The 493,142-nt window shown below is 41.1% G+C and overlaps 6 protein-coding genes across 18 annotated transcripts; 2 read left to right on the forward strand and 4 right to left on the reverse strand.

Moving 5' to 3' along the window:
- Positions 1 to 1,827: 1,827 nt before the first annotated feature.
- AMER2 (APC membrane recruitment protein 2) lies at positions 1,828 to 3,896 on the reverse strand. 2 transcript variants are annotated; one of them, XM_061374629.1, is made up of 2 exons: positions 2,877 to 3,807; positions 1,828 to 2,702 (listed from the first exon to the last, which is right to left on the reverse strand). In XM_061374629.1, the coding sequence occupies exons 1-2, from the start codon at positions 3,694 to 3,696 to the stop codon at positions 1,840 to 1,842; spliced, it is 1,683 nt and encodes a 560-aa protein (XP_061230613.1). In that variant the 5' UTR covers positions 3,697 to 3,807; the 3' UTR covers positions 1,828 to 1,839. The 2 variants fall into 2 exon arrangements, with proteins under 2 accessions (XP_061230613.1, XP_061230614.1); XM_061374630.1 differs by having other exon boundaries at positions 1,828 to 3,896.
- Positions 3,897 to 30,966: 27,070 nt separating this feature from the next.
- MTMR6 (myotubularin related protein 6) lies at positions 30,967 to 113,690 on the reverse strand. Its single transcript, XM_061374623.1, has 15 exons — positions 113,676 to 113,690; positions 59,405 to 59,524; positions 54,582 to 54,698; positions 52,550 to 52,712; positions 51,714 to 51,871; positions 51,026 to 51,154; positions 49,663 to 49,797; positions 48,316 to 48,448; positions 42,190 to 42,299; positions 41,027 to 41,152; positions 40,354 to 40,403; positions 39,352 to 39,552; positions 38,533 to 38,667; positions 38,327 to 38,453; positions 30,967 to 36,627 (listed from the first exon to the last, which is right to left on the reverse strand). The coding sequence occupies exons 2-15, from the start codon at positions 59,426 to 59,428 to the stop codon at positions 36,367 to 36,369; spliced, it is 1,869 nt and encodes a 622-aa protein (XP_061230607.1). The 5' UTR covers positions 59,429 to 59,524; positions 113,676 to 113,690; the 3' UTR covers positions 30,967 to 36,366.
- Positions 68,114 to 106,627, forward strand: NUP58 (nucleoporin 58). Of its 4 annotated transcripts, none has more exons than XM_061374628.1 (16): positions 68,114 to 68,455; positions 72,216 to 72,355; positions 73,696 to 73,734; positions 75,184 to 75,336; positions 76,343 to 76,477; positions 77,214 to 77,324; positions 79,888 to 79,912; positions 80,326 to 80,391; positions 81,187 to 81,361; positions 82,425 to 82,504; positions 83,183 to 83,301; positions 85,363 to 85,445; positions 88,188 to 88,389; positions 94,242 to 94,340; positions 97,317 to 97,412; positions 106,510 to 106,627. In XM_061374628.1, exons 1-16 carry the CDS (start codon positions 68,346 to 68,348, stop codon positions 106,590 to 106,592), a joined length of 1,716 nt encoding a protein of 571 aa, XP_061230612.1. In that variant the 5' UTR covers positions 68,114 to 68,345; the 3' UTR covers positions 106,593 to 106,627. The 4 variants fall into 4 exon arrangements, with proteins under 4 accessions (XP_061230612.1, XP_061230608.1, XP_061230609.1 ...); XM_061374624.1 differs by lacking the exon at positions 106,510 to 106,627 and adding an exon at positions 100,631 to 102,684 and having other exon boundaries at positions 68,115 to 68,455; XM_061374625.1 differs by lacking the exon at positions 106,510 to 106,627 and adding an exon at positions 100,631 to 102,684 and having other exon boundaries at positions 68,115 to 68,455; positions 73,699 to 73,734.
- Positions 113,691 to 113,738: 48 nt separating the features above from the next.
- SHISA2 (shisa family member 2) lies at positions 113,739 to 119,254 on the forward strand. The gene is made up of 2 exons (XM_061374365.1): positions 113,739 to 114,419; positions 116,293 to 119,254. Exons 1-2 carry the CDS (start codon positions 114,116 to 114,118, stop codon positions 116,844 to 116,846), a joined length of 858 nt encoding a protein of 285 aa, XP_061230349.1. The 5' UTR covers positions 113,739 to 114,115; the 3' UTR covers positions 116,847 to 119,254.
- Positions 119,255 to 129,301: 10,047 nt separating this feature from the next.
- ATP8A2 (ATPase phospholipid transporting 8A2) lies at positions 129,302 to 464,879 on the reverse strand. 3 transcript variants are annotated; one of them, XM_061374620.1, is made up of 37 exons: positions 464,688 to 464,879; positions 422,147 to 422,291; positions 409,155 to 409,254; positions 408,484 to 408,582; positions 407,661 to 407,706; positions 403,665 to 403,705; positions 401,812 to 401,885; positions 399,881 to 399,950; positions 398,367 to 398,494; positions 397,218 to 397,329; positions 396,370 to 396,535; positions 393,908 to 394,035; positions 392,879 to 392,956; positions 391,316 to 391,404; positions 390,553 to 390,597; positions 389,173 to 389,248; positions 381,114 to 381,219; positions 379,715 to 379,797; positions 378,033 to 378,082; positions 376,973 to 377,042; positions 375,182 to 375,266; positions 373,757 to 373,896; positions 370,354 to 370,492; positions 364,213 to 364,277; positions 335,939 to 336,111; positions 285,784 to 285,967; positions 278,517 to 278,627; positions 244,032 to 244,106; positions 241,251 to 241,373; positions 240,226 to 240,304; positions 236,873 to 236,934; positions 236,568 to 236,624; positions 232,262 to 232,369; positions 166,477 to 166,565; positions 160,779 to 160,883; positions 144,796 to 144,887; positions 129,302 to 136,594 (listed from the first exon to the last, which is right to left on the reverse strand). In XM_061374620.1, exons 1-37 carry the CDS (start codon positions 464,764 to 464,766, stop codon positions 136,497 to 136,499), a joined length of 3,570 nt encoding a protein of 1,189 aa, XP_061230604.1. In that variant the 5' UTR covers positions 464,767 to 464,879; the 3' UTR covers positions 129,302 to 136,496. The 3 variants fall into 3 exon arrangements, with proteins under 3 accessions (XP_061230604.1, XP_061230605.1, XP_061230606.1); XM_061374621.1 differs by lacking the exon at positions 464,688 to 464,879 and adding an exon at positions 433,327 to 433,439; XM_061374622.1 differs by lacking the exons at positions 401,812 to 401,885; positions 403,665 to 403,705; positions 409,155 to 409,254; positions 422,147 to 422,291; positions 464,688 to 464,879 and having other exon boundaries at positions 408,484 to 408,542.
- A 14,189-nt stretch (positions 464,880 to 479,068) lies between these two features.
- Positions 479,069 to 487,838, reverse strand: RNF6 (ring finger protein 6). Of its 7 annotated transcripts, none has more exons than XM_061374546.1 (4): positions 487,712 to 487,838; positions 483,786 to 483,998; positions 483,119 to 483,226; positions 479,069 to 481,928 (listed from the first exon to the last, which is right to left on the reverse strand). In XM_061374546.1, the coding sequence occupies exons 2-4, from the start codon at positions 483,976 to 483,978 to the stop codon at positions 480,193 to 480,195; spliced, it is 2,037 nt and encodes a 678-aa protein (XP_061230530.1). In that variant the 5' UTR covers positions 483,979 to 483,998; positions 487,712 to 487,838; the 3' UTR covers positions 479,069 to 480,192. The 7 variants fall into 7 exon arrangements, with proteins under 7 accessions (XP_061230530.1, XP_061230528.1, XP_061230534.1 ...); XM_061374544.1 differs by having other exon boundaries at positions 483,786 to 483,993; positions 487,712 to 487,814; XM_061374550.1 differs by lacking the exon at positions 487,712 to 487,838 and adding an exon at positions 487,448 to 487,638.
- Between the last annotated feature and the right edge of the window lie 5,304 nt (positions 487,839 to 493,142).

Here is a 493,142-nt window from a genome sequence, read left to right on the forward strand (position 1 = left end):
CAATTTTACCCTAGTGACTAGGATGTCATTTCCCCAGTGAACCACACATATACATATATACAATTCTTATTATGGTATTTCATAGCTTTTTATGGTTTATCTTTAACCTTAATATCCTTCAAATTTATATTCTGTATATTTATTTTCCTTCTTTTTCTTTCTGTTTAAGAGACAATAAAACCAACTGCTATGTAAGATCAGACCCATTAGCTTCAATTATGTGAATTTAGGATTCTCTGCATAATATAGACACATCTATTTTAAAAATGTATATTATTTTTCAGATACACTGGATCATATATTTTATATTAACTGTGGTCTGATGATTAAATACTTATATCAAAATATTTTGTAAATACATAATATTTACCTTTAGACTTCAATGATTTTGGAGCTTTTTCAGTGTATCATAAAAATATGTCCTCAGGCACATTAAAACCTTAATAAATTTCTTTGACATGTTGTCAATGCCCATGTACAGTAGCCACTACTCAAAAATGTCCTGGCCATTAATACATTTCTCTTAAGATCCAAGCTCATCAGACCACTTTATGTGTCACTAGCTTACCGTATTTCTTTTTCTCTCTTAAAGTAAAATTATTCTGACATTATTAAGAATGAAAATAAAAAACAACGAGAACCCAAACTTTCTTTAAATAGTCAAAAACTAATTTTATATATTTTAAAAAATACTAATTAAAAACCATGTTTCTTTCCTGGGTTCCTTCTCTGTAAGGTTTAAGCCCAGAGCAACTTTGTCCAAACCCCTGAAAATAGAGGTTTGCAGTGGCAGTGTTGGCAGAACCTCAGCTCTTACTCATGGAATGTGCCACTGGAATAAAATCAGCACTTCAGATTTACTTATCTGGGGATGTATGAGCCCATACAAAACAGAGTTTTGCTCTAATTTAAGGTACTTACACAAAGTTCTATCATTTTAGAACTGTAAAATTATCTACCTATAAAAACTAGCTTTTGCTTAAACTCTAGATAATACAGACAGGTGATTTTTTTTAATATAAAAATCTGTAGCATCGACTAAATCTGCTAAAATATGTATATATTTACACACGGCGAGCAAGTTACGGTATAAATGCGAACAGTGTGTATATATTGGCATTTAGTAAAATGTTTCCCTGAACCTGATTGTATGTGTTATTGGACAAGTATCGATGTAAACATCTGAACCTATGTCAGGTGTCTCTGTTACCCATTTACATTAGACCAGATCAAAACCAACCAGACGAACAAAAATGTGTTTCCTGTTAGACAAGTCCACTTAACTCCTTTAGTTATCTACTGCACACAAGTCAATCAAGTCTGCTGCTGAGCAGTGCTCTCCTTCCTACAGCAGGCAAAATACCTGTTAGGGTGGCTGGTTTTTTGCTTGGCATTTTTTCCAACATCTTGTAGAGCAAACATAATTCTGGGAGCCAGGCACCCACCTTCCACTCCTCCCCCAGAAAAGATTAAAAGATAAGTGTATTGGAGAACCTCTCATGTCGCTCCTTTTGTAACTGTACCCTTGAAGAACTCATGGCACTGCTCTGCGTGAGGAAGGATTAGGCTCATAATCCAAGTCCTGCTTCCAAAAAGGCATGTAAAAATGAACCTCCCCAGTGTTTAGTGCTGCAGAAAAAAGATACAAATGTAAAAAAAAAAGTGCTCAAAAAGAAGTCGACTTTTTATATTCAGCCATACAGTCTCATAAGAAGGGATTCAGAAGCGGAGGCCCGTAGGGTACAGTGAAGTAAGCCTTTTAGGTGCCTTTCTTCAAGGTGATGCAAAACTAATTCATTATCTGTGGTCTCCTACACAGACTTTCACCCTCTTATTCAACTACTTTTTGGCACTGTCGTGGTACGTGGCAGCTTTCACTGTTGTCCCTGCTAAGCCCCTGTTACTGACCCGCCGTACTAGTACTTTAGAGACAGGGATTTTTGTTCTGTGCATCTCGCTTTTGGCCAGGTGATGGTGTGCGACGTGATGGCTGTTACTGGTATCTGCTCCATGGCTGGCAGAATGTGATGAAAGGTGTTTAATGCTGATGGGTATCTTGGAGTCCTTCACTGTGCCTGAGGGTGTTTTCAGTGTGGTTGTTATTGGAGACACAGGCTTGGAGCGTGGCACACAGGTGACCTCTTCCACTGTAGGCGCTGCTGGTGGGTTCTCATCCGGCTCAGCATAGAGGTCATAGAGAGCATCCCCACTGTAGCTGTCCCTGGGGATAGTCTCCTTCTGGATGCTTGTGGAACTGTCTTCCTCAGGACCAGGGGTGGTGGAATCCCAGTAGCCCTCATCGCTATTTGGGACACCTTCATGTGGCTCCTTCTCCCTGCCTTTCTGCTCCTCTTTATGGTTGAGGTGAATAGGGATCTGGTGGAGGCCACCACGTTTCCCCACTGCCCTGCTCTGGGCCCCCTCAGCACCTCGGCTCTCCTTCAACCCCTCGGGTTTCTTTGTGCCTCCTCCACCTCCTGTTGGGGTCTCCTCTGTCTGTGACAGCATGTCCCAGAACTCCTGCAGGCAGGTGTCATCCACCTGGTCTGGGCTGGCCATCTCCTCCCCTCCTCCCTGGTAGGTCACCATGGTCGGGTGCTTCTTGGAGGCACCCAGCTTGCCAGCCCCGGGGGTGCTCTTCTCGCAGCTGCCACTCCCGCTGCCCACATCCTCCTCATGGTCCGCAATAATATCTCCGCAGCCTGTAAGAGAGTCAAAGCTTTTCAGTGAAGTCACGTCAGCAAACATCAAACAAATACGATCAATCGATTGCTCTGAGGGTGGATCAACAGAGGAAGGGTCAGGGGCGGCTGCCGTCTCTTGACCGCTATCACAGTGAGGTGCAACAGGGGGGATAGTCGTTATTGGAATGTCACCTGTTATGGCCGCATCCTTCGCAGTCCCAACCTCTCCGGCGCCCGGGTCCGGTCGCTCGTGGCAGAGCTCCTCGGGTCGCCTTCCAGCAGCGGCTGGGTCCTCCCGGGCCGGGGGGCTGCTGTCCCGCGGCTCCCCACCGCCCGCCCCGGCCTCCTCCTGGGCCGCGGCGAGTGCCTCTCCGCTGCGCTTCTCCCGCGGCGCGTCCAGCCCCGCGTCTCCTGCGCTGCTCGGAGTTTCAGACAAAGGTTTTGGCGTCTCCTCTTTGATGCACTCCAGGCTGGCAGTCAGAGACCCCGGCATAATAAGGCCGGACTGGATCTCCGAGGTTTCCCCCCTCTCATCCTTGCCATTTTTGTCCTTTCTGTGCCATCGCATGCTGCTGAAGATGCCTTTCAGCCCCTTCTTTTGTCTGCCGCCTGCCCGCTGCTCTGCGCTCTCCGCCTTGCTGTTCTCCGGCCTGCCGTTCTTCCGCAGCAGGGAGAAGAAGCTGTGCGACTTGGCCACCGAGCTGCCGGCGGACACGCCGAGGCTGCCGCCCGGCCGGCTCTGCGGCTCCCGGTTCTGAGGGTCGCCGCCGCCCGGTTCCTCCTTCTTGCTGCTCTCCAGCACGGCGTCGGCCAAGCCGTCGTGCGTCCGGCTCCGCACCATGCCCGCTTTGCCGGCACCCTTCCCCTCCCCGCCTTTGCTCCTCACCCCGAAGATGCTCGGCATGGTGCCCCCGGACTTCCTCCTCTTGAACAGTTTGAAGGCGGTTTTGTTAATCCTCCCCGACGGCTGCTCGGCGGCCAGAGGCTCGGCACAGTCACACTGAGAGTCCATGTCTGCCGCCGCCGCCGCCGCGGCCTCCCCTGCGCCGCCGCCCCGGTTCCCGGTGCGATCCCTCACTGACAGCCCCGCCGCCGCCGCCGCCGCCCGCCCGTCTCCATGGCAACCCGGAGGAGGGGTGGATGTGGATAAGCCGCTCTTCCTCCGCCGCGGGCCTGCGCCAGGCCGCCGGCGCCCACCCCGGACCAACCTGCTCCACCGCAGCGCCCCGCCGCCGCCCTCCCGCAGGCCTTACATAACCGAGCCCCCGCCGCCGCTCCGCCCGCCCCAAGCGGGCACGGCCTGCGCTCGGCGCTGGGGGACGGCCCGCCGCAGCCCGGCCCGCCGCTGCCTCCCCTCTCAGGTGCGCGGCGAGGGCACCGCGTAGGGCACCGCGTAGGGCGCGAGGCGATGCGATGCGCCAGTAGCGCCCAGAGAAAGCGGGAGGCAGTGGAGGACGGGGGGCACATGGTGTGCAGGTGCCAATGCACCACGTGGCAGGGACACCCACACCGAACCCGCGAGGTACACACCCCCAGGGGCCGAGACAAAAGATGACACCTTCACTCTCCCCACACCTTGCTTTTCTCTATCCCACCTCACCGGGACGGCACCAGGTAGCCAAGTAAGGCAACAGCATCCTGGCTTGTGTCAGTAACGGTGTGGCATCAGGACCAGGGCAGTGATCACGCCCTGTACTTGGCACTGGTGAGGCTTCATCTCAAATCTGTGTTCAGTTCTCGGTTCCTCACTACAAGAGAGACATTGAGGTGCTGGAGCAGGTCCAGAGAAGGGCAATGAAGCTGGTGAAGGGTCTGGAGCACAAGTGTGATGAGGAACAGCTGAGGGACCGGCAGGTGTTTAGTCTGAAGGAAAGGAGGCTCAGGGGGGACCTTATTGCTCTCTACGGCTACCTGAAAGGAGGCTGTAGTGAGGTGGCTGTTGATCTCTTCCCCCAAGTAACAAATGATAGGACAAGAGGTATTGGCCTCAAGATGTACCAAGGGAGGTTTATATCATATATTAGGAAAGATTTCTTCACAGAAAGGGTGATCAGGCATTGGGACAGAATGCCCAGGGAAGTGGTGGAATCACCATCCCTGGAAGTGTTCAAAAAACATGTAAATGAGGCCCTCAGTGGTACAGTTCATTGGTGGTCTTGGCAGTGGTGGAGTAAAGGTTGGACTTGATGATCTTAAAGGTCTTTTCCAATCTAGTTGATTCTATGATTTTATGATTCTGTCTTCTCTGCCATGGAGGGGAAGCACAGCAGCAGCACCCACACCAGCCTTTCCCTAGACCCTGCATCCACTGTGCATAGTCACGGAATCCAAACCATGCCCATAGTGTGCTGCAGTCAGGGACTGCAGCCAGCAGCACCGGCACTAAACCTCCCCTGGTGCAGCTTTGAACTTTTCCCACACATCCTGTCACTGAATACCAGGGAGAAGAGCTCAGCACCTCCTTCTTGCCCTCCCCTCCTCTGGAAGCTGTGGGGAGCAATGAGGTTGTTTCTCAAAACTAGACAAACCTGGCCAAATTAACCTGCCCTAAGCTCCAAACGTGCTAAACACCACCTTCACTGCAGCACTTCACTTCTCTTGAGGCAGGGTTATTTCGGCTCGGGGGCAATGCTCTGCGCCACGGCTGCAGAGCAGACCTGCTTTCAGCTGGAGCTGTGATAATGCATGTGCCCTGGCAGCCTGCCTTTGCTGCACAGCATTAGTCCAGGCTCCTCAAAACACAAACACTTGTCTGGGTTTTAGCTCTAAATGCAAGTGGGAACCACTAAAGATAAGTCATATGTTGGCCCTCTGGCTTGGGGCTAGGTTCTGCTCCCTTTGAAGTCAGTAAAAGGTTTTGCCATTGACTTGAAAGAATTAGTTGGGGGGTGAGGGGGGGTTAACATCATCAGACATTCATTGCAATCTCCCACGAGAGCAGGTTGAATTATCTGTTGTGAATAATTTATCCAGTGAATTTAGTCCTTTTTCTGTTCATGTATAAAAAGTGCCATTTGCATTCAGAATTAGAAGCTTTCAATAAGAGCAATAAGAGCACATCATTCAACATACAGGTCTCTCCTGCCTTCTGAAAGAGACACAGGAAAGGACAGATGAGACAGAAACCAAGATTTTGGCTGGAGGAGTAGAGGGTTACATTTTACAGAGCACAGTTTATACCCAGCACCCAGAAGCCATAGAGACCAGATCTCAGAGAAGAATCAAGACCTGTAGATCTAAGTTGTTCACCTTGATTGTGCCTCCATCAGTTGTGGTACGCCATGGGCTTCCCCATCACTTCATACTATTTGTTTTCTTTAGGCAGATGAAGTAAATGTGATAAAAAAAGAGAAAATACCAAATGCTCTTGTGCAAATGCAAATACACAGAACCTTTTCCTTTAGAAATTTGAAAGAACAAAACCTGGTCCTGTATCTTGGGAAAAAGTGGGGGGAAAATGCTAAAAAGTAAGGCTTGGACACATGGCTGAACTTAACAATTTTTGCACTTCCATACTGCTGTTTTGCTACATTTCAGCTATCCTTTATATTTCACTAGTTCTTACAAGCACTGAGTCTAAAGGAAAGAGGCACAGAGATACAAATGGCAGAGAACGGATGACTTAATGCTTCACAGCTGTATGGAACAGCCAAGTTACTGTGCCCTCTTTCTTTGTTGTGTGAATATCTTCAGACATGATAGAAAGGGTGGACTTTCAGCTTGTTTATCACTCAATTTAAAGTCCAAGTGTTAATAGAGAAAAGTGACTTGAGGTCAGCCTGAAATTACTATTTAGAAATGTTGTGACAAATTGATTTTATCCCCAACACATTTGGTTTCAATCCTTTTTGCACATTTAAAAAGATAATTTAGATAACCTTGTGGTACCTCTGGAAATGAGTTGCCATTCTAAAATGAGATGTTAAAGCATTGAACTTTGAAAGTGACAACTGACATATTCCCATTTTTTTATTTTCTTTTTTATTATTTTGTTTTACCCTGAAGACATCTATGAGCTCATGACATGCTTTGTCAACAGCAAAAGCTTTAGACCAAAAAATCATCAACTTGTAACTGAAGAAGAGTAATGCTGAAAGACGGTTATATTCATGAAAAATAATTCTTACATCTAGGGATGTTTGGACACCCAAGTGTTGTATGATCAAAGAGGTTGGAAGAAAATGTTCTCTGCCACATCCGTTATGCCCACATCCTCATGTGTGATGGGAACTTCACACAGAGGGTTCAGTGGCATTCCCTTGCCCTCTTGGTTCCCCCTGCTTTTGCCTGGGATTTCCCCTGGAAGCAAATGTCATTCATGCAAAAATGTCTAGGGATCTGGGATCGGCTGTGTGAACGGCCTTCCCAGGTGAGCAAGGGTGGTTTCTGGAAAAGGATGGAGTGGAGCTGGATGAAATGGAGCCAGAGATATTTTCTTCCACATGGTCCTTCTGTATTCTTTCTGGGTTTACGTTAGAGGAAGCTCGCACAAAGCCTATGTAAGCAATACCTACTCCTTACTGGTTTTCTCAGAGGCTTAAAAATTCAGCTCCCTGAGTTCTGGTAGGGATTTCTTTATGGCTTCCCTTCATCTGTATATGTCTGGAATTGAAGCCTGCTTCTGACAGTGAAAAATATTGTAACTCTGTCTTCCTGGCAAGGGGGAAGAAAGACCAACGACACCTTGCAGAGTGGAAACTAATGAGGAGCGCTAGTTTAAAAGCTCAAAGAGACTCCACAATCAGCTGGGAGCTCTTGATGACCTGCAGACAAGAGGCAGCAGAGCAGCTGTGGTGCGAGAGCTGCTTCTACTGCATCCCCCCTCATCTGGTTTAGCCTGAAGGGTGTCTGGAACAGTGGAAGAGATCCCATGCCAAGCTGCACAGCACAGCTATGCCAGGACATATATTCCAGCTGAAGCGGATGCCTAAAATGTTTTGTGGAAGAAATGTTTTCAAAGGTGGATTTTTTCACCTTTAGAATGAATACAAATGAAGAAAAACAGACTAGAAACACTATATAATAAAATCATTTGGAAAAAGTAACTTAAAAAACATGTATAAAAAATACCTATATACCTATATATGTATAAAAATAGGTATAATATATAGGTATACTTATATACCTATATAGAAAACATTTATAACTATACACTTTTTAATAGAAATTAAGGACTTTGAGGTGAAGGCTATCCTCTCCTAATTCCCTGGACATACCCTACAGCTTTCTTTGGGCTAGTTGCTGAAGGTTCCTGCCAGAAACTGCTGGTCGAGACCCCAGCCTTGGCTCTACCACTGCCCTGTGCTGCTGCAATCCTCAGGAAGCCACTGTTCTGTTCATTTCAGCCAAAGGTGCCTTCTCAAGCAACCCGCAGGCGCCACAGTCCTGTCCCAGCCTCACATCCTATGGAGTGCTGGAGCCACTGGGGCAGCCCCAGAGCTTGAGCCATCAGGTGAAACAGCAGCAGCAATAATTACAAGCCAGCCTCACCCTTCTTTTCCCCAGTGATTACACCCAGCAGATGCTCTTAGTTCCCCCGGAGACTACAGTGCATGGCACAGATGAATACTGAATCAAAATCCTAGGATTCATCAAGTATGAATCAGTGATGGAAGTGACAGCTAAAACCGTCTTGTCTCTCATTTTGACAGAAGCCACAGAGTCTTTTGGTGTTTCAAGGTTGCCTCATGGGCTGAAGGGGAGCACTGAGCACAGAGTGACAGGACAGAGGTATCTGAAACATCCCTGAGGGAATTTTTCACTTCATGCTTCACTTCTAAGCAGCCTCTGGGACTCCAGAGAGTCAGGAGAAGCCCTCTCAACATCATACCTAGGATGTGCTCAGTTTTAATCTAGTTTACCCATTTTCTGCTGAAGTTCTTTACCTTTTTTGTCTTGTTTTATTTCTGGTTAGCATTCTCTACATTCTCTGTATTTCTACCGTTGCATATACTATAGTGTATATATAATTCATGGGGCTGGAAGATGCTACATCAATGTAAAACTGGTAGGTCTTCCTAATGCTAAGCAGTGAATCTGAATTACAGAAAATGAATTGCAAAACATTGGCTGGCACAATGCATCCGGGCCCTAGCTGGTGATGGGAGAAAGTCAGCAGGCTTTTAAAAAGCTATAGACAACTACCATGCCAGGGTCTAAAACTGAAGTACAGGGAGGCCCAGAGCAATAACAGCTTCACAGGGAAACCAGGCCCACTGCTGAAAAGTTACTTCAAACACTGCAGTTTCTTCTTACATGGTTAACTAGTTCACAGATGAATTCTTCAGTGCATTACAGTATCAGGAAATGGAAGAGATGCTGTTTACTGGATTACAAAATCAATGGGCTCATTAAGGAAGACATAAGTGATGTTGATACCTTAAGATCTGCTTACAGAACCAGAAGGACTAATAAAAGAGAACAGCTAAAACCAGAATCGCAAAAAGAAATGGCGGATTAAAGCATCCCTCTTATTTTCTACATGAGCTTTCTTGATGTAACATACATACAGTGGAAGGTTGGAAGGTTCTGCTCATACAGGTAGAGGGAAAAAGCATCTGGATTTCTAACATTTGCCACTTGTTTGCAGTTGCCTCCTAACAGATCCATGTCCTCTAATACCGGGTATTTCTTTCTTCCCTCTCCAGCCCATGCAGCACCAGCTAGGATGCTCTTGGGGCCATTTGCTTTGTTATTCCTCCTTCTGTTTTCCCAGGTCAGGCAATTTTCTACATCCTTTTTTGCCAGACAAACTCTCCCCAGCTGTAGGTATATAGTGCATAAATGTGCAGTTCATCATGGTCAGATCCTGGCTGATGCTCACTCTCAGGCAGCTCAAACTTGGGGAAGTCTCAGGGAAAAGGTTCTTAAAGGAATCTAGAAAAAACAACACATGGAAGAAAGAATAATGAATGGCAAGTAAAAGATGAGGAATAAAGTGAGTTTCCTGTACTCTATCAGCCTGTCATCTCCACACAGGCTTCCTGCTCACCAGAAACTGCCTGATTAACACACAAAAAACCAATATCTGGTATCAGTGGAATGTGCAGATAACAAAGATTACAATGACTGGGAGATGCGCATGTCCCTGTAAAGTGTATCTCCAATCTCCTGGGAGATAATAAGCTGTCATTACTCTGTCTTACTGGCCAAAGAGCTGCAGTGCTGGGAAGTGTACAGTGAGCAGAACAAGACCTGTTTCTCAAAATAGAGACCTGGTGTCTATTTTCAGAAAATTATGTCTGAACCCCACAAACAGACAGAATTTGGAAATGCCCACTGCAGAACTGTGCAATGTAAGTAACCAAAATGTCCTCTACATCTTCAAGGAATGACACCAAACAGGAGCTGAGCCACAGATTCTTGAACAGGCAATGATCGTGCCATTCTGCACCATGAATGTGGAGGAAACTAAAAATAACCACGTATTTAAACACTCATCCAGTTTACCCAAATGGGAAGAAGTCCCATTTCATCAGACTGGAAGACTGTATTAGACCAGAGACCCGCTAGTGAGGACTTCACTTCTTGTTCTCACACATAACATCCCTGCAGCAGAGGTCAGCAACACCTTTGCATGTGAAAGGAATCCTGTGGCCACTGTGAGGTTCTCTTTTATTAGTGTCACTCAGGCCCAGAATCCCTTCTGGGTGCAATTTTATAGGGCAGAAAAAAGTTCAGCAAGACAAGGATGTTCAGGTTGAGCAAACCAATCATGGGGTTTGTGAAACCAAGTGAATAGGCTGGGCTGAGAAAGGATGAAGTTATAGTATTGCACTGAAGATTTTTGTAGGGCTTTTTTGTTTATGCAATTTTTCCATGTAAATGGCTTATGTTTTGCTGTTTAAAATAGCAAAATAGGAAAATAACAGTAATTCCCCCCCCCAAAAAAAAAAAAAGAAGCGAAACACGAGTTTAACCTGAAATAAAATTATTGAGTTATTTTCCACTTCAGCCAACAGACTGAAAAAAATGATCGTCTGCATTCAATCTCTGTTACCCAGCAGTTCTTCCCAATGCAAAACAAAAGGATTACAGGGAAATAAGGAAGCAACTGAGACACTGAAAGGGGGAAAATATCTGTCATCTGTCTTAAAGCTAAATACAAATTAAAAATGCAGGCAGTGCATGCAGTCCCCCAAGGGACAGATTTACTCCTAATTAATAATATGTTAGTGCCCTACCCTTCTGCTTTAAAAAAAACAAAACAAAACCCTCCAGACTAATCCTGCTGTAACACTGTAGCTAGAATGTCTGAGAATTAGCCCAGCCCAATCCCAGATTTACTTGGACTGTAATTACTGGAAACGCGGAGTTTATTTTCTTCCATATACTGAACTGAAAAGAGGAATGTTGAAACCAAACAAATCCTGTAAACGTGGGATTTTGCGTGGATATATAGCCATTGACTTTCTTCTTTGGATGCATGCAATATCCCGGGCATAATATAACCTTTTTTTCAATATATACATTTCTAATTGTGACTGACTGACAGTAGTACCATAGGAGGGATGGGTCTTCCCTGCTACCTTTAATTAAAAGCCCAAACAAGAGTGTAAACAGATTAGGGGGACAATGGGGAATAGTAAGACAGAATGTGTTTTTCAAACTGTTGAGAATCATTTTCGGATGATGGTAACATTTTTACTGAGAGATAAGCCTTCAAAACACTTCCATCACATTGGAGGTGCCTGAGTTTTTCCTCACACTTGTACTATCTCAGTCCTTTCCATTGACTTCATCAGAAATGATTACTGTTAATGGATGTAAAAGCCAGAATCAGGCCCTTAATTAAAGATTTAGCCTCCCTAGACAGGATACCTAGATAGATGTGATCATATTACTTGTCCTTTTTATTAAAATAAGGAATACTTCTCCATTCATTACTAGTTTGATTTCAGGTGTGCTGTGTCTCATTTTCCTTCTCTCCCCTCATTTCACTGTCCATACAGCAACCAGCCCCTGGTTGTGCATGGATGTCTTTGGGCTCAGGTGAAAGGACTTGGAGGCCATACATGAAAGATAGAGGACACCAGAGCACGTGTGAAACACACAGGCTGTGAGAGAGCTACTGAAAAGCTTTTGGATTAAACCTGGGCCTTGGAACATGGTAGTAGAAGAGAGACATAATTGTGCTTTTTATTATGACAAGTTTCCAAAACCAATGACAGAATTCACTGTCAAGATTTTTTCAGAAGCCCCAAAACCGCAACTATTCTTATATGAGCTGCTCTTAAGCAGATAGACACTATATATATATTGTATTTGAAACAGGGTATGCCTCAGCAGCTTCCATAAGGGCTAAATGTAAGATGCTATAAAAACTAGGCCATGCCTTGCACACCTGTAGGAACCAGCGGTTTCCATCTGTTTCAAACCAAAGGGTGGGTTTCATCTCCTCATGCTGTAACCAGCTGCAGGGTAAACAGTTGCATCCCAGCTAGGGAGCTTAAATCCCCTCTCTCTAATGTGGCAAAAAACAGGTATTAGGGTGCACTTTACTTGAGCTGTTTTACATGTCAGTGTAAGTGGATAAGGTAAATCTTTTCCTAAAAGCTCTGAGCCCAAGTTAAATACTCCGAGAAAACCATGTAAGTTTGCTCAAATCAGACCTTCTCCAAATATTTCAGCATTCGCGGATTTTAAGTTATTTCCTCCCTTTCCCAAAAATATCAGCCAACATTTTTTCCATTTAGAGATAGCATTGTTACACAAAAATAAATCATTTTACATCATCTCTAATGCAAGCAGGTGCATTGCTGAATGCATGGGCACGTGGCAATGACTATTTCTTGCACCTGGGATGTTACTAAGATGGTTGGAAGTTTGCAGGACTGGGACTCAGGTCAAAGTTACACCATGTGAAAGGCTCAGTGCAGCCTGGATTTCGGTTCTCAGTTCCTCAGAGATGTGAGAGTTTCTAAATAAATCTAACACTGCTTGTTCTTTCTAAAAATGATGCCTTGGTACACATCAGTGACCTCCTTGGTTGGAGGCAGTCATAAGGAAGCTGGTAGCTCGTAGAGATGCACATGATTCATTTCCAACACCTCACATTCACTGATCTCTTTAATATTGGTCTCTGACGCCTGCTCTCACTGCAGAGCATTGTGTGGTACCCGTGATCCAAATAACACCAGAGGTTTTATCCAGAGGGCTATTTTTGACAAGAGCTGTTGTTCTGACAGCAGATTGCTCGATCAATTCCAACTGAATGTCAGCTACAGGACAGCTTTTCACTTTTGTCTTTTCCCTTTTTTTCATCACTAAGAAAAACGAAGCAGTGGGTGTTGATTTATGACAGTTTTACTAAAATATCTAAGGAGTACAGTTCAGTTAAGAATAGATTAGAACCAGGAGGAATAATGGCTGCGGCTTCTGCTCCTGCTCTTCTTCCTGCTCGGACAAAACAGGCTTCCAGAGAAGCACCATTTGCACAAGGAGCTTGTAAGAAATGTAGGATTAGGCCCTTTGAGTTGGCTGGAAGGGTTCCTAGGATGCACAGCAAGCATCCCCAGCTCCTTGGGACCTGGAGGGCTCTCCTCAGATGCTTCCACACACAGTAGTTGAATTCAGCCTCTGTCAAGGACAACTGCAAGGCTTCCACCAAGCTCCACAGTGCTGGACTGGGGCCAGGGGCGAGCAAACTGGAAACCAGCACCACAGGTTTGCCTGGTGTCACTTGCTGGATAGGGAAAGCCCATTTCTCTTGACTCCTGTCCAGGGTATATCATTCCCTGCTCCCAGAAAAACTCAATGGTAAAACTACATGCCAATCCAAAAGTTGTCATACGTATGAGATGGGACAGTCAAGATCATCCACTCTTTTTCATGGAGTTTTTCCATGGAGACTCACAAAAATAGGCTGACAGGTGGCTGCAGGGCTGTGCCTGAACTCGTGGATTACCAGGCCAGAAAGAAGCACTCTGTGATTGTCAGATCTGCAGTCTTGGAAGAAACGAGCTTCAGAAAATGACCTTGTTTTCTTCCTCAAAAAACATGTGCCTATGGCCAGTGTTTCTTTTTACTTGATGACACACACGTGCACACATTTGTACTTATCTGAACACACAGAAGTCCCAAGGCATTTTTTCTAAGAGAGAGTCTTCTCCTTTTTGCACTCTTGTCTTACTTAAACACATCTAAGTGCTTACTCTCTCTCAGAACAAGTCTCTATATTAGTTTTTTGAAGTGCAATTGTAGCTGTGCCGTAGTAAAGAGGATAAATAGACAACAAACTGCATCCTTCACTAACACTTAGATCAATTGATAATCTCTTGTCAGGCTGATTGCTGTCAAAAGCAGGACAAGCAATGGCATTTTTCATTCCCACCATTGCAGCTGTTGTCTTTTTCTGTTAGCCCAATTAAGCAAAATGAAAAGGAGTAGCACCATATCAGAGCCAGTTTGCTTTAGGTTATAAATTGTCGTCTTGTATTTGTCCATAGCCAACACTGCAAGAATAACAAAGTGATGCCATAAAATTCAACCACTGTGCTGAAAACACAAAGGAACCCTTTTTCCCCCTCCAACTCAACATGGCACCCAGCCACTATGCCCCATGACAGGCGCCAGCCCTCCGGCGGACAGCAGGGCTGTGCACAGTCACCCAGTGTTGCCTGCGGCCAGCCCCATGCCCATGATGCTGAGGATCAGGGCTCAGCCTCACTTATCCTGAGCCCAGCAGAGTTGGATTCCTCCCCCAAACCACTCCAGAGCCAAGGGGTTTGGATGGGTGCCACCATGAAAGCTATTTTCCCTGCTCCACAATTAGCAGGAGACAGCCCTACACCTTTCAGAGGGAATCAGTGGTTTTCTCTGGAGCTGTCAGGCAAAGCCCTTCTCTAAATGAGCTGACACTATTGTTGTAGAAGCGTAGCTGACTTCTGGCAACAAATGCCAAACAAGTGCATCACCCTCCTAACTTGTTGTCTACATGGCAGGACACCCTGTTGTGTGCTGGATTGTCACATGTGATCTATGCAAATGCAGTCATTAGCTTTAGCAGATGTTTTTTTATTGCTGCTTCAAAACTGAAAAGAGATCAGCAGGAAGTTTTGTTTTCTTACCTAGATTTTTCAGAACAACAACTTGTTGTTAATGTGAATGCAGCTTTTCTGCTACATAAGGCTGTGCACCTCCCTCCATTCTACATAAGAACATTTTATTTGCTGCTTTTCATTTTCTTGATACAAATTTTAACAAAAATCCTCATAACAGCATCAGGAAAACAGGTTTGGGTTTATTGTTTGCCTGTGACACATGGAGACAAATAGATGCTTTACTGAGGTATTGAAGAGGAGGATCAGTGTTAGCAGCAGATTTAAGTTCTTCTTGCCTGGCTTTTGCTACCAGCCAGTGCCCTTCATTACAAAGTGCACTTCTTGCTCTTCTTAAGCTCATCTCAGTTAGGTGCCTATGATAGGTATATCAGAGCAATGTAGTTTGGATGCAGCCACTTGGTCTGGGGGGCAAGAGGGTTTAATGACATGACTGTGGGCCATTTTGCTCCTGTTGTCTCAACACCAGCCAGGACCCTGTGCAAAAAGCAGATACAACCCTAATGCCCCATCCTTGAGCCATGGTGCAGCCGTGAGAGCTCTGGCACACAGCCACCTGACTATGAGAGCCTGGGAACTGAGACTGGAGCAGGGACCAAGGCAAACACGACATCAAAGAGGCAAGAAAGAAGGTGAAGCAGAACTAAGAGGATTTGCTGGGGGCTGTGCCAGGGAGCCCCTGGAGCTGCCATATGGCTGCAGGAAGTGCCGGGCTCCACCAGCCTCCACTGCCCTGTGACCGAACAAGCAGCTTCTTAGCAGCAGCCCTGCTGGGTGGCACTGGGCTCCCTGCCTGATTTCCCCACACTCTGCAGCTGCTGCCCGGGTCAGCGAGCCTCAGCAAGGTGTGGGGAGAGGGCAGAGAGAGCTCGAGGGTGGCACATGAGAGGAGAAGTGAGCCAGGGGCTGGAGCATCCTGGCAGAGCCCTGCACCCCAAAGCTCTTCTCATCAGCACGAGCCCACCACCTGTTGGTGCAGGAGAGGGCATTAACTGCACTACGGTAATTAAGTATGGATTGTGCATTTATCTGCTGAATGTTGAATGTGAACCAGTTTAACTGAGTTTTAATTAAAGCTGTTGTAAATCAGCTTAAATCTGTGCTTCTTCAGTTCTCTAGGAAGATTTTAACCACAGAGGTAGGATGCTATTTCACCAAGGCAGGAGGGTTTGATCTTGTTAATTGTTACAGGCATTTGAAAACCTAAATATGCTGACTCCAAGGCAGTTCTCAGGAAGGGCTCAACTCAGTGCCCTTGGAAATCAGTGAGCCCAATTGCCTCAGGAATACAATCTCCTGGGGACTGGAGATGTTCAGCCTTACAAATCTCTGTCCCAGGTGCAAGGTACACTTTCTCTCTCTGTTTTTTCTCCAGTGTAAATAGATACTTTTGTGTATCCTAAAGAAAACAAACCCTACTAAACGCTCCATTGCTCCCATAAAATGGAAAGAGTAAGATAAAGACCAAATCACATAGATTAGGTTCCTTACTGAACAACTAGAAAGTACTTAGACAGTTATAGGAAGGCATATAAAATAAGGATAGCAGAACACAGTAGCACAGAGTACTAATGTATATTTGGTGTGACTCCAGCATCCAGCTTGTCTTTTGCACTGCAAATATGGTGAAGCATTTTAAGGGAATGATGCTTTTATATTAATCATTTATAGTATTGACAGGGTACTTCTTGTAAGACCCTTAATTTGGTTTTGTACACTGACCATTATAGATGTCAAATTATAATAAAGCATTGCAAACTATTTGCTTCTACCTAGGGATAAAGATTTCCAGAGAAGTTTCTCTGAACATCAAAAGTGAAAAGCAATTTACACTAAGGAACTGCATTAACCTGCTACCAGTTGAGAGTGTATAGTATTTTCAAGAGGTTTCTGAAAATGTTAAGGATCTTAGCACCAGATGGTGAATTATTATCTTGTGATAAGGTGTTTGTGCATAATTTTTCATGTTTATTTTATTCTTGGTGAGAATTAAAGAGAACAAGAATGACACAGGATACTGTCAAAATGGCAGGAAGCAATAATCAAACACTTTCATCCACCTTCATTTCACATGGCAACATGTTTTTCAGTCTCCTTGTTTGAAAGAGAGAAGACTAGAACATGCCACTACGAATCTTTGTTCAGTGTGTTTCTCTTTACTGAGGGGTTCCTGCTGTAAGCCATAGCTGGACAATCATACTACTGGGCTAAATTGCAAAGGCAGAGGTTTTAAATGTAGTTATTTTTATACCACATGTGTAACACCAGGATCAAGCAGAACCCTGGGGACCTGGTTGTGTAAGACAGCATTATCAGATGCAGAAAGCTTCACTTGCCAGTAATTTACATGAATGCATTTTCAAGTGAGAAGTATGGATCTAGATAATGTATAACTGTAATCTGAGTGCCTACCTTTGCATTGAAGCATGTTAATAAACAGTCAAATGAAAGCACCAAAGATCAAAGTCACAATACAAAAATACCAGCTGACTTAACTCAGCCAGGTCGGCAAAGCCTGAGCCAAAGACCAAAGCAGAGCAGCAAGACTACACATTTCTGTGTGGGGATGCTGGAGAGGGCCCTCTCCAAGAGGAGCTGAGCACCTCCATGGGAAGCAGCTAAGAGAAAAAGAAAGCTGTAGACAGCATGGAGGGAGATGCCAAATGCATTCTTCCTAGTATACATGACACTTCTGGGAGCCTCCTGGGCTGTGTTTGATACACCTCACACTTTTTTGGGGGGTCTTTATCCCAGGGTGATACTTTGTCATTAACAAGCAGGAAAAATGGGGTTACCTCACACATAAAAAGAGTGGATGTTACTGAGTTATAGAAAGTACTTTCTATATGAGAATATTACATACTAAATAAGAAATTACGTACTAAATAAGAAATTACATACTTTCCAAACAGAGGAGGCACCTTGCTGCCATGGCTGGAGCAGGAGGAGAGCACCCCTTAGGCTACTTTGTCCCATGAGAAGTGACTGAGCCATCACTCCACACTGCTTTCTGATCATGGCTGGAAATGAAGGAAATTAATTATCCTTGAGCTTGCAGGTAGTGTTGCATGAAGATAAGAAGCAAAAAGCCTCTCCTGCCTTTCTCGTTTGTCCTTTCCAGGCAAGGGCAAACTAATCTGGCCAGGATAGTTGTGTTATAACTGAATTGAGCTTGGAAAAAAAACACCTTATTTTTGCGAGAACTAAGACTATTTGAGTCCTCTGTAACGCTCAAAGGGCTCTTGGGTTTGCCTGCCATGAGCCAAATTCCAGCTGGGGTCTTTATTGCCATGTCTGAACACAAAGGTATTGTTACTGCTGTGAGCTAGTTCAACTCACCAATCACGGATCTTCTGGCCCTTCCAGATCTTTATCTCATAGTTTACTCTTACTGTTGTTAAAAGACAACACCAACAAGAAAGGAATCTGGCAGCGTTGGAAGTGGCTGAGCTTCACAAGAAGTCCCAGGTAACCCATTCATCGGATTTCTGTTTCTGATCACTTCCTTATTTAGGCCATTTCTCAAGTTCTTCAAAAATCCATTGAGGGAAAAATATACCCTGTAAAATTAGAGTTATCCTTGATACCCTTCAAAGATTGAGTGTGACACAGGCAATTTGTTCACTTTTTTTTTCCCCACAGACAGTGTTCAAGATTATTTTCAAACACAGACACTTCATATTCTTGTCCTCAAAAGCAGCACACACTTTCATTTCTTTGAGGCAAGAAAGAAGAAACGCGAAAGAACAAGTGTTTTTGAAGACCACATCCAGGAGCAGAGGATAAAATGCAGTGCCCAAAAGGAGCCAGTTATAAAAAAGGAACAAGACCAAGAGAGGACCAGGAATAACAAGCAAAGGGCAGGGGAGAACAACCCAGTGTGCAACAGAAGTCTGAGTAACAACTGGGCCTGAGGAAAGATGCAGACATTAAATAGATGGTCTGGAAAGGCAAGCAAAGGGCCGGAACAGCCATGCTGCAGTACTGCATCCGAAGATGATCCCCAAGTACCTGTGGCAACTCAAAACAGAGGAACAGGGGCATCTGTAACCAAAACCAGCAGCTTCTCCAGCACACACATGAATGGAAAAGTCATCACCACCATGGCCACACTGCAAAGGCAGCCATGCCATTTCTCTCTGGAGCTGATAAGGGAGCTGGAGCACCTCCTGTATGAAGATAGGCTGAGAAAGCTAGGGCTGTTCAGCCTGGAGAAGGCTGCGTGGAGACCTCATAGCAGCCTTCCAGTGTCTGAAGGGGGACTACAGGGATGTGAGAGACGGACTCTTCATCACGGACTGTAGCAACAGGACAAGGAGTAATGGGTTAAAACTTAAACAGGGAAAACTTAGGACAGATATCAGAAAGAAATTCCTCACTATGAGGGTGGTGACACACTGGCACAGGTTGCCCAGGGAAGCTGTCATGCCCCATCCCTGGCAGTGTTCAAGGCCAGACTGGACGGGAGTTTAGGCAACCTGGTCTAGTGGAAGGTGTTCCTGCCCATGGAAGGGGGTTAGAACTGGATGAGCTCTAAGGTCCCTTCCAACCCAAACCAATCTGTGATTCTGCGAAAAGGGCATCAGAAACCCTTAATGTGTAACACACACATATGTATGTGTATATCCCTTGGTTGAGAACAAAATTGATGCAATGGCCATGTGTGATTTGAGTAACTGCAGAAGTCAGAGAGCCAAACTGATGTGTCTGTGACAGACAATTTCATTTAAAAATTAAAACCCGCAGAACTGCCAGGTTTTCTAAGAGACGAAGGCTTGGAGCATCAACAAGGGATTCCCAAGAATTCAGTGAAAAACAAAACCTCAATCCCAAGAGCTGCCAGCCTGGAATCATCTTTCTCAATCACTTAAATTTGCAATATCACTTCATCTAGGGTGGGGTTTTTTTGTGTGTTTACAGAGATCCTTCCTTAAATCTTCAAAGAACACCTGAATGTCAAGATTCAATTTACTCTATTACTTTTCCTTTCACGGCTTTTGTGGAAGAACACAGGCACATCATTGCAGTACACAGGTTTCTGCTTCTCCAGCTATGTAAGAGATTAGTAATAAAGTAAATTAATGTTTTTATAGCAATTTAGATTTCTTAAATGGATGATGTGCAAGTGGAAGGATAATCAGCATGAGACCTCCTGGTGCCTACAAAACTCACTGCAATTATGGCTGTAGAAGGTCATTAGTTCCTCATTACTGCAGGAGTTGTAGGTTAATGTATTGAGACATTTTTTCTTGTTGTTACTGCTTTCACCTGCGTGACAGCTGTAAGAGGCTGTGTCTGTTTCTTGCTTTCCAAGTACCAAAATACAGTCTGCTCCATTTTTATATTTGTTAGGTTGTTGTAGGGCTGTGCCTATTTGCCCTTGATTGCACGTTTAATTAGGGCTGAAATATTCCATAATTAGTCTCTTAAACAAGATCTGAAATGGAGATCAGTTCTTGTTGGGATTCTCAGCTTACTCATCTCTTTCTACTACACAAAAGAGCCCATGCCTTTATCTCAGATACCCTGTTAACACTTCATGCTGTTGCCCTAGTCCAAATATTCCTTCTAACACTTCCAAACAATATGTACTAGAAAGGTTTGGGGGCTGGAAGTGAGGGAGAAAGGCAGTTAATTGCATTCTGAGATGGGCTGGATCTTCTCTCTAGCCAGGCTCACAACTATAAAGTTCCTTCCAGCAGCACGCTTCTCCGGCGTGCCCTTCACTCCCACTGAAGCAAAAGAAAAACCATCCTGCACGATTGCTCTGTTGCTAATTTTCCCTCTTTCCACCCCAGCTGCCAGCCTGAATGTGCTTTGTCTGGGCTGCTGCTTTGATGTTGCATCAGGCAGCTTTGAAACAATAACTTGAAGACAGCATTAAAGCCAGCCAAGGCTAAAACATCCAGCCGTTACAGTGCAATTGTGCAGATACATGCCATGGCTTCACAGGGAAGCCCCCCAAATACAAGACCATGGGCTGCCTGGCTGTCTCTCACAAGAAGCTCTGTGAAAGCCAGGCAGGAGCAAAGCTCCATCCTCCTATTCTGAACCATTCACTGCTTTGAGTGCAAGCAGGACGGGTACAGCCCTGCCAGAGCTGTCGTCATATGTTGGGTTTGAACAATGGAGGATTCGGAGGGGGGGAAGTGGGGGAAAAGTTGTTTGTGTGTTTGCATCTGTCAATAAGGGAGCTTAAGTTGGGGATGAGAGAGGAGTGCTAGAGACGTACTCAGGGAGATTAAGTGCAGCAGATTTCTAGGTGAAATCTGGTTAGTGTTGATGCAAAAGGTTGTGGGGAAGATTTTCAAAAGCACTTGTGGGAGGAGACTGCTTGTAGCCTATTGATTTTCTATTTTGGTGCTTAGCACTCATCACTGTATGACAGTCTTGTGAAGTACTGGAGCTCCTGTGGACAGTGGAAGATGTCCATGAAGGAAGCAGGTTGATGAGTCAGCGCCGACACTAACATCCACTGCAGAAAGGGAAGAAGAGGAGGGAGCCATAGGAAAGACACCCTAACTCATATTGCAAAGTGAATGCAATGCAATGGCCCCTACTTCTAACATATTTTCCAAATAACTGGTAGCTCAGGTGGAGGCCAAAGAGGAAGAGCACGATATACAGCACATGTTCAAGACCTGTAGGCATGTTCCTGGCTGTGCGAGCAGGAGTCATCACTGCATCAGGGAGCACTAACAGAGGATTGCAGCCCCCACGTCCACTTTCCCTGTAATTAACTCTTCCATCTGCAGGCAGTCCTTCTCCACTGTTTTGTCCAGACCTGGCTGATGGCACCCAAACACCATCAGCAGAAATAGGGCTGCAGCAAGTGCCCACACTCATAGAGTGGGATGCAAAAGCAAGGATGGGTTTAGCGAAGCTCTGAACCACGGGCACTACAGCTCTTTCCTTGATGTGAGGGAACAGCAGCTGCTGCTCGACCACATGCACTTTGCTTTTTTTTTTCCGAAGGCAGAAAAATAAAGTAGGTCACTTTTGTTTGTCAGAAGCAGAGATTAAGGATATTAGGAAAGGGCACAGTATAGTGTAAGCTGATGCTGAAAACACTGGAGATCCAACCTGACTGGGTTTATATACAGCATGAATGAGAAACTCATTTACAGATATGAAAAACAGATCATGTTTAGATACTACATGCAGAAGAGATGTCAGGTGTGCTAGTAAGAGTAAGAGGGAAAATGTGCATTCATTTAAGTAAATATGTAAGGTTTATGGCTCTTGAAGAAAGGGAGCTGAAGTAGAAAAAGATCAGCTGTCACGTATGTTGAAGAGTGCTAATCAAGTTCTTGCTTATTTTCCTTCAGAGGTCCTAGTTTCTAAAGCACTGCACACCTACAAAACCTCTTCAAGTTGTTGAGAGCTGAGGATAACCAACAGCATTAAACTAGTGCAGGGAGCAGCAGGACATCATCTGTAGGACCACTGCTATAAATCCATAGCCATTAGGCACAACAGGCATTGTCACATGCAAAGGACTCAGGTGTTTTGCCATTAAATCTTCACACACCCGTATGATAATTGTTCACGCTCCCCATTCAGGCACATCCCAACCAGCAGGAAACAAGGAATGTTATACTTCAGACAGCCTTATTTGCCACATAAACCCAAACCAGAGCTTTTGTGCTGTCCAGGGCTCACCTCCATAGCAGAGGGTCCAGGCCCAGGTCCCCAGAGCTGACAGCCCCCTTGCCCTTCTCACAGAGAGTCCCAGGCCATGGCAGTAGGGACAGGGTAGGGAGGTGCCCCTACATTCATACTGGCAGCTGCAGGAAGAACAAAGGCAGAGTTACACGTGGCTTTACTGAGTGAGCTGGTAAAGGCAGGCACTGACACAAGACACTACCCATGGGCTTCATGCTGCCCCTGCGTGTCACAGAAGAGCCTGGAGCTGGTTTAGCCCCTAGGGGACCAGTAATTTTTCAGACATGGCTCATCCTTCATAGTCAGTCAAGGGAAATCTGAAGTGAGTTAGGGGTCTAAAACAGGCTATATGGACAGCTTCCTGGAAATATCTTTCTCCCTCTTGCCTACGAGGGAATCTAGCAGAGTGCAGAGCATACATTCTACGCACAGTGTGAGCAGCAGGTTGAGGGAGGTGATTCTCCTCCTCTACTCTGCTCTTGTGAGACCCCCACCTGCTGCATTCAGCTCTGGGGGCCCCAGCACAAGAGGGAGCAAATTCAGAGGAGGGCACAAAGATGCTCCAAGGGCTGGAGCACCTCTCCTATGGAGAAAGGCTGAGAGAGTTGGGCCATTTCAGCCTGGAAAAGAGCAGGCTCTAGGGAGACTTTATAGCAGCTCCAGCACCTAAAAGGACCAACAAGAAAGCTGGAGAGGGACATTTACAAGAGCATGTAGTGACAGGACATGGAGAAATGGCTTTAAACTGACAGAGGGGAGATTGAGATTAGACATGGTGAGGCACTGGACCAGGTTGCCCAGAGAAGTTGTGGCTGCCCCATCCCTGGAAATGTAACAGTTTTGATCCTTCTGTTCACAAAAGAAAAGCAGTGTGTTAAAATAATGCATCGACCTCCAACTCACTTCAGAACTGTGCTGTGTGTGAAATTCTTCCTCAGTTTTGCCTCACAAACTAATGAAAGAGAATGATTTAATAACTTGAGTTTTCCCTGGAACTTTATCTTTTGGAACTGGCAATAAAGGGGAATGCTACTGTCTACCTTCTGCAGAACTTCCTTCTTTTCCTTTTCAAGCTTTTTAATACAAGATGTTAAGACATAACAAATACCAGCTATTTTCAGGTGCAAACAGCAGTTTAGCATAAAATATTCAGACTGCGCCAACATTGGGGATCTTCATCTGCCAGCTGGATGCTGCTGTTCTAATCATCTAGATGTAATATTGCCATTCTGCGATTTGATAGATTTTAAGCCGTTTGGGAGGAATCGTTATTCATTGTGATTTCAGTGCCTCTTCATGGATTAACTGTAGATATTTTCCAGATAATACTATTAGAAAATAAAACTATCTATAGATGAAGCTTCAAGGCCATCAGAGAAATTGGTCCATATAAACAGCATATGAAATAAGACTAAATCTTTGACCTGAATAGATTGCAATCTAAGCAAACCAAAGGGAGAACTGATGAAAAAAGGATATTATGTCAATTTTCCACAGGCAAACAGGAGTAACCGAGATTAAAGACTTATCTGAGGTCAGAGATAGCCTGCAGCAAACCCTGCCATCCAACTCATCTCCCAAAGTTCCACATTTAACTATGAAGCCATCTTACTATTTTCATGCAATCATAAGAGATAATTAAAAAAGCCAGAGAATTAACCCTCAGTTTATTACAGGCTCAAAATTATTATAATATCTTCAAGAGAAACTACATTTTTTTCCTCTGATTCACATAGCTGCTGGTAACTTCTAGTTTTCCAGAGAACTTGCTCTGCCTAAAGAATCTGACTTACAGGAGTATTTATGAACTACTTGAGATGCTTTGGTCACATAATGCAGGTCACATAATTCACATCATCTGTTTTGTTAGACATGAAGAGGTAATACTGCGTTCTGTACCAATTGCTACATTATTCCACACCTACCTAGAAGTGATTATCCTTCACAGAGATTAAAACTAATCGGTAACAATGTCGTTGGTGTATTTCTGGCCACCACACAGATGGCAATCCATACCTGTTTCAAACTCTGCATTTTGAGAGAGAAAGGAGAAAAGGATTTTCTATGTGCTCAAGGGGATAAAAGCTTCACCTCTACACGACCTGAGGGTCTTTCTTACCAGTGAGGAACACCTCAATGTTGTCAGCACTACCAACCTTGCTCTTACTCTTCCTAGTTCAAGCTATTAATCTATTGTCATTGCTTCTTGCCCTCAGACATTAGTATAGCTATGGTATGGTACGGTAAGGCACATCTGGAACATGCCTTGGAAATAAAGAGGATCCAACACTGGTATCACAGGGCCCTTGGGGAAACACAAGTGTATGGGGAACCAACATTCATTGAGGTCATCACAGTACACAAAGTACATCTCCTTTTAGCATTGCAGAACTCTGCAGAAACCTGCTTTCAATCTTTGTAACCCCGTTTTAAATAGGAGACATCAGTCTCTGGTGTCTATTAGCAGTGTCCTGTGAGTCCCTGAACTCCCCATGAACAGCACAGGGTGCCCACGTGCCTTGCAATGCTCCCCAGTGCTGCTCCAGAGGTCACTGCTATGAAGTGCTCCATCAAATAACCAGTACAGTGTCGACATCTAGGCCCCTTGCTCCTTCATCAGCCCTTCCTTTCCAAGGCATGTTTTTGAGCTTCTCCAAATCCTAGACTGTAAAAGCAGCAGGGATGTGGCTCTCAGTGCCTGACTTCACACATGACTGAGTGGGTCACCCAAGGTTCCCTGCACAGGCAAATGACTGAAACAGGCACTTCCACCATGTGCTTCATATGACCTATTTCAGATGTGCACCTTCGCCTGAGGGCTGCTGTGCACCAGAAGCAGCTGCTCATCTGTCAACGAGCCAAGGGTGACCAGCTCAGAGATGGATCTCTGCACTGAACTGGGCACCTAAAACTGGAGATTAATCCTATCAGGTGCCACGGGGACCTGGGTAAATGCCAGCAGCTTGCAATTCCTCCTTCAGGTTTGCTGGAAAGAGTGCTCAAGGGCTTTAGTAATTTACATGGAGACTGGCTCAAGTGGGCAGAGTAATTCCAACTTTCTCTTCATTGCTTTTCTATGATTTACAGCTTTGACTATATTTCTGCATTATCTCTGTTTTATTAAATTAGTGCTAGAATCTAGAGGCAACTTTAAAATACTTTGAACAGCTGCCCTGACATCAGTTGCTTCCTCAAATTCTCATATGAAATCCACTTGTATTCCACACAGTCCAAATCCAGGCAGTCCAAATCTATTCTTCTGGAAACGAGTAAGAATTTCCAGCTTGATGAACTGTTCAGTAACCTCATTGTTATTCTGCAGGTTTTCAATTCTATTTGCAGTCTTAAAGGACTTGATAAGAAAATTTATTCAGCGAACATCTTCCCTAAGAACTCATATAGGTGCTTTCCCTGCCATATTTGTGGCTTTCAGTTTTAAATAAGATTCTGTTTTCAGAAATCAACTTCTCCAGCTAAATAAAGCCTGATAAGACATAACCAATTGCATCAAGTCTAGAAAAAATGGCAGAAAGAAGAGGGCAGTTGCTATTATCTTTGTACAACAGAAAGAGAAAAAATGATTTATTGGCACTTTCAAGCATTACAGCTGGAAACACTAATGTCACAGCAGCATAACTGCATTATGTAAGTGGCCTCCGGCTCTTTCCCTAGTTCCAGCTCAGTCTGAATGGCACATAAAAGCCCATCGGACAAGGACAACCATGGGTGTGTGTCTCCAATCACACTGTCATTTGAATGGCAGTAAAAACAAGCAACTAAACACAGTGTTGTTGAGAGGTGCCTCTCAAACTCACATTAACAATAGCTAACATTCCAGTTCTCAAGCCACCATAAAGACCGGTTCCAAGTGTTTTATGTTCTAGTAATAAGGTATACTTAGCTTTGATAGAGTTTTGCTGCAGAAGCGCTCTTCTCTCCAACCCACCCTGATTCTGCTTAGCTTTATGTCCAGAGAGCCAGGGTCCCTAAAGAAGAGATGCAGCTGGATGAGTATCTCATTAATGCATCTCTGTGCTAAGCCCTTCATCCTTAATGAAGGTTTAAAAGCAAAACAAGGCTTTGTTTAGTTTGTTAATATGAACCAGAGTATAAAGGCTTGGCAGTGCCCTCTCCTAGACTTCAGCATATTTGAAGACTTGCACTTCAGAATGGGCAATTAAAGCATTGTGGAGAACATGTTACTATCACAGATTACATTATTTGATTGATATTAATAAAAATATTTCACACAAAGTAAAAAATAATTGCAAAAAAGAGATTGTGAAGACATCACTTCCTTAACCCAAAACAGATCACTGCCTCCACAGAGCATCCGGATAGGCACATCTTTAAGACAATTGAGTATTTTGAGACAATCCTTGCATGCAGACAACCACCTTATTCCTAACAAAGTGGCAAACGTTGAGACCATAGTGTTTCTTATATTGTCTTTAGAGAAGCTTTGCTTACCCTCTTCAGGTTGTGTTAATGCACTATAAAGAAAAGTATGAAGAAAATTACATCAAATCCCCAGTATTATTTTCAGAATTATAAGCCAAAAGATGTCATATTTTCTTTTCTGTCTTAAAACTATATGGATTAAAAAGATGCTTTACACAAAGTGCTGCCAGTTTTAAATTGCTACAGTTAATCCAAAATCTATTCAAGAGACACAGGAGCATCTTGAATTTTATTTTTCTTTCCCCTTCCTGTAAAGCATACTGGAATTTGGAGCCAAATGTAGAGTATTTTTTGTCTGAAGTGAAAAACTCAGTTTAGCTCAACCTCTGCCAGAGGTTGGAGAGGAGCTTTTCCTTAATTTGGAAACAGGAATTAACATGAAGATTTATGGAAGAGGCAAACACAATTTAATAATGAGCCCCAAATTCTCTCTGGAGCTGGTAGAGACTCTCCCAGTGCTGTAGCTGTAATTCTATCTAATGGCCAAACACTGCTAGAAAAGCAAGTTCCCTTGACCTTGTGAGACCAGAGATGCCTCAGCTCTTTCTAGGCTGTGATTACCAATTTCCAAAAGCCTCCCAAGGGCAAGAGCACATCCTCAATAAACACGCTGCCTGTTTAGCACTAAAGGCACCCCATTATCTGTTACACTAATAAGCCTACAAAGCAACAGACTGAGCAGGAGCAGCACAGTTTCAGAACACCTTTTAATTGCAGTAAATGAGAGCAGCTCTCCCTAATCCTCACAATGACAGGGTACCACACTTCACATCCTCAAGTGCTGCTCAGAAGAGCTGCTCTTCCAGCACTTGCCTAATGGTCCTTTTCAGAATGGGGTCAGGTGAGCACCTCTTCTGCAGACCTGCCATAATACTGGTTTCCAAATTACTGCACTGTTCTGCAGCTCAGACCAAGCACAGAGTACTGTTGCTAGAAAAGCCAAGTGGTGGTTTTCTACCTTGCTGACTTGGATAGCTCATAGCAAGACAAGCAGCTCAGTAGTAACCCACTGTCCTTTGGCTAACCTCTGGGGTACCTTTAGTGCTTGGAGTCTGACTTCATATAGGCAGATAAGAGAGAAAAAACAAGAAAATAGTAGAAATTACCAGAAACTGAAATGCCACAAGAGCTCTAACAACAACAGAGCATATAGGATTCAATGCAAATTTGCAGATAAGAGAGCAGAATCTACCAAGTTGTGCTCTTTAAATAAACTTCTGGCGAGCCTCTAGGATAGCAAAGGAGAATTTTGCATATGGATTCTCATCCTGAAATAGAACAAGCCAAACTGAGACTGGGGAATTTCAGTTTTTACGGCTATATATAACTCAGTTCTAGGGTTATATAAATAGCTCAATTATTCTATACAATACCTCACACACCAGTCAGTTCAAGTAGTTGTTATTACTAACCCTAATCCTTTCCCCACTGCTGAACTCCAGCTGACCAGCCTCTCTCCTGCATCAGCCTAAGTAGAAGTTCATTCTCCGACAACCTCATGACCCACTCTTGGTATGCAATCTCCTTCACGTGATCTCTGCCTGTGTAGCAGCTTTCCTTCCCTTTTCTTGGTGAGTATCAGAAAACAGCCAGATACCGGCTATGTCTCTTCTCCCAGGCTGTCCCTTGGCACTGTGGATGGACCTGTGTGCTATGGGATATAAGCAGCAGCAAAGGATTTAGAGCACAGTTCAGCCTCTTTGGTTTTTACAGCTGGTTTTAACCAAAACCTCAGTGCTCTCCTCTGCACCATGTTTCACAAGATTTGTAGTGACTGTTACATCCAGTTGTGCTCCATGCTCCCCCTTTGCATTTCCTGCCCCAAAACACATTCAAAGTCAACATTCAAAGTCATAAATTTTTAAAAAGAACCACTAAATTAATATTTACAAAGCTTTGTCTTCATAAAGCACCAGGTGTTAAAAGTGCTTGTACTCTTCTTTTGGGATGCTACTAACCTCATGCATTCTGGATGCATTCAGGCTGGGATTTAAACCACTTACGAAGCAGAGTTACAAAACCAAACCCTCCTTAAATGTGGATTGACCACATGCATAAACATTCATCCTTTTTCTTCCACTAATCAGTCCTTTCCAGGATGCTTCCTAATAGCTGTCACCAGTGCCCTTTAACATTCTCTGCACCCACAATGAGCGTTTAAAAACTATTCAAATAAATGATATAAAATAATTGTAATATTTTTGCCTGTTCATGTGCTGTCCTTCTCGCATTCAAGAGAAAAAAAGCAATCAAAGTTATTATTTTATCACAGTAGACATACTTTAACCTCCCAAACACATTATGGACTAATACTACACTTGCATAACCTCATGGGTAAGTAGGTAACCTAGAAATACACATGCAAAGTCCACCAACCAAGCAGAGAAGTCAACATTCGGTTTAAGAATCATTTCTTCACCAGCATATTACTGGAAAAAAGTTTACTAAAAGCTTGAAGTTGGATTAGAAATTAAAGAAGGATCCAGGCACTGAGAGCGTTTCTTCCACTGAAGTATTTTCAAATGAATCTCAAACACAGCACTAAGCTACAGCAGCCTGAGGCTTTCATGGAGTGGCTCCCACAGGAAGCTAGTGTCACAGGTAAGGAAGGTGTCTGAACAACATCCACACTCCTGAATACTCAGAGAACAGTCTTGCCTTGTGCTGAGGCAGCATCTTGCAAGAACACAGCCATCTTTAGTGTTTCACCCAGGCCACTTCAGGGATGGACAAATAAACACAGCAGAGAGCAGTATTTTTAGGATCACTCGAGCTTGCATCAGATTCTGGAAGTAGCTCAACCATCATCAAAGCCTTCAAGCCACTGCAATATCAGCCCTTCCTCCCACAGCCCAGGGTGGCCACCACAAAAGTCAAGAATCACACATTCATCTCCATTTTTGCCTTTTGTAGCTATAACAATAAATGCTCCCTGGACTAAGTCAGCATAGCCTTTAGGCTATACTAAAAGCTGAAAATAAACTTAGCTGTTCCTTCTAATTACATAGGCACACATGAAACTCTGCACCTCCACTACATCCAGTTAGTATCCATGCACTAGAAGGACATGTAGATGAACATGAACATGCACTTCATGTAGCAGCTGCTGTCACTGGATACAGAACCCCACTGGCAGATGTTGTGATTGTTGTGGCACATGGTTAAACATACTGCTATGGATTGGCAGGAGTTTTGACATGCTGCCCAAACAGTACTAACCAGATTCTCCTACAGCATATTCCAGGATATCTGAAGGGTTCCAGCACATTCCAGGTTTCCTGCCTACCTGAAAAAGACGCCACTCAAATAAAAACCTCGAACAGATTGAAGAGAGCCCTCTAAGTTGCATCTACCTACCGCAGGAGGGTCCCATTCTGTAATAAAGATCACAATATTGGCTATACATTGCATAGTCCAATGCTCCAGTACATTATTTTCCATCTGTGCTATGGAGAGAACCATATCGTCAGTGCAGATCAAAGTGGAGTTGGATGTGGATGAAAAACGTGAGCAAAATGCTTCTGGAAGGAGTTTGAGCATTGTGCAGCAAGTACTAGATAAGGAGAGCTTTATTACTGTAACAAAGAACAATTGCTATCTAAATGAAGAATACAGCTGTACAGTCCTAAGAAGCCTCAGAACTAAAAAATAAAACCATTCTTAATAGTTAATGGAAGAACCACTGAGAAGAGAGTTAGTGTTTTCAGAGAAACACTGCAATTTCCTAACCAGATTTGTTGAAGCTGCTGAACACACTAATCTGGATTACCAAGTACAGAGTAATGGTAATCCTAAGTAAGCAGAAACCCCTCTTCTCTTTTCCTAACACTTAACTCTAATTAAGCCCAGAATAGTGTTTGCAATTAATAGACCGGCAGTCAGTAACTGCTTGGCCAGTAATTAATAGACCAGGGTCAGTAACATGAAGTTGAGCCAGGCTCCCATATTTAAAAATTACAGAATCATTCAAGAAACTAATAGGCCAAGTCATTTCTGTACGCTATGGTCCGTACCAGATATGATTCATCCATAAACCTAAATTTATTCAATATTTAAGTTCATATGCTGCTATGATAAATGGACTATGTAACACCAGCTAGATTGGCAATATTAAGATCATTTTATTTCAAGCTGTATGGATTTTCAAAACACATACAAATAAAATACTTATTACAAAATTCCATTTGCTGAAGTTTCTTCAGGAATATCCATGAAGCGTGATCCCAGCACACAGGTAAGTAACTTTATTACAGAGAACATTACAACATGGAGCAATAAATGTTAGTGAAACAGCCAGTCTTTCCAGATACATTACAATGAAAACAGTTTTCTTTCTCTTTGCTACATCCAACATTTGAATTTTATTGTTTTTAATAGCCAGGTCTGAAGTTACAATGCGTAAGTAAACTGACTGTGGAAGTCAACAGGCACTCAGTAGCCCCTAAAGGGAGATTAAGCTTTATTTTTCAAGTTCACTAATTCAGGGGTAAAAAAATCCCTGAGACACAGAAAAACAACAAACTCATTTTCTTTGCTGGAAAGATGTTTGCCAAAGAACACTGCCAACAGACAGCCATAAAGATAAACCGTAAGAGTGAAGAGTGACAGTAAGACAGAGCAAAGAAACCAACCTGTAATGCTTGGTAATGAGGAATGCCAATGTGGGGCAGCATGAGACTTCACCAAGGCTGCCTAGACTGCAAGAAAAGCATTCAGTAGAAATATATGCAGAGATACAAAGCACAGTATATGCACATGCCAACCTGTCATTAAGAGGAGAAGCACTTTTATAGTGTCATTAAATTTAATCCCACTTAATTATAAACACTATACAACTGACCTCAGAAGCTAAGCTATAAACAAGAACAAACAAAATATTGCACCCCAATTTCCAAGTCACCACCAGGACATGTATTACTTGAAGTCAGTAGATTAAGAAACACAGACCATATATATATATAACTTCTGGCGCTTGATGCCAATGCAGATTTGCTCAGCCACAGGTGCTTAACAGACCAGGTCATTGAATTCTCTGGGACCTGGAAACTGATCTCAGAAGCAGCACGCCTCTGACCTTCTAACTTCAGTCCCCAAGCTGCTGGTGGACATCAAAACTGCTCTATCTTCCATGAGTCATACCCCAGCAGGGTCCTGTTTCTTGCTACATGCTGTGACAAGGGTTCCCAACTACATCCTTTTCCTTAAGCCTATTGCACATACAGAAGTTGCTCCACTGAATTATGATGCCATGCTGATTTTCAATGCTATTTAACATGTAGGCAGGTCAAACTAGCTAGATCAAATGAGCTCACCCACACTGCTCACTAAGGCTGACCCAAGCCTTCAGAATGAAGATTCAGTACTTCCAGGCTTTTAAAACATCCAAAGCATTAAGAAGCGTGTTACAGCTGACATATCAAATACCACAATATAAGCAGCACTTGGAGAAAAGTGTGGCATAAGTAGTGAAAGCAAGTCAAAGCAGACTTTAGTCTAATCTAAACATCTAATCCTAAAAGTTATTATAGGTTTCACGACCAGTATACTTAGCCTACTACCAGCTACAAGTTTAGAACCATTAGCAACTAAACAAGTGGTAAGAGCAACCTTTACGTTCTGACCTACAGATCTATAAATTACCACTGTGGAGGTATGATCTAGTTCAAAAATCAGATTATCTTTAAACTAACTAGAAAGGAATTGTCATACTTATGCAAAGCCCTTGTGCTAGCCACACTTGCTCAAGAACAGGGCAAGCCTCTAAAAAACAGATGTTGATAGCATGTGCCCTGTGCTATTTTAATATCAAATTTCATTCTATCAGTTACTACTCTTACTACTAAGAGGATAGTAGTTGAGCTGAGCTACCCCAGCCCCTCTTCAGCTCAACTGTGTAACCAGTTATGTGCTTGGTTTACCAGAACGCGAGTAGCAAGTTCTCATAGATTTGCTGATACGCTACTTCATCAAAAGGCTTTATGAGAACAGCAGCTACACAGGAAGAACACATCACCTTCCCCAGCAAGGCATTCCCCAGTGTGCTTGTCCTTGGGAAGAGACACATCAAACTGTCACAGTTTGATCTGGTATAACTTTTTCTCTAAAAAACCATTTTATTACGGTATTTGTTCCACATAGGGATGTGCATTTTTATGGAGGGACTGCTATTCCAATTCTCTAAATGGACTCTCCAGACTTCAGGCCTAGATTTAGGTCACCAGTAATTGGACATGTGTGGAAAATGACCAGGCTCAGTTCAGTGTTGCTTAATTAATTTCTTAGTCTGTTGATTTGGCAGTTGTCCTACAAAACAGAACAGTTGGATATTTAAACTTGTATTGAGGAATACATTATGACTATAGCAAGCCTCCCAAAACCCAAGCCCCACTCTTCCGGTACTAGTGAAATAAATATTTTAAATTGCTGGGAGTATAAAGTAAAATCAGTTTTTGCTCCTCAACTGAGACTATCAGCTTGGTTAACCAAAAGGAATTACTTATTTGCTATAGCATTCAGATTAGGAAAAAGATCAAGCACAGGACCAAACACAGAAACACACAGACTTAACACTAAGACCTTCTCAAGACGAAGTACTGAATCGACAGGTGCCAAAGTTGCACAACTGATGGCACAGAACCAAATACAGCAACTTCCTATCTGGGACATTATATTCCCAAGCAACTGGTGAGTGTAACCACACGTTACTGCCACAGCATGAAACAGTTCTGCGTGTTATTTGATCTGTACCAGGCACCTTTCAGTACTGTAACTGCTCTCGGAGCAGCATGTTCATGAAGAAGACAAACTGAAATTAAATTTTATTCTGCTCCCAGGAAGCTTCTGCCACTGTTTCTTTTAGTCAGCTTGCTTGATGTTCTTTAAACCTTTCTGAAGGACACAGAACAGCCCCACTGTGCTGAGTCCCAGCCATCCTGCCAAGTTTTCTGTTGGAGCTCACTTCGCTACCATCTATTTACTTCACCACAGATCCCACATGCTTTAGGTAGCATTGGCTTAAGCCTAAATAGCAAATGAGAAGAGACAGCTGCCTCTCTACAGGAATTTTTCTCACTTGTGACCCTGGGGTCTGAGTTGGCAGAGCTATCTGGGCCTTACAGGAAGGCTGCTCCACAAAATGACCTTATAAAGCTCAATTCACATTAACTAAATATTTACTTTAGATCAGGAAGTATTGTATTTTTTGGTGAAGAAACAGGTTCTTCAGATAGTTCTATAGGATTCTCAAGCTGGCCTAACATACCTTGATTTAACATACAAAAACATCTCAAGTCCTTTTGCCAAGCAGTGAACTCTGCCAATAAAAAAAAGCCTGAAGACTGAAATAAACTCACTTTAACAATACTGAAAGGGAACAGATCTTCTCTTCAAATGCCTTATATACAGGGGCACTCAGTTAAAGTAAAAACAACATACAACAATATTTGCAAAAAAGCTTAATATAATCTTTGGAGTCTATAAACAATAAATATGAAAAGTGTACATGGCACACCAGAGCAGCTAAATATTAAAACAAGTATAAATTGATAACTTACCTATATTGTCAGCAATAAACTTGTTTCACTACTGTGATACAAGCTGCATATATGTTTTTCCAAAGGAAAACCACAGAACCAAGTTGGTACAGAAGGCGAGGGAGAAGCCGAGACAACAAATAACAAGGCACAAAAACCGCTCTTGCTGCAAACCTGTAAGGCACCACTGTGCAAATGTGAAAGTATCAAAACCTGTAGTGGAGAAATTCTAAATGTGTTCAAATGACTGAATAATGTATTTTAAAGATGACACTATGCTCATATATTTGGGAATAAAATTACTTAGAGCATTTATTTACACTTAGAGGCTTTTAAAAAACAAATTAGTGAAAAGGGTGAATTAATTGTCAAATACAGGAGTCACAGTTAATTTCTCCCAGACAGCTTCACAAGTGCAACTTGATCATGACCTATACTGGCCTTGTTATGAGTCCTGGATCCAATATGGTGCAGAGGGAAACACTGCTGCCCATTACATCAACCTGTGTGTGGCACACCAGTAATTTTAACCAAACAGACTTCAGGGACTACGATGAGAATAGACTCATTTTCAGTTGTCACAAAAAGTCACATTCAGGGATTGTAATACCCAAACTTGTAACTTACACCTCTAAGAGCTGGGCATCAGCAATCTGCTCAGCAAATCTGTGAGACAAACCTCAGCAAAACCCTCTTCCCTTACTAGAAGCTTACAGATGCACAATTAAACTTACAAACTCAGTTTCCTTTTGTTTCTTTCCTCTTATGTCTCATGATCTCTACTGCATCTTACTAGAGGATTTTGTCCTCTCTCTAACTACATAAACAGCTCTAGATTGCACTGAAATTACTTTATACATGTACAGGTTGGACACATTTTTGCAAGATGAGAACAGGGTTTCACTAATAACTAAAACTAATGATTTAGGAGGCACTCGGTTTTCCATAAGCTTCAGACACGTGAATTACTTTTTTACTTGGGAACAGTGTCAGCACACTACACTTCCAAAACTTCTGCTTCCATTCTTGCAACTTCAAACAACTGCACAGCAAATAAACAATCTGAATGAACGTGACTATTCAGTTATTGGCTAAATTTTGTTTTCTTACATGATATGTTTTAATCTTTTCATTCTACACTTAAATACCTTGCCACAAATCAAGACATTTAAGATCAGAAAACCTGTAGCTTCAGTGATGCTTAATCTACTGAGCTGCCAGAGAGGAAAATCAGGCCAATTTACTACATTTTAAATACCAGAGGAAATGGAAGAAAGAACAGTCTTCGGTGATAACATTCATAAAGCTATTTGCTGAAAGGCAGCGCCAGGTTAGGCATACTTCATTCCTTATATTCAGTCCTGTTTTAAGGAAATAATTTAAGCAAATACAATGTAAACAGAGCCATGTAGACTGCAGTAGTAAAGGACAATATCATTGATTTGACAGTTTTAAGGCCAACTATTTACGATTTGAAATATACCACGCTTTCCCATGGCACTTAATACGCTGAATGTTAGTACTGGGAGACATTAAACAAGGGTATACATACTTATGTTATACATGATATATACATGCAGCTTCAGTTCCTAAAATAGAAAGTTCAAGTTTACTTGCCCAAATAAAATCAATTTGTGAAAGACCACCTGTGTTTTCCTATATTGAATAAAGTAATATTACTATTTTAATGAATTTAGTGCAAACTGACTTAAGTCCAAAGACATACCATTCCTGGATTTTTAGTCACTACTTACCGATTGCCCCCATCTCTTAAAAAAAGAGCTACACATTTTTTCCTGAAAAGAACAGCAAACATGGGACAACTGGCATGTTGCTCTAGTCTATGTTAACAAAACTTGCTGATATACAAATCATGTTTTGGTCATGCAGCAGAGACCCATCCTCAAAATAATCCATCTCTTAATTCAAACAGTCTAAGAAGAGGAGCACAGTGCTGGATTTTAATTAGCAAGTCATTCTGGCCACGCCATACTCCAAGCTGACAACAGCAGGCTCAGCTTTTGAGAACTCTGACACGAATTCACTGTAGCGATTGTCTGCTGTGTTGCTGCCCTCTATAGTTCTTACAGTATCATTCACAGGGATCAGTGGCTGCTCCTTCTTGAAGCATGGCGGGGTCTTCAGTGCCGTGGGTGCAGGATGAGCAGGCTGCTGATGTTCCTTCACAAGGACTGCATCTGGCTGCCCATTTCTCTGCTTTATTTTCTGAAATACAGAGAATAGTTGCTAACAGTGAGCATGACTGATAATATTCTGTTTTGAAAGGGTGAATCCCCTTCTTTTGCTGGCCAAGTCAGCATCTGCAAAACCCTGTGTTACATACCCTAGGTTAGAAATGTAACAGTATTATTAAATGTCAGGCCACTGGCTAACACCTTTTTCCCCACAGTTTACAGCAGATACTGTGACCACTGCGCTTAAGATTTGCAAACTAAGCAGAAGGCAGAAAGGTTGCCTGTCAATGTCCACGGAAAAAAACAGGTTCTTCCAGGCTTGTCCCTTCTTTGGGTTACCATCAAGATGGGAATACTTTCTGGAGTACAGGCAGAAGAAGACAGGATTTGGTATTATTAGCAAGCAGGCAGCTGACAGTAGATCACAAGACTCTTGAAGACAAAAGAGCAACTTTCACACCTAAGCCCTTATATCCTTCCCAATAAAACTTCTAAAGACTTCTATTTTAGATCTGAAAAATGCCAATACAGTTTATCCAAATGCAGGAATACATCAAAAGATGAAAATTAGAAAGCAGAACTGGAGGAAAGGACCTATCCTGTAAGCACAGAGCAAAAGAAGAGGAAACATTTTGAGTAAGGGTTTGGGAATTTGTGGTGGGGTTTTTTTGGGTTGGGTTTTTTTTTCTCCAATCAAACAATCTCACCCAGTAACGTGAACTAGTTAACTGAACTGATTTTTTTTTTTTTGTTGACTGTGTTTGTGCCCTATTAGAACTGAGGCTGAGCCAGAAGACTCTGGTGTTTGTTGGCATCCAATTTTTTGAATGTTTTGAAACAGGAGTAGGAAAGCCTACATTGAGAGCTCAAGCAACAATTACATCTCTTCATCACTCAGGTGAGAAATGTGGGATCAGGTGAAGGTAACACTTTGGAACACAGTTACAGAAAATTCAGAACTGAGACTTTACATCTTGCTTATCCCTTCAGCTCGCTTCATCTTGGGTTTTCATCTTGCTGCTTCAATAGTGTAAAAACTTTTAAATATGCAATTAACATTTGAAACAAAGTGACCTATATTAATTTCATTATAGTAGGATCAGTTCAATAAGAATCTTTCCTCCTAGAAAATCTGTACTTCCCTCCTTCCACCCCTTCCCCAACATAGCAGACAGGAGTTGTGTTACCACTTCTAGATACATAAAAAATTAAAACTCCTAACTAGAAAACTTTCGTATCTCTTAAAAAGTGTTATTGTGAAGTTTCAACACCTTAACTGACTACAACACAGTATCAATTAAAAGCCACTAATTAAGTCATACTAACAGAAGATACGCTGTTCAATGTTTCCTGGTTTACTGTAGCACCTAGTAGAAATCATTTCTAGACATCTGATCTCTGCCTTCAAAAAAGGATTACAACGTACATGCCCCATAATTAGTGACTTATAAGAGCATGCACCTGCATATGAATTTAAAAGAAGGACAATACTTACTGCTTCCATTTTAGTAGCTATAATGGAAATAAAACCTTTTCAGTCTCCCTGGTTTAGCAGCACAGCTACATTGGCTGCATAGTCTGGCATTCATCACAGAGGCATACGGTGAAAGTCAAAGTCAACACTAGGCCATGCAGTAGTGACATTCATGTGAAAGCTAGCAGCATTATTATAGTGTGCAAGTGTAAATTTTAAGTCACAAGTACACATACTTATTTTTTTTAATACTTACAGCTTCCAGTTCTTTAATGTCTTCTTCCAGTTGTTTATTCTGTTCACTCATATTCACTATAAGATTGAACACAGATTGCCTGGGATGCATACTTCGATCAAACTGATGGTACATGTTTCTCCAAAACCTGCACAAAGCAGACAGTTTTAACTACACATGATAAAGACAAAATTGAAGAAGTGATACTGTATATAATTCAAACTTACTTAAAATTGAATGATACTGTATTTGGCTCCAAAAGAGTTAGTTCTGGAGAAAAGTCTGGATTATACAGAGGATTCCGATATTTCTTCTGTTCTTCCAGAAGGACTGGCCACAAGGAATACGTCTTCTCCTTTAATCTTAAAGCAAGGAAAGATCAAAGTCAAAACTTTTATTGCAAGCAAAAAACAAAAGCTGTACAGCTCAGCATAATAAAAATCAATCTTTTTAAATTTACCAGAAATACTTATAAATCTTGAATTAAAAACTCTTAGTAAAATCAATTTCTTCCTGGCCTATCCTAATGTTTGCTAGAACCGTCAGTATTACTGTAATTAGGTACTAATGTTTATGCTGTGCAAGTTTTGCGATAAATCCTTTAAAGTGCAGTTTGAGACAAAGATGAACTGATGTAAACTTTACAGAAGTTTTCTAGCTGAAAGCATTAGGAGACATCCTATTTATACTTCTAACTGACAATAATTAGTTTTGAGCAGGCAAGAATTTTAAGGTTACCTAAGAATAGACTGGGGCAGGGAATGAAGTGATGCTTCTAAACTTTAGCTTACCTTTGGGTGGTAGGAGCAGAATAAGCCTTAATTTCCCTATGAAAAAAATACACGGGATTTTTCCCCAGAATTAGAAAGACCTGTCTTCAGTGTGCAAAGGCATAAGAAGCACTGCTGTTCCCTAATGCTGATCAACATCATTTTCAGTACTACCAATTCTGCCTCTATTTCTATTCAGAGCCTAAAATGAAGAATATTTACAGGAGTTCTTAGCTCCCAGAATAAATAAGATACATTACAATAACATCTACTTACTTTAGTTCTTCTCTCTCTTTTTGGCAGTTTCCAATGAAGTTGCCAAACTGACATGAATGGACATGCTCATGGATCTGAAGGAGGAAAGCTTCATTGTACTCAAAGGCTTGTGGAAACTGCTCAGTCAGATTCCACACACTTTCTAAAAACTGGGTGAACACTGGGGAGATCTCTTTTGGATCACCGTCCAGCTGAGAACACCTGAAAAAAGATCCCATAAACAGATTAAAACCAGTTTAAGTTTAAAATCAAAAAAGTCTCAGTTGCCCTTATTTTAAAAGTGACAGCATATTAATTTGACACTAGCTTTGGTTGGATATTAAGCAGCTAACTTGGAGAACTGGGACAATTTCTGAATAGAAATAAGTTTATATTTAACCTTTTTTCTGACTTGTAAGTAATCACACATCTGTATTCAGTACAGAACAGCAACATAAGACAGTTAAGCTCCTTTGTGTCTATTACTTCCATAGACATATTTGGAGTGCATTAGCTAAAAGCAAATTAATAAGCAGTAAATAGTAGCAATGGTATTGTCATAGCTTATGATAGGCAGATCAAGAGAAAAACATACAGGACTTCTAAAGGTAGGCTTCATCATTAAAAGCAAGAATAAATGTACACTCATTTTTAAAGATATCAATGGTATTTTATATTACCTAAATAGCTAGGATGTAGCTTTAGACTGATTTTGCATATGTGCAGACCTAGCTGCAGTCATCAACATCCAAGAGTGAAACATCAGTAGTACTAGACATATGTCTATAATATAAATCTATTATCCAGTAGGTATTTGAATAAATAACAATACACAAAGTGTGTTGTCTACTGAAAATAGCTTACTCATTGCAAGATTTCTAGCAACACTGCAGTAGTTTAATCCACAATTTGTCTTTTTTAAATTATTTTTTAAGAATACTTAGTTAAGCTCACTGTGTTTTAATTTATTTTTAATTATTAAAAAAAAAAAATACATTTTGAAGTATTGGAAGAGTGAACTACCTGTCAGAGAACTTGTGCCCAAAAGAAATCCAGTCTTTCTCTATCAAGACCTAGAGAGTAAAAACCAAACCAAAACAAAAGGAAACAGTTAGCTCCAATCAACACACGGAACTACCTTTATGTACTTTCAGGACTTCCCAAAACACCATAAATTACCACTGCAGAATACTACTGATTTTCCTACTCTAAAATTCAGAATAATTCTTCCAAAAATATTCTTCCTCTGTATAGAAAGGTGAAGAAACGTAAATTGCTTTAAGATTTTCTCTTCTCTGTTACTGGGGGAGCTCTCATTTTTAGATTTTAATACTGTTGATCTGGGGGCCAGTGACAAAAGCACAGAGGTGCTATAATTTAGTAGATGTACTATCTCACTTAAGCACTTTGGAATCCTTATGTCATAAGTAAGGGGTTTGTTTTTGGAGGCAAAAGACAATCATTGCAACATTTCTGCATGGTGCCTGGAGCAACACACTATTTCCATTTCAGTTTTCTTGATTTTAAATAAATGCTTCTTCCCGTGGGCAAAGTATTTCTAAAAGAAAGATTTATCAGTATACTGCAAATCCAAAAAAAGCATCAGTAGGTTTACACTGCTTCCTTTCTTACTCAAGTACTTTATTACATCCCTTATTTACCAAGAAACAAATCAACAATGCAAAACCTTGCTTACCATGAATCCTTTGATTGTTCTGTAATAGGAATCTAGCAAGAGAGCTCCAAGAGAACAAACTTGGGAAGTCCTGTCCCAGCCATCTGAGCAGTGCACTAATACACTTGCGCTCTCAACTGCTATTGCCTGCAAGACACAGCTGTTTCTTAGTGAATGTTCTGTTCCAGGCAGTAGTCAAAATGTAGTCAATAAATACAATAGCTACATTTATCCCAAACTAACAGCACAGACCATTTTATTTTACAAAACCAGAAAAATGTTTATTATGAGAAAAGGATTTAACACTATCAGAAGACTAGGAATTTTTCTCCATGGAAGCATAGAAAATTCCTTATAAAGAAAAGAAATTCCACTACCACCTTTGCACAAGGTAACAAGAACATCTACAGTGATTCCAAGTTTTCTTTCCACCCCTTATAAAACTGAGCTTATACACCCCTGAGTAATGCAAAGTAAGAAAGAAGGGTACTACATATTTCAGACTAAACAGGTTAAAAAGCCCAGAACACCACACGTCATTGACGATACCCACTTGTTCATCAAATTACACAGAAGTTAATGGCTAGGAAGTATTTTGGAGGGTCACCTTCAGGGCAATTGTCCACTTTGAACTAAAGTAACTCCTGTTTTTTTCTCTCAGTAACAACAACGATCTCGTTTTTGTTTCTTCACTCAGCCCCCCTCAGGTCAAGCTACTGGCTTCACAGGTGCCTTGCAAAGACTCTTCATAAAGAGCCCCATTTCCTTGACCAATGAAGTCAACGTAGCCAGTTTGGCTTCTCTACCATTTCTTCTAGGCTTCTCCAACCCTAGGAGTTCTGGTTTTCAGGGTACACTAAATAACAATTTGCTCCATCTACCACCAAACTGGCTACAACTTTCATAAATACCTAAATGGGCCAGGCAACATAAAAATCACTTCATCTCCCAGTAAGGTGACCAAAGAGCATTAAGAAAATAAATACCCCAAAACATCAGCTGGCATATTCAACATTTCAAATCAAATCCACTTAAAATAGTGTATCAATGTATCTATATAGTAAGCACCTACCTCCAAAAAGGTCAGTTGCAGAATTTTACACTGTACAAATTACAATTTTACACTGTACTTGCCTGGTGGCAAGTCAACCTCCTATCAAACAAAGCAGCAGCACGCAAGTTACCTTGACTAGGAAGACAGCAGCATCCAACACAGCTTTGATGTGACGCAGCCATCCAGAACTTTCCAAACCAGACAAAAAGTCATTGACTGACAAACCCTTTGTGCCACTGACTGAAAGAAACCAAGAGTTAGAAAGCCATAAGCAGTTACAGCTACCTATAACCTGCAACAGAGAAAGAATAATAATTGTATGCTGTTTCTAATGCCCCATGCTGTAAACTGATTAGAAATCTTCCAGGAAACCACCATTAAATGTTTTTTAACACTTTTAACAAATGTTTTTTGACTCTGTAGAACTACACTAACTATAAATAACAAGAGTAAGATTTCTGACTTTTTGACAAAGTAATATTTAAAGTAAATACACTGGTTAACCCCAACATGGAGCCTTACCCTTGCCTCACCGAACAATGTAAGGGTAAGGCAACAGAAATGCCAAAAGCTTACCAGAAATACTGAAAAAGTACAACTATTAGAAGGAAGCAGCTGCATCCAGACAAGTTCAGAGTAGTCAGATTGCCAGAGCTTCATCACCTTATCTACTCTGCTGAGGAGAATAACGCAAACGCACTACAAGGACATGGCGATGAACTGAAAACCATCCAGATTTTCTATCTCCAGTTCTGACATACTATAATTCTGACTGATCTCTAGCATGTTTTCTTAGCAAACTTTGATTCTATAACAGTAGTATCACTTGAGAGGGCAGGGAAGGACTCAAGTTAAAGAAAAGATGACTCCCAGAATAGCAGCAGGAGGCGTTAACTTGAAAGTTTCAAACATGGACACAACTCACAAACAAGAAAGATTATCTTCTTATACGATACTGAGTAGCAACTCACAAAGTTACATTACTGTCAACACATGACAAACTTCTGGCAATGATAAAAGAAATACTTGCTGGCTAACATAACTTCATAGAATAATAGAATCATAGAATAGTTAGGGTTGGAAAGGACCTTAAGATCATCAAGTTCCAACCCCCCTGCCATGGGCAAGGACACCTCACACTGAACCATATCACCCAAGGCCTCGTCCATCCTGGCCTTGAACACCACCAAGGATGGAGCATTCACAACTTCCCTGGGCGACCTGTTCCAGTGCTTCACCACCCTCACAGGAAAGAATTTCCTCCTTATATCCAATCTAAACTTCCCCTGTTTAAGTTTTAACCCATTACCCCTTGTCCTATCACTACAGTCCCTAACGAAGAGTCCATCCCCAGCATCCCTATAGGCCCCCTTCAGACACTGGAAGGTTGCTATGAGATCTCCACACAGCCTTCTCTTCTCCAGGCTGAACAGCCCCAACTTTCTCAGCTGATCCTTATGTGGGAGGTGCTCCAGTCCCCTGATCATTCTCACAGCCCTCCCCTGGACTTGTTCCAACAGTTCCATGTCCTTTTTATGTTGAGGACACCAGAACTGCACACAATACTTCAAGTGAGGTCTCATGAGAGCAGAGTAAAGGGGCAGGATCACCTCCTTCAACCTGCTGGTCATGCTCCTTTTGATGCGGTCCAGGATACAGTTGGCTTTCTGGGCTGCGAGCACACACTGAAGCCTGCTCATGTTCATTTTCTCATCAACCAGCACCCCCAAGTCCTTCTCTGCAGGGCTGCTCTGAATCTCTTCTCTGCCCAACCTGTAGCTGTGTCTGGGGTTGCTCTGACCCAGGTGTAGGACCCTACACTTGGCTTGGATAAACTTCATGAGGTTGGCATCAGGCAACCTCACAAGCGTGTCAAGGTCCCTCTGGATGGCATTCCTTCCCTCCAGCGTATCAACCGAACCACACAGCTTGGTGCCATCGGAAAACCTGCTGAGGGTGCACTCAATCCCACTGTCCATGTCACTACCAAAGATGTTGAGCAAGACCAGTCCCAACACTGATCCCTGAGGGACACCACTCATTACTGGTCTCCAGCTGGACATTAAGCCATTGACCACAACTCTTTATGTGCAGCCATCCAGCCAGTTCTTCATCCACCGAGTGGTCCATTCATCAAATTGATGTCTCTCCACTTTAGAGACAAGGATGTCGTGTGGGACAGTGTCGAACGCTTTGCACAAGTCCAGGTAGATGACATCAACTGCTCTACCCCTGTCCATCAGTTCCGTAGCCCCATCATAGAAGGCCACCAAATTGGTCAGGCAGGATTTCCCCTTAGTGAAGCCATGCTGGCTGTCACCAAGCACCTTGTTGCTTTTCATGTGCCTTAGCATGCCTTCCAGGAGAATCTGCTCCAAGATTTTGCCAGGCACAGAGGTGAGACTGACTGGTCTGTAATTCCCCGGGTCATCCATTTTCCCCTTCTTGAAAATGGGGGTTATATTTCCCTTTTTCCAGTCGTTGGGAACTCCACTTGACTGCCACGATTTTTCAAATATGATGGCCAGCGGCTTAGTGACTTCATTCGCCAGCTCCGTCAGGACCCATGGATCGATTTCATCAGGACCCATGGACTTGTGCACGTTCACATTTTTAAGACCGCCTCGAACCAGATTGTCTCCTACAGTGGGCCCAAGGTCTTCATTCTCACAGTCCCTGTGTCTGCCTTCCAAGACTTGGGTGGTGCGGTCAGAGCCTTTGCCAGTGAAGATCGAGGTAAAGAAGTCATTCAGAACCTCAGCCTTCTCCAAATCCTGTGTAGCTAGTTCAGCTGAGAGCTTCCTGAGGGGGCCTACGTTCTCCCTAGTCTGTTTTTTATTTGCTATGTACCTGTAGAATCCCTTCAGCTACATGCGATTCTAAAAGAAGATACTCGAGCTTGCCATCTCCATCACTACCTGCCCCTGCCACAGTAGAAGCCTGCTTTCTACCAAGCTTAACAGTTGGACTTGATTTAAATGTCTTTTTCCAACTAAAACAATTCTCCAATTCTAAGGTAGTGCACCCCAAATTGAAATAAGAAGGCTCTGTAGCCAAAAGTTATCAGTGGGGATATTCAGACAGCAGCCACAAAATAATCTTTATCTCTGACTACGGGAAGAAGTGAATCAGCAGAGAAAGTGGAGAACAAAATTCACCAAGTCATTCTGTGACACAATTTCACGTTCAGTCAAATCCCCTAACCTAATGAAGGCTATGACCTCTCAAACCACTGCCTCCTGGACCTTTCCTGCACTACATGGTTCTCAGCTTTCAGCCATGAAAGCTTTGGTATACTCCCCATTGCTCAGAAGAGTGCCAATTGCTGTTGAATGCTGTAACAAAGACAGGCTTTCCAAGTAAGCATTCCAGCACCTTTTCTAAAGTCTTTGGATCTTTGTCATCTACAAACTATCTAGCAAACCACAGCACAATGAGGTAACAAAACATCAAGAAACCCTGGCAGACAACCAAATTTTAAATGTTAATCTGTAAATATCAGTAAAAGCAGCAAAACCTATGTTAGTTTTCCCTAGTCTTTGAAAGAGACAGCAGCATCAGTCAAGTGTGCTTCTGAAAGGTCTAGCACATCGATGAAATCAGCCAAGGATCTGATCCATTCAGATAGCTCACACTCTCTGTACACCAGTGGTTCTGTACATTTGTTCAATCACAACAGTACACAAACCTGTACACAACTCCATGGTAAAGATAATGAAAATATTCAGATGTCTGTAAATTCAAACATCTGCATGGATGGAAGGGATTGGACAGACAAGGCAATGCCTACCCCTACATTCTGTACCTTGTAGTTTAAAGCACAAGCTTTTAGCTGGAAAATAAACAGGCTTCCAGCCCTCAGTTTGTTTTCACCCAGACACTGCTGTCAAAATCTTCTTTCATCAGAATTTTTAGCTGGGTAAAAGTATTTCACCACTAGCATTTCCCCATTCTAGCCAGACTTCTGTATTTTCTTCTGTATTCAGGCCAAGGCAGAGATAAGAACACGTGTTGAGTCCGAAGAATTACTTTCCATTTCTGAGTTAACAGACATTTTTATACTTGTTAGTGACGAAACAAAGAAATTGCACTGACACTGTTTTGACAGTTAAAATGCTGGGGGGGTACACCCAATCCACACCTCTCCAGTCCCTTACGCTCCCTAAAAGATTGAAATATGATTTATAGTACTACTAAGATCTTTAGCTACTTCAAAATAACTATCATTTAAGACAGTTTTGGCTATATGGATCCTATCATAGACACATGCCCTGAATGCATCTGAGACCCAAAACCTCTATGTTCCATTGCTTGATTGTCCTTAACATACAACTAGCAATGCCTCATGCAGCAGCTCAAGAGGTGACTAGAACCTGCAGACTGAAGTACAGTGGGTCGGAAGCAGAGATTGTTTTTAACAAATGAAAAAACCCTGAACAACCCCATACAGCCACTCTACACGACCCTCAAAAAACCCCTCTTCGTTAACACACTTCCATCATCAAAACATACTTGGCAAACCACAGCAGCTATTGAGTCTCTTCCTCAAATATTTCCTGCAAAAATGCTGGGTTTTGACAGACAAAACCTTTTTGCTTACCAGAGTTCAATCTTCTCTGACACACAGTACTGTATTTTTGAATATATGAAAACTAGACTTTAACACCACAGCCAAAAATTTAGTCTACGTGAGAAGAAGGACTTCAGGGTGTTGGCTGATGAGAAACTTAACATGAGCCAGCAGTGTGTACTCTAAGCCCAGAAAGCCAACAGTATCCTGGTCTGCATCAAAAGGAGCGTGACCAGCAGGTCAAAGGAGGTGATCCTGCCTCTCTGCTCTCATGAGACCGCACCTGGAGTATTGTGTGCAGTTCTGGTGTGCTCAAATTAAAAAGGACATGGAACTGCTGGAACGAATCCAGAGAAGGGCCTCAAGGATGATCAAGGGCTTGAGCACCTCCCATATGAAGATGGGCTTAGAAAGTGGGGGCTGTTCAGCCTGGAGAAGAGAAGGCTGTGTGGAGACTACATAGCAGCCTTTCAGTATCTGAAGGGGGGCTATAAGGATGCTGTGGAGGGACTGTTCATTAGGGACTGTAGTGACAGGACAAGGGGTAACGGGTTAAAACTTAAACAGGGGAAGTTTAGATTGGATATAAGGAAGAAGATCTTTACTGTGAGGGTAGTGAGGCACTGGAACAGGTTGCCCAAGGAAGCTGTGAATCTCTGTTGCAAAGCTGCCATCTCTGGCAGTTTTCATGACCAGGTTGGACAGAGCCTTGGGCAACATGGCTTAGTTCAACGTGTCCCTGCCCATGGCAGGGGGCTTGGAACTGATGACATTAAGGTCTTTTCCAAAACTTACTATTACATGATTCTATGATTTTTCCGCTGCTGTTGTACAGATGCCCAACAGGGGAGCAGAGTCATCATGTCCACACTGACACACTACTTAAGAACAGTTTTTAAATATCCTGTATTCAGTGCAATAAAAATCAGCTGAATCAAAGAATAGACTGTAAATCCCCGTAGTATGCTTCATGGTGTACTCCCATTACAAAATTTTGTTGGGAAGGATTATGTCTTACATATTGCTTGTAAACGTAATTGTTCAATTCTGAGGGCTAATCAGGCAAATAGACAAAGAGCCAAGGAGCAGGACACATGATCAATAAATAACAGTAGTTTTTTATAAATAAAACTGAGGACAGTGCTGGTTACAATGGCTGTTGAACTAACAGGGTCATTGGCATCACATTCCTAATTTGAGAACATTCAGTTCAGCACGTCTGGGGAAGCTAGAAGTTAAAAAGACATCTTCCTCATTTTGAGCTATGAATCATTTTCATAGCATTTCCTTCCTGATCAGTCCACTGATGGCATATTTCTGCAAGGGTCTGAGAAGTAAGTTATTGCATATGTCTTCTTCTTTGACCCGAAGGATACTTTCTACTACTAGACTGGCATTCAGCAAAATTCAGTGAATTATACAGACTGAAGTAGAACTGTGTTAATTTACCCCAAAACCTGATCTGAAGACCAACTAAAGATACTACTCATGATTTTGTTTAAAACCGAGTTTATTTAAACTCGGTTTAAGGTAATTCATTATCACAGATCACAGCAAACTGGTACTACACAAAGCTGGAGTAAAATATAGGAATATCAATAAAATTTGGTTAAGCTATTATGAAAAACTTAAGAAAAATATTTATCCTGTTTTCATATACGCTGTTATAGCACAGTTAGAACATACCTTCCAAAAGTTTCTGTAAGCTGGATCTCATTACATGAATATTTTCAATGCCAACAAACTGGAACCTAATGTTAGAGTAGTTGTCTTCATTCTCATAGCCCTTCCCAGCAGCTCTGTTTGCCATTGCATTAAGCTTAAAAGAGCAAAATAAAAATATTGAAAAACATCACTTGAAACAAAAAAACTCTCAAATTAAGAAAACACAGTCATAGAATTTCAGTGGAATACACTGGGAAAAGAAACACACAAGAGCACATATGATAAGCAGAATCCAATGAATTAAAGGTTTGTGGCAAATCAACTTGACAGCATTCAAGTGTAAAAGAGGCACAGTATATAAAAAGTAAGAGTCAGTCTGTGTTTAGAGTTGACATATCTGAATAATGCATTTAATGGTTTCCTATTCTCTCCTCTGTACTTCCATTAGTAAAGCTTTACTTATTTCTGAGCAAAACCACTACGAAGAAATTAACCTAAAAATTGAAAGGCCCAGACCTAATCAAATGTGTTCTCCAGGCATCCTAAAAACGTTGGGTTTAGAGGTAAGAAGCTAATAAATTGCTGCAGCTATAAAAATTACAATTATAAAAAACAACAGTTGGCTCAGTTTCAGTCTGTCAGCCTGATTTAATGCTGAAAAATAAGTGCAGATCCTACAGTGCAGGATTTTCACTTTAGATACTTGTTTTCCAGATATGTTTTTCCTGCATTCAGAGATTTGAGTAAAATGAAGACTAATTTAAAAGCAGATGATTCTACAGTGACTTACCCCACAATCCAACACATGGCACCCCCCCCCCCCCCTCCGCCAACATAATTCAGTTTAATTAGACAGGGATGAAGTATGGTGGTGAGGCACTGAAACAGGCTGTCCAGAGAAGCTGTGGCTGCCCCATCCCTGGCAGTGTTCAAGGCCAGACTGGACAGAGCCTTGAGCAACCCGGTCTAGTAGGTGTCCCTGCCCATGGCAGGGGATTTGGAACTAGATGATCATTAAGGTCCCTTTTAACCCAAACCAGTCTATGATTCTATGATGACCTCAGAATGCTACATAAGAACTTCCCCTATATCTTCCTTAGTTAAATTTAGCATGTTTTTAAATACACCTCTTCAGAAGTTCAGCAGCATACTCAGTGAATTCTAGTGGAATCCTGAAAGGGATTCAACTTCATTAAGAAAAAAAAGTAATTAAATACCTGACTAGTGAAGCTTAACTTTACCTTTAAAGAACATTTTTGCCCATGATAGAGTCCTACTTAACTAATTTTTTTCAGAATTGCACTGTAACCCTGTACTCTTATGTTCAGGAAGACAGGCAAGTCTGTAGAGCCTCAAATACGTATGTACCTTTGGTCTGGTGTCCATGACGTACATGTAGCGATTTGAAGGATTTGCTTTACTGATGGCTTGCAACATGTGTTCATCTTCCAGGCACCTGGCACTGAAACCTGAGAGAGGTTGACTGCATCTGCAAATTGCAGCCTAGCACACAAAACAAAGATAAAATTAATACCTGTAGCTGAAATGCTTTGCATCCTTCTAAAAAGACGCTGAAACAAGTTGTTTCATTTGGCAGATAACAGCATTAAGCTAAAAAAAGTTTAGGTGTTCTAACTTTTTTTAAACACATCGCTTGCAGACCTTCACACACAGTACCTACAACTTAAAAACTTTATCAAAACTTTTTTTCAGGCTCATCTACGTCGGCAAGTACCAGTTTATATATGCTTTCCCCAAGTATAAAAGTTCAAAAAAGTATAGGCCGGAAAAAATACACTTTCTGAAAGCAAGTTGCTCTCTTAGTATTATATAAATTATGGGTTTACTACTGCAAATACAATTTTATTATTGCAAGTACAATATGTTATCATCTAATGTAATTTTCACCATGTCATTTTCAGTCATATATTGCATTTCTTAAGGCACCAGGTACATCTTACAAATAACTATCATCTTCAAATGCACCCAGTAGCTTAGCTCTCATCCATCAAATTCTTCAACTCAGCAGGGCGACAGCCCTTCTCTCCCTTCAAAGATAATGCCCCTAGCCAAGACAGGGCAGATGCTGCTTCATATCACTCTACCACACCTTGCAAAATCTTGTTTATCATCCTCTAGTTTTTGCAAATTGCTCAAACAAACAAGCAAACAAACAAAAAAACCCCACAACACAGAAACAAAACCAAACCAAAACAAAAAAAAAAAAAAACAAAAAACCACCACACCACCAAACCAGTGCTATTGTTTTGGTGAGGTTTTTGTGATGTTTTATTGTTTTGTTTTGTTGTTGGGGTTTTTCCTGTTGTTGTGGGGTTTTTGTTTTTTTTGGTTGTTTTTTTTGGGGGGGGTTTGTTGTTGTTTTGGGGTTTTCTTGGTAGGGGGAGGCACGAGTATTTGATCTAACAGATTTTATTCTTAATATATCAAGGAAGACAGATCACTTGACAAAAAGCTGTTTTCATTTATCTTAAGGTCAGTCTCTGAAAACTTTAAGAGATTCAACTGATTACTTAAGGATTTCTTTTAACCTGGCTTAGCTTAATTCAAGAGCCTGTTAGACACTACTAGCATCAGCTGTATTTAAGGTTATCATGAGTTACACCATTCTCATACATGTCACTGTACTTACCCCCTTGCCCATCCTGAACTACTGCCAAATACTAAGAAATACTCTTCAGTACATTTGTATTAAGAGGAACACACACCATACCTCTTTATTTTTATGATAATATGACAAAACTGGGAACCTTCCCTTGCTTCTGAACTTGGAGCTACCAACAATTATGGGCTTGCTTGCAGTTCTGGGAACATAAAGTTCTCTGGGATAGGTTTCACAAATCTGAAAGAGACAGACACACAAACCAAACTTTATGTACAAGGCACAAAGCCTATACTAATATAGTATCCAATTTGAGGGATTGTAGGTGAAATAAGGCAAAGGTTAAACACTAACATGTTTCTTTATATATACAGAAACAGCTCGGAAGAGGAGACAAGCCACAGATAAAGTAGTACAAATTGTTACCCAAGTTACACAGTTAAGCACTGCTATACTTGCACTCACTTCTCAAGAATGCCACTTCAGCAGAAATGTTACGACTTTGTTTCAAATAAAATATTGACATTATTTCCCTCATTTTTAGTATTTGCAGACTATAAAGTAAAATGAAAATTAATCTGGGAATTGGCTGCACCACCACAGCCACTGTCGCCCACAGCCAACACTGCAAATGCTCAAGCAGAATCCTTAGTTAAGAGGTAACAACGTTGCAGAGCACCAGACTGTCTTCAAACAGGTAAGCATACTCATAGTATTAGATTGTTTTCTACAGGCGTAGAGTCAGAGGAAAGAGCAGAAACAAATGCAAAGCAAAACATATTTCCATTACAGCACTCACCTTATAATCACGATTTGCATCAGACAACTGCCAGTTTGCGTTTGGCACTCCCATTCTCTTATATTCTTCTGCTAGATCAATAAGCTGCCAGCCCTTGACTTGCTCAGATTCATTTTGTTTTGGATTATAAGAGAAGGCATACAGGTCTTCATATTTTGCTAAAAGGTAAAGAATAAGACTAAGTAATGAGTTGTCCCCAGAAAGGTCTGAGTGGAGAAAAGCAGCACAGCTTGCACGTCTTGAAATTGCCCAAACTGCAGAGAAAGTTTCAGGCTTTGGGATTCTCAGAAGCAAGACTAAATAGATACTTGACACTCTTCATATATTTATCATACAGTTAACTGACAATTATAGATACTTAGTTAAAGGTAGATTATGAGAGCTTTCTTGAGTGTGCATGACCTGTTTCAGCAGGGACATTTCTAATTCCATATGGGTAAAGCAGAGGGCAGTCACAAAAAGGAAACTGACAAAATTAAACAAGGCAATGGGCAGAATTATTAGAAAACTTCACAAGCATTTTATCCATGGAGCACACCAATTAAGAGACTATATGCACTAACAGTCACAATTTTAGGAATAACACTAGAAAGGCAAAACAATACAGGAATCTCACATTCCCTTAGTGAAGACCAGCGACCTACAAGAGCCAGACAACACATCTTCTGAATTTGTATGGAAATGAATACTTAACCATTAAAATTCCTCTACATACCAAACCCATTTATTGACTTTTACATAATGCACATAAAAAAATAAAATATTAAGAGCCACAGATTTACCACCACCACCATTCAGGTATATACTGCAAAGTCTTTTACAGTTCGAAGTATTACCTGTTCTTGACAGCTGAAGCAAAGAGTTATAAATGTCATGACAGTCTCTCTCCCTGGGAACAACAAAGTGAACTATCCTGAAGTTCTTGCACTGGATGACAAGAGGGCAGCCAGAAGTAGTCAAGGGAAGTTTTTCCACTACAGCAATGTGATGATGCAATATCTGCAGCATATAAAACCTCAGTGTTAGCACACTGATGAAAAATGAGAACAGCATACGTACTGTTTACAAGAATAGATGTAAGGCACATTAAGCTATGATGAATATGGATTTCGACTGATTTTGTCAATCATTTAGTTATAAAAAGAAATAAATTTAGAAGAAGAAATCCAAGACTGGCATTTTGGTCAGGATATAATTTTTCAAAATACAGTTATTCTCTCACTTCATATTCTGAAGTGCTACCTAATGTTTGTAAGGAATAATAAACAACCTTCTAAATCCAAAAGTGTGGCTACTCCTCTGTAACTTTTTTAACTGACAAGCTTACTTCTAATTAGGCAGGACCCAAACAGGATGCTTTTTTATTTTAAGGATCTATAGGAACATATTTCAGAATTTTCAGGCAAAACAGAACAAGCCAGGAAAAGCAATTCGAAATGTAAGATACAGAAGATGAAGATTTTAGAATGCTAGTACTCAACATCTACAGAATGAACAGGAGATAAGAAAAACATCTGTACTATCCGTTGTGTTATGTAGACATGACAATCAGCTAAATTTTGCCTTTCAACCACTTTATTGAAGACTGTCAGTAATGGATATACAAAAGCCCTTGATAGATTTATCTTTGTGGCAAATTTATGTAACACTTAGGAAACTAACAACTGTTCAATCACAGGAAGAAAGCCACAGATACATTACTTCTTGTAGAATTTTAATTACCTCACAGAAACAATCATCTTCTCTTGAATACTGATCAGAATTAGATAGGCATCTGAAAATTATGCTGCCAAATATGCACTTACAAAGAAACTATCTTGAAGACATTATCGTAATTATACTTGGTGCTTCCATTATGACCACAGAAACGCAGTAATCTGAATGCAGGCACAATTTCCCCAAAATGAAACATTTTAACATAGTGCACAGGGAGACACAAATAATGATTCTGAATCATGTTCTCTCCCCAGTAACCCATTTTGCCTGAAAGGATACAATTTGGTTTGTATAAAATTGTACATTGTACCCAAGAACAAATTGGAGAAAAATAATTTCTTGAAAGCACCATGAAGCACCTAGTTGGACAACCAGGATACAGGATGAAGGCTAAACCAGAAAAATATACCTACAGGAAAAAAATTAACCACACCCAGGGAAATGAAATTTCATCCTGAAGGATGACAGGCACTCATTTGGCCAGGTAGCTGAGCTACAGGGAAAGCCAGACCTTGATGTCCACATGCGTGTCATTAGGGCCCTGAACAGAAAAGCTAATGGGAATCACTGTACTAGCCAACTTTGATGGCACAACATTGGCATGGGTCACCAAAAAGCTGAAGCCCCTTCTGCATCATTCTATTCCAGAGATGATGACTTCGGAAGAAACTGCTGCTTGCCACTCAAAAAAGGACATGGAATCTTCAGTATTTCATAAAAGCCTAGATCTTTTGATTTTTCTGTCTCATTTAACTTAGGCAGACTCTAAACACAAAGTAAGTTAACACAGAAATTTTAAACCTGATGCTGAAACTACCTATCAGTTTCCTACTGCCGCCTCTGAATTGTGGTGCAAGTCAGTTATTCAAAGAAAACCACCACACATTCAGGAACACAAATGAAGGCTACAGAAGAAATTACAGCAGCTTGAGAAGTGAACATTTTCAACAATACCCAATTTCAACTGCAGCAGTGTCATGCAAGAGTACAATCCATAAATCGTTAACTTATGATCTCACGAACAAGGGGAGTGTGGGGAATAACTTATAACTTCGATGAACATTTCAGTAAACAAATTTAACCTTAGATCAGGAAACACAAATGCAGCTGGAGAACCTCAGCTTCTGAGGTGCAAGCATTCATTATCCTTACCCATGTCTCTCTCTGGCTTGAATCTATGAATAACAGATGAGTTGCTGTAAGGTATAGAGTTCCCGTCAGTGACTTATTGCTTGTGCTAAACCTATCCAGTAATCTCACTTGCTCAACCTGAAAAAAAAAAAGAAAAAAAAAAGAAAAAAAAAAGGAGGGGGAGCAAAAGTTAATTTTGGGGTGGGTTTTTTTGCACAAAGCAAAATAGTAACTGCAAAAAGGTCTGTCGGTAGAAAACAGTAGAAAGCATAACAGAGCATACATACAAATATTCAGGCTAAACTATTAAGAATACAATAGTGGTCACACAAGCTTTGAGAAGACTGACTAGCTACAACATCCTGTTTCAGTACAGAAGTGAATAATGAAGGCACAATGCTAGACTCTGAATACTTAATCCACGTACGTAACTACCATGGTTACTTACTAGAAAAACAGACCAAGATACCAATTTTTTTTTAAATAATTAAGAACATTAATAAGCTTTTAGACTCCTTCCCCAAAACAGCAAACAAACACTAACAATTTCCTGTTACTGAGATGTCAGCACTGAATGAATTAAGAGCTCATCTCCGTAACATGTTTCATTGGCTCTGCAGACTCAAAGCCATAAAAATGATGTCCCTCCGGACTTCGATTTTAGGTATCTACTGTCTTTTATGTCTTCACCAACTTTAAAAATCTAGATCACCATAACCTTGCCTCAGTCAAAAATAAAATACTATTGGAATTCTAATAATTTTAATAATCGCCTAGAAATTCAAGGACTGCCATTTGGAGTTTCAAGCTTGATTCTTGCAAGGGCAAATTTCTCCTCCTGGTATTCCATCAACATTGTTATCTCAATCCTATAGAAAGCAATTAAAATGATTTCTAGATAGCCTGCTTTTTATCTGTTGTTTATAACTTCACAGGCTCCACAGTTTGCTTTATTTGAAGAAAACATTACATGATTCTCTACATGCAAAAACAGGAAAGGAGCATGGCTTATCTCCACACATTCCTCTATTTCTTGGCAGCACTGTGCCATTAATGCCCAGTTAAAGCTCTTTTGCTTGAGGCTTGCTGTTACTGACATTAAATGGGTGATAGAACTCAAAAAAACTTCCACACCAGCAAGACCAGCACTCAGATGAAGGGATTAATACAGCTCATATCTACTGTGCTGATGTTAAGCCGCTTGTAATTCACATGTACAAACTTATTTATCTACTAAAAGCATGTATAATTACACAAAACTGCCTTATCAATTCTGGTATTTTTTACAATCTAGCAAGGCCTGATTTTGTGTCTGAAAGTTAGAAAAGCCACTTAATGCATACAAAACAACATAGGAAATACAAACATCAACTAAAATCCAGTGACACTATGATACTCTAGGTTTCAATTTAAAAAGCAAAAATAAATACTTGGAAGCTACATGCATCAGTACCTCAAAATACATTATGCTGTAATCAGCAAGGTTACATCGCTCAGATACAGAGTAGCATAAATCAGTATAGCACAGCCAAAACAGAGTTCTATTTTGGACAGTTCTGCAGCAGTGACTGCTCAGGTACCTGTCACTGCACCTCCTCAGCAAATTGAGAAGTCCACAGAAATTGCTCTGGTTTTGTTTCTGTAACACAACCCACAAAACCCAGGCATGTGAGGTTCCATTTTCCTCCATGTAACAAGGCAGCTATTCTGAAAGCTGTATTTCTGTGTTAGATAAGGACAGGCATTAGTGCTCCAGATTGCTCTTACATGGGTGAAATCTTCAAGAATCTTTAAACACCACCAAAACGTAATTCAGATTCAGCCTCCACAGATTACATGTTCATGTAAATTTACCCCAAGCCAGCTTTAACAGGTATTCAGCTAGACATGCGCTTTCTTTTTAATTGTAAAGTTTGGCAAATCCTTAAGTTACAGAAAAACATGTCAGTCATCAGTTCAGAGAATGGGTTCACAACATTAAGAAACTGAAGACTGCTATTGAGTTTTAGCATATTTGCAACAAGCATTTTTAGTTGCAACTGACATCTGACAGCAGCTAGCAATAACAAATTCGTTGAGTTTCTAAACCAGTAAGAATTTCAACAGCTACCTCAATAATATAGAGCACGTACAGTGAATGAGTCACTGAACAGTTTATTGGGATTAAGAGTTACAGGCCAAAGGCAAAAAACCCAAGGAAATGTTTCAATATAGGAGACAAGTTAGAATAGAAAGGAAGGCTGAAACTATACTTCTGAAGTCTTGTATCAAAAAAGCTGAAGAGTTAAATTAGAACAATTAATCCAAGACAAAACAATTATTACAGAAGCACAGAATCCCAAGGGTTATGTTATTTCAGGATTCTTTTACTTGACATTCGCTGAAATTAAAATGCATTTTCCGTTACCATTCAAGTCTCAGTCTTGCAAACGTAAGTTTAGGATTTAGCAGTCAAGCTAAGCAAAACTTTCCATCCTCAATAGAAGACCCATCAGTATTTTAACTAAAACAGGTCTGCTTTCAAGTATAAATCTAGACTTGACTGAAGAAATTAGAGTCTTTTCTGCCTTGCTTTGCTTTAAAGTATTTTTAAGGACACTTCAGTTTTAAAGCTTCATTGCAAAACCACAATATTCTTACTTGTAATTTCACTACCCCATATTGTGAACTGGCTTTCATCATTTGTTGCTATTTAAGTATAAATTTCTCTGACAGAAGTTATTACGATGTTGATCTCGTTTCTTTATTCAACATAAATCTGTTGGACAGTCTAATTTCACAGTAAGTAAACTGTATTTCAGAGAGCTGTGTGGGCAGTTTCAGGACAATTCTAACTTCAACATTTCCAGCAAACTGAAGTTTGAGGAAGAATAAAACCTGTTTCATCACATTCCCTAAGGGATGACAGCTTCCCTGGACAGCAGCTAATCTGTGCAAGACTGTACTGTTATTTCAAGCTTATTTCATTATTACTTTAATAAAACAAACAGAAAAAAAACAAACCAAAAATGTTAAGTGTTGTCAGATTAGAAAAAGTAAATGTGTCTCAATGAGATCCAACTTGAACCTGCACATGCACTGAAGTTTTAAGGCTCACAGTGCAGGCTGTACTTTAGTTTTCTTACTTCCTGTAACTGTAAAGCTTGGAATTACTACCATCTAGCATATATGCTTTTTAATCCACCTGGATATTAAATAAACTAACAGATACAAAAAGCTAAGCAAGCATCACAATTATAACCAAATCCTCATGCTATTTCTAGCCATGAATTTGATACTTTTAGAACAGATTATTTTTTTAACGAATTATAAAAATACTTGCTTCAAGCAGTAAGTTTTGTAAAAGTTGAATTCAGACCTTGTTTCTCTCTCCAGTTATAATGATGCAAAAGTATTTTTTCCCCAGCAGGGAAACAACAACCTGCAGAAACACAATTATCTACAAATAGAAAGAATTCAGTGACCTGCACCTTTCCAGTCTCAATTTCAAGTTTTAAACTTACACACTCAGATCATCAAAAGACTTTAGCTTTAGATTTTATCCTGAAGTTAGCTATTGACTGCCATATTCTTAAGCTCCGAAACAAGGAGTTTCAGGTTTACAAGTGAATAGGCTGACAAAAAAAACCTTATCTCCAAAAAAAAACCTTATCTCCAATCTGTGATCTTGGTGCAAGATTATTTCATCCAGTAATCTAGTTTACTAGATGTCACGTGTCACTAAGAGCAGCTTCATCAGAGACCTCCTTTTTCACATATAGACATGCAAATATATATGAAAAAAACACTAGTTACTCACATTTCACCTAAAAAATAAGGTATTAATAGAAAATACTGGTTTTTTTATATAATTATTGGCTAAACAACAACTATTTAGAGCTGAAATATGACCACTCCTTTTCTTCACACACGTATACATCTCATTTAAAGTCAGGACTGCCAAGTTAGGGAACTAATCACTTGACAGTTTCCGGAACCCGACAGAGAGAGGCAGTCTTTTTAGCAGCCCTCGCAGTAAGGGCCGATGAGCAAGATGAGAAAGCCACTGCTAGAAAAGTAATTCTATAAAACCTATGACATAAAAAAATAAATATATATTTACAGAAAGAACGACCTTTTTTACATCTTCAATACAGAGGAAAAACAAACTAACTAAAAATAGGAAAAAAGGCCCAGAAAACCCTAAAGTGCCAACTACGGCTTAGCTAATGTTTTTGAATAGCCTAACACATTGCACGCATACTGACAGCCTCCGTTCCTAACAACACACACCACAGCCTTTAAAAGGAAGGAAAAAAAGAAAGAAAACAATGTTGTCCTCACAGCCTATTTGCCTCCAGAGCTAGGAAAAGCTGCATGGAACCGCATCCAGAATACAAAAGCCAACTGCAGCCGTCTCCAGCTGGCTGCTGCTTCTTCCCCACCCCTATTACACCAGAAGATTTTTATCGCCTTCCCGTCATTTAGGGCACGGTTCACTCTGCAGGGCCACACCGGGGAGGCACGCTCCGAGCCCCGCCCGGGAGCTCTCACACCTTCCAGCCCCGTGAGGAGGGAAACACGGAGGAGCCTCCAAGAAGGCAGGTGCCCGGAGCCCCGCGGCACCAGCACCCCGCTACCAGGATACCCCCATAAGCATGGGCCGCCCCGAAGCCACTCGCGGGAAGACACCAGCTACAAAATGGAAGGCGGCGGACAACGACGCCGTCACCCACAGCTGACAGCTGCGGTGCAGGGGCTCGCCGGGCCGAACAGGCCCTCCCTACTTGTGCAGCGCCGGCAGCACCATCACTGAGCTACCGACCGTGCCCGCAGCCGACAAAGAGAAGCCGAGACAGAGGTACCTTGGTGGTGCGGATGTGCTCCATAGCAGCGCCACTTCCCTGCAGCCACCAGCCCCCGCAGCACTGCCGGCCCGGGGCAGCCGTCACCTAGGAACGCTTCCGGGGCGGAGCCGAGCGGTGCTGGCTCCCTGCAGCGCCCCCTCGCGGCGCATGGAGGGCACTACGTCTCTGCGAACAGAGCGCATGCGCGACGCCGCCAGCCTGCCGCAGTGAGGCAGGAGGCGTGTGGACAGTGGGATCCGTTGCCTGGTTAATCCAGGCCTCCGTTCGTGACACGTAGAGTTACAGTCTGTCAGAGTCTCGTGAATGATGAAATCCCCGGAATATTGTCGTTCTTGTAGTATCATGGAGGGTTGCGGTAGGAAGGAACCTCTGGAAGTACCTAGTCCAACCCCTATGTGTAAATAGGGCCACTCAGAGCCTGTACCATGCTTAGGTAGGTTTTTACTATTGCCAAGGATGGATCTTTCTGGGCAAACTACAAAGTTCAGTTGCTCTCAAAGGAAACGAAAGTGTTTCCTGATGTTCACATAGACCTTTCTGTGTTTCAGTTTGTGCCCACTGCCTCTGGTCCTGCCACTGGGCACCACTGGTAAGACTCTGGCTCCATCTACTTTGTGCCCCTGGTCAGGTAGTCAAAGATGTTGATAATGACGCAAAGGGTTAACAAATGTACAGGGGGGCTAGGGCTGAGCCACTTGCTTAACAATGTTACTGCTTGCTCATGCTTATGTACATGGTATTTGCAATGTACAAGGGGATAGGTCAAACTGCTTACTTAATGATGTTACTTACTCATGCTTATCATACTTACAATGTACAAGGGGATAGATCAGGACGCCTGCTTAACAATATCACTGCTCACTCACGATTATGCTAGGACAAGATATAAGGACATAGCTATTGTCAAGAAGTAGGGACCATGTCTTGATTCCCATCCTTTGGACACCTCCATGTATGCTAGAACTAGACATAAGGACATAGCTATTGTTAAGAAGTAGGGACCGTGACTTGATTCCAGTCCTTCAGACGCCTAGGCCAGCTGAAATTAGCTCTGTGCTTTGGACAAAGACCAAGCCTCCAGGGAGCATGCGTAAAGACTAGATGTGAAAAGTTCTGGCTTGAGAAAGCATCGTTTACTTCATCTTGAGACCCTCGCCCATGACCACCAGGAGGCACTGCGCAGGCGCAAAGGACTTCTTAGTACAATACGAAGTGGGGATAGGACATGAATATGTATAGGCATGTTGTGCAACCCCATGCATATGTATAACTTTAGAGGATAAAGGGGAAACAACACTGAGATGCACATGCTTTTGGAGGAACTATCCCCCATGGGCCTCAGTGCTGAATAAAGCATACCTACTTTACAACTTTAACAAGTTGTGGAGTCTGTCTGTGCATCAATAAGATCCCCCTGAGCCTTGGCTGAACAGTCTGCTCATCCAGCCCATATAGTAAGAACTTATCTGTAAGGGTGTTACGGGAAACAGCATCAGAAGGCCTTACTGGAGTAAGAACTATTACAAGTGTATTGGGGAGTTTAAGGCTGTACAGGAACAAGTTATTGTTCAAGTAAGAAGTTGCACAGTGCAGTGACTCATCCATGTCAGTTATGTGGGTGCACAAAAATCTTGTGTGTGCTGCACAGTATTTAAGAGATATGCTAAAATTTATCCTAAAGGTTTCAGAATGGACTATATAGGTCTTCCTGTTTTCATACTTATTATCTAAATTAGAACTGGTTCAGAAAGGCAGGTTGTATACCGAATTAACCTCTTTTAGTAACGTGGACTTCATAGTCTAGAACTTGGTTTTGAGTGGTAGTATCCACAACGCTCTTAGTGACACGATTTAGTGGTGGACTTGGCAGCCCTGGGGTAATTGCCACAGAAAAGGACTCAGTCAGAAATCAATGTGATCAGACAAAAGCCATTTATTACAAAGCATCTATCCTTTTTATACTATTGTCTGCATCTGCTTACAATAACTTGGTGTATTATGATTGGATACATATTCTTGCAGCTCACGGCAACTAGTATACAATTGGTCAAATAAGAACATGGGAACCTAACCCTTAAAACTTGCCTACAGTTCACTGTTTTGTATCTTAGCACATCCCAGTTTTTCTTATCTTACTTGCACCGTTACTCATGCTTCCTTACCCACATCCTCCTTTATCCTTTATCCAGTTCATGTCAAACTCCACGTAGGCACTTGCTGACTTGGGAACATGGACATTCTTTGCTAAAAATCCATCCACATCTCCCCCTTTTTCTTGTTTCACAAGCCAAACACACTTCATACGTTGAATACATTGTAACAAACAAGGTACAATACAGATAATGGCAAAAAAGACAAGCAACAGGATCAGTCCTCCTTTGACCGAGACTAATAACCTTCCAGTTATACGCCAGCCAGAAAAAAGTGATGATAGCCAATCTTTATCATCTTCTCTTAACTTCATCACATTATCTTTCAACTTACGGATACTTTCATGTATAGATTCTGAGTGATCTGACAAGTTCATACAACACATTCCTTCCAAAATTTAACACCCATGCCCATTTGCTAAGATGAGAAAATCAATTGCTGCCCTATTTTGCAAAGTTGCGTGTCTAATAGAATCAACATCAGTGAGTAATGCAGAGGGAGTGGATGCTGTAGCATTAGTTTGTTTAGCAAGCCAACATCCTAACTTATTCAATGTTGCTAAAGCTTGAGCACTAGCTAATCCAGGAGCTGAGAATGAAGCAGCTATTATTTCACCTGGGTTCAAAAAATCTATTCTGTCATTACAGTTTGGTTGGAAAGTGTGTGTTGACCTTCGAGATCATGATCTTCTCTTGTTCAGTATCATGGTGTTATTAGGGAGAAACATACCTAGGGTTCCCATGATACAGGGGCCACTTTTATGTTGGATGGCACTCCTTGCCAGGCCCGATCACCACATATCAAAAATATGCCAGCAGGTAAACCTACTGGTTTACTCAGAGCTTGATATATTAGGGCTGGTATAATTGCACCAGATGGAAGCATTATGCTACACCTGCATGCTAGCATTAACAGTGACTACCCCTCGAGACATGTTGGTTCGAGAATAATTGAAAAACAAACAATAATCCATCTTTACAGATCCTAACAGTTCTGTTTCTTGTGGCTCGCTGGGGAAAAGTGGCAGATATGGTATCCAGCCGTTGCAGTTATCACACCACTTATTACACACCTGGGGTACAGAAAGTGTTGAGTTGCATAATCATAGAATCATAGAATAGTTAGGGTTGGAAAGGACCTTAAGATCATCAAGTTCGAACCCCCCTGCCATGGGCAGGAACACCTCCCTCTAATGACTCTATATGATTACAGCTGGGAAGACCTACTAAACAGGTCCAAAAGGGGCTACCCGCAGAGGATACTGAGAGGCAAATAGTGTCCTGTCCGGTGGCATTTGCCATGGTCACCCAAATATTTCATCGTTCTGCTATTGATTCCCAGATGGTGTCAACTTGTGATAAAACAAATGCATAGATACACACAACCACACACACTATATCAAGCCTCATTTTCATTTTTTATATGATTTCCATTGAAATCGCTTCTGACAATCATGTTTAGTTTTCTTCCAGTGCTCGGGAGAGACCTGCCAGATGTATGGCACCAGTAGAGGCTTTGAACATTCAAACTTTAGAGTAGCTATTGATGTTCTGAACTTCAAAGCCTGTCTTTGCAACTCAAATTCCCCTTCTAAATATCTAGGTGTAAGACCTGCTTCGTTCCTATAACAAGTAATATATGAGCCAATTCATGAGCCTGCGTAAGCGCGTGGTGCACACACCATTCACAAGGACTCTGTGCAAGAGGAGGTCTGACCCATAACTGCTGATTACACTCTAAACACTCGCGCAATACCCACGGTTCACAAGACCCGCAGGTTGGACAAATTAAACGAGGCTGATTCAGTCGATTCATCCAATCACCAACAAGGGGGGTATTCCGGCTCTCCTTGGGCGGCGCTGACTCTTTCCAGGTTTTCACCCACCAAGCTGGCACCCACTGCGAACCAGAATCTGTAATTACACACATATAACCTCGACCAGTTAGTTTTATTTCTGCAGGACCCTTCCAGATAGCTGTTTCCAAATCCTTGTAGTGGACCTGGATACCCTGAGTTTTAGTCATATAACCTGAACCTAGTGCCTGACCGTGTATTATAGCAGGAGGGTCATTAGCGTCTCCTGTCAACTGCAAAAAATTCATAATATATACAACTTTCTGTATCCTTGCCACCGGCATAAACCCTTCTTCCCCTGTTTTTTGTTTTTCCAACAACTGTTTCAAAGTTTGATGTGTTCGTTCAATGATAGCTTGCCCTGTAGGAGAATGAGGAATGCCAGTGATACGAGAAATGCCGCAATTATTCAAATATTTAGAAAGTGTTGAAGAGGTATAGCTAGGTGCATTGCCTGTTTTTAGCTGTGAGGGTACTCCCATAGCTGCAAAACAACGACGTAGATGTACGATTACCTGGCGTGCAGTCTCACCAACCAGGGGAGTGGCCCAGACAAAGTGAGAAAAGGTGCCAATAGTAACATGGACATATTTTAATTTCCCAAAAGAAGGTACATGAGTCACATCCGTTTGCCAAAGTTGGAGAAGTTGGAGGCCTTGAGGATTAACTTCAAGGCCTATACCTACTGTTTGGCCTTGACAATCGGGACAAGATTGCACAATGCCTTGGGCATCTGTTAGGGACAGGCCGAACTGTCAAGCTAACATTTTTGCTGATTGGTGGAAGAAGGCATGGGATGCTCGAGCTTGTTGAAAAATATTTACAGAGGACCCTGCCCATGCAGGGGCAACTAATTTATCTGCTTTGTTATTGCCTTCACTAAGGCTTCCTGGAAGGCCTGAGTGAATGTGAATATGCATAATGAAATATGTACATTTACAAATATTCACAAGATGTAATAAGGTTTTTAACAAGATCTACAACCTGTCATTAGTGATTTCTTTTAAGATTGCCCTTTCTAGACGTTGAACAATGCCTACAACATATAAAGAATCGCAGACAATATTAAGGGGGTGTCAGGCTATCGCTGAAATACTGCAATAACAGCACTTAGCTCTAGTGTTTGTAGTGAATCAGAAAAATGACCAAGTATTTTCTGTTCTTTCCAACCATCGTCTGTTTGCCAAACATATCCGGCTGTGTGATTAATTTTGCTTGCGTCTGTAAAAACAGTTAATCCTACAGCGGGTTATTCTTTAACATTGTAAACATCTTATGAAGTGGCAAATGTGTATTAAGAGGACAAACAAAATCTATGAGAGCAGACTGGAAAGCAGAGCTAGACTGTTGTGCCCAGCCCAACCATACCCTGGTAAGTGGCAGACAAATTTGTTATGGATCGCAGCCCATAATTTCCTGACAACGTGAACGACCTCACATAATTAAAAGAGCAAATACTTCTAACCGAGTAGTTACAGTTTTGCGTAATCAACAAGGTAAGAAAATCCACTCCAAAATGCATAAAGGATCAGTCTTTTGAAGATCCCACTGTGGTAGCAGACTAAATGGATGATACTCACTATTGACAATAAACAGAATAACCTGTAAATCTAGATTCCACTGAGAAGCATAAGAGTTGGTGATTGTTGTCATGATGTGATCTAAGGCCTCATATTGGGCTCTCGATAGAACTCTTTTTTGTTCTGCCTTTGACTCGCCCTTTAAAAGGGGCATGAGATCAGTCAAATCATCATTTGTGATTCCACACAAAGGGTGGATCATAGAATCATAGAATCATAGATCCATTGAATATCACCCATCGATTTCAGTACATCAGACAAAGTTTTTATCTGTGTGGTAATTTTAACCTTTTGGGGCCTAATTTCAGTTCCAGAAATAATCCACCCCAGATACTTCCAAGGGGCTTCATGTTGCACCTTCTCCAGTGCAATTATCAGACCCACGTTCACTAATCCTGACTGTAGCAGGCAGAGCAGATGGTCCTTGTTTAAATCTTTGACTGTAATTAGAATATCATCCCTATGGTGATAGATAACACATTTTTGCGGTTTTTGTTGGATCGATTGCAATGCCCAGGCAACATAAAGCTGACAAATAGCAGGAGAAGTTTTCATAACTTGAGGTAAAACAACCCATTCATATCTCTTAGCTGGTTCTCCTTTGTTAATTGCTGGGACAGAAAGCAAACTTTTCACAATCGCTTGGATGTAGAGGAATTGTGGAAAAACAATCCTTTAAATCAATTATTATTAAATCCCAACCCTGAGGTATCACTGAGGGACTAGGCAAGCCAGGTTGCAAAGTGCCCATGTCTTTCATGACTGCTTTAATAGCTCTGAGGTCATGCAACAACCTCCATTTTCCATTTTTCTTAGGAATGGTAAATATGGGAGTATTCCATGGACTACTGGATGGCACAGTATGGCCTGCTTCTAACTGTTCAGTGATCAATTGGTGAATATGGGACAGCTTTTCTTTTATCAGTGGCCATTGATCAACCCACACAGGTGTTTCAGTAAGCCATTGCAACTTATAGGTTTGCCATCCCTCACTGGCCGCCACTAAAAATTTTTTGTGGTCAGTTTCATTCCCATTTGACTGAGAGCATCTCATCTGAGCAATGCAGTAGGAGAAGACATAACATATGGTTTAATATGGGTATGCTTCCCATCAGACAGGAACACATCCACCAGTTCTTTATTGATTTGAGTTGACTACATTCCCCCTATTCCAACAACTCCTGCGGTAGCAAGTTCCAAAGGCCATTGCTCATTAACCCCTACAAGTTCCTGAGTATCAGCTGGGACTGCTACCAATAAAGATGCTGTTGGCACAGGATAGGGGAAGGGCACAGGATCCTCAAACGTTCGTACCTTACAGTGCACAGACTTTTGGACAGAATGTTTAATGCCTGAAACAGGCAACACTACCATAGCTGTAGCACCAGGCGCTGAATCGGAGGTAGGTGATGGCCCCTGCTGTTGTGAAGGCGAGTCAGAGAAAGCTGCAAAACCAGACTTTGCCAGCTGTTTTTCAGCCTTCATTGCAGCTAGAGTCTCTTTCAGCAGTCTCCACAGGGCAGTGAGAGACTTTGCCTCTTTATACCCACAGGTAACTTCATCCCGCAGGCATGCCCCAATTTTTTCCCAAGTCTCAAGCTCAAAAGCTTCATTAACCCCTGGATCAGCTCTTTTTCTTTACTCCAGAGCAATAGTCTTTTTAACAGATTGTCATCATACTCTATCCCTCTCGCTGAGAGGATATGTTGGAAGAGCTTAAGGATGGCCATTTCTTCTTTGCTTAATTGGTTACCCATCTTAATCCTCTTCCACACCCATTGGCTGCTCACCTTAATCATGCTGCAGTGACTTCCAGGCTCACAAGGCTCTGTTCTGACGTGTCTACCTCCGAGGCATCTACCTCCTGTTCCTGGTCCTGCCGGATCATATCCAGCCAACGTCCCTGCGGCACCACGTTCCACTTTCTTTGGTGTCACGCTCTTCAATTTCTTCAATTTCAATATGAAAAGATAGGGGGCTGCCCCACGTTGGGTGCCGTTTGCCGCAGAAAAGGACTCAGAGATCAATGTCATCAGACAAAAGTCGTTTATTACAAAGCATCTATCCTTTTTATACTATTGTCTGCGTCTGCTTACAATAACTTGGTGTATTATGATTGGATACATATTCTTGCAGCTCACAGCAACTAGTATACAATTGGTCAAATAAGAACATGGGAACCTAACCCTTAAAACTTGCCTACTGTTCACTATTTTGTATCTTAGCACACTCCAGTTTCTTCTTATCTTGCTTGCACTGTTACTCTTGCTTCCTTACCCACGTCCTCCTTTATCCTCAGTTCATGTCAAACTCCACGTAGGCACTTGCTGACTTGGGAACATGGCCATTCTTTGCTAAAAGCCCATCCACAGGTAATGGTTGGACTTGATGATCTTAAAGGTCTTTTCCAACCTACTTGATTCTATGATTCTATGAGTTATTAAAATCATACTGTGAAAGCATAACCCTGCTCTTTTTCCTGTTATGCCAATATATTTTGTCACTTCATGGCGTGTCAGATCAGAAGGATTTGTTGGCAAACAACTTTACAGAAATCCCTCTACAGGTGCCATTTAACAGTATGGGGGCTTTAATTTCTTTAGCACATTCAAAGCTAGGCATGAGTAAACATCGACTAAACCACAAATTACATTTAACTACACCTGAAGCTCTGCCTCGTATAAAGGACAGCAATCACATCACCCAGAAATGATCTCGAACATCATTTCAGTAAACACTATCTGTAGCCACCCATAGTCTTCAGCAGTCACAGCGTGGAGCAGTTGTGTGCGTTGTTCGGCATGCTTTGGGGGACTCTGGAGGTAACCTAACCATGCGAGCTTCTCACAGCGTCACAGTTCATCCAGGCACTCACGTACATTTAAGTTGCCCGCAGCCCCACGCGCAATTTAAATGTACCTAAGAAGTACATTTACTCAGGGCTTCCCCCTCAGGTGCTTCCGCCTACCAAGGTGGGCCCTGCCGAGCGCCACACCCCGGCCGCCCATCCGCACCGCCAGCCTTGGCCCAAGGAGGCTGCATCGGCCCAAAGGGCTGTACGGGAGGAGCGGCGGTGCCGTCCCACACGTTACTGTCGCTTTAAGGGCGGGCGGGAGGGCGGTGCGGCTGTCCCGTGGTGCATTGCGGCGGGCGCCCGTAGGGAGCGTGGCTGGTGTCCGCGCGGTTGCTGCCGCCGCTCGGTTTGAAGCGGTCCCATGGCGCGATGAGGCCCTGAGCAGCCACCGCCGCGCCCGAGCAGGCCGCCGCCACCACTGCCCTTCCCGGGCCCGTGCCGACCGGCCCCGCTGCAGCCTCCCGGCTCCGCTCTACGGCCGTTCCCCCAGCTGCCGCCATGTCTGCGGGCTTCTCCTTCGGCGCGGGGACCTTGGGCTCCGCGGCGGCCGCTGCCGCCGGGACAGGAGGAGGGGGCGGGGGCTTTTCCTTCGGAGCCGCCACGCCGAGGTAATGGGGCACCCCCCGCCCTCCCGGCCCGGCACTTAGGCCGCCGGTGCTCCGCGGGCCTAGCCTGTGCCAGGGCGGAACGCGTGTTTGTGCGTGTGAGTGCTGGGAGGGGGGACGGAGGGGCAGACACTGGGCTCTGTCTCGGTGCTTCTGCTGCTGCCGGAGGGCCCTGAAGGTCCGGCACTCCTGGCCTGGAGGGCCCCTGGTGCTCGTATGAGCTGGTTTCACCATTCCCCTACCAGCTCGCAGGGGTGGGGGAGCCCTGCCTGAGTTGGCGGGCTCGTCACATGGGGATCGATCTGTTCAGTAGCTAATAACAAAGTGGGGTGCTCTTAAAGTTCTGCCTTATTGTGGCTTTGTGTCGAAGCAGCGTGTCTCTAAGGTTATCCCTAAGGTTCTGAACTCGGAATGTGGATCTGTGCTTATCTAGGTGTCAGCAGCCGGTCTGATCTTGTGTGTATGACATGGAGCTTGTTGATGTCGAAGCCCAAATGCTTAGTGTCCAAATCTGACATTCCATGCTTTTTCCCCGAAGTTGGGTGGGGCCTTATGCTTTATGACATTTGGTACATTTGGTGTACAGTGTGTTGGAGTAAAAGATCTTCACTCTGTTTGATATGCAGGTGACATATGACAGGCTCTGTAACTGGTATTTAGATTTCTCAGAATAACACGTAAGTCTTTGATTAGGTTGTTTTTCTCCTTTTCTGCTTACTTTCCTGGAGCGCAACTGTCCCAGCAAAGACTTTTTTTTCTTTTTTCTGACCAGCTTCCTATTATGCCTCTGTTGAAGATTAGGGCTGTTGCAGTGGATCTTTGTATTGGAGTTTTTCCCAAATCTGATCAGGCAAAATCAATCACTGTAATGTAATCTAAATGTGCAGGGTGAACTACTGAGGGGAGATTCAGGTATTTCTCAAAATATTTCTCTGTCACAGTTTTCAGGAGCTAGCAATGAAAGGGAACAGAGCATCTGGATCTGAGAGGATATATCTGGATTAAATGTCAGTATTGGTTTTTGGCAGCCCGTATGAGTGGGAATAAGTCTTGATTCTCTTCTAGTACTCTTTTCATCATCACTGACTGATGATGTTCTTGTTACCTGAGCTTGGTTTGAGGTTTTTTGGGTTTGGTTTGGTTTTGGTTTTTTTTTTTTTGGCTCGTTTGTTCCCGCACACTCCACCAATAAAGCTTATTTGGAGTTGATAAAGAACTTGGTTTTCTGTGTCATGTTTGTGTAATGCTGGTTTCCTGTGATTAAAATGAGTGAATTAAAATAATGTTTGTTTATTCAGAAACATCATTTTAAATGTATTGCTTTAAACAAGGGAAACTCTTGTTGGTCAGCACTTGTTAAAAACTGCCCATTGAACTTAAATATATTTCTGTTTGGGGTTTGGTTTTGTGTGTGTGTGTGTGTGTTGTGTGTTTTTTTCTGTTCTAGCTGGCTTTTTAATATCTTAATAAACAATAAGCAAAAGTTTAACAGGTGCCAATTGATAGCAGTATGGTACTCTGCCTTTTTATTCATATATTTATTCTTAAAAGCAGGACAAGTTGGTAGGGCTGTTGGTCAAGGTGTATCACAGAGGAAGAGGCCTTTTTATTGCTAACTGTTTGGAAAGAATCTTGAGCATCCCTATGGGATGGTTTGCTTGAGAACATGTTTGAGATGAGGAAGAAGCTGTTCTTCTGAGTTGGGTCTAGACAGTATTGCCTGGTGTTGGGAGAAAACAGGCTTTATTGTGTAGTCTAAACATAATCATTACTCATCAGTGTGACCAGTTAAAGACTGTATTGTGGTGGCCCAAGTAATATGCCAGCCTGCCCAAGTCCTGCATTGCACCAATAGTTCAGGTACTTAAGCTCTTTCTTTTGTTCATCAGTGTTCTCTATAGTGTGCTCTAGCCAGGTACTAGAATGCTTTGTTCTAGTTCTGAACTCAGAATAGAGACCTGACTTAAGTGACCTTCCATCTGTTGGGAATAGAGTCCCTCTGGCATAGGCTTTCTTTGCTGGTAAGAATGCCCATTGCCATTATTTTATGTCTGCAATTTGTTTTCTTTCTATCTTAAAAACCAACCAACCCAAAACCTTAATTTTAGCAAGGGTCTTGGGGGTTTTTGTCTGATAGTGCTGAATTGCATATTTTGTACCTTAGTTTTCTTTTGCTGGGGTGCTGAAACAAGAATTTTCCCAGAGAAATCATCTTTAAACTGGAAAAAGGTGAGAAACTCTTGACTGGTGAGAGAAGCATAATGTTGTAAATTCTAAGTTTACAAGCAGGTCGTGGTGCTATAGTTTGTTATGTTGGAATGTTGAGAATAAAGCAAGCTGAAATGCTTTGGCTCCTGTGGAGTTGGACAGTGAATGGGCCTGTGTCCTTCTAAGCTTCATGACCCCTCTGCTTCCTGCATTATTCAAGAATAACTTCAGGCTAGATTTTGAACTTGCAACCAACTTTTGTTGTGCTTGTCACAGTCAGTTTTGTAGATATTTTTGAAAGTTTTAAGGTAAAAGCTAATTGTAGCCTTTTTTGTAATGATTTGTAATTAATTTGTTATGCCTACAAGCTGCCTTCTTACGCAGAGGAGTTAAGGAAACAGTGAGAGAATACTGACCACCTGAAACAGAAAATTATTCTTGACAACGGTTACTCTAAAGTTTTAAGTTGCATTTTCTGTTTCTGAACAGCAGTTTCAGTTCTGCTGTTGTATTTAGGAAAACGTTACTTAAGTTAGAGAGAACTTACCTAGTTTCTAAGAAGGCTCACAAATAGAAGCAGGAGGGTACTGCAATTAAATTATCCACTTGATCTTTTGTCAATTTAAGAAAATTTAAAGGTTATAGACTCATCTGGCTGCTAGTACCTGTAATTAATTGGTTAGAAATAGTCATGATTATTATATTCCCCTGTGTTTTATACAGTAATTTAGTGCTTTCTCTGCTAAATGTAAAGGTTGTTCTCTATTTGTCATGAAATGTCTAAAATAGGTAGTTTATTTAATAAATAAAAAATGCTTCACTTTCCTGGTGATGACTGATGTCTTCTTCATCTCTTGTCCCTTGCATGTGTGAAAATAGCTCTGGAAGTTTATTTCTGTAACTTTCTGACAAATATACAGTCAGAAAAAAGTGCGGTAGCCATGAGTCCTCCCTGGTTGGCACCTGTGCAGAAGGATAACATTTTGGTTAGAAAATGAATTAGTGCATTTGGTGGTATATAGGGCGAAGTTGTACTGTTGCTCTAAATTGCTGTATGTTTGCTTATCACTTTAGAAAGAAATAAAAGTAACATTGGTTGAGGTTTCTGGTCAGAGGTAGGTAACTGGACTTGTAACCTGCTTTGAAAAGATGTTTGTGTGCGTTTGTTGTTTTCTTTGTGCTGTCTCTAGTGCCTGTTTCTGATTTCAGTAGTGCAGAGAGAATAATTAGGCAAAACTAATGAGATGATAGAAAAAAAATTCAAATTTCCCACTGGTCTACCAAGATGCATCAGCTTGGCAAGGAGTTGAACAAATGCTGGAGTTAACATCAGGGCAACAGTGGGAGTTCCATAGCTGTAGACGGAAAGAGGAAGATCACCTTCTTCTTTCTGTTTGGTGACAGTGAGCTTAGACTTTGTCTTGTCCAGCTACATCTTGTGTGGTTTGGGAAAATGAATGGCGGCATGGGAAAGAAATTGAGATAAGGGGAGGATGGGGTTTGGATTTTTTTTTATTTTGAAAAACTAATTGCTAATAGTCTTATTTTGCAATAGCTCAACAGGAGGACTTAATTTTGGAACTCTGGGCTCTGCCACTGCTACAGCAACTACATCAGCTCCTTCAGTGGGCTTCGGGAGTAGCCTTTTTGGATCAAAATCGACTACTGGCTTTACACTAGGAGGCACCAGTACAGGTAGAAAAAAAAAAATACTGTACAGCAGAAGTTTGAATCAACAGTGAAGGAATACATCATACGTACACAAAAGCTGGGTCATCATAATGTGTTTGCTTTTTTTTGTTTCCCCAGTTAGTTCTGTAGCTCAGCATGTTACTTGTGTAGCTTTGTAAAAAGGCTTCATTGGGCAGTTTAAAAGCTCAATCATTGAGAACTCTGCACTACCAATGCTGCAGAAACACAAATGCAGTTACCAGAAAACTGTGCATGGGCCTGTGTGTAAATTGTTCCACAATTTGAATCCTCATGTTTTCTAGAAATTTAACTCTATCCAGGATGTTAAAAATTAAGATTGAGGTATATATTGATCTGAAAAATACTGTAAAACATTGTGAGATTGTTAGTATTTGTAATGTGATGTTTGTAATCCTGCACTAGTAAACATTTCTGGGGTTGTGTTTTGAGATTTTCAGTGTTAGCCATATTAATGAAAAAATTTATTAGTATTTTCTTAAGTCTCCACTTCAGCCTATGAAAATAAAGGCGTATTGGAGTGCAAAAGAATAAAGCTTTGCTAACTGGGGTATTTTGTTTCAGCCATTATGCAGAGTTCATAAATTTTACTTTGGCACCAATATTGCTAGACAAAATAGTCTTTTATTTTTTTCTTGTAACTTGTATGAGTAGGCAGGGGAAGTTTTAAGAATCAGTCTACTAGATAAATTCAACAGTAGACTGAAAGCTTTTATTACTGTGTTTGGCTCCATTGGGGTAATTTTCTTTTAGCTCTCAATGATTCTTTTTATCTAATCATATAGGGTGTTTTTTATATGAAATGGCATAGCACTGTGTTGAAAATAATATCTTTAAATTACCTGTAGGGCAGAAACCCTAAACCAAGGCAGGGGATTTTACGAAGTCTTTAGACAATTTAATCTTCTTCATTGTACTGTAAATCTGCTGGTTTATGTGCTAATCTTATGTGCTGCCCTATGGCTGAAAAACTATCGATAGAATGTCTACTTTCCATGGTTTTGTTTACCTGTTTGATATTTTAAACAGTTGGTGATACTGCAGTGTTAACATCAGCTTCACTATTAGCAGATTCTCATAAAGAAAAATGATGGTTTTTGAAGTCAGTTATGCTTTGATTTCGGTTGCTGGTTCTTACAAATACTGTTTTCTATATTAATATTGTTTTGTTTTAAACATACCACGGAAAAAGATTGTATCATTTTCTGCATACTGTCTCGTAACATTGCATTATTCCAGTGTTTTGTTTCGTGTTTTTTTACTGGCATAACCGCTATGTGGTTTTTCAGTTACTATTCATATTCTGTTTATTTTTGTTCTTAAAGCAGGAACAGCAACAACTATTGCTACAGGACTTACACTAGGTGAGAACCTAATTTGGATTTTAATCTTATACAGGCAAAAAATAGATCAGCTAAATCTTTTTTGTAATGTAGAAAGTTAGTGCTAGTTTGAGCCTGTTCCCCATTAATAATTGCAAATCTGCTTTGTAGCCCAGATGTTAAGGCTGCAGACCAGAGTGGAACCCTACAGTTCTGTTCCTTGTTAAAGGATTATTCCATTCCTGAACAACAGCGATAGTGGTCATAGTGAAAAGTTAGACTTTGTATTTATGTCCCTCTCATGAGTCTCATCCTTCAGTAGAGGAGACGTTGTCAATTCTTCATATAGAATTTCTTGCTCTAATGAACTTTGTGCGAGCAGGTCTGGTTAGCAGAATAAAGAGGGTTTAACTGGGAACAAACTGAGAATATTTTACTTTTGTTTCTCTGATCCATCTTCAGCTGTCATTAGAAATACAGGAGTATGTGAATAGTTCTGGCGTTTGGGCTTTTTCTTCTTAAACATCAGCAGCTGAGGTCTGAGGAGAAACAGCTTGAGTATCACAAATTGTGGGGATGGTATTACGGGACAGACTGCAGTCCAAGAACTTGGGAGGCCATGCTGTGAATAAATAGGAAAAATAGCATTGGATAAAGAACCAAATGAAATGGGCAGAAGGGAGGAACAGCTGTATGTGTGATGCATAATCATATGTGGCAGTCAATACTATGCAGATAAACATCAATTCTTTTCAATAGCTGAATGAAATGATGTAATCCAAAACAGACTGACAGTAGTTCCTGAGAAAACTAAGTGTGTGGTTTATACACATACTGTTGTGGTTTGTGTATGTGTACGCACACTCCTGTTGCCTTGGAGTATGGATTCTAGAATGTAAAATGTATTCTTACCATGAAAGCATCAGGAAGTGGAAAATTCATCTGCTTTACTTCAAAAGCAAAGCTTGAGGGAATAAGATCACACGTTGTTGTTTACAAATTGACGGGATATGTGCATTCATTTACATGCACATACAGTTGAGAATTTTTAGACTATTTTGGGCAGTATTGTTTATAGCTCCATTCGCCAATATTAGGTTCATCCAGGAGATGCTCTTGGTGGGAGCTCTTTATATATATATATTTATTTATTTGGTTTGGGTTTTTTTTTGGGTGGTTGTTTTTTGGGGTTGGTTTTTTTTTTTGGGTTTTTTTTTTTTTAGATTGCCATTAGATTTTTATAATTGCCACTCCATGATTAAAGCCTATTGCATCTCTAGGAATCCTGGAGCAAAATTGCCTGTGTAATTAATGTAAACCTTTGAGATTTATCTGAAAGTGCTATGGGGATATTGTACTTAATGCAAGTGATCTTGCATGCTGTGGTGCTTGTGATGGTTCTATGGGAATAGTTCAGAAGAAAAGACTAATTGAGCATTCATTCTCAAATAGAATGTTCTAAGGATGATATTGGTTTTGGGTTTCTTTCAGGTACACCTGCCACCACATCAGCAGCTACTACAGGCTTTAGTTTAGGTTTCAACAAACCTGCAGGTTCGGCCACACCATTTGCTTTACCTGTTACTTCTACCTCAGCGGGTGGCCTGTCATTATCATCTGCTCTTACATCAACTCCTGCAGCAGGTAGGAAAATATTTAGGGGTTTGGGGGCTTTTTTGATTGTTTAGCAACATAACTTTATTATAAAACAGTTCTATGCTTATGGTTTTCTAATATTTACTTACTTTTGTGATACTTTAATGAGAAGTTTCCTTGGAGTTCGCTAGTTCTAAATTTGGGTACCCTAATACAGACAGGTTATATGCTGCCAATATCGCATGATATACTGCCCATAAATCGAAGTCATTAGGAGTGTAGCAAGAGCTGATTCGTCATGTAAAATCATTATTTTTGTTATTGCTAACCCTACTGAAGTTTGAAAGCTTCCTACTTGCACAGCTGAAAGGTTTGGAAAATGTCTACCTTTTGTGTAGATGCCCTGAAATGGTCACCTAGTAGTGGGAACAATGTTTCCTCGTGTAGCTCTTGTACTGTCACACACCTGCCATCATATTTAACGGATAAAATGTACTGTGCATGATGATAAAATTAAGACGGGTTCACTTTTTATACTCGTAGGAGTTTGCATTTGAGCTCAGCTATCTATGCACTCTGTGCTTCGTCCCTTTATGCCTGTTGTCTTTCTCTGCTCGGTTCTTCCCTACCCTTAGTAAGCTCAGACTACCAAAGAAATGTTCTCGTATCATCTGTCTCTTGTAAAATATTCTAATGCTTAACAAAACATTGATATTTCAGCATTTTAATACAAAAAAAGTCAATAGCGCTTGTTAGATCTATTAAGCTGTAAAATAACTTCTGTGCCAGGCTTTGTATTATCTGATGTTCTGGAGGACTCTCAAAATTTTTTAGTTGCAGATAAAAATGGATTTACTGGGATTATAATGTTGTAGGACAAAGTAACATGTAATTCAAAAGTCTCTATGGCTTTCTTTGGAAAATCTCCAGGAAATAAACCCAGTTATTATCCAGCTGTGATAAAGATGCTGTTCATACCTTTTCATTATTTCAGATTGTCTGTGAAAGTACTTGAATGCAGTGTCTGCATGAAGTTGTGTTGCTTTCTCTGCAGGAACTACTGGCTTTACATTAAATTTGGGTGGTACAACTGCTCCAACTACAACTGCCTCTACAGGCCTTTCCTTAGGAGGAGCCTTAGCAGGTTTAGGAGGTTCACTCTTCCAGAATACAAGCACAGCAGCAACAGGTAAATGTTATTTTAATGTTTTCCTTCTGTCTCAAAACATTGACATTAATGTATGATTGTATAAATTTATAATGTGAGATTTAATTATATAAAATCTTAACAGTGTGAAAGTGAAAATTTTAATAGTGTTAGTTAAGAATAGTGTTGCTATCCATGGACAATAGAAAATAAAATCCAAAATCATTGGTTTCTTTCTCATTCTTAAATTCACTTGAATTTACTACATTTTAAAATGAAAATGCAAGGAAATCTTTGCCATTGATCATAAATGAGAGAGTGCGCTGTGGTACGCAGGTATCCTTAAACTGGAGAAGTTGAAAACTCTTTATTTTGGTGGCTTTTGGTCTGAAATAAATTTTTAACTTAGTCTTGTCATTTCATGGCTTCCTGGTTGTTTTTTTTTTCAGCTCTTGAAAAATTTGTTGTGCTGTTTGGTAGTCTCGGCAACACTGCTCTTAAATTCTAAATAAAGCGGGAGGCAAAAAGATGTTTAAGATGCTGATAATAAGTTAGCTGTCTAGCTACCTAGTAATGTGAAGTAATGTGTAACATAAAACACTTGGGTTCAGTTGCATGAAACTTCATGCAATCTGTTTTCTTGATTTATTTTGCATATGTTTTTAATCCAGATGTAAATGGACACTGAAACTGCAGGCAAGAGTATATGTACTTTTAGTTTAAAATGTTTTAATTATCAGTGTTTTAAGTACAGAAATTTTGCTTGGGGTTCTTGTAGGGCTTGGGCAGAATGCTTTGGGTTTGACTCTGGGTACAACTGCGGCTCCTTCAACTACTGCCAGTGAAGGTCTTGGTGGCATTGATTTTAGTAGTTCTTCAGACAAAAAGAGTAAGTTTGTTTTAATTTTTTTTTGTTTGTTTTATTTTAGAAAATTAGCACTTTAGCAAAGGCATTGTTTTAGGAGTGTGGAATTGAAATTGACAACTTTAAATTTCCCCCTGCCCCTTTTCAGGCATTTAAGTTAATTTCATTCCTGGATACTGTGCTTTAAAGAAAAACATTCTTGTTGAAAATTTAATGTAGCTTCATTTATGTAAGATAAATGCAAACCAATATCATACTTGAGAACCAGGATCTAAAGCCTTTAGCCTTTTGGAAGTGAAGATTCAGGGTCGTTCGCTGAAAAGCCGTGGCAGATTTCTGAACAGCTGTATGTCAAATAGCCAGTAGAGGGGGGAGCAGAGCTAGGTTTAAGTATTGCATTGCATGTATGAAAAGGACTCGTTTAAAACCAGCTTTCTCTGGCTGTAGAGATCTTTAACTTGGTTTCTGCCTGCACAATAAAAATCTCCTGATTTTAGCTGTATTCAAAAATGTATTTCTGGTGGTGTTAGTTCTATTTGATACATTCTATACAATTGTTAAAAACAGTTTTAACTGGTAGCTTTAAAGAACTTAGGGAATATTGAGCATTGACATGGATGCTTATTAATTTATTTTGTTTTCATACTTCCAGAGTAAGCTTAGCTAAAGATAATTCTGAAAGGTGCATTTTCTGTAGGGGTTCAATACTGTTAATTTAATCTCTTTGCTCAGAAGCCAGATTTTAAGCGAGGTATACCAATAGTTACAAGAGATACAACCATCTTTACAGAGTAACCTAAGTTGTGGGGGCATAGTTCTTCATACCTGAGAAGAGATAGTGTATTTACTGTCCAAACCAGAATTTTCTGCATGATGTTGATAGGTGTTGGAGTTTTGTCACTCCCAATTTCAGTAAGAAAGAGCTCCAGTTCCTAGGTTCTTACAGGATTTCCATTACTGTATTAGGATATCACAAGGCTTTCATAATATACAAGTACCTTAAAATGAGGACCAGAGAACAACAGACTCAAAATCTACTTAAGTATTGCTTTGCCCAGCTCTTAGGGCGGAAACTTGAATAAGTACCTTAATTCCCCATATGTTGCATATTTAGGAGTGTTTCCCATAATGGATGATGCTGGCTTAAGCAAGCCTGACAAATATCCCTACCTATGTGCTGCTACTCATTTCTGTCAATAGAATTGGTTGCACTGTTATCTGAGGATCTGTGTTAAGGTTTGAAGGTGGTGATTTTACAGTTTTGAGTTTATTTCTTTTCTTTGCTAAGGGAATAGGAGGAGATATGCCAAAGGAAAGTGCCCTAGGAACCCCAGGATGGACAGGGACTAACACCTTTGTTCTCTCCTGGAACTGGTTATAAAAGCTTTTCCTAGACAAACTGTCTAGTATTTCTTTAAAATATGGCTGTTGTTATGCATATTTTACTCATATTACTAAAAAGAATGTAAAAAACCCCATAAAATGCTGAGTGCTTACCCAGGAATTAGTAAAATCTGATTGCACATCTGATGTACAGCAAAAAAAAAAAAAAAAAAAAAAAAAACCAAAAAAACCACACAAACAAAACAAACAAGCAAAAAACCCCAACCAAACCCATAGTGGCTGGAAAGAGAGAAAGCAAAGTATATACTTAGTTTTCTGCCTAATTTTTAGGTTATCAGAGAAAAGAGAGACCTAAATTTTGGAGTTTATCCTCCCCTCCCTCCAATTTTGTGTAGATTTCCACTCTTCCCCACCTTTAGCAGAAGGCACAGGGAATAGTGTGAGACTCCAGGCTCTCATGTACCAGGTGATTGAGTCTGCAGACAATTTTAAGTAGATGATGTTTCTAAGAGTAGTAGCTTCTCTTGGCAGGAGGACTAGCTTGTGCAGTTTAAAATCTTTGTGGCACTAGCATTGGCTGCATAGCTATTTTCTGCCTTGGTGGCACTGAGAGGGAAGTAAGGATGTGAGTTACATCCTCATGTAATGATTATTACGTGACTGTTCCTAGTCATGGCTGGTGTTACACACAGTGTTGTCAGCTGTGTTCAGAGGCAGTTGGCGTCTTGATCTGCGGATGCATAGTTTTGAGTGTGTAGGTTGTAGTTAAGCAGTAATATCTTCAGTTCTGTCAAACCTCCTTCATTACTGGGCTTAATGCAACATCAGGGAAGTCCAGTGGGCAAATGTTCATTAGCTTTGTATTTGAGATAAGATTCAGATTGTTGAATTTAAACACTTCAGTGTTTTGTGAGTGCAGGTCTAAGTGAGTTGTGGTTGCATAAGCAGGAACAGATTCCTTATGCAACTGGAGTTTATGCATTTGTAGGAACTTGTATAGTGACACAAGATGTTTTGCATTACTCTGTGCCAAGGAATTAGCACCTCTGTTGAGCCATTGTTCTTGAAAAGATGCTTATCTGTGAAGGGGGAGTGAATTAAAACTACCTTTCTTTTGTGGCTAGCTTAGTCTGTTCCTATTATCAAGGGAAATCAAGCAGGTTGTTCTTCACTAAAATCTCATTAAGGTTGTTTTGTTTGTTTTTCAAAACTTTGTTTCTGACCTACAGTTTTCATTTTCTAGATGACAAAACAGGAACAAGACCAGAGTAAGTGTCAGATTTTCTTTGCATTCGATGTCTTATTAAAAACCAGCTAAACTAGGTATGTTGGCTTTTCTACTACTTGGATCTTGAGAAGGGTATAAATGTAAATAACCAACTTTTGCAATATGGACAATTTAGTAATGGTCATTCATTGTTCCCATCAAATGCAATACCTATATCTTATCTGGCATCTGCTATAGACTGATCATGTGGTTTGAAAAATGGTTTCTGCAGATATGTACAATGATTACACCACAGGCTTGAACCGTGGCACAGTATACAAACCATTTCTAGTTGTGGCATACATGCAGTGGGTGCAAAACTCTGTAATCAGTCACTTGAACTTTTTCATGTTTAGTAGTCACGCAAAAATGTTTGGCAGTAAGCACCATCTAAACATGTATTGTCTCTTGTAGAGATAGCAAAGCACTAAAGGATGAAAATCTACCTCCAGTAATCTGTCAAGATGTGGAAAATCTACAGTAAGTAGTATGTTTTTTTTATTAATTTCTGATAGTTGCTTGGCTGAAGTATTGTATACTGTCAGTGCTCTGTGACAAAAACACTCTGCTGCAGGCTGCACATAGGATAACTTACTAGCCCAAGGTCTTTTGGCAGATTAACCTTGGGAACAGACTACACAGTAGCTGAAATCTTATGCTGGGGTTTTTTTTCAGTCTTGCTTTTCCATACATTTATGCAAATGGACATGCCCAACAAATATGCTCTTAGAATCTGATCCATCTCTCCCTGGGAGTATTAAGCCTGCTGCACATTTATAGTAGGTACTGAACCGTGTGTCCATATTGCATGTGCATTGTGTATCTCATATGGAATAGAGAGAACTGCAAAAGAGCCTTCCCTCAGGCAGGAAGGAGGCAAGTTGTAGACTAGTCAAAGAGGCTGTATGTCACTGTATTTGTGAGCTGAAAGTAGTAATTGCTTTTACATAGGTGCTGTATATTATTTTATATATATAAAATAATAGATGAATCTTAGTTTGTCAGGGTTCATTGTAACATGTTAAACACTTGCTATTGATGTTTAGGGTATTTTTTGTTCTTTTTTGTTTTCATTAGGTTTTTTTTCTTTTACAATATTGGCATGCTAGGAGTTAAGATAATACTGTATGTGCTATACAGTAGTTTTACTGTTAAGTACTTGATTTTGGAAAAAATAGTGGCTATTTGAATAATGCGTCTGAGAGGTAAACACTTGGGTACTTCAGGTTCAATTATGTTTCTTTCTTCCCCACCTGTTTCTTTTTCCTTCCCCAGGAAATTTGTGAAAGAACAAAAACAAGTTCAGGAAGAAATTAGTAGAATGTCCTCTAAAGCAATGCTTAAAGTACAAGAAGACATTAAAGCTTTGAAACAACTTCTGTCTGTAGTTGCCAGTGGGTTACAGAGAAACACTCTTAATATTGACAAGCTGAAAGTGGAAACTGCACAGGTATAGTTGAATTTAAGTTTTGTTTGTAGTTTGTTTGTTGATTATTTCATTAGGATAACTAGACTTCTTTGTCAGTCAAGTTAACACACATCCAAAATAAAACAGTTGTAAACAAAATGAAAAGTGGAATCTCTTCTGATCCATTTGAAGTTACCGTGAGAGGCCTAAATCTGTGATGTTGGTATTTTCAGATAAGTGCAACAGTGATGAAATGACTAGTGCTAGTCTTCATGTAGTGAGCTTGAGTCACAACTCTGTCCACCAGTCTGCATCTTAACTGTGCAACTAGTTTGAGCTCAAGTTTTGATGCAAGTGCTTTTCAAGTTACGTTCTGTACCACTTTTTATTTTGTCTGTTAGGTATTTTATTCTAAAGTAAAATGTTTGATTTTTCTGTGTCTTGCAATGCCAAAAGGAAGTACTCTATACTTGTGTTTTGCCAACGGTTTTCTGTGAAAACAAAAACTTTTTACCAGTATTCTCATATATGTATGATGTGACTCAGAGTAATCTCAGAACTAGGCATTGAGAAATTCTTAATGGTAGAGTTATTAGGCAGTATTAAGCAGCAGGGAATGCTGTAATGCTCATCAATAAAAAGATCATTTCTAAGGCATTTTTTGAACTAGTTAACCTTTTGTTGTTGTTGAGGCTAAATAATGGGGTTTGTTGTACTTCTTTTAGGTGTGTGTTGCTTCCTTGCACTTGATTATTGCTTTTTAACTCCTAGCCCTCCATCCATAGTTGTAGCAGAATTTCTGAAGTACAACAAAAATTATGTCTTACTTGAAAATTTAGTGCAATATTTCCTCAATTACTGAGCTCAGTGTCCTTTCATTATCTCTTGTTGTTTGTTCCTTCCCCAAACGTCTGTTGATATTTGGAGTTCTCCAGCTTTCTGGCAGTCTAGTCCTTGAAGAATTTCTGCTCAGATTCTGTTGGGATGCTAACTTAAATATGTGAAGAGAATATTTAATGTGAACGAACAATGGAGTTGTAGCTCTCCTTTTTTGAACACTTCATACAGAACCTTATCTCTTACTAATTTTTCCTTATTTACTTAGGAGCTAAAGAATGCAGAAATAGCTTTACGAACACAGAAAACTCCTCCTGGTCTCCAGCATGAAAATACAGCCCCAGCAGAGTGAGTTACTGTTATTCGTAACAGATAGTCACTAGTGTTAACTTTGAGAAGCGAAGACTTTGGGGAGACCTTACTGCAGCCTTTCAGTACTTAAGAAAGGGCTTACAAGACAGACTTTCTAGTGGGGCCTGTAGCAACAGGACAAGGGTTAATGGTTTTAAAGTGAAAGGAGAGTGGATTCAGACTAGATATGAGGAAGAAATTTTTTATGATGGTGGTGGTGAAACACTGGAACAGGCTGCTTGGAGAGGTAGATCCCTCATCCCTGGAAACATTAAAAATCAAGGTGGGTGGGGCTCTGAGCAGCCTGATGTAGTTGAAGATGTCCCTGGTCATTACAGGGAGGTGAACTATATGACCTTTAAAAGTCCTTCCAACCCAAACCATTTTATGATTCTATGAACTTCATAATATGAAGTTTTTTTTCTGCTTCTTGTAACATTTGTACTGAATGATTCATAGAATCAGTGTTTTATTTCTACATTTAATTTGTCTTTATCTCATTGACATGGAAAATACAGTCTTTACTCATTTTCCACTAGTAGAGGGACTTAAGAATTTGTCAGAACATAACTGTTGCGATTATTTAAATGAAAATCGGCAGCTGATATAGATTGAATTTTTAAAGTGGCAAGCCATGAGGCTTAATCATATGATTTTATTCTTTTACTCATCTAGCTACTTCAGAATCTTGATTGAACAGTTTGAGGTACAGCTGCAGCAGTACAGGCAACAAATAGAAGAACTGGAAAATCATCTTGCTACTCAAGCAAATAATTCACACATAACTCCACAAGGTAAATGTTAAAATTTTAATGTTTCATTCTTAAACATTAAGAAATCTTGTACCTATAGAGAACTTAAATCTTCTCTTCCATTATTGTTGGCTTTTCTTATTTAATGTACAGAAATAAGTGTTCAGATAGATTCTGCAGTTGCTCAATGTAAAGACTAAATTCATAAAGGTTATTGAGCTTTTTAAGATGGATCCAGTTTCTGAGGTGTAATTTGTAAGCCTGATTTGTTTTGACATTCACTATATCCATCTCCCTCCCTTCAGCATCTAGCTGTTATAAGGCTAATATCTGCAGCTCTTGTCCTGCACTGGGTTGTCTTGACCAGACAGGTGTGAGTGACTGCTCTGCCAGGTCCAGATCAAAATGGGGACTTATTCCTCAGTTTGGAGCCTTTTGGTATTGCCTTCAGATCTGACTGAGAAAATTTAGTCTTGTTTGATGCCACATTGTTCAATCTTGGGAGAATCTTTCTGGTCAGAGAATACTGACCCCTGGACAGTAGTCTCCTGGTTGGTTACCATTCCTGTGATCATAGACATCTTTATTTTTTTAGGCCATTATACATATATGTCCTCCAGTAAGCAGTGATTTCAAGTGCATGTCTTCTTGTGCCACTTAATACTTTACTATCCTGTGAATATCAGGATGTTCCATAGACTCTGAACCTTTTATGCCAAAATCCAGAGAACTGTCCAGACCTAACTTCCAGAATGGAAGACATTTTGAATCATGAGGGTCCTATATCTTCCGATGTGATCTTCTTGTCTGTTCGGAGAATGAGAGGAATGCCTTCACAGATTTTTCATCGGGTTTTTCATCAGTTTCTGCCATAATCCAAAGGTTCCCAGCTTGTGTGGGCAAGGCTCAAGTCTGTTGTGCCAACACACTCAGTCTGCCTGCAAATGATCTAGTGATCTAGTCAACACTTGCATATATAGGCTTTATCACATGGGAAACCATGACCCAGAATGTCTTGAAAATTTTTAAATGTCTAGTATTCAGTGTCAATAAATTGCCTTCAGACTCTGGAAACTAGTGGCCAGTCTTCCTAGATACCACTGCCTCCACAGACCTGCAAGTTGGCATGAAATCTGTTCCACAGCTTTGGTGGGGTTTTTTTTTAGAAACAAATGCAAATTATAATGGAGAAATTCCCTTATGGAGAGGCAGACCTTTCAATTCAAGAATCATTGGTAGTAGACCTATGCTGTCTTCAAGAACTTGATAGCTACTATATGCATCTTCAGAGGAAATGCAGAAGCTGACATTTTCAGAGTGGAAAAATGCTTGAGAACTTTCCTTGTTCAGTGCTTTTCTGTTCTCCATTTCAGTACATTGTTTCAGTGCTTTGTTCAGAAAAGCATATTTTTATCAGCAGATTCTTAATTTTTGTCAAAATGTTTGAGATCTCCCCTTTAATCCCAAAGTTTGTATTAGTTGGATCAGTGCACTGGAAACACTTTTATATCTGTTTGGGAAATAGAAAATCCTAAATATTAAGACTTCATGTAGGCAAGAGGCTCTCCGTTGTGTTTCTCTGATGTGCTTGTGGGTAGTGCTAGAGTAAGAGTTGCTGTGATTCTTGTTAATAATGTCTTTAAAATGTAAGTAAAGCTTCCACTCTACTGCTTTCTCTTCGGTAAAATCAACTGAACACTTAACTTTGCTTCAAGTCAGAGTGGAAAATGCACACAAACATAAGAAAATCTTTGTTAACTATATTTATGTAAAACCCAGTGAGGTAAAATGTTCCTGTCTAGTTAGACAAAGTTAGGTTAAATGGTATTTTTTCAGGCTTGCTGAGTGATAAAATCATAGGAAACTAATTAGCACGTGTATAAAGATAAGTCTGAGAAAAAGGTACTTCTCAAAAGAAGTTCAAAGCCCTTTCAAAAAGCAGACCTTGGGTGACTTGTGCCACCCAATTGCTCATAACCTTTTTTTTTTATAGACATGAACTTGTTCTCATGGAAATATTTTTGTGCTTTGTGCTGTATGAGTTTTGGGTGGACTACCTGCAGTATGATTGTAGCTTACCAGTATTTTATATGCCTCTTGCAGATTTGTCTATGGCAATGCAGAAAATCTATCAAACGTTTGTAGCTTTAGCTGCACAACTTCAATCAATACATGAAAATGTAAAGGTATGTTGTATTCATGTGTTCCTGTGTATTTAGTGAAAGAACTACGAAGAGTCACTTTTTGAAAATATAATATATATTCAGGTATTTTTTTTTTCCTTTCCCTTCTGTTAAATTGACTGCTTTAAAAATGTTCTTACTTTCCTGGAGAAGTGCTTTGATTGAAAAAGTATCTTCTGTTCATCTGAAGTCTAATTTAGATTATTTACTTACAGGGATGTTAACAGCTGACCGTAATAATTTAAGTTACAAAATGTTTTTCATTTGACTGCTTTTCCTTTCTGATTGCTGATCAGTTTTTCAAATGTCTTTCTTTGAGTTCATGCTTACCTGTTTTCTTTTTACCCAATGGCCTTTTGATCTTAAGCAGAAGTGATCTAAATCTGCTCTTACACAAATAGGTAACAGAAAAAAGTAGGCATTCATATGTAAGGTTTCTTGACATATCAAAGAATTTTGGTGAGAGTTGTGTTCTGTCCTTTTCAACCTGTTTTTTGTGGAAAGTCATATGTATGGATAAAGAGGACTGTGGAAAAAAATGCTAATGTATCAGAAGTCCTGGTTAGGCTTGATTTTACTGTCATGGGCTCCAGCTTGAATTTCCCAGTTACAGTTCTGGACTGAGAAAATTTCAGTGTCTTGCAATCAGTAATTTTTACTGATCTTCAGAACCCCTTGGAGAAAAGTACAAGTGTTTAGGATTGTTTCTGCTAAGTGGCTTCCTTAATGGGAACTAATTGGAAATTAATTTAATTGCTTGCTCTGCATCACGTTGCTTCTGTCAGTGTGGGTAGTTGGTGGTTGACAGCTACCTGCCATCAGATGTTTGTGCCGAGTTAACTCAGTTGTGGTACCAGATACAGAATATGTCAGCTCTTCCATCATTTCAGCAGAATTACACAAAAGAGGATCCCAGATGTGTTCTGGGCTTTTCACTTCTGAGATCCGAGTGTAGCCTAAAACTCATACAGTGGTCTGTGGATGATACATTTTTTTGTTGTTGTTGTTGCCCTTCAGTAAGAAGAGCTGGATTAGTATGCAAGTAGAAGAAATAGTATTTTCCAGTACCTTGGCAACATGACTGAATAGGAAAGACTACTTCAGCTTGAAGTATCCTATTGCCTGAATGTAAGGCGTTGGTTTGAGGATGTTTCTTTCTTTGGAGAAATTCTGAGATTTAATCCGGACATGAAAGCTGATATCGTGAGAGAAACAATTATAACTAAAGCATCAAAAATCAGGAAATTAATGTATTGCTTAAGTGGATCTGTCAGTCTGACTATTTTAGTTTATCATGTAGGAGAGGAGAGCAGCTTTGAAACTGCTGTCTGCCTTATTTGATGTTTGTGATATGGTTTGTGAAAGCAGACCTGTGACCACAATCCATTCTTTTGTCTGAAGTAGGCTTTCTGGTTTGCACATACGCTTTGATTCAAATGTCTGAAGTTATAGAAAAGTACAGCCTGAAACATCTTTGCACAGGGCTGATTGTTAAATATATTCATATAATATATGAAAATGCAGATACATTCTGTATCCAAGGATAGTGAAGAATAGAATGTGCTTGGGTACAGCTCAGGTAGAGAATGTCATTAAATTATTCTGCATAGGTTAGCCTTAAGAACTGCTCTACAATGTTTAATGGCATTTGTCAGTCAGTATGGCATTGTATTACATCTCACAAGAGTTCTGCAGATGTCTCTTTTTTTTTTTTTGCCAAAGGCAGCACTCCTGGTGTGATAATGAGTCATTCTTTCTCTCCCTGTATGTCCTGCTGTTGCTGATAGATTTAGGATTACAGGTATTTGAATCCTGAGTCAGTTTTTGGACTGTAGCCTTCTCTTCTCAGAACCAAACATATCCTTAGCTAGGAACACAAGACTTCCTATGCCTGTAAAATTCTGTAAAATTCAATTGAACCTACCTTGGCTTTAATAAATTTATTACATTTAGGGATTCTCTGTTAGAAGATGGAAAGAATTCTTTAATTGAAGCCATTTATTCTTATGTTATCTGAGGTATTCTTAGTTCCCTCATCTGCAACAGACAGGAATAGCTCATGATGAACAGGCCAAGCTAGGTGTTTCCACATGAAGTGGATTTAGATGGGAGAAGGGGCATGTAGGCAAGGAGAGAGGGATCACAACCCAACAGCTTTGGGCTACTTGATAGTCGAAAGCAGAATGACCTATTTTATTTCCACTGCATTACATCATCGATGAAATGCATCAGAAAGGAGTGAATTCTAAAATTGTAGTAGTTTCCTCAAATTTGTATTAAAAAAGAAATGAAGGTGAAGAAAGCAAAAGCAGACTACATGCAGAAAGGACAGCGCTGAAGGATGTATTATTTTTATTTTATATTATAAGCTAGTAATGTGGCTGAATTTTGCCTCTTTTATCAGGTAGTACAGCAATACAAATTGAATTGTGCTGATTCATATCAACTCTAAGGTATTGGACTTTGGTACTGTTCAGTATATTATTACTCTGTTATGCTTGACTGCTTTGCAGAATTTAAGTAAGGAACTGTTCTGGCTGTAGCTGATGCAAACCAGTTCTCTCCAGCTTGTAGCCTGACTAGATCCTTTTAGGATGTGGGTGGCTTTTGGTTTTATCTTTTTTTTTTTTTTTTTTTTTTTTTTTTTTAAGGAAATGTTATGGCAATTTAACATCTCTTTCCTTATTAAGTTAAGGTTTCATGTCAAATACACTGAACTAAAATGGCTTCCCCCACCCCCTTCAGATGCTCAAAGACCAATACCTTGGCTACAGGAAAACCTTTCTGGGAGATGCCATGGATGTGTTTGAGGCAAGACGAACAGAAGCTAAGAAGTGGCAGAGCGCGCCACGTGTTACCACTGGACCGACCCCTTTCAGCAACATACCAAATGCAGCAGCCGTTGCGATGGCTGCAACACTTACTCAGCAGCAACAGCCTGCTACAGGTCTGAGTGCATTCAAGTTATAGATTATTAGTGTTGCAACAGTAGTAAATTTGTGTAAAATTTTCTATGAAGTCTTCCTTTGTGTTAGACTGAAAATCTAAACGTTGTGATGATCAAAGTTACTGAAACGTAGCCAATAGAAAAATGCAGGGTAGACTTAGCAATAATTATACAGCAGATACTTAATCTTGTGAATTTACTTGTATTAGTGATATTTACTGTATTGTTCTAACTTACCCCTTGGAATGTGAGTCTCCACTCTTCAGTAACATCTCTGAATATTCATACTATAGCCTCTTTCCAGAATTGTATGGTTATAGTAAATTATTTCAAAATGGTGAGGAGAGAATATCTAAATGCATATTACCTTTTTCTTATGTAAAATTAATAACACATTTTTTTATATAGCACTTTGGAACTGTAAAATGAAAAATGCTGTAGAGCAGGAAGGATAGTGGAGCAAACCTCTCTGGAGTAGGAAGACAGATGCCTGACTTATTGTTCTATAGGTAACTCCTTTGTCAGGGTGATGTTGGAGCAGTTTTTGCTGGCTGTTCTGCTGTTACAAATAAATACTAGAGAAAGCAGAGTGGATCAGTGGTTCTGTTGGTGCATGTGTGTAAGAGGAAGACCAAATCAGAGGAAACGCATGACCCACTGCTAATGCAGAATGGATAGGTATGGCAAAGGAGATAACTTGAGGCACCTTAGTTGACATTGTTATTCTAACCAACACTTTTCAGAGAGGATTCCTGAATGTAGAGAATTGAACTGATAGTTACTCATTTAACAGAAATAAGATAAAATCAATTTAGTTTTACTTGAACATGGATATTCACTAAATTACGAAAATCATAGGTAACTTCATTCTACCATCCACTTTCTAAAATGGTTTTTATCATAGATGTACTGGAAGTCATATTAGCACATTTTCCATCTCTTGTGTTAGAGTAGCAGTCATATTTTGAATGGTTTTAGAGACCATGCAGCAACCACCCTAAGTCTGACAAATTACTAGGGTGTCCTTGCCTTCTCCATAAAAGGAAGATATAATGTCCTTCCTGCCCTGGCCCTTATAAACAGCAAGGAGATGGGTTTAAAAAATAAATATGCCAAAATATTTTAATACTACAAAAAATGAAGTCTTTATGGAATGTTTTCTAGATTTCCATCATAGATCACAGTCTTCCTGTTGCTGCTATGTTAATCTATGAATATTTTGTAGAAGTGACATCTGCAAGAGTCTGAGTTTTTAACAGAAAACATGAGATAATGTAATGTCACACTTCAAGGTTTTTAATGCAGATAGAAGCGTGGCTTGTGCAGCTTAATGTTGCCAAAGTAGTTCCCTCTCCCTTCATCTTTTTCCTTCTCATGTTTGTTTTGTTAAATACTCTCCATGGTCATTACAGAATTATTTGTATATGAAAGTCTTATATTTAGAACATTACATTTAAAATTATACATGCAATTTTCATGAATTGGGGTGAGTGTTTTGAATTTCCTCTTTATTAGTTCAGATTCAAGAGAACTTCAGTAAATTGATGCCACGTATGGCATGACTTCATGAATATTCTCTTAAAAGTAGGAGTGAAGAGGGATGGAGGGGAGGGAAAGGCAGAATTTACCTGTACCAATACACCTGAGGTAAGGTGACTTTGTACCTTGAGGTATTTTGTAGTGAAAGGAGCAAGTGGGAGTGTGTGTAGGTTGATTTTGGGGGTAAGGGTTTTGATTGATTATTTTGGTAGAGTATTTCAAAAGCCAGCTGCAAGAGTGAGGCAGATAGAACAAAGCCATTAACTTGCCAACAGAAGTTGGCAAGCATGCCAACAAATGTAGACAACTGGTCTACTACTTACTGGGTTGGAATGCTGTTACCCTCCATACAACTCACTTGAAGATCTGGAGAACTAGAGATAGATTGATGTTTTGAGTAGCACTTCAAGAGTACTTTTAAAACTCTTAGAAACTGGGGTTAGATGTGTCTTGAAGTCATAATTTCTGTTCCTCTAGCTGAAAAGCAGTCAGGCCTGAACTATTTCAGAGTTATCTTAAAGTCTTAAAAGCTTGCTAGAAAGGAAAGTTTCACAACTTCCCTAATTGACTGTTTTCAGTGCTTGACTTTTTCCTAACAACTTACCTGAAACTTCTTAGCTTCAGATTAAGGCTGCCACTTTTTGTCTTACTCCTTGTAGAAAAGGAAAATCTATTCTTCCAGTTTTGCAGGAACATTAAATATTTCAATACTGCCTCCTCTTTTTCTGAGTTTTCAGATGGCCATTTGCTGCAGCGCAAGTGCAAATGTTTGCATGTTTTAACCTTGTGTTATGTTATGGCTGACTATCTGCTAGAAGTTAGTCATGCATATTTCTCTGCAAGATCTAAATCCTGAAGAGTGGGATAGATGAAGGATTGTAGGAGGTTATGAGAGAAAAGACTACAAAATGAGGTATATGTAAAGGGGGGTAGGGAATGTCTGTGTAACACACGACCTGCTGTTGCTGTTCTTGAAGATAAGAATAAAATTAATTTGGGCTTTAAAGTTTTTGACTTAAAAATCTACTATACGGTACTCCAGTATTGTGGGATCAGGATGGTTAGTCTCTTAAAAAAAAAAATACTTGATGTTTACATGGCTAAGTCTATTTTGTAAGATTAATTTAGGGTTAGTTACTGGGGTTTTTTTCTTTGGAAAAGTTAAATAATTTATTTTAAATATGTGTTCAGAAGTCAAAATTTAGTAGCTACATCTAAGCTGTGGGATCAGGGAATGTGTCCCTAGTTCCTGGGTGTAGATATGCATCCTATTTATGTTCTCTCTGTATGCCAAGGCATGTCTGGATTCTCTTGAAAAATAAAGCCAGTGGATCCTGGCCATATGGAAGAAAGGGAGCAAAGATGCACTCCATTGGTCTCCTGGGATAGATAATCAGGCCACCAGGACTATGGTGTGCACACTGGAGCACAATTTCTGTGCAGTTTTTTGAAGCTAGGTTTATTGTAATTATGCTTAAGTCTTGCCTGCACACGTTTCTCCCTAGTTTAGCACTTTGCTCTGAGCACAGCTTTATTGGTAGCAGTGAGGCTGGTCATGCATTGCACAGTAGCAGCTAGGTGCCTCACCTTCATCTTCCCTGAGCAGTCTTGAACAGCATGGAAGTTAAAATGAGGTGGCTAGTCTGCCTATTATTATTGATGAGACTAAAGTAAAAGATTTTAAAGGAAACTAAAGCCTAGTGAACCAAGAGCTGTGAATGTGTGAGGCTGAAATGGGACAAAGTTGTCCTAAATAAATGCTGTTCTTCAAGCTTACCTTTCCTCCTCTAAAAAAAAAGTACCCCCACAGCAACTTAGGTACTCTCTCCTTAACTTGTGAAGTGCAGAGTTAGTCAAAGCATTATCAAGCTACTAGCACACTTTGTTAAGCTTTGACTTAGTATGAGATTGAAGTGCTTGTGGGAAAGGATACTGAAATCTTCATAGCACTTACATTTTTTTATTGTGTGATTTGATATTAACTTTGATTAAAATTAGTCAGTGTGTGACTGTGTCAGAATCAGATCCAACTTGTGACATTAAATTTGTTCACTGTTAGGACCAGCTGTGATTTCAAAAAATTGCAGAATGTCACTTTAGGAAATCTGTCTGACCTGTCTGGGCTCGTTGTAGTGGGTCCTGTTCTTTAAACTGAAATGGCAAATATATCTATATGAAGTTTTAATATGTTAAAATACTTGTTATAACGAATTTGTCTCATACCTATAATAGCCAGAAGTGCCACTTTATTTTTGTTTGGTTTTGCTAGTACTTTTGGCATTGAAGAATCTCTATTACTAGTTTTTTGCTATTGAAAATTATGTTTACTTACAAAAACTGTAAGTAATGATGATGCCTTCAGAACGTTATGGTACAAAATCAACAAATATCATATACTGTTGCTCAGTGAAAAGCTTGTTAGCCTAAAGCATAAGATCCTGTTTTATGTGATCTGAGGTGTTTTTTACTGGCTCTAAAAAAATGTTACATTTGGTAAAAAGCTTTGCCTGGAGGACTGTATTGTTTTGTTTTAAGGTCTTCCACTAACAGTGCCTCCTACTGAGATAGAAACCTGTGCACTTGAGAAGGAACTGGATATCTGTTTTGAGGTTCTTCTAGTTTATTAGATGACTGACTTGTGTAGTTGTTTTGTTTCTTTTTGTTGATAGCAATTTTCTTACTTTTAAAGAGCTGCTGGGGATAGGTGTATCAGTATTTAAACTGGATGTAAACAAGTTTAGTTTTAAATTAATGGGAAAATTTGTAATTACAACATTGATACACTTTTTAAATTGAAAAAATAGTTTGGTTTTCCCAGCCCATTCCCTGCTAAGCAGAGAGTGAAAGCTAACAACTTTAGTTGCCCTTAAAATTTAGTTTAGCACTACTTTGAGAATACAGATATCATTCAGCTTGGATCACATAAGAATATTGTGTTCCTAGCAAAAATGTTACTTTTCAACATACAGTGCCTTTCACTTGATTCAAAATGATTTTCCATTTAAATCTTCAAATACTGAAGTGATTTTTAAAAGCTGCAAATATTTACATTTTAAAACTCTAGATAAATATTAGTAATGGGAGACTTCGTAGTAGGAAGAAATTTTGAATGAAAAGAAGCCCAAATGTGAGAATGATTTAGGAAAAGACTGAAATTGTCTGAGATTTATAGCAATATTTAAATAAATCATCTGTTTCATAGATACAATTCATAACCTTCTCCATCTTTGAGCATACTTTTATCTTGAGGAAAGGTGTGAATGTCTGTGGATTAAGAGTTTGGCACTGTATTTTATCCTCAATGGTTAATTTTTTTAGTGCACTGAAAACTGTTTTAAAAAGACAGGAATATAAGATTGTACTGTGAAAACTGTCAAAATATATTAATTATTTATCAGATTTTAAAAAAATGTGTTAGTGATGGGCTAGCAAGTTGATTCTTTATTCCCCAAGATTAAGGGGTTAATAAAAAAAAAGGAATAAAGGAACTGAGGCTGTAAATTTCATCTTGGCAGACTGAAAATGTTTTTTGACAGTCCTGCATTTTAGTGTGAATATGCAGGGAAAGTACTGTCAACTTTTTTAAATTATGGGACAAACTCTGAAATTTTGAATGTATCTAATTCACTAAGGTACACAGAACTGTGCCTTTTGTAAATGTTTATTTGAACAGGTGGTTTGACTAGTTTTCCTTATTGAATGGTGTTATGTAGCAGAGCTTAACAGAACTCCGTTATTACTTGTGTGCAAAAGAATTGAATTGTCATGTTACTGTGTAATTGACTTGCTTAAAAATGAACAATAAATTTAATAAAATAAAGTCATTGTCTTGTTTTTTTATCATAGTGTTCTGTTTAAATTTGGATGGAATACTTGAGTAGTTTTGAAGGTTCCTATTTATTAGATTAACTTCTGGTAATGTAGCTTTAGTTACATTAGTGTCAGTTCTTACCTTTTTAATTCAAAGGTTTTCCCTTATTCTGATTCCAAAATACTGTTACCTATGAGTCCTCTCAAGGTTCAAATTTATGTTTTAAAGTTAAGGTGAGACTGGTTAACTTTTTAAAAGTACTAAATGATGTTATGTTGTTTGCTCCGACTAGTTTCACCCTAATACAATCAGTGGCTTAGCTTTTTACCAAGTGGACATAGGGGCAGTTAAGTGAGGAATTTTGATGAGGTGAAGTTTGAGATTTTAATGGGGTTTGTTGAAAACAATGATGTTCACATTATAAAATACTTGAATAAATAAGTAAAGGACCTCTTTACTATAAAAGAGTAAGGCAAGTTTGTTTTCATTTTTTTTATACCAGGGCCACAGCCATCTCTGGGAGTTAGTTTTGGAACGCCATTCGGCTCAGGTATTGGCACTGGCTTGCAATCAAGTGGCTTAGGTTCTTCAAGCCTTGGAGGTACACTTTAACTTTTCTAATCTTTCATTGAATTATTATACCGCACATCTGAATCTCTTGCAGTAAGAGGATGATCTCTTTCAGGAAAGACCTTAAAATTTGTCAGTCTGGACTTTCCAGACTTCTTCATGCCTTGCAGAAGGAGTTGCTAAGGCTGAGAAGCCATTACAGTAAAAACCCAGAATGAACAGGATGAAGTAATCTTATAGAAGTTCTGTTCAAGTACATCCTTTTGTAACTACAACTTGACTTAATTTTCCATATATGAAAGTTAGGCACCTGAGACATTGGATCATGCTGTAGCTACTCCGTACAAGTTTTTCACCTGTATGTGCAATTTTTAACTATAGGGAATTCATTTCTGCTTGGTCTAGGATAAGAATAAATGCTTAAAAATGACTACAGTTCTGGGATCCTGCTTGCTGAAGCATGCTTGCTTTAGCTGTTATTCTGTCCCTCAGTGCTGAGGAAGAAAAGAAATCCTTCTTAAAGCTGAAAAAGAAACATCTGAAAGCGAAGGGAAATTACTTATCAAAATGTTAATAGTGCTGATGGGGATGTATTCCAAGAGGACACGACAGTAAGAGAGTAGGTGGTAATAAAGAAAAATAAAATGTATATAGACCTTTAAATGTAATGAATTCTCAGTATTAGAAGTTCAAGTAGAATCTTAATGAGTAGTAAAATCTAATCTGTGTTTAAATTTCCAGTCTATATAGGTCAGGGGTTCCTATGGCAGTGTTCAAGGCCAGGTTGGACGAGGCCTTGGGTGATAACGGTTTAGAGCGAGGTGTCCTTGCCCATGGCAGGGGCGTTGGAACTAGATGATCTTAAGGTCCTTTCCAACCCTAACTATTCTATGATTCTATGATTCTATGGTGTGAGTCAGAAGACACTAGTGTCCTCTGAAGCTTTTGTGTAAGATCTGCAAATGACAGAGTTATATCTGCTGAGCACAAACATAATGTGTTGTGGGTTTTCTTACTATATCTTCTACTGTCTTCAGCTTTGGTCCACATCCCTACGTTTTTGCCTCTTTGTGAGCTGAACATGTGAATCAGTGTTGTAATGTATTTAAAATAATTATGCATCACTCAGTATTGGAAAGATTATGTAACTTGAATGGTACATCAATTTTACCTTAAATAATTGTCTTGAAATTGGTTTTAAATTTACCAGTATCCTTTCTCATCAGATTTTTAAGTTTTTTTTCAGATAAAGGAAAGTCTGTACACATAAACAGGAAAAATAACTGAGAATAGTGGGGTAAAAGGAAAGTATTTCTGAATTACAAGGTCATTTCCACAATATTTTAAATGCCTTATTACAAAACAAACCAAACAAAAACAAAACAAAACAACAAAAAACAACCCACAGCATAAAATTCTTCTTTAACCGAAGAGGCTGGCAAGATTGGTGAACATGTATAAACAATCTTTAGTCTACAATGTAAAGCACACTTTCTTTTAAATTGATGGACAACTGCTTCTAGTTTTATCTTAGAGGCCTAAATTGCGTTCTTTTTGCTAGTTCTCTGCTTAGAAAGGTGTTTGCATTTCATCTGCTCGCTATTAATTTGCAAAGTTTTGATCTTTTGACAAACCAAGGTGGCTATCTGATAGAAGCAAATGTAGAAGAGTAAAGGGGTACATGCAAACTACCCTGTAGGTGTGCTCTTGGAAACAAATTGGCAGAATAAGGGGTTCTTTTTTGTTGTTGTTGTTTTGGAGGTTTTTTTTTTTTTTTTTACTTTTTGGTCTTGGGGATTTTTTTTTTAAGAGGACAATTTTTAATGTATACTCTTGAAATATGATTTTAATGAGGAAAATTTGCTCTTTCCATGAAATTGTGATAGTTTTTTGTCAGTGGTAAACACAGGCTTTTACATTTAGGTATATAAAATATATAATGTATAGATTCTATGCTTCCTTAAGTATTTGCAGCCACCTTGTCCTGGCCATTGGTAAATAATTTCAAGCTAGGTGGGACAAAGAGTGTATCATTTAAATAAACTATCTTGCATTCAAATTATAATTGCCATTATATACCCTTAAAACTTACTTTATTTAACAGCTGTGGAAGACTAGAGATCACTGCTTCAGATAGTGTGTTCAATCCTTACTTGTTTTAAAATCTAAAAATTACTTCTGTAAAGAAACAGCAGCTCAATTTTCAGTAAAATAAAGTATTTTCTCTGACATTTGAAACTTAAGGGCATAATTTCCTCAAATACAAATAGTGTTCTCTTTATGAAAGCCTCTTGAGACAGCCAGAATTGGAGGATATATAGTCTGTCTGGCATCCGTCTCAAACTTCAAATACCAACTTAATTTTGCTTTGAAGGAGGTCTCACAGCATGAGATAATGAAATTTATATTATAAAATTATAAATGTTAATTACAAAATTAACAAAATCAGTTTTAGTACAGCTGTATATTCATAGCTGCCCTTATGTGATGATTTTTACATTTAATATTGTGAAATTCTGTTTCTGTTCTGTATTTAACCTATTTTGTGGTTTCTTCCTGAACTGAAGAAAATCTTTATTCTAAGCATGGAGAATTAATTTTTTATCGTTAATGATGATACAGCTTTCCGTAATGGAAGTCGTAACCTGTGCGTTAATTTTTAGGTTTGTCTCATTTGGTTACCGTTTTCTTGCCAATTTAACAGCAATTCAGTAGCAATTTCATAAACTGATAGTTTACTCACATGTTTTTTATAGCTTTTCCTTTACTTGGTTCTATATTTTGTGTGGTGTATTTTTCTCTGATGCCTTCCTGTTTGAACTGTTTTCTTAACACAGTGCTGTGTTGAGAATAAAAAAACTATTGAGGCAATAATCTTAGGAATATCTGCTTACCAAATAAGGCTTAAGGTTCTGTTTGGTTTTAGAATACTTGCCCAAAACATATGTGTCTTTAATTGCTGTGTCTGTAATTTTTTTGTTGTATGTCTTTACTGTTATTGTACTAGGATTTGGAAGTAGCTCTGCCTTTGGAAGTAGTGCCACAGGAGCATCATCATTTGGGTTTGGAACTTCAAGTAAACCATCAGGAAGTCTAAGTGCAGGTTGGTTTCTTTCTCTTGAATTCAAGTTTATCTTAAAGTAAAAAGTGATATAAAGAAACTGATGCAATCAAGTCTAAGAAAGTTGCTGAAACAAATGTGCCTAAAGTTGCATGTGTATATAACCATTAATGTAACTACTTACTTGCTAAATACATATTTTCAGAGTTTTTAGGCTTCTGTTAAAGGCCTCCTAGGTAGACAGTATTATTTTTTGTTGTTCTATGGTATCTGTTTAATTAGGAGTGGAAGCAGAAGATCAGATGCATCAGATTGGATCAGATGCAGTGTGAGGCACAGAAATGCAGTTACAACTTGACTGCATAGACTAAACAGTTACTAACCTATTGAAATTAATGTAGCAATTTCTGATAAATACAGCAATAATTTGACTTCCTGTATTTACAAGTGAAGTTAAAATTACTATTTAGAAGCCTGGTTTCCTTAGAAGTGTTTATGTGCATATCCTTTCTATTTGAATAGTGAAGTATAGGTACTGTATGTCTGTATATCTCCATAATTCATTGCTCTAACTGCTTTGAAAACCTGCATGTGGAAATTGCACTACTCTACTCGTTTTTGTTTTTTGGTTTCATTTTATTGGTCATGAGAAAATGAAAATACAGTTGCTCCTTAACTTGGATTTCTGAAATCTTAGTCACTTCTATAGCTTTCATCTAAAGCCAATAGCTTACTGTAGTTTCTCTTACAGTCTGTCCTCAGTGGCAGGTAGAAGGAGTATCATGCCTCCTTGGATTGGCTTTTGGTGTAGTATGTTGGTTTTTTTTAAGCAAAATGTTTAACTGCTATTAATATAAATATAACAAATGTCTGGTATTTATTAGTACATTAGCTTGGATGAGCATCTTGTTAGTTGCCACGCTTTTAATTTTGCTTTGTTTTTTCCCTGGTTAGTGATGTTATTCTGTTAAATTAGACTTACGAAGTACCTTAAGCTTTGTACTGTAAGATGGAAATAGCTTACTAAAATGGCCGGGTAACATGCATGAATGTATAGCACCCTAGTAAATTCTTGATAGAATATCGCTGATTTTGCCATATGCAGAGTCTAAGCATCAACCTGGTTTTGCTTAGTTTTCTTAATATCAGTAACAAGTGAAAAACTTACACTGCTTACTTTATCCTGTAGCTGTTTTTTCCTGAGCCTATATTAAGTTATAGTTCCATAAATAATATATTGCTGCATTTCAAGCTGCTAAGTTACGAAGTACATAATTTAGGTTTTCATATATTAAAAGAATATAATTAGAGAACTAGTTGTATGGATCACTTGTCCACCACTGCTGCGGTATCAAAGCAGCAATTCTGTCCTAGCTAACTTGGTGGTGTGCAGAGACAATTGAGGTGTCATTTCACTGTAGTCCTCAAACCAGGCTTTGTCATGGTGCCTGGGCCCCCAGGCTCTTTAGCACTGAAGGAGTTGGACCCAATAAAATTATGATTGTTTTCAGTTATCTCTATAGTCTCACTGCAGAACATGGTAACCTGGGATATAAATTAGTAAATATCATTCCTGTCATTTTGTGCTTATAAAATCAAGTGGTCATGAAATCCTGATCTACATTGGGATTATGGACTAGAAACCTCCATAGCAAAATAGTAGCCCAGAAGCACATTAACTTTTATCTATTATATCTAAAAATCCAGTGCCATATGGATCTGGATTCCATATGATCTCTAGTTTAGTTTTATTGAGCGTATGTAAATGGGTTTGAAGTGATGCCTGAAGCCAGCCTGATTATGTATCTTTTTTTATTTTATTTTAATATGTCCCATTTCTTAGATAACATTTAGAGGATCCTGAAACAATATTCTGCTTTGCATTATCGTGTGATAGTTGTATCTTGTTTCTGAATCCTGTGCTTGAAAAAGCTAGGAAAATAAGGTGGTGAATATGAGTTACGGGACATTCTGAATACAGTCCATGTGTAACTTTGAGCAGCTTTAAGATACAAAGTCTATAGGAAACCAGTCTTCTTTTTTTTTTTTTTTTTTTTTTTCATTAATGAAGAGTCCCTGATGTAGAACAAGTTTATTCTTCTGAAAATCGTACTTGGCATTTGGAATTCACAAGGAAATGTAGGAACAGTTGCATGTGCTTCACTCCTTATATACTAGGATGAGAGACAAATCAGTCCACAAAATTTAGGCAAGACCCAAATGAACAGTGTCACTATAGTCACACTCAAGATCTACATGCCCATTACATTGACAATGAGTTCTACACAGGCAACTGCGAGTGTGAAGAACTGCACTTATTGGAATGTGGATAATAAGGGGTTTTCTTGACAAGATGATGTGGTATGTAACCTAGGTGCAGGCGTTGCAGGAGGAAGTCTTTCACTTTGTTTTGAAGTAGTTCTTGATGCAAAGCATCAACAGCAAGTGAGAGAACAGAAGACAACAGGCTTGTGAGAGCCACTTTGGAATTCTGATGGTACAGCCAGTTGGGTTTTGATTTCTGTGTTTCAAAAGTGCTTGGACATTGAGTTGAAGATGCTGATGTGACCAAAGGATTGCTTTAATTGACTATGTGTCAAGTAATGCATACTGAGAATATACCCTTTTTTTGCCTGTGAACCAGTCCAGTTGTTTCTTAATATTTTCATTCTTTACAACCCATGGTGAGGGGAGGAGGGGGGGGATGACTAGATGATCTTAGGATTCTTTCCAACCCTAACCATTTTATGATTAGGATTTTGAGCCCTTTTTGGATCTCATACGTGCCACATACATTATAAAGACAGGTAAAGGTAACCTAGTCAGCAACCCCACCTTTGCCGTTTACCTGCTGTAAGTGAAGCAGGTAGGCAATGGTCTGCTTGTACTTCTGTCTTCCCTCTCACCCTATGTATGCAGGGTGTGTTTAGACTGAGAACTTGAGAAGCTACGGTTCTTCTGTTATACAGTTTCAGTGGGACTTTTGGGTGCTACTGTTGTATAGATAGTGGTACGAGACTTGCAATGTAGGATATAATTGTTTACAACCGCTGAGGTTGTAACTCTGTTAGTGCTGTAATATCAGAGTTGTCACAGCAAGTCAGATGTGTTAGCAATGTGGCATACTGTCATAGATCCCTGCTAGTATAAAATGTTACAAATATGGGTAATAAAGTGGCTGGTGTTCATAACACCAAGGAGAACAAGTTTGCAATCCTGATATAACTTATGTTTTAAAATGTTTTTCCCTCCCTCATAAGGCTTTGGCAGCTCGACTACATCTGGGTTTAACTTCAGCAATCCCGGCATCACAGCATCAGCTGGCCTGACGTTTGGGGTATCTAATCCTGCATCTGCAGGCTTTGGGACAGGAGGGCAGCTTCTTCAGCTGAAGAAACCTCCAGCTGGAAACAAGCGAGGGAAAAGATAGGCACCCCTAAAGGGAAGGGGAAGTGAATCAACTTTGTTCATCTGAAAAGTCTATTTTTCTAGATTGATGCATTGATTAAATTGCATCCCAGGAGATTTATAAAAGTTTTGCTACTTTTCCCTAGTCTGAAATACAAAATGAAGTCATATTGAACAGCTATTTTCTTGTGAATAGAAACCCGTTTATGTATTTTTATTTTTAGCCCTAGTTTTAGAAATATTCTATACTGCATTATTATTAAAGAATCTTGTAAAACCATCTATTTAACCTAGTGTTAGTAGCAGACTATTTTTTGTTAATAAGCTTTATACCATAAGAATATATGCATATTTGGGTTTTTGTACAGATAAAATATATTCTAGTACAAATACTAGAGTTCATATCTTCTGTTCCTGGATATGGCCTTTAAATCTACTTCAGGGTGGTTTTGTGTATATGGATGTAAATATATACAGTACAGTGCACACATCTGTGTGTATATGTATGTGTATATATATGTATAAAATACAGATGTGCAAACTTTGCCCCATAGACAGGTCTCCTTTTCTTTGTGTGTTTTGTTTCTCAGTGTTGCTCTGTGGTCCCACAACTTGATGTTCCTAGGAATTTCAAATAGTGGGTCCTGGGCTATGTCATCATTGCTTCTTGTGTTTTGTTGTTCAAAACCAGTTGAAATACAATGTTTACTGTTTCATAAAGTTTGGTAACTAATGGTTAATAGCTGGATTTATTTTTTTTACCTTTTTCTTGACCCATTTGGCAGCCAACTCTAAAGAAGAATCCAAGATTTTGACAAAGACATTTCATAGGTAATGTTCCCAAACTGTTTGGTTTTGTTTTTTCTCGGAGCTGAGCAGTAGGGCATCACAGCATTTCAGCTGAAACCTCAGGATGCAGCATGGTCTGTGTGCAAGCAGCGGGTTGTGAGCCTAGGTGTACTTTTCCTTGCAATGGAAGGGGATACAATATGCTATTTTATTGAAAACCTGAATTAGCTGTTACAAACCAGAGTTGATTCACTAGCTTATCATCAGTTCTACTACTATTGACTTAAGAGCAGTTGCGTATCTGCTTTCAGGATGAGGTATGGTACAATCAGTTACTGCTAAAGATTGGAGGATGAAAACTGTGTAATTTCAAGGTTAAAGCTATTGCAACAGCAGTTGATGAACCTTGCCTGTTACAGCATCATAGCTTGTTGTGCTGCATCTCACGTTTGATGTGCACTAGAAGTAGCTGTGAAAACGAGGAGGAAATAATCATCCATTGAACCTGTGCAAATAAAGATACAGGTTGAAGTGTGAACATGAAACTTTGGAGCTGAGTTGCTTTTTATGTAGTTTTGTATATAACATGCATCCAATGAATATTCACAATCATTTTCACAAAAGCACCTTTTTTTCTAAAGCAGTTACAGTGCGTACGATTTTCTAGTACCAAGTCATTTTCTTTCTCTTAAAGTGTTATTACCATTTTGTAGTATGTTTTGGAAATGTTTGCTTTCGGCAGTGATTGCTCTGACATATGTTCAGTTTGTCACTTGATCTGATAAAATTAAGGGAAACTGAGCACAGAATTCTTCACTTTTGTAATTGTATGTTATTGCATCTTTGTGAGCAGCCTCTTAGGAAAGGGTATAATGTGGGGGTTTTATGTCTTGCAAAAATAGTTTTCAGTTTATTTGGATTTTAACCCTTTCTAAAAATCATTGGGCTGCAGTCAAAACCATAATGTTTGTATTCCTTACTGCTTTTTTTAATAGTTAATATGTTAAACCACTGGACTCTTGTAATGTATTAATTTGTGAGAATAATTCTAAATGTGTACTGTTTGTCCATATGTGCAACTTAGCATTGTGCAAACAATAAAACAATAATGCTGTGATCCTTGTAATACATATTTGCCTATTTGAAATATAATTTCCTGTTGTTCTCCTATGTTACTGGAGAGACAAAACATCATCAGCTAATATGTACAGTTGGTTTTCCTAGAATTTATATAATGCAGAATTGTTCTTGCTGAAGTTGGTGCCTTGGTCTCTGGATTGAAAGGGGAGGGGAGGTAAAGGGACGTATTGTGCTGTGGGTTTGTCTAGAATCTTACAGTGTGCTGTATAAACCTGCATCATGCTGTAATGCAACACAGCACTAAGCATGGCTTTGGAAATCTAAAAGCAGTAGGAGCCTTCTGGGTACCCATATTCTGTTTCTTTTCATCTGAAGGCAACAATTATGTCCTTAATTTACCCTATGTGAAAAAGTGATTGTATAGTAGAATAGCCATATGCTGGAGTACAAACTAAAGTCAAAATGCGATTTGAAGTAATTATATTACCACAATATTACTTGGGTGGCTGACTTTAGCCATGATTTTCAGGGATCAACATTGTATATGCTGCGTCAAAGGATAATTTTCAATTTAAAGACCTGTAATATAATTAGAGTGCAAAATACAAGTACATTCAAGGTGTGGTTTTCTACGAGGCAGGGTAAAAAGGTGACCTGTACTTAAAACGCCATGGAATGAAATCAAGTCTGGATTATTTGTTCTGTAAAGAAAGAAAAATATGTACCAGAGGAAGACTGAAGTCATGTATGTAGGATGTAGTTCTCTATTAGTTTGTACCTTGTACAGCTGTGGTGTAAACTTGTTTGTGACCTCTTGCTAGAAGTAACTGTTCTCTCTACAGTGCACATAGCAGGAGGTAGGATATCATTGTGCCATAGATTGCTTCATGGTTCTCGTCCTGGTCCAGCATCTCACAACTTTCTTTACACTTACACTTGTCTTTCTTCCTGAGAAGTTGGCTAGCTAAATACTACCAAACTTACTGCTTCATTGCAGACTGGGAGGGAGGAGGTTCAGATAAAGTGCAGTTGAATAGTGTTTATGTATCTTCCTTGCCACAGGAAATCCAAATCCAGCTGTACCCCCCCCCATCTATGTATTCATAACATAACTGCATTTTGAACCTCAGTTGCTTTTATAGCATCATTTTAAAAATTAAGACAAAGTTCAGGAATAGTTTTAATGGCCTTTCTTCCCCTCTTTGCCAGTGATAATTCTTTGGTTTTTCCCAGATTGAAACTCATGTTCATAGTAGGAAAAAAAAAAATCCAGAGTGAGTCATATTGGCTCTCATGTGTTATTAGTTTTAGTACCTGGAATGTCTCAGCAGAAGATATGAAGGAAGCACCTTTTAGGTTCTTAGTGAGAAATTAAAAGTAACTGTATAGAAAACCCCATCCATGCTGTTTAGCATAAATAACATACGTTCTATAAAAGCTTGTTTCCCTAAAACTCTTATTCAGGTTTATAAGATCAAAGAACCGACTATGTGCACACTTTTCAATGATAAATTAGGCAGGTTTTAGACTAATTGCTGGGATTGTGCTGTCAGGCTGTTTCCCTATTCCCTCACAGTAAGTGCCTTTTGACACTGGGTCATATCTCCAGACTCCAGTGGATGGTCAAAGTATCACAGTAGTAGATATTACAATTTCTCGTGAAGATGAGCAGTTGGGCTTGGGGAGGGCAGTGACACTGAGCTGATGCCCGCAGCAGCTCTGGAAGGCAGCAGTTACCTGCTGCCACTGTCCGTGGAGCCTTGACCCAGCTATAACATGCAGTCTCCACCCAACCAGGCGGGTAGGTTGCTTAAAAGTAGGATGGAGGTGGTGAGGGGGTAGGAGAAGCGTGGGGAGAGATGAAGGGATGTAGACCACAAGGCTTCCTACTGTGAACAGGACAATTTGTTTTAAATCAGTTTGGGATCATTTCTTCTGAACTGAATGTTGAATATTTTTATGTTGGTATTTTTGTAGTTCCAAATCAACAGTTTGTAATGGAATCTTTTGTATTGGCTGAATGTTGCATTTAGTAGGTAGAAATAGACGATTGCAGTAGCTTCATTTTCTACATGGTTGACATTTTTTACCTGAGGGGGGTTCATAAATCAACTCCATGAAAGAAATAAAAGAAAACAGATACAAAATTAACGGAGTCCTATCAGGATTCTCATAGCTCTGTGGAGAATTTTGCTTTCACCAGGCCGCAGAAGCCTGCCATTACATACTACTGCTATCTGTCAGTTACTAGTAGTCCTGGCTCACCAGGTAGGACTCAGTTTACTGGAAGTTAGCAAATGAGACACCCATCTACAAGGTCCAGAAAGAGGATCGAGGGTACTAGAGGCCTGTCAGCCTGGCCTCGATGCCAGGGAAGGTCATGGAGCAGATCATCTTGAGTGCCATCACAGTGCATGTACAGGACCCCCAGGTGGTTGGGCTCAGTCAGCATGGGTTTATGAAAGGCAGGTTCTGCTTGATTAATCTGATCTCCTGCTGTGGTAAGGTTGATGAGGGAAGGTCTGTGGATGTTGTGTACCTGGACTTCAGTAAAGCCTTTGACACTGTTTCCCGCAGCATTCTCCTGGGGAAACTGGCTGCTCATGGTTGGATGGGTGTACTGCTTGCCGGGTAAAACACTGGCTGGATGGCCAGGCCCAAAGACTAGTGGCGAATGGAGTTAAATCCGGTTGGCGACAGGTCCCAAGTGGTGTTCCCCAGGGTTCAGTGTTGGTACCAGTACTGGTATCAGTTCTGTCTTATCAATGATCTAGATAAGGGGATCAAATGCACACTCAGTAAGTAAGCTTGAAGATGACACCAAGTTGGCTGGCAGTGTTGATCTGCTGGATGGTAAGAGACTGCTGAGGGATCTGGACAGACTGGATCAATGGGCTGTAACTTAACTGTATGAGTTTCAACAAAAGGCTCAGTGCTGGGTCCTGTATTTGGGCCATAACAACCCCATGCAGTGCTACAGGCTTGGGGCAGAGTGGCTGAAAAGCTGCTTGGCAGAAAAGGTCCTGGAAGTGCTGATTGATGGCCACTGAACATGAGCCAGCTTCTGCCCAGGCAGCCAAGAAGACAAGCGGCACCTGGCTTGTATCAGACATCGTGTGTTCAGCAGGGCTGGAGCAGTCAGCATCTCCCTGTACTCAGCACTGGTGAGGCTGCATCTCAAATCCTGTGTTCAGTTCCGGGTCCCTCACTACAAGAGGGGCATGAAGGTGCTGGAGTGCATCCAAAGAGGAACAATGAAGCTGGTGAAGGGTTTTTGAAGCTCTTTTCCAACCTTATGGTTCTATGTCACTTCTTTATTTTTCAGGTCATTCACATTTTTTCACTTTTTGTTTAAGGTAGAAGGATTTTGTTAAACTTCAGTATTTGAATGAACCTTCTGACCCATTTGACTCCAATTGCTATGAGGTTTATTACTTAATTCTTGTTTACTCAGCCTCAGAGTTTTAACTTTTGTAGCCTGTCACTGCTGTTGAAATGCCACAGTGAGGAGGTGAGTAGGCTATGTCTTACTTTAGCTTTGATAACTTTCCTAAACAATGGTTTACTTTATATTTTCTCACCTTTTAGGAATAAGGAAAGTCTAGCTCATTATGAACAGGTTTTGATTAAGTTCAGAAGCTTCTTATAAAAGTTTCTGAGTTGATTTTACTTCTGTTTGAGTATAGGTCTACCCCCAACAGGATATTGGGTCAGTTCTGTTAAACACCTGCGTGGAGAACTCTGAGTACATACTCCTGTGCTAAACACATCAGTAGCTGAACAGGTCAAAGGTATTTCACTTGTTTGTTCAATGAATGTTTCGGACTGATGGGTTTCCTTCTTTCTTTTGTCTTCAGTGCAGCTGTCACTCTACGGCATGTGCTTGGGCAGCAGAAGCAGGACAGCAGCTTTCTAGATGAACTTGCTTCCAAAATCTGGTTCTGAATAGAGGCTGGTATATATCTCCTAGGCAAGAAATCACTTGCCGGCTCTGTGTGTTTAGTGTGGCACGTTGTGGTAACAACATACACTTCAGAGGTGATGCCAGTCACAAAAGCAAGCTAGGATGATGAGGTTTTGATCAGATCTCATGGTGTGGTAAAAAGGGAAAGAAGCACAGACTCGATAAATACTCAAAATCAAGCTATTTTATTATATGAAACTTGAAATTCTGAAAAATACCATGTAATTTCAATAAGACAAGAAAGGGGTAAGTTCTCATGGGGAAAAATGCTGTGAAAATCAGCTTGAGTACACCTTTAGTTGGGTGAAACCTTGGGAGAAAAAGCCATGAACAAACGATGTACAGCTGGGTAGCTAAAGCTAGTCTGTTAACTCCTTGGTTAAGCACCTAGGTAGAGGCTACTCTAAACTGTAATAATACCAAACCCCTCTAATCCTGTTAGCAGTGTTAGCATTTCTTGGCTGTTTGGGCTACCTTTACTTTTCTACCAACATACACAAAAAAAGAGTCAAACCTTTGAGCACAAACACTTGCTGTTGTTCCACCCAGGGATATACGGTAAGGTACGTGTGATAAAGGAGTCCTTAATGGGGGAAAAAAAAATCTGTCTTTCAACAAAAGGCTTGGGTTGGGTGGGCCCAAATGCCAAATGGATGCAATGGCAGTGAGCATTTAGGCCACTACTGCCCTAGATCTTAGCAGTGTGGGACATCTCTGGAGGTGTGGTTGAGCATACCTGTATCTTACCAGTTTCACCTTTGCTGCTTCATGCAGCTGTGCTTGGCCCAGCTCACCCATGTGTTGCCTCTTTTATCCTTAAGGGCAATGCCAAAGGTAGCTACTGTGATTCTGATTCAGCATCAGGTCGGACAAAGTTAACTGAGAGAAGTGGTAGCAAGAGGAATGTGCTAGCCTTAATGTCACAGCTATGAGCCTTAGCAGTGCACATTCTATTGGTGTCAAATGGGAATGGTCTTTACCTTTCTGGCTGCTGACTGAGGGAACATGGGGCTGTCTGAAGGAACTCTCTGCATCTAACATTGCCATTGCTTGCTTCCATAGCAGCAGTGTAATGCTTAAGCTACAAGAAGAGTTTTCAACGGGCAGCCAGGTGTTTGCATATCTCCAACAACCAAACCAGAAGCAAGCCTTATCCCCAAGGAGGGTCAGACCTGCTCTGGCTGTTAGCTAAGCTTATGTAGTATAGACTACAAGGGCAAAGCTTCTACTTCATCCCATGGTAGCAAAGTGAAGTTGATTCTAAGCTCTGCTCTGATAGTAAAGAGGGAAGGCTTTAAACATTGTTTATGTTGTCTTCAGGCATGGTAATGCTCTGTTGGTGCCAATAGTATCCTCCTGCTTGTATTGGAGAATTCCTGACCTAGAACATGTTCTCATAAGCATTGTTAATTTTCTGCACCAAGTTGCTGCTTCTTGCTCATCTGCACTAATAATCCCTGTATAAAAATCTCAAAGTGCATATTAAGCTGTACTAAATCCCACTGAACTGTACGAAGAGAAGCAGCTCTTTTTTTCTTCTCTGGAGCTCATTAATCTGACTGTACAGGCAGCAATCTGAGCTGCATCTGCATAGTGATGCTGCTTGCACTGTGTGGTGCCTGAATCCTTGTCTTGTGCTATGGCATTAGGAGGTGAGCAGCAGTAAATTTGTTTTGAAATTATTCTTGGTTCTTCCTTCCTGCACTTGATGAAATGTTCATGCTTTATGCTCTGTGTGGCATAAACTGGAGCATGAATGTGGAAAATTCCTGTACTTTGGAGGTTTTCTTCTTTTAATTGAAATAACTTTATAATAACAATGCCTTGTCAGATTGGCCAGTCTCACTGGAGGGGCAGGCTGTGGGAAGATGGAGTTAGTCCACAAGAAGTAATTCTTCCTCTCTGTCTGAGGAAGGGAAAAATATCTAATATTCTTTCCTTTTTGCTAGTGGCTGGAGTGGTTGGTTAGAGCAGACAGAATCATTGGATTATGAAACAGCCCCCGTTTCAACTTGAGATGTGCACATCAGCTTTGTGTCCAGGTCTTTATATATTGTGACAGCAATCTGTTGTGTCTGCAGTTAAGCAGAAGCACCAAAAAATAAGTCTTGTACTAAGACTCCTGGGAGAAGAGCGCGACAGCTGTATTGATCACAGCTGAGTAGCTGGACAATGCTAATGAAGTCCCTAAAGCCCCAGTCTGAAGAGGCTCAGTCTTGAATGTGGGGGAGGTTTTCTGAGAAACAGCCTCCTCCTTAACTTGTTGCAGTGTTGCCCTCTTGAATTTGGAAGATGTCCCCCAGCACTTACAGATGCTGTTACCCGGTCACCTCCCTTCAGCCTGCATGCCTGAACCCCATTATCAAGACAGTGGTGCATTTGGGAGCCAGACGTGTGATACTGGAGGTGTCTGCATGGGCTGTGATAATGTGGTGCCAGCACTGATGTCTGCTGTCACTGCTGCATATGCTGGGACAGGGAGCACTGATAGCAGAAACCGAGCTTTGCATATTGATTGCTTGGTGCTGATGCAGATTCACAGCTGAGCCCTTGAGGAGGGCTCATATCCTTCTGTTCAAAGTTATTTTTCCAGTCCTTTGACTCTTTCTGGGATGGTTTTTTTTTGGTTTTTTTTTTTTTTTTTGGGTTTTTTTTTTTTTATTCCTTGGGCCATCTTGTTCCAATTATTTTCCAGGAAATGAGAGCCAATAAAAGAAAGCCTTTCCGCTATGAATACATGTGTATTTAAAAATGTAGATATTAAAAATGCTCCCTGAGCAGAAATAAAAGCCAGTCTGGTTTATGCAAGTAATACCACAATCAGAGTAGCAGCTTGGCCCTTTAAATATACCAGTGGTGTTTAGATAATACTTACCACAGGTATAGCTATGCTAGTGTAAAAGGTAGCTAATGATCTAAGGGGAGGAAGGGAAGGAAACCCTACTAAATTAAGCTCCTGTATCCTGGTTATTATCCTCATCTGGCAATTTATGTTAGTATAAGCTGTCAGTAAGGACTGCCTCTTGATTACTACAGTTCTCCATACAAAACACTTAGTGATGGTGTTTCAACAGCACTACCCTTCCTACTAACTTCACATGGGGGCAGCACGACATTGCTTTGTCAGCGGCAAATAAGTCCTACCTGAGAAGCAGCTTTGCCTGGGTGAATGTACAAGATACAGGGATTTCTGGCTCCAGGGTAATTTCTTTATAAGTTTGAAAAACCCAAACAAACCAAACAGTTTTAAAAATAACTAAACCCTACATACTCAGCTTAGCTTTCAGCTGGGAATTGATGTTATTGTTTTATATTACCAGGAAGAAGAATTTCTGCTGATAAAGTGCACAAAGTGCAATAAAATCCAGCTCTTGCAGTAAGCACGGCCTGGCTTTTATATGCCAAGAGATCTAAACAGTAGTACCCTGATGGTGAATTCTAGCTTTTCTTTGGGAGATGAGAGTGAGAGGACTGCAGGTCACAAGTTTTGATTTGTCACATTGTGGACACAACACAGAAACAAAGTAATTTCTGATTCCAGATTTTCAAGGTTTTTGATGAGGTTGCGAAATAGTTTGACAATAGTGATGTAATGGTAGGTGCAATAGCTAAATGTAACATGTAAAGCACATAAATGTCTGCTTGGTGTCCAGGGCTGGGCAGTGCCAAGCAGGTAATCTCACTCGTACCCCAGTGACCAGGCTACCAAGAATGAAACTGAATATCCTAAAGGAAAGGAAAAGACAGATCCATATGCCATCTAAAGTCTATCTCCAGTAGGTTGAACGGTAAAGGCGATAGGAGTTGCTGCTAGTTTTGTGTCTCTCAGCCTTAGGAATGTGGCAAGTTGCAGAGGGTGGGTTGGAAATATGATAGGGAAAGCAAAACATCCCTCGCAGCAAGAGCCACTTACAAACCATCAGAAGCTCAGGGCACCCCATGGAGGGTTGCATTGCAGGGTTTTCTTTTTCCTAGTTCTAAAGGAGGTCCAACTAAAATAGAGATACAGAATAAGGTGACAGGTCTGCTCCTGCTTCATCTTGGAGAATCTGAGATGGACACCCAAGGGGGAGGGACAGGGACTGTTGTTTCTTCCTTACTATTGTTACAGCTTCCTCTAATTAGTCCTTTCTCTTCCTTCCTGTCCAATGTGTGCTGTCACAGCCAGCCCCAACAAATATTTGCAATACCTCACTGTGACCAGTTCAGCAGCTTAGGCTCAAGGTGTAGTGTCCTTGATTTTCCCCCTGTTGAACTAGGAGCTATTCAGGATTAAATACTTTTGTATTATGCCTATTTTCACACCTTTCCTATAATCTGTGATGTCTTTTTCTGAAGTAGAAGCAGTTGTATTTTCAAGGAGCTTTAGCAAGTGAGGCCTGAAAACCTAAGGAAAGCAAAGCACTGTGTTCTGAAGGCACATAAATACTTCTGAAATATTCCCATCTCTAGAAAGACTGTTGGAATAAAATGGCAAAACCACTGTTGTTATAATAAGGAGAGTACCTGTCAATGCAGTGACTGAAATAATTGATGAGATGTCTTACACAGTCACTTATACACTTACACAGGGGTGATTATCCCACAGCAGCTTTGCCTGCATGGACCAGCATCCTGGTACCAGGAGCTATGTCCCAGCTCAATGCCTGGGTGTGTGGGTATTGCTCTCACACAGGCAATGCAGCATCTGGATGCTGAGTTGTGTGAAAGCTGCAGTGTGCTGTAAATGTACTTATCCCCTACACGGCTGCACAGGCAGGCTGCATTTCAGAGTGTTAAAAATTATGTGGAAAATGCATTTTATCGGTTTCAGACAACTAATAAAAGTAAATTTAATTCTTACTTTCCCTGCTCCAAGAGAGAAGATTTTTCAGGGGCCACAGAACAACATGTGAGTCCTTCAAATGACTGAAATAAAACGTGGTATGTGCTTTCCTGCCATCACGCATTTGGTTTGGGAAGGGCAAAGAACACTTCTGTGGAGCCAAAGGCCTCAGAAAGCTATACCAGGTAGTAGCAGCAAAAATTCAGAGACTTCTATAAAAAATGAAACAAAGTTGAAGCAGGTAACAGAGATTTATAGACTATGGGACCATTATTGAATATCTCTAGGCTTTAAGAACCTTTGCGCACTTAAACATATATATGATGTTCCAACTATAGCTCAAAGTTGCAAGATGCTGATGAGACACAGTGAGTCTGGTGTCTTGCAGTACCTGGGGCCTTAGTGATGGTTTGATTTACTCTAAAAGAGATTGAGCTAATATTATGAGATTACTAGGCATGGGAAAATGAGCAAAAACATTGCAGAGCAGAAGACTGGTTTTGGTTTTGAGGATTTTTTGTGAGCTTTAAACTTTAAATCATACAGATATTACCTGATTGGTTTGTAAAAACAGCGAGGGGAAAGAGAAGAATCTTTGCTAATTAGTCTATTGCTAAATATGTTCTAAAGCATTTTGCAAGGTGCCAAATGTTTCAGGCTTTACAAAGGCATAATGAGGTGTGCCATTATCTCTGGTTTTACCCAGACAAGTTGAGACAAATTCTGAGCTTGAATATATAAAGTACCTGTTAATCTCTGCAGGGGATCTGGTGCTGGTATCTAGTCATGATTGAGGCTCCTAACTGGGAATGAGTATGGCGATAGGTGAAAAGTAGACTATCTTCTCATAGTCTGTTATTGCTATTGGAAGAGATCCAGCTTGCTGAGTATCACTGGAACCATCGACTCAAAAGATGGGGCTGGGAAAGTATTTTGCTTGCCACATATAAAAGAATCCAGAACCTGCTTTTCTTATTATGAAGATGTCAGTCCAACCCAGATCTTAAGAAAATGATCTTGTAGGTATTTAACAGCTGCTGTGCTGTCATTTGGGGCTGCCAGAAGCCCCAACAGGTCAGGAGCTTGTGGTTTTAATTCCTTATCCAGATGATCCCTTTCCCTCACTGTTCTTTGACACTGAGCCACAACACAGGGTGTCTTGGCCAAGGGGTGATTTGAGCGATGTGGGGTGTTTGCATGAAATGGGTCAGAGCAGTGTGTGATGTGCTCCTCACCCCAAAGTGAACATGTTAAAGCTGACAGCTCCAGGTGGCTGCTGATCAGGTGATGAGATGAAGCATCTTAGACTCCATCATTCAAACTCCTGCAAGTTTCTTCTCACGATCCCACTGGGTTGATACGGGCGATGCAGAACTTGTCATGCTGCAATCCCACTTTTTATCTTCATAACCACAAGCTTTTCCAAAGCTGCCCCAGGTTAGTAACCCTTTCTGAGGCAAGGTGTGAGCCTGTGGGACCCACCTCTGCACCTTGCCCTTGTGGTGCCATGGCTCTAGCAATGGGCTGAGCTGTGAAAGGGATGATGCTGGGAAGTTACTTGCTGGGATCTGTAGTGAAGCTGAGGGGCAAAAAAACATTACCTGAGCTCTGATTTCCCCAGAATCTGCTGGTCCAGACTAACACCTCTGTGAAACTCTGCGGCTGTCTAGAAGTGGAAGAAAAGAGAAAAAAAAAGAGGGAGGTGAAGATGGAGGGGAAAGGCCTGGGATGTTCTAAGTGAAAGACAATCATTTAATTGAAGAAGAAAAGCTCGAGAGACTGTGTGAACTTAGATTATGTCTCTGTCACCTTCCTTTCAGTGACATGGCTTGGCAGCAGGGTTTAGAAACAGGACTGGTTACCAGAGCTACCCCTTTCTGCCTTTTTATTAAAAGCAGCATTTTTCACTCGACTCAATGCGTTGTAAGCAGAAGCTTTGGTCGGTAACACCGGAGCTGACTTGGAGGGAAGAGAGAAACAACCCCAGACTTCGTTGCCGCTTCAGCCTCCCGGACGTGTTTGACAGAGCATCCTCGTGTGCTCCCCTGAGCTGCCGCCAGCTTTCAAGGAGCCGTGAGGCGGAGCCATCGCGTGTGTGCGGAGCGGTTCTGTGCGACCCGCAGCGCGTCTGCTGATCCGGGCCGGGGGGGGGGACCTGGGCTGGGGACCGGTGGAGGATGCGGGGCTCAACGCGGGCTCCGGTTCCCCCCCTCAGTTCCTAAGTGCCGCCCCGTCGGACGGGGGCGGTGCTGGCGCATGCGCACTCAGCCCTCACCACCGCCTATAAGTAAGGAGCGCGGCGCCCCCCACCCATCGGCGGTGCGGGGCGCGGCGCCGGACGGGGCGCACGGCGGCGTTGAGCGGCCCCCGGGCGGGAGGAGGATCCCGCACCCGCCGCCTTCACCCATGGACGTGCGCAGGGCGCGGGCCGGGCGGCCAGCACGGAGTAGCGAGTAGCGGCGCCGCCCGCCCCTCTCAGCCCCGCGCACCGCTCGGCCGGTCCTTCCTGCCGGCGGCTCCGCACACAGCTGTCCAGCCCCGGGTATGCGGCGGCGGCGGCGGCAGCAGGACCCGCGGCGAGACTCCCCGCAGCGCGGCGGCTGCATGCCCCGGGGGGCCGGGCGGCGCTGCCCCGGCGCGGCGGGGCTCTGACGGAGCGGCCGCCCGCCGCGCCGCGCCATGCAGGGCGGGCGGTGCTGGCTGCTGCTGGCGGCGCTGGGTTGGCTGCTGCCGGCGGGGGCCACGGCCAGCGGCGAGTACTGCCACGGCTGGCTGGACGGGCAGGGCGGCTGGCGGGACGGCTTCCAGTGCCCCGAGCGCTTCGACGGCGGCGACGCCACCATCTGCTGCGGCAGCTGCGCCCTCCGGTACTGCTGCTCCAGCGCCGAGGCGCGCCTCGACCAAGGCGCCTGCGACAACGACCGGCGGCAGGGCGGCGGCGAACCGGGCCGCCCCGGCAAGGACGGCCCCGACGGCGCGGCAGGTGAGGCGGCGCCGGCCCGGCACTGGGGGCTCCCCCGTGGCTCGGTGGCTCCCGGGGAGCAGCCGCGGGTTCGCGGCGAACTTCTCGCCCGCTCCTTCCCCCTCGTCGCCGGTTGCCCCCTCCCGCGGGACGGAATGGATGGCGGTGGGGCCGGCCAGGCCCGCCTGCAGCTGTTGAACGAACGGGGCACGGCACCCTTGTGTAGATCTTTTTTTCCCCTCCCTGTTGCTGCCGTCCGTTAGAGCAGGTGATACGGGACCGGGTCCTCGCCCCGTCTGTGCTCCCTGTTAAGATGGGAAGTAAAATAATGGAACGATCCGTATGAGAGAAACAAAAAGTAATGTGATCTTCCGAAACGATTTCTGGCCGGCCCCCACTCTGATTGTGTGTATTCACCCACCCCCACTTAGGACCGGTTTTTACAAGATTGAATTTCAGGGATAAACTCTGGTCTTTCTGCTGCTGTTCAAATAAAGCCCTGGTGGCTTCCCAGCGCCCTTGCTGCAATCCGCACAAGCTGAACGCGCTAGAAGTAGCCTGAAGTGATGTTATAATTAGGACAGATTTACTCCTGGAAAACTTGTGTGTTAAGTCTGTAGCAAGTGCGTGCACCTGCTCAAGAGCTGCCGTTGCACTCAGCGCAGAAGTAGAGACAAATTTTTGCAAACCTTTTGTCTAAAAAGTGCTAAAATTGTAGAAGGAACGTGGCATTTTGGTTGTAGTTTGCTCTGTGTGATCAGCGGTGCAAGGAGTTATTCTGACTCGAGCAGACAGCTGACCCCCCTTTGCAGTCCAACAAGGGAATGTTGTTAACAATCGATTTCCTGCTCAGCCTGGCACTGGTGACCTGCATGAGGTGCAGCCAGTGTGCCAGGGCGTGTTGTTATCAGGGTCTGCCTCAGCGTGGTCATTCAGGCTCAGGTTGGGGACCACAGCCCTGCCCAAGTCTTGGGGCTGGGAGGTTCTAGTGGAAATTCTGAAGCCCAGGCATGTTGTCTAGCATCTTCCCCCTGTTTTTCACAGATATATCTGTGCAGGTTTCTTACTAAGGCAGAAAAAACCAGCTTTTTCCCTGGGAGTGCAGAGCAGCTGGAGCCCGTGTTGTTCCCAGGATGGTGTTCACCATCCGCCTCGTTGGGCTTCCGACCCCACCACTGAAGCATCACCCGTACTATCTGCTCCCACTCCTTGCTCACCCCCAGTCCTGCCCTGATGGTCCTTCCTTAAGCCTCACAAGGAGCGATGCTGCCCCTTTGCTGGGAGTGAAGCTTCAGAGCGTGCTGCTGTCACCCCACCACCCGCCCCTCGTTTTCTGAAACCCAGGGCAGCCAGAAACTCATCCCTGGGGCTGCTGCCTGGTCACTGCCTGGCTGTCCCCCTGCCCTGAGGGGTGACAGCAGCCACAGAGGGCTGGCAGAGGGGAGGGATGCAGTACAGTACTGGGCTTGATCATCCTGTTCTCCTGAACTCTAAGCAGGGATCCTGTCCCCACAGCAGTGTTCAAACCCAGTGTTCTCTTGCCTGGTTTTTCTAGTAGGTTGCTTTAGAGACAGGATCTGGTGAGGCGTGGGATTATGGTTGATGTCTAGACTACCATCAACAGGAGGCAGCTGTCCTCCATTGAGGCATGAGCTGTGGACTTTCCTCCCTGCTAGTAACTTTAAAGATGTTTTTGGGAGCTCCAGCCGTTGGTTTTTGCAGCCTTTTTCATCTTCGGCATAAAATGCTCGGCTGCACACACAGCTTGTAGTGCTCACCCTGCATTGACCTGTGTGGGGGGAGGTGGGCTCAGCTTGTGTGAGGGGGACCTTCTGCTAGAGCTGCTGGGGTTTGTCCTTGGCCCCCTGTGACGATGTTTTCCTCACTGTTGCAGTGCCCATCTACGTGCCATTCCTTATCGTTGGATCTGTATTTGTTGCCTTCATCATCCTGGGGTCGCTGGTGGCTGCTTGCTGCTGCAGATGCCTGAGGCCCAAGCAGGAGCCCCAGCAGAGCCGAGCCCCTGGGGGCACCCGCCTGATGGAGACGATCCCCATGATCCCAAGTGCCAGCACCTCCCGGGGCTCCTCCTCACGCCAGTCAAGCACCGCTGCCAGCTCCAGCTCCAGTGCCAACTCGGGGGCCAGAGCCCCCCCAACCAGGTCCCAGACCAACTGCTGTTTGCCCGAGGGGACCATGAACAACGTCTATGTCAACATGCCCACGAACTTCTCGGTGCTGAACTGCCAACAGGCTACTCAGATCGTGCCGCACCAGGGGCAGTACCTGCACCCCCAGTACGTGGGCTATACTGTGCAGCACGACTCAGTGCCGCTGACCCCTGTGCCCCCCTTCCTTGACGGTTTGCAGAGTGGCTACAGGCAGATCCAGTCTCCCTACCCGCACACCAGCAGCGAACAGAAGATGTACCCAGCCGTGACTGTGTAGCGCTGACGCCTTCCTCCCCCTCCCCACCCAGCAGGTTTTTATATCTAAACTAAGCAGTGGAGAAATACTTCCTTGGAACGAAGCTTCCAGAGCATCACTTGTAAATAACTTTGAAAGGCTCATGCATGTCAGACAGTGTTTATAAACCATTTATTTCCATCGGGGTCCGTTGCCAGAAACTGTAGAATGATATCTCTGAATTAACATTACCAGATCCGCTCTCATTCCAGTGCATGATTTACAGCGCCGAAGGATTACGCTGAAAATCCGTATGTATTTCAGATCGCTGTACTTGTGAGATAAATGTGGGAGCCATTAAGTGCCCTTCAGGTATGACACGTTCAGAAGTATTTGCCTAATTAATTCGTAGAAAGAGTTTTGTTACACTGTACGAGGCTGCAGTACTTAAGGAACCTCTTTTCTCCTCTCCCAGCTTCTTAATGACATTTCCTGTTGCTTTACAGACAATCACAACCGAGTGCCAACCAGTGCAATCCCTGCTTGCTGGGTGCTGGTATTGAGCCCTGTGGCTTAACCATCCCTGGTTCAGGGTGAGATGCCACAGAAGGCTGTCTTGCAAAGACCAGTTTTCCTTGTCCCTGGTATTTATGTAGGAATTAGAAGAGTGTGAACTACTCAGCTGTTCCTGCCAGTGCACTTGAAGCCCTTGATTTGGTTTTGTCTCAAGATCAGGACCCAGTAGTGGTTTGCACAGACTTTATGAACTTGTAACTAAGAACAGGGTACGAGGGGCTTGCTCTTCCTGACACAAAGCTTTCGGTACGAGCTGGCAGGGGCTGAGCTGAGCCTGCCTTTGGAGAGAAAGATCGTACTGTGACTCCAAACATGCCTGCTGTAACCTCACTTCCCATGGAACACTAAACCCGTGTGAGTGCACACCAAGTTGTGCCCTGCCTGCGATTGAGTCTGACCATTCAAAAATGGACTTTGTTCCCCTCCAGCCCCCAGCAAGCACCAAGTCTGCTCTGTGGGACTGGGGTGGGATCTCACACAGAGCTATTCCCTTTTCTTCTCTACCTGTGGGGCAAGGGACAAGGAAGGCGCAGCTGTATTTAAAAATAAGGCAATCGGCCCAACCAAAGGATGAAGGTGCTTGTGGCTCCCCGCAATGCCATGGGGCCAGGGAGGAGGGACGGTGCGGACTGCGGGGACGACATTGCAATGGAGCTGCTTTGCTTCATCTGGGTGGAAAAAACTCCAGGAAGCAGCATGCTGGGAATAATCAGACTGTACTAATCACAGTGTGTCACCACGGATGCAACAAACTGTTTAGACTGGTTTTGTCTCTTAAGTAGTCTGCATTTCCATCCATTCTGCAGCCAAAACACCACAACGGAGGACTGAGGCCATATAGCAAACCTGGGCAATTACTGTAACCAGAGCTGATAAAAGATTTCTTATTGTCTGATACTGTATCAGTATGTAGCAATAACTGTGATACTACTTTTTTTGTATGTCTGTTTTTAAACTACATGTCTGTGCTGAAGCGTTGCCAAATCCAATGGTTTACTCGTAAACACGCCACACACAGGCAGTCTGAGCGGGCAGCCATGGTTTGACCACTGACATAGGAAAATGAATAGCTAATTTATCCCAGAGCTGCTGTTCCTGGCTGCCAGCGTCCATTCAGCACGTAGGACCTGGAGAGGAAACTTGGCTTGAGACCCGGCATCCATCTGCCCTGGCTGGGCGCCTTCAGCGAGGCAGCGGCCGGCTGCTGGAGGTGTTGGGTGGCTGCTCTGCTCCAGCACACCCTCAAAGGCAGCGGGTGCAGCAGAGGTGGGTGCTGCCAGGCCCTTGAAGGACCTGCACCAGGGTCTTGTGGCGATTTAGGGTTCTACCTGTCCATGTTGAGGCTTGGTCCTGCTGACCTTCCAAAGCTGAGCATTGGGAATGGGGCCTCTGCTACCTGGATCTGGAGGCACTTGGCCCCAGGTGAAGCCCAGCCTGTGAGTGCATGGCCAGAGCACAAGTTCATCCGTGTGGTCCTGATCTTTCACGACTGTGAACCAAGCCCGCTCTCCCCACACTGCCTGTGTGCGCTGCCTGCCTCGCACAAGCCCTGGCAAGGACATCTCCTCTGGCCTATGAAATTCAGGTGAATCTCTTTGTATATTGTTTACTTGTTTGTTTAAAAAAAGGAGAAAATAAGTTAAATTTAAGTCTGTAGAAACTGATTTACAACTGCAGGCAGAGAAACCTGAGTTGTAGTAAAAAAAAGCTTTGTGAGATGTGGTGGGTTTTTTATGTCATGTATAATAATGTAAAACCAATGTTACCATTTGATACAGCTTTTAAATCTCTGAAAGGGCACTTGCTTTAAAGTGTTTCTTACAAATGAAGAAAAAAAGCCCCCTTTGTTTCTTAATAAAGACTTTATGGTGTGACTTTGGTTTTGTTTGCTTTGTTATAGGTTTTTTTTTCCCCTTCAGTTAATGCTTTACTTTCCTCTGTCTACAACAGCACATCTGATCAGCCCAGTTCTGGACAAAAAGCAAAGTTAGGGATTTTGGCTGTTTTTGAAGAATAACAATAAAACCCACAGATTACTTTTGACTTACGTGGCTGAATGCTGAGCCCTCATGGGGCATGTCTGCAGGGGCTTGTTTGGAGGCAGGGGGAGCAGGGAGAGGGCACCTGAGCATCATGTGAACTGGGAACCCCTCATGTCTCAGTGGCTGCAGGGATGCTGTGAAGCAGCAGTGGGAATAAGAGGGGACCCCTCAGGCTCCCCCTTTCCGAGTAATGCCAAATGTCATTTCCATAGGATTTTTTAGGCTTAGTTGGTTTCAGAGGTATCAGCTAAGCATTTTGAGTGTATCTCTCAGAAAGTGTCTCTGCTGTTCCCACCTCCCCCTGCACAGGGACCCTTGTCACTTGTGCAAACTCCATCCTCATAAGTGAGATGAAAACCAAACCCCTGTAGTGCCAGGGGCATCACTCAGTCTGGACCAAGGCCACTTTGCTTTCCCCTTGTTTGCTCCCTCCTGCTGCTGGTGATGCTAGCGCCGTGCTGCAGGCAGGAGGCTGGTGGGGTGGAAAGGGCATGGGTAGGAAATTGGGCCTTGTCAGATCGGCATGTTTATGACTCAAGCAAATAGGAAAGAACAGTATGGGAAAATGTAGCCTTGGTCAGGCTTTATGTAGCACATCCCAAAGTGCCACAGCTTCCCAGTGTCTGGGGGAGGTGAAGGAGCAGGGCTGGAAGCAGAAAGCTGGCAGGAAAGGATGGGTCAGCTACAGCTTAGAGCAGATGTGCAGAGGTGACAAGCACTTTGCAGCAGGAGAAGCCTATTCTTTGTGTCAAAGCTTTTCCTCATGCTTTATTCTTTTTCCTTGGCATTTTTCCCCCTCAGTTGAGCAGAGTAAGGTTTTCCTGCTGCACATGTGACTATGGATGGCACAGGGCAAACACGTGTGGAAAATTGATGGTAAACTCTGAGCAAGCACGAGTGGTGGTTAGGAAAGATTCATTCATTTAGTTTTTACAGGCTGCAGTGCTAGCTAAGACCAGAGTCTAGTTGGCTGCAACTCAAAAGGAACAGTCCCACATGTAATGTGATAACAGGCAAACCCTGGCATAGTGCTGCTGGGTAGCACTGTGCCACAGCGCAGGGCTGGGTTCGGACCAGGGCCAAGGGTGGGCACAGCAGAGTTCAGGCCCTACCAACGGACATGTATCTGTTCCATAGGGGAACTGGTCTGCCCCTTTTCTTTGTAACATAAGAGCCCAAAACCTGAGGATTCAAAAGTCACAGCCACGCTTCTAAACCTGTGGCGTGGCCCGTAAATACATTTTTAGCCTTGTATGGCTGTAAGAAGTTATGGAAACACTCCTGCAGTCACTTCACCCATCCCACAGCCCTGCTGAGTGCTCCCCATGGGCTCTCTGTGGCGGGGCACACAGCTCACTGCAGGATGATGCATGGCTAAGGAAACCCTCCCTGTGATGCTGTATGTCTCTTTGCTTGTGTAATTTCATCCCATTGCTCAGTCCCATCTTCCCAGACTGCCCTAAACAATTCCTCTTTTTCCTGCTGTTTACACCCCTTAAATTTATGTTCTCACTCATTTGCAGTTTGAAGTGCATGGCATACTATTTCACTGCCTATTTCTGAATACATTGCTACTTACTCAAGGCACTGAAGTGTTCTGTCAGTACTGTGCCATGCCAGAGATGGTGTGCATGGTAAGTAAGTAGTAACAATGTCAGGAAGAAGCCAGCAAAACCACTCAGAGGCTGTCACTGGTTTGCCCATAGTGCACACCAACGTGCTGCTGGTGTCCTCAGAAAGGGAGCTGTGAGCATGGTGGTACCCCAAGGCAGCTGCAGGCATTTCCATGGTACTGAGCCATGCCTGAGAACAGAACAAAACAAAACATCCCCAAGGACATGACCCCCTCACAACAGGCACATGGAAAACCACTCTGAAAGGTCTTAACCTGCAAGCTGGGCATGACCAGAGGACAAAGCCCAATCCTCCCCCTCAGCAGGAGTTACTTGTACCCCCTTCACAGCTGGTACCAGCCATTGCCATCAGGGGAAAGCAGAGCTTGCTGCAATTAGAGGCTGTTGCTTAAATATGGCCCATAATGTACATACGAGAGAGAGCTGGGGGGGTTTGGGTCCCAACTCAGCACATGAACCTCAGCACCTCCATTTCAAAATATCTAATTTGCTGTTCACTTGGTGTCTTGCTGGAACTCTTCTTTCCCCTCCAGATTTTCTGCTTTCCCATTCTTTTTCTCCCAGTGAAATTATTACTAAATATTATTCCCCACATGTATTCCCTTGTATTTTTCCAAGCTGAACCTCATTTTATTGTTTCCTGCTCATATTTCTTGCTTCTCTGTAGGTCCCTTTGTATTATTTCTCTGCCCTCAGTGGGGTTTGCAATATTTTCCTGCCCAGGAACATTTGCAAATGGACTGAGCAAGTTATTTAAGTCTCTGTCATCCTTTTTTCCCTTCCCCATCCACACTGCATGGAGCCAGTTCAATGAGGTCCTTCCCTCCCTGTGGGTTCAAAGAGTCCCCCAGCCTGTAAAGGTGCATTTAATCCCTGTGACAATGTTTCTGTGAAACCTGAATGGTCAGATAACACCAGTCAGGCGGCAGTAAGCCTCATCAGTGTGGAGGTGCCCACCATGCTGGACCAGGTGGCACAAAATACCAGTGTGGACTTCACCCATGGGAAGCCCTCACTTGAACCAACACCATGGTGTGGCTGATTTACACCAGCCAAACACTGTCAGCGTTGGCCCATCTGCTGCAAACCCCAGGGGTGAAGTTGGAATGGGTGATGTCCTACCTTCCTTAGCACCCTGGGGTGAGCCAGTGCCTCCACCTTCTGCTCTGGACCCAGCCCTGGGTGCAAGCCTGGCATAGGGCTGGCTTCTGTCTCCCTGCTGCAGATACCCCTTCCCATCCCAACACTTACCACTCTTGTCATTTGCCTACAGAGATGCTGTCATATTTCCTTGGCTTAATTTGTTTAGATCCAGAAAGCTCCAGCATACTGACCTCAGGCTTCTGTCACCTGGCTTCAGACACTGCACCTCTCACCGTCAGCTGCTCCATGTTGGTTTGTCCACATGTTTTCCCCTGGGCCTCATGTCTCTTTCATCTCCTGCTTGTCCCCATGCCAGTCCTGCACCCTTCAGGGACCTGGGCATCACTGAGGAGGCTGCCCAGAAGAACTGTAATAGCGGGAGCTCCACTGGATGAGAGCAGCTCAATTGGATGGGGGCACATGGGGCAGCTGGTTAATGAGCAGCAGCACAGCTTCATTAGGAGAATGCACATCCATATAACATCAAAAGTGACATTTTCCTGGTTTCCCAAACACTGAGAGCAAGAAGACAAACATTTCACTAGGCCTGGCTGAAAAGATGCTAGGTGTGATAGAGGCCAAGTATCCACTTACTCCTGATCTTCATCAGAAGGGGAGGGAAACCTCTCTGGGCTGTAACGTGAATCACAGCTGTCAGATTGCAAGTGCCTCCAGCATTGTCCTGGCCGCTGGCTTTGGCAAAATAACATTCATTTACTTCTTCTTTGTATGTATCACTTTAGGTGGTTGTTTCTGATGAGATGGAACTACTCAGGTAACTCAGTAACCTTCTGCACTGGGCAAGGTCTATGGGTACGCACAGCTCACCAAGGACAAACATGGTTTGGTTGATATTCAAGGATCACCTGCTACAAGCTCAGGAGTGTTGCATCCCAACTAGAAGGAAGTGCAGCAGGAGGGCCAGGAGACCTCCTTGGATGGATAAGGAGCTCCAGAGGAAAATTTGAAGGAAAACAGCTGCTTATAAAAGGTGGAAGCAAGGACAGGCAGCCTGGGAAGAGTACAGGGATGTTGTCCAGGAAGCTAGGGACCAGGTTAGGAAAACAAAGGCCCAGTTAGAACTAAGCTTGGCTAGGGATGTTAAGGATAACAGGAAGGGATTTTACAGGTATGTAGCAAACAAAAGAAATACTAGGGACAATGTAGGCTCCCTCCGGAAGCTATTGGGAAACCTACCTACACAGGATTTGGAGAAGGCTGAGGTTCTCAATGACTTGCCTCGGTCTTCACTGGCAAATGCTCTGACCGCACCACCCAAGTCTTGGAAGGCAGATGCAGGAGCTGTGAGAATAAAGACCTTGGGCCCACTGTAGGAGAGGAATTGGTTCAAGACCATCTTAAAAATCTGAACGTGCACAAGTCCAGGGGACCTGATGAAATCCATCCACGGGTCCTGAAGGAGCTGGCGAATGAAGTTGCTAAGCCACTGGCCATCATATTTGAAAAATCATGGCAGTCAGGTGAAGTTCCCAACGACTGGAAAAAGGGAAATATAACCCCCATTTTCAAGAAGGGGAAAATGGATGACCCAGGGAATTACAGGCCAGTCAGTCTCACCTCTGTGCCTGGCAAAATCTTGGAGCAGATTCTCTTGGAAGGCATGCTAAGGCACATGAAAAACAACAAGGTGCTTGGTGACAGCCAGCATGGCTTCACTAAGGGGAAATCCTGCCTGACCAATTTGGTGGCCTTCTATGATGGGGCTAAAGAACTGAAGGACAGGGGTAGAGCAGTTGATGTCATCTACCTGGATTTGTGTAAAGCGTTCGACACTGTCCCACACGACATCCTTGTCTCTAAATTGGAGAGACATCAATTTGATGGATGGACCACTCGGTGGATAAAGAACTGGCTGGATGGCCGCACACAAAGAGTTGTGGTCAATGGCTCAATGTCCAGCTGGAGACCAGTAACGAGTGGTGTCCCTCAGGGATCGGTGTTGGGACCGGTCTTGTTTAACATCTTCGTCGTTGACATGGGCAGTGGGATTGAGTGCGCCCTCAGCAAGTTTGCCGATGACACCAAGCTGTGTGGTTCGGTTGATACGCTGGAGGGAAGGAATGCCATCCAGAGGGACCTTGACACGCTTGTGAGGTGGGCTGATGCCAACCTCATGAAGTTTAACCATGTCAAGTGCAAGGTCCTACACCTGGCTCAGAGCAATCCCAGGCACAGCTACAGGTTGGGCAGAGAAGAGATTCAGAGCAGCCCTGCAGAGAAGGACTTGGGGGTGCTGGTCGATGAGAAAATGAGCATGAGCCGGCTTCAGTGTGCAGATGCAGCCCAGAAAGCATGGAATGCTGGGGATGGACTCTTCATTAGGGACTGTAGTGATAGGACAAGGGGTAATGGGTTAAAACTTAAACAGAGGAAGTTTAGATTGGATATAAAGAGGAAATTCTTTCCTGTTAGGGTGGTGAGGTGCTGGAATGGGTTGCCCAGGGAAGCTGTGATTGCTCCATCCCTGGGGGTGTTCAAGGCTGCGTTGGACAGAGCCTTGGGTGATATGGTTAGTGTGAGGTGTCCCTGCCCATGGCAGGGGAGTTGGAACTTGATGATCTTAAGGTCCTTTCCAACCCTAACTATTCTATGATTCTGTGGTCTCCGTCTCTTCTTGTTTGCATTGTTGATAGTACATCAGGCAACATGAAAGAAAACTCACCTGAAGCTTTGAAAACAGAACCTTGTCTGCCATCACAGGCTATTTTCCACCCATTTACTAGGCTTATAATAGCAAAAGTAGAATTCAAATATTCAAGAAAGAATACAAATACCATCCTTACTCCCAAATATGATAATCCGTCACTTTCAGGAAAGGAATTGCTCACTCGGTATTATCAGCTTTTCAGGAAACTTCCAGCAAAATCAAGGCAAACAATGATACGTCAAGCTGAAAATTGTTGTTTAATTCAAAAGGTGAGTTGTTTCCCATCAACCTTCCTTGTGTTTAATGCTGAAGCAGCTCAGGGCATGCCCACACTGGTTTGTCCTTGTAGGGTAACTTGGAAACAAAAAAGTAGGAAGGCACCACTTTGGATCCTATCTGTGCTAGTAAGCTGAGGCAAGTCAACATCATGTTGGGCAGCAGTTATAAAGGAACAACAAAATTACTTACCTACCTCCTGAGGTATTGAGTGACTTCCTTCCATCAGGCTGGAAAGTACTTTGGAAGCAGACAGGGACAGCCTGGCAGAGCCCTTGGTGCTGCTGGGCACTGAGCCAAGCTGGACCACAGACTTCCCGGAGCTTGATGGTGCTGCAGCCACTCACAATCAGGGCAAGCCTGACCTGTTGCAGGACATCGCTCATCCCAGGCAAAGATGCCAGCATGTTGTGCAGTCTCTGCTATGATGTATTAACTGAATGGCAAATATTGGTTTATGCAGCTCCCAATGCCCTCAATATTTGCTTTTGAGAGAAAGAATCTCATTGACTTCACACATGAGACAGTCTGCACACGATTATAAATGTTTTGTTATGGGGGAAAAATGATTCTCAGTTTACATCAGTGCAAACCAGAAGTAAATGCTGCAGACCTACTGCACACTCAGAATCAGGCCCTCAGTTTAAAAGCTAAACTGCTGCCTTCATTATGTACGGGTAAATACATGCAGTTGTTATACAGGATTTAACTTACATGTATGACTTAAACAGGGGAAGTTTAGATTGGATATAAGGAAGAAGTTCTTTATTGTGAGGGTGCTGAGGCACTGGGATGGTTGCCCAAGGAGGCTGTGAATCCTCCTTCCCTGGTGGTGTTCAAAGCCAGGTTGGACAGAGACCTGGGTGGCATAGTTTAGTGTGAGGTGTCCCTGCCCATGGCAGGGGGGTTGGAACTTGATGATCTTAAGGTCCTTTCCAAACCTAACTAGTCTATGATTTTATGAAACAGGTACACACCTCAAGCTCTGACACCAGGCATACCCAAATGAACTGATACTACGACCATACTGCATTTTTTTTCCAGACAAAGGCCTGTATTAGCATGTTTGCAGGCAGTTCCTTCCACAACATGGAGAAAGGAAGGAGGGAGATGGACAAGCATTATAAGCAGTGCATTATACAAACCCAACCCAATGTCCCATTCTTCCAATCCTCTTCCTCCTGAGAGACCACGAGATGCTCTTGCTGCCAGTACTGGCTACCAGCAGGTACCACCAGCTCCACAGCATATGTGAAGTCCAGTGAACCTGTCTTGCTTGTTTTACTGTGACAACTGTGCTGGACATTTGCGATCAGGCTGTCAGTTGGTGCCAGCCAAGCCATCAGACACAAGGTGGTGTGAGAGCTGAGGCTCCCAGGCTCTTCACTTGAAGCACCAAAACACCTTTGAAACCTGACAGCTTCATCACATAAGGAAGGGCCTCCTTCACATGACCCAGCAAACTCAGTGTCCCCACTCCTCCACCATGACACCCTCAGGTACAGTGCCTGACACCACAGGAAATGCAGAGGGGAACCCGGACCACCTCTTCCACCATCACCCCACTGTCCAGCAGATCCATTGATCCATGAAAAAAGGAGCATGAGCTCCCTCCTATCAAGCTTTCTCATGGCATGTGTCGTGGCTGAGCATGACCAGTGCAAGTGAGGCCACATTGACAAATTCTCCCCATTCTCCCATCTGGGACACTGCTCACTCACTGTCTGCCCTGGAGCTCCTGCCTCAGCATGGACAGACAAGAGCCACACACAGAATCGCACACAGAATCAGCCAGGTTGGAAAAGACCTTTAAGATTATCAAGTCCAACTGTTACTACAAGACTGCCAAGTCCACCACTAAATCACGTCACTGAGGGCCTCATCCTCATGGTTTTTGAACACTTCCAGGGATGGTGATTCCACCACTTCCCTGGAAAAACAGTGGTGGTTTTCAGTGATATTTCAAGCCTCATTTCTCTGCAGTCCCCTGTTTCTGCTAAGCAGGAAGCAGAAGGAAACCCATTGCTCCTTCCAAGTTTGTGAGGATGTGCTGCACCCCAAATGCTGGGGGAATCAAAGAGGCAGGGGGCCATGCTGGTGGGAGAGCCAGTGGTAGGTGTCTGGGTACTGCCGCAGCAGCAGTCACAGAAAGGGATTATGTTTCTGGAACATTCTTGCTTTAACATTCCTCAACCAGACCTTTCTCAGTTACACTTTCATTTTTTAATGCTTCCATTTCAGACTTCAGCATTAATCTACTGGTTTAGGGACTTTGATTCTCCTTTGGTCTGGTATGAGGCACTGAAGACTGCCGGCAACTGACTTAACAGCTGCTCTGGCAAATACTTGGCTCTGGGACATGAGCACTAGATGCTCTCCCAGCCTTGCCTGTCAAGCTGTTAAAGGGAAAGTCTCTGAGGTGATTAGTCAACTAATATATCTAATAAGGGGGTTAAGCAGCAATCCATTATGTTTAACAGTTCTGAGAATCATTTCCCTTTCAGTGTGCTGTGCAAGAGACACTGGTGAAAGGAGCAGTCGGCTCAGCACTGAGCTCTCCCACTACCAACTGAATAAAGCTTATTCAAGTTTACCATCAATTTTACTTTGGCATAATTGATTGCCCAGATGTGTGAGAAGCTTTTACATACAGCAAAGTTCCTGCTGCTACAGGCTTGTGGGCTGGAGTGCTGCTCCAGAGGCCCCGGGAAGGAGCAGGCGTTTACCGCAGCACAACAGGGACACACCAGGAGTTCATCGCTCACTTTTTATTTCCCCGCAAAGGGAAAGCAGGTACTAGGTCTGGCTTCTGGGATGAAAGTGTTTTGAAATGTGCTCAAGCAATGACTCGTAAAGGGGATGGGGAGATTTGGCTTATACCTCCTTTTTGTTTCCCAATTTAAGAAACCCAGAAGTAATTTGTTGCTTTAAAAAAGTCTCTCTATGCTCTTAAAAGTGGTTCTGTCGGCAATCTATAAGGAAAAAAAAGACATTCATCAAGTTACAGCACCCTAAGGAGGAAAAGTTTTAGCCAGACTACATATAAATAAAATCTGTTTAATTCCAGTGTCTAACAGTATTTGGACAAAACAATCTCTTTGTTAAAGCTCATTCACTTTTACCTTCTGTTGGGATCTTATAATCCATCTTCCTCATGGTAACCAAAAATGGAGTAAGGCCAATCTTTTCGGCAAATTTAACTTCAGCCATGACTTGAGCATCACTCCTGACTTGGTGCACACCCGATGGCTTTGTTTAGGGAGGATGATGCTGGAGGATGTTTGTCTGGAGTTGGCTGTGCCCTGAGCTCTTACAGCCTGGGCTCACCCAGCTGAGACACTGGTAAGGTTCTCCAGTGCACCACCACCAGCTTCCCAGCAGATCCAGCATGAGGGACAAGGTGGCTCAGAGCTCACTATGAAAAAACACTCATTAAAGGGAAAAAACATATTGTAGCAGAGAGGATCACAGCACGTGTCCTCTTGGAGCATGTGGATGCAGAGCTACCAGGGACATGAGAGCCTTTGCGTGGTGCTTTAGGCTGTCAGTCTTGCTTGAGGCAAGTGAGCTTGAGAGGTACCTCTCTGGGCAAGGAAATGCAAGTGAGCTCAGCAGTGTCAGCTGAGCACTATCAGTGGAGAGTGGATGTGATATTCCTGACTGGGCAGAAGCAGGAGAGATCATGCCCCTGTGCTCAGGATGGTTTGGAGAACGGCACCTCTCATGGTCTTGCATCACCTCACATCTCAGTGTGCCCTCAGACCACTCTCTCCCTGCAAACACAAGAGCATGCAGGGCCAGCACTGAAAAAGCCTCTTGCAAATTTAGCTGCAAGAAGGGAGCAAAGGAGATTTTAGGGCTTAATCTTCCCCTGCTGTGTCTGTGTGACTTAGCAGGGACAAAAGACTTGCAAGGTTTATTTTGGTGAAGCCTCAGTGGGATCAAATGTATCATTTGTAGGAGACCATCTGCTCTCTAAAGGAACCCAGGCCTTGTCCTTGCGCTAACAGAAGTGGGCCCTTAAAACACAACCCAAAAGGTCACGAGAAAAGTAAGAATAAGCCATTCGCCAGTTTTGCAGCTAAAATGCATTTAACACTGAACTCCTGTGGCAAAACTTGCAGGGGGGAATAAACAAACAAGCCCCAGTCCATTGGATTGTTTAATAAAAGGTTTATTGGAAGTACTTCTGTGCAGACATACAACAGTCAACAACGCTGTTCAAAGCTACAAATTTTCTAAGTTTTCCAAACCTTCTAAAAATACAAGCAAATGACCTTCATTTGTATTCAATCTGGGAGGGAAACAAACTCCACTGTAATGCGATGCTGTATTTAAACTACCAGAGGACATTAATAGGACCTGAAAATGGTAACACTTCTAGAGGAAAAAAACCACACATCGCTGCTGCTCTGCTGGGAGCCAATTAAATATCCCCCCACAGCATTACTCCTCTCTGCATATCCAGATTAAAACGTCCCCATCTGAAACAATATTTAAGCAATTCAAGTACAGATACGACAGGCAAGCGGGCACATGACTTGGCTCGCTGATGAAAAAGATGCTGTTACAGATCCTGCCACTCAAGCTGCTGAATATTTGACCTCCCAGCGCAATGGGCTGCACTTTGGGGGCAGGAGGAGGGACAGGGGAAGGTTTTCAAGTCAGACGGCTCTTCAGCACACACATGCACACACAGTCCCAGAGGGCTTGGCTGCCTCATTGCTTTGTAGCTAGAGCCCTTTCTTAAAAAGAGAGTTGAGAAACAACTTCCAGCAACTTCCCAGTTTATGAGCTCTTGACAGTAAGAACAGCAAGTGCCTGCATTCCCTTCCTGACTCCGAGCACCAACCAGAAGGGCAAAGAAGAGCACAGGCGCTGTCTGTTAAATTCCATGTTTTCTAAGAAACCCTGCAGATGTTTTGAAATTGATTCATTTATGCCAAGACGACATCTGGAACATCTTCGCAGGGAAGCCACCCAGTAAGGTGGTCAGAATTTAAAACAATCACGTCCTTCTGTTAATGTTGGCTTTTTCCCTTGGCTTCATCACTTCATAATTACAAGGGTGCTGACCTCCCAGCTATGCACAGTGACAGTCTGGCAATAGATTAGTCTTTTCTTCATTGTTAAATTTCTGCGTCCCTGCCCAGAGCTTGCCCACACAGAATTTGTTATTTACCCACTTCTATTTCCCTTTAGTAGCTGAGGGAGAATGATCTCCTCATGGCAGACTTCAGGGAAACTTGTCTCACCTTCTTCATACACAAAGGAAGGCTTTGGAGAGACACTAGCACTCAGCCAATCTGTCCACACCACAAATGAGCAGGCCATGAATCCAAACGAAACACCTCGAGGCTCCACACTGTCACGAAAAGACCCAGGTCCCCAGATTAACAAGCCCCTTCCACCAGCCTGGGGGATAGGACCTGTCCAGGAGCAACCCCTCAGAAGTCCCATTAACTCTCCATGAAAGATATTCCCTGCCAGGACCGCAATAATTTCAGTGCTCACTGTGGGTCCATGAAGCAAACAGCAGCAAGTAAACAATTCAGCAATCTGTCATAACCCAGAACACAACCTGTTAGGGCCAGAGGACAGTAAGCAGGGGGCTTCTGGCAAGGACAGATCCCCTTTCTTCAAGCTCCGGACTCAGCCTGGCACTAAAGCAAGCTCAACTTTCTTTGTAGGAGGTGACAGAGCTCCTAACTCTGCTCTCTCCCTTTCTTTCCCAGAGCCACAGGAAGGAACTAGGAAGTAAGCTTTATCCCAGGCCTTCAGGGAATCCCAAAGAATCTCTCCACTCCCTTGTTTCTAACAGCAGCAATGCTCCTGGACAGACTGTTTTGTTTCCCAGTCTCTTCACTTCTCCTGACAACCCATCCAAGAGCACATTCTGGCCAGATAAACCCAGCCAGTAAAGGCTGTCTGGGCTTTCTGCAGGTCACTGAGAGGCAGTCACCTCTGGGAGTCACTTGTGTGGCCCAGCAGCACAGGGACACATTCTGGTTTTCATTTGCCAGCAAGGCCCAAAGCCTCCATTAATCTTGTCACTATGTATGGAAAAGGTATGAAAAGTTATTCTCTGTACCTATATGGATTTATCTCATTGTCATCTATTGTACTGACCTGTCCTGTGGTCTTCTCCAGACACACAGCTCCAGCCACAAGTGCTAAAGGGTAGCAGAGGCTCTATTGGGTTTCTGGAGGATAATGAAGCTTTCAGGTAAAAGGATCTGAGCTCTTTCCTTCCTGCACCTATTCAGTTCCGAGAAGCCAGTGTAAGCAATTTGTAAGACTAGGAAAATAAAATGGGAACAGGGCTGTGCTAAGTGCACAACCAAACTGAGGAGACTTGCCCCAACCACACACAGAAGGAGAAAGCTCAAAAAAACCCAATGCACATGGTTTCACTAAACAAAGCACTGAGCCTTTTGTACGTGGTACAGAAAATGGGTAAAAGCATGTTTCACTCTATTCTAACAGGAATTGCCTGCAGTCAACACAGAGCGCTCTGCACCAGGAAGAATAAGCTCCGGAAAGAAACCACCTGCCTGAAAGCTCAGGTCATGTCAAAGGCCTGACCTCATCAGCACCAACAGGTCACTTCTCTGTTAGAATCAGGGGCTGCGCTCATGAAGCAGCTTGCTTTTCCCCTGCTGCTGCTGGCAGAGTCCCATTAGCCACCACCTGGGACACAGAGACAACCTGTGTTGTCACTGTGTTATGGAATAAGCAGCTCCTTGGGGCTGCCTCTCAGCCTGGCTGGAGAGCTGCCCTTCAGAGTGGGGTGTGGGACAGAGCTCCTGCTCAGAGGGCTTCTGAGCAACAGGGACATGGGTGCAAATAAGCACTACACTGAAGAGAAGCGGCATTGCCTGGTCACTCACTCAGCAATTGACACAGTTGCTCACACAGGGCCTGACTGGTGGGTAGGAATGCGCTGTGTGCAAGTCCAGTCAGCAGATTCATAACCTGCTAAGGCTGCATGTCTTGTATACCTCTTTACCTTGTCTGCAGTGGTAGTTGTGAGTCATGGCTAGGAACACCACCTGGATTTGAATTCAGAACTCTATTCGATAGGTGCTTTGGCTGTGCCTCTCACAGCTGCCTGCAGGACAGCCTCAGGGCTGTGCCCAGGTGACCCTGCAGGTACAAGGTAGAGACAAGGGTCTAGATCTGCTTGGTGCTCAGCACCCTTGAGGAGACATGGAGCTGCAGCATAGACAGACTCTGACAGAGATGAGTACAAGGGTTCTTCCCAATAGGATGGAAAGAGCCTGTCCAGAGACTGGGGAACATGCATGGTCAGTGCCGTGTTTCAGAAGCAAACTGCTACCCGTATATATGTATAGCACAGACACAGCCAAATTCTCCTCCAGCTCGTCAGGTATTTCATATAATCACCATTTACTGTTAGACTCAACAAGACACAAACAGCTCTCCCTGCAAACTGACCGAAGTTTAAGGCATTGATACTGTGTGATGATCCAAAACTAAGGTAAAATATCCTTAGTGCCTTAAAAATAGGGAGAAATCTGATGAATCCGAAGTACTTCTTGGGGGTGAATGCCCACTCAAGGGCTGATCTGCTTCAATCTTGAGCTGCGAGGCATAACAGCAAAAGTACAGTCCTCAGAGTACATATAAATAAAATTAAGTCATTATTTATAAAATCAATGTAAATAGGGCACCACTAGTACGCACCAATGACTGGAGGCAATGCAAACCAGCAGATATGGTGAGCTAGCCCAAAAAAGGCAAAATAAGCCTGCAGGACAGGGACAGCGTGAGGATCATGCACCTCTCTTCTTGGGGTTGTGCATAGAGGGCCAAGTTCCACCCAGTGTGGCCACTGACCGCATCATAGTGCCTGCATTTCACTTCTTCTGGTCCACCTGAGCTTTCTCTTCTTTATTTATGAGCATTGACTGTCTCCCAGCAAACACACTCATGTACATGCTGTAAAAATAATGTAAGCTTGGTAACAGGAGACTTCCCTGCAGCATCTGCTGTTAGCTGCTGGCTGAGGCAAGGGAAGAGACTGCACATTTCTGGCGTGCACTAAGAGGCATGTGGTCTACTGAAGCACAGATTAGCAAGGCTTGACTGTTATCTTAATTTACAGCCCATACAGTTCATGTTAACTCCACACACATTTTTAGATACATTAGCAGCTTAGTTTGACTCAGATACTTTTATTGGTTATTTGCCATTTCTCCTTGACAAGCTATTACTGACTTCCCATACTAGCTCCCTACAGCAAGACCTGAAGCCCTGTCAAGGAAAAAAAATGACAACAGACTGCTCAACAGTGCTCAGCTCAGGCTCCTGCTCACCAGTTTAATTTGCTGCTAGGCAATCATTAAAGGAACAGCAGCTTCTATGCAGCAGCAATTATAGTGGTACACAAAGAAGCAACCAGATCAAGGTTTAATTCAGGAAAATCACTGCTTCCTTCTGAATATTACTCCCCACCCACCACCACATTAGTCAGTGCGTTGTGCTGCCCAAAAAGCCATTTTCTGATCAACTCTAGGTGGGAAAGTCTGGACAGTCAAGCAGAAATCTCCTATTCCTTCTGCTCCGATACCCTGCCCAGTTGATACCACATAGTGCTTTCAACAGTTGATGTTACTCCTACATGCACTTGTGTTAATGAACACGGAATTCTGTTGATGCAGAGCAGCTGCCTTTCTCCTTTTATTAACACACCACTGGCATACATCTCTTCAGTGTTCACCAAGACAAGCAACCCCAACAGTCAGGCTACAGCATATTACAATACATTAATTCCTGTAATGACTCCAAAGAACAAGAATGCCAGGTCCTGACCTGGGTGGGCTCTACAGGATTAACTCAGCTAGAGATTAAGGCCTTACAGTGATGATAAAGTCTGACCCTCCAGCCCCAGTGTCACATACTGTATAGCCCTGTGACAAACCCCATGTGTAATTCCCATTGAGCTGACAACCAACGCACGTACCTCAATCTAAGCCACTATTCACTCTAGGGAGGGTTTGTGTTTGTGACACACACTGACCTCAATTTACAGAGAGGTCAGAATGATACAGCCCATAGTCTGCACTAATAAAATAAATCACTTTAGCTGACAGCCACTCCTCCCCAGAACCTCTCATTATGCTCTGTAAAATTTTCTTGCACTAAGTTAAGAAGAGACTCCAGGATCCTTTCTATTCAATGCTCCACACATTTACTCACCCTTCTTCATTATCCAGAGGTTTTAAAAGTTTTTTCTGTATCCTCATGAAAAGCCTCCAAATTGTTTACATACCAATGTTTAGCGTGTGGCTTAGAGCACAAAGACTAAGCTGATCTCGCTTTGTCTCTGTGGGAAGTTAATTTTCCTTGTGTCGGTACAAAAGGAAGAAACAGTGAGCAATTTTGAGGACAGGCTTACACCACACATTTCCTAAATAGATTTTGTTTCTAAAGAAAAGAAAGTGTTTAACAGGTTAGATCAGCATTAAGATTTTAAAGCTCCTGGGATCAGTTTAACCTCCCCTTCTTTATTCTCTGCACTAGTATTTGTGCCTTTAAACAAAATACATCTCCCAGAAAATACATACACCCACACTTGCCCCTTTGACATTCATGCTTATGGCAAAATTATGTGCACGTTTCCCTTATTGCATAATTGTCTCATTAGCACTGCAGAAAGAAGGTGATGACTTTTCCCTCTGTGCCATCAAGCTAATCCAAGAGCAATCCTGCCTGGTGCTGCAGGAGCTAAACTTGCTTTTTGACATGGAAGGGGACTCTGAGCCTCCAAGGTGGCAATGGGAATTGAATTACGACACTTGAGTGCTGGCATTTACTCTCAAGCCTTGAGGAAGGTGACGCCAGTGGACCAGGCTGGTGTTTTCCTTTTCCTTGCTAAACATAAATATTCATATTCAAATTGCTTTCGGATATATTTAAATCAATAAAATGTTCTGGATGACGGTCAATAGGGCAAAAAACAAGGCAAACTTTTTAAATGCACTGATGTAGTACATACATTAACCATGAAACCTGGCTAAAACACAGCAGTATTTACTTTATGCTATTCAGAAACATGGATTGGCGACTAAAATTAATAGAACTTGTCTGGAGGACAGCATGAGCTTTCTAAGAGCTCTTTCAGCTTAAACTTATGCCCCAGTTTTTGCCTTTTTTTTCAAAATTCCAATCTATGCAGCAGCACGCCTGTCCTACTGGCACAGTGAGGCCATGGAGCCAGCATTCCTTTCAGGGCTCACGGGTCCGAGTGTGTCAGGAAGCCTGTTGATGGATCACATCCAGAAGAGGGACTGGTCTGGCTGAACAAACAAACAGGTCTCCATTCACAGTGACCAGCCCTGTGTGTGTGTACATGTGCGTAAACCCTTCCTATCTTTCTTTTGCATGCCCATCCCACCTGGTCAGAATGCTTCTTTAGGTTTACAGCATCAGCCTCTCATGCACATCATCTTTCTCAATATCTGACAAGCTTGTACCTTTTAAGCTCCTGCAGTTTTTGTTCTATTGTTAAAGTGGGAATGGAATCACGGAAGGCTACATTTGAACTGCGCATCCAAATACATTATGAAGAGTTACCAGGAGGCACCTATTTTGAGTTCGCCTTTGTGCACAATGCCATGCACCCAAGACAACTGCCCTACAGAGCTCCCTGACTTCCACATCCTGGCTTGGTAAGCTATTAATTGGGTTTTAGAAAGCTAAACAGAGCCCTAATAAATCCTGTAAGAAGGCAAGAAATACTCTAAGTAATTCATTACTATCTTGTGTTATTCTGTCATAAGGCGGCAAATGAGCATTTGTAACTACAGACTGTTGCAATCAAAAAGTGTATGCCAAATTGTCTGTTAAAAATTTCAGCCAATTAGTAAACAGTGAATATTAGAGGGAGTAAGGTCTGCATGCGGCCGTGTGCATTTGGTCTGTGTGTAACAAAACAGGAAATCTCAGCACTGTTCCAATTAAGCAGAGACTGATTTCTCATGGAACATAAATTTTCTACTTTTCTCCCAGAACAACTGTATGCTGATGCTTTAAATAGTGGTAAAACATTGTTTTTAATTTCACACCTCACATAGCACAGTCAAATGCTTCATAACAAGATAAACAGAACTTTAGGCAGAGCTTTGTGACTGAATTCAAACAATGATTTCCCCCCCACAATATGTACTCAAGGTTTGCAGGGAGAATACAGAAACTTGTTGGCTAAGGCCACATAAATGAGTTCTCTGGTGTTTTGGCTGCTGCTGCCAACCCTAGTCAAGAATGTGTTAACAGTGGATGCATTGATCCAAATCCCATTATTCCCACCACCCATCAAGTAAAGAACCATTTATTCTATTTCTGTTCTCCTTTTGGTTGTATCGTAGGATCGAACAACTTGCGACTGGGAAACAACACCGTGCTCTTCTTGAGAAAATGCATACCCATCTGAAAGAGCAAAGGAAGAAAAAATAGGTCACTGGAGTCCAGCTGAAGGGCATACGCTTCAAACATACACTGCTGTGCCCTACACTGCCTGTGTGGCACGGAAAGGATGTTTGCTGCCAGCTCTGTTTCACTGCTCCCCTCCCATGGCCAGGTTAGTGTACACAGTCAACACTTCAATCTGAGTTAACCTTACTAAAAAGCTATAGACTGATTTGAACACCATGTGTACTCCCATAGTGGCACAGCTTCTTTAAAGATATGACAGGTAGAGATTTGGGTTTTGGCTCGATTCCCCTATAGTCAGCTTGATATCAGCACTTTCCCTGAGGAACATGGAAATGTCTAGACTACAACTGGATCTGAGTTACATCATCTTCTTGAATCCATTCAGGATTTTTTTTTAACAAGTTTTCAGGTGTCATCTGACAAATCACAACAAACAACTCTTTATTCTCTTGGCCAGTCACCCATAGCTTGGATAGACCAGACAAACATACTCTGAAGGTCTCTATTACGCACAAGTTATTCCTGTTGGCTAGTACCATCCTTTAGTCTCCTTAGAAATTACTCAGATGAAAATAACTGTGTGTCTGATTTCTTTTTAAAGCATCGTGGACAAGGCAAGTGACATTTCTGACATCATCAGCAAAACACCTCGCTACTGGTAAAACAGTCTCAAAAGCTAATGGACCAACATGGTGAAACACCAAACAGTATTTACAGCAGACATGACCCTACAGAAAATCCAGAACAGACAACTATAGCAAAGGACAACAGACTTTGTGACACCACGGAAAGATGTAAACGGGTAACCAGAAAGGAGAAGGCCAGATCAGCACAGTTATGAAAATGGAGCAATGGGGAAGTCACAGGCTATACAGAACCAGCTAATGCTTTGTATAAGAAAGCAGGCAAGAGCTGGCAAATGTAAACACTGCCTGGGAGAACACAAGAATTACACCATGGCTAACTCTGCATGGGCAATTCTCCCATCTCCCTCTGAGCAGCTCTGAAAGCAGCAGCTTGCAAATTCTGAAGTCCTAACCCAGATTCACCCTGGGCTGAAAGGCACAGCATCAGATAAGGATGAATGTCCCAGTTGCTACCCAGAGATGTAGCAAATACCTTTCAGGTGTCCTCCCTTAACAGGCTCAAGGCCAGGTTGGATGAAGCTTTGAGTAACCAGGTCTAGTGGAAGACCATGGCAGGGGGGTAGGAACTGCGTGATCTTTAAGGTCCCTTCCAACCCAAGCCATTCTATGATTCTATGATATTCCTCACTATCTGGTACCAAGGTGAGATAATCTGGAGCACAACACAGACCCCATGACAAAAAAGCACATGGGCTTTTAAGGCAGGAGGGCCTGAATGCATCCTTCTTTGAAGCAAGTGACTGATACTGGGAGCCAGGAAAAGGCCAGAAGGCCAGAAATTAACTGTATACCCTGAGCGAGGTTTGTTAAACCTTCACCTTAACCACCAAGTTGGGACAGTGTGAGCTGAGCAGAGATGCTCAGGCACTCCTAGATCTTTTCCTCTTGCTAATGTCTGGAACAGGGAGGGTGGTCACTAACTCTTATCAGCTGTAAGCTGCTGGGAACAGGGTCCCACAACTCTAGGGATGACTACTGTTCAGTTAATGTGGAGGGTCTTCTCTCTCACAGGGTGCAGGTGAACGTCAACAGAAGTCACAGCGGCTTTGCTGTAGATTTGAGCTCTTGAGGCAGAAGGTCTGCTCCCTTAACAGGAGAGCACACTATCAACAGGTTAGCTGACCTCAATCACAAGCATGATAAATCTTTGCAGTAAACAGATGGGATTCAAACAGAAAGACATCATCCAGAACTAATTCCAGCCACATCTCCCTCTTGGAGTAACTGCAGGACAGTATGAACTTTGATTTGATTAAGTGACTGATCCTCCCAGCATCCCATATGACTTTCCCTAAGCAATTCCATGCCAACATACATAGAGGCACAGAAGTATAGGCTGGTTTTTCCTGCCTCTAGCTGAAGGTTCACAGAATGCATTCACAAAATGCAAACAGGCCTTTGGAAAAAAGTATGTACATGCTGGATAACTGCAAAGGAAATATGATTTACAAAACAGGCTTTCATTTAAAAACGGGTAGATTCACTCAAACAAATACTTCCACTGGGCTTGTTCCACTCTAAGGGCCAACATACTGTTAGCTTTTGGGCTAATTTCTTCATGGAAAGTCAACTTGGTGAAAGACTGCAAGCTTGAGCCCTGAAAGACTGAAGCCAATGCCTCATAACCTGGTGTTTAAACCACAACACCTAGTCTGCATCAAGATGGCTTTGTTATATTTACTTATCCAGTAAGATCATTCAGTGCAGTGGATTCTTCAACAGCCACAACTGCTGCAAATCCAGTGCTGACCACACAAGCGTTTAGAACCTATCAACCCCAGGAACCTTTCCATAACCTGCTTATTTCCAGTGTTGGCACAGGCCTATCAACAGCCAAGCAGCCCAAACACCCTTCAAAGCCAATGCAAAATGCAATCAAAGAAATACATTCATCACCCTCACACCTATAGAAAACACCCTATCACAGCAAAATACTTTGGGTTAATATGATCAATGGTTAAGAATAGCATCCTCCTGTTCTTCATCCTGAAGTATCAGCACAGAGGGGTTTGTGGGTACATCATGAGAAAAGCTGTGACCCCCACACTCGCACAATGCCCTACTTAGTTGAAGCTCAACATTTGGCAGTTTATTTAGAACCTTTCCTGCTGATCTCTGTACAGGAAGATGAGTTCATATTACATTTTTTAATTCATATTACAATTAAAATTCAACTTTAAGCTGTTTGGGCAGGTGACTTCCTTGCAGAGTCAGAATGCTGTGAATGCTCGAGTCTCATCCACACTCCCCAATCAGCTCTACATTTCCACTGTTTTCAGACCCTATCCCCAAAACAATGAAAGTTTCCATCTGCCCATTACTAGGGAACTTTTCAGAAGTTTGAACTTTCTCCCCAGCTTCAATTTTTAACCACACCTATGAGGCTGCCCTGGGAACAAGGCCCTCATTGTTCAGCTGTCCTGCAGCAACCCAAGGAAGGAGCACGTTTCTTTGGGGCTTTCTGGGCACAACCTACTCACAGCCGTTGCAGAAGGAAGGACCTTTGTACGCAGAGACCTCTATTAATGGAGGAAAGGCAACTAGAGTATCTGTCAGTGGGGCTCATTTTGAGGAGATTCACATTCTCATCAAACCTACGGTTTCACTCATAGCAGATTATTATCAGGCAACCTACCAATTTTAAAAGCATCCTGTTGGCTTTTCTTTTTTTAAAGCTTTGATATTCTGTTAGTTGATCATAATCTAGTATCCATTAGGTTTCTAATTTAACACACTCTTTTTCTGTTCACTGGAATGACTATTCTGGTCTATGCAATGCTGGATTAGAGAAACTATCTCCATGCATGTGTCATGCACGTGTCATGCACACGGTAATGCTGTGTAAGCCCAACAGCTTCGAAGACCAGTACCAGAAAGGGTCCAGAGTGCTCTTTTCATTCCAGAAAATCTGCTCATGGAAGGACTGCGTACAGTTCTAGTCACTTTAGGGACTCCTTGCACTCTCCTCTGATACACCTGAACTGTCTGTCCCAGGGTTTGTTTAGCCCAAGCAGCAATTTTGCACTGGAAGCCTGTCAGAAACCTTGCGCTTTGCAACATTTCACTATTTCATACATTCAAGGGTATTATGGTTTAGTGTGGTCCAAAGTATAAAATGCATGTTACAGTCATGTTGTTTGCCTTTGGAGAAAAATGTCCAGATTTAAATCCACTGAAAGTTTTAGGGTTCTGGGGGATGGGAATAGCCTTTTTTTTTTTTTTTTTTCCCCCAAGAAAAGTCTTTTAGGAAACGTTTCTTCTTAGGTACCACAAATGTCTGACATAAAAAAATCAATGTTAGGGCATCACTTGGCAACCAAGTGCCTGGTTCTGCACACTTTTTAAGGAGATTTGCTATGATGTCACAGTTCACATTCACCAGTTAAACAGCAAATGCTAACTCAGCTTTGACTCCCCCAGCAACCCTCTTCCCCTCACCCTGGGAAAGTGAGAGCTGCTTTAAATCTTGAATATTTTGACTAATGCTTACAGAAAACATTCATTTCTCTGCTGATAAACTATGACTGTGTTTTTCTAAAGGACCCAGGAGGAATTCTTGACAAATGGTCCCATCCATTTCACCCCAGATACTAACCTACTGGTATTCCCATGCAGAAAACGGAGCCAGATAGCACAGCACCAATTCTAAATTAATTATTCTTATTACTTTTTCTTAACTTGACTTTAAAAGATCCAGCTCCACTTGACAGTCAACAAATATGGATCTTGACAAAAATACAGAATATTTCTAACATTTGCAAGAGAAGAAGAACTGGAGTTACAAAGTATCTCAAGTATCTATCCTGTTGTTTTTCAAATCAAAATGCACCAGCATAAAAGTGAGACGAAGGTGTCTGCTAGCGGAGAATTAATGGTAGGATTAGAGCCCTCAGCATGAACACATTATTATTATTTATTATTCACCAGCCCCCATACTGTGAAATGAGCCTCAGATGACAGGTGCTTTTTCTCCATTGATTAATAAGGTGCAAACCATATGCTCTGCGTTCAGATTTATTCTATGCAATCACCATATTCTGTTAAAAGAAGGTGAATTTTCTTTGCTAGCATAGGAAATCTGGGCCAAGTGCAGTAATCCTCGTTCAGGCATGGCTCTCCACATTTCAGGGGGAGTTCTGCTGGAGCAGGGCTTACTAAGAGCAGGATTCAGCTCTATTTTTAAGAGCATGCTGAGACAAATGACCAACACTGGCAGGGGGGATTCTGAATTACAGGAGGGAAATTGCGCTAGAGGGATGCTATGGGACCTTCCTTATAGACACACAAGTCTGAGGATCACCTTTCCCATGCTGCTGGTGAGGCTTTGAGGGCACACATGATACAGATCAGTCATGCAGGAGTATAGTGAGGTCAAGAACTATCTTTTGTATCTACAGAACTCATCTAAAGGAGATGCTACTTTCACAAAGTTGCAGCAAAAAAAAGAGACATAAACTTGCATGGCGACCTGGGGAAAGCTTATCAGGAGAAAAACCTCATTGCCAGCAATGAGGGAGAGGGAGAGCTTTTGGGAGCCATTATTACTCCTTCCCTTAAGCATGAGCCCCACAGCATACTAAATCAAAGGATCCAAAGACACATCTGAGAGGAGCCTGGTGGCATTTCCTGCTTACTGTTTTTAGAAAGCAGATGGCAACAGGCTCCTTCACCAAGAGCTACACCAAGCCCAGAGGCCAGTGTCATCACTCCTGCCTACAGAATTCTACTGAGATGGTTATGGGCTTGACAATCACATAGAACTCTTCCACTGAGGTCTCAAGACAAACACCCAACATGAATCTCACCATACTTTCTTTTAAAGTTCATAGAGCTTCCCAGAAGTTATACGAGTAGGAAGGAACCATATGAACTTGGACAGTACAGCTAGTAAATAGATTACTTTCATGCTTCTGACAGCTCTACAGAACTCAGGAGCACAAAACCAAAGCTGAAGCAAGAAAAATAGCCATGAACATCTTATAAACATTAAGGGCATACCTTTCCAGATAGGGGCTACTCTCCAAGGCAGCCACTCTGAACCAGTTTCTTTACTGGGAGGAGGCAGTTAAGAGATTAATCCTGGCTGGCACTCATGTACAGCACTAACATGACACTGGCTGTGGTGGCCCTTTGAGGGCTGGATCCACTAGAGCCTGGTGCTACATGGGAGCACCACAGCCATGCATTCTGCCTGAAGGTCTTGTGCTGTGCTAATGCTTTTGGGGAGGGGTGACTCACCAAGAGAAAGAGAAGGAAATACAGAGTGAGCTTATGCCTCTCATACAAGTCTGTGCAGACTTAGCTCAGTCATCTTTTTCCTGCCTCTGCAGACCACTAGTAGTGGCCCAGAAACTCCCCATTACATTGTCCTTTCCATGTGATTGGAAACAAAGCTATTCAGGCCTTATTTTATCTTAAAAAATTTAGAAACAGCTGTTGTCAAAAATTATGTGACTCATTAAAGAGTACTGCATCTTTACAATCTGTGCTAGGAAATTTAATCCCCTTTTCTTTCCTTCCTGGGACCAAGGCAGTTGATTTACTTAAGCCTTTGTCAGCTTTAACTAAACAAACCATTTTCCTGCTTTATATGCAAGTGTCAGATACTGAGTTGAAGCCATACAAGCAATTTCTGGAAGAAGTGGCCTTCACAGGCTGGGAACTTTGAGCATGGTGGAAACATATGAACAGTTCAAGACTTCAAACAGAGTGCTTGTAGTGTGATTTAAGATACTGGCCCAGCATGTCAAGGCTACTGCCCTATTCATCAACTCCTTGCTTTGAAGATTACTAGCATTTAGTAAACAGTTGTGCGATTAAGGGTTGTGAAAACAGCACATATGTTCCCCGGATTTCACATGGCCTTGTACATATAGCAGCTACACAACACTGGAAAATAACATTTGACAAGAGATGACAGATTTTTTAAAGTCATGGATATGCCATAAAAAGTGTCTTTCAATCCTAACAGCTTCACAATCAGAATTTATGTCCATGTAGAAAACAGACCGCTGACTATAACCTGTCCTGAGTGGTCTGACCCATTTAGCACTTAATTTGCATTTATAGGGAAGCTGGTTATCCAAATTAGGGTTTGTTTTGATCTCATTTTTCTCTCCCAATAGCTATTCACCTACTAACAATGTGAAGATGTGTTCTATCAGACTAACAGCATACATCAAGCCTGACTAGTTACCACTGGTGTATCTCCTTTCTGCACTGTGGTAAGTCTCTGTTTGACAACAATTCATTTATGCATTTCATGGATTCCTTCTGCCAATCATCATCCTTGGAATCTCCTCAAAGAGCGTGTTTGCCCGTCCAAAGCCATGCTGCCATCAGCATCCCTGGCTCCTTGACACAAAGGATTAAATCCTTGCAGGAGAATGTGGTCCACAGGGCTGCTCTGTGCACCAGTTTCTTTTCCCAGGAGCAATTGCATTGATTGCTGAACATACTACATCCCTTGACAGTGACAGCCTTGAAATGATGCTATGAAGGATAAAGACTAGCAGATCCGCCACAGTCCCACCCCTTCTAGTCAAATTCCTCATGGAAAATAGGAATACCCCTGGCACTTGGCTTCTCAAATCCCAGCCTTGCCTCCATGGCCTGAACCATACCAGCTCTGCTACAGAAGACGACACAACCAGCAATGAGATTTGACTTCCCTGAGCTTCTTAAACAGCCACAAAGTGTCATTTCTCACTGCAGTGGCAGTAACCTAAATCCTGAGTGCCCGCCCCTTGCCCTGTACACCGGGGGCTATTTTCTTTAGTAAGATAAGCATATTTCTATCACCTTTTAATCACTCGAGAGACTGCATTTTACCACTAGAAGGGGTTGACCAGACTCTCTGGCCCCTTGAGACAATGTGGTCATTTGGGGTATATGTCCTACAGAGCTACTATATTATTTTTAATGCTGTGGAAGCCTTTCTGACAAAAAATGTCAGGTCCAGCAGATAAAGGCCTGTCACATGTTCCTCTAGGAAGATGAAGAAATGTTTGACCTCTACACCAACAAGGAATACAATTTATCCCAAATAGCAGCAGCAGTGAGGTGTGTGTGATGTTGTTTCTCTTACCACAGAAGAGGACAAAAAGGAGAGTTTTCCTCATCAGACACACACAAAACCCCTACAAGGCATCCCTGAAACAGCTGCACCCTCAGCTAACCACAGCTAATGCAAGTCTGCATAAAGAAACCATTTCCATTTAAGCTAGGTTCTATCACAGCATTTATTTTATCCTGCAGAGTTTTTGATTTTACAGTGTTTTTGAGACTATCAGTATTTTACATTTAGAGAGCCTCCGTATAGGGATTTTGTCGTCTGGGCCTGTTGATTGAATCCTAAGGAATTATCTGCATTTGAGCTCCACTTGCCTAGGGCCAAGTACATTTCTACTTCCAAATGTATGTGCCTTGCTTGGCAGCTCATCAGCCTCTGCACTAGATTATCTCTACCTACAGTTTAATTAAAAAATAATCACCCTGCGCTCCACTGACTGCTGTGAAACACACATGCATACATGATCCGCTACTTACGTGATACGCTTTGCTGGACAGAATGAGCGCGGAAAAGGCTCGGAGGAGTTTTCCTGCTGAGCCTTTTTAACAAATGATCACGTTCGTTCACGCTGAGGGAGAGAAAAAAAAACCACCAGTGAGTAACCAGCTAATTTCAATGTAAAAGTCAACTGTGTGGAAGTACCTGCCGGTTTTGACAGTGTCAGTGCTCAAGAGGCCTGTAGCATGAAAAAGATATTTCTCTTTCTTTGAACTGCACATTATCAAGAGGACTACTAATGGAAGCTCCTCCTTTTTAAGGCCACTTCGTGTAAGTTTACTTTTAGTTAACCCATCCCTAACATTACCATCATTGTGATTTTTGAATACCCAATGCCTAGTAGGTAGGCATGCCTATTTAATGCAGTGCCTACGCATCATTACAAATCATATCAGAAGTCTGACATCAAGTGATATTTAACACTGAAAATGAAATGTCTCTTTAGTATTATATGCTTGTATCACAATACCTACAAAATGCCTTAGAGAGAAGGAGCAAAGCACTCTGAGTTAGCACATGGTAAAAGGCATCTATCACACCTGCAGAATAGCCTGAAGCAACCAAAGGTGGGATCCATAGCTGTCTTCTAAAGAACACTCTCCTTTTCACCTCTTATACTGTAAAGAAAACTTTCTAGCCATTTTTTGATTAAAACCCCTTTAATTTACACACTTCCTGTCAAAGGTGTGAAAAATGATTACTGAATTTACAGAAAGTGAAAATACAAACTTAGGGTGAAAAATACATATAGCAGGTTTCATAGATGTATGCAAATCATTAGAGACACTCTCCACTCTGATTTTTATTAAAAACACAACTAATTTCATTAAGAACTTTATGCCCAGAATTAAGCAATAACCAAGATCCTGGCCTTTCAAACCACCTAATTACACATACAAATCCCACTAAATTCAGTGGGGTTATAAAATAACCTCAGGGTCCACATCTCATTGCACTGGAGCCTCAAACAACTGTTTTATATCAGTTTATTTTGAAAAAGACATTACAGTCTAGTTTAAAGTTCCTCTGCAATTATGTCAGGTTTTTTTTCCATCTCATCCTTGTTCCTAACACCAAGATAAAGCCAGTGCATAGAAGGGATCTGTTTGCTAGTGCAGCTCCTTGCAGTGTCTTTATGCCATTTGCACTACATTTGCACTGTTTCCATTTTCAGTCTGCTTGTTCTTTCACATCTTTATTCACAAGCAGTAATTCCACTGGTTATGCTGCACACACGGATACACATCTAAATGGCAGCCTTGATATGTTTCTTGGATTAGATTACAAATTCACATACATTTACTACATGGAATGGAAATCCCAGCTGCTGCTGTCAACAAGGTTACAACAGCTTTAAACAAACAACTCCCTTTCATGGAAAGAGTTTGCTAACTTCAAACAAGTAAGTAACCAAAGAATCTCCAAGATGCCTATAATATGTAATCCAGCCATGCAGGCTTATATTCCACTTAATAGTCCATTAGAGTAATATCCAGGCTCGCAGTTCTCTGTTCACTGCATAATGAGATGACCACAAAAGAAAGGGAAGAATCCTTCTATTTCCCTACGGTCTCTAAACTTAGACGCCTGAAACAGGAACTTGTACGGCCTATGGACCCCTAATTAAAATCTTTATATCCTCATTTTCAGACACTTGGTCTCTGCCCCTCCTTCCTTTGGCACCACAGAATCACACCTGCAACGGACAAGCTTTCCCTACCTGCATTCAGTAGTATTTCCTCTATATAATATGGAAGTTGATAACAGATTTGGAAGCAAAACTATAGACACCGACTGAGTATCAAACAATCTTTAGGAGCTCCTAGATCACAAGATCTGTCTGTGTTCAAAGCAGTAGGATCACAGGTTTTCAACAAAAACAGGTTTATAAGATGGAAGTTCCAACTAGTTAAAAAAACAGCTGGCAGTAAGAAAATCAAGTACATACTCAAAGAAATCTCCAACTGCTCAAAGCATACAGCATAACAGAAAATATGTATTACAAAGAATCACCAGGTAAGGGGATAGCAAGACAGATATCTCTCGCCTTTAACAGGCTTATGAATTTGACAACCTACATGAGAATGAAGACCTTGGGCCCACTGTAGGAGAAGAACTGGTTCGAGACCATCTTAAAAATCTGAACATGCACAAGTCCATGAGTCCTGACGAAATCCATCCACAGGTCCTGAAGGAGCTGGCAAATCAAGTTGCTAAGCCACTGGCCATCATATTTGAAAAATCATGGCAGTCAGGTGAAGTTCCCAACGACTGGAAAAAGGGAAATATAACCCACATTTTCAAGAAGGGGAAAATGGGTGACCCAGGGAATTACAGGCCAGTCAGTCTCACCTCTGTGCCTGGCAAAATCTTGGAGCAGATTCTCCTGGAAGGCATGCTAAGGCACATAAAAATCAACAAGGTGCTTGGTGACAGCCAGCATGGCTTCACTAAGGGGAAATCCTGCCTGGCCAATTTGGTGGCCTTCTATGATGGGGCTACAGAACTGATGGACAGGGGTAGAGCAGTTGATGTCATCTACCTGGACTTGTGCAAAGCATTTGACACTGTCCCACAAGACATCCTTGTCTCTAAATTGGAGAGACATCAATTTGATGGATGGACCACTCGGTGGATAAAGAACTGGCTGGATGGCCGCACACAAAGAGTTGTGGTCAATGGCTCAATGTCCGGCTGGAGACGAGTAACGAGTGGTGTCCCTCAGGGATTGGTGTTGGGACCGGTCTTGTTCAAGATCTTTGTCACTGACATGGACAGTGGGATTGAGTACGCCCTCAGCAAGTTTGCCGATGACACCAAGCTGTGTGGTTCGGTTGATACGCTGGAGGGAAGGAATGCCATCCAGAGGGACCTTGACATGCTTGTGGCATGCTTGGCCAATGCCAATCTCATGAAGTTTAACCATGCCAAGTGCAAGGTCCTACACCTGGGTCAGAGCAATCCCAGACACAGCTACAGGCTGGGCAGGGAAGAGATTCAGAGCAGCCCTGCAGAGAAGAACTTGGGGGTGCTGGTCGATGAGGAAATGAACATGAGCAGGCTTCAGTGTGCACTTGCAGCCCAGAAAGCTAACTGTATTGTGGGCTACATCAAAAGGAGCGTGACCAGCAGTTGAAGGAGGTGATCCTGCCCCTTTATTCTGCTCTCGTGAGACCTCACTTGGAGTACTGTGTGCAGTTCTGGTGTCCTCAACATAAAAAGGATGTGGAACTGTTGGAACAAGTCCAGAGGAGGGCCATGAGGATGATCAAGGGACTGGAGCACCTCCCGTATGAAGAGAGTCTGAGAGAGCTGGGGCTGTTCAGCCTGGAGAAGAGAAGGCTGCGTGGAGACCTCATAGCAGCCTTCCAGTGTCTGAAGGGGGCCTATAGGGATGCTGGGGATGGACTCTTCATTAGGGACTGTAGTGATAGGACAAGGGGTAATGGGTTAAAACTTAAACAGGGGAAGTTTAGATTGGATATAAGGAGGAAATTCTGTCCTGTTAGGGTGATGAGGTACTGGAATAGGTTGTCCAGGGAGGTTGTGAATGCTCCATCCCTGGCAGTGTTCAAGGCCAGGTTGGATGAGGCCTTGGGTAATATGGTTTAGAGCGAGGTGTCCCTGCCCACGGCAGGGGGGTTGGAACTTGATGGTCTTAAGGTCCTTTCCAACCCTAACTATTCTATGATTCTATTCTATGATTCTACATGGGATGATTAAACAGACTGCAAGTCAAGACTAGTCAAGTACTATAAAATGAGCTCTTAGTACATAGAGTCAAATGCAGCACAGCTCTTCTGAAACAGATGAGCATTTGATTTATGAACAGATACAATACAAGATGTGAAGGGAAAGAAAATTGGTTCAGTGGGATTCTTAACTAAAGTGTTTGCATTGACACCGAGTCCCTGCTTTTAGAAAAGGTTTTTGTCTGCTACCAACAGTTAACAGAGTGAAGACTTTTCAGTCTCCCTCATGCTTTGATGCAAAACTGTGGATAACATCAGACTTGCAGGCACTAGGCTTGGCCTCGCTCACAGAAACATTGCTTGTAAATCAATCCCAAGTATCAGCCATGTTTAAGTGTTAATTTTGCTTTCCAGTGACTCAGAGCCAGTGCCTAAGTCCTCCTCAGGGTCTAAGGATGGCATCTTGAGTCACTGAGGTGAAAAGATGAGAGATATTAAGATCATAGTCTGAATACTGGATGTAGTTGTGCTCATACTCAGGATCTCTAAAGTGGTGTCAGAATGGAAGAAATCACAAACTCAGAAAGCCTTATGGGAATCAGTGACCTGGAAAGTGACACTGAAATACGGTGGTTAGTTAATGACCTCAAGAGGGGTAAGGGAGAGACACCATCTATCTGTAATTAGATGAAGGACAAAGGACACAGACAAAATGCTTTGAACTAAACAAAACAAATAGTATATTAGAACAAAAACTATTACAAAAATGTCCCAATTTGGATGGTTAGCATGGAAAAAAATGATTAAAAAAAAGCCACTGCTCAAGTCACAAGTAACTCAAACAAACCAGATGCAGTTGTTATCAATAATGAAGAACACCTGAGCCAGGAATACCTTTGCAATGGCTTTCTGAGAGGATCAAGATTATTTCTGTCTGCCTGGAAGACTATGCTAACAACATTACATGAATTCATTAAGTGGATGACAAATCAAAATGTAAACTAAAGGCAACTTCTTATTTTGTAACACTATTTTCCATTCAACAAATACATGACTCTTCCATTTTTGCATCTGAATTGCTCTAAGGTGTCAACAGAGACCTTAATTTTATTTTCCTGTGTTCTCCTCATCCCTCACAAAAGCAAACAGCCCTTAAATCTGGGCAACAAACATCTGGCTTTACACATTCAAATGAAGCGCATCAAAACAAACAGAGTAATTCAAAGCTGACCACAAGGTCCTGCTGTCTCATTTGCTCAAGTAATTAAAAAAAGATGAGCTTCACCACCAATTAATCTACTGAGCACTAATTAGCTTTAATGAGGATTTGTGGTACTTGGTACAGCTTGACCCAGAAAATCCTCCGGAGTCCACTAATTGGTTGATGCCAAAAGCAGGTCTCACAAAGAAGGGAAGGTTAAAGTGGATGCAGGTGTCCTTAAAATTGGATCTTCTCTGAGAAAATACACACATAGCCCAGCTAAAAAATAAGAATTAAAACCATCAGGGCCGCTCTTCTCTTACTAGAACTGAACTCTTCAGAAATGAATTTGTATTTTGTTATGACTTACTAGAGGAGACAGAAAACACAGGCACACCAAATGCGCAAAGACACTTAGCTGCCATTGGTTTTAACTTGCTGCCTTTCTGGATTATTCAAGCACATGCACACATATGAAATGATACTGTTTGTTTCTGCTTTTCCACTTTCTAGAAGGAAGAAGTAAGGTACCAGTGAAGCCTTACCAGGGCTGCTAAAAATGACACAGATAAAAACCGGAAGCACATACATATCCAAGGTGATACCCCTTGCTGCCTTGAAAACACGGAAAGAACCCATGGCAGAAGCACAGCTCTTCAGTGCAAAATATCCAATATCTATGGGTAAGCCCAGAGGACAAGAAGGTACGCGACTGTTTTCCCTGTCATCTGAATAGCTATGAACCCACTTGCCCTACTGCCTGCAGATGCAGTGGTCTCTGTTTCTTTTATCCTATGGTGCTGCCACAGCATTTAGCAACAAGTAAATCATTGTACAACTTGGTTTAAAGAGAGAACCCTCCAAAGCTTATGCTGAAATTCTGCCCTTAACTCCACAGTCTCTCTCCTACCCACAGGCATTTTCAAACAGAGCAGCAGGCAAAACCTTGTTCAGCCTCTTTCCTTCCACTGTCACATACGCTGTTAAAGACATTGCTGCCTGAGAAGCCCTGGCTAGCCTCCATTCCTCTTCTGTTGGAAGAAACATCTTGCAGTGCATTATCCTCGCACTGCAACAGCAGGGAAGGAGGGAGGGAGTGAAGGAGGGAGTAAGATATGAAGAAATTTTTTTGCAAAATACTCCATGTGGCTAAACACAAGGTAAAAGATCAGGAAGTTTCTGTCCCTGTCATCTTTAGCTGGGGATGAGATTTTGAAGAGATCAGTTTGTTCAACACTGAAGTATCCTTTCCTCCCCTTTTAAAATTTAGAATTAAAACACAGCCATTCGTTTCTTCCATGTGTTCCAAACAGTGCCTTACACAAAAGCTCATTGTTTCTTTGTTGACATGTTTCTACTACTGAAAGTTACATCAAGATAAAATATGAAGAGCAACAAAAAAAGGTGTGAGACAGATTTCTCCATCTTTGACCAATCCTAATCATCAAACTGATTACAAGCAGACTGTTGATTTCCATTTCAGTCTCTTGGTTCTCAAACTCCATTTAGTTTCTGCTAAAGAAGAACCACAGGTTCAAACACTATGACTTCTCCCCGAGTATGACCTGGCAGAGGGGACTCGGGGATCCCTCGCTGGCTTCTAGGACACACCAAGTATTCCAGAGGATTCATTCACAATTCCACCTCTCACCTTTAATGCAGTGTAACGCCGCTTAAAGGCTTACAGCATCAGTCATGGTCCTGGTGGACAAAGAGCGAGTACGATAATGCAGGCAGAGGCTATGGCCACACCTTTGTAATTGGCCAGAGGAGACCCCTTTTAATTCCTCAGATACTCCCTGTTGGGTGAGGGCACTCCCCCAGCCAAACCGCAGGCCTGAGTTTAACTTGTTTTCTTTTAGTTTAGACTCAAGTGCTTACTTGAATTCATGTGAGGGAGGAATTAGAGTTAGAGAGCAGGCAAAGAGATGACAACTAACACAGACTTGGTATAAGGAGAACATGAAACCAACATTCTTGCAGACCAGGAGTTCAAAATTAGAGCAAGCAAATCACCCTCCTACGGAACAGCAAAAGTAGCAACTACAGGCTTCTGATGGTTTCTCTCTTTCATTCCACAAAGGGGAGATGTTATTTTTGGTTATCTAGCATTGGATTGCAGGAATGTTTTACTATGAGGTCAGAGTAGGAGGTTTTTTTAATTTAAAAGGCAAACAGGCATTACTGATAATGAAGCTGCAGTGTAATCAAAGGAAATCTCCAGAGCATTTCACAAGGAAGCATCTGAGGCACATAAACAGTAAAACAAAAATCAGCATTTTCTTTGCAGAGTCAGCGTCTACATACACTGCTCCTTAATCACTCAGGATCTAGATGAAATAAAGAGACATCAAAATCCATGCTCCTATTGCTTTTTTTCTGTGAATACTTAGCAAGCCATGAACAAAAACCCAGACCATGGCTAGAAGATGAGAGGATTACCAGGCACAGACTACAGGGAAATGAAGATAGAATTGTGAGCTGTGCCGCTTGCAGCCTGAGAGGTGGAAGAAGTTACCGATCAGAGGTGACTCCTGCAACAAGGCAACCAGGCTTTCCGTGAGGGTTCAGCATCAGCAAACTCTCTAGGGAAGCTGGGAGTCTTATGCCCTGTCATGGTATAACGTCTCCAAGCCTTGTTAATGCAGTGGCTTCTCAAGTACATGTGACGGCCACAGAGGAAAAATTCCCCTTTCCTAGGTAGGAAGCAAATATTGAAAGAACTTTCCCTCTCTATGAGTTACGTTTGACATTATCCAGACAACTATTTGTCTGTTAAGCATCATATGTATCTGGATGTGTGGCCCTTACATACTTGAATCAGCCATGTAGTGATGTAGCCATGTAGCTCTCCAGGCCTGGAACATGTGGTACCAAGCTCTTACGCCAACCCTCCTGCCACACCAACAAAACACCATGGATCGATGACCTTTACCAGTGCCCTGGAGAAACACTATTATAGCTTGTCATTTGGCCTGGCAGCATGCTAGTTCACCAAAACAGCAGCTTTCCTTTCCCATTGCAACTCAGAGGTTTAAATACAGGACCAAAGCATGAAGGAGAACCTGCATACAGCAGCAGATCCCACATCAGGTACATGCAAGTCTTCCCCATGTTGCCACATCACCTGTGCTAGTGGCAGAACCACTCTGAAACAGCAGACAGAGGACAAGGCATCCACAAGCTTCAGCCAGCTTCTGTGTGCAGCACCTAGACTGTATGTAGAGTTCTAGGATAAAAATCCTCTTCAAGCTGGACCTTTAAGTTGTACAGCTAAAAGTATGACAAAACTTTCCTTCTGGTGACAAGCAAAGATGACTTACATTTTTGTCATTAACGATGTCCTAAGACAAAAAAGACAAATGGATCCCCCCTTTGACTCCTCAAATCACTTGGACAACCCATTCTAGCCTGTGAGGCTGTTATTCCTAATCTTCTTTCCAAGACTGCTTCTTTAAACAGAATTGTATTGGGTTTACGTGGCAAGGTTTTGGTTGCAGGGGGGCTACAGGGGTGACTTCCGTATGAAGCTGCTAGAAGCTTTCCCTGTGTCCAACAAAGCCAATGCCAGCTGGCTTCAAGATGGAGCAGGAGTGACAGGGCAGCTTTGGTGGGTAACTTGCATCCAGCCAGGGTCACCCACCACAAGATCACAGTATTACCAAGCACTTTTTAAATATACCATCTAAAACAGCAAGCACTGAACATGTGCCTCTGCGAAAAGCAACAACCCTAAGAAAATAATAAATGAGAAGTCTCTGTGCTTAGAGTGCCTTCTATTTCTATACACTGCAAACATTAAGCATGCGTTTACGCAGTCCATTGTGGGCATGCATTGAGAGGGGGACAGGCATGATCATGAGCTGTCCCAAAGCCAGCTAATCTAACCTGAAGCTCCCTGGTTTTGCCTTCAGCCTTTCAAGAATGTGGGAAATGACTCAATTTAAAGGTCTGAGAAGCAGAGAAGGCTAAGTGTGGCTTGTTGCTGTTCATCTATCCTCCTTTAGCTATCACTGCTGTTTACTTCTTGTCCCTAAGTGCCTCACTTTGCACTTACTCTAGTGGGTTCTTGCTCCTATCCTCTACAGATAAGGTGGCATACAGTTGCAATTATAACATTCTTTTCCTACTCACTCATTTTTTCAGAAGTAGTCACCTTGGAGGTTCAAGTTCTTCATGCTTGGTCTCTATGTAAAGATGGTTTGTTGTGGGTTTGGTTTATGTTCTGTTTGGTTTTTTTTTAATCCAAATCTCCTCGTTTAAAAGAAGTCCCCTTACGTACTTTGACTAAAGTTAAAATGTCTTCTGTGTTCAAACCTCTAAACTCTTACCGAATTCTTCTTCCTTTTCTTTAGAAGGAAAAACAAAATAAACAGGAAAACCCCAAACTACAGAACAACTTAGTGCAACAACAAAAACTGATGAACTTTGAAAGTGTCTGGATACAAAGAGCAAAGCTCAAGACATTTGGTTGACCTGTAAAAAAAACAAATTGCTTTTCTTTAAGCTTTTAAGTATTTCGTAATTGCCTGCTAAATATTTAATATCTAGTGCAACTTCTGTTTTCTTGTCCTTGCTGCATGTAACTTAGTACTTGATTCTTTGCCACAAATCAGAGGTGTGAATGCAGGCTGTCCTGCCTCTCTTCCCAGACAGGGCTAGCCAGCAGAGGAGCTCAGGCGGACTGCTGGAGCCATTAGGCTGGAACAGCTGGTATGGAGAAGTTCTCCTGCTGTGCAGCCTGGAGGGAAGATTTCTTCTCTCCCCTGTGGAGATCCCCGGTGCCCAACCCAGTAACTCAGGATTAAGCACCAGAGAGATTGGCCCCTTAAGCAGTTTCAATTCTCATCCTGTTATGTTCTCTTTTTTCTAATCATTCTTTTCAATTCACAGCTCCATTCTGGCCTTTGTGCTGACGGGGTACCTCCATCAACTTTGACTTTGCTAACAGGTTTGATCACAACCCTAAATCCTTCTCCAGGTCACCAGGTTTTAACCCTATTAGTGCACTGGATCTCCCTCAAGGTTACATGACAGGCACAATCAGGATGTGAAATGATTAACTGTACCAAAAAAAAAGGCATGTCAGCTTCAACTGGTTCACGCTAGCAGCTGGGTGCTTGGGTCCCCCATGCCAGTGGGAGTATAACAACTCCTTCACTCCTCTGGCCAGCTTCTGAGACCCTATCTTCCCTCTGCTCCTTCCCACCTCTGCCCCCCCAGCCTCCCCCCCCTGCTCAACTTGGAGCAGAAGCAGAAGCCAACCTAGCAATTTCAAGTGCCTCACACATAGGGCTTAGAAATGCCAGAAATTAACAGTACATAATAAAATGAGGACATAATGTGACGATTCCTTTACTGATATGGGACAGGAGGGAGAGAGAAAGGGCCAAGTGTAAAATAAAACAAAATTATGCATTTTCCACCTACCATACACAAATGCTTACCATATGGAATCAAAGAATTTAAAAAAACCCCACTGATATCATTTTATGTGCTTTTTGCTAGTAAAAGGAGTCTAATATCTTTTTACTAGAAAAGCTGCAAGGAAAAATCATAAATATGCCAGTCACTTTGTTGTGTACGCTGGTGGAGAAACCTTGCCTTGGCTTCCCAGAAATGGTGTGAAGAACATCTGGAAAAATTGATAAAAAGACTGCAAACCCTCAGACCCCGAAATACACCTCTCCCCTCTTCAACCTCATTTAACGCTCAGCTGCACTGGAGGGGCCGGATTCAGACCACAGTCATGCATATCCTGAGTAAATACAATGAAGTCAACACATTCAGGAAACAAGGATTTGGCTCCAAACAGCCAATACCGTTTAACCAGTTGAAAACACAAGACTGAGTTTGTTTCAAATAAGATTCATTGTACCTGCTGCTGTGAAGGGGCCTTACTGGCATGGTCTGCCTATTCAAGTGGATGTAATTTGAAATGCATCAATAAAGAGACAAAGTGCTTTGAAATATAATGAGCCCAAGCCTTGTTCCTCTTGATCTTAATGAAAAAGCTTGCCTCTTCCTTGGGAAGCACAAGATTAGGTCCTCAGCTCATTCATGGGTTTGTTAAAAGTGAAGGCTGTTTCACCATTTCTGCTTCTGCCGGCGTGAAGCTGAGGGCTCTGCTGCTCTCAGCTCCCTGCACAGCCACAAGCCTCAGTCAGGTTTCCCATGTTCTCCTCTTCCTTGCTCCTCCCCAGGGACTTGTGGAGTGGGCATGTCTCCACGGGTGTCAGCTCACTGATTCCCCACTGGGTCATGCAGCTATTGAAATGAGATAGGCATCTGCCCTCACCCACCAAAGAAAACCCAGGCTAAGATAAATAAGTTGGCTTGCTCTCAGGGTGAGAGCTGGTCACGCACATTTCGCTAAAGCAACACTGTTAGAAGCACCTAAATGAAGGAGAATCTCCACTGGTATGTCTCTTTGTTGAGGGCAGACAACAGAGAGACTATGGGGAACTGACACTGCAAAACAGTATTTGTCTTATGAAATGGAGATGAAAGAAAGAGGTGTCTATTTACCATCAGTGGGTGAAAGCAGCAAGAGGAAAAAGGCATACTGAAAAATGCGCAGGAGCACACCACAGTGCTTCCCTGTGACTACAGAACTACACCTCCCTTGTTCTGTTGTCGCTTCCACTGTTCTGAGATACTGCCTCCCAGATCTCTGAGTAACTGGAAGAAATTCTGCCCAGTATTTCAGTGTTGCAGGCATTTTTCTGCAGCACCCCAGACAGGCCCTTCAGCTCCTTGTGAAGTACGTAAGTTGTGAAAGCTACATTGCTCTTTATTATCAAATAACGTTCTAATCTCAGCCACCAACCAATTAAAAGCAGAACAGAAAAACCACCAGAAGACTACTTTTAAAGAGAGCTCTTGGGCAATTCCAAGACAGAGAAACCCTCTGTAACAGGAAATCTACTGTCACAAGGAGGGTGCTGCACAGCTTTGCTCACTCTCCATTAGTTAGCCAGTAGAGCAATAAAGTGACATTGGTTCCAAAGTAAAGTTTGCTTTGGTCCCTCATCAGCCATTACTCCACCTGAACTCCTGCTGACTTCAATGAGAGGTTAGATGGAGTGAAAAGTGAATGAGAATTTGAAGATTTGGCCTTTTATGAGCCAAGATTTAGTTGTAAACTTATTTAAAGACACAAGAATGTCTGCAGCTGAGCTCAATGCCACTTTTGAACACAAAACTGTAGAAAAACGTTGTTTGTTTTCTTTGTGTAAATCTTGCATGTTAACATGATTAGGTCTGCTGGGCAGGTGTCTCCACATGTCCGTATTTATTTTGGCACATGAGCTGTCCCTCTCACCTCTCCAAATTCATGTAAATTTAGTGTTAAATCCTGCCTTTTGTTATGTGAGAGTGCCAGGGAGCCCCTCTCCCTTCCTGCACCAAGGTTTGCTCACATCGCAGCTGGGCTGGAGTCCAGCTCAGCACCACTGGGTGCCAGGCTGAGGAGGGCAAGTTCAGGTACTCATCTTCCACAAGCAGGTAGGCAAGTAGAGTATGGGATCCATCACCAGCCCCTTACTGTGCACTCTCTCAAGCTATTTCTGGATTTGCAAGTTTCCCAGGTGCTTGAAATCCCCTGCTCCTGGAATCATCTGATAATGAGATCATCCCAGTTTCCATGAGAAATTTTGAGCCATCTAGAGGAGATCGACAGAAATGAGAACACGACTGATTACAGCTCAAAACAATACACTTCATATAATCTCCAAGCGTCACTCGTTATTTGCAAGGTTTTCGGGACCCAGCTCAGGGTGCTGACACTCTTCTCTGTACAGAACAGATGCTCCCTGGTCTACCACGTGTCCTGCTGTTTGCTCCCTGCCAAGGTAAGGTAGAAATTTGTGCCTTTTTTTTTGGATTGCTATAAGCAAATTCAATTTTATAAACGATCCAAAGGGGCTGAGATTCAGAGGGATGGAACAGGCACCAGTGAAGTCATTTTTTATTAACCTGGGAAAAGTGTGTCTAGCAAGAACAGGGTGAAGACCCTCTAAGACAGTATGTGCAGATTTAGGTATTAAGTGGCACATGCAGATCCCGTAGCGCTCCCTCCCCATGTGCAGTGAGGACCTAGGTGCTATCCTGCTCACATCTTAGAAATGCAGCTGAGCCAAGCATTGTTGGCACCCTGTTGTGCAAGCCTAGATGCACTCACTGCTTTTTGAGGTTTGTGAATTGCTTTTTGTTTAGCAGGTTAACCCTAAACATTCATATCTTGCACCTCATTTTTTTGTCTAAGGGCTAGGCAACGATAAAAGTAATTAGCTCCCTAAATCCTTCTCTTATCTGTAATTGGGTGTGATTTTTTTGTTGTTTGTTTGTGAAAAACACTGAACAAAAATAGTGTCTACTACATGAGCCAAGAAAATAGGCTCTGATGACAGCCAGCTTATCTTCCACGGCTGCCTGAACAAACCAACACCTAATGGGTATGTTTTCAGGAACACTTCCAGCCAAGAACTAACACTGGTACTTGGAGGTGACAGATGGAGCCATGCAGTTTTAACTCAGCTCACTACTTTCCATTAGAAATGAGAAGACGCCAGTCACTTCCCCTTCCTGAATAGTGTCACACTGCCAGGAATGTCCCAAGAGCAATGGGGCTGCAGGCAGGAGGGCAGAGAAGTGCACATGTCCCAGCGCTCACTTCCAATGGCTTCAAGGAAATATTTCAAAATTAAAGAGCATGAACCAGAGGGGTTGTAACTGCACAAAGTTCCCACTCTGCTGTTTTCCCACCCTCACCCTTCCCTTTGGACAAGCACATGATTTCTAGCAGGTGTGAAAGAGCCGGGAGACAAACAAAAGAGATAAAAGACAGAACAACTCTGAAGAGCACTCAGGAGGCCACATCACAAGCACAGCGCACCAGCTCCTAGCAGGCAGAGGCACTCTACCATTATCTAGTTCACAGATGGACCACCCAGAAAATCTGGGAGCAATTAGGAAGGAGAACAAACAAATGCATGGAAAGAAGGGGGGAGGGAGAATGGGAAGGACAGCCAGAAGAGATTCCTTACATCATCTCCATGCAAGCGTTTCGAGAATGAAGTGAAGCTATATGGAGGAGGAATGCAGATGAAAGAGTTTGCAGTGAGAATGCAATAAAATAAAAGGCTATGAAAACATGCAGTGTATGACTGAATTACAACAGGGCCATTACATTTACAGAAAGTCAGGTCAGTGTGTAAACAGAGAAAAAACCCATCAAGTTCTTGGAGACACATACATGCACATATAAACAGATCAAATGCTAACTGTCTCTCTCACTATTAACAGTATGTCAGCCCACCTTGCAACCCGGGGACTCATCAGGCAAAAAGCTGACTCACTCTCCTCTCCAGCTGTCAAGAACTGGCACTAAATACTGTCAGGAAAACACAAATGCTACAAAACACCACCATCTTATGCATGGATAGGAACCACAGCAACACTCAAGGGGCTCATACTGCCAGAGCTGTGTGGCTGGGAACAGCCAGTTTTCTACTGGCTTGGATTCCACCTGCCTGCCATCTACTCAGTCTATCAGTCAGCAACTCACAACACCAAGTTACAGCTTTCTTGCCTGGGGGAAGCTGACCTGATTTTGGTACCAAGTGCTTTGGCTGCAAGTGACTTTCAGGTGACTGCTCAGCCCTCTAAAACCAAGACATTTTTAATTAAATGCCTGATTTCAGGTTTTAATTGTGGCACAGAAAGTAGCCTCTGTTGACCAGTGCTGAAAAGTCTGATTTTTGTTTTTAAATGATTTGATGTGCAGTTCGTGACTTCTGCAAGTAAGCACAACTTACAAACAGTGTTTTGTAGGATCTAAAAGTCACAGCAGAAAAATGACTCAAAATAAAAACTGAAGATACTGAGTGTTTTGAAGTGATCTTAATCAATAACGCTGTGTTTACTTTGTCTTGGTCTCTGAGAAGCAGACTCCGGTCACTAAGGACATCTTTTAAACACATTAAAGTTCACATAAGCATTTCTTTTAAAGCCTTTCGATTTACTATAATCTTGGTAAACTCACTCCCTGATAATTTTTCATATCAATAGTCCTTATTAACTCACAAGTTCAATTGAAAAAAAAAACTACTATCCACTCAGCGGCAGCTACAATATGGCAATTAGTTTACCTTAGAATAGAGATCAAAGGCTGAAAGGATGACCCTGCCCCAGAACAACAACATCTTTTAAAAGCCCCATTCCACTCAGTTTGCTAGTTTATAAGGTTTGCTAAAATCCAGTTTAATGATCATGTAGTTTCTTAGCAAGTCATGTGGTGCCATATTGTGTAAGGAACAGAAGAGTTAGTTCTAAAACCTTTTTGATGGGGAGCTTTTCCAACCAGCGGATGCAGAGCCACGATCTGAGATAGTAAATGAAACTGTTGGATGCAAAAGCCTCACTATGATTTTCTTTAGCTTCTTTCAGAAGAGACAAAAGTTCCCACACAACACATACTCTCCCCTTACAATGAAAGATTCCATAACAGCAATATGTTCCAGTCCATATGGTGTGGATGTAAGGGAGAGGCACAACGAGAAACTGAGAACACTGAAAGCAGCAGCCTGTAAGCTGCAGTGGAAAGAAGAAAAGGCATAAAGAAACCCTCAAGGTGAAATTGAATGAAGCTGTAGAGCACACTGGATTAGGCAGTTCTCCTTTTAACCACAGTCTTCATATCCTGAGTTGCAGACAGTTCCTTCACCTGACACTGATATCAGATTAATTGGTTGGGTTTTTTTGATGACAAAGTATTTCAAAACCAGCCTGGTCCAGCAGCCAGGTAATATCACTATATGCTACCAAGCAGGAGACTGAGTAGCAGTTTCCAATACAGCCTCACAGCAGTAATGCACGGGAAATGAAACTGAAAGAGCTGATATTGGTGGGAGCAACAGACACAGATGAAAAGGAACAACAGTAAATGAATAGTAGAGGATAGAAGACTTCTTACCCTGTCTGGAATCAGATTTGAATGGTAAATGAGAAATAGGGAGGGGAAGGGACAAAAGAGTCTGTTTTAAACATCAGCATAGACTTGCCCTACCTCTTTCCATTACTATCACGAAGCATGGCTTTTCCCAGTTCTCTCGTCTTCATCTCCAACTCCTGAACTTGCTCCAGCAAAGTTTTATGGTAGGTATGCTTGGCCCTGTACCACAAGGAAAAGATAAAAAGAAAAACAAGAGAGCCATATGAACATTTCCTTTGCTACAAAACCTCAATTTTACTTCTCAGCTGAGAGGCACAGGGCCTTCCCTTGAAGGATTTGGGAAATAAGGCAGAGCGTATGCATGTCACTTCAAGTTCACAATACCTGGGAAATATTACATAAGAAATGAGAAATCCAAAGGACTTCAAATTCAGCACAGCTTGGCTGCTTCAACACAACACTCAAAATCTATCCAGCCGGCAAAGCTATGGGACTATGGAGACCTGACACCACTGCCGTGGGACTGCTCAGGACCCAGACACTCAGACAAAAGAGCTGGGATTCATTGAATATTCATGGCAGTAAAACATGATTCTATCTGTCTTTTGAGCTATGCATGGCACTGCCCTGAAAACCTGAGGAGAGTCTCGGATAATAATTGCCATTCAAGCCCCTTTATTTTCATTTCTCAATCTCACATGACTTGGAAAGGCACTTCTTTCCCCACTGAGCTTTCAAAGTGACAGTAATAAGACTGGCTCTGTCCTATTTGCTCAGCTTGGGGATTCAAACAACAATCCATGTACCTACCACATGTGCTACCAAGATTTGAAGAGCAATGTTACTCACGAAGAGTACTGGGGCCTTTTTTCCCTAGTTTCACCTACTGCTGCAGTGTGGTTATACCTAAATTGCATTGTTATAAAGGAGAGAATTTAGCCCCCTCTGCCTTGACATGTACAAAGCAGTAACACAAAAAGCAGGGATCTTTCTCCAACAGGCAGTTTTTGATCAGCTTCCTCTTTTGTGTCACTTAAAGGACAAGTGTCCCATGAGATCATATTGATTTGCATATGACTGCACAATAAGCCTGAAAACAAGATGGAGCCAAGTCACCAAGACACCACTTACTTCATGGCATTAAAATAATATCCTGCAACTCTGAAATGGCAAAAATCTCTAAGTTTTACAAAGATCTCACATGCAGATACTATAATCTTTAACCAATGATGTAAAACAATATCAAATTTCCTCTAGCAGAAAAATAATAACTGATGTATATGTTATTAAAATATAATGAAAATGCATTTATTTTTTAAAAGCTTGATTCTTCTTACTCCTTCCGTGGGGAATAAGACACAAAGACCACAAAATCTTTGCTGATATTATTTTAGATGACAGTGCCTTGATATTAACACAAGGTAATCCAAGTCCTTGGGTCTTAGTGTTGATGAATTAGGCCCCAAATTTGTCAAAATAAACCAAAATGAAAACTACTTTTCAAAACACATCTGCATTTAAGAGAGAAAACTGAGCTATATCATTCTTACAATCTTTAAAGCTGACTTCACTATCACACTCTTTAAGGAAATACATTGAAACTTTGACCTTGAACTCATCTCTTACCTTTTAAAGAGGCCATACCTAATATTGCGAACTTGAAGGCTTAGCATATTTGGAACTTTGAAAATGTTTTATAATCAGTTTTCCCCACAGGAATCTACAAGTTATTCAATCTCTACCAAGGTTCTATGTTTATCTTGCCATACACCATAAGAGATGAGAGATGTTTTTCTTTTCCTTTAGAGAGAATATTGAATTTAAAATTTAATAGGACAGAGCCTGACCTACAAAGTCCAATTACTGCAGCACAGCACACAGGGGCATTGCACTGATATTTTACAATGTGGAAAAGATTGTCCTGAAGTTGTGGATACTGAAGTATTTTCTAAGTAGTGTGAAATGATGAAATACATGGGCTCTGCTGTGGCTGTGTATCCATAAAGCAACAATAAACCCACAGGTAATTGTTATGTATTGAGTCACTCCTTCACTTGGAAGCAAGAGCATCCATGGAAGAGTCAGTAATTAAGTATTTATAAAAAAGAGTCTGAGCTGACCTATCCACATACTAAAATATGATATCACAATTGTCTCAGAGTCTGGGCTTGCTCCCTTCAAAGTCAACTGCAAATATTCCATGGACTGCTGGCATCAGGACTGGATACTTCACGACAGCACATTATTAACTTTTGATACACAAAAATACAGGTGGAAGTCTTAGATTTTACCTTGTACTTTACAAGTGGCCCTAGATGCAGGATCAGCCCTTGATAATTTATGACATCTTGTATTTGCTGTTACTGTTCAGCTGAAATCTGATGCATTTCATAAAGACAAACTCATCTTTTCCTCACACACTGGGACATTAAGACCATGGGCCATAAGAACAGGCAAAAGTTACCTTTGTAATTTGGGTGGCCCTTCCCCTTCTGAGCCAGGGAAGTGCATAGCTTCACTTTGCTACCCTAGGAGAATATTTAGGGGAAACTGACAGGAAGAAGCATCCTTACATTAATAAACTTTCCTCAAACCTCTGTTCTGGCTTGCATGACCCAATAACATTTTAGGAGTCTTCTGCTCCAGGGACTGCAAGCGTGTGCAAGGATGGGAAAAGCTCCCCATACCTTCTCTTACTTACACCGTGGAGCTGGCAAGTGCAACGTGCTTCTTCCCCCATGATAAAAAAGTACACAAAACTTTGGATAATAATTGGAAGGCTCAGGAAATTTTTCACTGTAACACTAAGTATTGAGGCAGCAATTATTAAGCAGTTCTTGCCCTCTTGCCTGATTTTGCTGGAATACACTCTATGTTTTTATGATTCCCACATAGCTTTGTGGCTCAGCTATTTTGAGACTTCCTAGCACCAGTGACACGTATTCAAGTGATGTGTGCCAACTGTGAGGAAGCACTCACCTTATAAAGCTCCATTTCAATGGTAGCACAAGTGGGACTTTAATAAGGCAAAAATCAAATCCAAACCAAGCCACTGAATTCAGGGTAGTGGACCAAAGTTAACAATGTGGTAGTGCAGCCAAGTATTAATAATAAGCTTCCTTCTCTTTTAAAAGAGACTTTTCCACATTTCCTTGATTCACTTAAAGGAAAAAAGAAGCAAAAAGCCTGTTGCTGCAGGGAACGTGGGAGATAAAAGGTGTGTTGACAGCTGCAGCCTGTGTAACAAAGGGAACATGTAAAACTAGCTCTTGCTTCCAGCATTACGTTTTGATAGCAGATGCATCACAGCAGTTTAGAAACAAAGATTCATATGGGTTTGAAACACACTTTCTTATCCCTTTTGACCTTCTTCCAGACAAGAACTCTGTACTCTATTTATGCTTCTCTGGCAGTATTTTGTACTGAAATTAGGCATGTACCTTTTGGACATGGATGCTCTTTCTGGAGACACGCGCTTCATGTCCAAAAGAAATTGAAAGGGATAATTCCATGTCCATGAGAAGTCAGAGCTGCCGGAATTTTATGGCCAAACCAGATTCTGAGATTCTGCTGAATTACAGACAGCAATGTGGTGTAACCGCTGCTGTAGAAATGTGCCGGCTGATTTCCAGAGGCCTTGGGCTCAAGTTTTGAATGGCAAGCCCCTTGGAAAGGAAACAGACCTTTACTCCTTCCATATGGCAGTGCTGATAGCTGTGTCATTTCATTTATCCTAGTTAAAATGTTAATGGTATTAATTTTTCAGTGATAGGTTAAAAAAACCCAAACAGAAGTCCTGCTCAGAGAACAGATTTTTTTTGCTTAATGTTGATAGGAGCCTCCTGTTTAAAATCTGTTGGGAAAATATCTAGTATATCAATCATGCGTGTTTGTCTTGAGAGCTTCACAATCTCTGTGCATTCTTGGTCTGAACCACTGGAAGGATTATGTTGCTGATATTTCTCTAAGAAATATTAAAGAACAGGCTGAGTCAGTAACAGAGCTTTAAATGAGTAATAGCTGAGGATGAGCCTGCCTTGGTCTGGCCTGTTTTACAATTTTCAAGTTATTCTTGCCAAGAACTGATAAGAACAGAGGACAACTTCAGGACAGCCAGCTATCATGAAAACATTTCAAAAGATAAGGTACAACCTCAGACACTAAATATATATTTGATCCCTGATGCTGCAAACAGTCCAGCTCCTATTTAGCTTTAATCACAAAAGTAGTCCCACTTACTAAGCAGGCAATTTTAAATAATGCCGGACACAAGAGCAGGGCCTGATATATTAAATTAATTCTAAGATTCATTTCTTTTTATCAGAGCTTTTAGAGGCAGGTCATAGACATAACCAAGAATCTCAATTTAAACATTTTGGCCTCAGCTATAAAATTTTAGGGTATTTTTCAATTGGAGAAGTAAGATGAGTGTAACAAAAAACCCTCTGGTGCACTGGACTATTAAATCACTGTTTGGCTTGAACAGAAATCTTACATTATGATACCTACTTTTAATTTTAGCAATATAGCTCTTGAAAATTAAGCTGAGGAAGAAAATAGGAAAACATTTAAGAAGTACTTTATGATTGGCAGATTTGTCTACTACCAGTTTCATGCAGCTGTGCTATCAACCCCACAGGAGAAAAAGACTTTCAGTTATATGGATGTGAGCTGACTTACCCTTTTATGCCGGTGTTAGAAACATGGCTGTCTCCAGGAAAGTTTCTAGTTTTTTCAGTACTTTCTGCATTTCTTAGTAAAGAAGGCTGGTGGACTTGGCAGAGTTAGGTTTACAGCTGGACTCAATCTGAAAGGTCTTTTCCAACCTACATGATTCTATGATTCTAAGAATCTTCCTTGGCTGACTGACAGCTCATCCCTGGAGCAGAGTTACACATTATGATGCTTTCACTTTTAGCCTTTGTGTCAAGTGACAAACTAACCTATATTCCCCTCTTCACTCCAGCTAGGATCTGCCTTTCTGCCCCAGAGCTGGAAAGCCCTGGATCCTCCTTGCACCAGGTTATTACATACCCATGCAGTAAAACCTCCTTGGTTGTAACATAGCTTTCCATGGGAAAGGATGAAAGCTTTTGGTGTCTAAGACACTTAAAAGCAAGCTGAATAAACCACTAGAAATTCTAAATGAAAACATCACTTCTGCATTTCAAATTGCAATGGTACAGACGGTACGTTGATTCTCTTTAAATCAAAGTTCGTGAAATTGTTTGCCTTCTGCAATGCTTGGAAACCACAGAGTTTTGAGAGAACAGGATTACAGAGGCTTGTATTTCACAAGGGTTGTTCCTCCTCTCTGGGCAGGGAAGGAATGTTCAGACACAGAGTGCAGAGCACTGCTCTTCTCTCAGTTAAGTCTTGGAAGACCCACTGTGGAAGGAAAACCTAAAGAGCAGCTGAGAAACAAGTGGGAGCTTACTGGGTATGGATTAGAGTTTACTACCTAACCTCAGTCAAATTGAACAAATTATTTGTTCCTTTTTAGTAATAAGAAGTCTCTGATGTCTGATTTAAATTTGCCTTTAACAAAAGGGCAGACTACACAAATAATACTATGATGACACACCTTCATTACTCCAGCAAGGCTGCCTCCTTCAGATTCAGGACTAACTACTCACTCTCTCACATTGCTGGTTGCACTGGCAGGTGAGAAATTGTTTCCACTTGGCTTTGCTCAGAGATATCCCAAAGGAGTATCATTGTTTTGCTTTCACTGGAAAGCTTTATACTGGACTGAACAACATACGCATACAGAATAATTCCTGTAATACCAAGAGGACTGTTCAAGACTTACGCTGTCCATGCCACGTCTTTAACAAGGCATGCAGTGGGCACAAGAAACAAGCCAAACCAGAAGTATCCACATCTCAACACCATTCCAGCCTGTGAGGAAACAAACAAATAAATCATGAGTATTTTCAAGCCATGACATGTTAAGTGGTTGTTTACTAGCAAAAAGGTAGCATGATGGCATGAAACAGGTACTACATCCATTATCTGGGTGATGTTGAAATTTGGTAGTGGTGGGAAGTCTCATCAGCCCTTAACAGAAAATAGGCCTATAATTAACAAATAGCAATGACATTTCTCATTGCAATCATGCCTTATGATCTCAAATTACATAGAAATTTTCAAAGAAACCAAGTGTTTCAATTAAATCCTCCACTGATACTAATTTGTGGATCTAGACAGATACATTTTCACTCATGAAGAGCACCATAAGTATATTTAGTTTGCACTTTTGTGCATCTTTTGTGCCTTTTGTTTACTCTCTTTCTACCCACTGCTCTAGATCTCTGAGCAGCATCAAACTGACATGGAAGAAAAATTACATTTTTCACTGAAATGTTTGTCATATTCCATTTAAATAGAGCACTTCCTGTTCAAACTACTGCTGTCTCAATTCAGGGTGGGAAACACTCACTCCTGTCCCACAAATGGCTTTTTTTACAAGCAAAGAGCTCAAAGTTTATATTTGTGTTTTTCTCATTGTTGTAAAGCTCGAAGGAAAAGCCTGATAGGATCTGAGAAGGGAGATATCTGGAAACCCTGCAAATCTCAGCATACACACGTAGTTATGTAACAAAATTGAAATACAGCACTATTTGCAGAAATTCGATTTTAGGTCATTGGAATCTTTTACAGATAAATTAATGGTGAGGCCTGGATTTGCTACATAGAAGACTTGAGATGACCTCACCACCGCTTGCCACATCCCTGCCATATTCCTTCCCCAAAACCTTTACTTCTCAGGGTTTTATGCGCCACCTACAATGCCCACACGTATACCAATGCTCATGTGCAACATTGCTGAAGGCAGGGAGGCCTATACCCACGGACACCACACTACAGCAGCTGCCTTCCCAGTGTAACATAGGCTTGACTGGCTCAGCTGTGCCTCTGTTGTTATCACACAAGAGAGCAGCAGCCTGCAATGCTGAAGTGTCAGGATATTTCACAAAGTTGAGCTACAGAACATGGAACCATACAAAATATCTACTAGCCTTTGAAATAAGTTGTGAGAACACAAAATTTCTAATTATACCCTTCTGTGGTTGGTCACAACAGAAGGAACTTCCATTACTCACCACAGCAAAGCTTTAAAACTGAGAAAACCCATCACATTGCATGGACAGGATGCCCATCAGCAGGACCCAACGCCTTTTCCCACTGTCAATCTCTGTCTAAATTGTCCACCTCACAACTCAGCCATATTTAGTGGCAACTTGCCCTTGGACTGCCAAGTAGTGAGTACTTCCAAAAGCATTTTTCACTTTTGAATATTAAATCCTCCACACTGTTGCTGGACTGACTGATCAGTGATAAATCTTGTACTGAAAACAAGAGCAAGCTAGACTGTGCTAAAACATTTATGGATACTTTGCCACCCACCCAGACAGTAAGCAAACACATTCCAGCCCCGGGATCAGCTCTCAGTTATTTGTGAGCCCTCATGCCTACTTTCACATGAGAATGCCAGAAGCATATAGGCAGTTTTGATCTATGCTTATTTAAGGAAAAGGATGTTCAGGAGTAAGAGGGAAATCATAACCTTATTGTTAGCCAAAAACCTGAACTGTAATAACACAGTGGCAAAACATAATGAGATTTATCCTCATGCTTTGCTTTTCTTTGGCTGTGACCCTGCAAGTGCTAGGAGTCTAATCACACCAGCATTTCCAGTGACCACCCTTCCATTGTCTGTGCTAATAAAGGCTAAAAGGGGCTGTATGATTCTATATGCTATTTTATGCTATTTTTGCTTCAAATATTTTATGTTCCATGTTTTGCCTTTGTAGCTGAAAGCAACTTGACACACTTGGAAAGCGCAGAACAGAGTTATGTGCTCAACAGAATTTTAAATGCTATTATTGTTGCTAGAAACATTGACATCTTGATGGCTGCGAATTTGGACATCCCACATGTTAAGTTCAACACCCCAAAAAACCCCCAAACCCACCCCTCAAACCACATCCTTTTTGCCTGCAATTCTGCATTTTTTTCAAGTATTATTCTGTCCAAAACCTGCATCATTAACAGCAGAAGTATTAATCTCATCTGAACCCTGCCAGATATTAACTTTACTACTGGCAAGCCTTTTTCTACACAACCCTTCCCAAGATTTTACTCCATTCCTCAGCTCATAAGGAAGGTTTCCTTCCCACTCATCTCTAGTTTCCCTTTGGAGTGATAAGACTGCTATCCTGCATGACAGTGAACTGGTTTGTCTTGCATGCACAGCTCTGTCTCTGAACTCTGCCTCCTCTGGCAAGGTTACACCATCTGCTCACAGGACGGGAGATCCTCAGCAGAGGATTCACTGGAACCCACCTAATATTGTTCTGGTGACATCCAAAGACAGCATTTTCAGGGTATTGCCAACCCATGGGATAGAGGGTTGGTTTATGAACAGAAGTTATAGTAGGAACACTTGTACAACACAACAAAACCTTTCTCAGGCTTCATGGCTGTTGCTATGCTCCATTCCAGTTGTTCAGCTACTCATGACAGCCGTAAAGACAGTACTGCAATATATCTACAGTGAAACACGGCATTTCCATACCCAGTCTCAATGGATAACAACCTTCAACTATCAACTATCTCTCCCAGATAAGAAAAGCAGAACTACTACACAGGAATCACCACCATATTTATTTTTCCCTTTTAAGAAGGTCACAGAAAGGAGGAGTAGAAATACTTTGTTTTTTAAACAAATCCAAAATTTGACCAGCTCTGTCATCACACAGGCTCCACGATATGCAACTGAGTCATTTTTCTTCTGTCTGCTGATGTAAACATTAGTGACTAGCACATCCAAAGCTAACTACCAGAAACCATTAATCACATGGCACCCCAAACCCACTTGAGACTAATGCAAGTCTTCCTGCTGAAGACATCGCAGCTTAATCTGCTGCCATCAGTAGACCCCTTTGCAAGCACTGATGAGGCTGCCACAGTACAATCACTCATTTTAAAGGAGTGATAACATTTGTTAAAAAGATGGGAACAAGAAAAGAAAGAAAAACTTAGCTCCAATTATTTTACAACTGAAGAGCAAACAGTTGAGGTCTCAGTACCTTTAATCTCCTGTAGACTGCTTTTGCAAGGGTTTATTCTTGTTGGCTTGGTTTTGGGGGGAATGTTTTTTGTTTTAAATCAAGGACATGCTGTACAAAGGTGCATCACAGAGAGAATAAATTGTTTCAAAAACCCCCTGAAATTGCAATATGGAATACATTTCAACCTTTTTCCTCCATTTTACTATTCTTTCTTAAGATGCAAATAAGCATCATTCATAGCTCTACTGTTCCACCATGGTGCCACCATTTTCGATAGCAACTTCCCAGAAGAACAAGGCGAAGAAAGGAATGGGAAGTCGGACAACCACTCTTTTGGTATTCTTACCACAGCATGGTTAGACAGCAACTGGGGACTCGTAAATGATAACCAAACACGTGTCTCAATCATCCTATTCAAGAAAGGTGAGACAAAATTTAAATTCATATTTTGAATGACAAAAGCTTTCTTCATTTTCTCAAATATTCTCTGAGGAAACTTGGTCAACAAAAGCATAAGATCATGATAGAAACAGCTGGCTTTATAGTTACGGTGTGACAAAAACAATTACTGAAAGTGTGCCTGGATCCTGATCACAGCTTTCTCCACAAAGCATACATAAGGACCCATTAAACTGCCCAGTTATGGTTTCACATTAATTCACTGCCAGCTTTATACACTACAGATCCATGTCTAACCTGCAGTCAGGTGAGCACAGTCAGATACTCACTTTAGTCCTTACTAGTCAAACCCCATGGCTGACAGTAGGGCATTACCTTTGGCAACACTTGGGAAAGGAGGAGAGAGGATGACGCATAATTATTGCCAGTGATTCACATAAGATAACAGCGCAACAAATATTCACTGCCAGCACTGAGATACTATTGATCTAGACACCTATGACACTGCAAGAGTGACTGTAGGAGCCTTGGCCCTGCTGGTCTGCCTCAATAACCAAAGCAGAAAGCAGCACATCACCAGCAGGCAGTTAACCTCACCTAAAGGTCAACTGAGATGCACATCTCTGCCAGTATCTCTCCTCCATCAGTTCTAGACCAGTGGCTTGCTCTGAGCCCACCACTTGAGAAGGGCTAAAGCTGGGGTGGAGTAATTCCTGTTGGTCACTGCTCCAATCCCATGTTAGGCAAATCACTTAGAAGCATGTCTGTTATTCGGTGAGGACAGTTTTCCTCAAAGCCTGTCTCAGTCCATCACTCTGAGGTGCTACTCCTAGGGTCTTGGTCTCAGCCATTTCCCCACTGTTGACAGGGTGCTGCTAGCTTGGCCAAACAATGCCTCACCTGATGGCATGGGGTATGGACAAATATATATGAATTGCCATGAGAAACTCAGGCATCAACACTGGGACACATTACAGCAATGCTCCTAGTTTGGAAACTATTGGGTTCCTGAGAAAAAATTGCCTTTCATTTGCTCTGTAGATTCAATAGGGCTGATTCAGAAACTGCTTTAAAGGTCTAGGAAATATTTTCAGTAGGAAATAAAACACACTCTGCCCCAACCTTGAAATTATTGCACTTTTAGTGATATTACAGCTTAGACATCTTTGCTGCAGTTTTATTTTTAATGCTTTTCATGAGCTTGAATTTGGAGCCTGGCTTCAGTAGCAAAAGGAACAGGTTCTATGCATGAAAAAAATATCACAGATGATAAACAGTATCACTGTGCAAACTCCCCAGCAAATATGTGATACATTTACACAGTTTGCAGATGATTACCCAGCCATCTTTTCCTTTAGAGGGCTGCACTCTGCACCCTCTGCATGTTCTGGGTCATCTTAAGACTGAATTTTTCCGGGCACTGAGTAATTTTCTTCTTACAAAAGACCTGGAAGTACAATCTTGAAAGAGCAAAAATATTAAATCCTTATTAACCAAGTGGCTGGACAGATCTTAAGGAGACATCGGACTTGCCACTTACTAACATGTGTAAGCACGTGCCATGCAACAACAGGAAGATTTTGTGTCATAGAGCAATGAGTTTTTCTTAAGTTATTCTGAAACTAGCAATGGCTTTCTCCCACTTTACATGATAAAATGGCATTTGTTAGATTCAGTCAAAACCTCCTGCTGCTTCTATTAGCTTACTTGGAATGATCAGTATCTCCACTCCATGCTATTCTACAGCCTATAATACAAATTCTGTTATAATTATTGCATTATATAAGACCCTTAAAGCGCTACAAATAACAGACCTCCCTTAAAGATCATCTACATTAAAATCCCAGCACAAAGGGATGCTAGGGCTCACTCATGGTCACACAAATCAATTGCAGAGCTGGGAAGACTGCCCAAGTCCCTCAGTTAAATCATACTACACAGCCTGAGCCTACTGGAGCCCAAGTATGAAATATAATAAATATCCAAGAATGCATTCTCAAGGACTTTCCCTGTGCACACTGGAACATAATCTACCCTCCAAATGAGTAGAGGCTATTTTATGAAAAAGCTTAAGAAATTTTTCCCCCAGTATAACTGTACCAGCTCCAGGCTGACAGATTTACTAGTTTCAGGGCTGACAGGTGTGATCAACAGGTTTACCAGTTCCCTCTTCAACAAGCATCTTGGCTGGAAATGTGCCTAAAGAATAACCCCTTTGGGTTATTGGCACAGAGTTAAAGAATGAGGCAGAAGCATTTGATTCCCCCTCCTGCTTACACCACTGGGAGTCAGGAGTACCTCAAATGAAATCAGTGGAGCTCTACCACTGAAAGGTTAGCTGGATATTTCCATGTCTGAAATAAAGACGTGCAATGTTTTCCATAATGTAAGAGTTTTCATTTAAAAATGACTCAGATGAAAACAATGACCTCACTGGCTGGCTGGATTTAACACAATGACACATTGGTCCAGTCTCAAACCTATTTCCTCCCTCTCCCAGTCTCCACTCATACAGCCATATTCCCTTGAGAGCAGTAGAAGGAGGAAAGAAAGAAAATCAGATACCTCTCTCAGATACTTTACCCATTTTCCTTAATTTTGTCAGTCATACTTAAAACCATATGGAAGTCTAGAGTAAGAAATTTATCCATTGTCTAGCTTCCATGACATAGTTATCAAGCCTATTGGTAATTTTAACATAATACCTGGATTTAAATGTAGAGAGACACAACAGGCATAGGACTTTGAGAAGGAAGAAAAAAAAGCCAACACAATATCACAAAAACATATACTCGCATTCCTGGTAGAACCCAAAATATTTTAAGATACCGGTCTCCAGCAAGAAGCTTCACATTACAGAAGCTGCTAGTTGCAATAGTTAAAAAAAAGCATGAAAATACTAACTAAAGTACAAAAATACCCCAGAAAAATACAGTAATAGCTCAAAAAAGACAAATCACATGAAGTTCTTCTAGAAAAATCCAGGAATTTGCAATACAAAGCTACTAACCAAGAAATGAGTGTCAGGGGGAGAAATCAAGCCAACAAATAACCATCCCCTCCAATCCAACTTCACATACACTACTGCAGTTGTAGAGAAACTAGTTAAGAGCTGTAACCCCACAGAAGCACAGTGAAATCCTCATATTTTCTACTTCCTTTTATTGTCTTCTTAGGAACTTGCTTTCCATAATGGAGTAAAACAGCAAATTAGCAACCAATTTTTATTCTAGTTCTTAATGTAATTTACAGAAATTAATATTTGATACATAAATTAATATATCTATGGCCAAATGTGTCCCAAAGGGTGTTACTAAGCTCTGTTTTCTGTTAACTAAATGTATATTCTACATATGCAGCCTAGTCTGAGAAACAAATACTATGTCTCGTTACTTAATTAGCATACAACACTACCAATTAAACAAGGAGCCTGCCCATCTTACTTGCCATTATTAGTCTGATAGCAGAGAATTAAGAAAATTAATCAGATGATGTTTTAATTTGATTTCATGGTTCACTGACAGTGTAAATTCTGAAGCAAATTCACGCAGCTTATAATTTCTTTTTCATTACTGGTTACATGAAGCTCAACAAGAAATGTAAAGGAATGTTTCCCCAAAGTCATTTGGAGAGAACTGATGGTTAAAAATTAGTAGTAAGATCATGCTCCAAATGGATATAAGTGGATTCCTAAAAATTTGCTAGAAAGCACAGATCTGATTAACCAGATTATCCAATAGATCTGATTAACCTTCTCCTTAAAGTGCATGAAATGCCTACATAAATCTTCATGTAAATGGTACAAGGTGCTAATTATTTGTCCTGGCTAAAAAAATAAAAAATGATAAAAGATCTATATTACTCTGAGCTCCCCCCCCCCCCAAATTAAAATTACTGAATAAAAGAAATTCCTCCCTTTACACTTGTTCTTGTGGACCATGAACACCATAAAAAAAAACCTGAAGCAGGGGACACTATTGATGGTATCCAAGATTTACTTTTCCTCACCTGAGTCAGGTGATACTACTCCAACTCACAGAACCATAGAATAGTTAGGGTTGGAAAGGACCTTAAGATCATCAAGTTCCAACCCCCCTGCCATGGGCAGGGACACCTCGCTCTAACCCATATCACCCAAGGCCTCGTCCATCCTGGCCTTGAACACTGCCAGGGATGGAGCATTCACAACCTCCCTGGGCAACCCATTCCAGTGCCTCACCACCCTAACAGGAAATAACTTCTTCCTTATATCCAATCTAAACTTCCCCTGTTTAAGTTTGAACCCATTACCCCTTGTCCTATCACTATGATCCCTAATGAAGAGTCCCTCCCCAGCATCCCTATAGCCCCCCTTCAGATACTGGAAGGCTGCTATGAGGTCTCTGTGCAGCCTTCTCTTCTCCAGGCTGAACAGCCCCAGCTTTCTCAGCCTATCTTCATAGGTGACAGAACACTGGAACAGGCTGCCCAGGGAGGTTGTGGAATCTCCTTCTTTGGAGACATTCAAAACCCGCCTGGACACGTTCCTGTGTAACCTTATCTAGGCGTTCCTGCTTTGGCAGGGGGATTGGACTAGATGATCTTTTGAGGTCCCTTCCAATCTCTAACATACTGTGATACTGTGATACAGGAGGTGCTCCAGTCCCCTGATCATTCTCGTGGCCCTCCTCTGGACTCGTTCCAACAGTTCCATGTCCTTTTTATGTTGAGGACACCAGAACTACACACAATACTTCAAATGAGGTCTCACAAGAGCAGAGTAGAGGGGCAGGATCACCTCCTTCGACCTGCTGGTCACACTCCTTTTGATGCAGCCCAGGATACAGTTGGCTTTCTGGGCTGCAAGCACACACTGAAGCCAGCTCATGTTCATTTTCTCATCAACCAGCACCCCCAAGTCCTTCTCTGCAGGGCTTCTCTGAATCTCTTCTCTGCCCAGCCTGTAGCTGTGTCTGGGATTGCTCCGACCCAGGTGTAGGACCTTGCACTTGGCATGGTTAAACTTCATGAGGTTGGCATCAGGCAACCTCACAAGCGTGTCAAGGTCCCTCTGGATGGCATTCCTCCCCTCCAGCGTATCAACCAAACCACACAGCTTGGTGTCATCAGCAAACTTGCTGAGGGCGCACTCAATCCCACTGTCCATGTTAGCGATGAAGATGTTGAACAAGACTGGTCCCAACACTGTCCCCTGAGGGACACCACTTGTTACTGGTCTCCAGCTGGACATTAAGTCATTGACCACAACTCTTTGCGTGCGGCTATCCAGCCAGTTCTTTATTCACCGAGTGGTCCACCTATCAAATTGATGTCTCTCCAGTTTAGAGACAAGGATGTCGTGTGGGACAGTGTCAAACGCTTTGCACAAGTCCAGGTAGATGACATCAGCTGCTCTACCCCTGTCCATCAATCCTGTAGCCCCATCATAGAAGGCCACCAAATTGGTCAGGCAGGATTTCCCCTTAGTGAAACCATGCTGGCTGTCACCAAGCTCCTTGTTGTTTTTCATGTGCCTTAGCATGCCTTCCTGGAGAATCTGCTCCAAAAAAGTTGTAAGATAGTTTGAGTTTTCTGAGATGTCTCCAATTAGACAGTTGTGCAACACAATAAAATCTTCTTCTGTATTTCAGTTTATGATGAACTCACATTGGTGGATGTGAAAGAGCAGTACCACGGATCTACTCTGCTGATGGGTGGTGACCTGCCATGGTGCTGTAACTTCCCTGAGCACAAGTGAAATATTTGTCGAAGTGGGATTCCCAGTATGAAAGCAAAGTCACTCTTAACAGCTATTTTTTTTCTTTAAATCTTTACAGTTTTCCTGTTCTTCCCCCTCAAATTAACAGAAGCATGGACAGAGAGAACAAAGTAAATCTGAAACAATAACTCACAAAACACAAACAAAACATAGTCAACCTCACTGAAGTGTTTTGAAAATAATTTTTTAAACAACCATTTAAGTAGTATATTAAAAATAGCACTTTTTTAATGTTAATATCATGTAATACTTCCTTCATGTCACATAATTGAACCATCTTAAGGAAGTGGATTAAAAAGAAAACATCAACCATATTAACTAAGATACGTTATTAAATACTTCAGGTAAGCATAATCACATATCTAATCCACTCACCTGAGCCATTTAAACAATTTTGTTCTCTAATTGAAGCTGCTGATCAAAACTGAAGGTCTGCACCATGTACAAAGAGCTGGAGTGGCCAGTGGCAGAACTCTCATCAATAGTTCAGGATTCTGCACATTGTCCCCACATCTGGCAAATAAATTGACTTTAGCAAGACTGCTGCTCTCCAGAGCCCTGAGCTAGCGGTTTAGATGGGCATGCAGACACCTGCACTTGCAGCTTGTCAAAGTACTGCAACTCTGCACATGGTTTGCTGCTTTCAGTGAGCTGCTGCACTGAAACCCGCAACCAGAAATCACTTTGGTTTCAGACACTTTGTTTTTAACTTATTTTCTGATATGCTGAGACACCGATTTGCTGTGCCTTACATTTTGTAGATTCCTTAATAGCTCAAGAATTCCAGAAAATGGCGTATAACCACATAGCATGAATTAGATCTAGTAACTAACTGAAAGTCTCAGAGAAGTAGATGTTTTCCAGTTTTTCAAGTTGGACTATAGGCTTATAAATCAATAAGCAGGTTGGATTCTTACCAAAGTCAATAGCAGCTGAAAGTCCATCACTTCCCCAGAGAGGGCTCTGCATTCTGCAAAACTGTGTCCTGTAAACTCAATTTTATAGATCTTCATCTGTTCTTAATCCATTATAGCAACGGTTGACTTGCATTAGATAACCGTCATTTCTTCCCCATGCTCTAATTCTTCAGGAAGAGGAGTTCACTAGCTCAGTCGCTACATATTCACCTGAGGTTTTATCTTTACTCCGTGGTTATGTTTTAAAGCATATTCTGCATGAAGTTAGCTCAAGGTTTTCTTTACTGTCATACTATCTCTCTTGGCCTTAAAGACTTCAGGTTATTTTAACATGACTACATTTCAACTCAGATCAATGGAGTCAGCAGGGGACACCTAGTACTATGGCAGCTCTATACCTTCTGTCCTAGGTCAACTTGTACCACCCCTGTTTTCCCATAGATGGCTGATTTCTGAGCATAAGTTATTTAAAACACAAGAGTCAGAGGCATGCCTAACACTGAAGACAGACAGTCCCACAGGAAACATTATCTTAATCATAAAACATCGACAAAACGACAAAATGACTACAAGTACTTGTCCAAGGGGAAGATGCTCTGATGGATGCCCAGTTCCAGGGCAGTAAACCCAGCTGCCTCCTGCTCCCACACCTCTTCGGAGCAAGGCAGATCAGGCAGCCTTTCCAGCCATAGCATATGGGGTAGCACTATTTTTAAGACACCTATATTGTCAACTCCTTTGCTGGGAATGACACTGTAACAGTACGATATCATTTGGTGCACTGACTTTATTTTATTACACTGATTTATGCTTTCCCTTTAATTACAAGGTACCAGGGGAACATTTGGTTTTAATTCGGATACTCAAGTCTGCCGAGACCCATTTCAGCTGACTCCTCAGCACAGGTCCAGCAGGCCTTGTCTGCATCTCCACAATGAATTACTTCCGCGATCCCACAGCCCAAAAGCCTCCCCGAATCCTTCCCCCTAATCCCCAACATCTGTTCTGCGTCCAGGCTGGGCTGCGGCAGGGACCCGCCAGCGCCTGCTGTCAGCGTGGCCGCAGATGGGTAAACAGACCGGTGCCCGTGTCAGGCCGCCGTGTGATTTCAGCTGAGAACTCCGGACGTGGAGCACGGTTCTCATTTAGAGTATTTGTAATGTCAAGGAAACACCTGCTAAGAAACTATCCAAGATAAATTTACCATGAGCCTTTTAAAAAAGAGAAAAACCTGTGATTGACAGCAGCAACACAAGATCTGACAGCAGCAGAATTCAAAGCCCCGTTACAAACCCCGACCAATTAAATACATAAACAGCCCCATTTTTTATTTCAGGGTAACAGTTACTATTTCATTTCTCATCTTCCACTTAAAATAGATGCTCTCCACACTGGACGGCTGAAGTTTGACCTATTTTGACCTGGTTTATTTTCTTCTGTGTGCAAAAAAACCTACAATGCCATGTTGTGTCTAGTTTTAAAAGGAACGCTCCCATACGGTTGGCTCTTTAAAATCATGTCAGCAGCATATCATCATGAACAGTTTTAAAATAGTTTCTGCCTGGCTAGTGAAAAAGGTGGTTGGTGATATGCTATTTAAAACCTGCAAGGTACACTAAGTGAAAATCAGTAATTTTAGAATTAACCTGAAAACAGCATTGAGATTTTCCAAAGCTGTATTAGTGACACTGGAAGCAAACTCCAAAGTCTTTCAAGTCTTCGAGTATCAGAGGCAAGTGGCATTTTTAAGAAGTTTGCCATCAATCTTTTCCTTTAAGCCATTGTTTTCCTCCATTTAGGGACTCTGACGGTTTACCTAGGATGATGGTGGGGACCTCCCTTTCTCCCCATGCAGATATCTGACCAGCAGTCACAGTGACCAGCCCCATGCAGGCTGTTTACTAATGGTTGTGGTATTTTTCAAGAACACTTAAGTGACTTTGAAGCATGGGTCACACTGATGTTCAAGTAGAAGTAGATCAAATATTTGCAATATTTTGCATTTCCCAGGGCTCTCCAGCAAGAACTGTGCTGACTACTAGTTTGAGCACCCATGATATAGGAAATCTTACTTCTCATGTTGTAGGTACGAAAATCCAACATTCGTAGCAATTAAGGCAGCTTTCTCTACATCACACAGCGGTTTTGGGCCAAGGGTAGGTGAAGCTAGCTCCACCAGCAATTTTCTTGGTAGGTAGAATGCCAGAGGCACAATGTTCCTCCAGGGAGCACCCAACACCCTGTTGCTGTGCCTGAACTGGAGGATTAGATGAAAAATTCCAGTCACAGCATAGCACTCTGCACAAACTATCTCTTTTGTCTGAGTCAACAGACTTTCTCACCAGATAACCTCTGTTTGTTCAGATCTGCAAATTCTCCTTAGTCTGGCTTAATCAAATCCTTTATCAGAGCTTCAGAAAACAAGGTACGACAGGGTAAGTGGGAAAGGTCCTTGCACAGGAGAGTAACCAGTTAGATAACACAAAGCCAACAGCAGTACTACAAATACAGTGCTCTTAATGGAGAAAGATTACAGAAGCATAGAATAGTTTGGGTTGGAAAGGACCTTAAAGCCCATCTAGTTCCAAACCCCCTGCCACAGGCAGGGACACCTTCCACTAGACAAGGTTTAAAGCCTTGTCCAACCTGGCCTTGAATACTTCCAGGGATGGGGCGCCACAGCTTCTCTGGGCAATCTGTTCCAGTGCTTCACCACTCTCATAGTCAAGAATTCCTTCCTTATATAAGGATCGTAATAAGATAGCGAGATTTAGTAAGATCATCAGGGGAATCCTACAGACAACTGTGCTATGCTTTGTGCCAACCAAGATATTCATAGATAGTCTAAGAAAGGGCTACATAGTAAGGCAATAGTTTGAGAGGGTATCATCTCCCAGTTGAGCACATAAACCAATAAAAATGAACCAGGAAAAATGACAAAAGGATTTTTTTTGCATTAAAATAAAATTCGATGTTTAAGTGAAAAGCAATAGACATGGGGAAAAATTACAGTAGTAATAGTTAACTGAAGGCCTAAGGATGAAACCCTGTTAACCATCAGTCCAGCAAAGCAAATGGCTGTTAGCATTTATTAGGAGTGGGACAGAAGCAGCCTGAACATTTTGCTGGTATTAAAAAAAAAAAGCCAAAAAAACTCCCCAAACAATGAATGACCCTGAGCCTCATCTACATGCTCCCTTCATTCCAAAGAGGAGAATTTAAAAAGGTTGAGAAGAAAGCAACAAAAATAATCAGAGTATGGCATGGTTTCACTGTGAGCAATGACTAATGTGATGACTTTCCTGTTTAGGGTCATGGAGGAGAGAGATACTATATAGAGGCCTGCAACGACAAGAATGCAGAAAGCAGGTAAAAAGAACAAATGGTCCTTTCCTCTTCCAGTACAAAGACTGAGGACACCAGATCAGACAGCCAGTGGCAGGTTCAAAACCAGTTAGAGGCAACATGCTTTCACATATATAGCATAGGTTGTGTGCAGGTGGACCACAGCGATCATATTACTTGAAAACTTTAAATTGAACATAAAATTACACTGCTTCCTGTAAAAAACCAAAACACCACAGAAAACCCCAAACAAAAAACAAAACAAAACAGAAAAAAAAAACACCCTGAGGTTTAATAAATACAAAAGTATTGTTTCTCAGTGTTGAAATCCCTGAGCTGCGTAGAGCTTGGAGACTGACAACACCACAGTAGCACCAATATATGGTACCTTTTCTGTTCTTATACTCTTCCTTATCATCTGCCACTGGGCACTGTCACAGCCAAGACAGTAGGCTAGATACTTATACTGGAACCAAATATGCATTATTTGGATTGCAGCAGCTGAAGGCTGCAGATAAAGCAGATACTGAGAGCACCAGGTATAAAACATTTTTTCTCTATCATTAAATGAAATCAATTGGGCAAGTTCGAGAGGATGATAACAGTGAGGGGCCCAACCCCGTTGACACTGCACTGATCGCTAACTCATCATCTTACTCATATACCCCAGATCCACTCTGCTTCCTCTGCCTTCTAAAACTCACTCTTCCGTTGCTCTCACGCTAAATTTTGTAGTCTAATAAATTTGTGTTCAACCTTCAGGTGATGACACTCAAGTGAGATCCAGACTGCTGGAAAGCCTAACTCCACTCACAGCAAGGCATGGTAGCCACTGGTCTCAGTGATACTTAAATCCATTGCAAGAGTTCTTCAAAACTTTTAGTACTTCTTAACAGACAAGTAAACTAATGATAAAGCAATGAGCATTTCGATCAAGAAGTGAAAGGGAGAAAGTAACTCAATGCAGACGTGTTATCTAAAGCTTCTTAAAGAATATTTTACCAGAGCGCCAGGCTCTAGGGTTGAGCTCCCTCAAAAGTGACAAGCTTTCGGTCCACAAAAACACATGTTGTGACCAGCTTGTGCCTTCCTATTAAATGTGCTCGGCAAAGTGAGGCTTTGCAATCCCTCTTAGAGAACTATGCCCTTTTCCAAGGCACAGATGTGAACACAGCGGCAGAGCTGTGGTCCTCAGTAAATCCTCAGAATATCATTGTATCACCTCCTCCCTGCAAACACACATCCAGCACAGCCTATTATGCAAAGGGTGACTTGGAGCATATTCTAAGCACTCAAATCAAAACCTGAAGTCTCTTCCTCTCCTCCTTCAGAGACAGCCACACACAGAGAAGGATGCTGAGAACCTAGGCTGTGCAGGAAAATGCTCACAAAACAAATCTCACAACCATACACAATTGAGTAATCCAGATTTTGGCTTACTCAGGTTTATGGGAACCAGAACCAGCGTTTTAAATGCTTATTTTTGCTTTCCTTTATTTTTAATTAAATTGGCCTTAGGCTCCCAAGCCTACTGAATTTGAGACTTATTTTTAGGATAACTGACCTGAAGATTTTTCCTACCTGCTCTGCTCTTAAAGTATGCCCCAAGTTTGTTCACTCTCTTTTACTTTTTTACCATAGGCTTGACTGCAATGTGGAAATCATAAAGTCTCCTTTCTTTTTTTAACAACCTGATAAACATTAGCCACACCAAATAGTTTCAACCTCACCTACAGACTCAAGGGGCCCTCCTGTGAGGCTCAAGATTAGGTGAGATAGGAGTCTTTACTTGAAGGTTGCACTCTCCTATTTCTCTCAGCTCTGAAACTGAGGCTTTCAGAAAGGGCTCCTGGCTCCCACAATAAGCTCATTTGCTACAGGCAGCAGAAACATTATCAAAGACCTCATTACAGTCATCAGAAGCTGGAGCTATTCTACAACTGACAGGAAAAATGTAGGTTTGCAACACCAACAAATGCATCCAATAGCTTCTCAAGTCTCTAAACAGGCCAGGAATTTGCCAGGAAAAAATAATCCAGTATATTTATGATAAACCCCCCTCATCCCCTTCCAAAAAAACCCTAAGTCAGCAGGGAAGTATTGTTGAAGCAGAAACGATTGCTAAACTCAGTATAGCAACACAGTAGCACTGCATTAATGAAGTCATACTGCTTTGCATAGGGAAAAAGGATTATAAATCTGTGCAGCAGGAAAAAAAAATGCAAACATAGCTCTGAAGCAAAATATTTCAAAGAGGGAAGACTGTAACTTTTTCTTGGTGCTGTTGTTATATTCTAGATCATTAACGAAACAACCCAAGTGAAAAATAAAGACAGCACAGTGTGGAAAGGAAAATACAGTCAGAGGAAGATTTAGAGCATCAACTCCCTGTTAATGGTTCAGATTAATTCAGATGGGATATGGTCACAAAGCTCTAGGGATTCACACATTTCTGCCTCAATTCAAGGCACTAATAACCAATCAGTATTTTAGATAAGACTCTATAAATATTTAAAATTTTTAATCTTTTGAGTGCCGAGAATAACATTTCCCATCATGTCCCTGCTTTTCCCACAGCAACAATGATGAGCTTGCTCATCTGGCATTGCTGGCACCAGCACCACGTCAGGTGGTTTTAGTAGTGGCAGTCAATTAACTTAAAAAGTTACATCTAATTGATCCATTTCCTGCTCTGATAAACAACTGTAAACAAATTCTTCTCTTCAAAGGAGAAGCTTTGTTCACAAATTAAAAAAAGGAAAGGGGCCATGTGAATCACGCTAGTCACGGCTGTGTCAGGGGGGTTGTTATAAACACTATTTTTAGGCCTCTAAATAAGTGATGTGACATTAGATATAATGAACCAAATACCTCCCCAGTTTAGCATGATGGCGGCGCTTCCTCACAGGAACAATCTTTGCTTTTTCTTTTTTTAACCTCTTCTGTGTTACTGACAGCAGCGTGTGTGTATATTTACATTTGGGTTGATTTTCCTAACCTGTATTTAGCCTTCCTAATTTATGCTTTCTTTTGGTACAGGAAGCTCACTACCCCCCTTCACTTATACTTTAGTCAGGTTCAGCGTCCAGTTCCTGTGTCTCAGCAGAACAACAGCCCTAGGTGAAAAGCAAAAGCCAAGTTACTTCTGTTTCTGTTTGCAATTCCCACTACAAACAGACACTCCCCTCCCATCCCCCCATTTTAATAAACATGTAGTTTATGGTCCTTTTCCAAACCTTTCAAAACATAGCTAGGAAAAGTTTCACTGTAAACTTCAGGCTTTTATGCTGATTTGAAAGATGCCACAACCCCCATGCAGTTACCTGCAGTATTGTCAGTTCCTCTGCAACCTTTACTGAAAAGCCATACTATAAGTTATATTTCACCCTGCCCATTCTGCCCACCTGTCATTTTGTTTCCTTATCCACAGAATAAAATTGTAATACAGTGATCATGAAGATACTTGCTTGCCTCTAAATTATTTCAGATGCAATGATAAAGCATGCTACAGGAACAATTATTTCTGCTACTACTATACTCTGCTCTGGCAGAGAGCCAGAAATTCTTGAATACGGGGATTAAAATTGCCACTGTCATTTCATTAGCAAAAGCAGTTGTTAAAGTAATTAGGAAAAGGCAGTCTGTTGTGTTTTTAATTTTGATATGGTCACATATCTTAGTTCAGGAGTTCATGTCTACTTTTACGAAAATGCACAATTCACCACTTGAGGGAAGAGATCAAGTGATTGATTTCCTAACTGTCAGCTGCTATGCCTGTTTTGACAGATTGAGAGTGTTTCCACATCCATTTGCCTCAACTAACACAGTTACAGCCTGAGACAGCTATTAGCATGCCAATATTGATTGTGCATTTTCAGGAGTTAGGTGCCTTCCGTTAATTTTCCAGTCCAGACATCCTGCATTTTACCTGACACAGTTCTAAAGACAGGAAATCAAGCCCAAATGCAAATTGGCAAAATAAACAATATAACCTGACCCCACATGCCATTTAGCAATCAAGTTCCAGGGCATGCTCATGGGAACAAGGTGTTTCCTATAAGCCTGAAAAGACCATATCCAAACTATTTTACCGGGCAGCAAAAAAAGCTGCATCTTATTTACTAACCCAAGAGCTCAAGCATGATATTCCAGGACTGACACTGCCTGAAATTGCAAGTTCTAGATATTTAATATTCATAAGTCTGGAGAATCAAAACAAAACAGCTGCTTACACAGAAACTATTCTCTGTGAAGTGGATTCAAAACAGCAGACTAAAGATAAAGGTGTACCTATATATATACACACACTCTCCTCTTCCCCCCCCCATCAATTATGAAGCATAACTGGTCATCAGAAGAGAAAGCACTGAAAAAAGCAAAATAAGAATGGAAATGTTACAATAATTAATACAGACATCAATCAACTCTGGGAAGATAATCTAGTAACATGACTCAGTGCCTTTCACTCAACTGACAGCATTAGTCAAGTGCAAATGAGAGGAGTCACTGTCAGGTCAGAAGGTATGATAGTATCATCATGTCATTGCTATTACAATAGTAATGTTCCTTAGAAAACAAACAGGAAAGTATAACGTAGGGAAACTCACGTACTGCAAGAAACTGGCAAGCAAAAGGGAAGCAAATCAGGAGCTTTTCAAGGCTAAAACAAATATGAAATGTCCAGAAGACAGCAGCTTTAACCTCCTTCCAGACATCACTACTCTTGATCCCTGGCAAAGCTTCTGCTGTTGAAAGCATCAGTCTTGAGTGCAGTCCCACTGACAGAATCCAGGTTTTTTTACATTTCCTCACTCAGGGCAGACTCCAGCACTTGCTTAGATGTCAGCTTGACCTTGATAGGCTTCCTGGTTAGGCATGTCTACAACACAATTATTAGTGTTGCACAGAAAGGCTCTAACAAGATCTAAATTAGCACATTCCAGCAGTAGAAGCTGATCAACAAAGTGTTTATATCTCCAGCAAGTTTGATGAAAGTAGGAGAAATCCCAATAAACCATTGCCTAGGGAAGCCAGGCTGCCTATGGCTCTTTTCTGCCATATTGATGGTTCAGAAACCTGTAAGTTAATTCCCCTCTGACAGGGCTTTCTCCAGACTGATCATTGATGATGTACATGTCCTTATTCCCCCAGGACTACCTTAAGTCTTAGAGCTCTCAGACCGACAACTTCACATATGGCAAGCTATTGTACGGGAATTAAGATAAGTTTATTCCAGCTTTTTTTAAGTTATAAATGGAAAATCAAACACCAAATTGAAGAGCTCTGTTTTCAGCTGAAAGTTTTTTATCCCATTCTGACTCGAGACACCACAAGAACTTGAAGATCTTTTTCATCAAACCCACAGAGAATCCAGACTAAGAGATAAGACAGCCCAGCAATATTACTGTCAACATCAGAACGTTTGAGAGAAATAAAGGGAAGATGTGAACCACTGTAGATTTTCATATCCTTAGAAATCTTACCAACCCTGGCAGCCTCAAGCCACCAGAGAGTTCACAGAACAGTAAATACTACCCTCAGTTTTTAGAAAGAGGTAATGCAGGTATCAATGAGAGCTTAGAATGGATTAGCCTTGAAATACATCAGGTCCTAAAGAGGTTTGCATATAGGAAAATTAGGGCTGGAAATTCAGATTGAATAGAAAGAAGTAGACCTCTACAAATAAAAAACAAAGTGAGAATCAGTGCATGCCTCTGAATGCTGATGCAGGGGTACCATTAAATCTGAGGGTGTGTCTGGGCCACATTCCAAGTCCATACAGGGACAAGACATGAATATTCAGGTGACATTTCCTGCAGTCTAATTTTCATGCAAAAGAAATGCTGGTGCATGGGCTGGAATGGAGCCATAGCTTATTTCAGCATGTTCCTGACCTGGACAGTCAGGGTTCCCTGGAGAGCACACCCAAGAGTCTGCTTAGACACAGCAAAATCAAAGAATAGTGGAAAGTCACACGGCTGCACTCTGTTCAAACTACGGTAGCTCTTGCTGCCCTAATTCATGGACCACCACTTTGGATTTTGTGTAACAGATAAACTGAGACTGAAAACTTCCCAATGTAGGATTAAAGTTAATTTGGATGCTGTTAAGACAGAAAATATGTTCTATTTTGATTGTAATGATATAGACTGAAGTTTAAAAACACTGTCTAGGATACACAGAAGTATTACGGTATGAAAAAGTAATTAATCTTGGTAACCCAGAGGGGAAAAAAAGGAAACAATAAAAGAAATTAACACAGGCAACCAAATAACCTGAAGTGCTGCATAAAAGAACTGCTCTAGAAGGATATTTATAAATTACTCTCCTTTCTCAAAGGGAAACTAAATACCATGCTTCTGAAAGAAGTGAAAAAGCAGTTAGATGATGAAACAGTTGTATTATAAAGAGAGCAAAAACTAATATACTTCTCATCTACAGCTTTAGGGAACAGACGGAAGTGAATTACACAGGTATTAAAAATGCAAAACCAGAAGTTCAGTATGAAAGCCAGAGAAACTGCTGGATATAACTGGTCAATAGGGCTGGGGGAGTTCCAGGCAAGCATGGATGCTTCCTGGTACAAAGATCCTGTGGAGAGATACCAGTGAGGCTAAGAGCCCACAGAGCTTGAAAGGCCAATAGAGGAAGAGGGGTCAGAGAGGCAATTAAACTAATGCAAACACAAAAAGCCCCAAGACCACACAGGTTTTCAGTAGAGCTTAATAGTAGAAGACCCAGCATACAAGGCACACAATCTCTACCCACTCTATCTGACACATCTAGAAAGTGCAGGGGTTCCCAAAGCCAAAAGCGAGGCCAGTCTAGCAGCACAGAATAAATAAACTGTTAGGAGTCTTGCATAAGCCAATCTTGTCTCTGAAGAGGAAAAAGATCTCAGTTTATATGGTTTAAATAAAGAGGCTTCTGATGGAACAAACCATTGAGACTCAGGCATGGGCAGCCAGAAGCTACGTAAGCACAGACACAAACTGGTAAAAAGCATATGATGATCTACTTCCAGACTGGTGCTGGCTTCTAACCCTACCTTTAGCTGTTGAACCCACAGCTGCTTTACCCATCCTCACACACACATAGTGAGGACATTGCACAAACAACAGTAATGGCAACATGTAGTTGCTATCTGTCAAAGGCTTTTCTGAAAAACTGTTCTTGAAGATAGGGTTTAGAAGGAACAAAGATTTTCATAACTATAATAGACACCCACCACCTCCATGCCCCAAAATTAGCAGAGCCAACTTCACAGTAGTTCAACTACAAAAATGAGGAAGACACAGGCGCCTTTGATTTCCTTTTGTTATTCACCTTAAATGAATTCCTGTTCAACCCACCCCCCCCCCCAAAAAAAAAAAAGTCCCAGTGTAACAGAACGTACAACTAATGAAATAGAACATAAGCTTCTGCTCTATTCGCATAATCTGATACTCATGTTAAACACATTCTGGCTGATATTATGAAAAACATGGGTGAATTTTAGTAACACATTACACTGTAAGGTTTCCAGTTCTAATACAATATTAAGTACAAGGCTGAAAGAATCTGTAATTAAACAGCTCCAAGACACACCAGAGTTTGTGTGGTCTGAACTAATCAAGTATGTACTGCTCCTAACCTCAGTCAGCTATATGAAATTAGTTTTCCTTTTATTATTTTAAAAAGATTTCTAGGATAAAAAAAAAGAAAAAAAAGAAAAGCTTACATTTTTCTTGGCTATGAACTACAGCAGTGGTTAAAGCAAAAGGACTGTTAAAAATTGCTCTTATTTGGCATTTATCAACACAGTTACCGAAAACCATTCTACACATTGCTCAAAACCATAGAATCATTTAGGTTGGAAAAGACCTTTAAGATTCTGCTCTAACAGTAAATAAACTCCTAAGAATTTCTTTTGGAAAGACAGGATAACAAAACCTACTAAAAGGCCACTGGCTGGCACAACTTTGCTGACCTTGAGTTTTGAAACAGAAGTTGAACTATCGGATATAACAAACATATATATTTCATAGTATCTGAGTTGACGCAAAAAGGGAATTACGAGGGAAATACACATCCTTCACATGCTGGATCCTACAAAGAAGAGACATGGTCTACTAAATCTAGGAGACCTCACTCATCACACTATTTGGGCATGTAATGCACAGGATAAAGAGTGTAGAACCCTAAGCCAACTCTTCTGAAGTGATAAATTAAAAATGAATACCAAAGGTATTATAATATTGAAATACCAAATTGGCTTATCTAAAAATGAAAATAGATGACAAACTAATTAGATTTTCCAACTGGAAGCTATCTTGCCGGTTACTGAACTCACACTGGCAGTAAAGTGTCATTACAAGTACACATGTAGAATGGTTTCTCTAAGAGCTGCAACGTGCTCCGCTCTGACTCCTGTGGCTCCTGATGCACCACTTCAAGTGCAGACATTTTCTTTTTTTCTAAGATGAAACTACTGTCCATTTGTTACCTTGTGAAAATAATCATAGAATCATAGAATAGTCAGGGTTGGAAAGGACCTTAAGGTCACCTAGTTCCAACCGCCTGCCATAGGCAGGGACACCTCACATTAAACCATCTCACCCAAGGCTTTGTCCAACCTGGTCTTGAGCACTGCCAGGGATGGAGCATTCACAACTTCCCTGGGCAACCCATTCCAGTGCCTCACCACCCTAACAGGAAAGAATTTCCTTATATCCAATCTAAACTTCCCCTGTTGAAGTTTTAACTCATTACCCCTTGTCCTACCACTAATGTCCCTAATGAAGAGTCCCTCCCCAGCATCCTTATAAGCTCCCTTCAGATACTGGAAGGCTGCTATGAGGTCTCCACACAGCCTTCTCTTCTCCAGGCTGAACAGCCCCAGCTCCCTCAGCCTGTCCTCATATGGGAGGTGCTCCAGTCCCCTGATCATCCTCGTGGCCCTTCTCTGGACTTGTTCCAACAGTTGCATGTCCTTTTTATGTTGAGGACACCAGAACTGCACACAATACTCCAGGTGAGGTCTCATGAGAGCAGAGTAGAGGGGCAGGATCACCTCCTTCGACCTGCTGGTCACGTTCCTTTTGATGCAGCCCAGGATACAGTTGGCTTTCCTGGCTAATGATCTCTTGCTTCCAAAGAAATTCATTTTTTCCTCTCTTGCTGTACTACTGCTACTGTTACTGGAAAGCTGTCCTGGAATTTTATCATCTTAGAAAGAAGCTCTTCACAAGTACTCTTCTGCTGAAGTTTATACAGAGCTTGTTTAGATCCCTTTGCATCAACACCATCCATTAGCATTAATAACATATTTCCTTATTTGGTGTCCCATCTCCAGATATGTGTTTTAAGTAGAAGTAGTAATACTAGAACTATATTTTAAGTAGCATTTCACCCCCATGTTTGCTCTTTTGCAATGTTCAACACAAATTCTTAGTCTCTTCTGCCCTCCTGAGAATGAGTAGTAACGCTTTGCAGCCTTTGAATTAACTCTTCTTTCATGAGACTACCCAGAATCATGAACAGTATTATAAATCACACAAGTTGACACTTTCTTCTGGAAAAGTGTTGGAGAAATGAGGACTGGGTTAAGATCTCACAAGGAAAGAGTAAAGAGGAAATGGTTAGGGACTCAGTACACACCTACCTGGCAGACTGGCAGAAACCCGAGACCTTCCTGTCTGTTGATGCAATGCATACAAAGCCACTAGCTGCCCTCTTAGCTTAACTGAGAAACAAAACATCTGACTCCAGTGAAAGGTGTGAAATAAAAGGCAGTATGAAAATCCAGCCCATTCAGCTGCATAAGTGTACCCAGTAGAGCCCTTTCAGCTACTAATTGGAATGTTCTTGATTCACTAAAATCCTGGAACTTTCTATCTTGACAGCCATATAGCTGTCAACTGTATCACAAAGTAAATGGAGATGAGGCTCAAGTAATGGACGTGGATGTGAATTCATCATCATAAAAGGGTCTGAGAACACAAGCAGGATATCTGTACTTGGCAAACACTTCTAGGGTGTCTGAAACCAGAACAAGCTCTTCACCAGCCAGCAAGATCACCAGCCTGTCTTGTGTTTCCCCATCACTAATCACCCTTGGCAGGAAGGAAGACAGGACAAGGGCATATTCCAAGTCAAGGAGGGAGCAGACATAAAAGTGGAAATCCTTGCTGCAGAGCCTGAAGAATGCAATGCAACAAGATCTCTCTGAAACCAACAACCTACTGAACCATAGAGTTCATCCTCCCCCCACTCACTTTTCTGGTATGAGACCGTGCAGCAAGAGCAAACCCTCAGATTTCCTCCTGGAATGCACTGTGTAATTGGAGGGACTGCTTAAAGGGGGCAGCTCCTCCCATTTGTAACTCAGTGATGACTTCCTATGACTACCCAGTTGCTTTCACAGCAGCGTAGCATTAGGAAAATATTTGATGTATTTTTAGCTTGCTTTTATTATAGTGTAGCAGCTGGATTCAAAGAGAGCCAACACTGTGTGATCAAGCTGACCTGTGTATGGATCAGTAACATATGCTCTACCAACCAGTCATGAGCCCTCTAAGACATGACAAAAAGGACCAAGTTGGGGATTACAGTTTTTACCATATAAATCCTCATGGATCAGGGCATTAAGGTGCTCCCCACTGCCATCCAGATAACTATGGTTAATCAGCAGCTTTTCATGTTTCAGTCAATCCTCAATGGTCCAATTCCCATTTTTTGAAAAATGCTACTACTATGTGTAACCTGAGAGAAGACAGAGGACTAACTGGATTAGTGACCTGATACAGCAACAATTTATATGGCTTGGCTTGCCATAAATCCTGTTTAAACACTATCCTCTTGCTTAAAGCTGGACAGTCAGTGACCCTCAGCCCACCTGGCCTGTTATGGAAGTGACCAGAGCAAACCACTTCTGAGTAAACCAAATCCTGCCTGCTGAAGAGACATGCCTTCACTTGGAAAGGTTGAGAAGTGAAGAACATCACTGTGGTTTAGGTGGAAATTTAATCTGTGCTGGGGATATTACCAACTGTGGAAACATTTGACTTAAAGAGTTATGCGTTTCCATATATTAACATACTTCTCACACTTGCTTACATCTGCCCAAATAAGCCATGAAATAAATATTTTCCACACTGTAAATATAGCACATGTTTCTAATGCTGAGTGATACATCACTTAATCCAGAAGCCAGCTTTTGCAACTAAACCTTTCATGGTCCAGCTCAGCAGCCAAGTAAAGAAGTTTAAAACATTTTGTAGTTTACTTACTTTTTGGTTTTCACTTCTCTTGTACACAGAACTTGCTCCATTAAAAAAACACAACTAGTATCAACAGCTTCAACTAACAAGCAGTGCGCTTCCCTTCTAAAGGAGTACCTGTGACAAAAGCAGCAACTTCATCTGCTTTCCCAATTATCAGCTGAACATCTGATGCACAGAATTAGTGAGATGGAATATGAGTACCAAAGGTGGCTTGCAAAACAGTTGGCCTCTTCATTTCATTCTGTATATTATTATTCATTATGTTTTATTATTGTAAAGATCTTGATTTATCTCATTAAACAATTCCTCTCTGTCATCCTAGGTACCCAATTATTGCTATGTGCAGCCTCCTTTACTTTTGATAGATGACAATCTCAGATATTTTTAGTGATTTTTTAACAAAGAGATCCTTTCTCTAAAGTGTTCAGTTAAATTTTAATCAAACCCATCAATTTGTGGGTTTCCTTTTTTGAATTTTATTGCGTTTTTTAACCTGAGAAATATTAGGTGTACATGCATGTTGCCCTGGTTTTAGAAATTAACGGGCTATCTCCAAAACATTAAAGATTCAGTAAGGCAACATAATAAAATTGGTGTTAATAAATGATGATTAAAAAATTAGAATGAGTATGAGTAAAAAAAAACCCCTATCCATTCCTACTTTCAGAAGTCTCCTGCATTGTCAAGGCTTCACAAGCCGACATGCCTACCAAGGTAGACAAGTAATGAAATTAGCATTTAAAGGAAGAAAAACCCCACCAACCAAACTGAAGCAACATCTCCCACACTTTGCAAAGTTGTGATTTAACAAGAACTACCTATCCTGGGTTTAAAAAATTTCTAATCATGCTTTTCTGATGACAGCTACCACAAAAATGGATGAAATTTGAAATCTGTTCAAGATACTGTCTAAAATAATTACTACAGAAGCTATGGGCTGCCCCATCCTTGGAAGTGTCCAAGGCCAGACTGGACAAGGCTTTAAGCAACCTGGTCTAGTGGAAGGTGTCCCTGCCTATGGCAGCGTGGTTGGAACTAGATGAGCTTTAAGGTCCCTTCCAACACAAACCAGTCTATGATTCTATTTGTGCAACTTGTATGGAGGAGAAGGAAAGACTGAGGTAACTGCTGTCTGGAAACTGGTCAATGACTGAAAGGACTGATGGCTGGAGAATTCCTCTTCTTGCTTAGGCTATTGTGATTGAAGGCCAGTAGTCCTGGATTTCTGTAAACTTGAACACAGTATGTGTTACCATAATTGCCGTAGCATAGCTACAGCTTAGTTAGCTTTGCTTACAAAGGAAGCCACAAGGAGAAACTGTGAGATGCTTTGCTAAATGATTAAATACATTCCTAAAAACCTTTTTTTTTTTTTTTTTTTAACAGACAAATACTAATCCTTGCAAGAATTTACAGACTGGCCATGCTTTCTCAGCCAGGGTTAATAAATATGCCATTTTAATGAGTTAATACCAATTCACTAGAAATTTCATCGCACTAGGAGTAAGTTCTAATGAACCAAAAAATACCCTCAAAAATTAGGATTCCTCAACAACTAAGTGGGGACAACTGCAGAGCTATGGCCAAGCATCCATGCTGATTAGAAATCTAAAAGGCAGCAAGAACTGTGTTCACAGAATCCTAATAGTGTTCAACCAGTACTGGTTTTAAAATTTCATGAAGCAATGCTACACTTGAGTCACCCATCCCAGATGATTCTCGGTGATGGGTAGCATTAGGCCTTGCTGTGGCAGAAATCCCGTAACCCAGACAGTGGAGTGGCCATTGGCACTGTACAATTACAAGAGGAAAGGCCCTGATAATTCTTGCAGAAGTCTGAAGGGAATTGAAATGTTACTCTCAGGCATGAACTACATGTATTTTCACAGTTTACATTGCAGTACTGCTTACATGCCCTGTATTGAAGACTGGTGTATTTTATTTATAATACCTCTCAGTGCAGCACGTGATTTGAGTTAATTTCATCACTCCACAGGAAAGGGATCTTTCACTAGCATTTTAATCTCACTAAAAACCCCCATATTTTTGCAGGGTAAGATAGGCAAAAAGAAAAGTCTTCCCCACACTATGCTATGTGTGGTACTTATTTGCCAAATGCTCTTAAAAGCTTTCTTTTAGGTCAAAATCACCTCAATCCTCTGAGCATTTCTGGTTATTTTATGCTTCAATACTCAAATCTACCTGCTGCTTCTCACCACACATCTGCTCCTTGACAAATTGCTGCTCACTCTTCTCTCCCATTCCTCAGTTTCTCTGTCATAGAAACTCATAAGGTCTGTGAAATATTCCTGTCCCCTGACACACAAGTCAAATCCTCACTAATTTCTTCTGCCTCTGCATCAGTCTCAAGAACAAGTGATTTCTATTCTAGCATTTCCTTCATCAGCCGCCCCACAGAATAAACTTGACAGAAGCTTCCTCCTTTCCTTTTCCACATTCTCTATCATCTTTGCCTTAAAGCTCCACGATGTTTAGGTCACTACACTGACCTTGTCTCAATCCTGCTTCCTATGCACACACCTGCCTGAGCAGTTTTTAATCCACACTAGCACTTTGCCCTGGATTACAGGGCTATTTATTTTCCTCAATAGAGTCCTAGGAGGGGCATTTTGGAAAGCTTTTAGGAAACCCAAGTAATTTGTCTTATCCAGGTTGCCTTTTTTTTCCACCAACTTCTTCAATAATGCTGATAATTTAAAGAACTACAATTTCCTCAGCAAAGCCGTGTCATTTTGACTAAAATTACATTAACCTAATTTTCCCCTTATGCTCTTCATGTATGAAAACTCTGTGAACTGAACTCCATATTAACTTACATAAAACCGTATCAGGAAAAATTTAAAAGATAATTGGTGGAGTTATCCATGGCTATTGCTGTACTAATAGGAAAGCTCATTCCTCAATTTCATTTTCGAAAGCTGAAGTAAAATTGAGGTCTACTTAATTCTTAGGCTCTCCCTTGGAGACAGACTTCATTTGCATACCTTTAAGGTTTTTCCGGAGCTCTTGTTAGAAAAGAACAGGAAGGGATTTTGAAAGTGCTTGCTATGTTCCATTCATGCTATACATGTTCTATCAAGGAATTCATAGGACACAGATTTATTGTTCTATCTCGTCATTATCTCCCCTATAGTATTTGAGTGAGTTACTGCACTTTAATTTTCTACAGATCTCCTAAGTTTCTCCTAAAACATTAATATTTGCTATGGTCACACAACGATTTCCATAAAAAATGCCCCTGGAATAATAATTTCCCCTTCATCTTCTATATTGAAAATAGATGTAAAATAATTCATAACTGCCCTGCCACCTCATCATCTACTTCCGCTATCATTTAAGTTTTGGTGCTTTAGAGTGACTAGCCCTGCAGTCACAGATAAAAGGAGGACAATGATCAGCTGATACTTCTGCCTACAGAGCACATAGGAAGATAAAGCTTTATAATAATTATCTATTTAACTCATCATGAGTGGCACCTCATTCAAACATCAGTGGGCACATCCCAGTCTCTCCTTGCTTCAAGCCCCACTGAAAGGGAAAGAAAGGAAAAAAGAAGGAGCTTGCAAGAGACACAGGGAGGAAACAAATCAAAGCAGCATAGAAACCATGGTAGAAAAAGGTGAAAATTAAGACTTAACTTCAAAGATTTCCATGGTATCTGAAGCTGTTGCTCATCACAGACTTCCCACTTTCAGCCAAGCATCCTCAGTTTCTTTGAAGCTGCTCCTTGGAAAGAGCTATCAAAGCTATTTCACTCTCCCTTCACTATCCCAGCTCAGGACTCCCCTTTACTGCCAAATCTGTGTACTCACTTCAGTGATGCACAGACAACCATCAAGCTCTTTAGAAAGGACAGGCCTAGCAGGCGGGGAGGGGGAGTTGCTATTTATGTTAGGGATAGGCTGGAGAGTATGGAACTCTGTCTGGGTACAGGTGAACAGTTAATAGAGAGCTTGTGGGTCAGGGTTAAAGGGGGAAAAGTGATGGGAGACATTACTGTGGGGATCTGTTACAGACCGCCTGATCAAGAGGAGTCTGTGGATGAAGCACTCTATAGGCAGATAGGAAAAGCCTCACACTCACAGGCCCTTGTTCTCATGGGTGACTTCAACCACCCTGACGTCTGCTGAAGCGACAGTACGGCCCGGCACAGGCAATCCAGAAGGTTCCTTGATTGTGTGGAAGACAACTTTCTTCTGCAAGTAATAGAGGAACCAACAAGGAGAGGTGCCATGCTTGATCTTGTGCTCACCAACAGGGAAGGGCTCGTTGGAAATGTGGCACTCCAGGGCAGCCTTGGATGCAGCGACCACAAGATGGTTGAATTTGAGATCCTTAGGACAGTGAGAAGAGCGTGCAGCAAGCTCACTACCCTAGACTTCAAGAGAGCAGACTTTGGCCTCTTCAGGAACCTGCTTAGTAAGGTCCCATGGGATATAGCCCTAGAGGGCAGGGGGGCCGAAGACTCTTGGTTGATATTCAAGGATCACCTGCTACAAGCTCAGGAGTGTTCCATCCCAACTAGAAGGAAGTGCAGCAGGAGGGCCAGGAGACCTCCTTGGATGGATAAGGAACTGCTGAGGAAAGTTCAAAAAAAAGAGGAAAAAAGAGGCTTATAAAAGGTGGAAGCAAGGACAGGTGGCCTGGGAAGAATACAGGGATGTTGCCTGGGAAGCTAGGGACCAGGTTAGGAAAGCTAAGGCCCAGCTAGAATTAAACACGGCTAGGGATGTTAAGGATAACAGGAAGGGATTCTATAGGTACGTAGTGAATAAAAGACAGACTAGGGACAACATAGACCCTCTGCGAAAGTTACTAAGCCACTGTCCATTATATTTGAAAAATCATGGCAGTCAGGTGAAGTTCCCGATGACTGGAAAAAGGGAAATATAACCCCCATTTTCAAGAAGGGGAAAATGGATGACCTGGGGAATTACAGACCAGTCAGTCTCACCTCTGTGCCTGGCAAAATCTTGGAGCAGATTCTCCTGGAAGGCATGCTAAGGCACATGAAAAACAGCAAGGTGCTTGGTGACAGCCAACATGGCTTCACTAAGGGGAAATCCTGCCTGACCACTTTGGTGGCCTTCTACGATGGGGCTACGGAACTGATGGACAGAGGTAGAGGAGTTGATGTCATCTACCTGGATTTGTGTAAAACATTCGACACTGTCCCACACGACATCCTTGTCTCTAAACTGGAGAGACATCAATTTGATACGTGGACCACTCGGTGGATAAAGAACTGGCTCGATGGCTGCACGTAAAGAGTTGCGGTCAATGGCTCAATGTCCAGCTGGAGACCAGTAACGAGTGGTGTCCCTCAGGAATCAGTGTTGGGACTGGTCTTGTTCAACGTCTTTGTCAATGACATGGACAGTGGGATTGAATGCGCCCTCAGCAAGTTTGCCGATGACACCAAGCTGTGTGGTTCGGTTGATACACTGGAGGGAAGGAATGCCATCCAGAGGGACCTTGACACCCTTGTGAGGTGGGCTGATGCCAACCTCATGAAGTTTAACCATGCCAAGTGCAAGGTCCTACACTGGGGTCAGAGCAATCCCAGGCACAGCTACAGGCTGGGGAGGACTTGGGGGTGCTGGTCAATGAGAAAATGACCATGAGCCAGCTTCAGTGTGCGCTTGCAGCCCAGAGAGCCAACGGTATCCTGGGCTGTATCAAAAGGAGTGCGACCAGCAGGTCGAAGGAGGTGATCCTGCCCCTCTACTCTGCTCTCGTGAGACCTCACTTGGAGTATTGTGTGCAGTTCTGGTGTCCTCAACATAAAAAGGACATGGAACTGTTGGAACAAGTCCAGAGGAGGGCCATGAGGATGATCAGGGAACCGGAGGAACTCCCTTATGAAGATAGGCTGAGAGAGCTGGGGCTGTTCATCCTGGAGAAGAGAAGGCTGCGTGGAGACCTCATAGCAGCCTTCCAGTATCTGAAGGGGGGCTATAGGGATGCTGGGGAGGGACTCTTCATTAGGGACTGCAGTGATAGAACAAAGGGTAATGAGTTAAAACTTAAACAGGGGAAGTTTAGATTGGATATAAGGAAGAAGTTATTGCCTGTTAGGGTGGTGAGGCACTGGAATGGGTTGCCCAGGGAAATTGTGATTGCTCCATCCCTGGCAGTGTTCAAGACCAGTTTGGACAGAGTCTTGGGTGCCATGGTTAGCGTGAGGTGTCCCTGCCCACGGCACGGGGGTTGGAACTTGATGATCTTAAGGTCCTTTCCAACCCTAACTATTCTATGATTCTATGCTTCACAGTATTGCATGTTATCATTACTTCTCCTTTTCCTCTAGTGCTGAATATACAGATAGAGACTTTTCCTTAACAAGCCTAACAGCAAGACCATGAAGGCTCTCAGGAATTTCAGCAACATGAGTAAGTGCATAACTCAGAGAGAAAAATAAAGGGTGAAAGCAAGAGGATGTTCCCAAGATTTCTCAGGTGTGCTTTATCAAACGCAATGTACACGCATACTCTATAAGAATATGCAGCCTCAGTAGGAGTTAAATACAGCCTAATGTACAGCTTAAATTTACTTCATAGTTCAAACAATACTTGCACAACCAGTTCCCAATACCACTACTGCTGCTATGCTGTGATCCCACCCTGATCCAAATGCCTCTTCAGAGGAAGCTGAGCTCTCTGGAAGGATACAGTTGGATTTATCAGAGAAAACTTACCCTCAAACCCGGTACTCTCTTCTGCTCTGGCAATTTGAAAATGCTGAGTCTGAGTGACATGTAAGGACAGATTAGAAAGGAAGTGCGAAGAGCACATTTAAATGTAAAGAGCTTAATATGACTTATGTGTAATTAATCTACAACATTCATTTTCCATTCATACTCAGTTTATCAGCCTTTGACTGAAATATTTCTTCTGTTATGCTAAACCTCACTGGATGTCCATGCTCTTAGCTAAGGAGCATGCAGAGCAAGAAGTGTCTACTTAAAGGAGCATCACACTGGAAACAGCTTTGAACTAGAATATGTTTGTTTCACAATACTGATGTACTGTACATCACAAAAACTATTCCCAAAGGACAACACAGTGGATGAACTGAAATTAAGTTCAGCACAAGAAGGCAATTCCATTACATCTTTCTGTTGACCTTATAAACACAACAAAAAGTGCTATTCATACATCACCCAGCCAAGTCAATATTTACTTTCTTGCTTTATGCATGCTTTGCAGGAGTGATCTTAATCATAAAAGCAAGGCACTAAAAAGCACGATTTGGTCCAAAACTTGTTTTGGCAGGCAGTTTACAGGTTCCTCAAGTAGTCCTGCCAACACATTTCAAGCCAAATTTGCAATAGCCTGACCTAAAAGGACAAGAGCACTGTCATAAATGAGACTACAAACATTTCCCCTAGGACCATGCTGTGTGCACAGCCTCTTTCCATGTTTGCAAGGGGGATGGGAAGGGATTTTCCATGTCTGTATGTGTTTTCCATATATATTTGCCAACAGTTGCTAGATTATCCCCAGAGCCTACTTTGAACACCAGGATAACTGCTCTAGTGTAGACTGTATTTTCTTTAAGAACATGGAGACTTCAAAATCGAAGGCCAGATCTCAATTTCTGAGTTATTCTGGGCACACCAACAAAATAAATGAACCCTGGTTTCACTTCAGTGGCACTGAGAACAGGTCTATCCCCTTCAGTCTGCAGCATCTCCTAGGATTTAGGAGTTGAAATAGAAGGCAAGTATAAGAACAGGAGAGCAGACAAAACCACACTGGATTTGTTTCTTCGCATAAGACCACATTAGATATTTTACGTGTATCAATTGCTTGTCTCTAACAATGCCATGCTATTCTGGTCCACGTATGGCAAATATATGCAGTGCTGAGACAGAGACATCAATTAGGATAAGACAGCAAACCCCACTCTCTCATTATCCCCCTGCATCTGATGAAAATATGCTCTTGAAAACCTCATAGACTAGAAGTAGCTGCACAACACTTGACTGTCTGCCTGATCAGTGAAAGATTTCCTCCATGTAAGCTGCCAAACTACCAACCCAATCCTTTTTATTTCTTCCTTTGTCATCATAAGTCTAAAAGCTTTCAGTGCATTTCCTCTGTTAAACTCAAATTAGTTCCCTCTGCTGGACTCCTACTGGGATGCCTTGGTCTATCCCAGAGCCCTTGCTGAGAAAAGCTCTTTTCAGTCCAGCAAATCACCTCGGTACCTGCTACTCTGACAAGGCTGACACCATTATTTATTACATAATAAGCTCTCCCCGTTGAGGGTCAATTATTCCATTGACTGGGCATTACAATAATTCTTGGTAATTAAAAAAGGTACTTATGTGGATCTGGATGCATACTGAAAGAAACATTAGTCCTTTTGTTATCTTGGCAAGCCCTTGTTCCTAGCCCAGCCCAAGCAATTAGCATCTTTTGGCAATTCCTGTCAGCTGGGGTTTGGAAAGCCTGAAAACAGGGTCACTCAGATGCTAATTTAGATACAATTGTGACAGCAGAGTTTAGAAGGAGCTGCTCCAAAGGCACCATCAGAGTTTAATAAAGCAAACAGCTTGGGTCCCAGTGACCCTGCAGGGGTAATTAAAAAGACTGCTCTGTGTTGCTGTGCCAAATGGGAGAGTGGCATCATGAAGCCCGTCCACAAAATCCATTTTAAAAAGACATATAATCACCCATTTAATCTGCTCATTAAACAAGTCTCTCATGCGGACTTAACAAGAATTAGCACTTTCGAAAAGGCAAAAATTGACAGAAAGCAAACGGTTCAAATGATTCTAAAGGTCGTGATTCCTAAAGGTTTTCCCATTATTATTATAAGCTCATTTAATGCTAATGTATAATATTTGGGGATATCAGTGCTTAAGACTACCCTCTTAATGCTCCTTTTATATGAGAAGTATGAATATCCACTTCTCAAAGGTAATGGGGTACTGACATCAGCTTTAACAACAGTAGGAAACCCCGTCCTACAACGTTGTGTAAGTAACCCCAACTCAACCCACACCAAATTCTGCAGGGGTACCACTGGCACTTTTTTTCCCAAAATGCACCCCAGGAAGAGAGCTCTTGCACACAACTGCAGGCGCAACCTCTGACACACAAGTAACATTATGTACCTCATTATATCCACCTCTTGTGTTCCTCAAGGCTGTTAAGAGTTACAACCATCACTATTGTCAGAGAAACAAACCACCTCCAACTGCTTCAGAGTTAAAAAAAAAAAAAAGAATAAAATGGAAAGTTCTCTTTCAGCCTGGAAACCAAAACTAAAACTACAGAGGTCACAGGGCACAAGGTGAAGAGTAAGGAAAACATGTACTTTGGATTCACAATGACCTGATGTGTATCACGGGCAAGCTATTCACCCTCATGCAGAATGTAAGATTTTTATTCTTGGAGAACTACCCTGCTTTGGGTAACCCCGCAACAGCAAAGGAGGAGGAAAACAAAAGGGGAGAAGATGCAGGGTAATGTCAGCTCATTGTTTGGTCAGTTTAAATTCAGGATTGAAAAAACTGATCTCTGTACAAGGGAGAGGATACAGCAAGTCATAATAAAGGTTAAGCGACTATATTGTTCCCTGGATATTTCACATTTCACTACACTGCATTCAAATACAGCCTCCCCAAGACCAGTCCTCTTCAACCTCCTACTAAAGAGAGAATAAGATATCAAGCAGGCCAACTTAGCCCCACAAAAAACAAACAAGCAAAAAATCATCATTAGGTATTGCAGCATGCTCAGCCCAGATAGTAAACTATTTTTCAGGCTAATGAGCCTCAATACTAGAACTGAACTCACCATTGACAAACTGATGTTCTACTGAAAGCTATTAATTAAAGTCACTAGAGATAGTGCTAGCATCCCTTGTGTCTCTAGATGCAACTGACGCATACCCATCTTTCACAACACAGAGTGCTGAGCTGGAATGGCAATCTCAATTCTACACAAACTAAAAAAAGGTAGTATCTACTTGGAGCATCCACCTTATTTTCAAATGAAAGGCCAAAGTCAGTTTGAAGCCGTACATGCAGGTCATTTGTTAGAGTGGTGTTTCTCATTTTGTGCTCTGTGGACTGGGGAACCATGAGAGAAGTGTATAATTCCTTTTACCTCTTGCTTAGCACATCACAAACAAGATGTTTGTTGCAGAGACAGACACTGTCTTATGAATTCCTTATAGTGACTACAGAACAGAGACTGATAAACAAGGCAAGGACTCAGTCACCACTGTTAATTCCCAGAGAGCTGACTCAGTTGAACTGAACAATTGCAGACATGAATTGCTCCCAGTTCTCAAGATCACCAACATGCTGCAGTCACATGCTTGGCCACTCTTACTGACCTGACAACATCCAAGTGAGCTATCCCTTTCCTTCTTGATTCCTCAGCCCTAAAACATTACAACGCAGAAAAAAACCAAACATACAGAAATACCCTTTTCAGCACCATTAAATATCAGAGAATCCCAGTATCACAGAACAATAGAGCTACAACCCAAGATCTTTCTTAGCTCTGCCTAGGACAGATGACAGGGGAAGCAACATCCTACCTTGGGAACATGACATCTCTGTACAGAAATGCTAATGCCACAAGGGCATGTACTGTCCTCCCTCCAAGAGGGAGTATAAAACAGAACATTAGAATTTCTGAAAGACAAACCAGCCACCACCTACAGTTTGCAGGACTTGCTGCAGTACAATGAGAAAGACCATAACTTTGGAAAGAGGAACACCAGTATCGTATTTGAATAACTGCACAAGTCCACCACCCCCCAGGGAATCACCTAAGGGAAAATCTATTCTATATTCTATAGGAGTATGCTTGAGTTAATTAGGTCAAGGAAGAATGATGACATAGGTGATGATTCATGCACATTCCATCTAGATCTATTTATACCTGTTTATCAGAACATGCTACTTACTTGCCATAAGTTATTCCTAAAACAAACCACCCATGCCTGGAACAAAGCTCTTGAAAGTGAAAGGAACTTTAGCACCATAAAAATAAAGCTTAAATGAGTAGGGGCAGAAACAGTTCCACCATGAAACAAAAGCTGAAATGGGTATGGGATTGAGTGCTTTGAAATAAATCAGGAACTATTGGTTTCAGAACAACATGAACATTACTTCTGACTCAAGTTCTTCTTTCTGAACTCAATGTGGGCAAAAAGGGAGTAAGGAAGATGAGGATGATGTGAGGATGAGAGAACATAAGGAACAGCAGGAGAAGAAAGATGGAGAAGGAAATAAATCATCAAAACATTTATAACCCTAAACTGCCTCACAGGGGAGCAGAGGAAAAAAATGAGACCATTCGTCTACAGCATGTTTGCTTATTATCTCTTGGGAGACCTTCAGATATAATAGTTGACACCATAATATGTATGCGCAGTTAATCTCAATGTATGCTGTTTCTTTGTACCTTTGAAGTTTTATGCATGCACAAAAGTTTCTTCTTGTGCTGATAAAAAATGTCCAGTTTCCCTTAGTACTGTGTAGAGAATAATTTTGATATAAAAATTATTACACCTCTTTGCTTTAAGGTACACTTTGGTGCTGACATTTGGAAATAGCCCTGTTTAGCTCCAACATTTATACTCTCCTTCTGCATTCCCTACCATCAAGTATATTTCCTAACACACTTGAGAAAGTAATTCAATAGCTGGGCTAACTGCAACTACACTTTCAGCTCTATTTAAAACTGCAAAAACAATGTGTTCTTTCTCTTGGGAAAGCTACACTACCATTTGGTCAGACAGGAACACATTTTGGACTCACTTCTAAAGTAGCTGCATGTGTCATGAAGATTTATGGTTGGAGAGGAATTGGGACAGGGGTGCAATTCCCTAGAAAACACTGAAATCCATCCATAGGTGAACCATCATGGACAAAGTCACAAATGCAGCTTCCTGACTGGTTCTGCTGTGCAATGAGATGGGGAAATTCATCCAACTACTACATTTCTTTCTTAAAATTAATTTTCATGTCACAAATGAACATGTTGCTTTGCTGCAGTATGCAACACCACTGTATGTAATACCACTGGAAGTATTTACCTCTGCTTCACTACCAGCATGTGTGACAGTCATTCCAGACATTCCTTATGCAGCTTTTTGTTTTCTTGGGGAACAATTAGAAGGCTTTTATGTCAGTCATTAAAAAAAAATAATTAAAAAGCCCCCACAACTGTGGAGGAATTGCCTACACAAGTGTTTCTGAAAGAATAAATACAGCTACTTAGCAGAGTAAGAAGCCACAGGAAAAAAAGCACTAATAAGTGCCAGTTCCATTTTGCAATAAGTCTTAAGACTTATTCTGTCCTTGGATTTTCTGGAGTTTTATTCGTTTTGTCTGAACTGTATAGTAGGTTTCTTTTTTTTTTTTTTTCCAAAACCCCTTATTTTAAATAGCAATGAAAGCTAATATTCCACTAGCTGTAGTAGTAATTTTGTAGTAATAAACATATAAACTACTAATATGAGCAAAAGCTGACTTATTAAACACATACTTCAGAAAAGCAGCATTAGTTACGCTTAGAGCTCTCAAATGGAATTGAGAGATTGAAGACAATTTAGGAAGAAAAGCATACAGGTCAATTTATTCTCAACAATGAATATTCATTTATTTCTGGTCACTGGGTAAAGCTGCATTTCTAATTCCTTTGTTTAACTGTCGGAGGTTATAAAGATATTAAACCAAGATCTTCCATGTTATTAAGCACATAGTTAAAACTTAAACCAAACACAACAGGGATATGACTAGTTTAAAAACCTACGCTCTCTGTTTATTCCTCTCCGGTAAAACAACAGTGTCAACTGGAATTTGAAATGTTTTCTTTATTTAGATCTTGCAGGCTGAACAATAAGCCCTGACAGCTCCATCTCAGCCCTCTTGAGGCCTGTACCAAATGAAGCCTAAACTCACCATTCAGCAACTGCATTGGCCATGGGATGTCTGGAATTTGTTGTGTGCACTCATCCTTAAAATGGAACAGCTGCTGTGAAAGGCTGTTACAAGACACCTAGAGGGGCAAAAGGGTCCAGTGACACCCTTATCTACAACCTGATATGAACAGCTTTTGCTGCTACCCTGCTTCCATCTCTAGGTGTAAAGTTACACAATACAAGGGTCCAGAATACTCCACTCAGTAAAGCAGAAATATGGTAGGCTTCTGCTTCCTTTTCATGCCATTAATTGTGCACAGGGTTAAATCACTTAGAAAATGAACTTGGTGTAACACACCTGTATGCTTATTATAAAAACATGCAGTTTACAGCTTTACATTCCTACACACCTGGTTCCCCACATGCTTTAGTAAAAGCAATGAGACAGTTTTGGGGGATTGCTGTGCTTCCCTTACTCTCTGGTTGAATATGTAGCCTATAAGCCTGTAGCCTTGTTTCATGAGGGGCTCAACCAGGATTCGGCTGTTAGGGATCAGAAAGCAATGGCAATACAGCAAAAATAGCTCTCAGGGGAAATATATCTTATTACTGCCAGAAAGAATATTTTTCTAAGAGAAGCATTTGTATAATTCTTATTAGCTAAATAAAAGAGTGGAAATAACCAGAAGCATAAAGACCCAAGGGTCTGAGCTCTCATCAGAGTCACTGCTAAATTTCCCACTGGTTTCACTGGATACTCAATCCAGGCTAAACGTGGAATACAAAGAGGAAACAATCAGAGGAAAGATTCTTATTTACAAATGCATTCTGCATCTACAAAGTTTGTACCTGCAACTGAACTGCACCCGTAAATCAGACTAGTGTCTACTCACCATACAACTGTGATGAGTTCCAGTTCCGATGGGGAAAAATCTTAAGAACTACTTCTATTAAAAAAAAAAAAAAAAAAAGGCAAAATGACAGCTTAATTTTCCCAAATGCGCAGCACTGGTCAAAGCCCAGTGTCACCACAAGGTGCACTTTTCCAAGGACACCATCCTCTCTCGGCCTCTGCTCTCTCCTGGGCTCACTCAGGTGACCCAAAGACCTGGCAGGCTCTGAAACCAACCTCTTCCACCAAAGGCAGGTACTGTATCTCGACAGAGTTTCTTTGACACATCAAAACCTCTCTCTAAGCTCTATATTGCAGAGATTAAAGAAGTTGTAACCAGACAGGAAATGCTTGCCTCTAAACACTTTTATGCCTACATGAACACTGTTATAATTGCAACAGATCATCAGCCCCACTTCAGCCAAAGCTCAGTATTGACTTGTTATTTGGCTGTGTGGATGAAATCCCATTCCCTGCCCTCTCACACCTACCTTCAGGATTTTGGTTGGCCAGATTTTCTTCCACTGCTCTTTCTATGAGCTATAATTCTCAGCGTCATGCAATCCCACCCTCTACTGACGTTCCAGCCTGCCGTTTATATTCTAAGGTACGCTCTCTAGTGGGACACTGTGGATTAGCAGCCCTACACTCCCAAGATCATGAACAACCTATGTGTTTAGATGAAGTAAGAAATTGGAGCCCCAGAACAGTATCTAAGGGAATGAAGAAGAAAGAAGCATCAAAGGAAGATGAGACTAATGGACTAACACAGAGTAAAACACAGCCAGACACAACGGTAGTATTTGCTACAACAAGGTTGAGGATAAAGGATAAGGCGATCCTAACTTGCATCAAGACACAAACATCTGCAAGCCACAGACAATAATGAGTTCTGCTCCAGGGCTTGGCTTTGCTTTCCACCTCGAGATGATTTACCTGTAACAAAAGAGACAATCCCAACACAAAAATCCCTTTCCCTCTTGGAGAGTCCTTTCAGGAACTATTATGTTTACCTCTGTTTTGGGGCAGGTAGGTCATCTCAGAGCTAAGGGGGCATGAATCAAACCTCCTTTTTCATCAACTGGAGTACACATTGGTCATCTACCATCCAAACAGATACTGCCTACTTTGGCACATCTGGCAACAGATGGCTCTAAGATGGCTGAGCAAACTGTGTCTTCCTTCTCTATCACAAACCACTGAAGTAGTATTAATAAACACATTTTTAGATGCCAAAACCAAAGTCTTCCATCTTAGGTTCATCATATTAAAACTATCTTAGATTAGGTCCTTCTTACAGATTTGTCCAATTGTGTATTTGCTTCACACTTTCAGCTCTTACTCCTTGATGCTTCTGATGCTATCTAAAATCCCAGTTCTTTAAGACGAACTATTGCAGTTGGAAATCATGCTAACAGTGAAGAGCAGCTCTTTGAATCTTCTGCACTTGAGTTCAAATCACCTCTTTTAGTCCCTACTGTTGAGCTTTCTGCTGCTTTCATTGCTGTTCTAAGCATTCTTCTAGACTCACTGTATTTCAATGACCCTATCACCTTGAGGAAACGTCCATTGGTATTGAAGACATTTCAGTCCCTCATTTTTAGAGGTCTCCTGGAGCTACTTTCATGGTTCAGCATTACTAAGCCAAATGCTCAAAACTGGGAACCAACACCACAAACATCCCCCCAAACCCAACTGCCTAGAGCTTCTATGCCCTCCTTAACAAAAATGGATGCCTTTGCCTCCAGCTGTTCCTTCAGCTCTACCACATGAGATCCCTACTGAAAAGCACCTTGGACACAAACCCTGTGACTTCACTACTATGCAAGTAGAGTATTTTTTTAGTTCCTTGGTGTTATCTGACTGAAATCCACCCCCTGAAACCCCACAGCTAGTCTCAATGCATTTCTGTGATCCGGCAACACATTGTAGAATCACATTACTCCCCTTTGGATTTGCGCTGCATTTCTCCCTTTCTCTCATTGTTCTCCTTCACAGCTATACTGGTCTTGTATTTCCAGCTACATCGTACAGTGAACCTCAGTTTCATGTCTAGTCAGTGAACTTCATGAGTGTTCTGTTTAATACATACTCTGTTTTGTGTGGTTGCCACTAGACGCATTGTTTTACATCTGTTTGCATTAAAGCGCATTTTCCACTGAATGACTCAGATGCTTAAAAGATCCCAAATCCCCCTGAATAGGGTTGCATAAATTCTGAAGTGTTTGCTATTCCCTTCCTCTAACTTCGGTATCATCACCTAACATTTACTATGATCTTACATCTGATATTCTCATTCAAATTATTTATATATGTATTATTAAAAAGATCAGTCCCCTGGAGTATGCCTCCAGTAGCCTATTTCCAGCTAGAGAAATTATCATTTGCAGACACTGTATGTAACCTATTTTCAGACATTTTTCAAGCCAACAGGCTGTTTTTTCTCCTCAGACCATGATTCTGTGGTTTAACCAGTAAGCTCCTTTATGAAACCTTACCATTTGTTAAAGTGTCATTAATTCACAGTTCAAATTTTCACAGTATTCTTTTCTTCATAACATGGAAAAACAGAATCTTATAATATGGAAAGCCAGGATTCAGAGCACAGAAAGTGCTTATTTCTCAAGATCCCTAATTTTCTGCTTACTTTTTTTTTCCTGATAAACAATAGCAAAAATAAAAGGCATTTAAGGGAATTTCAAACATTACAATGTTAAATTTAGCTCTCCAGCCCGTTTTGCTATATCTGTCCTGAGACAGTGTCTTTCTTATTTTTTCCTTTAAAATTGTCAGCATTTCTGTAACTGACAGTTGGCAAGTAGGAAGGGAAATGGTTTAAAAGATCAAATCAAACAAACCTGATTGAATAATTAAGATTTGCCATGGGACTCTATTTCTATTAGAAACCCTTATTTTTCATAGGAATAAGAAGTTATTTTCTTTGGCATCCAAATAAATTTTCTTTCACTTCTGGAAATGTGGAAGTACTTGTTCCCTGAGGTTTTATCTGTTAACTCTTTCCTATTTTCCTGAGGTTTTACCTGTTAAGTCTAGCCAGAAACAATGACAGACGCTCCAAGAACAAGTATACAGTAAAACAGGTAAGAGATTTTTCTCTATTTTATGAAAACATGGCATAAATAGATTTGCAAGTTAAACCCACTACAGTATTTAAATAAACCTGTCAAAAATTGGATGGGTTCTCTGACAATAGAGGTATTTTTTTCCCCCTTAGTGATAAGTGCATTTATGGATATAATTACCCCTGCTGCAGAAGGCCTACACAACTGTACACAACATCAGTGAGTGTGTCAACTATTCAATGCCACCACTATCCCCACAAGTGTCTTTGGAGCACAGGATCAAGGTTAACAGTGACAATGTAAATGAGCAGAGGTTAGGCAGCACTACACCTAATGCCACAAACCCCTGAGCCACAGTAGTACAGAACCATGCACAGGCTATGGGTGCACTCATCCAGCACTGCGCCACTGAAAGAAATGTTCAGCCCTGCACAAAGGGCTGAAATTCGCCCATCCTATGGAGGCTGCAGCATCAAGTCAATCAGGCAGTAGCCTTTTATAGCTGTGACTCTAAATACAGTAGCTCATGAAACAGAAAAGCTGTATGGTCCACCATCCAGGGCCTTACACTGATGGGGACATGCAATCAGACCATCAGTTGAAGTGCTTTGTGAATAACTGAAGGATTGTTTAGAGCCACAATTAACAATGCACAATGTACAAACTATTTGGAAGAGGATTACCTGTATCAAAGTTCACCATAAAACAACTGTATAAGATTCAAAAGTTAATTTCCCCAGGAAAAAAAAAAAAACAAACAAAAACAACAAGAAAACCAACCAACTCTCCAAACCACCCTCCTTTTATTTAAAGCCACCCCTCAGGGAGGGTTCAGGAAACTTTCTGTGCAGAAGCCTGCTTGGGATGGCAGAGACATTTGGCTATTACCTGCTCTCCTCATCCCACCTCTGATCTTGGTCTACTCCCCTCCTATTTCAGGGCAAGATGCCAGCTGGATGATATGGAATCTTCAGGAAGTTACCTAAACCTTAGAGTACAAAGCTGAAAGGGTTACCAACTTTGCACTCAATAGGTCTGTGTCTTTTCACAATAAGCCAGTTAAACCCTTTCATTCTCAGTTCTCATTTATACAGAGGATTCTCTTTTTTAACCAAAAATCTTTAGATGACTTGAATGACATCTTGCCTGCAGAAGCAGTAGGCAGAAATGAGGCCCTAAGAGTTTTAATTTTTGAAGCAGAAACGTTATCACTTTCTAAGCACATCTGAAAGTATTCCCATGCATGGGGACAGTATGATAAAACTAAGCATATGATGCTTTTTCCCACCCAAAAAAATCTCAAAATTAACATAGCCTATCTTATGGTTAAATATAGCTTATAAGACAGCTGCAGCTAGAGCAAAGCTTCTCAAAGAAACAGTGCCATTAAATCACTGCACCTAACAAATGTCAATTAAAACCTCACATGAAAAAAATCAAATGGCAAGATAGGACTCAAAATTAGGATAAATGCCAGTCACTAACAAAAAGACATATAACCCTGTAGAGAGTGGTACAAAAGCAAATTGATCCTGGAGTAAGATCCGTACTGTGCTTGTAGAAGCACTCCAGAGATCTGGCTGCAAGTATCATATACTCCTCTTAGTACTGTACTTCTGCTACAAGTGTTGAGAAAGAAGTGCTTTCCCAACTTGGGGCACTGTTAGCAGATTCAGTAATTAAATTGTACTACAGCACTCTTAGTCTACAATACAGGGAAGTGAACACCTCTACTTAAGGAGCAACTAAACTAAGTGAAATATATAGAAAGGAACAGGTAGAATTACTCTGCCAAATTGAAAATACAGTATCAGTCCTAAGGACAGCCTGTGACCTTCAAGAGAGCCTCCTGTCTAGAAGTAATGTCTGTGTCTAGGCTGTACAGGAAGAACAGGCTCAGCAATTCGTGTAGGCTTGTTAAATTTGATGACCTGCTTGCTCTCCTTCTGCACCCACAGGCTACTGTTTTAAGCTCTCCTTAAGGTTTTCCTCTGGATCATGCTGGAACTCAGAGCTTTCATACACTCCCCAGGAGTGTGGGCTGCAATACATTCAGTCTGATCCAGAATCTACGTAACAGTGTGAGCTCATGCACAGAGAGTGACTGTCCCTGTCCCTCTTTAGAGAGCTGTTAGCTTGGCCGAACTTCTTGCCAACATATCTGTGAACAATATGAAGACTGGTAGGAGGACCAGAACACAAGAGGCCAAGAACCCCTCAAGGCACATATAATTCTGTGCAACTGTGCTTCTGAACCCATCAAAAGTATCAGTAGAAGGCTCCGGGATGTGCAAAAGCAGGTATTTATCTTCTTTGCAAACTGTAGTCTAAAAACATGATGCAAACAGTAACAACGAGGCATGCTGAGGTCAGCAGCGTATCCTAGCAGGACATGAAAGATGATTCATTTTCATTGACACAGCTCTGTTCTCATGGCAGACTCCTCACCATACATCATACTGTCCTGGTATAACAAAGTCACTCAAACTACTCAATCATAGTAGCTCCAAATCCTGACAGCAGAATTTTGTGCTAAGCAAGCAATGAAAGTGTCTTTTTAGCTTTTGTGTTAAGAATAATGATCAGGTTATCACGCCTTGCTCCACCTGACTCTTTCTAAACTTTGTAACATATTGGCTAAATTCAGAAAAGTTTGGCTGAAGATCCCATCTCAGGAGTACTTTATGTTCACTCAAATTTCACTGAACTGAGAATGTGGATAGCAAAAGGATGTTCCAAGGCACCCTTGAAGAGCTTTGAGAAGGGAAAAGCTTCAGGTTACATTCATGTGTTGGACAAATAACCCACAGAAGAGTGATCGGGCTACAAACCAGGGGTTGACCACACTGCAGTAATAGTTCCTTTATAGGAGAACACCCTACTGCCCTTCTGCTTTTGGCAAGCAGCTGGCCTGGGTGTTCTCTCTTTGTACTGTCATTCAGTGCCTTTGCAAAACCAGTGCTGCTGGGAGCTTCTGTTGGTCTTTGCAAAATGATGATCTGCGCGTAGGGAAAGGCTTTTTGCATTCTCTCAGCTCCATTATCTGATCACTCAAGATGAAGCATCATGTTCTCCATGGTAAATTCAAGAAAAATATTTTAAAATCTCATTTAAAAACCAAGAAGAGGAATCCCATACCATAATTAAATTGCTTCAGGACATGACTGTTTCAAAACACCTGATATATATTGTGTGCTATAGCATAAATTTTGGCTACCAGAGTTTTCTCTCACTCCTAAAATACCCCTTTGAAAATAAAATCTTTGTAGTGCAGATTATCTGTCTTAAAAATCCTTAAGAATTGGCAACATGGTGAGAACATGCATTAGCCTTTTCTTCCTTCAAACAAAACGTCAGATCTCACCTTGGTTTGACTTCACAGGAGCTGACTCCTGATTATTGACACTCAAAGGAATTTCTTTCTGAATTAAAATTGTCCCTGATTCAACATAATTTCAGTTACTGCCAGACTTTCAACTGCCTTGTGTAAACTTACACTGGGTATCTCATAGGGAAAAAAGAGCAAAGAAAAAACCTAACCAGGCAGAAGAGATCAAAGACTGAAGAACATGCAATATTATTTGGGGTTAAGACAGGAATATGACTAAGCAAAATTGGAGCTTACCTGATGCCTGCATACACCGATATTGCAACACACTTTAGGAGCATAGCCAAAAGTAAAAATGCACATTCATGCCTTTATTTGATTAAAATGTGTTTCAGTTGGAAGGTTGGAAACATCTAGGGTGATACTGAAGAAAGAAATCAGTCTAACTAGACATCTCTGGACTCTTCAAAAAGTCTCATTTCCCCTGAACACAGCAGGAATGGAACATCACAAGTTGCTTTGATGGATGCTTCTCTTTCCAATGCATTTTTAGTGCAGCATTTGGCAAAGGCAAGCTTCCTTAGAACAACATAGGAAGTCATCTCACATAGATGGGCATGTACAACCACCACAGTTTCTGTTGCCAGGCTGGGGCCACCAAATGTTCAACTGTTTATTACAACCATCTTGAAAGAAAGGAGTGGTAGACTCTATGACATACGCTCCATACAGTAAGTTTTTTCCTTCTTAGAAAATTATTCTTAACACAAAATGAAGCCCCAGAAAGGACAGGGAAGCCTAGGATAGACTGACCAGTCAGCTTTACAAGCTATAAAACTAAGCACAAAATACTTGTGACCTTGGTGGTAAGTAGCAAGAAATAAAAGGATAGCAATACTGAAAGATCAGTTATAAAATCACTAGTGAGTTCAAAGACAAACAAAAACTGTGTTCTCATTTTAGACACTCTCCTGGAGAACCATGAACAACAAAGACAAAATTTATTACATAGAGCTACATGCTGTGACCTGCTGCAGAACTGCTTAGGAGAAGACCTAACCAGAGCCAGGACTCCTAAATGCCAGAAGGTTAACACCAAACATCCTATGCTTTGAAGAATTGTCAGCCTTCTGTAATACAAAAGGAAGCTTAAGCAAAAGAAACTGGAAATCTAGCATGCTAATAGGCCTGCTACAGAAGGCAGGAGCAGATGAGAAAGTTTTATCTATGTTGCTAAATGCAGATGTCAGTAAGCTTGAAGTATCTTCCTCCACAGTTTCAGTTGCTTGATCTCACATCTAAGGTATACTGACACCAATCACCACTGGGTGCACCAGCAGGGCATTCTGTACTAACATTACTGGAAAGTTGGATATTAGAGAGCTGATGTGAGCTTCTATACCAGCATCGAGACACTAGCACTGACTTTAAACCATGTTATGTGTTGGGAGAATGCAAAGCATTACAGTATCAGCGTGGGTTAACTAAGCCTAAAGGCTGTTTCTTCATGAAGCAGTATGGCAAAGAACATCTTTTCTCTATATCTATGCAAACAAGTTTTATTCATAGCATGTCTTGAAGCCACTCTTAAATGCTTGTCTTATGTATTAAATGGGTTACCAGCCTATAGTAACACCAAATAATGGACAAGGTTGAAAGGAGTATGTATATTCTATGTCCATCTGTGGACATCTATCTAACAACTGTGAAGATATAGGATCCTTGCCTGTTGAACAGAGCCATTTCCTTCATGCTACAGTACATCAGGTGGAAATATACTCGATTTCCAAAGCACATAAAAACAAAGGGGGTAATATGCAAGTTTTCTTTCTACAGCCACCTGAGCAAAGGCCAGGCTCATGTTGCTTGTAATAAGTTGGCAAGAGTTGGCAACACTAGAAACAGTGCATGAGGAGCTTGAGGAGGAATTTGAAATGATGCAGGGTCTGATTAATGGGTTAGAAAGAGAATTGTGGCTGCTAAAGCCCGGAAAGATTGAAAGTGTGATTTGGGAATTAGGCACATCAAAACAGAGAAGTTTGGAGTAATCAAGGAAGGATATAATTAGCATAGAAAGAGCACAGCTTTTAGCAACAGACACAAGGGCATACAAAAATGCTTGTTAACTCTAAGATGCATTTGCAAGTCTGAGTTAAGACCATGGTTTTCCTCAGGGAATAATGCCCTGAATCCCTGTTTAACCCCTTCCATTCTACTCTTAAAAAGAACAGGTATAAGAATTTGCTTGGAGTGGACAGGGCAGCTGTGTGCTAGACTGTGTCCCTGCTCTTGACTCATTGCAAGTCTGGATGAGAGAAATTTTGGCACACAGGATGCTTGCAGAGTTCAGCCCACACATGCAGAGATCCAGGATGGCTCCAGTCAGATCAGCAAGTTGCTTGTACCTAAACTGGAAAGGGAAATGAGCACTTTATCAGGCAAAAAACACTTCAGGAGGACACTGGCATCTCAGATGAAAGTGTGGACTATAGCTTTACAGAAGAGGAGGATGATGTGAAAGGGAATCTGGCACTCATAGCTCTGTTGAAAACCCCTCAACTTCCTAGCAGTTCATGACATAAACCCTTAGTGCCACACTAGAATTAAAGGATTCAGTACCAAGAAAACAACCTGTTACTGACTCAGAAAAGTGATACTGATCTAGCCAGTGTTACAGTCAGATCTATATGTAAACTGGGGCAGTTTCAGTAAAACTATCAGGGCATGCCGAAAAGTACAAACTTGTTCTTAAACTCTTCAGTTTGCACTACTGCTTCCCACATTACAGTTTACTACACTAGGAAGTGGGCCATGGTCCCCATGAAAGTTCAAGTGGGGCCTGACCTCTGTCTTTTACTACCTACACCAGCTACCATAATTTAAGTGTGATGGGAAATAGCAGCCTGTCTCCTGATCTGTTCTGAATGCCACTTCCCATCCCATGGTCACTGGGATGGACAGAGGGAGGATGAGGGTTGGAGAAGGATAAATTCAAGTGTGGGAGAAGTAATTTTCAAAAAAGAATGTGTAAACCCTTCAGGTGTTCACTCTACCAACATCACTCAGCTTAGGCCAGTATTACTGTGAGAAGGCCAACAACTATCAGAACATTGCATTCTGCATCTACCGCTAGTGCAGAGTCTACACGCTGTCCGTAAGAGGTGTAAGTCCAGATGTCTGCTTGGCATAAGCCAAGCAAAAGGAGGTCCAGTGACACTGTATTAAAGAGATTAGCCTCCAAAAAGAGAAAGCAAAGTGCTTAGTCAGAGCGTCTCTCCTCCAAAGTTCCTGTCTTCTGCACTGGAAGCTTATTCATTATAAATTCCAGTGCTCCCCCCCCCCCCCCCCATCCTTTCCCTACTTTTGTCCATCCTGTGGTTTTTAACAGTTTGGAAAACTTTAGGGGCATTCCTAAGTGGTTACAGATGTGTAAAGGATGCACACTACAGGCCACTTCATCAAGAGGATGACATAACCCTGCATGCCAGCTTCAAAAGTAGCTCATTTAATACTGAACTCGGAGACACAATTGTCCCAGACTCGCTGTGTGCCTGTTGAGAGTGATGGGATTATAACAGCAGCTGGCAGTGTTCTGTTCCAAGAAAGCTCACAGCATTATTCAGTCTTGAATTCCCTCTTCCTCTGTGGAGCCATTTGATCCTTAATCTCTTCTATGGATTCTTAACCCTTTTGATGTACTTCTCCCCTTGACAAAGTTTTACATATACATCTTTATACTAAAATATGAGTGAAGACTATTAGTAAGATGTCACAGTTGCACATCTATTTTGAACACTGCTTGTATGTACTTGTCAACCATGCACTTGCATAAAGAACTGTCTAGTTGTTTCTTTTTAATAAAATTAAATACAGAGAAATAATATTTTAAAATCCATTTCAGTGCTTTTTTTCTGAAAAGTGTTAGCCCAATGCTGCATGGTACCCGTGACCATGGACTACCAATACAAATAGTTCCCTGTATCACAGTAGTATCTGCCATGTGCTTTCCATGCAGGACAAACACCACCGCAGCTTAAAAAGACTCAAAAGCTATTAGACTTCCGCTCTGTCCATTGCTCTGCCCCCATTCTGCTGGGACACTTTTGTAAGGACAAACTTTGCGTTCTTTCAGCAGTGTCTTGTATACTTAAAAGGTAACTAGAACTTGCTGGGTATGATCAGGCAATTTCCCCATAGGAACTGAGATGGCAAGATGCTAGCATCTTGGGACAAGAGTGGCTGCTACAAAGAAGATTACACCAGCATTGTAAGAAAGCGGACGAAAAAGAAAAAAAAGTAGCTTGAGAGTTGCTCAGGAAGGTGCCAGTCTGTGAAAAGGAGATAGCAGAGCTGGACTGAAAAGAGTCCTGGTTGAAGAGAAATGAAAACTGCACAAAAGGTTACCAACATTACAGTAACTAAGTAAACAACAGGAAATAAAGCACTTTTTTTTTTTGAGGCAGGTAGTCAAACCAGTGTGATTTCTAGATGTCAGAGGAAACCAATAGCTACTGAATAAAAGAAGATGAATGGATGTAAAACAATTTGAGATGCAGCAAATGACATCTTTGGGGGGTACAGGGAGAAGCAAAAAAGTAGCAGAAAAGAACAATGCTGCTGATGGCAAAAAAAGAAGATAGAGAGGCGACATTAGATCTTGATTTCTCCCTCCCTTAAAGATATTGCATAACATGGAAGGGAATACATGGGAATCAACACTGACAAATGGGTAGACAACAGATGGATGGAAAGACATCCAGGAACTGAAGCGATAGTTCAAGGCTGGGAAATGGCCCAGCCAGGGAAAAAACTGACCTTGAACTAGCACTGCTGAAGTTCCTCTACAGGAATAGCACTATACAGCTGAATTAAGGTATTTCAATACTGTCATTAAAATGTTTCATACATATTTCTTACATAGAAATGTTATTCATTACAAAGGTTTCTTTTTAACCACTCGATATTGGTATATAGCCCTTTGTAATTCCTCCCCTTCCCTTACCTTGTCTATTTACTTAGTTCCCACTATCAGAAAATCCAATAAGTCTTTATTGAGTTAGACTTGCATATCAACATATCTCTTCTCCAAGGAACACATTTTAATAATTTAGAGGGCAGCTCTGTACTGCATCATTTCTTTGACTTCAGGGGATGATGCAGTGGGTTAGAAAGCTAATTTAGATGCGCTTAAAACTACCACATTTCCATGATTATCCTATGTTCTAGCATTCAGTTTGGCATATTTGGTATATGTATGAATAGTTACTGTATTCCCCCCGCCCCCCATAAGAGGTTTCAAGGAATGTATAATCTTGTACACAGCACAGTAAGGAGCACTATCAAACATGACACATGGACCCAAGTCATGAAAGAAATTACACAGCACTGCAAGCTGTTGTTTGAAAGCAAATATGCAATTATAGTCACAGTCATATTGTAAAGCACACAGGCGGTGGCAGAATTAAAGTCACATTAAAACCCACCCAAGCCTTCCAGGGACACTGCTCAAACCTGCAGCAAGATTCTGTGGGAAAGCTGATGGCCATTTGGGATCTTTTCACCATACCAATTCAACAATAGGAGATTTAGATTACCGCAGAGGAGGAAATCCCCAGCTTTCTGGTGAGAGGCAGAGAAAGGTCACAACCTATTAGTCTGTAAAATCACAGCAATAATTACTTTAACATACTAACATTCCCATCCTCTCAGCCTTGCAGCCTCAGGCTCCAACAACAAAAGCATCCACCTTCCCTGGTAGACATGAGAACTATTCTTCATGGAATTAATTTGGTTAAAAGCATCCCTATAAAGCATTTTAAGCAGCATATTTGATAACACTATGTAATAGAAAGGACATATTGGCCCATGTGTAAAATAATCTGTCAATCTTTTCCTTCTTCATTGCTATAAAATTCAGCTTCTTGCTTTATGACCTTAAGACATATTTCAAACCCATCACTGGCTCAAGGCTAAAAAAAATCACTCAATTTGAAACACGGGCCAGTATAGATTGGAAGGAGGATGTTCCACATTTTGGAAAAATAAAAATTGCACAGAGAAACCTCTTTGAGTGTCTGATTTAATAAATAAAAATCCCCAAACAGGAAGGCCATAGAAGGTTGATGAGGCTTTGGAATGCTAAATCCTACCTGCAGAATGCAGGTATGGCAAAAAAGGGCTCTGCAAGTCACTGTGATGACCACAGCACAGCAATGCAGCTGCATTTTAGACCATTCAATTGATTTTTCAGCTTAAGATGGCACTAGCTGCTTTTTATGCTTCATAGCTGAGTTCTGGCATGGATGTTTAAAACTTTCCAAACTGTTTAACAGATTACACAAACGGACAGCAGTAGCTAAGCAGGGAGAAAGGGCTCTAACTCGGTAATGTATTCTACTGTGATAAATTCCCTTTCAATGAGGCTGTGACTCCTTTCCTAGAGTTCAGTCCCTCTGGAAGGAAAATGGAAGGAATCACATATAAAGCAAAGAACTCATTGAAATGACTCCTCAGGGCCTTCCCTGCAGTGTTAGCACTCAAAGCTGTATCTGAGCACCTCAAGTTCTCAAGTCTTTAGCCACAGCAACACTAATTAATTGAAGGCACTTTGGAAAATGCCCTTCAATCCCCTGCTGTGACTGCTCACAGAATTTCTCCCTCAGGTCCTTCCTGCTCTTTTGAAGCCCTACTGGGATACACACTGGCTGCACTATCTGGATGAGGGAGCAGCTTTCACTGATGGGACCTTCCTTGAGTTGGTTAATGCAGCAGGCACAGGGACCTGGGGAGCAGGACTATGGCTACCAGAGACCCTGCAAGGAGCCAGATAAAGAGAAAAGGTGCCAAACTTGAAGCTGCAAGAGCTGCTCCTCACCTGTCTCTGTGCAGCCAGAGAAGAAACAGGATAAAGCCAAGACATATGAGAAATAAACAGAAAAGTCTTATCTATAAAATATGAGGTACATGAGTAGAAATTAGGTTTCACAGTACTGTATCCCTCCGAGTGTACACAAAAAGCCTGTGCTGCAGGCAGCAACCATTGAGAAGCAGAATGAATGTGGCTGCACCCAGGCACACCTATGCAAGGATGTATGCCAGGGTGCTGGCTGTACTTGCCTGGGCAGCAGTGGGTAAAGAAGCTGGAGGAAAGTAATCACATCAGTGAGGATGTGCTGTGATCAGGCTTCAAACACTGGATGCCTCTCTATGTGCCGACAGGGAAGCCCACAAGAGGCAGAATACAAATCACGGCTGATTTATTCCAGCCAAAGCTAGCAGCAAGCAGCGATTTCCAGAGGACTCGCACACGTGTTCAGACTCACTGTACTGAGACTGAGGAAGGAGTGTTCCTTATGCTGCTCCTGACAGGAGCAAATGATTAAAATTTAAGTTTCTCAAGAATGGCAAAGCCAGCCAGAGGCTACTGACCCAGAGGCAGCTATTGAAAGATAGCAGGTGTGAGCAGATCTTGCTGCTCTTCTGTTGCCAAATCTCACATTATGATGTTTGAAGCTTGTTGTGTCGAGGGTGAGCTAGGCTGAAGAGGCAAAAATAACACTGGATGTAAACAATAGCTTAAAAAAAGGGGGAACATAGCATACTAGGGTCTCAGCAGCTTGCCCTGAGTTTTGACCACCACTGCTCAGGCAGATACTCTCCATACTAAAAGAAACATATTTATGACCAGCTTGCAATTAAACTACCAGTAAGCTTCTGCATGCTGTTGTTTTCATGCCACTTTCAACAAAATTAATGCCAGTGTTATATGCGTGACTGGGTCTACCCTTGCTTCACTGCTGGGCTGCCTTTTCCCCGTTCCTTGTCTTTATGAGCTACATTTCCAATGTCCTCCAAATTCAACAGCAGAAAAATCTCTAGTCTCTTTGTGGATTCTCTTGCAAAGCAGTAAGAAAAACTTTAGATCAATGTATTTAATGTAGCACAGCTATTGAACAGAATAGCAACCAGATCGGAATTTGAACAATAGATCTGCTCATCTGGGAAACACTGGGCGGATCCTGGTTTATCATCAGATATGCAGGGGTGCCTGTACAATATACAATAGAAAAGGGTAGTGATAAAGTCCAAGTACATACATATTTCAAAGTGCTGTTTAGGAAACCTACTTTGAAATTTGGACATGCTATTGACAAAATTTAGAAAGTTACAATACATATGGACCTTTGTATCCCCTAATTCATCTCATGTGCAAAGCAAAGAAGCTACTCCAAAATCCAATGAACATCCAAATACTAAGCATTATTATTACTGCTAAGGCAAAATTCTTCCATTTGAAGCTTTTGCTCTATGGTTTTGACCTTCCCAGACTTTGTTTTCACACAGGCTCCCTTGCCAGCGCACTTGTAAGCAATTTTTCAGATATGCAAACACTTGAAGACAATGGAATTGAGATAAAAACAAGACCTGTGCCCAAGCTGGTTTTCATTTGAGGGGGAAACTCCCACAAACTTTACTTTTTCCTTTATCAGAAAAATAACTATCAGATTTCAAATGTTTGGTAAAATATAATTGATTAATAATTACCTCAAATGCTGTTCTCAAAATGTTCATTTAGCTGCCTCAAAAATTCAAACTGTTTTAGCTCTAGGTGACGTTATTTAAATTTCTAGATTAAAGCCAGCAAAACCAAAGATCCTTCTTTGATTAGGGAATTTTCATTTTGTTTTCCTTTTTTTTCTATGTCATTGATATATCAAGCATAAATCAGTTTCAGACAAACAGCAACTGCTACTACTGAAGAAATACAGCTGAAAAATCCACCGATCTGAGAACCCATCTATCACTTTATACCTGTTGCAGAACTGTGCCTTTCCCATCCTCTGAGTACCCACTGAGATATCATGTCCTCTGAATATTTGAGAAGGCGGGGGGTTGGTGGTGGTGGTGCAAATTCTGGGGCCATGCAAACTGATGGGAATGCTCTTATAGGCACTTGTAGGGATCCAGTATCAGAAGAGGACCAAAGACTAAACTCCCCGGGACACAAGCCAGTTTACTTCATGTAGCCGGTATGTCTGACTTCCTGTACATAGCACAAACAGCTATACTATGTATAGACAATTGCTTGTGAAAACACACTCAGGTTACTCTGAAGACACTGAATGGTACAGCTACAAGTCTCAGACTCCATTTTGAGTCTGGACATTTGCAACACGAATAATGCCATTAACCCAGGAGAATTAGGTAAGCCCCATGTTTTTTCAATGACTTAGTTTTTGTGTGCACTAATTTTGCCTCCAAATCTGCATGTCAAACTCCGCACTCTTCAAGTCTGCTTAAAGTGATTACGTCTTTTCAGTAAACCTTGGATTGTTCTTTCTCCCGGCTGCAGAGCTGTCTGCCTGCAATTTCTCAAAAGAGCGCCAAGATTTCATGTCCATTGGCCCCTGCATTCCTGCCAAAGCCCTGCAGAAATGAGAGCTGCTGCAGCTGCCAGGGTTTATTTACACACATTCCTGCCTCAAATTGAATTAATGAGCATAATGTAACTCAGGCAATGTCCTCCACAGCTCTTGTTTCTCTTTGCCCCTCTTGACATTTCTTTCTCTCACACAACCCCTCTTGTAGTCTGTCTTAAAGCAATATCTGAAGTGATTCTGGTGTAAAAAGTAACTGCAGATGCATTTGAGCTGAGCAACTTGTACATACCTGATTACAGCCTGCTTTATGGAAAGCCCAGGATCCCCTCAATGAGTATCCCAAAGGTTAACTTGAACTTATTTGTTCTGTTCAATACAAGTTTGTCAGTTTGGCAACAAGCTTCCATAGTTTAGTCACTTAGAAAGGACCCAAGCTTGGAAAGAGCCCTGATGCAACAGATGAGAGCAGCTGATGCTACAGCATAGCTACAGTTGTTAACGTTCACACACTATATTTAGTACAGATTTTCTACATAGAGCTCCAGCCCACTTCTGCAGTCAGAAATCTGAAATTCTGCACCCATAGCATAAGGGGTTCCCCATAAACAAGCGCTGTGGGCGCTGTACAGACACATCACATCCAGGAAACTTATGTTATGCCACCAATCAGACCAATGCAGCATTCTCCATGTGTAATGCCAGACACAGAGCACAAAAATATTTATCTAAATATTCACACCTATGTGATTGAGAAAGTCCATTCTCTCCTCTATTATCACCCTGTACAGCGTGTATCTCTCACACATGGTGTATAGTACATGAAGGCTTAGAACAAGAGCCGTATAATTCTACTAGAAGAGTGTGGGAGAAAAGGAGCTAAACTCTTTAATGATAAATACATTTGCTACATCAGCACTCTGCAAGCATCTTGGACAAGAACACTGCTGACAACAGATGAGTTACACCTGTCTCAAAGAAGGAAAAGGATCTTTGCACGAGAGTTAGCAGGGCTCATTGAAAGAGCTCTAAACTAGATTTGAAGGGGGAAGCAATAAAACCAGTCTCACTAGAGAGAAGCCTGGAGGCAGCACGCCAGTGTTTGAGGAGCAGTGTGCTAGTGAAGTACTTCAGTCTGCTATCTCAAATGGAAGTAGTGGATGGAGACCCATGCAGCAGAAAAGACACATTGTTGGAAACCACTGCTGGAAACCATGGAAGTGCTTGAGAATGATCACGTAGCAAAAAAGGGCTTCTCCTTCTGTAATGGTGATGGGATCGATAGCCCCACTGATGTGCACCTACACCACTACATGCAGCATGAGCAACAAACAAGAGCTGGAAGCCATTGTTTAGCAGGAAAATTATGACACAGTTGCCGTAATGAGAACAAGGTCAGATGACACACACAGCTGGAGTGCTGCAAGGGATGGCTATAAACTCTTCAAAAGGGATAGGCAAAGAAGGAGAGGCAGTAGGGTAGCTCTGAGTGTTCTGATTGTCTAGAGCTTTATGATGGTGATGGTACTGATGACTCTTTATGGGTAAGAATCAGGGAGATCAACAAGGCAGATATCATGGTGGGAGTCTGTTGCAGACCACTCAACCAGGATGAAGAGGCAGCCAAAATATTCTATAAACAGCTGGGAGAATTCTCAACAGTCACTAGCCCTTGTTCTCATGGGGAACCCCAACTTACTAGACATCTGCTAGAAATACAATACAGCAGAGAGAAAACAGTCTAGGGGGTTCCTGCAGTGTGTGGAAGATAACTTCCTGACACAGCTGGTGAGTGAGCCAACTAGGGGAGGCATCCCACTGGACCTGTTTTTCACAAACAGAGGAGGACTTTGTTGGGAATGAGATGGCTGGAAGCCATCTTGGGTATAGCGATCAAGAAATTATAGAGTATTCTGACTCCTGGAGAAGGACAGAGGATCAGCAGAATTGCTACCTTGGACTTCAGGAGGGCACACTTTGGCTTTTTGGGGGGGCTGGTTGATGGAGTCCCTTGGGAGGCAGTCCTGAAGGGCAAAGATATCCAGGAAGGCTGGACATTCTTCAAGAAGGAAATCTTCAAGGCACAGGAGCAAGCTGTCCCCATATGCCAAAAGATGAACCAGCAGGGAAGATGACCAGCCTGGCTGAACAAAGAGCTTTGGCTGAAACTCAAGTTGAAAAAGGATAGTTTATGATCTCTGATTAAGGTGGGTATTAATCTCTTCTCTCAAGTAATAACCAATAGGACAATATGAAACCATCTCAAGTTGCACCAGGGGAGGTTTATACTAGATATTAGGAAAAATTTGTTTACTGAAGGGGCTGTTAAGCACTGGAAAAGGCTGCCCAGGGTCTGGTTGAGTCACCATCCCTAGAGGTATTCAAAAGATGTGTAGAGGTAGGACTTACAGACATGGTTTAGTGGTGAACTTGGCAGTGCTGGGTTAATGGCTGGACTCAATGATCTTTTCCAACCTAAATGATTCTAAGGTTTCAGCCTCACTTTAAACCCCTAGATCCACAGGAAAATAACAGATTGCTTGGCACATAGCAATTTGGCTTCCTGGGCAGAGTATTCTCTTGTCAAGTTCCCACAACACTATACCTATTTAGTTAGGCTAATTCATGGAGAGGATTTTCCTTCCTCTAAACAAGACTAACAAGATCCTTAAGAATATTTCAACACCAAATCAATGTATTCCAGGACTTGTGATTGAGACCACAAACTCTATGGACCTGAGCTTGCAACCAGGGCAAACAGAAATTATTTAAGTAGTTCCAGTAAAATCAGTAGGACTGACGGTGAGACACAGTTACTCACCATGATCACAAAACAGGGAAGCACTCTAGGATGGAAGAGTTCAATGTATCATACCAGGATGAACCTCTCCTGAAAAACTTAACTCCTGCTGGAGAATGTAAGACCGATTGAGGTACTTGTCAATCCTCTTCTGTATACACATCAGAAGCCAATCTGAACAAAACTGCTTGACAGTCCATTGCAGAAAGTAGCTTAAAGCATGAAGGCAGCAAAGAAGTGGGGGAAGGTATGTATGCATCTTTGAACATCCAAAATTGAAACTGCAAATTCTCGAGCAGAAGCTGCTGTAGCTACAACTGGTAAAAGCTGGTTGCAAATTATGGTAACATTTGGACTAATAGAAGCAGCATATCCTGAATCCCCTGATGAGTAAAGAGATAGGAAACATTACCTTGGATTTTGCAGCTGCCTTACTTAGATCTTTTGGTCTGTGTATAGATGCCAGTGATTCTGGAGTTCAGCTAGTCTTCATATACATTCTGAATGAACAGTAATTGTGAGACCCATCAATTCTGAGATTTTGCCTAATGCAAACAACAACAGCACTTTTAATAAGCACCTAAGGAAAACTGTTTGACATAGCCTTATTTTCTGTTGTTCTGCTCCCTGCCATACCAATCTTTAACTCCATATGCTTACTTCTCCCTCCTCCATCTTTTTAAATATATTTTTATATTGGCATCCAATCTTATAACAGCACAATGAAAGTCAAGTGTCAAAGAATGTCATTCTCACTGTCCAAGCTTTCTTTGCACTGGCTTGTTGATTCTACAATAAGCATCAAATTGCCTTCAGTCATATACTGGAAAAGGGAGATGTGTACAGAGCTGCAAGACAGTGCCCTGCAAGATGCTTGGCAAAAGACTGCAGCTGCTAGTGGTGGAAGAAAGTTGATTCTCAAGATCTAGCTACTGAGAGGTGCTGTTGTTGGGTTTTTTGCCTCAGAGACCCATGGTGGCACAAGTGGCTCCTTCACTTTTGGCATTGTATTATAGATTAACACCTGTGCTCTTCTCTGTCCTTCCTCCCCTCATCGACCTTACATACCACACTGAAGGCAGTACAGCTTTCTCAAAGTCTAAGTGCGTATCTGCTCACCATCACTGTTATAACACTGCTACTCGTTTCCAAAGTCTCCTTCCTATGCCATCTGACAAGGTCACTGGTATAAAAATACCAGCTCTAGTGATACCCAGACCCAAATAAGAAATTACACTCTACAAGCCAAATAGATGCAGTTTAATCTCCCTGCAGAGACACCCAAAGGCACTCCCAAAACTTACAGCATTCACATTATAAATGCCTTTTGTCAGCCGCATCCACCAGTAGAGAAGCAGCACAAGATACCATCGTGGCCACCAGCTGCTGAGTTACCCGGAAAGTGATGGGGAACAGACTGCACCATCCAAGCCACAGCAGTAGGCAGGGTACTTGAGAGAGCTGTGTTTCTTCTAGCCCCACTGTTCCTAAAGCCTGTGCACCCACGTTTGCCTTAGAACAATATAAAAGAGATCATTTCCATTCCTGAGGGCTTTTTGGATCAAGTTTTGACATAATACAATTGGGGAAAAATGATCTCATGAAATGTATACCATAGGAAGGAAAGGGAATAAAGGTATGTTTCAAATTGATCTGGAAATATTTTCCCATATGAAATCGCCATGGTTGTCTCCAATTGCAAAAATACAATCCAACCAGCACAGGAAAGAAACAGTATCATGGAAAACAAATCCAGTCAAACAAACAAAAAAGTGCCTCACAAACAAACCCCCTTCATAACACCTACATTTAAATAAAAACATAATATGATGTTCCTGTCCCCAAGGAATGAAGGGAAAAACAACATCCTAACCAACCCCCAAATATCTGCTATCTGGGCTTTCCTATATCCATCAGAAAACAAAGTAATTTAAGTGTGACCAAAGCAAGCTATAAAACCACTAATTCCAACTCACAGTCACCTCCTACCCTCAGACTAGATCCCATCTGCTGCTCCTTTCATTTTCGGAAGGAGGCACAGCTTCATTGCTATGAGTTTAAATGCTCTTTAAAAAAACATCTTACATAGACTATTACCCTACTACCTTCATTGCTTTGTGTCACAGAGATTATAGGAACAACTGCATATTGATCTCTCTACTTTCATGTCTTCTCTCTCCTGCTCCTCTCTTCATCCTCATCATGCCAAACCAATTAGGCACGAAACTCCACAAAGAAAGAGGATATTGCTCAATGCCTTCATGCTGCTTGGAAATGTGGCTGGCTCCCACGTATGACAACCACAGACAGAAGTGCCAAACAGTGAACACCTGCAGAGGCAAACAGAGATCTTTTGGCTACGAAGCCTCTAAAATTGCCCTCCAGCTCGCTCTACCCACCCACCATGTAGCACACTGCTACTCTACAAAGCTGATCTGCAGAAGATGCTGCAGAGGCTGAGCACTTTGCAAGAAGCATAAAATCTGTGTGGCTACTCTTCAGTCACTCTACCCAATAAAAGTCTTTTTTTCCTTTACCAAAATGCACACCAGCCCTTGTGATACCTGACAAACCCAAACTGCACAACTCTTCAGTTTTCCTCCTCAAGTTTCTAATGCAGAACACAGCCTAAACCAGAAATGCTCTGATCCAGTATGGCAAGTCATAAATTCTTAGCTTGTCCCTGCTCATCAGCGGGGCTCAAAACACAGTCTTTTGTAGACATGAGTATTAGTACACACTGCCTCTGGTACAATACAGTAGCTGCTTTTCTATACTTAAAAGCCAGATGTTTCTAATTAAGCAAATACTGAATAGGATATTTTCCAAACATCTTTCCAAGAGCATGCAATGAGGCTTTACTACTCTTCAATATATGAAAAAGTGTTTTGGGGAAATTCTGAAGGACACTGAGCAACTCTGGGCTCCAAATTTAAAAAAGATGACATTTTTGAAGCTGTCCATTACCATGGAATGATAATTCTATCCCAAGTGAAGGAGCTTGATCCTGGACACTGCTATAACCCCACTCCAAAAGCAATAAATCTGGATAATCCGCCTATTACACAGAAGTGTAAATGTTCTCTGTGAGCACTCTATTTCGATTTAAGCTGCTGAGCAGCATTTAAACTTATTAAGGCTACTTGACCTCCAAACAGACGTTGGCCAGACAGTGTGGCTAGCATCCAGGTTACACAGCCACACTGAAGGAAAACCAGCTGACACCCTATGTACCAGCTGTACAACCTGCAGGTAACCATTTATCTCCACTCACTTTCCTATTGCTCCCCCATCTAACACATTAGCCTGCTAGCATCAGTTGAGGGCCAGCTGACTGCCTTACTCTCCGCTGCCAGTTCCAAAACCAGAATGAGTTTTTATACTTATGGCTTTGCCCTATTTTCACATGACCTTATATAGGAAATGCCAGCACAGTGTTGGGCATGTTGGGCCCACCTGCATATACACTCCTGCTTTAAAGCCTTCATGAAATATTCCCAAAGGAGAAATCAGTCTGGGACATCTTTTAGAAATATTTAGGATAGGTTTGCTTCAGAGTTGCCAAACAGGTAATGTGGCATGGTCTAGGGGTTAGGCTCCAGAAAACAGGCATCTTTCATCTGTTAGTTGCACATCCAGGAGCTGTTAAAATATTTATCTCCATTTTTTAATCTTTCTGGTGTATGACACAGAACAACACAATGCTAGGGATGTACAAATGAGAGATTCATTTCTGAGAGCCACATGTGGCTCATAAAAACAACAAATCCACTTCTTCAACAGTTACTTAAAAATATATGCATGCTTTATTAGCCTAATTTGTCTGCTTAGAGCCCAGTCCAAAACTGCAGAAAAAGTTCCAAAACCATGTCAAGTGCCATGGAGACCGCTGTGCATAATAATAAAAACAAACACCATCAGCGGGCATTAAGGACCTCAATCTGCAGGCAAGGTCCAATTCCTGCCTAACAGCTGGATGAAGCATTTCCACCAATCAAAACACTGACACCACAATGTAATGTGCAACCGACTGCAGACAAACAAACCACAATCAGAACGGCCAATTTTCTAACTAGCACCAAATTGCGGAAACATGAGAAGCCAGAAAGAACAACAACAGAGCTCTGGAAAAAAAGCTTCAAATGTAGAGAGAATGGCAGAACTATTCTGGAAAACACGAACATGTACATTAAGCTGTCAGTTTTTCAGTGTGGATTTGAAAGAGCAGTAATGCGAAACCTGTTTATTATATTGTAATAATGATTATTATCTTACCTCCAGGACTTTTTGGTCTTGTTTTGTGTTGTTTCCAAGACTTCTAAACCATGAGGTTCCTGCATGCTTTGGCAGGAACTGAATCAGCAAGATTCGAAAGCTCTTCAGACCAAAGGCCAGCTACAAAACTGGCCATGCTACCAGAGCCCAACAGACCCTATAGACTACCTCCCACCCTCAGAAGCCAACAATATAGTGCAATAGCTAAAGTGAACCTGTCTTGCTAATGGCATAGAAAAGAATGGGGAACTACTAAAAGAGGGACAGAGGTTTTTCTTGACAAACCATTTATATAAATCCTGATACTGCCATGCTACATGGGATCAACCAAACGTCTTGATTACTGGGATCTTTTAAAAAGATTTTATTCCCTTCTTGTTCAGGATGAATGAGACTAGCACTTCCTGAAGATACTTCCTTAACGGTAACAACAACTGATGAGGCATAGACAAAACACTTAGATAAAGGGAAACAGATTAAAACATGAAGTCATAGCTCAGGAGTCATCCCTTCTTCACCCACAACCAATAACAGATGCTTCAGAGGGATGATGGGAACACCTTTCCTGCAACTCTCCTCTCCCTTAAAACACTAAGAATACAGTATTTAGCTGGGGGTGAGATCTCTTGTTCTTCATTTTAGATAATTTCTGGATCAAGACTCAAAGCATAGTAACTTTCATACACATCTGTAACATTTTCTTGCATACAGACACTTCCTTTCAGGTATAGGTGTCTATGTATGCGCATGGGTGGGAATACCTGCGCTAAGACTTTGATGCCAAATGGTATATGTAATATTCCAATAAACCCAAAGTATGCTACAATTCCTATGAAGAAATCCATACAAGAAAAGAAAATGAGCAGCATTTCACTCACACAACCCATATTAAATATGCAAGAAATGAGCACAAGTGGTTTTGCTCATTGTTCCCTTTGGGGCATCAAATCCCCACCCCCAGGCAAACAGAATCTCAAAACTGCATGAGGGCAGGACTACTGCAAGTGTGCTGGTCAGCAAAATACCACAGGGTTATAAGCCATGAGCCCCAAAATTTCAGGAAAGGATAATTAGGCAATTACATGCTTAGATCAGCACATTTCTGTACCACCTCTGAATTAATGAGCATCAAAGTGGCCAGCACTTAAAAAAAAATAGGCATCTACTTGTTTCCAACAATCTGTGGTGGTAAGTCATAACTACTGAAAGGTGGGAAAGGAATTACATACTGTACAAAGCACTCTCATCTGGAAATGCTCATTCAAAGCCGGTCAGCTCCAACTCAACTATCCTGGCACCAAAGGCAAGACAAGAAAACAGGCACTGACTTTTCTCAGTGCCACTGTTCTCTTCAAATACAAAAATGACCTCTTTAAAAAAATGCAAATATCCAGGAAAGCCAAGAGAGTTACCAGAGGGCTTCTTTGGTCTTACATTATTGCTTTTGATACTGTTAAAGGAAAGTACTATTTGTGTGTCTGAAAAGGTTCCCTCAAAAGAGCCAAAGAGTTTACTTTCAAACTACCAGATATCATACAATTGGAAAACTTCTATTAAGGACTATTGAGATTCTTACCGCAGCTTTGTCTTATTGTATGTATTCTATTATGAATACTGTGGTGGAAAAGGAAGAAATATGTTGACTCTAACAGCAGAGAATAACAAAGTTACTTCCCTTTGCCCTTGAGGGGGAAAAAATGGTAGTATTTTCCCTGTAAGAAAGATCAAGATATAATGGGCAAGAGAAAAAAATATTTAGTGAAATGGTTTAATAGATCCCAGTAGAAACAAATAATCTTTTCACACACTTAAAAGTCTGCAAGGCTCCATGCTGACATTTGATGAATGGACAGAATAAAATGTTTTGCACCTCATATGCCTTCACTGATGGCACATAGCTCTGGCTGGCACGGATGCTAGATAAGTATTACAGTTAAAACCAGCTCCCTCTCAAGTGCTATTGGATTTACATAGTATGAGAATCTAAAATATTTTGGAGTTCAGTTTATTTGAAGACAAACACACTATCAAGATTTAAAACTTGCAACAAGCTTTTAAGATACCTTGATTAATTGTACAGAAAAGATGGTAGCATGAGTAAAGGAACAGCTTAAGTCTAGGAAGCAGCAAGGCAATTCATTTTATTCACTAGAGCCGAGCACAATCCCAGCTCATTTCACCATGAGCTGCTTTTATGACAGCAACTGATTACTCAAGAGACTTTGTGTAAGTTAATGCAAGTGGTAAGCAAGTTCCCTTTACCTTGGGAGCTTTCCTTGATTTTTCAGAATGATAAAAGAAACAAAAAATCTACTCTTCCACCGCTGCTCCTTCTCTCAGAAAATACAAGAAAACTGATAGAATGGTATTGATCTTTCCTCTCCACACACCCTGAAAGCCACACAATAGATTGTTTCTGACTGCTTGTATTCAAAAAGTGTATTTCTAGAACTATGAATAATCCCTCATGTCTGTTGATTACTGACCCAGGGACACAGCTCCACAACTGGTCTAGACACACTATCAGTCAAAGTAAATGTGTTCTCCATTAAGAAAAAGTACATTAGATCATTTTCGTCTCAGCAATATATTAGTACCACTTCTCAACTCATAATGTCAGAAAAAGAGCATAAAACCAAAGTTTAAATAGAAACACTTTATAAAGACATGTTTAAGCAAAACCTTATTAACGTGAAGCTTTTGTTGAGACTTGTGGTTTATGTTGGAACAAATGCTGATGACCAACACAGTATGAATTTTGTTGCAGTTGCGTTAAAATAGTGGGGAAAAAAAAACCCAAACCCACCAACACCAAACTAAAGCTGATAGTCTGACCCTTCTTGTATGAAGAAACAGCTGACCTTACTGTGTTTCTGTTTTAGAAAGCTGCTGTGCAAGATAAGTAGTTCACAGCTCTGCATGCTGCTCACATCAAATTTCTGCTTGATATATGAAAATGTAAATTAGAGCTACTGATGCTGTATGTGCTGTGAAACAAAGATCCCCATGAAATACTATCAGAGGACTGAGGCTTTATCTGTTAGTCACTTACTTGCTGATCCCAGCCTGTCAGCTGTCACTCTGCTGTAAAAAGCTGTCCATGAAAATCTACCCCAGCCTTCATGACCCCCAGTGCTTTAGCACAAGATAATAAAATATGTATTAGGCAAGAACAGCAACAAAATCATGCCTGACTGCTCTTATTGAGTACAAACATGAGAGTAACCTCAATAATCTCTAATTGGCTTGCCAATGCTTCTTTTTTATTCTTAGTTTCAGTACACTAGGGTGTTACGAGTTAAATACACTTAGATTCTTTGTTAAAATTATTAGCTTGCTTTTCTTCTTTCTCTATCATAATGAACATTTTTGCAGTAAAGATAACTCTTATTACAAAATGCCTTTTTGGGTCATCTGACAGCAGTTCCACTTCTACAGAAAATAAATGCATGGTAAGGTTTTAAAGCCGTTCATTGTTCATGGTAAACCCCTATTTTAAATACGCACAAGGTTCTTGAGTGATTCTGACAGGCTCGTGACTCAATCTTCTCACCACAGCTTGAAATAATGACACCGAAGGGAAAACTTCTCCACCTGGAAATCAGCTGACACCAAAGGAATAAATCCAAAATTCCTCTAGTATTATAAAAGTAAGACATCAGCTTGCCTTCTGACCATCTCATCCTACTCTCAAGTAAACTCTGGTTTATTTTAAATGAATGCAAAATATGAAAGCAAAATATGTAAAAGAGAAAGAACACGTAATTAAAAAAACCAAAACAAACCAAAACAAACACTAAAACCCTCAAAGAAATAAACTAAATTTCTACCTGGCATTTTGTCAAACACAGTAAGTCTTGCTAGGAAAGCACTAATGAAAGAGCCAGTCTCACCACTATCCAAGTGAACTGAGAATTGCTGTATAGTATCCACAGTACATATAATGATGTATGATGTCACTTTTGGGGAGAAAAAGAGCTCTTCTAATGGGAAGATTAAGCAAAATGAATGCAAGGATTAGAAAAAGGTTAAAATGAACTGCAAACACTAGAGTACAATTCCTTCCCAAGCATTGTGTGAGCGTTCAGGAAGCAGCAAGCAGCAGGGCTGGTGACAGTAGGGCACTGTATAGAGCAGTTTACCATGCAGCCAAGCGTTCACACTGACCTGTCCCATCATGTCTGGTGCGATGGGAATCGTCGGCCAGATGACTGAGTAGACACCGAAGAATACCAGCCAGAGCAGCATGCTTCCCCAGACAGCCAGATGACTGAACTGTGAAGGAACAGGGAAAGGAAAGTCAACACAGGGCACTTCCTTCATCCACCCAACCTATAGATATTGCTCTGTTCAGGTCTCTGTTGGTCTCACTCAGGCTTGTCTGCTGCATTTGGTTTCAGGCCAGCAGCACAGGTTGTTTAAATAGCATAAACCAATTCTTTTTAATCTGTGCTTCACAACAGGGCAGACACAGTCTTCTCAGCTAATCTATCTTACTTGGAGCTCCAAAAACTCATCAGATTTTCCTTGGAACTCTCTCATCTAGTTCCTGCTTCCTGTCGTGCACATGCCAGGTTCAACACATACATCAAGGTAGAAATTTTCCAAGGTTCAGGTTAAAGTTCGCATGGACAAATCCACTCTGGCACAGTGTATGCATACAAGCCATGTCCACCACTGACATACCTTTCACGGAGGAAGATTCAGTGCTGTGTAACACACTACCACAATCAACATCTACTGATCAGCTTTGCTTTTTTTTTTTTGTTTGTTTTAAAGGTGTCCTAAGTGATTTACAGATATGCAACACAGTTTAAATCTTTACTGGTTCTTTAGTCTGTAGACTCGCTATGAGTAAATAAAAGTAGTATTAAAGTGAACATGTCCAGCACAGACTTTATTTAAGTTGCGTTAAAGAAAGTAATTTTTCCTACACACCCAAACTGTTTTGCTATTCAGGATGATTTAAGCTGTTTTACTTTTACACTGCAGTGGATGGAATCAGTAATTTCAGTTGCAACAAGCAACTGAGCTCATTATTGGCTCCAGCTTTTTTGGATGCCAACAACTCCCATGGCTGATGACTTTGGCTCCAATTCAGAGAAGTACCTGCATAAATCTTAATTGCTAATTACACACGGGTTTAGGAACATGGGAATGAATTTACACGCTGGTTGCTGTGGTAGACACAGTGTGTTTGTTTAGTCCTCAACTTCATACCTTGTATGTGATGACTGTATTTGTTGACTTTTTTAACAGTGTGTGAGAATCAAAGAAGTGTGCGAGTATTGTGGTCTTTACACTGTGAGATAATACTAATGGATTGAGGAGGATTACTCCTCCTCTGGAAGCATGAGCATCCTTGGAAAGGACAGCTTTCTCCAGCACAGGCAGTGAAAACAAACAGTCTGGAGCACCAGTGCAGACTGGCAGATAGCTGGGAGCAACTGGAGGCTGCCTTACAGTAGAAGTATTCATACAGTGAGGCGATGGAAAGAACACTCTTGTAGGCACTCCTGGAAAGCCAGAATTTTCTTCAACCCTAAAAGTTGTTGGGCTAATGAGCAGGACACGGGAGAGGCCCCTTCCTGGAGAGGACACAGTGGACAGGAAGACTTGTTTTCAAATTTTGCTGTTTACTGTGTTTCACCAAGGAGATCTGACCAGCAACTTCTCTTTTTAAAAAAACAAACAAAACCCAACAAGACCCACAGTTTTTTACTCAGTTCAATGTGAATAAAAATAAGAGACTGGAAGGGGTTTTATTTTTAACACTTGGAGGAAGACGGAGATTTTATCCCTTCAGGCTCCTTGCTTTTCTGGAAACCAGGGGCAATTAATGTCAGGATTCTGACTAAAATAAAGCCCTGCCATAGTGAGCAACTGTAGTACCCAGCTCCCCAAAGAACAAGTACTGCAAGGCTGCTGCAAGAACTGGTCTTTAAAGAAATCCAGCCCCGTGAAACAGCAGAACAGCACCAGCACTGCTTTCTCAGAAGGATATGACTCCTTCTCTTGAGCTACAGCCTTCCTCCCAAACAAACAAATGGAAGGCTCAGGATAGCTTGGACTGATGCTTCCAAACTGCAAACTCCTACAGACTTCATGATGAAAACCAGTAAAGATAAAAGTAAGCATGGAAACCAATCTGAGACACTGTCTTACCTTGTATGAGGTGTATTTATGCAAGTGAAAAGTTTTTTTAACTCCCTATCCTGTTTTTCTTTCCAGTCTGCTGGTAGGACATGTTTTGAGTTTTCAGCTCTTCACCTTACCCTTTCCAGCTCAAACACTTGGCCTATTTTATCTTTATCTCCTTCTCATGCTTGTCCATGTCTTCATCTCAGATTTATACCTGTCTGAATTGCATCTCTACCTTTAAAAAAGCTTCTGCTTTCAGGAGGAGCCCTCCTTGCCGTGCTTGAAAATGTTCCTTACACACTCACTCCATTAACCTTTGCACTGTTGATTCTCCACTGATGTTTGTCATACATCCCTGGAAAATTCATGTGCAAAGCAGAAGCGAGTCCATCAAATGCGTTAAATGAATGACAGTCAGGAAAAAAGAAATGAAGGCTCCCACATAAAAACCTAGACACACTGGATGGCTATACTGGACATCTTATTTATCTGAAATAGTTCATATAGTGTAGTACAGTAGTGAATAAAGCTGTAACTGTTTGGGGAAAAGCCTACTGCAGTGTTCCCCATAGGAAGCACATAACATGAAGCTGCTCCACACCACTCCAATGTTCAGATTTAGTTATGCATCATGTTACCACTTTCAGAAAAGCCTTTCTTTCCACACTACCTACTGGATATACCAGGCTGCCAACCACTTGGAATCTGCATTATTTATTTAAAGCTTTCAGCTGAACCCATCATGTTCTCCCAAGTGGCAGTGCTCCTCTCACTCTCAAGAACAAACTGCATGTAACCAATCCACTTGATGATGGAGAAGAGGCTTAACTCAGTGTTGTACATTTAATACTTTTAAGTAACCTAAAGATTCTGTGTGTTGATTCACTTGCAGCTGAAACAATAATTGTAACCAACAGCAGATTCCAAGGTAAGGAGACTCACTGGTCCAAGCAATGGGACAGGAATTAAAATGTATATAGAAAAAAAGTTGTTTCTAAACACAGTTATTTTTCTGTGCATAACAATAATTTCTCTATAAAATACCAGTGTTGAACACCGAGATGTACTAAACATCATGCTATCTTTTAAAATAAAGTTTAGAAGAGAGAGGATCAGGATTACCCTCAAGTGACTGAAACGACACCAATTACCCAAGGAAGGGGAGAGAGGAGGAACCATCAAATAATTCATAACAGGATCTAAACAGGGTCATATGCCTCCAGTGCAGACTTGGATATATCCTCTGTAGTGCATGAGAGACTAATTTAAGCATTTTTGCATTTTAAAATGTTGGAACACAACACAGAACTTACACATAAGCAACAGCAAAAAAAAAGAGAACGGATTTGATTTTCAGATGAATAAGGCAGAGAATATTAGCATCTCCCTAATAATTAAATAACTCGTACTGATGGCACTTCATCCTTAAAATTCAGAACAGACATAAGCTTATTAATCTTGTTGTTTCTCTGTGAAGAACAAAACAAAACAGTTCACAACAGAAGCAACAAGGTTAGGAGACCCAAGCCAAGCTCTTCCAAGAAACTGGTAAAATAAGAGTCCTCAGAACATCCTGGTCTTGAGGGCAGTGAGTCTATCGTGAAAATTAGATTCCTGTAGGGTACCTCATAGATGAGGAGAAGCAAAGACTCCAGCAAAATAATAAGATTAGTGTTTCAGAGGGGCTAGGGTAAAGAAGGGAAGAAAGCTGTGGAAGATTCACCAACACAGGAACCCTTCTACCCCCCATATTCTTTGGAGATCAATGCCCTACCGGATTCTGACACCTACCAGTAACAGAGCACTCACTCATTCCAACTAGATGACTCAATCTAGGAATCAACATACTGATTATTTATTATTGACTATCCTTATTACACTGTTTCCAAACAAAAAATCCTATCCAATGTGAAGTCACCAATGATTTTCACTAGCTTTTGAAGACATTTTCAAAGCCCAGTTCTTTAGCTGGGGGCAATTAATTTTTAAAGGAACTACAGAGTACAAAGATAATGTTCTTGATCTATTTCCTTAAGCAATTACAGTAGTATGCTGATCTCATGCAGAATTTTCTCAATTTTAAATATTTAGAGATGTTGACAATGTGCTTTTAGTGTTCTCTTCCCACTTCTGCCCATTTTCATCACACATATTGTGTAATCTACGACTTCATTCTCCTCTCATTCTGTACTTACAGAGCTTAGTAGTTTATCTGTACATGAAAGACTCAATTAAACCACTGAAGCCTCAAATAGTTTTTAATATTTTTTTTCTGCATTAACACTCATTAAAGAGGAATGTATGATAATAAAAGACACTGAAAAGTACTTACTCTAGTCCATGCAGTTGTTTCCAAGCCAGCTTTCAGACAAACAGTGACTACAACATACTGCAAGGAGAAAAGACAACTTTAGTACTAAAATTCTCAAATTCAAAGGTGTTCATGGCCCAATCTCCCCTTTACACCTAAAAGGTTACTACCATTTAGGTAACAACCCAGGACTTTGGCAGTGTGGGATGGGGGAATGACAGAAGTTATTGTCATGTACACATATTGTATATGTGTACACACACACATATACACCCCCGCCCAAAGAAATCCTACCATTCCAAAATTTCTAGGATACACAAACTTACAGTGTAAACTATGTTCCCAACAAACAAATAGTCAATTCCCTGGCCATTTGTGAATACTGCATCTGAAAGAAAAAAAATAAATCATCACATTTGTTATCAGTTTATCAACACAATGGACAAAACAGCAAGGAAATTTTTCAGAAGCAAATAACTGGTCCTAACCTTGCCTTTTAGAACACTTAAAAGCAGTTTTGCAAGCTCTAAGATAATGGTAATGCAGAAGTTGTGTGAAGCCAGTCCTCAGAAAAGATGCTTGGACAGAGCATATATACATAGGCTTGGCTGCCAGAAGCCATCTCAGCAAAAGGGGAAGTTTTTGCCAGACCCTAATGTGCAATTTGCCTATGAGTACTGAAATATGTCAGCGTCACTTCTGTCGCTATCTGTTCTTAACTAGATACTGAGACCTCTAACAAATCCCATTATTTGCTGTGTCTGTGAAGAAAATCCTGTAAAACATCAGCTGATTTGTGGTGAAAGAGCTGAATTGAGAAAAATTGCAAAAGTTACACCTACGAAGGACACATGTGACATCTAAAATATGTTACTGAAGGCTAATTCAGTAACTGAGCAGTATCCAGTCTCCACACACCCTTTCCCCAGTCAAGTGTGCACAAGGGTAAGTACATGTTAATCTATCATTTGAAAGTGCCAACCTTGGCAATACTTCAAATGTCTGTTTAGTCTTTCTTAGCTCTTGTTGAGTAAGACCGGAACACCATGAAAGCACATGGGACAGCCACACTAATGCCAAATGAACTTGTACTCACAGGAGCTTTCAAGCATTACTCAAGCATGAAAAGTATTACTGTTTTCACAGGTTTTAAGACAATTGCTAGAGAAATACGCAAACAGCAGGGCTGAAAGAGGCTTAAGATAAAACCTTGGACCTGTTCCTAAACACATACTGCCTAGCATAGTGCTTCTGCCATAAGGGTACCATTTTGCTAGATTTATTTGTGAAACTGGATCTGACATTCTTAAACTAGGGTCATCTATTCAGTTAACCATGTTCCTACAACATAGGTCCAGGATCAGTAATTTTAAGTCTATAGAGAAGAGTCCCTGTCACCCTGATTCCTGTGGTGAAGATTCTGCACAGCTTATGGGTAAAATTACTGTATATTTAGTTAGTGCATTTACCCCTAAGTACTTCTTATGGCTTTCTTTCTACAGTGGTTGCATGTGGTTGTCTGAAGAACTGACAGGTTGTGAATATTTTCTAGAGGTTGCTAGTCTATATCCCTGATTTCTCTGCTCTTTTGAACTTCAAAGAAGCAGCAGCAGATGGACTAGCCGCTAACATTGCAAGAGAAGCTGAAGCCTGAGACAGCTCAGTTAGGAACTGGCTTGGTTTCTAGCCACTGGCATTTCTATCAACCCAACTCATCCCTGGTACTCTGTGGCTTCAGGCATTTACCGCATCATTCACAAATGCACACTAAGTTTTAACTGTGACTTGGCTCTTTTCTCTAGTGTCAATGAACAAGGTCTCAGTTTATTAAGTCTCAGTTTATTAAGAAAAAATCATACCTAAATATACATCAGTTTTGACAGATCTAAAATAAACTGACCTAATGACTCCGCCAGTATATTGCTCTAGTGCAACATCACAGAGCAGATGTAACTAACTGAATAATTTTTGGTATCAGTCTCAATTTTTAAAGTTACATTTTAATGCAGTAAGTTAATGCTTCTTTTTTTTTTTTCCCAGTGATTTCCATGACCTTCCACTTTGAGAGGCTAAGTGGTCCTGAAAGGAATGATATTTCTGTTAATGAGAACAGATCAGTGAACATTCATTTCTAAAGCTGTACAAGTGCTCATTCACAGACTGTATGCACTTCACATTCTAAGGAACTTGAGAGGTTAAAAAACATCCCAATGTGAATGGCGCATTTTTGTCTCTGGCACTGAAATCCCTTTTTCACTAGGAAATATAAAAAACCCCTTGAAAATACGATATTCATTCCTCTTCAGAAAACAAAGTAAGTAATCCATTCAAAGGAACTCAGGAAGTTACTGTTTGAATGAGTATTCTAGGTCTTATCATTTAAATTGTTGCAATTAAAAGTGCATTATCTATTTAGAAATTAGCTAGAAAAAGCATTTAGGAAGGCTAAAATGAAAACTGTATTTTTCTTCAGCTGTAACCACTACAGACATCAGCCTAAAATTTCAGAAGCTGGATTTAAAGAAGAGCAATTAAAGATTAACATTTCTCATAAAAACAGTGAAGCAGAACAACAAAACCCCTGAAATCAAAACAAAAACCCAATCAACCATAAAAAAACCCAACCCTCTCCTCCAAACCTGAATAGAGCTCCCAGCCCACATGCAGAGGAGAGGGAAGTCCCTATCCTATACGGTCCATCAGACAGTGTGTGAAGCTGTCACTGAGGATATGATAGTGACATTTTACTCAGCCAGGTAGAGAAACATGAACCTGCCTCCCACAACTATCTCTGTCATCATGCCTCTATTGGGAGCGTTCATCTTCCTTCCCTTTTTGTTGTATTTGACTCCTTTCCAATTAATCCATCCTGGAGCTAAAAAGGTTGTATTGAAACTAGTGTTTTCCCAGAGAAGTTTCAGTTTTGAAAAATTAATTATTTTAGATAACTATTATTCCCCCTCTGGTGCCCCAAGATTTCTCCTCTGATCTAGTCATGTTTCTTACAATAGTAAAAGAACAGAATTCCATGGTTTTTCCTGCCCACACAACCATATTGTAAAGCCTGGTAGTAACCATATGGGATTTACTGTTCCCTGAAATACCATGTAGTTGCATTACCTTTCATGGAAAGCAAGACTTAATTAAGCCTAATTTGTAGAACAAGAAGCCTCATTTCCCCGCTATCTCAGAGTCTACTTCCATTCCAGCCATTTCATTTTTTCCACAGACTTCAGCAGTAGTAAAATCTCTCTATTTTATCCTACATTTTACAGTACTGTGTTATGGAATGGGAAAGGTCCAACAAGATATAAAGCAAATGGTTGTAATGCAGCTGCTGCAAGAACATTATGTATTAAAAAAAATGAGATCTTAACCCACTACCAAAAGAAAAATAAGGCTTTTCATAGAACATTATTCAGTATTTGAATAAGAGTTTCTGGCAAAGTAGCAGTTTCATTTTTCACATATTAAAGTCACTATATGAACAATAATTATGTTCAATTAGAGTAAGTTCTGAAAGCCACTAGATAACAAGCCAAGCTCAGCAGCAACAGCCTATTGAACTGTCTGTCAGTGTTATTTTCCTGGGACTTGTCATGACCTCCCGTTCTCCAAACACGCTGGCTCTGTGAGGCTGAACATCAGTTACTGACGTAAGAAATAATGAAGCCCTTACCGTGCTCCAGCACTTTCAGTGGAAACCAGAAAAGAATGATGGAATGGATCAGGGCATTGATGCAGTGACCCCAGAAAACCTGAGGGAAAACAAACCAAGTCATCAGTAAAGTCCAAAACTCTTGACCTCTCTCTAACTCCTAACAAACACTTCATTGTGTAGTTTAGAGTCAGACAATGTTTGTCCTGAAGTGAAATACCTAAACTTCTGCAGGATCTATTTCCTCCTACAATTTCTGCTCTTTCATAAGAAAACACTGGCCCAGTTGGATGGTTTTATTCTAACAATTTAAAATATAATAAGCAAGTATGCTTGCAATTTAAGATCTCTGCCAGAATACAGCAAACAGATGGAGTCACCCTTCTTTAATTACATCAAAGAATGATTTTTAAAACATTCATTCAGTACTATGGAATACTCTGTTTACTTTTAATGGGCAAATACCTTCTGCTACAGTTTTTAACTTCTAGATAATGTGTTCTGCACAAGCTAGAGCTTTAAATACTCTGAAATCTCCTCCCTAAACAAATCATACAGCTTCTTTGATTCAGAAGTGTATTTAGATGTGGCTGTCATAGAATAAAGATGGTACTCAAATAGTGGGATTTTCCAGCATTTAAATAGCAAAATGTGTTCTTCAAAACTCAAATAAAGAAAGTCAAAATTTAGCAAAAGAACCATGGTAATAGAGCTGCACTAATTGTGAAAAAGCCCTTAGTAGAGAGCATTGTGCCAACTCACAATTAACTAAAATCCTGGCGATGTTATCCAGGTTCTAAGGAAGTGGTAAACTCATCAGTTATCCGTAGTTGTGAACTGAAAAATCATACCCTTATTTAAAAACAAGGGCTTTTTCTTAATAAAAAAATGTAACCCCTGAAAAGAAGTGAGGGGCAGAACAATCCTGATCTCAGTGGCTAGCATGAAGCAGAAGTAACAGCAGGGAATAAGTTATTTTCTAACAAGACCGACCTGGAAAATACGAATGCTCACGACTATTCTTCAAGAAACAGACTTTCCCTTACCCTTGTGTTGAACCCATCTGCATTTTGAGTAATTTTGTATAGCTGTGGAAATCTGAGCATGCTGTCTTGAGTACACGACCGTTCAAAAATTCCCAGAGTGAAGGGTGGCAGCGCTGTGAAAATCTGTAAGGAAAGCAAATACTAATTAAAAGCAGCTATTAGTTTTAAGTGGACCTCAGATAAAATTTCAGTATCTAGACAATAGCAAAATTCCCACAGACTTTAGTGAAGACTTATTACCAATTAGCATGTCAATTGACATCATTTTCAAATGTCCAAACAAATCCAAACATTAATTTCAGCAATTCATAACTCTCAAATATTAACATATGAACAAAAGAAACATGAAAGAAAATTTGTATTTTCAACCAATTGCCTTAATCTAGAAATGGTAAAACACATCAGACTGCAAAGGAAAGACAACGTCCTTTTTCAAAAAAGCCTTGTGGGAATGGGTTCAAATATAGCTGCAGTTGTAGCCATAATTAAATATGTAATGTGCTTAACCACAGCTAAGTTTGCAGACAAAGCAAATGTGGAAATCGCATTAAAACAAAGATCTACTGAAAAACAAAGGCCATTCTGTATTACGGTACTTTGGGGATTCTCTGGGCAGGCATGAACTGATAGGAACAAATTAACTGCAGTATGTGTCTGTGCTATAGGCAGACACTTAGATGACCAAGCCTCAGAAGCTTTCCAGGAGAGACAGCAGGACACTTTGCCAGAAGCAGAGTAAATTAGTCTCTGCTGAGTCCCACATCACTGCTGTTAAAGTGTTTCCAGGATCTGAGGCAGCTCATTTAAAGCCAGCTTGGGTATCCACGTTTCTTGTAGTCTACAGTGCAGGCACAGAGTGAGAATACCACCAGTGTGCATGTCTGAATACTAAATGTTATTCATTTCCCCTTACATTAACAGTTTATATCGGAAAAATAATTTCTAATCCTATACATACATATATTTTTTAAGAGTTTAAGAAGTGTTCTTCAAGTTAAGAATCAGGTTGAAGTTCTGAGCTGTTTCTAGTGTGCAGGCATGTTTTCAAAACTTGGGCTGTCCTCCCACCAGCAGCGAGCTGGCAGTTGAGTAGACAAAGGGCAACACAGAGGCCTAAGGACTAGCAAAAATCAATAATTACATCCCTAGATCCAGCAGAGGATGTGCTTCTTTTGCTCATAAAATGATTAAGTAGATGGTTAAAATGGCAGCAGGCTGGGGGCGGTGAAGTGAAACTAAGACTACTGGTCCAATATATTCCAGAAAAGGCTATGTTCTTGCACTGCTTTAAGGTATCTCCCCAAGTTTCCTGTGATTACTGGGGCATTTACATTCTCAGTTGATTTAAATCTTCCAATGCTTTTGTTTCTGAAGGTAAACCTATAGCATGAACCAGTGCAAAAGCCAGAATTACAATGCCACTATCACTTCCTACACTTCCTATTTTAGTGAGGCTACTAATAAAATGAAGGGTTAACCTGCACAGAAGAGAATGGCAGAGCTAAAACAACTTGAAAATTCAGATCCTTCAAATGGTGGAAGTCCCCAGTATCCTACCAGCACTTGATCCTTCATGAGCCCACATGACCAGTCCTAATTTTAGAAAATACCAACCTTACAAAACAAAGGTTAATTTTTACTTCAATGATTCTAGAAAATCAGTTTCATCCATGAGCTTTATATAGGGTAGGTAGATCCACCACATCAGGTTTAAGGATAATAGACATAAATATCTAAACATGAATGACAGAGACTGAGCAACAGTCAGGAAATGAGGGTGAAAAGAATCAAGGCAGTGGAAAATCCTGGAATAAATATCTTCCATAACAAATATGAAAACTTGGGGAATATGAGGGTTTGTGCCACCGTTTTTAAGATTTATGTGACAGGAATTAAGTATTCTCATTAATATTACTCAGTGATAGAGATAATTTGCTGGCTTTTTCTGTATTAGGATGTCTTTGGAATGAGTATTCTTAAGGAAAAAAAAATTAAATTTCCTTCTTCAAGAGAGAAATACAAAGGATTTTTCAACACTAAGAGTCCTAGGCACCTAGTCCTTATAAGTCTAGGCACCAGGCCACTCATCAGTGGCATCACACTATAAAGGTAACATCATTGAAACACCAGCACAGATCTGTGGTATGCCATGGAATGTGGTCCCACAGGTCCTCCAGACATTAATCAGTGTTATTGATTACATAATATTCTTGATTAAAGTGATAAAATCATACAGCACATGTGGCACTCTGCAGAGCACAATGAAAATCAAAAATCACTTCTGGACTGACACATCCTGTTCTTGGTTCAAGTGAAAAATGCCAGTGGCACAGTAGTGGTACTTCCTGTCCTGTATCTAATGTAGCATGAGTCAACCCAAAACATCTGACATTTCTCTGAGCATCAGTTGTACAGAGTCTGAGAAAAACACGAACCCCCAAAGATTTTGTACCTATTTTGAACATGAACAGTCAGCAGAATATCCATACAAAAGACTGAAGAGAAAATTCAATTTCATTTTAAAGCTGCCAATTTTCCATTTAAAGTTGCCAAAGGAGGAAACATTAGGCCAAATGTGTATTTTCAAGGCGTTTTCCCAAATTTAATTTTGCGATAAAAACACCATCCAAAATGTATCTTTATCTACCTTAGAGCAGTTTCAAAATGGCTTTTACAAATGAACTCACCTTTCCTGACGTACATCCAAGACACCTGTGAGAAAAGGGACACAAAGTACTATAGAAATCCATGCACTACCAAGTTAAAACACGTAGCACTTACCACATTATACAGACCAATGCACCATCGCTCAAATAAGATCTGCCCAGAAAATCCATTAACGAAAGCAAACCAAAGCTGAAACAAACACAAGTTACAAGCAGGTTTAGATTATTGTACTGAGCTGTACTATACTGAAGGTTTAGCACTAGTGCAGTACATGTTTCCGTTTACAGTAGAGGAGAAAGATGTGGAACACATACCACCACCTGGAGACAGCTGCCTGTCATGCTCTAAAACTAATTATCACCAGTGACAGGCAGTTATTCTCTTCTAAAGTCTTACATTTTAAATACTGCCAGAGCACTGCTTGTTTAAAATAAAATACTCAGGTGATGGAGCAACTTGCTGTCTTTGCATCATGACTCTAAAAAAATAAATGGCCTCAACTATTCCAACATCCTTATTGCTGGCGAATTAACACGCCTGAAGCCAGAACCCAACCTCATTTGCATCATGGTTGGCAAAACCCAGAATTTTCCAGGTAAGAATATTTTGATGGATGCTCTGTTTGATTACCATGTGCTATTTTTACAGTCCCAGAATTACAGTGATACCAACTTATCAGCAATATAATTGTAATTACATTTCAATTGTATTGTCTACATTACATTGCTCTGTAATAAACCATCAGTTTAATACTTAAACATTATTAAAGAGGTTACTCAAAGAGGCTGTGGAGTCTCCATTCTTTGACAAGTTTACAAAGCCCATCTGGACAAGCCCTGAGCAACCTGGTTTGAATTTAGCATTCACCCTAATTGACACAAGAGGTTGGACTAGATGGCCTCTAAGTTGCCTTTCAACCAAGGGAATTCTGTAACGCCACAATCCCAGGAAACCACTGTAAGCCGTAGCGCATAGCTAAACTCTTTCCGGGATTTCCTTGGACCTAGCTTCCTTAAGCCTATTTCTTGCCTTGATTAAGCAGCTTTTTGAAGCAAGAACTCACTACTGGGTTGGAACAAAGTTCACTAATGGCCATTGAAAGAAGCTTGGGAAAGAATACAAGAAAGGAAAGCATTACATTTTCCCAAGTAAATTGGAAACTGGAAGAATAATCAGCAATTTAAGGGCATCCTTAATCAGTCTGAATTGTTACACTTAATAATGAAGGATTTCTTGTGAATTTGTGCCTTAGTCCCTTTTAAAACCCACACTGTACCATGGTACTTCATTCAAAATTAATTCAACATTGTGTATGGGAACACTCTCCCTCCCAGCCCCTTTCAACACGTTTTGCCTTGCATTTACTTTACAAGTTCACATTGCGATGGATGCACTAGGTATTGCAGAGCAGCCAAGTGATGCCCATGCCTATTCCCTTCTCACTGCACAATGGCACGCACAGCCAGGCATCTTTCCTGACACCATTCTGTCACTCACGTAGCAGCACTCTCCTACTACCATCATTTATTCTCTGGCTCATTGTCCCAGCAAAACAGCTCAGATGATTATTTAACTGGATGTCATCTGATCTCTTCTCTGCTCCCATTCAAAATGGATATAGAGTAATTAGGAAAGAAGACAAGAGAAGATGACAAGATTGGATCGAAACCTACAACTGTTTTCATAGATGCAATATCCAACCAGACTAGGACTCCTCAGCATGGGACAGTGGGAACTTAAGGCAAGATTAAAATACTTGTAAGACAGACAAGAACAACAAATAGCTGTTCAGATAGGCACTGCTGTCCAGTAAAAGGACAGAAGACAGACACATTCTATATCCTAACTTTTTTCATGAACTCTACTGTACCTTGAAAGATCACTGCTCTCTAAATCTCACTTTCAAGAATCAAATGACCCAAAGCAGCATACCGACCAGTCTCACACTTACACTTCAAATATACCTCAGCACTTCAAATGAAAGATAATGATAGATCTTGGGTACAAAGCCTGAGATCCCCCAAAGCAACCACAATTAATTTGGGGTCGCTGAGTAAAGAGCATGAGGGTTTCTTCTCCTAGGAAGAAACAGAACTTTAAACAAGCATATTCCCAGGTCTTCAGCAATGATGATCTAGGCATCTTGCAATTAATTGCAACTATGAATGACGGAAGCAATTTCAGAAAACATGAACAGCTCACAAACCAGAAGCCCAGCTGGCAACCTCAGCCTGTGCTCTGCTCAGTTTTCTTTACCCCACTGGGCAAAGCAAATGTTAAGGCCATTTATGACATTGGCTCATGCTATTTAGGAAACCACTGCTTTCTGAAACCACAGCCTCCTACAACTAGTCCTCCAGCAACAGAAATTTCTGATTTTCCACCAAGAGAGTAAAACAAAGCAGCCAAACTTTTTGTACCTGGCCTACAGCTAGGAGAAAAGCCCCAAGCCAGGCAAAGCTAGCATCTTAGATTCACACTTCCCCAAAAACATATTAGCAGCAATGAAGTGAAGATACAACCATATAACTTAGAAAGAACCAAAGTTGTTCAGATGCCTTGCAAGACAGCAGACAGTCAAACTAGAAGTGAAAAATCCCAACTCAAGAACCCAACTCTGCCCACCCAATTCATTAAAGAACCTGCTAAAGCCACCTCAACATTAGTCAGTTACTAGAGGTGAATATTGAGATGGAAGTGTCTGGCTGGTAAATGGGTATCTACATGTCACTATCTGAACTCTCCTGCAATGTTTTTAAACATTGGAAGATTTTTCTACCTGAAAGTTTTCTCCTTATTTCAAGGCTGCTGTAAGAATTGCAGGAATTAACATCAAGAAACCTCAATGTTCTGCTATTTCAAAAGCTAAATTTGAACTATTTTTCTTTTGGCAGGATCCATACAGGTGAAAATTAGAAGTGAGAACATTCCCAGTGCTTACACAGGTATGCCAGCACCACATACTCCAGAGGACAAAAGCTGCTGCAATTAGGATGTACTGGAAAATGACAGCGATGCTTGTCTTTTCCAGAGATCCACGTTCTCCAATGCCAACTTAGAGGAAGCATGTAGTATACTTCCTCATTATCCTAATATCAACAGTAAAGCAGGTACTGTTTAATACATACATTCATTTCAAATTTAACACAAACCATAAACCGTCATGCCTGGTTTAAGGACCAGCTGCTTGTAGAGAGAATATGGTACTATTTAAGGTCAGAAAAGAAAGAAAGAAAAAAAGACCAACACAAAAAAGCCTCCAACTCAACACTCATGTTAACAAAATGTACTAAATATATTTGAGTTTGCAACAATCCATGCTTGACTCAGACTTAGTAAGCTGGTAGGAAAACTTGCCAAGTCTGCCTGGCTTGCCAAGCTCCAGGGGTTCATGGGGCTCAACTCCAGTACTGCTACAAACAAATGGACCCAAAGTTATTAAACTGCTTTTCTGGCTGGAAAAAAAGAAACTGTTTCACTTTTAACTACTACCTGGCTGCCAAAAAGCTGGAAAAGCTCAGCTACAAAATACGTATTTTTCTCCCAAGGAACAAGAGATCCAATTTAAATGTAAAGAGATTCAGACCCAAGGCTGAAATCTGGCTTGGTATATCGCCGTGCTTGACTATAGCAGATATTGCAAAGATCTGAATCCAGTAGGTACTGTGCACAAAAAAAGTGGAACATGTTGCAAACTGAAAACTAGTCCATTCTCCTGCCTTGAAGCGTGGCCATGTTCAAATAAGAAACCCTGCTGCTGAAGTGCTCGATGCCAGCTGTGATGTGGGCACTTTGCCATCAGAGAAGGAGGGGAGGAATCAAACTGCTGCCTCCTTCCAGAGGTCAACAAAAGGCAACAGCTGGTAATATTTGGTTAATATTGACTTCAGCTGCAGGCAAACCGAGGATCTCTAAGCAAACCAGCCCAGCACATCCACCTGCTCTGGAGTGTATTTTGAGAAAAGATCAACTATTATTTCAAAAGTAGTCCCACTTGAGCAAGTTGGAAAGCAAATTTTAATTGCATTATCGCTTCATGCATAATGAAGCGATAATGCAACACTGATGCCTGAAATAGTGGGAAGTAATTTATTTCAGTGCTCTAAGGCACTGGGATAGCAAATCATCTATTTTAAATATGTGTATTTATGAAGTCTTGATAATAGACAGCTTAACGAGTACTAGAAATGTTTTGCCAATTCTGCTAAAGGGCACAAAAAGCTAATGTAGTCAGGGTATCAACAATTGCCACAGGCACCAATTATAGCCAGGCTGGATGCCTTTACTATTCAGACATGAGTTGAAGTCTCAAAATCTCCTCTCTCAGCACACACACATTTTGCATGCTCTTACCAAACAGACTCATTTACCATTTGCCCAATAAAGCAGGTTTGTGTGTCTCCTGTGCAGCTCATTAATAATGTATCCTGATTAAAAATCTCTCATTACAGATGTCTGTCTCAATGCCAAGCTCTTAGTCCTGCCCAAAAGCACACAGCCTTTAAGTAATCCCTTCATTACAGAATGTACAGCACCAATTTTATAATATAGGTGAAGAATCTTATTAATAAGATTTGACAGGGTAGGCATGGCTGCCCAAGACTCACTTTACTTGCCAATGAATATTGCCCTTGCTCTGTTTAGTTTCCCCACCATTTATTAACTCTTTGCTGAAAACAGATTGGTATTTTTCAATTGGAAAGCATTTGCTCTATGCCCGTGTACCCCAAACAAGCGCCCATTTAAGCTTAAGATTCATCTCCAACCTTCTCCCCCAGTGTTAACAAGTATTTTTAAAGTTTCTTGATTATTTTTAAAGTATTCTTTTTGTCTCATTAACACCAACCCCCTCCCCCCCCAATACAATGATTCAAAGCTTGGTCAGATAAACATATCAAAGCAACCAATAGAGGTTTCCTGGCTTTAAACAATAATTTATTAAATAAGCTTGAACAGCTGTTATTTCTTCTGTTGCTGACTACGGATAGTTTATATTTCAGCATACTGAAGAGCACAGTTTTATCAGCTTCATCTTTCTCTGCTCATATGCAGGAAATATGATTTCTTCCTTATACATGTTGCTTCTGTGCTTCTCCATGTGACTGTTGACATCCTTCCTCCAAAGCACAGGTAACATTCAACAGGAGAGGCAAGTGCAGAAGAGAAGCAGCATGAGGGGCAAGAGGAGCACCACCCCACAGTTACACAAACTGCAATTCTTAGAGTTTAAATCCTCAGAATAATCCTTAAGACTTAAATAAGAATTAGTAAACCTCTGGGTTTTTTTCCTCATTAGAGAACAGCCATATTCCTTGCCCCAGGACTTCTAAGCATTGTGGAAAGATACCACATCTGCAGATGACTATGTAGTATACATCAAAGGACCTAGCCATTAAGACACAAGAAGATTGCCTTTTCCAGCAACATTTGGCCTTGATATGCTATTAATGTGTTTAAAAAAGGAAAAAAAAAATAACCAACAAAACATAGTAGGCCATCCAACTTCTCCTTTACAGTGCAGCGGTGTTTCTCTTTGTGTTCCTTGAGTTACATGAACACCTAATCAGTATACCACATTATGCATTCAGTATTTATGTCACTGGTAGAATGAACATGCAGCCCATTGGAACAAATTTAACAGAGAGTTGTAACTTTTTTTTTTTTTTAATCTTAAAAAGCCAAGTAAAGAAAGGGCAGGCTATTTCTCCAGTTCTGTGGTGTGAAGTGTCCCAGGGACTTAATATTTTTCCAGCGCACTAACTCTTGCAGAAGCAAGCCTATGATAATGCGATTAGAATGGCTTTGTTGCCAAAGGGCAGATGTACTTGCCCAAAGATGTGGTTAAACTCAGCAGCTCCTCTGAACATTTCCCTTTTACAAACAGATCCAGCTCTTTTCTGAGTTTATTTTTCATCCTTCCTTAAGTTTCCTGGAGTATCAAGAAAGCTGACACTGCTACACTAGGATTGACTCATCCCTTACATATGTGACACCCTAGGGGTGACAGGACTCACATACTGGCTTTTAAAAATGAAATGAAACTCAGGACAGTTCAGTCAAGCCCCTTAAGGATGCAGAGTTCCAGCATGCCTGCCTGCTCAAGGCAGTCCAAACCACAGCCAGAGCAACACTATTAAGACTGATGATGCTGGGAAGTCTACCATCATTATCGTACAAAGCCAGTAGTGCCCCACTCTTGCTGGAAGTGATGCTGAGTTGGCTGGAAGATGCCAGCTGAGACAAAATAAGGCAGGAGCTTGCTGGCTACATCTACCTCCCATCCCTACACTTAGGGGAGCAAGGCAAGCTCAGGTGCTTGGTTGGTAAGCTGGAAACATGCCAGGCCACTGTCTATGGCTGAACAATGGAAACTCATGCTATGAACTCCCAGTACCTTCTTTTACAAAACAAACACTGTTCTTAACAATCCTGTCTTTAGCAAAAAGAAAGTAGCTCTAAAGAAAGGTTTCCATGGATATGGAAGAGATTCTTATACACACAGCAGCAGTAAGTGCAGTGTTGGAGCTAATTCAGTAAAATTTTTGAGGGGTACGGTTTTTTCCCCTCCCAGATTTGCCTCATCAACTTCACCTGTCCTTGAGTACAAGCACACCACTGTGGAACCAAAGTACAATACGACTATTAATAGCTTGGCATGTATTAATGAGAATTTATGGTATCTCCTCAGCATGTAATCACTCCAGACTGGTCTTGATACAACTTTCACAACTGTGTAATTGACCCACATCTCACAGAAAGAGATAAGGACATGATATTACACAGTTTTAAATGACCTGCTGGCTTGTCTGAAACTAAGTGGTAACAGAAGTGTTTTGGGTTTGTTTTTCTTAATTTGTTCTATTATCTATTTAGTTCAGCAGTAGAGAAGATGTAAGTTTATTTATACTAATAGGTGAGGAAACATTAACAACTTCAGGTAACTTATCCATCTGAAATTTTGCTAAGCATTTGGAACCCACTAACAAGAATGACGTTAGAAAGCAAGAAAAGCAATATTTAAAATAGAAGATTAGGGAACTGTGGAAAAATGATGCTACTACTGTTACCCAAGTAAGGGCAATTAAAGGAAAGCACAGAAATAGCTACAGAAAAGATCAACGGCCAGCAAATCTAGTATTGGATGTACCAGCAAAAGGAAAGCCAACAAAACACACAGCACTCCATGAGTGAAGTCTGATAACGCCGCAAGTCAAAAGTCAGGCTAAATCCACCGAGCCTCTTCACACCTGGGCTGTGCACTAGGGCTCAACACAGCCTTAATAAAGCGCATCACCACAAACCTGTAACAACAAAATATTTCAACACTTCTCATACCTAAAGAAGAACACAGAGATCAGAAGCTTTAACACAAACCTGGCCCAAGCAATGAGCACACAAAATGCAAAAAACCTTGAAAACACAACACTCTGTGCATTTGGGAAGGAAAGAGTGGAAATGGCAAAAAACTAGTATCTAAATACCCACACTGGGATCTTTTATCCTTGTGGAGCTGTATTTCTGTGGGACACTGGTGGAATACACTTGGTCCCACCCAAGCTGGATCTGGCCTTACTGTAACACAGATTGTCACGTACACATACGTACACTCCCTGAAGCGAGTACAATCAGTCCTTCTCTTTACCATCACCGTATCCTGTTTTCACATCCAGTTAACTGACACAAAAAATCCCCAACCTGGACCTCATTCATGTAGTACCCTGGGATAGTGCTGCATAGAAACACATAGTAAAAAATTCCTTGAATCTAGAAGCACTAACCCTGTAGCAGCAAATATTCTCAGGATAGAGGAAGACAGAATTAAATTAAATATAGGACTATGGAATGCTGTTATTCATTAAAAAAAAAAAAGTACTGCTTTTGCTCTTGGTTTGCTTCTTTCCGTAGCACTGTGTAGCTGGCAGCTTCCACTTCAGCTATATGTAGCTTACTTAATGAAGCAGGCAGTTCCCAATCCACATACCAAGGCATTCACTTATATCTGCATATGGTACAAAGGGCACTAGGATGAAAAGCAATAAGGAGATCAATATTCATTTAATGTAGCTAAAACACAGTTGTGAAGTCTTAGTTCTTGAGTATGAACCTAGACAATGTCCTGAAGTGATCAAAACTATTTTAAGATTTCCAAGGACCAAATGCATTCCCAAGTACTGACTGAATAAAGCTGATGGTGACCAAGACCCTATCACTATTCAGCTCCTATTTTATAGGATGTTTCACTTCAATCCTTTCCCTTCTTACTTTTATTTGCAGAAGTCCCTTATGTTACTTATAAATGCAGGTTCACAGATTTTGCTTTTCTTGTCACCACATAAAGGAATTCTTCTGCAGAGCTGCTGAATTAAGTGTAATAGGAGCAGTTCTGTAGCAAGGTCATTTTAGGTCTGGAACTGCAGTCCCCTTAGGATTCTCTATTATGGCTGCATGAACTGCCAGGTTCCCCTTGCAAGTCTGCTTTCCCCCTCTTCCTCCCTATGAAATAAAATTTATTCTCTGTGAGCCCTTATGTTAAGCTACTTTTATCCAGGAAGTTTATATAAAGTTTTGTGACAGCTCAAAACTCAAGGAAAACAGCAAAATTAGCAACAGAAAAGCCAGACCACTATAGAAACTGTAGCTCATCTTCTGTTATACTCACAAGAGTAAACCTTTACAGCAGTAATCACAGGAGCAGCCCATGGTTCTCATTACCTGCAACTCTATTAGCATTGAAGCACAGAGACAACATTCTAGCCCACAACTACCAAGACACAATGAAATCTAAAAAAGCCCCCTAGTATTTATCTTACTTATTTTCCATTTTTATTTGTTAGTACAGTAATTTTCTTGGTCAGTGGGACAATCTAAAACCAGACAGGACTTACCATTTTGGTTTTTTACACAGCTGCTTTTAAACATACTACCCCTTCCCTAAAGGCTCCAAGACTAGTTCACAAAAGGTCTCTCCCCTGCTTCTCTTGCCACTCTTCTCATGTGGAAAATACAATATTGGTAATTTCACCCTAAATTTATTTCTTTACATGCTGGCAAAAGCTGAAAGACTTGGATGCTAAACATCTTTTGCCAAAATATGCAGCACATTGAAAGCACATGCAATCACTTCACTGGCAAATGACTTACTAATGTACCTCTCACTAAAGAAATAATGTTTGAACTCCTTTCAATAAGCGATTAGCTTTCTTTCACTGCAATACATGCAAGTAAATTATTGGTGTGCCTTTAAAGCATTTGCTGTATTTTCTGATAGCGTTGATTACAAAGAAAAATCAGAGTAGCTGGGAAAAAATACCTTGGACAGGAAAAACCTGGAAGTTCATACACAGGGGCAATGCATTCATATGATTGCTGAACCCAGTTCAAGATTTCATTACGTGCCTTTGGGATGGTATTGCACACTCACTCACTACACTGAGCAAGCAACAGAGTTTCTTTTTATGAATGACCCTCCTACAAAGGCTGGGCAGTAAAGGGGAGGCTGCAGTAGACAGCCGATGTTTACTACAAACCAGTTTCTAGTTTCACAGCATTTTGCAAATGAGTTTTTAATTGACGCAAATTGTTGTACCATTACCTTCCTGCTGGGAAAACGCTTCATGACCAATGACCACCAAATTGCCTGTGAGCTCAGGCCAAGGATAAACCTCTGCTTTAGCTAGATTCTCACCAAGTTCCACAAACACACAGTAAGACTGAGTGGTTATACACAAGGAAGATCTGAGATGGTGACAAGATGTTATACACAAGGAAGATCTGAGATGTACCCAAGGTGACATTCACAGGATAAGATCTACAAATAAGGTTTGAGCTTAGGCAATGCTGTAAGTAGCAACTCTGAGAATGAAGATGTATTTGCCATCTTTTACGCAACATGGAACAAAAATTCATGAAGAAAAACTAACCACAAGCTTATTTGAAAATTAGGCAAATTCATATAAACTGCAAAAATCCTACCTGTACGAGACCCAAAGCTACTTCAGAAACAAAGTGCATTTATACCCTGAGTAGAATTTCCACAAACTAACTGCAGTAAAGAGCATGAGTGTCGCTAACTTTCAATACAGCAGACAGTGGGAAGCAGGGAAATACACACAGAAAATATCCACAGCATGCTTCACTTGACCTACACAGAATAGCATGACTTCAGCTGCTGTGTAAGTCCCTTCTAGTCCTTCAACAGTAGTTGTGCTTCAGAACTAGACTCAGGTGCAGAAAAGCACCTAAAGAATGCAAGAGGGGACAAACAGATTTTTGATATGATAAATTAATTGAATGCAGGGGAGATGTGTATTTACTTCCTTGTAAAGCATTCTCGGGACAATGAGCTCTTCAGAACACAGCAGAGGCTCCAGAAAAAAATTCTTCTTTACAGAAGCCATGTATTGTATGAAAATTTGTCCAACTAAATCACAGTTATGGTTTTTCCCCATTGCATTCTACTCTCATTCTAGATAGCATCAGCATATATCTTCAGGAAAGTAGTTCCCCTTGGTGCAGAATATAGCAATTTAAGCCGCACAGCACACTATGTAAACTGAAGGCAACCACAAAACAATATAGAGTTATCAGCTACCTGTATAGGGAGACTTCTGATCCAATCATACACATTATCATTTCTTTTCATGCTTTGAAGCACATAGCAGACCTCATAAGATCTTGGCTGCTGGAGAAAGTGATCAGCTCTTTGAAGGAGCATCTCAGTTCCAGAAGGAAGTGTAGATGCTGACTTTGCATACGAATATCAGGACAGCCATACCCATTCAGACCAATGGCTCATCCTACTTCACTGACCACCTTTAACAGTGCATGCATGCCAAGCCCTAGGGAAGAAAATGGACCATGCGATTCCCAGGTCTCAGTATGTACAAATATCCAGATTTGTGGATATTCCAAGTCTCCTGTGCCTTGCATATGCAGTAACCTGCAACAGCTCTATTTCTTGGTCGTTTTCTGCTCCCTCATAAGCCCTCTGTAAACATTCTGAAACACAGCATCCTTTAACAAGGAGATATAGGTAGGGTTCAAACAAGCACAAGCCCTTACATGAGGCAGAAAACCAGTGCAGCAGTTGACAGGTTTATTTTGTAGGACCTACTTACTTAGCAACAAGGACACCAGCGGTGTCCCTGGTAAGACCATCTTAAGGTCCTTTCCAACCCTAACTATTCTGTGATTCTATGAGTCAAGTAAGATTGAGGGAATGACTCCTCAAATTTCAAGAACCTTATCAGCCGGTTAATGCGCTATATTGAACAACACTTTGGTAGAGACAAATTTTTACCAAGTCTACCTACAGAATAGAGCTGTGAAACTGTGGTACCCTAGATCACCTACAGATTTTTTTTTGCCAGAATGGGGAAATAAATACTTCTTCTAAACAATGCTGCTAGCAGCTTAGAGAATTAGTCTTTTTCTAGACATCAGAGAGATTTTTGCAGTAGCAAAATCATTTAGGGCTATGAAATCTCTTTTCGCTGCATAGAGCCCACAGCTAGTCTGAAATCTGGGACGCTCAATCTATGCAGTCCTTTGAGCTACATTGACAGGCTTAGTACCCTCAAACATCCTCTTATCTAGTCCTATAGTCACACCATGAGACCTCACTGATGCTATAAACACAGACCTCATTCTGTCTGGCACTTCAAAGTTTTTTAAATCCCCACACAGTTGGTCTACTCAGACCAAGGACAGAAGTCCACGACAGTCAAACTCCTACTCCTCCAGGTGTTAACACTGAGCAAGCCAGTCCACATCTATAGTAGGTGACTACCTATGGTAGTCAGCTCCCTGTAAGAACTGAAAACAACCCACAGCATAGCTATTGCTCCCTCAAAAGACACTGGAGACCCATCTGGAATTAAACAAGGCAAACATCCCAGCCTCCAGTCTCTCAGGAGCACTTTTTCAGAAAGAGTCATTTCAACAGCAAATAGGATATCACAATTGACATCAACTTAATGTTTCATTTAAGACTACATCTTCCATACTGCAGTACAACAATCAACTCAATTAATTTAAAATGCAGGTTTTAAGTCTGCGGGACAAACTATCCAGGCCATCATTTCAGTTTAAATCAAGCTTAGGGTGCTCACAGAACATTTGGAACCAATTTAAGTGGATTTACAATCACACTGCAGTTAAACCACTGTAACTTCCTTGTGGAGGCAAGCCCATATGGCAGGCAAGGGAACATTTGTTTATAGTTTGGATGACTATGTGAAGAAAAAGAGGATGTCAGAAATAGCCTTCACTTCACTGCTTGGGGATTTCAGCACTGAAGATTGAAAGGTGGGGGAAAAAGCTTATTATCTTGCTTGCACTACAAAAATATTAGAGGAAACTTTAAACCGCTTTACACTGGGATCTGTCTCAGTTGCTCAATTCTAACAACAGAGAATGCACCACCACATACAGCCACGTCCAACCACTTCAAGGGAAATGCATCCAGAACTGATATATCAGATCTTCTACCCTTAGTGGCCTAGGCATTTTTCAGGTGAAAATATTGATTATAATTAAAATTTTAGGGTTAAAAACATTAATTTTACTTAATCCCCAGAAACACTATCCAACCCATTTTCACTGCCATAAAGTTAGATCTTCAGATAATTGTAAAGATGGCAAGTGTTTACTTGCACCAGTTGTATTGCAATTGGAAGTTTTTTGCTCCAACCTCAGAACTGTCATGTGTATGACATGGCTAATTGTTGGGCTGCAGGAGGCTGGAAGTCCCTTGTAAAGGGCAGACACACAAACCTTTGGTCCTCAGTGCCTTCAGTCATTCCTGGAGAGCTATCCTCCACCTTGTTTGTCTCATTAGCATCAGGTTGTAGCATGAATACGTGTTACCTCTGCTCAGATATTGCAGTGTCCTAACTAGAGACTAACTGAATATTTTCTTGCCAAAGGGAAAAGTATTCGACAAGTTAGGAGGCGTTTCCTAAAGTAAAAGCTACAGCAGCTGCATTTTAATCACATCAATTGCCCCACAAACAACATGCCCTCTCTGGGGTCAAAGTATTTTTCATGTTGCTGAAACAGAGCACAGGTGATTTCAACCTTTGGCTGAAATGACCACCCTGCCCCAGACCTACAGCACAACCGATTTACACATTTCAAGACTTCAACCTCAGATACCAAGAAACAGGTGACTATATTCAATAAAAGCTTTTACCTTCTGCCAAGTGTAGGAGATGCAACCTGAGATTTAAGGAAGTGAGGAACTGCCAGGGCTACTCTTGGGTAATTTCTCATATTAACAAGGCACTTTGCTCAAGAAATCAGTTTATATGAATACATGGAAATCACTGGAAAATCAGAGCTCCCAGCGAAGAACAAGCTTCCAGTAAAGAACAAAGCATCTGCACAGCAAATAAAGGACATTCATTTTATACAGCAAGTTTGCAGTATGACATAGGTATGCATACTACCGGACTGTAAAATCAACTCACATTCATTCTTATGGATAAGCCTGCAGTTAAATTGTATTTATAACCAAATATTGTACTCAAAACTGCTCTGTTATAGTTTTTCCAAAGAATTACCAGAACAGGAAAAAGAATAATGGTAGTTACAGGTTTTATCTGCGCTCAGTGTCAAGGTGTCTCAGATAAGGTATAACTCGCAGCTCATGGAAAATTCATTTTGCTTCATATGGAAATTTTAAAATCTTTTGAAGTTATTCCTAATACAGCACAATGCTTCTCAATACAGCACTAGATTCAGAACCATAACCAACAACCTCTTACAAGGATGAATCGTGTATCTTGAAGCAAATCCAGTATTGCAAAATAGCTTACACCTTGGCTAGTTTAATAAAGCAACAAGTATGTCACAAAGAACACTGCAAGCTATTTTTCATGGCTGAAAGTGTTCCTACTTGCCCTATTATAGAGGGCAAGTAGGAACATTACTATTACTCTCTTAGCTATTACTCTTCTTAGCTTGCTCTTCATGCACTGCCATTAGCTTGCCAAAATTACAGATATTACAAGCAAGTTACTAGATTCCAGTGTTCCCAAAAGCTATGGAAGACAGTTGTGTAAAAGCTGAGTAGCTCACTTTTTCACTATTACATATCTAGCAATTCCTCATACACTTACACCAGATTAAGGCAAAACAGAACCCTTGTCAAACTGATGACACAAAATGGTAATATACTTGAGACTACAGTATAGCAATGACTAAATTAGTTACATTTCTGGAATTCTTAGAATAATCTGCTAACTACAAGCAGCTTAGTTGTTGGTATTTGAAGGCAAAACCAAATCTCGCTCTTCAAGACCTTCATCTATAGAAGTAGTTAATTAGATCATCTTCCTTGCTATTGAGAGGGTTTTTAGTATTGAGCTTCTAAAGAGTTACTAACATCACTACCTTCTTGTCAGCACCAATATAAAAAAGACAGGAAACCAGCAAAGCATCTTCCCCTCTGAAAAGGTGTTTTCCCTATCCTGGCACCTGTATTGTACAGAACCTCTCGTGGAATAAAGGAACCAGCAAAAGGAAGGTGTTTTCCATTTACTAGAAACAGTTAGAAGCCAGAATTCAGATGGGTACCTGATAAGAACTTCGGCAAAAAAATAAAAACACAGCTGAAAAGTATGAGGTGGGGGGAGAGGGGAAGGTTCACACTTCAAAAGGAAAAGGGCCTTGTGCTTAGCAATGATTGCTGAAGAGCTCATGGAACTTTCTTTTCTTTGTTTTGTTTTTCAAGTAAAACTGATTTATAAGCCTTCTGCAAAGAGTTCTATAGTTTAACAAGTTAGCCCACGGATGATGCTTTATTAATGGCATGCATCAGACGTTATCATTGGAAAACTGCATAGAAGCCCAGATGTCTAGTTTAAGACCATTTTTACTTCCTACATTTTCAAAACACTGCATGGGGCGTTAGCTGCACGACTCAAGATGAAATTAATGAGACTCATGCAGCTACGTCTGCATATGCCGCTTTGAAAATACAGAAGCACTGTTTTGGGTTCTGTTTTCTGAAGCTCTTCCTGGAGTGATTTAAAGCTGGTTTTTTCCTCTCAGTCTTTTCTCTAAAGGTCTTCTGCACCTCACCTCACCACATCTGACAGATAAATAGCTGAAAACTTTGGACACATCAGTTTTCAAAGACTCCAGTACTCAGATCTCGTGTGGTACCATGAAACCAAACAGTAAACAGGCAATTAAATTCAGCCAATTGTGTGTATGTGCTCAATTTAACTGCAATAGGTTACTTCAAATCAAACTCTGCTGTGGGCACTGACTGGAGTTACTACTTGGTATCAACATATGTAATTTATTATGATTGATTACTACTTACTGTAAACCACTTTAATAGCCATATATGAACAAACTTAATAAAGGTTATTCAGGTTCAAACTGAAACTTCAGCACATATATTGTATTACACACCACACAATTCCTATTGAAAAGCCATGCCATAAATTGTAGATTAAGGTAAAAAAGAACCTTATAAGATATGCACCATTTATAACCTATTTTAAAAAAGGATTTTGCTGTATTTCTGTTGATAAGCTGTAAAAACATTTTCACTTTATTCTCATCATTTGAGATATTTTAAAATTTAGATGTCCGTGTTTTCTTTGAGCAGGAGTGCTAAACCTTCCCTTTCTGAGCCTATGAATTGACTGTTGAAACAAGAACCACCCCCAGTCAGCTGTCAGTTTCCAAATCTGCCTTCAGGTCCAAACAGTCCAAGCCTGAGAAGGAACCAGGACTTTAATGGTCCAATTCAGCAGCAAAATTGCAGCAGAAGACAGAAAAAGAACATTAAGATTGTTACTTTTCCACTTTCAGTGCTTGTGATTTATAGAAAGAGATGATAGAAGACACCATGTAAATCCTTAACAACTTTATAACACGTCCTCAGAGAAAAAAGCAAGTGAAACAAGCAGGATCACTTCAGGGAAGCCTATCTAGATCAGAAACAAATAATGTGAAGAAAAAGGACCACATGTGGCAGGCCAGTAAGAATAACTTCAGAAAATAATGGCAACAGAAGGATGCCCTTCCTTCATATAGAAAAGATGGACATGTGTAACCAACTCTCCTGATGCGTAAGCTACGCTTACAAGTAGTGTTCACAATCATTACACAAGCCATGACCTCATGAAAACATCCTCGTAATGGTCAGAGATCCTCCTAACCAGGAGCAACATGATAGAGACTACCACAAATGAGAAAGCAAGCTTCCCTTCCCACAGGTTTAGCCAGCGTGACAATTTCTCCTCAAGTTTCATGCATTACTTAAGACCCCTGGGCCCTAGAGAGACTCATTCTAAGTAAAAATACACACAGAGCGCACCCTGTGTCACCCTGGTGACAACCTGTCATCCTCCAGGCATTCTCCAGCTGTCAGTTTTGAACAGTACTGGTTAAATCCTTTAATGCACTGAAACACATCATGGAATAAGACCTTCTTAGATTCAGGTGCATTAGGTTTTCATATTCTTTGCTGAAGAGACTAGATTTAGGTAAGCATTTAAAAATAGGACAGAAAGATGGGCAGGTGGCTCTGAGACATAACATGTCACCACTGCAGAGCAATTTGGAAGAAGAACTGCCCTGATCCTTCCCCAAACAATAAAGCTGGTATTGATGAAAATAACCCTAACCCTAGATTTAGCTTGTTCTACTTCTTAACATGGCTATTACACCTCAGGACACAGTATGAGCAATGCTGCAAGCAGCATCCTGTAGCTGATTGTTGTAGACCCGGTATTTTTTTCCTTTTGTCTAAATGCAGGTGGGTCTGACTGTCATATAAAGGAGCATTCTTTTAAATTTGGAACTCAAGTTTACAGCTTTGGGGACAGATCAGAGCTGGAAAAGAAGTTTCTACACATTAGTGGTGGCCAATGACATCTCATGTTCAAAGCTATTGACCTGAGAAAGCAAGAGTACGACATCAGAATTTAAGAAGCTTAGCAATTTCTGATAAACTCCTGTCAAAACAGCCCAAATACTCACAGCTGTATATCACTGCCAGCTGTATCCCAGTAAGGAAAAAGACTGACACCTTGCTTGCATTCCAGAGGCAACCATCCATCCAAAATAAATCTCTGTTAAGACCTTCCAAGAATATACTATTACCCCTGTGTAGATGCTGGGTTACATACACAGCAGCTCGTCTCCAGGACATCAGAACAAATACATTTTATTAACACATGGGGATGGGACTAATGAGCTCAGTACATTCTATACCAAAGCAGACACCATTTAGGATTGCTTTAGGGAGACATAGCACACATCACCAGGCCAACATATAGTCTGGTCACAGTGATTAGAGTATCACCATTGTTGAATATAGTCTATTTGCCTGGGTAAATGTCCAAGGGCTAAACCCAAACTCAAAATCTCAGCTCCAAAACATTTTTTGATTCCCAGTCATCCACGCCACACAGTACATCCACACTACACAGGGTAGCTACTACTACAGGGTAGCTCAACTTTTGGAAAGAAGTGCTTGTTCTCTTTAGACCAAAAAAACAGGTATCACTTCTGTGGGGAACCTGCTTCAACTATTGCTCTTGATAGATAATGCAGGAAAAACCATACCAAGTTCTGTTAACTGCAACAACGGGCCCAGAATAGCAGCACCTTTCTGCATGCAGCACATATGTACCATCAGGGTAAAGTCACTATACTCACAGTAGTGGCACAGCCATCAAGTCATCCTGGATATTTTTATAATTAAAATACCCTGAAAATAATTTGAGACTTGTTAGATGCCCAAGAGAGATGTAAGCACAGAACTACACACTGTGGATATAGCTGGTCTCTCCTAAGCAGTACACACGAATAACATGACAAACCATGCTCATGGCAAAAACATTTAAGTTTATAATAATAAATAAACATATGATAAATATAATAATAAATAAATATAATCAAAGTCTGGGAGCAAATCATAGCTATGTCTTCAGTACATTCAGTGGGAAGGGACAAAGTGTGATTAATGGCATCTAATAAACAGCATCAGCAATATAACTAGAACTACTGCTCAGGTAAGTAAGTTTTCAGGACCTGGTTTGTTTGTTTGTGGGTTTTTTTTATTTGGTTGGTTGGGGTTTCTTCCCCTCAAAATTTGTTAGTGCTTCCTATCCATTTTGATTTCAGGGCATCAGCCAGTGGAGAAGTCCACTCTCATTCCACAAAACACGAATCATTTTGAAGAAACATTAATAGCAGAATGAAAGAGTTCTTCCATGCACTGAGTATATGACAGTCACACAATATAAACCACAGAAGTTAATTTACTGTTTACAAAGCTTATACTGAAACAGGATTGTATTTAGTCAACAGTTACCTTGGTCTGCCCCATTTCTTCTAGGGAAAGCCTTGCTCCAGTGTAGACCCTGGGCTGTTAGTGTTTGCAAATGGCATTTCTGAATAATTTCTACAATTAGTACTGAGGCTCAATCCATTTACTCTGGACTGCAAGAAAGCACCTACACTGATGCTAAAGACAGGGGCCTAAGGTATTTTATTTAAGTATGAATCAAGGCAAAGCCAACCTTTTAAAAGGATACAGAAGAGGGTCATGGGAACAAGACGATCTGTGTCAGCTCATGTTTGCTATTTCATAGCAGCAGATCCACTGCTACTCCCACCCTTACCAACCCATAGGAGATTTCTGTCTTTTCAGTCACACTCAAAGATGACTGAGCCAAAGAGACCTGAGTGGTAGAGATAGAATTTGGGGCACAAAAGAATGACATAAATAACATTGCTGTAAGTTCTGGCCATAAGTTGCATACACTGTAGATTTTGTCAGGTGCAGCTCCAAGTAGAGTTTAAGAGTGATTACAGAAAACAGCTGGTACCGAGGGCAGGTTTTCTTGTACATACTAATAAGATGGCCTTTCAACAAAATTTTGCTTTCCAACAACAAATCAACGTCATCTCACTCACATGCATATGTTCTAGATAAAATACAACATCTTCAAGCTGTTGTTGACCTTTTAGAAGTGACAGCAGTTTACCTTAAACTTTCTATTGCTACATGAAGCAGATATCAAAATATTGGAAAAGTGACCAGAAATGACTTGTTGCTTCAAGAGAAGTTGTCATTCTAGGGAAAAAGCAAACGGTGAGATGATTTGATTTTCTACCCTTTCTTTTCAACTGCACCAAGTGCGAACATTTTACACTCATATCACAAAGACAATTGATTTGGCTTCCTCAGAGTAATTTCCCTAAAGCTACAGATACTCTTTCAGAAGATTTGATTCATTCACAAAGTTTAGTAAAGAATTAAATTCTTGTTTCAGGTTTTGGGAAACAACCATCACAAATTCAAATGTTGAAAATACTAATTGCAATACCCTTGTTCTACTCTATTCCTTTTAAATTTTCATCAGCAACTGGTTTCTTCTAAAGCATGAGAGAAATTAGGAACTATCAAGTCTGACACATTTCAACTACATAGCCTCCTGCTGAACATACAATGGGGATTTCAAGATAGTTTGGGAAACTAGTTTAGGCAGGAGTAATGCAAACATAGAAATAGCTCCTCTTTGAGAAATATATCAAGGATACAAGGGGATATGTGCATCCAAGTGAGTCTGTTCAAAAGGCTTGTCAGGAAATAGCTGGAACTCTGATCATTAATAGAGTATGTTAGGTCGTTAATTCACAGTGGAACTATGCTGGACTTCCAGCTGTTTGAAATACTAAAGAGAAAGCTGGAAGACTTTTTATTTTGGTACTATTACATTTTTTATCCTTTTCCTCCCCCCCATACTCTTCCCAAACATGGTGGAACAGCTTATATAGGTACCCTTTCTGCTTTACAGCAGACAGTAAACATTTTTATGGATAGTAAAGCAAGATAGATACCTTCAGATGGTACACATGCAAGCATGCACAGTCAGTTAAGAAGGAAGCCTTTCATGGACTGGAAGCTAAAAGCCTACAAGTGCTACAGAACATGTGCACTTCTAGGAATACCTTGAAATCCCTAATTCTTCTCTGATTTAGTTGCAATTAATCTCAGATGATGCCGCAGAGAGCACTTGAACAATGCTACTGTCGCCCCAGATGACTTTCTGGAGATGGAACTTCCTAGAATAGTTGGGCAAAACCAGATAGTTAATTACTTTGGGGAACATATTCAAGCAAAAACTTGGAATGTAAAAAGACGTTTTTCCTTTCTATACTAAATGATTTTCTGCTAATATAACTGATCAGTTAGAATATTTTTTGTCTATTGCCACAGCAACCCAATGAACGGAACATGAAATCCTGTAAGATACATTACCACTCTCTGTATTGGTATCAAAGCACAATTGCAACTAAAAAGGTTTTCTAAAACAAATATGTGATTTCACATAGTTTCTACAGCACGTAAACATTTACTTTTTCTTCTGCTACTATTTTTCAAAGCTGAAAGATTCAGTGGCAAGACACAGCCATGGAATAAAAAGGGAATCTGTATTTTACATCTAAGCAGTGATTTGAAGAAAAACATTTAAGGATTACCCCCCATATGCTGTTGCAGCTCCCAGTACAGAAGCCAGACTCATAACAGTGTGTGAGAACTTCATATTTGTCATGGAAGCAGGAGTGATTTCAATGCAATAAAAAAGCCATTTTATAGGCTATAATTCTTCATATACCATTAAGCAAGCAGTTATCTGCCAAAATTGCTTTTTGGAATGGGATACATGCTCACTGCAGAAGTTTACTGTGACAGATGCCAGCGTGGAGTGGGTGAATAACTGAAGCTTGGCAGGTGAATGTCTGTTTCTCCCCATTTACTAGAATTCTATAGTAATTACTTCTATTCCAACGAAAGAGAACAGACATTTCCTGCCCATCAGAGTGGCTTCCAGCTATACCTCCAAATGTAGAAATATGATAATTAAAGTTTCAATCTTCATTATTTTTAATGTGACAGTAGATGTGGGAGTATTGCTAGATTTTGTATTATAGAATCATATGCAGCAGCAGCTTTCCTTGCAAATGAGAAATGTAACCAAGAGCCTGAGCACAACCCCAAGTGGAGTTTATCATACCCAGCATTTGCATCGTTCGCTGCTGCTGCGGGGCTGCAATAGGAGCCTTAGATTTGCTTCTTCATAAGAAAGGAATAACAAATTTAGTGATGAATCTCAGGTGAATACCAGCGTGGTTAAAGGGAACACCAGAAACTTCTCATGAACATGATTCCCCACTGGTACACCACTAAAATGGGTAGGAAGACAGACTCAATGAACACAATCAGAAACCTCCCTCTCCCAGAAAACCCGTCAGTCACCAACACTCACATTACAATGCAGTCAGCTATGTGAAGAGTGGCAGGCAATGACCAGAGGAGTTGTGCTGAGTTTCTCAAGAGCAAAACTCTCAGGGGACCACCATTTACTGATCTGACAACCTGCTCTACTGGGAATAAAGTCAGACTGAGGGGGAAAATATCCAGCTTCCAGGAGGATACCTTCATGCTCATGAGCACTCCTTATTGAATATAAGTATCCTGACAGTAAGCAGAAGCAAGCCACAGAAGTGGGTGTCATTCATTAGAAACCATGTAGGTACTAGCAATATATCCAAGTATCAAAATCAGCATGTTAAAAGTTGCATTACTTCTTGTGTTATCCTTTTTAAAACGCAAGCAAGGCAATGACTTCATCGCTGAAGAGACAACAGACCTTCTCCTCAGACAGAGAGGTAAGTCAGAAAGGGGAGAGCTTTGTGCTTACCCAAATGCCACCAACCCCCAAAGTGGCCTTTACAACAGCTAGAGACCCTTCACAGGTCAGCAGTATACATTCCCTCTTTCTTCACCAAGCCCAAGAATGGAGGGCTTGCCAGGCTTACTTGCAACTTTTTATGTAGCCAGAAGCTAAACACATAGATTTCCAATCCCAACCTATATTTTAAAATGTTCTAGTTTTACTCTCATGCCTTCCCTAGAATGCTTTCTCAGCAATATCAGGCAACTTGAAGAGAATGGTAATTCTCACGTCTCGCATCCCTTGAAGTGCTATCCTACTTTTAGGTAACATATTCCTGCTGCTTCCCGTAGATTTACTGCTCCCACCTTCCTACTTCAACTCAGCATAAATTAGGAACTGCTTGAAAAATAGTAGTAACTGCTTCCAGAAAAGCCAAGTCTGCCAGAACTTTCACTGCTATCATTTTATCACTCCTCCACTGCAGGAATACCTTGTATTTAAGCACAAGCCAGCTCCTCCTTGCTGCCCAGATGGCCTAATGCACATTCTTAGAGATCCTCCTTCCCCCATGTACCACAAATCACACACCATAAAATCTAGTAATTGTGCATACATTCTATTTAAATTATGGTCTCCAATGTATTCTCGGTTTTTGAGAGATTACAGCTTCTTTGTGCACATGAACAACATGTGACTGACACAGGGAAAGGATTTTTTTGTTCAGACATGCCTTTGGGATCAACTACCACTTCTCAACTTCCTTCCCTTGCTCTATGTTTGGGAAGTCCCTGAGTAACAGATACACTGACAGCCCAAAAGGGGAAAATCAGTTGATTGTAAGTCTCCAGGCAGTTATGCCATGAGATTACTACAGATACCATGAACACCAATTCATGTCCTTCATCTGCTTTACCTCCAGAATCTTTTGTCTTTTCTGCAGATACACAAGCAAAAGCTCCCATTTAGGTTATTAAAATAACATGTATACTTAAGTATACTTGCCAAAAGTCTATGCTCCTATCAGAAAAACTGATCCTACCTCTCGTTCAAGAACTCCTGTGCACATCAGGAACGTGATCTGGCTGAACTCTAACCTTAAATAGCTCATCCTGCAGCTGTGCAAACACTAGCGCCTTGGCGAGCAAGGGGGGAAAGACAACACTCCTAAGGACAAATGAAGATCACACTGTTCTGTTTAATGTAAATTGTGCGTTTATGTCAGACTAAAGCACAGCCCAGTTGTGGATTCAAGGGATGTTGAGAGCACAGCACAGTAATGGGCACAGAAACATGCCTGACATGGTTGGAGAGACTTTCTAAGGGAAGTGGCAAGTTGAACGCAAGCACTGTACAAAACTCCCAGTGGAGAAAGCTGCTGAACCCACCGCCACACTAGTGCCACCAAACCAGACTGCAGCAGGCAAACAGGGATTCAATGTGTCACTACGGAAATCACATCCCGAAATTTCCTCAATTTCATGCATTTACATATTCCACCACAAAACTAAATAGGAGAGAAACAGGGGAAACTAAAGGAATTCAATAGTCTATCCCCATCTCGTCCATGAATCAAGATGTATTAATAGGCACAAACACATTTCCAAGCAGTATGAACCCACATGACATTTTTAACACTAATGAATGCCAGCTGACACAAAGCACAGCCTGACTGTCATATTGCTTGGCTGCTCCAGACACCTGCCACTCCTTGGCAACAAAAGGGAGAAAAGGTCAAGACACTGTCAGTAGACCCAAAAGGGAGACTCACTTTTCGACCAAAATTGAACTTGACAGGAGCCATCATCACAAATAATGCTGAGAGGTTCAGGTGTTACTGGTTACTGATGGCTTACACTTCTGCTGCTACTGAGCCATCTGCATATTGCAGTCAGTTAACAGTAATAAAAACCAATCTGCACTGACCTGTATTAATAAAGATAGTGTTATTTGGGTTTGGATAAGAATATACAGTATTAGATTTCTTTTCTTACACACATAGTATTTACACAGTTTATACAAAAATACATGTATTTCCAGTGAATATCTGTGTAACTTAGATACAGCTAAGGCTAATATATTCCATATTCTCACTTTCCAAATCCTTAATTGCTTTTGCATGAATGCAAAGAAATCCAGCAAGAAGAAATCAAAATAACATTGTCACGTTTAAAAGCTGGCAGACCACATTTTGACCTCCTTCACTTTTCTGGCAGTGTGAAGTCATCAGTGGTTATCCGTATCTTTGTCTTAGCAAGGCAGAACTGAATTGTAACACACACAGTCATGCATCAAGACCACTTATCTCTTGCTTTTCCACAGAATGAGCCCCTTGCCTCTGGTGTACAATCTGAGGATTTAGCATACACTCATGACTACTGATAATAGTATTCAACACACAAGTACACTCACTAACACATGTTAATATTACCCTGGTCTCAACCTTTTAGTATTGCTCCTGATTCTCCTCTCCCATCTGACATGGGCCCAGTTACACTGAACTGCTGATCCTAGCTCATAAATACCAAACATGACAATGGCTCAGGATGCCCTTACTTTAAAGCAGTTATGTTCAAAATGCAGAGGTTCAAGAAAAATAATAAGGTTCAAAAGAGTGAGGAGAAAGAGAATTAATGGAAAAAATTATGGAATGGCAAAATAATATTTGGGGTGGAAATTTACAGTTGACATTTCTAACATCTTTTCAGAAACAGACTGCATAACTCTGAAACAAAACTTGCTAGAGAATGACGTGCATTTTAACATGTTCTAAGTGATTTTCTTGAAAAGAGCAAGGAGATATGAAAAGCAATGACATCCTGTCTAAAGCATATAAATAACCAAATGCTTATAAATAGTCCTAGCTATCTGCATTGGGCCCAGCATCTCAATAGAGAGTGAAAAAACAGCCTGTTCTTGACTTCTTGTTTGGAGCTGTTACACTTGCTACATGCAAGTACATAGTCAACACATCCTAATGCAAACTCAATTAAGTGATGTGGGATTCCCACGCAGGAAGGGAGCCTCTCGGGAGCACTGACTGAAAACAACTTCGCCTCTCCTGTCCCCAGCCACAGAGCTCTAGCTCCTTACAGAGCAGATATCCCTTGGGTCAAATAGAGTCAAGCCAGTGAAGTGGGTTTAGAGCAGGAGAGGATGTAAAAGCACATTTGAAAGCAACACCTATGCTGTTTCAGATCTGCACTGGGGACTGGACTGATCATAGAGGATACGGTGTATTTTTTTACTCCTGACCCTGCTGTGCTAAAAAAATATATTGTTCCAAGACCTTGAACTTGGGCAAACAAATACTCCAAACCTATATCCCAGATTCTTCCCTTTACAAACATAAGTGCGTGTATAAGATTTAAAATAAAATGCATCTTAAACTACGTTACAGATGCCTTTTATGAAACACAGAATAAAACAATCTCCAGTGGTTAATTAGTGAAACTGGATAGAGGTATTTTTATCATCAGTGCTCATCCAAGTGAAATGGCAAAATTATTTCCTAGCAGCATTTAAAAATGAAACCTGTATTCAGTTAAATTTGTTCTCTGCCCTAGCTTCTTTGGGTCATGATCCTAAAAATCCAAGAAGCCTCAAAATAATCAGGACCAGCTCAGTTCATGATAGAGATACCGGAAAGAAAGAAATTTTATATTCAACATATCTGGTGATACCACATTTCTGAGCTAGTGTTCAGAAGGTTTTTGTGGTTGTCTGTGAAGCAGTATTAAGACAGTACGAGTTATGAACTCATCAACTACATCCATCTGTACTACAGGGCACACTAGAAAACGTGGCCATTAGAACCATACTCCAGTGGTGCCTCCAAGTATGAGAAATGCCCTTAGCTAGAAAGGAGAAATTGACAATGAGACCAGTGTTGGACAGGAGCTCAAGTAAGGTTATCTGTTTTACAAAGCACTAGCAAAATGCTTCAAGATGATAAAATTGAATACTGAAGCAAAATGATTCAGTGTTACAATGGAGTTACTCATGCTCAAAAAACACCAAGCCGCACAGCCTGACCTCACTGCTGGGCAAGTGGCTGGTGGCCAGGCACATCTATTCAGTCCAGACAAGCAAAATGCAGCCCACACAGACCAGCACACTTTGTTCACAAGCACACAACAACAAACAATGTCCTAGCACATGGCTTGGAACAAATATACTCATTCCAAACAACTGCCAGGAAGGGAGAAACTGAAATTACTATTCAGTGACTTCAGTGGGACAGGTCACAGACAAGCCACCACACATTCAAGTGGGCTCCAAGTCCAATTCCAGAGTATTTTGAACTTAAATAAAAAGTTAAAGAATTACGTGAAACTGCACAAAAGCATGACTCATGAATTACTGCTACACCTTGTCTGCAGCACTTCCAAACTCTCTGGCACTACCTAAAAGTGCTTTACAAAGAGCTCTGCAAAAAGAACTGCAAATCCCTCCTCACACCTAGGCTAAGTAGTGCTTTTAAATACCAGGATAGCATCTGAGATTAACTACAACGGATACAGCTAATGGAGTAAAAGTAATTCTGCTTTTCTCTTCATCTGGAAGACTAGTCTTCCAAATTGCATTAAGTGCATGCTTACAGCATCATTTTAACATGGGTGCCTCCAAGCTTCTAAACCAGAGAATAAAAGTCATTGTTCTGATTTGCAAGCAGTCTCTAGTCTATCACCAAGTTCTGGTTAGCAAAATACAGCCTCATTTGTAAGCATTTGTATCACAACCCTCAAAGCCAAGTAAGTTGCTGTAGAAAGGCATTTTGAACATACCTATTCAGAACAATAAGGTACAGGTAAAAATGAAGAAACGCTCACACCTCCATCATGTCAGCCCCATGATTCATGTCTAGCAAAAAGTAAAACAGATAAAACACCCCTTCTTAATACATACAATACGCATAGGACCTTACTCTGCTATGAGTTTTTTCCCACGTAAATCAGGAATGTGGCTACTAAACGAAGTCTGTTTATAGGGGTATAGACCAGATATAAAAACAAAACCAAAAACCCAGTACATACAGTGCTGGATTTTAAAAAAGCTCTATCAAAATTGACCCCCTTCATTGCAGTACAGCACACACTCCTAAATTCACCAGGGATGTGCTAAGTACAAGTTATTCCCTGGTAAGGTTTATTTGTATTCTTCTAACACTGATACAAATTTGAAATGTGGCCTTCTCTGTACCCACAACTAATGCCACACGCACTGAATTAGCCTAGGTGAAAGTAGGATCTGCTCCCCTTTATTTTTATTAAAACAACTGGTTATCCAATATTGCCGAGTCAGAGCAGTCAATGTTCCTCAAGTCAGTATTCAAAGCTGTAAGAAGAGTTATATTTCATATAAAAAACTTGTATCTTTTGAAAAGAAAGTAGGGTTGAAATCAAGAATCATGAACTCTTGAATTTCAAAGCTGGTTTTGTTTGAAGAAAAAAACTCTTAGGTTTGGGTTTTCCTAACTTTGATAACACAGGTTTAGCTTCCCTCTTGAAAGCTCCTTCACATTGTTATCCCCCTTCTAAACACCAACTTGCATTTCCACTGTTAACATGGTTAAAACTGCAAAACCATTTATTGATGACAGGATTTCAGCTTTGATGAACACACTGATCAGGAAATGGGCAATGTTTCACATTTAATGCACTCAAATTAGGTAGCATTATTATTGCTTTGCTGTAAGCCCCCCGAACATGAAATTAAGACTTTTCACGCCAAAACAAAGCATGTCTATTTTACAGAGAAAAAAAAAATCCACTGTGCCTGTCATACACTCCTTATGTATATAAATATATACAAAAAGTGGATCCAGGCACTCTGAACTTATCTGCCCAATAAAATATCACAACAGATCTCTTCTTGAGGTTGTCTTCTGCAGCACGTATTGAATCTAGATGTCTCACCTAGAGATTCTGAGACAACGTTAAGGAACCTAATTTATCATTTACAGTATCTGGAATGTTGAAAAATTACAAGCTGTGTGGGTTGTAGGGTGCAATCAAAGCAGTATTCATAAAAAGTCAGAGCAATGCTGGTACTCATTCCATCAATTTGGAAAATGGTTGGAAAAAATTCATAACCAGCTGTTTTATAGTTGAGTCAATCTGGTTTCCAGGGAAGATGGACTGCTCTCAAATGATTCACTATGTACTGCATAGCAGTAAAAAAGAACGGAAAATTAGCATGGATTTATCTTTGCGACTGATTCCTTGAAAACTCTTGGGATTAACATACTCAATTACAAACCCAAAAAATAAGAAGTCAATCATGGATGAAAGTTGGCAAGACCAGCCTATATGCAATTCTCAATTTCTTCAGACAACAGGGGGTTGAAATATGGAATAAATTGTCAGTGGTAGCAATATAAACTAGGCACTGTAAATCAGCCAGAAAGAATTAGGATATATTTTTAAGAACAAAAAGGAAAGCACTATCTGGGCAATTCTGGATTAGCTTGGCCAGCTGTATTTTATGACATTCCAAGAAGTTTGGCAGGCTATTTGCTGGATCTGTTTTCTTTAAGTATTGCTACTAAAGAATGTGTTCTTGAATTGGAGCCTATGATTAGCCTTTTTGGAGGGTGGGAAGGGGATAATGTTCTGTGCTGCCCTAGGTCTTCTGCACCTTAAATTTGTGTACAAGGCTGATAAGAAGCAGTGCAAGAGAAAAATAAGCACAGATGTAAGACCTGGTTTTCCAAAAATCATCAAGAGACAGTGGTGAGTTTCACACACTTTGCTCCTCACACTGTCACTACCAAGCTTTCCAGGTCTGCAAGTTCTGCACTGTAACTTCCATAAATATGCTGCCCTTCTTGAACTTCTTAACTTTACCCAAGCTGAGGGATGCAGATTCCTCTCTTTTTACATGCTTGAAAAACAAATAAATAAATAATATACTAATAATGCTGCTGCTTCAGACAGGTGAAAGTCTCTGGCAGGTCCTGTGACACACCTGACAGTCCCATACTGCTTCCCATGACCCCAGAGCATCCATAAAGGCCATCTACATAGACTCCAAATAGGCTTCCCTCAGGCACATATGTTTACACCTGATACCAATTTCACGACACTCGATCCCACCTTTTGCCTATCTAAAAGCTCCTGCTCACAGAGAGTAAGAAAGAGACTTATTCAGGATATGCACACATTTGTGAGAATTCAAAAGCCACATTTCCAAACTATGAAATAGGAATCACACACACCACACCAACTGAGTATATGTACAGAGAACTAATGGCTATTAAATGCCTACTGGCATCTCAAGTATTTCACCAGGCAACTGAATTAGAATACATAAGCATGACAGGACAGCTAGCTGCCTGTATTATTGTCATGCCTGTTAGAGAATTTTACAATCTTTTTATTCTTAACACTAAAGGAAACTGCTCTTATCTTTTAAAAAAGTTGCTATTTATGACAATAGTTACTGTGCTCCAGTCCTCAACTCAGTGCAAAAATCCCCATGCTTAAGGTTTTCTGTTGCCTGCCTGTACCCTCAGAGATGCAAAGTCAATTGGAAACAGAAAGCACAGGGATGTAGGTAAAGTCAGATTACATAAACCAGGGATAAGTGCACAGAAGCATTACGGTTGTATATTTTTTAGTATCAGATCAGATGCACTCAATTCTGCAAGCCATTTGGATAAGAGGGTTAAAATTCCCATGTCTGCTTTCTGTATTTTTAAAATTGTGCTTCACAGGAAAGCACAAAAATAGGAAAAATCACCTGAAAGGGCTCATGCAGCAACATTTCACATGTGCTCTCACAGCTCGTGCTGTTGGCTAGTCTGACATGCTGACCACTAAGACCACGTGGAGCACTTCACAGCACTTACTGCCAGACCCAATGGATTCACAAAACACAAGATTTACTTAACAGCATGTTTATCTAGGCATTGTGTTTACTCGGAGCTTTTAAGACTTGAAACTTCAGCTCTAAAGAGAAACTGTGATCCTGGTGTTTTGTTCTTTAGTACATTTATCTTACTTGTTTTAACAGTGCTCACATATAACACTTCCCTCTCAGCCTCCACAAAGAAACAGCTTTCCAGTCTGGGCTTACAACTTATCTCTTGATTTTTAAAGCAGAAAAGGAAATAATGCAGTGTTAGGATATATACATTATACTCTCCCCTTCCCACTTGCCATATAATTTTCTGTCATGGCTCTACACTACCAGACCTTGACACAGAGGACATCTATTTTCCTCCCCTCAACTCATTCTGGTACATATAATAAAGGAACACTTAATATTAAGTACATTTCAGACAAACATGTTCCAGTTTGTCTGAAAGTACTGAGCACATTTTTGCTTCACACTGAGTTGGCCTGAAAGCCATCTTCCATGCTACTGTTTCAACAAAACCATCCGAAACGCCTTGAACTCTTACCTGTTATTTCTGATACTGCCTTTGATCTTGCTGTGTTTTTACTTCTCCAGGCATGACACGAAAGCAACATTCCTGTATTCTTTTACATTTGAAATCGGCTATATTTCAAAGCTCTGATATCATCAGGACAAGTTTATATCATCTCCAGTGAAATATATCTGCTCAACAGATGTGAAACAGATCTCGTGTTTCACTACTCAGTTAAAGCCAGCTACATAAATAATTGTATGAGATGGTGTTTCGTAATGATGCCCAGGTATCTGTCTGTCAAAGCTTTAAAAGCCAAACCGCTGACAACGACCTTCTGCTTCAGGATGATGCTGAATTATTTGATTTCCTCAGTAATTACTTCTGTGCACAACGCTACTGCAGCCAGACATGGGAAACACAGAATGGCCACCAAAAAGGGAGGGTTGTATTTGTATTTCATCCCTGCAGCAATGTTAGTAGCTTTCTATATAGATTCCTTGCCACTGTTCGGCCAGACCCAGCAGGGCCAGTCAGAGGATGGAAGAGGCAGCAAATCATCTATCAATCACCTCTGCAGATGGAAAGTCTTAATTCTGCACCCCTCTGCTGCTAAGTGAGGCCATAAGTAAAGGAACCCTAACTTCACACCCTGAAGCACCTTGGCAGCAGTGATATGCAAGAGATCAAGAATGAGGCTTAGAATCACACCAAAAGAGTTTGGATTTCCAGGCACCGCTTGTTTTCCTGCTTTTGATTTATATTTCATTGTGCTTTGAATTTTGAAAAAATCAAGGGGGAAATTAAGAGAATAGCAAGAGGAAGATGACAAAGAAATGCAAAAGGAAAGAGAAATCAGGTCAGAGAAAGGAAAGCACATAGAGTTTTGGTTGTTAAGCAAAACTAAAATCTTCTCAGACTTCAGTGAGCTGCATCATTTTGAAAACTTAAAATTCACCTCCTAAAATACTGGGAAATTCTAAGCAAGGGAGAGGGAAAATACACTCTTATCTCCATTTCCCCTGTAACAACTAGACTACAGGGACTGCCTTCTGCTACATTAGCTCTCTAGCTGCATTAAATTGTCCCAGTATGGGTGCACATTTTAGTTGTCTGGAAACTCAGGTCTTGAGGCCTGTCTCTCCACAATCAGCTATTGCAGGAATGTAAGTACCAGTCTTCACCCAGCAGCATCTCTTTGGAGTTAAGCCCATGATGCTAGTCACCTGAATATACTTCCCACCAAATCCCAAATCCTGTATTTTAATTACCAGTTCTCCCGGAAGCTGAAGGAAATCTCCCGAAATTTAAAGTTTCATAGATAACCACAGTTTGGATCTTCCTGGAATAAGAGTGATTTGTATCAAGATGAACTAAATGTATTATGGGCTTTAATATACAAATACTAGGATGCTAGAAAAGGAGACAGCAGTATGTTCTCGTCAAGAATTTATAATGGTTTAACTAAATTAAGTTTAATCATAACGTATGCTTCTGCAAATTGTGTCCACATGTCGTGTGCTAAGCCCAAGTACAAGCTCTTATTTCTCTCTGATATTTGGAAAGTATCAGGGAATAAAAATTATGAGCCAAATGCTTCACTGCTGCAAAACTCATTTACATAAGGCTTACTACATTTATTCCTCAGGTGTTAAAGCTTCATTGAAATAAAACAGATAGACTAACAAAGGTAGAACTGACAGTCATTCACTGATCTGCTTTTTGATTCAACTCTATAAATATTTACTTAGTACAATCCTTTAGAAGATTAACCTAGAAAGTAGTTCAAGTTCAAATCCCTGTTTCACTAAAATGCTAAAAGAATATTCCCCATACACCACACATCCAAGCAGAAAACAGAGGTAAATTTTAAACTTGTTCAGAGCACTGGGAAACAATCAGGAACATACCATATGCACAAGCAACAGTGCAGGAGTGCTGGGGACTCAACCACCATTCTCTCAAGTTGAAGTATTTATTCCCTTGTGGAGCTTCTCTTTCATGAGCATCACCCTACGACAAACTGATGAGTGCTCCCAAGTCTCACAACAGAAATACAGAACAACTCTGCTTTCTTTATATAAAGCGAAGAAAGGAAATGGAGACGTCTTCCCTCGCTCCCCTGCATCCCTAGGTTACCAAAATTGGCATCTCTTTCGTTTCCAGGCAATTTGCTTAGTTTTATACAGATTTTAGAGAGGAAGTTTCTTAGGGCCACTAGTAAAGCAAAGTCACCAGGGAAACTAAAACCAAATTGAGCTCTTCTGAGTGCTGCAGGTCTACAGGAGTTCTTTTGTCACTTCAACTTCCTTATGGTTTAACCTTTCTCCCAGCTTCTATACAGCGTGAGCACGGAGGGATAACCGAAGTGCAGGGCTGAAAGCACATTTCTTCAGTGCTCAGGCATTAGTTGGAATTGACTCCAACCCTTAGTCATGGGCATCAGGAGACAACAGTTCATTTGCTCAGTTCACTATACAGAAAGAACACAGAACAATACAGTGACAAGAACATCTGATCTCACATTCTTTCTCCGAGCAGACTCGCATTTTATGTATCATATAATGGTATCTGGTTAACAGCATTCCTCCCTATGGTAAAGGGATTAAGCTACCTCAAGCTGGAGGTCCCAGAGGCCTTTACCTGTCTTCAACACCTCTCACAGGTGCTCACAGAGGCAGAACCGAATTTTCTTGTCAGACTATCAGAATTTACTATCAGAAATGAAGCAAAGACACACAATGTTGCAATGGGCAAGAATGAGCAACTTTCAAAAGTAATTTTCAAAAGGAGAAAAGAATCCTAGAAGGCAATTCTGAAGCTGTTGATTCCTGACCAATTCAGGGAAAACCCCAGCAACTCCCATGCTCAGTAAGAAACCCACTAAAAAAGTTATTTTAAAAATTATTTCTTTTGCACAATGATAATATTACTGACATCACCACCAACACTTCGAAACCCATACTGAAAACATGAATTATGATCAGACCAAGTCAAATTAAGGACTCTTTCAGAAAGAAAAACATGAACCAAATCTTGGATATCTAAGCATGCTAAATTCATTTCAGATCTGTGAAGGTGGCTTCTACAATAGGAAAATAAGTCAACTGTGAAATCTCAGCAACATGAATGTAAATTTGCAGAGAACCTGGTTAAAGAGTTGGACCACAGCCAAGACTTTAATGCTTAAACTTTAGAAAAAAATTAGCTCCTCATCTTATTTCACAAGTCTAACATAATGTATAACACTCAGCCACCCTGCTCCCACCCACTACAGCCAAACACTCATTATTTTGATGGCATAGGGTAATTCTCTTGTAGCAAACAGACTAATCCATGTTGAAATGATAAAAGCCAACAGCTAATTCAGAAATGGAGGAAAACCAGAGCAAGTTAGTGGAAAATAGTTGTTCTTTAAGAGCCTAAATCATGCATAAAAGATGATCAGACCCTCAAGGAGTCAGGTATAGACACACTGACCATGATATGATTCACTGCATAGTAAAACATTACTTACCCACTATCCCCTGCAATTACTATAACTAACTGCCTAATTATAGATGCTCTGATTTTATCTGTTAACCTCGTTCAATTAATTCAATTAATTACAGAAAGAAACAGAAAATCTCATATATACACATAGGCATATAGAAATAAAACTCATGAGCAATGTGGAAATTGCTGTACCAAGTGACCACCTGAGCATCAAGTGGCCACCCATTCAGTTCAAGTTCCTCATCTGTTTCTAACAAGGCAGCCGCATGTAATAAAAATCCCTTCCCTCTCATCCTTCTTAACTCAAGACTATATCCTGAAGCATAAGAACTATATCTAAGCAGGCTGAAATGCAATGTATTAATGTTCATAACCGTATGTAGCCTCTTTAAAATCCAGTGTCACTACTTGATATCTGCAGGAAATTAATTTTTCAAAACACAGTCAGCTACATTTTAAATACTAAATAAAACATGCTGAATCATTTTATAATTTCAGTGGCATCATAGGGCAAAATTATGCTGTCTTTTTCCAAAAAATGAAGTCAAATGAATGTCAATTCCAGCTAAGCTATGGTCTTTATAATTTGGAAACAGCTGTAGTTTTTGCCTACTTTATTATTTGCTTATAGAGATCTCCTTGATTCTATTAAAAGGAGTTTTGATTTAATTTTAGCCCCAAATGTAAGTTGAGTAAATGTGAGCTCTGACTGAAATGTTTCCATGAACACAGAGAAGCTTTCAATAAGAACATTTGCATAGAAGGAATGAACTTCATCTCCTACATCTCATATCCAAGGCTTCAGTTTTTTTACCAAAACCTTCAGTTTTCCTTTTGCAAATATTAAAACATTCAAGTGAATTAACTTAATCAGAGGAAGGCAACAGAATTTTAAGTTGTTAAACATGGAAAAAAAAAATGTCACTTTTTAGCTCAATCCATTTGGATGAGTTTTGCTTTGTACAAAAGACGATTTGAGCAGTAAGCAGCAGTAAGACAAATCCATTTCATTACTCTTACCTCAATAATATATAAAACCACATTCTTGTAGAAGCAATACAGTATGCACTTGGTAACTCGATTGTAACTCCAAGCTCCATGGACCAACAACAGCTTCTCCAAGTAGGAAAACTGAAAGAGAGAAAACAAGTTTTCAAGTATATGGAGAACTGTTGTAAGCATCTGCTCACAAAAAAAACCCCAACAACACAACAACCAAACAAAACACAACCCTCAGATCAGCTACGAAAGTTGTTCTTCAAGCACAGGATTTAAATTGCTCAGCAGAATATACATACAAAAACCCAATATGTCAAATCTTTTCAGGAAAAACCTTTCTTTTTTCTTAGCAAAACCTCTGGATTTTTATTTTTATTTTTGACTGGCTTTACATTGCAAGATGACTTCAGCTGGCATTCCTATCTTGAAATCCAAATCAAGCAGTTAACATCATTTAGCCCTATAGATTGAACATAAATGCGAACTTCTCATTTCATAGTGAAAGAAGATTCCTGTGTTTGAGGGTTTACAAGGTTCAGAATTTCCTTTCTCTGTGTTAAACGAACAGTCTGCTCATTAGAACTGTCTTGAGCTGAAATCAAATGCAAAAGGGGGGGGGAAACACAAGTCAAAAAATAGATGCATAGTCTTTTATAGAGAATGAATACATACATTAACATTCCCAGCCCACAAAACATACTCAGTTGTGTTAAATAAAGCACTCAAAATACTGTATAAAGCAAGAAGGAATATTTGCCAAAAAGGGCAAGTAAACAAATCTTTTAAAAATGGCCACGTTAATGCTAGTCTGAACCACAGATACAGCTCAGATTCAGCTTGTCAATTCAGCAGTTTTGAAAATGGACTTTTATGGAAGCAGTCTCACAGTGCAGCCTAGGAGAAGCATTATTTCCTTCTCTTGGCTTTGTCAGTGAACTTTGCTATGGCCTGCAGCATTCCCCCTTTGTCCAATTAGAGACAGCTCAAACTGGTGACTAGATTTACTGTTCAACACACACATATCTGAAGGGTTCTTGGACACTAAGGTGGGACCATCATTTGCTTTCCTTCCTTTTCCATGAAGTGACTTGATAGGAAAAGATTGACTTTCTAAATTTAGATTCTAGATCATTTATTTTAACCAAAACATATTTGAAATTGAAAGCTACAGTAATGAATCAGGACTGTTGAGAGATAGCCTACATGCTCACATGACTTCCAGCAAATCACTGAACCACAAGTCCTGTAACAACAGCCTCTCTCCCATGCATCAGCAATTCAGATCTGTTAGGATATGCCAGCAACAAAAAAGGAGAGAAAAGATTTACAGTTCAGTCTCTCCTGAACTTGAGTCAGGACTGAAAGTGGGACACTCACAAGTTAACCTATTAGATACCTAATGCCTCTGTTAACATGCAGCACAGCTACAACTTTCTTCATCAAAATTCACTAACAATTCACTAACAAAAAGTATCAGCAGTGATGGGAAACTTGCCACTACATCCTGACAAGTCACCCCAAACACACACCCTAAAAGCTTCTCTCTGCTGAGTTTCATGAGTGATGGCTGTAGTCTTCTCTGGAGCTCAAGGTAGGGAAAAGTCCTGCCACTTGTTGCTCTCTTGACTGCACTCTCATGAAAATGAGTTTGCTGCATAATACAGCAAGGGAGAGATATCAGTAACCTAAATAACACAGTTCTGAGGCTGTTCACACTGGTGTAGAGTACCATTAAGACATAGCAGGGAATTAAATTTGTTTTCATGCTGGTCACTGAAATGATGCAAATGCAGTTACTGCTGCACTTGAGCAACTGTAGGGATAGGGCTGTACTAAGACACCACCCTTGTTTGGACGCTACTGTATTTAGAGAGCTTTAAATCAAAAGGGAACATTATGACCATCTGTCCAGCCTACCTGTGAAACAGCTCTTAAGTTTCCACAGTTGTCTCAGTATCAAGCCCAGCAGAACTTTTTTTAATACAGAAATTATCTTTTAGACAGATACCCCCCATCTTGACTAAAGGATGAGGTGATGCCATGTTGTGGGGCAGAGGGAAATTAAAACAGTGAAAATGCATCCAAAATGCAAGCCAAATTTTCCAAAGAATCATAGAATAGTTAGGGTTGGAAAGGACCTTAAGATCATCAAGTTCCAACCCCCCTGCCATGGGCAGGGACACCTCGCTCTAAACCATATCACCCAAGGCCTCGTCCAACCTGGCCTTGAACACTGACAGGGATGGAGCATTCACAACCTCCTTGGGCAACCTATTCCAGTGCCTCACCACCCTGACAGGAAAGAATTTCCTCCTTATATCCAATCTAAACTTCCCCTGTTTAAGTTTGAATCCATTACCCCTTGTCCTATCACTAAAGTCCCTAATGAAGAGTCCATCCCAAGCATCCCTATAGGCCCCCTTCAGACACCAGAAGGCTGCTATGAGGTCTCCACGGAGCCTTCTCTTCTCCAGGCTGAACAGCCCCAACTTCCTCAGCCGATCTTTATACAGGAAGTGCTGCAGTCCCTTGATCATTCTCGTGGCCCTCCTCTGGACTTGTTCCAACAGTTCCATGTCCTTTTTATGATGAGGACACCAGAACTGCACACAGTACTCCAAGTGAGGTCTCATGAGAGCAGAATAAAGGGGCAGGATCACCTCCTTCAACCTGCTGGTCATGCTCCTTTTGATGTAGCCCAGGATACGGTTGGCTTTCTGGGCTGCAAGTGCACACTGAAGCCTGCTCATGTTCATTTTCTCATCAACCAACACCCCCAAGTCCTTCTCTGCAGGGCTGCTCTGAATCTCTTCTCTGCCCAACCTGTAGCTGTGCCTGGGATTGCTCCGACCCAGGTGTAGGACCTTGCACTTGGCATGGTTAAACTTCATGAGGTTGGCATCAGCCCACCTCACAAGCGTGTCAAGGTCCCTCTGGATGGCATTCCTTCCCTCCAGCGTATCAACCAAACCACACAGCTTGGTGTCATCGGCAAACTTGCTGAGGGCGCACTCAATCCCACTGTCCATGTCAGCGAAAAAGATGTTGAACAAGACCGGTCCCAACACCGATCCCTGAGGGACACCACTCGTAACTGGTCTCCAGCCAGACATTGAGCCATTGACCACAACTCTTTGTGTGCGGCCATCCAGCCAGTTCTTTATCCACCGAGTGGTCCATCCATCAAATTGATGTCTCTCCAATTTAGAGACAAGGATGTCATGTGGGACAGTGTCGAACGCTTTACACAAGTCCAGGTAGATGACATCAACTGCTCTACCCCTGTCCATCAGTTCTGTAGCCCCATCATAGAAGGCCACCAAATTGGTCAGGCAGGATTTCCCCTTAGTGAAGCCATGCTGGCTGTCACCAAGCACCTTGTTGTGTTTCATGTGCCTTAGCATGCCTTCCAGGAGAATCTGCTCCAAGATTTTGCCAGGCACAGAGGGAGACTGACTGGCCTGTAATTCCCTGGGTCATCCATTTTCCCCTTCTTGAAAATGGGGGTTATATTTCCCTTTTTCCAGTCGTTGGGAACTTCACCTGACTGCCATGATTTTTCAAATATGATGGCCAGTGGCTTAGCAACTTCATTTGCCAGCTCCTTCAGGACCCACGGATGGATTTCATCAGGACCCATGGACTTGTGCACGTTCAGTTTTTTAAGACGGTCTCAAACCAATTCCTCTCCTACAGTGGGCCCAAGGTCTTCATTCTCACAGTCCCTGTGTCTGCCTTCCAAGACCTGGGTGGTGCGGTCAGAGCATTTGCCAGTGAAGACTGAGGCAAAGAAGTCATCCAGAACTTCAGCCTTCTCCAAATCCTGTGTACCTAGTTCACCTGAGAGCTTCCTGAGGGGGCCTACGTTCTCCCTAATCTGTTTTTTATTTGCTATGTACCTGTAGAATCCCTTCCTGTTATCCTTAATATCCCTAGCCAAGTTTAATTCTAACTGGGCCTTAGCTTTCCTAACCTGGTCCCTAGCTTCCCGGACAACATTCCTGTACTCTTCCCAGGCTGCCTGTCCTTGCTTCCACTTTCTATAAGACTCTTTTTTCATTTGAATTTTCCTCAGCAGCTCCTTATCCATCCAAGGAGGTCTCCGGGCCCTCCTGCTGCACTTCCTTCTAGTTGGGATGCAACACTCCTGAGCTTGTAGCAGGTGATCCTTGAAGACCAACCAAGAGTCTTGAGCCCCCCTGCCCTCTAAGGCTATATCCCATGGAACCTTACTAAGCAGGTTCCTGAAGAGGCCAAAGTCTGCTCTTTTGAAATCCAGGGCAGTGAGCTTGCTTCACACTCTTCTCACTGTCCTAAGGATCTTAAATTCAACCATCTCGTGGTTGCTGCATCCAAGGCTGCCCTGCAGTGCCACATTTCCAACGAGCCCTTCCCTGTTGGTGAGCACAAGGTCAGGCATGGCACCTCTCCTTGTCGGTTCCTCTATTACTTGCAGAAGGAAGTTGTCTTCCACACAATCGAGGAACCTCCTGAATTTCTTGTGCCGGGCCGTACCATCATTCCAACAGATGTCAGGGTGGTTGAAGTCACCCATGAGAACAAGGGCCTGTAAGCGTGAGGCTTTTCCTATCTGCCTATAGAGTGCTTCATCCGCAGATTCCTCTTGATCAAGCAGTCTGTAACAGATCCCTACAGTAATGTCTCCCATCGCTGTTTTCCCTTTAACCCTGACCCACAAACTCTCTGTTAACTGCTCACCAGTCCCCAGTCAGAGTTCCATACTCTCCAGCCTATCCCTAACATAAAGGGCAACTCCCCCTCCCTGCCTGCCAGGCCTGTCTTTTCTAAAGAGCCTGTAACATTCCATTCCAACAGTCCGGTCATAGGAGCCATCCCACCATGTTTTTGTGATGCCTATTATACCATACCCCCGTAGTCGAGCACACATCTCTAATTCCTCTTGTTTGTTACCCATGCTATGGGCATTTGTATAGAGGCATCTGAGCCAAGCTTCAAATGAAGCCGGCTCATTGGCTGGAGCAGCCGGAATATCTCCGCATTGCTCCAAGCATTTATTATAGGTGATGGCAACTGACTGGGTGTGTTGGGATGGAATGATGCCCCCCTGAAAACTGAAACATGAACATTTGTTTAAGAAAGAAGTTTCCCTAGCTAAGACACCAGATGCTCTCTGGATTAAGATGATAAAGCCTTTCACTGAGGAAAAGTTATTAAATTCTACTACTGTCTCTCCAAACAGTTAGGTCATTTGATTTGGGAATTCTCTAAATATGGATCGCTGGTGTACAATCATTTCAAGGGAAAAGGATGATTCAAACAGATGCTCCTTGCACCTGCAGAACCTATTTGGAGTAGAGTCAGACACAAGTTGCCTTTTTATTTTTGTTTGGTTTGTGCTTTGATTCTTCCTGGAATCCTGAATGAGCCTATATAGAAACTTTCTCCTTCATTAAGTGCCTACTTCTGGCACCACTGCATTTGAAATACCATTTGAACATGAGATGCTACATTATAGTGGTAGTCTTAAATTACTCAATAAGAACATACTCTGCCTTCAAGGCATGCACATACAGTAATGCTTTAGTGGGAGTTATATGTCTTTGCTGAAAGAAATATACCCCACGGAGATCAAGTTTTTCTTTTGAACACTTTGAAACACACATTACCATACACTATTAGTCTCCTTTACAGGAGGGATTCCTTTATATGTGTTCTAATCAGCACAAAGCCCTCAAACACAATCACAAGAAGTACAGTTCCACAGTGTTTTACTAATTTTTGAAAGTCAAAGTTCTGTGCTGCTATGAGCAGCTTTTACTTCATCTTGAAAGAAGAAGGCTCATTCCTATTGTCAGTAACTCCCTGACTGGAATTTAAACCAACAGCAACTTACTTACACATTCTAACACTAAATCCAAAGAAAAGATATTTTGTTAATGCAAAAGCGACACATGAACATGAAATTACTTCTTCAGATTCAACATTATTGCAGCTAACACAAAAGGAACTACATGTGTAGGGCTCTCTATGGACAAATCTCTCACTGCTAATGCTTGCTTATTAAAATGGAAGTAATAAATGATCTGAGGAAGTATAAGTAAAAAGCATTCAATGACGTTACACAGCAGAAGCAAAATAGAGTCTACAGAAGTTAAAAATGAGAAAGTCATTACAAGAGACCATGGACCTTATGATTACGGCAGTTCCTATAATGCTATGCATTTGGAATATGTTACTGTTTATGCTAGAATAAGCCCTTGTTACTAATAGCATAAATGTTACTATTTATGCCAGAAACAGCCTAAAATTTTCAAGATAAATTTGGTGAAAGGTCTCAGTTACACAAGCTTGAAACCCAAAGCACTTCATCAGGCTGCAAAGGAGTGCAGCAATACAACACTGCCACTTTGCTTCCCAGCAGGGTTAACACAATAAACATTATGTGTGCAAACAGCAGCATTACCCTTGCCTTTTCAAAACCTCACCTTCCACTGAAACCATTAAAAGATGATAATATTTCATATCACTTGGTAGAGCAAATCTGCCTTCACCCTGCCAGAAGGGACCATCAACTGGTGTTCACAGATCCCTGAAGAGATAGCAGCTCATCTCTGCTTCCTGTCAGCTGTTCTTGCCCTGATATCAGCCTCAGACAGAACACCTCAGCTGTAAAGAGTACTCAGAGGACGTCCAGCAGTAGAAGCATCTTCTTCCTTTCTTACATCTCTTTTTAAGTCTTTAGTCTACATCTCTGCTTTAACAAAAGAGGCGTTTAATCTCTTCTTTAGCTAAAGTAATTGGTGCTGAATTTAATGGGATTAGGTGAAAGGACCCACCCAAATAACATCCAGAATAACACACCTAGAGGGAAAATGTCGGCCAGCTCTAAACTTGTGACCAGTTCTTGGATAAACCATGGGGGTGGGAAGAATTTAAAAAGAAGAGACACGCCTCAAAGTAAGAGCTTCCAAACAGCCAGACTCTTACACACGTGGCTGTAACACCTACTCATAGTAAAAGAAAAGGGCTTGCACCAAAGAAGCTTACTGAGGGACCGAGACATTGCACAGCTGTCAGAAAGAAACAAACTTTGAGGGGAGTTGGAGCTCTGCCCTTAATAATACAAAATCATAATAATGAATCCCAGAAATACATCCAAGATACTTCTTGCAGTCAGCTGTCTTAAAAGGGAAACAAGCAGAGATGCTCCTAGCTTGAGAGCTAGGAGAAGCCACCAAACACTACATGGCTGTACAATGTATTTCTGATAACACAGTATGGCAGTTGTTCTTTTTTTGCTTCTGACCTGTGCAATAGCGTAATCCGAGCAATTGGTTGCCTGCATGCCCTCATTGCCACTGATGCCCACTCCAACGTGAGCTGTCTGGATCATTCCCACGTCATTGGCACCATCCCCAATGGCAAGTGTTATGGCATTGACGTGTTTCTTGACCATGTCTACTATTTCAGACTTCTGTAGAGGAGATACTCTGAAAAGGAGAGAAAAAGGTGTCAGTTTCTTACATGCTGAGCTATGTGCCTTTCCCAAAAGGACAGCTGTAATCTACATTTAGAAGTATTCAAAGGGCAGTTGCTGGGAAGTCTCTTTATTCAACAACTAAGCTTCAGAAGCTGTGCCAAACTATTTCAAAAGGAGAAAGAAGCTTTAAAAATAGTTTCACATTTATCTACTTGCTCTTATTTTATGCAAAAGAGACCAGATAGGAAAGGTTTTAAAGCTTTGTTTTGCTCTCTCAGCCCCCCCCCCCCAATGCACTTCAACATAACCAGTGATGTTATACTGGGAGCACTGGAAAAGGGAGTTTCCTCTGTATACAACAGTTTATGGATTAGCAGTATAGGCACTTCCCTGTCTGCTGTCAACAGTGCATCTTCATCCAGGAGAATAAAGACCACAGATACATTCAGAGAGTAAACCAGAGACATTCTCAGTGGTTTGGCAAGAGGAACTGCAGGTTTACCTTATTCCCCACTCCAGTTTACCTCTCCATTTGCCAGTCCATCTTTCCAATCTCAGACTATGCAGTTAGGATCAGAAAGAATAAGACCTCTCTGATCTCACACTCGCGCTGCACACTGGTGCAGCTCTGACTTCAGTGATGATATTACTCAATTCTAAATCAAAATCAAAAGGCTGACTTAATGACATCTAAGTATTTCTATCAGTTTTATTGGTAATTACATTAACCTGATCATTCCCTCATTATGCATCAGTTCCAATTCAATAAAAATTCATGGAATTCAACAAAGCTCAGCTTAGTCTAAATCAGGGAGAAGTGGAAAAATACTCAGGACCAGGTTACAAGATTGGATAAGACACCCAAAATGCCTTTTTTTTTTTTTTTTCATGGGAAAGGTGGATCAGGTTACCAAATCACATGAGGTATTTTGGAAATACCTACATGTAGATTAAATATTTCCATTCTAACCCCATCTGTACAAACAACCCTAATTCCTTTCCCGATCAGTTTTAGTTAAAGTTCCAAATTATTTCATATTTCCTTAAATAAAGCTTTAGACAAAACTTTTCCACATCTCAAGTCAGCCACATAACACTCAACAAAAAGAATGTAACTGATATCTAAAAGCTTTTCTATTGAAATAAGGGGAGAATGGCAAGCTTCGGGAATGGGCGAGACAGAGGGTTTTTTACATGGCATTTTTTCCGGAGTCCATATATCCTGTGGGAGCAACTTACAGAGCCTTTAATACACCCAGCTGGATTACTGCTGATCAAAAAAAGCAGAGTTGTCTTGTTTAACATTTTGTTTTATGGCCTTGATTTTGTTTAGTGCTGATCAACTCAAAATAACTCGATGAGTAACTGGGGGAGAAAGACCTCCTATGAAAAAAATTGCTGGGCTCAAAATCCGTTTGTGAACTAAACCACCTGCGCAGTGTAGCAGCTGCCTTATTCCTCAAAGCTGAAAGCAGGAAAAAATTGACTGAGCCATAAAATTTACTTAAAAACACTGGATAGATTTATTAAGCACTCCACTACCTGGCAAGAAAAACACTGCTTGGCACCATAGGGGCCCAGTTAAATTGCCAACACAAAACCCTAACACATTAACCAACCTAAGATGCATGAAAGGTGTTGGTTTGTAATTGTAACTTACACATAATATACATTTGATGCAGAATATAGTCTGCACCAAATTTTCTCTCATACATACATACCTGCACACACCTCCCTTTCTCACCACCCCTTCACATAATAAAACACTAACGTATGGAGAAAGGAGTCAACAAGGACTTCAAGCCATAAAATGGGAACGCCAGAGGGATTCGGAGCCAGTTCTGGAGGGATGGACTGACAAGTGCACAGATCCCTATTACCAGCCCCAGGGGCATCTGCAGTGCACAAGACCATATACTTTTACCAGTCCCCTCGTGCAGTTATTTCATTTCAGCTGAGCACTGTGTGTATCTGCTAACATCCTCCTTGGGCATAAACATCTCTCAGCAGTCCAGTTTGGGTTCATTTAGTTTTCAGTTACATGGCAATAGAAATAGCTAACAAGTTCCCTGGTTTCAAATGTGCTTAAAGTAACACAATGAAAAGAGACAGACTGCAAACAGCATCTCTGATTCTGTAGCTTAAACTAGCAGCTTGTCTACAGATGTTTCAGACATGATCAGAATGTGTCAGAGATGCTCAAGCTTGTTCTAGTGCAATTTACCTGCAACATGTCAGGCAAGCTAACATAGCTTGTATTGACTTCTGTGCCTGCAAGAGTAGCTGTGGCTTCAGATTTAAAGTCAACTTTGCCATTAATGACCCATTATTTATCAAATCAACAGAATGCCCCAATATAAACATATTTATCAAATACTACATAATGTATACTTTTACTGCTTTTACTGTTATGACCAAATAAGGTTAATTACACCCAGTTATTTAATACCCAGTTAATGACTAACATCTTTATATGCCTAGTAAGGCTAAACAAGCTACAGAAAACATGAGATATATACTTTATGCACCAAAAATATTTCTGCACTTGGTTTAAGATGAAATGTAAAACAAGATTCCAGAACAGTGTTACTTATTATAGTTGTCAGTTCTAAACAGAAGCTTTATAGCAAGCATCTTCTGTGACACCCCCCCATCAAGTACAGTGCAAACATGGTTTGCTGCACACAATATATTAACTACAAGTTGTAAATTAAGATGGCTACTGGTTTCCTGAGGGGTTTTACTCCCCTCCTCTCCCAAGTCACTGTGTCTCCAAACCTCTTCTGCTTCTTATAATCTATTTAGTACCAACACATTGCATTAGATGATATTAATCCCCTCTGTCAGATGATCAGAGCTGCAGTCTCTTTCGACACATTTGATAGGTTGTCCACATGAATAACTGGAAGATTATAGTACAGGACACTATTAATCTGCAGATTCCCCCAGGTGATATCTTCGAAGGGAAGAAGGACTAGCCAATTCACAAAGATTTCTGGACAAATGAATAAGTTCAAAGCAAAAAGCATAAGGAAAGAAATATCTACTTTGGAGAAAATTTTGCAGCAACAGGCAACCAACTACTGGTAATAATCATCTGGTGGAACACCCCTGGCTTTCACTGCAGAGCTCACTGCAGCAATATGAGGGTGTAACCCTGGCCTTGACAGACAACCAAATAAGAGTTAAGATGTGTAACTGATGTTTTGCTCATCTAAATCTTGTTTGCTCATGTATTCATTCACCGGTCAGACAGCAGTGCTTCTTAGAAAGGTTCTTAGAGTGCAACTCAAAAGAATTACAAATGTTTGCTTATACCCAAGTTATTTTTATTGTCTCTGCTCAAAAGCACCTTTTACAACAGATACAATCAGCTTAGTGTAGACTGATTCTCATTTTTTTACACATACTCCCCGAAAAAATACCCCTCAGGTTTCAAATGCCACGATTACAGCTACCAGATCAAATCCGCAGATTCTTGCTCAAACTATTTCCCCAAGAATGTCAATTTAACCTACCCATGCTGCAGAGAGCCTGAGGTCAAAGCTGTGCCTTTATGAAGTGTTTAGTGTTCAATATTTGTTTGTTTAATATAAAGTGCTCATGAATGGTGGAAGGAAAGCATGAAGTTTCAGGCATACAGCAAACCTGCTACTTGCCCAGCTCTGGGACTTCCAGTAGCCGTGCTCTTGAGAGGGTAAAAGCTGGTATGAAAAAATGGGAGGCTTCCCCTAGTCTCAAACTTGATTAGCCTTTATCAGCACCTTTAACAGATTAATACAGAAAGCAGTTCGAATCCTGAATGAGAGGACTGATGCCTTGGTATCACATTGCTTCCTCTTTAATGGGATGGGTAGAAGCAAGAGAAGGCACAAAACACTGTTCCTTAGGAAGAATATGGGAGCCCAGAGCCTAAGATCCTCTGAAAGATATGGACCTAATTATCCTCACATCACTTAAATCCACAAGGAAGCTGTGGACGGAGGCAGAAGTAAGTAGTTTTCAGATGCCAGAGTACTTTATTGTTAACTATTGGTAAATACTTTAAGGTCCTTCTTGTACTTAGAGGAAGCTAATATAATAAATAGCACAGCTCACAGCACAGAGAAGAGACACAGCTGTTTTACACAGAGGATGTTATTGTAAGTGGCTTCCCACTGACTTCTGCAGATCAGCTCCCAGTAGCTTTAAACCTTGATTTTGTGTTCACTTCTTTAGGCTGGGTTCACATGTTTATGAGCAAACTTCTTACCTGATATATTCTGCCTGTCCAGAAATGTTCTACTCTTACGGTTTAGGCTTAAGGTAGTCCTGCAAAGAGCAGGAAGCTGGGCTCTATGATCATTATGAGTCCCGTCCAGTTTGAGATATTTTGTGATTCTACTCAGCATTTTGCTGGAAGGTTTCCTCAGACTTACTTTATTTCTTTAAGAAGAGAACTCAAGCACAGATGGAGGATCTGTCAGTTCTATTTTTCTTTATCAGGAATATTTAGAGGATAACCAGAGCTATTAACAAATTCCTATCAGCTCTGTCATGATGAAAAAACCAACAGTGATGATATTTTCAAAACTAAGTATCAGACATTTTATTTAGAAACCCACTTTGTTTGATAAATTTTTTTTAAATGTAGAAAATAAATAGAAAATCAAATATTCATTTTAACCAAGCAAAGCAATGTAACAGAGCTTTAACTTCATTTTTTTTAGGCACTGCAACTGATTTTAAAATCAATCAATTCCCTTACTGCAGTCAATCTGGCAAGGCAACTATCCCTCTTATTCCCAGTCTCCAGCTAATATATCAAGATGGATACAGTCACAGATGAGATAGGAAGGACACAATCAGCACAACCAGTCCTGTGTCACATAGGTCAGCTACACTCAGCAAGATACTATCAGCAGGAAGTGAAAAAGTTTCTTAATTCTGTCCTCCACATCTGTATTTATTGCACAGTCACAGATGCATGAAAGCAATTGATGGCAACTGTAAATAATACTCCTCACACAGCCCTAAAACTACAGTTGCATCATTGAAGATGCTTCAAAGTATACAAACATAAACCACAGATGGAAAATTAAAGTATTTCACAGAATTATTAGTTTTATTTATTGCATCCAAATCTCAAGGACCCAATGAAGAGAGGGTTCTGCTACAGAACTACCAGCTGAACTGCCCAACTATATGTAAAGACAGACATGATTAATACAGAAAAAGATACGTAAACTTGATTGAAGTCCTTTCATAAGACATAGGCAGAAAAAGATTGGGTAATTTCTAAGATACCAGTTTATATCCAGGCCATCCTACAAAGCCACAAAGAAAAGGCAGCCCCACAAGTTCTTCCACGCCTGAGCAAGGCACAGCTTGATACTGAGCCTATTCTCTGTTCTGTCTACGTGTTGGGTTTTGCAGGGATTTTGTTGTTTGCAGATGCCCTCCCCAAAATCAAGGAGACAAGAGCATTTCTGTTGAAGACTGCATACTCACCCCCCCCCCCATTTGATACAAAATACTCTTAAAACATTCTTACCCACACTTTTAAATCTTTTAATATTCATTTGTGAGAAGAGGAAGGCAAGGAAGGAAGCTGTTTAAAGCTCCTTCTGCTTCCATGCTCTAACAGGGATTAAGCACAAAGACATTAATGTATTTAACATTAAGCATTAATTTGATATTCTACTTCCTTGAAAGGCCTTGTTAATGCAACAACAGAGACCCTTAAGAGCACACCTTTACTGCAGTGAACATGATTTTACCCTGTCCTATCATAAAATACACTAGTACTTCAAAATGCTCAGTGACCTCATCCTTAGAAATGGAAGAGATGGGAGACAGCCTGGAAAGAGCCGAGAGCTATCAATAATATTGACATTTAAGTGTATGCATTGGTTCCCAGAAGAAGCAGCAAGATAAATTAACACACCACTAAAAGTAATGCTCAGAAAGCAAGGAATGAAACCGTGACATCATATTTAGCAGTTTTTAATTACACACTGATTTCTCCTGACACACACCAGGGTGCAGATTTCAGCCATGTGTCATGCAAACAAGGGCTAGTCATAAATTACAGTCATGATGCTCCAAGATATCTTGGGTAGACTTATAATGGTACAGTAACCCACACAAAACCAAGACTGAACAAAAGCACATGCGCTTCTTAAATCAAAACGATGCATATTACATTGAATGCTTTTCATTTACCAAGTGTTCTGAAGCTCCTTCACCTGCTGACAACCACAATTACACAGGGACTGGCTGCGGTGCAGTACTTACAACTTCGGAGACAGCACTGAGTGAACTGATGGATAGTTTAGTGTTCATAAAAAGCACCAAAGTAATGTGTCCAACTAAATACAAGTGCCTTCAGTGGAGACATCTCTATCTTCACTAACCGCACCCGCTCCTTTTATAGTCAATGGAGAGAAACAGGCACTTCCGCAGCACAATCCATCTGGCTTATTTTAGACATGTACTTTAAGGGTACAGTTCATCTCCTCTAATAAGTGCTCTTATCTCTCCACCACAGTAAAGAGGGCTCAAGGTAACTAGTTCACATGAAAAAGCCTACTACTGATGAAAAATTACACTGCATGAAACCCATCTTGCATTACTGGAGTGCTAAATACCTTCAAATTAACCAGGTGCATAAGCTTTTTCTCTCTTGCTTTCTGATAAGGTAAAACGTCTACTTTCTCCCAACACAGGCACCCAATGCTGAAATGACAGACAGACCATGTCCTCCTTCCATTCTCACAATTCTCACTTCTTGATTGTGCTTGCAGCTCTTGCTAATTCTTTTCTACAGTAACTTCCTAGTCCCACCTCTTCTGAAGATGGTCAACCATAAATCTTACAAAACCCCTGCTGGCTTCTGTAAGAATCACCACAACTCCACCATCCTTGGTCATTTCAGCTGCAATCTCACTTCTCCATACTTACTTTTCCGCCCCCTAGGCAGATCATGCTCCAAAGTGCTTCACCGCTTAACTCATCCAAATTTACCAGATTTGTTTCAAGCCTATTTTTTAATTTTAAAGAGTTTTAATCCTATTTCACTTATGAGAAGTCTCATTTAATCTTACTGTAGCTAAAATAAAAAAATACTTCAGTTCTTTTTCAGCCTGACATGTCAGTTACACACCTCCTGAACAGCATATATATTATTTCTAAATTTCAGGTTATCCAGAATAGGGATATGATGCCTACCATGGCTCTGTCAAAATGCATGCACACACCCCCACATACAGGCTCATAGAACTTGTGAATGGCAATTCTCTTTAATGGTTACCAAAATAGTTCCTTCTGCATCACTTTAGGTATAATAGAAATGGCCTCTTAATATAAAGCTCTCTTTGCAGTTATAAAGCCACCGAATCATAGACAGTCTTATGAAGAGGAAGAACTCAAAACTCATTTAGTATCTTTTTACCACAAAAACAAAGACTGCTTTTTTCCTAATTCTATGTATTTTTTAATGTATATATCACTAAAAAATTTCTCACTTCCATTCCATATTTTGGCAACTCATTTGCCATTCACAGTTGCCACTGAAATGATTTCCAGAGGACAAGGACTAAGAAATAATCTCTTTATAAGCTTGATTCAATGAATTGAGCAGGTGATAATACACAGTGCCCCAGTGAACACAGGGTTAAGTTTCAAGTCAGCATATTCTTCCACTTTGATATCACTGCCTGCATGTTTCTGCCTCGATTGCCCTTCCCCCAACCTTCTTTATGGGGCAAAGATTAAATAGGGAAAATCTATTTTGGAAAACGAATGATCTGCAAAGTGATGAGTTGGCATAAACATGGGGCTGAATGGAAGGCTATTTTGCATTTTTAACTATAATGGTCACTAGTGGCAACAGCTATAATACGTTTTTAAAGTGAAACTAACGTATCAAATTAATTTTGAGCTTCCCTCAGCCCAAGCTGATTAAAGCTCATTCATTTCCATGCTAATGAGCCTGAGCAGTTCTCATGCAACAGAAAAATCAGCGTTTTCTAATGATATAGCAAACAAATTTTAGCCTGTTAAACATAGAGATTTATAACCTTTAGAACCTCGAGGACATGCAGAGAGCGAGCACCCACGTGTTCCACACAGTTGCTTATAGACTTTTGCAACACATGGTGAAATTAAGTGCCTATGGGCATTGATAAGCGCATCAGCCCATTTAGTAAGGCTCTACCCTGCAATCAAGTCAACAGATGACTTGGTAGAGCCAGGGAGAGAGCCTGCCCCTAGAAGCAGAGCAGCAATGCTGTGGTAGTATCAGCCACGCCATGTGGGCAGTACAGTCTGCTTTTCACTCACTACAGCTCAGAAAAACAAACTGCAACAGCCTCAGACAGCATTACTTTTGTAAACTACTGCTTCTTTCAGGATCATACACCTAAGAAACAAACCACAAACACTGATGTGGTAGGAAGATGAAGGGAGATGTAGCTAGCAGATAGCTTGCCATTCCAACAGCACTACAAACATTGACCATTTCTTCATTCCAAATTCTAATAACTATGCGTGATTTGTTTTCTCTCCCTCTACAAAAAAAGTCTGGAATTTAAAAGGAGAATGCATATAAATGATCAACCTGCAACTATACACTATTGTTCGAAAGCCCACAATTCCCCAATTACATGGTCCTGGAACAGAGCCAGTGTGAAGCAGGGTATCTCACCCAGTAATTATCATCAGAATAATTATCATCATTACTGCTACATGCAGTATTGTGCTGAGGACCCACTATCCAAAATCAAAGTACCACCTATTTATAAAAAGGGAAATGTTCAATTTCAGAATTACCAGTGTACTTCAGAAATGAGGGTCAAGTCGTATCAGGGAAACAAGGTGATCTCCCCCATTTTCCCCCCCCCGACAACAGAACAGAAATACAAGTTATTTCCCACCCTTCCTTGAACCCCGGTCTCTATTTAAAAAGAACAAAATGCTAGTAGTGAATTCCCTAAATCTTCAGACATTTAGGCAAAAAAAAAACAAAAAAAATAACTGAACTTCTGGCTTTCACAGTCTCACCACAGGCAGGGGAGTTGAGCATCAGAGAGTTGCAAAGATTAAAAATATTCAGACCACTTTCAGATAGAAAAGACATTGACAACAAGGAGTCAGCCTGGGACCAGATCACTCCTGGTCAACTACCAAACCTGCACTCTGTTCAAAGCCAGGTTAAGTATTAACTTAGAGAAAAACATTCTCAGCACACTCACTACGCCCAAACTCAAGCTGCAAGAAAGGATTTTTACATCAATCTCTAAGTGGGGAAGGGAAAGAGGAAAAAGAAACCAGTAATATTCTAGAGCAAAGGCAGCTATACACTAAGCACATAATTAAAGTGCAGCATTAAAATATGGCATCTAGAATAAGGGGGTGCTTTTGTCATGTTTAGTCACCACTTACACTAGAAGTTAATATGACCAAGTTTACATCAAGAAGGTTTAGTAACAGCATCTCTGCCCCTGGCCAGCCACTAGCATGGCCATCTTGCTAACCCTTGAAACACATGGTTCCAACACAGCCATATCTTGGTGAATGGTACTGTACTCAGGTTTAAGATACAGAAATACCCTGTGGCTTGTGAGAACAATGTTGATTGATATCAGCTGCTTCTGTAAGAACAAACCAGAAACACACAGACTGCAGAGTGAACACAACATATACTGGTCCCCTGCAACCCTGATTTTCAAGCACCTTTCAATTGTGAGGACCCCACTGCAGAGAAGAGCATGTCAAACCGAAGCTGCACGTCAGAGGCTCACACAGGACATTAGCACACTTTAATAGCTATGGCAGCTCTTGGACAAGAAGAAGCTGACCATGTCCAGTCTCAGCCTGCTAAAACTGGGGAGCAACTGCTTGAACTGACTGTCCCCAGAAGCTTGTCCAAGCATTTTGGAGCCATCCAGGAAAAGTCAGGGAGCTCTTTAACAGTACGGGATAGACAGTCACAGTCCAAGTGTCCATGCTTACCCCTTAGCACTCTTATTGAGAGTGCACGCACAGCCAGAAGTGCTTAACGCAGAGCAAAAGCCTTACAAAACACAACTTCCTGTTTCTTCCAGACTTGCATTGACTTCAGAATTATGCCTCTTGGAAAGCTCCAAGTTGGCCATTCTGCTGCTACTGAAAGGAATCTACAGGGGTTTTGAAGAAAATGCAAAGAAACTGCAGTTTTCATTTCCTGCGTGTCACCTCTCAGAACCGATTCTTTTGCACATATGATTTTTAGTTTTAGTCTCATCCATATTTCTGACCACAAGATCAGCCAGCATCTGCACAGAACAGCACTCCATGGAGTACTGACAGCCAAAAAAGAAAAAAAAAAGGTAAAAGGGATAGCTCAAACTAGGCCAACAATTTTGCTTCCTGAATTAGACTAAGAATACAGAACTAGTAGCCAAGTCTTGACAATGTCAAACCTTTTCACCTTTCGAACACAAAACACTGCGGTTCCAGTCTTGTTACATACATGCTCGTGGTTTCACAGGACATACTTAGTGCTAAATAACATGCTGGTACAGGCTGTCCCTTCCTTCACCCCTTTTACTGAAGGGGAATAAAGAGACACCTGAACAATTATACATCAGGATGTTTAGAACAGGAGAGAAAAATGCAGGTGCATTTAAGTTAAGCTTTTCCTGAAAGCAAGCAGAAGGATACTGCCTGAAGGGCCTTCTTTCCTGGAGAGAAAACCAGCTTTGAAACATTTCAGCAGGCATTATAATGAGCCTTTTTCTATTAACTTAAAATTTATCTTTTAGGGTGACCTGATGAGCAGCTGAGTACCTGCATGAAGTACCAGTCCATTACTAGGGCAGAGAAGAGCAGATTACTTCCATGTCCACTTGTGTACCAGACTGGTCTTACGAGAGACGTGTCCTCTTCACTGCTACAGTGATTTTAATCACTGGGCTGCTTCAGACCATCAGACCCATGGTAAGGTTGAATTGGATCATGTCCAAGTCATTAGTGTTAAATGAAATGTGAATTATCAGACTGAGCTACCTTACTGTTGCTAAGGTAACTTAAACCACCCATAGCCTAGGCTACAACTGGAAGAGCTATATGAGCCAGACTACATGAAACAGCTTAAAAAGATACCATAGAAATTGAGACAAAAAAGGAATTCCCAGAAGGCGAACTGCATTCGCTGGCACTTCACTTAAGCAAGATCAGAAGTAAAAAAAAATTGGGAAGAAAAATGATGACTTGTCCAGTGCTGAAAAATTGATGGGCTCTGTAGGAATCAGGAAAGCAGCTTTTGTGAGTTAGATGGGATACTCTTCCACATGTAGCAGAGTATAGCAGTAAGGCTAAATTGATGCCATCTTTTATAAATCCAGTTACAAAAAGCAAGTCAGCTTACAGTGCTCTCTGTCTAGAGAAAGGCCTGGAGTCTACGCATGCTCACCTGACTTAATGGAATGGCTTTTATAGCAGCACATAATCTAATCAAATTGAACTTTATTTTAGTTACAAACTAAGATTTGGAAACCTAAGTTCACACAAACCTGGTCACTATATATCAGAAGTTTATAAGCTTAAATATTAACACACTGGAAAAATTCAAGTAACAGCAATTAATATTGAAATTACAACGCACTGAAAACTTGCATAGCCAAACAGGCTACTGGTGGAAAAAGTGAGCCCCACTTTCAAACATAACCCGGAAACTGGAAAGCTTTTACGACACATTGCAGAGGCTGGATATAAATGTCTTAATTGGAAAAGCTGTACTTTTTGAAGGACTCAGCAGACATACAGTGCCTTCTACTACAAGCTCCTACTAGCTCTACAGCTACTCTACACAGCAGGATACAAGGCACAGTAATGTACATACTATCTTTAAATAAACTGTGCCCAAGAGAGATTAGAGAAGGGAGGGGGGAAGATGGAGACAATAAACAAGAGGCTGTTCACAAGTCTTCTAAAATCAGATGTGCCAATAGTTTGGTAATGACAACTGTGTTTGGGAATTCATTGTCAGTTCACATGGCACAGCTTGCACTCTAACCACCAAAGCAGCAGGCCCTCCTGCTGGGCTGCCAGAATTCATTTTTAGGGCACTATATTTTCTTAAACTAAGTTTTGAAAAGCCACTTCACTTCGTATACATCTATACAATTCTCTGTACCATCTTTATCCAAATAGGGTCAGAGCAGTCTTGCTAAAAAATTGCTGGCAGTGATGTGCAAGGCACAGGCAAAGATAGCTACCACACAGTTTCCAGGAGAACTCCACAACTCTAATCAAACATGAAGGTGGTCAAATCACTCAGTTCATGCAGATGGAGAGATTATACGAGCAGCTCTCCTGTGAGTATAATGGAAAACCATGAAGACTACAGACTGCTAATAGTCTTACACTCACAATCGATCGTGACTTCAAAATCAAAGCTAACACTTTGAATTAAAAAAAAACTCTGTAAAAACAGACCAAATGCCAAAAAAAGTAAATTACTAACTCTTCTACATGTGAAAAAAAAAAAACAACCCAGATTTACATGGAACAGAAAACCTGCTTATTTTCTACATTTACTTGGCTACAATAATACTGTAGTTGTCCTGCTGTTTAATTTTTAAGTCCACAGATTTTATGGTCATTCACATCACTCATATCCAGTATAAATAACAGTCCAAATGCAAGCCAGCATGCTGGAGCAGAGCAATTACTAGCCCAAGTGAGGATCTGTTTTAATGGATTTGAGACATAAGTAATACATCATTCTCTGTATAAAATATAGTTCATGGGAATAAGGTCAAAAATAAGTGTTCAACTGGCAACAAAGTACCATGAGAGTCCATCCTGCTCGGAACTATCAGTAATCCAGATGCTGACAAAAAAGGATACCCTCAGCACATCTGCAGATGACACTGAACTAGGAAAACTAGCTTACAAGGAATTGCAGGGCTTTTAGTCAAAGAAACCTTGAGGAATTCAGAGAATGAGCCCAACTGCACTGTTAGGGTGATCAAAGCACATCATGCAGGGTAGTGACTCAGTACACAAATGTGACCAAGACAAAGACAGAAGTTATGATCAGCTCTCAGCACATGTGAGGCAACATCTTCTCACCCAGGTTTAGACCCCAAGTTGAAAAGAGAAACTGGAAAGACACCAGCAGAGAATTACTAAGATGGTCAGGGGTCTAAAAATACACTGTAAGAAGAGGTGTCACCTGGGCTTGTGCAGATGAGGAGTACTTTAACAACAACAGTGTACTACTGCTGAGTTATTTGAACTCTCCTGACATATCAAATAATGTAACAATGGACAACAGCCACAGACTGTAAACTGGGAAGTTCAGGTTGGATACTGTGGATGTTTTCACAAAGGTGTTGAGCAGTGGAAAAGATCTGACAGAAGGGTTGGGGAATCTTTGCCCACAAACATTTTCCTCAGCTCAGCTACAGAAAATCATGACTGACACATTCTACTTTGGATGACAACCCTGCACTGCGCAAGAGGTTGGACTAGGCCTTCAGAGGTCCCTTCCATCTAAACTGTTCTATACCCAAAGTCTCAGTTTAGTGACAGTAGAGGCACATCCCTACTAAAGGACTAATATGGTCCCCAAAGAGAGTTCCCATGTGGTTCTGTCACACAGAAAGGTCTGAATTTCAAACAAGGATGCTTAGTACACATGCTGCCTTGTGTGCTAAAGGTCTCCAGTGAGACACAGTATAACTGGGCACTGCAGTGGAGAAGTGACCTCATCTCCTTCCCCTACATGTAGTCATCAACCCATGTTATTGGAGCACTTTCTGCAGGTAAACAATCTTCTCCTTCCAGCCTTGCCTTTTCCTCATCCATCAGCACTTCAGACTCTTCTCACCATCACATCATCCCCTTTCTTTTGCCTGAATGACCTACTGGTGTTTAAGTTATTTATACAACTTTGTGCATCATTACCTTAACTTCAGGGTTTTTTAACAGTGGATACATTAGACTTGGCAACTTTAAGTTAACAACACTTTGGGTAGACACTATAAAATGTCTTGGTTATTTTTATGCCACAGGCTCCTCAGAAAAGAAGAAAACCCCATCTGGTATAAAAGCCAATCCATCAAAAGAAATAAACAGATCTCTTGAGAAAGCTAGACAGCCAGCACAGACTCAACAGAAACTGCTCTGATCCAGCAAAAAAGCTACACATGGGAAAGATTCCTTCCAAAAGGGTCCGTTCTCAAAGACTTACATTTTTTTAGAAGCACTCTCCATATTAAAATGTTAATTTTTGCTAGATTTAGAAATAGTAATCTCATCAGTACACGTCTGACCATAACACAGTTTTCAGAGGAAGTCAGACCTTGTAGTAACAGATATTTCGAGGTGTGTCCCCCCCCACACCTCTGCTAGATAAAAGGAAATTGAGAACTAGATCTAACAGCCTTAATTTTAGAAAACTCATCAGGAATAAATAGTTGAACTGAAAACTGACCATTAAACTCACTTCTGTATAACAGCTGCTATGAAATTTTAGCATACGTATTAGAGTTGGAATCTTCTTAAATGCTATGTCACATATTTGTGTTTCACTGCTAAGAAGAAAAGGTTTGACTGAAGACACAGAGGTTCTAAGAAGAACAAAACCCTCTTCAATTGCATTGTGCCATAATTACCATGGCCACTGCTAAATTCTATATTAAGATTTCCTAGACTTTTATATGAGCCATACATTTATTCTTCTCTATCCCTTCCTACATTTGACTACATATCTATGACATCTATAAAACAGAATAAATAAGACTATTAGGAAAGCCACAGATGCATTTTAAGTGGCTCTTTACTCAGTTTAATAGCTGACGGTAATCAATATGAGCCCAGTCTAAACCTAATCCTTCTATGGATGTTATTATGCTGAATAAGGTCCAGTTGATCAGACAGTCCTCTATAGACCTGGTTTCTCCCAATAAGTTCATCTTAAGTTTTCAAGCAAAATTACATCCACGTGCCATGCAGAAATTCTGAATATTTAGCATTGGCAACTGCTCTTGCATTATGGAATGCAGCAGTAAAGAAAGATATCTACTCAGTTGTGCATGCTAACCCATGAATGAAGGAAACCATCACAAGAGTCACCAAGACTCCTCTTCCCATCTGAAGCATTTGCCTAGTTGCTAGAGAGACTGAAGAATTGCATTTTTTAAGAAAGAGGAGGGGGAGGAGGGAACCTTTCCCAACCATGTAACTCGAACTGGAATAACTGCTATTTCAAATATACGTGGGTCAGAAATAGCAGCACAGCTCAAAGGAGCTGCGGTCATACTGTTTACTCTCCTTTTTGACATAAAAGCCCCTTTTCCTCTGTGAACAGTTCTTAACGCAGAAACATCTAAATGTATGCTAATGCCCAACAGAGCTGTAACTTCCTTTGATTGATTCAACAGTACTGAAAGTACCAGGGAAAAAGATCAAACCAAGTATTATACAAACAACGAATGTCTTCAATATGTTATGTGTCAGAATGAAAGCTGAAAGGATCTGAACAAGCCAGCTACTAATGTCTTACACGGCTCTGAAAGTGGCAGCGTTCTTAAGTGCTTGCAGATAAAAGTGTTTTTCTTAAGTTGTGACACCAATTTATAGAGCTCTGTAATATAATGAAAGTGCTTTGATTTAACATGATTTATGAAGCAAAAGCCCTTCTGGTGTCTTCAGGAAAAGCACAGGAGTTTACAATAAACACAAGATAATTAAGTAATTTTGCAGCCAGTTACTCTCCTGAAACCACAATTAGGAAAATAAACATGGCCTCCCCTCTTTCCTTTGTATGCTGTTTAAAACTCCTTCTGCCTTCGATTCCACTGACTCACCTTTCTTTCAACAGCCTCTCACTGGAGAGCTTCCAGTGACAAACTTCTCTGGCATTACTTTAGCGAAAACATTTTCATCTTACAACTAGTCCCAGTAACCTGTTTTTCTACAAGGCTGCTGTAGTGTTTACAGAAGAACACTAAGACACACACAAAACTAAATCTGAACAAATGGCATGTAACTCCTTCAAGTGTGTCACAAGTAGTACAAACTGTGGTGCAGTGTGTTACATTTCACCCTCCCAGGGTTCAGCATGATCGTCTTGTTTTGAGGGTTTTTTTCCTGATGTTTACTCTGTAACTGGAAATTATGCAGTTGCTAGGAAAACAAATCCCTGGACTGACCATGTCCCACATGTGCAAAACATAAGGATAAATCAGTTGTTCCTTGAGGTATAGACAGATGACTAAGTCCATTTCAGCAGGCAGTGATAAAGCTAGAGAACAGGCATTTTGTCCTCTGGGTAACTGGTAGAAGCAACAACAGGAATAGGATTTAGAAACCAGAATCCACTGTTCCATCCTCAAGTAGCCCAATAGGAGATGGGTAGTGCACCTTACCTCAACCTGATCTCCCACAGTCTAAAGAGGACGCTTAAACTAAGCCTGTTTCACGGGGTACCTTTAGTATGCATAACAAGCCTAGCCTGCAAAAGCATCTTAGACAAATTCAAGATAGGTACTTGTTAGGCTTAGTCTTTCTGGCCTTGCCTAGAACATGACTAGCTAGAAGTCATTTGTTGACAGACCTTCAGCACACCAGCTGTTAGGCAAGGCTTTGGAGCACATTGTATTTCTGGACCTAGGAATCTCAGCTCCATGTGAGGAAATTGCTCAGCTATGTCCAAAAGGGCAGCACCTTTAGAAATCTGCTAAACAAATTACAACCCTGATGGCACCCAATGAAATCACCAGGATATAAAAGCAAAAGGAGATATTTTTACTGCATAATAAAGAACATCTCTGTTCAGGGTGCGATTGTAGACTAATCTCTAATTTGCATTAGGGTTTAAATACATACAGAAAGAAAGATTTAAAATCTAAAGAAAAAATTATGCAACCAAGATGCAGACACAGCTGCTGGAAACAGAGATCTCACATTCACTAATCATATACACATTCCCAAGGCAGCTACTACTGGTCACTGTTCAAAACAAAAACTGGATTAGACTGGTTCTGGTCCAATCTAGACACTCAAATATGAAACCAGGCTTAAGATCATTACCTGACAACTACAGCAAATGTAAGTTTCTATATGTATTTATCACAAGCCAAAGACCAGCTAACATGCAGTATTAACCATAAGTTTGGAGATGCCGTACTAAAAACCTCTTGGAAGAGAAAAGGTGAGGCGTTACACTCCTGCACCGCAGGCCTCCTTTTGCTCTTGTTCTGTTCTAACCTTAACTAACTCCTCAATTTTTGTAAGCCATATATCTGAAGGGGGTAGTAATCGTAAAAATCAAATCTAGATCTTTACAATCTAATTCCATTTCACTGCATGCATACCACAGCTCCTCCTCTTCAGCAGTAAGAGACAAAACTAAGAACATACAACAGCAATTGAATGTTTTAAAAAGAATATTCAGGCTTTGACAGACTATTACTACGAAGGAAATCCTCTCAAAAAATAGGCAGCATAGGAAAAAGAAAAAAAGTTATAGAAAGCACACCTACCACTATTCCTAAGATGTCAGACAGCTAAAAAGGAGAATTAAATTCTTCATCCACATAATTCAGTACTTACTGATATTTTTCTTACTTCAGTGGCAGTTGTCTTACATGCCTAATTCAGCTAACATACTTCCAGAAGGCAAAGCACATGGGAAAGACAAAGGGATACAAAGCAAAATCCCAAAGACCTCTCACCAGGAGAGAATAACAATGACCTTATTACACCAAGATTACCTTCTGCAAGGGCTCACACATGGCCTGCAAGTATCTCAGTACTAACTGTACTACGTGCTCTATGACAAAATGTTGGGCACCACTACGTAGTTGAAAGACTTGGAGATCAATCTACCTACCTTGGTTTGGATAATTGCATCCATTCATTACTCCATTTGGACAGATGTCAGAGGGTGCTTCAATCCACACACAGCACAATAAAATTTGCACCAGGCAAACTGATTTTTCCTGCTACAGAAAATTTCCTGTTTGTCTCAAACAGCCTGCTAGACTGCAGCTCCTCAGTTTTACTACCAAAATATCTTCTAAACAGAAAATGCTTAGTGAAAACAGCCAATTACTCCACTGAAGAATATTTTTCTTCTGCTGCACAGACTTCTAAGTGGGAAAAGAACCTGCGTGAAGCTTGGTTTTCAACACAGCACTATGAAGAGCAGACAAAAAGCTTACTGCTTCCTGAACACAGGAAATAAATACTCCTCTCAGTGCTCCAGAATCCCAAGGAAGCTTCCAGATGTGCAATGAGGCAACTTGATGATTTCTGCAACAAATGCACCAACTAACACCATATTTTAGGAAGCACACAGTAAGATGCTGAGGATCAGTTTTGTCCAGATTGTTATTTCTCTCCTATTCCTGAAAGAGAACTGTAAAGTTTCCTCAATCCAGGTTGTTGACACAAATGAAGACATTTTAGAAGGGCAATACATCTAATGCAACAGTGAGCCTGGAAGCTGCTCTGGCACACCTATGTACCACTGATGTTTGCTGTGTCTGCTGAAATCTCACTCCACTCCCACTAAAAGTCCTGGCTTATGAAAACAAAGAAATTGATAAAAATCAAAGTTTCTCTGAAAGTTTAAGTAAAGGAAACCACACTGGCCCCCAAAGGGATTAACATTTGGAAAGACCAGTTTGATCCAGAGAATTGAGTGATCACGGAAGAAAGTGATTATTCCCATTATAATCTGTTTACACCAGATTTTGGCCAGATTCCCACTCACATTTCTTTAATTATGCCTGCATAAACAGAAGTATTACACATCCGATTCAGTACCATCTACAGTTAGGGAAGAGATGTCTGTAAAACAAAGTTTCATTAACGAAACAGTATTTTACAACGGGTCACTGAAAGAATGCAAAGTCATCTCCACCAAGCAGTTGAACCTCACAGAGCTGCAGGGTTCGGTGAGAATGACCTAAACTGCAAGCACGTTAATACACAGCCAGCATCCTGTTAATACCACCAGGGGCTGGTCTTATTTCATTTACATATGCCATAAAAATCTTTCCTGGAGAAGAATATTGCATTACCGTATGCAGATTTTCAACCAGGAAACTGAACTTGAGGACAGCACTCATGAGACCTGGCTCTTAAAAAAATAAAACCGTGGAAGAAAGGAAAAGGAATAAAGCAGCCAGTAAACTAGCATGCATTTCTTCTGCACTTTAACTTTCCTGTTCAAAAAGACATTAAATATCTGCACCAAATGGAAAGGAAATATGCAGCAGCCTAGCAGTGCCATCTGTTTATTCTGGTACATGAATGGATAAATTAACAGCAGCATTCCTCACCGCACCAGCATCCCGTCAGACAGCTGCCCTGCCAAGTGCCTCTGCTCTCAAAGTCTGCAAAAGTTAAGCATGATATTCTGGCCAGTGTAGTCCTGGCCCCCCTCCTAGAAGATTCTGTTAATTATGCCAAGGTCTGTTAAAATTACGTACAGGGTTCTCTCAATGCATGTCTCCTCAGCTAAGTCTAATAGCTCTCTAACACTTCTGGTTTGTCAGGTCTCCAAATGAAACAAATGAAAGCCAGTGGAGAGACACTAAGTGTCCCCATACCCCTTCAGGAACGGATTTAACACTACTGAATTACTGAACAGAATGCCACAAAGAAATATAGGCTTTCCATTTCCTAATGTACAGTATCACTGGATGCCTATACTGCCTGTTTGGACAGCAGGATTAGCCTCCTGTATGCTTCTACCTACTTGACGTTACCATCTACAGCAGTGATTTATGCACCTGGTGTCAAGAAGTTCATTAACTCCACAGATGGAGCAGAGGGTTTTAAGACTACCAGAAGCATACACTCCAGGGCTGAAGTGGGTGCAAGAAGATGAAGAGTTGGGAAAAATACAGCATGACATGAAAGGGAAAGGAAAGCAAAGGGAAAGGCCAAAGAAGGTGAGAAAATCAGTGCTGGAAGCCTGTAAGACTGAAGTACCCAAAGCAGGAACTGAAATAGCTACAGCTCCAACTATTCAGGAAAAACCCAAAGAGAGGCTGAGGGGCCTTTGTGAGAAGGAAAAGAAGGAAAAACAGGGGAAGGGGGAGAAAAGGAACAAACTACTAAAAGGTCACGACATGAGACATTGCAGGGTTTAAACACAGACTGAAGCTATTTCCTGTTTTAAAACTGAGAGAAAGTATTGATTAATATCAAGGCGGCTGATTTAGGATAACGTAAATCAAACTTTTCAAGAGGTAAAACGCCAAGAATGTTTTAGCTTTCAGGAAAAGGTGGAGTTTGGGGTTTTTGTCCCGTCCCCATCTTCAGTAATAGCTCTGTGTAAACACATTTAGCCTAATATAGAAGTAGAAAAAAGTGTGAGTGGATTTCTTCCCTCCTCCGCCCCGAGGGCAAAGCAAGGATCTTGGTGGCAAAGAAAGTTAAGAGATTTGTGCATCACAGAGAGCCCAAATACAGTCTCCACTAAAATGAAATAAAACCTCAAACACACCCCTTTTCCAAGCAAGCAGCTCTCTGTTTTTATGTTCTGTGTTGCTTCATCTGGTTCCTTAATTTAGGCACATTTTTATATTAAAAAAAAAAAAGGAAAAGAAAAAGAAAGAAACACAAATAGCTTAGCACTGAAAGTTTTCTGAACATTTTTTTGCCCCTACACTGAGTTTATACAGTTGTTTGATTTGTGCCCCCCCCCCCCCCTCGTTCTTAAAAGAATGTGTTACCTATTGTCTACTTCTCATCTCAGCCAGTCAAAGAATCATAGGATAGTTAGGGTTGGAAAGGACCTTAAGATCAGCAAGTTCCAGCCCCCCTGCCATGGGCAGGGACACCTCACATTAAACCTTGTCGCCCAACCCTCTCCATAAAGTAACACTAGTGCCCATTAATTCCAGCATAAGTGATTTCCTTCAAGTGCACTGTAGCATTTAAAGAGTTTCCTTGGTCACTACAAGTCACCACCACAATTGACAACAGCATCCTTTTAGCCTCATGCATTTGTCACATTACCCCCACCCGTATCTGTATGGGTTCTCTATACTATGGCTACTTCTCTTCAGTTTAAGAGGAATGCAATATTAACTCTCAAATTTTGATGTAACTCCAGAAGAAGCTCAGAGTCCAGCTACATAACCTGATAATAAAAAGTTAAAGAAACATACAACTGAAATGTCCAAAGGTAATCCTAGGTTTGAGCAATAGCTAGTGCTGAAGGAGGTAGCAAAACTACGCTTTCATATTCTAGCGTGGTTCCGCTCTGATACATAACAGCCCTTAGGTCTCTCAGACAAGTGCTTCCTCTGTTATTTGCAGTGTAAAACAACGGCCTCGGGGCAAATTACGTCAGTGTGTTCACAGGCCTCCTTGCAGCTGATTGAAGTGTCTTCTGTTCTCTGCTGCTCGTGGCCTAACACACAACACTTTCATCAATGCATCTGTGACTATCTCAGCCTTTTTATCTTCCAATGTTCTAACATCACATGCCTTAAGCTGTTACCTGCTACCAGTCAACAGACTATCAGACTGTACTGTGGCTAATGGGCTTCAACTCAGCCTCTATGAACTCCCCAAGAGTCACAAGTAGAGGCAACTTCCTAAAAGAGTTCTGCTTTCCCGTGACACTACCTCGTTTTGTTAAGCAAAGTGACATTTATGAACATTACTTGATGAGAACACTTCTCAGACACACAGACTAAAGGCTTTTGCCTTTAATCCCTGCCACACATTCAACCCACTCATGTTGCCTTCTGATCTATGCACCTACAGCACAAATAGTCTTAGCTTCATAGCAAAGGTGAGGTGTGCTAGAGAAATTTAGTTATAGAAACACCTTCCTGCATTGTGTTGCACACTTACCCTTGATCCTATAAACCCCACATGTAGGAAATGGGCCTGCCTGACCTATCACCTCTTCAGTCCTGTGGTCTGCTTTCCCTCTCATTTGCTTCTAAGACTACATGGCATAGAAGTCTGAGCTCAGCAAGGTTTACAGACCCAAATCAAGCTACAGGCAAAAGCTCATAGCTTATGGACACTGTGGGTCCACACGTCTTAAAAACTGCATAGTGAGAAATCCACTCTGCAGTGATTTGCACATTTGGGGGAGTTGGGGAAAAGGCAAGAATTCCATCCAACTTAAATCCCCCTTGGCTAATACAAGTTCCCTTAGAACAGAAACATTACAAATCCTGGAGACCTAAAAAGGGCAAGTTTCCAACTCCTCAAGTGCTTTCTTTTCAGAAGCCTTCACACCTTCACTTTCCATCCCAGAAAGCAACAAGTTCTGGTAAAGCAATGTTTGTGACTCACAAAAATGCTTTTTGCTCCTTAATGATAAAAATATTCTAACAAAAGCCCCACAACCACGTATGCTCCTCATCCCCCAATCTGAAATATCCTTCCTGAATTTTCATACAAATAAATTATAACCCATAAAACACATGATCTTTGTTCTTCAGTTCTCGGGCAGATATTTTTCACACTCATCTCAATGTACTCAGATGTCTTAATGTCTCAACCAGACTTTCTGTTCTCTTGACTAAGGGAGTTTTGTTTGCAAAAAAATTTAAAGCTCTATTAGAAATCTTTACACACAGATTTCAGGGTCATGGAAATGTCTTGAAGCAAGTCATCTTCCAGCTTGATGCCCAACTTTCTTTTTAACTTAAATACAACAGGGAATCCAAAGCAACTGCTTCACTGCAACACTGCTTGATTCAACAGAGCCTGATATTTCATCCAGCCCATCACCCAGGCTTGATGTCCTCAGTCTGTGGCAAACCAAATACGCCTTTTCCCCTGCCTTGCTAAGATCCTTCTGTGTTAATTTATTTGTTTTATTGACTAGGCTGCTCCACAATTTTTGCCCTCCAATCTTTATGAAAGGCTTTGAAGCACCAGCTGGAAGGACACTGTCCCAGTGGTCTGAAATTTATCTCATTCGCAGTGTCTCTGCCCAATTACATGAACTATTATCAGCAACATTCAATAGCAATAACTAATACCAGCTGGAGGCAGCTCCAGGGCCTTTGATGAAACAGTCCCTGAATAAGTTAATTGCATGGCTGCCTAGTCCAGCCTTACATTATCCTGAAGCACCCAGGTACACAGCAGAATCATCTGGTGAAGCCACATCTACCTTAAGATTTACCCTACTTGGATAGGAACAAGAACTGGTGAAGATTTGGTAGGGACCCACTTTGTTTCCTGCACACACACCCCACCTCTTACATGTGGTATAAAAAAACACCCCCACAAGCTAGAAACCAGTGTGTCCTGGGTTCAGCAGTAGCAGTCATTTTTCTCCTTAGTAACTGGTGCAGTGCTGTGGTTTTGACTTTCAGCCTGGGAACAGTTCTGATAACACCGATGTTTTTAGTTGCTGCTCAGGAATGTTTAGTCTGACCAAGGACTTTGTGAGTCTCATGCTCTGCCAGGGAGGAGGGGAAGCCGGAAGGAAGCAGAGACAGGACACCTGACCCAAACTGACCAAAGAGGTATTCCATACCAGAGCACATCATGCCCACTATATAAACCGGGGGCAGTTACCCGGAAGGACTAGATCACTGCTCAGTCAGTTGGGTATTGGTCGGCCTGTGCTGAGGTGTTGTATTCTCTTCCCTTGTTATTTCCCTTTTCATTATTATTGGCGGCAGCAGCAGTGGTTTGTGTTATACCTTAGTTACTGGACTGTTCTCTCAACCCGTGGGAGTTACATTCTTTCGATTCTCCTCCCCATCCCTCCAGGAGCCAGGGTGAAGAAGGAGGGGGGTGAGAGAGAGACTACGTGGTTCTGAGTTACTGACAGCACTTAAACTGCGACACTGGTTGTAAACGTATCCTACAGTTTCTGGTTCTATGCTGTAAAACATTGCCCCAGGCTGGGTTCATGGTGTCCCTGCTATGCTTCCTTCCTTCTCCGAGGAGTTTTTCACACAGTCCATCCTGGGTAGTAAACCAGCTCAGCATTTTGTCCATAAGGAACACAACATGAAAATTCATATGACCAATGCTTCTCAAAGCCCTAAGAGATACACCAGGTATCTCCCCACACTACCTCCTCGTTTAACACTGTCCTCTAGCATTTTATGTAATTGCATCAATACAACGTAAGTCTTCACTTTCAACATGGATAAAGTCATTTCCACTGTTCTTTGAAACAGCATTTTACATCCCTGAACTCTTTTCCAGACTGAACCATCTCACAAGTTGTTCTGCATTCATGGTTCTAGTATCAAAGTTGTCCTTACTACTACTATTTTTTCTACTGGTACCCATCTGCATGCACTAAATCCATGAGCATATCCCTGTTTCTGCAAAAGCACAACCAGTCACCGTTGTTATCATGCAAAAATATAGTTTTCCATTAAAAAAAAGAACAATTAAGTGCCTTTTTTTTTTTAAATATCCCATAGTATTCAAAGCTGTTATTCATGCTCAAAGAAGACAACTACTTACAATGACAGAGTAGAGAACTGCACAAGGCAAGAGCAAGCTAAAACATTATATGACAACAAAATATTTACACTAATCTTTAATGCTTTCCCATCTCAGAAGCATATTATTTTTTAACTGGTTATGTCTGTCTGATCTTCAATAAACAATCTAGTTATCACAGCACAAAGCAAAATACCATAAGCTCATGAACATTTGGGCTGGAAGGGGAAGAAATGGTGGGAGTGGGTAGATGTTCATGATGAACCAAGAGCAAAAACTCCTTAAATAAATCAGCTAGACAGTGTGAACACCAGAACCATCAATGCACTAACCAAAGAATTTACTTTTTCCTATATAGTTTATTAGAAAAGCATTAGGAAAACAGAAGTATCTAGCCTATCAAATGTATACTGAATATATTCTTTCCTTCCTCTGTTTTGAGCAGCATAGGTTTTCTTCTGTTTATGTTTTCAGGCCTTCTATCAGTATTTGTAGCCAGCTGTTACTATACCATAACACATTCCCCCTGCTAAATCCCCCAGAGCACTGCACTGTGTGCCACAGTATTTGAGAAGAATTGTCTCAGACAGATGTCAGTTCTCACATTTCTCAGTATCTGAAGCTGGCACTGAGATTCCCTCCCCTTGCCCGGCTGCTTTCTTTCCCCTCCCTGGTGGGACCTTCCTTGTCTAAGACTGCAAGTGTCACAGCAAGGGCAAAAGACACAAATTGCTTTGTGTAAATTGGTCAAATTAGGAAGCACCGTATTTCTGCTGAGGGTTATTTCCCTCAAGGTAACAGAACAATGTTTACACTCTAGTAATAATTCCATCTTGGCCATCTCAAACACAGATATTGTTTTGTTTTAACTATTTAACTCAGACTTGCAATGCTGGGGTGAAGGGGGGCTTTTGGGTTTTGCTGTGGTCTGGATTTTTTGGAGGCTGAGCACAGCGGAAGAGAGGAAGGGTGTGTAGAGTTTTAGCTTGTCCTTTGAATTCACTGTTTTCTGCTGTGGTCTAATTGCAACTTCCAGGTGAAAGAAAACAGAACCCCCACTATTCCTTCTCACTGCTGCAATAATATTCAAACAAGTGCTCTGCATTTCATTCTGTAGCATGCAGCTGCCCCTACTGCTTATAAATGGGATTCAGTGTCTTCCTTCCCAAAAAATCCAGGCAGACTTTACGACAGCTTTTTCTTCTCATGGGTACAAGAAGAGCCATGAGCTTTCTCATTATACTATAAGCAAAGGAACAGGCCAAAGCACGATTGCTTACACTGAACTATAAATAACTTCTAGCAATTTTTTTTATTATGCTCTTGTAACTCAATACAATATGAGAGCAAATTCCAGTAACAAGTAACCAATAGTAGAAAGGCAGGAATTTCATCTCACATTCTACCTTATTAGTTTACACAGTTTTTCATAACAACATTATTAATTTGCAATGAATAAAGCTGCAGCAACAAAGGGATTCCATTATTGGAACCCACAAAGCAAAATAATCTTTGACAACTCTCAAATCGCTTGTACACAAACAGTTTCAGGAACACAGCCAATTTTACAAGAGAACATGCTTAATTCATCATCATCTTTCATTGAAGAGAAAAAAATATGAAGTCCTGGAAGTTTATTTACACTGAAAAAAATCAGCTAGATACATTTATTTTCATTCCCAGACGTAATGGAATAGTTGTATAGTTAAATCCAGAACACAAAATGCAAGTAATTCTGCTAATATCATCTAAAAAGCAAGCACTCTCAAACAAGATAATTTCTTGGGAGTTTATACAATATTGCCTACAACAGGATGCTGAAGAGACCTCACCAAAAAAGCAATGCAAAATATTTGATACTTGTCTATCAGCAAAGTTTTTGCTTTTGAAAACGAATATAAGATACTATTAAAACCCATGCTTATACCGTACTTTAGTAATGAAGTCTTCTACTGATGTTTTCCATATTCATTAAAAACATTTAATGACAAGATATGTTGAAAAACTTAGAACAAGAAACTGTGCCTATCAGAACTACTTTGTAATTCTTCCATTGACAGTTTTTTCCATTAAAGATACGTCCTAATCTGAAGTACAAAATAGTGATGCACAAAAATTCCGTATGTCAAGCTCCTTAAAACGTAAGGAAAAATTATTAAGCAGTACCTAAAGTCAAATACTATTGAACAGCTAGCTCCTCTACATCAGCCTGGTCTTGCATGTTATATGGCTCATGCTATATTAAAAGCCATTAGATGAACTATCAGCTTTTACATGGATGAACATTGAAGTCTTTAAGACTACTGAAGATAGTTTAAGTAGCCAACCGCCCATTACAAAGGCTGCAGTTATGCCCAGTCTTTAACACAAAGAAATTCAAGCCTGTAAATAACTAGCATCCCAAAAACAAGTTCCCTTGCTGCTCATGGCAAGGGTTATTCTGAAGGCACTAAATGCCATGCTGAATCTGACCTCAGAAATCACATGTTATCATAACCTAAAAATATTCCTGTTTTGTATGCTTATGTTTCAAATGGTGCCTCAATTTTCTTCCGTAAAACATATGTTATTTCACTGCTTTGGCACTTTAGTCCAGGGTGTCTCATCCCTTAAACTTTAGTGCACGGTTGCAAACCATCTCAGAAATCAGAACCAAACCTTGTAATGCACATAGTTCTGCCTTTAGGGAGTAAGGCAAGAACACACACTGATCCTAGTGTTCGCTATATCCACAAAGTATAAAAGTTACATAAATCTCTCTGCCAATTTAATAGTTATCCCTATTTTGACTTCTGTTTTTTTAAGAAACAAAGTGGCCCTCTAGATGGTCAATAACTTTTTACAATACCTGCACAGATTTGAAGTCAAATCTAATTTTCACCATTGTAAATGCCTTTGAAATGACATCCAAATTTCAGTAGTCTGTCCCTTGAATACCACCATCTTGCCATTTCAAACACTCCACCAAGCTTCCTACCATTATTTGTTATTAATGAAAGCATTACAGGACCACAAGCTTGATTTAAAATCCTTATCCCACATTGTGTCAAGCACTTAGCATCTAATAGGAAGCACTTAGCACCTCACAGAATCAAGTTGTAAAGAGACTTGTATTAGAGAGTCTTTAAACCACATCTACAGCCAAACTTATACCCCAGAAGACACAATTTGGCACCTGATAGAAAAAGTTGAATTAAGTGGAAAATACTGAAAATTACTGGGGAGAACAAGGAAGGTCAAAGGCACCACATGTACCCACCAGGCAATTTCTGCCTTTTCCTTCCTTCTTCTGTTGACTTGGTTTAAAACAGCAAGGTGTTTTACTGCTCTGTAATACCCCAGCTCCCTTACTAGACCACCACTCACGTAGCCTTTTCTCCGATGTATTATACCACCCAAACAGAGCGCTGCCCCGATGTCATCAACTGGAAGTAAGTGAAGGGCAGAGCCTCAGATGTTTCCAACAGCTTAATTATCCCAAAGATCAAGGAAATTTGAAACATCCCCATAGAGAACACAACTGCCCTTCCCTGTGCAGACATTTCACTCTGCTTTGTAGCATCAGAGCAGAAAGAAAAACAAATGCACACCTACTGATCATCTTTGTGTGTGTATCGGTTACCTTTAGAAGATTACGTTCAACACCTTATAGACCCTGGCAGCTGTAGGTAGCATCTGTAAATCCATGTCTGATGTTATGTATCGGTGGTGGCATTGACACCAGGATGCAGGCTAGTTCTCTTTAGTTTATGAAAAACCTAGCTCATCTCCACAGTATCCTTAAGCTACACGTGGCAAAGGCAAACCTTAATAATGAAAGAATTCCTTTGCAGCCTTTCAAATCAGCTTGGTAAACCAGAGTTCTGATATTAAACCTCTGGAGATACAGCATTGTGCAACTTCCAAAATTGAGTATCCACTCATGTTAAAGTATGTTTGGAAAACACAGCTACATTGTTGGGGCTAAACAACAACAACATGGCTAAACAATTTCAGTGGTTTTATTTTATTTGAAGTGGTTAATCATCAGGGTTGATTTCATGATCAATTCACATTTGTTTCTTCTACGGAGCTGTTTAGTACATAAATATCCACAGTACTCAGGATCGCTGAGCTAAACCCAGCTTTTTGTTTTTCCAAGAAAATGAAGAAATAAAAGCCAGGACACAGGCAGCAGGAGAGGAAGGATTAATTCCCACCTGTAAAACCACTTTCAGATAAATACTGTGCCTGCTAATTCACTACACATGACGAGACTGCCATCCTCAGGGGACTGCGAAGCTAGTGCAACTGACTTCCAGGGAGGATTTATGCCTGGATCTCCAGAGTAACTCATGTAAATTAATTCGTCAAGACTTGGCTAAGAAGGCAAATATTAGGATGCCTTAAATGGTCTTCGGTGTTACCTTCTTTAATCATAGTCATTTTCAAACTTCAGTCATTAGAGTAAAACTAGGTTACAGGGTCATTCATGCCTTCCAGTCATGGAAGTTCTCCCGTACATTTCAGAACAAAACATTTCTTTACCGTGTTGTCTGACAGCTATGCACACAATGCAATTAGAAGTAAAATCAAAAGGAGGCAACAGAAGCTTCTTAACATCTAAAAAGGTATACTTAATTATTTCTCTCTCAACTGCCACAAATAGTACCATCTGTATGTACCCTGATACATAGTACTGTATCAGGGTTTAAAATGTTATATAAAAGTGGGAGACAGAACACAAGAAATAAGATCGTTCCACCCATTTTTGATACTCTGTCACAATTTGGGATCAGCCATCTGGGAAGAACCACTCCTTCCCTCAACTTTCAACTATTCATCCAGTTTCTTGCGCAACAGAGATGCTTCCCCCAAAGGCTGTGCACCCCAACTGTGGTGCCAGCTGTGAAAAGAACTTCTGATCCTCTACTGGCAGTTTCATGCCCTGTTTATGTATTTACTATCTTACACAGAAGCCATTAATTGCTTTTCTAAACTAACTACTCCCCACATAGTATATCCTTCACCCTACAGATGCTTTGAATTAGTTATTTTTTTAAAAAAGAACTTTTATAGTTTTGCAATTTCAGGATACAGAGATAGCCTCTCTGCCATTTTAACTATTGCTTCTTTTGGTGCAGGAGAGGGGAAACCAGAGACCCCATGAACTTGATTTAAGAATTCTGTTATGCTACTTTGCTTCATGCTACTTGTGTAGCATGGAAGTCTGTGAAAGAAAAAAAAAAAAAAAACCCACAGAAATAAAGCAAAACCTCTTATATAAGCTGCTTATAGGAGTAAAAGATGTTCTAATATGCCCAGCAATAGATGTGCTGTTCAGTAGTATTCAACTTCCTGAATTCCAGACAATGACACCATTTGTTAAAGAGAAACAGTGAAATCATGTTAAAAAACTACATTCACCACTGGACTGCTGCCAGGGCTAATCAGTTTAATCAACAATAGGTCTGGGTTAAATGAGTTTAGAACTTAGTTCAGGTTGCAAGTTTAAGAGAAAGACTACTATAAAAACCCCAGCATTTTTCCTCCATCTCCTGTGGTAACTCCTGAAGCTATTGATATTCAACAATTATCTACTGATGCACCAGAATCCCAATCACCACCAGAACAAACCAACCCCAATTTACAACTTGTGATTTACTAGCCAGCAAAACCCAGCCAACAGATCTAAATGTAGTCACAAAAGTGATGATCTATTTACTAAGGGCAAAGTACTTCTATCCAGCCTTTCAAAGATACCTGTTGTTGAGCTAAAAGGAATTAACAATACAGGAGAAAACACAAAAGTCACAGCAGAGGTGATAGTCTGTGGAGAACTTTCCCTACTGTGAGATACTTAAGGAGCTCAGTAATTTTAATGCGTCAAGGTTCATTCAGTCACGGGCTTTATACAACAGGACAAGTTCTCTTTAGTATTGTATAAGATGACCACTTTCTTATCTAGGCAGATAGAGGTCACAGGAGAGCCACTGTCCAGCTGGTAAAGTTGGATAAGGTGTATTTTGTCTAGGAACAGTAAGCATAAGAAGCCAATAGAAAGACTTGTTTAAGGTTGCAGTAGATCTGTGATTTCAAACCAAACTTTCTCCAAGAGGCTTTCCTAGTCAGTTACTCAATTCATTAATTACCTGTCACCTGGATATTGTTGCATGAAGAGAACGGACAATATTTTGAGCATAAACCCACATTTACTCTTCTTCCCCCCCATTTTTCACACCCACACACACCAGGAATGCTTTTTGGGCCAAAAAAGTCTCATTGTACGAATCAAGAAAATTGTGTTGTCTGTTTTCCTTGTGCCTTCTCAGAGAAAAGCCATGTCTACTACATAACTCACGCTTCACATCCCCCCTGTTGCTTCCTGTAACTGGTTCCAAGTACATCTATGACAGGCCCCAGACTATGTAATTGAACTGTCCGTATAGGTCCCAGGCACCAAAAACACTCCATGCCACTGTACAGGATTCTTCATGTATTCTATTAATCCCCTGCCCCCGTAAGAGCTGCATACAGAACTGTGGAAGCTTATTAAAGGAATGTTTGGTCATCGTGAAGAGGTTTTTATCCAGTAATGTGGGATTCTTCAGTTCAAATCTACTCTAGAATTCTCAAGCACGTGCCATACCTAACACCTGCAGGACTGAAAACAAAACAGGAACCCCTAACCCAACCCTCATCATCTTTCATCAGCTACCAAAATCCTTTCAATTTCTACAAGCTCTACCTTCCCACACAATAGTATTAAACACTGGCTCTAAAGAGATAACTGTGATCAAACTCTGATCTCAGTTAGCTCTCATTTTATTTTCAATATTCTTCCTGTCTTGCCTATTACATCTCACCTACAAACTAAGTGGCCTACCCTTTACCGCAGCTGTCCATCACTAGCCTCTTGAGTTCCCCCCAGATCACTTTCCCTGAGGTTATTTCCTTTTTGCTCTCTGTATTCCCATAAGCATCTCTGTAGGCACTCCATCCTCCAGATTTTTTCTTTCAGTGCAACAAGTGCTCTGTGGCAAAATGCACAGAAAATCTTAGCGATCAAGTATCCAGTGCAGAGTCATCCTGTAACTGCAAGCAGCACAAAACCCATCATATCCACTGGCTGTCTCTTTTCAAGGACTGGCTTCTTGGCAGAAGTTTCTGAACTGCCTGATGCAAAGCTTCCTGCTGGAGCCCACCAAGGTTCTATCCTTCATTAGCTGAAGCACTTTTCCCCTCTTCAGGACTGGGAAACTCAGTATCACAAATCTATTATGAAAATTATTGGACAATTTTTCAAATGCAAGACATTCAGAAATATTCTGAAGATGCTCTGAACCAATGGTACGGTACACCGGTGATATAAGGACTTAAGTCAAAGCAGGAATTTAAGGTGTTTAAAGGGAATATGTCTTCAAAATACTTCAATTATTTGATAGGAAGAGTGGAAGGGCTTGGAAAAAAATAATTATATATTTTTTTTAAAGAGTAATGACAAATGTTAAGAATTTTGTTTCACGTTTGTCTGTTTTATCTGCATTAAACCAAGCAGAATATATCAGTGGACATTATGGAAAAAACTACCCAAAGTTTTCTACTAGGGAGTTTAAACTTTTCTTTATAATGAGCATGACCAATTTAAAAATTGCTAACATTGTATTTCCTCAGTATTACATGTTTCATTAATGTCATTTATAAAATAATGCATTCCCCAAGTTGTAATAATATCAAGCATCAGTTACAACAGCATCTAATAAAACATTTTTGGCAAGACTGAAAAGTATAGCACTATTAGATTGAGAATTGCTCTGCTCCCTGAAAGCTTATGAAGTTCTGAACAGGGGATCTATTGAAAGTGTATCAGTGCTCTTAACTCTACATAGTGCAGCAAGGAAAAGGATGTTGATGTCACCTACTTCTTGCCTATGGAGCTCAAGTGTGTTGTAATGTAAAAATACACTAGAGATCATTCACTTGCTACTCTGAAATACCCCTCAGGCACCAGACACACCCCACACACATGGATTTAGGGAAGAGTGAGTACGGTACATGACAACACACAACTGGCCTCTCCCTTTCTCCTCCAGTGAGTGCCCTACAACCAGAATAGGAGAAAACTTGTTTCATCAAGTCACTTACTATTAAATATTTTGAAAGAGAATAGTTTGTATAAACATCAAGTAACAATAGGCTGAACTGCAGTTTAGCTCAGGGCATAAACCACGATAACTACCTCTTTGTGAGAGAAACTTTGAAAAATGAGATTGATTTCTAAAGTATTAAATGTCCTCATTTGTTCTAAGTCCTAGGGGACACAGCCCCTCAGCATCTTTGTGTAGTCAGACTGTTGTTTAGAGAAGCATGGTCTGAGGAACAATAGCCTCTGATTTGTTACAGTACTTATGATCCAATTGTAATTCTTACCCATGGTGTTCAGCATGAATAAGAATTTAACACTAATTACAGTTGCCAAAGCATGTCTCTGAATTAGTACAGCAGAGGCATACATTCAGCCAGGTAAAACATGCTGAACAAACTTCTCACATGCAAAAATATGCCAGTTCTCTCTCCCTCCCCCCTAAAGCACACACATCTTTTTCAGCTTGTTTTCATACTGTCTCCTAAGATCTAACCACTCCATACTTTGTGCCTCATGTTTTCTCTCCAGCTGAGCTTACAAAAAAATCCTCATTTAGTATGAAACTGTGAATTTAATTGATGAACTGTTCAGCATCCTCCTTTAAATCAATAATAAAGACATGCAATATAACTGAGCCTGATACTTACCCTACAAGCTCTGTTTCCTGCCCTGCAGCTCAAATTACTGCCACATCTACTATTTTTGCTTAAGGTCCTTCAGCAAGTTTCCAGTCCATGCAATATCTAGGCCAATAAAGGGTTTTTTTCCAAGCTTTATGAAGAATTTCTTCCAAATGGCTTGCTGAAGTATTCACTGCATAAAGTATTCCTCTATCTGCAAAACACTCACTCAATTATCTTTCCTTTTTAGAAGGAAAGAGCACAGGTTTTGATTTACACATTCCAGTAATTTATTGGGCACAGATCTATTATTTTCAGGTTGATTACAGATGCACCTTCCAGTGTTGGTGGTATTATTTTATGTAAGGATGGATGCAGAATTCACATTAAGGACTCTTACTGTTGATATAAATATACAGAGACAACTGAATCACAGCAGACACTCTGGTAAGCAGATACAGCAAGGCTACAAAAGCCTAGACTTCACACTATGCAGTTTATCCTGTTCAAGAAGCTGGTGGCAGCTGCAGCTAAACTACTCTGAGCACCTAAACCAGTTTTGGGTATTTAATTAAGTCCACAGCCAAGCAACAGTTGGCTCTTGTACTTTAAGATATTAGTGCTGCATTTCTTTTTCTTATCTGTTACTATCACCAGCCTTCCAAAATCCACTTGGTAGCTAATCCCTAAGCTCAGTATGGTTAAAAATAAAGCTACTCTTCATTTACAGATGTCCATTCACTATTAACTGTGATTCCCACCCACATATCTGCAGAACTACTCCATTGCTGAAGCCATCCTGGAACAAACAACATATTAGCACGGCCCCCCACAGTGCAAAGCCTCCAGGAACAAGCATCATCACATACATAACCCCATTTATTGACAGATGAGCTATAAGAAGGTCAGGTGTCTCAAGCCTCCATAGCAAATTAGGAACACAAATCAAATATTCAGACTTTTAAAACAAGCACCAGAGATGCAAAGCCATCCAGTTAACCTCTACTGCGCCTTGAAAAGTCTTCAGAATGTGAAAGGTAAGAAACTGAAATAGATTCTCAGCCTGTCTCTTTTGAGAGAAGCCCTTTCTGCCTCAGTATCTGTGCCCCTGCAGCCTGCCCTCTTCAGCATTACAATTTGTCTCATTGCTGAGATTAACATTATATGTCCTTTCACATGCAGCCTCCACCTTTGCAAGTTTGCATTAAACTGGAAGAGACATGCCAACTGGCATTCACTTAAGTGTCAAATACATATGATTCACAGGTCTATATAATGCATTACACTCAAATCCAGCCTTCATGCTGCTACCACTTTACTTTCAACATTCCAACAGTATCTTCTCATAACAGTAGGAAATACGGTCCCAGACCTCCAATTTCATTGCTCAAGAGTCCAAGGCAGAATATTCATTCATGTCACTGGCACCACCGCATGAGTGGTAGGATAAAAGCTCATGGTACAGAAATTCCTAACAAAACATACTACAGCTCATCTTTGAAATTACTTTACCCTCAAACTTTCCCCCCCCCCACACACACCCTTTCCCTGTTTTTTTAAGAGGCTGAAAGAGTTATCAACAGTTCGTAAGTAAATCCTGGGTTCATAGCTGGATATCAAAATGGATCAAGGCATAAGCCAAACAACAAAACAATGATCTCTACAATACTATCCAAGCTGTAACTCTAAGAGCCTGAAGGCCAGACAATTAATTTCTTTACAATCACTAGAACGTACAGGAACAGAAGTCTTTTTTTGTTCAGCAGCTTTCCACTTAATAAAATTCCCCATTTGTCTTTCCTTTCCTAGACTTCTTTCCTCTTGCTAATCAGTGCCAGCAGCCAATTAGGACTGACAACAGAAGAAAGTCTTTTTATGATCTTCAGCCATCACTACATAAAACACCATGCTACACTCCATTCTGCACTCAGTCCCTTCTTTTTCTCTGAAAGAAAAGTTAAAACAAGTTTCTGGTGGTTTAATCCTTTTCTTGTTCTCAGGCCAAAACCAAAATTCTTTCCAATCCTCCCATTCTGGACTTGGACTGGGAATACTAAGCATGCACACCGGGCTTGTTTGCTGCACCTTCAGCTAAATTGCTGCTGCCGCCGCTATTCCTGCTCTCCATCATCTCATAAAGTATTGATTTCTGCAGTACATACTCAGTAAAGAAAAAAAAATTAGATCAATTTTCCCCTAGACACAGCAAATCAGCAACAACATAACAGATCAGCCTGTCAGCCTGGTATGCAAGACTAGCATCCAAAAATGAGCTGCAGAGACAAGGTGGGAAGGTGCATGGGGAAAAAGGGAATGCAAACAGCGGTTACAGCAAAGGAGAGTCAGATAAGAGGAGGAGACTGAGGCTGTGAAAGAGGCAGTTTGTTACATCTTTGAAATTCTTATTACAATGGCGTAATAAGAAAGCAGCATCCTGCATCAGTATTTCTACAGGATAGCCAGTGATGGCATGCAGAATTCCACCACACTCATCTGCCCTATTTTGGCATAAGCTCCAAAATAGTCTAATAGTTACAAATACAACCAAAATAATCAGTAATCAACAACAGGATGAGAAAGCAGTTGTGTGTATAAAATGGGCTGCACACACTAAAGCATCATCATAAATTTAGAGAAGCCATGCTGGAATCCAGAATAAAATGCTTTTTCTCCTTAAACATAAAACCACAGGCAAAGGCAGGTGACTAGAAGAGAGAAATAAGGTGCCGTACATTAATCAACTCTATTTGAAATCATAGAAAAACTGAGCAAAACACATCTCCCAGGTGGGCTGAAGGAATCCCTTTCTCTTTTGTATTCCCCACTCTCAAAGCTCCCTGCTGAGATCCCAGCAACTTCTATTTTTCAGCAAAGCTCTCCAGCCTTTCTACAACTTCCTCTACATTAAAAGGGCCCAGGAAAATTCACACTGAAATGACACACCTGCCTCCACCACACTGTGGGGCATCTGGGACCAAGAGAAAATGCTCTACCTCTTCCCTGCCTTCACATAATAACTTCACCTCACCCTAGCGTGCCCAGGTACAGAAAACATTGCTGTGCTTTACAGACTTTAAATATGCTCTCTTCCAATCTGCCATCCACTTCACAAGCAACATGTCTGATCCCTTGTACCACTTGGGATGCTTCACATAAGACACTGTTTAAGCAAGGAACTGCAGGAACCAAGCACCGGCTTTACCCCAAGAGATGCCTGTGAAATAGCCAGGGCTTCTGGAATGCTGCTTCCCCTTTCAGCACAGCCATGAGCTGCACATCACGAGCCAAGCTTTGGTAATAGGCACAAGTACACATAAAAACAGAGCTCCAAATCAGTGGAGCTTTTTATATACTCTAATAGATCCCAACTGTATCAAACCACTAATATTGAGCTCTCTGGACTAAGGATATGGTATTGGGTCCAGGATACATGCTTTTAAAAGGTCCCTAAATGCTTATTCATATAATAAACCACAAAAGCTCTAAAGAGGCTGTTGCCATCTGTTTTCTGGACTCTGACATTCCTATACTACCCTCTCCCTACCCCCACCAACTGATATATTCTAGAAGACCATATAAAGAAAACAAAAGAAAACTGAAACCATGAAAATTAAAACTAGGACTCTATTATTTAGACACAATTTCTTTCCTGAGTACTGTAAAGATCTCCAAAACTTTGCAACACATAGTACAGTAAGAAATTGAGTTATGGACAGAGTCTGAACTTTTAACTCAGCATTTCCTTTTGTTGTGTAAATCAGACTCAATTTCTTTCACACATGGTTACTTTCCAGTTTAATGTTAACTAATTTACTACTTGCAATTTGAAGTAGATATATTTCTGTTTTAAGCCGATGATTTGGAGGTGGCAGTTGAGGAGGTTAGAACAGTAAAGCCCTAGGTCTTCTTTGATCCTCAGGTCTTCACTAGAAGAGTTAAGATGGGCAAGGATCCCACTAACTACACCATCAATTAAGTATTGAACGCATTTTGTCCATACCATATAACACACTAGTCTTCTGGATGAGCAAAAACAATTCATTCAAAGATACAAGCAGTAATTATACAGATTAGGTTTATAAAAACCTGAATAACTGTTTAAGCAGTTTGCTTTTCTACTTTAAATCAGGTGCAGTGTTTGTTTTGGAGATGGCTACAACTACTGTGCTATGCTAAAGGAGGCCCCAGTCACCAGATATTGTTTACAAAAATGTCCTCCCCCTACCCTACCTACCATTTAATTTAGATTACCAGTTTTGAGAGAGGTAGCTTACACTCTCCAATCTCGTCAAGACATCATGTTAAGGGAAGACATATCAGTCTTCCAGTACCTAAACAGGGTGTACAGGGAATCTAGAGAGGGACTTTTTACACAGGCATGTAGTAACATGACAAGAAGGAATGGGTTTAAGATGACAGGGGAGATTTAGATTACATATTAAGAAGAAATTCTTCACTGTGAGGGCAGTGAGACACTGGAACAGGTTGCCCAGGAAAGTTGCGGCTGCCCCATCCCTGTCAGTGTTCAAGGCCAGGCTAGACAGGCTTGGAGCAACCTGGTCTAGTGCAAGGTGTCCCTGCCTATGGCAGAGGGACTGAAATTTATCATCTCCAAGGCCCATTCCAACACAAATCAGCCTATGATTATATAATTCTGATTCTGCCCAGGTAAAGACATAGGAAGTGAGAGTACGCACTGATGCCCAAAGAGCACACACATAACTTAAAAGCCAGCTCTTCCCCAGCCAAGGAAATGAGTTAAGCAGTCTCTTCCCTGAAGGGAAAACCCTGTTAGCTGATCAGGAACCACACTACTACAGATTAGATGCTTCATCAAAATAACTGGTTAAATATTAGATACAGTGCAGAAAGGCAGAGATGGAATTCAACTTCATAATGCACACAGTTCCTCACAGCCCAGAACCTACACAAGCACAGCAGGCTTACTGGCACAGCTGTACACCAGAGACAGAGGAGCTGCTGGATCCACCAGCCTCCACTGAAACACACCCCACTTTTCCGAGGTGTGCCAGTTCAAATGTGATTCCCGTGTTCTGTCCCTATTGCCCTCCAAGTTAGCCTCAGCATTTCAAAAAACACATTAAGTGGTCACAGGAAGAAAAACGATCTGCAGCTTCTTGTCCATGCGACCTGCATGAACCTTGCACATAGCTGTATATACACACCAGGTTCTTATAAATCAGAGAAGCATGTGTAGTCATCTGTATTGAAACAGACATGCAATATTTAAATCTCCCTAAGTGTGAAGGCACATGACAATTTAAAACTCTAAAAACTGAAGTCCAAAACATGAATAATAGCCATGAGAAGAAAGAAGACCTAAAGTTTCTAAGCAGTGCCATACAGTCAGGTCCTGAGCCTTTCATAAAAGCAGCCTGCAGTTTTCAGAATAGCTACTCAGCAGTTTGAAATTACTTCACTGTATCTCTAACTTAGCTAAGTGTAAAAAAGTTAGTGGCAGCAGCAGACAATTAAAAGAAAGCAAGTCACCAGGGTCCATCCCAGGGCCACTGTTAAGAGCAGACATGGCCAAAGCAGTTGAATAAAGTTCTAGCTGACTAGGTACAGTCTCCCACAACATCTCTATTGTTGTAAACAGACATGAAGTGGGCTATATAGGCTATATGGGCACTTTATCACTGTTTACTTCATCCATTCAACTAGCCAGACAAAACCAAAAAATCCCATGAATGTGCTAAGAACTCCTGAGCTCAGCAATTAAAATAAAAACATTCATTAGATTCTTACACTTGGGCAGGATAAAACATAGTTCTATGTTGCCTTTTAAAGCCTACCCTAACAAAATATCCCTGAACAGCTTGGATTTCCAGCCCACACATGTTGGTTATCAAAAGAAACAGACATTAGGAATGATAAGGGAGAAAACTTGCACACATTTTTTCCTTCGACTCCTAAACCTAGTTGTATTGCATACAACAAAGCAAAACTAGTCCCCCAGCACCAGTGCAGGGACAGCAGGTTAACAGCAGTGGGGTCAGATACCTTGAAGAGAACTGCTTACAAGATCCAATTAGAACTTCTCAACCAACAGAAATGCAGCTACAAACAGTATCTTGCAGAGTATCAAAATAATCAAGTAGTTGCCTGTTCTGGAGGTTGTCCCCAACTCTAAGTGTAACTTTGTCACGTTCTGGCTCCTGCTATATTAACCAGTATTCACTATATAAGGAGCCAATCTGAACAGCAAAAAACCAAAAAATCTAATAGTACAGCTACTTTTTATTTATAAAAATTATAGATCCAGATCTTGCCTGAAAGTAAATCTGCACAAACCCTGATGATTTTATGAACGAGTTGCTGCTTTTGTCAGCTTTAAGGATACTCGTTTGGCAATGAGAGGGAGACCACCACCACTCAAGGGTCACACAAATACCTCCCAACAGAGCAGAGATATGCATTCATCTGATCCTTGGGCAGTGATCCCAGTGGCACCACAGTTATCAGTCATACCGCTAAGGCAGTACACAGTCATTCCATCTCCTGGACAAAATGACTGACCCACAGGTCCAAAAAACCCATCACACAACTCAGACTTAATATAGATCTGTTCATACATCCCAGTACCAACGCATATAGAAGTGCTTCACTTGGAGGATGAGGAACATAGAGGTAAAAAGTTTTGGAGAAACTTGGCACTGACTCTGACAGTGAATATACCTTTCACAAAAGAAGACCCTCCACCTTCTGAGTACAGACAGTTCTGATGAACCACATGAGAGACCACAAAGTCATGAACTACAGCAAAACGGCTCTACATATATACCAGAACAACCTTTCTTGAACTGCAGAGAAGTTGTTCAGACCTTCCAATCCTCACAAGGATTGCCAGATCCTGCCTCTCCACTCAGGGTGACCAGTTCTTCAGCCAGCAGCCCCTGAATGCTCAGCACATTTTTCTGGAGAACAAGATGCTGTTTTGCAGAAAGACAACAGGCATTTGAGTCCTCAAACACATTTTGATTTCACCTGCACCCCATTAGTAGCTTGTCCTTATTTTGAGACACTAACACACTCACTATATCATGGATTCTTTTGTTGGTTTTCAAGACTTTGGGGGTTTTCCTTACTAGGCTCTACAAGTAATAGTTCTTTCAAGATCACATGCAGGCAAATAACCACAGATAACAGCATACACAGGTTTAAAAGCTCTGAACAAAGAGCTCCCTGCAGAAACTTGAAATTCTGTGTTGTATAAAAAAGGTATATGTAGAGCATAAATAAAACAATACTAGAAATGCACAAAGACTACATATTTTATAAAGTGAAACGCTTGACATAAGACCTGTGAGATGGAGCAATTCAAAGTCTAAGTGTGTGCCATGACATGGAAAGTGACAAGAGAAGGGGGATATGAAGAAGCAAGATAAAAAAAAAAATTGATTTTTAATGCCTATCACTGTATTGTCTACTCTTAACACTATGGGAGAAGCAAGTTTAAAAGAGTAGAAGAAAACCTAACAAAGACAGAGGTATCAAAGCAATCTTCCCAGAATAGGGCGGCACTACCCAAACCTGATTTTCCACAGAGAGCACTAGAAAAGGCTACAGGTGAACACAGAATGCAAGTTTTTACCATTTGAACCATACTGGTGGTGTTCATAACAGCAACTTTTCTTAAGCTAGATGGTACTTCAACTACAGCACAAAATTAGTTTTTCCTCAAGTTTCGGAGTATGTCTATGCAAGCCCAAGTATTCCCCACACATTTGTTAGCTTGCCATTTCTTAGAAGCACTAAGAAGAATTACTGGCATAGAGAGAGAAAAGATTTTCTTTTTTGAAGGATGAGTTCAGTATTGCTCTTCACAAGCAGGTAAGCATCACTTACAGAGTACTCTAAGCAAATAAACCACAATACACATGAGAACCTACAAACACTTACTTCTACTTTCTATAGGCAGCAGTCTAAATTCCCCAAAAGCTAATTACACCATCAACTACAGATGGCTAGTTTGCCAAACTGTATCCAATTGGGCAGCCTTGATTCCCTTGACCTGCAGAATACAGTGGGATTTATTCACAGTTAAAGAAAAAGCAAGACTACAGATCTTGCCACATTTCAGGCACATAAGCACGACAAAACCTGCATAACCAACTGGAGCTAATGCCTCTTCTCTGCTCACATGAAGAAACCCAAGAGTTTGCTTCTTATTCTATTGAAACCAATCAGGTTTGCTACACTTACCTCACACATACTTATGTTTTTAATTAACACAAATTCAGAGATAGCGTTAATTACCATGAACAGCAGAGAAGTAAGTTTAAGCCTAGCCATTCTACTCACTGCAAGGTCAGAGTTTTCCAAGTACCTAGCATGGGTTCAGCTACGCTCCCACCAAACTCAGTCATACTCTGGTCAGCTTCTACCAACACCAAGCACTTTCAGAAACTTCAGCCAGAGCCATTTTACCAGTTCAGTGTCCTGCATATTACTACAGTGCACTAGAGCCCAAAGTTCTCATCAAGTTAATTCCCTGTAGTACTAAGAAGCTTGCAGAACAGACTGTTCCTACCTCTGTAATTTTATATCCGGTACTTTTAACAATGGAAAATACAATATTTAAGCTGGTCCTGTGGGATAGAGCACAAGACTTTGCTGGATCTGATGAAAGGAGTGATATCACAGTTGTTTTGAGTGTCATGTTTCTGAATGCAGGGCAGCACCACATATTAGAGGCCTTTGTCTTCTATACATTCATGCACTGGGGCATTAGTGAAACTCAAATATGAAATAATGAAGACAAAAATATTTCTATAACATGTTTTAGTAAAAGCAATGAGTATCCTCAAGTCCTCATAGGAAAAGTTTTGAGATTTTTTACAACTAAATATTCAGACAAAGAAATTCATAATAATAACCAAGATGAGGAAAGCTACCTATTCCCCCATAACCTTCCCCAAACCATTAGTAGAACACAGAAAAGGAAACATATTTCCTTGTAGCTGCAACTCGGTAAGGAAGGAATTACAGATCTTTTCAGTCAGAAACCTTTACAACCAACTGCAAGGTTGCAGAAATGGCACCAGACCTTTGGCCTCCATCCAGCCTGATGGATTAGCAGGGAATTCCATAAGAGGAAACATTCAGTCACCCCCTGGCTGTTGACGTACTGTTCCAGGAACTCAGGAAAGAGGCATTTGGTACAACAAATCAGAAGCAATAAGGAGGACTATGTCCAGAGTCTAATTGGGCCAGAATGCCTGAACAGGAAGAATTCTGTATTACTGAGGTCTAATGGAGAATTAGAGTGCCTGACATGAACTTTGGTTTCGGGAGAAGATCCATCTGAAACAGGACAGTTAGCTGCAGTGAGCCTACGCCTTATATCATATTAAGAAACTGTCCTTGCCAAATACAGAAGTCCATACCGCAGTAAGACACAAGCCATTTTCATAGATTCATAGAACAGTTTGGGTTGGAAGGGACCTTAAAGATCATCTGGTTTGAACCCACCTGCCATGGGCAGGGACACCTTCCACTAGACCAGGTTGCTCCAAGCCCCATCCAACCTGGCCTTGGACACTGCCAGGGACGCGGCACCCACAGGTTTGCTGGGCAACCTGTGCTCACTGTTTCACCTTCAAAGAGAAAAAACATTTTGCCGATGGCTGTTATAAAATTAATCTACAACCTGGCAAACTGGAAGGACTTGGGTAAGAGCAGGGTCAGTATGCACCATCTGCAAAAAAAAAAAAGAAAAAAAGCAAGAAAACAGTCACCAAACACCTCTCCCCCCAGGAAAGAGCTGTGCACGTTTTGTTTTAAAACACTGGTGGTAACATTTGTGTTTCCAAAATTACTTTCACCAGATAGAAGGCTAAAACCAAGGCTCACCGATAATTACAGCTGGGTTTCACAAGCATGACCTTGTTGTAGTACCTCTGGGTTAAGACCTGGCAACCGTTAGCTATCACACTGACACCCACAGAACAGCTTTGAATAGGAAGTGAAGAAAATTATATTCAATAGAGAAAGCAGGAGAATTTCAATGAGAGAAAAAAGTAATTGTTCAAGTTGGAACTTGACCAGACTATAGGGGTTAACACACTAACACTTATGGAAAGAAAAATATACCAGGAATATGAATTTCTCATGGAACAGAAGGTATTCCAAACCACAGTTTTATCTTTCTTCTAAAACAGTGTACGTTCCAGCAGCATAGCGTTTTCTCATGTGGAGTATCTATGGAATGTTTATTTTCCAATTTGGGAAGTGTAGCATTGACCATAGCATTGCTTGCTGCTCCTGCTCAGAAACTGAAAAGACTGGTAGCAGTTTGGACAAAGTACTGCAGTATGGTGAAGAAACTGATACCATTTGGAACTGTTGGTGACAGCTATCACACCACTGCTCAAGACAGAAATTTCACTTGCATTTTATAAAATACACCAGGTGAAATACTAAGAATTCGGTCACCTAAATAGTGGGCTCGCAATGCAAAAAGGCAACAAGCTAACTTTTAAAATAACAGCTAGGGTAAACAGCACCTGGAAAATAAACTGATTCCTTTTCAATGGGGACAGAGTATTTTTTCAACAAAATTGTTTCTTGTTTCCAAAGAAAAACAACAAATCAGTTGCTTTTAGAGGTATTTATTCCTTTCTGCTAACTCTTTCCAAATACATGCTGGTAAGTGAATTTGCTAGTAGCAATGGTTACAGAAATAGAGCATTCAGGTGAATGTAGTAGAACATTTAGGGAATAAATATTTAATTCATAATCACAGTTATGAGCGTGAGAAGTCACTCAATTGCTCATCCAATACAAAAACAAATCCAAGACCAAACCAGATGCCTGATCTGAAGCACACAAGTTCCAAACCCACAAATTAACTATTTTTCATTAATATCTTAAAAAAAAAGCTACCTTTTGCGAAACTGTGAATAACAATGGAAACCGGAGGAGCGATTCAACTTCCAGCTTACTTTGAATTCCTTCCTCATCTCAAATACACAGGAAAAGGAAAAGTAATTCTAAGTATAGTCATAGTAAGGTGGTGAAGTTAAGCAAAATACGTGTTTTGGCCACATAGCAGGAATCATTTAAGTTCAGACTGTTAGGCAATTGAATAATTCCCTAGGGGAAACAGTGAAACACATTTCAGCCCTGTCAATTTCAAAACCTAACAATACCAGTAATACAGTACCCTTAATCACTTTTTTAGTATAAAAAAAAATAATCCTACAAAAGTGAACAAGTGATTCACAGATGTCTCTGACTTGATAAGTATGTATTTCCTTGCAAGAGGACTACCCCAGAGTCCGGCACTTTTACCTTGGTTTATATATTTAATTGATACAGCAACCTTTTGGAGAAACATAGATGTAACTAGGATTAGAGTCAAGTCTTTGCCTTTTGGGTTCTCAGTTGACCAGACAAATGACTGGAATTAACAGCAATTTCCCCTTAAAGTCCTAGGTATGTATTTGAATAATATGAACTATATGAGTGAGGCTCAGGAACTGTCATAGCTCAGGACACTGTTTCACAAGAACAAACAGAAGCCAGAGCATTCAGCAGAAACTCACTGCCACTCAAAGGACAAGATAATTACCAATAACTTACAAGACCAGCCTTCTCCTAAAGTTTACCCATAATGGCTGTCCAACACAAAATTGGTGGCATTATGCAAGTTCACTTACTTCTTGCAAACCAGCCAATAAGCTTCTAAGAAAAGTAATCATAAGTCCCAAGGGAGCTTTACACATACCTACATACACACTGGACAGTTTAGGCAATCATTTCTAATCATCTGTGAGTATTCTTTATTCAAGAGTGCAGAGAGCACATCATGCTGCAAACCCAAACATTCCTCCCACTTCAATTATCTACAAACATTAAAGCTGCCAGAATGATTCCTCCCTTATGGTTTTTCAAAGTCATGAGATGAATATTGCTGTCATGAGTTGTCAGAAATAGAACAGGAGAATGAGCACTGATAATTTAGTAGGTGACAGATGAGGGAAAACATAAGATGTACATACAGGAAGATGTAACACAGCCATAATTTTCTTTGGGACCAATTAATGTTAGAATTGGTTTGCATACTCTTAAACACAATTGTGCTTCAATTTTCTGTCAAAAGATTTGAGATCTTTCCTAATGAAAGCCAACAAGACCGTATTTTGATTTAATAAGTACATTCTCAGCTACAGCACACTTTGTCAAATACTAACACCAGCAACAACATGAGTCTTAGTGGCATAAATATTTAAGAGGTATTCCAGATGTTCATTTTGTGAGCTATATTATTAATGTCTCCTCCAAATGAGGATGGAAGACCAGAAGCATCTAAGCTGTGGAAGCCTTACAACTCGGAGTAGAGAGACAACTTCTCACGTCTCCTCATCTCTCTTCTTATTACCCAGCTGACAAAGTGACACAAACAATTAGCAACAGATACTCTTCACAGGCTGCTTTTTTCCTTCATTTCTCCCACCTTCTGCTTTCAGTTCGTTAAACCCCTTCCTTTTCAACATGCAGATGGACTCTAGTCAATGGGTATGTTCATTCCAGAATATTTAGTGTCTGTTCTCAGAGAAACGTTCATGGCTCATGTCCTCACCCAACCCACTCTGCATACTATTTGAAATAGCAACACAAGTGGGAAAATAGGGGGGGGGGGATATTTTTGGAAGGTTGTTTAAAGTTGCATTTTCTGAACTTCTTTCCTTAGTTCCCAACTACAGCTCCACTACTGCTTAAAGCCCTGAAAGCAAGTTTGTGCCAGTATCACCTAACAAAGTCAGTTGGTGAGGCTGGGCAGAAGTCCTCCAGTCAATGTTCAGGCACTGCACAACAGCTGCATACTTTCCATACCTAAAAGCTAGCAAAATGATGCTGACACAGTAGCCATGACATAGCAAGCACCCCTGTGACAGCCCATAGAAATTACTGATGCTAGATTTCCCCAATTTCTGTTCATGCTGCACCTCATGACATTCCATAAAAGCAGGGCAGAAAAGCTGATATTGTACACAATTGAGACATTTTTCTGCTGTCTGAACATTGTCACAAACTAAAACCCGTCAACAAGATAAAACCTCAGGAAAAAGAAATTGCTCAAAACAGACACTGTGATATATTTTACTAATAGAGCAGGTTGCATGCTGATGAAGTTGTAGCTTCATTGAATACCCCATGGCTATACTGATTTCCACCAGCATAAGAGGAGCAGCAGAAGTAGATGAATACTGCATCAAAAACACCCACACATAATGAAGGGAAGATGTGTTGAAATAGGGATTGTCTCATGCAAGAAGAAAAGAGAGGCTGGTAAAAACAATTTCATTGCCTTTAAGCACAACACATGTAATCAGATCCAGTGAAGAATCAGTGGAGGGCCAGGACAGACCCACAAAATTTCCCTGTACAAGCAGCTCTTCAGAACTTGCTATCAAATAGCCAAACAGTGAGCATCAACTCACTGTGCACTTGGTTGAAAAGAGCTGCAGATTTAAGTATAAAAGCTCAGTTTAACATTCTTGCTCTGAAGACAAACGTGTCAAAAAGAATAATGCTCCACTCAAACAACATCCCAACACCATCACCTCAAGCAATATTGCAGAAATGGCCAGTAATATAACCAAAAGAACAAAACACCACCCTGCGGCAGCCCGATGAAGGATGTGGTCCCAGCCTCATGCCACACATCTCTCTGGAGATGCTTGCTTCATTGTGCTTACATCTGTGACAGAAATTAAGGGAACAAATACTCCTGTTGTCCACTAATTAATTATAAGTACTAAAGAACTTATAAACTTCTTGGAATTATCTTATCTATAAAATGCCAGTGAACAGCTTCTTCCTGATGCAAATCTTGTTAATAAAGTATTAAACCCAAAAGCAGAGTCACTGTCACCTGCAGAAAAGTTTTATTCAACAACAAAATTTTTCCCAAAGTGTACTGTGTCATAGAAAAATATTTCTGGAACACCACATATTTCAATACAAGTATTTAAATTCAAGCCAGGCTCTTCAGTAGAGAACTATATACGCTGCAATAACATGCCAGTTACATACTTCCCTGCTACTTTTATATTCAAAGCAAAACATAGCAATCTGCTGTACAAACCAGCTTTCTAAGAGGTATAAGCGATAGATGAATGATGAGTCGTTTGTTATTAAAAAATATAATCTCACTTCTACCTAAGCATTAACATTTTGCTGCTCTCACAAAACATCAATACAGGTCTTTCAAAGGAACATGTGAAGAACAGAGATAGGCAATCAACAGCTCAGATCTCAAATGAAGTCATAAGTTCAACTGCCTTCCAAACAACATTCACTTCCCCTGAAAAGCAAGATTTGCTTGCTCTTAACATAGTGCCATCCCAGTCAGTGTGAGGCAGGAGAATAAGATCTGTCAGCCTCTAGAAAAAATAATCTAATAAACAAGGCTTTCTTCTTGAATTCTTTGGTTTGATTTTGCAAGCTTCAGCAAGTCTCCCGAGGCATGTATTTTAATCCACTGGGCCAGTGGCCTGTTAAAGATACTGTAACACTGGAAGACTAACCCCAACACAAGATACAATCTTTCCATCTTAATGCAAAATGGGGCCAAGCTTACTATAGTTTCAAGAGATTACTCCTGAGAATCAAGTTCAACTACAGTTTATGCCTAATGCCCAGCAAATGAATTTGTAGTATATCTTCAGTACAAAAAGAAAAATCTGAATGGCAAATGCAGCTGAAACTCCCAGAGATTAAAATGTTGAAGTAACTTTATTAAATATAAAGTCCCACAAATTTATGCTGTGGTGAGAAGAGCAACACAGCTCCTCCTAGAAGTGGTTAAACATCACACCACTAAGCCAACGACCCAAATCCCCCTCCCAATTAACATGTTTGAAGACTAACTCTATTTAATTTGAAATTTCCTCTTGCTACGCCAATTGCATTTTAAAGCCTTTTTCCTGTGAAGTTTAAGCGTACTGTCTTATTTGACATACAAAGTACTGTTAAAAATAACCCAGAGTAGAAAAAAAATGTTTTTCTTTCTTCACTATCAAGCACCTGGCAAGTAAATGGAAGGTTCCTGCAAAGCCTTAAAGGTTATTAAAGGCATTCCTCTTTTTCCCTGGGGATTTAAAACTCAGTTATTTTTACTCCTCTTTTTAAGCCTATAAAATTACATCATCCTTCCCCCTTTGATTTACAATTTTCAATATTTTTTCCGCATTGTTCCTCAGTTTGCTAATGCATTAATAATTACAACTGCTGTTGGCTCAGTCAAGAAATAACGAGAGGAAGCATCCAATGTTACACATCTCTTCGCAAAACAGGACCATTATCTTCAGTTAATTACATGTATTAGTGTAGTATAATTTTAATTATTTGAAATTTATGATTTGTTTCACCTTCACAGGTCTTTGACATAGCTCATCAAATCTTGGAGAAATTAACCAACTGCCTTGGAAAAAATCTCTACCAAAGTAATATGGGAGTATATTGGAAGCAAGAGCTTTCCATTTATGTAATGTTTGTTATCTTCCCCAGAAATACAATAGCATAAGTCTACAACACAAGGTCAGTTCCCTTCCTGGGCACTTGATGCTCTCCAAGCCCAAGGTAACTGCACAAAGAAGAGAACACCAACTTCCTTAATATAAGAAATAAGACTATCAGGCCTGTTCCATTCAAGAGAAGATGACTGCAATTGTGTGAGTTCCCTCTTGTAAAATCCTTGCTCACTCCCCATGAAACAGCTGTACAACCAAGACCCCACCTCTAGCACCTCATGCCCTCTCCCTCCCTAGTAATACAGTGGGGTGGTTGTGTTCAGACAGACATTTTCATGTGTTTTAATTTGTTTGTTGCATCTTGTCCTGTCACTGAACACTACTGAAAAGAGCTAGGCTCCCTCATCTTGATTCACTCCTATTACATAGTTATACAAATTGCTAAGAAGCACTCTGAGCCTCCTCTCCTTTAGGTTGAACACACCCAGCTCTCTCAGTCTCTGCTTGTATGAAAGACACTCTAGTCCCTTAATAATCTTCCTGGCCTTGCACAGGACTACCTAACCTATACTGAGGAATCCAGCACTGGACACATCAGTGACCTCACCAGTGCTGAGTGGGGAAGGAGGATGATGTCCCTCAACTTGCTGTCAATGCTCTTCATACTGTATTTCAGGATACTGTTGGCCTTTTGTTTTTCTTGCTAACAAGGTGGTTTGCTGACCCATGGTCATCTTGTTCACCAGGACCCCACAATCCTTCTGGACAAAGCTGTTTTCTAGCCTGACAAATCCCAGGGTTCACTGGTGCACTGGCCTGTAACTCCCCAAGCACAGCACTTTGCATTTCAGCTTCTTGAGCTTCATGAGATTTCCCTCTGCTCAGTTCTTCAGCCTGTCAAGGTCCCTCAGAACAATAGCACAGTTGTATGGTATATCAGCCATTCCTCCCAGTTTTGTATCATCTGTAAACATTCAGAGGGTATACTCCCTCTAATCATTGGGTCATTAATGAAGATACTGACCAGCATCAGCTCCAGTACTGCTCCCTGCAGTACCAAGTCCAAGAGTCCCAACACGTGAAAAGACATTAGTCAGAGATGGAAAAAGCCAACAGGTTCAACTGCTTCAAATGCATGGACTGCAGTTGCTTTTGCCACACAATATTTTTATGCCAGTGCACACATATATAAAGATAAATACAACTGCAAAACAGTAGCACAAGGAAAGTTAACAGACTAAGTTTTACTCAGGCTTTCTGCCCATTTTGTTATCGGAAAAAGTCACATAATTTCTTACCTGCAACAAATGACTGCTTTACAGGAGAGTGCCAAGTCCAGAAAGCTCTGCCTGACCTCAAATGAAAGGGCATACTTCAGTGTGTGGCCATCAATAATCAGAGCAATATCATTTTCCTTGCCCAGTGACTCCCCCAGACTGGTACAATGTTGAGTCAGAGAGGCTCTTGTTGCCTGAAGAATAAACAGAAAGAAATCATATTTCTTCTTAATATAAGAAAGCTGCATCCAAACCATAGCACGGCATCTCTGGACTGTATAATGGAGAACAGTATACACGCACACAAACTATCACTGACACAAGTTAGTGTTTTAACAGGATTTCGTGCAGACAGTTTGTGTCACAAATCAGCAAGAGCTGCATCTGCTTGCCTAGGAACACATGCCTTGTTTCAGTTCAGATTTTGGCATCTCCACTGCATATACCTGCATGACATATGAGCCCACAGTAGTCACGATACATCCTTTTCAACACAGGGCAGGTATAATCTAATGCCTTTCATGGCTTTTGACACCACTCAAAATATTACTGTGTATTCAAATAGTATTCGCTGCCCTAAAAACATTTTCACTGACAGCTACTGCTAGGAAAAGAAATAATAAATAACTCAAGTGTTCATGTTTCACTGTCATCCCAAATATTTCAACCTTTTACCGCAGTGAAACTCGCACTTCAAGCAGTCTGTTCCATTCCCATGCAGGTCAGTTTAACCATCATTTCCAGCTGAGTTAACCACTGCTAAATGGTTCAAGAAGCTGGTCATGATCTGAAGTGTACGTGCACTTTTTGACAGAAACTCTTGACGTACAGGACACAGGATGGCAGAACATGAAAAGCAAAGACCTCAGAGCTAGTCAAACATTGCTTTTAAGTGACAAATGATCATTAACTGCTGGATTGTGTAGTTTTTCCAGTTTTCCCCTTTCTTCAAAAAACAGTATCTGTGGCATATACAAAAATAACTCGTTTCCGGTTTAATAAATCCTCACCCAGTTTCCACTCTAGTGTTCTCTCCACTCAAACAAAAACCAACCAACCAAAACAAACAAACAAAAACAGCAAATCAAAAACAACCCACAAAAAGAAAGAAAACGTGTGTGCATCTAAGAGCCCAAACATCTCCCCCTCCTCCAGCTTTTCAGCTCTCGTTACCAAGTTTTCCTTCTCGCCTTTCAAATACTATTCTTTTCCCACCATGCAGTGCATTCAGTTTGACATTTATAAAAAAAAAAAACAAAAAACCCCAAACAAACAAACCCCCCCAAAATCCCAAACAGACAAACAAGCAAAAATAAAAAATCCCCAAAAAAACCCAAATCAAAACAAACCTAAAACCACTAAGGTGGCTCAAGTAGCGACTCTGGACTACACATCTGCTGGTCGTGAAGAACAAATGACCTCAGTGAAGGCCAGCAGCGATGTAGAGTCTGGATTTCTCTCTCTACATTCAACTGAGAACAGGAGTTAGGGTTTTGTCCGTGGTTGAGGAAACCACCACACATGCACAGAAAGCTGCACACATGAACGCCCCCTTACAAAAATGACAAAAGATGTATTTAAAGTTGCATCTCTTTCACAAAGACATCTGAGCCAAAAAGCTCCAGTGCCATACCACACTACTAAAATAGCAGGAAACCAGCTTATATTCCTAAAATACTTTCTTCAGTGATTTCTCCAGCACCCACCCAGAACAGGAATGGATGAGAGAAAGAGCTTCCTAATATCAGGGCTTCTTAATTTCATGATCTAAGCTACCACAAGGTGTTTCTGTGGCCTCCAAACAACAAAGAAGTCACACCAAGGTGGGTGTTCTTCTGTAAATGAAGTAATAGAAAACTCAAAGGAGTTTCTCACTTTTTTCCCCTCACTCCTCATCACCTGTGTAGTGTTTTGCCCTTTCTTAAGCACACTTTACGAGCCGGGTCATGATCTTGGCTGAGGGGCTCAGCTGTGTGCTGCAGAACTCTGTTTGGCATGGGGCAGCCCCAACATCTCCTCAACAAAGCCCTGCAGCCCCCAACACCTTGCCACAGACACCCAGGACACCCAACCTGGGCACTACTACAGTGCTCTGAGAAGCTGAGGTAAATCAACTCAGTATATCAAACTACTGGAGATCGAGAGCTACTCTTCATCCTCCAGAGTGAAGATCCAGTGCTTCTGGCTTACAATAGAAGACCTCTCCCATTGCCCTCCCTCCTACCTCCTCCTTTTCTTTTTCTTATTACTATACTTCACTAAGACCGCACTAATGCAAGGTATCTCACACTTGCTAAAGGCCAAGCACCAATACAGTTACAGCTGCTCAGATGTTATACAGACTGTTGCTGCTTTCCAGCCTCCCAACAACCACGGTTCCATGAAGTTTTTGCACAAGTATTTCTATACAGGATTACGTCCATGATGTTTAAATGCCCACATTCATGAGATCACAGTAAAGGATTATTTTCTTATCTTTTTATTTCTATATCAAGTAAGAATCACTTTATTTCATAAAAAACCCACTAGCTTCCAAATTACTTAATTTTTAAAATGTCTTCCATGCATAATACCAAGTGAACTTGCCCTCAAATCCAAACAGCCAGACACCACAGTACACCAAGCAGCAAGACCAAGCGTATAGATTTTTGCTTGCCTTGAATCATGTTTCTCATACAAAACTCGATAAATATGTTCAAATCTAAAATGTGTCACAAAACCACTAAACATGGCAGCACTTTCAGCCATCTGCAGCATAAAGTTCTAAAGTTTGCCTAAATCAGTTTTCACAAAGCCAGTAAAATAAAAGTCAAAGATAGCTGCACTCCCATCAAACCAGTCCACAGCCACAGCCAAAAGCAACCAGCAGGGAGTGAGCGCAGAAACACAGGAAGCATATACCAGCAGAACCAGAAGATCCTCCAGGCCCCCATGGCTGGATCAGGGATCTCCTGATCCAAGAGCAGGGTCTGTTATGGGAGAGCCCTTGATCCCCAGTTACCATCAAGAACTGTGGGAAATGGATCAGAATGCTACCAAGGGGAGAAAGGTAACCTCTCCTCTGAAGCAAAGCAGGATGCAGAACAGCATGTAGGCAAAACAGGAAACTTAAGAAACATTGGAGATGAAATTAATTTTGGCTGGTGAAGAAGTTGAGGACATAACAGCAAACACAGCATTATGAACAGAAGAGGAGGATCAGGTAGCAAGAATAATTTTCACACAAAGGAGAGAAAGGAGGGAAAGATCCTTTGCAACTTATTTTCTGTCACCCCACTTGCTCATCCGTAAGGTAGTTGAAACAAACTCACTCCGATTCACTAAGAAACTAGCCCCAAACTGGAGGCAAATTTACAGATTAAGTTAATGAATATGACAGAGCACACAATTAAGCCATTTCAGACACAGATTACATTTCATAGTTTCTTCATTGTAAGAATGACTACATCATTCCCTGCTTCCCTGTTAAACTGTGAGAGATTGGATTTATGACTTCATACAATGCTTTATTTACGCTGCACCTGAAAATCCAACACAAAATAGATGACTGCTTAAACCATTATAGACTGGTGCCAGGAAAACAAGAGCATGTCTTGGGGGAAGAAAGATGCAGCAGCAACATTTGCAGAAGTCCCAAGGCTGGTGTAAGGGATATATAGTTTGGGTAATGTCATCAAAAAAATTAAATCCAAGAAACCTTGTGCCTGCAATCTTGGAGTAACTATTTTTATATTTCTTTACTGCTTGTTCTCAGTCATACTCAAATCCTTCTCTTTCTCTCAAATGTAGAATTCCCCCTGTCCTCCAGAATCCATCCACAATATGGAAAGCTTCTCCGACTATCTGAAACCAAGGGAGAAAATCCCTGCCCTTATTCCCTATCTACCTCTTCTGGCACTGCAGCAGAAATGGCGACAGAAGACTTACAAAATACAATGTTTCTCATCAGATGACATCATTATTTTCTCCATAGCTCATTATCATGGCTGTGCATAAGCTTCATCCAATTCTGGTCAATGAATTTACCCATCTTACATACAGGATATCACAGAATTAGTTACAGGGTTAACAGCCCAAAAAGCTAGAAATCAAGATTTACAAAAGAGGCACCTCATTTAAACAGCATTTTGTAAAGTGCAATATACTTGTCCACATGCATGTCTAACTTACAAGCTAATATCTTATACAGTAAGAGAGCACAAATTATTTCTGTTTCTTCCAACTATTTACAAATGCTGTTTCAAAAAAGAAAAACCAAACTATTACTCCTGTAGGCCAGTGCAACTAGACAAAAAATAGGCTTAAATCTCACTGGGTATATAATAAAGACTTCCTAAGTAAGCAGAGGAACCAACATTTGGAAATCATGAGGAACTAGACCCTTTAGTGGGCAACTCACTACTGATAATCAGAGTAGAAATTTCTACTCTGATACCTAGCTTTTAGTGTGTGTTTGACATCAAGGGGTAGGTTTCTTCTTTCAGTCACATCAAGCAAGAATAGATCAACCATAGAATAGAACAGAATCATAGAATAGTTAGGGTTGGAAAGGACCTTAAGATCATAAAGTTCCAACCCCTCTGCCATGGGCAGAGACACCTCACTCTAAAGCTAGAAAAGGTGTGATGGACTGGAAATCAATAGTAGTCCTAAGTAAGTATCTAGATAAACTCAGACTGGTGGAATACCCCAGCCATTTTTACTGAGTACCCATCAAGAGTAAATTGAAAGTTAGTCAGGAGTTCTGACAAAAATGGAATATTACAGAGGAAAATATCACAAGCACTTTGCTTACCCATAATCAACTTGATTTTCCCTCCCTCAAGACATTTAGACACACAGAGCATCCAGCTGCTCTGGGGAAATCTGGAGAGATGCCTGCTAATCAGACCTTATTGTAATGGCCTATCAGATAAACTTCCATCGAATACTGAAAATACAGATACTGTTTTACTTGAAGGTCAGAAGGTACATTAGCTGAAAAGACCACTGGTTTAGTAGCCCTGATTCAGTGGTCTATTCAAATAAACATGGACACTTCATTAACCAAGAAAGGATGTGCATGCTTAAGCTATGTGTTGAATCAGAGCAACATTATCAGTTCAATCAGGCCTTCACAGGGGCTTAAGAACTCAAACAAGATCAAGTGAATCAACACTTCAGAGCACAAACATTAAAAAAAGAGCTCATTTAGATGCAAAAAGTCAACCAGAGATCTAAGTGAGGATGCTAAGGAAATTAGCTGTTCCTTCATTTTTATTCTCCTTTTGCACTTTTGACACAGTTGGGGGAGTTGATTCTAAATATATGAATAATTCTGCCTCTCAGAAATGCATTTAAGAGTTAATGTTATGGTCTCTATGCTTGAGTTAAATTCAAAAGGACATGGTGGTATATTCCATAATAAACCTACCCCACCTGCTTTTCCTGTTTGCTTTCCCACCTCCATCTGAAGAAATCACAACCACAAATACAAACCTTCAGCTGAACACTTACTTGGGTTAGTGTCCTAAAACAAGCTTTCAGATTTTATCGTTCAGTGTGCACATAGTCTCCCTCAGAACACTGAGGGACACTATTCACACACTATTAGAACTCACCATAGCAAAATATAATCTGTTGACAGGCAAAAATTAAAGCATCCTGAAGCAGTGTTTGTGTGGTCTTCTCTTGACTTCACTCTCAGGATCTTCAACAAACCTTTTCACAGCATATTCATATATTCTCACTTTCTAAAGCACCACAAAAATACCCTGCTATGCTCAACTTTGTATTTAAATAACGAAACTAACAAATCTGGGGATTTCCCAGGCTGTTACTTGGTAGTTTAACACAACAAAACCTAATAATTTTCAAGTGACAGAGTGAATGTAGAAGTCAATGCAGAGCTCTGCTGACTTCACTGAAAACAAGAGTTGACTCCTCATTCTGTCACAACATTACTACACAGGCTATTACAAGGCTGTAAGGGTTTTTGTGTGTGTGTGTGTGTGTGTGTGTGTGTGTGTGTGTGTGTGTGTGCACATGCACACTTTTGGGTGTTTGGGTTTATTTGGTTTGGGATTTTTGTTGTTGTTTTTCAACAGCAGCACAACATAAACCCCACTCCCTCCCACAATAGCTTGGGAAGTTTCAATGCTACAGCAAGAAATGTAGTGTGTAAGGCAGTATGTTATCTAGCACAGAACAAGAGTGTCAGATACTTGCCAAGGAAAAAAGTCAGTCGGATTTGCAAAAACTCTGGGCGCAAAGAACTTCGGCAGGATAACAGCCTTCCCTGAATTTGTCTTACAAGCCAATACCCAGAGAAGAATTGGACAATTACTATAAGATGGTGAACTCGAAACCCTCTCTTCCCTTTTCTCTCCTGCTGCTCCCTGGAAAGGCTCACAAAGTCACTGAGATGATAGCAGGAGAAAAATGAAGCCTCATTTGGGCAGCAATTACACTCATGTTTCATTCTAAGCAGGGTGACACGTGGTACACAAGGCAAAAGGTCTTGGAAGAAAACTAAAGGGCAAGTAACATCACACAGACAAGAAGGGCTCTTTAGCTGAAGAGATACTCACCCTTGAATTTGTGACCTGAGACACACACACTCATTAAACCTAAATCTGCTTTGTGTTATGGCCTTCTTGGGCATCTATATTTCATGCACCTTTCTTACATAGCCTTTCCTCTATCTCAGAAGAGCCAAGATGTTCCTCACAGAACAAGCTCCCACAGTTAGATATTAACTAACACTTATATTAGTTTTAACTGTAAGCCAAGTCAACTGCATATACTACTTGTTGCTATACTCATCATGAATCGAAAAAGTACTGCTAGCTACAGAAGTCTAAAGATTTTTCCAAGTTAATTTCTTCCATCATTCTTTGATTTTCCAACTAAGTTTGTGAGACGATTTAAGTTACACAATGTGCTAATTCGTTGTTCTGAAGTACACTGAAGTGCCAGCTCAACCTATTTTACCAATCCAATGATTTACTTCATGATTTCCATTTTTTCCTTCCTACATGTGGATAATGTGAATAATCACATATAACAGTTCTTCACAGGAGAAGAAAAAAAAAAAGTGGTTTCAAGTCAAAATATCAGCCATGACCCCTGCCTCCCCCAGCATTTAACGAAGTCCTCCTAGGACTTCAGAAAGGCAAGGACTTCACCATATAACCCCAGTCAAGATAATACTTTTGCCAGCCCTACTTCATGGAAAAATTTCCACCGTATCTTAATTGCAACTTAGAAGCTTCACCACATGTATGGTGAAGTCTTTCACTTCAAGCTCTCTAGTTGCTGTACCTGAGGGATCTGTAAGGACATCTGGCAGAAGCAAATTTACAAGAGAATAGGGATAATGAACACAAAGGCAAGACAAACTGATGCTTAAACCAAAGCTGGTGAAACATGATAAGAGTATTTAGTGCAACACTTGCTGGGCAGAAGAGTCACTGAAGTACTTTCCACAATACATAGCACATGTGCAAGTGCTAGCCTTAAAACCTCTCGTGAAACCAAGGAAGAAGTACCACTATTTCTAGAACAGATACTGGCTAATGCCAACCTTACAAGTTTTGCACCAAGCTACTAGGAAAGCAAACAATTTCGAGCTTTTGAAAGCAGACAGGAAACTTCTGAAGTCCTAGTTTTAAGCAAGGGTGCAAGTACCCTGCCACAAAGCCTAGTGAATATGACTGTGTGTACATAGAGCCACCTGCAGAATTTGCTGGTCAGGTTCCTCTGTTCCCCCTTTTTATGTGACTTCCTATAACTATCTAACAGCAGGTTCTTTGACTGCTTCCACATACTTTCACTTAGATTGTGGACACAAATACACATTCAAACACAGCAGTGTTTGCTAAGTGAAATGCGTCACCTGCTCACATAAAACTGATCCAAAAGCTATGGTTTATGGCCAATTACATGGAAATTTACAATGTGGGGAATCTGAAAATGTCCAGTTATTAATATGAGGATATGTATGGCCTAATACAATCAATAACACAGTCAACTCTACAATAACATGAACATTACATTCAACTCACAAAAGTCTTCATTCAAGCATTTGCATGCTTTCTCAACAACAGGGATGTTTTTAAGAACATCCACAAAAGTACCCTGGCTTTCTTTTACCTTCAAACTTGTGTCACAATGCCAAAAAAATAAAATTCAAACTTGACAGCAGTATGGACATCAGTCTGAGCACCCAGCTACACAGTGCAACGGATGAGGCAGTACGTGTTGCATGAAGTAGGCTATAGTCCTATGCCATACTTGAATCTTTTGGGCTTTTTCACCATAGCATAACACTTAACTCGCATTCAGCTTGTGACCAACCTACTCCTTTTCTGCTCCCCATCTTGTGTTCACATGGTTAGGCACTCCTGTGCAATAATGTGATCTTGTCTCTTTCCTTTTTTTTGTATAACTTCTTTTGGAAAAGGCAAGAATAAAGGACTAGAAAAGCAGGAATGCGTGATCAGGTTCTGAGTCATGACAGATTTGGAATCCATGTCTCAGAAGATGAGTGTATCTCAAGGAACAGTAATACTGGAACCTATGAGCTATGATGTTATGGCAGAAGAGCCAAGACAGAAATTAGACTAAAATGACTCCTAGAAAAGGAACTTATTTATGAAAATATCCCAGCAGTGTGCAAAGAGACCAACTATGCAGATCCATATGCAAATCCATCACCTGTAAGTTTCTCATAAAGCCAAAAGTAGAAACATTAGCAGTAATGTTGTTTGCTAACTCACCAACAACAGCACTATGCAGAGATGCATCTGGAAATTTCTAAAACCCAATTTTAAGAGTCCATTCATTCCTTAGCTTCACAAGAATAGAAAATAAGGACACTCTCCAGGTCCAAAGCCAAGATAACCTTTGAAAACTGAAGACTCCAACTGTAAGTGCTTCACTTATCAAAATAAATACTAGTAGCATCTCTTGGTTTAGGAAGTCTTGAATACTTTGAATGCACAACTCTCCTCAAATTCAACCAGTACACACAAAACCACTCGGCAAACAGAAGATCAGATCCCAGCTGCCCACCTTCAATTTACTCTTTTCCATAAGACCAAATTTAACAACAAAAAAATAAGGCTCATCAATAGCTATTGCTCAGCATTATTGCAGCACTCAACCTGCGGCACATGGTGATCAGAAGAGATACACAAAAGCACATGCTACCTAAGGATTCCAATAACAGTTCACACTGATAAATGCTAACTTAATCTCATAAATCCCAATGGATTACCACTTTGAAGCAATTCCCCAAAGAAAGATTGAAATGTACAACAGTGTCCTATATTCCCTCTCAAATATAAAACAAGCACAACTTTGATAAACTTCAGCCTGAACTAGTTATAATACATTTGATGCCAGATTCCTCTGACAGGAACACCAAAATAGCTTAACATTCTCAGAGCCTGGTGAAAACAGGAGTGTGCATGAACGATATCTAGGAAATAGTCTAGTATTAAATTATTTCTGCACATACCATAGAGGAAACTTGAATTTTTCAAAATCATTCCCAACAAAATTCCTCACAAAGCTCCTGGAAGCTTCAATTTAAGTCTGAGTGGTACAAATGGATAATCTTCTAAAAGATTATGGTCATCATCTACTTTCCCACAAGAGCCAGTAGAAGTTCATCAAGCAACATCCTTTACAAAAATATTCAATAAGCTCAGATACCACAATTGCACACAAACTATCCCAGTAATATTCCATCTGTGATCTCCTACCATGCTAAGAAAAACATCATATGGAGGACCCAAGATATTAAACGGCCTCACTCAGATCATTTTCATAGCTTTGAATCTAACTTCAACCTGAAATTCTTTCACGGTAAGCCAAGTAATCGAAAACATCTCTATGCAAAGTCCTTAACCTGCATAGCAAGTCTCAGGTTTTCACACGTGCAGACCAAATCTGCCTTCAAAAATTAGATAAACAGATCATATCAGTACTTCTATGTCTCCAGTGGCAGCTGAAAGTCCAGATGAATTGGACCATCAAAAGCTATAACAAGAGCTATAGATAATTATACAAGGATGTTTTCTGTTCTGCAACAGACTCACTATGCAGAAGCCAGGGAACTTGGTATGGAAGAAAATACACCCTAAAGGCACCTTTGTCCTGTCAGCAGTACATTTATCTCCAAGCATGTCCCACATAGTTTAAGAAAAATGAAACGGATCTTTCACAAGCTTTGTCTGATCACAGACAAGTCATCTCCAAATATGTCAGTCAGATACACCATTTCAAATACATATCCTGTATCAAGCGTCACATAGCTCAACATCACCATACACAACAGCACCAAACAGCTGACCACTTGAAAACACACGCTTAGGTGTTCAGGTCAAACTTCTTGCAGAATGCCAGATGGCTGCATGATAAACTTACAGCTCTTCATGAAGAAAAATGGCATCTTTATTACGGAATATTTATCAAGTCCCCCTGCAACGCATGAGACGGGGGCTTAGGAGGAGAAGAGGAAAGGAAAAATATAAGGGAAGAAGACTTTTTCCAAATTAAGAGGTAAAACCAATTTGTTCGAGTTTTCACTAAAAATTTATCTCTTGTCTTGCAGATTAAGTATCAAGGCAGCATGTGAGGCCAGAAGCGGTGCCCCTAGCATTTTAGCTTCTTGAAATAAAACCTTCAGTTGCCTGCATACTATGCTTTCCTTAGATTAAAGAGGCACACACTGATTATGGGAGTGGCATCTTCAAAATGCCAATCTTTATTGCAAACCTTCACTAAAAGATTTTTTTCTTAAAATCAATACATAAAAATTGAAGAAAAAAAAAAGCGAAAAAAGTCTCAACATTCTCAGCCCAAAGAAATTACATCCTAAGTAGTCATCCAGTGCAATGCGGCTGCCAAAGGCAGACACCCTCTAGAAAGCCATGAGCCTTTTTCAGCCTTTCTTTGAGTTCTCAGAAGGCAAAGCCTGTAGCATAGGAAACAACTGCAGAAGCAATTCATCTTCAAATATTCCTCAAAAACTATGAACGACAACACACTTGTTCAGTTCAACATTATTCTAAAACATTTCTAGCCTTAGCAAGAATCATACAAGAATCACAGGAAAATGCTTGTGTGCACTGGGGCTGTTCAGCCTGGAGAAGAGGCTGCGTGGAGACCTCATAGCACCCAGTCCAGAATCTGAACTGGGCCTATAGGAATGCTGGGGATGGAGTCTTCATTAGGGACTGTAGTGACAGGACAACAGATAACGGGTTCAAACTTAAACAGGGGAAGTTTAGATTGGATATAAGGAAATTCTTTCCTGTTAGGGTAGTGAGGCACTGGAATAGGTTGCCCAGGGAAGTTGTGAATGCTCCATCCCTGGCAGTGTTCAAGGCCAGGTTGGACGAAGCCTTGGGCGAGATGTTTTAGTGTGAGGTGTCCCTGCCCACGGAAGGGGTTTGGAACTAGATGATCTTAAGGTCCTTTCCAACCCTAACTATTCTATGATTCTACCCTGGAAAGAACAGGGATTTCAAATAGTATAGCTAATATCCTGTTCTTATCACACTAATAACAGGATTGGGTTTGCTACACAATTTTAATTTACTCCAAAAACTCTCTATATTGGACAATCTCTCCATTGATCTCCATACATTTCAGATATTTGACCACAGAACAGTTTATGGCATACATAAGATAGTTTATATCCCATAGTACAGAAAACACAAGAAAGAAATGCTTGTTCTGGACACTAACACATCTGTGTGATTATTAAAAGCAACTGTACTTTGCCAAGAGGAAGCAGTCTGTTAGTTTTCCTAAGAAGCTAGAATGCCTCAGTGTTTTTATATTTTGATATTTTAGCTTTATTAAATTCATTGAACGGAAGAGGCTTTTTGTTTTATTTCCTTCTACTTTTGTCAACCAAGTCCCAGTTGCTTTTTCTTTCCAATAGAACAGTCAAGCTGCTCTGGAGTGGGAACAAGCTCTTATTTAGACCTCCAAGGAAATGAAGTTTCTACCAGGCAATTTCCCAAAGATAAAAGCCAACCTTTAAGCAAACTGAGTAAATCTTCAGATGAAGATACCACAACTTGTTAGCATTTCAACCCCACGCTTCTGTGTTTTAAGTTGATAGTACACTCAGATGCCCACAAACTGCTAAGGAGAACTCGGCCAAGAAAATGACACTGCTGTGTGGACATACAAGTCTGCCTTTAATTTACTCCTGGAAAAAGGGGTATTTTCTCATTATATGCATGTTGGGTACTGTAACGACCTAGATTTCAGCTAGACATCCTGGCTTTTTGATATGTGTGTAGGTGTGTATCTGTAAGTGTACATTAACAAATGTACATAAACAAAACTGTGTGATATATATCTATATTATCACTATTAAACCACCTTGGTTGATACGTATAAAGTTTAATCTCATTGAATCAAGATAGTTATACAGCTTTTCCTGAAAGGGACACAGAAAGAACAGCCAGCAACATAGCCAAGACTATACTGAAAGAGTTTTACCATTTCTAGCAAGTAAGGAATCCATGTTGATGTATAAAAGGCTGAATGCTAGCCACAGTGAAATACAGACTGGATCACAGAACGTATCCTTCCTCCGAAATAATGCTGTACTCAGGGAAATTAAGCAAATAAACACAGTGTTGAGCAAATTGATTTGCACAAGACAGGATTACCTCAACACGATTTTCTCATGCTACAGTATCTTGCCAGCACAGACACAAGCATATTCCAAAACAAGAGTTCACTATGAAAAATCATTTAGTATTTTTAAGTCTATTACATCACTAGTCTTGAAAATAAAATAAATTTGTTTTACCTTTTCATATAAGGTAACATCAATGTGCAAGACATCAAAATAAAGTTGGAAGGACAGAATTTTCCTCTCTACAGACTAATAAAAAACCCTCTCAGCTTCCTCTCCAAAACCCCCTTGGAAAAAAAGAAAACAAAACACCACTATTAGCATCTGTGTAGTTAATAGCTCAGTTGCATGCTAGTGTAAGTAACAGAGGCCATACCGCTGTCAGAGTTCATAGCCAAAGTTATTCCAGTACTTAAGTAAAAGGAAACTGCTTTGAGCATTAAGCCAAACAGCAAACTGTAAACTCAAAGCTACTCAAGACAGTTCTAAACATGCAACAAGCCAACCTGCCATATTAGTGTTCCTTTCAAGTGCTTATGTACTATCAAATCAGTTTTTCTAAGTGAAGCTAAGAAAGTTCCAGAGTGGCTGATTAGTATAGGCAAGCTCTGTAATAAATCTGGCCTTTAAGAAGCAGACTGCTTTTATCCCAAGTTGTTTTTTTTAAAGCCCTGGTTTTGATTTAGACACAATACAGGTATTGAACAGAAATATGAGAGAACTTACAGTTCTTGAAATACCCTTTGAGATTTTACTTCTACCTTTAAAGCATGACAAGCATCAGAAGTTACTCACGCTCTTTGGACTATATATTTTCCCTTTTCACCCATGGCTGACTAGGCAATAAAGCAACACAAAGGTGTTTTCAGATGGATCTGATACAAACTGTACTCCAACGGCCTTACCTCTTTCCCAACAGCCTCTTGAAATAGGGAACATGCACATTTGTTGCCTGTTCCCATCCAACTGTGATTGTTGTAGGGACTCCTGAGCTCATTTACAGTTCCAGAACATCACTTTGAGTCATTAAAGATTTAGTCTGGGCTTCCTGCCATTTGACAGCTGCCCAAGAGTAAGGAGGGTGCAACAGTCTATCCTGGGCACTTTGCTCCTGGCCTGTTCAAAATGTGCCCTCTCAGGGCTTCTAATGAAACAAAGCACAGCAATCAGACAGCATTCTCCTGCCTTAACTGCAAAGGTAACATGCAAATCCAACAATGCTTGTGTTTAAGACAAAGCAGTGCCCAAATTGCCCCACAAGGGCAGGTGAAGGCTGAGAACACCCTGAGCAAAGATGATTCTAAGCATGCCCTGAAGGACAGGAGATTCGACCTGGGAAACAGACTGTCCTAGGAAGAAGTAGAGATGGAAGAGCTGGAACAGCAAAGATGCAGGACACTGGATTTTCTTTCATATCCCAAAACTAGAACATTCAAGAAGACAGTCAGGACTAAAAATGGTTACCTTGGATTAGTTTTTTTGAAACCATGAATTAAAGAGGCATGCACTGGGGAAGAGAACCTATTGCATTAAATAAGCAAGATGCTAGGAAATATTCATGCTATATCAGCAGAGAACTTCACCATCTGGACACTTGCTAGATCTATAGGCTCAAATAACTAATTCAGTAACCTAAGGGAAGTGACAGGAGAGCTATCCAAAATACTGGCATTGGCAAAGCACAAGGAAGCTGTCTTGGAGCAACTGATCTTACTTCAACTGGCAGCACATGGGAGTAACAGCAAAGAGGACATGGCACAGATCTGAGTCCCCCCTTCTGCCTCCTCCCACATGAAGTCAATAAATGCTTTAAACGGGACAATGAATTCTGGCAAGAATCAGAAATACCCTAAATAATGAAGTCTATCACAGAAATTTTTCAGACTGTATGCAAGACCCCTGAAACTCACAGGGATGCTGAGCCCTCTGCTACCCCAAGACTCCAGGCTGTGCATTCCTCCCAAAGCTTATTGCTTTATCTGACAAGATGACTATGTTCATCTAGTTAAAAAAAAAATCTATACAAACGCACAGTTTTGGATGGCAGCACCATAGTTTCGAAGCTCTAATTCTAGTGTAGCATAGAGTTAAGGTAACAATATGCATAACTATAAGAGCAAAATATTCATCCTTGTATCAAACAGACTACCTTTCTGACTACATGACCGATCATGTGGGAATTAGGGATTTCGACACAGTGACTTTGGACACAAATTAGAGCAGAGCAGCACCTTTTGGAAGACACTGGCAGAGTTGAAAACAAAGCCTCTACCTTTAAATAATATGTAGCAGGAATAATCCTGAGCTTAGCAAGTGGTACTCATTGCTACAAATACATCTGTACTTCCCTGCTCTGAGCTTCCTTCAGGCCCTAGTTAACCTTTCCACATAGAGCATGAGGTGCTCAAAAAATGCTTAACAGCAAAGAAGATTGCATCCAGCCATTTGTATGTGTGAATCCAAATTCAAGACTATTGAAACTGCATTTATGAGGCAGTAGGCATCGTCTTAAAACCACACTGGCAATTTTTCCATCACAATATATTTCTATTCATTGTCTTACTGGAATACAGACACCACTACCACCCCATTTTAGACCATGTAATTCAGCCTTAAAAAATACAGTCTACTTCAGTCCATATTAACACCAGTACACATATGTAACAAGGTTCCTCCACTTAAAAATGAAGGTTAGAATACTGATGACAGCAACACTGACAGCATGTACATTAATAGCACAAAATCCCAACTAGGAACAAGGCTACTCTGCAGTATGGTTGAAAAGCAGAGGTAATCCAGGACTTAATGTTCACCAAGTGGGCAATACATAGTAGTTATGCTGCCTGTCCAGTGGTCTAAGTTCCCAGTGCAGAGACTAAGGCACTATGAGTAGGAGTGCTTCATCACTTGTAGAGCAAGACGTGCAAGATGCCTGCTTGGTCCTACCACTGGTGACTACCATTCACTTTAAGATGCATTTTGAATAATCTTTAGCTTGCTCTTGGGAGATTAGTAATTCTAGTACACTTCTGTACAACAGCTGCAGCAACAACTTTTTACTTCCTTGAGCAGAGCACTCAGTATATTGACAAATAGGAATGACTTATTCTTGGCAAACATACTTTCTGACTTTTTTTTTTTTTTGCCATAAAAATTCTTTCAATTTGCAGATTTCCTTACTAAAGGCTCATGTGGCTCCTGAGCACTGGACAAACCATGAGTCAAACAACCTCTCACAAGGTCTATTTTATTTACAACCTCAAGTAGCTAACGCATTCCTATTTCTTAGCTTCACATACTTCCCTCCTACAAAACCCACAACCAGCCAGATGAACTAAACAACCACCTGCTCCTTTTCTCCCTCCAACACCAACACATTGGATTTCTCCACTGTCCTTACTTAACTTCTCTAAAATACTGCCCACCTACAATAAAAAATCCAGTAAAACTGCTAATGGCAAGTAATGAACCAGGGAGGAAAGAGCAGCTTCTTCCAGCTACTCTATACCCTCCCAGACTCCCCCAGATAACCCATTCTGCCCCCTTCCTCTGTTGCAGACTTGTTTATTCCTTGCAGATTCAAAAGCAACAATACACTTAATCTACATCCTTTTGTTGGCAATTGCCACTGCTAGAAATTACTGCACAGCATAATGCATATAGACACCATAGGGCAGCCTTTACATAGATGCTGTTCTTGTTTGACTATACAATGCATTATAAACTAGTGATATGCAATGGTATTTCAGGTAAGCTTGGAAGCATCTTTGCATCCAAAGCCAGCAGAGCTTTAACATGCCCAATCTTCATCCTAGAAACTTAAGAAGATATTCTATTCCCATATATAGTTGGCACAAATTGACATCTCCCTGACACCCACAGGCAGCTCAGCTGCTACACTGCTCATCGATGACTGCTTTTGGCTAATTCTAGCAACAACAGGAAAAAAAAATATCTTACTGATGCTGCATAACTGTTGCCCAGCAAAAACACTGGTACTCAACTGAGAAGCTGGACACACCACCTGATGTGCTTTCATCCTGATAGCTTCCTGTATGCTTACCTTCCTTTTTTTAAGCCAAGACTATAAAGACACTGTGCAAGAAAGCTCCAGACAAACTTCTCTTTTCTAGTCAAATAAACACCATTCCCTGAAGTGAACACTTACTTTCAAAGACCTTTTTCTCCAAGACTTTTAAAAACACACCATTTAGTTCCCTATCAGTTTACCCCATGTGTACATCTGAAATCTTTATTAAAGTTTATCTAATAAATATGATACCCCCTTTAATTACTAAAAATAATTTTAATAAGAAAACTCCACAAAACCATCAAGATCATGTTTCTTTTTTAAAATTAAACCACCAGAGTAATTTCCCTGAAGATTTAGTTGTACAATAGATTTATTTTATTAATATTTACTAAACCTATTAACTCTGTCTACTGAACTGTAGAGTTTGTCTGTCAAACTCTGGATAGAAGTCTAAATCCCTGGAGAACCTGATAATATTAAACCTAATATAGACAGAGCAATTACATTTTAATAACTTGAAAAGAAAGTTAAAGTTTTCAAAAAATCAGCTAGTTAATTTTTGACCCCATCTCCTCTTCCCTCATGTCACTTACAGATAAGTTGGGAAATATTAATTCTATAATGAACACATAATTATTACCATACCAACCTATATTTTATAAAGCCCCTTAACGATTAATTGGTTTTATTCAACCCCATTTTCCCAGACTTCTACAGATGACCAAAATCCACATCCAAAAGCATATGCTCTTCCAACCTTTTTCCCCACTGAGAATACAGAATTCTTGAAGCCAGACAACTTAGCTTACCATTAGCCACAGAAACGGTCCCCAGTTGTACTATAGAATTTGATACCATGTCTTCTTGCAAATAGCTGTATCTTATTATTTCACTAAATTCTATACTTTAGGTACAATAACTTGAATTAATAACAGACTCCAAATTCCTCCATCTTCCAAAACAAAGGAAAGCTTCTTTGTGATGTGCCAGGTTTGCTGGACACAGAAAACGGACAAAGATTTCATGTCTTCTGGTGCAATTTGGATACAGTTAATCCATTACCAATATGACGCTAGGCTGAAAAATATTTCAGCCTTCAGATGGCTAGTGGGTCACTCTCTATTTTCGAGTGTCACAGCAGATCAGAATTGAACACCGAACACAGGCAGTACCTATTAGGCTAAAGAGGAAGTGAGTGCTTAAATCTAGAAAGCCTGTATGAGCATCAATTTCTACCCTACAGTCGCCATTAAATGAGCCAGCAGAGACTCCAAATTAGAATATTCCACAGCTGAACAGTTCTTGCCTCAGGGGTAAGATTTGCTCCCAAGGATTTATCTAAGGGATGTAAATGCCCTAGGGCCGTACTTCAAACAAGAGTGACATGCTGGCAGACTGAACTAACATCCAGGTTACCCTTCTAGACTAACACATTACTTACTTTTATTGTTCCAGATAAAAAATAGGAAAATGTAAAACCACCTTGTATTGAACAACACTCTTTACCTGGCCAGAAAGGAGCACCAAAAGATCCAAAAACAACACTCATGGAACAAACACACAAGCAAAATGACAGTATAGATAACCAGGCTTTCACCTCTGATTTTTGAGGTCTTTGTACCTGAACTGCCATACTGGCATGTATTTTTCCATAAAACGTTTCATCAAAGAAGCATCAGGCGACATACTCCATACCAGAACAGCAGCTAGTTCCATGTAGAAGAGCATATTGAACACTGAAGTTACAGCAAAAATCAGCTTTAATTAAGGAAAATATAATAATCCATTAATTACATGAAAGCTATTAAAAAAAAACCCAAACCCCCAAACCAAAAAAAGCTTGCAAACTTCAATTTAAGGTGAGAAACTGCCAAATGTGCTTCTCAAAACAGGTTTTCAAGAAAAGCAAGAGACCTGCATTAAAATAACTCCCAAAGGAAGGAGAATGCATGGTGTGAAGTAACCACACATGCTACAAGCACCTTGTATTCTTCATCTCAGCCAGCAGCAGCTGTCAATAGTTAACAATTTCAATGATCAAAACAGTCAGTCGTTTAAGGGTTGTCACTTCCGTGGCATTCACATTATCATTTGGACAGAATTTGCACCAATATCTAGTATCAGCAGTGCTCCAAAAGGGAGAGTAATGTGTCAGCTTGCTTTTCAGCCTTTTTTTTTTTTTTTTTTTAATGTTTGAATATTTCAGGGCTGTCTGAGGAAATCCCCATCATTTCAACAGCATTATCTCAAGAGTCAATGGCAGGAGGGCATGGTCCAGTTTCTTTTGAGTCCTTAAGAGCTGTTGCCCGTAACAAGTAAGGGCTAGTCAAACTGAGGTCACAATCAACAGTTTTGTTCTCACTACTAGGATGCAATAACAAATTATGAGGAGAGATGATACAGCCCATGCTATTGTGGGTCACTGTATTTCCAGGATATATGCCATGGTAAAGACAGAGTAATCATACATCACTTTTTCATTCTCTTAAGAATTCCTCATGGTTTAATGCTACAGCACATACCAAATAATTTCATAAATACTGTTGCAGCTTACAACAGATTTACTTACACGTCATTTATTTGTCATCTAGTTTACGGACCCTACTTTACTTGACTACTGCAATAGCTGTACTTAACAGCAAAACATTTACCCACAGAATTCTCTAAGTAACTCAGCAAGCTTCTACATTATTATTATATTTTTTTTTATTTAGCAGCAAAGCAAAAGAACAGAGTTATTTATGCAATGTGATCTTTTGGTTAAGGAGAACCCATTCAAAACCAAAGCTAAGTTTCTACCAATGATGCAGCTTGCTCATAACAAGCTAGTAATACATTCCCTGACAAAGGATAATGACAGTGGTCTAATCTGCCATAGGAAGCCAACATCACAACATGACTGTACCATAGGCTTCTTGTTTCAATGTTTGACTGGGTTTAAAATGTCAAGATTTAACCCTGCTCCCATAAGGCTACCGGGTCAAGTAAACAGACTATCTTACAAATGCTTATTTGAGCAAATAGCAAGGATGCACAAGAGATGCCTTGACATATGGAAACACTCAGCTTTTGCAAGAGTGTTTTCTTCTATCAAACCAAAGGCAAACTGCAAACTCTAAACTCTATGACAGCTCCTGTATATGCATAAATTTGAGATTTATGGAGGGGGAAGGAAGGAAAGGAAGTGAAAAGGTTGGAAAACCAGAAATTCAGAACACAAATTGTTTATGTTCTCCTCAGCTAGCTTTGCCACACAAATACCCTATCACAAGATGTTTGTAATGCTGCACTGAGAAAAACACTAGCAAAAAAGTTGATGACGTTTATCCCAGAGAAGACTTTAAGCCTGCTTAGAACATTGATTATGATAATTTTAGGGTTTGGGAATTACTTGAAAATGCAACATGTCTAAATCAGTTTTGCCTTGAAATTATGGGGAGAAGAAGATGGCACTGGTTACCTCATTTCAATCAGCTTGTCTTCTCTAAAACCCCCTTTCTAAATACGAAATGACAAAACAGACCCTCTAGCATCACTACCTCAGTTAAATGACTGGAGTTACATATGTAAAAACACACCTTGGAATATGTTTCAGTAAAAATAAACATACATCATTGTGGCAAAGGCACATAAAAGCCCTAGAAGTTTCTAAAAGATTGCTCTGATCAGTTCTGCTCTATGCAGAAGGTTAAGCAGAAGGAACAGATACATATGCAGGTATTAAGTTCATACAGCTAAAGGTTGTTTAATTCTAGTTTCTGACAGACCAATCAGCCTACAAAAATTCAGTGAGAGCTTTTCTAGCTTCAACCAAATGCAAAGCCTATTTTTACTTAATTCCCATGTGAAGAGAATTTATTCCTTTATGTGACTGATAAACAGGCTTAGAATTAAGCTTCAACTACAAAAATTATTATAATTATTAAGAAGCAGCAATTAATCTTCAGAAAAAGGTTTAACAGAGTAGTATGCTAGTAGTATAGGAACCACAAAAATAAGACCCCAGATCTATCTTTGTTTTCTGAAGATGTGATGAAGACAGTCTAATTCTTACCCTGAAGCACTTGTGCTCAGCTATCTTCATTAAGGTAACAGTGCAGGTGAATAAATACTACTGTTTTTGACTGGCTCTGCACCAAGAAACGAAGACTGCTTATGCTTAAAAACTCACAAACTTGCATGAACAAGGACTCCCCCTCCCCTTTAATGAAAGCAGAGGAATTGTAAATGAAAATAAGTATCTTGAGAGAAAAGAATATTTAGTTCTTCCCCTAAGTACAAAAGAAATCTGGATTGTTCCAACAGATGTAGCATTAGCCATGTCAATCAAGATCAGTATCCATAACTCATGTACCTACAGTTCAGACACCCACTTAATCTTATTCCCTTAAAAGGCACACCACCATACTTTAACATAAACGAAAACTGCATTTCATGGGTAGCTTCTCATTTAACAAAGCCCTGCTTTCACTTCATTATAAATCCCTATGTTTCCATGGTCTCTTGCACTTCTTAGAAATATTTATCAGTATGCTGAAGAGAATCCCATCTACAATGCAAACAGTTCACCATCCAGCTGAAGCCATTATTATACTAGTACTTACACAACAGAAAACAGATCTGGATAGCTCTCAGGGATCATCTACTGAGAGATAAGCCTTCACATATGTGAAGACAATTAGCAATTTGAAGACAGAGTGTTTTTCCCAGTCAGTTTCCTTTAACATATGATAATTCTTACAAATGAGAGAGCAAATTTTAAATGGAATTCAGGGCACACAAATGCTTCTTTCCATTTTTATGTAACATGATCTACTCCATCCTACAGCACAGACAAGGCATTAGCAGGATGAGCCTCCAGCTGCTAAAATACCTGCAGCCTAAGGCTTGCAAGAGCCCTTCTGGGTCTTGACAAACATAGAATCATAGAATGGTTAGGGTTGGAAAGGACCTTAAGATCACTATCAACAAATGAAGGGAAAAGTAACTTAGAAAAGAGTGTTTGGCTTCTTTAATAGCCCTTGCCAGCCCTCTCAGTTTCCAGCTATGGAAAAAAAGATTTATTCAGAAACTTGGTCTTCAGACTCCTAAAGGTCCTTGCATTCCTTCAGGTCCAAGTGCCTCCACTTCATCCAAACTAATTATCATAGTGCCAGAAAACACTAATAAGAAAGAAAACGGGGCCACAGATAAGGGAAAACAGTCATTAATGAATACTGAAAAGGGAAAGCAGGATGAAACAAAAATACCAGCCCAACTCATTCACCACTCACAGCTCAAACCTATTAGTATCACTTCCTGACAAAATGGTAATCTAATACTTAAGTTACACAGTCCTGTGTGTACTTAAACCTACAAGTCCAGGTAACACCTATATTCTTTCATTTGTAATTCTACTCAGTATGCTCAAATCAAAGCAGCTTTTCACATGAAGAGCTGTGTATTTTCCACATCCATACAACTAACTTTCTATGCAGATTATCAAATACCTGGAGTTATGAAAGATTCTATTTGTTCCTCAAAAAACCCAGGAAAAAAAAACACTAAATCCCTTTGGTAGAATGTTTTTGATGATTTATCTGATTACTAGACACTGTTCCTTGTATAGCTACCTATTAACTAAATGTCTGTTTCTAGATTAAGAAAAACAAATTTGAGCAAGAAGAATCTGGTACACCAAAGAAACATATTCTTTCCATAGTTTTTTCTGATTTCCCAATTCTTTTGCAAATTCCAGTACTACACAGAAGAGCTGATCACAATTCCAGGCTGACTGGTAATTTAAGTATTTTATTAGCCACAAGGCCCCAGAGGAGCATCACAGATACCCCTCTGAAGGAAAGGTGACGGTTGGCTAAAACTAAACCTGCCCATATTGATCAGTTTTCCAGGATAGTGGCTTTGCCTGAAATCATTTGGCACATGATAGCAGGGGAGGAAAAAGTAAATAATCCTAGTTTCATCTGTACTGCAAGATGTAACCTTCAAAGCATGTATGACGCATTAGCAATACAGGATTTGTTCTTGTCTTCCCAGCAGTTATTTGTACACCTTACTATCTTTTAGTAGGACTAAAGTACACAATACCAATGCTTTGGAGTTCCAAGTAACAACTACTACTATGGGTTTAGACTGAAAAGCTGACACTAACTTTATCCCCATTCTTTAGGAGCAATCAGCATGGCATCAGCGACAAGGCCCAAATATCCTTTCTTTCAATAACAACACAAACAGGAACCAAAATGCAACACCTTCAAAGTTCCTCAAAGCTTCACAGGCACTGTCTTCTGGAGTTGTGCTCAGTAACTTGAAATATGGATTTATATAAAACAATCCATACTGTATGCTAAAGAAATCCCTGTAGTGAGGCTAATACTTTTCTATGGAAGCCATAATGCTACACAAATCTTTTTTCCTGTTTCATATAGTACAAGAGATGCATTTGGAACCATATTCTTCCTTGAAGACAGAAAGACTGACATTGACAGTCTATTTACTTTTAACAGCCTACTCCTCAGGTTTCCCTCCTTGCACAGACAGTCTGAGTTTTCCCAACAGCTATTAGAAAAAGCTTTAGGCAGCAACCCAATAAAACCTGCTTGTTTCTAGTATATGGGTAAAACCAGGGAACAGATCAGAGCTCTACTTCTTAAAAAATCCAGAGCAGTTTAGCTGCATGATTCCCAGATAAATCCCAGATATCAAGATCTATCAATATTTACGTACAACAAATATTGGTGCCTGTTAAAAACCTTATTAGATTTTTTTTAACTCTGTTTGCCACTGTGCGAAGGAAATGTGCACACAAGAACATTGGTCATGAAAGTCATTGGATAAATCCAATAGTTTTATCATGCTTCACAGATTTTCCCTATAGGTTATAGAACATTCATAGTAACACTACCCTGCAAAATCACAAAAATAAGATCACAAAATAATCAAGTTTTCCAGTCCCTCACTCTTAACTGGAATATAAAACTAACTGTATGTACAGCTTCCCTGCACATAGGAAGAGCCAGTTTGGGAAGTCAAGACACAGACTGCAGACAACAAATTAACAGTGTGAAGTTTTGGTTGTCTAATAATACTACATAATAACATGGTAGCACAAACAGGTTTATCCATGTTCATGTTCAATAGCTCATCCAAAGATGCAGCTGAGCAAGCAAAGAAGTGAAGGAGGCCAGCTTCTGTTTCTATGCTTATACTTTTAGTCAGATCATCATCAGGAGAGACTGGCACTGAGGGTTCTTTTGCTCAAGTATCAGCCTGTTGTTACTTCCGTATCAGCATGCTCTACAGGATGATGACTGTCAGTCCAGGCACGCTGTCAGTTCTGCAGAACACATTCACTGCATAACTCCATTTATAGCAATAGAATTGCTTCACAGCAAAATACTAGCCACAGGTTCAGACCTGGGTGCCTGTAATTTTCCCCTTCCACTACAACCCAAACTGGTAACCAATTGATACAGTTCCCAGGCCACCTGTCTACAGGACTGAAGATGAGGAACACACCCAACAGTCCTTGGCTGCAAGATCCACTACTCTCATCTCAGGCTTTCCAAAACCTCTCTTGATCATTCCATTTCCCTTCTTCAGCTCTCACTGTTCTCACACTTCAACTTCTATGAGATGCCAACACAAGAAATTTGTCTGGGTTAAGAGCTGCACAGTAAGACTTCACCATGTTCCAATTTAATTAAACAGAAACCAAACCCAATAATTACCTCAAAGTCTTGTGCTCAAAATATTTTCATTTGAAAAAGCTTTATTAGGAAAAGGAAAGAAAACCCAAGTAAGCATATGTATGTAGGTAATTAAGTCTATAAGGGATAAGAATTTGCAGATTATTATGGTAAATATCCAGAATTCAGCTGAATCAAGCTAGGGATTAGTCTTTTCTATTCCCTGTAGCTCCCTGAAGAGAACACAAATGATTGATTTTTCCCTCAAGTGCATGATTTAGAAAAAAATTGAGCTTTCAAAAACAAGCCAAGGCAGTTGATCGATCACATCTCACCCGCTGCTGCATGCCAAGGAGCAGAAGTGAAGGGGAAAGTCACACGGGGACTGCACAAAGGGAAAAAGTGTATCAATATTTAAAGGCTCTAAGCAAAACTTGGATCTTGTCAAAATTCATTTTTAGCATTAATGGATTTCAGAGATGGAATAAATTAAATATAACGCTACAGGAATTCAGTGTGAGAATCTTTGATTGATAGACTTCAGGCTAAGTTGAACATAAGTCACAATTCCTGTTACAGGTGCAACATACAAACTAGGTATTACTACAGAGATCCAACACTGAAAAACTGACAATAAGTAACTTTCCTTAAATTACACTTCCCTTAGAATTACAAGCACCAGTGGCAACTAACAAAACATGTATGAATTTCATATGTAGACTTAGCAAAATTCAGTTCTACATTAAAAACAGTGGTAAGAGTATTTGGGGGGGGCAGGGGGGGAACCCACAAAAAAAATAAACCCAACAGACTGAATTTGGTTTGAAAACAAGACTGTTGAAATACAAAACATTTTTGAGCTACCAGGTCAGAAGCTCCACAAGTCTGTGCTCTTCTTTTGGAAAAACACATGTTACCTGAGCTAAAGTATCACAGTCATCTTTATTATTAAAAATGTCTTCACTATGCACCATACAATCATCCATTTTCTTCACTTAAAAGGCCAGTAACTGTATATCAAAGAGGAGTTTTGGTGAGCTGATGTACCATGCCATGGTTCTCTATTGCTAGATTATTTATTTTTTTTGCCCTAAATCCTCCTTCTTTTTTTAAGTGGTTTACTGGAAAACCTGTAATACTGTTGCCTTAGTTTACAGCGGGATTCTAACACCAAAGTCTTCCATCCATGAAATTGGAACATCTTCCAGATGAGGGGGCAGCAGAGGAAAATCAGAACATGCAATACCAATATTCCACAAAGCTTCCACAAAGTACAAGTGTCTACCCAGAGCAAACCAAGAATAGATACGATTTTATCTGCTGCTTTTGCTAAAACTTATTCGCTAACCAATGGCTTGTTAAAGACTCTGTATTCTCAACATGAATCAAGTGTAGTTATATTTTATTTTACAAGTTATTTTAAGCATAAAACCCACACTTAATGCTGAAATGCTCCAAGAACACTGATGCACGATATGTCTGAAGTGAATTCTCAACTTTGCTCAGGGGATGTTGTTCAACAACTATCACTTTCCAAATTCAAATCACCCCAACAGCAGCTGTGACCCCATCCTTAAAAACTTCTGCCAGAGGCATGTACAGCTGAGATAAAGTTTGTCATCCCCAACTCTGAATTATCTAAAGTTACAGGACCAGAAAAGAAAACTTTAAGTGATGTTATTTCAAAGAAGTAAAGCTATACAAATGAAAGGCATGAAAGATAGACACCAGCCTTAGGTTTTTAGAGAGTTAGAGTATTAGCTCACATTTGCGGCTCATGAAAGGGAAACCAGAAGGCATCAGCAAAAATTAGAAAGTGTGGAAGATATATTGCTATGCACAGGTGGAACCCCTGTATTATTTCTTCCCACTCCCTATTCTCATACCAATATCATATGTGCACCAAGCACCACACAACAGAAAATCACCAAGGTAAGTGTTTTGCATTGAGTTCTGTGAAGTATCTTCTATATGCAAGAGGGAATCCTTAAGTGTACTGTGATACTAACACAGTTACACAGCTGAGGACACAGTTAAGGTGTTAAGGCATTCAATTCAACATGTGCCATCAGCAACACTACAATTCCTACTTAAAAAATTATGAGCAGCTGCTGTGCTCTCTTTATTCCACAGAACTCCTAATTCAGATACATAACTGGAGATAGCAAGTGGGGAAAGACGATTATAGAGTTTGGTTTTTATTTAGGAATTTTCAAGTATGCTGGATAGAAAGCTGATTACATATTTTTTTCTATGTTGGCAGAAGTCTGGCAAAAAGAGGGGAGGGAAGGGTTTCAATCTGTGACAACCAATGTTTTATCATTCTAGTGTCCTTAGACTAAGCCATGGCAAGATGCACACAAAACAACTCATGTTACTGATTGTGTCATCCTTGACCTCTCATGCTTTTATGAGTATGACTAACTGTTCTTATTTGAGGAACAGATCCATCTTAACAGCCAGTATTCCATGCAGTCAGAAAGTCTCCAATTACCACACACTCTTTAAAGACAAATAAGAATCCTCAAGGGTCTTAAAACAGGCTCCACACCCCCATCTCTCCAGCCAAAGCGCTTTCTGGCACAGAGACAGCAGGAGACTGCAGTAATAGTTTCATATGTTTTACATGTGACCAAGGACCTCCTCTACCATCACGGGGTCTATCTGTCAATATAACTGTGATGGGTGTTCATACTGCAGACTGCTGATTAGATAAATCTGCCAACACTTCAACACAGAGGAGGAGAGACTTCCAATAAACTTCCAACAGAGATTTTATAATTTCTCTTTATCTTAATCCATATCATGAAGACTGATACAATCTCAAATCTTCCTAGACAGCTCAATCCATTCAGCTTCTCAGTTTATTACTTTTTTACCCATTTTCTCATTTGTAGTACAGCTACTTAACAAGTCTACTTTCTCTAGAAGTTAAAAGTTATCTTCGGGTTTTAACTTCAGAGAGTTAAGTTTATTTTTGGGGTATCACTGCAAAAATATATAGTTCTGCATTCAGCTTTCCAGACCCCCAGTTTCTGCTTCTCAAGCAGTTAACAGAATACCTCAGAACAGCAGTACCACATTTACTTACAAAAAAGCTTAGAAGTTATGAAAATAATTGCTTGCCCTACTAATCCTCACTTGATTTTAGTCTCCTTCTCCTAAACATAAGGAGATTGCTGTTCATTCCCATACTCCCCCACTGCCCCAGAAGACATAAGTCTGCAACTGGACAATGGACTCAAGATTCATCAGGTGGGTGAGTAGATCTATCACATTTACCTACCCCCCTTTTGATAGGGAAAGGAATATGTAGTGTCTTCTAATTTATTTGATGAATTTCTTTCCACAGGAGTCCTGCCTATCACTCCTAACTAAGTTATCACATTTGTAAAGCTGTGGGAAAGTGGGAAATTGAGAAGAGATGCTTAGGTCAACAATGTTTTCTCCCAGTTTAGTTCCCACATTACATTATCTTTTGTTATTCACCCTGCCCTTTCATGGTCCTTTCACCCAATTAACCTAAATCACAATTTAAAAGCAGCTGTTGAAGCTGTTTGGCACTACTCAGCACCTTCTGTATTATATTCACTACAGAGGTAGCAAACAGGGCACAGTAGTTTGGCACAGGCAGGGCAAGCACTCCCCTCAAGCTATGACCCAGCCTTCACTTACTTATGACCTAGTTTTTATTTTGAAAAATAAAGAGGAAACTGTCCCTCAGCCTGACCCAGTGTCAAGGGAGGTGTGCTGCCTACCGGGGCCTCGGATCAGAGATACTGCTGAGAAGCTGCCTACTCTATTAGGCCCTACTATTACCCACTCCTAGTGGTCCATGTGGGTGACAGTGATGATGTGACAAGTGAGAGAATGAGAAAACAACACCTCCTTCTGTCAAGAATTACACCAGGGTTTGCTTACTTACATCTAGCGAATCCTCATTGACCAGGATGAGAGACATACTCTGAGAAATGAGTCTGCAAGAATACCCTACAAGAGGAAAAAAAAAAAAGTCAAGGATTTACTTTTTGGAAGAATATTTAAGGTTTAGCTAAAACTTAAGATAAGCATCTCTAGGTCAGATTACAAGTTACTTTCAGGCAGGCAATTTGAAGCATTGGTGTATAGGACACACTCTCCAGTTTTACTAGTAACACAAGCTGCATTTCCTGCATTTCCAAGTACATCACTTCAGATGTTTTAACCAAAGAAAACACCATGCAAACTAGATGCAGTAAATATAGGCTATAGACCTACAGCAAAATCATGTATTTGTATACCAAAACAGGGGGGAGGGGGGTGGTATCTACATGAAGGCAGAATTGCTTTCACCACATTACAGGAACAGATCTGAATGCACAGTTGCACCTATGCCACATTATGGGAAGCATGCACATTGGATCATTTGGTGTTATCACTCCCCTCAGCCCAGAGTTGGGTTAGACAAGCATTAGTGTTTTGATCTTAAGTCTAGTGTAGAAGGTCCTCCATCAAAAACTACAGATCCATGACACACACAGAGCCCCTACCAACTCCTATAGGCATCAAATAATTGTACTAGATTATTCCTAGTATAGTACTGCAACATGAAACACGAGCAAGTTGCCACAGTGTGGTGCAGCACATGGAAGACAGTTCTGGGCATTTACCAGGACACCAAATTCAAAGCAGAAACTCACAAGACAGAAAAAGAAGCCTCTTATTTTTGTTCTGATTCAGTGACTGCAGTACCACTCAATGCCACCAAAGTGGCAGTTCCTCTGCCACATGACTATCATTGACATGAGACAAAGTCATATCCAGGTTATAGATACTTGGCATCTGCAGAATAAACAGTGCAATTCCAGCTCAAATTAATGGTAAGAGACAAATGCAAACTCGCAGACTGACCAGACTGCATTACCTAAAAGCTCATGCCTGTTCTCTTGGGATTAGCACAGTGGAGCTCCACAAAACAGCAGTGAATTCATTTATTTGAACCACATGCCTTTCATTGCTCATCTAAGTTACACAGGAAAAGGAAACACAATAGAATTATTTCATATTTCTACTGTGCTTTTGCACAGAAATGAATCATAGCAAGTTTAAGAAATGGCTGAAAAATAAAATGAGGTGTCAGGGAATCTTCTTAAATAGTGTCTAGAGTTTAATGCAGTATGAGACTAACATCCCTGTGATGAACCAATGCAAGGCCAGCAGTTTCGAAAGCAGAACAGCACAGTCAGTGTAAAAAGATTAAGTGTCTCTCTCTGTACAATAGCAAGAGAACCGAGATGTGAATTCATTTTCTGTGGTATCCTTAGTTCCTTAGGAAGTCCATACAGACTCATCAATTGCAATGCAAATCACTTCCTCAGGCTATGGAAATTTTCATAATTGGCTAGTTTTGTAGGTATAATCCAGGGTTAACGTGTCTGCACAAACCACTTCTGGCAAGAAAGCAAATCCCTCATCTGCCTTTGTGGAAGGCACGCTTATATCCCATAGGCAGGCACGTTCAAGGCAGCAGGTTTGATTACCCACAGAAGTTTCGTTTCGCTTTCATTCACAGCTGTGTGGAATGCGAGTATCAGGTGCAACCTTGCAGATGCATTTTCATCTTATTTGTGTTAGCAAGCTGAGATGCTGAGGTTTACTTTCTGTTTTAGAGAATATAGAATAGCACAACTTGCACAGGCCTGTTGGTAAAAAGATAAAATATATTCTAATGAGGTGCAAGCTTACAACATGAAAGCTTTGCAGATAACCTCTGATTCTGCCTGTGAACAAGTCTTAGGTGGTAATACAGAAAACTAAGTAACAAAACTTCAACAGGTATAGACAAAACACTGACCTGAGAAAAGTCAATTTACCATTTTCAAGTTAACCCCAGGCTCAAGAACTGCTTCCTTAGTTTTACTGAGGAGAAAAATATTACAAGCTTGAAAACTTTCATATATGCCAGGGTTATTCCTTTCCCCAGGGAATGGCAACAGCCTTGTGCAGTAGGTTGTTACAAATTCAGTATAACCAATTTAAAAGGATTTTCTGGTAGCATTTGACTGGAACAGCAGCTGCAACAGCAAGCTATAAATTTCCAAACCACTGCTCAGTGTTTCATTTTACCCCTTCCAAAACGAGCAAGATGCCACTTAACAAGTGCAACTGGAAAAAAACAACTGGGGAAAATAGTTCTGCTGGGCATCTTGGAAATCACAGAGTCAGAAGTAGTAATCCTACAGTTGAAGTCACTTCACATGTTGTCATCACATTAAACAGGAATGAGATCAAGATTGGAATAAGAAGATAAAGTCAAGCCTAACAACAGTTTATAGGAAATCTATGCATTATGTACAATTTCCAGACTATGAATATGTTAAAATATAGCACTAGTACAAAGTGACCAGCAACTGTAAGCAACATTTGCAGTCCTATTTTAAAGTTTCAAAATATCTCTATAAGTTATTACTGGCTGTACTGACACAGCAAGCAAAACTACACTTTTCAAGATCAGGGCATATTTTCTGTCAATACTTCTCAGTAGAGTAAGATCAACCACTGTTTCAAAGCCAGGTACAAAATGTCAATCCACACCTGTAAATTGGTATGTAGCTCTTTAATTTAAAAGTCTGCTAAAAGTCCATGAAGCAGATGAATCAGATACTTCTGGGACTTGCTTCCCTTCAAGTGTCCTGGGAGAAAGACTGCTTGAACCAGAGTTCAAGATCATAGCCCACAGGCACATTCGTACTGCAGGCATACAAAATCTGGCATCTGAGGCAAGAGTGATTATCCTCTGTGTTTAGAGATAGCATATAAGCCCCACTCAAACTTTGCATAGGGATACAGGCAAGCATGCTAGTATTGCTTCAGTTCCCTCCACTGAAAAAAATTAGTTTGCTGTAACAGAAGTGCTCTTACATCTGAATTGTAAAGATATGGATTTGATGGATGGACTGTAAGATGGGTAAGGAATTGGCTGAGTAGCTGCATCCAAAGAGTTACAGTCAATGGCTCAATGTCCAAGTGGAAACCAGTAACGAGTAGGGTCCCTCAGAGGTCATCATGGGAACACCACCATTTAGTATCTTCATCAATGACAGACAGTGGGATTCACTGCACTCTCAGTAACACCAAGCTGAATGGTGCAGTTGATACCCTAGAGAGAAGGGATGCTATCCAGAGGAACCCTGACAAGCTTGAGAAGTAGGCCTGCAAGAATCTCATGAAGTTTAAAAAGGCCGAGTGCAAGGACCTGCACCTCATATTTGGGTTTGTCACAACACAGTAAAGTACATACTGGGGAATAGATTGAGTGACCCTTCAGAGAGGTACCTGGGGGTATTGGAGCATGAAATACTGGATGTGAGACCCCACCTGGAGTACTGCATTCAGCTCTAGGGTCCCCAGCTTAAACAGAGACATAGACCTGTTTGAGCAGATCCACAGGAGGTTCACAAAAGCAATAAGAGGGCTGGAATATATCACTTGTAGGAAAAGGCTGAGAGAGTTGGGGTTTGTTCAGCCTGGAGAAAGCTCTGCAGAGACCTTTCAATATATAAAGCAGGCAAATAAGGAAAAACTGATCAGGGCCTGTGTGGCAGATCAAGGGCCATCACTTCAAACTGAAAGAGTGGGCTCAGACCAGACATAAGGACAAAAGTTACAATGGGGATGGTGGGACTGGAACAAGTTGCTCAGAAGAGTTGTGGATGCCACATCAAGGGAACCATTCAAGGTCAAACTGTATGGGGCTTTGAGCAATCTGGTCTAGTAAAAAACATGTTGGTTGACAAAAAGCTCAACATGAGCTGGCAGTGTGCGCTTCCAGCCCAGAAAACCAACTGTATGCTGGGTTGCAGAAAAAGAAGCATGACCAGCAAGTCAAAGGAGGTGATTCTCCCCCTTTTCTCAGGACTCATGAGACCATACTTGGAGTGCACTCAACCCCCAGCACAAGAAGGACATGGACTGCTTGAGGGAGTCTAGAGAAGGCCATAAAGACAATCAGAGGGCAGAAGCACCTCTCCTATGAAGACAGGCTGAGAGAGCTGGGCTTGTTCAGCCTTGAGAAGAGAAGGCTCCAGGGAGCCCTGAGTATATAAAGGGGACCTAAAAGAAATCTGGACAATGACTTTTTACAAGGACTGGCTTTAAAACAAAAAAGTGTAGATTTAGATTAGATATCAGGAAAGATTTCTTCACTGTGAGGATGGTGAGGCACTGGAACAGGTTGCCAGGGAAGCTGTGGATGCTCAATCCCTGAAAGTTTTCAAGTCCAGGCTGTCCCTACCCATGGCCCCAGGTTTGGAACTGGATGATCTTTAAGGTCTCTTCCAACTCAAACCAGTCTGTGATTACAAGGCAGTACTCATAGCTATGAATGTATACTGTAGGGTAAGCTCTTAGCCTAACTGTAGGGATTAATTTCTTGTTCAAGGAAGGGATGCAGTTCTGTAAAAACTACATAGAATCATAGAATAGTTAGGGTTGGAAAGGACCTTAAGATCATCAAGTTCCAACCCCCCTGCCATGGGCAGGGACACCTCACACTAAACCATGATATCCAAGGCTCTGTGTAACCCGGCCTTGAAAAACCACAGGGATGGAGCATTCACAACTTCCCTGGGCAACCCATTCCAGTGCCTCACCACCCTAACAGGAAAGAACTTCTTCCTTATTTCCAGTCTAAACTTCCCCTGTCTAAGTTTTAACCCATTACCCCTTGTCCTATCACTACAGTCCCTAATGAAGAGTCCCTCCCCAGCACCCCTGTAGCCCCCCTTCAGATACTGGAAGGCTGCTATGAGGTCTCCATGCAGCCTTCTCTTCTCCAGGCTGAACAGCCCCACATTCCCAGAAAAATCTTACTAAGAAAGTTATTGGCTGGAAACAAACCAGTTCTGCTTCTCCAGGAGCCTGCTGAGCACCAGGATCATGGTAAATTGAAATCTGCTATTTCTTTTTTGCCTCACTGAAAGGCAAAGATGATCCAAGCTCTGCAGATTGTTTTGACAGAGGATGAAGATACAGAAAAACTGTTAGCCTTCTAGAGTTCCAGTTTCTAGAATAAAAACTGAAGACTGTATTTCACACTAAAAAGGCATTTCTGAGCCCAGAACTCCTACTTTCTTTAAGTAGAGAGTTCAAATGGTTGAATTAAAGCTTATCAGAAACACTCTCTTCACCTGCAGGACTATGAGCTGGCACATGACTAAATAGAAGGCATTCAATCACGCCACAGCAAGGTCAGTCATTACTCTTCAGAGAAGTTAGGAATGCAAGAGACAACATACAAATGACCAAGGCCAAGGAATTGAGATGAAGCTGGAAAAACAAAGTACTCAAACTCCTTGATGCAGCTGCCAAGAGTTCAAATATCCCTCAATACATATGCATATCCTTGCAGCGAGCAAGTCCATAAGCATAACCTCCACACACAATGAGAAACTGAAAATACTTTACTCTCCAGGTAGCATATTTATACCTGAAGCATAAAACATACATGTGGATTAGGTTTTAAATTCAATGCTTGTAACCTATTAAAACTGTAATATACAAAAACTGGAAGGGTGCCATATGTTTGTACTTTCAAGGCAACTTGAACATGAAGCTAATTAAGTTTGAGTTTTACTACCAAACTGTACACTAAAAGTGGTAATTTAAAAATTGTAAGGGAGATGCTTATTCCTTTCAAGTTGTTTCATAAACTTTTTTTTATGATAGCAAGCTGGAAGTTACTCTCCCTCAGCCTTCAGAGCAAGCAGTTACTGCAAAGCTCATTTACTTGTGCTCAGGCTAGCTGCTGTCAGTAACTCATTTGAGGTGTTTATGCCCAGAATGTGTAGCTACATTTTTTTAATTTCTCAATAGATGATACTTCCCTCCTCTCCAGCTGCCTACTGCTTTTAAATCATCTACTTAAACCACACACCTTAATTCTACTACAACCCTATCAGTTCAGCAAGTTATTTCACCTCTTGGCACACCTTCAGCATTGGAAGATACATGAAACTTGGTTCAGTTTTGAGAAGTAAACAAAAAATCTAGTCAGACAAATTCCGAGTAACCAGAAAGAGGGGAATACCTATGTTGAGAGCTGTTTCCTGCTTGTCACCTGTCAGAATCCATATCTTAATTTCTGCCTTTATTAGTGTAGCTATTGTTTCTGGAACACCTGCTTGCAGGCGGTCTTCAATGGCTGTAGCTCCAAGAAGCAGTAAATCCTGGTGAAAAAACAAACAAACAAAAAAAAAACCACCAGAATTTGAGGGATGGTTTTCTTAAAATAAACCTCTTCTAGAACACACTCTAAAAGGAATTAAAGACAGCATGTTGCACCTCGTTGCTAATACAGGATTTTGACAAGTAATACACACTACAGTAAATTTCTGGTGTGGCTATTCTACTTCCTCTGCATACAATTCACATTTCAAGGGGTACAGAATGGAATGGAGTGTTTCTGATCAGAAAGATGGCAATGTTTCAAGAGCAATTAATTGAAGTTATACAACTCCCAAGCTAGCGTATGGATGAACATATATACTGGAGCATTCACTAATCACCATAGCAACATGATGAGTGCTCTCAGTTTATACATTTCCTAAGCTCACAAAACAAAAGTCACCTGGCATCACATCATTTAAACTCATTTCCCTCCCATAAAATGTACATACAGACGGGATACAATCACTCAAAGCAAAAATTATTGCAACTATTTATGGATATAATCACTACATTTATGTAATACATGTGGTATGAACATTAATCAGTCCAAGTATCTCTAATCTAGATACAGATGTCTACCAGAAAAACATGTCTTATACAACAAACGTAATATTACAGAGTTTGCCGTGTTCTTATGCAATTCTAAAGCAATTGCTTAAAGAGATTTGGCTGTGTTACAGTAAGAAAAAGAAAGTCAAGCAGACAAAAATACCTAAGAAATAAACATCCTCAAAAGGCACAATCTACTCAGCAGATTTTAACTTTAAAGGCATATTAATGATTCCTTCAACTTGTAAAGACTTAAATTTAAAAGAAATTGATACAAATTGAGTTTAGTTATACTGTTTCACTTCAGGAATTGCATAGAACAAGTTATCAGCTTCTATTCTTTGTAGGGATTACAGTTATTCAAGTGAAAACAGACAAAGCAAACAGAAGCATTTAAGAGACTTGACGTTGTTCATCCTGGAGAAAAAAAGGCTTCATTCAGGTAGACCTTACTGTGGCTTTCCTATATATAAGGAGAACTTATTAGAAAGACTGAGAGGGACTTCATACTGCAGCCTGCAGTGGCAGAACAACAGGGAACATCTTTAAACTGAAAGAGCAAAGGTTTAGATTGGACACGAAGAAGTGATTTTTTACAGTGAAAACTGGGAGACACTGGAACAGGTTGTCCACAGAAGTTGTGGCTGCCCCATTCCTGGCAGTTTTCAAGCCAGGCTGGATTGGGCTTTGAGCAGTCTGATCTAGTGGAAGGTGTCCCTGCTCATGGTGGGGGATTGGCACTAGATGAGCTTCAAGGTCCCTTTCAACCCAAATCATTCTGTGTTTCTATGAAGAGGGCATTATTTGCAACTCCCACTTGTATGCACCTATGCATGCATAAAGAACAGAAAGGGAAGCTGTTATTTATACAAATATGTTAGCTGACATAAGTTACAGGTGTTGACAAAGCTTAAGCTTTATTGTGAGATATTCAGTTGGTAAAGGTCGAAGAATTTACTTTAGTACCCTAGAGCCTCTTGGCTATACAAAAAAGTTTGCTTTTATCAATGCCAACAACATTTGAAGGTATCAAATTAAATCCAAGCATGCAATTGCAGATTGTCTTTTATTCCCAAAGTCAGTTTTTAAGCAGTTAAACACAACAGCACAGGGATCAGCATGGCTGGGCTACCCAAGCAGGAGAGTTACTATTGCGCCTGCTGAAGCCCTTTCAGCCAGTGCGTAGGTGGGGAAGGAAGCCCATTCATGTTTGTCTCCACATGTACACCTGTTCTATGATCCAGTAATCAACACTCAGACTGGCAAAGTAGCTCTCCTACTCTCATTTGATCCCTTCAATGAAAAAAAAAAATAAAAATCAGCCTATTAAAATACGTTGTATTTTGTTATTGCCACAGGCCAGTTTACGATCTGGAAAGAAGTGCCTGTAGACCAGAGAATTTAACTCAGGGAAATACCAGCTCTAAGAAATGGGAAAAAAAAAAAAAAGGGCAATTTCCTGCTCTTCGGTATGACCAGCAAGCAAACATTAACACAAAAGGAATACAGTGGATATTTCCTACCAATATGGCACAAATTCCAAAATTCCAATCATACAACCCATTCATGGGTTCAATTTTTCCAAGATTTTAAATTGTGAAAAGAGGCAGAAGATAAATGGCCAAAAGTTATCTAAGGCTTGAGAGCACATTTTAAAGTAAGAGAAGCAAGCTATGTTCACTTCTCACCTCAATGAAAACAGAAGTGCACAAGAGCATAGTGCAGGAAGCAGAAAGCTGAAATAAGTTATGCAAACCTACAGAGCCAAGGATTAGACAACCACACTGGCCAACACAAAAGATGACTTCAGGCACTAATCTGAAAAACAAGATCCGACCTTCAGCTGTTACTTAAAGAGTTCTTGGAGTTTTTCCGTAACCCTATGAAAGTTAGCTGCCTTCCTAGTCTTAATCTCCTTTCGTCTTCTGTCCCAACTAACTTCAATAAACAACAGCGCTCCAGAACTTAAGTTGTATTCTTAATATTAAAAAAAAAGAAATTGAAATTCAAAGAGTGTTTTAAAGAAGCCACTATATGAGTGAAATAACCGGCACAAGGAGAAAGAGCATGAACAAGTGTAGCTGAGAAGTGACTACCAGCATTTCAGAAAGCAGGAAGACCAATAAATATCAAAGAAACACTGGCCCCTAGTGTTGACATTTTACCATTTCATTTAGTGTGGGAGTGGGATTAGAGTTTCAAACTGGCTCTCCAACACCTACTTTTGCCTTCCACAATTATGCGTTCTACAACTTGCATGAAGAGCAGTTTTTCACCTTTTTTTCCAGGCCGTGAGACTACAGGGGTAAGTGAGCACTCTGTTTTGTTACTCTCTAGACTCTACAGAGTCTGCAACAGCCTTCAGGAAACCTGAACTGAGCTGATATATGAAAAGGAACAAATTTCTCTGTATACACTAGCATATGGGAACTTGGAGCAACATAGTGATTTTGTATGTTATCTTTTTCAAGTTATATCACTGTTACACAAGACAAAAATAATGAGAAAAGAGTTTGAGGAACAATGACCTTTTATACATAACTTGGTCTCAGACTTACAAATTAAAACTTGAGAGGTCAATGGTCTGAGCAGGTTGCCAACTAAGAACACCTTTCCAGGTTCTTGTAAGATAACTGGTTCACTGTATAAAGCCCAAATTCCATGAGAAGAGATATCTGTAAGGGAATCTGATAAAAAATAAGTATGTGTATTACCTTTTCAATAATCTCATAGCATTCCTCCATCTTCTGAGCTCTATCTTTCAGAACTGTACTGGTCTCATTGTAGACATTCAGCCACTCTCTATAAGAGTTTTCTGACAGATCTGCATAAGCAATGCACAAAGTCCTCAGACCTACAAAAGAGAAAACAGCCATTACACACAGTGGAATTAAACTGACTATCAGCAAATCATTAATGCCCTAATGAGCACTAAATTCTAATCCTCTCACCAGAACAACAGGAGCTTTTAACACGCATTGTTAAACTCAGGATTCCATAAATTTTCCCTGCACATGTTGAAGGCATTTGAATTCTCACAAATGTAATCCAAAAGCCTGGCTCATTTAGGTTACTGATGTTGGTGTAAACCAAGAGAAGCTAAGGGCCACAAGCTTCTCCCTGATTTTAAGTATTGTAATCTAGCCATACTGGAGCAACAAAAGTGTCATCTTTAATCTTTTTATAGTTTAGCTATGAAAGCAAGCTTGTCTTTCATGTATCTTTAAAGATAAATTAAAAAAAAACCAAAACAAACAGCTACATATTGTAACTGGAAGTATTACTTAGTCAAACACACTGCACAGCCCACATTTCCTTGTAAAAAGACTGTTTCCTCCTACGGTGTATGCATGTAACTCACATTAATAATGGGAGTTACACATGCACAAAGGACTAGATAATAAGGCCCATGAAGTACAAAAGCCATTTTATTAGGCCACTGGAAAAAATAAACATGCAGAGGTAATGATTCTTTCTTCCTCTGGTATGAGTCAAGCAGAAAGGAGTGTGTGCCATAAAGTATTAAAGTTTCATCACTGAGAACATAGGAGTCTGCAGAGAAATTACTAATTAAAGCTGAATAATGTTTACAGATTTAAGAGGGAAATCACTGGTCCATGGTTTTGCTATAACAAAAGTATCTTATGCTACTGCAGAAAAGGGAACAAAGCCAAGTACTTCTGTTTGAACAGAGGTGTTACATCAGTTCTTAAAGGCCTTACAGACCATTTCAGATCATTTTTGATGTCTGGGTCTTCCACGCTTCTCAACTTGTTCAGGTTATCTCTCTGCTTCATGAAGCCAGGGACTTTGTGCCTTTTACACTGGTAAAAACATCTCTAAATCCAGTGTAATGGAAGTATCCTGAGCAATACAACTCACACCCATGCCCTTCATCACAGGCACCCAGCACCCCATCTTTTCCTTCCAAATTCTACTTTCCTACTGAAATTGCACAAAAAACAGGGCACAAACTTTCAGGGTTAAAGTTATCGCAAAGTTCTTAATTTGCTGATTACACGTCACTTCTTAATTTATCTTCATAACCATCTTACTCAGCATTGCAAAGGTTAAACAACGTAGAACATGCTGCAAGGAGTTTGCTAAGTTGAATTCCCATGACATGCTGCTTCTCTTACCTTCTGTTGCGAAGTATTCAAGATGACACAGTGTTTGCTCCATATACTCGGAATCTTTTGAAAGCCTCTCAAAAATCACATTATCCTATTAAAACCAAATTCATTACAACAGAGTAAGTCTACAAATGAAGTTTCTATTTGGGTATTTATGAGCTCAAGTGAAATAACTTGAGTGGACTTGCTGATACCTAAACCCAAGACTATATTTGCAAGTATTATGTTCAGGTTTTAGGGACCCTGTTTTGAGTAAGCCATCTGGATTGTGCCCAGTGGCAAAGATACTGCATCCACTTTCAATAATGGGGACAGAAGTATGCTCTGCCTCCCTCCTCCCCTCTTTCCATAAAGGGGTCTCCATTACTGGGTAGTACAGAACACTCTTTTCTGAAGAAGATACATTGATTTCCAGAAAACGCAAGTGCGTGATCTTATCCAGGATACATTGTAGTCCCATGAAGAATTGCTTCTTGCAGTCCTTTCTGGGAAAGATTGCCACTGATGTTCAAAAATAGAAGGCAGAAGCACTGATCAGGTTCTATGACAAAATCCTCTTAGAAATATCCTTCCTTCATCACTATATCAAAGGGCAACTGAAATAGCCCAGATAACAGAGGCAATCAAAACACAGCACCATCACCTACATGTCTGGAGTCTCTGGATGTTATTCTGAAACTGTCAGAACAGGGTGCTACACATACACAAGATACGGAAACCCTACTTTTGCTCAAACATGTACTCTTGACTAAACATGCCTACATCTATCATTGATTACAGATAGGCATACAAAACAAGCAATTTATTATGGAAGTGACAGGACAGGAGATGACTATCAGAATGGGGAAGAGTTCATATGGAATAGGCAGTTAACTTAGAGTTTAGGTGAGTTTTGTCTTGTATGTTCTGCTGCATCCACAACACCCGGTTACACCAATTACTACAACCCTTTTGCTCTTTTAAGACATCTGAGACTGCTCATATGGAAGACAGCATAAGTTTTTTTTACTATAAATTCCCATGTTCTCCACCCCTTCCTTCTTCAAGAAGGAATGCGAGCTCAGGTATAATATGAGCAACAAGCAATTGCAGATCTGTACAGTCCTACTAGATGTACAACTTCAAAATACTGTACAAAGGCAATGGGCTTAATCCACTCTACCAGACCAGCATGAAGCCAGCACATCTTTATCAAATCAAGAGTGCAACTGAAGCAACAGAGCAGTGCACCCAGACAAATATATCCAGACAAATTCAAGTAAAGCGGATCTTTACAAAATTCAGATCTGGTTACAAAAGCATTGAAATTCAAACCACTCTCTGGCTGTGGCCAATGCTAGTTTTGCAGCCTTTGCACTTTGGTAAGTTATTGCTTTTGTCAGTGAGGACAGAAGAACACCATGGTGCAAGTCATGGTGACAAATTACAGCAGGTGCAAGAGATGCAAGAGAGCTAGATCAAGAGCCACTTGAGAACAGATTTTAGCATTACAGATCCAAACGGTCTTTAGTCTAGCTCCTGAACTGCTGCTGTGCAGCCTTGTGAAATACTAACTTTGATTAATTAAAGGGCACTGCTCCCATCAGTTTCAGGATTTCAACTGGGTAGTAGGAAGCCCAACAATCTTCCTACCTGCAAAGCGAGTCAGAGGAGGAATGAGCAGTCTTTTAAATCACTTCAACCTAAACAGCAAGCTAACAGGTACTACGTATAAGACATGAAATGCCAGCAACAGCCACAGCTGCTAAACCAATAACTAGTAGTGTTACTTCTCCAGTAGGTGACTTAATTACTTACAGCCCCTTTGCAGTAGAGACGTAGCTTTCCTGATGGAGTTCGAACAATCACTGACATCCTCTTCCTGTTGCTATTGAAGAAAAAGCATTTGCTCCTGTTAGTCATAGCAATGGACAGCAAGTATTGTTCTAGCCAGAGATTTTTCTCAGATGTGTCTAGTACATCTGAGATCAGGTGAGATGTAACAGTAATAACTTGAGACCCCACAATCCTTGACAGCAAAGAGAAATACCAAATTGCCCACTTCAGGCTTCAGCCCTATTGCTCCCATTGGCAAGCACCCTTCAAAGCAAGCCAGGACACAAGAACAGCTGCCTACCCAAATCTTCTCTGACTTATTTTTATATACTCCTTTAGAGCAGAACCAGCCAACTCAAAGACAACAGAGAATAAGACTTCAAGTCATTAAGCCACAGAAATGGTAGGAAAATAAATAAATCAATAAATAAATCACAAAAGCCAGCTGACTACCACTACCTAAACTGGCAAAACTTTATCAGCTGACAAACAGAAAGCACTTTCCATCATCTCCAGTAATTTAGGGGCCTTATTCATCACACAAAGATTCTTGCTGGCCAAGCAGTGCCCATCCTGCCTAGTCTAACAAGCTAGGAGTGCTTTAAAGGTTTAGTTTTTCATATCTGGAGTGGTTCTTAAAGAGGCACCAAAAAGCCCTTCAGTCGTAGATTCCACCTACTCAAACGCAAGTAATTTACAGAAGCACTGCAGAAGTGCAATCTCAGTCTCAAAGTAAGTTCTTGAAATACACAAGTGACACACCAGGAAACCAATGAGGCATGGAATAACACTTCCAGGGCAGCAACTTCTCAGGATGCCAGAAGAGCTGCAGTGGCAGGGAAGAGTTCCATGCTCACATGACAACAGCTGCCAGTTTGTAAGGAGCTCTGTATTGGTCCTATATTGTAAATGAGGAAGGGCAAAAAAAAAGGTAAGGAAGTTCAGCTCTTCTACTGCATCAGCTGAATGTTTTTATTCTCAATAATATTTACAAAATAGTTTTCTTGTTGCCCTGCATTTATTATATTAGAGGAAAACTTACCTGGAAAACTCTAGCACGTTAAGAATTTCAAAAGTTTTTTCTTTTCCCAGCTACAAAAAAAAAGCAAACACTGTAATAAATATAATTTGCAGTACATTCTTACACGTGCTAACATGTAAGGCAGCTAAGCGCAACCTTTTTAATACATCCAAGCGTAAATAAAACGTAGTAATAGCTCCCTCTCCTGGCAAAAGTAATGTAGACCCCTATTTAATGAAGGTATTCTAATCTTACTTGAATGCCTAGTACTGTGGCACCCTCCATTTACTGTTTTTACACCATTTCAAGGAACTACCATTTTACTCCAGAACGATAAGCATGCTCTGAAAGTTTATCTGCATATTTTCTTCTTAACACCTAACAGACATGCTACAGACTGTGAGCACTGTTCCAACTTAGAATAAACATGCCATGCAGATTTGGTATTACAATAATAACCTTTGTCTGAACTGCTTTACTATTTCTTTTACTTGAATTTACAAGCATATTAGATTATATGTTTTGTGGCAAAAATAAAGTGGTTTACTAAGGATAAATTCATGTTATTGTCAACAACTTTTTGTTGGAGTTGATGAGCAACCTGAGGAAAGAAAAGGATTTTGAAACACCTTGTCTTTGTCATTCCTGTTGTAGAGCAGATGGAAGAAGCAGTAGGAGTTACTGGAGTCTCAGAACTCCAGTGGTATCTGTAATACATTGTCAAAGCCTAATTGCAACAATGTTCTACAAGGTACATACCAACTCAGCAATAACCAAGATCAAAAGTCATCTCCAACCCATGCTACATGTACTGCCACTGATGTAGGCAACAAGACATGAATCTGAGAGTGGAAATTTATATCACTGCCTATAGACTGACCATGCTCCCAACTTGGTATGTATGAGGAGTATAAAACTAGGTCTCGTGGGCCTGGTTCTCCTGCAGAGAAGAGCCTAGATAGCTCTAGACGATGCTGCTTATCCTAAGCTCTTCCTCTTAAATTAAGCAGCAGTTTGCTGAGAAGCTGCTAAAAGTTTGTGACAAGCCCTAGAAAGCTGTGTTTTAAGTGCTTTGCCTGGCAGTGTACCAAGAAACTTGAAAGTGAATGCACCTGAGCAGAAGGACAAAAATATATCCATTATTCTTAATAAGCATCCTACTAAGCTGCACCTGTGTAAATCAGGAGTCACTTTAGCTTGGACTGCAAATTCAGTCAGAATGGGGCCCCACGAGTTTGAGACTGCCTGCATCAGCTCTAATTCATTAATTACACACCTCCACATACAGATCTTGTTAAGCAGACACATCTTCTACAGAGTATCTTGCTGAGAAGAAAAATTCCATTTTCAGACAAGAACTCAAATATTTCAAAGCACAGTAACCATTAAAGGTAAGTCAGAAAATCTCTACACACATGAATTTCCTTCTAATGTGAGTGTTCTCATCTGTGTTTCCCAGACAACAGGAATATTCCTCAGGCACAACTGCTGTCATTGCCTACATAAGCTTGCAAGTTCCTATTGCCCATGCCATGCAGAAGGGCAACGAACTTTGCATCTAAAAACAGAGTAACACAGCTTTTCCCAGTCTGAAGAAGCCTGGGATGCCACATAGCATCTTAAAGGCTCTGTAAAAGCAAACTCACCAGAACTTATGCTCTGCCTGAGCTTAGAAGCCCATGCTGCACATATTTACTACTTACAGCATCAATGATAACAGAATGTGGAGTCCGTCCTGTGAAAACATAACCAAGTTTTTTTGCTCCTTTCACCAAGGCCCCTTCATCTGCCAATACAAGAAATTCTTAAGATTACTATAGTATGTAGAAGACATCTGCAAAGCCCATACTTAAATATGCCACAATGCCAAAACACAGAAATCCCCTTTTCCCCATACTCTCCCATCCGTAGGGCTGTTAGAGTAGCTCTGCACACACTTCCACAAGAATGTTCACATTGCAGTCCTACAAAAGCCATGCAATACCAACTACACAAGCTTCATAATCTGCATAAAACATCCTGAATTACTGAAGCATTGAATTCCACTGTTGTGGACACATGAAAAAGGGGAAATACTTGTTCTGAAACCAGGGTCAAAACTACGTTACTCTAAATTCTTACAACATGCATTTAATCCATTTCCTGCTGTAAAGGTACTAAGTTCAAGTGCTATAGAACTATAACATTGTCTTATGGAGACTGAACTGGGGCAGTGTCATTAGGAGCTCAAAAACCAACTGAAACCAGAGCAAACACTTCTAGCTCTAGTAGACAATTAAACAGCCTCATGAAGAAGCAAGCAGCATTAGGGATAACCCCCATATAGATATATTCAGTGCCAATTCATGCAAACATAACACCTCTACAGCTCCTTTAGTCTCCCTGCAGTTCACCAACACTGTGAGTGACCACAGGTGCCTTACACAGGCTCCTCACCCCACTCTTCAGGCACTCTGAAGTATAAAAAGTGATGCTGCTTCACTATTCAACACATCACTACAATTGCAGAAACAACCTCAGTTAAAGAGAAATCTGATGGGGAGCAGGGCCCTGCTGTTCCACATTTACCTCCTTCAATACCTCTGTGCTACCCAAAACAAGGAAGAAATGGGAAAAGGGCAGGCCTGAATACAGTCAGTATCCTGCTCTTGGATGTACGGTGTCATGTACCAGCATATCAGCACCCTGTACCTGCTTAAACCAAGATGGGAAGCTACTAGGAACAAGAAAAATAGTTCACAGTCATGCCAGATAAAGTAACTGCTCATGCAGAAACAAATCCATACTTCCATAGATCAGCTGTACACACTGGAAGTTTTACTTTTGCTTCTCACCCCTGCAGAAAGGCCAGAGTAAAAGGTCTCATGAACACAGAAAGATCATAGCCTGACCTAGGTCTACAAAAACATCATGTACTTAATGTTTTTGTAGGGGGCATTCAAAAGCAGCATGCACTGATGACAGAAGATGCCAGATCTACTGCAAGCATCACAGAGGACATCATGCTTTCAAAATCAGTGACCTTTACAGAAATTTCTGGACCTTCCTTCTACCTACTTCTAAGTCTCACTCCATTCCTTCCAAAAAAAGAAAACAACCAACCTGGAGAGGAGGCCTGGTAGATTATTTTATTTCCTTGTCTCTCAGGAACAACAGTGTGACACACTGCCAGCAGAGTGAGGAACTCCTGTATGTGCACAGCTGTGGGCTAGACAGGACATCAGGAGAGTCAGGTTTAGATCACACACACAGAGACAGCTGTTCACTAACCAAAAACAACTTCAGTGCCCCAGACAAAAAAAAAAAAAAAACAAACCAATTGTTCTCTATTTATAGCAGTTATCCTGGTCCCAGAACATCAATAGAGCAGAGTTAAGGGCCAGCTTTAATTAACTAGAATGCTAATGATAAAAATCTCATTTTTCTCATTAGCCATTTCACTTATTTTTATCATGGGTCGGAGCAATCCCAGGCACAGCTACAGGTTGGGCAGAGAAGAGATTCAGAGCAGCCCTGCGGAGAAGGACTTGGGGGTGCTGGTCGATGAGAAAATGAACATGAGCCGGCTTCAGTGTGCGCTTGCAGCCCAGAAAGCCAACTGTATCCTGGGTTGCACCAAAAGGAGCGTGACCAGCAGGTTGAAGGAGGTGATCCTGCCCCTCTACTCTGCTCTCATGAGACCTCACTTGGAGTACTGTGTACAGTTCTGGTGTCCTCAACATAAAAAGGACATGAAACTGTTGGAACAAGTCCAGAGGAGGGCCACGAGGATGATCAGGGGACTGGAGCACCTCCTATATGAAGACAGGCTGAGAAAGTTGGGGCTGTTCAGCCTGGAGAAGAGAAGGCTGCATGGAGATCTCATAGCAGCCTTCCAGTATCTGAAGGGGGCCTATAGGGATGCTGGGGAGGGACTCTTCATTAGGGACGGTAGTGATAGGACAAGGGGTAACGGGTTAAAACTTAAACAGGGGAAGTTTAGATTGGATATAAGGAGGAAGTTCTTTACCATAAGGGCGGTGAGGTGCTGGAATGGGTTGCCCAGGGAGGATGTGAATGCTCCATCCCTGGCAGTGTTCAAGGCCAGGTTGGACGAAGGCTTGGGTAAGGTGGTTTAGTGTGAGGTCTCCCTGCCCATGGCAGAGGGGTTGGAACTAGATGATCTTAAGGTCCTTTCCAACCCTAAGTATTCTATGATTCTAAGTTGCAGAGAGCTGGGAAGCCAGATCATTTCCCCACTCCCCACACCCAAATACAAAAACATCAGTTTTGTAACAACTCAAGAAGCTTCACATATGCAGATTTGTCTGCTGCAAGATGCTGATGAAGCAACAGGAAATATTACTTTGGTGGCTTCCACAACAACTTTTAATAGATTGACAGTAACCTCACCAGAACTAAAATCACTTCAACTGCACAATTTGTGATGAATATCCAGAGCTAACGACAGCTGATTAGGCAACAGAAGGCAACATCATGTGTTCTTCCACAGGAATACATCATCTAGCCAAGCAGAAATTTGATCAATGGTCCCTACACATTCAGCATCATGAGAACACATGATATAAAACATTGTTCACAGAATGCAGTTGCCAGCCAACCCCAAGTGCTTAAAGACACACTGGGTCTACAACTCAGTAAAGATAGTATGGCACTTAAATATCAAGCCTCTGATCTGCAAATTCAGGCAGCTACAGCGACTTGGAGTCTCTCATCTCATTCTTCCCTCCTTTCCACCCCTGCTTCTCGCATGGCATTTCTAGTCTCCCAGCAGTCAGAAGTGGTACTCAGCTGTCCAGCTCACAAGCTGCCATACTACTTTCATCCACAGTTCACACAAACCTTTAAGGCGCTTGCCTGAAACAGCTGAAGTGAACACATGCTCCCCTTCACCAACTCTGCTATATCAGTAGCATCCACAGTTGGTGGCACCCATATCTTCCGTCACATCAGCCGTTTGCTCAGTGACTGAGTCAGACGTGAACTTCACAGCTCTACCTTTGCAGAAAGCCTTAGCTGACTTCACGAACTCGGAGGTTTTGCACATGAAATATCATCTAGTTCCCAAAAGTTTTCATTAGCATAGCATATTTCATACATACTCTGTCTTAACAGAACACTCAAAAGATCAAGAGCATTGCACAAGCTGTTAGAACAAGGTTGGGCCAAAACCCTGCTATTGCAATATTAAAACCATGATCAGATGGAGAACATAAGATACTAATAAAAACAGGATCAAAGTTTTCTTAAACAGTTAAAAGATGCTTCTACATCATTTAACCTGCTGGTGTTTCACAACAGAAAGGCTATGATGTCTAAATTAAACTTTTTCAAGTTAAAACCACATGCCACCAAAAATCCTCTGAGGTAAGAGACCTGGATTATAAGTATTTTTCTAAGAGTATATGCAGCATTATTATCTGAAATGCAGCAGAGTTATTTTTTAGAACCCTTTAATCACACAGAACTACCGAGACATTAAAACCCCCTCCACTTCCCACTTAAAGGGGCCTGGAAAATGCAACTTCTCACAATTAGGCCAGCAGCATTCACAACTGGCTCTCAGACATGTTATTGCTTTTCTTCCCAACCAATCCACGCAACAGAAATAAACTCAAAGCTTTGTCCTGTCCCAGATCCTATTTCAGGGACAGGACCAAGAATACGGAAAAACACTTGATTTTTTTTGGGTTTGTTTGTTTTGTTGGGGTTTTTTTTCTCCAATATGGTGCCCATAGAGTACACACTTGTACAACAAGGATGCACTGGCAATAGTTAGATTTAATTAGTAGGAAGTAAGTTATTATGCAAGCCACAAAACAACATCATCTAGCAGATGCTGCATTAACATGTGTAAACAAAGAAGCAATCACTTCAGGAAAAGAGTTTAACAAGAAGAGTGAAGATCCAATACTTATTTCTTGTTTTACTCCATGTACTCTGTCAGTAACATCTTTGAGATAACAGTTTTACACAGGCCCTTTATCTTTGCATACTGAAACTTCTGAATTGTGTGGTCGCACACCACTAAAACAGCAGCAGCCACAGATTTTTGACCTGCTGGAGCGCAGAGGCCGTGTTAAGAAAGTGAACAGATGCAATATAACTGGAGTAGCATGTGAAATGTCCACAGCAAATTCCTGGTCAGGAGGTTACTGCTGCTCCGTTATTTCCAGTGAAAGAAATGAAAACTATCTCCATCCCAAAATGGACAGCCTGCCAGATTCTCCTTTCAGCATCCACTGCTACAGACCTTTGATGTTGTTCTTATGCTTATTTGACTAGCCCCTTAACACACTTTAATACTATGTGCTCTATCAGCTGGAAACAACCTTTCTCCGGTAATGTCAGATTTTAATCCTTCCTATGTATATGTATTTCTGCTTTCAAGCCAGCAATGTAATTTGTTGCTGTCTTGGTATTTTCACAGCTCACAATGTATTACATGGCAGTCTTCCAATTCTATAGCAACGGATCACCAGAGGCCCAGCCGATCGTGTCAGCTCCTCCACACAGCTGTCACTTGTTTCCTTTCTATATTGTTCCAGCACTGACATAATATTTGTTGCACTGGCATGAATCACAACGGAGCATTCAAATTCCTGCTTCAGAGCTGTGAACAGAAAATTCATCAGTGGCTTCTGTGGTGATATACCCCCTGCAACATGCCAAGTTGAACCCCAGCACAAAACAGGATTCCCACAGGTTAACTGATTCTGCTTTATTGCTTATCTTCTTTCCTCTTCTAAAGCACATTTCTGCCATTTTAGTACTCAGACTCTTACTGATGGTCTTCGAGACATTCCTTGCCTGCTCATTAGTTAAGCTCAGCTCTGTTTCTTCCCACCCCCTATTTTTTCCTTTTCCATTTATCTGCTGCAGGAACAAAGTTTGAACATTTTACTCTCTTGTTCAGCTGTTCACAGGCAGCTCATTCTCCCCCTACTTTTCTTCCCTGTGTGCCAAGAGCTCTGGGTGAAAGCTATTGCTTCTCTCTTTTTCAAATACCCATGAAGCACCTGGTATACAACCATCTACACCAGCAAGGTACCCCACTGGCTAAACTTGCTTTGCACGCTGCCCCTGACAACTTTAGAACTACAACCTCATTGGGACACAGTATCATATTTCTGGAAGCAGTTCCCAGATTACCTAACAAAGCATTATCTACACTGAAAGCAAAGTTCCCTACCTAGGTGGCATCGCATTATCCATTATCAGCCAGGGCACAGACCACTAGTCAGGAAGCTGCATCACAAGTTTTCATCCCTTCATGCTCCCCCTTATTTGGAAGAAACAAGACACCAAGTCAAAACTCAGCCTTTTGGGGAATAATCTGTGCTCTGCAGAACTATATCTCTGCACATTTGTCACATGTCCTTATCTGGGCCTCCTCACTCTGAAGACAAACTGCATTATTCTGCCAACTGTTCACAGCCTGATAAAGTTACAAGGAAGCTGAATAAATAATGTGACATGCAATTCCCTTTTTATTTGCAGCAGCATTAGATCAGTGCCTCCATTCACTGTATTTCCAGATGAACAGAACTGACAGGTTTTTAAGTGAACGGGCAGTAGGATATTAAGACATAACACAACAATGAGCTTCCTCCTTTGCATAAATGTGACACATTTTGCTACAGACAGCTAAAAAATACTTATCTATTTCATTACCAGAGAGAATTATGACTCACCATCTTAAAAAGATGAGAGCTTCCTACTGTTTTATTCATTAATCTATCTGGGGAGCAGTGTGAGGATCCAGGCATGTTGGGCACCTCCAGAACAGTAAAGCTGGTAAGGCTGGAGGACACAGACTCAAAGAAAATATTAACCAGCATTTGAATATCAGAATTAAATGCAAGCTTATCTTGTTCAAAACCACTAAAATAAGACCTATAATTAAAGGTACTGCCTTGTACTTGAGAGAAAGAAAAGCATCAAAGTCCCATGCACACTAAGGGCAAAAGTAGAAGAGTGAAATTATTTCTTATGAAGCTGTACCAGTTTAATTGTAAGCTGTTAAACAGAAAGTTTGGACAGTCTTCAGGAAACCGTTACTTTTCTGAACTGAAGCCTCCCAGAGGTTTTCAGCACCCTAGGTCCTTTACCCCTCCTGTGTTTTAAATTCCAGTTTTCATCCCAGATACCAGCACTACACTTTTCTGGTTCTGCCTTTCTAAGGAATTAAGTATCAGCAGACACAAGAGAGATCCAAACTGATTGCTTTCACTGAGATGAAGGCTCAACACGGGCACAACAACTACCTGTTCTGCCTGGCCAGCTGCTAAACTACCCATCACACATGCTGAACCAATCCATGCACCTGCAGCTATACCATGTGCTTGCTGCTTCTTGCCCAAGTGGCAAGTTGGGGGCCGCAGAAAAAAGTTCATGTGCAAATTGGAATTAGTAGAGGAAGTTCAGAGATAGTCCAGGGAGACAGAGGAGCCTAGGATAAGATTCAAATCCTTTCACTTCATGACCTCCTTCCTCACACTCATATCATCAGGGTAAAAAAATAATCCCACACCAAACAGAGATCTGTGCTGAGTTTATTCACAGCACATTTACAATTCACAAGCACCAAGGTAAGACCATCAAACATTCTTTGAAGTCTTTGGGAATAACTGACCTCTTATTCTAACAAAAGAGTTTATGCCATTTTCCCTAAGGAAACAAGCCAGTGATCGCACTGCCGGTGCAGCTGCACAGTTCATCCAACAGAATCTGTTACAAAGGAAAAGCACAGGCAGACAAATCTAGGTACTTTCTTCCACATTAAAATCCCAGAGAAATGTCCACATGTTTGCAAGACAGCTTATTTTTCCTTGGAACGTTTCCTATGAGGCAATAATTCTTTGACTGTTACTCAAGTGTGGACTTGGCCATCAGTCAATCCTTACGCACCAGTGGCCCAGAAGAGCTATGAAATTTAGGTGATGCAGGATGCTAGCAATCTTCCTAGCAGATGGGAGACAGTCTCACGAGAACAAGTACATGACTTTTTATTTTCAACCTGGAAAGAGAATTACTTGGCACTGAGACAACTCTAAACTAACACTTGCAACTGAACTGGAAAAAAAACAACATCTTTAAGACCAGAGCAATGAGCACTTAATGAGTGTTCGTGAGAGATCACATTGACAGCTTCAGCTGCAAAAGGGCAAATGTTTAAAGTGAATTCATTGCTTATGTGAAGACTGCACCATCTAACACCCTAAGGCAGTTTGTGCTGGAACACTTACCACCTCAGTTCGCTAAATGAGTGGAGATAGTCAGACATGCAGATGGCATCTGCAGCTATTTCCTACCTATGAAGACTAAAGCACTAAGGTAGAAGGAAACAGTTTATAATCTTAACAAAATGCAAAAAAGCTAGAAATACGTGACTGTTTCCTCCCCCCATTACCCTGGAATCCAGCCTCCATCTCACTGATGCAGTTTGACAAAAAGACCCTGTCTAAGCAAACTATCACACATAATCCTTACATTCTAATGGCTTGAGCTACATCATCACTTGTCTGTGGGTGGCATCCACCCCTCCAGTACAGTCCAGCTCTGAAAGATATCTTCAGCCTCCACAAGATATCCCCTTAAATCTTATCAGCCAGAAGTTTCCCCACCAATTATCTGATGGACAAGTTCACACAGTGTGCTCAGCCTAACACGCAGCTGTGTAATGACAACAGTATGTATGTACTCAAGTTGCCAGCCAAAAGTAAACTTGATACATAAGGGTTCAATGTGTAAAGAACAAAGACTTCTGAACTGTCTATATTAAGTAAAACCTAAGGAAGCTACCAAAATCATTTATTTGCCTGCTACAATAGCTCTCTATCTCTCAAAGGAGAAGCTCTAGCCAGAGAGGATCCAAGTCCTAGGGATAGCCCAAAGTTAAGGGGCCATCTCAAGGCTAGATGAGAAACTCCGTATCACAGCCCATTTGATATAAGTCCCTTCTGCTGAGTCTATTAAGGTACCAAAGCACTGTTCTATATAGGGACCTAAAGCAGTAGCCTGCAAGAAAGAGCTCAAACACTTCACCTGCAGGCTACACATAAGCTAGTAACCTTCCACTCAGAATAAGTAGCCATACATGAACAGAGCAACCTAAGAGGAGACAACTCAAATCTTGGCTGCAAGTGAAGTCCAGTGGGAAATCCTTCCAGTGCAGGTAATTACAAAAGCCACACTGGAAACCAATACACTGTCTGGGGAGTGATACCCTTCTGAAAGCTAGAGTACAGGAGCCATCTTCAGGCTCTATCACCCTGAGGAAAACATAGTGCCACTCAAAGCAATTAAATATTCCTTCACACATTTACACCATGATTCATTTCAGGTTAAGTATTGTAAAGCAAAAACAGAATGCAAAAGCTTTGCTACACACAAACAGGATATTGTGACAGTTGTAGATACTCATACTAAACCAGCCCAGTTACAGAAGTTCTGTTGTCGAAGGAGAGCAATTGGCTGAGTTTGTGCTTGCAAGTGCCCTGATCCCCTCCTGCAAGACAGTTTCTGCAGAAGAGAAGGGTCATGTTATTTTGCAAGCAACTTGAATTGTCTAGTCAGACATTTCACAGCTGCATGGTTCCCAAACAAGCAATGCACTGTCTCTCTCCCAAGGACTAGGTCCCTTCAGGACACAGCCAGTGTGGCTAAGATTACTAATCACCAAGTCTCCGGATAAACTTAAACTTGCAATTAAGTCCTACCTCTAACATCCTTTACACAATTGTAATTCCCAACGTTTGCAAGCAAGTCTCACATGAGAACCACCATGCAATGCTCTAGATTACTTTAAAAAAATGCTATTTATGGGTGTCTGAACACTGTAAATATTGTAATTCTTCTAAAATTAAGCTACCTACCATTATTTGCTACAAGACATTATCTTAAAAATACACCAATATCTATGAGGTTGGTTTATAGCTTGCTGGTATCCATACCAACACCACTGTTTAATTCAGTATTAAGACAAGTGGGCAGAAAGGCATTGGAAGAAGCTATTTTGTTTCCTTTTTACCCCCTCTGCACTTGCATAAGACACCCATAGAGCAAACTTGAACACACAAATAGATTTGTTCAGCATTTAATCCCATAGAGATGTAGAATAGGGTATTTAAAAGACACGATATCCAAAGAGTAGACTTACATGGTCATTTTCAATGTTTTGCAGCAGTCTTGGGTCATCAAATTCACATGATTCACTGGTAGGAGGAGGTAGCTGGCTGCAGAGCAAGACAAGCATGTGCAAATATAAGTAGCAACATTTCCTATCTGACTACATTTATTTTGTTAGGTAGCAAAACCCAAGTCCACTGTCCTTGCAAGTGTTGCGAAAAGATCATATGAGTAGTGCAAAGTGCTGACAATTAACAACAATTTCTTCAGAAGACCAGCAATAAACCCAAAATGGCTATGCCTGAAAGCGTATTTAAGATTCAAGTGTCAACACAACTCCTAGGGACAGATGTAGCACAAACAGCTTCTAAGTGTACTTGAAATACATCAATTTCAAGGTGACTTACTTTTAAAATAGATCAAAGATCAATACCCCTAAGCTACCTCTCTATTTAGTGAGTTCTTCTTCAAGTTGATCCCTGGAGGATTTTAAGCTTGAGTATTCCAGGTTAGTACCTGGAAGAAACTCTTACACAGAACTGACTAGAAAAGAAGTGTACTGGGAGAGAAAAGAGAGCAATTAAGGAAATAGCAATATATTGGAAGATAAGAAAAACACCCACAGAAATTACACCTCAGCAGAAGTAGCAACCTATCAGATCACCTCTTAAAAGGTGATCATAAAAGTGAGCTGCACCAGTGGAGAAGCCTAACTCAGTTCATCAGAAAGTGGCCTTATGACAGCATTCAGAGTCTACCTGTTCTAGTGTGGGAACTCAAGTTTTTAGCTATACTTGTCATTCAAAGTCACATCAACCCTCCCTAGCTCTTCCATAGCTTCCTGTTAATCTGAACACGCTACAGAAACACATGTATAATTCTTCTAGGTTTCATCTGCTTTTTGTAGAATTGGACAGACCCATCACCTCTACTTATAAAATCTCTGAATAAAGAGGAGTGGGATTCTCTTGCCATGAGACACCTCCATATCAAGCCCTTTTTCCAGTTTAATTATGAAAACATAGTATAATGTCCCTTCTCCTTGTCAGGTTTGAGCTTAGTGATTGCAGAGTAATATCAAGTCTCTAGCTATGGGTAAGGTTACTGCAAAGAAAGATACTGTTGGCTTGTAACTTTGTTGTCTGCAATTATAAATAAGCACTGCACTGGTATACATCAAAGCCACACCAGTCACTGACTACCCTTCACCCCCCTTCGCCCACTATCTCTCTAAGCAGAAGAGAAGATCCATCACCACCCACCAGCTTGGCAGTAGGCTCCTGCTGAAAGAGCGTTTTACTCAAACACATTGCTCCCTTGGGCTTCTTCCAATCCCAAATTGGAAAGTAGTCTTTATATAGATTGTTCCCGCTCTGCTATACAGAACACAAACATCTTGGAATATATTTACCTGAAGTCTTCTGATGAACGTTCTCTTTCCAGCTCAGGAAAGTGACTGAGTGGTAGAAAAAGATAAAAAAACATTTATTCCACTCTGCAAACCAAAAAATATGTAGAAGGCAAAGATCAACGCATCATCACACAATGATATACTGGAACCATGGGTTCAGCTGCACGTACATTTGAGTCAAGTTTTCTACCTTTTGAGGTATCTAGTTTAGCTACCATGAAACTCAAACATTAATTTGCACAGATTTCTTAAGACTACCCTTTTAAAACTAAGCAGAGACAAAGATTTAGTATTCAAGACTCAAAATATAATGCTGGCATGACTACTCAAAGGGGTCCTTTTGACAGAAGCAGAACAAAACCAGTGAGTATCCCTCCTGTGCAAGGAATATTAAACTCTACAACTACAATTACAGTTGTCATAAAATCCTGTTTCACTTGAAGAAGTCACAGAAACATGGCTGACAATTCCTACCCATTGACTGCATCATGATCTCTCTGAAAGAGTCAGATTATTTAGCACTTCTAGTTTAGTTTACATCATGATCAGATATGTGAGAAAACAACTAATCTTCACTTTGTGTAAAGTACTCCCCAGGTCTGCATCCCATAATTTATGTTGCAGGACATGAAAATGAAAGCTATCAACTAAGACCGCTATCAATAGAAGAACAGAACATAGTAATGCTGTTCTGATATGAAAGTATGTACTAGTTAATAAGCACACATTAAGCTAATGAGTTCGTAAAAAAAGTCACACCTACCCATATGTCACTCCAGCAATACTACATTTCTTGAAGTTCATGATGTTGCATGTTAGAGTACCCGTTTTATCAGAAAACAGGTATTTCACCTGAAAATAAATAAACAAATCTAACTTACAACTTGCAGTGTAAGAAAACTCAGAGTGGAAAATAGTGTCAAGAAAATTCTGTAAGACATATGGATCACGTGTCACAGCACTGGCCAGTGCAGGGTTACTACAGTTTGGTTTGTCCTACCAAAGCTATAGGAAACTAATCAGTAAAGTTTTTTAATGGCATTGCTTCCTCTTTGTCTCTTAACTCAAAAAGGCTCAAATAGTAGTTAACAATTGCCAAGGCTCCAGTGTGGTCAACACAGATGCACTTCCTTGTGCTAGCTGAACAGCCATCAAATTTCTGAACTGTACTATCATCAAAGAAACATCACTGGAAATTAAAACCAAGATACTTACAGATTGTCAAATAATCACTGGAATTTAACACACCAAAGAAATTCAGTGTTCCAAAGAACACTGAATTTATTTGGGGATTTCTCTGCAGCAACAGTACTGTGCAAAGAACATCCTAGAGTAAATTTAAGTGGTAATATGCAGGCAAACAAACTGGTTATGAACAATCCAGAAGTGCAAGATGCACAGCCACAGTCAGTGCTGCCCAAGTTAGTATTCCCTTAATGGAAACCAGTGACTTTTAGCTACAACTTGGAAAGAACCTAGCACAGCAAAACAACTTTCTGAAGCATTAACAGACTCAAGATTCCCACTTCCAACAGGCCACAACAAATCAAAATTATCTGCAAGGTAAACTCCACACTGTTTTATCTCTGCACCATGTAAGGTTTTGAACCAACAGATAGGAAGGGATAGGAGGAGAGTTAATATAGGAGATCGTGATTTAAAGACCAGAATATTTTGCCTATATTTACAAAAAACCTTTTCCTCAATATTTGCAATTCAGTTCAAGACACTGAATACACTATTATTGAAGTGATCTTTCAGCTTTTCACTACAGTGCTTCTTAATACAGCATTGGAAACAGCCTGTGCAAGTTAGAAGTCAAAGTGGGTACCCAAACATCTGATGAACTTTAAGTCATTAATAACTCTAGTATATAAGAAATGTTAAAATGCACCTTTGAACAAGTAATTCAGTTAATGAATCCAAAAATTCAGTCTAGTTATATGGAATCTCTAGTAACCCATTTCTGAAAACAACATATGCCAACAATATACAATGTGCCACATAATAAGGTTTATTTTGAAAAAAACAAACAAAAAAAAAAGCCCCAACAAAAACCCCACAACCCAAACCATAATTTAGAGCTTGCTAGCTTCACAAAGTACACAGATTCAATTCCCAGGCTTAAGACAGCCTACATGATGTCGAATTTTATCGTGTGATCTCATTATTTTACTTGTAGGACTTGAATCAATGAAAGTAATGATGTGCCATTAACCTGAGCCACACAGCAACAGAACAAAGCAGATTTGTACAGCATGCTCTCATACCTTCCGTCTTCCCAGGACATATCACAAACATGACACTTGAGAAAATATTGTCTTACCTGTCCAAGTTCCTCATTAAGATTTGAGGTTCTGGCCATTGCAGGAGTATCTGTTTCAGGATAATACATATCTATGTCCTGAAATGAGAGCAAAATTAGACCTATGGTATGCGAACTAAAACACTCATCCCAGACTGAATATGGGTACCTCCTTTACAAAACACACCTCCATACCAGATGTATATGAGAAAAGCCAGATTCAATTACAGGCAATTATAACCTTCACTGCATCTCTAGTTTAAGATGTTAGTACAGTAGGAAGAAGTTCTAACAGGCATTAGCTATGCTAATCATAGTAAAGTTGTACTTGTTCCTCTAAAATACAAGTAAATAAGGTCTAACAGGTCTGAACTGCTTATAATATATTGGAGATACTAGCTTTTCTGAGAAATTGGTTTGGTTCATGTAGTAGCTGTTCTGCTAACCCTCCCAATTAAATGTAGCAATAGGAGTTGATTTTAGAGTCACTTAAATTGTTTCTTCAATCATGGATGTGGCCTAAAGTAAATTGCCTTGCTGTAACTAAAGACCTGTGATTAGGCATGGCAAATTCCCTGGGTTTGTTCAAATTAAGAGACATCAGTACGGCATTTTTAGCCCACAACTAAAGACAAACAATTTGAACTCAAAGCTTGAGTGAACAGAGGCATCACTCCTAAAGACATCTGGGCTTTCCCTCTGCTGTAGCTGACAGAAGCTATAACGGTACTGAGGAATTTTCAAAAGGTGATTACTGAAAATGAGTAAGCTGACAGACCACCTTCAAGCAGAGCGCTGAGCCTTCCTTCCCATCCTGAAAGCCCAAAACATACCAAAGTGATCATTTGCATAGGGACTCTCTCAACTAGGTCTTTTATCCCCCTCCCTTTCCCAGAAGCTGCAGCAGAAAATACATGAGAAAATCTGGTAAAGATCTCAGGATAGGTTTTTTTGGGTTTGTTTTTTTTTGTTTTGTTTGGGTTTGTTGGTGTTTTTTTTTTAATGACACTTTCCAAAACTTACATTAATACATTTATTCTTTTTACTTACCCAATTTATAAAAAGAGCCTGAGTAAACTTAACAACTTCTAATGTCACCAGAAGACTGATTGGAATAAGGTTGTTGTACAAGATTATAAATGTCAGCAGATTGTATCCAAAGTTGACAGACAGCATTTCTGTGGACCGAAAGACATGACACATCAGCAGACACAACACGGAAGTCTGAGCAGTACAGTACAGGGGCAATCATCTTTCTGCAGCTGGTCTAATCATATTTAGTAGTGCTAAAATAATCAGCAAGTGTGTTGATGCCTCGTATAAGGGACTTCTTAATACTGATTTTGAAAGTACATATATATATATATATATAACACCCACAGAACACATACGTGGATACACAGTGTATTATGCTAGGTGAAGAAGGGCAAGATTGGTGAGGCTATATATTGGAGAACAGAATGCTTTCTGAACAGTTTCTGCTAAACAGATGGTGACAAGTATGATACTCCACACTAACCCAAATTTAGAGAGTTGATGTGTCGGCTGCCCCAATTAAGAGCCAATATCACTAGTAATACAACTTAACCTATCACAAAGTACCTACCTGTCTCAGTGGAGTTAGAAAACAGAAAAGAAATACTAAAATTTGTTCTAATATCTGCCAGCATTGGCAGAATTGAAGTTATACTAAAGAAATCTAAGAGAACAAGTTGCTTAAAACAGATACCCAGTAAATGAACTAAGGCATCCTGCTTGGGCAGAAGCACTGTTATTAATCATGACAATGCTGGGCAAGTTGCCCAAATCAATCCGCTAGCAAAACTGGTCCAAAAAGGAAGGGGAAGCATTCATAGACAGCAGGCAGGAATGGACAAGGCTCAGCAGAGACACAGGATGAAGGCTCCTGTTCATGGTACTGCTGCAGTCTCTCTTTACACCCAGTGTCTCCCCATCTGTCTGTTCTTCACTTTTCTTGAAGTGTAGGGAAGCACTTCAAGTCAGCAGGCAGAGCACCCAGCATAATGGGCTCACAGCTCACCACTTAAGGTGTTTTCAGCATTACAAATAAGTTATTAAGGCAGGGGAGCAAATTAGGAGACAGAAGCCAAAAGAAAATTGTTCAAGTCTATTGAGATCAGAGTAAGACTTGAAGTTTGGACCCAGGCACCTCCAAATGCAAGTACCATGAACTCCATACCTTTGGTCAGGTTACAGAAAGAGCAGGAGTACACTTCATATTGAAAAAATGTTTATCCAATACCATCTTCATAGATATTAGATATTTAAAAACTGTAGACCTACCTGCCTAGCCTGAAAAAGTGTATTTGCTGTGAGTGGCAGATACAGAAGTGCTAAAAATAGTGTGGTCTGTCAATTTGCAGAAAAAGCATTTATATACACCATGTCATCCTACCTTATTACAGGTTACACATTTTATATTAGTATAAATTCAAAAGTTTGTCCCATTCACCTTTTCCAGTGTTACTTGCATCACTGTAAGACAAACTTAAACTTCCTCATTAAAAAGCAAGGGAGAAGCAGAGAGAGGAAAAACTTCAAAAAAGTTGCTGATGTTGCTACTTAAATACAACTACTGAAAACCAGAGCCAAATGAGGCACCTCTAGGCTCCTCCTATGAGTTTTCTTTCCACTACTACCACAATAACAGCTCTTCAACTGCAGAAGACACCCTTTGTCATCTGCTTTGCAATCACCATCAGGAAAACCATTTGCAGTTTGCGAGAATTGTTTCCAGATCTGCATTTCAAGATCATTTTATAGCTAGCTAATGTAACCCCTCAAGTCAGAAGTCTACAACCCAATTTATTGCATCCTTTAGTGTTTGCATAAGGCCCATCCTGGATATCTGAAAGGATAAATTCAAGAAGTACAAATGAAATAAAATAAAATATTTCAATAAACATGTTAAAAGATTGGAGCTCATTACAAAAGAACAGAAGTTATAAGCCAAAAATGCCTGAAATATTACCCAATAAATAAAAAATCATGACAGGTAGCATTTTAAGAGCAGATCAGCATTTCTGACTCAAAAAAAACCAAAACAAAACAGCTAGAGAAAGCCTTTGCTTCCATAAAGCTGAAGTCAGTACCACCAGACCAATACTTGCTACCCTGTGGTGAGGTACAGACACAATACATAAGGCAGCAGTATATGGCCTACTCTGAAATCAAATTCACGTGTGGCATCTCCACAGAGCTAAAAGAACTTGAACCCTGAACCTTCAAGAGTAACTCTTGACCCTCTTCTATTTCTGACCTGCTCCCTGTGTGGTAGACTAGTGATATTTACATAACCTTTACAAGGTTTTATTAACAGAAGCCTCACTTGCAAAGTCACTTATGCCAGCCCATACTCAAAACAGAAAAAAATACTGGGCCATCTAAAAAGCTAGTGACTCACTGCTTCTTTATGCACTCATTTAGCAAAGCTAAGAGCCTGGCCAGCCCTAGAGTCCGATACATCCCTAGTACACTGCCTGCATACTCACTGTTGGAGCCAAGGTACCAGACAACTTCGCCGTGTGTTCTGTTCCATAATAAGGCACCTACAGAACTCACAAGGGCCATAACCAGAAGAATACAGAACAAAACCAGGATCTGCATGTTGGTTACTTTCTCCACATTTGATCTCTTCAGAGGTGCTTTGGTTGAATTCTGAACAGTAGCAGAAAGGAAAGGAAAAAAGATTAGTCTGGCAATGGCTTATACAAGAAAATTGCCAAGGGCAGCTCAATCTTTTATTTTTAGAGTCCATTATAGAACTTGCTACTTCAGCTCTCCTTAGCTCAGTATGGTATGCAGAGCTCAACAAACTAGTAAAAGGTTCCAATACTCTTAATGACTCCAAAACTGACAGGAGACCAAAGAAATAGAACCTTCAGTTCTAGAAACCTGGTTTGCTCATTCAGCTGTCTACCCCACTGGTGGCTAGTAGAAGCGAGCAACACATGTTGCTGGTCCCTCTAGGCAGTTCTGCCATTAAGGCAATATAGACACTGAAGTCTTAACCTAATGATCTCCAGGTGCTAAAAGTGTAGGTGGTCATAACAATCTCCTCAGCTGTTAAACCAACAGTCCAGCTACCAGATAAATCAAGTTAAAGTACAATGAGCTTTGCTTACACATTGAAGTATTTTGAGACCTACTTCAATAAGTGATTAGACATGTGCACATGCAACCTCAAGTACAACAGTGTCTTTGTATTCCTCAAGGCCTCCAGGTCTTGAACAGCTACCATGAGTCAAGTCATTTATAAAATCAAGTCCAGAAGACAAGTACAATACAAGGATAACCAGATTCCATCAGAACACATTTGAGATCTCCTTAAAAACTTTACCTGCATTAGTTTTGTATCATGTCCTGTATACACAACAACGCCCAACACCCATTGAGTGTTTCTCAGCTGTGCACCTCTTAACAAGATCTGGTCTGGACCAACAGGAACTGGGCTGCAAAGCAAGAAGTATGTATATCTTTCAACTCTCCATAACACTTTAGGAAAGTAATTCTTTCAGGCTCACTCCCCCCCCCAAAAAAAAAATAACCAAAACAACAAACCCACATACCACAAAAGGAGGAGAGCAATATAAGTTAACTTACAATGCCCACACAACTCAGGAGAGCAATGAAGCCTATGCAAGTCTAATTCCTGCTAAAGCACAGGATGGTGAAAGTGAAACAAGGGAGCTGTTCTAGTTACCCAAAACTTGAGAACTTCTGGCAGCCATTAGCATATCCTGCATTTTACCTTGGGTAACATATTCTCTCTCACAAACAAGGACAGGGAAGCATCACACTTGCAAGGATACCACCTACGTCAAGCACACTACAGCCTCACATACACCATTATACAAGCATTTCAGGAAAACTATTACCCATGTGATTTTCAAGAGATATGCAAGTGATCTGCTATTCTTGTATCCACCACTATTCAGCCAAGTTGCCCAAGGTATACAGGTTTTGTGCAGGAAACCTGTATTTTCCCTACTGACCTTTTGAGATCTATGAATTCAAGTACTAAAACTAAGTTATGCTCTTTCAAGAGTTACAACAGATCAAACTGCCTCTGATAAAGACTCCACATTCTGTGATCAGTTTTCTGTATAGAACTGAATTTGGTGCAGCCTTTGGCTCTAGCTGGAAGGGAAAGGTTTCCATTTCTCTGCGTATCTCCTGTAACAGGAAGGCTCTAAAAACCCCAACCGTTTGCCCAACTCTTCCTTCTCTTTAGGTGTTACTTTTGATTAAAATAACCCCACTATGTTTCCAAAGAAACCAACTCACCCATAACAAGCAAAAGACACTTTAGGAAGACAGAACTATGTTACCTTATACTAGCATACTGTCTGATTAACAACTGTTAATAATTACCCTCTTCCCCATAAAAAGACCAAACATGCATGTGCTCAGTGTTGCAGACCAAAAGCACACAGGAAGAATTTTTCCCCAATCGAACAAATTTGTGGCTCTGTTGTCAAGCCAATACCTTTGACCATCTAAGCGCAAGTTTCCAATGAAGTCATAAAGATGACGATTGGGTCCTTCGCATTCTATCCTTCCAGATACTTTCATTAATTCTTCTCTTGACTGGAGACTAGCAGTTAGAGACAACCCCTGCAGAAACCAATGCAAAGGAGATTCCTGTCAAAAACTCTTACTAAAAGGCATCCTAGCAAAATGGTGCTTCCTTCCAACATCTAAGGTACAAAATATAATTCAATGTGTGGTTTTCTGTCAGGTTTATTGGTGGGGGTTTTGGTCGCATTTTGTGGGGAATTTGTTGTTTTGTTTTGTCTTGTCTTTGTAATGGATATTCAATAACTCCTTCCTGCAAGAAAGATTCATTATAGACACATATGATCCTGCTTATAGATGAGTGGTTTAAATCCTTGTACAGAAGAGTTATATTACTTACATGATCACTCTCTAACCATCCATAAATTCCATCCACAAAGCATGAAGTTGCACATGTGCAGGAGGAAGTAGGAGACAAGCAGTATAAACAAGCCTGGCTTTTCTCTCAAAATACAGCTTTACTGATGTGTTAAAGTATGCTGCTAAAATACAGTCACTCCTTACCATCGTCTCTCTTGGATCACCGCAGCCATTATGCTCTGATCATACTCAAGGTTAATCATCAACTGTAACCCAATATATTGCTACTCCAGAGTGCACATGCAGCAGCATTCCACTGCTCTTCATCTGTCCATGGCCACATCCATTTGGGTAAGTGATCCATTTAGTGTTCATCCTGCCAGATTATGACTGGAGCACAACAAACCAGAACAAGGCCTAAAAGGCTCCACCACCTTATTTTTGTCTTTTAACCATGTGCCCTGAAGCAAATAAAACCTGACAGGAACTGATCAACATCTGATCCGGAACAGTAAATCACATTTCTACAAAGATAATAAACAAGCAGAAAATGCACAGCTTTTTAGAAGCAAAATAACCTGGATTTTGAAATCTTGATACAATTTTTTTGTACTGAAAAAAGACAGATTCTGAACTGTTTATAAACACCACAAACAGTATTTCTTCAACAAACTAGAAAAACACAAATACATTCCACTACTTAGTACAAAGAGAGAACCAATTAACTTCAACATATAAAAGGTCCTTTCAAGCACTCCAGAGGCAGAAACAGACAGATTGGCACTTGTGACAATAGAAACTGCAGCCCTCACCACAAGCACAGCTGGCTTTTTGTTTCTCTAATACAGCACTTGACTGGACCTTCAGCAGAACATTGCCAAGGTCTGCCTGATTTGCCTTCATGGATTTGTAAGGCTTCCTCCACATTAGTTTCTTACACATGAAGCATTATTGCTTGGGTTTGTATTGAAAAGACAGCTTACAACCACCTGGAAAGACACATACGTTTTTTGCTAAAAAGGAGGAGAGAGAACTTGTATGGTTGTCAGGCTATCTGGACTCTGCTCTGTCATAATATTAAAATACCAAAATGGAAAAAAAAAGGTGAAATTCAGTTTGTTTTACCTGTCGTATTTTAAGATTCGTCTCCCCATCGAGATTAGCTGTTTCAATATAGCACATGGCTTGTGGTTCACTGTAAGGAGCATAAGATTTTCAATATTAAAACTCAGTAATTTTGTATATACTTTTGCACTAAAACGGTTCCACTATACACTTCAAAACACTGCAGAAGACAAAAACTGTACTGATGGCACATGACAATGAAAGCGCCATCTGAAAATACACATCATAGAGAACTATGCCTGGATATGGACATCCTTGGATGAAGGGGTGTGCTCTCTGCTACTGAGTTCTGCCTGAACCACACACACAAAAGGTCATGGCCACAAGATCAAGTATTTTTTCCATCATGTAAATTTATTCTCTGTGTAAGATTCACTTGATGATATCTTTCTTCTATGAGGCAAGAAAAAGTCAAAAACAACAACTGTTTACTTCACCTCTGGCAATCAGCTCGGACATAGAAAATTAACACACACAAGCAAAACACCCCACCTTTCAGAGCACGCAAAGCCTTCTGGTGAACTGAGGACACTTAGTATTGTCATTTAAAAGAATAATGGGAATAATGCCAATTGTAAAAGAGAATTGCCAGGCTATTTACTTCAAGTAAAGCCTCTCCCAGATCAACACACTTTAGGTTAAGTTATCTGGTTATTATATGATTACCAATGACATCAGGTTAGTAGAATAATGTAGAACAAAAAGCTGACCCATGCAAATTAAGAAATTAATCAGAAGGTTCTTTAGTATCATGTGCTAGAGGAGAACAAATATTCCTCAATGCTGAAATAGCAAGTTACTGATGTCAAAGTATAGCTTAAATAACTGCATGTTTAAAATACAGTTTGTTTTTATAAAACACAACACTATTGGAATGAACATCACTCCATCCTCAATCATGTGACAGTTCAAAGAGACTGAGTTTGCCCACACAGCTTTCAAAGAAATAAAACTTCCCAGACAAGAAGGATGGGGCAGGAAATGCAGCAGCTTAGAAAAAAGTTCCCTTAGAGGTTGGGTCATCTAGGAGAACTGTAACCTGGAGACCACAGCAACCAGCACTTACTATTCAAAACCATGTGGACAGAAGGAAATCATGAAGAGCAAGGAAATCATGAAGAAGAGCAAGATGTCATAAGGTTTGGCTATTGCATAAAAACATGTTCACTGAGAACTGTGCTGTTCTCTCATTTAAAAGTCATCTAAGCAGATGGTGGTCTTGATTTGGCCTCAAATTGTTCAATATAGAATCTAGATTAGTAGCCAAGTACTACTCAGTTGTTTTCAGGAACTCACGAGAAAGCTTTTTTTGCCGGTATATTGGTATAAATAAGGAAGGTATCCCATATTTCACAAACTGAGCACGACTCCACAGTTTACTGTTGCTTCCATGCTAGGGATACATCATGTTTGCACTGTATTAAAGACAAGGACTAAACAGATTAAACCCAAAAGCTCTAGGAAGCTAGTTAGTAAATGCCAGCTGGGATAACCTTTTATAATTACCATTTGAAAGAGAAACCTTTCTTAAAGAGGCATGAAAATACGGTAGAATCTAAGTGGAATTAATACGAAGAAAACTTAAAACTTCCTTAATTAAATGGATGGATCCTCAAAAAGTACAGAACAACTGACTGCATGAAGCTTGTGTAACCTTCAGTCTTCCAACAAACTCAGCCATATATTTGTGAATTACAGGTACGCAATAACTATGAAGTCTTAAAGAAGCCTTCTTCCTTAAAAAACCTATCTACAGTGACACATGAATCATTGCCTCAAAGCACTGTTTTGACTCTGTTGAAATTTGAATTCAGATGTGGAGAAGAATTAATGCCATCTGATGCCTGGTCTTATTAAAAGCAAACACAGGGTTTTGAGTCCTCCACACCTCAGTTCATCAGACAAGTGATTTCCACACCCATTCAGGATACCTGGTAGATATAATGATCATATCTGCTGGAAGATGTTGCCCATTGGTGACCTTCACAATATCGCCTACTGCTACCTGTTGAGTCAGGGACAGGAGTACAGTAGCATGGAAAAGAAAAACAAAGAGTTCGCTTGTCTGGAACGTTAGTTTGTTATTTTCTTTCACCCAGTCAAAAGAACAGCACCATGCACACAACACCTAGACAGTGCTTCTAGAAAGTCAGAGTACTTTTCACTGCAACTTTGGAAGTATCAAAGCCTTCCCTTTTCTGAATGCAAATTAAATGGTCTTCTACAGGAAAACATATACTCAACTGCAAAGCTTGAACATCTGTGGCTAATATTTAGTAAGTTATTTTCCTATAATCATGGCATTATCCAGATTTGAGGGTTTTTCTTTAAGCTTATTTAACTTACAGAAAGTTTTTTTTTCTTAATAAAAGCTATTTTTAAACTTTACTCTCCCTAAGTATCAAGTGTTTCTCCTATTATTTCTCTATATTACTTACCCACCCAGTCATCATTATCCTTTTCCCTTAGCCCTCTTCATATGCACTCCTTGTACTAGTCACGAGCAAGCAGTATTGTCTCTACAGGTAAATAGTAGCAGCTAGCTCTCCCCTGTCACTTGAGATGTGCAGAGTCCTCATTGCTGGAATACCTAAGACGTAAGATTTTCCAGCACCTTTAACAGAAGTCACACATGCATGGGACTTTCATTTTAAGAAGGCCCATGTAGTGCTCTCAACACAGTAAGCTATGCTCGCCAGATAAATACTAGGATGCTTAGCACCAATGCACTGCTGAGAGTCGGAAATGGGCTTGAAGTAATTTTAACACATTAATTGATAAAAATTGAAACTGATGCTACGTTTGAACAGGCAGACTTAATAGTCTTACTCTGGTCCTACTGAAAACTAATTCCCTATCAACTTCAGCACAAAAAAAGATAGGAAGTTTGCCTCAAAACAAATGTGGACAGTACAGAACTGTTACTCTCTAACATTAAATGCAAGCCTGGACAATATACAGATTCAGACACAGGCCAGTTCAAGAAGTGCTTAGGGGCATGAGTAAACCAGATTCGACTCAGCTTTAAATATCTTTGAATTCTGCCCTCACTACAAATGGACATGGAAACACAAACGGGCATCAGCCATCAGAATTCCTGGCAATCTTTGGTTTCCATTATAGCTTAACAATTCATCAGGATTGCTTTTAGGTCTCAAGGCAGATCTCATTTCCCAGAGGTTTCAAAAGAGTGTACTTTACGCTCATTTATTAGGCAACAGGGCTAATTTTATCCTTAAGAAAGGCATTAAAAGCCATGATTAGATCAATACATCCTGAGGGATTTCAGCAAGTTCTAGAAATAAAGCTCACCAAGCCCTGGAACAGGGCTTTATAGAACATAGATTCTGAGTGCCTGAGGCGGCTTGTGTTCCTTACTTGAGTACACAGCTTACTTGTTAGCCTCAAACCACAGAACTTTTCAGCACAAGTAGTAAAATAAGTCTCAGATTTTCAAGGGAGGTAGAGCATTGCAGTGAAAGTTACTCTTCTGGATGTGGACTAAAACAAAAATACAGTTTAGACCCTGGAGCATATCAACTGCTCAAGTGAAACCGCTTGGAACAGCTCATTAACACCGGATGAAAACATAGTAACATTTAAAGATGAGTACTCAAGTGCCTCAATAAGGGCAATTTTCACTACTGCAACAGAAAGGATCCCTCCCACCCCAAGTCACAGGGAATTCTCACATAGAGTATATTAATTCTAGGCCTCTGAATTTTAAGCAAGAGTAATTCTAGAATGCCTTCTTCCACTCACTCCCACCCCCAACTTTATTTACCTCCTTCCAAATAATGTTCTGCCACATCCCATTTCTTAAAACTGGAAAGAAAGTTAAGAGTTAGATTGAACAGACAAAATTTGGACAAATTTCAAAACAACTATATCAGTAGTAGCAAACATTGACCAGAATGGAACTAACACAGATCAGAAAACTACTTTCCAGAAGCTGGGACCACACTTTTGTACACAGCTGCAGACATGTGCTTTCAAAAAAGAAAGATCTCCCCTTAATATTTATATCCTTTTTATCACCTGCTAGACAACAGTTGGTGGCCTGATTCCTTATTGGGAACACTTCATACTAACCTGCAGATGGGCAGTGTTGTGCCTTGTTTGGGAAATGAACTTCCTTAAAACAAAGGGCTTTATTGTCCACTGTCAACGAGTATCAGAAAGCATCTTTGTCTGTGATTTAATCACAGAACTTTCACTTCTCACCTTTTTTCCTTGCATTTTAATCACAACGTTTTGACCCTGACACATCCAATTTCACTGCCATATCAATTGCACTTATAAGGCTGAGGCTTAATAGTGAAGCAGGCTTAAAGGCCTTTGAAAAGCAAAGTTTAGGATTCTTTTTCTGCCAAACCTAAGGCTGAGTTTGGACTGCAAGAACAAAACAAAGAAAAAACAAACAAACAAAAAACCAAACAAACAAAAAACCCCAAACAAAAACACAAACAAAACACCACAAAAACTGCTGCCTTAACACACTTACTGGTCCCTCTGCCCTGGAACATGCTTTTCTACCCAAGTAGTTCCTCTAGAGGCTTCTACACATACTTAATGCCACCCTAGCCTAAGCATTCAGGTCAAAAAATCTATACCAAATTGCTGCTGAGTGACCAAATCCAGTTGGGGTCTGAGCACACTAAGTGCACCTAAACAAACTCACACCTTCACAATAAGCACCTGCAGCCAGTTTCCAAAGATGTTCAAGACATGTCATGTACAACAGATGAAAGCTGAAGAAGCCAGCCTCCTATTTTGAATACAAACAATTCTCTCATCAGTTCTATGCAATTCATACAGAGCTCATTTGAAACCATACCAAATTCCAAGAAGATAAAGCACTGAATCCTAAGATTTATTATTCTAGTGGATGGGTCACAGCAAGGTAACTGACAAAAATGTGTGGGCAGCAACAGAAGCACTCTTAGCAATGCATCTAAATGGCCAAGCTTCCACCCAAAAAAATATATGCGTGTTAGGGGAATAACAGTTTTGTTGTACCCCTTCCTTCCCAATCCTAAACTGCACTTGAATTGAGCTCTGCTTAGTTCAGAAATCAGGAGGAGTCCTGAGCCCAGAATCTCAAGTGAAAAAGACACATACCTGCAGCCCTGACTCAAACCCCAAACCCTCAGAGAGGAACTGCAACATTTTGCATCTCCTGTACCTTGCTGTAAGCATATCCCCATTCCACCAGAAAATTTATGAGACATTTCAGCAAACAGTTCACATTATTATATGTTCATATGCAATAAAGAGATTTAGTAACATCAAGTGCCAAGAACTCGGTCTTTTAGACAATTTACTCAAGAAAACAATTTAGCTTTAACACTTACTGAAATCACTTCAGCTATTGAAATTAGTCAAGCAAATAACTGCGTTATTGTTTCTTGTTTAACTCTTAACCCCACAATCTAAACAGAAAGCTTCCATTAAACATAAATTAGTTCAGAAATTCTGGGGTTGCAATTTTTCAGCCTCTACTCAATGCAGTTTCATAGGAGTACTCTAAAGGACAGAAAATACTGTCTTCTCTACAATACTTATATGAAAGTAAAATTAATAAAATTACCAATAGGAATTCAACTAAAGTAACAAAGAATAAGTACCTAACAAGACCCTCTCCTACTCAAGAACAGTTTCTTTTCTGTTCAAGACTAAAACAGAAGTGTATTGATGTTCTAGATCTAGGACTCAAGGCTGTCATTCACACCTAGGTGTGCAGAGCCACTCGAAGTGCTGCTCCTGAAAGGCAAGTCTTGTGCAACAGTTTGCTAGTCCTGTGCTTGTCTACTATTAGGGGCATTCCCTACAGGCTTATTCTATAATTTGATAATGAGAAGATCAATACATCAGAGCATTTATAACTGAGCTCTGAGCTCTCTACATCTATGTAATATACTGCTTGGGATTACATTTAGTCTGGTCCCTAGATTCAGATGTCATCTCCATACACACCACATTAAGCCATCCAAAGTATAAAACATTGGCTCAGAGCCTAACATGCTCTAGCTCCTAATGGAGATGTACAATGCTCACCTGGAGGAGGACTTTCAGTTTAATCTCCTCCAAAGGGAATTTAATTCCTATGTACCAAAGCCTCTCCACAAAGCAAACCAAAGCTTTCAATGGTAAGTTTAATATAGGAAATGAGCTTTGAAGATACAGTACTCATAAAAAAAACACCACACATGGAGATAAACGCAAAGCCTACATGCATGCTACTGAAGCAAGCATCTGGTTGCAGGCAGTGGAGTTCAGAACACAGCCAAGCAGCCAATAGCAGTCTACTTCTGAGTGATCTGAACTGCTCCTTATACTCATTGCATTGACTAGACCTCACTCAGCTGTAAGAGGAACGTAAAGACACGTACATTCACATTTAATTCATCTTAATCCCAACCTGGACATTGATTAGCTTTTCCTTCTCATAATACAAGTCTCAAGACTGAGCCTCTTTTTAGCCTTCCTCTTAAGAAATGTGAGGATTCAGTTTTAATTACCACTTCGAAAACTTTATTTAGAGTATTTAACGTAAAGTTATTTTAGTTGAGGTTTTAAGTGCTAAACTCCAACTCTTTCAGGTTGTCTCTCCATAATTACTGTGATAAAATTCCCTTGAAGTGTTTGTTAGCATGTGTTCTAACTACAAATGGATTAGAACTGCCTATGTGACCTTTGAAAGAGCAGTCCCTCATGTTACCTGTAACAAGGCCTGTTGTGCTACAGGCAGTAATTGCTGATTTCCCATGACTAGTAAACACAGTGTTGCTGCACTTGAAACAGCTTCCCAGACTCTTGCAGAGAAATTACCTTGAAGAACTGGTAAAGCAGCGCTTTTTGATGTTCATTTATATACAATCTTAATGATCAACTTAACCTCTCAAGCACGAAGGAAGAACAACTCCCTGAAAACAGTCCTGCAAACATTATGCCTGTTAACTGAAGCATGGAGCTATCAGGTAGTTCAGCTCCTCAGGTTCCTAGAAGTGTTTCTTTGGCTTTTTGACACTTAAGCTAGATGTGTTTGGGAGGAAGCAGCTCTGCTTAGAAGTCACGTCCCTGTGTTTTGTTTTCTGTTTCAGCTGCAGCTCTTTGTGGAGGAGCAGCAGAGATGTCCAACACCAGAACACAGGCATCCCACAGCTGCAGCCTAGACTGATCATTGGTAGCCAACAATAAACTCTGCAGGTTTTCAGTTAAGGAAGATGAAAAGAATGAAAATGATGTCTTCAGATATTCGGTGCCAAGCAGCAACAATACATTAGGGATACATTCAGATGATATCAGTGTTAAATTCTCTTTTAGTGATGCTTCAGGAAAGCAAATCCACAAAGTCTCCAGAGTTCTTCCTATATTTTAAGGACAGCACCTCATACAAAAATGACTTAAAATTACTTTGACACCAGCTTTTAGCATTTCAAGGGTTTGTTGGGTTTTTTTGGTTTCAGTTTTAATTTGTGGAGAGTGGAGGTAGGTTTTAATTTCTTGGAGGAGCCAAGAACGGTATAACTCTGTGCAACCTTAAGATTAAATGAAATTTAAATTCTAATAATCCCCTCCAAGCCTCACCCTCAAGTATCGCTTGTTAGCATAGGTCTGAAACGTTTGGTAAAGTAAAATCCTAACATTCCAATAACTTCCTAATCCAAACAGACATGCATTCCCATCACGACTGTTTAAGCAATAGAATTGTTGAGAAGTACTCTGGTATTCACAATTTGCACTTTAAATATTTCAGTTACAGACTGTTTAGTCTTACCTATTGTTTTCTTTTTATTCACTGCACTGTCTGCCTTATGCCTTTTCTGCAAGGAAACAAAACATTTCATTACACCTTATTACAAATTTCAAACCCACCAGCTAGAAACGTGACAAACTGCAAAATAATACATTGGATCATTTCTGTCTTTATATTAAGTATTTTTTTTTAAGTCACATATACATTTAAATCCAAATGGTTTGTAAAAGAACATAATATAAAGGGACAGTCACCATGTTGGAAGTGAGGCTCAAACGTGGATCAACAGTAAAAACCTAAGACTGCAAAATTTGCTTTTGGAAGGATAACAAAAGGAACAATGAGGAACAGTATATTTACATGACAACTGCACTATACACTCAATGTGCTGTTTGTTTAGATCATTTTCTTATTTCATTAAAATTTTCACAAAGCAAAAAGACCTCTTATAATAAGATGTATTAAAATTAGTGCAGATTTTCCCTCAGTCAGCTTTCTCTGTGCTAGGGCCCCCTTTTTAAGGCCCCTAAATAGGGCACGTATCTGTCACGACTCTCAGTGACTTTCTAGACAGGCCTACATAAAGGAATTAAGTCCAAAGAGGTAGAAACAAGTGCCCTGACTTCTCCTGCTTCATTGTTCACTAACTCTAATAAAAATACTTAATTTATCTCAGTGTGCCACAGAAATTCTAGCCAAGTTCCAAACTCAGAAAGTCAAAAGGATGTTCTGCTGCTGTTCAGCAATGAGTCAATAGACTTCAGGCACACAATGCTCTGTGGCATTTTGTAGCTTTTTTTAAACACTTAGTCTTTAGCACAGCCTTTCCCATAATAATACTCACATAGTCTTCTATAATTTCTTTGATGCCAGCAATTGTTAAAATAAATAGCAATGGCACCAAGGTGGTATATCTTCCTGTTGGAGACACATCTGGAATTTGCTGTGAACAGAGGGAGAGGAAACCATTTTGTATTTGTATTTAAAATTAGCTTCTATCAAATTTAGAACTTTATGCAAAGCTCTTGAGAGAACACAGATCTTTCTGGTTTGTGCCTGACTGACACCCAGTTTCCATGGGCAAACTAGCCTAAACTCTCAGTAAGTTCAAAATAACTACTAACAAAGTTAGAAGATAGAATTGTTGCACATGCCATACATGAACATGTATTCTATTTCTCTCTTCACAAGAAAAGCATTCAAATGACACAATTCACTTGGAAACAGTGATAATCTGGACTATCTAAACAGCCAACAGTTTCACAAGAATCCATATATGCTTTTCTCAATAGCTTCCATGTTCTACCATATTATTTCTTGTTATAACTTAAGAATAAAAGTAACCTGATTTTACAATTTGAAAGTAGAAGGCAATTAGAGACTCTTCAATTATAGATGTATTTTTAAAGTATTATTAATGAGGTATGTACAAGAATTTCCCCACAGTTAAGCATAACAACCAAAACAACATCTACTACATTACATTACAGTCAAGGCAAAACAATGAAACAATACCTGCAGTAAGGCAATGAAGAGGAAGAATGCATTTGCAGCTTTTCTGATCTGCTCATACAGGAATCGAGGTAGAAATGTCACCACGCTGTACTTGGCTGTGCTGCAGGTTAGAAGATTTTTATTTTAGCAATTATGACCAAAAAGTTTCAAGTAGGAGTATAAGAGTCAATGTTAGTATCAAGGTTTAAAGCAGGCAGCATAGTACATTTATCATATAAATGAAGAGAAGTTACTTCCTTTAAATACTATTAATTTCTTCCAACTACAAGTACTTTTTTGCTTTAAGCCACATTCACTTGGTCTCAGGTCCAACAACCTTCCTTTAATATAGAACACAATTTAAACACATATCTCAGAAGTACCTTATGACTTGCACAATATGGTTTAATCAAGTTAAGAGTTTAGACGTACAAGTGAATTCCCAAAGCAGTACTCATTAGAAATCAAGCACGGGCAGACTTTTCTATCGAAACAGTATTCCCCTCGATACCACATTCCTACGACTATTAAAGCAAGACTTTGCCTGACTGCAATCAAGCCGGATCATTTAATTATCAACATTCTACCATTTACTGACTTTATAGCTAACTGATCCAAACAATATTCTTACTCTAATGATTGTGTTAATGCCAACACAATAAGGATCCTCTGAATGAGCTTCATACAAACTAAGTGAATGTATTTTGTTGCTTAAGTAACATAACAGATGCCTACAGAAAATAGGTACAGTTCTAATTACAGAGGGGCACATTAAGCTGTCACCATTTAGATGGGGAACTAATGCATATGCATAAAAAGCAAAAAGCAAGCATATTTTGTTATTCAAAAATAAAGCTTCTTATGAAAAGCTAACTAATACCCTAAGCAGGGCAGGACTATTTGACTAAGTTGGCCCTGAAGAGCTGCTCTCTAAAGGACAAATACAATACTTAAAAATAAATGTTGTGTGCTCTCTCCCAACAAACAGATGCATTATAAATGACTTCAGGATAATCAGAGCTCAGAACAAAGTTAAAATCTGTAGGTGAATGGGTAGAAAATTCAGGTAGCTCACTTGGAGCACAATTTCAGTCACTAAACATAAATATTTGCAAAGGTTAGTGCTCTGACCAGCCCCAGTCACAGCCATCTTATCTTCAAAGTGCCTGGTACCCAACTCAAAGAACTCCAGGTCTGCAGCTCACAGAACAGGCTGTGGCGGGGAAGAAAGAGAACATGCAGGAACCCAAACAACAAACTGTATTTCCCTAAAGCAACAGCTGTCAACTATGCAAACCCTGCTTAACTACACAAGTTTGGTGTTTAATCAGGTATGCAAACATAAGAAGAGACTTCTCCTCTATATCTGCAACTTAATTCATTTAAGTCATGTTTCAAATTACACCACTGTGCGAGTCAGGAGCAACACTACCAAATCCTGTTCAATCAATGGGTTGCATGCACAAGAGAATGGCTGAAAGACTCTGGCCTCGTTGATTCTACAGTACTGCAGAGATTTTTCTGAAAGCAATCACTGTATGATTTGATAAAGTTAGTGTCATTCACATACCTTAACTCACTAGCACGCTACTGAAGTATCAATGATTAATTACTTCTTTTGGTAACACTGTCATGGTTTAAACCCAGCTGTAAGTCAGAACCACACAGCTGCTATATCACTCCCCACCCACCCACCCCTTCTTTTCCCCTGCTTCCAGAGGGATGAGAGGTAGAAGCAAAAGGATGTAACTCCCACGGGTTGAGATAAGAGCAGTCCAGTAGCTAAAGGTGTAACACAAATCACTGCTGCTGTCACCAATGATAATAATAAGGGAAATAACAAGGGAAGAGAATAGAACACCTCAGCACCCTCCAACCGATACCCAGCCAGACACAAGCAGTGATCTAGCCCCTCCAGGTAACTGCCCCCAGTTTATATACTGGGCATGACATGCTGTGGTATGGAATACCTCTTTGGTCAGTTTGGGTCAGGTGTCCTGTCTCTGCTTCCTCCTGGCCTCCCCTCCTCCCTGGCAGAGAATGAGACTCACAAAGTCCTTGGTCGGAGTAAACATTACTGAGCAGCAACTAAAAACATCGGTGTTATCAGCACTGTTCCCAGGCTGAAAGTCAAAAACACAGCATTGCACCAGCTACTAAGGAGAAATATGACTGCTACTGCTGAACCCAAGACAAACACTCAAATGAAAAGGTGCAAACAGTGCACTGAGAAACTCAGTCATTTTCCAGTATAGTTCTGCAGTTTATTAAAGTGAAAGTTTCTTATGACAACTCCCACTGTTTTTGCTGCTTCCCCAGAACTTTTCATGAAGTTTTATTCTATTGAATCATCCTTGAAGAGACAAAGGTTACCAGCAAGACAGAGAGGTTAGTTCCTCAAGAAGTGTATGGTACTGGCAATGTGCAGCTGAATAATATAGCTGACTGGGAAAATGTAGAGCTATCTAAAGCACTTCTACCCCTTCCTTGAGAATTTAGATTGACAACTCCAAGATGAACATCACCTGCAGGTTAACCATGATGAAAAAAACAGCATCTCCAAGACACATGGTCTCATTTCCAGAGGTGTTAAGTACAAACTGTTCTTCCCTAAGCAGCATTCACTCACAGCTATCCATTCCATAGTTCACATACTTGAAATACTCTCAAACCTGAGAGCTGAAGAATAAGTGTTGCCTCATGTTAGCACTTTTAACATACATCAATTCACAGGAACAATTACTAAGCAAGCCAAGCACAGACATCTGAACCACAGCAGAGGGGCTGGGTAATTAAAGTGCAAGTTAAGGACTTGACTGCTCTTCACCAACCAAGCTTTGTTTCCATTATCACATACAAGAAATCAGATGTCCTGCAACAGAGAAGGAAATAAAAAGAAAAAAATAATCATAAAAACAAAGAAAAGACAGTCTGCTTGAATTAAGGGCTCAAATAGTGACTTCAGTGGAATGGCGTGTGCATTCCTGCAGGCGTATGACACTTCTTTTAATGTCTAGATTAACATCAGCTTCAGAGGTTCTGCAACAGCTAAAGTACAGAAGCAGTATGAACAGAAGCTGCCTCCAGACAGTCACCATTGCTGCGGGAGGTACAGCAATAAGCTTTAAATATCACAAGTAATACTAAACTACATTAACACGAAAAACCAATACGCAATTACACTGGGCACAGAGGAAGCTCATTCACAAGAATATCCCAGCAAACAATGCTGCCATGCAGAACACTGGATAGGTTGTTACAAATTCAAGTGTCACAAGATTTTTAGCGTTGCTTAAAATAGTGTACTTTGATCAGAAAACTTGCTAGAGACAAAAATCAACTGTTTACAAATTCCCCCAAAGAACAGATCATGCAGGCTTATAAGCATCAATTACTTACATGCCTACACAAATATCATTTGTTGACTGGAAACTATGTCCTAAACAACCAGTGTTGCTTTATTTTAGCAGGGAGCAATTTCTGCCTTTACCAACACAGTCCCCAGTTTAATCAAAAAGCCTCACTGTCAGAAAAATCTTTGAGACTAGGGCTCCTGCAGAAGAGGACTCCAACCATAAAGGGTGAAAAGGGTATTGGTGTTTAAGTACTCTAGTTAGTTTGAAGCAGACTTTGAGCTCAGGTCATAGCAGGAGTATAAAAGGAGCAAGACTTCTCTTGCACAGTAAAAAACATATTACTTAAACCCTACAAGATATTATTGCTTAAACTTGCAGAGCAACGCAAAGAACCAAGAACCAGAACCATCACATCAGAATATCTGTCACCCACCTCTGAAGCAACACTGCCCATAGCCCAAGTGCCTGCTTTGTTTCCATCTTTTCCTGCACTCTTGTACAGTTTCTCCATAACAGCAATAACATTTTCCGCATACAAGTTCATGTATTGTCAGTTCATAACTTTGCTTAAAGGACACTCCTCTGCTTAGCCACTGAAGCATCCAAACCTGAAAGATTTCCCAACAAAGCTGTTGCAATAGCATAGAAGAGGAATAAATTTGCTGTCCTCAATTGTCCCCAGAATGAAACCGACAGGGAGCACCCATTTGAACTTTGGTAGAAAACGGTTCTAGCTGCTTCAAACTGCAGTGCCCAGTAACTTGTGAAAACTTGTACCAGTGGGACAGTTTTCCTCTCAAGGACTTACTATTTCATTCCCCCACATTTCTCAGAGCAACACTGCCTTCATCCATAGGATTTCCTCTATCTATAAGATGGGTTTCCACCAGAAGCAACTACAGGCACCATTGTGTTTTTGAAAGATGGCTTTTCCTTCTTTTGTAAGAGGAGGAACTTATCACAGCTTAGAATCTGAGACATCTTCTCTCAAATCATATGATTTGGGGAAAGAAAGATTGTTTTGGGCCTCTTTAAAGGACTCCAGACATACCACGCTAGCCCATTAACTCCCCTGGAGGTCAAGTTTCACCAGAACTTGTTTTCCTAGGCCAGAGTGGTTTGGGTCTGCTGCACTAAGACACTGAAACTCTCCTGAAGCAGAGTTTCCATCAATTTAAATTCAAGACCTCATACATAACCAAATCAAAAAATAAAAGCAGACAGCTGTCAGCTAGACAACCCCTGAGGCTTAGGAGTATTTTACACAAAGGGAAATCTAAATTAGCACAACCATATCTTACTCAATGTTTTATAGTAATGTGCATCATCAGTGTTGTGTCCTACACCAACCTAATAAAAAGGCAGGGTGGTAAGTGCAATTTGCATTGATTACCATTGCTTCTATTGGCAAGTACTGTTACCTACCCTAATGCACAAGTTTCATCTCAAGAGCAGAACCCAGGTTGGCTCAGCTACTTGCACTTCCTCAGAAGCTGCATCAACTACAAGCTTGGCTTCAAGTTCTCCATTTTAGTTGTTACCTTTGCATAGACTGTTAAGACAAACATACATGAAAACGCACTATGAACTACTGCCACTGAATTATGGCTGTCTTGTTACTCTCTAATTCAGTAAGATCAACTCCTGACCATGTACGGACTTTCCACAATTTCTAGCCTCCATTACCTCATGCCAAATTGCCCTGATATCAGTAGGACTTTTACCACACACAGGCAAAGATTGGAAAAACTAATGTAATTGATAATGTCAAAGTATCAGCTCCACTAAAAAGGCTTCCTACAGAAGTGATCACGGCAGTCTTAATACAAAGCAGGCATTAACACAACTGCTTACGCTCAGTTTAACATAAAAACAAGACCTCATGGTCACATTTAATAGAAGCAATAGCATTTTTGCTTCCAAATCCCATACCCTGGAAGATTTTCCTAAAGCATGCAAAAAGAAAAGGCCTTTCCATTTGTTCTCTACTCATGCAATCCCTACAGAAAGGGGACCAGACTCCCGGTTATTTTGCGCTAACAAATACATTAGACAAAGACTGTTTAGAAACAGTACTAAAAGCTCTGTAGGCACTACATTGTTTCAGCAAGCCACAGTCATGTCAGGTCATCACTACAGAAATAGGCCCTCGCTTGTCAGTAGCCCTGCTGGCAAGTACAACTCAGTAAAACAGAACTGACTGGAACAGTTAACCTGGAAATACTACTGTTAATAGAGGAAGGTTATTACCACTGCGCAAACTCAAAATAGGCTTCATAGCTAACACACAGCACTGATATGAAGATGACTGGAGGGGGTGGAAATCAAACCAACTCACATAAGTTAACCAGCTGCTTAAGACCCAGAGCACTAACTTCAGTTTTACAGCCATTATTTTAATCTGAACGTCACCACACCTTAAGCAGCTATTCTTCCAGTGACACACAGGAGTGGTGACAAAAAAAGTGGATCATAGAATAGTTAGTGTTGGGAAGGATCTTAAGATCATCCAGTTCCAATACCCCTGCCATGGGCAAGGACACCTCACACTACACTATCTTGCCCAAGGTCCTGTCCAACCTGGCCTTGAACACTTACATTTCTCTGAAAACTGACCAAATAACCCCACAGTCAACAGCGACTATGTGGAAAGCAGTTATTACAGCTCCTGAGCTCTACTTAGGCCAACTTAAGACAACCTCTTACTCTTCCACCCTTTTCTACAAACCACCAGCAGTCAGTGCACTGACCACAAGCTTTGCGAGACCTCCATCAGAATACTGTGTGCAGATCTGGTGTCCTCAACATAAAAAGGACATGGAACTGTTGGAACAAGTCCAGAGGAGGGCCACGAGGATGATCAGGGGACTGGAGCACCTCCCATATGAAGATAGGCTGAGAAAGTTGGGTACTGTTCAGCCTGGAGAAGAGAAGGCTGCGTGGAGATCTCATAGCAGCCTTCCAGTATCTGAAGGGGGTCTATAGGGATGCTGGGGAGGGACTCTTCATTAGGGACTGTAGTGATAGAACAAGGGGTAATGGGTTAAAACTTAAACAGGGGAAGTTTAGACTGGATGTAAGGAGGAAATTATTTCCTGTGAGGGTGGTGAGGCACTGGAATAGGTTGCCCAGGGAGGTTGTGAATGCTCCATCCCTGGCAGTGTTCAAGGCCAGGTTGGACGAGGCCTTGGGTGATATGGGTTAGTGTGAGGTGTCCCTGCCCATGGCAGGGGGGTTGGAACCTGATGATCTTAAGGTCCTTTCCAACCCTTTCTAAGATTCTATGATTCTATACACCAACTGTAAACAGCCAGAGACTTCAGGAAGTGTGATTTATTGTACTTGACACCTCTAAGTCCTGAAAGACCCTTGCTTTAGCTCCACCCTTGCTCAAGCTACACAAAGAATCATCAAATACACTTAGTCTCTTCCTGTTCATATATTTCTCTGGACAGAGATCACTGAAGTAGAAGAATAAGCAGAAATGCAGAGTCACAAAGGAATGCTCGCTGCTGAATATGGGCAAGTATTTATTCAACGAATATGTGGGAAAACAGCTTCTTTTGCATGAAGTCAGAGAAGCTTTGGCTCCACTCTCTAAAAGTCACTTAGGTAGTAACTTAACCTTAAAAAAAAAAAAAAGGACCCAGTTTAATTCCCTTGTTGTGTTGCTAATGCTGATATACGAAATCCAGCATGATAAAAAAATAAACTAGGATGCCAAAGAGCTCAAAATGCAGCAGGTGGAATGACAGTAGAACTCTCACATCTGAGGGGGTTTTTTTCCATCCAGACATTTCATCCAGGTGAAATTCAACAGCTGAACTGTCCAGGGGCTCTGGCCCTAAGAGTATCCCACTAAGACCAAACATGCAGCCACCTCAAATGGCACAATCTGGAAACACAACATCAGCACCAGGCATTCAATACCAGTTACTTTTTAGTGAATTTTAACAGCTTAAAAATAAAATGCCCTTTCTATAGCTGTAGCCAAGCCTTTTTGTTGTGATAAGATTACAGTATCAGCAACAGTTGCACTGCAGGGAAATGAAATTTTTGCTTATTTACAAGAAGTACATATCACTATTGAATATTTCCTTTCTGATAAGAACTCCATATACCTAGAACTAAAAAAAGTTAGAGGATTAGTTTAATACACACCTAGATTTGTCCTATTTGGAATGTAATAATACGTCCCTTCTTAGAGAATTCCAAAACGCTTTTCTGCAGTCAAGCAAGAGATCTGTTCACATGACAACAGCAGAGATTTCCAAATGTCATACAAGCACTAGTAGAAATGGCCACAATGTCTGAACTCCACCAAGAAGAAACCGAACACAAGGGAGCCGTTTTACCTCAAGAGCAAAGGTACAGTTTAGTGAAGAGGAACACTGGTCTACATTGTAAGTGCAGGTAAATGCACCTGCACATAGCACACTACCATTTACATTTTCAATCACAGATCACAGTGAAAACTACTTGGGATACTCATGTTACAAGGGTCAGTACTAATTGGCTAGTGATACCAACTCCTGTTTCAGCAGCCCAGACTTACTAAGCACCAGTGAGAATCTACAAGTGCATTCAAAATGCATTAACACTTCTACATCACAAGGGGCTTCTACAGTACCTATCTGCAAGACAAGAAAGCTTCATCTAATGCAACATACAGCTGAAATTAAACAAGAATTCAGACTGTGCCCATAGTTTTGTAACCAGCAAGCACCCTGTAGACACTGAGAGGACAGTCTGGGACTATAGATAAAACAACAGCCTGTTCAACAAAGGACTCGTGGTGCTACTAGAAGCCTTGTTACAGTCTTCAGTCCTGATTTCCTAGTAGTGGTGCTTCTGCCTTATAAAAGAAATCTGCTCTCACCAGTTTGCTTGAATTTTAAGAGCCTGTAAAGTCTAAAAGTGAACATTAAGGCTTTTTGCTCATTATCTTCTCTAGCAGAATTTAACTTTTGCCTGTATGAAAAACAGGCCTCTGACCTTGTTGTAGAAAACTTGGAGATTTTCTAGATACCAGAACACATCTTCTGGGACCTCCCTAATAGTTCCAGCCACCAAATTCTGTTCCGATTGGAAGCTTTTCAACAATACTTCTCATTCAAAATGCACTAAAAGCACACAAGTAGAATTTTGCTATTCCTGACTGCTGCTCTGCCCTGACCTCCCACTCAAGCCACATACCAAGACTGAACCTGGAGTCCTGATTCAGATCCAAGTCAGACTTGTACCAGGATTCACTATCAGGCCTTGAATACAAGAACATTACGTAGAGCAACAGTTACAACAGCAACTGCAATGTTCTTAGGTAATTTGGATACAGTTAAAAGCATCCTTAATGTTTTTTCAGCACTTTTGTGCTTCCTGAATCAAGAAATCTGATGTTCCAACTGCTTTTGCATCAACATTAACACATGGGACTAATGAGAAGCTCAGATCACTTAGCTTGTGATTTTTACTACGGGTACTGGAAGAAAGTTTCAGTACAGTACTGTTAAACACACAATAAGCTACTGATGTCAGAGTATATTCCTGAATTAATAAGAAGCATTAAGCAATTGTATTTATATTAAAGCCAGATCTGCAGAATTTTCCCACTCTAAGCAAAACAGTCTTCACTGAGTAAATATTTGGAAAAGAACTCATGCCATTACTTCAGCCATCTCAAATATTGACAGATGGCAGAGTACCAATATTGACAGAGACCCCCATCATCATTCCCCTTCTGCACCCCTTGTGTTTTTGCAAGGCAACAGGTAAGTTTGTTTTTAAACTTGAGGGGGGTTGACCTCGGATGGACACCAGGTGCCCACTAAGCCACTTTATCACTTCCCTCCTCAGCAAGCTTGAAGATGGAGAATATAGTGGAAAGACATCTCATGGGTCAAGAGAAACAGTTAATAAATTAAAAGCAATGGCCATGTGCAGAAGCAAAGGAAAAGACTTATTCTCTACTTCCCATCAGCAGGCAATGTCCAGCCGCTTCCCTGGAAGTAGAGCTTCAGTACAGAGTGGCAGCTCCAGAAGACAAACATCATAATGATGAATTTGCAGTGACACCAACTTGGACAGGAGTGTTGATCTGCTGGAGGACAGGAAGGCTCCACAGAGTGATCTGGACAGGCTGGATCGATGGGCTGTGGCTAACTGTATGAGGTCTAGCACACCAAAGTGCCAGGTCCTGCATTTGGACCACAGCCACCCTATGCAACACTACAGGCTTAGGAAAGAGTGGCTGGAAAGCTGCTTGGCAGAAAAGGACCTGAGGGTGCTGATTGACAGCTGCTGAACATGAGCCAGCTTGTGTCCAGGCAGCCAAGAATGCCAACAGCATCCTGGCCTGTACCAGACACAGTGTGTCCAGCAGGACCTGGGCAGTGATCATCTCTCTGTACTCAGCACTGGTAAAGCTACACCTCAAATCCTGTGTTCAGTTCTGAGCTCCTCACTACAAGACAGACACTGAGGTGCTGGAGCAGGTCCACAAAAGGGCAACAAAGCTGGTGAAGGGTCTGGAGCAGAAGCCTGATGAGGCATGGCTGAGGGACCTGGGGTTGTTTAGACTGGAGAAGAGAAGGCTTGGGGGTACCTCATTGCCATCTAGAAGTACCTGACAGGAAGATGGAGCAAGCAGGTGGTTGCTTTCTTTTCCCGGGTATCAAGTGAAAAGACAAGAGGTAACAGCCTCAAGCTGCACCAAGAGACATTTAGATGGGTTATTAGGAAAAATTTCTTCACCAAAAGGGTGATCACACTGAAGTTATACATACCGAAAAGTCAAAACAGGTGCTAACTAGCTTTCTTAAAAGCAAACATCCTTAATACCACAGTTACAGCTGTGCTGGACAAAGTAATTGCATTTGTTTAATTTTTTTTATACATATTTAAAAGCTTCTAAAATGCTTTGGAAAATGTTTTAGCTGAAAATGGAAAGTCATTTACTTTTTAAGACAAGGTCCAGAGACTTAAACATACACTAAGTTTTTCAAACTGAACAGAGTAGGGATAAAAGCAGCTTCTAATGCAAATAGAAGAGAGATGTTCCTACAGAAGAAATCACTGCTGCTATAGTGTAATAAAGAATGGTGAGTCATATATATACACACACGCACAAAGGACAAAGCTAAATCCAAAAGCACTAGGTTTTAAAAAAGTTTGTGACAAAGTCTGAAAAGCACAAAAGAAATCAGCCATTGCCCCACAAGTTCTAATAATTTCACTTATTTATACCAGAAAGCCTGGGAGAAAAAGGAAACAGCTCTTCCTTCTATATCCTCACACTTCAAGGCTTGTGGAAGTGTTAGTACCACCTTGCCACCTACTTCACTTTTGCAATAGCATTATCTATTTAGAAGTGATAAGGGAATTATCAGTTTCACTTAACTTGTCCAAAATCACTTTTTTCCTTTTGCTCCCACAAACAAACTTTCAACAGTGCCTCTCTCCAAAAAAATTTAAAAAGCTCAGGTTGCTCAGCTCAGATCACCTTAAACAGAAAGCCATACCACTGACCCACCTTCCCCTATCCTCTGCACCTTGCTGTATGTTCCTTAGTTTTGAGCAAGCTATTCCACACTACCCCTTTATTTCAAAAGTTTCCTATGAACATGCACAAATTCCCAACACTGTTCAGAGAATCCTTGACGACTATAAAATAGGTGACAGAAGTCCCATGATTACAACAAACTGCTTTAATATCTCCTTCAGTTTAGTTGCCTGTAAGCCCTTATGTATGGATAAACTGTGCAAGTTTACCCAGTTACGCAGCGCCTTTTGCTGTGGTACACATTTCCTATGGAGAAAAGGCATCTTCAAAACCAATGGTACTGAAAAACCCAGAAGCTGAACACAGTGAGCAACAAAGTCCAAGGGCAATACAGAACTGCACCTCAAGAACTCAAGCATATGCAAGCAAGTAAGTAAATCACCACACATTTTCCATGCAAGGAACCCTTACTCAGATATTATGACCTCAATGCCTTTGCCTTCATTCACACCTGGGTTGGAGGAAGAAAACTAATCCAGAGCATGGAGAGAGCAGAGTCAAAGTCACCCTTCTAAAAGTCAAAGCTTTCTTACTGAGAAGCAGCAAGTTATTATAAAGTGAACCTAATTTCCAAATGACACTAAGAAGCTGACCGCTAATCAGGTAATGCAAACATCTCTACTTTCCCACTGCACTACCTGCATTTTGTCCTATCCCTCACGTACCAGTATTTCTCATGACTGAAAAACCATTGACAAACTTTTACAGCTACTAGGGGATTGCTTCCAGACAGCAAGCTGGACAACAGCTCTGAGGGGCTGATAATAAGACTATCAGAAACAAGTTCTTGGTAGCAGTCACACACCCTCCTTTTTCATTAGATTAAGCCAGAACATAATCCCTTCAAGAAACCCCAAACTTCAGATTCTACCAACACTCTATTCCCTGCTTTTCCTTCTGTACAGCAGGAAAAGCACAAGTAGTCCATCCACAGAAAACAGCCAAACTCAGCTCATAATTAGTCAAGGAAAAATAAAAATAAAGTGAGAAAACATCCAATGTTGCTGCCCACATAGAAAAGCGAGACAGTAAGAAATCTGTCATTTTAAGTGCTCCTAAACCATAGACTTCACCAGACAAGCATATAATAAGTCAGAGTAGAGGAAAAAATCCTGTATGTGTAAGTTGCACTACCCAGAACACCAGCATCCTTCCAGAGGATATTCTTAGAACCACCCTTGATAATACACACAGTAAACCAGCTAATGGAAATAATAATTTCAGCAGGATATGACTCCTTTCTTTTCTTTAGAAAGCACTCATTGTATAAACCATTCTGAACAATAACCCAAACATCTGCATTAACAGACAGAAGCCTGCTAAATAACGCTCCTCCTTTGTCATGACAGGAGCCATCTGTTCACCTCCCTAACCCAGCTAACCCCAGGCAAGCGTTGCGACTACTGCTACAACTTACTTGTCATACATCCTCATACTCCATGTTTCAGTGCACACCATTTATGCTTCCAAATGGCAATAACATTGGCATTAATCATACCAACAGAAGTCTTAAACACACGCTCCTACAATGAAATACCAGAGAAAACTCCCTGTGGTCTCCAAGTTAAAGAACACAAGTAGACCATAGCCTTCAACACATGAGAATAAGAGTTTGTAAATTCTATAGTTATTTTTATCCTTTTAGACTTTTCCTTTCTACTCTCTAGTTCTTTATTCTTAGTCTAGTTATTCTTACAATTGGATGCTACTTTTAAAGAGAACACTCAAAGTGGATCCAATCCAGCTCTCAAACTGAGTTTTCATAGGTTAGCCCTTGTGTCCAGGAGTAATACATGAGGACCAGTGTTACAGAGTTGAACGGCCCCACTGAAGACCTTTTCATGCATCTTACCCACGCAGCCCTATCAATCCCCTGCTCTTACTGTTGATGGATGCAGTTTACCATTGCTGATGCTGCTGGATCCCTCCCTCCTGCCTCTCCTCTCTGCCTTTAGCCAGATCTGGTGCCCACTGAAGCCAACAATACACAACTTACTGTGCGCAAAATAGATTCGTGCAGAGAAGGGAGCCGTGCATGCCCATGGCTGCGGGGTGTGCAGGCTGTCACCCGGAACGGGGGATGAGGGGATTGCTCATACCTGACCCAGTTGTCGCGGAACTTGCTCTGCTGGGGCTGGTTCAAGTAAATGGTGCGGGCTGGTGCCTCGTCCAGATCCGCCGAGGACGTGGCTCCGGACATCTCATCATCCGCCTTCTTATAGCCCGAGGGGGAACAGACGGGTCCTGCGGGGAGAGCGCAGAGGGAGGCGGTCAGCGAGGGGGCCGCGCCCGACAAGGCTGGGCCGCGCCGCGGGGAACGAAAGGGAAAGGAAGGGCCGGGGGTACCAGCGGCTGCGAGCGAGCGCTCCCTGCCCGCTGTTGAGCGCGGCGGCGGCGGCGGCGGCGGCCGATAAATAACGGCGGCTGGGGAGGGGCGGCGAGGCCCGCCCGGAGCCAGCTGGCAGCGGCGAGCACCGAGGCCCGCACCCCCCGCCCCGCCCCCGGCACCGCCCGGCCGGTGCCCCCCGCCTCCGAGCTGTGCAGGCCCCGGTGCGGGGCAGCGGCGGCAGCAGCGCCCAGCGCGGGGCTCCGGGTCCGCTCCTCGGCGCTGCCGATCGGCACGGAGCGCCCGCGTCAGGCCCCCCGGGCACGGCCAGCGCCCCGGCGGCGTGGCCACGGCTGGCACCGGCCAGACACATTGTGTTCAAAGACAAGGCTCCGGTTCAGGCTTAAAAGAGCAAAAAGCGTTTTGGTTTACAGCTTCAAAGCTGAAATCTGCAAGTAATTTGCCCCTCCAACTGGCGTGAATCGAGCTCTATGAAGCATTTGTGTTAAAAGGAAGCCGAAGTGTAAGGAAAGGAGATAGCCATTGTCGCTGTCCAGCCTCAAATATTACCAGAGTTGTTGGGAGTCAGATTTACTGCTCTCCCCTGCCATTCTGAACTGTGGAAATACATATTTACAGCTCAATGTAAACTAAGAGTATCAGTTGATGAAACAAGCCAGGAATTCACAAGCTAGCACAGGCGGATGAGACAACTTCTTTACCAAGATCTAATAAAGGTGTTATGTGAGGGTTATTTGAAAAGTCCATTCAAGAGGTAACAGTGAGAAGCAGCTACTGTCAAGGCAAATGCAGCAGTTGCTTCCCATTTCTGTACAAAGGAAAGACCATAGTGCTACAAGCTCATCTGATGAAACAGCAACTAAAAAGGGTTCAGTGAACAGAAGAGAGCCCCGTGAAATTATGGCCTTCTTCACTACAGCTCGAGGGAAAAGCTTCAGTCCTAATACAGACTTAATATACTGAACACTTGAGTTCTCACACGTTACCAGTACTTGTCTTTTTTTAAATACACCATAAGTCTGAGCTAATATTCTACTCTTGCATCTCAGACTTTCCCAGTGACTGATTCTTCATTGCTGGTGCAAACACTCTCTGTATCCTCTGTATCCTCTAGCCACTGGAGGGCAACATTACCCATTCAATTTATAATGTAGTCCAGCAAAACCAACTCTTGCAATGCTGGTAGCTGGCCAATAAAACTAATACAATTAACAAACTAACACGCTTTCAACAGCACCCTCTTTTGCCCAAGGCAAGTGCTGCACGTTGTGAATTCATCCTTTGGAGACATTAAGCTAAACTTGTTCGTGAGTTTCCACATGTCAGTTGACACTGACTCAGACAGCAGAAATGCCAACCTGATAGCATTTGCTTTGGGGAAAAGGATGTAAACTTAAGGAATGAAATAGGCAAGACTATACATTATGCAAGACTATGCCATTATAATACTATGTTAGGTTCTCAGACTGAAAAAGCTTGCCACAATGCAGAGGACCGCTCAACCTTGCTGAGTACCTATTTTCCCCTTCAGAAAAATCAGAGGTAAGAGCACTACTGATACTTACTGTTCTTTCTCATTGATTTCATGTTGTGCAACTGCAAAGAAGATCAAGCAATAGTACTCTTAAGAGCATTAAGTGCAAGGAAGCAGCTTTGATCTGGTTTCCTAGTCAAGCTCCAGACAGAAATGCAATTATTCTAGAACAAACATGCTATAAAAATTGTTGGGTTTTTCGAAGACCTTATTTGATTCACCTTTCATGACTCTGACGCTTGAAACACTCCTGCTAACTAGTTCTTTTCACCACCAAGTGTCATGGAGCTGTCCCACAGCTTTAAGGATTAACTGAGTCAAGAGAGCTGATAAAGTTCAGAGGTATTTAGGTTTACTTAATGCCCTATGCTCTTGGCTGCTCTCTCCAAGATGGATGCCTCAAAAGACAAGGCACTGGCCTTATTCTTTAGATTTTAGTATTTTATGTCTTTAATTTATTATATACTAATATTTATATTATATTTATATTTTATACATTATCTATGTATAATATAGTATTATATCTTTATTATATTTTTTATTTATTTATATTTTTGTTTATTTAGTATTTATTTTAATATTTTCAAAGCAGACTTCTGAGTGTGTAGAAACAGCTCTGCCAAGAAGGATTTCATTTTTGCAAGTGGCTCAAGTCAGCTGTTTCCAACTTTTAGTGGAATAAGGATCATTTTGGAAGATTATCCCTTAATCCTGCCCAGCAGGAAAGTCTTCCACCTCCCTCCCCTGTTACTAAGCAGATCACACCCAAAAGCCTGCAGACAGTGACCTGTGCTGCTGACTGTAAGATGCTCTTCTTCCCTGCACTTAGAAAGGTTAAGGAGTCCTGAGCTTCTGATCTGCTCATGGTGGGCGGCAGTCCCAGAGGCTACACCATCTTCAGAAGGTATCTCTTTCAAGGAGACCAAAGCCTGACCACATGTAGACCATCATTTCAGCCATGTGAAAGCAGCTTCACCTCTGCTCCTTGTCCAGGAAGGCTATGGATAAATACAACACAGATCTGGCTTCCTCCATCAGCGGCAGAACTTAAAACCCAAGTCGTAACAGCTCTTACTCAGTAGTGCTTACTACCCTGTATGCGAAGGAATCAGATTCCTTGACTTCACTTAAAGGCACACCCATTTCTCACTCTGGGAAAGTTTCTCTCCTGTAAGACCTGCATCTTCTCTGGTATATGCTCAAGGACTTGCAACACTGCTATGCAACTTACTTCAGAGAAAACTATTCATATTTCAAGGAGCATATTAGTGGTAGAGCATTATACCTCATTGCCTGTCCATTTACTATGTTTAGCTACATCAGATTTTGGATCTTCTAGCTATATTGGTCTTAAGTCTCTATCAAAGAATCATTTATGTTGGAGAAGTCCTTTAAGATGATCAAGTCCAACTGTTAATCCAGTACTTCCAAGTCCACCACTAAACCATGTCCCCAAACACCACATCTACGCATCTTTTTAAATACCTCCAGGGATGGTGACTCACCCACTTCCCTGGGTAGACTGTATACAGATCAATGCAAGTAAATTTTAAGTGTGATGTAGAAGTCAACACATTTTGATAAAAGAAAGCCAGCTGTACAAAAATAACCCACTGTGCTTTTGGTGTGCTAGTAGGGCAGCTCTGTTCACTTGCTGAAGGTATCATTTGGCTCAGCTCGTATCTCCTGAGCTCTGCTGTTTGGTCTTCCTAGTCTTCCATCCCTAGAAATCATAAAAATCTATCACCAGTGACACCACCTACTCTGCTCTCATCTTGGTAACTTGTACTTCAGGGAAAGCAGAATTTCTGTACTGGCCAAAAGTTCCCAGGAACAGAATCCAAACATGTCATTACGTGATTATTCCCCACTCATCTTCAGGAAAGAAGTCTTGAAAGTCTCAGTCTGAGTAGACCAGAAAACAGAAAGTAAACAAGAGCTGGACATGGAAAAGCCTCAGGGGATACTTGCAAGCCAGTCTACAAACAGGTATTCTGTGGAATTATGAAAGAGTTAGTAAAGCAACATATTTAAACACTATGATTACAACCTATTTTTATGGAAATTAGAATACTAGGGAATTTCAACAGTGCCCCATACATCTGGCTTCAACTCTGAGGCACAAGACACTTAATGCAGGCATCTAAAACTGTTATATCCACTGTGCTTTACAAGTTCCACAAGTCAGACCCCAGTTAAAACTCCCTTTTATAAAGCCCATTCATTTCTTCAGGGCTCTTACTTCACACTATTTAACAAGTTTATTTTCTAAAAAAAGCTGGGATTAAAATTTGACTAAAATATCAAGATATTTTATAGCTTTCTCTCATCGTTAAGAGGAACCAGACTTGATACCCTGACAAATTCACATGGCATTTGTTAGCACTTGAAAGCAATGAGCTATAATTTAATAATCTTACTTCACTGGGCCTGCAAAGATGACATTTTCCATGCATATGTGTCTCCTTAATGTCTGCTCAGTAATAATCATAGCTTCTCTATGATAGAGTAAATAAAGTGTTGTCAATTTTGTAGTGTTTTTAAAGATGAGTCACTTGGGATGTTTGCCAGCTGTCAGAAGTCACAAGAGAACTCTTCCTGAAATTATACCACTTCTAAGTAGATTAGCCAGCTAGTTACTACTCCTGTCTCGGTGAGGTGCTTGATTGCTCTAAACATGTGTTCCATTTTTAAGAACAAGTGATAATAGAGCAATTAAGCACCTCACCAAGACAGCAGAACCACAAGCTCTGAGAAACAGTGGGTTTGTAAGGGAGAAGTTCAGACAGGCTTCACCATGTCATGTTTAGAACCTAAAGCAATACTAAGCTCCATAGCCAAGAATCATCCTGCCAATTCTGCACACTGTTTACAGGACCAAGATCTAGTAGAAGGATGGATGCTGAGCTGAAGCTAACCCCATTTGAGCAAAGTTGGATTACAGTCACTAAAGGTCCTTTCTAACCTCAACTACTCTGATTTTAAGCTTAGTCAGCCACAAGTCGAAGGTTAAGTAGCCATTCCTTATGTCCCCCACAACTGTATTAAGTGGCAGTTTTCAGTTAAAAACATTTGAAAAGGTTTTCTTCAGAGTGAAAAGGACAAAAAAGCCTGACTAAAAGCCTCCAAACTTTCGTCATTTAAAGACCACAAGTTCTCTTATAGGTTTAGCTTCAGAGATAACTTTTGAGATGTTCAGTTTACTGAGATGCATATTAAAAGAGTGGCAGACAAGTTTGGACTTTTGCCTGCACTGAAATACAAAGTTTGCTCCTAACAAGCCACCCCAGATTCAGCAACTCACCATCGCTTTCCTGGGATAACATCTCTTTCACAGATCTCCCTCACAGAGTACCAAAGACGGTACCAAACAAGAGAAGTTCTGCAGCTGATAACTGTCAACAAATTCATATACAAACAGTGACTTTGAAGATTGGCTGAGTTGGTTTTACCTAGAATACATTCTTTCTTGCATTATTTCATTATCTGCTTCAACTGTTCAACAGAAATATATTTAAAGTGAAAATAAAATTGCATAAGGGTAAGAGATCAAACAAGAAGAGCACAGCATGCTCTCATAGGAAATGCAGGGCATGAACTTAACTACCATGTCTCTCAGGAAACCTTCGCTCCCACCAGGACTGGGACACCTTAACCTTGAATTATAAACAGTTCATGTGAAAAAAAGAAAAAAAAAAAAACAACAACTTTATGAACAACAAGAAATGTCTATATTTTTTTTTAGCATCTGGAAAACTTCTGCAGTGTTCAACAGTGTAAGACTGCAACCAAATGTTCTCACTAAGTCCGAGAAAGTTCTGGAAGAATTCACAAGAGAGCTTTAATTTTCTAGCTCTTCTATTATCAGGAATATTTTTAAACATGCTTCCTTCTTAATAGGTATATCTCCTGCAAAGTGAGATGTCCTTTGATCAACTGCATGCAAGTACCAGGGTTCATAATAACGACCACCTTAAAGTTAATACCACAGTTGCAAAACATCTCTCATGTCTCTCAAGAATTGCAAGAGCTGCTCTGCTTGAAGTTACTAGAAATAAAATGGCTTTTTCATTTGCTAAAGGAGAAGCAAACATAAAAAAAATATTGTTAATATATATTTAGTAGGTGGGTTTTTAAGATCTGTTTTATTTCAAGCTGTTTTCAAGTTCTGTAAACAGCACCATGGATGTTACTAACGTGTCTTTCAGGAACATCTTTCATCAGGTACAGTTAAGGAGTCTGGTATTCAATTAAGTTTGATAATGTTTCCATGATCAATCTTGTCAATTTTAATAGCAGCTATAAAGTTGAGAGGAAGAGAATACCTTTCCTCAGCTTTCCCAAGGGAGCTCCCTGAAGTTTGAGGTCAAACAGAACCTCTGTAGAAGACATTCACTAAAACCCAGTATTTTACATGGGATAGTAAAAGATATAATATTCCACAAAAATGCAAATGGTGAGTAGGAAAGAGGAGCAGACAGTACTGTATATTTTAGCTTACGACTTCCCTAGCACCAAGCTTCTCCTCAAGGAATGTCTACTCAGAACGAAGGACAATTATCCAGAAAAAGAATGGTGTCTGTTCTGCCAAGGTGAGGGAGAAGCATAAGCAGTTAAAGCCTTTTTAGACTGGAATATTAACATTCAATGCTTCAGTCTGGGATAAGAAGGAGGCCATGACAAAACTCTAGTGACAGAAGATAGCTGCTAGCTACAACATACACAATACCTGAGAGGACACATGTACAAAGCCTTCACAGGTTGCAGGAAATGTCTGTGATTTTGGAAGCAAGAGCTATCCCTCCATCTCATCACCATCATTCCAGGCATTAGAAACTTTGCAACAGGCCTTTTTATACCAATAGGATGAAATACTTGCCACCATGCAACACTAATGAAGCAGACAACAAAGCAGTACCATTAGCTATCTGCATCAGCATTTCAGTAATTGGGACGTTACTCAGATTAAGTCCCTCCAGTTACCAGCTTGTGCAGGAAAACACACAAGCAGCATTATATGCAGTCTCAGGCAAAGCACTGTTTTTCTTACAGGCTAAAGAAAATATAAACCAGAAGAGTTGGAAGTGAACTCGGTTCTGACAATATAACTGGTAGGTTATTCTCCCAAAGCCTGTGATTTGGTTTTGTTATTTTTACCTTTAAGCAGTTACATGTTCCAGCGTAACAGAATACTCAGTGAGCAAAATATCAGATTAAAGTTCTCCCACAAGATCACATTCTAAAAGTTAACCTGAATTTATGTCTGTCAACAGCTAAAGCTATAGTGGAAAAAAAACCCTTGTGTTCAGGTCAAGCAACTTGTAGTAGGGCTGTTCCATAGAAAACTCAAGTCAGATTTGGGACATTGGGAATCACAGCTCTCAGCTAACCCCTGTGTTCAAGTCAACACAGAAAAAAAAAAAAAAAAACAACCATCCATACCTTTGTATCAGATGTTTTACAGACGTACAGCAAAGAAGAAAGGCAATTTTACACACAGCAGAAAGATTTAAAGATAGGCATTTTTTTTCCTGTGCTAGATACAGACCAAGAAATGGAGACTCAGATGAAGACAGTAGCCCCCAAAAGGGTATTAAGAGTAAATAAATAAAGCTTCAGAAGCCTGACAAGAGAAGACTGAGCAAAGGAAGATTATTTTCTGAATTCCAAGCTGCAAGCAGGAAGTTGTCATCAATCAAGCTAACCCAGACACTGCAAAGGAAATTAAACAGACACAGGTCTAACTTCACTCCTTTTCTCTTTGTAGCTATGCAATATGTGTGGATTTTCAAAATTAACAAGATGAAGAAGGGTATTGTTGGGTAGAAAAGTTACCCAATGTGATACACTTCAGAAGTTGCTTAAAACTTAAGAGTAGCTGCCTGTAAGAGCAAGGCGTGAACTGTTTTGCAACAGAAGCTGCCATGTGGCCACTAGTTTGGGATTGCTTACTTTGAAGACTGGAGAGCTACATGCAGCTCACACGTGTCAATGTTAGAGATGCATTAATTTAGTTCCCAGGAGCATGCATGTTAAAAATCATACAGTACTAACACCTACCAGCGTACTTCAGGAATCAGAGCAAAAAGTGCTGCTATAAAATGGGAGCTCAGCTGAGCAAGAAGAAAAGCTTGGATATTCCCTGCTCATTGCAGGGGACATGGACCAGACCTTTGAAGGTCCCTTCCAACCCAAACTACCCTGATACACAGGTCAATCCAAGGAGGACTGATTTGCCAAGGAGATGTAGCTGCCGTATTGCTGCAGAGGTACCCACAGTATAGGTAGATCAGTAGTTAATAGATAAACAACACCAGCAGCTCCCACAGTAGGTGACTAGAACCACACACATTTGTGCAAGACTTCTTGTAGCACTAGCTGACACAAAAAGAACCGTGGAGATCACAGAAATGAGAACAAGAACTCCATTTGCCTGGACTTGTTAATGTAAGCCTGAACAAGAATAGCATATGCCTTGTGAAGTCACTTCTTTGTTTATCACCAATTTAAGCTACATTTGGTGACACTGAAAAAGATCTCTGAATAATCTTACATTACAAACTAGAAAGGTCTTAACTCCAGCAAGTTCAAGGCACATAACACAGCCTGTTATGAAGAACAGCCTTTATCAAATTGTGAATGGAATTGAATGCTTCAAACAGAGACAGCTGGAGCCTAGATTTTGAGGCAGATGCCCAAATTCATTTGGATGAAGCAGCTAAATGCTGTCACCAATGAACAAAACAGATCCTTAGCAGAACACTAGATACACTTCATAGAACTAAAAAAGCAGCATCCAGGGTTATGCTACTGCAGGAGTATACAGATTAGCAAAACCTGTATATAAAGAAAAAGATTCAGATGCATGAACATGCACAAATACTGTGTATTTCCAGAGACAGTACTCAGAGGGAAGTGATAAGAAGTAGGTCCCCCCAATAAAATTTGCTTCCCTGTGAATGAATAGCAGATGCATACTCAAAGCAAAAATGAGTTGACAGAATACTTGGGTATGTGAGAGCAAAGGTGCCTAAGGTTGCCTGTGGCTCAAGTTAAGGTCTCTTTGGTGTACTTTTTGCTGCTTTGAACAGCAAGATAAAGGCCTCATGTTTCATTCCATCTAACAATCCTCAAAAGAAGTTTTTGTGAGACCACAAGAGGAATGGCACTTTGCCTAAAATAGCTCTTATTCATCTCCCAAGTCATTTTGTACCTGCTCACTCATTATTAGCTTCTGCTGATACTGCAGAGCTAATAAGACTGCATGAGACAAATACAATCTATTCTTATTCTGCCTCATGCTTCATAGCCACAACTGTCAGCTAAATTCCAAGGCTGAACTTGTATCACTAGTACGTAAACAGAAGTCAGCCCCTTCTTCCCCTGCCCCAGCTTCAAGACTAACTTTGCAAAAGCATTAGGGGCACAAGTAACTGATAATAGTTAGAACAAGTGTTTTGTTCTTGTTTTTAATTTCCCATACTGCATTGGACAAAAGTGGCATTTCTAGAAGCTTCGCTCCTCTTCCACTCTTTCCTTAGTTGTTCTCCACACTCACTTGTTTATTTGCTAGCAGCTTGTCACCATAACCTCAACTTCAAGGAGGTTTTTTTTCCTGGTATACAACACTCTGTCTGATTTATGAGAATCAATGATACATCTGGGGCCTGAAAAAATACATTTCAGGCAGCAGATAAATTAGACCTAATAGCCTGACAAAGTTGAATACTCAGCTCCAGCAGCTACTGTTCAACACCAGAATTTTAAATAGGCAAGAAGCACTGCAGCTCCAGCAAGCCGAAGGAACCTCTTGAGCTGTACCTGAAACCCCTCAAGTCAAAATTCAAACACTTGATGTGCAATAGGTTTTCTAAGAGCTGGTTCAAACAACTGACGTTCCTCAAACTCAGATTCAACTTTGAAAGCTACCTACGAGTTCCATGTTTTCATCAATACTACAACTGCACCAAAATATCCTATAAGATTAGTCACCAGTTTCTTCCAACTAATACCACACAACTTTAATGAGCTCCTTAAAAAGCAGCAGTGAGGCAGCTGTGAAGGAGGTAATGGAATCACTGGTTCTGTAAGTACCTGATATACCAAACACTAGTGTTCCCTGTTTGGGCTTACACAGTTTTGAGACTTCTGAGACTCACCTACTTGTCATGTCAATGTGTCACTGCTCTTCACTTCTTAACCTCCTGGATTAGCATGGCCTACCAACTGCCAGTCGAGCTCAAAGTACAATTGCACACACTGGGAAGTTCTATACAAATCTTCAGCATTTGACACAGTTTGAAGAACACTGGATTTAGAACTGCTTATTTAACATCACTTGGAAGCATTTTATATACAAAGCAACAGTGCAAATGCAGATTCCACTGTGCAAACACATGAAAACATGTACTGTGCCCATTCTGCATGCACTTTCAGCCTCTGAGATAAGGACAACTTCACTAAGTTCCTTTTGAATTTCCAGCTCAAGAAATCATCATATTAAAAAAAAAAAAAACAAACAAAAAACCCCTTAGTTAAACACAAACTATTGTATTGGACAATGCAGAATGGCAATTTTCATCTCTCCCCAGATTCAGTATTTGCAGTTCTCGGAATTTATCAAAGATTTGGTTGTTAAAGCAGTTTAAAAAAAGCGAACACGAGATGCCAGAAGTCACAGCTAAACTGGATTCGTATGCTTCAAAGAAGAAAAAAAATACATCTCTCCCCTGAATAATCCCACTGCTCAAGTAAGATCCTTAAATTCTAGCACTTTTGTCAGATACACCTTGGACAACCATGACTAGTAATCCCATTTGTGGGCCATGTACATAAGTATCAAGCACAGTGGACCTGTTAGGTGATTAACAGAGTATTTCAAAACCAGTCATCAGAAATCTTCTTAGCCAAACTGACAGTCACAGCTAAGCCTTAGAAGAGATCAGTTACAGCCTTCCCTCCTCCCACCTTTGAGGCTTGTTTTCCTGTATTAATATTGGTTGAAGCTGAAATTACCTTTGGCACATAATAATTCTATTAACATTCTGGCACACAAGTGGGTTTTCCTTCATTTTTGTAATGCATCTGTTCCTATAACAATTTACCAACAGCTTTAAGCATATCAACTGCAAGCACAGTTGATCTTGACTTCGAAGAGAACAATTTACACAAGAAAAATTAATGTTTTCCCACTTATATGCTCATGATGTAAAACTATCTGTATTTTACCAAAAGCCCAGAGGGCTGTAACGCTGGCTTCTAGCCAGCATTAGATTAGAAAGATTTATTGCATACATACTGACCTTTTGCTCCAAAGCATTCCCAAAGCTGTTCTTCATTCCATCCACCCATAGTTCAGTATAATGCACAACAAAATCAGCCACTCATTTTACAGTTACCTAGAGAGAAGCACCTCTTCCAGCGACGGTAGAGAGGCATGATGTTCATTCCTCCTTGCACTGGCTGCATGAAGATGTCCTTCAAAGATCTCTACAGCATTAGCAGGTCTCAAAGCTGAGTAAAGTGATCCCCATGGAATCTGTGAAATATAGGTTTGCACTTTCAAACTGCTCTGCATTGGATTCATAGGAGGAAAGTGTGCAGTAGGTGCCTGTGCACACCCATACACAAAAAGACAGTTATGGCTGTCACTGGAACATTTTAATACACTCAAACCAAAGGAGGGGAATTCAGCCTCATCCTCTATTTCAGCACTTGAAACAATGACTTGTCCAGTTCCTGGACTTTGACACCCACATACCAGCTTTCAAAGAACAATTTCTCAAGTGAAATCCTAGAAAGATGCAGTAGAACTCAAGTTCTGTTCCTCCTGGAGATGCCATCTGTGGTGGTATGGGCCATGAGAGCTATGCATCTTTGCAGGGACAAAGATTCCCTTCAGCAGGTTTAATGGCAAAGTATTTTGATCTCAAACACAAAGATTAAAAATAACTTATCTATCATTTCAGCTAATAAAAAGATCTCTTTCCTTTAAGAAAGGAAAGAGTAGTTTTCATTTCCCTTTTCACCTGTAACAACCCCATTAGTATGAGTCAGATTTAGATATATCCCCTTAACCCAGCTTCTCAGGGTTCTTCCTCCCTGGTACCTCTCCAGATTATTCACTTGCTTTTTGGATGGGGGATAGAAAAGAAAACATCATCAGTGTGCTTAAAGCCTTCAGAAACAGGCATAGGAGGAGACAAGGATTTGGGGTTTTTGGACTATATCTGAGGTTACCATCCCAATGAAGTATCAGATCCACAGAACATTTCCCTGTGGCCAAAAGCAATGCATCAGCTATGCCAGGATGGGTGTGTGCTTTGAGAAAGCCAGACCACATCAGCACAGAAAGAAGGCAAGAACCACCACTGGCTCCTAACCACCAACAGCAACTTGGTCAGTTCAGTCTTTCTGAAGCTACCAGCACACTAACATCACACCATGAACTTCAGAGTTTAGTTCTGTTTGTATCTGTGCAAAGCAAGGCTACAAATGGGAGCAGTGCATCAAGCCCATCTTTTGCCATCATCAGGAAGCTTGAACAAAGAGTCAAAACACTACCTGGCAACTAGCACAACTAAAGGTGGTGAGAGATAATCACACAAAGGGTATCAAATATTTATGAGCAAGACAGTGACAGGAAACCATGGAAGACACTGCTAGCTACAAGTAAGTGCTTTTTCCTCAAGAGAGGAAGGCAACTCAAAATTTTAGCTGCTCTTATCCAGCTTTCATTAGGGAAGCACATTGCATAATGCATGAGGAAAATATCCGAGAACATTGTTTGAGAACATTATCTATTCCCTACACAGACAAATCCATGAGCAGACAGTATTGTATCTGTCTGTCCTCTCTACATAGCTGTACTCCAATTTTCTTACTAAAAATTACAAGAGCACACCAGCTGACCAGGCCAGCCTAGATTAGCAGTTCCTCATTTTGGGGCATCTGAACAACTTATCTTGAGCCAAGATAATCGCACATTCTCCAAACCAGTGAGATCTGACAGCAAATTGCAAACCAACCGTTACCACATCTAGAAGTGAGTATGCCAATAGCACCAGAGTGGCCAGGCAGGGTGGTGGCTGCTCTCTGTCCTGGGCTCCCATTTGCACTCTACAACCTCACTACAGTCACCTCTGAACCCACCTCATTTTAAAGTCTCAGACATTGCTAAAATGTATGCTCTTGGTGACATCTGCCTAACACCATTGTACATGAAAGCACAACACAAGTCAGCCACAGAACTTAGTGGGAAGATTTGTATCGCATGCTCCCTAACAAAACCTCCCTCAGATCTTTCCAAACTTAGTACCAGACACACCAAACAAGGCCATCTTTGTATGAGTAAGCCCAAGCTGTGGATTTGGGTCAAAAGTCTCCTATAAAGAACACTTACTCAAAAGATCGGATTATAGTAGGATCATATCCCTCTCAATTTTGTACTGCTATTGTTTTTCAAAGCAAGAAGGCTCACGTTAACACACTGCATTAATACTATAACCTCAAGTTTTTACACATTGCTTTTTTCTTTGATAGATGCAATATACATGACAAGGATATTCAGCAGAGAGGATACAGAGACTGACATAACCATGCTACCATGACATTTCCTATATTGACTAGTTTTATTTTGTTGTCCTGAAGCCAAGTATGAACTTGCTACACATTTAGAAAAACATCAATAAAACATGAGCATTTCTCAACATATACTTGGCATTAACCTACAGGATTTGTGACTATTCCAAAATTGTTGGAATAGACACATGTAATAGGAGTATAATATAAAACCATGTCCCTGCACCTAAATTGAGCAGTACTTCTCATTAAGCAAAGTGGTCCAGCTCAAATTCTGTCCAAGCTTCTCTGTCCTTAATGCTCCTTCTATCCTTCAATGTCTGTGCAGACTCCTCCGAGTTCTTCTCACATCAGCTATGATCACAGTATACTCAAGAACCAGTAGGAGGCATTTTAGGCCAGTACTGTTGGTATATTTACATCAGTGTGTGCTGCCTTGTATCAGTACTGCTTTTTATTATTAGAAATCCTTCCACGCATAATACTGAGTATCAGCAACTCAGTGCCAGCAGCTCCAGGCACTGACAAAAGTGAGTCACATATGAAAGCATTACAAAACCTTTTTTCAGGCATTATGATGTTTAAAGTCTTGGGTTTGAGGCTTGATTCTGTTCTTTTAAAAAGTTACCTTCTCACCCCTTGCCCTTTATAGTAAACATGTCATATTCAGGATTGCCTGCAATCACAGCTTGATTGTTCTGCACTGCAGGTTCATTGCCCCACATGCTGCCTTTAAGTGAGCTGGAGCCTCAACATAAGGCTGATCAGAAGTATCATGAACACTGGAAGTGCTTGAAAGTCACTTTAATTTTTAAAAAGTTCAGCCCTGATGCAGTAGATGTTTTTGCGTCAAGTTTAGTGATAACACTCAAAGTACAACTCATTTCAAGGCCAATCTTACTGTAGCATAATAGACTTGAAAATAAATCAACTCTTGTATACACTTCCCTGGAGAAGAGATGACAGACGGGATCTTATCAATGCATACAAGTATCTTAAGGGAGGGTGGATCCAGACTCTTTTCAGTGATGCCCAGCCACAGGATAAGGGGCAACAGGGAAACCGAAACATGGGAAGTTCCATCAGAATGAGGAAAGATTTTGACAATGAAAAGAGCACTGAGAAAGGTTGTGGAATCTCTTTCTCTAGAGATACTGAAAACCCACCTGGATGTGATCCTGTGCAACCTGCTCTAGGTATACCTACTTTATCAGGTGAGTTAGACTAGATGATCTACAGACATCTCTTCCAACACCAACCATTGTGACATATTTAAACATAAGTTGTGTTGTTAAATAACGAATCGGATTCTTAGCACTTTACAACAGAAATATGACAAATGCTTAAACACCGAGTCAGAAAACTTGCATTTAAATAATTTCAAGATGGTTTCGGTATCAGTGAAGCTCATGGGAGCTTTGCTGGGATGAACTGACAAATTTTCCACCCATTATACCTCATCATCCTACCCTTACTTGCTATTTCATTCTGAAAGGTTAAATAGCTTTACCATGTTGATTCCTAACATATCAGATTGCTGGGGGTAGCATCTAATTAAGAGACTTAATCCCTTCTCCCTGAGGCTGCTTTTCAGAGAACAGTGATTGAACATTGGAAACAGCTCTTGTACCATTAGTTTGTCACACAGTATATTCAAGTGATTTAAGATAATTTTACTGATGTATCGAAATCCACCAGTTCCAGCTTATTTTTCCCAATCATGAAATCAACTTTTCAAATGCAGGTAAAAGCAGGGTAGTAACTGCTACAGCCACTTACACTTGAAAGTACCTTCCAGCCAGAAGTTCAGGCATAACCGATTTCTGTTCCTTTGTTCTTAGCTGGATGTTGCTCAAGTACAGAAACCTGGCCTTCACCCTCCCTGCAAGATTTATCCCTTCAAGATTACATAGAACACTTGTTCAAAAGTCATGAAATAGAGCTGGTGCTCAATGCGTGCATTATGTTTTCATGATGGCAAACATTGACAGATGTGCACAGAACTGCCTGCAGGGTTAGTAAGCCAACTTGTCCAACAGGCATTTGTTAATAATGAAGCAGTAACTGTAGGATCTCTTTTAAATATATTTCCCTAGCTTGTATAATCAAAGATTCATGTTCTCTACCATAGACTGGAAAATGAGTTCATTCTCAGAGCAGCTCAGCAGCTAGGGAAATCATGATGTAACCCCCGATAACCTAGTAGGTGAATTTTCAGTTAGTGTTTATCAGATCATCTCCAAACTGCTGATAGCATGCTTCAGTCAGGAAACAGCAGGCCCACGCATGCAAACACATGCAATACAAACAAGAAAAAAAAAAAAATCAATTTCCAGCCTATTCTGTGCTATAATATTATTTGAGTACGGTTAAGGTCTCTAGTGATGAATCACCCCATTCACGTTTACGGAATTTTAATGGGAAAATGTATAAGCAACAATTCATTCCATAATTGTGCAAAGGCTATATTGCCATAAGATCTACAGGGGACTATTATTTTCATTTAAATATATTAAAACCACTAAATGTGAGATTCATCACAATGCACTAAACTTCTAAAGGCAGCCTTCCTATATCCCCATTCTCTGCAAAGATTACTTCAAATACTGCATTTTTTTCCTCTCCAAAAGGTGGCAGGTAGAAATACAATTGCAAGCATTTTTTCCAACGCAAAGCGGAAGCCTTAAAAGACACCCAGGTTGAGCTTCCTCCCGTTTTGTGAGGCATCCCTCAACTAGCATGAAGGTACTTGGTCCCACTTGCTAGTAATCTTTCTTTCAGATCTGTCTTACAGCAGACCTGACCAGAAGTCATCTTTTCTGCTCCCCTGCAAACTTTGCAGCTTCATTCTGTAGGAGAATGATGCCTGCAAACTAGTTTTGTATTCAAGATTGTCACAAAACACAGTATCACAACTTGAGAAAATAAAGGGTTTTAAACTAAACAGGCACAATGCAAGCCAGATACTGTTCTCTTTGCTGGGCAAAACCAGCTAACTTTTAGTCACAGTTAAGCCTCCCTCTTTATATGTCACTTTTGTCCTACCAGCCAGCAAGTTTCAAACTAAGAATACTACAGATGGGAGAAGTTTTCTAGTTTCAAGAACTTCATTCTCCAAGTTGTTGACACCTGTTAGAAACTCAGCAAGGTACCAAAATATTAATCATCAAGAATTTGATTTAGGGCATCAATCTGATCAAGGTCCCATAAAGACAGCACTGTGGCCTGAAGCCCCCACAATTTGCCTGAAAAAGCATCTTGCTGAAGTATGATTTTCCACAACTGTTCTACCAGTTAAACAAAAGTACACTACAAAATAAAGAAAACTCTGAAGACAACAAGAATCTTATTGTCCACCTAGCACCAAATTTGTGCTGCTTGCTTAACGCTCTGCAAGCACATTTCCTTCAAAACTTCTTATGGTACAGTTTTAAACACTATCCCATCTACACATACTGAAGCACAGATACCATCTTAAAAATGCATTTTCTAAGACACTTGGCATGCAAAGGAAGAGAGAACAGGCTTCCCATAAAGCTGTATTTCTTCCTAGGTTATATCAGAGTTACCTACAGCAAGTGCCTCTGACATTTACAGAGTGCTTTCTTTCCCAGAATTATTCATCAAGCAGTCACAGTCAAAATTAAAGCACAAACCATCAATTTCATCTTTATGGAAAAGATGAAAGGGGAAAAAATCACCATGTTTGTATACTGGTGGCTGGAAAAACTCAAGAGACAAACATTAACAGTTACCGAAGAATGAACTTCTGTTATCCAAGTACTCCAGAGCAGTCATACAGTATAGAAATGTCAGAGATGCAGCATCACGTCTATTCTCACTATAAACACATCCACATCTGAAGTGCTACCAACATAAATGACATGACAAAACACAGGAGCTAGCTGCACCTCCAAACCTGCTTTTCTACAGCTAGACCACCCCTCCTATGTATTCTAGAAATACAGCTCAGTGGAAGTCATCTATGACTGACTTACACAAAGACATCCAGGACTACCAGAAACACAGTTCTTCAAATACTGGGGACATGTGAGCAGTTGACAGAGAGTTTGTGGGTCAGGATTAAAGAGAAAACAGCTATGGGAGACATTACTGTGGGGATCTGTTACAGACTGCCTGAGCAAGAGGAGCCTGGATGAAGCACTCTATAGACAAATAGGAACAGCCTCACGCTCACAGGCCCTCGTTCTCATGCACGACTTCAACCACCCTGACATCTGTTGGAATGACGGTACGGCCCAGCACAAGCAATTCAGGAGGTTCCTTGATTGTGTGGAAGACAACTTCCTTCTGCAAGTAACAAAGGAAACAACAAGGAGAGGTGCCATGCTTGACCTCATGCTCGCGAACAGGGAAGGGCTCATTGGAAATCCGACACTCCAGGGCAGCCTTGGATGCAGCGATCATGAGATGATCGAATTTGAGATCCTCAGGACAGTGAGAAGAGTGTGCAGCAAGCTCACTGCCCAGGACTTCAAGAGAGCAGACTTTGGCCTCTTCAGGAACCTGCTTAGTAAGGTTCCATGGGATATAGCCCTAGAGGGCAGGGGGGCCCAAGACTCTTGGTTGATATTCAAGGATCACATGCTACAAGCTCAGGAGTGTTGCATCCCAACTAGAAGGAAGTGCAGCAGGAGGGCCAGGAGACCTCCTTGGATGGATAAGGAGCTGCTGAGGAAAATTCAAATGAAAAAAGAGTTTTATAGAAAGTGGAAGCAAGGACAGGTGGCCTGGGAAGAGTACAAGGATGTTGTCCAGGAAGCTAGGGACCAGGTTAGGAAAGCTAAGGCCCAGTTAGAATTAAACACAGCTAGGGATGTTCAGGATAACTGGAAGGGATTCTATAGGTACGTAGTGAATAAAAGACAGACTAGGGACAACATAGACCCTCTGCAAAAGTTACTAAGCCACTGTCCATCATATTTGAAAAATCATGGCAGTCAGGTGAAGTTTCCGATGACTGGAAAAAGGGAAATATAACCCCCATTTTCAAGAAGGGGGAAATGGATGACCCGGGGAATCACAGACCAGTCAGTCTCACCTCTGTGCCTGGCAAAATCATGGAGCAGATCCTCCTGGAAGGCATGCTAAGGCACATGAAAAACAGCAAGGTTCTTGGTGACAGCCAACATGGCTGCACTAAGGGGAAATCCTGCCTGACCAATTTGGTGGCCTTTTATGATGGGGCTACAGAACTGATGGACAGGGGTAGAGCAGTTGATGTCATCTACCTGGACTTGTGTAAAGCGTTTGACTCTGTCCTGCATGACATCCTTGTCTCTAAATTGGAGAAACATCAATTTGATGGATGGACCACTCGGGGGATAAAGAACTGGCTGGATGGCTGCACACAAAGAGTTGTGGTCAATGGCTCAGTGTCTGGCTGGAGACCAGTAACGAGGGGTGTCCCTCCGGGATCAGTGTTGGGACCAGTCTTGTTCAACATCTTCGTCGCTGACATGGACAGCGGGATTGAGTGCGCCCTCAGCAAGTTTGCCGATGACACCAAGCTGTGTGGTTCGGTTGATACGCTGGAGGGAAGGAATGCCATCCAGAGGGACCTTGACACGCTTGTGAGGTGGGCTGATGCCAACCTCATGAAGTTTAACCATGCCAAGTGCAAGGTCCTACACCTGGGTCAGAGCAATCCCAGGCACAGCTACAGGCTGGGCAGAGAAGAGATTCAGAGCAGCCCTGTGGAGAAGGACTTTGGGGTGCTGGTTGATGAGAAAATGAACATGAGCTGGCTTCAGTGTGCGCTTGCAGCCCAGAAAGCCAACTGTATCCTGGGCTGCATCAAAGGCGTGTGACCAGCGGGGTGAAGGAGGTGATCCTGCCCCTCTGCTTTGCTCTCATGAGACCTCACGTGGAGTATCATGTGCAGTTCTGGTGTCCTCCACATAAAAAGGACATGGAACTGTTAGAACAAGTCCAGAGGAGGGCCATGAGGATGATCGGGGAACTGGAGCATCTCCCATATGAAGACAGGCTGAGAAAGTTGGGGCTGTTCAGCCTGGAGAAGAGAAGGCTGCGTGGAGACCTCATAGCAGCCTTCCAGTATCTGAAGGGGGCCTATAGGGATGCTGGGGAGTGACTCTTCATTAGGGACTGTAGTGATAGGACAAGGGGTAATGGGTTCAAACTTAAACAGGGGAAGTTTAGATTGGATATAAGGAGGAAATTCTTTCCTGTTAGGGTGGTGAGGCACTGGAATAGGTTGCCCAGGGAGGTTGTGAATGCTCCATCCCTGGCAGTGTTCAAGGCCAGGTTGGACGAAGCCTTGGGTGATACAGTTTAGTGTGAGGTGTCCCTGCCCATGGCAGGGGGGTTGGAACTTGATGATCTTGGGGTTCTTTCCAACCCTAACTATTCTATGATTCTAATGTTCTACAAACACTCTGGGGTGACTAGGAGCTGTAGAAGGGAACAAATCAGGTCTTAGATTTCACTAGAAGGACAGCCAGCTCCTCACTCACCTTCATCCCAACTGGATCTCCCTCCACTTAACATAAGCAATACAGAGATCCAGCCTTAACATAAGGGATTAGCTCCTATAGACTCCTATTATCTTCAGACAATACTGAATAACTACAGTGAACCATTTTCAATTCATATATACCTTTATAAATATACATTCAATTTATAGATACCATTACAAAAACTTGATACTTTGTATTTTACTAACTTGAACCATGAAAACATAAGCTAAGGAATGACTATTAATAGATAATCCTTGCAATCCAGTTATCAATGCTTTTGTCTCAGTGTCAATCAATGCAGTTGTTTCCACATTAAAAAGGCTTTCTACTTTAGAAAGTTAAAATATTGATGTAGATAAAGAAGATGAAGTACTTGCAAACAATGTAATACTATCAATAAAAAGAACAGGCATTTTCTTCCATCCTTTTATTCTTAATATCCTCTTGAGTAAACACCAAAGTCAAGTACTCACCGTGCTAAAAGAATTCTAGTTTAAGTAGCCTAAAGCCACTAGAGCTTCTTGCATGCATTTGCACTTTTATTAACCCAACATTAACAATGCTACAGAGTTTATTTAGCTATTTTTTTTATTTCTGGAGGCAAGAACACTGGATTACTGTGAAGAGTGGAAAAACATTTAACAAAATTTTCTTACAGTTATAGGATAAAGCAAAGAAACACATTCTTCATTCCCTATGGAAGTAGCAGTTTGGCCTATGCCCAGGACTGCTGCCTCCTAGAAGGCCAGAAGAGAACTCAGTTACCAGCTGACACACTGTACAAAAAACAGCCTTTCAAAACTAAAGGCTGCACATACACTAATCCGAAAGGAAACTTTGGGATTTTTTTTGATTGGTAACGGATCTTACCAATCTTGCCTAACAAAGACCTATGGCCTAACTTAGAGTCTTTTGGCCAGCCTCAGAAGTTACGTATTCAAAGAAGCTGTGGTACAATTGTAAGCATAGACCAAACATCCTTTTTCCTACAGGGTCCCAAGACAGGTTTAATGCAGCCCTGAGACTCTTCTCATGAATGAAGTTCTAATGATTAGTAGAGCTATAGGAGCTCCCTTATGAGCAATCCTCATCACATTCCAAAACCACTTGTTTCAAGAATCAAAGGAAGCATTAGCCAGCAAGCAGGCTGTAAGGCAGGGATAGCAAGCTCTGCAGATAACCTGTCTGACTATGTCTTGGGCAAAGCTTTCTAACAAAATGCAGACTTGCATTGGGTGAAAAGACATTACTGTGTATCTTCTACCATCATTCAACTTCAGTTTTTATCACCCTTTCTAGATAGACTTGTTTGAAACATGTAAGGCCTATCGATTATTTACGCAGCACACCTGGCTCCAACCATGTGGGGCATTAACAGGTACACTCTAACTTCAGTACCGACCAAGGGGCAGCAGAAGGGGAAAATGAAAGACGCATCTAAGATACATCACTAGCAATACTAAAAGCACAGTGTTCAGACTTGATGAATGACTTCATGAGCTACGCTCCAAATAATACACTGGATTTGTCCAAGCCTGCTTAGACCGGTCATTTGCTCACTAGGCAGTGCTATGCAGCAGCCAGGAGTTACAAGGACAGAATTGCTCCTACCCTCAACAGCACGAGGCAAGGGTCTTGCAGCTAAAAGCAACAGGATCAATCAGCAGAGTTGCTAAACCTACATCAGCCAACAGCAATCAGATTACAAAGACAAACCCACTGCTAGATTAAATTTTAATAGCGCAGGGAAAACAACACTTTGTTCAGAAACTTGTGTTTGTTCCCATATCTACACAGGCACTGTGAAAGAGCTCAGCAGGAGAACACACATTAGAAAAAGCACTGTTTCCTCAGAGCATCTAAGCTATTACATGACACCAGGATGAATACCTTGGCCTGATCAGACATGGTGTCCTGGGTTCAGCAGTATCAGTCATTTTTCTCCTTCTTAGTAGCTGGGGCAGCTCTGTGTTTTTGACTTTCAGCCTGGGAACAGCTCTGGTGACACCAATGGTTTTAGTTTCTGCTCAGTAATGTTTACTCTGACCAAGGACTTTGTGAGCCTCATGCTCTGCCAGGGAGGAGAGGAAGCCAGGAGGAAGCAGAGACAGGACACCTGACCCAAACTAACTAAAGAGGTATTCCATACCACAGGACATCATGCCCAGTATATAAACTGGGGGCAGTTACCCAGAAGAGTTAGATCACTGCTCAAGTCAGTCTGGGTATCAGTTGGCACGTGGTGAGCAGTTGTATTCTCTTCCCTTGTTATTTCCCTTATCATTATTATTATTGGTGGTAGCAGGAGTGATTTTGTGTTATACCTTAGTTACTGGACTGCTCTATTCTTAACTCATGGGAGTTACATTCTTTCAATTCTCATCTCCATTCCTCCGGGAGCAGGGGGAAGAAGCAATAACTATTTTGGGGAGATTTTAACAGTTAAGGACAAAACACAGCAAATAGCAGCTCTAATGCCAACCAAACTAATATAGGTCCCTCTGCATTTTGTGATAGGTGCTACTGCAAAAGCACAAGCCCAACATCATGTCTTCATCTCATCACTGCAACTGCTGTCACTGGAAAGGGCTCAGCCAGCAGTAAGCAAGCCCTGCCTTAATGAACCCTGTTTCCTTACTAGTGCTACTGACAGTTGGAACAGAGCCACATCTCAAAAACGGACCTGAGCTGGAGCGTAGTAAGGGAATGGTCCTGCACAAAGCAGAACCAGCTTTGAAAGACAGTGGGGTTCCATAGGCACTCTTGAGGGTAACTGCTAACTAACCCCTACAAAATCCCCCAGGCTTCTCATCTTTTACCCCCGCATTTTCCCAAAACAGCAACGTAACATCACAAAACCCATCAGTCCATGCTCTAAGGGACATTAACAGAACACCAACCCTAAGGAAAACATTTAAATATGTTTAATGTATGAAAAGCATTCAAAAGGTCTTGCGGAGCCAGCATCTACTTTTCCACAGACAAACAATCTAGATTTCATCTCACAAAGTGCCCCATCTGAAGATGCAGTTGTAATTGCTGCTAAGAGTATTACAAAACCAAAATTATCTTATTATTATGGAATGGGTTGTCCAGGTAAGCTGTGAATGCTCCATCCCTGGCAGTGTTCAAGGCCAGGTTGGATGAGGCCTTGAGTGATATGGTTTAGAGCGGGGTGTCCCTGCCCATGGCAGAGGGGGTTGAAACTTGATGATCTATCTTAAGGTCCTTTCCAACCCTAACTATTCTATGATTCTCTGATCATGCAGGCACACCCAGAGCATACCAATATGCCACACAAGACATCCGAAGCTGCCTTTTCAAAGAGACATCAGACTACAAAGTAGACAAGCAATATTCATAAATCTTTCCTTGACCCCCAGGATTTCAAAGCTATATACCCTTTCTTTTACAAGGGGATGAAGAAAGACTACCAAGACTGAACTAGAAATAAACAGGAAGAACTGTTTGATCATCAAGGACTGACTGAGGGGTGCCAATTAGGCAGTCAGCCACAAGCTTTCCTCCTGCGTTTATTTAAACCACTTGTCTCCACTTGAACTGTATGTCCCATGTGGGAAGACAACAGACATGGATTACTTGCAGTAAAAAAACTAGAACCTTCTCACATTCACTTGGCTCAGCTACTGCTGAAGCAAAGGCCTAATTTTACGTCAACCTGACTCTTAGGTAAAGGATTTACTAATCTGTACAGGCTTATGCATCCCAAGTACTCATCTTGACTACACAATTATGCCTTTGAATGGGCATGGAGCAGATCCTGTCTGCAATGCCAAGGACTTTCACTGCTTACATGAGGCACCAAAATGCCTCTGTAAGGCAGTTATCCTACCCAATAGAGTACCCCAGCATCATACTAAAAGTTCTAAGGACTGATTGCTAAACTAAGACCACATTATTAATCAACTATACCTTTACTACTCTGCTACTTGTGAAGTTATACTCTCCTCACTGAGGCAACATTTTGAACAAAAGTCATACCAAGTTGTTAATGAAATAGTAAATCTGCTCAAAGACCCGACTGTGTGGTACAGAACACAGCATATACCAAGCCACACAGGCTTGTGTGGGTTATGAGGCTTACTGTATTTATTAAAGGTTTACTACAACTGCTAGTGAGACTGTTAATGGAACCATTCAGGAGAGGAAATGGGCAACCAATTCATTCTCACTAATTACAATATACTCCCAGCTATCTCATGCAGCAGCAAAATGCCTTGCAGAAAACAGGATCTTTGCAACTGCCTGGTATAACTAATAAAATTACACCATCATGTTCTTATATACCTCTTATACTAATTTTTCTAATGTAATACCTACTATGTTGAAGCTTGACATCATGCAGGAATAAAATTAATACTGTCTTGTTAATCAGACAATATTTTAGCCCTCTGCCTTACCACCAATTACTGTTCAGCAATCCCAACATGGTGGGACACTCCACATGCATGTGGAGAACCGCACCAAATCCCAGAGCCATGAGTTTCACCTATGCAAACCCATCACTCTGATCCAGTGAGAGAAACAAGAAATGCCACCCTCAGTGTCAAGTGGACACCACAGTTGACTATTAACAGCAGGAAGAAGAAATAAGCCTCAGGCTATTTTCAGAGCTCTAAAAGTAACAGATACATTGCAGAGTGACTTTGCTATCCTACATCACCATCACAACACAGATAGGGCATGCAGAGAGGTAACATGTTCCTCAGTGATTCATTTTCTGGCACTAACATATTTCCTTCCCTTCAAGGCACCTTAATTCTCACACCAGCATAGATGCTCCTGTATTAACAGCCCTCAGCATCACCTGGCAGTTTCCAGAGGACTTGGGGGCTAGACTGAAACCACCACTTCCCCAAGAGTTACAGCAGGGCTGGAGGAGTGGGTGTCTGCATTTCAGGTTTCTTATTTTTGGACCCAGAAGAGCAGTTCCTGTACTCCCAGCCTTGAGCACCAGTTGAATAATTCAGTGCAGAACCTCTCCTGTTGTTTATAAGTGATCTGTTTCACCAGGAACAACTGAAACCAGAACACAGCTCATAATATTTAAGGCAGCTTAATGAAGACATACATCTGCACAAATCTCAGGACAGACTTATGAACTTAAAAACCTCCACCATAGGACAAGTTTATTTTTAGTGTAGCAGATGTATAAACAGGCTTCCAAACAAGAAAATTCAACAGCAGTTCTATGTTTAACCAAGGACAAGATAAACGCTGCCACCACACACCTCTGCCTGTCCCCTGCAGGAAGAGACCACTACTTTCAGACAAGAGGTTTTGCAGTATCAGCCAGTCTCATCTCTACAACCTCAGTCAGAAGATCAGATTGCAGATGATAAGAAAGCTTATTGAACTAGAACCTCATGTGATCCTTCCTTTTTCCTTTGAAGCACATTATATGAAAGTTATAATTGCCAGTTATTTTAATATTGCAGTGTTAAGTATTATTTACCCACCCACTACTGTTATACTGAAGTCCTATACTGTAAGTATAGCTAGAGAAGTTTACCCCAATAAAGAATTTCTACTAGAAAAATTCCAACCTTCTTACACTAGTTGTTCTTCCTGGAACAGCTATCTTGTCTGCAGCATTTGTACTAGATAAGTTTTAAAAGTAATCGCTTTCTTTAAAAATAGGGAAGAAAGATAGTACCAGTGGCTTGACCTCCAAAAGATCTGTTGTTCTTTTGCTTTATAGATTTTTCTGGGAAGCCTATAGATGAGGCCCTGAACTGCTGCAGATTGGTGACAATTAATTTGATTTAGGCAGAGTTATGCTGACTGGAGCAGCTGGGGCTATGACCATACATGTCTCCTGATACAGTTCACACAAGGCTTGTCGTTGCCAAAACATTAAGTGTTTGTTTTCTATCCAATCAGGATTCAGCCTGACCTATGCCATCATTGATGAGGCTTAAGTATATTTGCACTGTATCCATCTGTCACTTTTGAGGCATTCCAGTACCTGTTTGCAAGGGGCAGAGTTTTATTGGAACTCCTACCAGAATGAGCAAAGACAAGAATCACAGACCCTTTCAATATTTAATTACCTAGGGGTGCACAGCCTGCTGTGGATTTCGAGGAAATTACACTTATGACTCACATGCTAGTACTGGAGCAGTTTTTCATTTAAAAAGTAGCCCTGGGGAGGAAAGGAAAAAAGCCCAAACCAACCAACCACCACTGCAAGGTGAACATCACTACCTAGCTGACTCAATTTCCACTGACACTGCATCCATCAAGGCACAGCTGTTTCATTCCTGAGAAAGTCTTATCAGCTAGACTTCAGTCACTGTTCTCTCCCCTTCTATTCAAAGCAGGGAATGGTTTAAGAGTCCAGAAGTGGCTCTAAGCTCTTCAGGACAGAGTTTCAGACAATGCTGAGCTTCCAGGATTAGATGCAGATTGCTCAAGTTTCTCATTCCTCCATGAAGGAGAAGGAGACACCTTTTGGAAGGGAAACAGTCATTCCCACCCCCAGTATAAGCTTCACTTTTTCTTCTTTTTTTTTTCTTTTAATAAAAGATGAAAGCAAGCAACAAGTTCACTCAAATAACTACTGTGAGCAAATTCTATACACAGATTTTATTTTTTTTTTTTTAAGCCTAAAAGCCTTCTTTCTCCTCCCTCCACTACTATTAACAGAAGATATTTGCTCATCTATGAGCAGAAGTCCCCAGTGGGTAAGCTTTAGTTTGCTATACCATGTTTAAAGGTCTTCAGAAATATTACTACCACATTATTTCTACATAGCTGTTCTACTTTACTGTGAATAAAAGCACTCAATAGAAATTCCTTCCATTCAGTTACTAACATAACATTGAGCTAATTCTTAAAATAACAACTCCTCTTGCAACCAAATAAATTTGAAGGAGTCTCTCACATTAAGTACACCTTTCATCTTTAACATAACTCCTGCCATGCAGCTGTTGAGAACCACCACTGTAGTGCTCAAGTCACACAGATTAAGTGTATATGACAAAAGCAACAGGAACACAGAATTGCACGAAGGAATTATTCTGAGAAAAATCTACAGTTATTTCCTGTTCAGGTTTAAGTTTTAGCTATACTGTTACCAAGCAGTTTCTAATGACAGATAAAACAACAAAACCATTACAATAAAAGCAGACTTTTTGCCTTTACTTGCTATAAGAATTCCTATCAGGAAAACAGGCTTTCAGCTTTTCCACAGTAAAAAAAACACAACAGATTAAGGACAGTCAGTATCTACCTCACAGCACTAAAGGTGAACACATGAAAAAAAAAAACCCACACCAAAAAACATTATCTCAGTAACTACAACCTTCCCTCCCCTCAAACCCTAAAAGAAACCTTACCTGACTGAAAGCCAAAGCTGAAAGGAAGAACAAGCCTCCTAAACATTATAGCTTATTCTACCAAAACCTCTACAGCTATAACCTTCCAATTCCTTTCTCCTCTTTTAAAGTCTTCTTAGATGTGTGCATTAGCTTCTCTTACCCACAGACTAAGAGACTGGAGTTCACTAGTGTAAATGGAGCTGTAATAATTGGCATCAGGTAGAACTTGTATCTACTTAAGCCCACTTTTAGGTGAGTAAAGTACAAGCTATGCAGCTTGAGTGATCACTATATTGCCCCACCTGAATGAGATTTCAGACAATTTACTTTTAATGATCCTTTGATTTTGTAAGTGTTGGCATTATTACAACTGTCTTTTACAGCTTATTTTCTTTATGACTAATAGTATGCATGTTAAAATCTATATAAACAACCAGAAAAGGTTATTGCATTTTTTTCTCATATGTTAAAGTTTAGTTCTTGAGCTCTATTATTTGAGTCTTCTTTCACAGTTCTGCTGAGTGTGAACTGATTTTCCCTTTTCCATTTGTATATGATAGGAAATTCCTTGAATATCTCTTTCTGTCTTTTGGTGTATGAAATGATTCTAAAGCATCAGTTTCTACGCTGACCTTAGTTTTAGCTACTTGCCTTTCTTCTGTTAATCCAATTCTATTTTTGGCTATAACCTCAGTCACAGCATAGTCTTTTAGCTGAAGCACTGCCAATCTTCTTAATGCAGGACTTCCCTTCCCCCTTCTTCAGGTTGTTAATCACTCTTCTCAAATTTTAGTCTATTAAAACTAATATATCAAGTTACTAGAATTGTTTAAATAGGAGTGGAGTCATTGTTAATAAGCTATTTAAACAACAATGCAAAAAACAAAAAGGAAGCCACAGAAAGCCAGCTTATAAAATGCTCCCGTAAAAATAGACCTTTATGAGAAATGGAGGATTAAATAAAAGGTCATACTGTGTTTTTTCCAGAATATCCATGTGTGCTTGGTTTCATGAGGGATGACACCACCAAAGCCAGACAGCAATTATGAGAAAACATAACCCTAATGGTTGCAAACTTACCTGACTAAAGAAACCTTTTTCATACCACCTTCTATTTCCTAGCACCATCCAAATACTGTGCAGCTGCCTGCAATCTTCATATTGACCCTTTGAAGTAGATAATTAAAGTTATTCCCTTGCCCTGGAGACACGGATGACAAAATACTTGGAACTGAGGTGAAACAGCTTTAGATCCCTATGAAGGCAGAAGCTATCGCATCACTGTTGTCCTTCTCCATCGCAGTAAATTATGTGGCTTCTGCTTATGGTACTAATATTTTATTACTGAATGCTAGCTCATGTACTAATCCTGAGGAAAATAAAAAAATATGGTTATTTACAGTTGCTGAGTCCCAATTAATGATGGTGTGCACTCCAATAGTACCATTTGCCCTGTCTAGACATGAACTGGGCCATAAAAATATAAATCCTATCATCCCATCAGTGGGCAAAAGTGATGTTCTGATTTGATTTGTAGCCTGTAACAGAGTGAGGCAAAAATTCAGCAAAACATTTGTGTGTAAAGTGCTGGCTGTCTTACAAGGGCCTTTAATTAAAAAAGAAAAAAGTTCTGGTAGGAGGAAGGTGTAAGATTAACTCTTTCATCTGGTTGTTAGATCTCTGTACATAGAATATAGCACTCATAACCTGACAAGAGTTTAATCTCTCTTAAAACAACAGTTATCATAGCAGGAATGGCCTGAGCTCACAGTCCGGGAACCTGTCTAATGAACCAAAAAAGTACCAAAAGGAGTACTAAATTATTTAAATCCCATGCTATTTAGCACTAACACAAAATTGCACTGTCTCAACAAAATAATAACAGACCTATTATGGCAGCTATTTTATTCCCATTTTTCTCTCTTTGGGGTTTTGGCAAAAAGCCCTCAAAGGTTTAGGTAATCAGCTGGCATGCCAAAACTTCAACAAAACCATCCAGTGGTGAGAACTGCAGAATCATTTTCTTCTTTGAAGCCCTGGATGAACTTCTTGATGGTGAAATTTTAGGATTGTTGAGGTCTCTCCTGCAGTTCAGGCTTGGAACACTTACTACTCTCTCCAGTGCCATGCCAGACATGATCCTTTGCATCTAACTTGAACTCCTACCAGAACCAGTGTGAGTAAGCACATATAAGGGAGATAGCATAGGAGTCAGTGATGGAAATGGATACTGACTTCAATGGCAGGTACATCTACCATTAGACAGAACTGCTTTCTCGTGGCAATCCTGCAACTAAAGAGACCTTGTTGAATCTACTGTAAGATCTGGGATTTTGCTAATCTTTTATGATATACTGTTACAAGAGAGGGCATGGTAACAGGATGTTGTGTATGGAAGATGCTGTGTAGACAGCCATCACACACCTGTGATAGAAGGCTCCTTGGCATACGTTTAGAGAAAGCATCGTCTATGTTATTGGGCAACTTTAGGTTGATAGTATATAGAATAGAATCATAGAAGAGTTAGGGTTAGAAAGGACCCCAAGATCATTAAGCTCCAACCCCCCTGCCATGGGCAGGGACACCTCACACTAAATCATGTCACCCAAGGCTTCGTCCAACCTGGTCTTGAACACTGCCAGGGATGGAACATTCACAACCTCCCTGGGCAACCCATTCCAGTGCCTCACCACCTAACAGGAAAGAATTTCCTCCTTAATATCCAATCTAAATTTCCCCATGTTTAAGTTTTAAACAGTTACCCCCTGTCCTGTCACTACAGTCACTAATGAAGAGTCCATCCCCAGCATCCCTATAGGCCCCCTTCAGATACTGGAAGGCTGCTATGAGGTCTCCATGCAGCCTTCTCTTCTCCAGGCTGAACAGCCCCAACTTTCTCAGCCTATCTTCATATAGGAGATGCTCCAGTCCCCTGATCATCCCCGTGGCCCTCCTCTGGACTTGTTCCAACAGTTCCATGTCCTTTTTATGTTGAGAACACCAGAACTGTACACAATACTCCAAGTGAGGTCTCATGAGAGCAGAGTAGAGGGACAGGATCACCTCCTTCGACCTGCTGGTCACACTCTTTTTGATGCGGCCCAGGATACGGTTTTCTTTCTGGGATGCAAGTTCACACTGAAGCCGGCTCATGTTCATTTTCTCATCAGCCAGCACCCCCAAGTCCTTCTCTGCAGGGCTGCTCTGAATCGCTTCTCTCCCAGCCTGTAGCTGTGCCTGGGATTGCTCTGACCCAGGTGTAGGACCTTGCACTTGGCATGGTTAAACTTCATGAGGTTGGCATCAGCCCAACTCACAAGTGTGTCAAGGTCCCTCTGGATGGCATTCCTTCCCTCCAGCGTATCAACCGAACCACACAGCTTGGTGTCGTCAGCAAACTTGCTGAGGGCGCACTCAATCCCACTGTCCATGTCAGCAACGAAGATGTTGAACAAGACCAGTCCCAACACCGATCCCTGAGGGCCACCACTCGTTACTGGTCTCCAGCCAGACACTGAGCCACTGACCACAACTCTTTGTGTGCAGCCATCCAGCCAGTTCTTTATCCCCCGAGTGGTCCATTCATCAAATTGATGTCTCTCCAATTTAGAGACAAGGATGTTGTGTGGGACAGCGTTGAACGCTTTCACAAGTCCAGGTAGATGACATCAACTGCTCTACCTCTGTCCATCAGTTCCGTAGCCCCATCATAGGAGGCTACCAAATTGGTCAGGCAGGATTTCCCTTTAGTGAAACCATGCTGGCTGTCCTTGTCGTTCTTCATGTGCCTTAACATGCCTTCCAGGAGGATCTGCTCCATGATTTTGCCAGGCACAGAGGTGAGACTGACTGGTCTGTAATTCCCCAGGTCATCCATTTCCCCTTCTTGGAAATGGGGGTTATATTTCCCTTTTTCCAGTCATCGGGAACTTCACCTGACTGCCATGATTTTTCAAAGATGATGGCCAGCAGCTTAGCAACTTCGTTCACCAGCTCCTTCAGGACCTGTGGATGAATTTCATTAGGACCCATGGACTTGTGCACGTTCAGATTTTTAAGCTGGTCTCAATCCAGATCCTCTCCTACAGTGGGCCCAAGGTCTTCATTCTCACAGTCCCTGCGTCTGCCTTCCAAGACTTGGTTGGTGCAGTCAGAGCCTTTGCCAGTGAAGACTGAGGCAAAGAAGTCATTCAGAACCTCAGCCTTCTCCAAATCCAGGGTAGCTAGTCCTCCCGAGAGCTTCCTGAGGGGGCCTACATTGTCTCTAGTCTGTTTTCTATTTGCTATGTACCTGTAGAATCCCTTCCTGTTATCCTTAATATCCCTAGCCAAGTTTAATTTTAACTGGGCCTTAGCTTTCCTGACCTGGTCCCTAGCTTCCCAGACAACATCCCTGTACTCTTCCCAGGCCGCCTGTCCTTGCTTCCACTTTCTATAAGACTCCTTTTTCATTTAAATTTTCCTCAGCAGCTCCTTATCCATCCAAGGAGGTCTCCTGGCCCTCCTGCTGCACTTCCTTCTAGTTGGGATGCAACACTCCTGAGCTTGTAGCAGGTGATCCTTGAAGATCAAGCAAGAGACTTGGCCCCCCCTGCCCTCTAGGGCTGTATCCCATGGAACCTTACTAAGCAGGTTCCTGAAGAGGCCAAATGTTACTACTCACAGTAGGCAGCTCTTGATAAACTGGCACTAGGAAGATTGGGAGACATAGGCCGTCCTACCTCCTGAGTATTCAAAAGAAGTCCATAGTCCAGAGGGGAAAATTAAAGTGGAATTCAGGATGTCAGAAAATATACTCCAGGCAGCAGGACATTCACAGAGTTTATATCTCTTTGTGTACACAATCATACTAAAAAAAAAAAAAAAAAAAAAAAGTCAAAGGTTCTCTACTTATGTATTGTTTGTAGAGACATGCACATTTTCTTTCAGCAGTTCAGACTACTCCCTTGGAGAGTCCACAGTTGTACTGTTTGTAGTGACTTCACGTTGTCCTATTTCAGCTTCCAGAGAAACTGATTTATTTTGTTCCTGTTGGCAGGACATTCAGGGATATTAACTCACCCCTTCCCTCTCTGCCACAGTGCTCTTCCATGGTTTTACAGTTCTTGTGTTACTGCCCTTATGCACTTCTTGCTATTTTTCAAAACAATTATTGGTCATTTCTGAATAAGAAATTAATGAAACTCAAATGACAGCAGACTTCACAGACAGTACTGAAATAAGCTGCATGTGATGGTTATTACTGTTCAGTCAAAATCAGATATTAAGTGTAGGTGCTGTTTTACAACCTGTTCCTGAATCATAAAATCATAGACAGGTTTGGGTTGGAAGGGACTTTAAAGATCATCTAGTTCTAACCTAGGACACCTTTCACTACACCAAGTTTCTTAAAGCCACAGCAGTATATACAGTCTGTGTTCTGCATATAAAACTCCTGATTCTACTTGGTGCTTAAAAAGACAGACCTAGAAGCAAAAGCCTGTTTAGATGTTCAGATCCTCCTATTCCAGATTATTATGATTTTACAGTCCTGGAGAGACTAAGCTAGATCTTTCTTTCCTGCCACTCCTGTTGGACAGCTATTCTGAACAGTTGTCTGATATGTAGAAATATGCTTTCAGACTAAATGTCTGTGAAAGTTTTTCTTGTACAAGTACTATCCTCTAGTTGAAATATTTTTTCTCCCTCTTGACTCCATGTAGAGAAACATAACTGTTGATAGGCTTGTGTTTGGTAGCTGATAAATAAAATATCAAAATATTGTGAAGCTCACAATAAATATAGAAGTATTGGCCAAACGGAGATGACGCGTTCTGCCCTGAAGAGCTTCATCACAATCAAAACATCAGGTAAAGTGGCCCATTCAGTAATGTAGATCTATAAGGTATGTTACAAAATTATATTGCCCTCACCTTTCCAGAAAATGTATTTGTAATTCTTCCTATTATAGGGGCTTGACAAGACCAAAATGATGCCCAACTCCAATTTCTCAAATGGAACATACCTAAAATCAGTGTAAAGCAATGAGTTCCTTTGGACATTTGCATGTTAATAAATGTACCAGTAATTGCACCTTCCCCAAGTGTCTTACTTTGGGACCCCAACCCCCAAAATCTTTTTGCTTTTTCTGTAAGAAATAACTCTTTCTCCTCAAATCTTTCAGATCTTGCAAGCCACTCCTTTCCCTTTTTGAAGACTGATCATCCCCTTCTGTTACCCCGCTGAGGATTTAGAAAATGTTTTGAAAGATAGGATAAGCAAATCTCAGATATGCAACCGAAATTCCTTTCATCAAAAACAGAGCATAAGAGACTTTTTACTTACTGAAGATTGTGGGAAAACTTCAGCAAGGTCAGGATTTTAGTTAAGCCATGTAGAGTGAATAGTCCCCACTCTTCAGGCGGCGCAGGATTCGGATGAGTTTGACTGGGGACAGAGAGGGAGAAGGGTGGCACTCTCTCCTTCTGTACATCTGGTAAACTCTTGTGAAAGCTCTTTCCTCCCACCTACGACCAGGCAGACAAATGGCTCAAGGATGGCTTCTAGATGCAGGCTTGTATTAATGAAACTCTGGGAACAAGATATGACTGTTAATCCATAAAGCACGGCTGGTGCTCTGCCCTGTGTCCTGGTTTCAGCTGTAACAATTTTTCTCCTTCCTAGTAGCTGCTCCAGCGCTGTGTTTGGGCTTTAGTCTGAGAACAATGCTGATAACACAGCAGTGTTTTAGTTGTTGCTCAGTAGCGCTTACTCTGATCAAGGACTTTTCAGTTTCTCATGCTTTGCCAGTGAAGAGGGGCACAAAAAGATGGGAGGAAGCAGAGCCAGGACACCTGATTTAAACTAGCCAAAGGGGTATTCCATACAACAGCACCTGCCTTCAACTACCCAAAGGGGTATTCCATACCACAGCAGGTCATGAGCAGTATATAAACTGAGGGGATTCAGCCTGAAGGCCCAGATCACTGCTCAGATCAGACTGGGTATTCGTCAGTGTGTGGTGAGCAATTTTATTGTGCATCACTTGTGTTTACTGGTGGGTTTTTTTTCCTTTTTAGTTTTATATTCTCTCCCCTTGCTATTTCCCTTATCATTATTATTAGTAGTAGTGGTTTTGTGTTATACCTTAGTTACTGGACTCTTCTTATCTCAGTCCATGGGGTTTACATTCTTTCAATACTCCTCCCTATGCTGCCAGGAGCAGGGGGGCAGGGAAGTGAGTGAGAGGCTGCATGGTTCTGTGTCACCAGCTGGGCTTAAACCACAACACCCCGGTCTGGGAAGCACCTACATACCTTAATTCTCATGTATTTCTGCCCCTCTGCAAATCAAGGCACCAGGATTGAGGTCAATGTATTTCACTTCATGAACTGAACTGAACTCACCATAGTTCAGGAACAATGCTGAGCCTTCTCCATGATACAGAAATGTTGAGTAAACGGCAACTGGATTTCACTTTAAAACTTCCATATTAAGTCCTGATTCCCATCTGTGTAACTGATACAGATGTAACCTCTCTATCTGTTTGAGAGTTATGATGGTTCCTAGTGACATTGCATGTATTCTTTCAGCATCTTTTGTCTCCCATTTACAAATAAACCATATCTATTAAGGTAAAGTGACATTTACTTAGAGTATTTAAAAGCACACAAAAGCCTGGGGTATTTGTTTCATATATCCTTTTTATAAGCATCTGGTTTAATGTTCCTAGATCTCACAGGCACAGGATGTTAAATTGCCTTCACTGTGCTTCATATGAATAGGCAGAACACTGCTGGGTCAGCAGGAGGTAACACCTGAGCCCTCCTTCTATTCAAAGTAGCAAATGAACCAGAGTGGTGTTATTGTAAGGACATAAACACTTCTGCTTTCACTCTTTATGGCTATCTATTTATTTAATTAAATCAAATAAAGGGGTTTGGTCATCTGTATTTGAGAGATTAGGAATTCAAAATCAGACTTTCCAGTCAGTTTTCAATGAGATGTAAGGCTGCCTTCTCTTCCTTATGGAACACTAATTTCAGTCGTGTTAATCCTGATTTGCAACACTAAGTTAAACTGATTTTAGTGCTCACTGCAAGGATAACTACATTGTTAATAAACACCTCCAGATGTCTGGAAAACCTTCTCTGAGTTCCATATACATGTATGTGACATCCTAGCTATATGGATGATGTCACTTCTCTAAGGAGTGCAGACAGGTAGTAAGATTGGGTCACTCGTTAGAATCTGTATGTCAGCTTTGCCTCATCATGCCTTGGCTTGAAATGCAAAATTCATCATCTTCTGTTTTCAGGCATGCTCACTCCATTCTATCTTCCAGTATTCACATTAAAAATGTTCAGGATCAAGAATTACTGTCATGGTAAGATATGGGTCTCAACGAGTGGCCTGGTCTCCAAACAGGCAGACAGCTATCCACTCCTTAGGCTGGAAAGAAACTGCCCAGAAGTTTCCTAGTACAGAACTCATTATGAAAAGGTGGCAATAATGCTAATCAAAAATCTGAAAGCTTTCCAAATACTGCAATAATTGTTTGAATAAAAAGTTTTCAATACTGATACTTCATAAGTTTATTCTTTTCTTCTCAATCTTCCACCATGTCAGCTATGTTTCACAAGTTATCCTTTGAGTGTACCAGCTGAAAATCAGTCATCTAAAGAGATGTCATGTCTTACATACCTGCAACTGTTCCAAAATGCTTAGCTAGAAAAGATGAGACTGAAAGGAAAACATTTGTGTTTATAAAAAGCAGAAAAGTGTTGATGCAAAAATGCTTAACTGCCTTTTCAAAGTCTAATATATTGCTCTGCTCTACCAGCTATACATACAAGAAAGATTTTGTGATTAACTATTCCTCAAAAGAGCCTGTCAGCAATCAGGTTCTACAGATACTATTTGTAACAGATATTATGGTATTTGTACTACTACAAACAAATTAAAATGTGCCACAATGCAACATGGCACAGTAAAACAAATACAAAACTAATCTATTATAGAAATAAAGTTAACACAGGCACTTAGAATATTACTTCACAAGTAGCTAATCAGTCGAAGATTATTTAGAGAGTATACTTGATAGCTCGAAGAATGGTCAAATAGAAATGAACCAGCTAAGAGTACCACTGTGTAGCAAGTCTATCACTTGAAAACCTTCCAGAAGAGCCGAAACGGATGACATGGTTGTTTACTGGGCCCTCAGCAAGTCTTCACTACAATAAAAATGTCTTGTGAATTAGTAACTAATTGGAGAGTGATCATTTTGAGATGCTGTCATGAATTTTTAGATGATCATCTACAACACAATGTAGAGTCAATGGGAGGTGTCAGATTGGAGCTTCTTGGGAAGGGAAGAATTAATTATTGAAAAACAAAAAGAAAAGTGAATGCTTTAAATCAGCATCATTTCTGAAGCCACAGATTTCCACATAAAAATTCCCTACAGAGTTGGCAGAGATCAAGACTGCACTCTAACCTTGTGGGAATGAAAATGCAATAGTAAACAACTATGCTTTCTGTACCCAGTAAGTGCAGTTTCATTGTCTTGGAGATATTGCCTATAAACACAGGCTAAGAGGGTTGGGGTTATTCAGCCTTGAGAAAAGCAAGCTCCAGGGAGACCTTATAACAGCCTGCCAGTACCTAAAGGGGCCTACAAGAAATCTGGAGAGGGACTTTTTACAAGGGCATGTAGGGACAGGACAAGGGGGAATGGCTTTAAACTGACAAAGATTTAGATAAGATATTAAGAAGAAATTCTTCACTGTGAGGGTGGTGAGGCACTGGCACAGGTTGCCCAGAGAAGTTGTGGATAACCCGTTCCTGGCAGTGTTCAAGGCCAGGCTGGATGGGGCTTTGTGCAACCTGGTCTAGTGGAAGGTGTCCCTGCCCACAGTAGGAGGATGGAATTGGATGAGCTTTAAGGTCCCTTCCAACTGAAACCAGTCTGGGATTCTATGATATTCTAGGACCCTGAACAGACAAGTGTGTTTCCTTGCAATCATTTTACTGTTTTAATCCTGCTTGGAATTACAACAGCATTACTGCCAAATCACACTAGCAGGACAGTACTTTTAGGTCTGCCTAGAATATGAGAAGGACACTGACTCACCCAAGCACAGGGAAGTACACTAAAAGCAGATACTGCTTGGGAACTAAAATCTGAAACAAAAGTCGTGTGGAGAGCGAGCAGAGCAGGAATAAAAACAGTTCCTAAAACCAGACAGTCCATGTGTCTGTTTTCAGTGGAGTTATGAATATAGCCTAGTAGCATAAGAGAATTCATATATTGGCTATACAGTGGAGTAGGTATATTTATTAAATACATTTTATTTAATTTAATCTTAAAAACTGAAGGTTCATTTTTTTCTCTCTTCAACAAACTCCTAAATAACTATGTTCCCCATCATCTGTGTGGTTCAATTTTTAATGGATTTATTCACAATCTCACCTCCCCCATCACAGTAAGGCAAAAAAAAAGTGTTTCTTCTGATGCTACTTAGGACCTTGTTTATTTATGAAGTTGTTCCACAGTAACTGCATACAACATGTTTTCCTAATTCAGTGTCATAAGCATACATATTTTAAATTCCCTCCTATCCTAATAGCAAGTTAACTCTCACAGCAGTTATCCAAGACAGCAGAATTTCAGGTTGGCCTCCACTTGGCCACGTCACTGTCACCACCTCCCTTTGCAGCTGAGCAGGATCTCACATAGCTTGAGGAGACTCCGCTTTGTCCTACTATAGAAACATAGTAACATAAAACATGGGCTGTTGTGATGAGGTCTTGCTGAAAGGACTTAATTGTCACTGGTGTTTATGGAAATAGGTTCAGGCCTTTGATGTGATTGAATAAGCTGCACATTATACTATGTGATGTGCCAGTTAAACACGGATGAAAAGAAACAGAAGCTCCGCAACACACTTACAGGAAATACCACCACACAGTTTGAGTGTATACATAAACACACATGTACTTTAGTCTTCATCTGGAAAAATTTCTCATCATAGAGCAGGATTTCTACGTGCCAACATATGGCTGCAGCTGTCTTGCTAGATGTTTCTGCAACTTTTGGTAATATTAATGGGCATTAAATACATTTGCTGAGGAAGTATACCCCTCTGTTAGTGTTCACTGTCACAGTGCCGTTTCTCACAGCAGAACACCACTTTTGCTCTTAGTTAAACACCTAAATATTACTATTTTAGGCATCTGATAGGTCAGCACTGGCCTATTTCATAGGGTTTGTTTGCTTAAAAATGCGTTTAGGACAACTGCTGATCTGCCTGCAGAATACGATGCAGATATCCCATGAGTACAGGTGACATGAGTGAACTCCATGGTAAAAGCTTGAGCCTTCGCTGTGCTTCTTAAACCACCTGAACCTGACCTCCAAAATATCAAAATACACCTTTTTTTTTAAGCAGCAGGTGATATTAAATAGTGCAAAGCTGACTAAGTACTTCACCTATTGCTACCATGTGTTTTACATGTACCCACAGGAATTACGTCTAACCTGTAAATGACTAGAGCTTCTGCTTTGAGCAAAATACAAGCACCTATGTACAATTGTAACTGCTCTGTATGACACTTCCCAACAGTTGTCATTGTGGTAAGGTACTAGCACAGCACAAAAATAGGATGTAGCCCAAAGAGAGTCTTACATCAACACTCCTCTGACAAAAGAAAAATACAGACCCTTTACAGTCAGAAGGGAGTAAGACTAAAAGACAGTCGTTGTTCTTAAGACCAAATAGCATAAAACATAAGCAATATTTCAGGGGATGTGTAGATGGAAAAGGCATGAAAGGAGTAGTTTCATACCATGAAAAGATGTTTGTATTTCAGCTCCTTATGTCCTGGGAGAAGATTCTGACACTATTGATACACTAAAAATATTTTCCTGCTGATGTGCACAACTGAGCAGCTGAAAAAGGCCACAGTAAATGACATCAGGATCATTTGTACCTTTAATCCACTTTAAAGTTGGAACTTGAAAACTTTTGCCCTAAAAATAACAATGCTATTGTATAATCATCCAATTTGTTATTGATAGTTGCTTATTTTTAGTGACTTTAAGGAGGCAGGAAGGAGAAGAACACGTTAGTCTTTGATGTCTGTGGTTCTAACAGTAAAGAGCTGGAGACTTCTTTGAGAATAATACAAATCTAATCAATTTAGTTCATCTGATACAACATTACAGCAATAAAAAGGTTTAGTTGTACAAAGCAAAAAAAAAAAATCGATTAATGAGCAAATGCATAAAAAAGAAGAGGACCAATCATTTGAGTAGCAGGAGGTGACTCACCATCTCTACATTCTCTTTTTCACATCATCTGCTTTTCTGGGAAGTCCTTTGTACCAGTGCTAAGCAGGTTTAAAACTCTACAAATACACCATTACATTTTATACTGTATTAGTACATGTGGAAGCCACATTACAAAATGCAGGAGGGTAGAAAAATCACAACTGGATCTGACATGAAAATACATCATTAGACCATCACAGAGGCAGTGTTCTTGACTAAAGAAGAACAACTATAAGCTACTGAAATCCTTCACACAGTCTATGAAAATAAACCTCTGTGACGCAAACTAAAATCCAATACTTTATCAAAACTCCCCAAAAAGTAAACAGGACTATCAAACAAACTACACGAAATTGAAGGAGGAACCATCTTCTCTTCTAAAAAGGAAAGAAGGTAGAATATCCAGATACAGAGGAGCCAAGAAATTTGCAGTGCATGAACACAGGGGTTACCTGACCCTAAGGATGACAAAAGGGTGACCAGTCCTCCCTCCACACCATTCAGTTCAGAAAGGTCTTCAGATTTTGCAGTGCCACCCCACAACATCTGAACTCCTTTTCAGTGCACAGTGGCTCAGTCTCCAAATGTATTCTTTCACATTTGGGTTCACACAGCCCAAAGCCCCTCCTAAGAACCTGTTCAGTCCACACAGACAGCAGCAGGTCTGCCCACCAAGCCACAGCATGCTGTGAAAAGCAAAATACTCTTGTTCCCTGCCACAGTTTGAGATCATACAGGCTGGTACTGAGCCACATCAGCACTGATCCAGGTGACCATATAACCATCTGATGGCTGATGCTGACACAAGCAAAAGAAATGGGAAGGGGCAAGGCAGGACCTTCTCTCTGGGTGTCAGAGAGATTTGTTCTGGTGTCTTAAGCCAACTACAATCACATCTTTTAATAAGTCTATGTAATAAGTTACACAAACCTCTATTACATATTTTTATAGGCATTATCATAGATCAGTAGAAATAATCAACCCAGGATGGGGCCTTAAAGATCATTTAACTCCAAACCCCCTGCCATGGGCACAGACACCTTCCACTCCAAGTCCCATCCAGCCTGGCCTTGAACACTGCCAGAGATGGGGCATATATGTGGATTATATATATATAAACTATACTAGACAGTACTCTTGTTGCCCTTCAGAACAATATTGTAAAGAGGAAATACACTGCTCAACAACTGAGAAGCAGTGATCTCAATGCTAAGCAGCACCCCATAGCTTTCTTCAAAGTATCATCTAGTTTGGATTTCACTCGCATGAAATGAAGGCAACATGTAAAAGTCTAAAGCTGTGTACTGATAAATCCCAGCTGGAAGACCTGGCATGACTGAGGTGCAACTTAACCAGCTAGATCCACAAGAATGATTTACAAACGCTGAAGTTTAAACTCTTTGTGTATCTCATGTTCAAGCTAAACACTCTCCAAAGGCCAAGTATTCAGCATCTGAAGGGCTGGCTATAAGGGCACTTAGGCTTGCATTCCAGATGTTAGGACTCACACAGATGTGTCGAACTGCAGCTCTGGGAAAGGAGCCTCCCTGTCACAGGACAGGTTGGACTGCACAGCTGGACACAGCCCCAAGCACTGGACAGTGGAATCTGCTTAACTATGATTGTTTCCTCTGAATGGCTTACACTGAAGTAAAGCTGGATATATGCTAAATCCTGCTCTGAAACCTTATCACTTCCTGTGAGCTGGCACTACACACCACCTTCCTTAGCATCCTGCTTACTTCAGCAGCTATGCATAAGTCCCTGAGGTTCTGTCCTTATTAGCAAGCAGTGAGACCAGCCAGGGAAATACTACTAGAGTGACCAGGTTGTGCAGAGGAGCCAGAGGGAAGGTGGCTTCTCCTTTAAGCCAGCTCTAGCCTGGTTCCATGAGCTGAACAGCCACGAGTGGCTGGAGGACATCTTCCAGTTCAGCTTCATCAAAAGCAATCCAGCAAACGCTGTCCAAGGTGCTCTGAGATTTAACCCAAAGGAGAGCTGATCAGGAAATGTGCTTCAAAAAGTACACTCGTTATTCCAGGAAGGAGCATTATACTGCATCCTTATTCACCACAGAGGCTGTACTGGCACCTAAATATTTTGCACAGGAAGAGGTGTCTCAGCCTTTTACTGGACCTGTCTGCAAGTCACAGACAATGTCACTGACGCTTCATCTATCCCTAGAGTACAACAGAGACCACAAGTGAATTCTGAATGCACAGTGGTCCTGTAGAAGCCAGTGGAAGTCCTCTGGGACCAAATACCACCTTCAAAGTATACCATTTTTTTTTGCCTGTTTTCTTATGAACTAGTTAGAAAACATTTTCCTGAATGAAACTCCTGAGAAACCTTGGAACTTGCAAGCTCTCTGCAAGCTCACTGCAGTGCCTGGTGCTCTCACTCCTGACCACGAGACAGAGGTCCCTGACCAGCCCGGTGGGGCACAAGGTACCCTGGGCAGAACTGCCCTCTGACCAGATGCTCACCAAGGAATCTTCCTGCCCAAAACTAACAGAACTAAGAGAACACCCAGTCTACGGATCCATTGGAGGCTGCCTACCTACCACCTGCCCTGACCCCTGCAGCAGCTGGCCACGGCCTTGCTGGCTGGGTGCCCTAGGGGGTGTACGTGGGTGCTGCGCCGGCCGGAGGCCCTGCGGGGTGGGTGCCAGAGGGATGCAGCGGCGCTGAAGGGTGGCCGGGCCGTGGGGACACCCGCGGGGTGCAGTGCTGGGTGCGCGGTGCCCATAGGCGAGCCGAGCTGTGCTACCCCATCACGGCCCGGCCAGCGCGGGGGCGTCCTCCCCGCGCACAGCCCCGAGGTCGGCCCCAAGGACTCCCCGCGGCGGCAGCCGCCACACACCCCGGCTCTGTGAGGGCGGCGGGGGAGGAGCAGGGGGAGCGGACGGCGGGGCCGGGCGGCCGGGCCGTGGAGGCGCTGAATCCCTTCCCCCGGCGCTCCTTCCTCCGCCGCGGCGCCTCCTCCCGCCGCCGCTCCTTCCCGCCTCGCCTCGCCCGTGCCTCACCAGCCGCGGAGTGGATCTTGGAGGATTTCCGCCGCAGGGACATCTTCAGCGCCGTGTCCAGGCCGCCCCTGTTCGGCATTCTGCGGCCGCGGCGGTAGGCGAAGCCCGCGGCGGGCTAGTGCGGCGGCGGCGGCGGCGGTGGCAGCGGGCTGGCCATGGCCCCCCCTCACGCAGCGCCGCGCTGCGGCCTGGCTGCGGGGGCGGGCGGGGCGCTCAGCCCCCGCCGGATCGGCTCCTCGCCGGGGCCGCAGGTGCGCTGCTGCCGCGGTCCTGCGGCCTCCTGCCCCCCTGCCCTGCGCGCCGGGGCCAGAGTAACCCCTCCGTGCGCAGCGGCTGCCTCTTCGAGCCTGCCGGCCGCGGCACCGCAGCTCGCTCCGCAGTCCCCCGCCGACCCCACGCGCCGGGGACACGGGGTGCGGCCCCCGGTGCCTACCGGGCTCCTCCGCTAACGCCCCCAGGGACGAGGCGGGGTGCAGAGCCGTCTCCTCACAACCCCTGAGGGAAACAGCGGCTTCCCAGGGGACAGAGTGAACGAGCTGGCCCTGCCCGGCGTTGTTACCCCGTTCTGTAGGTTATGAACGGGCTCGCTCTGGTTCTCACGTCCCTGCAGCCATCTGTACCTCAGCTAAGCGCTACTCCTCTGGTAACACGGCCTCTCACAACTCGGTATACCCAGTGTGAGTCATTCCCTAAGGTAGGATGAAGTCAGCGCCTGGTTTTTAGGGTTTTGGTTTTTTGAGGTGTCTGTCTGAAACTAGTATTTTACTGCTATTTCAGGCACATAAAGCCCCCGCTGAGATCAGGATCCCTGTTTCTCTTTCTTCCAGTTACAAGAGTACCTTTCATCATGTGGCATGCTGCCAGCCTCTTCACAAAAGATACTGTTCCTTCTCAACTTAAAATACCCAGTAAATCAAGGATATAAAAAGAAATGGAGGAAATCGATCAATAAGCCACTTAACTCTTATGGCGCATCACCTTTCTGTGCGAAACGTTTGCAATTGTGCAAACTTACCTACCAAGGACAGGCAAAGAAGGAATGAAATTGGAGCGGGGGATGGTGGAAATAACTAAAGAGAAGCCTCACAATCTTTACAGATGTTGGTCTCCGTTAGGCATAGCTAGCAGTGGTTGCCACATCTTAAGGCTTTTTCTTTGAGCTTCAAGGTAGGGTGGTTTAAATGAGACAGAAGCTCCCACAGGATGAAGATTTATTGAATTTTGGGAAGACCTATTGCATAAGAAATGATCCCCAGTACATTCAAAGTTTGTGAAAAATGGCCCTAAATCTGTATCTAAACCACTCTACCATACGGAGTTGGCTAGCATACACGATGGAGAATTCAGCTGCTATTTCAAAGATCATAAATAGTGCTAAACCACTGAATCTTGCTGCGCTTTGGTGTCCTCACGTATAATATGGAAACTGATATTTTCCTGCTACAATTTCACAAGAAGTCGCAAACAGAAATTGTGTTAACAAATCACTTTGCACTTCATAAATGCAGAGTACTATAGAACTGCAGCATTTTACACTGATTTCATCAAGTGCTTCATAGTCCTACCTGGAGATGTTTGCTTTGGGACAGGACTGCTGCAGACATACTTCTTAGCCTTTTACTCTTGTGGATTTTACCACTCAGGGAGAAGGCTCGCCTTTTATGAATCCCTAAGGGCAATCCTGAATGCTGGCATTTCTGTATGGCTTTCCCATTTTAAGCCCAGTGTCGTGGAGGTGGTTATTTCCATGAGCATGATTTTGCCTAGCAGCTTACCCTTTTGCCTCTGCACAAATGATTTTCTGTTGTGGTCAGGGTTTTTGCAGCAGTAGGAATTGCCTGGAGAACAGAGAATGTGTTATTAGCTAGTAGACAAATGAAAGTGAAGTTCACTTTGGGTTCAAACTCTTAGATCAAAGTCAAGGAAGGTGCTCCAAAAAAAGGACCAAAAAAGATTGGCAGCTCATGGTTTCATGTTTACTTTTTCTTTAGAAATTAACCCTCAGGTGACCTGTGTTTACAGCTAGAAGTGTTGTCGACTGTAAGCCACCAGGCCTATCAGCCTGCAAACCCAAGTAGCAGCTAAATGCACTTGTTCCTTCTCGTGTGCTACACAGGCTTTCACCTCTGCAGCTTCAGTGTTCTCAGCCAACACACCATCTGGTTTGCATCTATGCAAGGCTATTTAGTCATGTAAACTTGACTACTTAAGCTCTGCAAAGAGATTTAATTACCCAACCCACACTTACCTCAACAAGCCTGAGATACAGACCTGTAGAAGGCAGATCCCTAATCATTAGCGACCAATGATGCTTAGTGGCATTGAAGAAAGAATTGTCCGAGGAAACCAAGTGAGCAGGATGCTCTCAGTAACTGGAAAAGAACCTGAGTCCTGCGCAGCAGGCTTAGGAGTCAGGCCTGCAGGAAAGCTAAGTGTGCAGTCTGGAGGTGACCGTGAGTTGTGTTTCTGAAAGCTCACATTCATTAGTAACCAGCTGCTGGGTAGCATATTAGCCCTGAGTTTTGTAGAAAAGAAACAGCTTGTTCAGCTGTGCAGGACTCACCTTTGTCATTTTGTTATGCAACTCCTGTTTTTGTCACAGCGCTGATGTGCACTAAATTGTGTATTAACAGACCATGAGTCATGGCAGTATGATTCCCTGGGGTCTGTCATAATGGCTCCATGGTTTGAATGATGTACCAAAAAACAGGAGTTAGTAGTTTTCAAATTATGATGTGCTCAGTTTTCTAGTATTTATAGCAGTGTACTTTCAAAGAGCTCAGTGTGCATAATAATTACTTCAATGTAATAAATAAAGCAAAGGCAGGAAGAATGGTCCTGTGGTTAATGTGCCAGGCTGAGAGACAGGATATCTTTATTCTATTTCTGACTGCCAGATACTGTCTGGGACTGTGGGGAGACTGTTAAGCCCAAATTTCTAAGAGATGCATCCTTTGCTCCGATTACTAATGATATGCACAGAATTTGGTTCTTAAAAAAAAAAAGAAAAAGAAACACATCTTAGAATGTATTATTAGTACAGTGGAAAACTTAGCTAAATCAATCGAAGGGCTATCAGGTGAGAGGTAAATATTACACAAAAATAAAGAAAACAAAGAAAGAAAGTAAAGAATGCTGCCACAAGAGAATATCAGAAATAATAATGCAGTTAATTATTCTGTAGACAGACTCTTCCTCTCTGTTCTTTTCCCCTCATTTTGGTGGTGTGCTCACCCTTCTGGCAGTCCCTCGGGACCTAGGGCTGGCAAGTGCTGGCCTTCCTCAAGCAATGGGTGTTGGGGCTGCAGCTGGGCACTGGTGTCTTCTCAATAAGTTCTCTGCTGTTTTCAACAATTACACCTTGCGCTTTCTTCATTTGTCTACGGCTCCATGTTACATGCAATTTTATTATATATGATGTTATTTTTTTATGTTACATACTTGTTCTTTGTGTTATCCCCAAACCAGCTTTGCTCAGTTCCCAGGCCTGCTGTAGCAGACTATTGGTTCTTTATAGCCCTGAGTTGCCCACTGCCAAGGCTGTGCCTTATTTTATCATCCTATGCCTCCTCTGCAATGCCCTGTGTCCCCACTTTCAGGGGACTCTGCTGTCATACCAGGCCTGTATTCCTCTACACTACATCATGTTAGTTATAAATAATATCTCATTCTACACACTGTAATTTCTTGCCACTCTCCATATGAAAACTACAGTCGTCCAATATAAAGTTAGGCAAACGTAAAAGGCTTAGATGTAACCACCTACTCATTAGAGATACTGCTGTTACAGCTAAAGATAGTAAAAAGAAAGCCAAGAACAGGTCAAGAAAAGTTCAGACAAAACAAGTCCTGGGGCCTTGCAAAGTCAGTACAGAACCTGTGGCCTCCTACCAGGAATGGTATTATTGGGCTACAGGACTAGAGCCATCCCATGCAAATTCTGCTTGTCTAACTCTGCTTGTCTTAAAAACCCACAACAGACTGTCTCAGTCTTAAACCAACTTAATCTGTGGTTCTTTTCCTTTGTTTACATGCATAGGATCAAGCCAGCATGATGAAAATGATATGCTGAGATACCTGGGAGGTATCTGTCACTCATCTTGACTTGCTGTTTCCAGATTCATAGAAGCAGGTACTTCCAGATCCAGAAGTGTGCTTAGCATCACTCAAAAAACTATATGAAATCATTTATGGATCTTCTTTGCAAAGATGCTGTATCTCTATAGACTGATATGTGACGTGACTGTTAATAGATGCATGCCCCACCTGTAACCTCTTAAAGGATCTGATACACTCCTGTATTTTCTATGCAGAAGAGGCTTCACTCAACAATGCACTCTCTTGCAGTTAGCCATAGCCCACAGATTTAACCTGAAGGTGGAGAAAAACTGTGATTAATTGCACATGCACTGGGTGAATGGAAGAGGGGTGGCAGGGTGGAGGAAGGGCAAACCATTACCTGTCAGTGTAATGGTGGAAAAAAAGGTCAAAGATTTGGAGATGGAGGCATCTTCATTTTTCATGTCCCATTCAAAGTTCATTCAAAGCTATACAGTTCTTTCCTCTTATTTCTGATGGAAAATTTCCTGGTACTGATTATTTTCCACTTGGATGTGGACCAGGCACATCAAGGTTTTCCAGATGACTTTTGAATAATGGCACATGTAAGTAAAATTATAGCGAATAGAATAACCGCACTGGTGTGCCGGAAAGTGAAATTGGTGCTACCTGAAAAATACTGAAAAAAAAATTAAAAAGATGGTGCCTTTTTGATGGTAACGCTAACAAAAGCACTGAAACTAAACAAAGAAAAATAATATATTATTTTCCTAGTATGATCAAGAGTAGGTACTGGTCTAGTGGAAGGTGTCCCTGCCCATAGCAGGGGGGGTGGAACTAGGGGATGTCTAAGATCCTTTCTAACCCGAACCAGTCTGTGGGTCTGTGAACCTACGTCTCTGACGTGCAGAGGCAGGGCCGCCGTGCCTGTCCCCTGGGGAGCGCCTTGATGCTCTGCAGCACCTCGGAGAGCTCCCGCCGGCGGCCGGGGGCAGCTCTCTCCGAGGTCCTGATGGGAGGGCACTCGCTGCGCCAGGGTTTGCCGCTGGTCCGGCGGGGCTTTGCCACCGGCAGGTGCGGAGCGGTTCCCGCTGCGCTGTGCGCGAAGGGCCCGGGAAACAGCCTGAATCATGGAGTCATGGAATGGTTTGGGTTGGAAGGGACCTTCAAAGGTCATCTAGTCCAAAACCCTGCCACGGCCAGGGACACCTTCCACTAGATCAGGTAGCTCAGAACCACGTCAGCCTGGCCTTGAATGTCTCCAGGGATGGTGCATCCACCACCGCTCTGGACAACCTGTGCCAGTGTTTCACCACCTTCATTGTAAAAAATTTCTCACGTCCAGCTTGAATCTCCCATCTTTATTTTAAAACCATCACCCTCATCCTATTGCAGAAGGCCCTGCTAAAAAGTCTCTCCCAATCTTTGTTATAAGCCCCCTTTATATATTGAAAGGCCACAATAAGGTCTCCCCAGAGCCTTCTCTTCTCCAGGCTGAACAAGCTCAGCTCTCTCAACCTTTCCTCATAGGAGAGGTGCTCCATCCCTCTGATAATTTTTGTGGCCCTTCTCTGGACCCTCTCCAAGAGATCCATATCTTTTTCCTGTGCTAAGGACTCCAGAGCTGGATGCAGTACTCCAGATGGGGTCTCACCAGAACAGAGTAGAGGGACAGAATCACCTCCCTCAACCTGCTGGCCACGTTCCTCTGGATGCAGACCAAGATACAATTGGCCTTCTGAGCTGCAAGTGCTCCTTGCTCATGTCCAATCATCCACCAGCACCCCAAGTCCCGTGCCAGTACAATTTTAGTCACTTAATTTTGAAGTCGGCTTCCCTTATTTTTATTTTAAATTTAGGTTAATTTTATTCCAGCATTAACAGTCTATTTAGGTGCTATCCATCATATCAGCACTCCCTGCACAGTGCTGTGCTAAGTGCCCAAGCGCCTTTGCCCCATCCCCGCCTCCCAGTGGCAGCGCACCGGGAAGAGGAGAAGCCGGTTTTTCCCCACGTATTTGTTTCTTGACCTCTTTGTTAGCAGAAGCTGTGTGTCGGAGGTGGAAGCAGCCGCTGTGCGGGGTCACCTTTTGGAACAGGTCCGTGCTGCGAACGGGAGGCACGGCCGGGCGGCAGGGCCGGGCCAGTTCTCGCTCCTTGTTGCCTGGCGCCCTCTCCTGCCCGGCGGCACCGCTTCATCCCGGCAGCGGGCGGTTGTGTCCGACTTGAGCAGGTCCCGTGCGCTGGGCACAGGCCCGGCCGCTGCCCCGAACAGTCCGTGTCATTCAGCTCGTTCTGCCTCCCCCACTTGTACCGCCGTAGAAGTCAGAGGGAAATCACATCACCGTGTTTCTGGGGGGTTGGGTGTTTCAAATTGCGTTAGTCTCACACCGTGCTTCTTACAGTGAGCTGGAAAGCTTGATCCATGTGATGGCCCAGAGCACAGTACGAATGCAGAGGCATAAAGTGAATTAAGTGACTGAAATAAGCAGGGAGGCCACAGTCATCGTTTGAGATTCATGTACAAGGAAAAAATAATAATTAAAAATTGAGTCTGAGGACTTGGAGATGTCTTTAAAAAAAGGAGGACTGAATTTTAGAAACCTTTTGCTGAAGTAACCCCAAACTTGGGTTTTAACTTCAGTCCCATAGCTAACAGATAATGTCAAGAAAACAAACTAAGCAAATGGAATTTAACTTTCTGAATAGGAAAAAGGCCTCAGCTGTCATAGCAGGATAGCTCCCAGCTGTAGTGTCTGCACTATGATAAAGGAGTCCAGCACAAGGTCCCGAATCCAGACATGCAATAATTCTGACTTAATCATTGCACTGTGATGATTATGTTTTTTCCTTATGAATAAAAGCGTTTCCTGTACAGAATTATATATATCTCTGTGTGTGTGTGTCTGTGTACACAAAGACATAACCTACGTGCTAGGCAAGGAATAATATGATTCTTTACTCTCTGCATGCAAATTACTGTATGCATACTCAAGTGAACAGCTACACATATGCGGAGTAACTAAACACTAACTCATACACATATTGGCATATCCTCTTCTTTCAGTGTTTATATGTACACTGTTAACATTGAATGAATGCAATTAACTGCATTGCAAAATGGGTTTAACATCAGTAAAAGGAATAGTACCGGCAACCAAAGTGCTCTGTTCATGCATCACTCACTCAGATAAGGGCAAGACCTCTGTATTAAAATAGCAGCACGGTGTGCTGTCCTGAGCATGTGTGCTTGAAAGTAAAGGGATGAGCCATTATTAATGTAGCTCAAACCTGTGTGAACTGCAGAAATAGCTCACTGGCTGGATAAGGTCTGTCAAACATTCAGCACAGTAGAACCAGTGTTGTGTAAGGAAATGCATTAGAATGAATGCGGCCTAGATGAAGGCTAAAGATGAGACAGAAAGGTGCAAGACAAAAATTCAAGTGCTTTTCTTAGAAGTAAAGTAAGTGATGTACTGTATCTGTCCCACTTCACTCGGTACAAGAACTCCAGCTGTGGGTTATAATAAATGCTCAAAATAATAGGACAAAGTGATCCCACACATCCGATTATAGCTATTAAACCTGTAGAAGAAGATCAAAGCTGTGTTTGTTTTGTTGTGTGTATGTTTCACTTTTGCATTTCAGACAATATACATTACACTAGGGATAAATTTAGTGGTGGGATAAACACCTTCTGGAGTGTGAGTGCCAAGGAGCAACTTGCACTGAGCTGGTACTTGGTGACCTGGCTCAGTCTCAGACTACAGAAACTCCAGTGTAAGCTCAGGGACAGGAAGGAAATGGGAGACATTTTGCTGTGAGGTACCTTGTGCCTGCAAAGGGTGGGCTCACCCCTTTCCCCTGTAACTGGGAGCAGCCTACAGGAAAGCTGCATGACTGGGCAGTACTTGCCTGGTGTTGATGGTTTCTGTGTTGTCCTGGGTTAAGTCCAGTCAGCAACTAAGAATCACGCAGCCACTTGCTCACCCCACCTTTTCCCTCCCCCGGGGCAGGATGGGGAGGAGGTTCCCCAGAGAAGCTGTGGCTGCCCCATCCCTGGCAGTGTTCAAGGCCAGGTTGGACAGGGCTTGGAGCAACCTGGTCTAGTGGAAGTGTCCCTGTCTGTGGCAGGGGGTTGGAACTGGATGAGCTTTAAGGTCCCTTCCAACCCAAACCAATCTCTGATTCTATGAAATATGTCACAGACCTGTTGAAGCACAAAACCAGTGTGATGTCCTTGTATTACTTTTGGAGCTATTTGGGACACTGTGTTCAATAAATCCTGAAAGGGAGATGATGAAAACTATGAGTGATGCTCCCATTATCCCAAATCTCTCCCCATTTCTAGACATGTACATGATTGACACAAACTTTTCAGTAGTGCCAGAGGAAACAGCCTCTTCCTAAGATGAAAGAATTAAAAAAAAACCCTTGAAACAGTTGCAGTTATACAAAAAGATCTAATAAATATGAAAGGGAAAGGAAATTAGAGTCTGAGGAATGGGGTGAAATTAAAACACTTCTGCCCAGTTTGCAGTTAGTTGGTAACACAGGAATCCATTTCAACATCATATATTATTAAAGAAAGACAATTAGAGTGGCATACAAGCTCTAATACCAGCTAGGAAGTCATCACACATACAAGAAATGGAAAATCCTATTTATTCAGTCTGATAATTCTCTGTATCTTTTCAGGGCCCCTGTCCAATCCAGCACTCTGGGTCATTTTCCACATTAAAGGCTCTGGGTTAGTGCTGGAGGTTGACCTGAATTGAATATTTCAGTTGAAATAAATTGCTGTTTTTAAAACTTCTGACCACATTTTTCATTTATTTCCCTAGAAATAAATTACTTTTCATAATGTCACCACTAAAAGTCCTTTAACATGTCCCTTCTTCCAGAGATACTGCCAGCCTGGTGCCAGCAGCAGCAGCTGTGCACCCTGGCGATGACCAATAGAGAATGTCTACTGGTGATCAATCAAAGGTGGCTTAGAAGATATTTCCTCTAGGTTGATGATATTACACTGTTCATCTTAAACATGTCTTTTCAGTTTTCTTCCATGCCGTACAATTATCTTTATGTAAACTATATCCTATTAATCACCTAAATAGGACACAGTCAGATGGAGAAATAGATGATTTAAAAAAAATAAAGGAAGAAAAAGAAAGTAAGATAGATGAGAAGTAAAATTTCTAAGCACAAAACAGATACTTCTCTCACAAAAGTATAGAGAAAACTGCCATGAACAATAAGCAACATGAAGTAACTCACTAAGTAGATACTTCCTTTAATAGGTTAGGAATAGGATTCTTTTAATAGGATAGGAATTTAGAAGCATGGAGTAAGAAGAGTCCAAGGCATAGTAAAATACAAGAAAATATTTGCTAGCAGCTCAGTAAGTGAACTTGACCACTTGGTGCTCCAAGAGAGGCCACGTCTGCACGGAGAGGTAACAGTGGCATGGAGAGGCTCCAGGACACCAACCTCAGGTGCCACAGGCAACCTTCACCCTCACGTTTCCCAGCTTTGTACTCAACTTCACAACTGCAGTGACACCTTGTTTCTGCACGCTCAGATGTCTTTTCCCTTACGCTATGCACCAGTGGTCGGGCTTAGTCAGAAGAGGTTCATTACCCCAACCTATGAGCACTCTATTCTCTTGACTGCCATTAACTGCAAGGCTTCATGTCTCTTATACTCAGTAAATATCAAACATTACTTCTTTCACATAGTCTCTTGTAAGACCTTCCATATATTTTAACCTCTACAGTGAGATGACTCAACAAGGCAGACTTGCTCCATGCAAGGCTGCAACCTGACAAGTTTGCTTCCTCAGAAGGGATCATTGTCCCTTTGGCTACAGAGGCACCTGTTTATGTGGCTGATGAAACTGTTCTTCCACCCCTGCACTGCCACAGCTCCCACTGCTCCTGCCAGCAAGGGCTGCATCGTTTTGGACTGGTAGCACCCAAGCTGTCTGCTCCACAAATCAAACACTATCACATGCCAAAATGTACCCACCTTCTTTTGTAATCACGCTGACACCGGGTTCAGTGAAGACACGGCACCATGGTGAGCGTCACAGACATCACCTGCTCATCAGTGAGGCTGTAAAGACCTGCTAGGGCCTGGCTACACCTTGCACTGATGCTGTGATCCTACTGCAACCTGTGCTTGCTGGGGAAAGCCACCATAAAAACACCCATCTGTACTGTGTTTATGCCTTCTGTTGTGTGAACTCTACTAGAGGCTTGAGCTGAAGAGACGATGAAACCCAAAAGCTTCTTGCAGCCAGAGCAGGTTCTGGCTCTTCCAGATCAGGGAGGACTATGAATTGCCCCATCTGGCCATTTACTCAGCTGCAATTAGAGAGCATTCAACCAGATGTTCAGGTGTTCAGTATCTCCCAAGTCTGAACTGCAACCAGGCACTAATGTTGCATTGGCAAGAGATGGATAAGGCCGAAGAGCTGGACCAGCTAGCTGGCTCACTTGGCTCAATACCTGGTGCTAGCTTTTCTGACCCCTCCATTCACCTCACAGGTTAAACAACAGTCTCTGCCTATGCTCTTAGGACCCATGCAGTAGTACATGAGGGGACATGCACATCTAGTTGCTCTTTATTTCAGCAGAAGCATCCAGGAGTCTCCCAAGAGCATCCCAACACACTTCTGCAGCGTCAGCCTGCCCTCATCTCACACTCCCACTGATTCTACACCTCAGCTTGGGCCTCAAGGCTGCTGAAGATAATCCCTTTACATCCCTACCCAATACTTCCTGTGATGTGCTTCCAGCTGCCTTATAAGCTCCACTGTGTCACCGCTTCCTCATTGCCCCCGGTTTCTCATTATCTTCTTCCCTTACAATCACATGAAAAGGGTGGAGGGTTTGATGCCATGGTGACCTTCTCTGCATGGCTGGGAATGGCCAGAACTCAGCACCACAAATGCACGGTAACACAAACCTTCCAGTATACATTTTTAAAGCAGTGAGACCTAACTTTCACCTTAACTGACAGGCAGGAATGGCACAGATGACTGAATCATCCCATGCGGTTTAAAACATGATCCTGAAAAGTGCAGAATCAGTCCAGCAGGTGAATCCCTCATGCAACATCTGATGCTGGAACTCATGCAAGAAAAGTGTGTGAACCGACATTTCAACTTCCAAATCAACACAACAAATACAGGAGAGCCCAAGTTTATCTGTGAAGTTTCTTGAACAGAGTACGGTGTTGAGACCAAGATGGGCTACAGAACTGATAGACAGGGGTAGAGCAGTTGATGTCATCTACCCGGACTTGTGTAAAACATTCGACACTGTCCCACACGACATCCTTGTCTCTAAATTGGAGAGACATCAATTTGATGGATGGACCACTTGGTGGATAAAGAACTGGCTGGATGGCTGCACACAAAGGGTTGTGGTCAATGGCTCAATGTCCAGCTGGAGACCAGTAACGAGTGGTGTCCCTCCGGGATCAGTGTTGGGGCTGGTCTTGGTCAACATCTTTTACACTGACATGGACAGTGGGACTGAGTGTGCCCTCAGCAAGTTTGCCAATGACACCAAGCTGTGTGGTTTGGTTGACACGCTGAAGGAATGCCACCCAGAGGGACCTTGACAGGCTTGTGAGGTGGGCTGATGCCAAGTTTAACCATGCCAAGTGCAAGGTCCTACACCTGGGTCGGAGCAATCCCAGGCACAGCTACAGATTGGGCAAAGATTCAGAGCAGCCCTGCGGAGAAGGAATTGGGGGTGCTGGTCAATGAGAAAATGAACATGAGCCAGCAGTGTGCGCTTGCAGCCCAGAAAGCCAACTGTATCCTGGGCTGCATCAAAAGGAGCGTGACCAGCAGGTCAAAGGAGGTGATCCTGCCCCTTTATTCTGCTCTCGTGAGACCTCACTTGGAGTACTGTGTACAGTTCTGGTGTCCTCAACATAAAAAGGATGTGGATCTGTTGGAACAAGTCCAGAGGAGGGCCATGAGGATGATCAAGGGACTGGAGCACCTCCCGTATGAAGAGAGTCTGAGAGAGCTGGGGCTGTTCAGCCTGGAGAAGAGAAGGCTGCGTGGGGACCTCATAGCAGCCTTCCAGTATCTGAAGGGGGCCTATAGGGATGCTGGGGAGGGACTCTTCATTAGGGACTGTAGTGACAGGACAAGGGGTAACGGGTTAAAACTTAAACAGAGGAAGTTTAGATTGGATATAAGGAGGAAATTCTTTCCTGTGAGGGTGGTGAGGCACTGGAATAGGTTGCCCATGGAGGTTGTGAATGCTTCATCCCTGGCAATGTTCAAGACCAGGTTGGACAAAGCCTTGGGTGATATGGTTTATTGTGAGGTGTCCCTGCCCATGGCAGAGGGGTTGGAACTTGATGATCTTGGGGTTCTTTCCAACCCTAACTATTCTATGATTCTATGTGTTCCTGTGACACAGAAACCTGGCTGGTAAGAACCAGCTCCCCTTGCCAAGCCACAGTTAGCAGCAGGTGAACATGTTGATAAGTTGAGCTCAGAAAGGGCGACAGGTACAGTTCCACAGGAGCTGAAGTGTTACTTTGAGAAGGGAGAAAAATGTGCTTAGTGGGAGCTGTTAGAACAAGCTGAGAACTTCACTGCGGAAAAGCTCCTAACTGGGAGCTGAAAGTCAACTGAGTTAATGAGAGAAGATAATGTGAGAAGATGTAGATTATGCTGCAGTATCAAGAGGAAGGAACACTGGGTCATTTGCATCTTAGTAAAAGGTAACTGTGAAGATTTACAAGGTGGGGGAGAGAAGAAGGACAGAACAAGCCTGCGTGAATCCGCAACCTGAACACTAGGATTTGCTATTCTTTTTGTGGGAACAGACTGACCAAGGCCTATCTGCAAATACTGAGATCTCCAAACTCTAATAACTGGAACTTTCAGAACCCCAGTTTGGATACTACAGGAAATGTTGAGCTTCATTCTAAGTAACAAATGGGATTCAAAGACTTTTGTATCCAATCTGTTTTCTGGTCATCTGTACTTTTAATGCATTTGTTTACAAAATGTCACAGGAATACAGGTAACAGAAGCAAATACCAAATGAGATTTAATTGGTGGTGTTAACACAATTTCCGGGGAAAGCTGAGGAACAAATCACAAGTCCCTCCAATGGAGGGGAAATACTTGCCAATTCCTACACAGCAGGACAGGAATGTAGCATGGGAAACCTGATGTTCCTTATCCAATGGCCTATGATTTCTATAGGAGTCTCTCACTGTCCTTTTGGATATTCCCCCTCAGCAGGTCAGTTACAAGTACCTGTCACACAGGATCTTGTCTTGAACCATGTGAAATTGTGCTCTTACAGTTGGTTACATGGCAAAATCCCATGTGAATAGAAGGCACAGGGAATCAATCGCCCTTCACCTCTCATGCATTAGACTGGCAGCTGAGCAGGATTCCAAGCAGTTAGTTAAAAGATGCAGTACAAATAAAAATCCCCTATAGTAAAATTGACCTTGACAGAACCATGGCAGTGGTGAGCCAAAAGCCGGTTTCTAGAAGTGTGGCACTGAATCAGGCAGCTTTCAAATACAAAGGAAAACCATCAGGAGAAAGGAAGTAGCAGAAGGCACCCATGTATTTAGATAACGTTAACATCAGAGGCTAACAGAAGTAAAAAAAAAATGTAACGTAAAAAACCCAAGCCAGGTCTGATAACCACATTTAAATCTCACCACTCTAATACAGCTAAGGAGGCACTCAAGAAAGGTGTCAATGACATCTGCAATAATTAGTAGTCCAAATCTAAATCTCATCTCAATCTCATAAGAGGATTTTCTTAGAACTACCTTTAGGAATAAAAAGAAGCACTTCTGTGGAACTTCTAACACAAGTTCCTCAACTTGCAGACATCCAATAGCTTCACACAGGATTTTATTACTTGCCTTCAAGGGTGCCACAAACAGATGTTTTAACACAAGCACCTGACACTGAAGTTCATTTGCCAAGGCCACCTATAGGCAGGAAAAGCCAGTAGGACTTTTCCACTTCAGGTATTCTTTCTGCTGCTTGCAATATACACACTGTATAGTTCTGCCTTTCTCCAAGGCACACTGCTCAGAAGAGGAGCTTTGAATATCCAGATTAGTCCCAGAAGCCCCAAGAGCGCTTTGCCTTGCGTTTTTACCTACCATAACAGAAAACACACATTGTGAAAGCACAAATACACAGCTGGGGAAAAAAGAAGAAAGAAAAAAAACTGAGGCCAAACATCAAGAATGATAAATTCTCTTACCCATTTAGAGCATAAGGCTCAACAGTAATCCACACAAAGCCTCAATTATTTACTTTGCAACTTTATTTCTTTATAAGTTATTGGTATAAAGATTAATACCTAATTATACAGAAATCTGGGGACTTTAAGGGAAGCTTATTGTCTTTTTTAGTGTCTTTTGCCATTTGGTCCTCTGACATGTTTTAAGAGGACGAATATTATATGTGTACCTTAAATTCCTGTACAAAACCACTTCAAGCCTTTGTTTTGTTTTTCTGAGTAGGATGCACAAATCATGCATATTGCAGACAATATAATGGTAGAGGAAATATTTCCTTCTTTAAACTAAGGCAGTTAAAACCCCATTAATATCAATTGAGTCATTTGGAAGAGTAAAAAGGCTTCCTTGGTGCTCATTTATTCTTTGAGCGAGTTTCATGTTCAGTAAGACACACCTTGAATTATCGTTGCTTTGACTGCTGTCTGCATTGAAAAGACAGAGATTGTCAAAGACAGCATTTACCTATGTACATTTTATAATGTCACTAACCCATCCTCTTTTGCATATGAACTCATCAACGTTAAGCATTGTGTAAAACCACATGCAAAAACTGCCATTATTTTTTTTAAGTAGAACCAAATTGGCAAGGTTTTGGAAAGGATATTTCAACGTTAAAAAAAATATAGTCTATTCAAATGAGCACTTCAAGTAACTTAAATATCTTTAGCAAACATGTCCAGCAAAAAACTCTCTGTAAAAGAAATTGTTCTTAGAACAAAAAGCTAATGAATGGCTATTTAGACACTAATTTTTCAACACAGTGGTGGGTCTGTGTGAAACAATTTGTAATCTAAATAAAGTGAGTCCATTACACTGATAAAAAAACATACATTAAGCAGGACTGATTAACTATTGCATTTCTGTATTTACAAAAGTGCTTAGCATAACAAAATTACCTAAAAAAATATAAACTTTACCAGTCTCATTTGGTTCTATGTGTACTCCTAGATCTGCATTTGGAGAAAAATAGTATTTACATTGCTAGATTTAGACAAGTTTCCTATGCTTTTTAAAGAAATTTAACAAAACTCCCCACACAAATGGCCCCCTACGTAAGTCAATTATTCCACCTGGCTCATCATAAATAGAGCAGAAGCAAATCCTTGAGTACTGAGCAGTACAAGTCATTCTAGCCATTGTCTGTGGCATTAGACCCCAACACAGGCTGTCGACAGATTGGGCAAGTGGAGTTTTCAGAAAGCCAGCGATCAATACAATGAATATGAAACTCATGCATACAAGGTAACTGCCTTAGCTTATTCCCTGTTACATACTCATTAATGCAAACACTACACGTTTTACTTATTTCATTTTCAGTGTGAATATCCCCATAGTTTCGTGTGGAAAGATTGTCAATCTGCTCTTTGGTTAAACCTCTTAAACGATCATCGTCATCTTCTTCGTTCAGCAAGAAAAAGTGGGCAAGCCGGAGTATGGGCAGCGTTCCATTTTCCACCAGGTTGTTTGCATCTTGGGACTGCCTGTTATCTTGGGTTTCATTATTGTGACCATAGCGTTGAGTATCATCACTCTGTCCATTTGTTCCCCTGCTGCCTTCTACTGTGCGCCCATTTCTAGACGAAACCTCACTTGAATCACTGATATTGTTTGCTGAACTTGAGTTACTCTGCTCTGACTGTACATCCGGTAAGTGATGACCACCTCTTTGCACTTCTGAGTTAGATTCAGTTTCCATTAATGAACTCAGTTCTCCGAAGCCTGTCATAATTTGTCTAAGGATTGATCGCAGAGCCACTGAGGAAGGCTCACCAAGTCCCGTTTCTGAGATCCGTCGGAGAGGTATCCGTATAGTGCTAACGTAGGTGCGAATACCCGCACGTTCTGATCGTGAGATCGTGCGCCGAAATCCCCCGCTGTCGCTTTCAAAGGTAACTGTGTTTTCTGCCATTCCTACTCTAGAACGAGTTCTACTGGCAATACTGTCCCGATCTCGGTTTTCTCCAGGACGAATTCTTCTCACCTGAAGATCTAACGTAATTGTTGGATGCCTTCTAATAGCAGCTACAGGCCTACTAGATTCCTCCTCTTCCAAAGTTATTCCCAAGGATGGGGCTACGCTGGAAAGCTGAGGAGTCTGACTATTACCTCTTGCTGGTCCTTCGGCAGGCTGTGAAGAAGGCCGAGATGTTTGTCTTCTGCTTCTACTGGTTTGCTGCGCATTTCTATCCTGCCTCTGCCCATGTTCCTCAGAACGGGCAGTACCACTTTGCCTTTGCAATGGAGAGCGGCTTCGACTACTTAAAGTAGACCTCAGCCGCAGAATTTCTAGTCTTTGGTTTGCACTCATCCGAACATTACTTCTAGCTCTACCCCTTGTGACTCCTGCAGAAGTACCTCTTCCTGGTGTTTCTCTTCGTTCACCAGCAGCTGCAGAATTACTACGTGTAGTATTTGATTGGGAAAGGCCTGCCAACTCTCTTGTTCTACTCCTGAGCCTCCCTGAGACTGGATCAGTGGCTGCTTCAGACCTTTGTGCCACGGAGCTTCTTACAGACCTGGTCCTTGCAGTGCTTGAAGCCTCGCTGTTTGCCTCTCTTGTGGTCCGGCTCCTTGTTCGTGTGGGTATTGGGCTGACAGGTCTTTGATAACTTCTTTCCAAATACATTCTGCTAGTATCTATACCCATATATGCCTCACCAGCAGTTTCAAAACTGTTATGATCATGATTTATGTTGATTTCAAGACTAAATCGAAACTCCCCACTGTTTGGATTTGTTCGACTCACAGCTCTCCAGGTTTGGTTCCCACTCTGCCCACTGCGAGTGGCATTGCCTGTGCGACGAAATGTGTTCAACCATTCAAGCAGAGAGTCACCATTTGAGTTTTCTCCAAGAACATCAGAATCTGAGAAAAACAAAGAATGGCAAATATTCATATGACTGCCTGGTTAGCACACTACAATGCGCTCCAAATTCTCTATGCTTGCTGGGCCCCAACTTCAGAAACAATACAGGAGCAAGACAACTACCTTGCCGTGCTAATATCACTTTGCTGAAAACATGCTCTATGTAAAAATGTCAGCAAAACTCATCAGTTCAAACTAGAACTTTTGTATTGCCAGCAGGTAACACAGAGAAATGAATGCACCCAAATGGCCTCTTCTGGCAATAGAAAGTTAGCTGTATTTGTCCAATATCTGTCCCTCGCTTGAGCTATTGATTTGAAGGCATCCTGGTCAATTAAATTCAATAAAGCAAGGAAGATTATGAAGATTTTGTCTTCTTACGGAAAACGTTATGAAAAAAGTTGTTTTCTATAAGCAGTGGAATAAATGATGCACAGTCTTGACAGATGTGCTCCTTTTGTGCATATACAGTCTTTTCCTACAATACCCACAGATCTGTTCCCAAATCTCTTCCAACTGCAAGCTCAAGAACAGCTAAAATTATGGTTAGTGATAACTATGTGTATAAAATAAGTCAACAATGATGGTCACAGTGAAGGTTTTCCCTTGACGGATCAGATTAAGGTCTCTGTCTTTCGCCGTGTCCCTGCTTTCATGAAACCTGCAAGGACTTTGGTATCTTTACTTCAGAGTTGCCTATTGCTCTCCTAAATCTGACTAGAATTGGCTAAATGATTAAGCCAACATTGCTGGGGAAGTGAAGACAGACAGTGCACATAACAGAAGCTATTAAAACAAACAGGAATGAAACAACAACAAAACAATGGAGAAATTAAATGTTTGCCAATTAACTTCTTCTCTATTTCAACTTCTCTAATACATGATAAAACCTCTTAAGAATTAGAATAAATTATTTTTCTGCTATTAAGTTTACTAGCAAGGGGAAACAGGAAAAGAGGAGAAAATAATTTGTGGTGGATATGAATCAGATTTCATTAAGTATTTCAAGTTTGTTTTCATGTCATTAGGAAATCTCTCTTTTTAGAATAATCCAGAGAGGTACAATGAGAAAACAACTCGAAATAGCTGCTACTGAAATCCATCAGCATTTCTGTAAAACACCTGTACAGAACATGTACAGAACAGATCTGGGTATCACATACTACATATATGAATGAAGAATGTTTACCTCCAACAGTTCTACCTTCACCTTCTCTGTTATCTGTATCAGTCTGTGATGCCAGACGCTCCTTAGCTCCCTCCAAACGCTGCTGCAACTCTTCTGCTGTTATTTCCCCTGAAATAGTTTACATTTTGACAATGCTATTAGATATTATTGGCTCAACGCAGCTGTGCAGAAATAACAGTAATTTCTATCTTGAACAAAAATCTTCAGGAACAAGGTAAAACTAATGAAACCAAAAAGAAAACAGCACTAGTGTGAGACTGTAGTGCAGGTACACAGAGGAAGTAGGTACTGAGGGGAAAGTAAAAAAGATACTGAATGTGTATCAAGAACATGCCGACTTCCAGTAACAACTCAGAGGCCCCCAAAATTGCCACATACCAGCAGATACACTTTAGTGCACCAGATGTTAATTATTTGTGTTTGGATTATTACCTTTATACAGACATGGTGCATTTGAAAGTTGTATTTTTTATCCCAGCTTTAGTATGTGTTTAAGTGGTTCATTTTTACTAAGTGTCATTAATTTTGAATGGAAATGGAGGGGCGGTTTCCTTTCTGCAAAGCCACAGAAGGCAAGGTACTGAAGTCATACAACCACATGCAGTGCCCGACAGCAGTAGGGTTACTTCCCATTACATGTTTTCTACTGAAGGTACCCATGCCTTACCAGGAGTGCCAAGCAGGTTGCGGTCTCTCATTAACCTGTAGTCTTCCTCATTGAGTTCATTAATGAACTGGTAATAGGCCTCCTCCCTACTGAGGCGCTCCAGCTGCCGCTGCCTCTCATCTTCACCATGACGATGCTCCTGTGAAGACGCCTGCTCATTGCCATTTCCTGCGCGGTGCCGAGAGCGATCCATAATGATAATGCCAGGCTGTCCTGAACAAAACCAGGAGGTTAAACAGCAAAGTAATTACAGTAAGTATTTACCTAGTTTACAGTAAAATGTTCCCAGCATTTCCAATGAAATTAGTTTATTAATAGCTAAAGGTGACAGAGGTGAAGCTCCATGCTATTTGCCAAGTCAACAGTGTGGTTTATTATGCCATTATTTTGCTTCTAGCTTGCTGAAAAATAGTGAGATGTCCCCTTTGCTCACTGAAAGGCCGTACCAGTTGGTACAGCAACTTTAAAATAAAAAAGACAGGCTCTTTTTTTTTTGTTTGCTAAATAAGGATATTTTAGAAATTTAAAGGAATAACATAAAATCTATTTTCCTTCTCCCAAGTAAAATACAACAGAAGGGTGGAGTATTTTAAAAGCGAAAATGTCACTGAAAATATCACTCTCGAATAACTGGACTGTAATTACCCAGCACAGACTTCTGACAACCACAATTATTGCCATCTTCAACTTGGAACATTTAGACGTTTACTCGTACACAGGTGAGATTACATTAGTATCTCTGTCAGCACTACCTCTCACAGAGCATGAAGCCTAGATTCCTTTTTGGTGGAACTGACTTTTTCAACATTCATACGTTACTTGCATATTTTCATTGCACTCTCTAATCCAAGGATTAGCTAGCAAAGGGATACCTATCTCCAGAAAACTGGTGTCAAAGAGAAAGGGCTATACTTCACCCACAGTTCTTCGTCACTTTCCAAATACGGGGACAACCCTATTAGAAGGTATTAATAACCTTGCAGCGTCAGAAAGAGGCATCATCTTTGTTCAGTTTTGTACCATTAGCACCTCTTCATGGTTAGGACTCAATCCTGGGCCTATCAGCTCTCAGACCACTCCCCAACTTTTCTGTTTTCTAAACAAAACCTGTGTTCAATGTGAAAGAAGAAAAAGCAACCTCCTTTCAATGGGGTTTCCTGCTTGACAAAACCCATCTGTAAGGCCTGATGAGTTGACACCTGACAAAGAGAGGTCACTTTTTTAAAGAGATCACCAGGCCAGAAAAAAGAACATAACAAACAACCAAAAAACTCCCAAACCAACCAAAATGACAACCATATGGCACCATTCCGCCTGTGTATGGAGCGGAAATTATTGGGTAAGTACTTTGGGGGGGGTGAAGCAATTCACAAACAGATCAAATTCACTTCAAATATGAATTACGGCAAAACACAGCACAGCATTCTCAGCACACTCCTGATCAGTAATTAAACTTTGACAGGTAAGGTCATGGGACAACAAACAGATCAACCAACTATTAGACATACATTCAATAAAGAACAAACCTTTATCAATGCTGCCAACAGATACGAAGAACCACAAAACATATTTGCCAACAGCAGAAGCTGGCATACGTTTAATATACCTCTCATGTTCTTTCTGGGATCCATTCTGATGCATCCTTGGTCTTCTCATTTTCCACCCTGTACACTACTTCTCCCCACCCCAGGTAACTGCAGTTCTAAACCTCTTCCCAATCAACTTTCCACTCATTTGCCTCCAAGGTCCAGTACTGCATTTTGATGTATTTAATACTTCCCTCCCAGCTCTTTAATTCACTTAACCTAAACCCAACCTGAGTATGCAGATCTGCATACCTTCAAGACGTTTTCTGTTCCTATAATACCTGTGGGGGGTTGAAATTTAGTGTTGCCCTCATGGCTCAGCCTCGCAAGCTGGAGGTAATTCCTGACTTCCGTCTCCCACAAGAGTTACGTTCAAATCAGGTCACTTCTCAGATCACATTTCTAAACAGATCTCTCAGCCAGCTCTTTGTCCTACTACCCTGCTTTCCTCAAATGAAATGCAGTTGTGTCCCCCTCCCCAAACACCTATTATCACCCTGATGACTCTGGTCACTTGACTACTATCATGAAAATGTCCAACCCACACTGCACTGAAGATTCAAGTGCCTCTGTTCTAAATGACTTACAACTTGACACAGGTAAAGCAGAGAGGAGAAAGAGAACAGATAAAATTCTTTTGGTTTCACATAAGGTTGCTACTTGGATGAAAGCCTTAAAACAACCTGTGTGTTACTGTCTGCCTGACAATGACAATGGTAACTTAACAGACTTGCGCACTATGTCACTATATTGCTGCACAGAAAAATAGTGACATATAAATTCCTAATGTGAAGAGTCCATGACATGCAGTCCCCCCTCAATGACAATTTAAACTCCTGTTCAAAAGAGAGGATCTTTGGTTTTCATTTCTCATCCACAGAAAGTCTGGAAATCTCTTCTTTAGATTTTGTGGGTGGTAGAAAAAAATTGCTGGTTTGTTGACAACTGTACAGTAGGATGATTAGTCACACTCTTGAAATGACTCACTCAGAAGCAGTAAGAAGTGTGAAATGTTCAGTTTTCCCATCTGTTTAACATAACTGCACGATGACAACTACTATCCATATTTATCAAATGCCATCAAAACTAAGTATTTTGGCACTTAGAATGTTTCAGGGTAGTGAAAGTTGAAGGGTATTAACCGCATCAAATTGAAGTACTTTGGCACATAAAGTACTTGAGAGTATTGAAAAGCTGACGGGTATTAACTACCAAGATGTAAAGACGTGAAATTGAAATCCAGTTATGACTCAGGACTGCTCTTCTGCAAAGCAACAGGGGTCACATGCCAATTTATCTACATTTTCTAGAATTTTCAACCAAAACTAACTCCTTTAGCTCTTAATTCACAGTTAGTCTGGCCCACTCTTGATAGATATATACCTTCGGCTTTTATGCTTTGGCTTCCTTCCAGGAATTACTACCCCCAATTCAATTAGGTACTCGAACTGAAAACCTACCACCTGACTGCAAGCAAGATGACTACGGTTTGGACGAGGAAGGCTCCCCGCGCGCCAGGGCTGTTTAGCATTTCTGTCACATGCAGCCTCCAGCCAAGATGATCTCACCGAAATAAATAAATAAATAACCCAAACCCAGAGAACCCCCAGAGCCTGGGGAAGAGGGGAGGAGGGGGAAGGAATCACACGCAAGTGCAAAACCAAAAGGGTCGGTATCAAACAGCCCCCACGACACCCACTGCCCTCCAACCCCATGGGGCCGCCCGCCGCCTCCCCTCGGCCCTCCCCAAGGCCAGCAGCCGGGCCTACAGCTCCCAGCCGCCAGCCGAGCTCACGCTCAGTGGCGCAAGGCCTCGGGCCGAGCTCCGCGCCGCGGGGCGGGTGCTGCGGGGTGCGCCGGGAGGGGGGCAGAGAACCCCGGTCCGGCCTGGCCGCCCTGAACTGCGCCTGTTGCCAGCTGCCTGGGGGAGCGGAGGGTGAGCGGAGCGACTGACACAGCTCCCGTCCAATCAGCTGGCCAGCCGACGGCCAGCGACCAATCACAACAAGGCAGGGCAGCCTCATGTCCTCCCGCTTCTCTCCTCCCCAGGCTCCCCGGCCGGGCCCCGCCACTAACCGCCACCGGCCGGATCGAATCGCTCCAGCGTTGCCCGCGCCCCCGCCTGCCCTGCGCGCCGGGGAGCAGCATCACCCGCGGCGACAGAGCAGGGTGGGGACCATGCCGCCGCCTGCCCTGGGAGAAGGGGTGTCTGCCGAGAGCGCAGCCGGGGACACCCGAGAGCCCGTCCCTGCTTGCTGACCGTGTCGCAGCCCCGCTCCGCGCTCCCCGCCCTCCCCTCCCGGCAGGAGCACCCGCCGCCTACACCGGAACGGCACCGACCCCTGTGTGCGAGCGGCGCGCTCCAGCCCCAATTGCGGTCCGGGCGGCTGCCGGCAGCCGCCAGCGCAGGTTCCGAGCGCGCAGCACGGCCCAGCGGCGAGCACCGCCCCTCCCGCGCATGCGCACGACGGCGGCGCGGTGCGTGGGCAGCGGGGGTCAATGGTCGCGGCGCGCGCAGGCCCAGGAGTAGCTGAGCGGACCTAATGCTGTGAGGGGCATGGGGAGTGTGGCGGTCCGTGGGCTGATCCTGCTCGGTGGAAGCCGCCATCCTCGGCTGCTCCTGCCTCGGGCCTCGGGCCGCCAGCGAGTCCTCGCTCTCGCTGTGCGCACTCTCCCGGTGTATGTTCTCACTAAGGGTTCGGTTGGTTTTGCCTAACCTGCCATTCTCCACATCCCTTCTTCCTTTCAAACGCGGAATGGAAGTCGTTTCAGGCCCGGCATCGTGTCAGCAAGCTAGTTGTTGGGCAGAACTCGCATGGTTATGCCCGCCCTGGTGGGGGTGAGCTTCAACTCTAAAGGTAAATAATACTACACTGAGAGGGTTCCACAGTTCATTGCTTCTCAGCTACAGAACCTCAACATCTTTATAACGTCTTAATATCAGTGACCAATGCTATGTTTTACCAAATGAGCATAAGGTTTCAGTTATTTATTTGGTACTTTATAATGAATTATATAAGGAATAAAATTTTCCACAGTGAGAACAATCACATGTACTGGAATAATCTCCCCAGGGAAGTGGTGGATTCACCAAAGTTGGACACAGTATTCAGCTGGACAGGATGTTGGAACATTGTGTCTAGACTGTGTTTTTGCCAATAAAGGTTGGACCAGATGATCCTTGAGGTCCTTTCCAACCTGGTGTTCTGTGATTCCATTTTCTAAAACAAACCGTTGGTTGCTCAGAGCCACCACCAAAACTTGTGTTTTGAGCTGTGATTTTAGTCTTTTTCCATTTCCAGAGCTGAGTTTTTCACACTCGATGCAAACCCTTTTACATATTTCACACATGGCACTTGCTGATCACATTCACAAACTTTCTTTTCTAAGTTGCTCTGCAGATGGAGTCAACATGTGGCAGAAACTGACAGGCTGTGACAGAGGAGTGCGTTCCACAGAAACTATTGGAATCAGCAAAACACGATGATTTAATGAGAAGGATGCTTTAACTATGTAAAAGCACCTTATCCCTAGAATATCCAAACTGCTCATACTTGTGTTCAAACATGCTTGCAGACATAAACAGAGTCTGCGTGATTTTTATGCAACTGGTCTTCTTGCAAAGGCAAACCCTCACTAATGAGGGAAGTGGTACGAAGAGCTCAGGACTGGTGTCCACTAAGGTACCTCCCTCCCCTCTTCACTTCAGCTATGCTCCCCAAGATTGCTCTGTTCTGGCTGAGAAAAACAGCTTATACAAGTGTTACATTCAGGTTCCATTATAGTTTACACTCCTTTTGTGCTGGGATGTGGCTTCCATGAGACAAACTGCCATCTGGGATACACAATTAGCACTGGGGCCAGACCAGGGACTACTTCCTGCTCATTGTATTCAGAAAATGGAAGCTTCATCATTATTCATGTTTCTTGCCACAGTATGAATAATTAGCATTGTATTATGATTTTGTTTGCCTGGAGTAATAAAAATATGTCCTTCCTGAAGATCAATTTTACTTTCACAATAAAGATCATAGTATATAAAGCAGTTCCTGGATCCTTTAAAAAATCAGTTTCTGCTCACAATTATTTTTGTGCTCTCTTTGAAATCTTTTCCTGTCATAGTCTGGTTTTAGTAATCATTATTCCACAATCAAACACAGTATCTTCTCTGGTAGCAAGCCCACATATGGGCTGCTCACCCAGAAGAAGGATATGTTGTAGATAGATAAATAAACCCATATTTCTGTACGGAAACCTTATACTGATTTAGTTTATTTTCCACTGACATGTCTTCCAGTGTAGAATTTTGCATTCATGTCCAGTTCATACTTATGTATCACAACAATATAACTATGTATAAGATTTATTTTATGCTATGTTGTTAATACAAAATGCCAAAGTAGATCTTTCCTGGAATATTATTATTGCTTTCAACAGGAAAATACTGTCTTTGGAACTATAGGGACTCTGGGGAGACCTTAGAGCAGCCTTCCAGTACCTAAAGGCAGCTTACAAGGTGGAGAAGGACTTTTTACAAGGACACATAAGGGCAGGACAAGATGAATGGCTTTAAACTGAAAGAGGATAGATTTAGATTAGATATTAGAAGTTCTTTACTGGGAGGATGGTGAGGCACTGGAACAGGCTGTCTGGAGAAGCTGTGGCTGCCCCATCCCTGGCAGTGTTCAAGACCAGGTTAGACAGAGCTTGGACCAACCCGGTCTAGTTGAAGGTTTCCCTGCCCATGGCAGGGGGTTGGAACTACATGATTATCAAGGTCCCTTGCAACCCAAACCATTCTATGATTCTATAATAAAAATTGCCTATGGAGGGCAGCAAACCTCAGGCAATTACAAAGTTCTGTAATAGAAATTCTGTAAACCTGGTCTTAATTTGGTTTTTCAGTCATTTAAGTTCTTCGGAAAGTAACTTGATTCTATTATATTTTATTACTTCATATTATATACGTAAAGCAGAGCTTCATAATATTTATTAAACAAACAAAAAAACCTGGGTCTTAGTATATGTAGATGACACCGAAGTGGTGACATTGAGAGGGACTTGGACAGGGTGCAGGAATGGGCCATCAGGAACTTCACGTTCAACAAGGACAAATGCCATGTCTTCCATCTGGGAGTGACCATTCCTCTGGGACAAGACTGACTGGGGGCTTTACTGACACTGTTTGCTGGAAAGGATGGGGAAGTCCTGGTGGGCAGTGGTTAAAGAGGAGTCAAGCATGCATCCCAGCACCCATGAAGGCTATCACCACTGTATCAAGAGGAACATAGACAATGGATTACCAGGAGGTGATTGAGAAGTGATTATCTCCCTTCATGTGGCTCATTTGCCTGCATGTGGAGTAAGATACCCAGTTTGAGGGTCTCCAGGAGAACAATCCTGATATGGAAAATTCTTGATGACCTGGAGTATGTTGAGCTGAGAGTACCAAGATGGTCATGGGCCAGAACCCTTGCCACTGAATAGGGGCTGTGGGTACCTGGGCTTCTTCAGCTGCATGGAGGTGCAGCCTGCCAGTACAAGCAAGGAGGTTACTGAGAATACAGAACCGGGATTTTTACTCGTAGAAGGACAAAAAAATTTCACCCCAAGGACAGTCAGATCAAGAGTCTGTAGAATCTCCCTTCATAGAGGTTTTCAAGACCCGAGTGGACAACCAACCTGGATTAAACAGTTGCCCTGCTTTGAGCAGGATATTAAACTAAGTAACATGCAGAGGCCCCTTCCAACCTGAATATTTTTATGATTCTCTTTACTTAAATAATATAGAATAATAACATACTAATTATGAGGGTATCTTTCCCCTCAGGTAGGGCTCTTTTCAATAACAAAAGTAATCACAAGTTCATAGCCTGAATATTCAAGGTCTGTTGAGATGCTTGAGAACTGATTTTCTGGCTTCTCCAGGAGCATAACACAACCAGGCTGAGAGTGACTGCAGGTGGCCCTGAGTCAGGCAAGCAGATGTGCATAGCATGCAAGCATGACCCTCCTGTCCAGCACCTGGACCCAAAGAACCAATCTGTGTTTGCTAATAACTTATATTCCTGCCAGAATCTAGGACTCCTTGTAAGATCAAGCATATCACTAGTCTGAGCAACTTGATAGTAAAGTGCAGTTGAAAGCAAAATTAAAAACCCCATGTTGCTTTACATAAAAAGCTACTTGTACAACAAGCACTTTACTTACCTGCTGTAAGTAAACTGCCTTCTTAAATGCTGCCTGTATTCAGCTGACTCATCTGCACATTAACAACTGCAAGGTTTCTGGAAAATACTTCAGCTGTGCAAGGATTATGACTTGGTTCTGTTTACACACAAAAAGAAAAAAACCACACCTTATTCTCTTGCCTTCAGCTTGTCCTGGTCTAAGCAAAAGTGGAAGATGTACAGCACTTAGCAGGGCTGGCCCTTTTCACTCAATACCAAGCCGGGAACTCATCACTCACATTACTAAATAATGTCCCTTTGGGGATAGAGAGAACTTTCAGCAGGTACTTTCATGTGAAAAATTCTCAAAAGCAAAAGTATGTTCAAATTTGGCAAATTATGAAGCAGAGCAAGTGGACATCCTAGTGGCATGGGAATGTGATTGAGCATTGTAGGTTATCCACTTCTAAAACAGAAAGACGAGAAAGCAAAAACATTAAGGATAAGCCTCTATATATTTTTACTCTATTTCGGAAGACCAGAGAGCAAGCAGCTTGTTGTACATTCTGCAGCTGTAAGCTTTGCTTCAGAAATTCCGAGTCTAGCACCAACACTGTGGCCATTAGCATGGAAAGACACCAAAATTAAACTTTTTCTTGAAATACTATACCATAAGAGATTTTTAAAATAAAGCACAAAAAAACATGCAACTTTCCACGAAAAAGAATTAAAAGTTGACCTTCGGATGTTATTATGAATTTCTCATCATTAAAAGAATCAAGGTGTGGTTTCTGTTTCAAATCTCTTATGATGTGCGGATCATCCATATGAATTGGTAAAACTGGACATTACCAGCAGTACAAGGACCTGAAGTGAAAACAGAATGAAGCAGCAGTGAATTTTCAGCTAGCCTCAAGCTGGAAGGCACATTATCCAAGTGTTAGGAGAAACTAATGAAATAAACATTTGCAGAAAAGCAGACTTGTAAACACTCTTACAAAAGGCCAAAGTCTGAAAGAGAAAAGAGGGTATTTCTATTGTGGGTTTGACTCCTCGAAGTTTATTTGTCAAAGTATGGAATTCTTTCCAAGCAGTTTATGTAAACATGTCAAACACAGCACAGGTCCTCAGAAAATTAGTCTGGATTCTGTATTCCTCTTTTCAGTCTGATTGAGTGATGCCAGTTCAGGAGGCTGGCACACCCCTACCCCCAGTTTCAGGAGTCAATTAAGTTGTAAATCAAACTAGAGATTTGTAAATGAAAATGGAGTTGATTTCAGAAGTTTCCAGAAAATGTTTTTTCTTCAGGAGCCCCCACATTCTCTGATATTTTATCCTACCTCATGGATTTGAATACCCACTTACCCACGTTGTGCTCTTGAGATGAAATGAGAAGCCTATGTGTATGATTGCTGAAAATGCCAAAATATGTAATTAGAAAGATTGCTGCAACTTCGGTGAAGTTACAAGCTCTCTGTTCTATAAAATGCCTATCTGGTTTTGCGTGGGGTTGGTAACTGCAGCTCTGTCAGCTGAGATGAACTGGACCCCAATATTCACTGCAATGACCCCCATCTTGATGACAAACACTGTGTGTGGTG

Source organism: Neopsephotus bourkii, unplaced genomic scaffold (assembly GCF_033783945.1).
Source record: "Neopsephotus bourkii isolate Nb327-2 ecotype Australia unplaced genomic scaffold, CSIRO-AGI_Nbou_v1 NB_1638, whole genome shotgun sequence".
In the NCBI taxonomy this organism is placed as follows: Eukaryota; Metazoa; Chordata; class Aves; order Psittaciformes; family Psittacidae; genus Neopsephotus; species Neopsephotus bourkii.

What these genes read in the sequence shown, in the direction of transcription:
- AMER2 (XM_061374630.1), bottom strand. Translation starts at nt 3,696, where the DNA reads ATGGACTCTCAGTGTGACTGTGCCGAGCCTCTGGCCGCCGAGCAGCCG.
- MTMR6 (XM_061374623.1), bottom strand. Translation starts at nt 59,428, where the DNA reads ATGGAGCACATCCGCACCACCAAG. An exon ending in GCTTCAGCTGTCAAGAACAG is followed by an intron (nt 51,872 to 52,549) that starts GTAATACTTCGA and finishes TTTACCTTTTAG; the next exon opens with CAAAATATGAAGACCTGTAT. An exon ending in CTTACAGAAACTTTTGGAAG is followed by an intron (nt 42,300 to 48,315) that starts GTATGTTCTAAC and finishes GGTTTCTTTCAG; the next exon opens with TCAGTGGCACAAAGGGTTTG.
- NUP58 (XM_061374624.1), top strand. Translation starts at nt 68,346, where the DNA reads ATGTCTGCGGGCTTCTCCTTCGGCGCGGGGACCTTGGGCTCCGCGGCG. An exon ending in TGCTACAGGACTTACACTAG is followed by an intron (nt 73,735 to 75,183) that starts GTGAGAACCTAA and finishes GGTTTCTTTCAG; the next exon opens with GTACACCTGCCACCACATCA. An exon ending in GAAAATACAGCCCCAGCAGA is followed by an intron (nt 82,505 to 83,182) that starts GTGAGTTACTGT and finishes TTACTCATCTAG; the next exon opens with CTACTTCAGAATCTTGATTG.
- SHISA2 (XM_061374365.1), top strand. Translation starts at nt 114,116, where the DNA reads ATGCAGGGCGGGCGGTGCTGGCTGCTGCTGGCGGCGCTGGGTTGGCTG. An exon ending in CGGCCCCGACGGCGCGGCAG is followed by an intron (nt 114,420 to 116,292) that starts GTGAGGCGGCGC and finishes TCACTGTTGCAG; the next exon opens with TGCCCATCTACGTGCCATTC.
- ATP8A2 (XM_061374620.1), bottom strand. Translation starts at nt 464,766, where the DNA reads ATGCCGAACAGGGGCGGCCTGGACACGGCGCTGAAGATGTCCCTGCGG. An exon ending in ATTCTGTTATCATTGATGCT is followed by an intron (nt 378,083 to 379,714) that starts GTAAGTAGTAAA and finishes TTTTTTTTGTAG; the next exon opens with CTGGGAAAAGAAAAAACTTT. An exon ending in CGGATTACGCTATTGCACAG is followed by an intron (nt 278,628 to 285,783) that starts GTCAGAAGCAAA and finishes TCTCTCTTTCAG; the next exon opens with TTTTCCTACTTGGAGAAGCT.
- RNF6 (XM_061374545.1), bottom strand. Translation starts at nt 485,416, where the DNA reads ATGGATCCCAGAAAGAACATGAGAG. An exon ending in CAACCTGCTTGGCACTCCTG is followed by an intron (nt 483,227 to 483,785) that starts GTAAGGCATGGG and finishes AAACTATTTCAG; the next exon opens with GGGAAATAACAGCAGAAGAG. An exon ending in TGAAGGTAGAACTGTTGGAG is followed by an intron (nt 481,929 to 483,118) that starts GTAAACATTCTT and finishes TGTTTTTCTCAG; the next exon opens with ATTCTGATGTTCTTGGAGAA.